The sequence below is a fragment of the Pogoniulus pusillus genome, chromosome 10 (genome assembly GCF_015220805.1).
Source record: "Pogoniulus pusillus isolate bPogPus1 chromosome 10, bPogPus1.pri, whole genome shotgun sequence".
In the NCBI taxonomy this organism is placed as follows: domain Eukaryota; kingdom Metazoa; phylum Chordata; class Aves; order Piciformes; family Lybiidae; genus Pogoniulus; species Pogoniulus pusillus.
In genome coordinates, this window is record NC_087273.1 from 12043403 (window position 1) to 12618604 (window position 575202).

The 575202-nt window shown below is 43.7% G+C and overlaps 7 protein-coding genes and 3 long non-coding RNA genes across 30 annotated transcripts in view; 7 read left to right on the forward strand and 3 right to left on the reverse strand.

Annotated features, from left to right (window-relative positions):
• Positions 1-24379: 24379 nt before the first annotated feature.
• On the forward strand, positions 24380-26312 carry LOC135178989 (uncharacterized). Its single transcript, XR_010303818.1, has 3 exons — positions 24380-24471; positions 24870-24919; positions 26163-26312. It is a non-coding gene; the product is annotated as an uncharacterized LOC135178989 (long non-coding RNA).
• A 12288-nt stretch (positions 26313-38600) lies between these two features.
• Positions 38601-43404, reverse strand: IL21 (interleukin 21). The gene is made up of 5 exons (XM_064150411.1): positions 43267-43404; positions 43106-43141; positions 39263-39400; positions 38768-38848; positions 38601-38667 (listed from the first exon to the last, which is right to left on the reverse strand). The coding sequence occupies exons 1-5, from the start codon at positions 43402-43404 to the stop codon at positions 38653-38655; spliced, it is 408 nt and encodes a 135-aa protein (XP_064006481.1). The 3' UTR covers positions 38601-38652.
• A 43085-nt stretch (positions 43405-86489) lies between these two features.
• On the reverse strand, positions 86490-92501 carry LOC135178748 (uncharacterized). The gene is made up of 5 exons (XM_064149942.1): positions 92401-92501; positions 90382-90537; positions 88730-88858; positions 88483-88620; positions 86490-88280 (listed from the first exon to the last, which is right to left on the reverse strand). The coding sequence occupies exons 1-5, from the start codon at positions 92401-92403 to the stop codon at positions 88191-88193; spliced, it is 516 nt and encodes a 171-aa protein (XP_064006012.1). The 5' UTR covers positions 92404-92501; the 3' UTR covers positions 86490-88190.
• Positions 92502-92954: 453 nt separating this feature from the next.
• Positions 92955-98461, forward strand: BBS12 (Bardet-Biedl syndrome 12). 2 transcript variants are annotated; one of them, XM_064149941.1, is made up of 2 exons: positions 92955-93245; positions 95167-98461. In XM_064149941.1, the coding sequence occupies exon 2, from the start codon at positions 95183-95185 to the stop codon at positions 97304-97306; it is 2124 nt and encodes a 707-aa protein (XP_064006011.1). In that variant the 5' UTR covers positions 92955-93245; positions 95167-95182; the 3' UTR covers positions 97307-98461. The 2 variants fall into 2 exon arrangements, with proteins under 2 accessions (XP_064006011.1, XP_064006009.1); XM_064149939.1 differs by lacking the exon at positions 92955-93245 and having other exon boundaries at positions 94470-98461.
• Positions 98462-115188: 16727 nt separating this feature from the next.
• Positions 115189-124836, forward strand: LOC135178752 (uncharacterized). Its single transcript, XR_010303722.1, has 3 exons — positions 115189-115261; positions 123017-123207; positions 124452-124836. It is a non-coding gene; the product is annotated as an uncharacterized LOC135178752 (long non-coding RNA).
• Positions 124837-125972: 1136 nt separating this feature from the next.
• FGF2 (fibroblast growth factor 2) lies at positions 125973-156464 on the forward strand. Its single transcript, XM_064149957.1, has 3 exons — positions 125973-126220; positions 144666-144769; positions 152573-156464. The coding sequence occupies exons 1-3, from the start codon at positions 126046-126048 to the stop codon at positions 152756-152758; spliced, it is 465 nt and encodes a 154-aa protein (XP_064006027.1). The 5' UTR covers positions 125973-126045; the 3' UTR covers positions 152759-156464.
• Positions 143633-166041, reverse strand: NUDT6 (nudix hydrolase 6). The gene is made up of 6 exons (XM_064149956.1): positions 165819-166041; positions 165136-165339; positions 159093-159148; positions 155842-155896; positions 152636-153646; positions 143633-144330 (listed from the first exon to the last, which is right to left on the reverse strand). Exons 1-5 carry the CDS (start codon positions 165976-165978, stop codon positions 153255-153257), a joined length of 867 nt encoding a protein of 288 aa, XP_064006026.1. The 5' UTR covers positions 165979-166041; the 3' UTR covers positions 143633-144330; positions 152636-153254.
• Positions 166042-166043: 2 nt separating this feature from the next.
• On the forward strand, positions 166044-391307 carry AFG2A (AFG2 AAA ATPase homolog A). 14 transcript variants are annotated; one of them, XR_010303720.1, is made up of 16 exons: positions 166044-166248; positions 166501-166625; positions 167576-167733; positions 169686-169744; positions 170851-171486; positions 173580-173709; positions 174336-174392; positions 175551-175674; positions 176001-176256; positions 192139-192293; positions 197767-197976; positions 210146-210199; positions 210703-210782; positions 227716-227842; positions 246513-246617; positions 345659-345703. XR_010303720.1 is itself a non-coding variant. In XM_064149943.1 (16 exons), the coding sequence occupies exons 1-16, from the start codon at positions 166086-166088 to the stop codon at positions 390010-390012; spliced, it is 2676 nt and encodes an 891-aa protein (XP_064006013.1). In that variant the 5' UTR covers positions 166046-166085; the 3' UTR covers positions 390013-391307. The 14 variants fall into 14 exon arrangements, 12 of the variants coding, with proteins under 12 accessions (XP_064006015.1, XP_064006014.1, XP_064006021.1 ...); XM_064149943.1 differs by lacking the exon at positions 246513-246617 and adding an exon at positions 389836-391307 and having other exon boundaries at positions 166046-166248; positions 345659-345823; XR_010303721.1 differs by lacking the exon at positions 210703-210782.
• A 7832-nt stretch (positions 391308-399139) lies between these two features.
• Positions 399140-428827, forward strand: SPRY1 (sprouty RTK signaling antagonist 1). Of its 7 annotated transcripts, XM_064149962.1 has the most exons (4): positions 399140-399209; positions 412177-412404; positions 413293-413391; positions 422011-424253. In XM_064149962.1, exon 4 carries the CDS (start codon positions 422066-422068, stop codon positions 423026-423028), a length of 963 nt encoding a protein of 320 aa, XP_064006032.1. In that variant the 5' UTR covers positions 399140-399209; positions 412177-412404; positions 413293-413391; positions 422011-422065; the 3' UTR covers positions 423029-424253. The 7 variants fall into 7 exon arrangements, 6 of the variants coding, with proteins under 6 accessions (XP_064006032.1, XP_064006029.1, XP_064006028.1 ...); XR_010303723.1 differs by lacking the exons at positions 399140-399209; positions 412177-412404; positions 413293-413391; positions 422011-424253 and adding exons at positions 417984-418162; positions 426677-426765; positions 427546-428827; XM_064149959.1 differs by lacking the exons at positions 399140-399209; positions 412177-412404; positions 413293-413391 and adding an exon at positions 418012-418162.
• Positions 428828-437518: 8691 nt separating this feature from the next.
• Positions 437519-575202, forward strand: part of LOC135178991 (uncharacterized) — a 173111-nt gene continuing 35427 nt past the window's right edge. Inside the window, exons 1-2 of the long non-coding RNA XR_010303819.1 lie at positions 437519-437653; positions 564006-564124. This is a non-coding gene — a long non-coding RNA (uncharacterized LOC135178991). The remainder of the gene's footprint in view (positions 437654-564005; positions 564125-575202) is intronic.

The window sequence follows — 575202 nt, forward strand, 5'->3', positions numbered from 1 at the left end:
TGTCTCTCTTTGTTTCCTCGGGACAACAAAGATTCTTTATCCTCATGTCACAAATTAAGCTGCTGGTTTTCCATAATGCTCCCCTTAAAATTGTGTTTTAAGATATTACATGTGGTCTTAGTTCTATGGTAGGTTATTGTAGCTTTTGAAAAGTGAGTACTTCCTACAGGACACTTGAAATGTTCTCTTGGGAACGTGAAGCTCTATTTGCTTCTCAACCAAGCTTTACTTCTGGGTGTCTTGTGGAAGTCATGTCTCAACAGTTAGTAATGAAAGCCTCTGTCAGTTTTCAATGGCCTTAGGTAGTGGAATTGGGTTATTGTCTGCATCTCATCTGGCTTTGCAACATGATAAATAGGAAGCTATGTCAGGCACTGAGTGCCGGTGTTATCAATCAGCCCCATATGTTTCTATTTCAGCACCGGAGCTCTGAAGTAGTGTTAGATCTTGAGATTGCCAGCATATGAGAAAAGTGACTCAGATAAGGAAGTGGTTGCAGAATCTGGTTTTAAATCTTTACTGAAACAAAATTATTGTTAAGCGAGAATTCTTCTGGATTAAAAACTTCATTGCAAGTTCAAAGTACTTAACAGATAACTTGCATAAATATTTTCACTACTTCACAATGCTAAATAATGCTCCTTTGGTGATCTGCTTGCACACTGAATTTGTGTCATACAGATCAGGCTGTTGATGAGTGTTCTGTTTTCAAAGCTGTTCTTAGAACACTCTATGCACGCTGATACACATTTTTTTTTTAGAAAGAAGACATCATAATGATAGTATTACTGTGGAACTAAGTCTTAGGTATTAACTAAATACCATAAAATGTGAATATATAGATTATATGTATCCAGAACAGCTTGATAAAGTTTTGTTCCTGTGAAGAATTAGGTAGATGGTAACTGAGTTTTTCAGTGGCAGGATACAGAAGACTTATGTTCCGCTTAAGATGCTCTACTAATCACTGCATTTGGTTCAGATAAAATGCAGACAATTGCATGTAGATACTGCTCTGTGTAATCTCTTTCTTAATCTGGTTTCAGTCCCAAAATAGTTCTTGTGTTAGTGTCAATACAAGAGGGTTTCCTCCTGCAAATTTCACACAATGTTAGTGTCAGTACAAGAGTATTGTCCCATGTGAATCTTTACAGCGTATAAATAATTCTTAAAATACTTTTTTTTTCCCTGTGAATTCAACCATGTGTTAAGCAAGATGCATAGGGAGGATTCATTTTGTGTTACATGCTGCACAGGACAATGAGTTAATGAAAGTAGATCAGCCTGTTAATGTTTGAGGATACGAATCTTAAGCACAAGTATCTTTGAAGAAACTGCACTCCCTACACCAAGTTAAGACTGTTCAGATTTGTCTTTTTTTATTTGCCCTTCTGATAAGTAAATAGTTTTGATGTATCTCAGTAATATTTTAAAGTAGCCAGACCTTAGAAATCATTCTGGAAACATAAGATTTAAACTCACCTGTTTGTCAGTTGGTGTGTAAAATTGAAGATAAATGCTCTGCAGAGAAGGGGGAGAAAATGTTAATTTTTCTACAAAAATACACAGAAAAAATTAAATACTTAAGCATACAATAAGAGAAAATCAAGTACTTACATCCTTGTTTTTTTCCAGTAATTTTAAGTCTTTTATTAAAATTTCAAGAAGCAGCACTTTCTCCTCTGCTAATGGTGCTCCATAAGCTGCTGTCAGAAACATGACAGCAGAAATACAGCTGAAGAGCAGTATTTTACACATAGTGTCAGTGTTTGATTATCTGTATATTAGTATTTGAGTTGATGAGAGCTCCTAGTTTGTCATGAAGCTGTTCAGTGTATTTATACTCTTCTTTCTTGGAGGGGGAAAAGATGGGGGCGTCATGTAAAAGAGGTTTTGTTACACATTTTTTCATATGTTCTACCTGTATGGCAAGAATCATTACTTTTGTTTTTCCTCCCCTGATGACACTTTGGAATTTTTATAAAGCAAGAGGGATTTTACCTACATTCATTGACTGGTGTGAGAGAAGCCCACACTCAACTTTTGGCAGTCTCTTTGTGCTTTCTGCATGAAACACTTTTTCCCTCATGTGCTGTCCCACTCCCCCATAGAGTATGCCATAGTCTATGCCACACAAAATGTTCTAAAGATGGATTATTTAATCGTTTTGAGGTTTATTGTCCGTATATGCTTATCCTTTCAGAAATCCTGTGCCATTAAGTGAAGAAAGAAGCATTTTCCTGTTAGTAATTGTTGATTAAACAACAGGAAGAAAGTTGGCTTCCTGTCTGAAGGTGGTTTTACCTGTCATCTTTTGCTGAGACAGTGTAAGCTTAGGTGCATAGTCAGTCTTTATACCATCAAGTTTAAAATGTTCCTGACAAACCACTCCAACAGGATTCTTTGTTCTGAGATATTAAACCATTTTTTCTATTGCTGTGTAACTTTATGCTGTTCTTTTTCCCTTTCATGCACCTTTCCCTTTTCTCTACCTTATAGTGCATGTGTACTGCTTTTAAAGTGTTGACAGATCTTCTTACTGATATTGAACCCACTGCATTTTGTGTTATGTATTGCACTACTGTTGTCAAGAGTGAGCAGTCATTTGACAGTGAACTCTTGCATAATACTGCTGATTTTTTCAAGTCTGTTGGCTTCTATCTTTGGAATCCAGTCTGCAGTGTATGAAATTAATAGTTTTCTTTATTTTGAGTGTAGTTCTGAGCCAAATACTCCCCCTGCTGCCCAGAAGTCTCTAATCTTATTTGAAATGTGGTTCTTCTGCTCAGTAGTGAAGCTGTGTGGAAGAAATTCTCTGTTTGCACACTAATTTGAAGTCTCGCAGCATTCAAGATGAGCAATATTAGGTGAGTAACTATTTCACCCACCACTGCATGCAAAACTACATATGGAAATCTACTGTATGTGTTGATTAAAATGCACTTTACCTTGGATTAAATACAGTCCATTACTATAATAGGCATCTATTTATTGGTATCTATCTGTCCACTGGTATTAATCAGCAGTAAGTTCTCTTCAATTCTTGGTTTTTAAGTAAATACAGACATCTAATAATGTATGACCATACAGAAGTCTTAGTAGTTATCCTAGCTTACAATTTGAAACTTTACAGTTTGAAACCTTCTATGACACTATAGCTTTTTCTTGTATTTATTGTTTGGTTGAAGTTAAATGTTTTCTGGGTATGTAGAGTGTTAAGAAATACCTCAGTAGTGAGGACAAGGCATGTTTTTATTTATAATTGTTCTTTATTGTTTTCAACACTATTCAATCTTTCCCATGTCAGCTCTATAAAGCAATAAAGGTTTCTCTCTTCATCAAATATTTGATAGAAATCCACTTGAAAGCTCTGAATTTGCAAATTGTAACCTGATGGCTTTCTGGAGTATTTACTCAGTGGTTTAGATTAGAGACTGCTCCAAGTACTTCCTTTATGCTGAAGTGTTGGGCTTTTGTACTAGTGCTTCAAGTACAACACAGCCAGCACTGGATTGTTGCTTTATTTTCCTAGTGTTCCTCTGTATTCTTTTTGCAAGTCTTAGGGAACTTATATGCAAAGCCTGAGCATTTTGGCAAAATTATCAGCAGGTTTGCAGATAGGCCTGGTAAAGAACTGCCTCTATTGAGGTAACCAGTTCCCATGCATTTCTGACCATAGGGCTCTGAGGAACGTTTTCCTCTCAAGTCCTTTAGAAGCCACAGTGTACAAAACAAAGCTGTAGTCCAGGTGTAATTTGAATCAGATCTTTGTTTGTTAATTGTTTTCAAAGACTGAAAAAGCCTTGCCTTTGAACAAGGAAGGATTTGAATATACAGTATTTAATAAATTGTGCACAAGAGTTTGATTTTCCCCATAACATTTTGCTACAGGATTTGTGTTGCAGTGGGAGAAAGCAACAGATCTCAGTTTGGCCATTTGTATTGGATGTGCCTGCTGAGGAGGGAGATGGCTTGGAGTGTACTGAACAACCCAGAAACAGCACAAACTCAATTAACACAACAAAATGTTTGGAAGGCTAACGCCATTCTGGGTTGTATTAGAAGGGCTGTGGTTAGTAAGTCGAGGGAGGTTCTCCTGCCCCTTTACTCTGCCCTGGTGGGGCCTCATCTGGAGTATTGTGTCCAGTTCTGGGCCCCTCAGTTCAGGAAAGACAGGGAGCTGCTTGAAAGAGTCCAGTGCAGAGCCATAAAAATTATTAAGGAAGTTGAAAATCTTCCTTATGAGGAGAGACTGAGAGAGCTGAGGCTATTTAGCTCAGAGAGGAGAAGACTAAGGGGTGACCTCATTCATGTTTATAAATAAGTGAGGGGTGAGTGCCAGGAGGCTGGAGCCAGGCTCTTCTCAGTGATGCCCAGTGACAGGACAAGGGGCAGTGGGTGGGAGTTGAGGCATAGAAAGTTCCATGTGAATCTGAACAAGAACCTTTTCACTGTGAGGGTGACAGAACACTAGAATAGGCTTCCCAGGGAGGTTGTGGAGTCTCCCTCTCTGGACATATTCAAGAACTGTCTGCATGCATTTCGGTGTGATCTGTTCTAGGTGATCCTGCTTTGGCAGGGGGGCTGGACCAGATCTTTTGTGGTCCCTTCCAGCCCCTGACATTGTATGATTCTATGTTTGCATTGTATCTTAAGTTTTGGGGCAGATACTAGTGACCACAGCATGCTGTGGCGCTTTTGTCTTGGCTTGGTTTTGATGCACAATTACAAAATGTTAGTTGACTTCTCTCCTTTTCTTTCTAGATGAACTAGCTTCACACTGAAACAGCTTTATAAGCAAACCATGTAAAATGGACCATAGCTGAAAAACTTTATGGAACATGTCAAAAGCCTCATCTCCATTTTCAAGGAAGATTAATCAGCAGTTATGCAAGTACGTTCATGGGGAGACAATGTTTGTGCATCAGGGAGCTGGGAAGGGAAATAAAAGTGTTTGTGTTTTGCTGTTGGTTTAGCAGATTTAGACTTTTTTTGTACTATGTAGGGCTCACTTGTTTTTCTAACAGAAAATGTGTAAAAGTAAATGACACACACTGACTAACTCCCTGATCTGTACAGCTTCAAAGCCTGGAAAACTTTTTACATAGGATCTGACTCCTCTCAGTTTAGACACTTATTTTTTGTGTCTTTCTGAACTGAAAGCTTGCATTACTTTCTTCTTTTTTTCTTTTTCTTTTCTTTTTCACTGCAAACCTGATGACTGGTGAATTTTGGAGAGAACTTTTGGTTCACCTGAGGTATTAGGAATCTTTTTGATCAACGTGTTTACCTCCTTTCTCTATCCTGAGAACAAAGCTGTATTCAGCTAGAGTCACTCTTAATTACCTTGTTTGGTGTTCTTTAGTTCGTGTGCAGGTGTTTTTCATACTCCTACTATAGCAGCATGCTTGTCCAAGGTTACTGTTAGTAGAGTCATAGGAAGCACAGCAGAGTTCACATGCCTGATGAAGGTGATAACTACCAATTTGTGATCATGGTCTGATGATTTAACCCTTTGTAGCTGCGTTCAGGGCCCATTTTTATGAGTTTTTAAAAGCAGAAGTTGTCTTCTGTTTGCAGATCTCCCAGTTTTAAGCAATAATTTGTGGAAAGTAAGCCTCTAATATTCTTATGTAAATGTGATGAAAATTTGAATAGAAGATAGATGGTTTTCCTTGGGTTTTAAAAGCTATTAAAGACAGATAGCAACCTCTTTACTACTTCAGCCTTTTCTGTGGTTCTCTTCAGTCAAGCAACAGCTGAGCTTCATTATCCTACCTGCATTTAAAAAAATGGAAAATTATTTTTATTACACTTACTAGGTTAATAAAGAATAGATAGTTTAAAAAATACAGCACTAACTTGTGTGAGTTTAACAGACCCTGAAGAATAGAGCACTTGCTTCTCAGGTACCTATAATTCTACACTTCCAAAATCTCTACCCTTCTGAGTAGGTGACTTGAGGTGTTTTCTGTTGAGCAAGAACAACCATGGCAGTACCCAAATTAAACCCAGGAATCTGTCCCTGTGTTGCAGGGCGTTTTTAATAGACACTCCAAGTAGAACAGCTTTGATCAGATAATGGACTCCATGATGTATTAATAGTGAAGCCATGGGTTGTGCTTATAAAGATAAGAAAAATTAGAACAAAGCATCAAATGTGTTTTCCTTATTGCCTACTTCTGATGGGGTTATAGCATTCACCTTACCGATTCACTATTTTATGTGGTACCATCCCTGCCATGATAAAGGGTGATTTGGGAAAATGGTCCCTGGGATCACTTGTGTGCCAAGGAGACATGAATCAAGGGCTTAAAGAGGAAGGGAGGAGATGTCATAGTGCATTAGAACAGTGTTTTTTGCTAGCTGAATATTGTCCCTATCTAGAGCAAGTACTCGCTTTCAGGAGAAAGTGCCAAAAAAACCCTGAAGTGACTCATTCTTGGGGTGAATTTTCCCTTCAAGAATATCAGTGGGTTTTGTTGGGGTGTGGTTTTTGGTTTTGTTTGTTTGTTCTAAAGAGAGGCTTTTGGTTTAGAAGGTTAATAAAAAATGATCTGAAAATAGTTGACAGTTGAAAATGTCTTCACAAAGTAATTGTTCATTGAAAGAACCAACATTAAGAGGAAACAGAATACCTTTACAAGAGCTGGTTAGTGCTGTTTGTTTGGGTTTTTTTCCTTTTGTATCTACATGGATTTTTGAGTATCTGTCTTTACAGTTAAGTGTTGCCAGAATGAGAAATTCGGTTTCAAATTTTCTCTTAGTTCAGTGTACACTGAACCTGCTAAAAATGTTGCTGATATACCCACAAAGTAATGCAAGTGTTAACCTCTGATAGTTTTGCTTCACACCTCTTTGTAGGCAAAGAACTGTAGAACCAATACTAATGAAGTGTTGGTGAGGCATGGTACTGTGAATTTAGCCCACTGATTTTCTTGACATACAGGTGGAAAACTCAATAGGTCCTTCAAGTTCTTGTTCTTTATGATTTTTGGGAAGAAATAAATGTCCTGGACCTAGGTGTTCTATATTTCTCTGTCCATTTAAGAAACAGGAAAGCAAGTTGGGGATAGTGTTAAAAGAAATCAAAGGAGATTGTTGTTCTTGCATGATGTCACAGCTTATTGACTATTGGTACACTGTGTTATAATTATCCAGTATAGTAATCCTGATGGGCCTAAGACTGAAGAGGTGATTTGTGGAGGCTGGGAGGAAATTGAGATATGGCGAACAATCTAGGTGGCTCAAATTGGAACAGTGTTTGTGCTCATTTTGGAATGAGGGAGGTCACTTTGAAGAATGGAGTTTTTGCCTTAAAAAATCAGTACATACTTTAATGTTTTCAGGCCATAATCAACCTTTGCTATCTCTCTGAGCCTCACAAGGTAAAGGAATTCTCATTCGATAGGTAGTGAGCAGGTCCATATGAAAACCTGTTTTCTACCACCATGCAAACTCTGACCTTCCTCACATGCTTCAGAAACAAATCACAGGCTACTTTTGAGTTGCTCTAGAAACATTTTCAGTTACTGTGCTGAAATACAAATAAGACCAGTCTTGGACACCTTAACTGTGCACACATTAATTTAAAATTATTGTTAGCAGTTCAGAGTTCTAGCACTGCAGGAGATTTAGGTCCCAAATGCTTTGTCAGAGGAATTTACCTGAGCTGCAGACTGAGTGTCTTTGCCCTGATTGCCTCTTCCTGTGATTGGTGATGAGCTTGGAGTATGGTAGAGGGATGGACTTGAGCCTGGTTTTGTAGCAGTTGGGAAAGAGAGATTAGGTATTGGTAAGATGGACAAGAAGCAGACTGAGTTCAGACTCCCAAAGTGCAAACACTAACTGGCTTTTACAAATGCATTCACATCCATAACAGCCTTTTAGCCACGCATGCAGAGTTCTCAGTAGAGGAACTACAATGCCCAGTGCTGTTACTACTCTCTCCAACTTCTCACCCTTTCTGTTTGCAGAGATTAAGACTAATTTGGGCAATTCTTAGAAGATCATCTTGTACATTTTCAAGTCTATGTTTTTCCACTTTATCTTTTGACTGCTGTTATGGTTCTATTAGGAGGTCTACATAGTCTGTGCACACCCTCTCATATGTGGGTGCTGCTATATTGTGATGTGGTGTCATGTAGTGAGAATGAGAATTCAGTTCTTGTGCTCTTTCTCTTGAGGTACAGTTACTTGAGCATATTTATTATTTATTGGCTGTTTATTTAATGAATAAAGCCACCTTCATTTAGCATACAGTGTGCTGAGTAAAGATGGGCTTTTAAGGCAGTGCAGCCTTGTCTGGCGATGGTAACCACAGTGCTGCTATCTTTGGAGTGTGCTTTCACACATGCAGAAAAAGCCAGAAATCTTCCCTATTGCTTTTTCCTGCCATCATACACTGTGATGTGTTACAGGAGACAAAGTGTGAAGTTTTCTGGTAGGTCTTCTGTTCATTTGAGAATCCGCCTCGGGGGGGGAATCTCTTCTGTTTTGTTAAGTTTTACAAACAAGCTTTAACAGAGGCAGGCTACGTGTTTCAGCTGTGCAGTTATCTGTTTGGGCAAACTGATGCAATCAGGTCTGCATTGCTGGATCGGCCTTGTTCTTCTTTCTCATTTTAACTACTCGAGAAAAAGCCTGAAGGCAAAAGATTCCTGTTATTCAGTACTACTGTTTTGCAGTGGAGAGAGGCTGGTACATATACTGGCAAACTTAAGTCGTTACCAAACTCTTCTCATTCTTTGGATTTAGGAAATAAAAGTTAATATTTAAATGAAAGTTGCAAGTCAGGAGCCAAGTGTTGGATTATAGCACCACAGGATGTTAACAAACGGCAAGCAAAGAATATTGTCTTACCTTTCTCAGGACTATGGTCATGCACATGCTAAGCAGATGGCCTAGATTCATCACTAGATAGGGACAAAAGCTGTTGAGGTACAACCTCAGTGCTGGCTGGTATTAATGGAGGCTCCAAATTGTAATCCATTTTTATGGCAATGTACCTGTATTTCTTAAAGTTCAATTTCTTGTTTCTATTTTCTGTCCCCACTTGCTTCACATTGATTTTGTGGGACTTACAAGGGAGGAATAGGGGTTTCCTCATTGTCTCATGTCTTACCCATGGCCAGTACTACATTCTTGTGCGTTCACCTTCAATACCTTGTATAAACTAAAACGCAGAGCGCTAGGAAAGGAGAACAAAACTCTGCTGTCTGTATCTGAGATGCCACGTCTTTGATGGTGTGTGTAGCCCCAGATCTGCATGCAGGTAGTGGCAAAACAGATGACCACCAGAATGAAAATGGAAGAGACAGCTAAGTAGACTCAAACTGTTCAAGTTGGAAGAGATGTCAATGAAGAAAGACTGTTAGAGACATAAAAACTGTGTGAGCTGATGAAGAGTAAAGGGAATATTTCTTTTGCTGATTAGGAGACAGTGAAACAAGCTGAGGTGTTACATTCCAAATGAGATGGTTTCCTTCATCTCTCTCTAATTAAGCAGAGGAAGGAACTCCTTGCTGCAGGATGTTGTGGGTAACAAAAGCTTATATAATTTCATAAAACCATTAGACAAGTTTGCAGCTCCAGTGGTATTTTTATGCCTTTAAAAACAAAGATGCTGCCTTTTATTCAAGAATATTAAATAATAAATCATAAGTGACTCAGGAGACTCCTGGAGAAGTACCTTCCATAAGCATCCTCTGCTGGTCCTGTCAAACAAAATCACAGTATCACCAGAGTTGGAAGAGACCTCACAGATCATCAAGTCCAACCCTTTACCACAGAGCTCAAGGCTAGACCATGGCACCAAGTGCCACGTCCAACCTTGCCTTGAACAGCTCCAGGGATGGCGACTCCACCTCCCCGGGCAGCCCATTCCAGTGTCCAATGACTCTCTCAGTGAAGAACTTTCTCCTCACCTCCAGCCTAAATCTCCCCTGGTGCAGCCTGAGGCTGTGTCCTCTCGTTCTAGCTCTGGCCACCTGAGAGAAGAGAGCAACCTCCTCCTGGCCACAATCACCCCTCAGGTAGTTGTAGACAGCAATAAGGTCACCCCTGAGCCTCCTCTTCTCCAGGCTAACCAATCCCAGCTCCCTCAGCCTCTCCTCGTAGGGCTGTGCTCAAGGCCTCTCCCCAGCCTCGTCGCCCTTCTCTGGACACGCTCAAGCATCTCAATGTCCCTTCTAAACTGGGGGGCCCAGAACTGAACACAGTACTCAAGGTGTGTTCTAACCAGTGCAGAGTACAGGGGCAGAATGACCTCCCTGCTCCTGCTGACCACACCATTCCTGATGCAGGCCAGGATGCCATTGGCTCTCTTGGTCACCTGGGCACACTGCTGGCTCATGTTCAGGCGGGTATCAATCAGCACCCTCAGATCCCTCTCTGTCTGGCTGCTCTCCAGCCACTCCGACCCCAGCCTGTATCTCTGCATGGGGTTGTTGTGGCCGAAGTGCAGCACCCTGCACTTGGAGCTGTTGAACCCCATCCCATTGGACTCTGCCCATCTGTGCAGGCGGTCAAGGTCCCGCTGCAGAGCCCTTCTGCCCTCCAACCCAGCCACATCTGCCCCCAGCTTAGTGTCATCTGCAAACTTGCTGATGACTGACTCCATGCCCTCATCCAGATCATCTATGAAGATATTAAAGAGGATGGGGCCCAGCACAGATCCCTGAGGGACATTACTAGTGACTGGCCGCCAGCTGGATGTGGCACCATTCACCACCACTCTCTGGGTCCAGTCCTCCAGCTGGATCCTAACCCAGCACAGAGTGTTGCCATCCAAGCCATGGGCTGACAGCTTAGCCAGCAGTTTGCTGTGGGGGACAGTGTCAAAGGCCTTGCTGAAGTCCAGATAGACCACATCCACAGGCCTCCCCACAGCCACCAAGCGGGTCACCTGATCATAGAAGCAGATCAGGTCGGAGAGGCAGGATCTGCCCTTCCTAAATGCAAATTTAATAATGATTACAAGGGCAAATTTCCATGCTAGTGACCTAACACAACATGAATTTAAACATAAAACCCCATTGAAAATATTTTGGTGCTAGGAAAATCCTTTGTGGGTGTCATTGGCTGATTCAGAGCTAAGGAGTGTTCCTGGTTCTTTCCCTTTCACTCATGTTGAAAATTATTTCATTACTAATGTTGATGGAGCGAAGTTATCTTTGGTCCTAACACAAATGTTGTAATAGACAAGCTGAGTTTTGTAATTCTGCAGGGCTTTGTTACTGTTAAAAGTATTCTCCCCTATCTACATAACAGGTTTTAATGAGTTTGCTCTACATTTGTTCCTGTTAGGCACAGCAGTTCGTTATCCAGTTCATTTGAAAACATTAAGCTCGACTTAAGTGGGTGTTTATGTATCCAAAAATCCCATATCAGTTGATAGGGCAAAATGTTAGCAATCGGAGATCAATTTTCACTGTTCAGGCTTTTCATAGTGTGTTATCACTGTGCTTTTTTTTGATAGCACCAAACACTTGACGTGTTTGCAATACAAAGCAGCAAATCAGAGGGTTATTTCTGAGACATTCTGCTTTTGCCATAATGGTTAATTTTGGTTTTATCTAAATGGACTGCTAAGCACTTAGAGATAAGCATCTCCTTACAAAGTGTTGGCATGGAAGCTATTGTTTCACACAACTGTTTCTCAAGCGCTGGCAGAGCCTAGCTAGCAGAAATATATTTGCTGCTGCTTATGTGACCTGTATGCTGGAGTACTTCTCATATGTTGGCCCACTGAACTGTGACCTTCTGGTAGGATACAGGTCACATCTTTCTCATCCAGATTCCATCGAATTAAGGAATCTGGAATCATCTTCACTTATTCCCAGTGTTGGGAGCCAAAAGGCAAATCACATGAAATCAAACACCACATAAGAAGTTGTAGTTGTTTTAAAGCTGTGATAAACTCGGGATGGAAGGAGTGGTGAGTGCTGTATTCTTTTAGGCAGCTAGCTGTTCCACAGTGTCCTTTTTTTTCACTTGACCCTGCTTGTGTGAAGGTTGGGACAGATACTGAAGATGTGTTGGATTTAATGTGGCATATTTTTTTGCATGTCCTTACACAGAGAACAGATGATGTGAGTCAGATAACATGCAGATTATAATCTCACAATCAAAGCTTCTCTGTGTGCTTGCAATGATGCAGAAGGGCCTTTCGTTCCAGATGTGTTCTCTTTTCACTCTATCTTGTCTCTTGCTTTTGTGCATTAGAGTAATTTTCAAAGTAAGCATTGCTAGATAGCACAGCCTTAAAGAGTTAAATGTTTAAGATTCTTAGGCTGAAGAATAAATACAGCAGCTTCTGTGCAGGTCTCTCCACTTTGTAATGAGTTGACAGTCAAGACAATATAGGCATGAGGAGAAGGCTGGAACTGAGGAGATACTTCCTTTTGGGTCGTGCTTTGCAGCCGCACTTCGTGTTACTTTAGATGTTGCAGTGCACACAAGCATAAGGTGATTATGTACCCGTTCTTCTTAGTGTGGAGAAACACTTACTTGCTACCATCCAGATGTGATTGTTCATTGCTGACATCTAGATAGGAGATAGGATCCGAGAGAATTCAAGGAACCAGTTTCAGGAAGAAGAGGATATTTTGAGCAAAGTAAACGTAAAGTTGTTCATGGAATGCAGTAAATGAATAGTGGTGTAATCTTTGTGAGTTTAGTAGGAAGAATACAATCCTAATAGGGAAATCTTTATGGCAATTTTGCATGCTGAAAACATTATCAGATGGGTAGCCTATCAGGAATGAAGTTCCAGATGGCATTGTGAGGAAGCAAAGGTTTGGTTGGGTTTTTTTTTAACTTGCAGAGAGCAGCTGTTATCCCCATCATGAAGTTAGCACCACACAAACTCTCTTCAGTGGAGAACCCTGCAGCTGACTGGTTTTCTGTGATGGCTTTTTGACTTGGGTAAAAGCCTTCATCTTAAGACTAATGAGAAATCCACAAGAGTTTTTTACCATTACTCCTTCTCTAGCTTTCTTAATATAATGTGCAACTTTTCTGAGGTGGCTTTTTGATGTGGGAGTATTAATTTTCTTCCATTTGTGAAGCCCTTGGGATAACAGGAACTTGATCCTGTGTACAGCTTGACACAGCCTAAATGATTGGTTCAGTTTGTTCCATACTCAAACAGTTGTACTGTGCAGTTTGGAGATAAGGACACTTGCTACTAGGTGATTAGAGAAACTGGTTTGTTCACACAGGTGATTTTCACGTCTGTTGGGATCATTCTTTAGTCTTTCCTGCAGTGAAATGAGTGTGTTCACCTTCAGAATTTTGTGCATGTGGCCAGTTTTTCTCACAACTACTGTGACTCAGTTTGCCTTGTTCTCTTGGTTGAGGAAGCCTTTCCCTAGCCACAGAGGTAGTAGGGGCCCCATCGCTGTTAACTGACCCCTAACCAAGTACATCAAAGCAATGAAACACGTGTTTGTGAGACTGAAAGTAAGTTTGCCCTGTCAGATGTCCAAAGCAGAGAGTGGTAAGAAAGAAAAAAATGATACACAGTACAGTAACAGCATATTTTAGAACTAAAGTCCTGTGGTAATTTTGAAGGCATGCATACCCTCAGATCTTCATGTCTGCCCCAGCCACATCATGACCCCGTCCTCGTGTAGGACCCATGCGTGCGTCACTTTCCCTCCTGCACCTTGGTTTTCTCAGAAAGGAAATGCAGTTGTGTGGGCTGGAGAGGAGATGCTCTGTATTCTAGCTAGGCTGTGATCATCTGGACGATTAGCATCCGTACCAGCTCACACTTATCTCTCAGACTAAGTGGAGTTAGAAACTACAGTACAATTGTTTCCTATACTGCCTAATGACCATCATAAAATACCTGGGAAATTTGGTGGATCTGGGTAGAAATAATTCTTTCCAAGATTTATATTAGAATGAGAGGAATAAGTTTCTACGGTACTAAGCAGGTTAGGAGGCTGGAAACATTACATTCCAAACCAGTGGAGATTACTTACCTGGCAGCATGCCAAGAGAGATGTAAAACACTTCAAACCTCAGACTTGTTTTCTGTTTAAATGCATACGCTGTTATTTTGTTTCTCATGTTGATAAGTGAGATCTAATTCTATTATGTTAATAAATGTAGAGGTAGAGAAGCTACTGTTTATTACATTGAAGGTGCTCTTAAATAAGGCTAGGTAACACTAATTCTTAGAAAAGCAGTGTTCAGTAGGGCTCAGTTGTTTAGTTTTGCACGTAGAAGTTTTTTTGGAGTTTGGAGTTTGACCTTTTTAAAACTGCTTACAGAGCTGCAAAGAGTGACAAAACTGAAGTAGTAAAAGAAAGACTATGTTTGATTTTGCACAAGAGAAGCTGCCCTCTTCTGAAGCAATAGATTGTAATCTGGGGAAAGTGGGCTGCTGGAGCCAAATACTATAAAATCATTTGGTTTGTGACTTCATATCTGTATATCAACATTTACTAATTAAAAGTGCAGGAAATTGAAACTTCATTCGTGTAGTTAGAGGTTTCTGAAAGGACCACAGTGATCTGATTAGAGTTTATTCACTTCTCACTCTATTCTTGCAGGAGGAGTTTATTAAACCACAAAGTACAAGTTCAAATTGTGCTCTTCACAAGGTGCCAATTTATTTTTGAGTGATTGAATCCTTAAGTGTACTGGGGAAAGAGAGGTTGAAATCATAGTGCTGAGTTCTCTCTTGGTTTCTTATGGTTGACTTTGGCAATGGAAGCAGAAGCAATGGAGAAATTTGCTTGATTGTTGCTCTTCCCACCATTATTCAAATTACTGTACTTTTTACTTTCCATATCTTGCCGAAGGAAAGATTGACAGTGATTTGTTGGTGACAAATGCATCATAGCAACTTCAGTCATATATTCCATAAGTGAATGCATGAGAAAGTAAGCATTGTGTCCCCTTGCTCTGTTCAGATCCCAGTTGAAAAGTTTCAGTGATAGAACAGTCTTGATACAAATGCCTAGGAGCAGAGAGGCCCTTGAACACGTCATTTTGTACCTATTCAATGCTAAAGCTTTCAAGACAAACATCTTTTGGATTTGCTCTTTAGTCTTAGCATATGAGTAGTGCAGTACCTGTGAAAGGTTGCCTTTCATGACATAAAGTGGGAAACAGTGAATGTATGATCAGTGAGAAATTCCCTCTTCAACCACAGAGAGCACCAGTCACTGGCACAAGTATGAAAATTATTTCCTATGTGGGATGAGCTGTCCATGGAGCAAACCTGACAATTGCATCCAAATGTTAAGGAGTTGTTTTCTAACAGGCAGCACTGCACACAGAGGAGAAACAAGGATGGGAGGGGAGAATTGGATGAAAAAAAAAAATTCATGAAAACAGAGCACATAAATGTACCTTCCAACTGTGGAAGCTGGAACAGCAAAGGACTTCAGTCTGATACAGCATGTGCTTCATTAACACTGCAAATACAAATATAGTGTAAATCTTGTGGGCACTTGTGGATTTTGTGTTGGAGTGATTGCAGCTTGGCTTCTCAATGCATGACACTGCTGCTCTGTGCTACCACAGTAATTGTCATGCAATCATAGAATTGTTTTGGTTGGAAGATGCCTCTAAGATCATCCAGTCAAGCTGTCGACGTAAAACTTACCATGGCCATTAAACCACATCCTAAAGTGCCATGACCAGAACATGACTTGATCAACTCCAGGGATGGACTTCTTACTAGTCCTAAAAGGACTTCTCACTGCTCTCTGAAGTTAGAGGAAGAGAACACACAACATGGTCATTTTTCTGACTTGAATGCTGTTTGCTGTTCTTATTGTGCTGAGTGACATTATTGATTATTTTTATTGAAAAAAAAGGTTTTGGTAGCCTTTAGTGAATGAAGGGATTTAACATAAGCTATTTATTCCCAAATTGAAGTGCAGAGATTTGAGCCAGATACTTCTGGTCAGGAATCTTTTCTCTGCAGAAGAGTTTTCTTGTAATTAACTGTCTGTAAAGAATGGAAGCTCCTGATCAGCTTTTGAGTGCCATAGGAAAAATTCTTAACATTTCATTAGGAAATGAAAAATTCCCTTTTTGAAACTCCTATTCAGAAGAGTTTGTGATTATATTTTGGAGTTGTTTTTTCCCTTTTTGGTGAGATGTTTTTAATTTTGAAGTTTTGAACCAGTGAAACACTTAATGGCAGAGGCAAATCATTATGTCTTTCGATGACATTAGATGTTAAAATCTGTCAATACTACCAAGCATTCAAGAAAATGAGAACATTTGCTGATGAACTCACCAACTGTTTCCTAAAAACAAAGAAGCAGAAGCAAAAAGCATACAGAGTGGAAGGAAGAAGGGAATCCTTGGGAAGATATCACTTAGGATTCCACCATGTAGAAGATGGCAAGAGTATAGAATCATAGAATCAACTAGGTTGGAAGAGACCTCCAAGATCATCCAGTCCAACCTAGCACCCAGCCCTAGCCAGTCAACTAGACCATGGCACTAAGTGCCTCATCCAGTTCCCTCTTGAACACTTTCAGGGATGTTGACTCCACCACCTCCCTGGGCAGCCCATTCCAATGGCAAATCTCTCTCTCTGGGAAGAACTTCCTCCTAACATCCAGCCTATATGTCCCCTGGCACAACTTGAGACTGTGTCCCCTTGTTCTGTTGCTGGTTGCCTGGGAGAAGAGACCAACCCCCACCTGGCTACAGCTTCCCTTCAGGTAGTTGTACACAGCAATGAGGTCACCCCTGAGCCTCCTCTTCTCCAGGCTAAACAATCCCAGCTCCCTCAGCCTCTCCTCATAGGGTTTGTGTTCCAGGCCTTTCACCAGCTTTGTCACCCTTCTCTGGACACGTTCCAGTATCTCCACATCTCTCTTGAATTGAGAGGCCCAGAACTGGACACAGCACTCAAGGTGTGGCCTGACCAGTGTTGAGTAGAGGAGAAGAATAACCTCCCTTGTCCTGCTGGCCACACTGTTCCTGATCCAGGCCAGGATGCCATTGGCTCTCTTGGCCACCTGGGCACACTGCTGGCTCATCTTCAGCCTACTGTCCACCAGTATCCCCAGGTCCCTTTTCTCCTGGCTGCTTTCCAGCCACTCTGTCCCCAGCCTGTAGTGCTGCTTGGGGTTGTTGTGGCCAAAGTGTAGAACCCTGCACTTGGCCTTGTTAAGTCTCATCTCACTGGCGTCTGCTCACCCAGCCTGTCCAGGTCCCTCTGCAGGGCTCTCCTACCTTCCAACAGATCCACACGTGCTTCTAGCTTGGTGTCATCTGCAAACTTACTGATGCTGGACTCAATCCCCTCGTCCAGATCATCAGTAAAGGTACTGAACAGGACTGGGCCCAGCACTGATTCTTGGGGCACACCACTAGTGACTGGCTGCCAACTGGATGTGGCACCATTCACCACCACTCTCTGGGCCTGGCCTTCCAGCCAGTTCTTGATCAGTGTCAGAGTGAATCTGTCCAAGTCATGAGCTGCCAGCTTTGCCAGGAGCTTGTTGTGGCAGATGATGTCAAAGGCTTTGCTGAAGTCCATGTAGACTACATCCACAGCCTGCCCCACATTCACCAGGCAGGTAACCTGATCATAAAAGGAGATCAGGTCGGTCAGGCAAGACCTGCCTTTCCTAAACCCAATTAGTATTCTCTAACTTTTTAGATACAAGAATCCATTCTGTGTTCTGTTTGGTTTTTTTATAGATGATGTGGAAAAGATCTTTTGAGTTTTGTGATTTATCCTAATACTGTACCTCTTATCCTCTTTTTTTTTTTTGTAGGTGTGACAGGAAAATTCTTACTGCAGTAGCTGCCAAACAGCATCAGAAGTGATTGTCACATATGAAGAACTGTGATTCTGTTTTATGTGAAATGGGACCCCAGTCCTGTTGAAAATACAGGTAGCCTTCTGAAGCATTTTGTGACATCTCTGCAAAAGTTACAAAAGGTCATGGCTGGATGGTGGTGTTGAGTGGTTTTGTTGTTATTTGGTTTGGTTGAAGGTTTTGTTTGTTTGTAGTTATTATGTTTCTTTTTCACTTATCCCCAACTGAAAAGTGTCACTCTTTTGAAAATACAGATTGAGACTCTAAGACTGCACTGCCTTTCCACTTCTTAAACCTAAGCTTTAAGTATGTTGCCACCTTCATTGAGGAACCCAGTTATGTTGAGAAGTTCTATTTGATAACACACATTACCACTTAACCTACAGAAATGCTGTGTGATTGAGGGAGCTTGAATCTTTCAGCACTTAAAATGCAGTGCTTTTGTTTGAAATAAACCACTGTGGTGTATCTCTACTGATGGCTGTAATTTCAGGAGGTTCATTTAGACAGTGGATATGCATATGGTTATTGTGAGTATTGAGTGCACTGTGCAGGTGAGGTTTCTAACAAGAGCATAGAGAGAAATTCTTTCACAGGACAGATTTTTCAAGATGAAGTCACCACTTTGAATCTGAGCCAGCACCGTGACAAGTGGAGGTTTGCCATAGCTATTCATGGTGTATTGGACTGCGGGTTTTATCTGTGGTTGTGTTTATCAGCATTACTAAATCAACCATTTCAGAGTGTTGAGACTTACTCCTTCATATTGCAACTAGACTACAATTTAATTTATCTTGGTATGTAGGGACCATAAGGAGCAACAGTTCCTGCACGTTCACAACCACACGTGAGACAAGAAGCAGGAGCGTGAAAGAAGGATGAAGGGACTCTGATTCAGGTAACATAGGTGTTGATCTGTTGGAAGGTAGGAGAGCCCTGCAGAGGGACCTGTACAGGCTGGATGGGTGGGCAGAGGCCAATGGGATGAGATTTAACAAGGCCAAGTGCAGGGTTCTGCACTCTGGCCACAACAACCCCAAGCAGCACTACAGGCTAGGGACAGAATGGCTGGAGAGCAGCCAGGCAGAAAGGGACCTGGGGGTACTGGTGGATAGTAGGCTGAAGATGAGCCAGCAGTGTGCCCAGGTGGCCAAGAGAGAAAATGGCATCCTGGCCTGGATCAGGAACAGTGTGGCCAGCAGGACAAGGGAGGTTATTCTTCCCCTGTATTCAACACTGGTCAGGCCACACCTTGAGTAATGTGTCCAGTTCTGGGCCTCTCAATTCAAGAGAGATGCTGAGGTGCTGGAACACATCCAGAGAAGGGCAATGAAGCTGGTGAAAGGCCTGGAACACAAACCCTATGAGGAGAGGCTGAGGGAGCTGGGGTTGTTTAGCCTGGAGAAAAGGAGGCTCCGGGGTGACCTCATTGCTGTCTACAACTGCCTGAAGGGGCATTGTAGCCACATGGGGCTTGGTCTCTTCTCCCAGGCAACCAGCAATAGAACAATGGGACACAGTCTCAAGTTGTGCCGGTGGACGTATAGGCTGGATGTTAGGAGGAAGTTCTTCACAGAGAGAGTGATTGGCATTGGAATGGGCTGCTCAGGGAGGTGGTGGAGGCACCGTCCCTGGAGGTGTTCAAGAAAAGACTGGATGAGGCACTTAGTGCCATGGTCTGGTTGACTGGATAGGTCTGGGTGCTAGGTTGGCCTGGATGATCTTGGAGGTCTCTTCCAACCTGGTTGATTCTATGATTCTGTGGTTTTTTGGCTTTTTTTTTGTTGTTGTTTGTTTTACACCAAGCTGCTTCTCTTGACTTAAGCACCAAGAAAGCCTGTCTGTCTATAAAGTTTTGTTCCATTTCACACACTTCATGTTCCAAATGCTGGATTATCTTCCCATACAAAAATTGGTCTCCCAGTATCTCACACAAAGTCTCCGTGACAGGAACAGGTTTCTCCTGCAGTGCAAGAAGGAACAGCAATTTTGACCTCATTTTTTATCTTTTTATTTAAAAAAAAAGTTAGGGTGAATACAGAATACCTTTTGTAGTTTGGGTTAAAATTTCATTATTAACAAATGTGATTCATATGTAGAAGGGAGGGATTTCCCCTACTGTGTATGGTGTATCCTTGCTTGTGGTAATTCAGGGTTTTTCCTCTCCTACCCCTTCAGTTGGGTACATGGTCTAATTCTTCCTGTTCTCCTGGATGACTGTGTATTAATTTCTTCCTTTCTACCCAGTCCTGACAAGTTTTTGTAGGATTACCTGGTGTGGTGAAGAATGACCTAAAGAGGGATGTGGTTTAAAGACTGCCATGTTGTCATTCTAGATATGACACTGCCTCCCCCGTTACATGGGGAAGTTGCTGACTCCTGCTTTAATCTTCCTTGTGAGTAAATGAGAGTGAAATTTTACTACCACATTTTGAAGGAACTTTGTGCCTACTTCTGAATAATCCAGTCTTAATCCTGATCTCACAGAAACCAAGAAGTGCTTTGCATTGATGAGTTGCTTCGTTATGATGTACAGCTTTGGAGCACTTAGCTTATAAATAGCTCCTGGTTTTGGCTCTAGGTTTTTTCCCCAGTGAAATTTGTGCTAAGATAATGCACTTCAGCTTAATGATAGTAGTATGGGTGGCATGTAGTTTGGAAAAAATACACATTTTATCTTCAGAGAATATCTCCCTTCATTCCCAGAAGTAATTGTCCAACATTTTACTCCTGGATTACCAGAATAAAAAAGTATTTTAGACACCAGCATTTAAGATGTGGTTAATTGTCCAGGTTTCACCACCATACTGCTTCAGCAACCACGCAGTGATCTTCCAGGATCATGTGTCGAACTTTGTATACTCCTATCAGTGATCCTTTAAAATAGGAACTGGAGATGTATCTGTCAAGGTCCAAGGTTAAATTTTAGTTCCTGGCCACAGAAGAAAGAATATGTGATTTGAAGGTTGTTATAATGTTTAAGGAGTGGGAAAAGGGTCTTTGTTTCTTAGGAGTTTTTACAATGACATCTCAAACGTGCAATGACTTCTCTGCTTTTACCATAAGCTTTAGAGGTTTGAAGCTCTGTTACTGGTCTCTGTCTCTTCCCCCCATAGCTTTCTCATGCACTCATCATAACTCTGCTTGAAAGCTAGGAATGTGGAGTCTTCACTGCCTTTTCCAAGGAAATGCCCAAAGACTTAGAATGAAGGCATAGAGAAGGTGGGTCTTCTAGTTTGGCTTCCTGACCTCTTTCTTAATAGCTTTTGAGTAGCAGGGGTACTTGCATGATTTTACAGATAGGCAGCATAACCCATTGTTAAGAGTGCTGCAAGTTTCTTGTGTGCACTGCAGCCATTCATGTCAAAAAACCACATTAATGTAAAGGTCAGATCAGAGTTCTAGGAAGCAAAATGAGGCACTGCAATGTGCTATTGGTCAAACCCTGTTGATTGAATTGGAGTTGCCCTTATACACAGGGATTGTGTAATGGATTGTCTCTGTCTCTTGTGTGTATGGTTAGTCTCTAGGGAAGGAAAAGGGAAATACCTTGTTTCTGCAAGACTTGATTCTCCAGTTACTGCCTGAAATAAGTGAAGTCTGGTATCCTTGAAAATCTATACATTAGGGTTCTGTGTTCAGAGAAATTGGAGGAATGTTTTAGGAGAATATTTTATCACAGTATCATCAAGGTTGGAAGAGACCTCATAGATCATCAAGTCCAACCCTTTACCACAGAGCTCAAGGCTAGACCATGGCACCAAGTGCCATGTCCAATCTTGCCTTGAACAGCCCCAGGGACGGCGACTCCACCACCTCCCCGGGCAGCCCATTCCAGTGTCCAATGACTCTCTCAGTGAAGAACTTTCTCCTCACCTCGAGCCTAAATTTCCCCTGGTGCAGCCTGAGGCTGTGTCCTCTCGTTCTGGTGCTGGCCACCTGAGAGAAGAGAGCAACCTCCCCCTGGCCACAACCACCCCTCAGGTAGTTGTAGACAGCAATAAGGTCACCCCTGAGCCTCCTCTTCTCCAGGCTAACCAATCCCAGCTCCCTCAGCCTCTCCTCGTAGGGCTGTGCTCAAGGCCTCTCACCAGCCTCATCGCCCTTCTCTGGACACACTCTAGCATCTCAATGTCCTTCCTAAACTGGGGGGCCCAGAACTGAACACAGCACTCAAGGTGTGGTCTAACCAGTGCAGAGTACAGGGGCAGAATGACCTCCCTGCTCCTGCTGACCACACCATTCCTGATGCAGGCCAGGATGCCATTGGCTCTCTTGGCCACCTGGGCACACTGCTGGCTCATGTTCAGGCGGGTATCAATCAGCACCCCCAGATCCCTCTCTGTCTGGCTGCTCTCCAGCCACTCCGACCCCAGCCTGTATCTCTGCTTGGGGTTGTTGTGGCCAAATGATACAGCTCAGAGAGAAGTGTTACTATTGTACCTCCAAAAATCTTAGGTATGCATAGCTAAGCGTAAATGTCAAAAGGTTCCATGTAAATGCCTAAGAAAAAGACCCAAAAGTGAAACCAAGATCTGGGGGAGACAAATTTCTGTTGTTAAACAGGAAGCAGAAATATACAACAGAAATACTAGCAAAAGCATCCTTAATTCTTTAGATGCACGTGTTAATTTTCCTACTCGCTTTTACTTGATGGCTATTATTTTATTTCTGGGGAACTTAATATTACTTAGGCCATCTAATGTTAAAACTAAAGGTTAAGAAAGTGAAAAGAAATTGTCTTTCTGTGTGTTTACTGAATACATGTAGGTGGGAGGCAAATCAACCAGTGCTGTAGCCATTGCTGCAAAGGAGTTAGTGTTGAACTCGGCAAAGAGTAAACACAATCCTATCTGCTTTTTATGTTGTACAGGTATCTTCTTTTAGCTGCTTGTTCCTGATGTTCCATAATAATACCCAGCTTGAGTGGCAGTGTTCGTTAGTACATCCAAACATACTTTACAAAGAAAATTAGTAGTGATTTGTCCTGTTTTCCTTGTGTGGAATTGGAGAGCCAGGGATCAAATGGGTTTCTGAAATGCCAGCAGCAAAATCAGTGAAGATGGTAGCACAAGGTTGAGTATGTCTCTGTGGTGTGCTATTTATATGGATGCAAGTGAATTTCTACCAATATCAAGCTGTTGGGAAATTCACTTATTTAAGAATATTCACTTGTGAACTGGTGAATTTTATGAAGGGGAATGTCAGTGTTAATATTGAGTGAATGAAATTGAAACCACACAGATGTAGACACAGGGGATTTTGGAATGGGAAGATTTGATAATATGATTAAAATAGAAAGTTCAGGACATGGGGATTTTTTGTCAGTTGTGCTGTTTGAGTTGCTGTGTAACCTGATAAACCCAATGGGGCTTAATTGAATCGTATGTGGAATGTATGTTTTTCAGCATGTAGATTCAAGGAGGCAAATTTCAAGTTGTTCAAGTGAACAGCATTTCTAGTCACCTGTGATGGTTTGGGTGTTCCCCACGCCCCCACACTTTAGAAATCACCCAGACTAGGCTCAGCTGGCTCTGGAAATATGAATGAAGCTATTTATTTACAGCTGGCACAATATACAAGCAGATATTTACAGTATATACAGTTATAGACAGAAATATACCTGGTAAAAGGTAATACAGAAACACAACAGCCCTCCCAGAAACCTGAGTCCCCAGGAGGGGCTCTCAACCACCCCTTCACCTTCCCCCTGCCCCTCTCAACCTTACCCCAGTCCTAAGGAAGAATTGAGGCTCAGCCAGAGGTTAAGAAAAGCAAAGTGGATTAGGCCAAATGGAAGGTGAGGTTAGGGAGTAAGATGTTGCTCAGCCAGCAGCCCAAGTGAGAGTGAGAGAAAAAATGGCAAGAGTGTTATCTAATGTTTTAATTTCTTGTTCAGCAAGACTCTGAGGGGAGCAGACATCACCCTTGTTTTCCTTTCACAGCCTATGATCTAGTTCTTCTCACCAAAACATTCTAGCTAGCTTCAAACTTAGCACATCACCCTATCTGAATTTAACAAATATCTCTATGACATGACCTTAGTCTTGACAGTTGAGCTATTTATAGGTACTTAAGCATTGTCTGGCTTGAGAGGCTGCATGGAGTTCATCTGTTAAAGAAGCACAGTTGCTGGATGAAGTCTATGTGCAATTTCTGATGGATGATCAGCATTTGAAAAGGAATGCAAGAATGGGTTTGCCACTTCCAAAACTAAGGAATGAAGTATTGTGTTATTGCATGATTATGTAAATATATTAATGTTTACCTTATCTGGGTGAAATTCTTTTTGAAAAAGGAAGATGTCTGACATACTTGTGAGACTTTTAACAGTGTTTTAAAACATTTTTAATTCTTCATGTTTCAGTTGCATTGTTCTTAAGGAGTATTTTCAAATAGCCTGTAATTTAAACCTAAACTTTTTATAAAGATGTCTACTTTCTTTTTTTTCTTTCTTGCTTATTTTTTCCCCCCAGATTTCTTTACAGTTCCCCTTTGTCCAGAAGTAATTTAGTTCCAAGAAAAAGTTGTATTCAACTTTTTTGAAGGCAAATGAGTTAAAAGATGTTCATATGCTGCTTGTGGTGTTCCTTCAGTGTGACTAACATGCAGAGGAGCACCTGAGCCAGGCCTTGCTGCAGAGGAGAGCAGACTCAGGCAGGTAATTAATGGGGTGTAGTAGTGAAGGGTTGAGAGAAAACAGCTAAGACTGGAAGAGGAAATGGTGCAAGGGGAAGGAAAAGATGTGGAGGGATGCCTGCTGGGTTCTGGGGCAGAGAGTGAGACCTAGATCTCAGAAAGATGTGAGGTTGTAAATCATTAGAAATAGAGGGGAGGAAAAAAAGTGCAAACAACAAGGCCAAGCTGACTGGATTTGGGAGAACACCAGATGTGCCATGCTGGGCACTGAAGATGAAAAGCATTGCTCCTGCTGCTATAGACTTGAGAGTGTGTGGGGCCTCTTACACTGCAGTGTTTGTGAGAGTCCTGAATTCTGATTAGAAGTGAAAGGGCTTTGACTTGTGTTCAGAAACTAATCTGATGTTTTTTTCCATCCAGAAAATGATTGGAAGACTGCAAAGAGAAAAGAACAAAAGAAAAAAATCAGAGTAAGAAAATGAGTAGGCCTTGACTCAATGTTTAATTCTATTTTAAAAGTACAGGTACATTAGTCATTTTCTCTGAAGAATTTCTTGTAAAGGAGCTTTGTTGTTTGTAAGCTTTCCTGTCATTAATTTTCTTAATAAAAGTGTTTTGGATTGGTGTTTTTGAAATTGTTAATTATGGAAGCTATTTGCTCCTGACTTTCAGGGATGTTTAAGAGCACTGTGCAGAGGAAGTCGTTTCTGCTGAGGTTTTTGCTGGTGTGTGGTTCTCAGCAAACCCCAGGAGATGTTACGGTACCTGTTGTGGGGCACCATCTGCTGGTGCCTCCTCATCTGGCTGCTCTCTGGGTGTATGTCATATACAAGCTCTAGGCTGCATGTTCTCTTGTGGCATGAAGCACCTGCAGGTTCTCACTGGAGTTGGATCCCTCTGCTTTCAGTGAAGGTTGCTCCTGCTCTTGAGTCATCATGCCCCTTGACTGCTGCAGAGTGAGAATGTCATGTCCTCTGTGTATTTATTTCACTTTACCAATATATTGTGCCAGTAATGTTTTAGTCTTTTCTAAGTGAATGGGTGCCCTCAGATGAGGTAAAGTGGGGTTTGTCAGTGAACATCTCCATGCTATTTGTAACAGTTTTTGATGTACTGACATCCCCAAAAGGGAGATAAGCAGAAGACTGCAGACTGCTACAAAACAGTTACACTGTGATGCACCTACGGCTCATGAGTCTGCTCCTCTTTCCTCTTTTGTGCTAAAGTACCAGGCATTGTAGGAAATCGAAAGGCCAGAGACAGTAGTCTGGAAACCATTTGATAGAGCTACACAGTCAGAGGGTTACATGAAGAAGTTGCTGCTGAGGAAGAAGGAACAAACCAGTAGAATCACCATCAGAGAGGTGTGAGGAGGGCAGTTTAAAGGAGCAGTATAAAAGTGACTGCCATGAAGGCTGCTGACTTTCCAGTTAGGCTATAGCAAAGTGTCCCTGCAAAGCCAAGGGTGCCATGCACTTGTAGCCTTTCAGCTGGAGACTGTAGGATACAGCATGTTCTGTTAACTTTTGGACACTTCCCAAATACCTATATCGTTGCTGTGATCCCCTGTTCCAGGGTCTGCTTGCTAAGCTTTGTTTTGTAAAACTTTTATCTTGGGAGCTTGTTGCATGGTTAGGCTTTTAACCAAGGTGATGCAGATACAGGCAGGTTAAAAACATCATTGCTGCTTTCTTGCTTCTTGTTGGCTTACAGGAGTCAAGAAGCACACACTGCATTTGTACCAGGGTACCAATCTTCTGAAGCCTGTCTGTGTTTACTCAAGTCTAAGAAACCCTCAACCTAAGAACTTGTATGTTCTGAACACTGCATCGCTGTTGACACAAAGAAGCTACCCTTTGGGACGTGGACAGGGGCAACAGTCATGAGGTAAGCCTCCACTTAGTGTTATAATTCTGGATTTCAAAAGTCTGAGATCTAATCGCTGACTCCTTTTAAGATCACAGAATCACAGGATGTTAGGGGTTGGAAGGGATCCAAGGAGATCATCAAGTCCGACCTCCCTGCCAGAGCAGCACATTACTGTCTAAAACAGATCACAGAGGAACACATCCAGACAGGCCTTGAAAGTCTCCAGAGGAGACTCCACAACCTTTCTGGGGAGCCTGTTCCAGTGCTCTGGGACCCTTACAGTAAAGAAGTTCCCCCTTGTGTTAAGGTGGAACCTCTTTTGCTGCAATTTACACCCATTGCTCCTTGTCCTATCATGGGGAGCAAGTGAAAAGAGTCTGTCCCCCTCACCTTCCTGGCCAGCCTTCAGATACTTGTAAGTATTTATCACGTCCCCTCTAAGTCTTCTCTTTTCCAGAGTAAAAAGCCCCAGGTCCCTCAGCCTCTCCCCATAAACCATACCCTCCAGTCCCCTAATCATCCTTGTAGCTTTCCACTGGACCCTCTCCAGCAGATCCCTGTCCCTCTTAAACTGGGGAGCCCAAAACTGAACACAGCATTCAAGATGAGGTCTCACCAGGGCAGAGGAGAGGGGGAGGAGAACCTCCCTTGATCTGCTGGACACACTTCTCCTAATACACCCCAGGATCCCATTGACCTTCTTGGCCACAAGGGCACATTGCTGTGCCATGGTTAACTTGTTACCCACCAGGACCCCCAGGTCCCTTTCCACAGGACTGCTTTCCAGCAGATCACCTCCCAGCCTGTACTGGTGCAGTTTATTATTCCTCCCCAGGTGCAGGACTCTGCACTTGTCCTTGTTGAATTTCATCTGGTTCCTCAGTGCCCAGCTCTCCAGTCTGTCCAGGTCTCTCTGGATGGCCGCACAGCCTTCAGCTGGATCAGCCAAGCCTCCCAGCTTGGTGTTGTTATCAAACTTGCTGAGCAGACACTCTGTGCCCTCATCAGTGTCATTGATGAAGATGTTGAACAGGACTGGCCCCAGCACTGATCCCTGGGGGACACCACTAGTCACAGCTCTCCAGCTGGACCTGACACCATTGATCACCACCCTCTGAACTCTGTCTTGCACAACCGTTCCTAACCCACCTCACTGTCTGCTCTTCCATCACACACTTCCTCAGCTTACTCACTAAAATGTCATGGGAGACGGTGTCAGAGGCCTTGCTAAGGTCAAGGTAGACTACATCCACTGTTCTCCCTGAATCTACCCATTCTGTTATGGCATCATAGAACACGATCAGGTTAGTTAAGCATGGCTTTCCCTTGGTAAATCCATGCTGACTACTCCTAATAACCTTCTCTTCCAAATGCCCTGAGATGCCCTTCAGCAGGAGCTGCTCCATCATTTTTCCAGGGATGGAGGTAAGGCTGATTGGTCTATAGTCTTCTGGAACCTCTTTCTTGGCCTGTTTGAAGACTGGAGTGACATTGGCTTTCCTCCAGTCCTCGGGCACCTCTCCTGTCTGCCACGATTTGGCAAAGATGATGGAGAGTGGCAGAGCAATAACCTCAGGCAGTTCTCTGGGCAGCCTTGGGTGCATCTCATCAGGGCCCATGGACTTGTGAATGTTTAATTTGTGTAACTGGTCTCTAATCCAGTCTGCACTGACCAGTGGGGAGTGTTCCCTCATCCAGGCTTCCTCTCCTTCATCCAAGGTCTGGAGTATATAGGGCACTTCAGCCTTAGGTGTAAAGACTGAAGCAAAGAAGGCATTTAGCAACTCTACCTTCTCTACATCCTCAGTTATCAAGACTGCCTCCTTGTTCAGCACACCTTCCCTGTTCTTCCTTTTTCTACTGATATATTTGAAGAAGCCCTTCTTGTTCTGTGTTACTTCCTTTGCCAGCTTCAGTTCCAAAAGGGCTTTGGCCTTTCTTGCTACCTTCCTACAAGCCCTGACTACTTCTCTATAGTTCTCCTAAGTGAGCAATCCCTTCTTCCATGAATTGTAAGTGCTAGAACCCATCACCATGATCAGTTCTCACTTGATTATTTGTTTGTTAACTTGGTAATGGTGAAAAGGGGGAATTTGGAGCTGCAGAATCTCAGTATCGAAGGGACGCAGAAAATGAAGCTGATAATCAGCACCAAATTGCTGTTTATCTAGCTGTTGTGGCAGTAGGATTCAGAGTGTGTAGTGTTAAAGCTAGATCAGCGCTGTGCTGTGTTAAATGTTCCTTAGTAACAATATTTGGGTATATCCCTGTAAAGGCTCCCATCCCCAGACAGCAAGCTTAGACAGATCTCAGAAATGTGTTAAAAAATCATTATCAATGTAACTTTTTTGCACTAATAGCAGGTAACTGTATGGCAGCATTCTTAGACCGTGTGTGAGCCTGGTGATGGTGCTTAAAATGTGAATACTGAATTTGAAATTACATTGGCTGCACAGTGACTAAAAGTCTGCCAACTTCTGCAATCTAATGCTAAACATGATGTCTGTTTCTCACTGGCTTGATTTTGTTTATTTATCAGTATAGTCCTGTCACTGTGGGATGTTCTAATTAGTTCAGTACTACCTGTTAAAGAGGGAGTAAAAGAGTATGCCTGTGACAAGGGAAATCTGGCACATAAACATGAATCCTTTTTTTTTCAGTTGTCCATCTCGGGGGGTTAATCCAATGGGAACAGATCACATGTGTCTGGGTCATTTATTATGTACACTCAACATTCAAATAGAGCAAGAGGAAGAAGCACAATTTTAATCATAGTTTATGAAGACAGTTATAAAATGCTGTCTTCAAATGCATGAAACATTATATTTGTCTTAATGGCATTTAAAATACACTTACTGTATATTTCAAAGCATAAGTTATTAATCTTTTAACTTAAACTGAGCATGAATAATCCAAACTCATGTGGGTGCTGACAACTGGCTGTTGGTGCAGAGCAGTTTCACTGAAGTGATTAATTTGTGTTGATGCTTCCTTTTGGTGGAAAATAAGGAGATCTGTGGGGGCTGGGAAAACACCGTGGATGTTTTTTTGGTAGCAAACTGGGTTGTTGATGGATCAGTACTCAGACAGAAACTTCCATGGAGGGAGAAGTTTTAAATGAGATTATTATCCATTTTTGTTCTCCTGATGACTTTTCAACCAGTGGTTTCTTTTATTCCATAAAAGGGCTTTAATGTTTGCTGAATAGCTCTGCTGCTCTTCACCTGACCTTCATCACTATGCTGCCCACTGAGTTTTACTTAAAGGCTACATAAGGCATATGTGTCAGCCTGGGAAATTTGCTAGAGAACTGTTGCAGATACTGAGATAGATCTGATGAGAACCAGATAGAACTGAAGCATTTTCCCCATCTCACAGAAGTGTCACTTTGTAATTTTGACCTTTTTTTTTTCTGTATCATTGAAATGATGTTGAAACCTTTCAACTGTTTTATTAAAAAACATTGAGGAAAGAGAAAGCCTAGTCCATAGCAGTCAGAAAGCTGTTGAGTAGGCACCTCCTCTGTCATTGTGGTGGGGCGCATGCATATGGAGAAGTCAAATCAAGCAGAGCAGGGATTAGACCCCAACTCCAGTATTCTCTTCCCTGGTGGATGTGCACCTGCTCTCTGCTCTGACAGCGTGCATGTGCTCTTGTTTTTAATAAGATTTCCATCTTGGAATTGAGAAATGGGTTTTGTTTAAAGCTCTGCCAGACCATTTCAGTGAAGGTTGCAAGAAAAACTTATTCTGTGTTTTCTTCCAGCGGATAAATGGAAACTTCCTGTCTTGGTCCATCTCTGAATTTGCCTTGTACAGCATCCTTTCAAGGAAAGGTCTTTTGATGCAGAACATCCATGCTTGTGGAGGACTTGTTTTTTTAAAGGCAGTTACTGGTTCATCAGGTGAGGTTCAGATGAGGTTCTTCTCTGCGCTTGTATTGAGGTCTGCATTGAGCAGTCCAGCACAGTGTAGATGCCAGGAGTGTTGGACAGAGCAGTGATCTCACCACAGCTAAACTTCCGGGTGAGCTCTTGGGAGGATGAGTGTGTACATGCTGGTTGTCATGCCTGCCTGTCTTCATACTGGTTTGGTAAAGCTGCTGCACTAGATTATTTTGCTTCATGTTCTGCCTCTGATACAGATTTCATATGAAGCTTTGGGAGTGCTAATTACTTTGTGCCTGCCCTATTACCTTCTTGGCAAGATAGGGAATAGTAGTAATTCTGAAGAAGTGAATCATTTGTGAGGTCCTGAAACAGGGATAGTGTGATTTATAGACATTTGATGCATAAAGGTGATCAGAGGGCTGGAGTACCTCTGCTATGAGGACAGGCTATGAGAACTGGGGCTCTTCAGCCTGGAGAAGAGAAGACTTAGAGGAGACCTTGTAGTGGCCTTCCAGTATCTGAAGGGGACCTACAGGAAGGCTGGGGAGGGACTATTTACAAGGTCTTGTAATGACAGCACAAGGGGTAATGGGTTTAAACTGGCAGAGGGGAGATTTAATCTAGATGTTAGGAAAAAGTTCATTACAGTGAGGGTGGCGAAGCACTGGCACAAGTTGCCCAGGGCGGCTGTGGATGCTCCTTCCCTGGAGGTGTTCAAGCCTAGGTTGAATGGGGGCTTGAATGTCTGTTCTAGTGGGAAGTGTCCCTGCCTATGGCAGAGGGTTAGAACTAGATGATCTCTGAGGTCCTTTCCAACCTAAACCATTCTATGATTCTATAAAATAATGTTTTATCCCTAATAATTCTTCCTTGCCCCCATTTCTTACCCTATTGAAATGAAAAATTTGCAGACATTTTGCTGCCTGGGGAAGTGGTGGAGTCGCCATCCCTGGAGCTGTTCAAGGCAAGATTGGACGTGGCACTTGGTGCCATGGTCTAGCCTTGAGCTCTGTGGTAAAGGATTGGACTTGATGATCTATGAGGTCTCTTCCAACCTTGGTGATACTGTGATACTCTTCATCAAAGAAAATTCTCTTTCGGACTCATCATATCTGTTTCACTGAATTTGGACTATTGTCAGGTAATATGTTGGGTTTTCCTCCAAAGAATAATAAAGTGGTTTGAGTTGGAAGGGACCTTAAAGATCATCTAGTTCCAACCCCCCCTGCCATGTGGGGGGGAACAAATTCCACTAGAAGAGGTTGTTCAAGGCTTCATCCAACCTGGCCTTGCAACACCTCCAAGGAGGGGTCATCCACAACCTCCTTTTTTGTTCACTAATTCTTTACAGAAATGAGTGAACTGTAGCTCTTTTTAGTAGTTACCTGTTCAAACACAATTTCCCTACATTTGAGACTTGCTAAGATTATTTTTATAAAAGCTGGAGGGGGAGAAGTTGTTTTCTGTTTGAAGTTGCTGCCCTCTTGTGCTGTGATCTGGTCTGTACATTGCTGTGTTCATTTGCCATCCATAAAGGCAGTTGCAAGCTTGGAGTTGCTTCTTGATTTGATTAAATGCTGGGTTTGGTGTGCTCTGTATTTCACTCCCTGCAGATACTGTCTTCCATTCAACCCCCACTCAATGTAACCTGACTCTAGTCTTGACCTCTTTTTCTTTCAATGTCTGTAAGTTTGTTTGGAGGCAGGATCTGCAGCTCTGATCAAGTCTATTAGAACACATCAGACAAGCTTTATGTGAAATGTACTCTGTCACCTGTTGTGTCTGGTTGGTGAGTGGTCCCCTCACATTTGTGCCTTAAAAATTAAAATCTTTTGGACTTCTTGTTGTAAGGATACTCCTTCATGGATGAATCTTTGCTGTTCGCCGTAGAGAGGCTGCCACATATTTTTTTCTTGTTTAAGTGTAGCCTCTGAACACCTGCACATAAGTGGTTTGCTTTGACCTCTGCATATTGTTAACAATTTAAAGGATTTGTCATACCTTAGTTTTAACCTTTCTGTTTTCTGAGTGACTCCATATTGCCGTACTTGCAATCTTCATCCTCTTCAAGTCCAACAGAAATTTAAGTTACCATGTAAACCTTTCATCCTCTGTAAATTGTTGCTTATACTTTGTTTTGTTCAGGAGTGGTAGAAAAAGTGTACAAGGTGGATGCTGAAGTGATCAAATCCTATGAGACATGAATATGTAGAAAAATGAGAATGGAGAGCAGAGAAACAGAGCTTCCATCAGAAATAAACTGTTCTCTATGAGTCATGACTCTTCTTTTGGGTTTGTAACATCTCTGAAGGCAAGAAAATGGATATGTTTTGGAGTAATTTTTCAGGTTCCTTCCCTCTAGATGTTTTAAACATGAAGTTACATCAGTAATTCAGTTGGACGGGAGGCTACCGTTGGTAAATATTCAGCTCTATCGTCAGGAGAAGGGCAAACTAAGAACTTAAGTTGTTGCCTCTATATCTCAAGGCATACTGTCAGGCGTGACTCTTGCAGCTTCCCAGCTGAAACTGCTTTTGAGTTTCCACACGAGTATCAACAGGTGGCAGCACAGCAATTCAGATCATGAACTTGTGCAATGATGCATGACTAGGAAATGTTCTCTTTCACCTTTGCTCTTTTTAAACCACGAATCGTCAGTAAAAGTCTAAAGCAAAGAACACTGTAGGAGAGTTTTGTTTTGCTCCCCGCCCTGAGAGCTGGTGGGACAATATGCAGGGTGCATAATAAAACCTCTTGAATGAAAGAGCGTGGCATTTCTGTGCAGTACAAACCAACATATTTGAGATGTTGCAACTCTGAAAGGGACTTCATTTACATATCTGCAAGTGTCATGGTCAGTTTGGGCAAAAAAAATTGCCTAGCCTTCTCAGCAGAGTTTAACAGTTGAGTCATTCTAAAATTAGCTCAGTTGTCTTCAGTGTAGGAATCTGTGTTGTTTTCCGTTGCATCAGCACATATCCGTACAAAGTGTTGTATGCTGTGCCCCAACAGATACTTATGAGTGTACCAGAAGCCTAAAGCCTTCTGTTAAAGCTTCTGGGCAATCTTCTTCAGGTTTTATTTGGTCTATAGCAATGAAATTAAAGTTATAACAACATGTCTAGACCATGAACCATGTATGTAGGAAGCCTGGTTGCAGGGCTTCCGGGTCTGTTGGCTTCCTACAAAGCATTGTAAAGATACTTAAACACTCTCAGTTGTTGATGGGAGAAAATCTGTTAGATCAGCTACCAATAGTATTTCTGAAATCATACTTACACATGTAACTTGTATTTATTTTTCTCTTTCCTTAGATTTTAAATGTCTAATCCAAATGTTTTCTAATGCCATTGCAGCTCTAGGAAGAAATACACACATTTTTTATTTCTAGCTTGAACCTTTTAGTATGTGCAGAATTAAATATATGTACCATACAAGAGAGACTACAGTACCTTTAGCAAATACACTGCCCAGAGACATTGTGGAGTCTACTTCTCTGGAGACATTCAGAGCCCATCTAAATACATTCCTGCGTGACCTGCTCTAGGTGGTCCTTCTCAAGCAGAGAGGTTGGACTAGATGATATTTCCAGGTCCTTTCTGTTGTAGTTTTGTCCAGAGCCACTTAAGAGAGCCTTATCATTCTGTAGTTCTGTGGCACTACTTCAGCTACAGAGAGTGTTCCAAGTGTTTTGACTTGCATCTAAATCCTAAGCAGTTTGAGTAAGATTTGTCATACCTAGTAACAGGCATCAAATATGTAGTTGTCCAAGTGAAAACTATTCCCTGACCTTTTTTTTTTGTTTTGCTATCTGCATTAAGTACCTAGTTTGAAGTGAGATGTCTTGTTCTTGAGTATGTTTGTGTCTCTTCAGTGAGTGGACAGATGGCTAGGATTTGGAGGTGGTAGAGGCACCGTCCCTGGGGGTCTTCAAGAAAAGACTGGATGAGGCACTTAGTGCCATGGTCTAGTTGATTGGATAGGGCTGGGTGATAGGTTGGACTGGATGGTCTTGGAGGTCTCTTCCAACCTGGTTGATTCTATGATTCTATGAGTAAATCCCAGCATACCTGACTCCTGCTGATTTCTTGTGGGCAAGGATGGGGGGGATTCTTGGATTAGACCATATGTTTATTGCTCTTCCTTCCAGACACTTTTACAGGCTGTTATAGATTGCTCACTTAGGTGTTTGCCACTGCTGAACTATTTGGGAGCCAGCAGGAGGCACCTGGCACGTAGAGCTGCTTGGGAGTCAGTCTGCTGGCTCTGTTTTCAAGAGGAAAATAACTACTGGGCAGAGCAGACTGCTCTTCTAGAAGGATCATAGCAGCGTTGTCATGCACATTGTCCTCTGTCCTGGATGAAGCATGTTTTGAAGTTTCCAGTGTTTTATCTCACTTCCCATTTGTTGTTATTTTATGTTTGAAGGATTTTTTTCCTTGTTTTTAGTAAGAAAATCAGACCCAGCAAATGCAGATGTGTGATGTTTTCTGAACACCTGAAAAGGGAAGGAACAGCTGTTCGACAGTTTAGTTGTGGATTTTGTTAGAGCTGTGCATTCATTTGTTGGAACAATGTCTGGGTTTTGTTAACAGTTTAGAGAAAAGGCATTTTTGTGAAAGATAAAATCTTTATATAAGAGCTGAACTTCATAGAGAGCTGCAACCCATCCTGGCTGATTGGGATGTGAGAAAGGATTGACCTTTCAAAATAAGAGAGAAGCCCAGGAGAGAGATCAGTGCAAACTAGATAGGCTGTTACTTCTAGAGTTCTCAGGTGTTCAGCTTTTTCCTGTGTACAGTCAGACATGAAGTTCCCCAATTTTTGTTCATCTCGCTGTGAAGAAATTTAGGTGATGTGATTGAACCTGCTATGAGTTTGTCCGAAGCAATTCATGAGGCTTGAAAAGCCAGTGTTCAAGAAATATTTTCAGCTGAGATGGGATTTTTTTTTTAAAGTAATGATCCCTTATTAATGGCTATATAAGAATGGGGGAAGATAAACTTCATGTGTTATCTGGTAAAATCTATGACTGGAGGCTAGTAAAAGTTCAGTGTGGGGGTCTTGTGGGCCACTGACAGGGTAGAAAGAGTCAGGAGTTTTTAAAGGAAAGAAAAAGAGAAAATTGTATTAGTTAAAATTGTTTAATATCCCAGGCATATAAATAAATCAGACCACATAGTCCTTCTTATGAACATTCCCTTCACAGAAATACAATAAATAATTAAATTAGAGCTGTCACTTGGTATAAAAATAAAGAATCATCTCAGGAAAACTAAATATACAGAGTTGTATATAGCATGCTAAAACACATCTTGAAGTGCCTGCAAAGGACACTTATGACCAAAATCATAAATACATGGTAAAACCTCCCTGGGAGGTAAGGAGCTTTTATGGCTTACTCTATGTACCCAGTTAACAAAACTTATGTGGTTTCTGCAGAGAGTGCAGTTAGTACAAAGAAAGGTCATCTTACAAATAAAAAGAGTCTGTACACCTCTGGAATTGTGATAACTGGACCTTCCTAGGGTTACAAGTTCCTGCTGGGTCATCTTCATTTTTTCTCTTGAGAATGGTGTGGAAGAACAAGACGATGTCTTCTTGCAGCCTCTTCTGTCCTTCGCTGATTTCCTGTTCAAGTAACCCTGGATAAGGCATTCAGCCTGTCCTAACTCTAACAGAGGGCTAGCTTGAGGGCTCATGGTGGAAGTCAAAGCCTATTTTAAGACTACAGAGTTGCCCACAGTAATTGTGCTGACGTTGCCCAGAACTGTGCTGTTAACTAAAACCAGCTGCAATAATTTTCTGGTTACTATTCCCCATCCATATCCGGACTCGGTTGTCCAATAAGTACAGTTCTCTGCAAGATCTCAGAACAATCAGTCCTCTAAGTTGTATTTGCTGCAGTTCTCTATTTCTTTTTAGTCCTATGAGCATTTTTAATTAATTTGTTCTGTAGGTACTAGAAATAGCCTCAATTAACAAAAACCCTTAAGCACTGTGCTTGGGGTGATAAGAGCCATAGTTTACAAACAGTGGAGCAAGTCACTAAACTAATAGCTACATAACTTACTGCATTACATGCTGCATCATATACACAACCTAGAAATTGTTCCAGTCTAGGCAGGAGTAACTAGTTAGCTTATGACATTCTGGTAGGAAGTTGCTTTTCTGTCATAAAACATCTGTCCCAAGTACCAAAGTTGCTTCTCAGTGCTTTACAAGTATAACTAATAAATACATAATGTACAATGTTCTCTTTGTTAGGCTGTGCTAATCACATTTCATCTGCACAATGAGAATTGCAACAGACTCTTTAGAATATCTTTTTAAACATGCTTAGAAAACTATTGGAAAAGACATTTGCTTAAAAAAAACAAACCAAACAATCATACTGTGTTCTTTATACCACAATAAAGAACTCTGCACCTGGAAATATTCTGTGGAGGTGAATGAAGAGTACTCATCTATTGGTAGGCCTTTCAGGACTTGCCCCAAAAAGCACTTAGTTCGTGACAGAGACATTCAACTTAGCCTGACCATAAAGATTTAAATGTGATGTTGGGGACTCTGCAATTGCAGGACTTACTTAAAAAATTTCCCAGTTGTTTTTATCCTGATTGAAAGTAATTTTTACTTTCTCTACTTCTGTAACAATAAAATGCTTTGCAGATGGAGCAGCAGCTTTGCATATTGCTTAGCAATTGGCGATTAAGGGACTTCATGGGTAACAGAGTCAAGGAAATGGAAATCAAAGGTGCGGAACACCATTTAAACTTAGTAGCTTGATTACTTACATCTGAAGGGTAGTTCACATTTAGAATGTGAATTCTCATGCACAAATGTGGAAATATGGAGGTGTGAGATAGACATTACTCAGAGGAAGACTGGATTTTGAAACAGGAAAAAAAAATCACATAAAAATGATCACCACCAGAACAATGATGATCAGAGTAGAAATTCGGCTTGGTTTTGCCATGAGGACCTTTCTCCCTTCTTTGACATATGTTTTTGAGGAGGTTCACATTTCGGGGCAGTAAAATTGCAGAGGCAGAAAACCTTTTTGAATTAAGTTTTCCTTTAGGCTGCCATTGGTAGGAATGGAATTTTTTTTCATGCAGCCTCATTTTTGGAGGTAACTAAGCTTGTCATTTTCCATTGGAACACTAGATGTACTTTTCCAGTTTCCTCTCTATACCACATTGCTCTTAAGTAAAGGTAAAATTAGATGAAAGGTTATTTTTTTACTGGAAGGCTTTACACTGTCTTCTAAGATAGTCTCCTCATGTGAGGCTAATATTTGTTTGTGAGAAAACAGTTGCTTCTCATATGGAAGAGTCTAGAGATACCAAATCATTGCAAGATGGATATAGTGGCATATAATTAAGCTGCTAAAAAAACTAGCTCTAAGTACTCTAATACTCTTACTTTAGAAACTGTCAGTGGTATCTCTGGCCACAATTCCACAGAAATGTTCAGGATTCAGATGCTGTACAGACAAGCTTCTACATAACAGAATAAACTTGACAGTTTTTAAAGAAAAAATGCCAATTAAAACTTAAAACTGTAAAACTGGATCAAGAGTGGAGAGCAGGAATAGTGTTCACTGTATGTGAATGAATGTAAGGTACTGTCTTCTGGGAAAGATCAGTATCCATTGAGCTGCTTTATACTGAATGCCCATCAGCCATTTCTGCAGTGGCTGGTCATACCAGCCAGTCATGCTTCTGCTTTGTTTATCACCCTAAGCTGAGGGAGTCTGGATGGAATTCCAGCATCTGCAATGTGTTTTTCCTCACAGAACCCTGTATTTCCACTTAAAAATGTGGGTGGCTACTCTCCCTATTGAAACCCATGGCACCCGTGCTTCAAGATGGGCAGAGGTCTGAGCTGTGCCATGCAGTGTGATTTTTAAATGTTTTTTTCCAGTATTTATACTACAATTAAATGCTGTTTTTCCTTAGTTAAAGCTAAGATACAGTCTGATAACTTAGAAATAAACCTCTGTTTGTGCTATGACTGTAGATTAGGAACTCTATCCAGCTAGATACCTTTTGAGGCTTCAAAGTCTCTGCTAATTTTTTGTTGGTTTTCTTTGAAAAGTTTCAGGCATCTCTGCATGAGATTCATTTAGCTCAAAGCAAAAACACAGGAGTAGCCATCTCCTGTATTCCTGCTTCAGCAGAAAGTGATAGTTAAGTCCCTTAAGAGAACCTATTTCTGTGAAATTGTAGTTTAGTTTTCACTGTTTTGAAACATCATCCATCTTACTAATAGACATCCAGATATGACTCCTTAACATTGTGGGAGAAGCTTCCACTTACCACACACATACAAAGCACAGCGTAATTGCAATGGAAAATATTTACATTTTTCACTTTAAATTACATAGTGTCTGCTTTAAAAAGTAGATTTCAGTAGCCTTCAGCTCTGCTTTGTCCTACATCAGGCCTTGATTAACTGTAAAAACAACACATGGTTAGAAATAGCGTAGCATAAGGAAACCTGTCCTTGTTTGCAGAACGTCAGATAGCACCCAGGAGGAATCACCCCTGATTACCTTTTGGATTAGTTTTTCAAAGCTCTTCAAAAACTCTTTGGGACTTTTTTTGTCGTAAGATTCACACGTAGAGTCGCACTGCTGGAGGACAGAGAAAATCACGGCATTGCAAAACAGCTCATCAGGATCATAAACAACACTTTGTTAATGAATAATCAAAGCCTTTTGCAATCTGAAAAGCTGAGATACAGGCTGCTTCAGAAAGGGAAGGAATACAGCAGTGACACCTTTAGTTGATACTTCTTGCTGGAATCCCTGACCTTTTGTCTGGCACATAGTGTGGTTGCCAGCTGCGTACTTGCAATTGCTGGGATCAGAGCAAACACCTCTTCCAGAAATACAGAAAATTGGGCACTTCTAATTTCCAGAGTCATGAAATGCAGATAATTTGTTGTAAGAAATTTCCTTTCTGTAATGCCACCGTGACAGCTAGTGTCCACTATAGAAAATGAGGAGCAGTGATCACCAATTATGAGCACTGTGAAGAAATCTTACCTTTTCAGAGCTGCTGATGGTGAATCTTTTCAAGACTTTAACAGTTTGGATGAGTGTAGCGTTGACTCGGCTGCTTTCTGGCTGTAACTTCAGTATGCCCTGCTGGAAGCAGGTCACGTCTGTGAACAGGCATCCATCCTAGGGCAGGAAAAGAAGGAGCAGCTTTAGAACTAGTCTTGTAACTTTTTTTTTCCCTGCATGTTGTGATCCATGTGCAAAAGTAAGGATATTAATCGAGGCAATTTAGCTGTGGTTTTAGACACTTGATAGATCTTTTGTTCTTTCATAATTACTGAAATACTTCCTCACAAAATATATGTCTGAAATGTGTCTGCTTGGATATTCTTCATGATAGCAGTTGGAAAAAAAAAAGTGCTGCTGAAGAATAGATCATATCTTTACAAAAGAAAATATTCATGCTTGTGATTGTAAAAAACAACATCCCTCTGGATTGTTCCTCAGCACTACATTTGGCAGTAGACTATTTTTCTTCTTTTTAGTGGCATTTCTAATATTACCTACTTAATGGTTCCATTTGAATTGATATAAAACTGTGTATTTTCAGATACTATTGAAATGTTCATTCTTGGGGAGTGAAGGTGATAAATAAGTTTACTTACTCAAGGGAAAAGAGGGATGAAGGATGAAGGGCAGGATAAGGAACCAGTCTCCTGGCAATTGTTTTACTGTGTGCTTTAAATTCAGGTGCACATTAAACCTATGTCAAGGAAAGTAAGCACCAGCTGTATCGAACTTGAAAATGAAGGCATCTGTTATCAATGATAGAACTGTTCTGTTGCTGCTGCTTATCTGGCATTAAAGCAACCTGCCCTTTTGCTTCCATGTCGCAGCTGCATATTAATTCTGCTGATGCTAACAGAAAGACCCAGAAGCTCTCCAAAATCTCCTTTCCTGTGCAGCAGTTTTTTTCTATTCCCTATAGAAAATACCACACAGCTATAGAAAATACCACCAAAAGTAATCTATAGGCAATGGAGAAAGAGAAGTGATCATTACCAAAGCAAATTTCTAACTAGCTTTCTGTTTTCCAGAGAAGGAAGCCTTTAGACCTGCTGATTACACATGCTAGGAAAGCTCCAAAGCCATTGTTCCTGTTTTGAATACCAATTCCTACCTAAGCTAAATCTCATCTGGCTTATTAGGTGCTGCTGATGTTTGGTGAGGACAAGGCAAGGTTCTGCTATGTTGCTTATCACAGATTTTAGCACCGATATTTCATGTTGGCCAGATAGAATTTCTTTTCCTTGAAAACCACACATTTATGTTTGTTTCGAGCTTCTTACCGTAACCCGACTTGCTTACTGGAAAAAAGACTCGTTTTTGAAGAGATCAATTTTCCAGCTGAAACTGAAAACACTTCTGCCTCATCTATGAGGAGCTGAGAAACCAGCTTTTCTCATATAAGCTGCTGCCTTTTTGGTTTTTTGGCTGAGTTTGCAGTTAGATGTAGACAGGCCAACAGTCAGAGAGCCAGGAGGTTGGTGGGGCTTGTTGTGATGCATTTAGCGCTTTGATGAAGGGGGATTAAAGAGCATAAACCACTGGCAACGTCGGAGGGGGACTAGGCAAACACAAAATACTCACAGCAGATGCAATTTGCAGCACTACTCTGCATCTGACTCTAACCTTATAGGTTAAGCCTGAAAAGCCTTCATTTCCTGAGCTAGTGATCAGGGTTAGATGCTGATCCAGTCTGAATCAGTGCTGGGTCACTGGCCTCTGCTGCATTATCAATCACTACCAATAAATCTCATTTTCCCTCTGGTCTTGAATCACATTTTCCTCTTGAGCTGATATCCTTTGATCATTTAAACTTCTTACCTCCCTTATTTCTCTAATTAAAAAAAATAAAATTCATTGTTGACTATATGAGGAAATTGAGTGGGATTGAATTGGAGGCTAGCACTCAGTCCACTTAGAGAAAGTCAAAACAAATAGTTATAAAACCACTGAATTTTGAATGTTATGAAAGGTTATTTATAATTTTGAGCTATAAAAGGTAGTCTTCTTCCAGAATATTCAGGGCCAAATGTAAATCTGACAGAAGTAGGTTAACAGAGAAGCAATATTTCAAATGCAGTTACATGAAAATCTAGTTTCATTAGGGTGTTATTGCACCTAATCAATGTGAGTGCAGCTTTACCACATGGTAATTCATCCCTTAGTGTCTGGTCAATGCAGTTAATGTAAATTTCACCCTGTAGAATGAAAAGCTTGTAAATATGGTTGCTGGTGATCGTTACTATTGGCACACTAATACTATTTTTGTCAGATATTGGGCCTGTGTCTACTTTCTAAATATGTGAGTTCTGTCTCTAGTTTTCAGTGGAGGTATTTGAGACTTTCCAGCATCAGCCTGTGAAGCCCAAAGCTGCAACTGAGCTGTCTTCCTTCCTGAGGCAACCAAAATTGTTTTGAGAAAGAAACAAACCAACACAAGCAGGTTAAGCGATTAGTCACTAGTTGTAATTGCTTTGTTTCGGAGGTGCTGGCAACACAGTGACAAACAAAATGACAGCTAATCATCTCTTTCTTTTCACTTTGACACCATAAGTTAGTAAGAGTGCTCAGAAAACCCCAGCAATTAGTTACTGTGCGTTAGGTTCTCGCAGTGCAGTTGTTTCTAGCAATGAGAAGGAATGTATCTGTTTTGGTCATGCTCCTGTATGCTTTTGGCAAGTGAAAAATGCACCCAACTGTAAAGCCTAGGATCAGGCTAGCAAAGCCTGTGTGAAATGAGGTGAGTTTTTTTTCCTTTCTTCTTTTGCAAGAGAGTTTACAGTCCTGGGTAAAGTGTATTTGCACTCTTGATGTGTTTCAAAATCCTGTGCTTGATGAACGTATTTCTACAGTGATCAAAATGGTTTGCTTTCTGAAGTGGCTGGCTGGACTCACATACCAAATTAACAGGTTCATTTAAAAGACACCTGGTCGCAGGAGAAATGCAACATTAGAATAACCATGACTTTGTTGCATAATGGAGATTATAAAAAGAAAGCAGGATACGTTCTTCACAGCTTTTAAGACATGCTGTTACTATTATTAGCCTTTGATTTCACAGCAAGTCCTGCATCCTGCCACTTTCAAGTATGCACGCATTCTCTGTGCCTCTGCTGTACTTCTCCTTCGTGCAAGATGTTCCTGACCTTGGAACATGTAAATTATCAGCATTAAATACTGTATAAATAAGTATCTGTATTAAAAAGAGATTCACAGAGACCTGATATAGTCATTTTAACTAGTTTAAATCCAAAAAGAATACTTGGAGAATGCAGATTTGTTTTCCCATCAAGAGCACAGCCTTTGCACACAAATGGTCTCAGAGAATGTGGTGTGGCTGCACAGGAGAGGAAGCTCTTGCTTTGCATTGCCATTCTTGGCATTAACTTCAGTAGGAGAAAAAGAGGGTCCCTTTGGGTTTGGCTCAGCAATGCTCCTAGAACAGCTCAAGCTCTTTGCAGCTGGAGACACTTCCACTTCCAAAACCTGCATCCCCAAGAGCACTGCTGCTCATCTGGGTCTTGTATGGATCCTCACTGTTAGCACCGATTTTTGAATAAATGAATTCTATATAAATTTGAAACTGTGGTAGAATATACATGGGATAGCAAAACAGTACTTGAGATCACATAATAGAAACCCTTCTGCTGTTAAAAATCTGGAAATAGGGAACTTTTCTTAAAGTTTTGTTTTCAGTCTAGTTTGCCTTTAGAGTACTAGGTCAGAGATTTGAATAAGGTGATATCTGCTATTTGCTATTGCAGTAAACCAGTACAATATCAAGTTAATATAATCAGAAATAAAAGTTAAAAGCAGCCTCACCACAGAGTTTTCTGGTGTATGCAGCAGTTCAACGTCCTACAATAAAACAAAGCTAAGTTAGAAAAGTTTGACATTTGAAAGTGATGTCCCTCACAAGATAACACTCTTAAGCAACACATACTGCTTGAAGATCATTTCATTATGATAAACACTTTGCTTACCTTATCTTTCACTGTGGCTTGTAAATATTTGATTGTCTTTAGAATCTGCTGGTATTTTGTTCGTTTGTGTGGAGCTGTAGTCTGTGCCACACTGAAATAGAAGAAAAGCATACAGAAAATAATCATCCTCCTCTCCATGCTAATGAGTTACGTTGTAAAATGTGCCAGGAGCAAAGATGTGCTATTCGAGATGAACACTTGGGTTTTACCTCAGGTAGGCTACTTACCTACCTATATATTGTTCCTTGCTGGAGAGGTAAAACCCACCCATTTCAATTTGGAAAGCTTTGTAGAATGGATTAATGAGTAACCCTTTTTTCTTTTCCACTGGCTAGATGCATGTGTGCAAGTTTGTGCGTAGGGGGCAGGGATTGATGGAGTGACTTGAAAAATATGCCACATCTGCACATTGGACAGGAAAAAAAAGGGTGAATTCCAATTTTCAGTTTGAGTCAAGAAATGAATGTAGTAAAAAGTAGGTATGTTTAGAAACTATGGACCTAGGTAAACAAAGATTCTGCTGGGTTTTTTTTTCTCTCTTTCTTGCAGCAGTGAATTTCTCCAATCCATCTGAGATTATTCTGTACCATGATGGAGAAATACAAGACTTCTTTTCAGAACTTAAATGTATTTCTTCTTCTTTATGGCACCAAATGATGTTTTTTTAGAAAGGGATGTCTATGAACTGCCATAGAATTCTACATTTTTTTGTCATTTTAGCATCTAAGCCAGATGAAGTTTGCTACATACTTATTTGGAACCATTACCAGGTATTTTAAGAGCGTTTTAGAGACTATGTCCACTGTTGGAGGGGGAAGCCAGAGGGAGATGCATTGCCCTGGGAGAGGTGAAGCCCTGTACCACTGGACAGATGAGAAGGGACACGGGAAGACACTACTGAATCTCGGTGAGTCTCAAGGGATGCTGCCACTTGGTGGCAGTACTCCAGTGTTTGTGGTAGATGCGCACATTTGATGGGCTCTGCAGCAGCTGGCCTCCAGGTTACTTTGGCAATTTAATAGACCCTCTTTAAAGCAGATGTGATACTGAGAGCTCTCTCGAGAGCATATAAGTGTGTTTGTTTTGTGTGAAATCCAAACAGAATCGTGTGCTTTGAAAAATGTAAGGCCAGAATAAACCCATCAAAAGAATCTGAATTAAGAAAGGAGACAAGACTCAGAATTTACTTCAAAATGTATGCCTGTTGTAATTAGGTACCTATGCTGCTTTTGGGGAAATGTGTCTAATATTTGGGAGGCATACGTTGGTGAAGGGATTTTATATCAGTAAATGTGGGTAAGCAATGTTCTCTTAAGGGCACTCCCACAGTTCTTTTTATGTAATCACAGTTTCACAGTATCATCAGTGTTGGAAGAGACCTCATAGATCATCAAGTCCAACCCTCCACCACAGAGCTCAAGGCTAGACCATGGCACCAAGTGCCACGTCCAATCCTGCCTTGATCATCCCCAGGGACGACAACTCCACCACCTCCCCGGGCAGCCCATTCCAGTGTTCAATGACTCTCTCAGTGAAGAACTTTCTCCTCACCTCCAGCCTAAATCTCCCCTGGCGCAGCCTGAGGCTGTGTCCTCTCGTTCTGGTGCTGGCCACCTGAGAGAAGAGAGCAACCTCCTCCTGGCCACAACCACCCCTCAGGTAGTTGTAGACAGCAATAAGGTCACCCTGAGCCTCCTCTTCTCCAGGCTAAACAATCCCAGCTCCCTCAGCCTCTCCTCCTAGGGCTGTGCTCGAGGCCTCTCACCAGCCTCGTCGCCCTTCTCTGGACACGCTCAAGCATCTCAGCGTCCCTCCTAAACTGGGGGGCCCAGAACTGAACACAGTACTCAAGGTGTGGTCTAACCAGTGCAGAGTACAGGGGCAGAATGACCTCCCTGCTCCTGCTGACCACACCATTCCTGATGCAGGCCAGGATGCCACTGGCTCTCTTGGTCACCTGGGCACACTGCTGGCTCATGTTCAGGCGGGTATCAATCAGTACCCCCAGATCCCTCTCTGTCTGGCTGCTCTCCAGCCACTCCGACCCCAGCCTGTATCTCTGCATGGGGTTGTTGTGGCCAAAGTGCAGCACCCTGCACTTGGAGCTGTTGAACCCCATCCCATTGGCCTCTGCCCATCTGTCCAGGCGGTCAAGGTCCTGCTGCAGAGCCCTTCTGCCCTCCAACCCAGCCACATCTGCCCCCAGCTTAGTGTCATCTGCAAACTTGCTGATGACTGAGTCAATGCCCTCATCCAGATCATCAGCTCTCACTCAAGTTAAAGGTATTTAAAGGCATTTTTCTTGAGTATTCTCCTTTTTTCCTATTTATTACTTTCAGCCCAAGCACAGTTTCTGTCACTCACTTCATGCACTACTCTCAGACAATGCAGGTGCTAGGGACATACTGGAGTGTCACTGCTGCTAATACTTCATAACACGGAGGGAAAATAACTATTTTAAATGGCTTTTATGTCTTATAATTACTTACTGATCTGGCTCTTTCATATTATCATTAATAGATGGCTGTCAACACACTGGTGTACCATTAAGTAAATTCTGCCTGGAATTAGTAGAGGACAGTTGAAGTCACTTGGACACCTTCCCTGTGAAGTTACTTTTCAAGTTAACTCTTTTCCACCTGGATGTTGAGTCCAATTCCTGTTACCTTTGTTGTCATTAATTGTTTGGCAGTTACTCATGCCAAGATATCACTGCTCATCTACGTTGAGCAGGCAGTTTCAGGACCACACAACAATTTCAGTTAACATACAATATGACTGCCAATGTGTTGTCAGAAATGCAGGGGTTAGAGGCACATAGAGCTACTGACTCCTATCATTGTACAGTCACATTGTTCACTCCCTGAGCATTTTATCATCCCAACTAGAAATACTTCACTTGTTGTAGACTGACGTTGGATTTTTTTTGTTCTTGGTGACTTACTAGGTGACAGTATGCATAACAGCATTCTGGATGCATCTGCATCTCTGGCAGTCATTTCAGATCCTGATTTTGGTCTGTGTGGCCACACAGCTCCATAGTGCAATCCTGCCTGTCTACCTAACAACCACTTCAATTTGCACTTTTTTTTCTCTTTCATAACTCATAATAATTGTATGTCTAGTGCAATGACCAGATCTTAAAACAGTGCTGCTTCTGGAGATCTAGATAACAACTGAGTGAGGTAATCAAAATGTTTAGCTCTTAATAGCCTGGACTGTCCAGAGATACTGTTGATACAGCAAAGAAATAAAAATGCAGCTTTAAAACCAAGCTTGAGCCTGATGAGCACAATTCTGAGGAGTCTGAGTCATCAGAAGCTTCATATTTAAGCAAAGCTGTTGTATTAGGCTGTGGCTACTCTTTCACATTTAGGCTTACTTAATGATCTTGCAAACAGTCCAAGTGGCAGATCCCTGCTGGTGGCTGGCCAGTTGTGCACGCTTTTTGTGGTCCCAAAAAACCAAACCTCCATGTACAGCATTGCAAAAGGCACTTACTGATGTTAGGAGATAAAATGTTTGATATGTGGTGAAGACTACTACATATTTCTTTATAAAAACTTGCTGAATGAAGGAATGGCTCTGCAACAACACTAGAGCCCATTTGGGTGATGTGTTGTAAGTGAAGCATTGTCATTTTCTACCTGAAATGTCGCAAAAATTTGGCTGTATTAATGTGCTGGTCCAGCAGGGCAATTCATGGATTTCTTGGAGGCAGACATCCACCAAATTCATAAGAGGCAAGATAACTCCATCTGATATATCCCTAAATTAAATCTATCATATCAGAAATTAGTTTTGAAGTTGCTGGAGCAATTAGAGTGGGCAGCAATATTAGGAGAAGGAAATGTCAGGTATTGGGCAATGCGGTAGTGAGTGGTTGCATGTCATGTCTCTAAATAGAGCAAGGGGACACAGTCTCAAGTTGTGCTGGGGTAGGTCTAGGCTGGATGTTAGGAGGAAGTTCTTCACAGAGAGAGTGATTGGCATTGGAATGGGCTGCCCAGGGAGGTGGTGGAGGCACCGTCCCTTGAGGTGTTCAAGAATAGCCTGTCTGAGGCACTTAGTGCCATGGTCTAGTTGACTGGCTAGGGCTGGGTGCTAGGTTGGACTGGCTGATCTTGGAGGTCTCTTCCAACCTGGTTGATTCTGTGATTCTAAAAATGTATGGTCTTCTGGTCTGGGCTAGAGGCTATAAGATCACAGTAATTGCTTGAAGAGAAGCATGCTGACAGAAGAAGTTACATGAAAGGACAGTGCAGAACCTGCTCTCTGCCTGGGCAGTGGGGAAAAGTCCTTGATATCCCTCTTACCAGGTAAGAGCGAGCGGCATGCTTTGTAAATACGTCACTTCTTTCTTGTGGCTTAGGAACATGCTGAGTCAAACAGCGACGCTCTTGCACGCAGTCGTCTGCCTGGCCACAGAGGGATGGCTGTGGAGTGGAAATGTGAAAAACCTCCCATCCCAGGCCTGCAGGGCTGAGTCCTCCTCTTTCCTCTTTGTGGCACTGCTGCCCAAATGCTGAATGACTTCGGCCCCAAAAGCCTGGTTCCCCCACCCACATTTTCCTTTACAGCGTAGCTGAATGGAGGCTTTTCCCATAGCTTAGTCATTGCTATGGCTCAGCCAAAAAAGCTGTCATGTAGAGGGCTGCTTTCAAAGAATTTTTATAACTTATATACATGAAACTTTATGTGTATGCTGTCTGTGACCTGGCAGGTGGGGAGATTGTAGGAAAGCAGAGGACAGAGTAACGCTGGAAAATGGGAGGCTAAAAAGAAGACTCTTGTGTGATGAAATTAGAACAGCTAGGCTTTAAAAGGTTTCTGACAACTTTGCCCACTAGTTTCACTCTCTTTCGATCTTATTTTCTTAATAGGCTTTGGTGTAATTCTGCCTTTTAGCCTTGCTTTGAAGAGAAAATCAAACCTGGGGAAGAAATCTATTCTTGTACTTGCCATAAAACTGAGAATGAATACAGCTCTGAATGTGGTGACCAAGGGTAGACTGCATATGACAGTGTAATCATTGACATTCTCCATAATATGCTTCAGAGGTAATTTATAGCCTGTTTCTAATCCATACTGAAGTGGATCTAACATGGATGGAAAAATAGATCCCATGCAATGCAATAAACGAAGGAATTGAAGGAATAAATGGGTAAGTCTTACAAGAGATTGAGAATTTCTGTCCTGGAAGAATGTACTGATGATTGAAGGGATACCAAGGATAAGCTTATTTTACAGAAGAGTCTTTTAATATCACATAGGGGTAATTATGTTGTGCAAAGTATTAAAGACAGTCTACTGTTGCTAGAGGACAAGAAGAGTATGATGAGTTCTCTGCTGGCCAGGCTATAAAGTGAACTGTTCTGTCCAGACAACTTTGGTGAGTGGCAAATGACTCCTCTGTCTGAAATTTGTAACGAGAGCTGGAGTGATACTGTGGGCATGCTGCTGTTCAGCCTCTGACTGTTACCAGATTGAGAAGTCACCAATTTACACCTGGAGCAGTGAACATCCTTGCCATTGGTGTTATAATCTGCTGTACTCAGTTGCAGTTAAAGCTTAGATGCTATGTCAGGTAACAGAAGAGGCAGTGTAAGAATAAAAGACAGTTGGTGGATGGGAAGTAGACCCTGCTTTTGAGAACAGAAAAAGTATTTCTGAATCTAGAATATCCCTGTTCATGGTTTTATCTAAGCTTTAGAAACATCTTCAGCTAGTGAAGATGCATGAGAAATGCAGATGTTCTTGTAATGCCTCTTTTTTTTTGTACCAGCCACTAATGTCTTGCTTCCCTCTCATTCAGCAGGAGTGGGTGATTATGACTATAAAGCAGAACAGTTTAACAGCAATTGTATATACATTGAATACCTAGGTCAACCCAGTGAGGTTTGTTACACAGCTTCATGGATGTATTTCTTGACAGCTTAGCAGTTTATTACCTACCAATAATGGACCATATTGAGAAAATGCCTTGTAAACATCCAGAGCCAGAGACCAGCCTAGACCTGTATATACAGAGCCAGATACTCAACCCTGTACTCAACACTGGTTGGGCCACACCTTGAGAGCTGTGTCCAGTTCTGGGCTTCTCAATTTAATAGAGATGTTGAGATACTGGAGTGTGTCCAGAGAAAGGTGACAAAGCTGGTGAGAGGTCTGTAACACAAAGCCTATGAGGAGAGGCTGAGGGAGCTGGGGTTGTTTAGCCTGGAGAAGAGGAGGCTCAGGGGTGACCTCATTGCTGTCTGCAACTACCTGAAGGGAGGTTGTAGCCAGGTGGAAGTCAGTCTCTTCTCCCAGGCAACCAGCAACAGAACAAGGGGACACAGGTGTCAAGTTGTGCTGGAGGAGGTGTAAGCTGAATGTTAGGAGGGAGTTCTTAACAGAAAGAGTGATTTGCCATTGGAATGGGCTGCCCAAGGAGGCAATGAAGTTGCTGTCCCTGGAGGTGTTCAAGCAAAGCCTGGATGAGGCACTTAGTGCCATGGTCTAGTTGATTGGACAGGGCTGGGTGCTAGGTTGGACTGGATGCTCTTGGAGGTCTCTTCCAACCTGGTTGATTCTATGTCCTTTCAGGTCTTTAATGCAGGAGCAGCCTCCCACATCCTGGGTTACACCTTTCTCTGCACATAGGGTGGAAGAAGCCTTGCTGGGTCACCAGGTCTGGTCTCTGCCATTGCAGACATCTACGTCATATAGTTCCTTTCACATCTCAGCTAAAAACTCCTGTGTAAGCCTTATCAGTTCCATCTCTGCAACAGTAAGAGCTTAGAGCTTTTCTGTGCCTGAGCTGTGTTCCAGCATTTATAGGGCAGCTTCATTCTTATTTCAAGTACTGCTAATAATCTTTTCCCACTACCAGAGGACAGCCACATTCAGAAGACAAGGCAGCAGTTGACAGGAAATCAAGCTACCACAGTTCTCTTGACAATTTGAGGGCAGAAAGGAGTTGTTTAGCTGAAAGCCACAGGCAAGGAGGGGTGCAGGTAAAAAGCAAGAACAAGCAGTGCACCTCTTCTGTGTTGCAGCAGTCACTTCTGCAGCTCTAGTGCTCGGTAGCACTGCACTGCAGACTTCAGGCCTGGTGACCCAGCAGCACAGAGTCTTTCTACTGCAGAAGTGTTTTGTGTGTGTAATAGACATTTCCTGATGACACCACTCAGACGCTATGGCCTGAGTGTGGTAGTACTGACACTCAAGAATGTATGTTGTGCTCCTACAAAGTGTTCAGAAAGAAAAGTAAAAAATGCAGATGGTAGACAAGGGAGTGAGCAGAATGGCACAGCACAAAATGCTACTGCTGTCGTTTAGTCAGAGCAAAGTTACTTCTGTGTTATATCAGTGGCATAAAACAAGTTACCTCCAAACCATTAAAGACTCAATAAGGACAAGACTTGTGCAGTCTGCTGCAGCCTGTGGGAATGTCCTACAAACCTTACTCATAAACCCTGGGCAGCTGGATCTTCCTTGCATGCCAGTGGGTATGACACTAGCTCATGTTTCGTTATCTAAGTGATGGGTTTGCTAGTGCAGGTTCTTCTGGAAGTTCTCTCTGGTTTTGGTGGGGCTGATGGGCTGGCGTAGGACCTCCACAGCAGCACAATGGGTCCCCTCTCACTTAGTCTAGAGCAAAATACAGGGTGCAACCAGTGAGGGGCTGTGGCCCCTTTTCCTTCCTCTCCAGCTAGTCTGGCCTGATTTTACCTTCCTAAAATGCCTCCTAGATAAAACTACTTTGGAGAAAAAAAAAAACCAAAACAACCCCCCCAAAAAACACAAGAGTTTTAATGTTTTAAAATGCTTTAGGTTTTGTCATGTCTTGGTAGGAGATGACTAAATACTACTTTTATTTCTTACTAGTTTCACTTTCTGGTTCTCAGATATCCCCAAAATATTTCAGGTTGTCCCCTGCTTCATATATGTGTGTAAGTTTACTGTGTATACACAGTTTCTCTTGGGATTATTTTTAATGTTAGTGTTTGTTTCAAGTTGTACAAAATCATTCCCGCTGTTCTCCTACCCATTGTTTTTTTTCATTGTCTCCCTAGGCCCAGGAGCAATGTCAGTCATACCCTGCACCTCTGTTGCACTGCAAGAATAGTGAGGACAGGAGTAGTGTGGATTGGAGGATTTGCCTCCCTCCTTTTGGAGTGATTCCAAACACTTGCCTGCAGACCAACTCTTCAGCTTCTGCATGCTACCACTGTGTGTGCTGCAAAGCACTGGATCAGTGAGCAGGTGTGTTTGGATGTATTTCAGCTCCTGCGCCACAGAAGTATCCAAAAGGATGGCTGAGACAGAAGCCATCCCTGCAGATCTTAGGATGCAGTAATACAAGTGATTTATAATTCAGGTTACAGCCACTTCTCTATCCTGGCATTGCAGTTTATTGCAGTCTGGGGAGCCTCTGTTACAGTGGCTTATGTTATTAAAATGATTAAAAATTCCTTTTGAATCAATTCTGCTTTCTCCTTAACACAACTGACAGATTTGCAGATTGCAGTGAGTTGCTAGAAGTGAGAAACTGGCCTTATTACTGATCAGTACTGTGCATCACCTACACAAGGAGTACCTCCTCAGCAGGCAAGGCTGAGGGGCCAGTGCGTGTCCCTCAGCAACACCATTCCAGAAACAGCAGCTTGGTGCTGCTACAAGTAGTCCTTTAGCTGTGACTGAAAAACCAATTTCTGTCAGAATTTATGCTAAGGAAGAGGATTTAGTCTTTATTCTGCAGTCCAGTCTGCATCTAACACTGTATAATTGCATCACTTGGGCAGGATTTGTTATTTTTCAGGCAGTTCTATCAATAAAATTTCTGATGTAATTTAACTCTATGAATGCAGAGCTATCACGAGTAGGAAGTGTGCTGGGGGAAGTATAGGCTGGATGCTAGGAGGAAGTTCTTCTCTGAGAGAGTGATTGGCATTGCAATGGGCTGCCCAAGGAGGTGGTGGAGTCACTATCCCTGAAAGTGTTCAAGAGGGGACTGGCTGAGGCACTTAGTGCCATGGTCTAGTTGACTGCATAGGGCTGGGTGCTAGGTTGAACTGGATGATCTTGGAGGTCTCTTCCAACCTGGTTGATTCTATGATTCTATTCTGTTTCTCAGACAGGAGTTTTCCCATGAGTTTAATACACTTAGTTACGACTTTACACCTACACAATCAAATAGCAGATGTTTTTTTTACTGCAGTTAGGGAATGCTCCCAGGTGACTAGCTCATGCTTTCTTTAACAGATAAAACTTCAATATATTAGTAAAAAACACAGATTTTCTCAGTAAAAAAAGTCTTCAGTTGTCTCTGTCTTCCTCTCTAACTAGATGTATATAACAGACAGAAATGTGCGTGCTTGTGCCTACAGATATTGCTTCTCTCCGCACACACAGATTTGCTCTGTAGCACAGTTGCTTTGCATGATATGTTTCATTTTTTTTCACAGGTCAGCACCTTAAGCGAACCCTGGAAAAACTTTTGTGTGATCAGTCATCAATCTGCAGCAGCAGTGCTCGTTTGGTAAAGGTAGTCTTGGATAAAAAGCTGAATGCTGTGGTTTCAGTGACTTATTGTTGAAACTTTGTGGTTTCTGTGTAGGAGGCTGTATAGGCTGGACACGTTTGACATCCTTGTTTCTGACCTGTGAAATCTGTACATCTAATTTATGAAAGTTATCTCTGGTTTAATTCTATTCTTTTTTAAATGAAGTCAACATATTTTTCCTTGCATTCAGTGGAAACAACAATGGAAATGTTGTAAGCTGTACCGTGAGCTTGTTTTGACCTTGTAAAGAGAGAAGAATCAAGATATTCTTGATTATTCATTAAGATTTAAGAAGGAAGCTAAATACAGGGAGTTAAAGGTGAAAGGAAAGCAATTCTCAGGTCTGGAGACAAAGAAATTAACCATGGGAAGTGACACAACCACTATAAAAGAAAAATCTTCTGAGTGAGTATTTGATTTTAAAAACCCTAAACAACTAACTGAAGTAATTTAGAATAAACCACAGCTGTGGTCCCCTGTGGGGTTAACCAGTGGTTCAGCTGGTCTAAACAAACAAACAGATTTACCTTAAACATAAATCTAGGACTGATGAGCCTAAAGGTAGGATGAAGAGAGAGCTGCAGCAGAAGCAGTTGCAATCACAGAAAAAGGTCATTAACGTGAGATCAGTTATGTGCCTTTTTGTTTGTAGTTGAATTTTATGCTATGTTCAGGCAGTTGATTCAGCTTGTTGAAGGGTGAAATGTGCTGATGTTGGTGCAGGGCGTAGGGCAGGTAGGCATAGCTGCTAGGAAGGGAGAATTCAGTCTCTTGGCTTTGCTCTGCTGTGTAGGTGTGACAGGAATATGTCCCTGCCTGCGTTGCTGAACTGGAACCAGGGGAGTCAGGGTCTCACCTACATTCCTGCCCAAACCTCAAGTTTCCATCACCACCGTTTTGCTTCTATCACCATTCTCTGTAAGTATATCTATGGATCACATTAAAAACCAGTGAAGACCTCTAAATAGAACACAAAGGAGAAAAAAAAATACACATTCAGGTTATGAAACATTAGGGTTTTTTTGCTGAAATACAAATGAAACGATCAGTTGTGTGAAAGTTACTACTCAGTGCGTTTGTGGGAGTACAAAAATCTGTTTGAAAACACAAGTCAAAGACTTCTGTGTGAGTACAGCTTGAAGTGTCATCACCCACTGTCAGCTGTTAATTTCAGAGGGATGACTGCAAGGTTCATCTTAATAATTTTCAGTAATTTCTATATCAGAACATCAGTAGAAGAATGTAGATTTTAATTCCTTGCAACCATCTCATTGGTCCTGTTATGAGAGTTGTTTCAAGGAAAAGGAATGGTTACTCTAAGGTTGTATCTTTGACTGGAAAACAAAGGTGTCTTATTCGGCTTCTATTTTCAGTTACACAACTTTTTTTAACTGAATCCATAGGAAAACTCTGCTTATGCCTCTCTTTTCTCTTTTTCTGTTTAACTAAGCCTGCAGTTCCTCAGATCCTTGGCCGGCAGCATTTTCAGGTTGTTTCTTAGCCACTACATTTCCATTTGCATCTAAGAGCCTGTTTTCATCCTAACCTACCTGCCTGATGCTGGCTGCAGACAGACAGTAAAACACCATTCTGCATGCTGAGGATCAGAACCAGTTGCTTAAATCTCACCTGCAGGCTTGACTCTCCCTGCTAAAAAGTCACAAAGGGTCCTTTCTCCCCCACTTCTTCTAGTTCTAGCCATTCCCCCAGCTTTGTTTGCCTCTCAGGGAACAAATTGGGTAACTGACCCAGACGAAAATGTGCCCTGCTATTGCAGGGAGCTCTGAAGCTGAGCCAGCTGTCACAATAGTGCATATCCTGGGAGGCACTTGGCTGCCTGGACACAGACACACTGCAGGTACCTTGCTATGCCTTCCCAGGATATATGCTCTTCCTAGCTGAGGAGTGCTGTTCTACACCACGGCCAGTGACTAAGGTAACAACAGGAGCTGGCTTCAGTAATATTCTCTTAACTTTTTTTAAAGGGCATCTTTCATTGTTCCTCAGTCCAGAAGGTTAGACCTATTGCCCTCCTCCCCTTTTGCAGAGTGATTACTTTAACCCTATTCATTTCAAGGCACTTGATCTAGGAGTGGACTATAGACTGTTCCTGCTACATCACTGGGCATGGGGGATGTGACGGAAAGAGACTAGGCTGCAAGATGCAAGCAGATTGTTTGAGCTGCGCAATTTAACTGCAAGACTCAAGCAGACAATTAAGTTGAACTTCATTTGCATGTTTAACTGCAAGACTTAAGCAAATGAGTAACTTGAAATTCACTAACAGGCCTAATATGCCACTAGTGTAGGTTTTCATGGGTTGGATGGAAGAATGAATGCACTGTTACAAACCTACAAGCAAGAACCTAAAACACATACTAAACATTATGTATGTGTTAATCACTGGAGGTTACAAACTTCCAGCATGCTAAATATTTGCTTACTGCTCCAGGGAAGGTCTTTCAACCCCTTGGCCTGTGTCCTGATGGAATGGGAAAGGTCTCCACACAGACAAGATTGCAGGGTTGGAGAGGTGACTCCCAATTTCTACCCCTTGGGTTTTTATCCCCTGATTACATGGCTATTGGCAAGACTACACCTGTGTGGATTATACCGTCTGCGATGTTTATCTTTGTACCATAATACAATTTGTCTTTATCATTTGTATGCCATCCATGGGTGGACTTCACTTCTATATGCTGCTCTTTTGCTGATGTTGTTACTGGATGCAAAAGTTTGTCTGCTGAAACAGACACTGAGACCTGTCCTGCAGCTTCTCTTTATCTTACTTTCTCAGGCAAATGAGTACTGAGAATTGAGAGTCATGGCATATAATTGAGGGTTCTCAAGGCTCAACTCAGATTTCAGTTGTCTTGAATGATACACCACTGGTTTGGTTTGGCCTATGGCTTATAGACAGCTGTATAAACAGCTCCCCATGAGTCCTCTCTGCATAGGTAGGACCTCCAGGCAATCCAAGGATGAGTTGCTTTTATAAACCCTCAGGTCACCTGCATACACTAGACATTACCCAAACCTGTTTATGAGCTATGAGCCAGACAGCCTACACAGGGGACTATGATCCCAGCAGGCAAAGTGTGTGATTGTGACTGTGTCCTACCCAGCCTTCACCTTCAAACCACACCTTCACCTGCTGCTGCCATCATCTGAGCCCCTACTGGCACCTGTAATATGCTTGTAGCCCAGTCACAAGGAAAATAAAATGTTAAGAGCTGAAATCCCTGGGAAGACTGCATTTTACTTGCCCTTTGAGCTGGTCAAAGAGCACATGTGCACCAGTTCATCTAGCCACCACCCCTTGACCTCCTGGAGCCAAGCATCCATGTCACACATTACACTCTAGAGGCTGCAAAATAATTGTACTCAATAACTGCTGCACAGAAGTTGACAACAAGAAGGGAAATGGAAACATTAAATGGAAATTGAGAACAGGAAAACTTAATGGGAATATCAGAAATGACCTGAAGAAAAAAGAGACAAAGATGCAATTTCCAAAACAATAACCAGAGATGAAAGAAAGCTGAAATTCTTTTGAATTGCTCTGTGTGGTGGAACTGCAGGAGGAGATTAAAGAGAATGATTTTGAAAGATGCCATGAAAAGTAGAGAGTACTGCCAAAGAAGTAAACTCTCTGCTCTTTTTGCTGGCTCTCTTTGTGCCATTGCATTTCTCTGCTGGCCATGGCCGTGTCTCTGAGTGAGGTGTCACTATTCACTTTGCTTTAAATTGTCCTCAAGTTGAGCAGAGATTAAACAAGTTTTATCCTTGGATATGTCACATGCCATAGAAACTCTCCTTGATTGTTTTCTGGGCTGCCCTGTTTTCTATGAGTTGATCTAGTTCAATGCTTTTAGGGACTGAATTGCACAAATGTTCACCTTTAGCTCTATTCTGCATCATATCCTGATGGACTTAATCCATTGTCCAGTTTCTGTCAAAACTCATGAGTAATGAGAAATATCAAAATGTTTCATGCTGACTTTTTTATATGAGCATTTCAGTTTTCCATTTATGGTATTCCAGTATGAGGTTTTGTTTTATTTTGAAATACTTTTAAAAGCTAGGAGGAAGCCCTCAGCATTTTGACCATCTCAATAATTGCCACATCTTTTCATAGAATCATAGAGTCAGTCAGGGTTGGAAGGGACCACAAGGATCATCTAGTTCCAACCTCCCTACCATGGGCAGGGACACCCTACCCTAGATCAGGCTGGCCAGAGCCTCATCCAGCCTGGCCTTAAACACCTCCAGGGACGGAGCCTCAATCACTTTCCTGGGCAACTCACCACTCTCTTCCAGGGTCTCACTACTCTCATGGTGAAGAATTTCTCCTCACATCCTGCCTGGATCTCCCTACCTCCAGCTTTGCTCCATTTCTCCTAGTGCTGCCACTCCCTGATAGCCTAAAAAGTCCCTCCCCAGCTTCTTTGTAGGCACCCTTCAGATACTTGAAGGCCATAAGAAGGTCACCTCGGTGCCTCCTCTTCTGCAGACTGAACAACCCCAGCTCTTTCAGTCTGTCCTCATAGCAGAGCTGCTCCAGCCCTCTGATCATCCTCATGGCCCTTTTCTGGCCACGCTCCAGCAGGTCCATGTCCCTTTTGTAATAGGAGCTCCAGAACTGGATGCAGTACTCCAGGTGGGGTCTCACCAGAGTGCAGTATAGCGGGAGAATCACCTCCCTCCACCTGCTGGCAACACTTCTGATGCAGCCCAGGATCTGGTTTGCCCTCCAGGCTGCAAGTGCACACTGCTGGTTCATGTTGAGCTTCTTGTCCACCAGCACCCCCAAGTCCCTCTCCTCAGGGCTGCTCTCCAGCCACTCACTGCCCAACCTGGATTTGTGCTTGGGATTGCCTCGAGCCAGATGCAGGACCTTGCACTTGGTCTTGTTGAACTTCATGAGGTTGGCTTATGGCCACCTCTCCAGACTGTCCAGGTCCCTCTGGATGGCATCCCTTCCCTCCAGCCTGTCTGCTGCACCACACAGCTTAGTGTCATCAGCAAACTTGCTGAGGGTGCACTCAGTGCCTCTGTCCATGTCATCCACAAAGATGTTGAACAAGACTGGTCCCAGGACTCATCCCTGAGGTACTCTGCTTCTCACTGGCCTCCACTTGATGTGGACCCATTGACAGCCACTCTTTGGGTGCAGCCATCAAGCCAGTTCTTTATCCATCTAGTGCTTCACCCATCAAACCCATGTGTCACCAGCTTGGAGACCAGGATGTGGTGTGGGACAGTGTCAAAGGCTTTGCTCAGGTCCAGGTAAATGACATCAGTTGCTCACTCCTCATCTAATAGTGTTGTGACCTGTTCATAGAAGGCCACCAGGTCTGTCAGGCAGGATTTGCCCTTGGTGAAGCCATGCTGATTGTATCCAATCACCTCTTCACTATTCTTCTGTCTCAGTAGTGCCTCCAGGAGGATCTGCTCCATGATCTTACTGGGCACAGAGGTGAGACTTACTGGCCTTTTTTGTGCCACTTCATATGACTTCTGGTCTTGATAATGTCTACCATTTCATAATCATTCTTTTGGGTTTCTTAAAGCTTTGATGATTCAGTACAAAGTTCTGAAAGGTATCTATGCTTGTTCTTTTATTCTGTTACAGATGGGAAACATCACCACGGTTATGTACAATGGATTATCTGCATACCAGAAAATGATGGACGAAGAAGTAACTTAAAGTAAAAGCCTCATCTTAGTCCTTTTCTTTCCTGCTTTATGCATGAAGGTTAAGTGATGTGACAGGGAAAAGGGAGATCAGAAAACCACTGTATCAAAGTAGAACTCCCTAGGTGCTTTATGGAAATTTATTAAGATCCAGGTAGAAGAAAATGTTTGGGCTTGAAGGACTCCCAGGAAGAGAGGACTGGGAAGCTGCACTGGGGAGAGATGTGGGATCTTTGTTCTGAACATGGCAACATTCCCATGGCTGCTGCCTCTGCTTACCTGGCACTGTGCATGTGCCCCTGCTGTTAGGCTTCCCTCTAATGCACTGAGTGACAAGCTTGGGTGACCAATCTGAGTGAGTGTGAGGAGCTGTGGAATAGCTGTGAAGTTGTGCAGTTCAGAGAACAGCCAATAACTTAGGTCTGAGGATGGGGTGATGTGTTTCTGCCTCAGTAATGTTTGTCTGTTTCTGACAGGGCTAGAGCAAATTTAACTTACCAGACCAGGCTAGGCAATCTGGATTTACCAGCTGTTCTGACAGGTAGTATTTTCCTTTGCTTTTTCCCCTCATAGATAAATAGTGAGGCTTTTGCAGTTTAAGTAGTGTCTTTATATTCAACCTATTTACTCTCTGGTGTTTAAACAAAGGCATCTTTAGCCTTTTTATGCTGTTTAAAAATGGTCAGGGTATAATGAAGATTTGTCATCTCCCTGTAAAATTGTATTTTATACCACATATTGTTGTTTTATTAGTGTAAAATATTCTTTAGTGTTATTTAACATCTTTCATAAGATAGTGGAACATGGGTCAATGTGGACTTGATATGCTTTACTGCTTCTTTAGACCTACACAGTACTCTTTTGCACCTAGTGGAAACGGAGTGAAAGAACTTTAAATAGCTTTTTCTCAGTTCCTGTTTTATCCACTGATTGGAAATAGCAGGCCCTTCAGCTGCCTCTTTCTTTGGGCTTCCTCCAAAAAACCTGTACTACTTCCTTTCCTGGAGGGAATTCCAAGTGAGCTCACAACCTTCAAGGCCTGCTTAAGGAAAGCCTGTAACTCAGCCCTGTGTTTCTTCAGGTTGAATGAAATATCCCAAACTAGAATATGAGCCAGGGTTTCTATAAGAATGGTCTTGTGCATGAACAAGACTAGAGCTGTGCTCAGGGAGAGCTATTAGACTGGAATGAGTCAGAGCAGCCTGAATCCACACCTCTGTTGCTTTTCAGTCTAGTACTCAAAAAGTTTTTAAGGTCTGATTAGTCATTTAAGTGTAGTAAATGTCAGATAAACTAACAAAAAACCCCTCAGGAAATGTGAGGCATAGCTGCTCTCTAGTGGACTTGTGAATAGTGTCATCAGTGCAAGAAAATAATTGTGCAGCTACTCTGCTGAGAGGCAGGAGATGAAAACTTCCCACACATTTGAGTTCAGCTGCTTTGTTCTGTTGCTGTCTCTCCCCTATTATGTACCATCAGCTCAAGAAAATGCTTAATACGTTGTGAAGTGAAAGGCAGGGGAAAGAGTGGTGTAAAGGCCATCACTCACCCCTTCTCACAAGGAGGCTGATGTCCAGCCAGGCTCCAAGCAGTGGCTACCTTGGAAGACAATCCCCATCCCCAGTATTTTTGCTAAGCAACTCCAGTAGGTATAGAGTGTCTCTTTGGCCAATTCATATCAGTTGTCCCAACTTCCTGCCCACAGTCAGCACGGGTACTGGGATAAGAGCTGAATGAGACAAGAGGAAAAGCTTTCATGCTGCTCAGCCATAAGCAAGGCACATTTTAGTCACAAATCCAAACTACAGCTTCATATGCACTGCAGTGAAAAAAGTTAGCTCCAGCTGGGGCCAGTACATCCACAATAGTTAAACAAGGTTGATTATGGATCCTCTGATCACACTGAACCAAATGCATTGTTTTCTGGTAGGGACAAATTGTAGGATTTTCAATTGCTAATGTGTTGCTCATTAATAATTACTTGCATCTCCCATTAGGAGAGAGCTCACTGAATCCTCCTCCTATCAAGTACCTAGAAGGGGGTGATGTTTGATTCTGTACCGGAGCTGAGGATCTAAACTAAGAACCTGTGTGTGAGCAAAGATATTAAATACCTTTCTTATTCTTACATTGAGGAAAGATTTCCTTACCTCATCAGAAGTAAAAAAAGCTGTCCCTAAGTGAATGTTGCTTGTTTAAACGAATTGTAGCACTCCTCTCTTTTGGGCCTGGTTGCTAAAATTGTTATGACATCCCTCCTCCACCAGATTACAAATCTGTTTCAAATAGTCTTTGAAGTTGTGGATTATGGAATTTGGTTTTAAACTCCCATATTGGCCTTTGCCCCTTCATAGTGTGCATATGTGAATGTGTGCTTCTGAGGTGCAGATCTTTAGAGATTAACTTAGAGACAAGAAGGCATGAAATAAGGAAGTTATGGGTGAAGACATCTGCCTTCCTATTCATCTCATGGCTAGGAGAAGCATTTTTGAGTTACTTGTGATGATAGTGTGCGTTCCCCATTAATACAAAGGCAGTTTGCATTGCGTTGATTTCAGTCTTAGAAGCTGATTGTGTTCCAACTCACCTCAGCAATGTTATTGCAAGTGACTCCCTGATGCCTTGGGACGTGCTGAATATGGAAGCATACAAGTCTTGCTGAACCAGAAGAAATATGTTGAGAAAAAAAAAAATAATCGTGCTCATGAAGAAAGGAACCTGGGGATAGAGATAGTAGGCTGAAGATGAGCCAGCAGTGTGCCCAGGTGGCCAAGAGAGATGTTGAGATGCTGGAATGTGTCCAGAGAAGGGTGACAAAGCTGATGAGGGGCCTGGAGCACAAACCCTATGAGGAGAGGCTGAGGGAGCTGGGGTTGTTCAGCCTGGAGGAGAGGAGGCTCAGGGCAGACCTCATTGCTGTCTACAACTACCTGAAGGGAGGTTGTAGCCAGGTGGGGGTTGGCCTCTTCTCCCAGGCAGCCAGAAACAGAACAAGAGGACACAGTCTGAAGTTGTGCTGGGGGAAGTATAGGCTGGATGTTAGGAGGAAGTTCTTGCCAGAGAGAGTGACTGGCATTGGAATGGGCTGCCCAGGGAGGTGGTGGAGGCACCGTCCCTGGAGGTGTTCAAGAAAAGCCTGGATGAGGCACTTAGTGCCATGGTCTGGTTGACTGGCTAGGGCTGGGTGCTAGGTTGGACTGGATGATCTTGGAGGTCTCTTCTAACCTGTTTGATTCTATGATTCTATGTTGGACATTCTGCATGGCTTGGTACAAGAGAATGGGAATTAAGTCTGACTTCTGCTACCCTTATCAGCCACCAGGTCCATTCTTTGGTTCAGTGGGATTGAGGTAACAGCGGTTTAAGTGAAAAAGTCTCAGGCTTGAAAAACAGAAGTAGGAAATGCTTTTTGTCTCCATAGTGAATTTATGAAGATCATCTGCAGGGTACCTTTGATCTGTGAAAATATGTCAGAGTTCAAAATACATACATGAAAACTAATATTATCTATTTCCTTTTTGTTCAGCTTCCTGTATGCCGAGCCCAGGTTGTTTGTTCTTGTGAATGATGCAATGGGTTAACGGATAATATGTGGGTTATCAGCAAGGAAATCTGAAGGACCATAGCAGTACCTTATGTTTCACTTTGATTAAACTGGTGGAATTCTGTGTAAATGGAACGTTGTGAAGGCGTGTAGCCTTCTTTTTAGCAAGAGGATGCAGTAGGAAGTGCCTCAAAAACACAACCTGTCATATGATTCTTGTTTTCAAAATAATGAAATGCTTTGAAGTCTTGCATTTAAAACCCCACAGTCTCTTCACCAAAGATAAGATATGTGACTAGTGCTTCCTGTGAAGGCTGAGATTTAGGGAGATGTGAGGCTTAGGGGAGAGGTGTGATGGGTTACTTAGGAAATGAGGTAAGTCCCCAGGAGGTTGCCATTCCCAAGCTTAGCTTGCACAAGCTAATGAGTGTATTTCCTCCTGGAGGCTTCTTTCTCTGACAAGCAGCCTTTTGCATGGAAAAGCACTTTTTTCCCTTTAGAAATTGAAGTAAATTAGGGGTATTTCAAATCAGACTTTAAGTAACACTTGTGCCTTTTCGTTTGCTGCTTTAGAGTGTGTGCAATAATGTAGGGTAAGCTCACTTGCTTTTTAGAAATAGTAGGAGTTGATGCACAGGGAAGCTGCCCTTAATCCCCCACGCTTGAGAGCTTCAGTATGCCTACTAGCGACACGTGAGAGCATGGCAGAGCTTCCCTCATGGGTATCATCTGCTCCCCTCCAGGTAAGACATGAGAGATGCTTGGGTTTAGGCTGGAAGGGACCTTAAAGTCGACTAGTCCAGCCTTGTTGCAGTCAACCTGGACATCTTCAACTTACATCAGGATGCTCACAGCCCTGTCCAACCTGATCTGGAATGATTCCAGGGCTGGGGCTTCTGCCACCTCTCACAACCTGTGCCAGTGCTTCACCATCCTCATTGTAAACAAAAAAAAATTCTTATATCTAACCTCAGTCTCCCTTCTTTTAGTTTAAAACCTCCTTCACTCGTTGGTCTGTTGCAACAGGGCCTGCTATAAAGTTTGTTCCTGTCTTTAATATAGGCTTGAACTTGACGGTTCTGAAGCATGTATGGCTAGTGGGGACATGCCCTTGGTGTCTCATGTGCACAAATAGTTCATACCATATATGGACAGCAACAAAGTTGTTCCTTTCCTTAACTGCCCTTGCTTGAATAAAGATCAATAGTAATGTTTCTTTAAAAACAGCAGGGAGGCCACCATGCTCTTGGCTTACCCTGCCCTGCTCTTGCTTTACCTCACCATGCTCTTGGTTTACCCCACCAGGCTAAGGCACTGCAAGTTGATGTTTTGAAACTAGGGTGGGGTAGTTTATATTTTGATTGGCCATTCATCTAGGAGAGAAGCAAATCTCTTGAGACCTCCACCATTTGGATGCCCATGATCTGAAAAGCATTTTGCTGCTCACCAGTGTTGTTTCTTTTACAGGAAGCAGCAGGTAAATCTTGTACAAGCTGCTTACTGTCATTGGTGGTTCATGCCTGAGTACCTCATGGGGCCACTCAGTTCTTTAAGGCAAACCTGTGTCACTTGTCTCTTCCTTTAGCTGTTGGAGGGGAAGTGACTGCTGCTGCACTGTGAAGAGCTTTGAGTGAACAATACTACAGAAGAGTCCTAGTGTTACTATTAATACAGGCAGCATTCTACCTGGCTGTGGGCCACGCTTAAATGAAGTGCACTTGGTTTAGGACACAGTAAAGGAGCCTCCTTTCCAGAAGTCCTTGCCTAGTGTTGACAGAATAGTTCCCCTAACTTTCACTGTGCTGTACATTGGAATAAGGAGGTGAGTGACAGCAATCCTCTGGGCAGAGCACAAGTGGAATCCAGGCTGCTTGGACTTTCCTTCTCAAGAAGCCTGTACACCTTGCTAGGCTGGTTTTCTGTAGTCCAGAAATTTGTCTCTAAGCTCTTTGCCTGGCCAGAGTGAAATCTGTCTTGGATCAGGTTCTCAATAGCATGCCTGCAGTAGCACAGACAGCACAGCAATGCAAGAGAAACATCTCAGACCCACCACTGGTTAAACAATCTTCTAGTACCTGATTGGAAAGCTGAACAACCACCATGCAATTCTTGCATAAATAAAGTTCACATTAATCATCTGCAGGAGTCATTAATTGTGTTGGCAGGAGTTTGTAGATTGAGAAGTTTGATAGGGGCATGAAATAGCTCTGAGTGACATCAGAGCCACTCTTCAGACTCCACTTTTTTCAGCTCAGTCTCATGTGAGGCAAGAAAGGAAATACCAACTCCCATGCAAGTACTTTTGATGCTGCCACAATCATTTAGCAATAAAGGATGCAGCACTGGAAATATTTGGGACATGACTTCGGGCAGAACTGGAAGGAAGTTTCCCAACATCTGTACTTGGTATATTTTTTCCTGTGTTTATTTGTAATAAGTATTAAGAGCAAACATTCTAAACCTCTCTCCAGCCTCTGCTCCCTATGAGCTATGCAAGAGTGAAGGTGATCACTTTATAAATGGCTACAGGCAAAGACAGGAGATCTAGGTTAGACTGAAAGGGACTTTTCTGACAGGAGGAAATGGCAGGGACTTTTCTGACAGGAGGAGAGATTGCTCATCTCCCATAATTTTCTTCTTGTCCCCATTTCCTTGCATTTCCTTTGTCTCTTTCTGCTCTCACCTGTGCTTTTTGGTCTCTTCACTGTGACACTGGCAGCACTGGGGCACACTGGCATCTTTCACCTTTGCACTAAGCAGTAAGTGCCCTTCACTGGGCAGTGTGAGGTGGCAGTTGTTTGCTGGGAAGCTGCGTAGCTGAGATCATGCATCTCATGGTCATGAACATAGGTCTCACCAGTTGAGAGAAGAACAGCACTCAGTGGCCTCAGATTGATGAAGGACCTTTAATGCTCAGGTCACCTCAGACTGCAGTTCAGAGGCCTGAATATGTGGTTACAGGGGGTGTCTTGGAGAAGAGATGGTGACACTAAAGGGGTGAAGTGGAATCCATCATCCTTTGTGCCTGGAGGAATACCATCATGACTCAGGAGTGCTCTTGTAGAAGACAGCTGTCCGTATGATCTGAGCCCTGTAATAGATAACCAAAAGGGTACTTTAACCTTTGGGCTCCTTGGTAGGATTTGCAGATCAGTAGACAGGACCAGGTCCTGGGTGATTGCAGGGCACAGAATGTCACCTGGGCACTTGTTCTCACCCAAATCTTTGCCTGCCTGTCTGTCTGGCCATCTCCAGGAGGCAGTGTCACCAGCTACTGCAGTGGAGATGCCATGATACCCTCTTCTCCTTCAAATCCTTCCTGGCAAGCAGTCTTCCCAGGATGACTTCACCAAGTAAATCAGTTCACTTGGGGCTCTGAGAATTAAGTGCACAGGCAATAATCTTCTCCAAAATCTGTAGCTGAGAGGTACATGAATAAGTGACTTCAGTGCCTAGCAGGTACCTCCTGAGTAAGTCCCTTCAGCGCCTAGCAGGTGGCTCTGCTGCAAGAGGCAGGAGCTGCATGTGCTCAGCACCAGTAAGAGTCTCTATGGCATTAGTCACAGGCAGTGGCTACCCACAGTTGCTCTGACTCTCTGAGCAAGAAAACTTGTGGTTTTATTTCACCTTCCTTTCTAGGTGGCTCAGAGCCAGAGATCCCATTTTGGGCAAGAGATACACTCCCAAACCTGGCTTAGCCCTCTTAGCACTTGTTATTTCAGCAGCTGCTTTCTCCTTCCCTTTGCCTTCATGTTCCATTTCACTCTGGCCCTGTGAGCGTGCTGGTGCTTGGTATTCCCCAGTGTTAATGCTACCTCCATGGTATCGCTGCGTCCTCATTACTGCTTCCTCCCGCCGCCCCAGTGCATCTGTGATGTCACCAGCGAGTGGCTGTGACAAAAGTGCATGTCCCTGTCACAATCCCTGCACTCCCCTGCTGGCTAAGAAATGGCTCCAAAATGCCTGTTTTTAAAGCCTATGTTTCCCAGTTTTCTTCTTTTAACTTAATTTCTCTGCCTTCAGAGTCTTAACTTTTAAACAGATGAATTTTCTTTGCCTCGAGAGAAGTTTTTTCTTACAACTCTGCCTAATTGATTCTTCACCCCTTCCTAAATCTCAGATGGAAAATGCCTATTCCTGTCCCCAGACTTGTTTTTTCTCTTCTACTGAGACTGATTTAACTGATTATTATTGCACTTCCTGCATTGCTTGAAAGTTGCAGAAAACAAGGTAATATTGTATTGAAACAGAAAACAATTTCAGAATGGGATGAATCAGCCTTTCTACACCACTCAAGTAAAAAATACATTAAAAAAGGTGATTCACTGTAGGAAGTCTCTGTGAGGTTTCTCAAATTCAGCTCTGGTTTATTACCTGTGAGATAATTCTGTGCTTGTCATTCTGGCAGTGTGGTGTCATTTTACTTGAACATGGCTGGGTGGTTTTATTGATTCATACTGGGAGGTGACTTTATTTTGTGGATAAATTTGAAGGCTATTTTTGCTTATTTCCCTAAACATTTGAGACATACAGAATGGAATCATAGAATCAACCAGGTTGGAAGAGACCTCCAAGATCAGCCAGTCCAACCTAGCACCCAGCCCTAGCCAGTCAACTAGACCATGGCACTAAGTGCCTCATCCAGGCTTTTCTTGAACACCTCCAGGGATGGCAACTCCACTACCTCCCTCAGCAGCCCATTCCAACTTTCTCTGCGCAGAACTTCCTCCTAACATCCAGCCTATACCTCTCTTGGCACAACTTGAGACTGTGTCCCCTTGTTCTGTTGCTGGTTGCCTGGCAGAAGAGACCAACCCCCACCTGGCTACAGTGTCCCTTCAGGTACTTGTAGACAGCAATGAGGTCCCCCCTGAGCCTCCTCTTCTCCAGGCTAAACAACCCCAGCTCCCTCAGCCTCTCCTCACAGGGCTGTGCTCCAGGCCCCTCACCAGCTTTGTTACCCTTCTTTGGACACATTCCAGCACCTCAACATCTCTCTTACATTTTCCAAAAATACTTCATAGTCTGAAATACAAGTATAGTACAAGAAGAACTTTACTGCACATACTTGATGCTTACAGCACTTCTAAGCTGTTAAAACATTGCTGTTTTCTGATACATATGAGTGGTGATTTCATGTTATCCATGAGAGATTTTAAAGAGCAGCATTACATCACTTACTGAATGTCAGACTAGTCATGCAGGAGTGAAAACAGCTGAAGTCTCAACAAATATGTATCTGACATTTTAGTAAATGACATGATCACTGTTTTGTATGGCAAAATTTTTACAGGATTTTCACTTTGCTAACCTCCTAACCAGTCAACAAGCTTTAAGATGTGTATTTTGTCCTATAGATTGGTGGCCAGCACCAGAGCAAGAGGACGCAGCCTCAGGCTACGGTAGGGGAATTTTAGGCTTGAGGTGAGGAGAAAGTTCTTCACTGAGAGAGTCATTGGCTACTGGAATGGGCTGCCCGGGGAGGTGGTGGAGTCGCCGTCCCTGGAGCTGTTCAAGTCAGGGTTGGACGTGGCACTTGGTGCCATGGTCTAGCCTTGAGCTCTGTGGTAACAGGTTGGACTTGATGATCTATGAGGTCTCTTCTAACCTTTGTGATACTGTGAAAAAGCAGCACACCTAAAGCTTTTAACATGACAACACATCAGTCTGTGGAAGTGTTTGCATCAGTATGACCATCAAGGGCAAGACCTGTGTACAATTCCAAAAGATTAGGCATATTGCTAACATCATCTATAGTTATATTACAGAAAATAGATACAAAGAAAACTTTGAAACTGGGAGCAGCAATGCCTGCAGTGTTTCTTGCATGCAGAAGTAGTGCCTGGTGCCATGGGCTGCCAGTGCTTCCTCACCTGGGCGCTGGGACTGGTTTGCAATCCCCTCAAAGTGGATCCAGCCTGGCACTTCCCTTGACCTCGGCAAAGGCTATGACTGCCACTGCAGCCTCATTCATGCAGCTCCTCAGCAAGCATGACTCATGCCTGGACGTGGTCCTTTTCGTCTTGTAGGAAGTTGGGACTTTCAGGGACAGTGATCCTCCTGCCTACACCAAAATTCCTGGCCCTGTTGGTCACGTCAGCCCAAAAGTTTGGCCCAGCATGGTGTGTGGTTCCATCTCTGTGCAGTGAGTGGGGTGAGCAATCAGTAATCTATGTGAATATGTACATTTTTTTGCACGAGCTTTGTGCCTGCTTTTATGTTACCACACCATCCCCAAAGAGACAACAGAACAGCTCTGGTGGAAGCCCTGCTGTGTGCGTTGCCCACGGGAGCACCACGGTGAGCCAGCAGCTGCTTGGTGGACTGGGAGAGTCTGCTGCATTTTGGGGATTGGTCAGGGAGGAGAAGGGAAGTTTCTCAAGCTTGTGACACTGGATTTAAATGAAACTTTCAGGTGCAGTGTAGAAATCCTCTTTCTTTTGTATTTCCCCAACAGGCTTTTAAAAAAGTTACTCCAACAGAGCTGTGAAGTAACCAAGCGTTGCTGTCCTGGGGCTGAGAAGCAGCCTGTGCCTCCTTGTGAGCACCACTGTGGCATGATTCCTACAGACAGGGATTCCTGGCAGCTTCTCTGCCAGCTCCTGGCTCCTGCAGGTCAGTGTGGCACCAGATGACTTCAGGAGGCAGTGTGATTAAGAGGGTGACAAAAGTCAGTGAAGGCTGACACGAAGCCCTGTCACATAGGTGTGACATTGATGACAGTGCTGACGTGTGCTGTGAGTTGGAGAACAAATGGGCACGTGAGGTTAGATGGCCTCTGGGACTCTTCCTTACTGAGGCCTGTCTGGAATAGAATCATAGAATCAGGTTGGAAGAGACCTCCAAGTGACTGGTTTTTATGAAGGACTTTTGATTAATAGTGGTGGACTAGATGGAAGGCAGAAATATTAGGGGGAATCAGTGCTGAGTGTGGCCAGAAGTGCTTCAACCAACAGGGCGAACATTCCTGTTGGCAGGGGCACAAGGGCTGTGCAGAGGTCTGTGTTGGCCCAGAAACCCTATATGTTGGCAGTTTCTCTTCAGTTTTGTCAACCAGTCAATATGCCTCTTAGTTCTGATGGACCAATCAGCCAAGTCCACAGTAAAGCAGTAAAAGGGAGTTGTTTGTGATTCAGTTAAAAATTATTTGATATGTGTTAACCTAGTGTTTTGTTCTTCAAAGACATTCTTCCTTGAGTTTACTGATAGCAGTCATATTGACATGGAGAAGAGTGAAAATCCCTTACCATACCTGAATTTCAAGTTGAGTATATCACAGAATATTAAGGCAGATGTTTTTCATGGTTTTGGGGTGTTACTGCTCGTATCAGTGAATGGCCATCTCTTACAGGCAGAAGTGGGAGTCCCCATCCTGTTTCAGAGTGCATTGCTTGGCCAGATAGAATCATAGAATGGTTTAGGTTGGAAGGGACCTCAAAGGTCATCCAGTTCCAATGCCCTGCCATAGGCAGGGACACCTCCCACTAGAACAGGTCACTCAAGGCCTCATCCAAACTGGCCTTGAACACCTCCAGGGAGGGAGCATCCACGATCTCCCTGGGCAACCTGTGCCAGTGTCTCACCACTCTCACTGGAAAGAACTTCTTCCTAACATGGAGTTTCAGTCTCCCCTCTGCAGGTTTAAACCCATTACCCCTTGTCCTGTCATTACAAGACCTTGTAAATAGTCCCTCCCCAGCCTTCCTGTAGGTCCTCTTCAGATACTAGAAGGCCACTGTAAGGCCTCCTCTAAGCCTTCTCTTCTCCAGGCTGAAGAGCCCCAACTCTTGTAGCCTGTCCTCATGGCAGAGCTGCTCCAGCCCTCTGAGCATCTTCGTGGCCCTCCTCTGGACTCACTCCAACAGTTCCATGTCCTTCTTGTGTTGGAGGCTCCAGAACTGCACACAGTACTCCAGATGGGGTCTGACAAGAGCAGAGTAAAGGGAGAGAATCCCCTCCCTTGCCCTGCTGGCCATGCTTCTCTTGCTGCAGCCCAGGACACAGTTGGCTGGCTGAGCTCCATGTGCACATTGCCAGCTCATGTTGAGCTTTTCATCAACCCAGACCCCCAGGTCCTTTTCCTCAGGGCTGCTCTCAACCATTCGCCACCCAGCCTGTATATGTGCTTGGGATTGTGCCAACCCAGGTGCAGGACCTTACACTTGGCCTTGTTGTATGTCATGAGGTTGGCCTGGGCCAACCTCTCCAGCCTGTCCAGGTCCCTCTGGATGGATCCCTGCCCTTTAGCAAGTCAACTGTGCCACACAGCTTGGTGTCACCTGCAAACTTGCTGAGGGAGCACTCGATTCCTCTGTCCGTCTCTCTGATAAAGATGTTAAACAGCACTGGTGCCAGCACTGACCCCTGAGGGACACTACTTGTCACTGGTCTCCAGGTGGACATTGTGCCATTGATCACCACTCAGATGCTTTAGCCAGGCTTAAGAGAACATTTTAATTGTAATTGTGAGCATTGCTTAGAGCATAGTTATCTTGTAAAAGGACATAAGTCACTCCCAGAGAAAGTGGGGGCTCCTGGGAGGATAAAATAGTGGATGTTGTTTGGTGCTTCACAGATCTAGTTTTGCCCTCAAGCGGTGCAGGGGAGCCTTGGCTTAGCTGAGTGCTGATAGCTGGGTGCAGGAACACCTCTGGTTCAGTTCATTGCTGAACTGCCTGGGTAGCTTCAGCACTGCAGCAAGCTACTGTTAGAAGGCAAGTGCATGCTGCTGTCACCTTCTTCCTCTCTGCCCTTGGCTTGTGCTTACACACAGGGACTGTCTCTTTGGTTAGATCTGCTGTGACCACTTTCATACTTGGGGTGAGCTGAGTTGGTGAAGCCTAGGGAGGCACAGGAGCGTGTTCAGCGTCTGTACCACTTGTGCTCTTTCGGTGCCACCTCAATCAGTTCTCTGGCTGCCGTGGCTGTTGGTGTGTCAGATGGCTTTGACACAGCCCTGCTCAGGAAGCTAGAGTTTCTACCCTGGAACAAAGGAAAGGCCCTGGGTAGTTGGGGTAGTTCCTGATTCTGAATCTTGGTATCACCTGTGACCATTCTCACTGCAGCCATGTTTTCAAACTTTCCCAAGCAGATTCACTCCTCAATATACAGACAAGACTTTTGTAGATTGAGTTTCAACTATGGGCAAAGACAAGCTTGTCTGCCAAAGCAGTGCTGTTCCACCTGAGTGTTTTCCAGCATCAGGTCATTCTCAGATACTGAAAACTGAAAGGGCATAAGAGGGCTTGTTACTTGGTTGCCATCACAGAAGGTCAAGTTTCACTAAACAAACTAGGACCTAGATACTCCATGCACTTCTCGACTGAATTAAGATCCTGCATGTCAGTGATGGTCAAGTGAATTTAAAATTTAAATGTGCATGTCTATGAGTTTAAGGCCTAGATAACCTAAGGAATTTTAGACCTAGCAACTAAAAGGAAGAGCAGCACTTACCAAACAATTTAGAAAGGCTCCTTCTGTAGCATAACCAAATGAATTCCTCCCCTTTGCACACATAATCAGGCTTAGAGTAGAAACTTTGATTTCAGACTAATTACTTCCACTAAAAGTACTTTGGAGTACTTAAATTGTAACTTGATCTTTGCAGTTTGCCGTGCCTGACGCTTTAGTTGATTATTTGTTCTTACAGATCTGCCTGTTGTTCCAAATCATGCCTAAGTCCCTTGCTGCAGCACTGATGAAAATGTCCCTAATTAATTTTGGTACTGGTGTTTAAGCAGTTGTACAGTGTTGCAGAAATCTGTTTAGCCTGCTGTGGGAAACGTGGTCAAGGCCCCACAGATCAGTGTGATCAAGGTGATGCCACGTGGACTCCAGACTGATCAATGTGAGTTATGCCAGAGATGCTTATTCATCATTTTGGCTCTCAATATATACCCTCAGGACATAAAGCACATGCCTACACATTAGCATAATTAGTCAAGGACAACCCACTCCATCAGCATAAACCATGCCTTGTTTCCTTCATTAACGAGGTGTCCGTTATCTGTCCTTTCTGAGATAAGGTAGCCAGCAGCTGGTGAAAGCCAAGCTCAGCATCCGCCTGTTATTATCCTTCTTCACTTTGCATTCCCACAGTACAAAGCATCAGAAAACATTTTCATGTGTTTTATATATGCAGTAATAAAAATGAGAGGGATAGCAGAAAGGTTCTGCCAGACCTGTGCCAACCATGTTAAATGCCCTAAGGAATGACCTAAACAATGTGACAGGTTTGTGAACACATCCAAAATCTGCCAAGGAAAAATGTCTTTATCCACAGACTCATGGAGTTACACACCATGGCCAATCTTACCAAGTTTCACAATGAGTAGTAAGTGGGAACTAAAAACAAAACCAAACTGTTGCCCAAACACTGTTACCGTAAATGTAAAGGAAAAGAAACACTGTAGGTGGGGGTAGTAGTTGTGAGCCATTCCTTTGGTGTCTTAAATGTAACTGTCCCAAAAAACCCCAGCAGGACTTCACCGTCAGAAACCTCCCGTTGTGCAGAGTGCCTGTCTGGTCTTCCCTCGGTGGCCTCAAACCCTGAGTGCCTCTGACAATAGAAAACAATGTTATTTGACGTGTGTCACCTTTCCACTTCTGTTCAGTGAGCCTTTTTCCTTCTGTCTGAAGCTGTTGGGCCTTGATCCAGTCATTCAGGTGAGAACAGAGAAAAGGAGGGGGGGAAGTCAATGGTTTTTAATGCTGGCATGTCAAGACCCAGCATACCTGCCATCTTGGGATGGTCAGAGATGAGCTCCATGGCCCCAGAGCTGAAGTGCTCTTTGAAAACATTCTTTTGATTATGGCTCAGTGACATTTAATTTTTTTTTCCAGCCAAAAGCAATTATTTGACTAACTGGCTCCTGAAAATGGTGACTGTTGAAAGTAGTGCCTGTTGAATTTTCCCCTGGGTCTGGCTTTTGAACCGCAGAGAGATTGTAGGACAGCACCATTCAGGTGCCAAGCTTCAGAAGCCATAGGGCAGCCAACACTCATCTTTAAACTCTGCAAAACCTCCCTTTGTGTATGCTGTGCTGTGCGTGCTCAGACCTTCATATCTGCAAGCTGTTCAGCTGCAACAAACATTTCAGTGAAGCAGGGAGCAGAAAAGTGTGCTTTGGGATAAAAGCCAATCTGATGTGTCCAAGCTGGCTACATTGCAGTGGCAGCTATGAATTAGGTGACTCAGTCCTGTGCCATCACAGTCACTCAGAAAATAGCAACATTTGTGGCACATGGGGTGTTGTGGCCGGTTCTAGCCTCACGAGCAAATCAGTGTTTAAACTGACCACTGCACTTTCACTTTCTCTGGTGCAACGCTCAATCAGCCTGCTTAGGTTTTCGATATCCAAGTATATATATTCAAAAATATGTCTTGGAAATGGCACGTGAAAATGACTACCTCTGTTCAGACACCTAAATAAAGTGTCTGCCTACCTTCAGAAACACACTCCTGAAACCCCTGCTCTTTATCATTAGTGACGTGCTGTGGAGTTCAGTTATCTGTGTGGTTCCACAAGTGACCTAGAATAAGAAGAGCAGAATTCTTGGGTTTAGAAATGGGAAAAATTGTCCTTAAGGGAGTATTACACCCCACAAAAATTGCCAGGATGTACAGAGTGGCCATTTGCCTGTGCTTTGACTACTGTTTTATAGGATGCTCTTTCTAAACAGTAGTGGAATTGCACAGTGACAATCAAAGGGCTGCTGAAGCAGCCAGAGATGATTCAGGATGGGTTTGTTCACAGAGTTACTGTCCTGGGGTAAGCAGGGTTGGAGAGGATGAATACACATCTGTGCAAGTTTACATCAGGGGACTTGTGTGGGCAGCTAAGGATGTCAGACAGGTTTTGGCTGCATGTTTCTACAGTCTCAAGTTGCACAGAATTTGCCTGTGTATTTGTATCAGTTGTGAAGTCATGAAGTATGTAATTACCATACAACCATTTGCTTTTATTTTTATAAGTATGCTGTCCCAAAGACCCTAATTCTGAGTGCTGCCTCATAGACAAACCAGACCCTGCCTAATCTCCAGAGGGATTTCATTTTGATTTAGTCAGCTCCAATTAGGAATTATTCTTTTATCAGAGGTGAGCCAAGGCAAGCTGAGAGCAGAAGGTACAGCTCTTACCAGAAGGACCAGTATCTTTGAAATTCCTAGCTGTGGAGGAGTACTACAGGACTCAAGTCTGTATGCTGAAGGATTGGTCAGAGTTGAGTAAGAAAAGGGTCCTTAATTTGGGTTTGTGTCTTTAGATACAACCTTGCAGTTTCCCAAATATTATCATTTTCAGATAGAATAATGAAAGGTAAAAGGCTGCTGAAAGGGCATGTGAACAGCAGAGCACTGCCTAATACTTAATCTGGGCTAGGTGACATTAGGAAAAGAAAGTCCCACAGGAGACTGTGAGCTATTTTTCCTATCAGAAAGATGCAGAAAGAATTGCTGTGCTAGGCAAAGCCTGCCAATGCATCCCAAAATGTCAATGTTTAGAAGTGATCACCTGCACAAGACCTCCTTTCTTTCTTTTGGCAATCTACATAGGAAAGAGTGAAAACAGGTAAACTAGCTGGGGACTTAACCACTCTTAACCCACAATACACCTCTCTGCTCTTCAGCAGATCCAGTTTCTAGCCTTAGAAATGCACAGCAGGAATATCACCTTAAACACCAAAACTCAACAGATGCTATTCTGAAGTCTTACCTTCTTTGTGTGTGTTCTCCCTCCACATTTCTCGTCCATGAAAGCTCAAATTAAATGGAAGCTGTGCAAGGCAAAAAGAAAGCAAACAAGCAAACAATCAAACTATCTGCCTCTGTCAGTGACTTAAATACAAAAACCCATTTCTGCATTTCTTTGGTGTAGGAAATAAACAGATCTGCAAAGAGGAGTCTTAATTATCAGCCACGGGTTCCGCCTGTGCATTGGGTACATCTGCTGGCGTGTGGGGGCTTCTCTTACTCAGAATTGAACTGACACTGACAGCAACGTTTGTTTACTACATACCTGAGCAACCAAAGCAACTAAATTAGAAAGAAAAGAGCAAGGGCAGGAACATAATTTTTAAAGGATTGTTTAAGATTTCAAGCATAGAGGTCATAAGCACATGTTACTGGAGTGAAGCTTTGCAGAAACCAGTAGATGCTTGTTCAAGGCAAAGATTGCTAGAAGGAATGCATTAGATAATGCTGAAAAAGGTGATTAAAAAGGGAAATAAAGACTCAACACAACAAGATATAAACACAAAAGCCTCCGTTTGTAGGTCAGGTACTTTACTGCTTAAATAGGCTGTGCTTGGTTCCTCTAAATTAAGATTTGCAATGCTGAGCTTCAGAATTCCCCAGATTTGCGTGGCATGGGAGATACGCAGACAAGGGCTCATGTCCTACCAAATGGAACAGAGTTAATAGTCAAAGACCTGCTGAGGAAACCTGGCATTATCCTCAGGGAATATTTTTCCTAAAAGTCTTATGCCTGCTTTGGAGTGATATTTTTCCTAAATAAGGAAGATGCTTGCTTTTGTGGGGAAGAAGGAGGGGTGCAGGTTTTGGCTGTGTGGCTTTCGAGCGTGGATTGCAGCCAGCAGAGATACCCACTGTTACTTCTGCCCAGCACTGTATTTGCAGCTCGCACTGGTGGAAGTTCTTAAGCAGCAGAGTGATTCTCACTGTTATTAAACTTCATTTCTGACAATTGATCCATTTCTGACAATTGATCCATTTCTGAGATTAAGTTTTGAAAAAATAATCTTTTTTTTTTTTTTTTTAACAGCTCTTTCAGAGAAAGCCTCTAACAGTTCCAGCTTCTGGACTAAGGTTGTCATGTTTGTCTGCAGGAGAGGAAAGGTGTCACCCATACCAGTGTCACAAAAGCACCATCCTCAAACACAGCCAGGTAACAAACTGATGCCTGATTTTCTCATAGCTCAAGCAAACATAAAGGAGAAGGTCAGACATATCTGTAGTTGCCCTCTTCCTGCAGTCTCTAAGGAAATGGGAAATGGAAAATGTTGGTATAAATTCAGTCAAACTAAATTACCTGTCTTGGTGTAGAGTCCCCCAGGTCATGCAGACATGATTGTGTTGCATGACATGTTTGTCTGCTCAGAATCCTGCCTTGCTTGTATCAGGACAGCCCCAGCTGACTTGTCTTTGCTTGGGTGGCCATCTGGCTATGGGAAGGGGCTTTGGTTCATGCATTGCCTGTCTAAGGGTTATTAGGTAATGTTGCTTTGCCCTCTTCAAAGCAGAGTTTTTTGCTGAATGCTTATTGATTTACTCCTTGTGTGCACATCTGCCACATCCCTTTCTTTGGCAGTCTAGAGTGCTGCCTGGGGAGGTGGTGGAGTCACTGTCCCTGGAGGTGTCCAAAAAAAGTCTGGATGAGGCACTTACTGACATGGTCTAGTTGATTGGACAGGGCTGGGTGATAGGCTGGACTGGATGATCTTGGAGGTCTCTTCCAACCTGGTTGATTCTATCCCATGCTCAGAATCAGCCTCACCTCATCCTGCAGGTTGCTACCAACCGTTGGGTTTTGCTCAGGCACATGCATTGCACTGATCAAACTGAAGACAAGGTAAATCAAGTAGTTATTTGAAGTACTGCAGTATCCTCAAGGGTCTCTATAACATCAAGTCACCTGTGGTTATGTCTGGTCAGCTTGCCATCATAGAGGAGACAGGTGTGAAAGCCCCCTCTGCTGTTCTGATGTTTAGCTTTTGTACAAACTCGTGTGTAGCAGAGGGAGTGTGAAGCAGCTGACTGTGTGAGGAGGTGCAGAATCAGGTGGAAGAAGGTACAGGGTGAGAGTGAGCTCAGGCCAGTGATGTGAACAGGCAGGAACATAATTTTGGAAATCATTTTCATAGACATTCCAAATGACAGCATGAGATCAGGACAATGCAGTCTCTGACTGTTCACAGATAGCACTATTGGAGAGACTCTCCTGGACACAGCTCTTGTCCTGGTTCACTTTCAGCTGCAGCTCATTTATGTCATCTTCTCTCATCTCTACATTAAACACAAACTCACACCTCTAATCAATGGCAAAGTTATTTGAAAGTTAGGCTGATTCCAACTGCTTAGTACCCACTGGCTGCAGGATTGGATATTAATTTGCTCTATTCCCAAAGCATCTCAATTTCAGTCTTCTTCAGATGGCTTTGGGAAATGTCCCTTTCCTAAGAAATTACTATCAGAAGGACATTAATGCTCTTGAGATTTCTGGCCAATACTGCATTCTGTATTATCTGTTTGTTACCAGCTGTCTTCTGCTGTGAGGTTGAAAGCTTTGTAGGGAGTGGGACCCTTACTGTTCTGCTTGGATAGTCCCTAAAACTCTCTTATGCAAACAACAAGCAGTGGTAATTTCTGGGACCTCAGTGAACATTATCAAGTAACCTACTGGAGCTGAGGTGATTGTTTTTATTAAAGAGATGGTGCCTTGAACAAGCTGGTTTCTCAATGGAAACTGCTGAAATAGTTGTCCAATGATTTCATTTTTGTCAGAGATTTATGCCACCATTTCAACTACAAAAGTTTCAGGGTGCCGACAGTGCCACAAAATTACTGTCTTAGACTCTATTTTCCATTAAATAATCCAGATTCAGTTTGAATTGGTTCTTCACTCTTAAAAACATATTTTGTAGTTTTCAAGGAACTCATCTGCCACTTTTACATTTTCAGGTGCTATTCAAAAGCCACTTTAAACAGGACAACCAGCTAGCAGCTCACCTGCTGTCTATTGATATAAACTCATTCTAATGCCAGCATGTAAAAGGAAATTCATCCCAAGAATGCAGCAGCTGATGGCCAGGAAGTGCCTGTAAACTACTTGGCCATGCCCAGGTTTGACAGCTAAGGGGATATGATGAACCCAGTGAAGGGGGAAACCTGTGGTGTGAGCAGCTCCTCCTTGAGCCAGGCCGATGTGGGAGCCAACTTCTGTGGCACTTCCTCAGAAGAAAATGGTGGCGGTGAACATCAGTCTTAAAATATTCCAGTGGTAACCTTAGTCATGGTAAAGTATTTGCTGGGTCTCATTTCTCCCTTGTTGGCACAGATTACAAAGGCAAGCTCTCTTGTCTGCCCATCAGGCTGGGTCAAAGGCACTTGGTTTGGTAAAGGCTTATATGCCAAGACGGCGCTAGGAAAGGCTTGTTTGTTTTTCCCTTGACATGCAGCTATTTTCTCCTGTCTGACTTTCCTGTTTTGGTCAATATGAGCATGGAACAAATGTGCCAGGGAATGGATGCCAGGAGAATTTTTCATTTCTTTTTTTACTGTGTGGCCTTGCTTCCTGATGTTCCTAAGAGAGCTTCACGTGGCTAAGTAGAACGGGAGGACAGTGCAGCAAGTTCAGGGGCAGCAGCTTTGCTAAGGAGGTGTAAAGAGAAGCCTCCAAGGAAACAAGGTGTTAGTGAGGAAGGTGTTAGGGTTATGGCTGGGGAGCTGATGCCAGTTGTGAGCTAAGTGGCTTATAAACCATTGGAGACTTTGGGTGGGAAGGCTTGTACTGCGCAGGAATGACAGACACTGATTGCTTTGCTAATGCAGTCCCTCCCAGTGCTAGCTCTGCTGCCACCTCTGAGTGTGTGTGAGCCTACATTTGAGGATGAGAGGTCTTTTCTTGTCAACTTTACCAGAGTGGCTTCTCAAAAGAGCTTTTGTCTGAATCAATTGCCCAGACAGCTAGGCAAGCCCTTGTCAGTCTGCCTCTGTGTTTTCTTTCTCAACATCAATACTCAACCGTAAACTGCAGAGCCAAGCTCTGGCTGCCTGACCCAAGTTGCTTGTGGTCTCCTCAGAATAGCACCATCTTAAGCATGAGCCTGGCAAGTGGCCACAGGGAACTCATAGATGGAAACAGTATGGATGTGGGAGCAGTGTCTCCCGTTGCTTTCCCAGGAGCGTGCTTGCAGAGCCATCAGCTGCAGCAGCGTTGGCAGTATTCAGCCCACGTTGGCAAACGCAGAGGCTGAAGCACCCATCTCTGGAGTAATCTGCTCAGAGGGAACAGCTGAGAGTGAGCTGAGCAGGATGGCAGATGAGAAGAGTGTCTCTGGTGATCTTCAGCGGAGGCCACCAGGGCTCTGCTAGCCACAACAGCATGGCAAGACTAGTGACTTCAGTAAGCCACTGAACTTATAGGCCAGCAGCCTGGGCTGGATGCTCTGCCTTGCAGGCTAGAAAAGGCTAGCTGTGACCTCCCTCTCACCAGAGCAGAGACATGATGAGGTGGGACAGGTGAGGCAGTTTTCTGATGGCCTTGGCAGATCCCCTGGCCCAGAGGAGACAGCACTGTTCATGCACCTGACAACACTGGGGTTGGCAAACTAGCAGGTCTATGGCCAAGCATCCAGGCAATGCTGGCCTCAGGCTCTCTGCTTGTGGTTCTTTGTGCCCTTGGGAGCTAGGACACCATCAGGAAGATCCTGGGACAGTGGCCCTGAGCCCACAGTCACCTCCTGCGCCACAATCTCCCCTCTGTTTTTGGTGGCAGTGCATCCAGAAGCTGGAGCTGCATTTCCTACACCCACTGGGAGGATGTGGGATTTTCCTGGCTGCAAGGCAGACGACAGGCGAAACAAGCAGCGAGAAGCTCTGCAGGCTGAGCCAGTGACTCAGCTGCTGGCAATGGGCAGGGGACAGCACAGATGAGCTCTCCCCTCTGGGTGCGTGCAGCAGCCCAGGCCACCAAAGCCCTGCCTTTGCAAGCCTTCATCCTTTAGTTTTCCACCCTACTCTTGATTTTGCCATGTGAGAGGTGAAGAGATCAATCTGTCCAGCAGGAGATACCCTAACTGGTTTGAAGAAACAAACACATGATTTTTATTTGAAAAACCTTTCATTCCTTTCATCATAGTCATTTCTGCAGAAGCACAGTCAGAAGTTGCTGTGTAGGAGTATGGATTTCTGGTAACAAGGCCACCCACACAGATCCACTGCAGGAAATAGGAAGCCCATACCTAAAGCCTTCATTGTCTAGGGCCTAATTTTGCAGAAGTGCTAAGCACCACACAGTCCTGCCAAAGGCAATGGGAATAGATGATGCTCAGCCCTTAGCAGGAGGTGGTCAGGATTAAACCATCCTAGATCTTGACTCAAGGTGAGTCATAATATTGCATGGCATTTGGTAGGCAGGAGAATTCTGACTCTCTGCATAAAAATCCCCATGTAATAAACAATATCCTGTTGAATATTGCCTCTTGTTTTGGTACTAGGAAGAATAAGTAGACTTCTGTCTTCCCACACCCCCTCTAAAAGCTGTTTTGTTTCTGGGAAAAGCCCCTTTAATTTTGATACATAAACATTTTCAACTGATATTTTCACTTGGATTTGTAATATTGCTTGTTTGAATACTGCTTTCTGCAGAAGGATGCTAAACATTTTCTTCACCCAGTAGGGACCTAGTTTATCAGGATGCAACAGAGAATGGTTATTTGTTTTGCAGCATGAACAAAAACAACACTTGAAGCAGTCACCCATTTTGTTGAGGGCTTTGTTAGTTCCTAATAGGATGGAGGAAGCTGAGGAATGGCTGTGTAAGGGATGTGTTTGCCAAACACTTCTCTTAGCTGTGGTAATTTTCTGCTTAGAATCATAGAATCAACCAGGTTGGAAGAGACCTCCAAGATCATCCAGGCCAACCTAGCACCCAGCCCTAGCCAGTCAACTAGACCATGGCACCGAGTGCCTCATCCAGGCTTTTCTTGAAGACCTCCAGGGACGGTGCCTCCACCACCTCCCTGGGCAGCCCATTCCAGTGCCAATCACTCTCTCTGTGAAGAACTTCCTGCTAACATCCAGCCTAGACCTACCCCGGCACAACTTGAGACTGTGTATTAGAGAAAATAATAGCTGTTTTTGCACCTGTTTCAACTCCTTTTTACAAAATTCACCTATTATTTACACAAGCATAGGTCTGCTCTAGATGGGCTGTATCAGCAGTGGAGTGGATTTTTTTTTCACCTAGGACAAATCCACATTGTGCTTCTGCAAAGCAGACCTGTTCCTGTTCCACGAGTAACAGGTGACACTCCTAGAACTGAAAAAGCAGTTGAGAAGAAGTCTTTGTTTGCTTACTCTGCTCATTTGAGAGGGTTTTAAGCAAAGCTGGTTTCTGTTTCCTCAATTAGCCAATAAGAACTGAGTAATTGAAAAAGAGCTTTGGAAATGGAAAGTGAGAGGGAGAAACTCTTCTAAAATTAGGGACTCTGCCATTTGGTGTAAACAGGACCAGCAGTCCTGCCTGCTCCAAGTTGAAAAGAGACCTCGTCAGAAATCTGAAACAAAACTGATAAAATCCAGATGCTGAGTTTGGTGGATACCTTTTCCACAGGAAAAGAATAGTTCTGTGTGACCTGATGTGACCTCCTCACAATGTGGGTCCATGGGAAGAAAACCTCAACTTTATTCAATTTATATTCCTCCCATTCCAAAGGGAGCTGTTCTGCAGACCTCACGTAACTGTGTTTAAGCAGAGCATTCCAAATAGATGTGCAGACTGTGCTTCTTTGGGCAATCATGGCACAAGCTATCAGAAGATGGAACGTCTGGACCCATCACCTTAGCTTTTGTGTTAACATGGAGAACACAGCCTTCTGAAAACTGAGGTGGAGATGATCTGATACCACGTGTTTCAAAGTTGGTATGAATGTTATTTACAAACCAGATTTGCAATGCTGGCAATCAGTTTTTCCCTTGGTGTTTAGATCTCATGGTACTTCTTGTTTGGAGTCTGAAAAAGTTCACAGGAAAGCCTGGATCTGTGTTCCCTTTGTTGAGGCTGCTGAGCAGATGCTGGTGAAGAAGGAAGCATACGAGGAAGGGACTTCAGACAATAGCATGTATATGTAGATTTTGCTGCTTTTTGTTTGTGCTAAGCTACATTTGTGGGTAGAGTATGCTTTAATTATATCCTGCTTTGGCAGGGGACGTGGACTTGGTTTCCAGAGATCTCTTCCAACCCCTGCCATTCATTGGTCCTGTGGTAGAAATGGGCTGGGTTGCCTGTTGCATTTTTTTTCAGGCAGAAGCCTGTATTTGTTGCTTATTTAATATTGGGGGGATGCTTTATATAACAAACTTTAGTCACTACTAGAACTGGTAAGAACCTTTCACAGGAAATAGAGTGGCCTTGAGAACAAGGACCAGCTCACTAAGACTGCACCAGTTTGCTGCAGCCTCCAAACTTGGTACAGGGGGTTCCCTTACCAGTTTCCACAGCCCTTCCTGGCCCAGTGGGATTTTCACTCCAGGGAAATAAGTGCTAGACTTCTGCTCTGTGATAACTCTACAGTACACTGATCCTATCCTGTTTGGGACTAAAATCACAGAACCACAGAATTAACCAGGTTGGAAAAGACCTCTGAAATCATCGAGTCCAACCTATCACCTAACCCTTTTAATTAACTAAACCATGGCACTAAGTGCCTCATCCAGTCTCCTTTTAAACACCTCCAGAGATGGTGGCTCCACTACCTCCCTGGGCAGCCCATTCCAATGCCAATCACTCTTTCTGTGAAGAACTTCTTCCTAACGTCCATCCTAAACCTGCCCTGGTGCAGTTTGAGACTGTGGCCTCTTGTTCTGTCACTGGGTGCCTGGCAGTTACAACTAATCCATCTTCTTTCCAAGTGAAGCATCTAAATATGCTTTTTCACATAATTTTGCATGTCCAAAGCACGTGAAACTCAAATAATACTGAGTGCAAGGTCTGCAGGTGTGTATACAGTGTGTGTGCACATGCATCCAACACAGGGAGATAATAAATGCACATGAAACTGGTGTGGCTGTGCCCACAGTTTTGCACATTTGCAGCTCCAGATTGCCAGCTTTGCCTTGTTCTTATTCACTGCATCAAATCTAATTCAGACAAGAAAAAAAAATTACCTGAATGATTGAAAGTTTACTCATTTGTGGCAGGCAGAACTCAAAAGAGGTCAGGAGCTCCAGTCAGCTCTGAAATCATCAAGGGCTGAGGGTCTACCTTTAAAAGCAGGTTCCAAGTTGGTACTGTTTAGAATGAAGTCTGAACTGATGATGGCATGTCCTGCTGCACTGCATTGAAGCAGGTGTGCTATGAGCCTGCTCTCCTGGACTCCTGATCATAGCTTTGAGATGGTCTCTGTACTGCTTAAGCAATCAGGCATACGTAAGTCAGGTTTTGAAGCTTCAAGCTTTGCAGGTCACCTGCTTTGCTCTACCTTAACATCTCTTTCTCACAGGCCCTCTGTATTCTTCTAGCAGTAGAAATGAGCTCTCAAGCTTTTGTTATTCTGAGCTGCCTTGAAGTGAAGGCAGTTATCCGTCTCTCATGCTTTTGACCTCTGTCCAGGTAGTTGCCTGAAAATAGCTTTCTTGGTCATGCTCCACCCCACAAGCCTATGGGAATGAGGCACATCTTGGTGTAGACAGTCTCCTAAAGGTCAGCACACTCACCTTGGGAGTTTAATTCTCAAATCTTCATTCCTCTTAACTTGAAGCAAGGCCATGATTCCAGCTTTCCTGCATCCCAGGGGAGGGACGCAAGCATCCTGCAGCGAGTCTGACTCTCTTGCTCTGCTTGAAGTGATTTCAGTTCATAACAATATTCCCAAAGGATTTTGATTGGATAGTAATATTCCAAAAGAGAGAAAATAACTCTGCAGAGTACTGGGCAGAGCACTCAGAGGGACTACATAAAAGGCAGGTTCAGTTCTCTGCTCCCCTGAGAGCATGTCTGTAATTATTGATGCAGAGTGGGAGTTTCAGAAAGTGTGGTTTGGGGGTTTAGCTTTGAACAACCACCTCATGACAGCATTTTGCACTTGAGTGCTCTGAGAAGCCTTGTGCTCTTTATTTCAGAAAACAATAATTGGGTATCCAACCACGTATTTCGAGCCCGCTGGATGGTGTCTGTTAGCCCACTTTTGATCATCATGAAAAGCCACGGAGGAGGGAAATGAGCATCACTCGTCCTACACGTTAGGAACTGGATGCCCTCTAGCGAGACTCGGATCTATCAGCTCTTTGTTCCCTGAGAGAGGAAAGACTTCTTCAGCTTTCCTGAGTGCAACAACTGAGGAGTGCATCCTGTACCCAAGGACATGTGGAGTGCCCACTAAAAGCAGAATTTCATGCCTGCTCAACCTGAGACTTTCACAGAAATTCTGGGCTGTATCAAAGGATCAGTGATTTAGAGAGGTAGGTGTGTGCATACAGGACGGGTGTTGGATGTGACTGCCCACCTGCAGCTACTCTGTCGAGGAGGAGCTTGAGAAGAGTAGGTTTAGACTGGATATCAGAAAGAAATACTTTACATTGAAGGTGGTTGAGACACTGGAACAGGTTGCCCAGGGAGGTTGTGATGGCTCTCTGGAGGTGTTCAAGGCCAGGCTGGATGAGGTCTTGAGCAGCCTGGTCTAGTGGAAGGTGTCCCTGTTGAAAAGCGGTTTAGTATGGCAATGTTTGATTTATATGAACTCATTGAGGAGGTTTTTCATGGAACTAATACTTAACATTTCATATACGTGATGTGACTTCACCAGGAAGTTTGCAGAATGTGAGAGCTGTCCTTCAGAACCATTAACTTTACTATTAAATGCTTCACCAGTTTGTTGCCATATTTGGGCTCTGTCAGTAAGACTTCTGCTATGGGAAAGTACACAAAGGGTTTCTTCCATTGCTTTTCTCCAGTCCTCTTTTAAATACCAAGATTAGGCTTACCTGAAAAAAAAACATTATTTTTCTGCAACATTAGGAGTTGATCTTCTGCTGATTGCTTTGAAAACAAACTCCCAGCTAGAGAAGTGAGAGCATCATGCTCCTTACCAGGTAACTGCATGAGCACCCTTGTACAGGGGAAATAACAGCAAGGTTGGTTTAAAATTACTGTGCATATGTTAGAATATACCTTGTAATTTTTTTCTTTTGAGCTATTCCATATTTGATTAAAAGTCCAGTATGTTTTTTTTCTCATGGGAAGTCATTTGCAATCTTATCTCCCATGCACCTATCAACCTTATCAATGCTTTCATGTTGACCAAGTACAAATGCAGTTCCACTTTCCTTTTTGTACAGCATCCAACTAGCACCATCACTCAAACTGAGAGCTGAGCTTCACTGATGTTGCATAACAAAGGATATTGCAGCTTCTGGATTCAAAACCATCCAAGGAGCACCTGCAAATGCCAGGTAACATCCCAACCTCTCTGTCTGCATGAAGGAAAAAAGAGATGCATAGGATGAGGTCCACAGCTACTTGCCTTCCTCTTGCCTCCACTGTTGGCCAGGTCAGACTGTAGGTAACATGGAGGAGGACTGGGACTGGCACATTTCCCTCTGCAGTAGAGGCCAGCCAGCACACATACACTGATCACCACTTGGATTCAAGTGCCTTGAGGTATGGGTCGTGCAAGGCCAGCCAAATCAGTGCTTTGTCTCTTTTTTGGTGCTTCAGTGCAACAGAGTTGAACACAGGTCTCTGGAAGTGCCCCAGCTCTTCTTTTTGAGAGCAGGATGAGTGGAAGGAGAAAAAGAGAAGTGCAAGTGGTCTTGCCTCCTCTAGGGAAATCTTTCCTTTTAGGGAAAGACACTCAAGTAGGTACTAAAACAGAGCCCAGGAAAAATGCCTGCTGGGTACCTGCCCAGTTCCTTGATCAGAGTTGTTTTCTCCAGCACAGTAAGAGGATGAAATTCCTGAAGGGACAGTTCAGCACTTGTTCCTCACACAAACCCAGCTCTGACTTCTGAGACTGGCTTCAGCTGTGCTCTCTTTGCTCCACCATGTACAGAAATGTAAATCATAATATTCTAGGAGGCACAGGAAGGATTCACAAGGGCAGGAAAAATAATTGATGTGCAAACACAGCACTGCTGTGGGCTGCTGTCAGTGCTGCTGTTGGGTGTCATGTGGCTAGAGAGGGGACAAGATTTATCTCTATCAGGTGGACTAAAGCAGCATGGCACTTGTTCTGGTAACACTTGCAAGTTCTGTGCTAGCTCAGCATTCCAGATTGAAGAGATTAATGGGCAAGACATCTCACCTAGTATGATTGTGAGTCTTTCCTACCTGCAGGGGTCAGGAAATGGGATTAGAACAGGAAGAGAGAAGTGACATGCATCATAGCTAAACAACATCATCAGTCCTTTCCTGTAGCAGCCTTAGAAAAAGTACAACTCTGATAGGCTCTGGGATTCCCCATATCAGTTACAGCTTCAAATTTCCCTTTCTGAATCGAAGTGGTTAGCACCACAAACTTTTAATCAGCGTAGGGGAAGAAGGAGAGTCGTTGCAGGACAGACTACTGCACCTAAGGATTTGTCTCTTAGAAAAGTGAAGATGAAATGTACCTGGTCAATCATTTAACACTTGGAAATTATTTTTCAGAATTTACTTTTCATTGCAATCAGACCAAGTAAGAAAGCACACAAAGTCCTTAACTTGCAAAACAGTTTTATTTCACACTTGTACAAACATGGTAGACATTTCAAACACTTAAAGAGTATGATAGGTTACATCTGCTGCCACTGAATATGGTAATAGGGGACTTCACAGGTTTTCCAGGGTCCTAAACAGTCCCTGTTCTCCTGTGGGTTTAAGACTACTTCTCTACAGGTTAGAGAAGGTCTCTTTAGAGTTGTTTGGAGTACAAAACTTGGGGGACTGGGGTAGAATGTACCAAGTCCACATCTGCACACTGAGAAGATAGGTAAATGAACACTTCTGAAGCTAATTTTCCCCCTGCTGGGTCCTTACAGCTCATGAGAACTGAAGCAGCTCCAGGACCTGACTCTTCCTTCCTTCTACAAACCTTCCTAGTGCTGTCAAGCAGCAGAAGCTGTCTGAAGAAAAGGGATCTTAACAGGTACTGCTGAAAAACTCTTCTTTCCCTCCTCTTCCCACTGAACCTGTCTGACATTTTGCTACTTATCTGTGAGCAGTAACAAACTCTTCAGACACCTAACTGGACAGAGACACAATTTAGGATCACACCTTTTCCCTGCAGTTTTCAACCCAATTGTCTAAGTAGGACCCAAGAACGAACCCTCCTGCAGAACCACAGTCAGATGTCATGTTGTGTGTCACTGCTTTGTCACCACAGTACAGATGGAAATGTGACTCTCCAGCAAGCCCCAGAGTGACAGTGTCTGCAGTGGTTAAGAAAACGGAGGTACTTCTGGAAAAACCCAAACCTGTGATGTCTGAAATGAATTTGTTTTGTGTGGATCTGAATGTATTTGGTGTTCTACAGATATCCAAGCCGAGCTGCTTTTTCACTTCAGATGTGAGCACTCCCTGCAACTTAAATGTAATGGTGAAAGGCAAAATTCACCCTAGTGCAGAACTGAACTTTTTAGGTACCCATAATCCTGGCATAACAGCAGGTCTGAAATGTCCTGGGAGTAAGAACAACAGCACAAGATTGCTCACTGGTTATACAATAAAGTTTGATAATCCAAGCAGGTTACATTTGAGTAAGTTTTCAGATCATCAGAAGAACAGCTACAGATGGCACACAGCTCCAAATGGAAAACCAAACCTGGGTGTCTATGTTTGCTTCCCACAAGGTCCAAAACCAACTTGCTATGGGAAAATAAGTGTTTCATACAGAATTAAAGACAGATAAGCAGCAGATTTAGTCTTCCATTGACATAAACAAAAGGAGGCATATACCAAAAGATAACCTAAAAGCCTTAAAAACAATAAAAATGCTGTGCTTGTACCTTTATTCTGTCACATTAGGAAAGTCAATAGTGGCCTTTCCTAGCAGCAATGGGAATCTTCACACCTCGAGTGAAATGTCTTTTACTTAAATTCTTGAAACACAGCATTTTTTACCCAAAATGGCAATCAGTATAATTGTCAAAGGGGAGGGTCTGACCTGCCTTGCAGATTCTGGTCATCCTTCCTTTTTCACTTCTGCAGTATCTTAACTTTAAACAGTTGTGGGTACTGAAACACCTCCTTCCCAATTAACTTTGCTAAAAAAAAAGAACCAAAAAACTCTCCTTTCATACTCTATATGGCAGAAAACACACAGGAGATACAAGCCCAGTTTTTAAGGTTTTCTTTTTTTTTTTTTTAAGGTCTTTTCCAGGTTATCTTTTGGAGCAGCTGTAGAGCAAGGCAACAAATACTAATACAAGCTCATTTTCTTCATGATTCTCAGAAACTCTTGCTCGCTTACTTCTCCATCTCCATCTCGATCAGCTTCATCAATCATCTCCTACAAAACACATTGTATAGTTCATCAGGCACTGAACTCTAACACAAGATGAAAACATGTCCATTAAAACAACAGTAATCAAAAGCACCTCATGTGAAAAACTGTGTATTTGATTACTCTTCATCTCTCTGACCTCTCAGCCCTTTTTGGATAGGCATGTATTTCCACCCATCCTTAGGAGCTCTGGCAAATCAGAATTTACCTGCAGTTCTTCATCTGTTAAATTTTCTCCCAGCTCCTTGGCGACTCTTTTCAAGTTCTTGAATGAAATTTTTCCAGTTCCATCATCATCAAATAATCTGAAAGCTTTCAGGATTTCTTCTTTTGAATCCTTTTCACTCTAAAAGAAAAGTAAAACGTATGTTTATTAGAAAAGACCTGCCACCAAGATGTTCTTTGTCAGTATTTTTTAATGCTTTCACAGGAATTCCTTTCTTAAGAATTCCTACCATTTTTTGTGTCATCATAGCCAAAAAGTCTTCAAAGTCAATGGTGCCACTTCCTTCTTTGTCAATATCTGCTATCATTTTCTTGATTTCTTCCTTCTTTGGCTCAAAGCCCAAAGCACGCATCGCAACCTGCACCAAAAAACAGTTCTGTCAGGAGGCCACCAGAATTACTGTCAGCAGCTGCATGAAAGCTTGTTTAACATCGTCCAAAACAGTAATAACTCACTGCAGTGCAAACATCTTGAGTTCTTACCTGCTTGTTTCATCATTCCGAACAGCAATAGGTTTGATATTCCTAAGATTCAGGTGTATATACTCTTTAGATGCATGTAAAACAAGGATATATTTCTGAAACTAAGAGAAGCTTTCTGTGTTTGAATTAGGTAAAGGTTCCAATCTACTTGGTTCCTAAAGAGACAGGATTAGGATTATCAAAACAGGACTTGAGGGAGGGTGGAGACTGGGGATGTGATCTCACTCCATTGAAATGAAGGGCAGAATGCCCATGAGTTTTGGTGGGGGCAGAATTACATGCAGTTAACTGACACAATCCAATACAGACAGACAGAAAAAAATCTATATGTACAGTTCTTGGCACTTCTGGCTAGGTGGAGGGGAGGGTGGGAACTGACAATACTCTCTAAGTGTCTCAGCCTCAGCAAAGCTGACGTGAGGGAATGAAAAGCAAACTACTAAGCCTTACAGACACATGCAAAACATTACTGTAAATGGAGTGGATAAAATTGTCCTGCAAATGCTTCATGTTTACATTGTTTAAAACCAGCCTAGAACAATTTTGCTACTTGGGTGTTCATGAGCAATTTCACAATCCTGATGTGCCAGATGATTACAGCATATTGAATTGAGAGACTGAAGTTTCAAGAACATGCAACTAGAGGAAGATTTGAAGTGTGAGTATTTGTCCTTCCTGTATGTTCCAGTGGAAATCAATAGTTAATATTAGGCAGAAATTTTCTTCCTAAGCATTCTTCTGCTGCAAAGTGACAACTCACTAGAAACGTAACATTTCATTGAAGTGTGTTTTCTGGCCAGTTTCTTGCAGTGGGACAACTGAAAATGTTCCAGTTGGGCTGTTAGAGGAGAACAGTTTTTGCTATATAACAGCAATTATTTTGAATTGATAGAATCACAGAATCAACCAGGTTGGAAGAGACCTTCAAGATCATCCAGTCATTTTGAAAAAAGAAAAGTGGTGTTAAATGGCTGATGTTAAATCATTTCAGTCCATTTTAAGAACTACAGTTTGACATCTATCATCTGTGTCCAGAGAACATACTTTCCTTACCCAAGCATAAGTGCTTCCAAATACATCCTGAGATAAGCCACAGGCTTAGGTAACTCAAGCTTGTAGGTTACATATGCAGAAATTGAGGCAGAGTGATTGCATGTGAGAAGGAAATGACTGAGATAGAAGATTCATGCTTAAAAAAAGATCAGACATAAAAACATACAGAAAGAACTGAGAATAATCTTCTCCCTTGTGCAATACTGTGTGTATGCACATACACTACCTAAATAGCTACTGAAGTGCAACTCTCTGTTTTGTTTTTTAAATTAAAAACCAGGTAATTTGTGGGGCTACAGTTTTGAGAGCAGAGAGATCTCCAGCCAAGAAAAAGAAGTTTGAAAACCTTCAGTTCTTTTACGTCGATGCTTCCAGATCCATCGGTATCAAACAAATCGAAAGCTTCTCTGATCTCCTGCTTTTGCTCTTCTGTGAGTTCAGGTTTCAAGCCACTTTTCTTCCGCTGGGCTGTACCTAAGCCAGGTTTTCTGTAGTTTGAAGCCTTCAGAAAGTGAAGGAGAGAAAAGGTAAGAAAGAGCCCACTCTGGGGAACATTTAAACCACAGCAAAAATTGTAAATAACAGTAAAGCTGTAGCAGAAGTTTTACTGCAAGTAGTAGACACTGGAGTTTTACACGTACTTTCTTCAGTTATTTTAGAAAGAAGACAAGCTGAAGACTTTGTTACTGGGTAATACACATTTGAGCATCATGTTTTCATCAATTACAGTACTGCCAGAAAAAAACAGTGGGCAGTCTGAAAACAAACAATCCACTGATGTGACTAAGACCCCCTGCACCTCCTGCTGGTTGCTGTGATGTGTCAGAACTGGTTTCACCTGGAAAACGTGAGTCATTCTCATAGCTAAAAAAAGGCTGATTTTATAGGATCTTGAGTAGGTGGGACTCAGATTCAGCCACTCCTCAAAGTCAGTGCTGAGATGCTGTGTCTGAAAGTTTGTATTCTGTTGAAACAAAGTTTAAAAGGAGTGCCTATCAACAAGCTGTAGTGCTAGGTAACAACATGCTGTGGTAGCAGTGAGATCAACACAAAATCTGTCCCCTAAGAACTAATCGGCTTGTGCTGAGCTGGTACATTATTACCCAGGGCACTTGAACCTTTCCACCTTCTGGTGTAAGCTAGTGCAGTACGCAGTGTTCCCCACACACACTACTGAGCAGGAAAGATGTTCTCATATATAGTTTTCTTGTAAAGCAGCAGCAGCAAGAGTTTGAGTGTTTGGTCTTCAATCTGCACAGATTCATGGAAAGATGGGCAGTCCCTCTCACTGCCAACTTCAACTGTTAGGGCTTTATAGAATAAAACAAATACAAGGAAAGGCATTTTCCTCACTGCTGCTGAGCAATTTTTTACCTCTGCTGAATGGTTAGTATTTTTTGGCTGGGATCTCTCTTTTAAATACCCAGTATGTAACGCAGAAGATTCTATTTTGTTGTGTTTGGAAATAAAATTTCATTTTTCTACTGTGATCCAGGTCACATTGCAGACCACTTTGCCTGGCTTAACACTGACTTTCCCCTACTATTAGCAGAGGCATTAGTTACAGATTCCACTATGGGACTAACCCATGAGACCTTTTCCTAATAAAAAGTACTAACACACTACATTCTGCATGTACAAGCCTAGTGCACATGTCCACAATCCTGAAGAGTGGCATGTGCATTTCTTCCTCTTCCATTTATATCAAAACTCAGTTGCTCAAATCAATTTCATGTTTTGGGTAAGGAAGTTCTTCACTCTGAGGGTGGTGAGACACAGGTAGTGCAGTGAGGCTTCCTGAAAGTGTCCAAAGCCAAGTTTTATGAGCAACCTGATCTAGTGGAAGGTGTCGCTGCTTCCCTGCAACGAGTTTGGAATGAAACGTTTAAGGTCCCTTCCAACCCAAACCAGTCAGTGATCCTCTCGCCTCACCAGTGCCATTTAAGATAGCTATGTACTATAGGGGTCCGGGTGCAGAGAAAAGGAATCAAGCTGTGCTACGAATAACCAGGCACATTTCCTCCGGTTCAGCCCACGCTCCCAAAGCAGGTGCCCTATTCTGCAACTGCTGGGGATGTTTTTCATATTGCTAAGTTTGGGGGAGGGATGGGGGGGGGGAGGGTGCTTCTCCCTTCTTGGCCAGGATGTTGACTTCCGCGTTGGGTGAGGAAACCAAGCAGCAAAGACGGCCTCGGCCTCCTCACACCTCTTGGCTCCCGACAGCAGCCAGCGATCAGCGGAGGGTTCCGTGAAAGCCGCGTTCTGGCCACGGCCACACGGGAAGGCGCAGAGGGGCTCGGGCGGGAGTTTGCGGAGAGCGGCGAGGGGAAGGGGAGCCCGCGGTGAGGGGAAGAAAGGCGCTCACCATCTGGCCGCGGGGACGCCGCTCCGGCTCGGCTTGGGACGCTCAGCCCCGCTGCCACCAACGGCCCAGCCAACCGCCCGCCGCCAGCGCCGGCTGCCCAATCAGCGAGACGGACGTAGCAGAGAGCCCGCCCCCTCCCTTAGTTTAGGCCAATGGCAGTGGACGGATCCGTGACGTCACAAGAGCGCGGACCCGCCCCCTCGCCGGACACCCAAGCAAGCGGCGCCGGCGGTGTCCTGGCAACGCGGCGCGCGGCGGCTCTTGGCGGCCGCGGCTGGCCTCAGCCTGCTTCGCCTCTGCCCGCTTCGCCTCAGCCCATCTCTGCCCGCCTCAGCCCGCCCCGCCTCAGCCCGCTTCGCCTCAGCCCATCTCTGCCCGCCTCAGCCCGCCTCGCCTCAGCCCATCTCTGCCCGCCTCAGCCCGCCTCGCCTCAGCCCGCCTCAGCCCATCTCTGCCCGCCTCAGCCCGCCGGCCTCGCCTCAGCTCGCTTCGCCTCAGCCCGCCTCAGCCCACCTCTGCCCGCCTCAGCCCGCTTCGCCTCAGCCCTCCCCGCCTCGGCCCGCCTCGCCTCAGCATGGCCGAGCCGGTGAGGAACGCTGCCCGGCGGCTGTGGGGCTGCTGTGAAGCCCTTCAGCTGGCAAGGAAGCAGCTAGGCCGTCTCCAGGCCTGAGCAGGTCAGCTCTGCGGCGCTTGCAGAGCGGCCTCAGTTCCTCCCCTACGCCTCTCGCTTGTTTGTGGGCTGCTTGCCACTTCCAGGCTGCGAGCGACGCCGGGCTGGTTCACCATGGGTGTTTGAGGCCAGTTGCACCGCTAGTGATAAGAGAATTGGCTCTTAGGTAGGCCAGGTAAGTTGTGGTCGTTACCTGAACAAGTGGTGTAGTTGCAAGCAGAGCATTTTCTACTCGTTTTGCATTGATCGTGTGCCAGTGCTGGCACAAGAGGATGTGTGCACCTGCATGCATGCAAGACTTAGACAACATTTCACAAAAATACATTAATTTAGAAAATTTATTTGATACTGTCTTGGTTTAGATCAACTTTTGTGGTTCAGGTGCTGTAAGACAAGCTGAGTAACAGGTGTTTAGCATACCTCTTGTATCCCAGAGCTTTTCACTTGTGACCCCTAAAACTCACCTGTGCAAACATAAACATGAATCTAAGGTCAAGAGAGAGCATTGCTGGGCCTTTTGGCATGGCTAATGTAGCTCTTTCCTTACTGTTATGAAGAAAACCACAAACTGATTACTTGTTCTTTCTATCAAAACAAGAACAGATTGAGAAATGACCATTGCTAATCAAGAGCTGCTTGAATTATCTCAAACCAAAAACCCTCCTGCCCAAGGAAGCCCAACAAAACTGCCCACAAAAAGGACCATCTCAGTAAATCCTTGTGAGAAATCAGATGGAATTATGTGGTTATTGGTGGAGCTGGGGAAATGTTTCATATTGAATTCCATCGCCCAATGGTAATCACACTTAATTCTTATTATAAGGTAAGAATTCCTGCTAAGAAGAAGGATCAATTATGCCTGTTTATTTCTTTATCATCATTATTATTACTATAAGTACTGGTATGGATATATAGCATGACCAGACCACTATGGCAAGGCATTGCCAAGAAATATTTCTAGAAAAACTCTTAAGCAACTGAGATGGAGGTTTTCAGATGTGCATCCCCAGAGCTCTGCCAGAACTGCCTGCTTATGCAGAAGTTCATTCCTTAAACTGATTATTTTGCATAACTGTAGATGACAATAATTTTATGGTTAATTCCTTTTTTTTGTGCTTAAATCTGTATCTAATAATTGAGGGGAAGTGGTGGTGTCAGTTTGGAGTAAAGTAGTACAAGTCTGTTAGTGTATAGAGGTTATTTTTGGCTGCCTGGTCTGCTCTTTTAATCTTGTCTTCATTTGAGGTAATGTTCAGATGGACCTTCACTGAGCAGAATGAAAAATGCTTTTTTTCTTTTTTTTTTTTTAAATTTGGAGTGGCTATGCAAAAGGTCCTTTAGGGAGGTGAAACAAATTATATGAATCTGAGTGTAAAAGGTGTGTGGCTAAGGCTTACTAATTCTGGTGTGTATACTTCTTCATTCAAAAAAGAAAAAAAAGCTTTAGTTTAATCCCTGTGGTCTGCCACAGGACTGTGGTGTGGAAGAGATTTCAAGGGAAAGAAGGTTTTTTTTTTGACATGTTAAAACTCAGTGGTAGATGAAGACTTTAAAGTCTTGGCAGTTTGCTTTGTGAGGTATGAAGAAGCGGCATTCTTTTCATGCATCTTCAGTGAAGTACTGCTGCTTGCTCGGTGGAATAAAGAATTGGAATAAAATAAGTTTATGTTTTTCCAGATTTGAAGGTTAGAGGCAGTGATGTGACTATTGGAACCAAAAAATGGATCTGTACAGAGCACTTGTTTGGCACATGGTTTTCCATTCTGCTCCAATAGACTTCTCTCCCAAGTAAAACAAATAACTGAAATTCCAAATAGGAAATCAGGAGGGAAATGGTAGTTTTGCACCATCTGTATTGCTTCATGTTTAAGGAATCACAGCACTTCTCACCATGCATTTCTTGTGTAGTGAATGTGCCAGCAATTAAAAATTCCATGGTATGTCAGCAATGCACCACTTCCGAAACTGTGCACAGGATGAAGAACTGTTCTGTTCAGAGAGCCTCCCAGGAGAGCAGTATTCAGTGTTGATCTGTTGGCGATGCCCATTCAGGACTGCCTTAAGGATGGGGCAATAAGTTTGTGTTCTCTTCACAGATGCTGCCTGCTGCCCATGGCTTTCAGGGATGTGAATGCAAGAAGACATATTGGACTTCAGCAGCTTTCATCCTTAGCCCTAGCTGGAAGAACATTACTGGGGCCAATGAAATCATGTAAATTCATTGTGGATGAAAGCACCAACCAAAGCACATTGATTTGCTCTGCTTTTAGACTGATTGAAAGTTTGGATTTAACCAGTGCTGCTGGACAGCTTCTAAATGAAACCATTCAGGCACATAACAAAGAGTTTAAGACTGGGATGAGTACCCTATGTTTTCTTGCTGGTGCGTGGAGCAGTGCTGTGCTGGAGTGCCTCCAGCAGAATGTTCCTGTTTCAGCAATAGTATCTGTGATGTCTGAAGGATTGAACTCTTGCTGTGAGAGAGTCCAATGTCTTCAAAGATCAATACATGATGTCAGTAAAGAGCTGTGTCCTAGCAGCTTTCAAAGCAAAGCTTGCCAAATCGGATGTGGCAGTCGTCTAAATCTTCAGATTTCCTGCTATTTTCAAAAAGAGATTTCTGCACCAGAAAAAGTTTCAATAAACTCTCATTCCCATCGAGAAGGTAATTGTAATTTTGACAAGCATCTGGCCTCGCCTTTGGCAGACTTTGGTTCAGTGGCATCTTTTGTCAAACCATCAGGTGACAAAAGTACATCTCTGATTTCTGGAGGTAGTGTTATCATCTCTGGCTATAACAAACAAAAGTTAACTCATAGCAGATACTTCAGCACTCTAGGAAAAAGCCATTTTTCAAGTCAGCAGGGTACTTTTGAAGGATACCTTTCAGGGTCGTCAGCATATCCATGTCAACGTTCTGGTTTAGGACACTTGGCGGTAGCCCTGAGCCATGGAAATGAGACTAGTGTGAAACTGCTTGAGAGCATCATTGCATATCAGCATGAGCGAGCAGAATACAGTGGCTCTTCTCAGTTTAATGTTGCAGAAATTGTGACATGCTGTTTACTGGGCTTACCTGAAAGCTATTCTTGTGTCTCCCTGGGCTTTGTCACATTAGTATCACCGGAACAAGCCACAGTTGTCAAACACTTTGAAGACAAACCCCTTCGGATTCTGCTAATGGATGGTGACCTCTCTGAACAATATCGTCACTTAGGTTTTAATAGATCATGTAATGTAAGGACCATATTGGAGAGCCCTAGCCTACAGGAAGGCAGAGCAGGAGATTGGTGGCTAAGCAGTATGTTAGATATTCTGATAAGCTTTGAAGTAAACATGGTTTTGGTCAAAGGAAACGTGTGTGAAAACTTAATGGAAAGGTGTGTAGCAAACAGCATCTTGGTAATTGGTTCTGTGACTTGGGATGTGTTACGTGCCTTTGGCAAGGCCACCAGTGCCCAGCCAGTGACATACCTCACCCAGCTGAATGCTGCATGTGTGGGCAGTGGGGCCCAAGTGGAGCTGTGGAAGGCCTGTGATGGGCGTGCAGTGGATCTGGGTGAGCTTGTGCCAGTCAGGGTGAAAGCAGAAGGAACTGGCCTGCTCACAGCTGTACTTTCCACTACTGTGGCTTCGAAGGTGCAGCTCATTGAAGATCAGTTCTGGACTTTAGTGTATCGACTCCATCATGCTTTAAATGACAAGAAGGTTTTTCTTGGTGGTGGTGCAGTGGAGCTCTTGTGCCTTAGTCACATTCAAATGCTTGCAGAACAGCCATCACAGCCAGCCAGCAGAGACATGGTGAAAGAGTTTCCTAGCCCTTGGCTGGCAGCAGCTGGGGTGGAGTACAGATCAGTTGTGCTCCAAGCATTAGCAGGTGGCTGGAAGCACTATCTTTCAGCTGTTTTGTGCAATGCTGCAGAAGCTGCATCTGAGTTGGAAGCCTGCACTGCAATTGATCGTCACCTCAAAAAAGCAGCTGACTGTGGCTCTCCCTCAGCCTATATACTGCAAGAGTTTAAAAGAGGTGCTTTTGTCATGGGTGGTTCTGGTCCTTTTGCTGACTGTGGAGAGGGTTTAAAGGTGTATGATAATGTTACAGCCAAGATGGAAGCATGGCGGAGAGCTCTAGACTTGGTGCTACTGGTGCTTCAAACAGATGCTGAAATTATCACAGGTCCCAAAAGGAATCAGCTGTTGAACTCGTATGAGTCAAGTGAATTTATGTTTCTGTAGGACTTGCAGGCTTTATTTGTAAGTCTAGGAGTCAGTGAAGGAAGTCCAAGTCCAACCTACATTTCTTCACAGTTTATAAAGCAAACATTCAAGTATGATCGATCAGGACTTCAGAGTGCAACACCAGAAATCAGAACTTGAGATAGTCACAAGGTAGATAAATCTTCCCATTTCTAGAAATAAGAGTTAAGAAATATCACTTTGGGGCTTACCTCTAACCCCAGCAGTGAGTTTTTAAGTGATGGTATTGTCTGGATGAATGGATAAATCCAGTCAAACTGACTAACCTTACTTAGCAAAGGAGATGAGCAGTGTTTTTTCAGTGCAACGAAAAGCATTTTATTGGGTACATGGTGAGTCTAATTAGAAGAATGCTTGATACCTTGGATACACTTATGTTCTGAACATGCACTGTCTGTACAAGATAGTTGGACTTGTGTTCTGTAAATTCTTGTTTAATGCCTTCTAAAGTAGGGTGGAGATTTCTTAAGTACCATTGGTATACTTGTGTTCAATGAAAGAATATACATAATGTAATTAATTTTTCATTGATATCTTCCTCTTAATTTCTGAATGTTGCAAATGTAAGAGTTGCACTTGCAATAATTTATGAGATTGTCGTAGTAGATTCTACTTTTCTGTATTTGTATGGGCAATATGTCTCCTATTTTCAAATACATATCCTTTGGGATTTCTCCTGTTGTGACATAAATTCGAGCTGAATCTTCCCTTTGATGTTTCTACACAAAGTGTTCTTTTACATTGCCAGTCGCAGTTTTAGATGATTTGCTTTGAGCTCTTTTACCTATACTTGGAGAGGTCAAAACATTGTGTTTTAGCTGCTGTCTAAAAACTGTAAACAAGTCAATCGTGGTGATTGATGCAAGGCATTTTTACTGTGCTTCAGCACTTAACATTTGAGAGCAGAGCCACAGAGAACTGGCACTTTGTTGCAAGACAGGGCTGTGTAACTATGGAGATACTGTATCTGAATTTGGTGTTCTGAATCATACTTGAAGTGACATGTCTGACCAGGCTGGTGAAAACAGCATGGAAAAATAATGGAAATTGGGATACTAAAATGGATTCTTGCTTTAGGAACTTTCTCATTAAAAAGCTAATGGCTGGCAGTGCTTATTAAGCACTTCCTCATGATTGCTGCTGCTGGTGGTCTGCAGTCCTAATGCTTCTGTGATGAAAACTAAGAACTGGGGTGGGCTGAAGAGTGTTTTTGGGGTCTGAGTGGAAAAACAGACAGAAAGCAAGTGGTTAATTTACTGGTAGAACTTTTTCTGCTACTTAATTACTGCTGTAAATGTAGTTTTTCTTTTGAACTTCTTTTCCTTGCATTATCTCTCCACTGCAGAAGACGCCTCAGAGAAGAGCCATCAGCTGCCTCAAACCCCCATGACCACTGGCAGTGCCCCAGTTGACTTGTATTGGGCCTTAACACAGTGTCCTGTGGAATTGCTGTTAGCTCATGGTATGCCCTTCCCCTCTACTGCCTAACTCCTGAGCACTTAATACTAAAAATGAAAGACTGTTAGTGAATGGCTGCCCTGTGGTGCCAGCACTTTGACATTCTACCCCATTATAGTTGCCAGTAGATATTTGACAGTATCTGATATTTTCTACTTATTCTCCAAAATGTTTTTTGCTTCCTTTGATGTCTTCATCCCTATAACACAAAACTCCACAACCTACACCACATTCTGCTAAACTGAGCCCTTTCTGAGGCTAGCTGGCTCTGTAGCTGGGAGTTCCCTGGAAAGGTGGGCTGCTGAGGTTTTTAATTAACCTTAGGCATGAGATTAAATTGCCTGTGTAGAAATGGCAAGAAGAATTTTATGAAGAATCTATCTAAATGTGTTTTATCCTGGAGCTTTCTTCCACACTGGTATCAGATCTGATCTTTCATAATATGTTCACACTAGGTGCCTCTGATAGCCCAATTCTCTGTTGTCTCAAAAAAAAGTGGGGCAGGGCCGATAGCCTCAAACAACGTGTGACATAGGCTAGTCTTGAGTTAGGCAGGGGGGATGGCCTTAATAGCTCTGGAGGAGATCTGCTAGCTCAGCCGATGGTTTAAGGATAGGAGAGTTTCTGCGCAGGCTGGAATGCCCTCTTTAAAACTACTGCAGCAGCGCCACTGAAAGGCCAGTGAAGACATTGCACTGGAGTGCACACCTCTCTGATTTGGAGAGGGTATAGAAGGACCACAACTTTCAGAGTCGTGATGTACACTTGCCACTGAAGGACCTGGACTATGCTGTGAAAATGTCAGTGGATCCAAGGAATGGTGATATCTTTCTTTTTCTCTGACTTCTTAACTCTCTCTCTCTGTTCCACTCTTCATTTTCTTCCTCTCTCTCTGTTCCACGCTTGGTTTTCCTCCCATTTTCCCTCTACTCTGGTCCATTACTGACCGTTTTCACTGGGTCTGACAAACCCAGTTCATTACCTGCTTGCTGTTGCCTCGCTTTAATTTACTTCAAGGGCAATTTGAATCTCAGCATGGCCTCCCCCACTGCCCAGGGTTGGCTCAGGATACTGGATTGTAATAGCGGCTAATTGATCTACACAGTATATATGGAAAAGGAAGATAGATGATGAAATTCATCCTGAAATATGGGTTAGATGGATCTAGCTAGACCTGTTTGTGCTATACAGCATCATTCTTGAAGGTTTCATCTGAGTTCTTGTTGCTATACTGCACGTTTGTTTTTATATTTGTACTCTACTCACGTAACTGGAAAGCTTTTAAGGAGGGTAAAGGAGCATATTAATAGCAATTGCCTTTTAGAAATAGGAGAACAAACTTTTCTGTGTGTAGAATGCTATGCTCATAGTATTTAGTCATCTCTGACCTGAAACTAAATATTTTGGTTTTCTAACAAACTTGAGAATGCAGTGGATTTTGGCAAAATCTCATCAGTACTAGGGATTCCTGCTTTAATTTGAAACAGGAGCTCCTAGCAGCATAGGGATCTGGTTATACTGAAGTTTTGATCATGCTGCAATCATATTTTCAGTATTAATCAGTTGGCAACTGACGTTAAACTGCTTGGCCACACTCTTGGTGTATTAAGACAGGAGAGAGAAAGATTTTTGATAGATCAAAAGAGGCAAAAGGAGCTGGTGGCTGTTAAGTGAGCAGAGATGGAAACACAGCACATAAATAAAAGCAAACTCTGCTGCCCTGCAAGTGTTTGCAGCTCATGTCTGGCTTTATGCTGTTTCCCTGAACCTCCAGTCCTGAGCACTGCATAACCCCTGTTCCTAAGAAAAGATCCATTTGCACTTTATTTGAATAATAGTCAAGCGATTACGGAAAAACTGCATAGAAGAATTGCACTGAGGTGGTCCAAACATCTATTTATAGGGCACTTAGACACTGAGAGCTGACACACCAAATGTTGAGAAAACCCAAAATGATGTCATTTTTCCAATCAAGCTTTTTTAAAAAGCACATAACGAGAGATTTAAATATTGTCATGCAGAGCTTCTCTGAAAATCTGCTAAGCATTTTAGTTGGATTATTTAACACTTGCTTCTCTGCAGGCCAGTGAAATGGGGAATTCTATGAACTGCCTAGATACTGTATCCTGATAATTATTTCTCTGATGTGCATAGAAGATTAAGATGCATGCTGTCCTCAAGACATCCTCCTTCTCCTGCATGATATACAAGATACATATGTGGCTTCCTTAGCTTCCAAAACCTCGTAAACCTCTTTGCAACAGAGAACAGAGGTGCTGTGCTTTTCTTCTGGGGCTCTCCGTGCAGGGAATAGTTTCAGCAACTGCCACGGGTGAGTTCAGCTTCTCTTGGGCTGAGGCTCCTCCTAGGCTACACAAAGGCTGTTTGTGTAGAGTTTGATGTGATGGAAGAGCTAAACTTGTATGTTTGACATGCCTGGGAAATTGGGAAATGCCAGACTTTGTAGGGAAGGGATTGTCCCATGCAGTTAGGAATGGACAAGGGAATCTGAAAAAGAGGTGCCTTTCTGAGCAGAAGGAAAAAGTAGTTTCCCAACTTCTTCCTCCTCATCAGGCATTCAATTGCCCCTGAGGAGTGGCTTCAGGTCACATTAAATCCAAACCCAAGTTCATCAGCACCATCCCCAGCAGCCATGTGTGCCATGATGAGACATGTTTGGGATAAATCTTTGTGTGCTGTTCAGAGGGGTGAAAAGAAAGGCTGGGCTGTGATCAGGCACAGATGGAGAAAGATCTCCAGGAACGGGGGGAAACCAAGGCCTGCATTTGGTTTCTTTGCTTGGTTGAGATTCAAAACAATAGTGAAAGTCTGGATGGAAAGGAATTCTTTCCTTGGGGACCAAGGGCTACTCCAAACAATGGAATTATTTTTTAATTATTTCAAGTGTACAAAAGACAGCATGCAGGTTTTCCTTGGAAGTGATGGGAAGACTGCTCCCTCATTGTCTTTCATTTCAGCTCAAATCAGTGGTTTGGGGTGTTGTGCTATTTGCAACTTTGATCTGCTGTGTTGTGCAACCAAATACTTAACCAGTGCTGCAGGTTTGGAGAGATGACTAAAACTAACACAATTGGTGAAGCGATTTGTTTCCAAGGTGTAATCTGAGTCACTGCTTTCACTGACTAAACTTCAAAACAAAACAAACCCAGAAAACTCCCATTTATTAGTACTGGAGAGCCAAAATTACTCCAGAGGAGTTGTATGAAACACCTTTTATTTACATACACACACATTCTAGAGCAGAACAGACACAGATTCTCAGTTAGCAAGATTACCTTCTAATGTAGACATACAATCCTGAAGTAGAGCAATTAATCTATTCACCTCCTGGCTGTGGCAAGGGAAACCTGCAAAATAACCTCCTTTGTCAAATAACTCTCTATGATCAGTAAATCCTAATATTGTCCAGGAATGGCCTGTACAAAAAGAATCTCTCCAGTAAATTAAAAGGAATTATGTCTTGCTTTGAGTATTAATCTTGCATTTCATTTTCTGCTCCTTGCATTTGCAGTTCTGTCTGTGGGTTGCAGCTCAAGGATGCATGTAACTGTTGTAGGGGATGCAGTCATGAACACCATTACATGTGCATAATTCTGTATCAGTATAATGTGGTCCCCAGCAGTGATGAAAACGAGCCTAGTGCATCTGCAGCAATACAGGTATGTTGATTAGATCAGTTTAATTAACTGACAGAGTCCTCCTAACAGAACATTAATCCAGTTCTTTGGGTATGCCTTGTTCAGTCATTGTTCAGTACCTCACTTCTTTCAGCCCTTCATCTCTCAATTTATGTAAGCACTGTTTAAATAACCATCCCAAGCATATAATTCATGTTCTGGTTCAGAGATGCTTGTTTTCTGGACCCATTTAGCTGTGACAATATGCTGATGTCTGCCAGAAGCCAGAAAGCTCAGATATAATTGGCAGTAAAAGAGCTTTACTGGAAAAGAAGCCCAAATCTTTGTTCATCCAAAGCACCAGCAATTTACTTGAAAAATGGTTTTCTGTGTGATGTTGGCTATGCAGTTACTTAGCTTGTATTTGCCAAGGATTTAACATCTCTGAGCAGTGCTGTAAATAAGCTCAGCAGAATTGCCAAATGTCAGATCAGGAATTCCTGTACATGAAGTTGTTTGGGCCAGTATGGGAGCAGCTTTCAAATCGCAACTTCAGTGATGCATGCTCAGGACTGTTTCCCAGTAGAGCTTGAAGAGAACCTCCAGCCTCCCAGGTTCCCCTCACAACCACTCCCAAGGCCAGTGAAACTGGAAGGGGAGAGGAGTTTCAAAGCCAGGAGAAGCTGGAGAAAATGACTTAAATTGGTTATTCCAGTATTTCTTATTTGTTCAAGTCTGATCGTTAAACAGATTTGTTATTAAACTGCTGAAGAAAAAGCTTCCAAAATACAAGGGGTGATTAAAAAGTAGTTGCTTTGTGTCTGTGCCTCTGTCCGTGTCATCCACAAAGATGTTGAACAAGACTGGTCCCAGGACATGGAGCCATTGACAGCCACTCTTTAGATGCAGCCACCAAGCTAGTTCTGTATCCATCTCATGGTCCACCCATCAAACCCATGTTTCACCAGTCTGGGGACCAGGATTTGGTGCAGGACAGTGTCAAAGGCCTTGCTCAAGTCCAGGTAAATGACATCAGTTGCTCACCTCTCATCTATTAATGATGTGACCTGTTCATAGAAGGCCACCAGGTTTGGCAGGCAGGATTTGCCCTTGGTGAAGCCATGCTGATTGTACACAATCTCCTCTTCACTATTCTTCTGCCTCAGTAGTGCCTCCAGGAGGATCTGCTCCATGATCTTACTGGGCACAGAGGTGAGACTGACTGGCCTTGAGTTCCCCAGCTCCTCCTCCCTACCCTTTTTGAAAATGGGAGTTATGTTTCCCGTTTTCCAGTCAGTGAAGACCCCATCAGATGGCCATGAGTTTTGGAATATAATAGAGAAGGGTTTAGCAACCTCATCTGCCAGTTCTCTCAGTACCCGTAGGTGTGTCCCATCAGGTCCCATGGACTTGAACACTTTCAGGTTCTTCAGGTGATCACAAACTTGATCTTCAATTATGACAGGCAGCTCTTCCTTCCAGTGCCTGCCATTATCTTTCATTACTTCAGGAGTGTGGCTGGAGGCCTTTGCAGTGAAGACTGATGTAAAGAAGTCATTGAGAACCTCAGCCTTTTCCATGTCACTCATGATCATTTCACCTGTTTCCTTTCTGAGGGGGCCCACACCTTCCCTAGGCTTCTTGTTACCATTCATATACCTGTAGAAATTCTTTGACCTCCCTGTCTAGATTCAATTCAAACTGTACCTTTATGAATTGGATTTTCTTTTAAAGGGACAATAAAGCTGTTTACTTTCTAATCTGTGTGTTGCTATGAGCAAATCTAGTTCTTGAATGAGAATTTACAGATGCTTTTGCTGATTAATGTTAGTGTCTACTCTTAGTCATGCAACATACAGTGCAAATTCAGTAGGGCAAAATAGATCCTCTACATACAAACTGCCATACCAGCGGGATGGAATCAATGTCATCTTTTTAAGTACTCTGGAAATAAAAGGAGGCTCAGTTATATGTGGGAGTTTGAGTTTTACTGATTAACACCTCTTTTAGTGGTTTCCTTATAATCTGCATTTGTTTTACATATGATCTCTTTATTTGTGCCTTTAATAATAATGTCCAGTGTCAGATCTCTGTCTCTTTGTCTGATAAAAGTGTAAGGAGCAGCCCTTTGTCATGTTTCCTGTATTGCTGATGTTATGCAATGCTGGATCAGGCCTTTTTGACAGCAATGGTTTTGATGTTGCAAGCAGAAAATTAATAGTCTTTATTACTGCAAGTTGGGGGAAAATCCTTATCTCTTCTGTTGGGTTTTCTTGGGTTTTTTTTGTTGTTTTTCTTCTTAAGTGGAAACAAATTTCTTTTTTAGAATTATGCTTTCATCTGTGCCTGGCTCTTCCTCTGCTCTATTTGCTCTTGAGTCCCCAAAATTAGTAAGAGTAATGTTCTAGTTTGCAGTGCAGTAGGAAAGAATAACTTGACTTTCTAAAATGTAATAAACAGTGCAAGACCTGGAACAAGTACAAACCCTTCAGACAAGGTGAAAGCCCCCAGAAGAATACCTCTATTCAAAATGTCTGTGGATGTCTGCAAATACTGCCAGCAGCTTAAGTCTTGTCCTTTTCCTTTCCAAACATGTGTATTAGTTTTTTTCTGTAAAAATACATACTGTATCCTTGAACCCTTCCATGCTTCTAGTCAAAGAAGGCAGTATTTCCTTTAGACTAGTTGTTTCATACATCAAATCTGTGAGACATTATTTTGGTCGTGGTCATTTTGCTCTTGTGATACTGAATGGAAAAAGAAGTCTTTTTAAATCTTCAAGCTTTGTAAACCAGCAAATATCTAAGCTATTGAGAATTTTTACTGGAGCTTAACACAAATTAAGTTCTCTTACGCTTGCTTTTAGAATAGGTTCATGACTCTGTTTTGCCTTCCCTTGCTTACAAATTCATTGCTTTCAAATGAAGTCCTAAATAGATGAAATCCTGTCTGCTTTATTTTAAGGAATTTTCTACACATCCCCACCCCAAATTTCCTGAGGAGAAGACACACTGGAAGTTACCTGGAGTTTCATTGGGTTTAAATAGGTTTCTAGCCAAACCCGTTCACCTTTGTTTAAAAAGTCACTTATCCTCTGAGACTCGTATGTGCTATAAAGCAAACTTTCTCTCTCAAACAGTCAGCGTTGTGCTGAGTTTCTCCTTTGAGTGGGTTGTTTTGTCCAGCAGCCATCTCCTGGGATGGCTCTGTTCCCCAGAGCAGCCTTTCAGGCCAGGATCTGGCCCAGCAAAGGACCTCATTCAGCAAAGTAGTCTGTAACGTGGCGTTAATAATAATCAGACAGTCTGCTCAACTATCAGGCTTTCTGTTATCTCCCAGCTGTGGGGCTCTGAACTGTCTGAAAGGTTTTCTTTTGTGTAGGAAGCTCAGCTACAGACTTAGCTTTCCATCATGCCTGTAGGTTATATTAATGTAGATAAGCCCCTTGTGTCACACAATCTGTTCTGCGCCTACATCTCTAAATGCAGGTATGATGACTTGCATAATATGCATGGCAGATCACAGTAGTTTCTCTCTTAAATATGAGGTTTGTCGTTCTTTTGGGGTCAAATATGATGGCATGACAGACTGTCTGTTGTTTAATGTGTCATCTTTTCCACCTGGGTGACACCCATCTATTTGCACGTCACAAGCAGAGGCTAATTTTGTATCTGTGCTGTTGGCAGCAGCCTCAAAAGGATTCTTTGTGGCGTTTATTTTTCCCTTTTTATTTGCCTGAAAATCGCTGCCAATTGCAGCCCGAGTTTCTCTTTGTGGTCTGTTGAGAACAATAGCAGAAGTCCCACTGACATGTAATGCACTGGGAAGGAGTTGTAAGTGCTCTAGGATTTATTCTTGGGTTCCTTTACTGAGTCACCATGTTTTATTAGCTGATAATTTCATGTTCATTAATGACAAGACAGTCAAACAGCATTATCTTCTGCAGCAGAGCTCGCCTCTATGTGAGTAGCTTTTCACACTAAAAATCCAGGCAAGAGAGAATTCTTCCTGGCCTCCAAAATGTGCATGGAAGGAAGAGATTAATATAAAGATGGTGGCCTTGTCATCTGATCTAGCCTCCTAAATCCTTTTTCTGCCAGCTCCAGAAATTCTTCCAACTTATTTTCTTACAGTCCCCTCTGTACTCTGCTTCTGACAAAGTACTGTGAGAATTCTGACTGCAACAGACCAGAACATGAACTCGGGTTTGAATCACATTGGAAATTGGCAGGAAAGTGAGGGACTTAAAGCCAAACCCCATAGCATCCTCAAATATTAAATATTTGGGTTCAGGATCCCAGTGTTTGCCTCCGAGAAGAACTAGGGCTACTTGTGATTTGCTGCAGTCAATCAGGACTTTCCAGTCCTGTAAAAGCAATCTCACTGAAAATTAAGTGAATGCAAGATAGAGTCACCATGTAGTCCTGTCTGGAGGACAGTACCAGCAGTGGGTGAGACTATTCCCCTGACTTCATCAGGAGTCACACATAAGCCAGGCTATAGAATATCACAAGGCAATTTTTTTGTTGCTGCTCTGGTTTGTTTTTCACTAAGTCCCTTACCAGAGGTTAGCTACAGCAGATACTTGGGAGAGTTAACTTACCAGAGGTTAGCTACAGCGGATACTTGGGAGAGTTAAGGAACTGACCTTCTCAGACTACTGCATTGTCCATGAGGACTCCCTCCAGTGCACCCCGCAGGCAGATGCCTATGAACTCTGCAGTCTGGGAAGAACTGCTCTGAGGAAGGAAGCGTTGTTCAGAGAGAGAGCCCCCATTTCCATTTCGATAGTCTTCCCGCATTACCTATCTTGTTTCACCAGGTAAGCCCACGCCCCATGCCTTGCCTCGGGGTATGTCTGGAGGAAGGTTTACTACTTGATTGTAATAATGAATTGCCTCGAGGGAAGTTTCTTAATTCCTCGCACTAGTCAATGTCTGCTCCTTGCCTTACAGGTGTGCTTGAGGCTGCAAAGAGCTGCCACAGGACAGCAGACTAATAAATGGCAGTTCCTTATGAGAGGTTTTGTAGCCATCACAATTACAGCTAGTCTCTTAGCCTCACATCAGATATAACGCTGAAGCATTACATACAGCTAATATTTCAAGCTAAACTTAGAATTTGATATCTGTGCCGCAGACTTTGCATTAATCTGAAGCAACTCAATTCCACAAGTAACCACTTCAGGCCTAAAGCTGTTCCACTGGTATTATTGCTCTTTATTTTCATTTGTAAATCTTGCAATTAAGTATATATTAAAAGAATGGCAAAAGGCAAACGCAGACCATCTGTGAAACACAGATTGTTAAAAGCTGCATCCATGAGGATCTCTGGGCAGAGAGCCATAACCCAACTAAGCATTTGTCCATAATGATATAAATTATACATCTTTAAACAAAACTAATTCCAAGCTGAAAAAGAAAAAAATCAGAAAGGGATCTGGGGGTGCTGATCGATACCCACCTGAACATGAGCCAACAGTGTGCCCAGGTGGCCAAGAGAGCCAGTGGCATCCTGGCCTGCATCAGGAATGGTGTGGTCAGCAGGAGCAGGGAGGTCATTCTGCCCCTGTACTCTGCACTGGTTAGACCACACCTTGAGTACTGTGTTCAGTTCTGGGCCCCCCAGTTTAGGAGGGACATTGAGATGCTTGAGCGTGTCCAGAGAAGGGCGATGAGGCTGGGGAGAGGCCTTGAGCACAAGCCCTACGAGGAGAGGCTGAGGGAGCTGGGATTGTTTAGCCTGGAGAAGAGGAGGCTCAGGGGTGACCTTCTTGCTGTCTACAACTACCTGAGCAGTGGTTGTGGCCAGGGGGAGGTTGCTCTCTTCTCTCAGGTGGCCAGCGCCAGAATGAGAGGACACAGCCTCAGGCTGCACCAGGGGAGATTTAGGCTCGAGATGAGGAGAAAGTTCTTCACTGAGAGAGTCATTGGGCACTGGAATGGGCTGCCCGGGGAGGTGGTGGAGTCGCCGTCCCTGGAGCTGTTCAAGGCAAGATTGGTGCCATGGTCTAGCCTTGAGCTCTGTGGTAAAGGGTTGGACTTGATGATTTATGAGGTCTCTTCCAACCTTGGTGATACTGTGTGATACTGTGTGATACTGTGTGATACTGGGATCTCGGTTTCAGAAACTGCCATCTCTCCTCCTGCATACTGAGAGATCTGTGGAGGCTCTGTGCTCTCTACAAGTGGGGTTTCTTAGATGATCTTGGAGGCCTCTTCCAACCTGGTTGATTCTGATTCCTTGGGCATGGCTCAAGTTCATATTTTAGTCAAAAGAGGCTGAATTCAGGAGCATTGAGAGCAAGTCTGCAGCTTACTGCATTTTTTAAGAGACACTATATAATGGCATGTGATGATATTTCCATGCTTATGACGTACATGAATGTGCTTCTTAGGCTGGAAAATTGTATATTCAGTTCATGTCGACTGGATTCAGTTAAATTAAAGGTCATTGACAATGATGAGGCATAATCATTTTACACTTAAACTAGAACATGATCTCTAATACCTCCTCATTTCCTGTAGGTTTTTTGCTGACATGTGCTCTGCCTCACTTTTATCTAAGGGAAAATGTTCCATTTACTGTCAGACAGAACCCTTAAGCCAGACTGCTTCTAATGACTCTTGGGGCTGTGCTAGTTTGAAGCTAGCTAGAATGTTTTGGTGAGAAGAACAAGATTGCAATGGTGATGTCTACTTCACTCACAGGCTTGCTGAGATGTATAAAAATATAAGTCAAAACATAGATAAGACACTAGGCATCACTCTCGCTTGGGCTGCTGGCTGAGCTGCATCTCTCTAACCTCACACTCCATTTTGGGCTAATCCACTTTGCTTCCTAACCCCCTGGCCAAATCTCCATTCTTCCTTGGGACTGGGGTAAGGTTGCGGGGGGTAGGAGGAAGGTGTAGGGGCGGTTGAGAGCCCCTCCTGGGGACTCAGGTTTCTGGGAGGGGGAGTTGTGTAATGTGTATTACATTTTACCTTGTATATTTCTGTATGTAACTGTATATGCTGTAAATATCTGCTTGTATATTGTACTAGCTGTAAATATAAGCTTAATTCGTATTTCCAGAGCTGGCTGAGTCTAGTCTGGGTGATTTCTAAAGTGTGGGGGGACAGGGAACACCCAAACCATCACAGGGGCATTCACAAGTACATAAATACTCCTTTAGCAAAGTTGTCTGAGTATTTGTAATAACAACTCAACATTGTCATTTGCTGCAAGAGTCACAAATGGAAAGTTTGATGATGGAAAAAGACGAGTCAGAAAAACAAATCTTGTAAATAAATGGATGCCAACACAATGTTTAAGTTACTGCTGATCATTTTCCTTGCATCAACCAGGTTTATGTATTTATTTGCTCCTCATCTTTCACAGAATGTTACCCTCACTAATTTTAGAGGTTAGATCCATCTGTTAGATGTGTCTTCTCCATCAGAACCAGAAGTATTCAGTAGGATTGAAGATGACCGTAACAAAACAAAACTCTCCAGAGTATTTCTTCCTGTAGATCAGATTAATTGTGAGACTGAATGAACAAATTACTTTATTGTGAAGAGTCAAAATAGCTATGAGAAAATGGTTAGACCACTCAATTACTAAATAGTGCACCAAACATTGCACAATTTTTGGAACTTTCATGGTTTTAAAAGGTGTAGATCTTCTCCCTCATGGATAATCCTAAATGTATAAACAGTTACTAAGACATTCTGAGTAGAAGGAAAAAAAGGTGCTTTGAAGAGAAGCAAACCCAATAGCTTTTAGAAGAAGGCTCAACAGGCAAGTTTTCTATGGACATTTAAAGTCAAAAAAGGTATTCATGGTAATCACCAGTACTGGGATGAATGCAAAAATCTAAGCTTTTGTGTCTGCTGATTAGATGGTTTGATATTCCCCTATGGCATTGCTATAAAAATTGCATTTCATAATTAATTCTTCTACTTGATTTTGGAACTTGAACCTTAAGTTTGTCTTAGGTGTTTCACTACCTGTCAAGGGATATTATTGAATTTCAGAATGCTGTCTGATGTGCATTGTAAACATATTGTAAGCATTAATTTGATCATAACAGCTTTTGTTTCTCATGGTATGCCAGTTAACTGAAATTGCCTCAGTTTGTGATAAGTAGAAAATTTGCTTTTTCCTCTGCCCTTCCTATTTACTAAAAAGAGCTGCAGTGTTCATAACAGTTTAGTACTGCTCAGTCTCCTCAAAAGAGCAGGGAATTAGAGCTCTGAAAGGAGAGATGGTGAGAAAAAAATAACACAGTGTAGTGACAAAGCTTGTGTTTTGTAATCTACCAAATATTTAGTTCCAAAACTCTGAACAGGTGAGATTCTTGGTCCTGTTTCAATGAGGTGTGAGTATATCACCAATGCATTTCTATGCTAGAGAGGCTGGCTGGGGAAATAATTTGTATTATTTATATGCAGTTTGTTCATCTTCTTACTCTTCTCCCACTTTTCAGCTCTTCCTATGTTTCCTGTGTGTGTTAAAGCAGCAAATCTTACCACTGCTGTCATCTGCTTGGTACCTTCTGGCTCTCTACCAGTTGAAAAGCTATTCTCTGGATGAAGTAGATTCCTGAGTAAGTCTTCTGTGTGCTTCACGGGATAACATGAACAGCAGCAGCCCAGAGCTGTTGTGCTTAGTCAGCTTAAAATGACAGCTGCTATTAATAACAATTAGAACTTGTTAACACCAATTGCACTGGTGGTTCTTAAGAAATACATGCCTGCTTGTCCAGTGGTCATTTAATTGAAGTGACATATAGACTATCAAGCAGCCAAGAACAGCAGTGACACCAAGGCTATGAATCCAACTAACTTGCCCCACTTTCAATTCTTCAGAGACTGTTTATTGAGATTGTTCACTCTCTAGCAAATAACAAATGCTGAGTAAAAGGATATTACATAAATTGGCTGACATTTGCATTGGACTAGCTAATTCTTGTTGCCTTGTGTGTGCGGTGGCTGTGCCTCATGCACACATGTGCCTGGTATTGTCAATGAGCTCCCAACCCACTCCCCTCTGCTCCCAGCAGGCTGTTGTGAGACTGAATTCTGGGGGTTATGTAAGAGGGAGTGCAGGAAAAAATGCCGAGTGATTTGGAATTTACTCTCCTCCATTCTGTCATTGTTATGTGGAGTGCTGGGTTGTGTCTCATCTGAAAAATGATGTCTGTCTGTCTTGGGGAGGAGATTGGGTGTACCCCAAGACTTTGCTTATACTTTGCATGGGCTGTAGCTGCAGTCCCTGGAGTAAAAAAAAATCTCTTCTTTCTCTCATGAGTAAAGATTAACAAGGGCACTAGTGCACCAAAGGGAGGTTAAAAGAAAGAGCTGGTTAGGGCTGTATCTTTAACCTGCAGCGTGGTACAACTGCCATGCAGATGGCAGCTGCATCCTGGGAAAGGGCCAGCAACAGGCATTATGTCAAAGAACAGTTACTCTGCTTTTCTTTCTGGCAAATTCTTTGCCATAGCAAGTAGTGTTGTGGGATTGTACTTTATGACCAGTGAAGATGGAGTCATTTCTAGTGAGAATAGACTGACAGGAAAACTGTAACGTGTCCCAGTGAGAGAAAGCACATGTCATGCATTTCAACACGAACATCACTTGTTTGCTACGTGTAACCCTCCTCTGAATTCTGCTCACTGTGAATGCTGCACTATATTCCCACATAGGATTTTTTTTCAACAAATCTTGCTTGGTCTGTCTTGAAACACCAGAAGCACACCACAGTAGAATTCTCTCACACTAGTCTGGAATAGTAAAGACTTCCTTCACTAGACGTGTTTTTTCTCTTGTTACCTAGAACCTTAATCTTGATTTCATTAAAGTTTGACTGCAAAAGTCTTACTGACATTTGCAGGTTTTTTTAAAAGCAGCTGGGACGCCCTGCCTCTGCTCTGAAATGCACTGAAGACAGTGCTTTTAGAAGGGGGAAAAAATTTAACCATTTTGAGCTGGATCTTCTGCAAGTTGAAGTCAATGACAGTTAACTACAACAGAGCAGGAATTGCAGCTAAATTGCTCCCAGTAACACTGCTTTTCACATGCTAAGTTGAATAGATCAAATTCAGACATGAAGTAAGCAAATGCAACTTCTTTGTTTATACTCATTTGTACTACATCTGAATTCTGGCCAATTCCATCTGGTCTACAAGGCTAATTGCTTACAGTTTGTTCCAGCCTTTTCATCTTCTCGTTTACAGCAGGATTTGCCTTTCTTTCATGTAACCACACTGAAAAAAGGACTTGTGTCTAAGAGGTAATGTAATTGTGTTTTCAATTATCCCACATGGTAGTAATCTTTTTTTAAAGATGGTGCACAAAGCTGACATAAAGAGACAAGAGAATAGTTGGAGACTATTCATTGTGAATGGAAGAACATAGGTAGCCTGCTTTGTTAATTTTCATAACCAAACTATTCACCTCTGTCACCTCCTAACACACGATATTCATGCTGCAGCTTTTTATTCTAGACCACTACGAGTTTGGTGTTGTCTTGGGCATGTGGCAGCCTAAAAGTGTTTTTTCACCCCTTCATAACATTTCAGGGGCCCCTTTTTCTTACTCTTTTTGAAAAATTACTTCCACCTGCTAAGTACAATTGCTTAAAAAAAGCCTGACTAAAGCTATGAATTATATTGACTTTATTTTTTTTAAGGCAAATCACTTCATTAGTATTCCTTTCACATCTTTTCTGAGTTGTCCTTGACTGCATGTGTTATATCCAAGCAGTTTCATGTATGTGATGCATAGGGCCATGTAGTGGGAACTGGCTGGGAACTCAAATGTCTTAAAACCAATGCCTACCATCATCAGTGGAAAGAGTCCAATAGACTTGCAAGGGATTTGGACTGAGGCTTGAATTGACTCCAGTTTTAGAGTTCTTGGGTGCTTTATTGATGTTCAGGTTGAAAAGAATGGGAGATGTTGTCTGGGAATGAATTGTTTTTAAATGGTAGTCAAAATGGAGATACTTTAGAATATTTATTTCTCTAGAAAGTTATGCTGTGGATATTGAAGATAAGAGTGTAAGGAAAATCGACATGAGGGTAGTGGAACAAGTTTCCCAGGGAGGCAGTTGAGGCCCCATCCCTGGAGACAGTCAAGGTGAAGTTTGACAGGGCTCTGGGCAACTTGATCTATTGAGGATGCATCTGCTTACTGCAGGGGGGGTTGGACTAGATGATTTTTGGAGATCCTCTCCTACCTTCCTCCCTCCCTTCCTTCTTCCCTCCCTTTCTTTCTCTCTCCTCTCTCTTTCTTTCTCTTTCTCTCACTTTCTCTCTTTGTCTCTCTCTCTCTTTGTCTCTCTCCCTCTTTCTCTTTCTCTCCCCCTCTTTCTCTTTCTCCCTCCCTCTTTCTCTTTCTCTCTGCCTCTTTCTCTTTCTGTCTTTCAACTGCCTAACATGTTTGAAAGCTTCTATTCACCGCTGGGTTGAGAAGACAGACTGCATTTCTCCTGCAGAAACTCAGAGTCTCTTGTTTGTTGAAGACTCAAGTTCTCTACTGCTCCATTCTGTTCTCCATTCCACAGCCACAGCTGGGAAAAGTATTTATGCTTGTGTCTGTGGTGAAGCTGGCTACTAGGAAAATAACCTACATTGCTTAAAAATAACTGTGTTCAATAATAAATTTGTGCATGAGATGGCATTCTAAATCTGGAAATAAGTGTCAGAGTTCTTCACATTTAAGAAGAACGTCCAAGAAGTGTATACAGAAGGAAGGAGAATGTTGCTCAGCAACTATCAGTGCTGTTCAGGTTACCTGGTATCACAGCAAAAGAGAGGCTGGAGTAAGAAATCATCCTTGAAGGTGTTCTCCACAAGTAATCCTTATGAAAAGGAAGTAATTGGCATGGCATTGGTGTCATCTTACAGTGCCTGTAATGGCAGGCATTGGGACTAAACACTTTCAACAGGACTTCAGCACCAGTGGAACTAATCTGATGTAGGGCCATAAAGGCTCTTGTTGACACTTCTTGTGAACAGGCAGATTCTGTAGGTGAAAATATTGCAGTGCCTTCATGGAATTGTCATCTGTAAGCACTAAAAATAAAGCGTAGAGATGACTGCCAAAAAAGCCAGTGGAGAGGTGCTACTTGAGGGGTGTGGTTAAAAAGTAACATCACAAATTCCAACCAAGTAGGTGAAGTAGCCTGAGGATACATTCCGTGCATGTCCTGTTCTTCCTTCCACACACTGTTATACAGGGAGACTTCTGCAGACCTGATAACCACACATTGAGCCTTTTCCTTTACCTGATAGACCCTTGCCTTCCCTGCTTTGAGGAACAGCACCGTGGTAGCTTCAGAGAAGCCAGGGAACACAATGGGTTTACTCCTTTGGGAAGTTAAAACCTAAAAGGAATTATTTCATCACTGTCTCCTTTCTTGTATTCAAATCAAGGGAAATTTTCTTATGTCACTGAAAATGAGACAGGATGTTGGCTCTGAAATGCTGAAGTGCTACCTAATACCACCACAATTTGGCTAGCAAACTCTAGTCTGTGAAAGTGACTGCCACCACCCTCCCAAGTCCTGTCTGGACACACAGAAAGTTTTCCCTTGTTGCAGGAGGAAGAGCTGACCCCCAGCAGCTGACACCCACAAGCGCACGCTCTGGCAGACTGAAGCCTCTCTAGGGATCTGTTTCATACTGGCAGCTGAGCAGGGATTGTTGCTGTTCAGCACAGAGCTCACCATATGACAGATTACATCTTGCTTTCTCCAGGCCCACACAGATGGTGTGAGTGACTAACCGAGGCCTCGATTTCGCACAGCCTACACACTGATGTCATACGAAAAGGCTAATATCTCTGAGGTGAGTCTCCCTATTTGTTTGTATTTCAACAACAACAGTGGGAAATGCAACAATGGGGAAGAAATTAATAAAAGAAAACCCCAACTTCCTATTAGGAGCAACTGACATAATGTGTGATGTGTAACCCGAGGAGTGGAACCGTCAATATTCATTAGGTCTTTTTAAAATACATGAATCACTAGATGACAAAGCCCAGTTTTTGATTCATAAGATGCTGTCATTTTAATGTGAAAACTCTCAGATTATTTTGTCTGAAAAAAATTATAATTCAATTATATATGGAAATAACAACTAAAATCCAGCATTCATCTTGCCTAGAATGCCCAATGAAGCTGAAAATATAGACTCCTGGGCAATCAATTGTATGTACCCTTATTATACATCCATATGATACCCACAAACATGTACTAAAAGTGCTACCCAGCCACTTTGGTTTCATTGGCATCCTGGCCTGCATGAGGAACAGTGTGGCCAGTAGGACAAGGGAGGTAATTCTTCCCCTGTACTCGGCACTGGTCAGGCCACACCTTGAGTACTGTGTCCAGTTCTGGGCCACTCAATTCAAGAGAGATGTTGAGGTGCTGGAACGTGTCCAGAGAAGGGCAACAAAGCTGGTGAGGGGCCTGGAACACAAACCCTATGAGGAGAGACTGAGGGAGCTGGGATTGTTTAGCCTGGAGAAGAGGAGGCTCAGGGGTGACCTCATTGTTGCCTACAGCTACCTGAAGGGACATTGTAGCCAGGTGGGAGTTGGTCTCTTCTCCCAGGCAACCAGCAATAGAACAAGAGGACACAGTCTCAAGTTGTGCCGGGGTAGGTATAGGCTGGATGTTAGGAGGAAGTTCTTCGCAGAGAGAGTGATTTGGCATTGGAATGGGCTGCCCAGGGAGGTGGTGGAGGCACTGTCCCTGGAGGTCTTCAAGAAAAGCCTGGATGGGGCACTTGGTGCCATGGTTTAGCTGACTGGATAGGGCTGGGGGATAGGTTAGACTGGATGCTCTTGGAGGTCTCTTCCAACGTGATTGATTCTATGATTCTATGATTGAATTAATTCATATAATTAATTGCAATCAATTTGCCTTGCTGGTCTTTGAGGGGAAGGATTTTATTGCTATTTGCCTCCTGAGTTTTTTGTTTTCACAAGCTGCTTGTTGACTGACTAAAATGACTCAAGGTGTGTGATTAGTCAGAATGAAAGCCCTTAATATTTCTGGCACAGAAGTTAGCCACGTGTAGTTTTGTTATTTTTGCCCCCAGTGAAGCACTCTCAGATGATGTTTGAGATTGTGATGGGTTGCAGTTGAGGGCAATCTATGCAATAGTATCTTCTGTAAAGAAGAATGAAGGGTTTTGTAATAAGAGTTTTGTGGTAAGAGTTGCATGAGTTTTAAAGATTGTTTTGGGTTTTTTTCAACCTTTGAGATAGAAAGGAATTCATGCAAGTTTGAAACTGATCAGTTAACATTTTTGCCCATTCCACAAAATTTTAGAGAAAGCCTTGTGACTGATTTTGTTATAATCATTTAGCTTGTCCAGAGGCTTCAGAATAGCCTCAGTTAGAACTTCTATACTGGAGGGCTGGAGAATAGTTGACAGGGAGGCATTAAGCAGATCAAAACAGTCTACCTTTTCTTCTGACCCCTCCTTCACATTCTGGGGACAGTGCAGCCTGAAGTGATGTGACAGTGTGTGACAGTGTTGGGTCCCCTGGAGTGGTTTGTGCTGGGAAGAAAGGGCTGAGGAGCAAGGCTCCAAGCAGAGTTGGCTGGAGGTTGCCCAGTATTACCTGTTCTGCACAGGCAGGCATGCCAGTGTGATGGTTATGGGCGAACTGATGGGACTGGAGGCTACCACCCTGCTAGGGGAGAGAAATGGAGAGTTGAAAGCTATCATGAGGAGGGAAAGTGCCTGGGGAAAGGAAAATGAAAGTCTATGGAAAAACTAAGCTACAAAGTTGTAAAGGTTGTCTGGGGAATGAGAACACGGGCTTTGAACTTCAGGAAAGGAGGCAGGGATTAAGAAGAAGTGGGGAAAGGAAACCCAACTGTGGAGCACATGGCTAGGAGCCATAGTGAGATCCAAAGGAAAAGTACTCCAAAGAACAGAGCTTGGCATGAACAGCTGGGGAAAGATTTAGAAACAGGCTAGAAACCTGTGCCTGACAGCAGAGGAAGGGAAAGGAACAGGGTGGGGACAAAGGATGAGGAGACGAGACAGGCTGGGGGTGGAGGGTGGGGCAGACAAGAGAAAGGAAGATGAGTCTGTGCCTATTTCAGTGTCCTGGTTTTAATTCCTGGGTCTGAGGAGGATTATACAGCTTCTCCATTCTTCTGCTGCCTGAAGACTGTCAAATCCCCTGATTAACGTGCATGCATTGACCCCTACTATGGCCACTCCATGTCTTGGGGACAACTTTTAGGGCTAACGTCACAGAGTAATTGTGGCCTGTGGCAAAGCTAATGTGTCCATCTTTATCATTATCGTCCATTATCATCAGCTGATAGCCCTCTTAGGGTATCAGTAGAGAATTTATGAAGTTTAGATTGGATAAATTAACACTAACAGATGACTAAGGCATCAGAACAGGCATTCACGTTGGTAACAGCACCTATAGCTCCTGCTTTTCACCCTCACCCCTCTGTTATGTGGAGTTTGCACCTTCAGCATTCCTTTTAAGAGACAGAAAATGCGTGTTGTCGTAGCATTACAGAGGTCTGGTGAGAAGATTGCCCAAATTCCATCTGAATTTGCGGCTGCCCTTGAACAAAGCAGGGATCAGTAGCTGGCCAAATGAGTGTCAAAGCAATTTGCTCTTTAGCATCCACCGGAGGGTCTTTTACCAGGTAATACAGCTGCTAGAGAGAAAATTAACATGCAGGCATGAGCAGGTCCTTCTCCTACCCTGTTCTGGATTATCTGCTGTCACATCTGCAAGCAGTGATATCTTTACAGTGATTATCACACTAGTGGCAAAACATCAGTTTACTGTCACTGGGATAAGGACCCTACAGTAATACACAAAGCACTCTTTGTTCTTCAGGTTGCTTTCTGGGGTAGGCTTGGTGAAAGACTGCACTTGATAAAACTAATGAGGGTGTAATAGAATGGTTTATGCAGGCATTTATTCTCTAGTTTTTCCTGAGGGGGTAGTATAAATGTAAACTAAATAGCGATTCTCATGAACAGAGTAGTGCTTTTCCATAGAAAAAACAGATCACTGAGACATTTAACCTCCCAGATGCTTGGAAGTTAGCTATTGCAGGTCAGCTCTGAGATGATAGCCTGGACAGTGTTGGGAAAGTCATTATTTGGCAGATAGAAAATTCTATTTTGGCATGTAGACAGTAAATTACAGTTTTTTAAACTACCATGAAGAAATGCACTGAGCATCTCTCCAAGAAACAAACAAGATTTCACAAGAGCCAGTTGGCTGAAGTTGCACTTACAGTACTTGTAACTTCAGATGTTGTAGGAGGTGTAGGTTTGTGTGCTGGAGTGGTAAACTTAAAGAAATACAGGAATGATATCAGAGCTGAGAAATGGGGGAGTTGCAGAAAATGCTTCACCTAAGCTAGTTACTGCATGGATGGAGGCACTGGGGTGTGGTGGAGCAATAATAGCTAAATCCACTCCAGCACTATATGCAGCCTAACACTCTTTTGGCATAGTTCTGCCTCCCCAGAACTAAAGCTAATCCAACACAAGGGACTGTGTAATTTATTCACACTTCTAATAGTGTTCCAGGCCCTGTCTCTCCTTTCTCAAACCCTAGTGTGCTGATATCCTTGACAGCAAGCTGTATTTACAACAGGTTTATTGTGTTGTTTGTGCTACTGGAATTTTGTGTCCTGCATGTGATGCTTGGTCTGTGACCTGCTGCTACAAGGCCTTATGCTCTGAGGAGCCTTTCGGTGGGGCCTAGGTTTGGGGATCCATGGAAACCATCCTGAAACAAAGAGAAAACAAATGGGAGAGTTGTTGTGACATGCCTCCTGGAAAGCTATTGGTACAGATTGTAACCAAGAGAGAGGGCTTTGGGTTTAGTTTTTCATTCTTGCTGTTTTCTACCTACCAGCTAAAATATTCTACAGAAATAATGCAGTGCAAGATTTTGGTTGAGCAACTGGTAGAAACTAAATTCATGATGTAGTAAAAGAAATGTTTTTCCCCCCCTTTGTAGCGTCTCACTGATCTCATCTCTCCTTGCCCTTGTGAAATGATGAAAGCTGCCTGATGTGGTAACTCCTGTTTCTTGGGAATAATCTGTCTTTGCTGTATTCCTCCACAAAGTTAGTTTGGCCTTGTACTTTAACATACCAGTGAACAGGATGTTTTCCTCACCTCTACCACCAGTATTTAAATTTCCAGCTGAGTAATTTCAGAAGTAGCCCTCATGGAATTTATGAATCTTAGGACCCTCATAAGACAAGAACCTGGTTTAAAAGAGAATAAAGAAGAATCTGCGGCAGATCTTCCACTATTTCCTGATCACTTGCTAGGCAGCATAACACAGAGACCTGTGTCCACTTTTGACCTGATGTAGTTGATGTTAGACTTGTTGCCAAGTAGGGAGGCTGGACCAAGTGATCACTGGTGCCTTCCAGCCTCAACTATGCTGTGTTTATGTGGAGATCTGCTTCTTAAATGTTGTAATGGGTCAATGAGTTTCTTAAATGGTGACAACAATACAGACCGACATTGGTTGCATCTCAAGCACTGACTTTTCCTCCCATGCTATAAGGAGAAAGATTTCCCTACAATCTCTTAATGTGTGGCCAAACATTTCCAGTGCCAGAGCATCTGCTTTACCCTCTAGCGCCATAACAAAACTGAAATGTGCCTTGAGTCATAAGCAGATGATAAGTTACTTGGGGACGTCTGAGAGGGCAACTGACTTAACATAAAGATCTTTAAACTGCCTTGACAGTGGGCCCACACTAGGGCAGCTCAGTCACTGCCCTTCCAGCAGCATGGGATCATGAGAGATAAACACCTAAATCATGACCTTCAATGCTGTGAGAATGAACTGTGGTTTTATCATTGTTCCACTAAGGAATCTCTTACATTTATACATTTGGATTTCTTTGTAATCCAATATTGACTCGAATTCTTTGATTTGATGATGTTTGATTTCAGAGTATTAAAAAATGTCCTTTTCCCCCCATGAATATTATCAGTCTTTATAGTGACATTGTTTATTTTCTTAATCTGGAGTAGTTTTGCTAATTTATATGTATTACTCCATGTAATGTGGCTACAGAAAAAGGAGGTGCATATGTGTTTGTATATACATTAGACAGAGAGAAAGAGTGGTGGTTTGTCCAATTCTGAACACTAAACTCCATAAATATTTGTACTTAGAAGACTATTTCTTGTTTCCCATAAGCTGAGGTCACTAGTAGATCTCGTACAACTGCAACAGCTGTCACTAGTTGTAGACAGTTCAGTTCTTATTCCAAGTGCAATCATTTTGGACCATTACAAATATGATTTACTTCCAATCTGAGCCTCACTGCATTGTTAGTCTTCATATCTTCAGCCACCCTGGGCTGTTGTTTCCAACATCAATCGTTTGTAAAGACAACTCAAAACAAAGTTTTGGCCATCTGTGGCCATATTCCTATTAAGCATATATTCAGCAAATTTGACTTTAGAGACATAAACAAGTGTGCTTTGGTGCTTTACAGGAATAAAGTACTCTTCTGACCTTGCACGGAGTCTGTAAGAGGTTTGAAACAGGGAAGAGATTTTTTTTTTGTATTGTTGATGTGGTATCTTTCTACTATTTGCACCAGGAAAAAAAATGAGGAGGAAAAAAGGAAGCTGTCAGTGTCATAAAGTCTCCATCAGATAAATGAAAACCTGAACTTCTGTTACTGATCTTTTTAAAAAGTGGCCATACAAGATGACTCTCAAATACTCAATAGTATGGAGATATACTTAAAATACACCAACCTTTCCTCATAAACTGCCCTTACCAAAGTAGGTGAGCAAAAATCCTGCAGCAACTAACATTTAGAACTGAAATGCAGTCTGTTACAGAGAGATTTGTGACTGTATGCATCATACAAAGCTCCTGAGTAAGCAGATGAATATTGACCAAGAATATCATTATCAGCTGTTGATAGTGAAAGAACTAAGAATTCTGAGGAATAGATTGCTCAGACTTTGAAGCAACTAAATATATTTAATGTTAGGCAGTATTTTTTTCCCCCCAGAAATGTGTTATCTCAAGTATACATAATTCACTGAAAGATTAAGACACAATATTTAATCTCTCCAGCTGTCTGTCTGGGCTGCCTGCACAAAACCCACTCTTTCACATGAATATTATCCTCCACTTGGAGGGAGCGCTGAGGTGGATCTGTTAAGAGCCATCTACATCATGCCTATTTTGTGATTTATTTTTCTGAGCCGGGGGATACATCTGGAACACAGAATTGTAACACCCAGGACGTTAGAAGAAAAACAGAAGGAGAATGCTCTTTCTCCTTTCTTGTCCTAGCACAACTCTATTCTTCACAAAAGAACAACTTCAGAGAGTACAACTCACTTCTTCCTCTTACTTTGTAAGCCCCTCTTCCCACAGAGTTTTTCAGAGGAAGAAGCAGCCTTCCAGGATTAACCAACTAAAACTGAATAAGAACTGCAACTCCCCGTCAGAGAAGTCTAGCTATATCTTGCCTGTGTATAAGGTTTCTTGAGACTGGGGAGAGGGTGTGTGGTACAGCACAGATAGACATTGAGAGGAGAGCGTGAGGCTTATCCTAGCTGAGGCACTGCATGAAGGCAGGAGAGACAGAGGCTATGCCCTTCTCCAGATGAGACTTGGCACTCCCTGCTACTGGCTGGCAGTTTCTGAGTCCCTGCAAACCAAAGCCAGACTGTGGGCCTGTGCAACACCAGAGTTAAAGACACTTATGGAAGATTTGGCCATGAACTCTGCAGAGAACACTGACTTTGACATGGGAAGGTCTGAGAATTTGGTGGGAGGCATTCAGCATCGATACGTGCTGATGAGGTTTTTCCACTGCTAGCTGAGTGCTAGACAACACAGGAAAAACTTGAAAAGAGACTCAACATCTCTTTCTGGCTAATCATTACTTGGATATACACCAAAGAGCGAGATTGGGAAACTAAGAAAGCCAAGAGAATCAAGAAGTGCTGTGATGGACTGGAATCCTGGGGCTGATGTTATATTTCTAATAGCTGGAATCATTCCTGCTGCCCTAGCAATACAGACCACCTGCTAGTATGTCATAGGGGCGGGAAGATGCATGAGCCAAGGTGTTTCTATGTGCTGTTGCTTTCCTATAGCTGTAATTGCCTTTCAAAAACAGCTTGGAAAATCCCTTTTGAAAGGCTTTTTGTTTTAATTTTGTAGTTGATCAGGCGGATCAATTTAGCACGTTCTTCAAATACCATGATAATCTGCATGACCAAACGTCCCCTGGAGACACGGCCTTAGCAAACCATCAATGGTAGATGACTGAAAACACTCTCAAACCAGCTTCCACAAAAGAGGATTGAAATCTTCTGGAGTGGTTGTACAGCAGGATTTGTAGTAGTAACTGCTGGAAAGTCTGGGAAAATTGTAGGCTAGATTTTTGCACCTGGAATTAAAAATTGAAAACTGATGAAAATTCATTATTCCTGATTTGAAACATCTCCAAAATTACTTCAATCTTTCCAGGGTTTTCTGTAGTCAGACTGACAATATGTGTTAGATTTGGTTTTGCTTGTTTGCTTTCTCAGGTGTTCTGAGTACAATGCTTCTGAAACGTAATCATTATATGTTGAGTAAAGATGATGTTTGGGCATACAGACGGTCCACGGCTATCTGCCATTGGAATGGGCTGTTTATCTTCTTTGGGAAGTGCCTCGTGTTGAATGTGACCCTGACTGCAAGAACAGCACTGCATGAACCAGGTTTTTCTTTTCAAGAGGTAAGTTATTCCCATGAGGAGGAGGGTGTTGGACTTGATAATCCTTATGGATCCCTTCCAACTGGAGATATTTGACAATTCTCTGATTCTAATAAAAAATCTGTCTGGTTACAAAACAATGCAAGACAAAAAGGTGATTCATATAAATGGAAGAGGATAGAGAATTTGTGGGATCCTCTGGTGGGATTTCTGATGGGGAAAAAGATTTTTTTATTTAAAGGGAAAGGTACAGTTAAGGCATTTTAACATGGAGTATGTTTTAAGCAGGTTGGTAGAAGACTTACGAAGGGGGTTGGAAGCAAGGATAATTAATGGTTGGGTGGAGGGGAAGTTGCTGTATGGGTGTAATTGTGTGTAGGATCTCAGCTGAGGAAGGGTGGTGGTAGGGATAACATGGGCAAGGCCAAAAGATGGGAAAATGCTACTGCCAAAATTGCTTTAGTTGATATTCAAAGGAACATTAATGACCATATTAAGAGGCTGAAGTGCAAAAGAAAGTAGAATGGAGAAAATAAACCCTGGCATGTTTCACATTTGAAGAAGAGAAAGGAAAATACTTTTTTTTTAATTAAGAAAATTGGCAGGCCTTGAGGCAAGCACAGAGAGCTTAGGGAAGATGACCTTTCACATTAGCTCTCTTGTCTTTTAGTTCTAGGCCTCACAGATAGAAGCTTCAGTAACAAGCTTCTAAAGAGCTCTTAAAACTCCCTAATTTTACTGGTAGCCACTTAGAGCTGCACAGGGTTTTAAGAGATCATCTGATAAAGATGTCGAGGTGATTACCTTACCCACCCTGCCCCCATTGGGCTGGGTGCCATCATGGAGGCCAAGGCATAGAAGACTAAGAACTGTCAAGGTCCTGTCCTGTGTTTAAGCTGGTGACAGGGCTGGCCATAGCTGTGCTCCTGTGGAGCAGTTCTTGAGTACCAGGGCCACTAGTGGCCATGGCCCACTTCACAGAGGATTGGAACACTAACCTACAAGGTGCCAAAACACGATTTCCCAGGCCATTGCTCAGGGTTTGATGTGTGAGAGCTGTGAACACCCTGTTGTGTGTGCAGAGGAAAACAAGAGTTAAAGAAATAGTTAAGAGAACTATGGATGCTTAGTCTTTTGAAAAGCTTTTTGGTTTTTTGTTTGTTTTCAATGAAAGCTTCTTACATGTTTAAAAATTATGTTTTCACCCTTTTCATCCTTAATCTGTCTGAATCTACTGCCATCTCCCCTTCAATCTGCCTTCCAAGAAAGAAGCAAGGACTTTGGAGGACTCCATAGTGCAAGGAATGCAGGTTCTGTAGCAGAAGAGCAAGAGGAAATGAGGAGGGTCTTTGCTGTTGGCTGTGGCTGTCCCAAACTCTCAGGTACAGTGATAACAGTGACATTTCCAGAAGAAGTAGCAGAAAGATAAGCAGACAGGCAGCAGGAAGCTGGAAAACATAAAGAGAAGGGGGACTCTCAAGAACGATGAAGCTGAAATCCTCGCTTATGGAGAATAATAGTGGTACCTTGACAGTTGTCCGTGCCCGCAGCGCTATGCGGGAGTGGCTGTCTGACACGGGGTTAAACCTGCGCCTGCCCTGGGCCGTGCCATGCCGAGCCATACTCTTGCCTCCTCTGTTCATCATTAAACCTCTGGAGTGAGGGTGTGGGAAGCAGCGTTAACTGCCACTGATTCTGGTAAAGAATTACAGTGTATGGCTTGTGAGGGGTCAGAGCTGGGACGGGAAGTTGTCCGGCAACAAAATTCCTTTGCACATTACAAACAATGTACGCTGGACAGCCTGACTTAGTGTGTGGGTTGGTTTCTTCGTAGGGGTTGCTGTTTGTTGGCTCTATGACATGACAAGACCACTGTTGCCTGTTCCAGTTGGGATTTTCCTGGGCTGCTTCTGCTGCCTTTGGGTTGGAATGCTTCCCAAAGTACAAGCATGAACAGCCTGCTGCTAGATAGGAGATAATGAGGAGCAAAGCATAGATTTGGAAACAACCTTTTCATCCCATTTAGTTGTCGGCTTCGAGCATAGAACGTGTTTGCTGGGCTGATACGCGTTATAAACGGTGTATTTGAGAATCATTGGTACTGCTGTTGGAAGGCTGGTGCCAGGGCTTTCACATGTTGTCCTTTGTACATACCAGCTGATGTGTTTGCTACTGTCGAATGGGAACAGAGCTAGCTTCTCTCTGGTAAATGCAGTAATTGCCACTTGGGCTTTAACAGGTCAACAGGTTTTAACAGTTCGATAGTGGTAGGACTGAAGAGTGCAAAGGCCATGTAACTCCTTCTGCTGTAAAATAATGCCCCCGTTACTTTACTCGCAGAGTTAGAGATGTCCTTGGGTCGGGCGCGTTTTCTGCATCCCGCTTCCAGAGCTGCGGGAGCGTCCGGCGGCGGAAGCCGATGCGCAACATCGCCGCGCTCGCACAGAGCGGAACCTCACCGCGCAGCTTGGGCTGCCCGGGACCTGCTGCCCTTCGGGCCGCTTCACCACCGGCTCCCCTGCCTGCGGCCGGGAGCGGCCCCCGGATCGGAGCGGAGGCGGTCGGGGGCGGGGCGGGGGCAGCCCGGTGCTGCCGAGGAGCCCGTCCCCGGCGTGCTCGGATGTTCTGTCAGCCCTCCTCCCGCCGGCCGGCAGCGTCGTTGCGCAGCTCCCGCGGACTGGACGGCACCGGACTCCTGGTAGCGCCGGGCAGCGGAACCGGCAGGGCAAAGGACCGGAGCGGGCGGACGGCTGCGAGGCGAGGCTGGACGGCCGCGGCAGGGGACGGGGCCGCCCGGGGCTGGCGGCGAGAGGCCGTGACGGAGTCCCGGGCCGCCGGGGCGCCGGCGGGGCCCGGCGCATGGCGGCTGCGGCGGGGAGCATCACGACGCTGCCCGACGACGGAGGCAGTGGAGCGTTCCCCCCCGGGCACTTCAAGGACCCCAAGCGGCTCTACTGCAAGAACGGCGGCTTCTTCCTGCGCATCAACCCCGACGGCAGGGTGGACGGCGTCCGGGAGAAGAGCGATCCCCACAGTGAGTGTCCTGCGGGGCCGCGCCCGGCTGGGCAGCTTCTCGCCCGGGGCAGCGGGGCTGCCGAGAGGGGCCGGCGCCTCCGCGGTTCTGCCGCCCAGCTGCAGCTCAGAGCTTCTCTCACAAAGTGGCATGAAAGTGCATATGTCCCTGTGTGAACAAACGTGTGTGTACGCGGTGTGTGGCTCATACATGTGTACCTGTAGCGCATGTTGCTGGCTCCCGCCGCCGGGTACCGCGTCGGCACCGGTGACTCTCACGGTGCAAACTCCTGTGGGCGTCTCCTCATTCAACCTGCTGCAGGCCAGAGCCTCTCACACGTGCCGGGGTTTGCCTACGTGCTTGAAGGTTTGTTTGCATGGCTCTCAGGTGGCCGTAGTAGCACGTGTGTGATGGTAGAAAGAAGGTTGGGGTTTGTTTCCTAGGGTGGGTAAGTCCTCATGAAGGATTACCCTTGGCATGCAGGCACGCCAAGGAACACAGGCCTTGTTTGGTGCAGGGGAGCAGGGTTCAGAACAAAGTACTGTCAGAACACCTTTTTGACTTAAAATGTTGCATATTCTGGTTTGTTGTTTGGAATTTACAGTTAGTTCAGGATGGATAAAATACAGGTAAAACCTACGGGTTCCGGCAGAATCACACGGGAGCAGTTTGCCCCCTGATACCTCATCTTTGGAGAGAGGAAGAGGCTCCTGAGCTGGGCACACAGCTTGTGGGCTCAGCGGCTGGTGCGGTCCGAGAGTTTGTGGCGATGCCTGGTGCCTGCCTTGTGACAGGCAGGCTCTCAGGGAGCAGGTTGCTGTTACAAACACAGGCTGTTCTGTGTCCCGAGAACAAGATGGCTTTTTGCAGACCTCGGAGTATATTGAAGATATTCAGTGTGGAGTTTCTGTAGGGCTAGCAGCAAACTTTTAAATACCTGTATTACTTTCAGATTGAGTATAAGTTGTTGCTGCCTGACAGGTAGATGGTCTCCACGCAGTTCCCGGTTTGAGAAGATCTGCTGTTATATAACGTGTGCACCTGGTCCAGACAGTGGCCTGCCTGCAGGTGTTTGGCATAAGGAGCAGGTGAAATGTCTTACTGTGATTCTCTGTGTGCTTTGCACCTGTGCTTAGAGTGATTCACAGATGGGTCTAAAGTCAGAAGATCAAGAGGAGAGGAAGGTGAGCAGACAGACCAAAGGTTCTTAGTGCTGCTTTCCACTTAGAATGTTCACCAGTCGCTAAAGCTCTGGCAGTACTTCCACAGAGGTACTGAGAGTGTTCCTGAGTAACAGTATTGCCAAGCTGGGCTTCAGTTTGGGGTTGTTCTGTTTTGTAACTCTGGTAGAAATACTGTAAACATGATCAACTGAAGATGGGTTTGGAACAGTATGTATGAGGGAAGTTAGCACCCCTTATGAGGCTGGTTTGTATTAGCAGGAAGAGCAGTAGAAATCTTTCAGGCTTGATCCTACACATTTGCATTTCTCTCTTTCCCAGACACTGGTTTAAAGAGAAGGGTAGTTGATATTGTGAGAGTAGCAAGAAAATATATTTATTGCCAAATACAGAGCATTTGGACTTTACAAATGTAGATGCCTAAAGCAGAGCATTAATTTACTGTATGGACAAGCGGTTTGGTTTTTACACATAGCAGTTGGTTGTCTGTGCTGGGAAGTGTGCAGTAATATGTTCAGCTTGCTTTAGCCTTTTGGGTTTGGGGAATTTAGGAATTGTTACAGGAAGTAAGTCTCACTAGTTCTTCAAATATGCCATTTTGCCCTTAGAAGTGGCTGTGAAAATATGCTGGAGAGTCGCTGCGGAGAGAGGTGAAGCGGAGTTGAGGCTGCAGAAGGCCGAAGCTGGCTCTGCAGACATGGCCATGGCTGGCTGGTTCCTGTCTCAGCGCTCAGCTGGTGTGGTCAGAAATGTTTGCAGCGGTGTGCGCTGTGCTGTGCTCCCTTGGCTGGGCCAAGCTGCCCTGCATGGTTGTGGCATTCATCCTTGCTTTTTTATCTAGAGCTCCCACATAATCATCTTCTCCCTCTCCTGCCTGCCTTCATTATTTTGCCAGGAAACCCAGTGCTAGTTTGACAAAAAAATTTTGAGTCCACCCAATGTGTGGTTTCTCTTCTCTTAAGCCGTATCAACGCTAGGGATTTTAGAACTGATTTTTAATGCTGTTTTTCTGGTAGTGAATTATGTTTGAAAATCTTTCTGGGGCTGGTGGTGCTGCCATAGTCTTTTTCTTTCAGATTTGTCTCTTTTCCTCCATAGTTTTATTTTTGCCGTCATTTCTTTCTGACTCTCTGTTTTGCCTCAGTACATTTCCTTCCCTGAAGTACCTCTTCAGTACTGTCTGATCACCAGTGTGTTTTCCCCTTTCCTTTAGCATTTGCCTCTCTCTTTTCCTACCCTTTTTCCTCTTGAGCGAATGGCAGCAACAGGTAAAGGAAAACCTGAGTTAAAAATGACTGCCATGGCCTCTGCCCCGTGCTGCAGAAAGTCAGCTGCTGGGGCACTCCACAGGTACCCATCACTTTGTCACTACAGTCATTTGCCAAAACCTCCTTTAAAAAACCAATTTGTATGTAGGAGAGCTGGTGGGATTAACTTGCAACAAGTGCACTGAGGCACAGGAGTGCCACTGTGCCTGACCTGCTCCCTTGTCCCTTCCTGTCGTGCTCTCTTTTTTTCTGTATCAGCTTTTTGTTTTGTATTTGCCTCCCCCCCCCCCCCCCCCCCCCCCCCCCTTGGAAGAACTTTACTTCTGAGGAGTAGGGAAATGAGTGCTTGAAGCCTCAGTGAGGCACATTGCTGTGGTGTTACACGGTTCACAGCCTTAGCATCTTTGTTGTAAGTACGTCATTGGATACGAATCTGCACCATGCTGAACTCTGACCTGGTGAGTGCTGCTCTCTGGAAGTCTCTGTGAAATCTTGTGCTATGCCCGGCAGGTCACGTTGGCATGGCAGATGGTAATAAATCTTGGTCAACGTGAGAAGACTTTTAAGAGAGAAATCAGTGAAGAAAACATGCACTGCAAGTTAGGCAGTTAGGCGTTGTGTTTTTCTTAGTTAAGTAGAAGGCTTTGTAAAGGTGGTTTTGAGTAAAGAAGCATAATGGCAGCAGCGAATTTGGTTTATGAAACTCATTAAAGGGCAGTTAGGAAAGATTCTTGTGGTAGCTGCTATTCTTATGAATTAATCATACAACATAGCATTTGATTAGCACATCCTCATTTTTACTTTTAAAGGAAGTGCTTGTTTTAGAAGGCAAATGACTATCCCTTTATATTTGAGACCACAGTCTAATATTATGAACAAATCTCTGTGATCCATACCCTTTTTTTTGCACCCCCTTGCTTCTGTGTGTAGCACTAAGGGACGCCTTGTTTAGAGTACCCAGCCTGTTTTATGTCATGGCACTGAGTTTTGACTGGTTTACAGTCAGCCCATTCACCTTGCTTTATTCATAACTGTGTCATTAGTGAAACTGGGAATGGAAGGTGACATACTGTGCGCGGGGGGATTGGAATCATATGATTCAGACAACTGAAAAATGAGACAATACGTCTTACGTGGTCGATATTGCCACATCTGATGTGTGTTGTGCAGTGACTTCAGTGAGGTGCCCCTCTGGACGCACCCTGGGGACTTCTCTTGGGTGTTTTTCCCTTTGCAGGGGTACATTTCAGACAAACAAGAAACAGAAGGCGCTTAGAGCTTTGTCTGTCTCTTGTTGTTGTTGAACAGCTTTTGATTAATGCCCTGGAAAACGTACTTAGAGCTCAGTCTTTTTTGGAGAGATTTTTAGACACTCTCTGGAGGTGTTTGCCTCGAAGAGGCCACAGTGCTGGTGAAGGGGAGAAGCGGGGGGAATGGAAAGGGAGCGCTTCTCCATGCATTCTAGAAAACGCCTAATAGCACAGCTTGTTCCCTTCACAGTTTCCCTCCCTGAGGAATGGTTGGCATTTATAGATTTCCATAATTTCTCAAGCAGCTTTATTTCATGGTGAACATAAACCAAGGAATCCAGAGCCGTTCTTGTCTTGTTAATGAGGTGACAAGGCTCCTGCCTACTGCTCGGAAAGGATTCAACAGCCTGAGCTTTTATCGACCCTGTAGCTGTTTGAATCCGTTCCTGCTCAGTAGCTGGTTACTCTTCCACAAATTCCTCAAGAAAATGTGAAATCTGCTAATACTGGGCCAGGAAAAAATCCTTCTTAATATAAGTTCCTTTCATAGGTAGTTGTTCATGTTCTGGTTTTCACTTGTGTCATAGACAACATTTAAATGATTACACGGTTTAAAAGACTGTATAGCAGTGTGTGCCGACTCCTAGACCATGCCAGCTTAGTCAGGAGGGCAGAAATCTGATCCTTGTTTGAGTGAATGGAAGAAGACTGCCATCCTCAGAAAGAAAAAGTTGAGCACATGTCACCAAGTGGTTTAGTATGAAGGCTCAGTCCCTGGTGTGTAATTTTTTAATAGGTATGTAAATTATCTGGGACTTGCATTTTGGTGTCCCACAGGCACGGCCAGAGCTGCTGACAGAGTGTCCTGTTCCAAGTCTTAGCACCAGATGAGATTGACTCTTTTTCCCCCCGCCCCAGTTTAAAACCTGGCCCTAGACGTCTGAATGCCTTACTTCTGCCCAAGTCCTTCTGCAGGCTCTTTTCGCATTACTTCTGATCTATTGCACAGACCTTAACTGGTTTGCCAACCACTCGTGCTTTGTGACACACTCACTGCAGGAATTCCTCCCGGCTCTTGGATGTGGCTGGGTTTAGGGAATGAGGTAGCAGACATCCCCCATGGAAAAAGGTTGTGAGTGTGCTTTCTTTGTGTCTTCTGCCTGCTGTGTCCCAGGAATATCATCGTACCACTTTCTGCATGGTCGGGTCCTGCAGGGTGTGTTAGTTAAATGAGTGGCCTCTGCTGACTCGGCTTGCTGAAGAATGGTGCTGCTCAGGGGAAGGTGCTCTCTCCTCTGTCATCGTTGTCATCTCCTCTTGCCCAGAATTTAGTGAGTCTCACCCACCGCAAAAGTGTGTGACTGAGTAGCAGGTACAGTTTGAAGATGGAATAAGGCAAATACAAGATGTCTCCAGTGGGCAGTGAACTATCCTGTCTCTCCCAGCTGATTTCTGCCCTGTTTGGAAGGGGCTTTTGGAAGCGTGGAAGTTTCCCTGGGCACCATCATCCACGGGCACACTAGAGGGCAGGATTTAGCCCTTAAATCGTCTTGTCCCAGGCTTTAGAAATGAGGAGCCCTTGTAGGTATGTCTGTGTTCTTGTTCACAGGACAAAGAGTCAAACTCCTGCTGCACAGCCATAGCTGAATAAAGAAGACCAATTCAGATAATGTGTCATAGTTTGTCAGTATAGACTGAAATTGTGAAGACAGTCACATAAATGCAGATGCATGTAAAAGTGGACAGTTGAAGCTTGTGGTGAAAACTGCAGCAACACATGAATGACATTTAGTGAAGCCAGAAGGAAGACTCTGGGACATTTTGACACGTTGATAAAGTGGAGCTGCCTAGTCCTGAATTGCTCATTGAGATGAGGAGATCAGGGGGCTGCTCATGGTATTAATTTGCCTGGCAAAGTTGTGGAGCTGGTTCTAAGAAAAGGTAGAGATACATATTAAAACATTCCACGGGAAGGTCAACTGTTAGTAATAATTTTGCAAGATACAAATTCCTTTGACATGCTAGATGAGCAGACTGAATTACACTTAGTTAAAACTCCTGGGTTTGGGCTTTTCTGGGTTTTTTTTTTTTTTTCCTTTTAAAAGTTATATAAGTTATATGGAATATAACTTTATATGTGTGTGTACATATATAGTTTATATATTACTAAAGACTTTTAAAAGTTGTTTAGATCCATTTCCTCTAGTAAGAGCAGCTTTGGGTTCTGAACTCTATAATAAAAGTAAGAGACCTGCCAAGAGCACAGGCAGTGGAATGGGCAAGAAGTGCAGGCTTGGTTTTGGCAGTAGAATTAACAGATAGTAACATCAAAAGATCCTTGAAGATAAAACCTGGAAAATAACCTTCTCCTCATGCTCAGTTTCCATGGAATTGTGTTTTCCACGCCCGTTGTATTTTCTAGAAGGAAGGGGACCAGCTCCACTGCATTTTTTTAAGGGCAGAATTCTGTTTAATTGTCCTTTAATTAAGGTCTCAGTATGAATTTTAAATCCTAATCATTTTGGTGGTGGTTTGTTTCTGTAAGCATTCCCCAGCTCCCCTGGACTACGTACATGGAAAGCAGTGTTAGAGAAACCAGTGAATAATTACTCTTTATACTAGAAGTTGTTTGCACAGTGGAGTGATAGAGCTGTAACAGGGCTTTCTTTGAAAGCTTTTCTCCAAGATCAACATTTTCTTAAAATGTTTTTCTTCCTTTTTATTCCCCAGAAAATGACTTCTCTAATACTTCCTCATTCGTTCATGCAGTTTGACCTAAATCATGAATCCATCCATAACTTCTGGTGTGAACAATGCGTATTTTGTTTATTTTAGGTTGTGGCACTCATTGGGAGTGTTGTCCTGTGGTCACTGACCTTCTGTTGTTGGGAGGTATTGTGCTGAACTGGTTCATAACCCTAGGAGCAGCAGAACTTCTTGACTCCTGGTGGCAGCACGTTTAGTGCAGTAATCTGGTGAAAACAAAACAGGTGATATGATATGGGGGTGTTCAGCCTGGAGAAGGGAGGGCTTCAGGGGGATCGAGTAGCAGCCTTCCAGTACCCGAAGGGGGGCTACTAAAAGGCTACAGAGGGACTGTTTACAAAGACCTGTAATGACAGGATGAGGAGGGACAATGGTTTGAAATCAGAGGAGATTTAGATTGGATGTGAGAAACAAGTTCTTTAACACGAGGGTGATGGAACACTGGAACGGGTTGCCCAGGGAGGTAGTTGAGGCCCCATCTTGAGATACTCAGGGTCAGGCTTGACAGGGCTCTGATCTAGTTGAGGATATCCCTGCTCACTGCAAGGGAAGTTGGACCAGATGACCTTTGGTGGTCCCTTCCACTCCAAATCATTCTGTTACAACCTTAATGCAGCCCAGTTTTGAAGCAAAGAGTATCCTGAGAATGCTGGAGTTACTGACAGAAGTACACACTTGAGTGAAATCTGTGGATTGGGAATATGCAGCAAGTGGCCTTTGAAATGTTTATGGCATGGCTCTTGGAGTCTGAAGGTCAGTGAAGAAACTGCCTCTCGGTGCTGATGGATGCCGACCAGCCTTTCATTAGTAGCTGCTTAAGGCCGTGCATTTCAAAACAAAGCAGCTCTCTCCTCCTCTGTGACTTTCAGCAGCCTGGTTTGTGATGGTGTTTGGGTAAACTTGAGTTCCTCTCTGCCCCTTCCCATGCCTTGTAATCACTCAATTAAAATATTTAAAGGGCAACCAGAGTCTGATGGCATTTCAGGACTATTATCTTGTGTTGTTTTTTGTTTGTTCAGGGCAGGGCCAGATTCTGACTGGAACCTGATACGATCATCCAAGAGTATAAATGAGATGATGTCTGCAAAGTTGGGTGGAGGTCGTCTTGCCCAAACTGTTGTGGTGTACTTCTGGTTGAGTGATTCTGTATGAACTTATCACTCATGTTTGACTTTTAGAGTTTGAAAACCACATTGCTCCAGTGATTCAAAGGAGAAAGATATTAAGAGTACTAGAAAAGGACAGAGTAGGAACTAGCCGTATGTAGTGGCAGTGTGGTGAAGTTGTGTTCCTGTTTTGTGGAGCCTGCCAGCTTGCCCTTTCACTTGTGAGGAGTCTGGTGCAGATCTCATCAATGAGCAATCATTACAATTACAGCTGGAATGTGCCACTCTGAATCCTGCTGTTCTCAACCACAAAATACTGCATAGTGGTATGTTTTGTAAAAGCAAGGATAGATAGTAGCAGTCATACAGCTGGGAAAGATTTGCAACCTGTTTCTTGGCTCTTTCTATTGTCAGGCTGACCCCCATGGTGCCTGCTGTCTCTCTGCAAACCTGTACTGGACTGATATGTTCTCTTAGACATTCTGCTGCCCTTCTGGGGTGGTGTAGCTCTCTGGTTGTTTTTGCCGATTAAGTTTTGTATTTAACATACTCATCTGCATAGGCATCTGTGGCTGTGCTTGGTACACTTTTCTGGGGGACTGTATCACCTCTTGAGGCTGGTACTATGGGGTTTTTTTTTTTTGTTTTGTTTTGGGTTTTTTCGTGGTTGTTTTTTTTTGTGTGTGTGTGTTTGGTTGGTTTTTTTGACAGGCTGTGTCTTTTCTTGCTGTTTCTGGATCCTGGGAACAAATCTCAAGTATTTCTATCCACGTATCCCCACTTTGCCTTCCCTTCCAACACCCCAGTGCTGTGTTTCAACAAAAACTCTTATGTGCTGGTTTGAGGCTAATTTTTACTGAGAGAAATTGAATCCTTAGCTGTGAGAAGAAAGATAGAAACCAGCAGTATCGTATATGACCATTCTTCTGCTGAGAAATGCAACTAGTCAAAATATAGATGGGATGGGCACTTCACACACACACTGCTCAGCTTTCACTCCGGGCTGTGCCTTCTTTTTGGCAGTCTGCTCTCTGTGGCTGACTCTGCCTCTAACTCTCTAATCCACCTAACCCCTTTTTCCCTCTGGCCTCCTTGCCACCTTTTTTTGACATCTCACCTCAGATCTCCAGATTTATCATGTGAGACATACGTGGGTTGATCTGATTATGTCTGAAGGGAAGGAAAGAGGGAGGGGAAAGGGGGTTTGGGTTGGGAGCCCTCCTGGGGACTGTTTCTGGAAGGGGTATTGTGTTTCTGTGTTACTTTTAATTTGTATATATGTGCTTGTAAATTGTGCTAAGCTGTAAATATAGCTTTATTCTTTAATTCCCAGACGTCTGAGTCTAGTCTGGGTGATTTTCTTCAGTGTGTGTGGGGTGGGTAACTCCCAAACCATCACATGTTATCAGATGTGACTGGCCGGGGGGTGCTTTGGTCAGACACTTCAGCTGATGTGAAGGTCTCCGCTGCTAAAAGACATAGAGGGACAGGAGCTGCCCTCCTCCAGAGGCACCTTGCCGTTGTCACTGCCTATCACACAGTGGTGTGTCCTGAAGCATCTTCTCTACTAAAATGCAGGCTAAGATACATGTAGAGGTTGGAATAGTAATTCTAAGACCTTATTACAATGAAGGTTCATGCAGTCCCACAGGTCTGAGTGGAACAGACCAGACTGAGACTTCTGAGCTCTTTTGTGTAATACTCCACTAGGTGCTGTTGGTACCTGCAGCAGCAGAGATGAATTGAAAAATGAGAGCATGGAGAAGCAGCCAGTGAGCATCGTATAAAGGGTGTGTGGGGAGAACCTGTCACCTAGGGCATCCTGCTGCACAGACTCATTAGGCAGAGCAGTTCCTGGGATTCAGTGTAGGGTTTCAGTTCATTGCCTTTCTCCAGCTGTAATGATGCGACTGAGATGAACAGTTGAATGTGTGTGGCCTGCCTCCGAGTGTGTAAGGATTCATTTTGTGATTTTTGCAGGTGTTTAGCAGCATCACTGTGAATGTTTTTCTGACAGTAACAGAGTTTATTCAGGAGAACTGAGGAAAAAGACCCACAATGCTTGTGTCCTTAGAAATGCAGGAATTCCTTAGAACTGGAGAGCTCTGCAGAACTGTTCCAGTTTCAATTTATTTCAGTCTCAAACTTCTCCTTCCTTTACTGCTTCAAGAACCAAGGTGTGTGAGCTAGTATCAGTGACTGAGGTGTTTCTGTGTGTTACTGAGGAGCAGAGCAAAGTGTCTAAACCAAGGTTGAATTTCAGTGATCAAACTCCTATCATGGATGAGGTTTGTCTTTGTGATGTTGTGTTTGGAGAGAATGCTGTTAGGAGTGAGAGGTGTCTGGCCTGTCTGCTGATGTGATGTGATGTGGCACAAGGCAAGGCAGTGCGATTGCTGGTGCCTGTAGCCATGGTATGCTTTGGGACCACGTTCTTGCAGTGAAGGCTGGAGCAGTTTGGAGATTTAAACCAGCACAGTAAGTACTAGTAATAGTCTGGTTCTTCCAAGCTGCAGATTCTGAAGTCTTTCTTATGTTGTCAAGAAAGTGTTCATGTGCCTTCTTAACATGGTTTGAAGATACTCAGAGTAAGCAGTGGGTTTTCATTTGCAGAACTGGAAGCCAGGAAAGTGACAACAACCTGATGCCTCTCACTGCAGGAGACAGTGGATCCTTTCAAGACACCCAAGTGTTTGGCTCCCCAGTACAGGCCAGGTGCCATGGTGTGTTCTGCTCCCCTCCTCAGAGCAATGGCCAGGGTTGTGAAAGGGAAGGGTGTTACCCAGATACCAGAAGGAAACTCTAAAAACGAACTGTGCATTTTATTTCTGGGTGTTAGGACGTTTGGTTCTGTACAAAGAAGAACTCCTTGAACTCACCCAAGGCTGCATTCACAGGCAAATGAGAAGCCTTTTGTGAAGGCTGTGGTTCACTGCGCTGCTGGGTCAGCGGTGGCTGACAGTGTGGTTCTTCACTGCAGCTCCTGCGTTATTTAAGTGTCGACATAAGGTGGTGACACAGCTTGCTGGAAGGGAATAAAATAGATGGAGGATGCAGTAAGTCTCCGTGCTTTATGTTGTCTTTGCATTGTCCTTGCAGTAACTGAGGTGGACAGGCACAAGTGGAATACTGTGTGCATGTGTATGGATTCTGATTGGCTTCTGTGTTGACTTCTGCAAAGACTTCACTGGTATTGGAGATGGGGGAAATGCAAAACCAACAGAGTGGCTGTCTCCTGACCTTTTGAAGAGCAATCTACTTTACAGGGCAACTTCATTCATAGGAACTGCTTCTCATCAGCAGATTATATCTTCCTACTTCTGTCTGCTGTGCCATCTCTGGCACTCTGAGTGCTTGGCACGGTTCCTTCTTCACCATTGTGCTTCAGACTCTCTTGGAATCCTATTTGCTGATCCTTCTTGGTATTTCTAAAATCCAGCTTTTCCTTTCCAACTGTGACACTAAGGCTTATTAAAGCCCGTGGGCTGGCACTTTCTCACCACTGCTCTGGCAGCCTTTTGATTTCATAGAGTCTGCTACTGCTCTGACATCAGTTACAGCCCTAAAATACTGTGTATGGCTGAACAGCTGTGTGAGTTGTACATAAGAAGGAGCACTAAAAGTACCTTAAAAAGTGATACATTTCATCTTCTCTGTCTTCTGAAGTGATGTTCTTGGGTTTGCCTCAGATTGTTTCTATGTATGTTGTACTGCCTCAGATTGTTTCTATGTATGTTGTACTGCAAATGAAACCCAGGCCATAGTTACAGAGAGATTAGTGAATGCACAATAAACATAAAGAGCAGAAACTCTTAAGTTCTGCATCTGCAGATACTAATCAGTGACATCATGATGTTGGCTAAACAGCTGCACCAGCTTTGTTGTAAAGGTGAAGAGCTGAAAGTGGTTATTCTGCTGTTTACTTCAGTGACTGCTAAATAGATGGATTATCTTAGCCTTGTTAAGAACAGGCCTAAAAGCTATGTGTGATCATGTGTTCATTGTTTTGCTGAGGAAACTCTCAAACATCATTGTAAATCAAGAATTTGGGGTGGAAGTATCAATAACTTGAAGATGAGGCTGCACTGCCTGTACCCAGTAAGGAGTGAACTTCTCTGGTAAAGGTGGTCATTTCTTCTGCTTGGTTTTTGCCCTCTTGATTTCAGATGATGCAGTGAGCTCACCTGCAGTGACACAGAGACCCAAACAGCGTGCCAGCTAGGGATCCAGAAGCGCTTTAGATGATGCTGGTATTTGGAATCTTTACATAATGGCAATCGATTGCTGTTTACTTGGCAGCACAGAACACCTGAGCTGTGCTTTGTAAGCAGGAAACAGAAACTCCAGCACTCCTAACCTTAGAGGACTTAATAGAGTTGAATCAAACAGCTTTTGCAAGCCATATGAAAGGGAGAAGTGTATTCGTGCATGTTCCACGCATAGGGCAAGGGGCACTAAGGCAGGCTGTTGCCTGGCATGTTGTATGGCACATTATTCTGACATTTTTCTTCTGCAGGATTAATTCACTGTGCTTTGTATGAAATCTGCAGAGAGCATTTGAGATGTTGTGTGGTTGGTATTTCCCAGGCAGGATTCCCAGTGTGCTGGGTGTATGTCTGTTGGAGCTAGGTATTTATAGGAATTGAGGGCAAGCTACAAGTGAGAAAAGATGGAGAACATGAACAGGGAAATAATTTCAGTTGTGTTCAGTAGTTGTACTGCTTGAAAAGATGAAGACTCTTAAAGCCAGTGACTGTCCACATCAGCCTGGTCGACTTAGCAGGTTGATACTTAAACAGTTACACAAGTTGCTGTTGTACTTAAAGCCTTGGATTTACTCCTGAGTGTGACCGGAACTTTTGCAAGTGTTCGTGTTTCAGAAGTCTGTATTTTTGTTGTAGATGTTTACATTTTAAAAACCTTAGCTCTGTCTGTGAGTGGTTTTATGCCTCTGGCTGGCAAAAAGGAAAAAGATACACTTAGAATGTTGTCATGCAAGAGCAAAGAAATGAGCCTTTGTATGGGAGCGTGACTCACTGTTTCTCAGTGTGACACTTCATTTGCTTGATTGTTTTTGTTGCAGTTCTGTGGTTTTTGTTTATTAAAAGACCACCTCTTCTGCTACGATTGGCTTGCTGTTTCTCCAGTCTTTGTCCTTCCCCCTGCCCCCCACCCCGAGGTGTGGTGCAGGTTTTAGGCAGTGTGTACTTCAGCAGCTCTGAAGCAGCACAGTGGTTTCCTGGGGAGCATACAAAAGCAAGCAAAGAGCTAGACTTGCATTTGCAGTCATGAGACTGGGGATGCCACTTAGCAATTTATCAGTCAGTGGAAGATGTTCATATGCTTAATAGGGCTTTGAGAAAGACATACCAAAAAGCATCACAGACTAGATGTGGGAGAGAGTGAGCCAAAGATAGTTCTGAATCTTAGAGATAAGTTCCGGTAGGCATCATCAGCTCCTGGGCTGGAGTTTGGAGCTGACCCAGCAGACAGCTTTGGCTCTGGAAATGCTAAGAGGCTAAAATGGGGGTGTTAATCTCTGTGTGTGCACACATGTGTATATTTGATGGGCCAGCCCTTGGGTTTGGGAGGGTTTATGATGTTAGATGTGGAGCAAGCCCGCCCAGCTCTGTGTCTTGCTCGGACACCTGGCTGGGAATAGACATTGCCCCCAAGCATGAAGGAATTGGCCAACTTCAGCCCTAGGCTATATGGGAGTGGGAGCTGGGCCGTAGGGTGTTGCATTTAGCAAAGCCTTGTGCTGGTTTCCCTTCTCTTAGGAACCTGCTTGCATTTCTGGGACATGATCCCTCCAGAAGTGATCCACCTCTGTAGCAGTGAGTTTACAAAATAGTTGCTGCTTTGTTCTTTGCTGTGGGCATGGAGGTGACGGGGAGCTGGCGCAGTAGCCTCAGCACAGTGTCGTTCGGGGGCCTCATGGAAGGAGTTTCCTTATGGGGCCTCTGCAAATATGTTGGAGTTGGGCCCTGAGCCTTTGGCTGGGCTTTAGCTTTTCCACAGCAGAGCCTGGAGTAACACTAGTCATTGATCCAGAGACGTGCAGCCTGGGATTTTTCAGGAGGTACATAAACTGAGTGAGAGGTGTGCTGTTAATGCCTTAGTGCGAATAAAGCAGCTGTATGTCAGTGAGAGCAGGGCTTGAAATAGTTCTTGATTTCTTCTCTCTTTTCAGGGTCCATAGGCTGCTCTGTTAGTTGCAGTCTCTGGGTAAGGTGCGTGTTTGCAGTTGAGAGGGTCACAAACTCCAAATGATCTCTTGAGCATTGGCTGATCAGTGATTTTGGTAAAACATTTCCCATCATGTTCCTGCAGGGCCTTAATTGTGATGAACTGCCATGAAGAGGGCTTCTCTTCTCTGATGCCTTAAGTGAGAGGCAGAGCACTGAAGAGCTGTCTGTGCAGATGATGAGCAGTGTAATGATGCTGAGCAGTGTAATGATGCTGGTGTCTCATCTTGGGGTGTTCAGAGTGGTGTCTGGAGTCCTGCAAGGAAAGGTGGAGATAATGAAAGTGGTTATCCAGGCTGTGTTGTCCTGCCCTGGGGGGTAGCATTTTGGTAGCAGAGCATGGAAACGGGCTTTGCTCATGTGTGTTTGCATGGGGTGCTGTGGTTGAGCCTTATGGTAGTGAGAGGTGTGACTGCAGGAGGCACGGGTGAACCCTTGTGAGCTTTGCTTTGGCAGCAGTTTTCACTGTGAATCGGTGGAGGCCCTTGAGCATGAGGCTAGACTAGATGGGGTCCCTCTGACTGTAGTTTTGTGTGATTCTGAGACTGGCTGAGCATGCATGGCTTCAGCCTGAACTGCTGTCTGGCTAGAGGGATCTTTATTAGGCAGGTTACAGTGGAAATATGGCTTACACAGCAAACACAGGTATGATTAAAGCCTAAGTGTATCCAAAGCTCATGGTTCATTTTTTATTTTAGGGTTCTCATTTCCCATTTCCTTGTGGAGGAGTAGGAAAACAGGGTTTTATGAGTGCATTTGAGCAGTACATCTCAAATTCCCCCTGCTGAAGGTGTGGGAATTCACCTCATGCTCCAGTGCAGCAGCCCCGTGTACTGCACCTTAATCCTGCCTTGTTTTCACTGCTATTTGCTCCTTACATTTTGGTGTTTTTCCTTTTTTCTAGTGGGTCTCTGTCCCTTCCTTTCCCCACTATGACCTTTGCTTCCCCACTTTCTTAGTGACACTGTGTTATGCTCCTGCCTCAGAACATCTTAGCCAGAGCAGTTGTTGTGAGTGCAAGGAGAGCATAGGGCTTCCTGTGCTGCCTGTCCCATGCAGGAGGCTGGCAGCACTGCTGCACAGCGAGGCCAGCAGCTGACCTGCTGAGAGTGTGTGACAAAGGCAGTATAAGCTTAGCAGCAAGGAGCTTCCAATTTGTGCAGCTGTCTTTTTCTGAAGTATTAAGATGCTAGATTTTGCCAAGGTCTTCCAAATAAACCAGTTTTGGAGGAGATATTTGGCCGAATCCCTTCATGATGCAGAGCAGTGAAGCCATTTGGGACCATTTAAGTTAGTGCAGGATTATTTGGTGTGGATCATGAAAAAGCTTTGCTGGGTTGGGAGAACTAGAAGAGGACTTCAGCATTGCTGGTACACATACTTTCTTCAGTTCTAGTGCTCGAGGCACTGAAAGCAGTCGTGGGAAACGCAGACATTTTCTGTACTCTGCACTTGCCAATGTGTTTTCTGTACATCTTGTGCTACTTGTCCATAGAATTCTGCTCTCCACTGGAATAAGCCAAACTGCACTTTTTTGAGCTCTTTAAGGAGAGGAAGATCCAGTTTGTAGCAGAAATCCAACCCCTTGCCAACCACAACACTATTAAACGCTGCTTTTCAGCTTCCATATTCTTAGAGAAAGCTCTCAAAATTGTGACACATGCCCTTTTGGAACTCTCTCTCACGTGTGCTGGCTAGTTGAACCTGCAGCTTGTGGATCTGTACGGATCATATGCCCTGTGAAGCAGGGACAAACTTGAGGGAGAACTCCTGAGCGTAACACAGTGTCTGGAAGAACAAAATAAATCTCTGGACCTGCAATTCCAGACTTTTGATTTGTACATTTCATGCTTTTCCTGTGCTGAACACTGGACTTTTGTGATGATGGTGCTGCTGCTGTGTGTGAGTTACCTGAGGAAGGGCCATGGCACAGGCAGTGGTGCTTTGCTTCCATGTTTATTATGGCACAGAGGAACAGGAAGACTTGGTTCCAAGGAGAAGAGCGTGTTGGGATCTTCTGGTGTCATGGACAGGATGAGCAGGGAGGGACTTGCTCATTGTACATGAGCAGGTGTTCCCCAGGGATCAGTGCTGGGACCAGTCCTGTTCAGTATCTTTATTGATGACTTGGATGAGGGGATTGAGTCCAGCATCAGTAAGTTTGCAGATGACACCAAGCTGGGAGCAGGTGTTGATCTGTTGGAAGGTAGGAGAGCCCTGCAGAGGGACCTGGACAGGCTGGATGGGTGGGCAGAGGCCAGTGGGATGAGATTTAACAAGGCCAAGTGCAGGATTCTGCACTTGGGCCACAACAACCCCAAGCAGCACTACAGGCTGGGGACTGAGTGGCTGGAGAGCAGCCAGGAGGAAAGGGACCCGGGGGTACTGATAGATAGTAGCTGAAGATGAGCCAGCAGTGTGCCCAGGTGGCTAAGAGAGCCAATGGCATCCTGGTCTGTATCAGGAACAGTGTGGCCAGTAGGACAAGGGAGGTTATTCTTCCCCTGTACTCAGCACTGGTCAGGCCACACCTTGAGTACTGTGTCCAGTTCTGGGCTCCTCAATTCAAGAGAGATGTTGAGGTGCTGGAACATGTCCAGAGAAGGGCAACAAAGCTGGTGAGGGGCCTGGAACACAAACCCTATGAGGAGAGGCTGAGGGAGCTGGGGTTGTTTAGCCTGGAGAAGAGGAGGCTCAGGGGTGATCTTATTACTGTCTACAACTACCTGAAAGGACATTGTAGTCAGGTGGGGGGTGGCCTCTTCTCCCAGGCAACCAGCAATAGAGCAAGGGGACACAGTCTCAAGTTGTGCTGGGGGAAGTATAGGCTGGATGTTAGGAGGAAGTTCTTCACAGAGAGAGTGATTGGCATTGGAATGGGCTGCCCAGGGAGGTGGTGGAGGCACCGTCCCTGGGGGTCTTCAAGAAAAGCCTGGATGAGGCACTTAGTGCCATGGTCTAGTTGACTGGATAGGGCTGGGTGATAGGTTGGAGTGGATGATCTTGGAGGTCTCTTCCAACCTGGTCGATTCTATGATGTATGAATCTGGTGCCAAAAGTTCTGATTTCTCACTTGGAATTTTCCAATCAGCCTTAAAGTGCTACAAGCAACAAGGAAGACTGTGTACAAACAGCTTCACAAGTTACTAATTGTACCTCATTGCTGTCTACAATTTAGCTTCCCAGAGGCATTTGCTGTGAGGCAGGAATCGAACACCTTTTGTCCTACAGGCTGCCAGTTCCTGCTGATTAATTTGATTTTGGTTTGAGAATTTCCACTATGTGGCTTGCTCTCTTTCCAGCTTACAGTGCCACATCTGGTCTTCTGAGTCTAACTGTACAGCTTGTCAGAGGCTGTAAAGGGCTGCTCCTGGGAACTCTTCACTGCAGCATTAAGGACCTTGTTCCATTCATCGGTTGCCTTTTGCTCAGGTAGCAGGTGTGTGATTGTGCTGAATACAGGAGGAAGGAAATGGCTCAGAGGAAAGTTTTATTTAAGATACTTTCATGATTTGATCTGGCAATATTAGAAGTTTGTGTCAGAGGAAGACAAATACTTAACTTTGCATTAATAAAGTCATAAAATAGCCCTGAAGCCTGAAGAACTTAGAGACTCTGGCTGTATCTAGTCATGTTTTTTTCAAGTTGGAGAGGAAGATCCAGTGAAGCTCATTTTGCTTTGAGGGCTTTCAGTATGTCAGCACCTCTCAAACTCTGCAGGAAAAAAAAGTCTTTCTTTTTTCCTCTTTTTTCCTTTTTCTGTCATTTTTTTTATTTCAAGTTGTTGCCTCTCTTCCCCTCTCCTCTCAGTAACAGTTTTCACAGGCCTACCCACACTATACAAATATTTTTACAGGCCTTAAAACCTTCACTAGAGGTTTATTTGTACAGAATCTGAACTTCTGGCCTGGTATGACGCTGGAGGAGTTGCTGTGGGTTTGTTGGTTTTATTTGTCAGGAGTAATTCACAAAGCATAATAAAGCCATACTTGGGTGATTAAGATAGATTAGTTTTCAGATGTTTTCCACAGCTTTTTCTTGTTAGATGTGTGATGAGAGCAGTATGCTTGGCTCTGTTTGCCCCAGCCCCTTCCCATAGCTCTTCTCCATGTTCTGTCCAGTGGGAGTGTCCCTGCCCATGGCAGGGGGGTTGCAGCTAGATGATCTTTAAGGTCTCCTCCAACCTAAACCATTCTATGAATCCAAGTTCTTGCTTCCCCAGACTTCAGGGAGTTGCACTGAAGGTTTTCAAAGCTGTTCACAAGTCTGATTTTGGCCTCATACGTTGGGAGGGCTGAAACTGGACACTTGACTGTGGGATGAAAATAAAACATTTCACCTAAGTTTCAAGGACTGCAGCAGTTCTGTATTCCTTGGAAGTCTGGAGTTAGTAGTGAACTATGGGAGGTTTGGGTTTTTCCTTTCTGGGACATGGCAACAGATCCACAGTTCATAAGAAAGCACTTTATGTTTTTAGAGTACAGATCTGCATTAGCATGGCTTGTGTATACAAGTCAGTGCATTGATAAGCAACTCTTACTGGTGTCTGTGTCTCAGATAAAATCGGGGTTTAGGTTTAAAGCAGTCACTGTCAAGAGCTGAAATGTCACACTGCTGTGAGAATTGACTTCTCTTTTTTGTTCACAGTCAAACTGCAGCTTCAAGCAGAAGAAAGAGGAGTGGTGTCAATCAAAGGTGTGAGTGCAAACCGCTTTCTGGCTATGAAGGAGGATGGCAGATTGCTGGCCTTGGTAAGTAGCAGGTTTCAATGCTTAGCTCTGTCTGCCTGCCTGCATTGGTAGGGCCTCTCCTCACTCTGTACTGAGTCATTGTGCTAGTTTGAAGCAGGCTAGAATGTTTTGGTGAGTAGAACTAGATTACAGGCTGTAAAAGGAAAACAATGGTGATGTCTGCTTCCCTCATAGGTTTACTGAGATGTATAAAAACATAAGTCAAAACACAGACAACACACTCGGCATCACTCTCACTCGGGCTGCTGGCTGAGCTGCATCTTACTCTCTAACCTCACCCTCCATTCTGGACTAATCCACTTTGCTTCCTAACCCTCTGGCCGAACCTCCATTCTTCCTTGGGACTAGGGTAAGGTTGAGAGGGGCAGGGGGAAGGTGAAGGGGCAGTTGAGAGCCCCTCCTGGGGACTCAGGAGGGGAGTTGTGTTTCTGTATTACCTTTTACCTTGTATATTTCTGTCTATAACTGTATATACTGTAAATATCTGCTTGTATATTGTGCTAGCTGTAAATATAAGCTTCACTCATATTTCCAGAGCTGGCTGAGTCTAGCCTGGGTGGATTCTAAACTGGGGGGGGGGGGCAGGGAACACCCAAACCACCACATCATTTTATTTTGGCTGCCTCCAGCAGCACCTGAACCACGTCCCTGAGTGGGACGTATCAGGCAGAAATCAGCTTCTGTCGGCTAACTGAATGATGAACTGGGAAGGGATGGGTCTGCCTGCCCTTGCCTAAGAGCTGAGAAATTTAGCTGGAATGGTCTGAGTGAGAAGAATCCTAGAGATTAGTGTGTAGAAGGGAATTACAGGAACACATGAAGAGTGAAGTCTCTCCCTTTTTTCATGCCCACAAAAAAAGGTTTTTTTTCTCTTTTTACTTCCACATAAAGTGATTATGAAGACCATTTTAGAGTAGGAAATAAAACCTTTTAAATTGTTTTTTAGTTCTTAGATGTTTTCTTAGTATATTTTGTATATATACCAGTATATATTGTTTTCTCATTTCCCTCTTTGTAAAGGATGAAGGTTTCTTGCTCATATGTACCTCCAAACTAGAAAACTTTCAAAGACATATCTGAAAATCTGCTAAAATAATTACAAAAAGTTAAGAAATGTCAGTAAATTAAACTATTCTCTTTAATGAAGCTACTTTTAAACTTGGTGAGTGGTATTGGTATCAGCTGAATTTTTGCTGTGTTTTACAGCCACTATGCTTAGCAGAGTCTGATCTCCTAGAGCTAGATATCAGTTTTGCTTTAAGAGCTGCAGTCACATTCATTTTGGTTGAGACACAGACACTATATCTCTCATCCACATTTGTAATAGTAGCCTTCTGGTACCTGAGGGGGCCTGCAAGGAGGCTGGAGAGAGACTGCTTACAAAGGCCTGCAGTGACAGGATGAGAGGCAATGGCTTCAAACTAGAGAAGATTGAGATTGGATGTTAGGCACAACTTCTTTACAATAAGGGTGGTGAAACACTGAAACAGGTTGCCCAGGGAGGTATTTGAGACCCCATCCCTGAAGACATTCAAGGTGAGGCTTGAAAGGGCTCTGGGCAACCTGATCTATTTGAGGGTGACCCTGGTGACTGCAGGGGCAGAGGATTGGACTAGATGACTTTTGGAAGTCCCTTCCAGCCTGGCCCATTCTATGATTCTGTAAGCTTCAGTGCAGACAAGCTTCCAGTACTTATGAAGTACCACTGTGGGGCATCCTGCTAGAATTTCAGTTTCAAGTAATCACTGATGCTTTGGTATCTTGGACGCAGCCCTGCACAACTTCTCTGCAGGCATCCCTCAGTAATGAATGCTAATGAAGTGCATTCCTAATCCTGAACGGTAGCTAATGAAAGACCCATGCCCAGAGCTGCAGAAATTCCTTCTGGTTCCTCTCAGTCCTGCCTCTGCTGAAATGAAATTAGTCTGGAGGCAGACAAAACACTGCAGTTCTACAGGAGCAGGGTCCCTAGTGTACTCCTCTGACTCCAGGAAGCCCATTTTGTTTCTGCCTGTGACCACAGCTAGAGAACCTGTTTCAAGTTATGGTGTTATTTACTCGGATGTTGTGTGACAGCTCAGTTGAAGAAAATGTGAGGAGCAGTCTGCTGTGCTATTCTTGAGTGAAGGATAATTGGGAATTTCCTGTGGTGCTGGTCTGGTGGCGTTTGGCTTCTCACTCAAATTGCCCTCCTTTCCCTGAGCAGCAGAGAATGGTCAAAAAGGGGTGTTCAGCACCATGTGTGTAAGCACCTGGGTGCATTTATGTTTGGGATTCTCGGCCTGCTGTTGCAGGGTGGGTTTTGGTTGCAGAGCATGATTCCCTTCCAGCTGCAGGCAGCACTTTGCTCAGTTCTTGTAAGACGATGCACTTGGAGAGTATCTGCAGCATGCTTGGAATGACTTGTGAAGCTGGGTCACTTGCTGCTTCTACTTCAGCTTATGAAAACAATTGGTTTGTTTTGCTTTGTTTCTGGAGGTGGAAATTTCTCAAGTCATGTTTGCTGCAAACATGACTTCCTACAGCTCATTTTTGCTGCTCATAGGTGAAAGCTCCTCGTTAAGATTTTGTTCTTCACCCAGCAGTTGCACTATCATTTTCTGTAGCCCAGGCAATGTTTTTCCATGAGGATTTCTGCACGATGAATTCCAGCAGTTTGTGGCCAGTTGTGTCTCTACTGTTCTCTGCCTACAAACGCATCCACAAAACTGTATTTAACTGCCAGCTTTTCTTGTTCAGTGTTTGCAGGGCTGTGTTTCAGTGAGAGCTTTGAAAGAGCATACGCAGGAAATCTTTGTGGTGAAGTGATCTCAGCAGTGCACTTGAGTTACTATCTGCTGCAGCCTTGGGTTATTCCTCTCAAAAACTTACGGAACTTCTAAACACCTCTTTAGTTCTCTAATCCATTGGTCCCTCAAGTGCTGTTCTGTCCTTTGTAACATCTGTTTTCTCTCTTTTATTACTTTCCAGTGTCAAGGATCAAGTTGTGTACTGCCATTGTTTTATAGATGTATCAAAGTGATCAAAAACCTTCTGCAAATTCTTAGTCCTGTTTTTCATCTAGTTGGATGCTCTTGTGCTGACTCTGTTGAGACGTGCCTTTATGGTTTGTTCTGAGTTGGGTTTTGCAAAAGGATTTACTTACTGCAGACAGTTTATCACTGCTTATGCCAGTGATTTGCCTAGGGGTGCAGGGATGGCCTTCGTGTCTCCATAGCTGGCTGACATGGCGTTTGATTCAGCAGCTTCATGATGTTTGCTCTATTAGCAGGGCAAGAGGTAATCTTTACCAGTTCAGTCACTAGAAGAGTGGTTGTTAGTGCAGCTAGTCAAAACCCTCCCTTGGAAAATGCTGTTTAATTTACAGATATTTGTGCAGGAATGTATCCATTCCATCAGATTTGTCATGGCAAAGTTGAGATATTTCACTTCTGATAAGGGTTTATTTTGATTTTCCAGTTTCAAATAATGATGAAGTATTCTCAAGTGATGGAGTGAAATGTGTTTGATTACTGCAGTTCATGAAGGCATTTATTAAAATTTCCCATAAAAGGAAGGATGGCAGTTTTGGGTAGCTTTTGTATTTCCCAAGATATCATTTGTCATGTAAGGTCGCAACCTGTTCTGTTTCTTGTGTGCTTTTCACTCTGGCCAGGCTGGTTTTGCAGACTGAAGGACTTGAAATTCTTCTCTTCTGATGTTAGGGATTAAAGTTGTGGTACAGAAATATTTAGGTGAATAACCTTCATTTCCTGGCCCTTCTCTAGTTAATCTGTTTGCTCAGCTCAGTCTCCATCTGCTGTGGTAGGTACAGGTTAACCCTCTGGGTTTGGTTTTGAGGATCAGCAAACAGCAGGAATCTTAATTCCTAGTTGAAAATGTCAGAAGCAGTTAATTGTCCTCATCTGATACTAAGGCAGATGTGGTTTGTATTGAAAAAATCAGTGGATGGCGTTTGGCCATGCAGGTCAGGGAGGAAGAGCTGCCTCTTGGGGTCAGTTAACCTGCCCGGGGTGAATCCATGTGATAATTTCAGTGGTTATTATGGTTTGACTACTTAAGCAGTGGCATATGGCAGACCCTTGTACAAATAAGTCTAGGGCAACACTGCTGATGCTACAAACTCCTGCACTCACTGTTTTATTTAGCAGCTCTGTTTCTGGAACAGCACTTCGCTCCCTGCCACTGCCCCACATATTGTCCCTTCTGTCACCTTTTCATGAAGGAATGGAGGGGTCAGGTAGTTAATGATGTGTTGTGAGAGCTCTAACTGCCAGATCACTGCTCTGAATGAAGCCTAGACACAAGCATATGTGTCCAGTGGTTTTCCAAGGACTGAGGATCACAGTCTGGTGGCTGACATCCCAGTCCTGCCGAGTAGCGGTCCTGCTTTTGAAAGGTCACCTTTGGCAGATGTTGAGGAACATGGAGTACATGAAGCCTGAACTATCATTTGTCACCTAAACTTTCACTTTTATGTCAGAATGTCCACATTGGCAAGGTACTGCAAGAGAGCACTGGTACCACCCGTGCTTTCTAGAGAAATAAGAACTCAGGTGTCCAGAGCAGATCACATGATGCTTTTCAAAACATCTTTATGAATGTAGCAACAACAGGAAAAAAAAAGCTGAATGAAAAAAAAAAAGAACAAGAATATTTTTCTTTTTTCACCCTTTTTGCATTATTTTTTTATAACCCGTAAATTGCCTGAAAACATGTCAATATTTTACATTTTAAACCTGAGAAACATGAGGAAGACTAAACAAACCCCATGTGTTTTGTTGAGCTGTGATTGTGTTCCCCTTTGTGAATTTAGTGCTAGAAGTGGTGATGTGGATTTGCCTTTTTTCTATTATGTGAGGTCTTGCAGTGATTGCTTAAAATCACCACAGGCACCCTGGACGACATATCCTTCCTTGTGGGTGTTGTAAAGACTGTTCCCACCAGTGTTAGGCATCTGATCTACCTTCCCAGCTCCACAGCCATCTCTGAAGGGGGTATGGACTGTGCAGGAGGTGTGTGTAGAGAAGCCAGGTGCTGTATCATTCAGGGGCTGTGCTCAGCTTGGTACTTCCCCTGAGCACACCCCACACCTGCTGCCTCGGAACTGCTTTGGGCAGGAGGTGCAGGTGAAATGTGAGCCTGCTGCAGTGGGCTCTTTGCCAGAATTTCCCATGTGGACAATTGCACTGAGCTTGCCCAAACTCTGCTTAAAGTGGTTTTGTTCTGAAATGCTTCTCTTCTTTACGTGGTTTCCATGCCCTCTTAAGGCTTCTCAGTTCATGTCAGGCTTGGCTCTGTGGCTTGGGATTATTAACGCATCTCTTCACGTGGCTGGAATGAAAGGCATTAAACCACAGCTGATCTTGGGAAAGATGATCTGCAGCACAAATCATGTGAAAATCTTTGATGTGCTTGCTGCCATTTGACACGTGCAGATCACAGGATGTTAGGGGCTGGGAGGGACCTAAAGTCCAACCCTTCTGCCAGAGCAGCTATTAGTGAGGTACAGAAAGGAGGAGCTGAGCGTGGCTTTTCTCCTAGTTGTTTTCCTGAGAAACAAAAGATTTGTATCTGAAAATGGTTGGAGGAAAAGCCGTTGTTTTCAAAGACACATGTTTGGAGACAGATGCCTTTACTCCAGACTGCAGTGGAGTTACTTAATTTCTTCTAGCTACAGAAACTTGGCACATGAGAGGAGTTACTCTTCTCTTGTATGTTTTCGTGCATACTGTATGAAGTCGAGCTGTTCCAAGCTCATTTTTCAGTTCTAGTTGGATACTTTATATATTCATTAATATGAACAGAAGATTGTAATGACGAGTAGCCTGCTTGTTTAGGGAATTGCCTCACATTCCTTGTCTCCTTTCCAAGATTTTACATGCTTTCTTTTTAATGAGTAGCTTTTCTCCTCTGGCATTCCCAAAACTTCTCTGACTAAAGGAACTGATGGCCTGACAGATGGTATGAAAAAGAGGTGTCCCCTCCCTCCAGTAAACTGCAGTGTTGAATTTATGCCATCTTGGTTATTTGAGAAAGTAATTTCCTTGCTTAAAGCAGAGCTTCTACAGGCATGGTGTCTGCTGAGAGCAGTGCTGTCCATGGGCAGGACTTTTGCTGCTGGGAATCTGCCATGGGATAAAGGCAGTAACCTGCATGTACAGAGACAGTGACCCTCTTCGTACAGCAGGAGAGCTTTCTGAAGCTGTCGGTACATCCTCCTACAGAGGAACCGTGTGGCTCTAGCTGATGGTGACCAAACACAGCATAGCAAAACAGACATGAGAGCAATTCCTTTTGTTGGTCTCCACCTTCAGCCAATTTCAGCTTTGGGGCCTTCTCAGCCAAGAATGTTTTTTACCTATTGAGTACAAACCCCTTGTTGTGTGGAAGCCCAACTTTTATCTGTAGGGGTGCAGGCACATTTATTCCTTGTAGCTGCAGCTGGGTTAGAAGCTGCTTCCACAAGCAGATTAATTTCTTAGGTGTACTTGTAAGCACTGGTGGAGTCTGCTTGCTCTCTCTCTTTGCCAGGTCTGATGTTTCTCAAAAATGATTTTAGAAGTTTTGAATTTTAAAAAGCCTTGAACAGATGCAGGCCTGCTGCTGTTTCAGGGTGATATAACTACTGGATTGGATTAGCTTTAGGAACGTTTTAACCTCAAAACTAGAAAGAATGGGCAAAGGTCAAAGCTCCAGGCCATACTATTGGTCTAATGATAAAAAGATTGGTTTGAGGAAGGCAGGGGCAACACTCTCTTTTCTCCTACATCCTGCTTTTCTTTGTGGTTAATGAGAATCTAGGATGACATTACAAAACTGCTGCGCTTGAAAGTCAGTCAGTCCCAAGGGACAGGGTTCCTCATTGAATTGTTTGAGTTTCAGATCAGAACAAAAGATTTTTACATTGTGAGAACAACCTGCAATCTGCTTGGCTTGTGTTACAAGCAATAAAAATGAACTCTAGTGAAAACCTCCTCTTCTTCTAAGTGTTTTTTTACCTGTATTTGTCTTCAAACATGGAACTTTTAATGTGGATTTCTGAAAACGTACTGCTAACTTCTGTTCTTGGTAAAGATACCAAGTCCCACAAATGCAGGCATAGTCCCACAAATGCAGGCATAGTCCCACAAATGCAGGTATAGTCCCACAAATGCAGGTATAGTCCCACAAATGAAGATACTTAGTCCCACAAATGAAGATACTTAGTCCCGCAAATGAAGATACTTAGTCCCGCAAATGAAGATACTTAGTCCCGCAAATGAAGATACTTAGTCCCGCAAATGAAGATACTTAGTCCCGCAAATGAAGATACTTAGTCCCGCAAATGAAGATACTTAGTCCCGCAAATGCAGATATAGTCCCGCAAATAAAGATACTTAGTCCCGCAAATGCAGATATAGTCCCACAAATAAAGACACTTAGTCCCACAAATGCAGATATAGTCCCACAAATGCAGATATAGTCCCGCAAATGCAGATATAGTCCCGCAAATGCAGATATAGTCCCGCAAATAAAGATACTTAGTCCCGCAAATGCAGATATAGTCCCACAAATAAAGATACTTAGTCCCACAAATGCAGATATAGTCCCGCAAATGCAGATATAGTCCCACAAATAAAGATACTTAGTCCCACAAATGCAGATATAGTCCCGCAAATGCAGATACTTAGTCCCGCAAATGCAGATACTTAGTCCCGCAAATGCAGATACAGTCCCACAAATGCAGATACTTAGTCCCACAAACCTGAGTAACTGATTTTTGGTGCAGCATCAACAAACCCTTTTCTTTTTGCCTTTCAGAAATGCGCAACAGAAGAATGTTTCTTTTTCGAGCGTTTGGAGTCTAATAACTATAACACTTACCGATCGCGGAAATACTCTGACTGGTACGTGGCACTGAAAAGAACTGGGCAGTACAAGCCTGGCCCCAAAACGGGCCCTGGACAGAAAGCTATCCTCTTCCTTCCCATGTCTGCCAAGAGCTGATCTCCACCGCGTGTTCCCAGCGCAAACGCCGTACTACACTGAAGACGTTGGGGTTCCTGCTCCACTCCGAAGCAGCAAATATAAGCAACTCTCTGCTGATTTTAACTGCTCTTGCAGATAACAGCTTAAACCATGAACGTTTCATACTGCCTTTCTGTTGCTTTTTAACCTTGTTGTGACAGTGTGTGTGGAGGTAAGATGATGTGGAAAACATATTTTCAGGGTCAGCAGCAGTTCTGTTTCTTGCCAGATCTCTGTGTAGAGCTGTTTTATTTACCTTGTTTGCTTCATAGGGTAAAGGCAAACCAATCTGATGCACACTTAGAGCAGTATTTACTTTAAAAATAATTTATATCTCTCTGCAGCTTGTAAGAGAAGAAATAATTACTTTCTACTAATAACCTGAGCAGAAGTCCATAGCTAATTTTCATATGGTCTACATAACAGTACAGTAGTAACTATAAGTTATTAATATAATGAAATGTGAACTGTGTTGCTATGGTGTGATGTTTCTATAGGACTCGGGCAGCTCCCTGTGGTACAGTTTGTAAAACAGGCCTGTGTAGATGGCAGGAAGCTCCCTCATGGTTATATCAATTTTATCAAACCCCTCCCGGTAGCCATACAGCAAGAGCCTGGCTACGCTGCTGGTGATGGGAGTGGTGTGTTCTGTCCTAGCCAGCTCATCCAGGTCCATCCACTCACACTTCAGGCACTCCTGCTGGCAGAAGCTGATGGCAAAGGAGGAAGGCTGCAGGCGACAGATGATGTACATATCTGACTTCCCAAAGGCTCCAGGGTGCTGGTGTTGCTGTCTGATGCTTAGGATGGACTTGAACTCTGACTTGATGCCAGTCTCTTCAAAAACCTCTCGAACTGCTGTGTCTCCTAGGTGAAAAGAGCAAACCTTACAGTACCTATCAGAATAGCTAAACACTCGTCAAACCTCTTGATCATGGAGAATCTCTAGCTCAAAGCTTTCTGTGCTTCACCAGCTGATCAGAATGTTAGCCTGTTTGTTTCCACACAAGGATAAGCTAATTTTTTTGTCCCTGAACAAATCTGGTTGCTGTGTGCCTTGCTTGTGTGTATCCTGCAAAATGCTGGAAGTAAGAAACTTCTGATAGCACTGTACAGGGATGGTTTGGAAATGGACATTCTGCTGGCTGCTGGCTCCGCTGAGCTCTCAGTCCAAGACAGTACTGCACCCTCTTTTCAGTTCTTTGCATCTCAGCCCATGTCTCTCCTAGTCTCTGTCCAGTTCCAGACCCCGTGCAGCTGAACCCCTGTACATTACGTCAGACAAATCAGTTTCACTGCACTTTGCCACAGGGTGTATCAAAATGGGTAGAAGTCGTTTGGAGATCGTGGAAGCTGGCACTTCCTTTTCAAGATGTGTCCAGGTCAGATATGCCCTAATACCAGTACAGCCCCGTGCCTGAGGAATACATGTAGCACCTGAACGTTTGCTTACTCCCAAACGCCAAAGAGATTTGGGAACACTTTGTAGAGATTTGACTTCCTAGGGAATCTTGTGTCTTTGTGTGTCGCAGGACCCAGACACGCATTTGCTGGGTAGCTTCAAATACTGGCAGTGACTTAAGACATGCAATGGCTAGCAACGTGTCAACAAAGTGCTGCATTCAGCAGAGGCCAAACGTGCTGTTAATGGCCCTGATGCTGCACATACTTAGGTCAGCTTCCGTCCTGCAGCAAAATGAGCTGTGTGACGTTTACACTGAGCATGCAGAGGTCTTTAAGATCGGAACCTCCCCAGTGCCTGCAGAACGTTTTATCACAGTGTTAGTTAGCAAACTACTGCATATGAGGTAAGATCCTCATTTACCATTACTGGCAACTAAGCAGAGGCTGCATTTGACATTGTCCAGGGGCCTCTACGGTCCTCTGGCTAAAACTGGTGGCTGCAAAGAAAACTCCCTGTGGCAAGTGGTTTAACTGTTCAGCAAGGGGCTGTATAATACAGAAGTGGTCAAAGGTGAACAGCTGAGAGATGAGGAATGCTGAGGCAGGCTATAGTTAAGAGAAATGAACTAATTATGGATTTTACTGAAGCTTTAAGCTTTGCTTTTAGATAAAGTGCCTTTTTTGCTTCCCTTTTATTTCAGTGTGTGTATGTATATATACAAATACATGGCAGAGTTAAATTAGAAGGAACACTAGGGCTGAGTTTCAGTAACATTCTGGTACAAAAATGTGTGCCCTTTGCTTAATCTGCATTATGAAACTATTCCAGTAACTTGCATGAGTCAGTTTGTACTCAAAGTGGGCAGCCAGCTTTTTCGTCCCTTCATCTAACTACAAGATATTCAAACGTTGTAGCTGCAATTTGTATTTTAGTCCTTTAAATGATTCTGAATTGCTAAGGTCTGATGTAAGGACTAAAAAGGAAAATTAGGCCCTCATATATTTTATGCTTCACTAATCTATATCTTCTTCTAATATGAAGATGAGATGTATTAGTATATAGTTGAGCAGTGGCAGGAGGGAAGCTGCAGGAGACTTGTCTTCTCCCAGGTGTTTCTCAGTGCCTAGAGCCAGGCTCCAGCCACCATCTTACCTGTTCTCTGAGGGGTGGCAACTGGCAGAGTCAGTGACAGTGCTTCACTGGGGAAGCTGTTACCAATGCTGGTCACTTTTATCCCTCAATACAAGCACCTCTCTGGTATCCCCTGACCTGGGGCTGCTCTCTGTCACTCTGTGGAAGTGAACAGGAGCCTGGCTAGACAACAAGCAGAGTGGGATTCCTCCAGACAGAGGAATGTGTTTTGCTATGTAACACCTATTTGCATTGTCAAGCAAGGAATTCTGTTTTTATCTCCCTGTTTGACAAAAAGACTTCACAACACGAGTCACGAAAGCTACAACTCCACCACATACATATAAAACTCTCCTGCCCTGAACCTGATGTTATTATCTCATTACCATTAAAGCCATAGGGTCATGTCCCCTTACCTAGTCACCATTAGCTCAAAGAAGTGATTAGTCATAGGCTTGATGTGGCTTACAATGTGTTTCAATACTGTTTATGTCTTGATGTCTGGACCTGTTGTCCTAGGACTTACCAATGTCTTCACCTGGATTAGCCAGACCTCCTGGAAATTTCCATGCATTTATAGTCTGTATTGGAGGGAAAAAAGTACTGATGAAGTAAGGTGCCTGTGCTGTACTCTATATGAAGGTGACAGTTCACACGTGATTCTTTAGTTGAAGCTGCAGTATTGCAATGAGTTGCATCAATAAGGCTTTAGGAAGGAACTTGTTGCCCTTGTGATGATCAGAGATAGCTACAGTCTGTATGAAGTATTGGAACACAAGACCTACTGATTGAAAATACAAACTGTCTAACAGTCATTAGACAACATTGCTGCTAGATAACTAGGTAAGAGTAGTTGAATATTAAAAAAAGCTGCTATAGACCATATAATCTTGTATTTAATCACTAATGTATTCCACTGCCATGAGTTTGGCTTTTAAACAGTGTATATATATTTAATCTTACAACAGGTATTATGACTGTAGTACTGTTCTATACTGCACTGGCTTTAAGATGACTTTGTGTGCCTGTTACCATTCAGTGTAACTTGGCATTTGTTTTTATGGAACAGAAAAGCTGAGGCCTTGTGTGCGATTTATATCTGGAAGCATTTATTGAATTGCAATAAAGTTCAGTACTTAGAACATGAAATGCATTCTCGGTGCTGTTATTGGTAAAGGAGTCCTGGTCCCTACACCTCTTGCAAGTGCATGGGGATTTGTAGGCACTGCCTTTATATCTGTGTGGTACTCCCTCTATTTCTTTCCCTAGAGAGAAGTTAATCTCTCAACTAGAAATTAATGCAGTAAAAAGATACACCAGGGAGAAAAAGTGCTTTTCTTGCACATACAGCAGAGAGAGGAAGCTGTGTGCTTTCCAGGGATTTGAAACCCTACTGACTACACTGGAAACTGCTGGGATTTTTTCTGGGCACTCTTAAGGGTCTTGGATAGGAATTTGAAGTAATAGATGAAAAATAGTGCAGATGGAAAGTACATGTAGTTGTCTGTTGGCTTTCAGATTTGCACTCAGTTCTTGGAAATCTTTCTTTGTGTTCTGTGGAACTGTCACGATTAAACCCAAACAGCTCTTAAAATTCCACTTAGCTGTTTAAAGTGTGGGTTTTTTTAAGCCTTCAGAACATTACTTGTATTAAACTCACCATTTCAGGGAAATGGTTCATTGCATGGGGAAGAAAGGAGAGGAACTGACAGTGGGAAACAACTCTGAGCCCATCTGCTTGCACTATTTTATGTGCTCCCTGAGTGGTATGGGTGGCTGTTCATGCACTTACATCTATACTTATTTGTAACCAGTCAACAGAAGAGCTGTCTAGAGGGATGCTGGAAAGAACGGCTTTTTTCCTTCCTCTCCCTGCACTGGCTGTGCTGTCAGCTTTGTTTTGGGGAGGTAAGATGAGACCTGCAGTATACCCTTCCCACTTTGCAGTGAGCTGGAGGGCAGTGTGGCATCTGACCAATCCTCCCGTGTTCTGGGGCCAGAGGTGGAGAAGCTAAGGACTGGTAAGTACGGAACTGCACCTAGGACCTGAGCAGAGCATCTGATGTCCTCCTGTAACACTGGGTAGAGAGATCTACTATTAAAATGGCTGTGGGTGAACTTTAGCAAATCCTCAGTGTGGAATAAGTTAAACCCTAAGCCTCCTGGGCTTCGGAAACTACTACTTCCTCTTAAATATGTGGAACATGCAATTTCATTTTTTTTTGTACTTTGAGACCTGTTTAAGATATTTACTAAAGGTAACTGTGCAGTCATTTATCTTCTGTATGCATAAAAGGCAAAAAGAGGGTAGTGTTTCTAAAGTTTATGGTGTGTTCTGCTCCCAGAGACTCTTCTAGAAGTGAAACCCATTCCAGAACCTATAGCTTGTGTGCTCCATTTATGCTTTCACTGATAATTAATGTAAGACTGAAGGTCATCCTGCTATGGAGAAGTCCTTGAAATTGTACTGCATGGTAAGCAAAACTGTAATAGTTTACAGGAAAGAAGACAAGGGTGTTTCTGCTCCTCTGAACTCCAGTGTTAGACAGTCCACATGCCCTATGACTGAGCTGCCTATGAAAGCACCACTTTGATGGGAGTTTATTAACTGTGGCGTCATTATCACTGAACAGATGTTTTGGGTCCTCAGAAGAAGTTTCAACAAAGATAAAGAAACGCAGCCAGTGAGATTCTGGCATAGTGGCATCTATGCAATGTGAAAATTCTGCATCCAAGTACGTAAGCTTTTCTTGTTTCTGTGAAGGGTGGCTGGTAGAGGGGTGAAGCTAGCCTCTTTTCAGTGATACCCAGTGATAGGGTGAGGAGCAATGACTGTAAACTCAATCACAGGAAATTCCATCTCAATATGAGAAAAATCTTTTTCACTGTGAGGGTGACAGAGCACTGTGGAACAGGCTGCCCAGAGAAGCTGTGGAGTCTCCTCTAGAGATCTTCAAAACCCACCTGGATGTGTTCCTGTGTGACCCGCCCTGCTTTGCAGGAGGCTGGACTTGATGATCTCTGGAGGTTCCTTCCAACCCCTAACATTCTATGATTCTTATGATTCTCACTGTGCTAGAGACACTTTATTTGTATTGAAAGCAAAATGGAAGCTAAGTACATTTATGGCACAGCAGAGGGAGCTGCTAATGAGCTGGTGATTGTGGCTTCTGCACTAGCTGTATTCAAAGCCCAGGTTAGCCTGAGACAGGCTGAAGAGGTGACAGCAATGCATGGTTACCTCCAGCCACATCACACAACCCACCGATGCTCTCTGGTATGGCATTCTCAGCAGTGAGGTCAAGCACTTCAGTTTGTCACCTGCTGAACTAAGGTGGTCTCCAGGGCACGGCCAACCACATTATTGCTTATTTAAAGCCACAGACATGCCCTGAATTTTTGAAACCAAACAAAACTGGAATCCTTCTCCCAAAAGCTGTTTTGAGCATGGGAGTTTTCCAGGAGTCTGCATGAATCCAAAGAGAAGAACTTGGGAACTCTTGCGTCAATTACAGGAGAAAACAGAGCAGAGAGGATACTACTTCTGCTAATTCAATCAGCAGTTATAGTTAACAACAAAGTTGTGGACTTTCCAAGCCTCTCTTGCTGTTTCTTACTTTCAGATGCAATACAGCAATCTGTGATAGGTAAAAGGAATCAACTTTTAACTATTACAATTTTGGACTGGAATAGAAATAAAAGTACCTTTGTTTCATACTACCAAGTCAGCTTATCTAAATGGAGTTCTGTATTTTATAATCCTTGCAACAAACTTACCCTGTTTCTGTCTTGTACAACCACCACCTTTCCAGTGCTTTCATCTAGAACAGCACCTAGCAGAGAGAGGACATGGAAAAGGATTTGTGTTAGACAGCTGTTTCAGTCTTAAGGACCACGACTTCAGGTGTTTTCATAAAGCAGGACAAACCCCTAATGATCCTCGGTTTAGAGTTAACAAGATCTGCATGGATGAATCACAGACATGGCTTGTTGGTGGAAAACTGATACACAACAGAAGATAAGGTTAAGTATCCTGTATAAAAAAATCAGTGTTAACAGTACTGAGATAAGTTCCTCCTGCATTTAAGTTCCAGATTAGGCAAGAAATGAAAGGAGTAATTTGCCTGTGTCAATGCTATCAGAACTGAAGAATGCAGGATCAAGATGTCATCCAAACAATCCAGCAAAGCTGCCTGCTTCAGCTGAGCTGTGCCTGTAATCTTGCAGGAATAAGAGATTTTTTTCCAGTGACTCTGGCTGAGCAGCCACAATGGGCAAGAACTTCCTCCAGTGAAATTCATGGCAGTGAAGATTTCAGTTTTCTGGCCAGTAACATGCAAAGTTTAGTACTTAATGGGCTGACTGCAATGATTGTGTTTAACTGGTTGGCTGTGAACTTGTACTGTACTACTCAGCTACACTCACCATAGGAAATGCACAGTAATCCCAGTCGACTGATTAACCCCAGAGCAATCCTGCCAAGTGGAAAAGTGGCACTTCCACTTGATTAAAATAAAAATAAATCAGGATGTATGACTTTTCCTTCAGTCCTGAAGCTCAGCCCATGGCTTTCTCCCACAGATTACAAGTTTTCCTACTTTTTAATACCCAACTGCTTTCATGTTTAATCATCATGTCATACTCATTGGTCTTCTCTCTCTGAACCAAGTATTTTTCTGGGATTCTGAAGTGTGTTGTGGTGGAGTGGAATGAGCACTGTGGTACATATTACCAGGCTCTTCTCCACATCAGTCATGCAAGGGTTTCAGATTGGTAGTTGACAATAAAAAATGCTTATGTCATTTGACAACAGGAGCAAGAGTACATGGACGGATTTGTGATGATCTATGCATTTAAAATGTGATGGGGAAGTGTTTCTACAGAAGGGAATTATTAAGGAATAAGCGTCCAGCTCAAAACATCCTCTGGTTTTTAATAACACACAGCAGACTTGTGTAGGAGGAGTATTTACAAGATGACATACCCATCTTCCTTCAAGATATGTAAAAGGACGTGCTTTAAGAGGGTAGTCACATATCTGCCTCCCCATGGCTTGTGACCTTATGATTTCATTCCTTCTCTAAATATTTAGCAGTGTCCAGGTTGAAGGAAGGACCATACTGATTAAAAGAGGGAACAAAAGCAAAGCAGGAGCAACTTTGAGTGTTTGGATCATTTTCTATAAAAGCCATTCTGCTGCCAAATGGTTTGCTGAGACAAAGGAGGACTGGTGAAGGCAGGAAACTGCAGTTTCCATCAAGCTAAAAGAACATTTTTTCTCTCCTCTGTTCCCCAGAAATTGATGCCTGTGATGTGATTTTTCAGTGAAAATCTCGGTGAGATGTCCACATGCTAGGTGATACCCACATCCACAGCAAGATCAAAGAATCAAGATTAATGAGATCTGCTGTCTGCTCTCACGTTCCCAGGTGTTAACTTGGGAACTTCTCTGCTGAAGCCTGCTGTGGGCCATCCCTGGTGGGATTAGAGCTTGCCTGCAGGCTCAGAACTGTGGTTTTAAAAACTCCCTTTTGCTATAATGTGGCATCCGGATCTTGAAATCATCTAACACTAGATGACTTTCTGGAAAGGTTTACTTAAAACCTAACCAAGTAATCACTGTTACAACACTGTGTTGTTTTGAATGGTCTCTTTTGGCAAACAGGTAAGAAAATGATTTAACTGAAAACCTCACAAACCCTTAGATAACTCCATGAGTAATGGAGAGGAAAAACCACCCCCATTTTACCTGTTTTATTTATGACTGCTGTGAACGTGTGAAAACATGTTGAGGGGTGAAAAGCACTTGTCATCCATGGAAGAAACACAGAGAACTGCTTGCATTGTAAACATCACTAGACAGGAATAGGCATTGTTTATATAACAACTTGGGAACTGTTGGGTTTTTTTTCCCCAGGTCTGGTTGGACTTGATGATCTTAGAGGTCTTTGCCAACATCAGTGATTCTATGATTCTAAATTACTTCTAATTCCTTAGACCGTCATAACCTACTGAAGTCCACCTTTGTGTGCAGTTAAGACATAGATACAGCTGCTCATTTTACCCATTTAAGCAAGAGGACTGGCCAAGGCTCTGTGTGTGTGTGTGTGTGTGTATATGGAGACCCTTCTCTCTCCTCAGCTCAAACGACTCATTTCAAAAACTAAATTAAGGTAGGCAGCAATGCAAACAACAGCCATGTTGTAAGGCTCACAGTACATAGGAGGGAGAAGAAAATTACTTTGACCTTCCTTCCTCCACTTGCCATTGCTATGTGGCATGTTTACCAACACGTCTCTTTCAGGATGTCAGACCACTTCTTCCTGGGAGGCAGAGAATTTTGGCAATGCTTTTTTTCAAAACATCTTAATCACTCCACACACCAGAAGCTTTGCCCTACCTTTCACATCTTTGGAAAGTCCTGCCGCCTACAAACGGATGCAGTAAGTTAGCTGGAAGCCACATCACATCTTCCACTACTTCTAAACAATAATGGCCAAGCCCAATGAGTAACATTTGCTACTCTCTGTTTGGCGACTGAGTGAGTCTGGCAAAATATGACCTGACCTTGCTTATTCACACCTTTGTCATCACTTGGCTGGGTGACTCCGAGGCACTGGCCCTGGCTGTGTGGAGTTCACTGTGTCGGAAACCCCAGACAGGCCAAAAACCAGCTGCTGGTCTACTTGGCAATGCTGGCTACCAGCATCTGCTCCCTGTGCAGGCCAGTAAACCATTCTCAACTGCTCTGCTTTTTTGTTTTCAGGATAGCCAAGGGACTAAGTCCTGTGTTCAAGTGATTGAGATGCTCCAAGATGAAGACCCTCAGCAGCAAATTTGACTTTTTTTACTGCAGAAATGTTCTAAAATGCAGGGTTTTGCTTGGGAAATAAAAAGCCTAGGGTTTGGCACACACAAGCCAGTATTTCAATAAAAGGAATTAAAAATAGAGCGAAGCCCTTCCACTACCCAGTCTCTCCTTCCTGAAGTAGAAAGGTAAGAGACGAAATATATGCCTGGTGGAATACACATTGCTTAGTATATTCTGTGTTCCAGAGTCAGCAAGTGAGTGAAAGAGATGCAAAAGTAAACCAACCACACTGCTATCATTACTTCACACACAGAAAGCTGCTTACTTCCAAATTACTTCCTTAAGCCTTTACCTCTTTTAAAGACTCTCCCACTAATGAATAAAAAGGTAGAGGTTTGAAAAGGCGAAGCAAAGAATACATACAGTGTACATTGTACATTTTCTTTGTGTCTGTGCAATAGGGAATGAAATCCATGCACCTGCATTTGTGAAACCTTCTCTTTCCTCAGATTCTATTTCCAACTTGCAAAGTGTTTTTCTCAAAGTACAACAACTGTGCACTGAAAGCTAAGATTATTTTTACATTAAGTCTTTCTAGATGACCAACGGGGGGTGCGGCACCCAAACAGTTATCACACAATTGCCTTTTAAACAGCATTTCCAGCTATGCAAAACAAGAAAAATCCCCTTTCAGTTAGTCATAGCCCCTCAAACATGCAAGTTATAACTGTGAGGAGTAACACAGTGCTTCTGCTGGGAGAATGCATTATCTTCCTCGAGTTTAATACCACATATTTAAATGGTGAGGCTTTCATACCTCAGGGAAACATGCTCTAACATGTCCATTGAGAAAATCCAAGACTCTGTTCGGCTTCTCCCCTGCCCTCTGCTGGCTTTGGAACTGAAAACTCCCACTACTGACAGCAGCGGCAGCACCGTTTTGTAACCGAAGGCTCTGTTCTTCCAAAACAAATGCACCTGACCTGCTGCTACATAAAATAATCCATACTGTAAGAATCTCTCCCAAATAGACACTTAAAAATCACTATTTATGGCTCTTAACACCACTTAGTGAAGAATTACTGTCACACACACTTGCAGCAAAAGAAATTTGTTGTCCCTCTGCTGTAACTGCTGAGGGACAGCCTTTACCAACGAGGGGCCCAAACCAACCTCCAGATTGCAGATTACTGAGTGATGGGACTGAAAACTGCCCATCAGTGGCAGACTGCTTGATAGAGTAAAAAGATTCAGATTGGGTCAAAGGGTGAGGGTGACTTCAATCTGACTGTATTTTTGGCCCATCATCAGCTCCTCGGGAATTTCCTCAGTTTTTAGAGCAACTGTGGATGTGGGAGGTCTAGATGGCTAAGATTATGGTGTCCAGATGTTTGTTTGTAAAACATATTTATTTGAGTTGTGGAATTCTAGGCACAGCTTCGAGCAGCTTTTAGACAGTTGTAATTTAGGCTAAGAGTTGTGCTAGTTTCTGAACAATCCCTGTTAGGTCAAGTTTGCCCCATTTACAGACTTTTAACTTGAACATGTTTTATGCAGATACATATATAAAGCATCCACAGTAATAGTAGGAAGCAGAGAAGTGTGTTTTTTTTCTTAAGAAGTGTGTAGTTACTTTCTCACTTCTAAAACAACTTCTCAAACCTTGAAATCCATCTTCTCTTGGAGTTGGTGAAAGCTGAGATGCACTTCTCAAAATAGTATTCACAAACAGTATTTATAAGGTGCACCTTAAAGATTCAGGACCACATTTTCCAGTCACTGGTGGTGTTCTCAGGGATCTGTGGTGCAACCACTTCTTTTTAACATCTTTAATGATGACCTTGATTCAGGTATGGAGAGTGTCATCAGTAAGTTTGCAGATGATGCCAAGTTAGGTGGCAGTGTTGATCTGAGTGAGGGTAGAGAGGCTATTCAGAGGGACTTGCATAGGCTAGATCAATGGGACATTAATGAGTTTCAACAAGGCCAAATGCCAGCTCCTGCACTTGGGTCACAACAACCTCAAGCAGTAACTACAGGCTTGGGGCAGTGTGGATGGAAAGCTGCCTGCAGAAAGGGCTCTGGGGGTTGTAATAAACAGGTGCTGAATATGAGCCAGCAGTGTGTCCAGGTGGCCAAGAAGGCCAATGGCATCCTAGATTGTATTAAAAATGCTGTGGCCAGCAGGAGTAGGGAGGTGATTGTCCCATTGGACTCGGTTTTGGTGAGGCCACACCTCAAGTATTGTGTTCACACCTCGAGTATTGTGTTCAGTTTTGGGCACTGCAATACAAAAGAGGTGTGGAGGTGCTGGAGAGGGTCCAGAGGAGGGCAATAAAGCTGTTGAAGGGCTTAGAGAATAAATCTTATGAGGAGTGATTGAGGGAACTGGAGATGGTTAGTTTGAAAGAGAGAAGGCTGAGGGGAGACCTCACTGCTATCTACAACTGCCTGAAGGGATATAGTGAAGAGGCTGCTGCTGGTCTCTTCTTACAGGTACCTGGAGTCAGAACAAGGGGGAATGACTTCAAGCTGAGGCTGGATGGGTTTAGACTGGAAATTTTTTCGCTGAGAGAATGTTCAGACACTGGAATGAGCTGCTCAGAGAGGTGGTGGAGTCACCCATCCTGGATGTGTTTAAGGGCCGTTTGGATGTGCTGGATGTGGTTTTAAGGTGAATCTGGTAGAGCAGGGGTATAGGTTGGACTTGGTGATTCTGAGGGCCTCTTCCAACCTGGATGTTTCTGTGATTCTTCTTCTCCAGCTGCTTACAGTTTTTCTCAAACTGTTACAATGTTGTGAAACCTCTCTCTGTAGGCCTGTTTTTAGCAACTCACCCAGTTGCACAGGCACACTCACCAATGGCATGCTCTGCTCTGTAACCAAACACTAGGAGTCTGGCTTCCATGCACTGGTTGTGCAGAGGAACAGTGCACTTCCCACAGAACATGGTCCTAAAGGATGGGTCAAAAGGATTTTCAAGGCCTTTCAACTGCTTTTGTAACTAACCTGCGACTCCCAGCTGGTGGGTGGCATATCCTGGCAGCCTGCTGGGCCCTTCTCCCAGCCACAGTGTCAAGGTGGATGAACCCCGCTCGGCATGGTGGAAAGCAAAGCCTTGTGAAGCGGCCACTGCCACAAAACTACTCTGGTGGATGGGCACATGGAGCCAGACAGCGATGTGGCCTTCTTCTCGCCACTGGGCCACTGAGCCTGCAAAAGACAGCAGGGTGAGGAAGGTGAGGGCTGCTGCCAGCCCCTTGCCCTTTCTCCTTCTGGTTTTAAACGTTCTTAAGCACAACGTGTGGGAGCAACGTGTCAAAGTCTGCATTTTCACCTCACTTAGCACAGAGTCAAACAAACGTCGGTGTGAGGAAGGGTGCCAGCGGCAACAGGCGGTGCCACCATCTTGGCCTTTCACCTGGTACCACTTGGCGTTTGCATGCGAAACGGTGGCTTTTATGTTAGGATCTGCCCCAAGGTACAAAGAAATGGACTTTTGTTCAGTTCTGCCGCCTCTGCCAACACCATTCTCCATGCGGCGTGCCTGTCTCCGCAGGACAACGACCACCGCCCGCCCAGCGTAGCGACAAAGGCGGCGGAAGGAGCTCCCCCCTGCACCGCTCCAGCGACACCTGCCACCCCTCATCCCGTCCCCCCCCCAGCCCCGCGGGCCCCCTCCCAGCACTTGCCCCGCAGCCACCGTCCGAAGGCGGCCCGCTCCAGGCGCAGGGGACGGCGCAGCTCGGCCAGGTCCACGCTCACCCCTCCGAACTTGTCGGTCCGCGCCCGCAGCCCGCTCAGAGAGCCCCAGCCCCGCGCCCGCTGCAGCGCCCAGCACAGCCTCACCATGGCGCTGCACACGGCACAGCCAAGCGGGGGGCGGGCAGCAGCCGCCTCCGGGGCGGCGCCGGCCTCTGCTCCCGGAACTGCTCGGCGGCGGCCGGCGAGACGGCAGCATGTCTGCCGCCAGGAGCCGGCGGGACGGCGTGTCTGCCGCCCGGAGGAAAAGCAAGGGGCGGCTGGGCGCGGGCGGCGGCTCTCCATCGGCTGCCGCCACCCCCGGCGCCGCGGCCGAAGGCGGGCTGCTGGTGCTGGGCGTTATCGACGCCGTGGAAGCAGGTACGGGGGTGCGGGCGGCGGGGATGGGGCGGACGCTTGCCCTGGCTCGGCGGCCTGAGCGCGGCTCGTTTGAAACAGTCCCTGCGAAGCCGCGCTCCCGCCGCCCGCCTGCTGCCGCCGCGTCCCCTCAGGAAGACGGAGCCTGTGTAGGCTCTTAGCTGGGCTGAGCCGGCACCGCGGGAAATGCCGGTCTCGTCCGATAGGCAGGGGAAAATGATGCTCGCCTCTGTTTTTCCCTCCTGAAAATAACAGGAGATGACAATGTTCCCAAAATGCTGCGAAGAACCCTTGCCCAGCTGTCACTGAACAGCATGAAATCTGCCAACCTATGCATAGGTCGTCCGGCCTTGCTTACCTCTGCTGATGGGCGACAGGAGGTGAGACCCTTTCTTGTTCCGGCAGGTGTTTTACAAGTGATCTTCCTGTGCCCTCGCTGTGTTCTTGTGTTCCGTAGGGATCTAAATAGAGCATGTCCTGAGAAAGAAGGTGAATGTGCTCTTCTGTGTGTTCTAGTTCATCTGAGTTCTCAGTACTGGAAAGCAATTCATGCTGCTGCTTTATTCCAAGACATTTATGTCGTGTGTGCACATACATGTTGCATCTTACTGCACACAGCTGTTCAGTCTGGAGAGGGGCAGGCTCTGTGGGGACCTTGTTGTGGCCTTCCAGTACCTGAAGGGGGCCTACAAAAAAGCTGGGGAGGGACTTTTTAGGCTCTCAGGTAGTGATAGGACTAGGGGGAATGGAGCAAAGCTGGAGGTGGGGAGATCCAGACTGGACGTGAGGAGGAAGTTGTTGAGCATGAGAGTGGTGGGAGCCTGGAATGGGTTGCCCAGGGAGGTGTTTGAGGCCCTGTCTCTGGAGGTGTTTAAGGCCAGGCTGGATAGGGTGTCCCTGCCCATGGCAGGGGGGTTGGAACTAAATGAGCCTTGTGGTCCCTTCCAACCCTGACTGATTCTATGATTCTGTGTTTTATTTGCAAAGGAAGAGTACAGCCCTTCATTCTTCTTCACTGAATTCCAGCATTTCCTAGTCAGCATAGTGCATGCTTTTGTGTCATCTGTAGAATCTGCAGTCCTGGTGGAATTTGTTTCCTCTGCAGGCGAAATGTAATTCCTTCCTTCCTGAAAAATGTCTTGGATCATATAGAATCATAGAATCTACCCCATTGGAAGAGACCTTTCATCTTATTCTGTGGCACCAAGTTTTAACCCAATCCTTTTTCCTCAGCTTGTGTTTTAGATCGCAAAGCATTGGTCACTTTGAGGACTGAAAATAGAGAAGAAAAAACTTAACTGACAGTTGTTTGTTTTGAAACTCTTACTAGGTCTGTACTGCTTGGCCCACCACAGGCTTTCCAGGTGGGAAGGTTGGGCTGAATGAAACCACACAGAAGAACCTGAAAGTAAATCTAGGTGATGCTGTCACTGTGCAACCTGTGACTGGTGCAGTCATCCAGGCAGAGGAAGTCGATGTGAAGTTGAGGTACGTGACTTGTAGTGATCCAATGACGTAGCATGAGGCGTCTGATTTGCACTGCAGACTCTTACCTCTCAGAAGATGCTATTTTTCTCCCTTGCTTTGGTGGAGTTAGTACTTGCACAAAGGCAAATGTCCAGGAAGCCTCTCGTCTTGCAGTCTGAATTTCAAGCCCCGTGGTACTTTGCTGCAGCCAGCACTTCAATTTGAAGCTGGCATGTCAGCAGCATGGTGCTGAATATCAGCAGCAGTTTCAACTCAGCCCGTGACAGCGGTGTATCTTTTTCTTTAAAGCCTTGACTTGTACTGAAATAATAAACTAAGGGTGAGCTCACAGAAACTTCTGGAATACTTCACAGTGTCACAGTATCATCAGGGTTGGAAGAGACCTCGCAGATCATCAAGTCCAACCCTTGACCACAGTGCTCAAGGCTAGACCATGGCACCAAGTGCCACGTCCAATCCTGCCTTGAACTGCCCCAGGGACAGCGACTCCACCACCTCCCCGGGCAGCCCATTCCAGCGTCCAATGACTCTCTCAGTGAAGAACTTATGATCATTGTAATGTTTTCAGATTCTGTTCTACACACAATTTTCATTCCCTATTAGGAGTCAGGCTCCTAGGATTGCTAAAGATTAAAAGCACCACCAGAGTAAAAGAGAGAAAACATGAAACCCATAAATTGCCCTTTTAATGCCAGTTAGTTTACTAAAACCATAGTGCCATCCTGTCCTGTAAGAATATAAATGAAAAGAAATAGAGATAGCATTATTGGAGTACTGCCTAGGGCTCTAGACACTTCACAGATTTAATTTGTTCTCTGCAAACTAACTTCTGAGCAATTGCTGGATGCATAATTGAACTTTTTCTTTCAGTTACAAAAAAAAAACCCAATCCCCAACCTCAGAACTCAGCAGCATAACTGAATTTATTTGTTGGGAAAGGCTGTGTTATTTTGAGAGCTCTCCTGTAAGCTGGCCTAGCTTGCCTCACTTTGCTTTCTCGTTCAGTAGGAGAACCAGGCTTTTATTTGTAGGTTTAGAGCTCCCCCAGTTGATCTTGCTTTTATTTGCAGCAGCTGCATCTGCTTCACGTGCCTTTGGTGCTGTTCAACTCTTTAGTGGTACAGGTGTGGACACTTACACAGATTGTGGAAGTTTGTCTGCAAAGTGGATCTAGTGAAACCTTTATTTTGTTGTGAAAACAGGAGGGCTAATGTGTGAGGCTCATACAGATTGGCTGAGGTGATAAATTTGAAGGAATGAAAAGATAGTTTAATGGGCTTTAGTAAAAGGTAAGGCTCCAAATGAAACAGGATGAAAGTTGTATGGATAAACCATCACTCAGAATTGATGGAATCATTACAATCTTATTCATTGCAAGTTTATCTAAGGAGCAGGGAAAGTTAATGATGTTTGTGGTAACAGCATGTAGAGTTTTGAGAGTGGATGTGCTTCATGAATGGTCAACGAGATGGTTTAATCAGTCAGAGCTGTGTAGGTGTGTTTGCAGGGCTGACACAGACCAACCTTATCTATGTGCCCTTTCAATTCAGTGAAGGGTAGCAGTGGCTGCTCTGCTTGCCGAGGTGAGAAACATATACTCCGTATTTGTAACCTTACAAAATGGTAAATGAAACTTGTGGTATTCTTTTTTGGAGCATTTTGTGTGGAAAAATGAACCCCAAATTAAATCTGTTCTGCTTTGGGTACTACATGTGTAGTAGGGGCTGGATTAAATGGTCACTAGAGGTCCATTCCAAGCCCTAACATTCTGTGATTCTGTGATCTTCAGATTGAAGATGTCTGAGCTAAAAACTGTTTGTAGGGTTAAAACATATACTGTAAAACAGGTGATATTTATCATACTGGTACCTCAGTGATGTGAACTCTGCTTTGGTCTTGAAGTAGTTACTGACTGAAAAATGTGTTTTTTTCTGTTTTGTTTCCTATCACAGAGACAAAGATGCCACCATTAATGCTGAGGAAATGTCTGTCTGTCTACTGAGAAACCTAGGTACAGGTTTTATTGTTTCTCTTTTGACTTTATGCAGTAGATCAACAAGTTTTGGATAGAAAAGAGTTTCCTCTTATATTCTTTATCTTGGGTTTTCTTGGGCTTGTAGCAAAGCAGAGGATGTTATTCTGCTCACACTTCTTTTAGAGATCTGTCTTTGGGCTAAGTAAGGTTGCCATGCTGTAAATGTCTAATTTGTGCTAATTGTAATCCTGTTCCTCGAGTCCATTATACATGTTGCTGATACAGTTATTTAGCAACCATTGCTGGCCTTCTGGCTAGCATTCTGATGCAGTTAGAGTTTACTTGCACTGTTAAGAAAAGAATGCAATACTACACATTAGAAACATGATAAGGAGTCAGGATTAACATGAAATCCCACACTCATGTTTTAAAAAATGTTATTAAACAAGCAAATTTGCTCCTCAGTGAGTGGTAGATATGTAAAAGTGAGGCAAAAAGGGTAAATTACTCAAGGTAGAGCTCACAAATTTTTCTGCTCAAAGAGAATCTCCTAGTTTAGGAATTAACAACAGTATTGCTGTGCCAAGAAGCAGGAAGCTTGAGCTGCGCTCCAGATGCATAAGTCTGGCTAGAAATAATAAATCTTGCTTATGTTTTTGCCTGTGTTTCTGTGCACCTGTAGGTGCATTCAGATCATGTTTCCTAAGCTTCCTCTGTCAACTTAAAGACTGAAACCTCACCTTTTTCAGGCAAACATTCTCAAAGAAGGTGGCCTAGATATGAAATATTGAGAAGCACATGGCATCTACAGATTTTTCCTTCGTACAGTAGTAATTCCCATTGTATGCTGGATGAAATTTAAAATGCTGAGATTAATGATGAGTTTAATTTGAGAGATTAGAAGTGATACTGATCAACGTTTATCCAGTCTGCTCAAGTACAAAAGGATCACTTAAATTACCTGAAATGACTTTGAAATCACCTAATCCCCTTTTTGCTGTGTTTTCTAGTGTTCTCTGGGCTTCCTGATAAAGATTCTGGTACAAGAAAGTCTGAATGTTATCACTTCCAAGTAGGCTGAAATTTCTTCTTTGTCTTTTGATGTGTTTTTTTTTTTTTTTTCTTTTTTAATCTTCTCACAGATGGGAAAATAATTTTACCAGGAAACCTCTTGGCTTTTACGTTCTATGGCAAACTTTGTAACATCGTGGTGATAAAAGTGAAGGGAACAGATGGTGCAGAGCTGACTGCCTGTGGCAGTGCTTTCTCCACTGATGTGCTGGAGCAAGACCTTGAAAGATCAGATTTGGAGACAAGTGCATTAGATCTGTCCTTACAGCTTGACAAAATGGACATTGATGACAGTCTGGAGGTGGCATCTGTGAGCACACCATGCAAACCAACTGATCCAGGTTCTCCAGTTCCACCTAGTTCTGCTGTGGCAGCCAGCAATCAAGATTCAGATCAGGGAGATAAAACCTACGGCAAAGGAGATGGTGCAGATCTCCCCAATGAGTTGGAGTTGACTGGGAAAGGAGGCAGTGAGGAACTCTCACTAATTGGCAGAACTGGAGCAGTAAGCAATACAGATGCTTTTTATTTCATTTCTTCAAGAACTAAAATCAATTTTATTGAACCAAGGAGCAGCGTGACAGAAAGTGGTGACTGCGAATCCCGAGTCACCTATGATATGATAGGAGGCTTGAGCAGCCAGCTCAAAACTATTAAAGAAACAGTTGAACTGCCCTTGAAGCAAGCTGAACTGTTCAAGAGTTACGGTATGGTGCCTAAGAGTTGGCTTTCTTTGTACCAGACTAGTTGTCTTCTTTAACATGACTCTCTTTTATTGAAACAGATTATTCAGAGAATAAGCACTGCTATACTGTTGTGTGCCAGCAGTGACAAACTGCTTTATAGTTATCCTGTATGGATGCTCTGAGGATGTTAAAGTTTCCTTGTGTGAAAAAATAACTGACTAGGAAAGAAATAATTTGCCTCCAGGAAAATTCAATTATGCCTAAACAGATTTGTAGCACATAGGAAAAACCTGTATACTTGGGCATTTGACAGGTGCAGGTGTTTGTGTCTTCATAAGATTTCTAATTTGTTTTGGTGGAGTCAACAAATTTGTGTTTTTTAAGTTGAGAAAAGTTCACTTAAGTCAGATGAATTCTGCTGTTTTTTTGCCTATGTGTTATAGGATTCCTGCAGAATTTTAAGGAATTTGAGGGTATTCTGTTTAAACTGCTCAGTGTGTTCAGCATAGAATTACAGAATGAAAAAACTAGCATGATTACTGTTGCCATGCATAAAGTTATATCTAACATGTATATGACCTCAGGACTTTTGTAACAGTTATTTTGTGTATTTATTGCAAACAAATAAGTACATATAGCTGACACATCTGCTCCTTGTCCTGCTCTGGGTGTGCATCAACCTGAGTTAGGGCTCTTACCTATAAATATTTCTTTAATGCCATATTTTTGAGTTGTTTTTTAATTTCTCTTCCCACACAGACGGTAGAGACAGGTGGTTTCAGTGATCACTGGGAACATTTACTTTCATAAGGCACAGGTGGCTCTCTTGCTGTGCGTTGCACGTGATTGGGTAGTTGTGAGGCATCTTCATCTGTGTGTGCTCCAGCTCAGTTAGCTGACCTCCAACCTCAGCATCGCTGTGTGGCTTTGTATTAGCAGAAAGCTTGCTTCAGCATTAGCATTCTTCATACTTAGTTCCAAAAATGCTCGATCAGATTCTCTACTAGCCAGATGAGAGATGATGATTCCTCACCAGTTAGAAACCTTTAACAACCTTTCAAACACGGAAAGTCATTTGTTGGCTCATGGAGAGTGAGGCTGTGAACTGAAGTTGAGATCTGTAGTTCGACGGCTGCGTTACTTGCCAGTATGAAAAGCACCACGAGGGAGCAGCACATGCCTTAATGGACTGTTGTGAAGTATTTGAGTTCTGTCCTGTCTTAGTTAGCAGATGAGTGTACTGGTTCCCAAGACTAGTATTCTCTGTCACTACTGGGTTGTTACTTCAGGCATCATTCCTTGTCTAGTACTGTGGTACCCAAGCAGTCTTTCTTCTTCGGTAGTGTTTCAGCAATGCCTGTTGTGCCAGGGTCACTCCTTTTGTCAAACATTTACCTCTTCTTTTAGCTTTCTAATTTCTCACCACCTCTTTCTGACTTTGTGCCCATTTAATATGTCTTTGCTGGTCTGAAACTTGCTTTTTTGTCTCATTACTTGGGATCATAATATTACTTTGTGTAGTTACCTGTAGCTTCTGTCCAGTTGTAACTACACAGTAGTACCTTGTTCTTTCAGTGTGCCTGAATGTCTCTGGCTATTTTGGCTCTTAACTCTTAGTGTTAAGGAGGCAAATTAATCTTTTTGGTGTGTATTTTTCATCTTTTTGTGAGTGCTCTTGAATCAAGCCTCACAGTATTTCTGCAGTTTTGGAGTGTTGAAGAGAAGTGGTTTTCTGATGTGGGATATTTGTAGTAATGGCACTATCAGAATCATGAATAACTCAGTGCAGTCAGTGGTGGATGTTGCATACTCAGTCCAATAGCTTTTTGGAAAACCTCCCAAACAAACACCACAATGTGTAGGGAGACTTAGTGTGGACAGACTGAAAAATATGATGATTTAAGTAGTTGCTTTTTGCTTGGACTTCAAAAACTCTTGGTGTATATTTCATATAAGAGGATTCTTCCCATTGAAAGCCCACAACTGTATCACAATGAGGTCTCTGCTACTGTTACAGTGGGTAATAACTGGGACAGTGACATGCCCAAGTGCAGGTTATTCATTCTGGCGTTATCACAAATGGCTTTCTTCTCTGTTTGTGTGGTTGTTTAAAGGAATCCCTCCTCCTAGAGGAGTGCTGTTGTATGGCCCTCCGGGTACTGGGAAGACTATGATTGCCAAAGCCATCGCAAACGAGGTTGGCGCTCACGTTACTGTTATTAATGGCCCTGAAATAATTAGCAAGTAAGTCCAACTAATTTATTTTCTTTAATTCTATAAATACACTGGCCCAAATTCTGTCCTGGCATCTATCCACTGTGGATAGATGTTGATGCAAAATTGGCTGTGGGCTGTCTGCCTAAGAGAGTTAAAAACAAATGGGAAAGGCTTCTCTCAAGTAGGGCTTATGTTTCTTCTTGTAATAAAAGAGGTTTATTGGATTTGGCTAAGAAATTGGTGTAAGGCATGGACTAAATTAATGAGGGGACTAAAATTGCATCTGCAGTTGCGTGTTACTCCTGCAACAAGCACACTGACTTGTTGAAGCATATTTAAATGGACACTGCACAGATTAGTGATTTTAGGGGAACTTTTTTTTCCTTTGAAAGTATAGATAAAAATGTTTCTAACACAGAAGAGAGAAGCTTTTCTCTTTAATATTTTTTTTTCTAGTTACAATATGCTTATATTATTACCTGTGTCCCATTTTGCCCTAATTTCTTGTTCTTGTGGAAATAAAGATTATTTTGGGATTGCGTAACCTGTGTGACTTTGCAAGGGTCGCGCTGTGGCTTTTGGGAACACACCAGCAATAATTTTCCAAGTTGCCCCAAATAATGTTTTTTATTAAAATATTTTAATTATTACAGGTTTTATGGGGAGTCTGAATCAAGATTACGTCAGATCTTTGCTGAAGCTTCTCTGCGGTATGTGCTTCAGGATTGTTTTATTCGCCCTCACTTATTTGTGGTGTTGGTTCCAGCATTACTACCTGAAGGGAGGCTGTAGCCAGGTGGGGGGTGGCCTCTTCTCCCAGGCATCCAGCAATAGAACAATGGGACACAGTCTCAAGTTGTGCCGGGGTAGGTACAGGCTGGTTGTTAGGAGGAAGTTCTTTGCAGGGAGAGTGATTGGCACTGGAATGGGCTGCCCAGGGAGGTGGTGGAGTCACCGTCCCTTGAGGTGTTCAAGAAAAGACTGGCTGAGGCACTTAGTGCCATGGTCTAGTTGACTGGCTAGGGCTGGGTGCTAGGTTGGACTGGATGATCTTGGAGGTCTCTTCCAACCTGGTCGATTCTATGATTAATGCTCTTAAAAGAAAAACATTTACAAGAATCTTTGAATTGTAAATTTTTCTGCAGTGTACTGCTGGTTTTTTGTTTCTTTCTTTAAAGGAAATAAATTTGTTTATATAGAGTTTAGCCAGAAGGAAAGCAGTGAAATTTTAGCATGTCTATTAAATGCTTTTGGACACTACTCCTTTTTTTTTAGGGGCTGTTACTAATGGTGCCAAATCACTTGATCTGTATCGTTAGTGTATTGTGCACTTTTTTCAACAGATGGAAGCATGAGCCACAGTTTCACCTGGATCCAAATTTTTCTATGTAGTTGATCTTTGGAGAGCATTGTAGCACTGTGGTGAGACATAGAAGCCATCATTGAATGAGCTAGTGTTGGTGGTGGATATAATGTGTCTCTGGATTACAGTGTCATTATACCCAATAATTTATTAGGCTTCAGATTTCGTAATACCCTTAGCAAAAGACTGTCCCATGCTGTATTTGTAGAAGTAACAAATGAAACACTGTGTTGTTATGATGAAGTTGGTTTATTTAGTATTCACTTTTTTGGGAGGAGTCATAGAAAAGTAGATTGGTAATCTTGAAGATATTACTCATCTAGTGTATTATTTTGTCTCACTGAGTAGCACCATGTTCAAAGTGGAAAACTGCAGTTGCCTGAAGGAGTGGGATGCTTGTTAACTTTTGCAGCAACTGATGCTTTTCATAAGCAGCTTTGCGCTTCTCTGCCTTGATGCTTTAAGTCTTCCTCAGCACCTTAACATTTTTGTCTCCCTTTTCCAGTCGCCCCTCCATTATATTTATAGATGAGTTGGATGCACTCTGCCCAAAGAGAGAAGGGGCTCAGAACGAGGTTGAGAAGAGAGTTGTTGCTTCATTGCTGACATTAATGGATGGCATTGGCTCAGTAAGTAGACTCTACTGGGACAGCTAATGTTTGTGGTGACCAGCTGAACAAATATTGCTTCTGTAATGCAGAGGGCATCTTGGAGTAAAGTTTCTGTTTGTATTATCTCTATGTGCATGTAGCCTATAGGTTTGCCAAAGTGCAGTTTGGGATAGGTTGGATGGACTCGCCTGTGGAGTATGTGTGCTGAAAAGATTGCTTTCCTCCTTTAGAACTAGCATGTTAGTGAGTGTAATAGCAGGGAAAAACAAGCAGGAAGTGTATTTTTAAGCTGTGGGGCACTTAATTGTATTTTTAAATGAATATTTTGTATTGTTTGCCTTTAGGAGGACAGTGAAGGGCAGCTTTTGGTACTTGGGGCCACGAATCGCCCCCAGGCACTGGATGCAGCCCTGCGCAGGCCTGGGCGTTTTGATAAAGAGATAGAGATTGGAATTCCCAATGCACAAGACCGACTGGACATCCTCCAGAAGCTCCTCAAGAAAGTTCCCCATTCACTCACAGCAGCAGAGTTGGTGCAGCTGGCTGATAGTGCACATGGCTATGTGGGTGCAGATTTAGCAGCCTTGTGCAAGGAAGCAGGTGAGACTTAGGATCTCTCTTTATTTTTAAACTCTTTGTTTAAAAAACATAAACATCCATAACCTGTACTGGCAGCTTTTATGCCAATGAGATTGATTAATTCTTGTGTCCATAAAATCGACACATTCCATACCCAAGGAAGAAATGTGAGGACCACCTGTCTGCTTCTGGACAGATCAGAAAAACTCTTTGAGTATTAATAGATTTTTAAAATGGTGTGTTAAGATTAGTAACACAGGGGAGTAATCTGTGTGATTGCATGGAATCACAGAATGGTTTGGGTTAGAAGGGACCTTAAAGAGCATCTGGTTCCAACCCCTACCATGGGCAGGGGCACCTTCCACTACATCAGGCCTTGAATACTTCCAGGGAAGGGCATCCACAGTGTCCCTGGGCAGCCTGTTCCATTCTCTTACCACTTTCACTGTAAAGAATTTATTTCTAGTATCCATTCTAAATCTACCCTTCCTGTGGCTGCTTATCTCTCTAGCATATTAGCTAGGTGGCTGTTTCACAGTAAACCAATGGAGTAATAAGTTAACTGACATATCCCTAAAAGTCAGACTAGACAGCTTGTCCTGTAGGTCCTTATTCCCAAGATGCTGATACTGTAGGCCTGAGTGGCACTTACTGTGGTTCTCTTCTGTATTTAGTGCCTTTGTTTTGATTGCCTGCAGATGAGGACTTTGTGACAGAGACTGCATGAGACTGGGTTGTGCAGTGAAACTGGGAGAGCTGGAAGGTGTCCCTTGGCCTCTGGCTCAGGCATAGCCCTGGGGAATTATCCATGCATCCTGCAGGCAGAGTTCAGTATGTTCCAGGGAATACTTAACTGTGAGCTGACTTCTGTTTTCATTGGATGAAATATTAAAAGTACACTCTATCAAGTCTTACGTTTTGCTGGAGTGCATCTGTGTGGTTTAAGTGCTGGACCTTAAATCTACCCTTCAGCAGCCTTTTAAATCAATCTAGTCAAAATATGACTCTTCAGCTCTGCTTATGCCCATTTCCTCCCTTGTAGCTCACGAATATGTCTGCTGTATGCACTGGTTACTCTTGTTTCTTTTGGCACTGGGACAGCTTCCTCTGGCAGTGGCACAATGCGCAGCTAATTCTTGCATCAGCATTAACTATGAAGATGACAGAAGTTGTTTTAGGGCTTATGGCACCTGCAACAGCAAGTTGCCAGTTTTTAAGGGATAATTCTCAAAAATGGTTTTGTGGACCAAGAAGAAAAAGCCACGTGTGGACACGGAATGTTCTTTCTGCAGTGCTCTTCTGTTGGCTTCAGTTACATTTTAAACTTTGTTTTAAGCTAGCAAACAAATAGATACAAGCAACAACAGAAAAAAGATGAACTCCCTTTTTATTTTCCTTTTTTTCTGGAAAAAATGTTTTTCTGCCTTTGCCACAGTCCTCACAGAGTGAATATTTAAGTAATGCAATGTAAAGTTTTCAGTGGAAACTGTTTGGTTTCAGTTCCAAACAAGACCCAGGACAGGCTTTACTTGTCCATCGGCACATGGATTCTGGGCACTGCATGATCTAGCTGCAGATAGACAGCATTACCTACTTTGGGAGGGAATTTTCTGCAGATTGACGGTCGTGTGCCTTGTTGATCCAAAACTTGGGGCATCTACCTGTGGCTGACTGCAGGACACGCTGTTGTCTGCGAGCTTGTGCATCCAAAGGCAATGCTGGCGCTGAGAGAAGCGGGCTGTCTCCTTTTCCTTATCTTTCCTGTAGTTTGAATCCCCGCTGCTACATTTCCTTGTCGTTTGTTAACTTGGAGTGACCTCTGCTGGGGAGAACATAGCCCAGCGCCGTTAACTCTTCATAGCCCATGAGTATTTTCCTTTTCAAGGAGTTGCAGAAGCATGGTTTGGTCCAAGTATTACATCAACTGAATTTAAGTTGGCTGTGGCTAAGGAGCATTCTCAGCTGGGTTCTTTTTCTGTGATTAAACTCTTGATACAGATTTGTATATTAAAATCTCAACACCCTCTAAAATATTGCAGCTTTTACTGGAGTTAAACTTAAAAGCTGGTGTTTATGAGCTAGTACTTCTCCTTAGCACAGCAAGGTTATTCCATATGGAATTTTTTCCAGTGTTTTGTCTAGTCTTGTTTGTTATTCCAAGCAGTGGGCTTCTATTGCTTCACTTGAACTGTGCTCTGGGCCAGGACAGCTTGCTGTCCAGGAATGCTCTCTGATATTCAGCCCAAGTTTTCCTTGTTTAGTTTTATCCCATTATTTCTATTTACATCCTTGTATAACACATTCACTCTCCCTCCTTAGTGTTTACGCCCTTCAGATATCTCTAGGCTGTTCTCATGTCCTCTACCTCCTCATTCATTACTGAGCCAAACTGTAAATATTTAGCTCTTTTAATCTTTCTTCATAAATAAGCCCTTCCTGCCTTCTGAGAAATTCTGGTGACTTTCTCTGAACTCACTCCAGTTTGTCAATAACCTTTTGGTAATGCAAGGCTCAGAACTGAACATCGTATTTTGTATGTATTACCACATAAATGATGACATAAACATGAAGTTAAGACTGCTGGGGTGCAGTTCTAAATAACCAGAATCTTCAGGTGATATCTGAGCTGTAAGTTCTTTCACCAGTTCTAAGGCTCTTTGTACCATTTTCACGAGAGACATGTATGATAGGTACAGGTGAAATATGGAAACTACTTCAGAAGCAGAAATTCTGCCCTTGGAAATCTATGTTCAGTTTGTGATACAAGATTATTGTCACTTGCTCATTGTATTGCAGTGATGGTCTTTGGAAGACAATCCTAAGTCCTAGTTACCCTGTTTATATCCTTAGGTACTTCATTTGTGGCTGGAGAACCTGAAAATGTGCAAGCTAAATATGTTTATGTTCTTCACACAAAGTTAAGATCATATCCAAAGAAGTCTTTCCTTACCTTTATACCTTAGCCCTGTTCTTTTAACATGTGTATGATACACTGTGCATGCCACTTTATATAAGCCAAGGCTGCAGTAATTCATGTGACATGGTAAATGTAGCACTTGTAGGGCTATGATAAACAAACTTTTTGCTCTTGCATCCCTAGTGATGTTTCCTAAAATACCTCATTCTAAAAGCTTTGCTGCTTGTCTGCTCTATCATTCTGAAGAACCTGGGTTAAGGAAAGTGGGTGACTATTGTTGAGTTAGATGTATTCCAGCCATTTTCTTGGCAGGAGTTGCTAGTTCTCCAGTGTGAGAGTTGCTTGGTGGTGCTTCTGGGGTTATCCAGGCCAGTTTTCTTCTCTCTTCAGCAGTGCTGTGTGCTTTAATGGAAGACATGGAGAAGTTTTAGGACCTTTTAGTGCTCAGCTTGTTTTGGATGTTTGCAGGCCCCTCTGTAAAAAAAAAATGCCATCTTGTGTTGTGTTGGAATGGGCAAGGAGAAGAGAGGTGGACAGGAAACCTCAAGAACTGTGCAGTGTGCTCTGAACTTTTCCACATGGGGTATTATGACCAAACACATTTTGAAATATCTCTATATAGATGGAAATAATAATCAATTAAGAGGGTTTTTATTTCATCTGAGTTTTTAAAACATTACTGATTTTTTTTCCTTCCAGTATCACCTGAAAATACAGTTCTAGCTTCTTTCAAAATAAAACCTCAATCTTGTGACTTCATAAGGAAAATTCTAGCTATCATGAAAGTTATGGAGCTATGGAAAACCTGCAAATGCCTTGATGGGTGCTGAACCACATCCTGTGGACATCAGCTTGCAATTAACACCTTGTGGTAGACTCTTGAGAACTTGAATACCTTCTGAGGGAATCACATACACAGGCTCCTTGATGAGCAAAGTTATGTGTGCAGCTGAAAAAGCCATTCTTAAGACTGGGAGAGGTCTACTGCATCCTAAATTATGTAGCAGCCTACCCTTCAGTGTGAACAGCTGCCTTCTGACTTGTTAGATCGAGCAGAGGCAGTCTCTAGAAGATAGATTCTCCCCTATCCTTGCATACAGTGTCAGTATATGCCTGAGATTTTGTTGTTTATGCTTGCTTTAATTTGCCACAGAGTCTTTTATTAATTCCCTAAAAAAATACAATGATTTAAATTTAATAACTGAGATAAGCACTGCACTTTTTTCTTTTAAACATATGAAATGTTAATTACGTAGCAGGGACATGAATGGTATAAACTGTACTGAATGTTAGAAGATGCTTAGCAACAAAGGTTTCCAAATATAGCAATTTATTATAAACTTATCCTTCTATGGCTGCCTGTAGCATTTCAAGAGGGTGAATATAAATATAGCTTGATTTCTTCAAGAAGTGGCTTCAGTCATACTGTTTACAGAGAAAGGAAGCATTTGCTTTGTAACTCTTGGGATTTATCTTGAACATCCTTGTTCATTACACATAATTTCAGCGTGCTGATATAAAACACTTGGACTGTGATAAGATAGCATCATGAGGAGAGGAAGAACAAATGCCTTTGTTTAAAGAGTGGCCTCTCTTGCAGTAACAGCTATTTGGTTCCAGTGAGGATGCTGCATTGCAAGCACTGAAACTCTCAAACTTCCCTCTAAGAAGCATTGATCACTTTATGCATCACTAATTGTTGTACAGTTAAAAGTATTACCTTGTTTAGCCTTTGGGGTTTTAAGGTGTCATGGATTAGGGGTTCACTGGCTTGAGCTGGCTGTTACAAAGAAAGGTTACAGAAACAAGAAGTTGCTGCATCTTTGACCAGCATGAATTGACAGAACTCTGCTGAATCTCCGGGGCTGCTTGCATAGACATAGGTTATGGTCTGTTGTCTTAAGCCCTTGATTTTAAGAGTCTTGTTTGGAGATCTTACTGTCTGTAGTAATCATTTGGCCCTTTTATTACCTCTGCATTCTAGTGAATATTACAGCTAGATGGAATATTTATGCTGCTTAATTGATAGCTGTATGTTGATGTAGGTATTACATCTACGTAAGTTATCTAGGGGAATACTGTACTTGGCTTTTGTTGGAGCTGAGCAACTTCCTGCTGTATCTTTCAGGACTCAAAGCAGAGTTTCTACAATCCACTTGCATTGAAAAGACAAATTAAAAAAAAAGGGCAACTGACAGGCTGGTCCCTAGTTGTTATGTTTTTCCCTCTAACGATGGGGAAGTAAATTCCCCTGAAACCCAGGACTGTCGTCTTTGTTGGATCTGTATGTTGTTTTAGTTCCCAGCTTCTGCAGTTTTGGTAGCCTGGCCACCTGCAGGAAACGTGAGCTGTTTGGGCTAATGTGATTAACAGTGAGTCTCTGTGCACCCCCAGGACTGGCCTCTGACTGCTCTTTCAATTAGACAAATGCCTTGTTCAATATGTGGCTTCTCAGCCTTTGTGTCTCAAATCTGGGCTCTTCATTTCAGCTCGAAGTCTTGATGAAACAAGCTAGTGTTAGGGCATCAAGAGTATCTATCCTTTCTTTAAGCCATAAAGGTCCAGTATGAACCTTTCCCAACACAATTTGGACCCGAATTCTGCTGGAGGGGCACAGATGTAAATATTTCCCTGGGATTATAACCTTAAATGTGGGAATGTGGGCTGAGACACTGCTGAAGGTGTAAATTTTGATAAAAGACAATGGGATTGACTGTTTTGCAGGGTGCTTTTTGGTTGGTAGCTTGCAGTTGATGATTGCAGATGCAGATTTCAAAGGGAAAGCACTGCTTGACATACTATAGCTATCTCATTCCCTTATGAAAAGTGACCAAAAATACCCATGTTTACCTTGTTCTTTAATGTATTTTTTCCTGCAGTACAGAAAAATATTGAAACTAATCTGTTGCAAATGGTTTGCTGTTGCATTCTCTAACTGAATGCTGGTTCCCATGAGACTTTCAAAATGAGGTAGGAAAGGCCTCTTGCCTTTTTGTAAGAAGGTCATGTAGGAAATATAGGGAGTATTAATAACATGTGGAGCCAGATGGTCAGTACCAAGAAATGTAAAACTGAGCCATTTCTTGCAGGAATGGCAGAACACTATGTTTTGAAATGTACTGAAGAATCCAGACATGATACAGAAGTGAAGCCACAAATTAATTTTGGACCTGGAACAGTTGAGTTTTCTGACACTTGTGTTCCATTGTGCTAATTTATGGTGTAAGAAGACTATTAAAATCCAATCCCCTTCTCCAGCATCTGTGAATCTTAAGTTAGTGCTGTGTTCTGTAATCTCAAAGTGGGGTCCTTGATGCGGAAGCTGTTTTTAAACCAAAGCAATTGGCCTGAGTTGCCTCTTCACAGGTTATGAACAAATGTGTCCTCACTTGCACGCACATGAAGCGATGTGACTGTCTCAAGTTGCACTGTAGCACATGTGTTTTGGTTGTTTCTTTGAGCACTAACTCAGAATGATTGCTTTCGTGCAGAAGTGGATACATCTGGCTGTTGATGAGCAGCCTGAAGGAACGTGCTTGAGGCTGGTCAGAGCGTGTTGACCTTATTTTTGCCTGTGGGATCCCTTGCCCTCTTTCTTAGGATTTCCTTGCCTCAGCATCTTGTGGGGCAAAGGCAAAATCTGAATTGGTTTTGGAATTGCTGCTTTAAACACGTCAAATAGTTCAATTCCTTTCCTAGGATTCCACGAGGTTGGTGTTATTTTAGCAGCACAGGGCTAGATCTTCACTCATTTACTTCTCTTTGGTGTCATTCTGATGTGACTGCAAAAATTCTGAATTTCTTTTTCTTTTTTTAAATTTCTCCCTGTGTCCTTGCCCTTGCTGAGTGTACAGATATTTCCTTAGTGGGACTGTCTTTGTATCCAGAGGGAAAAACTCTAGCTTTCTGTCCCTCTCTGAAGAGATACTGGTGCACATTATAGTGGTTTTTTTAGTGTTTTTTTTTTCCTAAAATAAAGTAATTTGCCTTTTTTGGTTGTTTTATTTTTGTTTTTGTTTGGAGGCTGTTGCACTTCTGCAGTAAGGCCTTGTAGACTTTTGGGTTTCATCACAATTAAGTGTGTTTCTATCTGGAACTGGCTTGCAGTTGATTGGATGGTGGGACTGCTGACTTCATCTACATAGTTGTGGGTTGAGTCCTTGATAATCTATTTAAAGCACATCCCATTCTGTCTGCTAATGTAAAGCAGGACATAGTATTTTCAGAAGAGCTGATCAATTAATACCTTAGATGAACCTTAAGGTACAACCCATGCTCTCAATGCAGGTGACACAACGTGATGCACGTGTGGCAAGGCATGTAGAAACTTCAGCCTTTGAGGGGCAGCCCCAAACAAGTTGCTTGAAGGATGGGGGCATGCAGGGTGTGCAGGCTGTGAAATGGCAGGCAGAGCATCAGCCCTCTGCATGCAGATCCTGAAAGTGGAGCATGATGTAATTTTGCTTAAGAGCAGAATAAATATAGGGCAGATATGGTCTTAGACTGGGTCATTGGCTGAGCTATGGTGGGAAGAGTTCTGTGTGGTCCCTGTTTATTTTTCTAACCCTGGGAATCAACACAGTGTCAGTAACCCAGCTCTGTGTCATACTGACAGGGGAGATGTGCTGTTCACTGTGCTGTTTACTGAGTTTCCTGTCCCATAGGGGCTTTGGCTACCAGGTGCAAAGCTGGGTGAGAGTTTTGCTGGGCAGTGTTACTTCCGTAGTGACAGAAGAGATGCTCTGCTGCCTGCATAGCACCTTGAAATGAATGATAATGATTTAACTAAGATTAAACTGATTATTGAAGATAAAAGGTTGGACTTGATGATCTGTGAGGTCTCTTCCAACCCTGATGATACTGTGATACTGTGATATTCTGCAGTCCACTGCTTTTTAAATTATCCTATAGGTTTGGGGTGTTTTTTTCTGTAATGATCTGCACTGCTTGCTCCTCTGTGGTAACTTTAAAGGATTTGCAGGTGTAAGAACTGAAGAGAACTTCTCGACGTTTAGTCTCTGAGAATTCTTGTTAATACAACCTGCTGTAGAGCAATTAATCTCAACTGACATTTTTCTAACTGGAGGGTATTCTGCAGACTTCCACGCTTCCTTCTTTCTCTCCTGTTATGTCTTTTCTAATGTCCCACCTTCTGCCAGCTGAAGTAGGATAACCAACCTCATGGTTGTTGCTGACCAGTGCCCAAGGACCACTAGCCGCTCCCTGTGACTTCTTGTCATTCTGCCCTTTGCTGTTGTAGTAGCTTGACAGTTCTAGTTTTTCTGATGTATACAAACTTGAACATAGAAGGTTTCATTTCAACAGGAGGAGAAACTTCTTTACAGTGAGAGTGAGAGAGCACTGGAACAGGCTGCCCAGGGGACTTGTGGAGTCTCCTTCTCTGGAGGCTTTCAAAACCTGCCTGGTTGCATTCCTGTGTGACATACTCTAGGTGGTCCTGCTTTTGGCAGGATGTTGGACTCCATCTCTGGAGATCCCTTCCAGCCTATAGCATTCTGTGTGATTCCTTCTAACACAGGTATGACTAATCACAGTTAGGTACATTTGTGTATGGGAGCAGGCTAGAAACAGGCAGTCTGGAATTCCCTTATTTCCCTCTGTTGTCATTGTCTTAGGATAAATGATGTGTGTGTGCCTGACCTGTGAATAAAGTGCTTCCTGTAAGAAAGAAGTTTTGAAAATACAGTTCCTCCTCCTTCCCTTTTGCTCTCTAGTTGTACCTCTCAGCAACTTTTAGTCAGCCTCATAGATGTGTTCCAGCAAATGCTGGAGCTCCTCATGCAGGTCTATAAATCGTGTGCCTGTAATCCCTACAGTAGATTAGTGCTCAGGTTAGCAGAGTGAATTTGCAGTGTTATGGTTACAAGGGATTTAAGGGCATTATCCTTCCTGTGCAAACAACATACAAAAGTTCTTCAGGGATTTTCCCATATAGCTTTGGCAGCAAAAGACAGACTCGAGAATATGGTTTGAAGAGCAAAAGTAAGAGTTTCTGCTTCATGAACTGTTTTCTAAATAGGCATGCATGGAATATAGATTAAATAAAAAAAGAAGTAAGTTCAAATCTATATTTATAGGAGTGTGGTCTGTGGGGCTTTTTTAATTACTTGGTGAGTTTTTGGGTGTTTGGCTCTATAGATATGTACATTGTGAGGGGGAAAAAAAGACAAACCCAAGTCAGCTAAACAAATAAACCAAACCATGCCAAAACCGCTGCTGAATTGAGGAAGATTCTTAGGAGTCTTCCCAGATGATGGTGAGGCTTAGGTCTGCTAGGCAGTCAGGCTTTGTCTGTATTACTGTATATTTATGCAAACAACATCCATATCCATGCCCTCTGTTAGATGGTTTTTCATGGATTTGACTACCCAATCCCTTGATGTTAGGTGTGGGCCTATGATATGTTTGAGAATACCTCTGGTCTGTAGCCTATGATACTTGAAGATCTGTGAAAGTTTTCCCAATATAATGTTTGGATTGTTGTCACCAATGAGTGTAGAAAGCCATGCTGATTAAAAGTTGCCAGACACAAAGCAAAAGTGCTCCTTAGTTAAAAAATGTGAAACACTGGAATAACTTTTGTGTTCCATTGCCGGGGAAGTTGGGGATGCACCTCCTAGGAGTTTCTGAAGTTCAAAATTGATTTTAAGTTACATGAGGTGTTTTTTCTGTGCATAAAACTGTTAAATGTTGAAGTACAGTGTGTAAAGAATCTAAAAATAGAGGAAGATGCCCCATCAGGAGCCATTAGGAAGCTGAAATCTTTCCATATAATATTGAACATTCCAATTCCAGACATGCATCCTCTTGGCTCTGACAGCTGTCATAGGGAGAAATGGTGTGTGTCTTCTAGGTTTGCCATAGTAATTTGTGAGGGAAATACCAGATTAGCAGGAAAAGAAGAACCATTTCCTTCTGTAAACAATCTTGCAAAAAGATTGCAGTTTCTTTGAAGCTACTTAGAAATTCTGGTATTAGAATTCTGGTTGATTAAGTCTAGACAAGGTGGATTGGCAGAAAAAAAAGTAGCTGATGGGCAGTGAAAGGTGGCATGATGAACAACTCTGTTTTGTTAGCTCCATTTCCTCAAATGCTCTGTGTACTCTGATTTTGACATCTAAGGTGTATGTGTTCCTCATTTTGAGTGGATGTTTTCTGTTATTAACATAGTGTATAATGACACGGTCTGACAAATATAGCACTGTCATAGGGTCTATTTTTAGGCTCAAACATTTGTGATAATGATCTAATATGCCAACACTTGGCCAAGTGATGAGCAAGACAATCTTACAGGGAAACAATGCTGTCGACCTCAAGCATTGCCTGGTACCAAAGAAGGATTGTCTGTACCAGGACAGGACGTTCTGCTGGGGGTTTTCCCCCCTCCCCTGTCCGCTTAGTTTCCTTTGTTCTAGACAGACAGGATGAGTTGGTGAGGTAGAGCACACAGTTGCTGGTCTGGAACAAATTGTTTACTTTCCATTGTTTGTAATCATCATGCATGATCTACTATGCTTGTGTCTTTTTTTGGCCTTTTAATTTTTTTTTTTCCTCACTGGGCTTTTCTATTTATAATCTACTGAGAATCAGTGCTGTTCACTGTTTCAAAGGCTCCCTTCTGAAATAAGTTTCTGCTCTACACAGGGCAGCTCTAGGAACCAGTCATGGATCCCTTTAGAAAAAAAACACCCCTTTGAAAAGTTGCCCACACAAGCAAGCCAACTGCCCACACCTCTGTGTCCTTCCTCCCCTCACACATGACTTGCTGGAATAAAACAGTGAAAGCCTACTTGCCCACTAGTGAGCAACTGATATTAATCAATCCTGAAAAATGAAGTACCCTTTGCAAAGGAGGAAGCAGAACTGAAGCAAATGCTGTGCTGGGTTTGTTTATACTTAATGCCATGTTCTAGTTGACTGGCTAGGGATGGGTGATAGGTTGGACTGGATGATCTTGGAGGTCTCTTCCAGCCTGGTTGATTCTATGATTCTATGACGTGCACTAAAAAGGTTCACATGTGAAAGAGACCCAGCAGCTAAGCTGAGGAGCTCAGTGTTTGCTGAGGTGCTAGGTCTAAATCTCCACTTCGTCCCTGTTACAGCATATTCTGCTGTGATAAACTTGGGTTTGCTGCAGTGTTTCTCCTCCTTTGCCTCTGCGCTGCTTCTAGCCGCGTGTTTTGCACCCTACCTTGCATTTCCTTACCTTAAATACATCTTGTCTGGAGACAAGGATGTGTTTTTCTGCCTCTGGCAAGTCACTGGCTGTATCCTCCTCCTGTTAGTAAGACTTTCCCCCTCCTCTGGTTCGAGGTCAATCCAAAGTGCAGGAAAGAACGATTATGATAACAGGAGGAAACAGGAAGACTCGTGCTTTCTTTTGCAATCTGTTTTTGATTATTGTTTTAATGTAAAACACTGTTTCAATTAAACGCTGACCCGAGCAGCGGCGTGTGCGTGCACATGTCGCAATGAATCCTGCCTTTGTTTGCAAAGCTATGACCTCTTTATTCCTCTTCTGCATCGAGGCTGCTGCTTCTCTAACCTGCTGCCGAGGACTGAAATTCCCCTTGTGCTCCTAGTAGCACAAGCAGTAACGATCCTTAAGAGCCATATTCTTCTTGCGCACTTTGTGCTGTTCTCTCTCTGTTTTTAAAACAAGCTTGTTTGTTTTTAGGAACTCCTCATGTCATGAAATAACCATACATGATTGCAGTAGAGCTAAACTGGTACCTGATGGAGCAGATATGTATAGAAATGAGGAATAGAGATCTTTACCTTGCCTTCTCTATGACTTCATGCCATGCTATTTATTCTTTCATTTTCTTTTTTTTTGAGTGTCATGTGAATTGCCTTCAGCATAAAGAAAATCACAGAATGGCAGGGGCTGGAAGGGACCTTAAAAGCTCATCCAGCCCAACTCCCCTGCAGAGCAGCATCACTTATACCGGATCACACAAGAATGCATCCAGGAGGGTTTTGAATATTTCCAGCAGGGGAGACTCCACAGCCCCCCTGGGGCAGCCTGTTCCAGTGTTCTGTCACCCTCACAGGGAAGATTTCCTCATGTTTCTGTGGAACTTCCTGTGCCTCAACTTCCACCCACTACCCCTTGTCCTGTTACTGAGCATCACCAAACAGAGCCTGGCTCCATGCTCCTGCCACTCACTCTTTACATATTGATAAACATGAATGAGGTCTCCCCTCACTCTCCTCCAGGCTAAAGAGCCCCAGCTCTTTATGTCCAAAATGAGCCATACTGCTTCAGGAACTATTGGCAATAGTACATAGAGTCATTTAGAGCTTCAAGACCAGTAGCATTCATAGAATAGGATCAACCAGGTTGGAAGAGACCTCCAAGATCATCCAATCCAACCTATCACTCAGCCCTATCCAGTCAACTAGACCATGGCACTAAGTGCCTCTGCCAGCGTGGCTCAACCCCAGTACTTGCTCCCACCCTGTTAGCTGCAATGGCACTGGAATAAGATGTCAAGTTTATTTGCTTGGCTGTAAATTTTAAAACCTCAGGGGTGAATCTGTGTTGTCTGTCTTACATGTTTTTCTGCTCAAAATGAGCTGTTTCAGAGGAAGGAAGGAATGGGGGAGGAATAACATGAAGATTGTCTGGGCTGTTAAAATAAGTCAGTGATATTTTATACTTGTCCTCTGGTGACCAGATTTTCATTTTTCTCCTTGGCCTCATGGAATGTTTTTATTTATATTTCTTATTAGTTCTGGATGTTCTGTGCAAAGGGAAACCAGAATTACAGACTTTTTTGTTTCATTATTGTATTAAGGGCCTGGCTATTGAATGCAGGTGCTCAGACCCGGCTGTAATTGGCAGTTTATAGAGAGACACCAGCTGTACTGCTTCACAGGGGAGATATTGGATCTCTTCACACCTTATATATATTGTAGGAAATGCAGAATTCCTGCCATTGTCAGAAACTTTGCATGTCCACTTCTACCAGTGTAGAAAAGAGACAACAGTCTGCTGAAAGTTAAACTCATGTCTATTTTTAGAAAGAGCTTACCCCTTTTGTTGTCCTTTCATGTGGCACTAACTGATGTTTTGTTTGGTTAAATATAGAAAATGTGTAGTATATTTGTCTTTTTATGGTCATGTAAGGCAAACTGGTGTCATGTTTTTGGTGGCATGTGACAACAGGTATTACATCTATCTATCATAGAATCGACCAGGTTGGAAGAGACCTCCAAGATCATCCAGTCCAACCTAGCACCCAGCCCTAGCCAGTCAACTAGACCATGGCACTAAGTGCCTCATCCAGGCTTTTCTCGAACACCTCCAGGGACGGTGCCTCCACCACCTCCCTGGGCAGCCCATTCCAATGCCAATCACTCTCTCTGTGAAGAACTTCCTCCTAACATCCAGCCTATACCTACCCTGGTACAACTTGAGACTGTGTCCCCTTGTTCTCGTGCTGGTTGCCTGGGAGAAGAGGCCACCCCCCACCTGGCTACAACCTCCCTTCAGGTAGTTGTAGACAGCAATAAGGTCTCCCCTGAGCCTCCTCTTCTCCAGGCTAAACACCCCCAGCTCCCTCAGCCTCTCCTCATAGGGTTTGTGTTCCAGGCCCCTCACCAGCTTTGTTGCCCTTCTCTGGACACATTCCAGCATCTCAACATCTGTCTTGAATTGAGGAGCCCAGAACTGGACACAGGACTCAAGGTGTGGCCTGACCAGTGTTGAGTACAGGGGAAGAATAAACTCCCTTGTCCTACTGGCCACACTGTTCCTGATGCAGGCCAGGATGCCATTGGCTCTCTTGGCCACCTGGGCACACTGCTGGCTCATCTTCAGCTTACTGTCTATCAGTACCCCCAGGTCCCTTTCCTCCTGGCTGCTCTCCAGCCACTCTGTCCCCCGTGTGTAGCGCCGCATGAGGTTGTTGTGGCCAAAGTGCAGAACCCTGCACTTGGCCTTGTTAAATCTCATCCCACTGGCGTGTGCCCACCCATCCAGCCTGTCTAGGTCCCTCCGCGGGACTCTTCTATCCTCCAACAGATCCACACCTGCTCCTAGCTTGCTGTCATCTGCAAACTTACTGATGCTGGACTCAATCTATGCATGTGTGTGATGTGTTTGTACTTGTATAGAGCCATTCAGGTTTGAAAAGACCCTTGAGATTATCAGGCCCAACCATTAGCCCTCCTCTACCAAACTGTATTGCTAAGCATTACACCTAAATGACCTTTAAACACATCCAGGGATGGTGACTCAACTACCTCCCTGGGCAGCTTGTCAAATGCTTGACTGGTCTCAGTGAAAGTGTTTTCTTTCTAGTGTTTAGCCTAAACCTGCCCTGGTGCAGCTTGAAGCCCTTCCCTGTTAACTATCACTAATTACCTGTGAGAAGAGACCAGCACCTACCTCTCTATGTTGTCCTTCCAGGTAGTTGTAGAAGTGTCCCCTCAGCTTCCTCTTCCTCAAACTAAACAGTCTCAGTTCCCTTAGCCATTCCTTATCAGACTCATTTTCTCGACCTTTCACCAGCTTAGTTGCTCTTCTTTGCACCCACTCTGGCACCTCAAGGTCTGTCTTGTTTTGAGGTGCCCAAGACTGCACACAGTACTTGAGTTGTGGCCTCACCAAGGCTGAGTACAGGGGCACGATGCCTGCTCCTGGAAGTCACACTGTTGCTGATAAAAACCAGAATTCTGACAGTGGGGTTTTTGCCCCCTATGTAAGACTGTAATCCTGTAATAACATATTTTACAGTTTCACAGAAACAATAGATCTCTAAATTAGACCTTGAAAGTCATAATTATATAGTGGGAAACTGACACTGCCTCCAGGCATCATGTGAGCCATCTCACTGGGGGATACTTGAGAGCTGCTGGTGGTACTGCTCAGTCCTGCCTGAGGAATATTGATATATTGATGTGTGAATGGGTTGGGCTTGTGTGGTTTTTGAAAGATTGAGTTATAGCAGGAAGCTAGGAATTAGTAGTGAAATTTATAGGTATTGTGAGTGATTTGTCCAAAGAAAGGCAAAGGTGAAAGCTCTGCCTCTGTTTGGAAGGTGTGATTGCTGAAGGGAATCAGAATCACAGAATGTTGGGAGTTGGAAGGTACCTGCAGAGATGATCAAGTCCAATCCTCTGCCAAAGCACGATCACCTAGAGCAGGCTGCACAGGAACACATCCAGGCAGGGTCTGAGAGTCTCCAGAGAAGAAGACTCCACAGCCAGTCTGGGCATCTTCTTCCAGTGCTGTGTCACTCTCACTGTAAAGAAGTTTTTCCTCACGTTGAGGTGGAACCTCCTGTGTTCCAGTTTGTACTCATAGTTTCTTGTCCTATAACTGGGCACCATCTAAAAGAGCCTGGCAGCTTCATCTCGACACCCACACCTCAGATCCTTATAGAAGTTGATAAGATCCCCTCTCAGCCTTTTCTTCTCCAGACTTAACAGCCCGAGTGCTATTGAGTGCTGCAGGGAATGTTTGCTGTGTATAAAGGTTCCAATGAAAAGAAATCTCATCAGTTTGTTTTTAGGAACTGCTTAGAAGATGCAGTCTCAGTAGAAGAGGAATGGACATGATCTTTCAGATAGCTCATGTGAACTAATTTAACATTTGCCTTGAATATTTATTATGCCTCTTCCTCTGTGGTTTAAAAATGTGTTTGGATCGTTGTCTGGACATTAGGAAGTTCTTCCCCTGTTAGCTTCCTCTCCAGGAACACAGCAGCAAAACTGTTTCATTCTGTCTTTTGGACCAGATTTAGTTTATATGCTGTCTCTGGCCATTTAATCCCTTTTTCCTCCCTCTCTCATCAGAAGTGTCTTGCATGTTCTTTGACCTATTAAAGGCCCTGTGCTGAGACCTTATTTTGAACATCATTTCCTTTCGGGTACTGCCATGTGTTTGTGTTATGCACTTGGTGTTTGTGAGAAGCAGGAGGAGGCCTACATGTTTTATGTATTTTTGTTTTTAATAGGTTTGTATGCATTGCGGAGAGCACTGGGGAAAAAACCTAACCTAGCAGACAACGAGGTGGCTGGGTCAGTGATGATTGCTTTCAATGACTTCCTGCAGGGGATGAATGATGTCAGGCCCAGTGCCATGAGGGAGGTGGCAGTTGATGTGCCAAAAGTAAGTTATTTTTTTGCTAGCAATGTTACTAGAGCCGCTTTAAGAGTTGCAGTTAGGTGCTGAAATGCCTTACCAGAGGAAGTTTTTGAAGTGGAAGCCTCAAGTTACCAGTAAATATTATGCATCATCTTTTTCCTTGCATATTTGTTTAATTGCAATTTTAAAGACCCACATACAGAAGCTTGTGTTCTTAATTCGTTAGGAAAAGCTGGTAGGGCAGGTTGGTCTCTTGTTTTATATCCTGCATGGGTAAATGGAATAAAGATTCTCAGGATCTGTTCTAAGCAGACGAAAGCCATGAGAGCTGGAGCCATATAGTAGCCACAGACTTAAGCAGAAGCCAACTATTAGCATTTATAAGCAAAGGTATTGAAACAAAGCTGTGAAGAGACTCATTGCTGTGATTTTGCATAAAGCAGTTGAGTCATTGTGTGTGCTGCTGTGACCTGAGTGTGTTCAGTGGCATTACATGGCTTTAACTGAGGCAGAATTAAATGCTGTAGGTAGGTTGTCAATGCCAAGCAATTATGCCTCGGGGGTTGTACTATTTTTTTGGTGATGCCAGGTTCATCTTTACCCCACTCATCGCCCCCTCAGTTATGTATTACAGGAGTTCAGTAGCAGACACAATGTAAATTGGGCTGGGGACCCGTTTTGGTTTAATAAGACTCTGATCTGGCTTAAGAAGATTTCATCAAAATGAAAATGCTGCATTTAATCTTACAAAGCCTTGACTCTGTGAGCAGTTGTCCTGGTGTTTCTCAGCAGCTGCCCTAGAAGCTCTAGAAGAAAACATTTATGTCTCATTACACGAAGATGAGTCATCTGGGAATTAGATTGCACAACTGTAGACCCTTATCCCCAAACTATAGGAATGGGAAATAAAATCTGCAAGCCGGATGCTGCACACAGCCAGCTCGGATGTCACACTTGGCTTGTTAGGAGTCCATGCTGTTCAGTGTACTGCGGGGTGGAAATGCCTGGGCTGGCCCCCGGCAGCTTTTCCTGGACGTGCTGTGGTGCCATCAATATCCGCACTGCTGCGGAGAGCCAGTTATTAATTCTCTGTTTGCTTATTGTGCTACTGGTTCATGGGCTCATGTCGCTGGGCTGTGCCCTTTAGATGTACCAACTCGTTTGGAGTTGGATGCAGCGCTACTAAGCTGCAAAAGAAAGGCAGAGAGAAGCAAAGTCGTGAGGTACTGCAGGAAATCTGTCCTGGGTCCAGGTCAACCTACTAACGTAGGCTTCTACTGTCCACTAAACTATCCGAAACACAAACTTCTGGTTTTGTTTTTTCCTGGATAATGAGTCTTTGTGCAATCTTTTTGTATTGATTAATCTTCCTGCCTGTGTGGATAGGCTTTTCTTCCCCTGCTATCCTTGCCCCAGAAGCTATCCAGCTAACTGTGTGGGTACATTTATTAAAAACCTAGGGTTTATACTCCTCAGTGTTTTGAAGTCTGATCATGACACTGTCATCTAAAAATCCTCGCTAAAGATAACTTCAAATATTAAGTAAATGATCAGCTATGAGTTCTTTTTTTCTCCAAAGGGAAGACAGAAATCTGAGTTACATTAATAATATCCTCTTTTTTTGCTTGTTATTGCCAGTGTATTACTTTCCACACAAGGGTGGCTGCCGCTTTCGGCTATGCAATTACTTTCAAATAAACCCACTGATGTGCATGCTAAATTAAACTGAGACTTCTCTGGTTTTTAACTTTTTTTTTTTCCAGATTATTATTTCGTTGCTTTGCTATAACCATGTGTCAATTGAATGAGAAGAGTTTAAAAAGAAACTTCTAAATAAAGACATAGGTAAATGGAGGTTGGCCTCTTCTCCCGGGCAATTAGGAACAGAACAAGGGGACACAGTCTCAAGTTGTGCCAGGGAAGGTCTAGGCTGGATGTTAGGAGGAAGTTGTTGCCAGAGAGAGTGATTGGCATTGGAATGGACTGCCCGGGGAAGTGGTGGAGTCACTGTCCCTGGAAGTGATCAAGCAAAGACTGGATGAGGCACTCAGTGCCGTGGCCTAGTTGATTGGACAGGGCTGGGTGCTAGGTTGGACTGGATGATCTTGGAGGTCTCTTCCAACCTGGTTGATTCTACAAATGAATGTTGTTGAAGGTCTCCTTCCATTTTAGCCATGACACCTTCGTGCCATTTATGAGCTTCTTTTGTTTTGGTTTTTTTTTGAAGCTGCTATCACCCCTTGACACTGAATGAAGCTAATTGTTTTATCATGAAATGTAAATTGTTTTGTGAAAATGGAGCTGCTTCTCTAAAATTTGCAGAGCTTTGGGTAGGCTGTAAAAAAAAAACCACCAACAAACAAACAAAAAATACCCAAACAGTTCTCAAACCAGGCTTGAATTTTTCAATCTTAGAATTGAGTACTGATGCTTGACTGTTTAGAAGGCTGCTAGGCTAAGTTACTGTCTTGCAGTGTATTGTATTAAAAATGTGGACAAATCTCTTGTTATGCATATACTTGGAGTAGTAACTAAAGGAGGTACATTAGAAGTGACCCGAGTGGCCTGGAGCAAGCCACTTCTTGGTGTCTGAAGATATATGGTAACCTTCATGGAATGCTTTGCAGTTTGCTTCTGAAGAGTGCTGTGTGACAAGCTAGCTATTAGAGGGTTTAACACCATCTTGGAGATCCCTTGTTTTTAAAACTTCAAAAAAAAATATTCTATTCAAAGCATTCAGAATTTCTGGTGGTGAAAACAGCAAAAATGAAGTGAGTCTGGGGCAGTAGACAGAAACTAAAGGAGATGGAGGTGCCACTATGTGCCTTTTTTCCTTTTTTTTGTTTATTTTGGTGTTCCTCCTTCCTTCATTCTCCTGTCCTTTCACTTGTGTCCAGATTGCCATGCATGTTAGCTGTGACCAAGGCAAATGTAAAATACTTGCTGCCTGCTGCCACGTAGCATCTTGTTGTCCATTTTTACAGAACCTTTCTTGAGTTTTGCTATGTGTTACCACGTCCTTAGAAGGCTGTTTTTCTTGCAGCAGGGATTTAGGAGGGAGGCGATGCACATTATAAATCAGGAAATTAATACTTTGGGTCTTTGGAGACTTGCACTGTAGTTGCTCTTCCTCCCTCTCCTGTGGGCCTTTCTGAAATTTTTGTGGACTGCTATGGTTCTTGCTTGTCTGTTTCATTCCCTTTACTGTAATTTAACACTCAGATTGTGTCTTTGCAGCCAAAAGGTTCTGCATGAGACATCCTTTCCGTGTCTGCTTTATTTCTTTATTGCTGCTGCTTAACAACCTCTGGGGAGTTGCTGCTCTGCATCCTATTCTCAGCTCTGTTGACCTGGGGAGAGCTAAAGATTAGGGCAGTAATGAAATCTTGGTGTCTTAGAGACTGTAGAGCACTGTCTCTATGTGTAAATTCAGCCCCAAGGCTTGTCTTCAAAATCGTTTCCACAGTGAGAGAGCATCACACTTCATTGCCTGTGTTACAAGACCCTTCCTCTTGGTTAGTGTGTAGGTACAAGAGGTATAGCTTGGAGTTTGTGCTAATTGCAGCGAGGAAGTCACTGAGTATTTGTGTGCAAAACCAACCCACCTAGTTCTTCCAAGCTGATATGAATCCTTTTTTTTTTTACTTAAACTTAGCTCTATCCTATTGAAATGGAGGAGGAAAAAAAAACTTAGGACTTGACTGGAGTGTGAAGGTAGTGTTTTAATAGGTATTTTTCTTGTAATAGCATTGCTGCTTGAATCTCACACTTTATTATGGTAGAAGTTCTAAGTAAGTGAATTTTTGACTGGTTAGCTATTTTACTTTTTAACTCTTAAGCTCCCATTTAGTGGCCCTGTATGTATGTCCTGGCCCAGTTGTTCCCTTTACTTCCTCTTCCTGATTTTAGATGTGAAATGAAAAATAATTTGGATTATGCCTCAGAAGACTTGTCCTTTTGCTCTAAGAGTCTTTTTAGGTGGTGGTGATTAACTCTGCATATTTCATGCTTTCCTGGGCTTACAAAGTAATTATTTGAGAACCAGAAGTTGTTGGTTACAGAGAAAAAGAGTGAGGTACTTTATGTTTTTTTTTTTTTCCCCCTTGAGTTCCTGTCACACATTCCTGGTGTGAGAGAGATGATGTTCTGCAGGCAGCAGATTGATAGCTCCTCACCTTCTGGTTAGTCTTTAAACTCAGAATATTCCAGAGGGGTTAGCCCTTGCATCTTGATCTTTGCTGTTTGCTCTCTACTGTCTTTGTAATTTTCTTCAATATCACAGTCTGACAGTCAAGAAGTTGTATTTGGTTTGCAGTTTGGTAGGACTTAGGCAAAAGTGCTTGCACCATTTATAAATGCTCTTTTTCTTCCACTGCAATCTTAGACTGAATTGCCTCTTTCAGGATCTTTTTACTTTTAGTTTCCACTCTGTGTACTGACATCAGGATTATAGCAACAGGGACAAGCCAGGAGTGACACCAGTCTGTAAGTCAAGATACATTGCCCGTCAGTAATACTCTGGTTGCTGTTCAGGTGTAGCTGAGTTCCCAGAGCTACAGGGTGATTTATGTCTAGCACATTTTTGGAAGAGTGTTTTAAGGCAGGATATCACTTGATTTAGGTGCATCTTGACATGTTTAATATTTGAAGTGGACAGGAATGGATGGTGATGGGACAAAACAGACCGGGGGATGTGGGGAAAAGTCTCAGGCTTGTTGACAGCAAAGTGGGGAGAGGTATAGCAGGTTTCAGATCTGTCTGCAGTTCTGGGTAGGATGTATTAGTTCTGTTCCAGTGTACACCTGATGAGCCTGTCTTGTGGCATCAGCAGAGCAAATTTAGCTGCTGTTGGGTCTGAGTGTTGCTTTGTTCTGTGTGATTCTTCTTTTCTGTAGATACTTCTCTGTTAGGAGAATTGTTTGTTCTTGAGCTTACAGTAAAATCTCCAGTGCCTGAGTCCTATAAGGGGGTGATGGTGCTGGGAAGTGGAGAAACTCCCTGAACTTCTGACACTCAGACCTGTTCAGCTTAGCAGCATAGCACAGCTGGGATCAAGGCCTTACTCTGCAGCTATGCATAAAACCAGCTCCAGGTTGTACAGCCCTTGCCTTCAAGAAGGACATCTAAGTAATTTCCAAACTCATCATCAGCATCACATTAAAACATAAGAAAACTGAGTTGTGACTTGGCTGGTCATCCCACTGAGTGTTGCTGCTGTCATTTTATTGTTGTTCCATGTTTTGTTGTTGATGTTTGAGGTAGATACAAAGTATTTTACCCACATCTTCCGACGTAAAGCAAATCTAATCCGCTTGTGCTTTGTGTTACTTCACTAATAATTGATTCATGTTTACAAAACAGCTTTTTGGGAAAATGACCTGTTAGAAACAGGTTCATTAAATTACCAGCATAAATTCTACAAAGTATTTTGGTGTAGTTTTCATGTTTTGTAGTTCTGTTCCATTATGTAAATTCAGCAAAATGGTCTGCTTTGCAGGTCTCTTGGGCGGACATAGGAGGACTAGAAGATGTCAAGCTGAAATTGAAGCAGGCAGTTGAGTGGCCTCTCAAACATCCTGACTCCTTCATCCAAATGGGGATCCAGCCTCCAAAAGGTGTGCTGCTCTATGGACCTCCTGGCTGCTCGAAAACAATGATAGCCAAAGCCTTGGCTCATGAAAGTGGTCTCAACTTCTTGGCAGTCAAGGTAGTTCATGTAGCCTTACATTTTCTTAATTCCTGTATAAGAATTGATGGTTCACCATTTTCCTGTGCTAGAGTCCATTGGCTGTTACTGCTTCTGATTGTGTTATATGAGAGAGTCATTGGACACTGGAATGGGCTGCCCGGGGAGGTGGTGGAGTCGCCGTCCCTGGGGCTGTTCAAGGCAAGATTGGACGTGGCACTTGGTGCCATGGTCTAGCCTTGAGCTCTGTGGTAAAGGGTTGGACTTGATGATCTGTGAGGTCTCTTCCAACCCTGATGATACTGTGATATGCTACAGCAAACATCTTGTAAATAGCAAGTAAGGTTTGTGTTTTCTTAAGAAAAAGACTAGTGCTTTCTTGAAGGCTTTAAAAAATACTTTATTACAGCATAGAAATGATATATTGGGTAAACTGTAGTGACACCTTAGTTATTGACACCTTAGTTATTGACGTTCCTTAAAATCTGTTTTAAAAAAAGAAACTGTTTTAAAGCAGTATAAATGATAGTGGATAGCTCTTCTTACTGTAATAAATACTTACAGGGAAATATTATAATCTCATCTCTTACATTCTTTTTCACTCCTCAGGATGATCACTTTCTTACTGTTCATGTTTCATTGCAAACTTTTCTTGCCCTATTTGCCTTTTTTCGGGGGAAATATTAGAAAGGTTGCCAAATCAGTTGTATCTAGGTGCTCTTGTATAAGTGGGATGTTTTCTCAGTGTTAAGAAACACTTTAAGTATAGAAAAATGTTGGATTTCGTTGCCTGTGAATCGATGTAATTGATTACTGTGGGTTGTATGGAAAATGCATGAGTGGAAGTTATTTAGTAACAACACTGAGCTTCAATGGATAGGGAGGAAAAGAAGAGTGATTCCACATGGGGTAGTTGTGCAGCTGTGTCAGAAAGCTAATGAAGTGCAAGAAAAAACATTTGTTGAAGTATTTTCAAAGTATCTCCTCTCAGCAGTGAGATCACGTACTCTTGTCAGTTGACCATTTCTTTACTTACAAAGCCTTCTGTGTTGTTGCTTTCTACACTGCTTCCTCCTCCGCCTCTCCTCTCAGACACACGGTAACTGTAGCTCTGGATCCTGTCCTCTCTGGGAGCAGACGCTGTGGCACTGACCCTGCAGCCAGCAGCCCTTCACTGCCTGTGCTTCCAGGTATTGCAGACAGGCCTCTGGGTCATGGTCACATCAACAAGAGTAGCCTTGGAAACATCAGCCCTTAAGAAACACTACCTTTACTGCCTCTTCCTTAAAGACAAAGTCGTTCTTTGTACTCCAGAGTAACTGGTAAATAAAGTAACCTTTCCCTCTTTCACTGCTTAAAAGAAAGCATTCCTCTTTGTCTTGCCCAAAGCACTGACTGATGCTTGAGACATGGGGCAAAATGGTAGCAGTCAAGAAAAAACCTCCGTTAAAAATGCTCTCAATTGCTGTCCTGCAGTCACTATTCATAGCTGCACCAGGCATTTAATTACCCAAAAGACAAAGACGGCTCATGCTGAGCAGGAGGTATCCAAAGGTGCAGTAAGACAGCATTTCTTCCTGGTGAAGTTGTGATGAGGCAAACCCCCTACCCTTGACAAGCCATAGCCAAAGTGGCTGGCTTGGGGAAGCAGCTTTTTATTCCTTGTGAGTTTAATTCACTTGGCTTGGAATCGGTTGAATATTCAATGTACAGATGTTTCAGAAAGTACATCTCTGGAGCCTGGCCAGCCTTGGATATGTTGATTCCAGGAAGGGAACGTAGCCCACTTTCTCTAACTTCACATTTGCTTCCTGGACAGAAAAAGCAACATCCATCATGTACTAAATGTGTTAAACATCATTTGTCTGTAGCACTTCTTAAAGCACAACAGGCATGAATTAATGTCCAGTGCATGTGTTCCTGCAGTCTGTCCAAAGGAGGTGAATTTGTGGGCTTGTTGGGGCTTAAGGTTGTTTTTTTGAGTGAGGGGATTTTTCTTTTCTTGCTTTTAGTCCTGCTAATTTTCCTATTCTCTATGTTATGTCTCAAATATCTGTCTCTGGAACTGATATCAGGCTTTTTGAAAGGGAATTGTATTTCTTGATAATTTACTTTTCAGGCTTGTGTTTTCCTTCCATTCCCTCCTGCCCCAAATAGCAATTTTGATGAGGAGTGTCTGCTGTGCAGTCTATGGGATATGTGTACTTGTTTAGGATAGCTTGGGTGTCTCAGGCTCTTGGGTCCTTCTTGAGAACTGACTGCAGACAGAAGGCATAGCTCACGCTGTGGGAGCCTGCTGGATTCTCTCTTTTCCTTGGTGTCTGAAACCTGAGAGGCAATCAAGCACTGGGTCCAGTGATTTTTTGGAAGAGGGATTGACTATGGCTGCGTGCTCTGTTTAAGACATGTGGACACAGCAAGCCCAGCTCTCTCAGAATGCTGAATGTTCTCCACCTGTCTAAGATGGTGGTCCTGCTTGGGTGCAACAGGTATCCCTTCTACCCCAGCCTGGCTCTGGGAAGGCTTTGCACTGTTTTCCACATGTGCCCATGCAATGGCTGTGCAGTCTGGACAGCTGACTCTGTTAAATGAGATACTTCAGCTGCCTTTTGTGTAAGCTGTTGAAGGGGGACATGTCCATGTGACTTGGCCATAGCTGGTGGTCGTGGTGCTGTGCAGGGCACGGTCAAAACAACACAGCCTCCAGCCTGTGTCTGACTGGCCTCTAACAAGGCTTGAAGATGGGCAAAGTCTAGGTGTAATTTCTGGGCAGCGGAGCTGAAGAAAATAGCATGATAACAGATGTTTGACGTTGCTTCCTGTTCTCTCCTCCAGCCTATTGTGAAGTTTGAATGGTTAGTGTCACAATGAATGTGGCCCTTTTGTAAACAGCCTCTTTGATATTTGGCCAGAACTTTTTATAGCTGTTTTTTCACCAAGATTGGTGACCTTTTGCTTTTCCAGAGAAAAAAGGTTGGTTTGTTTTACAGAGCAATCTTGCATATAATTCCTGAGGGGAACAGTTTATTTTTATGCCTTCGTTTGACTTTCTTTGTCTCTAATACAATATATCTGCTAAATTTACTGGGGAGGCAGCTGTCAACTACTTTGCAGGGGATGGCTCTTCCTGCTCCCTCCCACTACCCCTTTTTCTAAAAGCTTTTGCAGCACAGAGGCTTTTCAGGGTTTTAGTGGTCATCTGGGTTATTCCCCCCCTGCCACACCTCTGTGACAAAAAGAGAACTGAGTTGTTCTCAGCTTCATGGAGAGCTTTCAGTGTTTTGTGGTTGTGGATCCAAGCAAGTGCAAGACTATGTGAAGGAATCAGGGCAGTTTTTCATTCTTTGGGGTTGAACATCAGCTTTGACTTATCCACAGTTTCTTGTCTAGTTCAATTCATATTTCAGTCAGCCTTCTGTGCACCTTTGTACATGTTTGTTCTTTTTTTGTGCTCACCCCAAAGATGGTAATTTTCTCCTGAAGTGTATTTTATGCAGGTTTTTTTTTAGTGAAAGGAAAAAAAGTATGCAGATACTGAGCCTGTCAACATTAATAGGGTGGGGGATGTAATTTTCAGCTTCTGCCAGGCTGCTGACACCTGTCTGTAACATACAACTGGCTCAGTGACATTTTTACTGTAGATGTCATCTAGCTTTCTGAGATTGAACACAAAGAAAATGAAACCCTTTGTCACTGTGATATTTCTGTGGATTTTTTTTCCTGCTCTTTTGACTGTTTGTGGTGGGTATCTCTCTGGACCATTTTGGCAGTTCCTTCACTTAGGGTCAGCTTTGGTTGGCTGCTTTTTTGAGCAATGTGTTGATTAGATGACTAAGATTTTGTGCTGATATTACAAGAATTCTTCTAGAGAGAATGTCCATATCTTTTTGTATGGCATAGATAATTATAGCTGCATTTGGCTTGCATCTTAGCTTATTATGACTGCCCTCTTGCATGATTATTTTTATTTTTTTTCATTTTAGTTAATGCTGATTATTGTTTTTTAAATGTAATTTTTAGTAAATGCTTTATCCTTGTGTTGTGCTGAGAATCTAATGTTACTTTTACTCATGGCTATTCTGTTGCTCTTCTGGGAAGCAACTTGCAGAGAACCTTTGTGGGTTTTTCTTTTTTCTCTTTCATTGTGCCACGTAGGTAATTCACTTTAGCACCAAATAAGAAAACCACTGATGGTGACCTGTTTCAGAATGAGCACAGAAGTTTGCTCTTGTATTTTTGGGCTGGGAGGCACCATCATGGTCCTTACCCAGGTCATCTCCATCACAGAGTTCCATTGCTTTCCTTAGTTGACAATCCCATGAAGGTCACAAAGATTAACAAATCTTTTTGCTCCTTGAGTCGCCTGGAGGCCCAGAATGCTGCATACAGAGGGGCTGTGTGTTGCTGATGATATCCTGCATTGCATTACCTGCACTGCTTGCTCAGCCTGCTAAAACCAGAGGGAGCCTTTCTGCTAATTTCAGAAGGTTTTTGCTCGGGATTCTATCAACAGGGGACTTCGAGTTCTGTGTTCTTTTCAAGAGGCAGATTACCTGAGCCTACACAATAAACAGCAAGAAAAATGATGTCATTTCTAGGTGCTTGTAATGGTTTTGGAAGCATCATTTTTCCTCTTGCTGCTTAGTGCTTTTTAATACTTGTGTGTTTAAAAGCAAGACTAAGGCAAAACCTCAATCAGGGACAGATGTCAGCTTAAATTTTCAGAAAATTTAGATCTCCAAAATAAACCTCTTGGAATTCACTCAAGTGAAACAGACTAATTGTTGTAAACCCAAAACAACCCAAACTCATCCTTGACAGTGAACTTTAAGGATGTTAGCACCGAGCAAAACAAAGGTACAGATGATGTGTACCATTCTGCTCTATGTTACTATCTGCTTTAGAGCTCCAACTACTATGTGTGGGGAGACAAAAAAGGTTAGAAAATATTCTTGATATTTTATTTGCTGTTAAGAGCTTGGGCTGAAAGAATCTTTAATTTTACTCTTTCTCCCAACAATCAGTAATTACAAGTTGTAGGTGCAGTGTTGTGAGAGCTCTGGTTTCACCTTGCCTTGATTTAACTTCCTGTATCACCCTGCCGATGCTTTTGTACCACTCCCCGAGCCTGACATGTGCTTAAGCTTAGTTTGCCATCTGGGTCAGTGATGTCAAAATATTTTCCAACTGAAGTTTCCTCTGCTTTTCCCTTCAGCTCTTGGCTGTGGCAGCTCAAACAGATTAATGAGGCTTGGAAAGGCTGACTGCTTTGCTTTGAGAAGAACTGTCACTGAATTTTGAGGAGATGGCTTAGCCTTTTGAGGGGGATTTTAGCAGGCAGAAGCATGAAATGAGAGAGGTTGATGCCTGTGACTAGTTAAGCAAAGCATTTAAGATGAAAAATGAAGCAGCATTGTGGTTTTATGAGAAACTCTGGCAAATATGTGATAAAATTTCCAAAGTGATCCATAGTAACACATTTAACTTGTTAGCTAATTAGCAGATAGCAAAGTGAGCTGCACTGGAAAACAAATTGCTGAACTTTTTTTTTTTTTACAAGGGATAATAATTTGAGATATTTTCATGAGGTCTTTGAGTCCTGAAGCCATCTGCTGAAAATAAAATAAGGCATTTGTCCATTCTTACTATAAGCTGCCTAAAAGTGAGCAGACAGGCAGAAAATGATTTAAAGATAGTCCCCTGTCTCTCTTTCCTTCTCTGTTCTCAATTACTTTGCAAGATTATTTTTTATTAGCACCTGATTTCTCTCTGCATCTTCAAGTTACCAAGAGTTTGTCAGGCATCAGGTGAAAGTAGCAATTGTGGAATGGGCTGTTGCTGGAGGGCTGTCTCATCAGCAGCCAAACATTTTCTGTCATCTTGCGGTATGATTTTTGATCCCACGTGGATGCTGCCCTGGTGGTGCCAAGCCTGGTGCTAGATCGAGTAGGGGATAGCAGCTCATTAGCCTGTAGCTGAAAGTGGTAGTGAATAGGGAGAGGAGCTGAAGATCTGTGAGCAACAGGAATGACTTGCTGAGGGATTTCTTCATGGATGAGGCAGGTGAGCAGGATAGGTTACTTTTTAGATCTGCTTCAATTCAGTCACAGTCGAATTTCACCTCTGTCTTGATATTGCTGTGCCTGGTGCAGCACTTGGTAAGCATGAAGTATCCTGGTAAATTGGAGTGGCAGCTACGCCCGAGTGCTGAAGAGGGCCCTCTCTGAAGGCACTGGTGCATGCAATGGGTTTAACTCCCTGTTTCCAGTCACTTCACTCTACACTGCACAGTACAAGCAAATGCTGGTTCTGTGTTGTGGAAAGAAGCCTCCAAAGGTTGCCGTTGAAGTTTGTTAGTCATGGCAAGCATGTGAATTGTGAGGCAAGCCAATAAAGAGAAGTGGATGTTGTAGTGTACAGTTTGATTACACGGCATTTAGCAGCCTCACGGCAAGGACTGAGGATGATAATTTTTTGCCAGCCTGCTCCCTTAGAGACTTTGGAAATCAAAAGCACCTGTTGAAATTGGAGTTCTTAAAACAGCAGAGAGATACCAACAATCTTCGAAGGTCATCTAGGAATGCAGGGCAGAGGGAGAGGAAGCGATAAAAGAGGTGCGTGGTGCTCAGCCTAGAGTTCACTTGTTCTGCAAAGCTGGGAGCCATGAGGGTGAAATGTTTAAGCAGCACTGGGAAGGAAGCAGTAGCTTTGTACTTAACAAGCACATATAATGCATTTTCTGAGCAAATGTTTTTCTATGTAGCATAACCAATTACCAACCAAAGCAGGCACGTAGAGCCCTTGCGTTGGAAACAGCTCCGCTGCTCAAGTCAAGGAAGTCTCAGTGTTTATCTTGTTAACTCTCTTTCCTGCAGCCAGCCTGACTCATGTGTTGCTTTGGCCTGACTGTGGTAGGGATGAGATAGTATTTTTCTTTTGAAATTACAGTAGCAGAAGATTAAGTGACTAATTTCTGAGTCTCTTCCAAATGAGTTAATGTTATAGTACTTCAGCTGATTTTAAAGTCGCTGTGCACCTGGCCAGAAGCAATAAGTTTTATTTCTTTGTGTCGCTTCATATGGAAGGTGATTTCTTGCAGAACAGAGCTGTGCATCATTGAACTGGGCCATTTGTTACTGGCATCTCTTGATCAGTAGATCAACAGCTATAAACAGCTTTTAAAGGAAAGGCATTGAAACCAGTGCTTTGTTGGTGATGTGGGCAGTGAGATTGAGAGCACCCTCAATGAAGCTATGGCTGCTAACAAGCTGTGTGGTGTGGCTGCTGTGCTGGAGAGGGGGGCTACCATCCAGAAGAGTCTCAGCTAGCTTGAGAAGTGTGCCCTTACAAACCTCACAAAGTTTGACAAAGCCAAGTGCAAGGTCCTGCACATGGGTCAGAGCGATCCCAAACACAAATACAGGCTGGGCAATGAGTGGATTGAGAACAACCCTGTAGAGAAAGACTTGGAATCATAGAATGGAGGCATGGAGTCATCATAGTTCTGAAAAGACATTCTGTGTTGAGTCCAACCATTAACCCAGCACTGCTAAGTTCTCTACTAAACCATGCCACTAAGCACTGCACCTGTTTTTGCCTATCTCTGGGCAGCCTCTTCCAGTGCTTGACAGACATTTCAGTGAAGAATTTTTTCCTAATATTCAATCTAAACCTCTGCTGATGAAGGAGGTTTAGATTGAATATTAGGAATGGCTTTGAACTGAAGGAGACGAGATTAGATGAGACGTTAGGAAGAAGCTCTTCATGGTGAGGGTGATGAGATTCTGGAAGAGGTTGCTCAGAAAGCTTGTGGATGCCCTGTCCCAGGAAGTTTTCAAGGCCAGGCTGGCTGGGACTTTGAGCAACTTGATCTGATGGAAAGTGTCCCTGCCCATGGCAGAGAGTTGCATCTAGGTGATCTTTAAGATCCTTTCCAGCACAAATCATTCTGTGAATCACTCTGCCTACCTCTGGGCCAGAAATGGTGCTTCAACAAATGTTAGCTGGATGACTATGTTGGACTCCTGTAATTTTATTTTTGAAGCATTAGAAAAGTATTGAAAACCAGAAAAAAGCATCTCCTGGTATTTCTTGAGCATCCTTCAAGTATAAAGCAACCTTCCTAAAAAGAGGAGGTGAGCATTGTGAACATTTGAAACGTGTCACCTGTCAGTGGGTTTACTTTGTGGTGGCCTGTGGAGTGCTTGTCACACAGCTCTATCTTTGGGAAGAGCTGCCATCAGTCTCAGCTGAAGGACAGCCCTTTTGCAGACAGGGTAAGGCAGAAGTTCAGCTCAGGTAGGACCAGAATGAACTAAGCCAGTTCAGCTTCTACATTCAGCGTCTTTGAACATTGTTATTTGTTGGGTTGTGGTTTTAAGTGTTTGCATGAGATGAAATGTGCACCAATTCTTCCTCTTCTGTGCTGTGTCTTAATTTGGAGTCTCATCCTTTGTTGACACATATAATGAGAGCTAAGAGGTATTTGCAGTAAAAACCATGGCTCTCGATTGCAGTTTTGGTGTCGCTCCTGAGTGGTGAACTAGGAGACCTTCAAACCAATCTTCATGAAAATTCTCCATGATGAGGTGGAGGTCATTAGTACACAGTGGTCCTTCACTTGGAGTTGCTGCTTCATGAAGAGAAAAACGAACATGACAAAGCTCACAACAAAACCCTATGTTCAAAATAATTATGTTTGGAAACATTTTAAACAGTATTTATGGCTTTGATGTTGGCCTTGATCATGTTTTAATGCTTAATTAAAAATAAAACTGTAAGCATCTGAAGTTATACTGTACCTTAAAGCTCAAAGAGAGTAGTTTTGGTTTTAAGTATTTTCTTTCTGCCCAGACAAAAGAAAATGTCAGGCTGTTTGATGTTGTGTCACACTAAAGAAGTGTGCACTTAGCACTGATGTCTATGATGTTGGTTTCCACGAGAATACTGATGTGAATGAAGGTTACTTATGAGAATGAGGGCATGAAAGAGAAGGTCCACAGGCTCCAAAAAGAAGTTAGTGGGGAAAAAAAAATCTATAGCTGTGGGTATAATCTGCAGAGGTTTCTCAGTGCATCAGCTCAATTTAACAGCAAGCTAGACAGAAAGAGCAGACTGTGCTCTTGTTCCTTAAGGATTTGTTAGGCCTGTGCTATCAGATTCCTCATCTGTGCTGAACATGATGAATGGCAAAGGCCTGGAGCAGCTGTGTGCTGTCACCTGGAGCTGCAGGCCTCTTCTGCACAAACTGCTGCATGCTCCTCATGTTCAGAGTCCACAGTGAACAGTGGGCAAAGGCTTTCTGTTTCTCTCTTGCCTTCTTGTTTCCTTCTTTCTTTCATGCATTTTTCAATTATGTGGTCAAATAATTCTGATTCTGCTAAAGTATCCAACAGATTCTGAAGCTGTTGAGAACCTGTAGGTGACACTTGAGCTACTGTGGTGGTTGCTGTGAGGGTGGATGCTGAGGAAAGGAAACTGCAGATTGTATCATTTACATTTCCTGTGGGCAATGCATGCAGTGCTCTCCTTCCAGCCATCATTTGATGGCTTTTACCTGTGTGGTACGCTAACTTTGGCTGCTGCAGTATCTCATTTGGTCCTTTGGCTCACAAACAGCTCTTTAATGTTTGGAGTTTTGGTGGTGTTTTTTTTTTCATACATATGGGCAAGTAAATTGCAGTGGTGCCAGTGTCAAGATGAAGTCAGTGCATTGAGCTGTTATTGCAAGAGTGAGAATGAGCATGGAGACAGCAAAAAAAACCCAACCATGTGCTGCATTCTTAGAGTGACAAATCTGTATTCTACCAACCTGTGTACAAAGTCCAGATGCTCTCATTCTAAGAGGGGCTGCAACAGAAGCTCTGTCACTGCCAGTGTGTAACTGTGTGTCTGCCACACATTCTCAGCCTTAGCACACCTGCTATTTCAAACTGCCTTGGTGCTCTGAGCCCAGTGTCACCTGAAGGCACTCACAGTGTAGGAAGATTGTTCAGTTTTCTGACTGGGAAGAAGAATGTCAGTTCTTATGGTGAGATTATGAAGACACCTGTTCCCTGGAAAAATGGATGGCTCTTTTCATCCAGGGCAGAGGATAATCACTGTTAGTTGTGGCTGCAGGTCAATGTTGATGCAAACCAGGCTGTAGTCAATGAGTCATTACCAGTCCCATGAGACTCTTAGTCCCATTAGGAAGCATTATTTAAGGGTACAGCTGAACAGAAAATACGCTGAGAATTCTTTATTGTACTTTTTAGCATTGTGAGTACTAGTTCAAGGCTTGAACACCGACCCTGCGGTCTCCAGTCTGTGCCTAGCGGACAGGGCTGTGAGGATAAACAGGCACCACAGCAGCTGGCACTAATAACTGTGTTTAAAGTCTCTGCTGAGAGGAGAAGGAATGCCAGTGAGCAAAGACACTGAACAGCTCTTCTGCTGGGAATGGAGCACTTTGTGGATGGGTTTCAGGTGTGCTGATGTGGCAGCTGCTTCTTTCTGGACCCAAAAACTCTCAGGTTCAAAGAAGTGCTGTTAAATGTTGGTTTAAGTCACTGCTTTGGTGCTTGGCTGGGCAGGATGTGTGTTGAGACCATAAGTTGGTATTTCATCTCTGGCTGATTTGCAACCCTCTTTTTGAGCCAACAACTTTTAAGAACCCCTAAGTGGCAGGTTTTTGTTTGTTTGTTAATTCAACTTCATATGAAAGTAGTAGGAAAGTGTTAAGGTGACAACACTGTGTACATGCATAGGACATGTATGCACAAGGCTACAACAAGTGGAGACAAACTTGATACAGGTAGAAAGCAAGTCTAAAAATGCACAACTAGGACTTTCAAGTGACAAATTATCACGATTCCTTGTAACAGAGCATCAGTTATGTAGCACTGGCAGTTTCTCAGCCATGACTTCCCCTTAGTAAAACCATGGCTGAGAAAAAAAATGTTTGATCAACCTGATCGCCTCTTATGAGGACATAAGCAGGTGGGTAGATGATGATAGGGCAGTGGATGTGCTTTATCTTGATTTGAGTAAAGCATCTGACACTGTCTCCCACAGCGTCCTTCTGGGTAAACTGAGGCAGAGTGGTCTGGTAGTGAGGTGGATTGGGAACTGGTTGAAGGAAAGAAGCCAGAGACTTGTGGTCAATGGGATGGAGTTTAGTTGGAGGCCTGTGACTAGTGGGGTCCCACAGGGATCAGTACTGGGACCAGTTCTGTTCAATATATTCATCAGTGACCTGGATGAAGGCACACAATGCACTGTCAGCAAGTTTGCTGATGGCTCCAAACTGGATGGAGTGGCTGCCACACCAGAAGGCTGTGTTGGCTGCCATTCAGCCAGGTTTGGACAGGCTGGAGGATTGGACAGGGAGAAATTGAATGAAATTCAGTAAGGGCAAGTGTGGAGTCTTGCATCTGGGAAAGAACAGCCCCAGGGATCAGTATAGGTTGGGGACTGACCTGCTGGAAGGCAGTGAAGGGGAAAAGGATTTGGGGGTCGTAGTTGATGGGAGGTTGACCATGAGCCAGCAATGTGCTCTGGTGGCCAGGAGGGCCAATGCCATTCTGGGGTGTACTAGAAGGGCTGTGGCTGGTAGGTCGAGAGAGGTTCTCCTGCCCTTCTATTCTACTCTGGTGAGGCCACATCTGGAGTACTGTGTTCAGTTCTGGGCCCCCCAGTTCAAGAGAGACATAGAACTGCTTGATGGTGTCCAGAGCAGAGCCATAAAGATGATTAAGGGAATGGAACATCTCTCTTACAAGTAGAGCCTGAGGGAGCTGGTGCTCTGCTGCTTGGAGGAGACAGAGCTGACCTCATGAATGTTTATAAACATGTGCAGGATGAGTGCCAGGAGGATAGATGTCATCGGTGATGCTCGATAACAGGACAAGGGGCAATGGGTGGAAGCTGAGGCATAGGAACTTTCATTTAAACACAAGGAGGATTTTTTTCTCTGTGAGGGTGACAGAACACTGGAACAGGCTGCCCAGGGGACTTGTGGAGTCTGCTTCTCTGGAGATACTTGAAACTTGCCTGGATGTGTTCCTTTGTGATCTGGTACAGGTTATCCTGCTCTGGCAGGGAGGCTGGACTAGATGATCTTTTGAAGTCCCTCCTAGCCTCTGACATTGTATGATTCTATGATTTTGTATGTAAACTTAATGCACTTTACATTTTTATTGTTTTGCAGGGCCCTGAGCTGATGAATAAATACGTTGGTGAGTCCGAACGAGCAGTGAGAGAGGTGAGAAGGGGCCAGCTGTGTATGCTATATGTTAATCTTTCTTGGCATTTAAATTCTTCTCTGCTTATAAAGGTTACACTTCAACTTCCCAACAAAAGCCTTTCAATCGTAGAATCACTCAGGTTGAAAAAGACCCTTGAGATCATCAGGCCCCAGCATTAACCCTACTCTACTAAGTGTACCACTGCACCACTTAAGCTATCTTTAACCACATCCTCCTCATGGTTTTAAGTTTTAAATAAAGGAAAGGGGAAAACCAAAAAACAAAACCAGAAGGGCTATTTTATATTGTTTAAATTCCTCCTGCATCAGCCTAGTGATGCATGTCCAGTTTAGAATCCAGTGATAGCTTTCACTATAATCCTGCATTGCGCAGTATCATGAATAAAAGGGCTCAAGCCTGCTCTGCAGTGCTGTAGCTGTTGAGATGTGCAGGGTGTGACAGCATTCTGTAAAAATTTTCCATCCCTTAAAACTTGAGTGTTTCATTATTGTTTTTCTAGATCTTCAGGAAAGCCAGAGCAGTGTCTCCTTCAATTCTTTTCTTTGATGAAATAGATGCTTTGGCAGTTGAAAGGGGAAAGTAAGTACTCCTGTTACAAAAATCATAGATGTTATCTTCTGATAAATTACACCTATGTTGTGCAATCACAAGTTTATTACCTTTCTAGAAATATTTTATTACATTTACTCATTCCACATGCAGAAGGGTAGCATTTGTGACTTCTACTCAAGTATATTTAACTTGGCATAAACAGGTAAGCTGGTAGAGTTCCTCCTTTCTCATCTCATTAGCAGGAATGATTCTACAGGTTCTCATGCCCTTTGGCTCTTTTCTGTGGTTTTAGCTCACATTTATTTCCAGTAACTAACTCCTTTCTTTTCCCAGGGTTGTTGCAGTGGCCTAATATAGTGTCTTCATCAAGTAAATAATATGATCTTATGTTGTATAGCATGAATTTCCTAGGAGACTGCTCATATGCCTAAATTTGTTCTTATAGTTAAAAATTTCTCCAGACTGAGAAAAACTTTGTGAAAAGAACGCTTACATCTTTCCATGTGTGACATGAAAAAGGGATTATGGTGCAAGCAGCTAATTATGTCTTTTTTTTTCCTTTTTAATATCCTGCTTTGTGATGACTCTGAGAAGTTTTAGCTCTTGTCCAAAAGAGGATGATAGCAAATCTGCATTTCAGATTTGACAGGCTTTTGATGTGGTCTTTATAGGAGTTATTTTTTTGTCACAGAATATTAGAGGTTGGGAGGGACCTCCAACCCCCTGCCAAAGCAGGATCTCTGTTTTGTTTTGTGTGAAAAATTATCAAACATGTGCATGTAGAAAGTATTTGTACAGTTCCAAGGTGAGTCACAGCTTCATCATGCTTCTGGAAAAGAGGCTTCCTTGGCATCAATAAAGATTGCTTTGGATTGCCAGAAGGCCATTTGTGTCTACAGGAAGGGGTGGAAGGTGTGATTCTGGCATCTCCAAGACACAAATAAATTGTTTATCACAGAATTAACCAGGTTGGAAAAGACCTTTGAGATCATAGTCTAACCTGTGTTATAGGAGGTGGCACCATGTGCAGCACAGACTTGCTTGTGAAAGAAATGAACACATTTGCTGTTGAAAATGCAAAATCTGATAGATCAGCACCACTCTCATATGCAATGACTGCAACTGTGAAATGTATAACCTTCTAAAAAAGTGCCCTGTGAAACACCTGCCTTTTTATCACAGTAGAGGAGTTGCAAAAGCATGTGTTGGAATCAGGCCAAGAGAGAGGGGAAAAGTATTCCTCCCCTGCTACAATGCTGTGCAAGTTTAGCTTTCAGAAGCATCACTTCATCCAGATAAAAACCTTGTGGAAAAATAAGCTATACTACATTTTAATTGTCCTGTTCATACTGTGCCCTAGAGGTGTTGAGTTTGTTTGTTTGTTAGCTTTATTCTCTTAAAGAAACTATTTTTACCTTACCTGAAACTGTCTGTGGGGGCTAGTAGGCCTGGCACAGCTTGCTGAAGAATGTGGTATGACCTGCTGCAGTTGTGTTGTTCTTTAGACATCTGGTTTTGGAGCTTTAAAAAGAACAGGGTGGGACACACAAATATTTCATTGTCAAATCTGAACCAGATGGGAGGTAAAATATGTAGCAGAGTTCTCATAAAATTCATCTGAAATTAAATGGTGTAGGAAACCAGACAAGGCACTTACTAGAAATGGCCTTTTTTTTACAGGCTGACTTTGCACAGTAGGAATTTGCAAATGCATTAGAGATGCTAACAATTTGAGGCCTCTGGAGATCCATTTCCTGTGCTGTTAGTAACCATGCTGAAATTTTCGAGGAAACACCTGTTGATATTGTCTCCCTGTTCCCTCTCTTGGCTGAAATAGTTCTTTCTGCTTTGGCAGTGAAAAACATTGTGTGATAGAGCTTTGTAAAAGTTTTCCCTCTCAATTTAAATCCTTGTTAGGTTGCTGTAGCTGTAAGCTCTGTGCAGGGTGTGCTGCATCCCAAATCTCCCAGGAAGGTAAACTCCCCTGATCCTAACAGCACATGTCCAGAGGTACAGAGAAACCTAAATTGTTAAGTTGTGAGAGTAGTTTTATGCTTAGTTCAGATCTAAAATACAAATATGAAATTGCATCAATTGCTTAATGCTTTTGCTTTGCAAAGCACTTGGCTAAGCATTCATTAACCCATTGTTACTTGTTTAGATTTAACTAAAGCTTGTGGATTTAAAGCACAAACATTTTGCTCCCAGCCTCCTCTAGAGATGACTGAACAATCTTATCTCATCAGCTGGCACATTGACATGCGTTAGGAACTTCCCCCCTCCCACTATTGAAACTTACCAGACCAGCTCAGGCGAGTTGGAAGTAAGATGAAACTGTTTACAGAAAAGCAAAATGTGCAAGCATATATACACAAATTATTTGTAATTATTTACAATTAGATACAAATGGGAAATGATGCAGAAATCCAAACTTGCTCCTGGACAAAGAAAAACTGCCCATAGGGGGCTCAAAGCTGCCCCTCTTTCTCCCTCCTCATCTCCCTCCCCAGTCAGAAACCAATGAATAATGTAGAGTTAATAATTTTCTTTTTACAACCAATGATCTAATTCCTCTCATTAAAATATTCCAATTAGCCTCAAACCAGCACACACACACACAAACTAATAGGCTTTGTAATTAATTCTAATACAGCTAGATGAAGAAAAGTAAGGAATTTTCTTCTTTGCACCCTTCAGTGTCCCCTTTGCATCATGTAGTGGCTCCAAACACTGTGTCTGTGTTCAGATATGTCACAGTGTTTTCTTTATTGCACATTCCCAGGCCATAACTCCCTAAGTGTAACACATTGAACCCTCTACCTAACCTGTCTCATGCAACCGTTTTGCCTTACAAAACACTCTTTTGTATGGCTTCAAACAGGAAAAAGCTAGGTTTAGATGAGACATTAAGAAGACATTCTTCACTATAAGGATAGTGAGGCACTGGAGCAGGTTGTCCAGAAAAGCTGTGAAAGCTCCAACTCTAAAAGCATTCAAGGCCAGGTTGAATTCAGCCTTGAGCAACCTGATGCCTTTGCCCATGGTAGGAGGGGCTGGAGCTAGATGATATTTAACATCCCTTCCTTTATTAAATAATACTTTGGAGCCAGCAAAAATTGTGTTAGTTGTTACTGTTCACTGTCAAATGTATTATTTCTGAAAAGAGGATTTCTTATCCTGCCTGCTTAGAGGGTCCATATGTTTTATCTATAGGAAATAAGCTCCTGGGCTTCTCTTCTTGTCTGTCCACACTTCTTGCCCAGTTTTGCATGCAGGCAACAAATTAATGTGTATTAAAGAACTAAAAATGTGAGCTGGATACATGCTACTCTTGAAGAGAAATTACTGAAATGTATCCTCACTTCTAAAGGAAAAAACATTCAGAGTAAGGAGCAGCTGCTGAATGGGAAAGTTGAGGTCTTTGATGATCTGATGGTTCTGAATGGATTGAGTTTCCATTCAGTGGTAGTGAAAACAGATAATTTGATCTGTATAAGTTTCTGCATTTTATTCTGTTATACTGCACTTCTAGCACTCTTGGAAGACCTTTCTCAGTCTAGTTTATGTTGAGATGTTAGAGGAGGTTTGGAGAGAACGGAAGATGGAAAATCGGGCTGGAGTGACTGTAAAGATAAAAGGAGTTCACTGTAAGTGGGTCTAGAGAACAGATGATAAACCTGTAGAAGAGAAGGTGGTAGAAGGCTAGAGGTGTAACAATGAGCTTTATGTAGGAAAAATGCTTGAGATGGACTTGCAGAATTTTTTAGTGGCTTCTGGTAGAAAATTGTCTGTAAAACAAATTTTGTCATACAGAAGCCCTAGCAAGCTACCACTTAGCATCTTTAAATCAGAGGTGATGTTTCACAGAGTAACATGCAGCAAGTAGCAGTCATGCACCAGGAGAGGTGAACTGGTGAGCTGTGTGGCGCATGGAGCTTTTTCCACTGCTCTGTGGTTCTTATTAGCTCTTGCTTCTGCAAGTAGGCCACAGGCTTTTTTCTTTCTCTTTACTTTTAAAGATGATGTTCTGAGTTTCTGTAGGAGAGATTGCACTGAAGTGAGACCTGCAGGAATGGTCCAGATACAGCAGCACGTGAGGAGGAAAGTTTGCCTTGCAGTAATCCCTTGCCTGGCCAAGCTGGAGAGGCTTTACAAATTGCACAGCTGCACAGAGTTATGGGTATTTGTTATCCCTTGGTATCCTGACCATGTAAAACCTAATTCTTTTGGCCATCAGAGGTTGCCAAGAGGGAAATGGCTTGGTAATTAAACTTGAAAGTGATGAATGAACGTGGCTCTGTGTAAATGCAGCACAGACAGTCTGTTTGCAGAACTTCAGAAATCTCTGTGCTTTGGAAATGGGACATTGTTTATATAAGTAAGATTTTTAGAATTTTTGGGCAAGAGATATATTTGTTCCTTTTCTTGTTTTTCAGAAGCAAAGCATTTTCCCCTTTAACTGCAAATCTTTGTAATGTAAGATGGGGAATGTTGTAGACTGATGTGAAAGACAGTGATGAAATCCATTTTCAAAGGGAACAAAGAAAGAAAGACAAGGAACAAAACTGGTATTTAACATTGGACTTGTGGAGGCTGAAACAAGTTGGTAGATGAATAACACTAACCTTGTCGGAGTGAGGACAGAGGTGACAAAGTGAAGGGACTTGGGTACCAATCTCTGGAACTACAATATTATGATCCTTTTCCTGGGAGGGGTTGTCCTATATGCTGGGAGGGAGGATAGATACATTCCTAAGCCACAGTTTAACATGCTTGCAACCTCTCAAAAGTGAACTGTTTTCACTGGAGTTACTCAAATATTTGCAGTCTTTACTTTTGAGGCCCTCAGGCTTCTCAATGAAGCTGGGAAGAGCAGCAGCTTCTCTTCAGTACTGTGCCACCTTTGCTTTTAATAGAGACTGTGATATGTCTTCTGTTCCTGAGCCAAGCTGTTTGTCCTTCTTGGAGTATTTCAGCCCATATTCAGTGTGTACACTTGACCACGTGCTTCACTGTGCGCTTGAACGTGGTGTCATGGTTTTGTATCTATACAAATTCCCTGGTGTAGCAGGCAGCCGGTGTCATGAAGGAGGTCAGAGTTTTGCATGCTAGCAGTGGAACCTATGGACTGGACCCTGCTGGGACGAGGGCATTAGACAGGATAAAGGTTCTCAGCAGAAAACCAGCCTGGAGTGTAAATTATCACTGAGCTGAAGGAGGTATTGCCACCCTAATATTACTCAGGCAAAGAGAAAACCCACAAAGTCACAGACTGGCAGAGGTCAGAAGGGAGCTCTGGAGGTCACTTAGCCCTGCTCTTCTGCTAAGGCAGGTTCACTTAGAGCAGGTTGTGCAGGATCATGTCCAGGTGAGACACCTCTACAATCTCTCTGGGCAGCCTGATGCAGGGCTCCAACATCCTCACAGGAAAGAAGTTTTCCCTTGTGCTCAGATGGAACTTCCAGTTTGTTTGTGTTGCCCCTTGTCCTGTTGCTGGGCACCACTGCAAAGGCCCTTATCTGATCTTCTTGGCAGCTGCTTGTTAGATACTCATAAGCATTGATAAGGTTCCCTCTCAGTCTTTTCTGCAGGCTGAAGTGAAAAAAGACTATGTAGAAGAAATGGCACAGGGAAACTCCATACTTGTGCTGTGAGGGACCTGATTCTAGCAGCAGTCTCCGACAAGGAGCTTTGCCTTTCTAGCTTATGTTGGCACTGACTGTTCCTGAATTGGGGACATCAGCTGGTCTCTTGTGATATCTGAGCTGTGCTTGGGTATGGTAGGGTTGAGGCATACTAAACTTTTGTGATGGCTGTCTGAATTCTTTAAGGTTTTGGAATTTGATATCCAAATAGAAATATTGTGTGTGGGGAAAAAAAGCTGCTTGTCTGGTACCAGCTTTCCATTTTAGACCTAGCGAGGACTGGTGTAAGGGGAAAGGTTTGACACAATTTAATTGTACAGTAAAGCTTGTGATTTGATTTGGAATAGCAACTTTAACCAACAGCATTATCTGTAGCTTGTGTGTGCTATGACAGATGTCTGCAATCTCTTTAATTTTAGAACAAATTGTTGTCTAGTGAGAGTCCTTTATAGCAACGTGTTTTAAAGGGTTCCTCCTTTTAAAATGGAATACAAGGGGAACATAAATGTCATTAAAACTTATGAATTAAACTTCTTGAGAGAAAAGGAAACTTGTTATACTTAAGTATTGTCGTACTGGATTGAAATGCAGTCTTGTTGGTTACTTCTAGGTCTGTAGTACTTCCAACTTAAATTGCACTTGCTTCCCTGGCAGGCATGATTGATTACAGTTTTCAACTTGATTAACTCCCAGGAATGCACAGAAGAGAAATGCTGAGGGAAACAGAAAGAAAGGAAATGAGAAATTTGTAGTGCATCAGGTGTGTGTTTGGGTTGGTGTTGAGGTTTTTTGTGTGTTTTGTTTTAATGCAAGCTCAGTGTTAACAAAGCTTTCATTAAAATATGAAGAACTCTTGATGTTAGCATCTTCCCCATTTCAGCTACACGGTGCCAGGGCCAAATGAAAGCAAGATCTAATGCCCATCTTTCATGGATGTGTGTCTGGAATTAATTGCAGACAGATGGAAATAGAGGATGAATCACCACTTGGGTACTTAAAGGTTTGGAAATGTACTTGGGGAAAGCGTTTTGATTGCAAACCCATCTCAGACTTTTCAGACCTGACTCCTTTCCTCTTTGTCTCTCCTTTTGTTGCATTTTGGTTTTGGGGGCCTATTCACTAACTCCTGGAAACTGCAAGAAGACGATATTTGGGCAAACAGAGGAGGGTGGTTGTATGACTGGAGGACGATTAGTTTTCTGCAGCAGTCTGTGGACCGTTTGTTGACAGCTGAGCACCATGTCCTGTTTTCACAAAGCTCATCTTCTTAGGAAGCTTGCATAGAAGCTGGAGGCCACTCAAGGTGTAGTAGAAGTTCTTGAATTTTTCTGTGCTTTTCTAATGTCTTAAATACCAAATGGCACAAACCGCCCTTGGCGCATCAACAGTTGGCAAAGCACTGTCTTGGCCTGGAGGTGACCGTAAAGTTAATGTTCTACCCAGCTGCTGAATTTCCCAGACTTGCCCAGGTTTCCTCTGGAGATTTCATTTCTGTGCTGTTTGAATTTTGCTCTTGAGGAAGCAGGGAAGATGTGAGACAATATAGTGTGTAATAGCTGATACAGGTGTGTACAGAATATGACGGCATCTAATTGTAGGGTGCTGATGGAGGGTAGGGCTTAGGATTATCTCCTTTTGGAGATAATGATGACACAGGCAGGAAAATTCCTTGCTATGGGGAGTGTTTCTTATCTTAGCACTAAAGAAGTTTTGTTTTGTTATTTTAATGAGTAGCCAAAATATTTAAGTGATAACATAAAGGACTTGCATGCTGTACAGCCAAGCCTGGAATATATGAAATAGTCTGAGTTAACAATGTACATTGAAATTGTACCCAAAAAAAAGTGAATTTGACCAAATGTTTTAATACCAGATGCCTAGGCCTAGGTGTGCTTGCTGTGCCTTGTTTTTATGAAATGCCTCTTTTGCTGTGAGAGTGTGTGCATAGAGGAATCAGTAATTGTGAGTGACAGTTTTGCAGCTCTAAACAGGAGTTGTGCTTGTAAGCAGAAATAATAGGTGATGTAAAAGGTGGTGTGGTTTTGAGGGAGAAGAAGAAAATTTCTCTAGGGGTAAAAAAAGGTATTTCAAAGGAAATAAAGTTCATAGATTCATAAAGTGGTTTGTGTTAGAAAGGACCTTAAAGATCCTTTAAGTCCAAGGAAGGGCTATGAAGATGAAGGGACTGGAGCACTGCTCTATGAGGAGAGGCTGAGGGACTTGGGGCTTTTTGGTCTGGTGAAGAGAAGACTGAGAGGGTATCTATTTGATGTTTATCTGAGGGCTAGAGGTCAAGAGGGAGGGGACAAATTCTTCATAGTTGTGCCCTTCTATAGGACAAGGAGCAATGGGTGGAAACTACAGTGCAGGAAGTTGCCCTTCAATGTGAGGAAGAACTTGTGTGCTGTAAGGATCACAGAGCAGAGGAACAGGCTGTTCAGAGAGATTGTCGAGTCTCCTTCTCTGGATGTGTTCCTGTGCAACCTGAGCTAGATTGTATAGCCCTGCCCTAGCAGGGGGATTGGACTGGATGAACTCCAGGGTTCTAACCTCTAACATCCTGTGATGATCTAGTTCCAACCCTCCTGCCATGTGCAAGGACACACCATTAGACCTGGTTGCTCAAGGTCCCATCTAACCTGGTCTTGAACACCCCTGGGGGTGGGGCATCCATGACTTCCGTTGCAACCTGTTGCTGTGTCTCATCATCTGTAAAGAATTTCTTTCTGTTATCTGGTTTAAGTCTACCCTCTTCAAGGTGAAAGCCGTTCCCTCTTGTCCCAGCACTACAAGCCATCATAACAAGTCCTTTCCTAGCTTTCTTGTAGACTCCCTAAGTTCAAAACTGTCATAAAGGCCTCACAGAAACACTTGGGTTAGAAAAGCCCCTTCAGCCTGACTGATATCCCTGCACTACAAGGCACACCCTAAACCCCAAGCACCATATCCAATCGACTTTTAAACACATCCAGTGTTGATGACTCCACCACCTCCCTGGGCAACCCATTCCAATGCCTGCTTTGCTATCTTTAGATACAAGAATGTTCTGACTGAATTGATGTTTCAACAGAGCCTGTCTTTGCAGAAGAGCCTGCTTTTTCTAACTGGCGTGTCAATGTCAGTTCTGCTGGACAAAATGTCCCAGCTGATAGGATCTGTGGGTGAAATTTGATAACTAGGAGGATGCTACAGTTACTATTTTTCTGGTAATGCTATTGAAGTAGCTGACTGCTGGTTTGTGGGGTGGTTTTTTACTAGTGCTGTGGAAAACGTTGACCTGCCAAAGCTGTATTTCACCAGAGTTTGTGAAGGAAGGAAATAAAACAGTGTGACAGTTAATTACCATCACGGCAGCTGGACTGAAAAGATGGACTTGGCAGGTGCTGCTTGCTGACAGGTTACCCCTGCAAAGCCCTGACAGAAATGTCAGACTCAATAAAAATCCTTCGGACTGTGCGAGTGAGGCAACTCTTGCGTGGGGGTGTGCTGGCAGGGGGGCTTTGGTATTTCAGGAACCTTTCCCTCAGTGCTCCATGGGGAAGCAGAGAGCCCTGCCAGAAAGGTCTATTTCAAACCTGTATCCATTTTTTGATACCAACCATTTTGTCATGTCAATGAGTTTTACATTTGTTTTGATAGGAAATGATTTCCAGAGACTTGACTAAGAGAATTATTGGAGATGATATCACGTCCACAAGTGTTTTTTTAAGTTTATGCCTTTTGATTATGATTGCAACTCCCTTGTTAGGGGAAAATAATAATAATTATTATCTCCATGTAAATCTTGCCTGATAGAACATTCTGGAAAAGGAGGGCTGTACTCCCCTCTCACAAAACCTGCATTATAGATCTCAGCTGTGTGGAGATTAATCTCTCTGCAGTAATTTATCCTGGATGCTTCTCCTGGGGTCTGCCTCTTTGACCCTGTGGACCTGCCTGAGGTAGGGATCATCTGTGCACAAGTGGTGCTTTCTAGTAGAGGCACCCTCCCAGACTTCCTTCTGGTTCTGTAGCTTCACAGTTAGTGTGAATTTAAGAGTGCTCAAGGTGTTACTGGGTGAATATTTCCTCCATTTCCACATTTACAGTTCAGCAGTGTAATAACTAAACTAAGGTCCTGACTCTGAAGCTAAACTGTTCAGACAGGCTTCAATGCCAATGAAGTCAGTGGTGGGATGGAGAGTCACTTGTTCTCCTTTGGAGGTTTACTTGGTGATTGACACCAAAATATGTTTCCCACTGACACTGGTGTTCTGAAGAAGCATGGATTCCTTCTGCTTCCGAAGTGTTCTAGGTTGTCAGATGATGCAAGTGTACGTTTGAATTAGCTCACAGTAGTGATGCTTACCAAATTTGATTATGATGGGATCCACAGTCACTGCATTTTCAAACTGTGTTATGTAAAAAATGTGTTGTGTAAGGGGGGAGGAGGAAGAAGAAAAAGAAGTTAAGTAAAAATACACAAAGTGAAGTCAGTTGCTGTTTTGCTTATAGGAAGAAGGGTAACAGATTTGAATCTGGTTGTTTCAGACATCTGGTTGTGTCTGGAAACAAAACCTTGGCTTGAAGAGCTAAATGAGCTAGTGAACTGGAGGTACTTCATGATGCATTGAAAGAACCGGGCTGCCATTTTATATCCCCAGGAAGAAGTATGAGAGTAGCTTAAGATATTCAAGGAAAAATGTCAGTGCCTGCAGAGATCTGAATTCAGCTGATTAGAATGGTCATTGGATGAGCTCCAATGAGATAAGAAAAGGTGCTATGGAGAGCCCTCACCTGCTATGCTGATTGTGGAGCTAGGGTTCACAATCTCTCAGATCCACTAGACAAGACCAGAACTAATTCAGATTCTTTGTGAAGCTGTGGTGCACTACAGAATGCAGGCCTTATGCTGTCAAAATGTTCATTGGAGATGCCTTTAGCTAAAATAAAACACCAAACCCAAATTTTGTTTTCCATATTCATGGAATCAACCAGGTTGGAAGAGACCTCCAAGATCATCCAGTGCAACCTATCATCCAGCCCTAACTAGTCAGCTAGACCATGACACTAAGTGCCACATCCAGTCTTGAACAACTCCAGGGATGGCAACTCCACCACCTTTCTGGGCAGCTCATTCCAATGGCAAATAACTCTCTCTGTGAAGAACTTTCTCCTAACATCCAGCCTATACCCCCTGGCACAACTTCAGACTGTGTCCCCTTGTTCTATTGCTGGTTGCCTGGTAGAAGAGACCAACCTCCACCCAGCTACAGCCTCCCTTCAGGTAGTTGCAGAGAGCAATGAGGTCCCCCCTGAGTCTCCTCTTCTCCAGGCTACACAAACCCAGCTCCCTCAGCCTCTCCTCACAGGGTTTGTGTTCCAGGCCTCTCACCAGCTTTGTTGCCCTTCTCTGGACACCTTCCAGCACCTCAACATCTCTTTGGAATTGAGAAGCCCAGAACTGGACACAGCACTCAAGGTGTGGCCTGACCGATGCTGAGTACAGGGGCAGAATAACCTCCCTTGTCCTACTGGCCACACTGTTCCTGATCCAGGCCAGGATGCCATTGGCTCTCTTGGCCACCTGGGCACACTGCTGGCTCATGTTCAGCTACTATCTACCAGTACCCCTCAGCTTCCTTAGTCTTTAGTCCATGGGTAGTCTTACCTGACAAGCTCTTGCTGTTGAGGAAGTTTCTCTGATGGTCAGGTGAAGTGCCTGTGTGCATGTGCTTGATCAGATACTAGGTAACTTGCTGGTTTAGCTGAAATATCACATTGAGGAGGATATGTGACTCTAAGGTAGTAAGCAAAGACATCCTCCTTCATTGAGGATTTTAAAGACAGAGGATTTGGCAAAGTGATTAAAATACCACACAGGCAATAGGTGTATTTCACTAGGGAAACACAGGAGATTACTTGAAACTCCCAGGCCTTTACAGGGCAGCCAGGCTTCTCTTTCCTCCCATGTGTTTTATTTTGACGTTGCAGGTATTTCTGATTGGGACATGACTCCTGCATAGGCACACCCCTGCACACATGGCCCTGCCTGGATTTTGTGAGGGGCTTAATTCTGGCTGCCTGGCTTTGCAGGCGGCGTGTTGACAGGAAATTAGTTTGTACCAGGACGTGCCTTTTGAGAACTATTTCCATGTGGCTGTGATGATGACATCAACGTGTGGAGGTCAGGTGGAGGGGGGAGCCAAGCCAGGCCGTTGGCTGGAAGTTGGTTTTGGCAGTGCCTCCGTGGGACTGGAGGATTAATCGTAATTTGTTTCTCTGGCTGCCGTTTGCGTCAAAAGCCTGGGCAGCCTTAATGAACGTCGCCTGTGTTAATGTGAAACCTTTGCTGGGAAATCATGGGAAAGTGGAAAAACGCATACTTGTGTGTCACCCTTCAGATTAACAGCTTGGGCAGCGCTGGAGCTCTTGGAGCACACGGTGTGGCTCTGGTGCAGCTCCGAGCAGCTGCTAAAGAGATCTCTCCCTGTAAACCAGTGCCTGCCTGGGCTGTTCGGAGGCTGTCCTGGGTGAGCCAACAGCTCGTTTGCTGTAGACTGTGCTAAAAATGGTGCATCGTGTGGCAGCTTAGCAAACTGTCTAAATAGAAGCAGTGAAACTGGAGAGTCCTGGTGTTGTGGGGAGGTTATTCCTCCCCTGTACTCAGCACTGGTCAGGCCACACCTTGAGTGCTGTGTCCAGTTCTGGGCCCCTCAATTCAAGAGAGATGTTGAGGTGCTGGAAAGTGTCCCGAGAAGGGCGACAAAGCTGGTGAGGGGCCTGGAACACAAACCCTATGAGGAGAGGCTGAGGGAGCTGGGGGTGTTTAGCCTGGAGAAGAGGAGGCTCAGGTGGGACCTCATTGCTGCCTACAACTACCTGAAGGGACATTGTAGCCAGGTGGGGGTTGGTCTCTTCTACCAGGCAACCAGCAACAGAACAAGGGGACACAGTCTGAAGTTGTGCCGGGGGAGGTCTAGGCTGGATGTTAGGAGGAAGTTGTTGCCAGAGAGAGTGATTGGCATTGGAATGGGCTGCCCAGGGAGGTGGTGGAGTCACCGTCCCTGGAGGTGTTCAAGAAAAGCCTGGATGAGGCACTTAGTGCCATGGTCTCATTGACTGTCTAGGCCTGGGTGCTAGGTTGGACTGGATGCTCTTGGTGGTCTCTTCCAACCTGGTTGATTCTATGATTCATCCGACACTGTTTCTATTGGTGATATTTTTTTGCCTACATGAAGTAAAGAACTTTTAAACCCACTTTCAGCAGGTAAGAATAAAGTCCTTACGGGTGTAGCTGTACCTCCCCGCATCATTTGAGCGGTATCATGCTGGCAGTCGTTACTTAACTGCAGTTTTCATACTGTCAGGGTGTAATCAGGAATTCTTTGCAGTGAACATTCCCTGCAACACTGTGGAGGTTAGAATAAACACTTCTTCAATATTTTATTAAATTCATTTTTTTAGACTGAAGCTTTAAAGACAAATGCTTATATGGGGGAAAGATGTAATATCTGTTCCAGTCACCTCACTTCAAAACCAAACTCTTCCTCCTTTCTTTACAACCAACAGCGTAGCATCTCCCCCAGAGACTTCTCACTTCAGATCATCTCATGTAATGCTAATATTTCGTTTCCACTTGTACAATTAATTTTTTTCTCTTTGCTTACCTTTTTCTCCCATGTAATCTATTGGGTATTACGTTGGGCAATGTGGAACTTTTGCGAGATGGGAGGCCTGAATCCCTGCTGAGACTAACTTGCGTTACAATGTTGAATTTAATTTCCTTTAAGCTCTGTGTCTTTCCAAAAGCATTTACTATCCGTGTCCGACACCTGAAGTGTTTTATCACCTTCAGCCCTCTGTAAGTCACTGGGACCGTGACCCATGGGTATGCTGGAAACACTCCAATGTTACTTGGGAATTTCTAATGTGGCTGCAGCAAACCAGCGAGCTGATGACTGGCTAACCCAGATCCCTTCTCTAATATTTCTCAGCAAATATTAAGTATTCTGCTAGCCAACATTTATTATAGCTTCTTAAAAGATATTTCCCAGCTCAGGTTTGATAAGTTAACTGTTTCACACTGGAAAATTAAAGAAGCTGCTGTAGCACAGGCAAGTTCCAGAGTTTTTGGAAGAAATCTGTGGCTCTTGCTCTGGGACACGTAGGAAGCAGTATGTTTGCAGGAGTGGTGATGGTGGGTGGCAGTTCTGCAACAATGTATGTGCCTAATTTTGCAATTATATATGTGTATTCTCTATCTGTTGGGAATAATTGAAGTGCTCATATTTTAAAATCTAGTATTTCTTGTTGGAAACTAGTGTTCAGCAGGACAGTTATGCAGCAGTTGTCTGGAGCTGCCTGTATGTCTGCATAGACATTTAAGAGGACTTTTGGAAAAGGATGCTCAAATAATATGAGATTAAAATAATTATCTCAGTTCTATGTAGATTTATTTTTAAAATTGTATTTAAAAATGCCTCTTTAAGGGTAGAGAAATGAAGCAGCAGTGGGAGGAATAGCCCTGGAAGAGCAGTCTTGTGGCTGAAGGTAGATCATAGATTCATAAAATGGTTTACATTGGAAAGGACCTTAAAGATCATCTAGTTCCAGCCCCTCTACCATGGGCAAGGACACCTTCTCCTAGACCAGGTTGCTCAAGGCCTCATCCAGCCTGGCCTTGAACACATCCAAGGAGGGTCTCTGACCTTCCTGGGCAACCTGTTCCAATGTCTTGCCACCATCACTGTAAAGAATTTCTTCCTAATATCCAGTCTAAATCTTCCTTCCTCAAGCTTAAAGCTTTTCCCTCTTGTCACAGAATCACAGAAACAGCCAGGTTGGAAGAGCCCCTCAGGATCACCAAGTCCAACTCATAACCCTACTCTACAAGATTCACCTTAAACCATATCCCTTATGCACCATATCCAAACCACCCTTAAACACATCCAGAGTGGGTGACTCAGCCACCTCCCTGGGCAGCTCATTCCAGTGCCCTACCTTTGCAAGCCCTTGTACAAAGTCCCTTCCTCTCTTCCTTGTAGCCCCCCGCTCCGATACTGGAGTTGTAGGTGTGTGTGTACTGTCTGCAAGAGAAGGTTGAGAACAGCAAGGCTTTTGGTGCGTGCCAAGAGCAGGAATCCTAGGTTTTGGCAAAGGAGGATAAACTCTGTGTTTTCAGTACTATTTGGCAATCCCCATCCTGCTTTTTGGTCCCTGCTTAGGAGGGGGAACTTCAGGGACAAGTTGCTGCCTGTGATTGCCCTGGCCCACCCTATTTATATGTAGCTGGATGCTGCAAGGAATGTATATATACATCATTTGTATAGTGTATAGGAATGTGTACAGTTACCTGTGTATGGTCGTAGTATCTACACTAGGTCTAGTAGCTTTAAAAGATGATGATGTAGTGAGCAGTCAGCTGTTTTTATGATGTTTCAGACATAAAGCCTCTTTATGCAAAATTAGAAGGATATTATGATGAGCAGAGCTGTTCATGAGGTGTAGTATTTACCACAAGGTATATACTTGGTCTCTTGATTTGATTTATTCAGCATCTTCCTTTTCTGTATTCTTTGTTACACGTGTGAGCGTGTGCACACACATATCTATGTATGGGCACACCTACTTGTGTGTCAGAGAAGCCAGCCATTAATTTGGTTATTCTTCTAATATCATATGAAAATCCTCAATGAAATTAATGAAAGTCCAGCATCAGTAAGTTTGCAGATGACACCAAGCTGGGAGCAGGTGTTGATCTGTTGGAAGGTAGGAGAGCCCTGCAGAGGGACCTGGACAGACTGGATGGGTGGGCAGAGGCCAATGGGATGAGATTTAACAAGGCCAAATGCAGGGTTCTGCTCTTTGGCCACAACAACCCCAAGCAGCGCTATAGGCTGGGGACAGAGTGGCTGGAGAGCAGCCAGGAGGAAAGGGACCTGGGGGTACTGATAGTAGCTGAATATGAGCCAGCAGTGTGCCCAGGTGGCCAAGAGAGCCAATGGCATCCTGGCCTGCATCAGGAACAGTGTGGCCAGTAGGACAAGGGAGGTTATTCTTCCCCTGTACTCAGCACTGGTCAGGCCACACCTTGAGTCCTGTGTCCAGTTCTGGGCCCCTCAATTCAAGAGAGATGTTGAGGTGCTGGAACATGTCCAGAGAAGGGCAACAAAGCTGGTGAGGGGCCTGAAGCACAAATCCTATGAGGAGAGATTGAGGGAGCTGGGGGTGTTTAGCCTGGAGAAGAGGAGGCTCAGGGGTGATCTTATTACTGTCTACAACTACCTGAAGGGAGGTTGTAGCCAGGTGGGGGGTGGCCTCTTCTCCCAGGTAACCAGCAACAGAACAAGGGGACACAGTCTCAAGTTGTGCCAGGGTAGGTCTAGGTTGGATGTTAGGAAGAAGTTCTTCACAGAGAGAGTGATTGGCATTGGAATGGGCTGCCCAGGGAGGTGGTGGAGTCACCGTCCCTGGAGGTGTTCAAGAAAAGCCTGGCTGAGGCACTTAGTGCCATGGTCTAGTTGACTGGGTAGGGCTGGGTGCTAGGTTGGACTGGATGCTCTTGGAGGTCTCTTCCAACCTGGTTGATTCTATGATTCTAATTGATTTCTATATTTTCTAATAGTACTAATATAGTTTATAATGTTTTTTGTTACATGTAGTTCAACAACTGGAGCAAAGTTTCCATGAACTTGAAGGTTACCAGAGTTAGTTCCAAACTAAAACCCATAAATGCCTAGAACAGTTTATGCCTTGTCTGTTCAGGTTTTTCATGTATTGGTGATTGCAAAACTGGACATTTCTGTTGTTCAGGCTTGTTGTTTCCCCTGGTATCTGGAAAATCATCCGAGTTAAAGGGATGACAATGCTATTATGAGGTAGTTGGTCAACACTCAGTTTATTCTGATTTGAAGGGGAGAACATGAAACTGTAGAGCAACTCTGCAAAATACATAACTACCTAATTTTTTAATATTGCCTAGGGTGGTCTGACACTCACTTGGATGCTACTAAAAATGAAAGCTTGTCTGACTAGTAAAGAAGCTGCATGGATTCAGTTACCTTAAAAATGTTTATTCCAGACACTAAATACTTTACAACCTGCATAGCAGGGTAGTAAGTTAAAACAAAAAACCCTTCAATTGCTTTGCTGCCAGTTAAAGTCTCCATTTGAAGGACTAATTCTCTGATTTGCTTTCAGGGACTTCATGTGTCTGATCTTGTTTCAGGAATTGAAGGTGAAAAGAAAAACCAGAAAGAATTAAGATAAAAGATTAAGCTAATGCTGTGACCTTGTATTTCTTTTTTTTTTTCCCCCTCCTGTTTTTAAATCAGCTCTTCAGGTGCTGGAAATGTAGCAGACCGTGTCTTGGCTCAGTTGCTGACGGAAATGGATGGGATAGAACAGCTGAAGGACGTGACAATTTTGGCAGCTACAAACAGACCGGACATGATAGACAAGGTACCAGTAGATGCGCTGTTGTATATATCCTGTTCTCTTGAGGACACAAGATTTTGGTATCACTCCATTTTCTTTTGCTTTCCAAGCTGTTGTCTAATCAATTTAATGATTAGGAGTTGAAATCTGAAAATGAAGACAAGGCAAAGCCTTATGTCCCTTGCTTTCCTCCTCCTCACCCCTACCACATACAGTGTTTTTTTTAAGAGAAACAGAATGTTTTGTGATGGCCTTTTAAGTATCTGTTTCCTAGAATAATTTTTTCTTAAATCAAGCTCATTGAACTTATGCAACAACACTTCTGACAAACAGCTTCTGTGGTTTTTGCTTCTGTTGCGTTTGCTTATGCAGGATTTTGCTGGGGTTTATTGGTTTCATTAGTTACTTCCTCTCAAAAGATTAAATATCTCCTCGGTGCCATTAGGCTGCTGCCAGCAATGGGGTTTCCAACTGTAAACAGTGCAGTTCCTCCTTAGATCATGCAGCAGCTCTGCTGGAGCAACAAGAACATTTCATGTTTGTAAAAACTGGGAGGGCTCTAGCAGAAAAACTCCAAACACAAAACCAACCCAGCAGCCCTCTAGAAAATCTGCTTTCAAACCGTTTACCACTGCTGTGTCCTCTCACGGCTAAGTGCAGTAGATGGACCAGTCTGAAGTGATTTCCTTTAAGATACATTTTGTGGTGCTGGTAAGGTTCTTTATTCCACAGCTTCTCACCTTTGTAATGTTCATGAATTTGATGACAAGTTAATTAACTTTATTTTTCCTAGTCTTTTTCTGGGGTTTCTTTTAAGTTTCTTACATATTTTCAATGTAATATTTTTAATTTCCTCCCATTTTAACCTATTTCTGGAACAGTCTTTTGTGTTTGTCTTGGAGCATTTGGGCACACACGAAGTATACACTTTAAGTAAAGTTCATGTAGACATGATGTCTTGAGAAAAAAACAAATCTTACATTTTGGCCCCAGAACATAGCTTCTTCCCTTGTGAACTGAAGGAAGCCACACAGATGATGGTGTCCTGACAAGGGCTTACTTACTTATACGCTATCTGTGTGCCTGCCTAGGCAAGAGGGGCTAGCAGAGTTTTCAGTACAAGGTGATAAAACTCATCAGTGAAGAATATGCCTGTCCAAAATGGAAATTTTCAAGATTCTGCTTTTGTCAAATTGCTTTCAGTTTTCTTTGGTGACAATTCTTTGGGGTCAGACTAAGCTGAACTTTAAAAAACTTCCGTTCGTGGAATGGAAAGGGAATTTCCTTCTGAGTGAATTCAGCATTCCCCTGTGTTACCTCCATCACCACCTGAGAATTTAGGGTTTTGTCAATCATCCTTTTGCTCAGTTTCTCATGGGCTTGCAGTGAGTGCTGTTTTCTTGTATTTTAGACTTGAAATATTGGCAATATTGGGACAGTTATACTGTTAAAGGTGGCACTCTGCAATACTGAGAACTTGGAGAGAGAACTGAAGTTATGGATATATGCCAGCTGTTTCTACATCACTGAGGCAAAGCCAGACCTCTTAGCTTGAATTGAAGGTTTTCATTTGAATATGATGGGTAAAAATTTGACATACTTTGTGCATCTGGATTTTATCGGGATAGTGAACTTCTAAGAACTAACAGCACAGTTGTGCTTAGATGATAGCATATCTTAAGTGTTATTTTCCAAAGTAAAACAGATGACCTTGACTGTAAATGTAAAGAAAACGATGCAAGCAGCAGTACCCCCTCCAGTAGCAATTTGTGTGATTCTTCCCCTTTATGCTGCTCTTGTGAGCCCCCACCTTGAATCCAGTCCTGGTGTCCCCAGCATAAGAAAGACACAGCTGTTGGCGTGAGTCTAGAGGAGGGCCATGAATGTGATCCAAGGGTGGATGAGAATAGGCTGAAGAGAGCTGGGGTTGTTCAGCCTAGAGAAGACTTCAGGGAAACCTTCTAGCTGCCTTCCAGTACTGGAGGGGGATTCTACAGGAAGGGTGGACAGGGTCTTTGCATAAGGGTGTCAAGCAAGAGGAGAAGGGGGGAATTTTCTATTGCTTACAAAGTCATTTAGCATCTTCTTATATGCGACTGCTTCTGAAGTGACAAATATGTGAAGAGGAACCTTTTGTAGTTGAGGAGAGCACGTTGGACTGTCAGGTGTAAGGGTGTCCCCCTAAGTGTCCCTGCACACTCTGTGGTGTGTTGCTTTTGGGTCGTGAATAGGTTCTGAGTCAGACTTTATAAAGTTATGTTTACTGTTGAACTTGCTTTGACTTGTTATAAATGTCTATTAGTGAGATAATTTCTCTAAGATGTCACTATTGTACTGAAATATTGTTCCAGCCTTAAGTTGTGGCCCATGTCTTTGCCACTTAGCTAATTTGCATCCCATTCTTGTGATGCTGGCAATACTTTGGGGGAGTTTCATAAGAAAACAGAACCAGCACGTACTGTTTGCAGCCATGTGTGATACAGAAAGTGATTTCTCTTGGAAGGGGAATAACCTGGAACAAGATGTTCTGAACATTCTTTGAAAGTGGTACAGAGCCAAAACACTCTGAGTCAGTAGTAATAGTAAAATCTTCCCTTTTAGTCTTCATTCTAGAAGAAGAATTGATGATCAGTTTAAGAGGGACAGCAATCTGATGGAGAGGGTGCAGTGGAGGGCTATAAGGATGATTAGGGGACTGGAGCACTGCTGGATGAGGAGAGGCTGAGGGACCTGGGGCTTTTTTGTCTGGAGAAGAGAAGACTGAGAGGGGATCTAAAATGTTTATAAGTATCTAAGGGCTGGGTGTCAGGAGGGAGAGGACAGGCTCTGCTCATTTGCTCCCTGTGACAGGACAAGGAGCCATGGATGTAAGTTGCGGCACAGGAGGTTCCACCTCAACACAAGGAAGAACTTCTTTACTGTAAGGGTCCCAGAGCACTGGAACAGGGTCCCCAGAGGGGTTGTGGAGCCTCTTTCCCTGGAGACTTTCAAGGCCTGTCTGGATACATTCCTGTGTGACCTGAGCTAGATTGTATGGCCCTGCTCTGGCAGGGGGGTTGGACTCGATCTCTTTGGGTCCCTTCCAAATCCTAACATCCTGTGATAAGTAATTGTTTTGGGTGGCTTAGGAGTGATTTTTAACACCTAAAATATTTTGCTGTAACTTTCTTGAGCTGCTGACACCTCAAAGCTTGTCTGTTTTCCCATGTATCAGCTGGCCTAAGGAGAAATGGCTCACCTCCACAAACCTCACATAAAATATTGCAAACACTATGTACAATTTGCTTAGCTTGAAAAAAAATATTATATTCAGACAAATATATGGTCACATTTTCAGGTGTAGTCTGACAGATTTCCATGGAAAAAAACCTAGACCAACTCATCAGGGTTTAGCTGTTCTTTTGTTCTTTCTCAGTGGAACCTGTTTTCCTAGCCTTTGAGTACTGGGCTCGTTTCTTGAGTGAGGAGGGTGAATTGCTATCATTACCTGCCCATGCAGATAGCTTTTTTCCCTCTTAAACAGCGTTTCAATCTCCATTAGCAAAGGTACAGTGAAGGCAGAGAGACTGTCAGATCCCCAGGGACCTTGGTGAATGTTTTAGCACAGGAAGCAAGATGCTGTTGCTGTAGCATCAGATAGTTTTACCTCCTGCTGGGTCACATTTGAATGTCAAACACATTAGCTGTGATGTAAAACACAAGGTGCTGAGTGAAGTGATGGCCTGTGGTACAGGATGACGTCCTGGTGCTCCTGACAGCTTCACTTCTCCTTATCGTGGGGTGCAGAAAAGAAGTATCCTCAAATATGCTGTTTGCGTAAGAATGACAGGATGTGATAGGACAAATGAAGATGAATGAGATGCTGCGCTGTCAGCGATGCCCATTGTCTCTAGATTGATGATGGTCTGGAGTTTGTCTGTGTTCAGGGGCTTCAATGCAGCTTAACCCAGAAACTGTCCTGGTACCTCCAGTACCGAAGGGCTGAACCTTTATGCATGCTTTGTTAGTACGGGAGGGCTTGGCTCCCGGTTTCACAGCATCTTGTGCTTTGGTAGAAGAACATCTGCTCTCTGTATTGTGCCAGTGCAGAGGATTTTTCTGCCTTCTTTTGCACATCTGTTTTGCCTTTCTATAAACGTTTTTTCCTCCTTAACCTTCTTCCTCACTTCCTTTGTCTTCCATCTTCTCTTCCTTTACCTGCAAGTTTTGTGTTCTTTAGATAATCATAGAATCATAGATAAGCTCGGCTAGCCTCAGTGTATTAACCACTGTTCAGTTTAGAACCGTGTGAATACAGCTGGCTTGTCCTGCTTACCCTAAATAAAGTAGAACTGTAGCATGTATTCTTCCTAGCAACTGCCAAACATGAGGAAAGGGAGTAAAACTCCCTTCCCACATGGTTCCTTTGTATTTGGAGGAGTCTTTTGGACAGAGGATTCAAGCACAAGTTCATCCAGTTGATCTGGCCCTCAAAATATTGATTACTCTATCACTATGGGACAATCTTCCAGTGTCTTGTTTTGATGAGAATAAAAGATGCATGATAGAGCTATTTGGCAGAATCAGTAAAGAAATTTTAGGGTTTTTTGCCTACAGCAAAAGTAAATAATCTTTCCTCTCTAAAAACATCAAAGTTCTGTCTTTCTGAAGGCTTATGGAAAAAAAATCAAATATTTGGGCTTGCATTTTCACAAGTTAAAAGGAATAGGAAAGAATCTCATATATTTATTCATTTTTGTCTGGATATGTTTATGTGCTGTTATAAAGCAGGTGATGCTACAAGCACATTTAGCAGTCAGAAGCAGCAATACAAACTGAACTCACTACCACTTAATATATTTTCCTGTTTACATATTTGCCTATTTGTGATTTCTATTTTGGTCAGATACATCTTACTAAAGGTCCTTTCTGTGTTACAGCTTTGACTTGGCAGGATTTCAGGTTTCCTAAATACAGTACAGGACTGTAGAGTTATAAGCTACGTAATCGGTCATGAACTCTGTTTCCCTCTGTGACTCCTTCCACTCCTCCTGTTTCATCAAAAATTGTAACATACTCTCTGCTGGTAGGGGCCCTGGGGGGCTTCTGTCCTCCTGCAGAGCCAGCTTCAGTGTTATGTAAGGTCAGTCAAGGCTGATCCAGGAGAGTCTTGAATATCTCCAAGGATGGAGACTTTACAGCCTCTGGGCAGCTGCTGTGCTCTTTGACCATCTCCACTTGGAAGAATTTTTTTGCCTTAGATCTAGCAGCCTAGCTTGCTGTAACTTTGCTGTCTACCTCTGAGAAGTCCCTGGCTCTCTCTCCTCACCAAACCATCCCACTACTCCCTTCTGCTTTAGGTATGTGAACATGGATAGAGTTGTACGTGGAATTGGGAAGAACTTGTATTTATTTTCGGTTGGGTTTTTTTGTCCTTAGTACTGAGGTGGGAAACCCCCTAACCTGAATGAAGGTCCCACCTCTTCTAAAGTGCTTTAGGACTCTTTGAAGAAGAAATGTACCTACCCTCCTTTCCGTTCTGCTCTGTGTTGACTTTCACTCACAGAGGAGCAGACAAGGTTCCCTTGGCCTTGCAGTGACTGAATATGAGCAAAGGATGGGGGATATTCTTCTACCTGTTATTTCTCAGCATTGCTTCTGTGCCAGTTCCATCCAGATTTGGAAGATGAGACACAAGAGTTGATGATTTTTAGGAGATGGTGCTGGAGCACTTACTGCCTAGCATGGGATTGCATGACAGTTGGAGAAATTAGTGCTAAGTAAACACTAGCTAAAGTGAAGTCTTTGTACGTACTTCATTTGACACTACCAGGTTACTGCATAATGAAGTCCAACCTTAGGACTGGTAGAGGTAATTAACATATAAGTTGCTTAACTGCTCTCCCTGCCTGATATCATAAGGCTGAGCTCACTTTTCATTTGTGGATGGGGTTTGTAGGTATCACAAAAATAGAACAGGTGAAAAAGGATTTCAGAGTAGTAATCAAAGTGCATAAATATCTTTGCCATGTCTCTCCACATTGCTGAACTGTTAATTACTAGTTTTTATGTTTTCTTTAAAAGCAGAAATGACCTGAGATTAAAAAAGGAGAGTGAGATTTTGTGGGTCTGTTTCAGTCAGCCAGCACCTAGAGTACTTACATCACTTTGCCCAGGTGCAAATATGGCTCTTTGAAATAACAGGAGATGTGGGATTTCTTTTGAAGACAAGATTCTTCTGGAGCATGCAATAAATTTTCAGAAAATGAAGCTTTAGGGAAAAATGGCATCAAATAAAGGCCATTGAAAAGAGGATCTGATAGTCTAAAACAGTTTCATAGTCTTGACACCATCACGTTTTCTATCAGTTGTTTTTCTCTGCTATGTGTTTGGGTTTTTACCCTTAATCTTGCTAAACTTGCAACTTGGACTAGGACAAAGAGGTGCTCTGGAAAGTAGCTGTTCTTCAGAGATCTGATTTAGCCTTTATTAATGTCAAATGTTACATGTTAGGGTGATTAAAAGCTTACTGAGTTTATTAAAAAATAAAATAGAAAAAGCAAGAGTGTGAATGAACTACTTTTAGGAGTTCTCACACAGTCTTTTCACTTGCAAACTCAAATCACTGAATAGACCTAATCGATGAGCACTGCTGAGTGTTTACTGGCCAAGGCTTCCAAGCTGATGATTTGAGGCTGGATTACACAGTGGGTCCACGGTCCCTCAAGAGCCTGACCACTCTACGTGCAGAGGTGGTTTTGGTGCTCATGTACATATGTATGAAGTTTCTCTTTTTGTCAGGAACTCCTAAGATTCATCTCAGTCTATCTCTTTCCCTTCCCCCTCCTCCTTCCTCACTGATGAAAACTTTGTTTGCTCATGAATACAGCAAATAAAATATTCCCAGGTGTGCAAAAGTGATTTTTGTCTCCAACTATTCAATTGTCAGAGTGCAGAGGGCTGAGTAGTAAATCAGCCTTAAGGCTGCTACAGCTTTAAAAAACACAATCTTAGTGGTGACAGCTGAAGAGCACAGTAACTTTTCACTCAAGATTTATTACTTGCCTGAAAAGAAGGGCTGGAGGGACAACTTGCTGGGCTGCATATTTTCTCCTTTAACAGATATACTGTAGGGCCAGGGTAAGTTGGCTTTATTTTATCTGTGAAATCATACATCCAAACAACTTATGGAAGAATCTTTTTACTTCAAATAGAAGAGGAAAGTAAATGTGCCTGCTCTTACTCCTTGTAACAGAAAGCATTCCCTACCTCAGCTCGGTCAGGTACATTAGTACCACCCTCACCTTCATAAACTTCCCTGGAACACATGCCAGAAAACTTACTTGAAGGTATCAAAGTCTATTTATTTGATTTGGAAAGGCACAAAAATGGGGCAGTAAAGGGCAAGGGCTGAAGTTTGTTCTTACCTACACCTTCTAGACTCACAAAGTACAGATGAGGAGCACAGCGTGTTAGAAGGCCTCCAGATGATCAAGGAAGTGAGGAATTTAAAAGGCTGTTGGGTTCATATTTGTTGTGCAAATACCACCCCTTGGTTCAGTGAGTCTGTAACTGTAATATCAGGTGGGCTTTTCCATTTTGTTTGTAGCAGTAAGAGGGCTATGACACTGCATTTGTAAAGACAGCATGGGAATACATGGGGTTAAAATGATTTGTGCTTTTAAAAATGAGGTGCATTTCAGCAGCACCTGTAGACTGAATATAAATTTCAAGGCCTTGGGTTAGGTCAGCTCTATTCTTCATGTGGGTTTAGTGACAGAGCAAGCAACTTTATCTAGAGATGAAGCACTTAGTGCCATGGTCTAGTTGATTGGACAGGGCTGGGTGCTAGGTTGGACTGGATGATCTTGGAGGTCTCTTCCAACCTGGTTGATTCTATGTCAGTGTTTCACGTGCCTTTGCTGGAAGTTTAATCTGCCAAAACTCATGCGTATGCTTTAATGGTACAAGGGTTCACTTCCTACTTCAGTTACTTGAGAACAGTCTATGTGATGACAACCTTTTCCTTCTAAAGCCTTTCAATATGCTCCTTGCATTTCATGTCTGTGTTTGGGTTGTGTGGGGAGGGTACAGCTGAGCAGCTCTTGGAAGATGTGTGGCTTGGCTTGGTTCCCATGGAAGCATCCTCTGGATCTCTCAGGGCTTTGGTGGCTTGTGATTGAGAATGTTGGACTTTATGGCAGATAAGCAGAGCACAGCAAGGCATGTTCCACACTCTGCATGTTGTATGGCATGAGTCACCTTGTATCTCATAAGTTTCATGAGGGTAGTGATAACAGTTAAGGAAGAGACATTCCAAAAAGTCCTGGGTTTTAAATATTTCTGGGTGTGAGTCTGGGAAGGATGTTAGTGTACTACTGTGAGCTACAGGAGCTGGAGGAATGGCTGCAGTTATGACACTTGAGCTGTAGTCATGGACACATTTAGGGCTTGCTTCACAGTTGGTCTTCTGCCCAGCTGCCCTCTTTGTGGATGCACAAGGCACAGTTCCTCTTTGTGCACGCCGTATCAAAACAGCCTTCTAGACAAAGTTGTATTTGTTGAGCACCCATGAGTTAGGGTCTGCTATAGGTAAGATCACATGTGTAAGCTTAATTCATTCTTTGTGCATGTGCTTCATAATGCAATCTTTAGTGACGTTAATAAAAGCAGTATTCATTGGGCATGATTAATTAAATTGCATTAATTGAGGAAATAATTTTTGCAAGTCATGATGATCGCTTTCACTTCAGTTACACTCTCACTTTTCCTTACATTTGAGGGCTTTGGTTTACACTGCTTAAAATTAGGTGAGCAGTTCCTAGTTTCAGGGGGAGCATCCAGGTTGCATCGTATGATGTCACACTGAGATGCTCCTGGTTATCAGCAGTATAGGACCCTCTAGATCTGCCAGAGAAAACTTGTTTGGTTGGGTTAAGTGGTAAATTATCAATTGTACTGAACTTCTTTGCTTTTCTTCGTGAGGTCTACTATGCAGGAGTGAGCCTTTTACCTGTTATCCAGGGTATCTTCTGACAATACAAGAATAGGTAGGTAAATGACTTCTTCAGTACCAGCATTTCTTTCCATAAGAATAACTCCTTTATATTCTTTCCTTGATGCTTTTCCCTATTCAGTTAGCCTACTCTCTCTTTATGCAGTATCCTCTTGGTCTGTGTTTCCTACTTCTTCTGGTATTCATCTAACCTTGGTCTGACTCTTGCTTCTAGTCTTTCTGCTCGATTGACATCAACTCTCTTTCCCTATACTTGGATTTCTCACTGGTTGTATTCCTGCCCAGACAGGGTTCCTCAGTTCTCTTTTCCCTCCCAGGCTCCCACATCTTGAGTCCTTTCTTAATGGGCATGAGTTTTACCCCAGTTCCCAGACTCTTGATTTTCAGTGTGTTCACTCCTCATAGCAGGCTTTTTCATAGAATGGGAGGAGCTGAATGGGACCTCTGGAGATCTTCTAGTCCAATGCCCTTGCTAAAGCAAGTATGCCTACAGCAGGTAATGCTGGAATGTGTCCAGGTGGGTTTTGAGTATTTCCAGAGGAGGAGACTCCACAGCCTACCTGGGCAGCCTGTTCCAGTGCTCTACCACCCTCAGAGTAAAGAAGGTTCTCCTTGTGGAGTCATTTCTGGTGTCCTCTTTCTCCTCCTCATGCTTGACTAGACTCAAGTGATTTAGATAAGAGGAGAGGTAATTTTCCTGTTGTCATTTTGGGAATGTAGACCCCGTGTGGCCTGTAGATTTCTTGAGCCTTGGTGGGATCAGTCTTTCATTGGTAAAAACTTGGGAAACATGTCTGCAAGATGTCAAGAAACCTCAAAAAGCTTTTTCAAATGGAGATGTTTGTAATCCTTTTAATGTGGCCAGATCTTAAGGCCTTTCTCCAGAAGTTAGAGTGAAATAATTTTATTTCTATTAATTTTTTTTAACTTGCAAATGGTGACATTTTATTAGTCTCTTTCCCATGCAGCAGCTGAGATGTTTTGACTGGAACATTACAAAACAAATCAATGGAATGCAGCCAGCCGGCTTGGAAGGGACAAGGAGGTCAGAGCTCAGAGTGCCATAAGCTACTAAATGCATGATCTTATAATGTAAAATGTTGAGTGACTTTTCTATTAAGTGTTGATGCTTATCTTTCTCCTAATAACATAGGAGCTGTTTAGATAGAAATGGAAGTCATGGTGAAAGAGAAAGCCCAGCATTGTACCACTGCTTTAACATCAGTGGTAATGGAGCACGGCTCAGGAGGGTGAGGTGGTGCTGTAAGGTTTCACTGTTTGGTTGTACTCTTGAAGGTGGTGACCTTTTCAGTTTCAGCTTTAGGTTTAGAAAGCTTCAGAACCTCAGAGCTTTTTAATGAGCAAGCTGGAATGAAATCAAGCTCTCTGCATTAGAAAAATTCTCTGAAGAGCTGCTGAATTTGGAGGTTAACTGATATGTCCTTATTTCTCAGTAAGGATATTAGTAATCATTTACTTAAGGTTATATTAGATGCTATCATTAGTCCATTCAGGTGATGAAGACCACAATTTGTGTGTGTGAAATCTCCATGGGGATATTCCCACTAGCTGCTTTATTTTTTGGGTGTATGTAATGAAGGAGGCCCAACTTCACTTTCTATTTGCACCATCAGTGCTGAAAGCTGAATGTCTTGCACCCATGATGAGTAGAAATACCATTTATGTGCAGTACCTACAACAATGAAAGATAATAGCTTTGTTCAGGAAAAACAGGATCCTTCTGTAGGACTTGAGCTATTTAAAAACAAGTAATCCTCAACATCAAGCTAAATGAAGGCAGTCCTGTAATAATGTAGCATAACAGAAAAGGGTCAGTCTGGAGGTCATTGATTCATAACGTGTAATTTCCATATGTTATGTGGAAGGATTGTTATGGGTTACATGCAGGAACAGAAAGCTGCAGCTCTCCATTCATCTCCAAATGAGACATTAACATCTCTGATGAACAATGGAAACTAGGTGGATGACTATTTAGGTCACTGGAGTACCTCAGGGTTCCATATGCCAATGTACTTTAATAACAGAAACTTGTTTGAAGCTCTGAATGATTTGATGTACATACAACTGTAAGAGCTGGCTCAGAATCACAAGAGTGTGCTAGATTTTTGGGATAACCTAGAAAAACATTCAGGTTACAAGGTATTGGAAACTGATCAGGAGAGAAGGGTCTGAAAATCCAATGACTGCTTTGATTGAGAGGTGCCAGACAAAGGCCAGTGGGACTCAGAAGTTCTAGAAATCTTGTGACTGCTTCTTTTGGGGGTTATGCCTCTTAAATCTTCTCACTTGAGGAATTTAATTAAACAGGGTGTAGTCAATTCTTCCTTTGTTTTAAATGTAAGTGTATTCTCTCCGTGGCAAGTAAAGCTTTGTGCTACAAAGAAGCCTGTACCAGATGTGCAGGAGAGATTTGGGAAAAGCCCTCTCTTAATTGTGCTTTTTTACATGCTTTGGAACAATATTTTGGTTGCTGCCTACAGCATCTTCTGATATTACCTTTCCCTGTTGAATGCTGACAGATGTGATTTTTGGGAGCTGCCCTTTAATTCTGGGCATCACATGAAACTGGCAGTTCTTGCTTTGTGTTACCTCTTTTAAACTTAGAAGCAAGCTTCTCTGCTTTAGTAGGTACTACTTCAGATAGGATGTGTGTTCCATTTTGCCATTAGTAGCCTCACTCAAAGGTAAAATTCCAGCATTCAGAAATATATTATGAAAATAGATTTTAGAAAGCAGAAAGATCTGTTATGAAATCAGTTATATCTCTCCAAGTTATGCTGATACTGCTGGTGTCTTTTCCCTGTAACATCACATCAGTAGTTGTAACTCCGCATAACAACCTGTTCCATCCCTGTCCCTCTGGTTTTTTTCCCATCCACTTTGTTATTTCCTGTATAGGGAATTTTACTTTTAGAACTTTTTAGGATGTGGGTCGACAGGATGGTAGACAAAGACCTCAGAACTTGTATCAGTGCCACTGGACTTTTTTCTCGGGTGGACATTGACTGAGAACTAAAGGAGTATGAAGGTAAACAAGCATCTCAGCATGCTGGGCTGTTCATGCTGCAGCTGCTGTTGGCTCACGCATTGTGACCTGTGTATGAGTACTTCTGGCCTGTATCAGGGATAGTGTGGCTAGTAATAGGAGGGAGGTTATTATTCCCCTGTACTCAGCACTGGTCAGGCCACACCTTGAGTACTGTGTCCAGTCCTGGGCCTCTCAATTCAGGACAGATGTTGAGGTGCTGGAAGGTGTCCAGAGAAGGGCGATGAAGCTGGTGAGAGACCTGGAACACAAACCCTGTGAGGAGAGGCTGAGGGAGCTGGGGGTGTTTAGCCTGGAGAAGAGGAGGCTCAGGGGGTACCTCATTGCTGTCTACAGCTACCTGAAGGGAAGTTGTAGCCAGGTGGGGGTTGGTCTCTTCTCCCAGGCAACCAGCGATAGAACAATGGGACACAGTCTCAAGTTGTGCCAAGGGAGGTATAGGCTGGATGTCAGGAGGAAGTTGTTGGCAGAGAGAGTGATTGGCATTGGAATGGGCTGCCCAGGGAGGTGGTGGAGGCACTGTCCCTGGAGGTGTTCAAAAACAGACTGGCTGAGGCACTTGGTGCCATGGTGTAGTTGACTGTCTAGGGCTGGGTGCTAGGTTGGACTGGATGCTCTTGGAGGTCTCTTCCAACCTGGTTGATTCTATGATTCTCTGTCACCTGCTATGAAACCTTCTCAAATGCAGCTGAGAAGGACGGAAGGTAAATTCAGTAGCTGTCACTTCACAGATGGAAGAGGATGAAGTATAACAGTGCTGTGACTTTCTCATTTGTATTTCATGGCCAAGCCAAAACCCAAAAAAACTTTGTGGATGCTTTAGAACCTGTTTCTGAACACAGCCATTGATAATTCTTCACATTGTCTTAGGAATTGAAGGAGAATGGTGCTTTTTGTGCCAAATCATGCCCTTGTGCCCCTATTCCATATTTCTGTGCTCTGTTTTCTGGCAAAGAAGCTGGTTCTAAAACCAATTGATGTTCAAAGCTGAAACTTTACCCTTCTCAAGTTCACACCCTTCTACTTTGCTGCAATAATATGCAATTTTTTTTCCTTTTAAATAATAATATATTAGCTTCTTAATAAGTGGAGCAGGTGAACAAGGTGGTTCTATGCAGAATGAAAGGAGAACCAGCTGTTCATGAACTAGAAACCAGCTTATGCCCTTGCTCATCCATGCTGCCCTTCTCTGAACCTTTTCCAGATGTATTATATCCTTTGTGAGAGAAAAGGACCAACCAGTACTGCATACACTATTCAAGGTGTGGGTGCAACCTGAATTTGTATGGGTGCATAATGATGCTTTCTGTTTTGATCTTCACTCTTTTATTAGTGGCTCTGCATTTTTAACACTTGATCTGCTTTTTTGACTGCTGCCAAGAACAGAACTGAAGTTTTCATCACTGTCTGTTGAAACAAGAAGTGGCAATGATTCATCTCGTGGCCCATCCATTTGTGTGTGAAGGAAAGCTTGAATTTCCCATGTTCATTGCTTTGTGTTTACTTATGCTGAATATCATCCAATTCCTAAGTCTCTTGAGAGCCTTGGAGAGTTTTTCACCCTCTGTCTTCATCCTTGTTGCTTTGGATAACTATATCATCGGAAATTATGGCTCCTGTATGACATCATTTCTTTGGTATTAGGCCTCATAAAGGAGATGCAAATTTGATACAGGAAAAATAGCTGAGATGAAGGGGTCTGTATTGTGTTGCAATAGAAAGGTAACACAGGAAAGGCCTATACCCTGCCAGTACATGCTGTTATCTATAGACAGATCCTGACAAGCACAGTTGGACTCTTTTTGAAAACAGAAGAATGAGAGATAAAGCATCACACAATATAATGAGCTTAGGAGAATTTGAATTTCTTTGCACTGTTGTACTGTTGGTTCTGAAAGGAAAGGGAAAGGAACAATAAGCATAGCACTGGTTTTACTATGTCTTGCCAGAAATGACCACGATAGGTGAACTGCAGGTCCTGGTGTTGATACCCCTCTGGAATTAAGACCTATCATTAAGGGAGGGGGGAGGAGTTTTAAAAAAGAAATCACAGTTAGGCTTCCAGCAGGCTGGGAAATGTATTGTTTTGTACAGAGCTTGCCTTGCTGTTAGAGCTATTGTGTGCTAGGCAGCATTTATTCAAAATAGGCAAGTAGAAGCAAATCAAAATGGGGGAAAAAAAACCAAGAAGCAACAGGTTGTTATATTTTTTTTAAAGAGAACAGTCATTCCAGAAGAAGGTCACCTCCAAACCAGACTGTACTTTCTCATTGTGTGGAGAGGATTAACATGCCCATCTTTTTTGTAAAGAGGAAAGCAGTGAAAGAGGCAGTTACTGGGTGTAACTAGCTAGTATGGACAAAGCCATCTGTGTGGAGGACTGTGCCTTTACAGTAGGCAGCAGTGCATGTGGGAAAGTGCTGAATGCAGCCCAGGCTGGGGGAAAACAGACTCCTGACAGCGATACAGAAAATGGGGGTTATCACAGAGCTGAGTCTTGCAGACCGAGAGGGTGAGCTTAAGATTGCAAGTGGCTTAACTCTCTTTCAGAAGTTGTTTTTCTTAGCAGTGAATGTTTTCTGCAGCAGTGACTGAGCGAGAAGATGCAGCATTAGCTGCTTTGCAAGGCAAGTCTTATTCCGTGACTGAACAGGGAGACACGTAAGATATGTAAGCCAGGACACATGCCAGGGTGTGTGTGTTCATCAGTCAGCAGATGAGGTGTATGTAACTGGCAAACACACACCTTGGAACATGCTCCTGCACTTACAAAATGGCCATTTATTTCAGTTTTATTAAGGAATGTGAGTGTTAGCTTATAGAATTATCTTCTTTTAAAGGAAAATCAGGATGTTTGAAACTGAAGTGTGTAAAAGTCTTTAATTACCTGGTTTAGTGCTTAAGTACCATTTTGATCTGATATCTGAGCTCCTCTGTTCTTTTCACACACTAATGACACTAATTGAGTGGGTGTGAGGAAATGTAATTGGCTTCATCCTAGATTTCCTCATTGATTCCTATTCCTTGTGTGTTCCTCTGAGTTTCCATGCCTGTGTTTAGTTCATTTCTCAGAAGAGTTGGAGTGCAAAACTTACTCTTCACTTACAAACGTTGGCTACAGAGAATATTATTCTTAACTAAAGGTTTGGTTCTGAGCAGCAGAAATCAAGACAAACAGTTATTTTTTTAAACTGAAGATATATCTTAGCTATAGTCAGGGCTACTGGTGTGTGCTAAGCAGTACAACTTTGTTGTCTGGAAAATAACTGGTGGAGTTTTTTGTCTTGCCCATCTGTGCATTTTTGCTATCAGAATGTAGGCTTAACACACTAACCAGGAGATGCTTCAACTGCCTAGCTGCTTTCCAAAGTGTTGTCAAGGGATGAAAGAGTGAGTTGATGTGAAGTGGAAATAGGCTGTGCTCCTTGGATGGTGTAATCCCTATAAAAGAGTGGCCCCTGCATAGAATCATAGAATCAACCAGGTTGGAAGAGACCTCCAAGAGCATCCAGACCAACCTAGCATCCAGCCCTAGCCAGTCAACTACACCATGGCACCAAGTGCCTCATCCACTCTCTTCTTGAACACCTCCAGGGATGGTGACTCCACCACCTCCCTGGGCAGCCCATTCCAATGCCAATCACTCTCTATGTGAAGAACTTCCTCCTAACATCCAGCCTATACCTCCCCTGGCACAACTTGAGACTGTGTCCCCTTGTTCTGTTGCTGGTTGCCTGGGAGAGGAGACCAACTCCCACCTGGCTACAGCCTCCCTTCAGGTAGTTGTAGGCAGCAATGAGGTCACCTCTGAGCTTCCTCTTCTCTAGGCTAAACACCCCCACCTCCCTCAGCCTCTCCTCATAGGGTTTGTGTTCCAGGCCCCTCACCAGCTTTGTTGCCCTTCTCTGGACACGTTCCAGTATCTCAACATCTCTCTTGAATCGAGGAGCCCAGAACTGGACACAGGACTCAGGGTGTGGCCTGACCAGTGCTGAGCACATGGGCAGAATAAATTCCCTCATCCTACTGGCCACATTGTTCCTGATGCAGGCCAGGATGCCACTGGGTTTCTTGCCCACCTGGGCACACTGCTGGCTCATGTTCAGCTACTATCTACCAGTACCCCCAGGTCTCTTTCTTCCTTGCTGCTCTCTAGCCACTCTGTCTCCAGCCTGTAGTGCTCCTTGTGGTTGTGGCCAAAGTGTCAAACCCTGCATTTGGCCTTGTTAAATCTCATCCCATTGGCCTCTGCCCACCCATCCAGCCTGTCCAGGTCCCTCTGCAGGGCTCTTCTACCCTCCAACAGATCAACACCTGCTCCCAGCTTGGTGTCATCTGCAAACTTACTGATGCTGGACTCTATCTCCTGGTCTAGATCATCAGTAAAGATATTGATCAGGACTGGGCCCAGCACTGATCCTTGGGGAACACCACTAGTGACTGGCTGCCAACTGGATGTGGCACCATTCATCACCACTGAAGGAAACTTCTTGAAGACCTCTCTTTGTGCAACATGAAGAAGAGTGCTTGTGATAGTGATGGGTGCAAAGAAAAATGCCTAAGTGCTGTCAGCACAGTAGCTGAGGCATTGGGTGCTCTTCTGTCAGTGCTTCTCAAGAAAATTGGCCATTAACACTGAGGGAAGAGAGAATTCTTCACTCTGCTGTGACTCTGCAACCCCACTGTGTTCGAAGAGGTACCAGAATTGTGACTGAAATGGTGTCTTGTGTTTACTCTTTTGGGGCTACTTTTATGCAGAGCAGACAGCAAGAAAGGGAAAAAAGCCACCACTGAAGGTCCTAGGTCATTTACAGGCTTTGTAGAGGATCATTTACAGGTGTTGGAGAGAACAGGAATCTGTGCTGTCTTTGTTGTGCATGTGAAAATGGAGTGTGTTCCACAGAAGATGCCACATCACAAATAAAGAAACCCTTTAAGCAGACACATTTCCACAACAAAGGCATATGTTGACGTAAGCTGCCAGCAGTGCTGTGACAGAACACAAATAATCTAAGTTCTTGGAAAAGGAAAGCTATTAATTGGAACCATTAACCTTCTGAGACACTTGAATGTATTTTAAAATAAATGATTTTAATTGGTGCTGTTCTAAGAGAAGAGAAGTTGTGGTTTAATTCCAGATTGCCTGAATTTGGGTACCTGGCGTGCCACCTGAAGTTCTGGGCTTGTGGAAAAATCCAACTCATTATTCAAGTGGTAGCCTGTTGTTTGTTGGTTGGTTTGTTTGTTTGGGTGTTTTTTCTTGTGGTAGGATTTCCATGGGTTTAGTTTTTATTCATGTGGATCTTACTCTCATAAAAATACTGATACGGAAGATCAGCAAGTTTGCAGCTGGCACCAAGCTGGAGGCAGATGTGGCTGGGTTGGAGGGCAGAAGGGCTCTGCAGCAGGACCTTGACCACCTGGACAGATGGGCAGAGTCCAATGGGATGGCGTTCAATAGCTCCAAGTGCAGGGTGCTGCACTTTGGCCACAACAACCCCATGCAGAGATACAGGCTGGGGTCGGAGTGGCTGGAGAGCAGCCAGACAGAGAGGGATCTGGGGGTGCTGATTGATACCCGCCTGAACATGAGCCAGCAGTGTGCCCAGGTGGCCAAGAGAGCCAGTGGCATCCTGGCCTGCATCAGGAATGGTGTGGTCAGCAGGAGCAGGGAGGTCATTCTGCCCCTGTACTCTGCACTGGTTAGACCACACCTTGAGTACTGTGTTCAGTTCTGGGCCCCCCAGTTTAGGAGGGACATTGAGATGCTTGAGCGTGTCCAGAGAAGGGCGACGAGGCTGGTGAGAGGCCTTGAGCACAGCCCTACGAGGAGAGGCTGAGGGAGCTGGGATTGTTTAGCCTGGAGAAGAGGAGGCTCAGGGGTGACCTTATTGCTGTCTACAACTACCTGAGGGGTGGTTGTAGCCAGGAGGAGGTTGCTCTCTTCTCTCAGGTGGCCAGTGCCAGAACAAGAGGACACAGCCTCAGGCTGCACCAGGGGAAATTTAGGCTGGAGGTGAGGAGAAAGTTCTTCACTGAGAGAGTCATTGGACACTGGAATGGGCTGCCCGGGGAGGTGGTGGAGTCGCCGTCCCTGGAGCTGTTCAAGGCAGGATTGGACGTGGCACTTGGTGCCATGGTCTAGCCTTGAGCTCTGTGGTAAAGGGTTGGACTTGATGATCTGTGAGGTCTCTTCCAACCTTGGTGATACTGTGATCTTGACCTGGAACTTTGCTAGGTTTGCTGGAGCTCCCTCAGTCCATGCTCAGGCCTTTGGAGTTGTTTTTTTTTTCTCCCCATAAGCTGAAAGTTGCTTTTGTTTCCAATAATAGATTCATTTATGCATAAGCTTTACTTTAAAGATAAGCATGTGTTGGAATGTTTGCAGAACTGGAGTTCTAGGAACTAGAAAAAAAAAGAAGTGACTAAAGGACTAAAGTTAGTATCCGATTAGGCAGACATAGACTGCGGATACAAACTGGCCTGAAAAGGTCATTGTCTTGAAAATTTTAAACCCTTTGAGTTGCAACATTGTCTGATTATATAAATATTTTATATAATACATTTATATAATATTTATATAAACATGGTTACTTGTTTTTTTTTTCTCTCCTTTTTTTCCTCTATATAAGAAATGAACTACAGCTTTCTTGAAGGAACAAATTGAGAAAGAGAAAAGTGAGAAAGAGGAAAGTTTGCAGATGACACCAAGCTAGGAGGTGTGGATCTGTTGGAAGGTAGGAGAGCCCTGCAGAGGGACCTGGACAGGCTGGATGGGTGGGCAGAGGCCAGTGGGATGAGATTTAACAAGGCCAAGTGCAGGGTTCTGCACTTTGGCCACAACAACCCCAAGCAGCACTACAGGCTGGGGACAGAGTGGCTGGAGAGCAGCCAGGAGGAAAGGCACCTGGGGGTGCTGATAGAGAGTAGGCTGAAGATGAGCCAGCAGTGTGCCCAGGTAGCCAAGAGAGCCAATGGCATCCTGGCCTGGATCAGGAACAGTGTGGCCAGTTGGACGAGGGAGGTTATTCTGCTCCTGTACTCAGCACTGGTCAGGCCACACCTTGAGTACTGTGTCCAGTTCTGGGCTCCTCAATTCAAGAGAGATGTTGAGGTGCTGGAACATGTCCAGAGAAGGGCGACAAAGCTGGTGAGGGGCCAGGAACACAAACCCTGTGAGGAGAGGCTGAGGGAGCTGGGTTTTTTTAGCCTGATGAAGAGGAGGCTCAGGGGTGACCTCACTGCTGTCTACTGCTACCTAAAGGGACATTGTAGCCAGGTGGGAGTTGGTCTCTCCTCCCAGGCAACCAGCAATAGAACAATGGGATGCAGTCTCAAGTTGTGCCAGGGGAAGTATAGGCTGGATGTTAGGAGGAAGTTGTTGGCAGAGAGAGTGATTGGCATTGGAATGGGCTGCCCAGGGAGGTGGTGGAGTCATCATCCCTGGAGGTGTTCAAGAAGAGAGTGGATGAGGCACTTGGTGCCATGGTGTAGTTGACTGGCTAGGGCTGGGGGATAGGTTGGACTGGATGCTCTTGGAGGTCTCTTCCAACCTGTTTGATTCTATGATTCTCAGCCACATGGAAGATGAGGATGAGAATGGAAGTAAACCAGGCATTCTCTCAGCTGATGCTGAAAGCTTTCTGCGCATGAACAGGCTGCTTAGTCACCTATTGTGACTTAAAAACGCAAAAGCTGTTTTCACCAGGAGAGATATTTCTATATAGAATAGGAGAACAAGTCACCTAGGGTTCTGTCCTCATCCACTGTATGGTCACTTCCAAAGAAATGGGGAAGGTTTGGTTGTATTCACACCTTGATTCCGTCATTTCTGTCCTTCATGAACTATATGCTATCTTGAAGGAAAGAAAGCAGCATAATGTGAAGGATCTGAAGGTGTGAATTTGGTTTCTTTTCATTTGTGTGTGTGTGTTCATTCATCTGGAGTGCATTGAAACAAAGACTTCACATATTATCAAGTACTTCTGTGGCAAAATGGGTTGGTCATGGTGTTCTCCCTTGCCTAGAGATAAAGATTGTCTGTTACTATTTTATATTTTCCTTGGTTTTGTGAATAGTTGCTTCAGATATGCTGCTCTTTAAGGAGTAGCTGTTGTACCTGCTTCTCTGCTTCCTGATATCACAATAATCCTGTGCATTACACACTTATTTCTCAATTGTCATCTTATTATGCACAAACAATTATGACATCTTCTGTGTTTCTCTGAACATGAGCTAAAGGATGCTGTATAGCAGGATATTTGTCTAATTTTATAGATTCACAGAATGATAGAAGCAACCAGGTTGAAAGGGACCTCCAAGATCATCCAGTTAAACCGAGCACCCAGCCCTAGCCAGTCATCTAGACCATGGCACCAAGTGCCTCATCCAGTCTTTTCTTGAAGACCTCCAGGGACGGTGCCTCCACCACCTCCCTGGGCAGCCCATTCCGATGCCAGTCTCTCTGTGTGAAGAACTTCTTCCTGAAATCCAGCCTATACCTCCCCTGTCACAACTTGAGACTGTGTCCCCTTGTTCTGTTGCTGGTTGCCTGGGAGAAGAATGGTTTATGCTGAAAGTGACCTTAGACATCATCTAGTTGTTCCAACACCCCTGCCATGGGCAGGGACACCTTCCACTACAACAGATTGCTCAAGGCTTCATTCAACCTGGCCTTGAACACCTTCAGGGAAGGGGTATCCAGGATCAGTCTGTGCAACCCATTACAAAGTCTCACCACCTTCATAGTAAAAAATTTCTTTGTGATTTTCTGTCTAAATCTACTCTCCTCAAGCTTATGGCCGTGCCCTCATGTCCAGTCACTACAAGCTCTTGTAAAAAGTCCCTTCCTGGCTTTCATGTAGACTGGAAGGCTGCTGTAAGGTCTCCCTGGAGCTTTCTTTTCTCCAGGCCAAACAGCCCCAGCTGTTGCAGCCTGTCCCCATAGGGGAGGTTCTCCAGCCCTCAGATCATCTTCATGACCCTCCTCTGGACCCGTTCCAGCAGTTTTATGGGGGCTTACACGGGTGGAACTGGAACTGGATGCAGTGCTTCAGGTGGGGTCTCACAAGAGCAGAGAGGCAGAATCACCTCTTTCATCCTGCTGGGATGAGGACACTTCATTCTCTTTGACTATAAATATTTTCTGTCACCAATTCTCTTTGCTCCCAATTACTCGGTCTCAAAATTTCTTTATTACCAAGAACTGGAGTAAAAACACTGAGCATTTTTAAAGCTTTGTGCACATTCTTAAATGAGTCTTCATGTTCCCAAAACATAGCATCAGCAGATGGCAGTCAAACCAAAGTTCAGTCTGTTAGCTTGCCTGAAGATTCTAAAACACAGTACCTGTAAGAGAAAGTGGGGAGAGACTGTGTGACTGAGTTGTGTTGCAAGAGATGTTCTTACACATTTGTAAACAGATATAGGTTTGTCAGACCTTAGGGAAGGGGAGCTTTGATTTCTGCCCATCTGGGATTTGCATGTGGTTTTTGTTTCAGGTCTTTGTACTTGGGAAGCTCTTGAATTATTTTTTTCTTTAACTGCAGCTGTGGATGTTATGAAAAGAACAAACTGGTGATTAAGTTTTCTCACTTGTGTTCTAGAAATCTGCCTATTTAGAAATACTTTTTTATTCAACATGTGTGTGGAAAGAGCTTTGCTTTTATGCCTGGAGTGTCTCTCCCAGCATGGTGTGATGTGGGTTTGATTAATAAGTTTATTTTTTTTATATCCCCCTCCACACACACTTCTCAAACTCACAGTGGTTGAGTCTTATTAAAATATTCTATATGGAAGTTTGGTATGTGTGTGTTGGTTGTGTTAATTTTTAACTTCAATCAAGCCATTTTGTAGAACACCAGCTAAGTGGTTGAAGAATATTCAGCACTATGCAGTCTTTTTAGTTACATCCTATTCTAAATAGAATCATAGAATCAACCAGGTTGGAAGAGACCTCCAAGATCATCCAGTCCAACCTATCACCCAGCCCTAACCAATCAACTAGACCATGGCACTAAGTGCCTCATCCAGTCTTTTCTTGAAAAGTTGTCACACCTGGACATCAGTACAGATGTATTTGAGCAGTTGATGGAATGGTTTCCTAAAGATGCACCTTCCCCATGGCATAGTTGTTGCAAGGCTTAGTGAAAGCAAAGGAAATGAAAGGAATTGCAAAGGAGAGCAAAGCATAATTGCTTTAATTTTATTCTGTTTTGGTGATGGTGGTGGTTTTCTGTTGCTGTTTTGCTTGTTGGTTGGGTGTTTTGTTTCATTTTATATCTCCTCGAAGGTCAACACTTGGTTTCCTTTCTTTTTTTTCTTATTTTGTTGTTTGTTTTCACTCCCTTCTCATTTATGTTGCAAATTCTGTCCTCTGTTCTTTTCTGCCTGCTATTAAGAGGGAAGGGGATTAAAAAAACCCCAAACCAAGACAAGGCAGCAAACCAGAAAAGCCTTGTGGGAAAAATACTCTAAGGTTTTATCGTGAGTCAGTATTTTCAGTTCACGCTTTCCCCTTTCCCCTAAAGGGGTTAACACTGCTTGTTAGTTGGAGAGCAGAGTTTATACTAAGCATTATTTAACATACACTGGTGGTATTACTGTACTTCCTGTTTTGTATTCACAATAATAGGTTTCTGAAGAGCTGCCTTTGTATAAATACCTTGCTGACACTGTAGGCAAGTATATTCATGTCTTGGAGTAAGCACGAAAGAGTCATGTGTTGGAACACTGCTAAAGAAGGAAATCTCTTTGTGTTTCATAAATGATACCCCTAAAGCCTTTTAAGAATATATATTTTTAACTGACAGGTATGCAATTGTTTTGTTTCTGTGCTTTTTGTTATTCTGACTTGAATCTGTGATTCTATGAATTGGCTCTATAAAGCCACAAGGAGGAAATTGTATTTTCAGCAAGGAATCTTTTCTGTGACTGCAGGGCTTTGCTGGGGAACCTAAAATACTGTCATAGGGAACTTAAAGTACCGTCATAAGAAAAAGCAAATCTGCAGAATGGATCTGTGCTAAAAGGAAGTAAAAGCTTCAGAATAAACTTCAACTGTGAATGCAAGTACTACTTCTCTTACATCTATTAGTCCCACATAAAGTCAGTTGCAAAAAGTAAGAGGACCACGAGGAACCTAGGGAGTAAGGGTTTTCACCAGATTTTATGTCCAAGTTTTGTCTGTAGTGGTTGTGGAACTGCAAAGTTCTCAAGATGGCCAAAGCTGATAATACTCAGTGGAGATCAGGTCAGAACTAATTAGGTTTTATTGTCAAAAGCCAGTTTCTAATGCTTACTGACCATCTGGCTCTTTCTGAGATTTATGTTGAGTCTCTGGAGAAGGAGAAAAAGATGGGAGATAAAGGCAATAGGGACATTTTCTTACAGTAACTTTGAGATTAATAGCAAATATCTAGCTTCTGCTGAGGAGTGGTGTTTACATTTTTTAATTTACTTGTTTAGAATGCACAAAGCTGACCTATTTCAAGTGCCTAAAAGAGTAGTTTTGAAAATGACCCTTTCTAAGTCTTATCTGCACCCCAGGTGTTATTTGCAGGCACTGTTTTGCACCACCTCAACTTACGTGGGTGCTAGTGGTGTACAGCTGCTGTGGCACGAAGGAAAATGCAGTGGGGGAGCCTCCTCTACCACAGAATAGCTCAGGGGATCAAAGCCAGACTACATGACTGCTGGTGAATTTGGGCCATGCTTGCAGTCTGCTTTGCACCTTGCCAAACAGCTTTGCATAGGGATTTAAACCATGCCTGATGAACAGGATGGCATTTAAAGTTTCCTGAGCAAGGTTACTCGCTCTTGGTCTGGGGACAAGTGACAGATCTGGCAAGGTGTCTTGGTTCCAGTTTAAATTTCCCAGAGACTCAAATATAGATAATAGAACCAATAACAATTTATAGGATGCCTTTCCCTCTTTCCCCTTTTTTTCAAAGAAAAAGAGTTAGATGTGGAGAGGAAAAGGTAAAACACACCCAAATAAATAGTCTCACTTCTATTTGGAAGTTAAAAGAGAAAACTTCAACAGTAAATAAATGACATTTGAGGTAGGAGAGTTACAAAGAGGTATAGGGAAGGGAAAACAAGATACAATTTATATATGTATATATATACACACACAGCCAGATTGATGGCCGTGGTTTTTGTCCCTCCTCGTGTATTGATGGCCACGTGGTAAAAGGAAGAGCAGCAGGAACAGCAATGTGATGCTGTGATGCTGTGAGGCAGGGCAAGAGAGAACGAAACAGAAGTTCCTCTGTTTTTGTAGGGGGCTAGACAGGTAAGGCTGGGACCCATCCCTGGGGAAGAGTCAGCAGGACTTGGGGTCAGGGTCAAGATCACTCCCCCAGGAGGGTTAACCCTTTACACAAGGACAAACTGGGTTTCTTGAGGGTAAAGACAAGGCTCTAGCATGGGCAACTGCTGGGGAGCCTCTGTCCTCTCCTGATTTGTGCCCAACTCTGTCCTCCTCCAACCCTTTGCCCTGTAGCAGTGTGCTGGGAACAGGTGAGAAGCACCTACTTCTTGGACTTTAATCAGCCTGCAAAGGGCTCATTTTCTCCAGTCCTCTGCATGCCCTGAAAATCTTCAGCAAACATGTGTGGTGATCTGCAAAGGCTGGCATGGTCTTCTTCAATAAAGCATGTTTTACCTCTTCCAGGATGGCCCAGACTATGCAAATGGTAAAGACTCAAAGAGATTTCTTTTATTTTTTCACTCAGGAGAATGTGCTGTAGTTCAATTCTACCACTCTGCATTGCCAAAGAAAAGCAGGGCAGCTTTTGTGACAAGAACAATGAAGAAGATGAAGGTCTTAAGGATCTTTGCAGGCCCATTCTAGTTTTTGAAAGTAAGACTCAAGAGTGTGGGCACTCTGGGCATAATTCCTGCAATTTTTCTTCCTTGAAGAAAGGCAAAATACATGCAAGGCTGCTGGAGAGTCGTGCTCATAATGGTCACTTGGAGTAGGCTTGAAAAGGATTTTACCTGTCTCTAGCACTTATTTCTGACCAGTGCTTGTGTAACATGGAAAGGTTACACCTTATCTCATTTTAAATTGCTCACAGATATGGCAGATGCTGCCTACTCTGGAAGCCTGTGATTCCCTCCATACCCTTCTCTTCATACTCTTCTTCAGCCTCTTGCTGAGGGAGCAGAGGTAAGGTTTTTACCAGAGTGCAACAGTTGCCCTGTATTCTCCATGCAACCATTTGGCAGCAGTCAGAATCTTGTCTAAACAGATACCCCATGTAAACAGATGCTCTAAATGTAAGTCCCTGTCCTGTGGCAGTTGCAAAAAGATAGAGGGAATTAAGAAGATGAGTCAAGGGGAAAGAGTGACTGGAATTAAACAGAAGTAGTTGTGTGTTGGTTGGTTTTCAGTGGCAAGATGTCTGTGTTTGGAAGCACTGCACTTCATCTGGGGAAGCACTGCCATTGTGCAGACAGGGCAGTGAGACTGTGGGGCCTATCCAGGTATTGGTGTCAGCAGAAAGCAAAGAGAAATGTGGTGTACAGAAGGCAGAAAAGAATACTGCTGTTCTCTGGCACATCACTTTAAATTGGGTTGTATTTCTGTTTACTTCACCTTTAGATTAGTTTTTACCATGTGATGTAGGCACACAGCTGCTCTTCAGGATGTATGAAAAGGTTTCTTGTGTTCCAAAATGCATAGAAAAAGTAAAGCAGTAGCCAGGATGAGAGGTTTTTCTTTTTTTATTCCCTTCAAATTTAAGCTGTTAAGCCATAGCTTTACTGCAGCTGGAGCATTTTTTAAGGCTCTGATTAAAATAGTGTAATAAACTCTCTCCTGCCCTCATGTTCTCAGTTTCACTTCAGTTTTCATCTGGTCTGTAAATGACATCCCGAAGATATCATATGTTTAATCCTGAAATCATCTTCATCCTGTTTTATAGTCTGAGAGGAAAAAAAATGTGGGGAATTTCCTTTTAAGATACCCTTGTTTCCTGCTTTCTCTTTAATCTCTGTACAAGATAGGCTTCCAAGAGAAGTGTCAGCTGGCAAGAGACTAGCAGTAGTAGTGTTACGTGTGCAGGTCCTGAGCTGGAAAGAAATGGAATCCTTGCATTTTTGTGCATAAACTTGAATCAACAAAGCTTTCAGTAACTTGGCAATGAATCTCCCCTGTGCACTGGTTTTGGTTTGCCTGCCTGAAAGCCTGCTTATGGCTGGTCTGCCACAGGGTTTGGTGCTGTTGTGACTCGCTGGTGTGGCTGGACATCCCCTAGAGCTGGGTTTTTCTAGCTAAACTGGCAGAAAGCTATGGGTGAGTGACCACATACTCCAACGGGAGGAGGTTTTCTGCTCATGCATCTGTACCTTTTCCCTGAATGATGTGAGCCAAGCCAAAAAAAAAGAAGCTGGTGAGCAAAGAGCACTTGTTTTATTTACACATACACACAGGGAAGCAACCCCAAAGCCTTGATTATTTTTCATCTTATTCTTTGACAACTGTGGTATCACAGCCTATAGGTACCACTAAGGAAATAATGTCCCACATGAACCATTTTAACCGGATGAGGCACTTAGTGCCATGGTTTAGTTAATTAGAAGGTGTTAGGTGATAGGTAGGACTCAATGATCTCAAAGGTCTTTCCAACCTGGTTAATCCTGTGTGATTCTGTGAAATGCTCTGGGCTTGCTCTTTCTTTTGGGCTGAGCTGTTTCTTTAAGTTTTCATGATAATGTTGTAGCTTATTCTGAGAAGTAAAAAAAACAAAGGAGAGAAGGGAATCATTTGTCAAGATTAAATCAAATAACTGAAAAACTCCAGGCTCTTAATCTTGGAGCATTGGTGACGATCCAAACAGGAGAATTGCGTTCCCTGGGAGGATTCACCTAGATTTGGCCACAGAAAATGTATTTGTTCAGCAAATTTAATCAGCTTATCACAAAGTTCTGCTAACATCGTGTCTGTGCTTTGGGTAGTCTGGACAACGTATTCCTCTCTGTGTATTAACTGCAGTTTCATCTTCTGTGTTGTCTTTTTGTTTGAGAAGCTAAAAGCTAGACTTTGGTCTTGGGGAGCGGGAAAAGATGAGAATTCAGAAGCTCCCCCACTGTTCTTTGTGGTAAAGAAAAGTGCAAAAGCATCCAAAAAGAGCCCACATATTAGTCTCTTGAGTGAATGTTAATTCTATGTGTTTTATAGCTGTTGTGGCACAGTATCACAGACAGAAGGCAAGCAAGGAGTGCTCACCCTCTTTGCAAATGACATGATTGAGATGTTGCTTGTGGTCATATTAGATACTTGTGGAGAAGCAGAGGTCTAATTGTAAGTGTACCAGAGCTCTTAAATAGCATCCATTTAGTCACCCAGTCTTTCAGAGAAATCTGTGTTTGGTTGTGATGCTGGTAACCACTGGACCACATTCCTCCTTAGGGGCCAGAGGAAGAAGCCAAGTCTTAAAAGAAGTAATTTCTCTGCTGCCTTGCAAATACTGGTGCAGTCCACAGGCTATGTATCTGTGGTAGGGCTTCCACTGGCTGGTCCACATACAGAGTAACATCCTTCTGCCACCACAAATTGTTTTCTTCGTCCAGATGGAAAGTGTCTGGTCTGTGGACTGGTTATTTAGGTTAGTATATGCAGGAAGGCTACTGGGAGTTCTGATGATAGACTGGGACTATATTGTGTGTAGCACTGTGCAGAATAACCCTGTCCCTGCCCATTGTAAGAGGAAAGTTATTGTTGTCAGCAGTGTGCCCTGTTCTCTAGTTTTTCTTGCAGACGGCTCTTCTTCTAACCTTCAATAATCCATGGGAAGAATCTGATACAAGATGGTTTAAAGATTATAAAGATGCTGAGAGTTTACCAGACCTGCAAGGGCAGCTGCAGCCTTGTTTTGTTCTTCTGTGTGTGTACGTTGTAGAGTCCTGCCTTAGATTTCATGAGTGCAAAGTATTTGTTTGAGGGATTACTTATGGATGGCTCAATGCCAGTGAAAATATCTGCTTTGAGTGCAGCAACAATCAAAAACTGAAGTATTAAGACATATGCTGAGCAGTATAGGGATGATATAAAAATAGTTTGGTGCTATGCTCTCGAATGGAACAATGTGGCCAGTGCTGATATGGTGCTGTGGAGGAGGTTCAGGGATCAGCAATCTCAATCGTTCAGGGAGTACAACAACTTGCAGATAAGGGAACATGACTTTTGTTTTCACAATTTTAATCTTGGCTGAATGTGAGTAGAAGGAAGGCAAGAGCAAATGCAACAGTGAATGGGAAAGAAGAGGAAATGAAAATAGCTGTTTGTATTTCTTGTTACTTGAAGGAGATAGCCATGTTGAGTGGATAAGTGGTTGACTGTGGATAACAATGCTCAGCAAGCGGCTAACGGAACAACTGAATTTAAGAAGGTATCAGAGAAGAGAGAAATAGCTCTTGGCAATCACTGCCATACAGATCACTGAGATGAGCATCTCAAACAGATTACACAATGGATTTTCTATTGATTCAAGTAATAAAGCTGTCCCAATTTTAGGAATAAATATTACTTAAATGTGTTTTGTCATGTCTATGTTTTAAAGTGAATGCAAGTCCTTGTAATGGATTCTATTAGTCACCATCTGCTTCCTGGAGCTTGGAGGATCCTCAACAAGTGAGGACTAGAAGGTCTTAAACCAGGACAGATAGACAAAGAACCGCAAAGGCAGTTGTCTGTGTTGTGGTGCCTCTTCCTTTGTGCAGCATATCCTTCTTTATTTGCTGCAGTAAACGTGTGGTAAGTGAGACACCTCGGTTTGAGTCATATGCTGCCTTTGTGGGGACGACGTGCCTTCTAGACGCCACTGCAGGAGAGCAGACAGGCAAACCCTGGTTTCCACACAGAAAGTATAAAGGTAACGCAACTTCTTGCCATTATACGAGTCATGATGGTTGCAAGTCTGTAAGAACTTGCTCAGCTTGAAGGATGGAAAGTACACAGGGAATGCTTCTTGGCTGACAACAGGCTCTGTCAAAGATAGGTGGGAAAAGAGATGTTAAAACTGACAGGTACTGGGGTTCGTCGAATAGTGGCTGCTCATTTTTTTTTCACTTAGAGCAGTTTCTTGCTTTATCCAATACTTTCTGAGAGAATATGTTGTTGCAAGCCTTTTTATTATGGTTGTATTTTTATTATTGCTTTTATAATGTTGGCTGCAGAAGTGCTGCCAAATCCTTCATGGTGAGCTGTAGCAAAACCACCTGGGATTAATCAATATGCTAAATTATTATTTCACTTTTATAGGGTTAGGAATCCCATGTGTGTATACCAATTAATTGTGTTCATGGAGACTTTTCTTTTACACTGCTGCTTCTCACACAAGTAGAAATAATACTGTAATTGCCTTTTTTCCCCCCCTTTTAAAATATATATTCCTTTATTTTCCCCCCTCTCTGTGTCTAATGCTTATTGTGAAGATAAATGAAACATTGTTCATTTGGTACTTCAGGTCATGGTTTTGTGGTCATGGAAGTGTTGGGTGGAAGGTTGGACTTGATGATCTTAGAGGTCTCTTTCCACCGTAATGATTCTAAGATTTGTTGTTTCTCTCTTAAATGTAAGAAAAGCCAAAACCTAACTGAACTTTTCCTGTTTTAATTCCTTCTCCTTCCTCTTCTCTTTTTCTCCCTGCTTTGAAATAGTGTCCATTTACTGGACGATGCTCTCTCCCTTCCTGCTTTTCCTGCTTTGTAGCTACATTGCATGCAGTGCCACACTGACAATTAACAGGGGAAAAATAAACACAGCTTCTGTACACTATGGATAGGCAAGCAGAAGAGCAATGCAAAGCCATTTCCCTCTTTGCCCTGTGTGCAGCAGGGCACAGTAACGTGTTTGGTTTAGGTGCAAATACCTCTCCAAAGTACAGGCATGTACAATTTAGGTTTATACAAGCCCAGATCTAGCTGATGGCTTTTGAACTCAAACAGATGCCCGAAGTGATGAACAGGTAACTAATTGAAACTATCTACCTCCATTCAGCTTTATAAAATGAACTACCACATAGCAAATCAATACAACATTGTGTGTTTTTTGAGAATAAGAGGAGAACTAATTTCTTCTAAGCAGCATTTTCAGTGAAGTGCTCAGCTGTGCATGTAGAAAACCATAGTGATTTGCTAGGATGCATGATGGTTTCACTGGCATAAATTTGCCATGGCTGCATTACTCCAACTCAACTGTAGGAAGGTTTCTTTAAATGTCTGTCAGTAGAGTATTTAAACCACTCCACACAGACCTAGGGGGAGGCAGTGCTGGGTTAGTGGTTGGGCCTGATGATCTTAAAGCCCTCTTCCAACCTAAGTGATTCTATAATTAAATTCTTAGGATCTTCAGTGAAAGATCTGTGGTAGTTTGCAAGTTGTTGATGATTCAGTTGAAATCCCTGTCCCAGTATTTAAGAGTACAGTTTCTGATGTTCTGGCCCCTGCAAGGATGCACAATGGAGATTTTTGCTCTTCTCTTTGTCTTGGAGGCAGTTATCTGGAATGACTGATGAGATTCCTCAGGATGGTGACTGAGATGGTGTGCAGAGAAGTCAGATGATGATGAAGACAAAGGTGACCCATCTCATCCTCCTGAAATCCTGGTTCTGGAAGGCTTGCTCACAGGTGGCCAAATGTAGCTGGTGATTAAGTTGTAGTTAGACACATTTGAATAATTTAGTTCATGTTTTAGTAGGTATCTCTGAATTTTTACTTTAGTTCTGATGTTCTCTTGCTGCTCCTTATGTCAGCTGTTTCATGTTAGCTTGTCAGAGAAGAGGAAGAAAAGAGGTTGCAAATGTGTAGGGACAGTCTTGTGCCTGTGGAGCAGATTACCTCCGGGACGTAAGGCTGAAAACAGCTTTCCGTTTGTTTTCCCTTTTCCTTCCTTTTTCAGTCCTCCAGTAATAGCTCCCTTGTTCCGAAGAACAAAACCAGCACTTAGTGGTCATTCAGAAAGATTCATTAAAAGCAGGAATGGAGTAATTGTAAACAGGCACCCCCCAACCCCCCCCTTCCATTCTAGCCCAGGGCACAGCAGCCTTGTGTTGTCTGGCTCCAGACAATTTTGGAGAGGAGAGAAAAAAAAAAAAGAACAATAGCCTTTGGACGTTAAAATAACCTTTCCTTATTCAGCTCTTACAGTACTTTCTTAGAAAACTGAGGAAATATCCCCAGTTTAAATTTCTTAAACCACAGAATTTAACTGATAAATGTTCTTTTGTAGTAAAATCATAGCATGACTCTTATAGTAAAACAGAAGTAGTAACCGTGCTAAGATTTTATTGCTAAAGGTAAGAAAGGTGGAGAAACAGCAATAGGAAGCTTAATTATGGCAGTTTCCTTATAGGCTGGGGTAATTGGTGGCTAATAAAGCTATGATTCACTGACTGTCATTTTTACAAGAGCTATCCAATAGGTGTTGCAGGTTTCTTAACCTTTGTGCTTACCAAGAATTATTGGCAGCAGTCGAGGCTGCGAGGAGTAGCAGTAATTTGCTGGGGAGGTGATGTTCATGGCAGTTGTTTGATTGCTAAGAAATTTTCTTAATTATAGAATTCTGGAAGGGAGCTCAAGATGAGCTCTGGATTCCTTTCCTTTTCCCTCCCCTTTGACTCCGCATCTGTGGAGCCCTTGCAGAGTGAATTCTGCCTTCCTTACTCTCCTCGGCTCTTCCCGGGACTGAACTGAAGCTGAGGCTGCTAAACCACCAGGGTTTTAGAATCATAGAATCATAGAATCAACCAGGTTGGAAGAGACCTCCAAGATCATCCAGTCCAACCTATCACCCTGCCCTATCCAATCAACCAGACCATGGCACTAAGTGCCTCATCCAGGCTTTTCTTGAAGACCCCCAGGGACGGTGCCTCCACCACCTCCCTGGGCAGCCCATTCCAATGGGAAATCACTCTCTCTGTGAAGAACTTCTTCCTAATATCCAGCCTATACCTACCCTGGCACAACTTGAGACTGTGTCCCCTTGTTCTATTGCTGGTTGCCTGGGAGAAGAGGCCACCCCCCACCTGGCTACAATGCCCCTTCAGGTAGTTGTAGACAGTAATAAGATCACCCCTGAGCCTCCTCTTCTCCAGGCTAAACAGGCCCAGCTCCCTCAACCTCTCCTCATAGGATTTGTGCTCCAGGCCCCTCACCAGCTTTGTTGCCCTTCTCTGGACACCTTCCAGCACCTCAACATCTCTCTTGAATTGAGGGGCCCAGAACTGGACACAGTACTCAAGGTGTGGCCTGACCAGTGCTGAGTACAGGGGCAGAATAACCTCCCTTGTCCTACTGGCCACACTGTTCCTGATCCAAGCCAGGATGCCATTGGCTCTCTTGGCCACCTGGGCACACTGCTGGCTCATCTTCAGCTTACTATCTATCAGTACCCCCAGGTCCCTTTCCTCCTGGCTGCTCTCCAGCCACTCTGTCCCCAGCCTGTAGCGCTGCATGGGGTTGTTGTGGCCAAAGTGCAGAACCCTGCACTTGGCCTTGTTTTGTTTACATGCAAAAAAACAGGTGCAAAAGTATTATAATGCTTGCAACTGCTCCAAAATTTAGCTTTTTGTTGGTAGCAACCAACATGCACTGAACAACAGGTAGATGCTTCTTAAATAAGATGGGTTGACAGTGTGTCCTCTAGAAACGGTTATCTGTGCTAAGCGTGAGAAGTGAGTGGTCACCATTCCTGCAGGTCTTTAAGAGAAGATTGGATGTGGCTCTGGTGGCACGGTTTAGCTGTTGTTGTGGTGTTAGATTATAGGCTAGACTTGATGGTCTTGGAGGTCTTTTCCAGCCTGGGTGATTCTGTAATTCTGTGAAGCCCTTTTCAACTGGAGAACTAGCTAGCTTCAAAGCAGTCCGACCAACGTGTTTCTCCTGGTAGACGCTAACTAGATGTGAATCAGGGGAACAGTAGAGTGCCAACAACAGTAGTGTTGCTCTTCATGTGGTGTGGAGAAATGGGTCTGCATTTAGTCTGAGGGCTTCATTGATTGAATTGTGTGATTGGTACCTGGTTTGAATTGTTCTGCGTTATCCTGGCTGTCTTCTTATGGCCCAGTATTTTGCCAGGGAGTATTAAGTGGAATTGCTGAGAGAGGATTTTACTGGAAGGTTCAGGTGCAAAAGCTGTTAAGGCCCAGTTGCAGCACTGTTGCTATTGTGACTGGTTGAAGTAACCACTTAAAAATAAATACCATTAGAAACAACCAAAACCCACCTGGTTATTCGCTGCTGTTTTACAAGTGATGGGGAGGAAATTAAATGGTTAGTATGCTGATGAAATTTTTCTTTTGGTTGGGATCTGCTCTATTTATTTAGATGCTTCTCAGAGTGCCCTCTTTTCTTTTTTTTTTTTTTCCCTTTTTCTTTCCCTAAAGCAGAAGAGGCCAGAGCAGGAGCCCATGGAGAGAGGACAGCATGTATAAAAGCCTCTCCAAATAACAAATGTAAAGAGACAGGTTTTGTGTGCATGCTACTGGATTGATAGGATGTGGCACAGCTTCTTTCACCTCCAGCCTAACCTTGTGGCAGAAGACAGTATAAGTGGGCCCATAAGTGATAGGTATATAATGGGCAGTCGTGCATGGCTTTTGAGTCAAAGCTTCACACCTGTCCTGTGTCACAACAACTTCCTTTGCACATAGCAGGAGCAGTGGAGGGGAAACCAAGTGCCCTGTTTTTCTCTTGAGCTTGCCAGAGGAGTCACTAAAAGCTCAATCTAAGACATCAACTGGTAGTTCTATAGCTCAGTCACTGTATTCACTGTATGCTGAAGAGATGGCCTCATAACTGCTGTTTTATCACAGCAGTGTCTCTCTTTGGTGTTTTATTCTGAATTCCTACCTGCAGTGCTTTGGGCTTGTGCAAAAATCACTGGCAATGAAAAATAGATTCTGTGAGTTATTTATTTATTTCAAGTAATAATGTAATTGGATAATAAGGTCCTGAAGCTTTTCCTCTTTCTGGAGAATCAGGACAGTTTTCTGTTTGACATAACTCTTTTTGAGTTTCCTTAGAACTGTGAGAAACATCTTCAAAGACCATTATTACAAAGGCTTCTGAACTCGCATTGTGCTGAAGGATAATAATTGCTTTTACACAACCTTTTTATTTGTTTTCTTTTGACATTGCTAAGTAAAGACTTCTCAGGAAAAAAAATGGTGAGTCTTTTTTTCCACTCTGTTTTGTTGTTGTTCTATTATTTTGTTTGTTTGTAGTTTGGTGTTTTTTTTGTTTTGGGTTTGGATTTGTTTTTAATAATGTTAGTTAACATTGGGTAACTCAGTGCTTCAAGGAGAAAATAGCTGATGAACTCTGGAAGAACATACTAATCCCACACCTGACTCAATGCTGTTACTCCTTTCCCTCTACCTTTAGTTCTGGAGTTGACCTGAATTGCTTGTCCCAGGGCAGTGTTTTTAATCAGAGGCTGAAACAGCATCACATCTTGACAGCATCCTCACACCCACAGAACCACATTTTTCTGTGGCTTTCAACTTGGTGATCTCAGTCCTTCATTGGTTCATTCCTCTTTATGATATGCTGTATCTTTGGAGCTGTAACTTATGGTTAGGGGAGTTGAAATTTCTCCCTGAACTTGTTCAAATCACTTGAAAAGTGAGGAGGAGAGAAGTGTGTTATCTCAATAGCAATATTAGTTTGGGTCAGTGTCTTCCCTTGGTAGTCAGTCATAAATACAAGCCCAGTTAAGATGTATTACACATCGCCTTTGTGAAGGGCTTATGCTGACATGACTCTGAGAGTGATACTTTGGGGCTTTCTTTCATAATAATAGATGTGTTCAACTTCTGTGGGTACAGAGATCTTAAAGCTTGGGTTGACATGCTATTAGGTTCTGTGGTAAAGGGTTGGACTTGATGATCTGTGAGGTCTCTTCCAACCCTGATGATACTGTGATACTGAGGTATCTATGTAAGTCAGATTCCTCTAGCCCATCATAGAATCAACCAGGTTGGAAGAGACCTCGAAAATCATCCAGTCCAACCTATCCCCCAGCCCTTTCCAGTCAACTAGACCATGGCACCAAGTGCCTCATCCAGTCTCTTCTTGAACACCTCCAGGGACAGTGCCTCCACCATCTCCCTGGGCAGCCCATTCCAATGCCAATCACTCTCTCTGTGAAGAACTTCCTCCTAACATCCAGCCTATACTTCCCCCGGCACAACTTGAGACTGTGTCCCCTTGTTCTGTTGCTGGTTGCCTGGGAGAAGAGGCCACCCCCCACCTGGCTACAATGTCCCTTCAGGTAGTTGTAGACACATCTATTCCTTCACACACATCTATTATTTCAATTGTTTTACATATTTAGTAGTGAAACATACCTGGCAAAAGTGACAAAGCTTGGGATTCAGTGATTAGTACTACCTAGGATCTGCAGGTAGCATTTATACACATGACCCACCTGTTTCTGTCTGATTTAGTACCAACCTGCTAATGACTGACAGCAGATGTATTTTTACTGCGATTCTGCCATTTATAGTCCTTGTCGTTGTGGGGTCAGGGGCCTTGGATCTTCGTGATGTCAGGATTGTGTCCTGAACGTGGCACAGATGGAATGTTGCAGTGATCATCCTGTTCTGATCTGTGGCTGAAAGTTAAGTCACATGGATAATACAGAGTATTTGGCAAACTGGATCACTTGCCCCACAAAATCTGAAGCAGAAACTTCTACATCCTGACCTCTTTTTCATTTTGTGATATAAGAAATTTGAGAAATGTAACTTGTGTTTAGAGTCTTAGCAGAATTTCTGACTGTGCTATTGAGAGAGTAAAATGTGTTTGGTTTGTTTGTTGTGTGTTGGGATTTTTGTGGTTTCCTTCAAAAATCATTACCCATTAGTGCTAAGAGTTTGTGATAGTCCAGTAGCAGAAAGCACACGATTTTCTTCTCACAGACAATGCTTGTGCTTGCAAATATGAAGAGATAGAGGAATCATCTCAGCTTTCTCTATTTTGGGATCCATGTTTTCTCTTTTAACTTCCTCTGGTGATGTTTTGCACAATAGCTTCTGTAGCATGTAAATATATGGAGACGTCCAGTAAAAAGGTGAAGGTGGGTCATGGTCTTGCACAGAGGAGATAATAGGAGATTTGAAAGAAGAATAAAGCACAAAGGCAATGTGAATTATACCAGTGCAGTGACTTTTGAAGTGGTAAGTGCTGTAGTATTACCATAGTTGCTTTTCCTTGCCTTTGTTCTGTCATTACCTAAGAAAAGATTGTTGTTTGATAAACAAAGTGCAGTGTTGGATGCCAGATGAAAGCATAGCCAAGAGATTAGATTACATTATCAAGGGAGGGAGGAAGGAAGATGCATTGAGAACGGGTCTGTTCCAAGTCACCAGGTAATTATCAATCTCCGTAATTATAAAGGGGTAGCCTCTCCTTTCTAATGTCTGTTTTAAATGTTAGTTGTGATTAAAAGCAGATCATTTGCGGTGGAGGAGTGGGGGAGGAGGAAAGAGCTTTTTTCCCCCGCTGCATCCAGACTGTTGTTGAAACAAAGAAAAGCTTCAAGAGAGTGCATAAAATCCTGCAGTGGTGCACATTTGGAGCGCTAAGGCAAAGGGGATGGAGAGACCACTGGACTGCAGATGTTTTGACAAAGAGGGTGTAGAAATCAATCCAAAACCAGAGTGTAGTATGAAGAAAATTGCTTTTTATTCTGTTAATGAAGTCACAGGTCTAGTTTAGCTAATGTGAAGAAAGAGACCGATATCGAGGGAAACCTTTTTTCAGAGAAGGATGTTTGACTTTTTAAAGCAACAGTCGTGAGAGCTGATGAGTCTTGTGCTCCCAGACTCTGATTGATAGTTGTGTGATCTCCATCTCTGCTGTCAGCACAGATCTCAAATCTGAGGGAACATTAAGTTCAGAATGGTAGATAGGTAGATAGCTTATTCCATGCAATACCCATGCTGGTATCTCTGTTGGCAGATAACAGAATTTTGCCATGTGCTGTGTTATTTTTTGCTCTGTTTGTTAGCCACAGTTACTAGAATCTTGAAGATCTCAGAGCATAACCCAAGGAGTCCCTGTAGTGGTGCCTAGAACTGTTTCAGCCATTCTCTCCACCTGTCTTCTATGTTTTTCAGGTATTACTGATATCCCCCTTTAATGTCAGAAGGGCATACTTTATTAGTATTGCAGAATTCATAGCAGCAAGCCATCTCTGTTGTTTGGAGCATGAAATGATGGGTCTGGTTTCACCATTCTTTTTGGTCCTACATTATACTTCCAGTCTCCCCACTTGTGGCAGTTCTAGAAGTCAATAAAAATACTAATCACTGGATTCTCAGACCTAAACTTCTGATGCTCAACCTAGCCAGTGTATATCTTTTACATTTTGAAGGGCTGACCTCTGCTTCTTGGGTGTTTTTAGGTAGTGTCTGGAGGTAATGGAAAGCAAGCTCTTTGTTCTGGTGATTTTTGGACTTGTAGCATAATGCTGGTTTGTGCTGTTCTGTGGAAAAGTAATTCTGGATTGATTCCCTGAATTTGCAGTGCAGGAAGATTTGGAGGAAAAAAAATTAAGTGAACTCTGTGCTGAACTGAAAAGCTGATTAATACAATTGCAAGTTAAAGCTCCTGTGGCATAAGAGGTGATAAGCTTCAAGTTATCAGCTTCCTCTCTTGCAGAACTGGCCTAAAACTGTGTTATGTCTGAATTATGACTCAATAGTTCTATTCTTTGCTTCCTAGTAACAATGTCAGCAGATGCTGACAGCACAGTGAAATGTCTTTACAGGTTTTCAGTTTTATGAGTACTGGAGGAAATAAGGAGTAGGCAGCATTTTGTGAGGTAAGGCTTTAGGGGGAACCAGCAAAATACTCAATGACATGGCTGCATATCTTTCTGTATAAGATGGTCAGGATTCGGGTTTTATGAGAGTTGCTTGCTTTATAGGAGTCGGAAATTGATTAGTCTGTGTTGTCTATTGAGAAGAAACCAAGGATACAGCAAGTTCCTTGTCAGTGGCAATTCTTGCCAATTGTATCTTTTACCAGTTGTGATGCTCACAGTCTCTGTGGTGGCCACTGAGTTCTAATCATCCAGGCTCTGCCACCTGATTTTTCACATGATACCAGGTGTTGAAAGGATTCATTTCCTGAGGTTGTGTTGATTGGGCTGCACTTTGAAACATGAAGTTGTAATATTGCAGTCTTAGTAGGATAATAATCATCTTGCAATTTCCATGAAGCAAGCGACTGGCTGAGGCACTTAGTGCCATGGTCTAGTTGACTGGATAGGGCTGGGGGATAGGTTGGACTGGATGATCTTGGTGGTCTCTTCCAACCTGGTTGATTCTATGATTCTTCCTTCTTTAGATCTTCCATTCCTAAGAGACAACAGCATTAAAGAGGACAAGGAGAGTGGCTGTTGAGATGAGATTCTAGCCCGTGACTGAGGTAGCTTTGTATAAAATGGGGAGTTTTGCTTTATGAAAGGTCTGTGCATGGTAATGAAACTGGAATTGCGGTCACTGCTATTGCAAAATGAAGACAGTGGAAGACATGATCTCTGCTGTGAGTTTTCACATGCTCTTTTGATGTGCCTGCTGACTCATGTGCAAAGAGCCATGTCATAGTCTGAAGAGCAGGAAGCAAATGAAATTGCTAGTATCAGAGACTCAGTCTTCCTAGATAGCATATGAATTGCGGTGAACTCAGCAGCATTTGTTACATGCTCTGTTGCATTTTGCCTCTTAAGCTAAAAGGAATGTTCAAATACTCCATTTAGAGTCCTGCATTAGACCTGATTCTCTTTGAGTTGATTAACAAATTACAATACAGGTGTTTTTTTTTATAGTCACTGCCATATCCATATCTGGACCACATAATGTGGACTTGTCTGTGGGAAGCAGTCTGCCCTGATTAAATAGTGTTGGTAAGGTCCCTGCCTTACTGAAAAGATCCTCCCTCTCCTAGTATGGTATTTCAGAGCAGATTGTTCAGATGTAGAGAAAGAAAAAAAACAGAAGGAAAGAAATAGGGGGTGAGAGGGAAAAGGGGTGAGAGGGAAAAGGGGTGAGAGAAAAGGGAGTAGGGAGGAGAGGAGGGGGAATGAAAGTAGAGAAAAGCTCCACCTGACAAACCATTGTTTCTGGAGAGCAAACACACCTACTAGGTGTTTTTCCATCAGGATCTATTGAATTAGTCCACTGCATCCTGATCAGGGAAACTGTACAAGTAGGAGGTTTGCAGTGAATACACTGAGTTTTATCAACAGCTTTGAAACTCACTGCCAGAGCTCACATGCTTTTGTGCAGTAATTTGTTTATCATTGTTTCCTTCCTGTGAAAACAAAACATAGTGACAAGCAAAATACACATTTGGACAACATTTAACAGTTTGAAGACTGAATTGTTTCATAAAAATAATTTGATGGTGTGCATTTGTTCCCTCATGCAGTGGGGAACTGGAGAGGAGCAGCTGCTGGGGAGGTGGAAAATTAGCAAGATGCTCCATCTTTGCAGGGAATACAGTCTCTGCTAAAACATGAGAGCAGAGTAGATGGCATTGAACTAGTTGTAGTTCTGCATGAAAAGAGGTGCTCAGCAGCACAAATGGGCTGTCTCTCACAATGACAGCACTCTGATACCGCGTGCAATGAAAGTATGGATTGGCAGTAAGGAGCCATGGAGTTACCAAGTTGCCTGACTTTCCTACTCCTGAGCTAGGAGCTGTGGCTGAGGTAAGGTAACTGAGTTATGTGTGGGTTCTTTTCCTGTGCCAAAGCAAGCATCATAAACTGAGCCATGAACGGGGTTCAGCTGAACTCATTTTACTTGGGAGTAATTGCAGTGGATTAGAACTGGTGAGGTCAATCACCGTGCTTCAGAGGAAGGGGAGGAACTTTGCTGAGACTCAGGAACTCAGGAACTCAGGAACAGTTTTTCATTGTTTGTCTGGACTTTTGTCAGGTAGTTAAGACCCAGACCTGCTGCTGGCACCCAAGGTTTGAGTCTTAGGGCCTGTGAGAAGTGTTTCTGGACTCTGTAGAGGAATGTGCTATTGTTCCCATTGTCCTTCTTGGGAGGAAAGTTTCTTTAGACAGTTCCAATTTAAATTCTGGAAAATGTACAGTTACAAAGCTGGGAAACTAAGCTCTTTTTCAGGTCTCTGCCTTCTCACTCAACTCTACTAGGGAGTCTTAAGATGGGAGTGATTTGCCATTGGAATGGGCTGCCCAGGAAGGTGGTGGAGTTGCTGTCCCTGGAGGTGTTCAAGAAAAGACTGGATGAGGCACTTAGTGCCATGGTCTAGTTGACTGGCTAGGGCTGGGTGCTAGGTTGGCCTGGATGATCTTGGAGGTCTTTTCCAACCTGGTTGATTCTATGATTCTATGAATCTGAGGAGATTGCATCCTGCATTGTACAGGATATCTTTTAGGTTTGAAATACATGGAAAGGTTTGTCTTCATAGTCCTCTGTATTTAGGCTGTCATTCTGCCATAGGGCTTCTAGTTTAATTTTGTGTGTGATTTTGGCCTGCCTCAGTTGCATTCACCCATAATAGAAGTGAAAGTGAAAAATACTTATCTTTATTGTGTGCAGAGTGTTAGTTTTAGGATCTGACTAGCTATTTATCAGTGGAAGTGTATATTGTAACTGGGACCAGAGTTAGGCCTTCCAGTGTGAATTTAGGTAGAGGATGATGTCTTCGGGCTGCGATGCTTTGGTTGATGCCTCTTCTTTGATTGTTGTGTCTAGGTGGGGGAATCTCACAGCTGGTTGATGCCAGAGGTGATATAAATGAGCAACCATTCAGAGCAGTTAGTGAGCTGAGAGCACCTGCACTTTTAACCCAACAGCTATGAGGTGATGCTTACTGTTTTAGATTTCTGTTGACCATACCAAAGGGTAAGATGGTGACCCTCAACACTGAGCATTCCCTATCCCATCTCTTCAGTTTCTTTGTCCCTGGAAGGATAGCTGTGTTGTTGTGGAGGTGCTGTTAACATTCAAAAGAGAAGTGATCATTTCAGTTGGCTGTTCTTTAGCAAACGACCTTGTTTTATAAGCAAATGAGTGGCACAGAGCAAGTGGTACCCTTGGTAGTGAGGAGACCATTGTAGCCTTACAGCTTCTTGGTGCCAATGATGTGAAGAGAGCCTGGGAAGTGTGACCTATTTTTCCATAGTGAGTCGTGGGTGATTAGCAGTTGGCAATGAACTGATGCAAAATGATAATGCACGAGTGGCTGTGGTAATTGTTGTGTTGTCTGTGTCTCAGGAAGAGGTGTGTCTGCCTCTTGCCTGCAGTAAAATTGATGACATAGTCTGATAGACAAGTGCTACATAAAGACTGAGAGGAATTTATAGGCACCTGAAGGCAATACAAGCCGATGATGAAAGGTGTTCTCAGTGTTAGACACTAATTCATAGCGAAGTGAAATCCTCACAAGGGCTTTGTGTCTGCTGTACAGCTTACCCAGGACGAAAGCCCACCTGAATGGCAGCAGGTTGTACTTCAGATATGGTTTGGTGCCACGATGAAGTTCACAAGGAAAAAAAGTGAAAATCTTTATTAGACCTTAGCTACAAACTCCTTAATGCAGCTCTTTCGTAAGAATCTCCTCACCTACTGTGCCTGCTACTCTTACATGGTTACTTATCTACCTTTTCTCCTTTTTGTTTTCTTAAATACTGATATTCAACACACTAATATCAGGAAATACTTCCAAAGGAGAGTAGAACCTATATCTGAACCTCTTTGGTAGCTAGCTAAACATTTTATTCTGGGGAAAATGGAGCTATTCTCAGTCTTAGAATCATAGAATCAACCAGGTTGGAAGAGACCTCGAAGAGCATCCAGTCCAACCTAGCACCCAGCCCTAACCAATCAACCAGACCATGGCACTAAGTGCCTCATCCAGGCTTTTCTTGAACACCTCCAGGGACGGTGCCTCCACCACCTCCCTGGGCAGCCCGTTCCAATGCCAATCACTCTCTCTGGGAAGAACTTCCTCCTAACATCCAGCCTATACCTCCCCTGGCACAACTTGAGACTGTGTCCCCTTGTTCTATTGCTGGTTGCCTGGGAGAAGAGGCCAACCCCCACCTGGCTACAATGCCCCTTCAGGTAGTTGTAGACAGTAATAAGATCACCCCTGAATCTGCTATAGGTGACCCTGCTCTATAGGGAGGTTGGACTGGATGAGCTTTCAAGGTCCCTTCCAGCCTCTAACCTGATTCTGTTCTAGAGAGTTACAAACTGCATTTTGGGTGCCTTTTGCTGTCCTAGCTAGGTAGTGAAAACTGATGCTTGCATGGTCCTTCCAGCCCATCCCATCAGACGCTCAGTTTACTGGTGAAAGGACATTATTTTGTTCTTCAGCCAGTAGCTGCTGTGATTCTGAGCTTGCATTTGAATGCATATACAAATGCACTTCCTTTGTCCAGTTGTCACCATGCTCACTACTTCTCCACATCCTCAAAATCTATTTGATTTCCTGCTTTGTGGTCTGTATCAGTAGTTTGTTTGCAAAGCAAAAAGCAGTGGAGTGCCAGAATTCTTTCAGAAATGTTAGAGATGCCAACAATTATGGCGATGATACAAACTTTTTAAGCACATTTTTTCTGTTGCAAAACTCATGCCTTTCACAGTCTGTCTTTACATTTCATCTTCTTGGAAATCTAGAAAAAAAAAATTAAAATTGGACAGTCATTATGTCATGATTGGAGGCCAAGATGTGCTCTAATGCCTACAGTTATCTGAGGCTCTTCTCAAATATGCCAAACAAGTTCTCAGTTTCCAAGGTCAAAATCAACCAGATCTCAGTGTCTCTGGAATATTGGGGTTTTGTTGTTTGCTTTTTTTTTTGTTGTTTGCTTTCTTTTTTCCCACGTGAGCCATCTTGCTATTCTCTGGATGGCATCTTCTGTTTACTCTTTCAGTTCATTCACTTGAGTTAGTCTTTGCCAAACTGTGTGGATTTTTAACCCCCTTCCAAATCTTTCTCCATTGTTTTTCTCTGAACCACAACTTGCCCTTTTCCACCACTAATGATGCTTTTCCTTCTGACTTGCTCCTTTTGTGAACACTGGCCTATTCAAGGGCTGAATTTCTCAGTTGCTCCCAGCTTGACCTTTTTTCATTCTGTTGACTTCAGGCTTTCAAGTTTTCCCCTGCTTTTCCTCCCTCTTTTTTTGTATTTCTCTTGTCTTTTCCCTGGCACTGTATTTCTCCATCTTACTGTGTCCCACCCTTCCTGTTCATCTTAGCCACTTCTCATTCTGTCTCGTTTGGCAAAACCAAACACCTTCATAAGAACATCTCCAATTGTATTGTATTTACCTTTTCCATTTTTTTTGCTTTGCATACAGTTTCTCTGATTTTGCTCCTTTTGCAGTAACCATTTACTGCCTGAGGTTTTATAAACTTGTTAGTGATGAAAGAGGTATTGAGTCAAAATAGCTCTTCTCAAAGAAGAAAATGATAAATTGGAACAAAATGTATTTTGAAAACACTTCATAGCAACAAAAGGAGCTTTTTCACATCAACATCCTTTGCTTCTAAAGCTAAAAGAAGGGGTTCCACAGAGCTGCAAAAACAAATGAAACTTCTGATTAATTTGTTTGTCTCCCACTTGGCTGACTTCCATCGAATTTCAGGGATGCTGTAGCCAAACTTAGTGTATTGAACACTGCAGAAGCCACTGCAGGAGAGAAACATTATGGCCCCATTAACAGAGCTAAAATCTAAACTAGAATTACTGCCCGTCTAGACACTTGAGAGCAGGTTCAGGGCTAACTAGGAGAACTCTGATCACCTTTGTGCTCTTAGTATAGGAAAAGCCTTTGCCATGGAAGGGCTCTAAAGATGCTCTGGACTTGCCCTTGTGGTCGCGATAGTGAGTCAGTACCTTCTCTGCTCTCCTCTGGTCAGGGAACATGCAGAAGTGTCACAGTATCACAGCATCATCAGGGTTGGAAGAGACCTCACAGGTCATCAAGTCCAACCCTTTACCACAGAGCTCAAGGCTAGACCATGGCACCAAGTGCCACGTCCAATCCTGCCTTGAACAGCTCCAGGGACGGCGACTCCACCACCTCCCCGGGCAGCCCATTCCAGTGTCCAATGACTCTCTCAGTGAAGAACTTTCTCCCCACCTCCAGCCTAAATTTCCCCTGGCACAGCCTGAGGCTGTGTCCTCTTGTTCTGGTGCTGGCCACCTGAGAGAAGAGAGCAACCTCCTCCTGGCCATAACCACCCCTCAGGCAGTTGTAGACAGCAATAAGGTCACCCCTGAGCCTCCTCTTCTCCAGGCTAACCAATCCCAGCTCCCTCAGCCTCTCCTCGTAGGGCTGTGCTCAAGGCCTCTCACCAGCCTCGTCGCCCTTCTCTGGACACGCTCAAGCATCTCAATGTCCCTCCTAAACTGGGGGGCCCAGAACTGAACACAGTACTCAAGGTGTGGTCTAACCAGTGCAGAGTACAGGGGCAGAATGACCTCCCTGCTCCTGCTGACCACACCATTCTTTCACAGTGCTGCTTATGAGTAATGTGAGCCAGTGGTGGAGATGATGCTGGCTCAGTTATCCTTGGACACGGTGTGATGATGTAGACCTAATTTCCTGGTGAAACCAGACCAAAATATGCCAGAGGTCTCATGACTTTGTGAAATATGGTTAAGGAAGCTGAATACAGATACATGTTGTGGGTTTGTTTGGGGGGACTTTAAGTGTCTTGTTCCAAATTTCAAGGCTTTGGGTATTTTTCAAAGATTTTTTTTCCCTTTGATTCCTTTTACTGACTCTTAGAATTTTCTTTGGTTGCATTTCTTTCTTTAGTGGCTGTTGTCCCTTCCCACCTCAGCACTTCCTTCCCAAATTTCCCTTTCCAGGTATTTCTTGATGTATTATATAAGAAAACTTTCTGATTGTGTTTTTTCCCTCAGACTCTTCTAGTGAGCTTTGTTCCTTAGTCCCTAATTTCTACTCTTTGTGACTTCTTCCTTGCTTCTCCCTAATGCCTACTAAATAAAGCAATCTCATTGTGGTTTTAAATTCACATTATCATTGTCTTTAGACTGTTAAGATCCTTTTCTGAAATGGATAAGTGGTTTCTTTGGAAACAAAAGCAGTGATGCCACCCTGCTTCTCCTTCTCCCTCCCTGCAATACCCAGTGAATGAAAGTTAGAGCAGACAGAGAAAGGGGAAAGAACCTGTAATGACAAAGTGGGTAGCAGCATTGCTGTGGTTGTCATAGAGATGAAGTTGCGCATTTTGACTCGGAGCATGTGAGTCAAGAGATTTAAGTAATGACATCTATTAAAATATCTCGTGGGTTTCCTGCAAGTTGGCAACAGAGTCAGGGGGTTATTCTCAGCTGTCTGTGTTTTTGTTTGCTCTCTTCACCTTCCTGATTGACCTGTTTGGAAAAACATTCTATATCCATCGCTGCCTTCCAATCGGCTGCAGCCCTGAGGGGAAAGTTCACTGTTTAATTCCACAAGTGCTTATGGACAATGTGTATTATGAAGGTACACAGAAGGCTGTTGTACTTGCTCTGCAAGTGTTAATGGAACTGGTGTATTTGTCAAGAGGGGAAAATACAGCTACCCCTGTGTGGAAAGCAAGCACGCTGACTGGGACTGGATGGAGGAAAAGGCAGTAAGAGAAAGTGTATACTGGGGAGAGAACATTATTAGTTGCATCGATTCCCTCCTCCTCTATAGGATATTTCCTTGGTGAAGAATAAAAAGACAGTTCTGATTTTCACACTGTCACTTTTAAATGACAGCTAAAGCCTTGCATCAGAAATAAAACACAGAGTGGGAATCACTTTGTATATTCGTGAGCATCCAATTTCCCATTTATTGAATTACTTCTTGTTTACTGCTACTGTAGCTTTTGCAGAGTGCCTTATGCTTGAGATAATTCAGCTGTTTAAGAACCTGGCAGGAATAAATGAAGAATGTGTTTGTGGTAGAGATGATGGCTGTCAGTTTGTTAGGCCAACTTCTGCAATACATGGGGACACTTGGAGCAGTTTTCAGATGGACCTGAGGGTGCATCTTTTAAGGAAGTGATAAATATTTAACTGTATTGCATTTAGCTGTGCTTTTGAATCAATTTATTTTCTTTTCCAACAGAGGGAACCTCAGGAAACCATTCTGGAAACAATCATAGCATAATAATATTAAATTAAGCATTGATTATTCCCCCCCCTGCCCCTGATCTAATCTACTCAGTAAGTTATGTGAATGGAAGGGGTATTTTCACTTTATGACTACATTTTTTGGTGCTTCAGTACTCAGAAATTAGAGTATTAAAATAGTTTTTTAAAATGTGGTGTGGGGTTTTTTTTTTTAGTTTGGGTTTTTTTTGTTTATTTGATGATGTTTTGTCTTTTTAAATTTTATAAAATGTTTTAAGCCCTGTGTTTTTTCTGCTTGAATGTACAACTTTTGCTATACTTAATGAAAAACAAAAAAGGGGGGGGGGGTGTGCCAGCTCTCTGCTGCTGTTGCTTGTGGTTAGCAGGAATAAAACAAATTAAAACTCAGGCTGTGAATGGTTGAAGTTTGAGATTAGCTGGAGCACATTAATCTTACTTCTTTAGCGTCAGCCTGGACCAGTGATTTTCAGGGAACAACAATGCAGAGTTTTCATATAAACCTGCTACCAAAGCTACATAAATAAGGTTCTTGACTGCTTTGAAGTTACAGCAGTTTGAAATCATAAGAATGCTTTCCATGGAAATAATGTTTAGGCACTTCTGAGTTCCATTGGCAGTTAAGGAAATAACCTGTTATTTAAGTCATAGAACATATTTCTCCTCTACTTTTGCACCTATTGCATCTAAGAAGTCTTCTCCATTAAATGTTATTTTTTTACAAGTGCTAGAGACTCTTTCATGCCTTGCATTTATTGTAGCTATTGGCGGGGGGCAACGGGGACTGAACATGTTTTGAGTCTAATTGCAAGTGATTGGTTTTCCATTTTTCCTTACATGTCATTGTTTAAATTCTTCTCTTTTGACATGTTTTGTCCTAAAGCACTGCCTGTTTACAATTCAGTACTTCTATTAGCTTAAGGCCCAGCTAAGCAAATCCTGTTCTGTGTTAGTAAATGTCTTGCTTCTTGACAGATGTTGCAGGAATAGTCTGATGGATATGACATCTACAGCATTAGAGCTGCAACTCTGTGCCTCTCAGCTTGTGGTAGTATCAGACCTGTCTTTCAGTGGAAGAAAACAGTAGCTGCTTTCCACAACTAGTAACAGATTTTTTGTATTGTTTGTTTGAGCTTTTTGATGTGTTTTGGTTTTGTTTTTTTTTTTTTAATATATATTTTTTCTGTTTTAATTTAGTGGGGAAAAAAAGAAGCAAGTCTCCCACAAACTGAATTTGTAAAGTAAGTTGTAGTCATTAAAAAAATTAATCTTATGTGTTTGGATCCATAAGCATGGGGAGATAAACATCAGCATTTCTCAGGCTCAGAAGGCCAATTGCTGGTCTGTCTTATGCACCCAGATGTTTTGGATTTACTGGGTCTGTACTGAAAACCGTGGGTGAATTTGGCCCAGAAACTACATGACTTAATCATAGAAAGTTGTGTTATCTTATGAGAAAGAAAATTTTCGTGACAGATGCAGTAGTCCCTGAGCTGTCCAGCGGTTCCCAAACTAGCAATCAGGGGAACTGCTGGTGTTAGCTTTCCTTTTTGTTTTGAGTTAACAGGAAGGGAACAAATGAGCACTGGAGATAAAGACTTTATCCTCCAAGGAAGTTCTTTGATCCTGAGGTGGCAGAACCAGGGCAACTCCTGAGAGGAACACTTGTATGTCAGGATGAAGATTCCTTTTTTTTCCTGGGCTTTTGGCTTAGTTTTGTTTTTGTTTTTTCTGTGTACAAAATACAAGCAGAAGAGGGTAAGAAGCACTAATCCTGGAATACAAGCGTCCCAACAGGATTAGTGTAGCCATTAATGTCTTTGTAGACAAGTCTGAGAGGAGAAAGAGTTAAGGCAATTTGGATTCTCTTGATTTTTCTTTTGGAAGTTCAAAGCACTCTGTGCCCAAGGCAGAGTTCAAAGTTGAGGTGTGCTTTATTGTGATTGCTGTTGTCCTTGTGGGTATCACGAAGAGGTTGATGTGTATGAAGAGAGATGAGGTGCTATCTACTGAAACACATCCTTTTAGTATGAAGTGATTAGGGCCTGGAAAATAAATCTTACGAGGAGCGACTGAAGGAGCTGGGGATGGTTAGTTTGAAAAAGGGGAGGCTGAGGAGAGACCTCATGGCTGTCTACAACTACCTAAAAGGACCTTGTGGAGGGGTTGGTGCTGGTCTCTTCTCATAAGAGCAACTGGGTGGTTTTAAACTGGATGTTAAGGAGCGTTTTTTTCCCAGCAAGAGTGGTCAGGCATTGGAATGGGCTGCCCAGGGAGGTAGCTGAGTCACCAACCCTGGATGTGTTTAAAAGTCATTTGGATGTGGTACTCGAGGATATGTTTTAAGGGTGAACTTTGTAGAGTAGGGGTAATGGTTGGACATGGTGATCCTGGGGGTCTTTTCCAAACTGAATATTTCTGTGATTCTGTGAGAAGCTGCTTGGAGCTCCAAAAACACCAATGTGGGAGAGGGGCAGGACCTGCCAGAGGTGGTGGAAAGACTCCCATGGCCTCTCTGATTTGCAGCAGGCTGTTCACCTGTAACCATCACAGAGTTTGGTGGTACGGGAGCCTTTTGGTATGACATGAAGTAAGATGAGATGCATCCTGCCTCACTTCCAGAGCTTGGGGTTATTTAGCGTGTACAGTCATTCTTGAGTTTGTTTTTTGTTTCACTCATCAGTGAAGACATGTTCTTAAAGATGGAAATCACAATGGCCTGAATAAAAAGGAAGCTGCTGACAGCTTCACAGTTCTTCCTAATTGCTGTTATTCTCTGCTAGCAGTGCTGCTCCTCCAAAAGTATTTCTTTCAGCAGCAGCATCATTCTGACAGTCCTGCTCGGAGTCTTTAAAAGGTGCTGGCTCTTGCTGGTAAATCTTTCTTACTTCTTTCCCCCCAAATTATGCTGATGTAGAACTTACTGTTCACTCTTCTCGAGCATGTTCTACTCTGAATTAGCCCTACCCTGCTTCATAGTTGCCATTTTGTGCACAGCTCCCAGTCCTGTGGCAATGTTGGATCCTCCACAGTAACAGCTCGAATTTTCAAATACTTTTCCAAGGTTCTGTACAGGCAAAACAATATTCTTATTTTATAAAGAAATAGCAGAAAAAATCATAACTGTCAATCGTGGGAGCACTCTTAAAACTTGCATGACAAATTCAGTTACATTGAGGGCATGAATTCTTTTTCAAGGTTTTCATGTTTTAAGAAAGGAGCTTTCTGAAGCTGATTAGATTTCTAATGTAGACCATGTGTGGAACCTTCTCCTTTATTCTTAATTGTGCTCTGCAGGTTGCTGATTACAGGCACCTTTAGAGTACATCCTTTGGCATCCACAAGTATAAACAAAGCTGCAGACTCTCTTCCTCTCCCAGCAACGTGGTGTGTTGGTGAATTAATTAAGTAGCCTTGAGTTCTACATGGGTTTTCCCATTCTTGGAAAGGCAATTCTTTCCTTTCATGAGGCTGGAGATTAGGAGTTGAATTAAAGAGATAACGTGGGTTACTGTAAGAACCTGTTAATAAGTCAGTGAAATTACTGATCTTTGCAGTAGAAGGTTTTGAAGGAATGGTCTTAACAGCTTATGAGCTGTTTTCTTTCTTTTGATGGTGCAAAACTACTGGGAATGATTGTTTTCTTATGATTATAAGCTCTAAGGAATACTGTGCCCTTGGTTTTTGGTAACTGAGAAACCAATGAACTGAAAGGGAAGGCAGCACCAGAAGTGGGAATGTGTGATGTAGGAAAGATCCTGTGGTTTAGAAAAGATCAAACTGTAATGAGAAGAAACCACCAAATTTTCTGTAGTGGTGCAAAAAAGATTCACAGCAGGAGGAGTATTTTGCAGCCATGCTCTGCTGATGAGTGTACCACTCTAACCAAGTTAGACATACAGCTACATCGAAGTTCAAACAGGGGAACCAAGCACAGCTCCCAGATGCATCTGAGGAAATGGTCAGGCATTGGTTAATGGACCTTGTTTCTGTGTCACTCCTGTCTGCTGTGTTTATCCTTTGCCACCTTGCTCTTTTTCATACCCAGAAGGGGATTTTATCTTGACATGGTATGCTTCATCTCCTGTTCCAGGTAGGTGGTGGAGTTGCTGTCCCTGGAGGTGGTCAAGAAAAGACTGGATCAGACACTTAGTGCCATGGTCTAGTTGACTGGATAGGGCTGGGTGATTGGTTGGACTGGATGATCTTGGAGGTTTCTTCCAACCTGGTTCATTCTATGATTCCATGGGTGCTTACCTCTCTTAGCCTTTCCCCCTTCCTCTTCCACACATCTCTCTCTCTGTTGAAGACAGGGCCAGTTCAGAGTCAGCTGCTCTCATCAGAAGTTGTGTGTAGAAAGGAGAAAGGACCCTCTTCAGACTTTGATATGTGTTTCTTAGTCATGGCCACAGGCTCTGAAGGCATGGATTGGGAGAGGGAGCCCCTTTTAGCCCCATGTCACCGTGGGGACTCTTGAGGCATCTGGGACCAGTTAGGCGTGCTTGTGGATTTTGCTGCTTCTGGTCCTGTTTGGAGGTACAGCAGGGAGTCAGCCATGGTCCAGGTCTCCTTTGTAGTTGCAGAGGAAGTTGCTGGCTGGAGATAAGGTTTCTGAAGATCCGGACCACATCAGACTGCATGTCTGGCACTTGACTGTAACTGTGCAAGGAAGTCTTTCGGCATCAGAGTGAAATGAAACGCAGGTCAGAGCCTATGGGGTCAGAAGACAAAAACTGCAAAGCTAGCTTGAAATTCCAGGTCAAGAGTTTTTCCTCCTTTCGTTAAACAGAGCAAAAGGCATTTCTGATTACCAGTCATGCTGATAACAGAGCAGCATGTAGAGACCCAGCTCCTTTTGTACTCAGCCTTCTACTGGCTGCCTGTGCCCCCAAGAGCTTTCTTGGAATTGAGACCGATGCATGAAAACATCCAGCCATGGGTTTTGTGCAAGTAACCTGTGACTGATCTGAAAAAAAACAAAAAGGGACTGCACATCTTCATATGAGTCAATGTTTTGACTGTCTTTTAAAATTATTATATTCTACATAAAAAAGACACAGGATGAAGAACATCAGTGTTCCAGAGCCTGCTGCCTTGGAGCCGAAGCATTCCAGGAAAAGAGGAGGATGTTCTCCTTGAGATCATTCTCTTCCTCCTTTCTTACTGTGATCTTGTAGCCTTGATTCCCTGCCAGTGGCTTCTCTTCTGCATCCCACACTCTTGTCCAGGGGACCTGTGTGGAGGGACCTAAGTATCAGCCTTTATTGGAGTTTCAGTCTTTTTTTTTTTTTGGCCTCTTTTCCCTGCAAAATGAACTTTGCTGTTGGTCTGTAAAACACAACCAGATTTTGTTTGTCTCTTGAATGGCTTGGTTTGCTGTCCTCAAAGATCTGAATTATTTCAGTTTCTAAATAATTTGTCTCTTTCTGTTTTTTTGTTAGTCATCTAAACTCTAAATGATATCAGTGTAGTGCAGTTGCAATCTAAATACAGCAAGCTGTTTTCTTGGAGATGCTCTTAGCCTTGCCATTCAGTCTTGTGTGCAAGAGTGTATTTTTATCTACTGTTAGGAGGTGAATGTTTTAGTTGCAGCTGAATTAAACCTGTAGAACTGCTTTCCTTGCTCAAATAGAGGAGCTATGGTTAATTGCAGATATTGGTTCATCCTTTTGAATTTACCATTTGTTACCTGTCCACATTTGTCTGTGAAGTAGCATACTTGATGAGACAGCAACTTTGTGGCAGTGTGCCATATATTTTTAGTCTTTCTTGGAACATTTAGGTTAGGAAGTGGACTAATTAGCAAGCAAACGTTGTTTAGCAGAAGAACTCCAATTAGCACTGTTTGGCCAGGCTTCAGTGATAAACAAAGTTAGATGCACGTCAGTGTTTGTCCTAACAGTTTATAAAGTCTCTTTTGTGGTCCTGGGGGACAGCACACACCAGATACATTAAATAGTCTTTGCAGTCAAGGCCATGAGAAAAAGCTTACTATGTCAGGCTTAATAGGCTGTGCATGATACATTAGTGAGCTAGTTTGGAAGCCTTCCATTCATCTTCATTAATCTGAAATACTATCTAAACCTTTCCAAAGTATGGCTTCTTCTTGGTATAGACTACCTGCTGCCATAGGAAACAACAACCAACCAAGCAGAAAGATGACAAACACACTCTTCAGGTTTTGTGAAATAGTGGATTTTAGGTTTTCAATGTGTATTTTTGTGTCCTCGTATTTTCTTCATGTTGTTAAAGCCTAGAACTAAGCTAGATTCTTATCAATACAAGTATAGGCAAGCTTCTTGCCCCAAGAAAATTGCTATCCTCCTTTTGGCATGACAGAATTAATACTGATAAACAGGTGGGATAAGGTCGGGCTGCCCTACGAGGAGAGGCTGAGGGAGCTGGGATTGTTTAGCCTGGAGAGGAGGAGGCTCAGGGGGGACCTCATTGCTGTCTACAACTACCTGAGGGGTGGTTGTGGCCAGGAGGAGGTTGCTCTCTTCTCTCAGGTGGCCAGCACCAGAACAAGAGGACACAGCCTCAGGCTGTACCAGGGGAAATTTAGGCTCGAGATGAGGAGAAAGTTCTTCACTGAGAGAATCATTGGACACTGGAATGGGCTGCCCGGGGAGGTGGTGGAGTCGCCGTCCCTGGGGCTGTTCAAGGCAGGATTGGACGTGGCACTTGGTGCCATGGTCTAGTCTTGAGCTCTGTGGTAAAGGGTTGGACTTGATGATCTGTGAGGTCTCTTCCAACCTTGGTGATACTGTGATATTGCAAGTAGCCAGGTGTATTAACATGTGCATGCTTTGGTGGTTCTTGAGGGAGGGGTGCTTGCTCAGCTATGGCAGGCTCATCTATAAGAACCTGATGACTGGGAGGTTGTTGAAGTGTAAAATAATCATTCCTCCTTTCCTGCTCCAAATGCCTCCCCCCTCTTTTTTTTAATTTTTCTGCTTGTCCTATAAATGCCTTAAGCCTGTAAAGGAATGGGGGAGGTGGAAAGTGGGTAACTTCATGTGCCAGTCCTTTGTGTTGTGCATTCTATGGGATAGGGAAACTGGAGCTGTGGTTGTATTTGGTAGTGGTATCTTTAACTTAGATTCATTATTAGGTCACTAAAGGAAATTTAAAATAATCTGTATGTACTAAAAATACTTAATTGAATTAATTGTAACTGCACGTGAGAGACTGAATGAAGGAGGCAGCTTTTAATGTTTTTCTAGATCAGCTGTGTCTGTATTTCAGAATCACAGAATGTTAGGGGTTGGAAGGGACCTCCAGAGATCATTGAGTGCAACCCCCCTGCCAAAGCAGAATCACATGGGGCAGGCTATGCAGGAACACATCCAGCTGGATTTTGTATGTCTCCAGAGAAGTAGGCTCCACAACCTCTCTGGCAGCTTGTTGCAGTGTTCTCTCACCTTCACAGTAAAGAAATTTCTCCTTGTGTTGAGGTTGGAATCTCCTGTGTTCCAGTTTGTCCTTTGTCCCATCACTGGGCACCACCAAAAAAAGACAGTGCACTTCATCCTGACACCCACCTCTTGGATATTTATAGATGTTAGTAAGATTTCCCCTCAGCCTTCTCCTCTCAGAATCATAGAATTGTCAGGGTTGGAAGGGACCTCAAGGATCATCTAGTTCCAACCCCCCCTGCAATGGGTACAGACACTTCCTATTAGATCAGGTTGCCTAGAGCCACATCCAGCCTGGCCTTAAACTCCAGGGATGAGACTTCCACCACCTCCCTGGGCAACCTGTTGCAGTGTCTCACTGGTGGAGAACTTCTTCCTAACATGTAATCTAAACCTATCCTCCTCTAGCTTGTATTCATTCCCCTTGGTCCTATCACTACCTGACACCATAAAAGGCCCCTCACCAGCTTCTCTTTAGGCCCCTGTCAGATACTGGAAGGCCACAGCAGAAGTTGCTGTAAAGAGTGGAACCAAACAGGACAAGGCTGTTCTTAGCTGTATAGTAGTTTGAAATACTCCTTTAGTTCCTGCTGGCAGTACACAAGCCACAGAAGCAGCCCAGATGAGCAGAGCTCTGTTCAATCTTAAAAGTCAAACATTTCTACTGGAAATCTTTCCAACTAGTTGAAAGAAATCAGTAAAAAAATCTAGTTCTGATTTTATCACTTAGCTGAAAACAGAATCAAATAGAGTAAAACTCTTTCCATCACCTTTCTCCTTTAGAGGCTAAGACAGAGCCAAAGCCCATGGAAGGGTGTCCATCACACTGGGACTCTAGATTGCACCCATATTACTGGTCATTAAACCAGACAGGATGTAGAGCTGCCCATTTACTCAGCCCTGTGTGGTTAACTCAGAGAGTGAAACTGTCCACTCACCAGGAGAGAAAGGAAGCTAAGCTGGTGTTAACTATCTCACCCATGCTCCACTGTGACAGTCTCCATCCTTTGTGGCTGACACTGGTGATCCTCCAGCTGCAGAAGGGTCATGTGTTCCTCTGAATAAACCTGTGCACATTTTTTACAGCAGCTAGGGAAAATCCTTCTTCCAAAAATAAACACCAGAATCTACCACTGAAACCAAGCTCCTGCTGAAGAGGATGGGATGTGATTGGTGCCTTCTAGGAAACAGTTCAAGCTACTTCTTAGATTTAACTAGATTTAGGTTTAACGTGTTAAATTTAAACACATTCACATTTCCTCACATTTATTTTCTCTTATGTGAATAACTTGCTGTAATTTTAGTGTTTTCTGAGTTGCTACTATGTCTCATTCCCCTGTGTTCTTTCACTGTCTCTTTCTTTTCCTTTCTCTTCCTATCATTGCTCCTCTCACAAGCTAATAATTAATGTGTGACAACAGGCCAGGTTTCACTTTAGCAGAGTTTTGTGTCTGATACTTTATTCAAACACTTGAGGAATTATCAAGTGCCCAGGTCCTATGGAAAAATATTACTTCTCTGAAGTTGTTTCTGTCTCCTGAAATAAAGTCTAATAGAATAGATTTTAATTACATGACTTAGAAAGTAAGTGTTTTCCTATCTGCCATCATGCAAAGATACTTGAGAGGATTACCCAGGTGCCATATAAAATTCTTTATTTGATTTATGATTTTTTATGAGGTTAGCAGCAGCACATTTAAAAAGAAGTCAACAATAAAGAAATAAAACCAAACCATAGCACTACCAACAAAATGACAACAAACCTCAATAAAACTGGCATCTGGTGTGACTGTGAGATCTCTTCTGAAAGAAGATAGTAAATGCTTGACAATGGGGGCAAGGAATCAGAAATTCAGGTCAAATTATTGAGTATCAGTATGTGCATACTTCAGTTTCTTTTCAATTCAATATATGCATTGCGAAAAGATGATTCCATTTTCCATGTCTCAGTTTCCTAAGAGAACTGACTAATGGTGTCTGAATGATTTCCAAAATTTTTGCTTGGTTGTTTTTTTTTAAGTTACAAGGGACTGATTTGGAGAAGTGTTGCAAATGAAGCAGTTTGGAACTGATTGGTGGCGAGGTAAGTTGATAAAAATGGGTGTCACAGTAGAAAGGAAATTACTACCTGCTTGATTTGTCTGAAGACCTCATTGCTTTCCCTTGTACTTCAGGTTCTAAACCCAAATACACCCTGGTTTAATTCCAGCTTATTGTTGTGTGCTTTTCCAGCAAGTTTGAAAAGGATTGAAGGTTCTTTGTTATGGAAAAGGACTTGCAGTCTTAATTGTTAGGAAGCTGCTATACAACTGTATTTTGCAATATAGCTCTATGAAAAAGTAAGTCTTCAGCGGCAGGAAAGATACCAGCCTCTGGTGAAAAGCATCTGAGTGGATGCAGGGTGGTACCTAAAGATGTAGATGGTACTCTTCACCAGCATATCTGAGGAGGTCACAGTGGTTAATGGTGTTTATGCACCTAAGAAACAGGTGAAGCAGTGAGCAGCTGTGGTAGCACAGGCTAAATGCATAATACTCAAAACCCTATGGGAAACTAAAGGTGACTTAGGAATTAGATCTGAGTTTCTAGTAACCCATTTTGCTTGACTACTCTTTTATGCTTTTTTCCCCTCCCCATTGATTTTCTGTGTTAGGTTGTTGGGTTTGTTTTGTTTTTCACAGTTAGCTATAGAGCAGGGCTCTAGTGAATTGAGCAGCAACTCATTTCCTTTGCCATGGCCAGGAAATACACCGAGCAATTAAGGGTGGCTTCATGGGAAAGGCTCTTTCATTTCACTGAGATACAAAGATTCCCAGGCTTTCCTGGCTTTTCAGCAGCCTACCAGGTGGTCTGACTTGGAGCTAAGTCCCCCATGTTCCAATGTCCATGGTAGCAGCAAATTTGAGGAAACAGGGCTGAAGGCCTGAAGGATTTAATCTTTTTTTCCTCCAACGTGTTTCACCACTTAATGGTTTCTTTTGCAAATCCCAGTTTCTCTTCCTGATCTGTTTTTCTATTACATAGATCAAAGACACTGCTATTACTCAAAGAACTTCCACCAACATCATGTAGATTGATGAAGAGTGGCTCTTTATTAAGAAGGAATATCTGTTAGTAATCCTTGAATTCTTAATGTGAGGATTAAGAAGTATGCTGGGTGTTTGAAGGAAAGCAAGAGGAAGGTGGCAGCGATCCTGTGCTGCTCAGAGATGCTTAGTGGTTGTTTTCCTTTCAAACACTGACCTAAAAATGTAACGTTTCTTCAGCCATGCAAGCTGCTTTTGACAGCAAGTTGCAGCTTGTTGAAATGCAGCTTGCCCACTGGTGTAAAATGAGAATATTACTATTTCATGTGGAAACATGACTTTGGCTTGAAACTGATACAAGAGATTTACAAGATAAATCAACTGAAAACTCCAGCAAGTCCTAACAAAATACTCCCTTGAAATAATGTGCACTAAGTAAATATTATTGTTTATTGAAAATCACTGCTGGAGCCTATTTTTGCCTTTCATTTCTAACTGAATCCAAATAACACTGTCAGTACTATTTGCTAAGAGGGGAAAAAAAAGAAAAGAAAATATAGAAATCTCAGCTTAATATTCCTCCAAAAATGAGGATTTCTTTCATTGTTGTGTTACCCAAACAGTAACAACAATGAACTGTATGAACATATTGATACTTAATAAATAATTTGACCTGAATTTCTGATTACAGGATTAAGGAACAAATGCTAATCTGGGTTTTATCCTTTCCTGGCTGTAGTCAATATATCTGCTGCCTGTAAAAGGAGAGGATTGACCAGAGTGTCTCAACAGAGTGGGGTGAGGGTTAATTAACTGCACACAAATCGTTGTAGGGATGCTAGGAATGTTTTTGGCAGGTTTTTTGGGTTGTATTGGTACATTTCAGCTGAACAACACAGAACCTCAAACAAAAGAGTCATCTACAAATAAAAATATAAGAGACATCTTAAACTGGCAGAGGGGAGATTTAAACTAGATGTTAGGAAGAAGTTCTTTCCAGTGAGGGTGGTGAGACACTGGCACAGGTTGCCCAGGGACGTTGTGGATGCTCCCTCCTTGGGGAAATTCAAGGCCAGGTTGGATGAGGCCTTGAGCAAGCTGCTCTAGTGGGAGGTGTCCCTGTCTATGGTGGGGGATTGAAACTAGATGATCTTTGAGGTCCCTTCCAACCTAAATAATTCTGTTATTCATTCTATGAGTCTATAAATAGTTGAGGTGTCTGGATGAAGATGCCAGGCTCTTTTTGCTGGTGGCCAGTGATAGGACAAGGAACAGTGGCACAAGCTAGAACATAGGAGGTTCTACCTCTACGAGAGGAGTCACTTGTTTACAGTGAGGATGATGGAGCACTGGAACAGGCTGCCCAGAGAGGTTGTAGGTAGAGTCTCCTTCTCTGGAGACTTTCAAAACTGCCTCGATGCATTCCTGTGCAGCCTGCCCTAGGTGATCCTGCTTCAGCAAGGGCATTGGACTCAATTATCTCTGGAGTTCCCTGCCAACCTCTGTCATTCTGTGATATGTTGCTCAATATTACATTCAACATAAACACCATTTGTTCTGAACTGTTAGGCAAAAACTTGCATTTTGTTCAAGAAACTTGTAAATCTTTGAGAGACATAGAGCTGAAAATTAGCTCTGTATAATGCACAGGATCTATCTTCCTAGTATTTCAGTGTCAAAATACACAACAAAGTTCAAAGTTTGCTTCCACCTGTTTTAACATCCAACTAGTGTTCTCTTGCTAAAAGGAAGGAGTACAATCTGCTGCCTGGAACTGAGCAAATCTTATATTCATCTGAAAAGATCCAGCACATCGTTGAGACTGGTGTCTTATTTTGTATCAGGACAATGTTTCATCAGCTTTCCAGTACTTGAAGGGGGCCTACAGGAGGGCTGGGGAGGGAATCAGGAATGGTGTGGTCAGCAGGAGCAGGGAGGTCATTCTGCCCCTGTACTCTGCACTGGTTAGACCACACCTTGAGTACTGTGTTCAGTTCTGGGCCCCCCAGTTTAGGAAGGACATTGAGATGCTTGAGCGTGTCCCGAGAAGGGCGACGAGGCTGGTGAGAGGCCTTGAGCACAGCCCTACGAGGAGAGGCTGAGGGAGCTGGGATTGTTTAGCCTGGAGAAGAGGAGGCTCAGGGGTGACCTTATTGCTGTCTACAACTACCTGAGGGGTGGTTGTGGCCAGGAGGAGGTTGCTCTCTTCTCTCAGGTGGCCAGCACCAGAATGAGAGGACACAGCCTCAAGCTGCGCCAGGGGAGATTTAGGCTGGAGGTGAGGAGAAAGTTTTTCACTGAGAGAGTCATTGGACACTGGAATGGGCTGCCTGGGGAGGTGGTGGAGTCGCCGTCCCTGGAGCTGTTCAAGGCAAGGTTGGACGTGGCACTTGGTGCCATGGTCTAGCCTTGAGCTCTGTGGTAAAGGGTTGGACTTGATGATCTGTGAGGTCTCTTCCAACCCTGATGATACTGTGATACTGTGACTATTGACAAGGTCTTGTAAAGGGCAGGATAAGGAGAAATGGGTTTAAACCTGCAGAGGGGAGATTTAAACTAGATGTTTGGAAGAAGTTCTTTCCAGCGAGGGTGGTGAGACACTGGCACAGTTGCCCAGGGAGGTTGTGGATGCTCCCTCCCTAGAGGTATTCAAGACCAGGTTGGATGAGACCTTGAGTGACCTGTTCTAGTAGGAGGTGTCCCTGCCTATGGCAAGAGCTTGGAACTGGATGATCTTTGATGTCCCTTCCAAGGTGAACCATTCTATGATTCTCTAAAGGACAATAGGAATTTCAAATGCAGTTCCCAAGAGGCCTCCACTGCCTGGGACACCCAGATGCTCTACTACAAAAGGTCTGATGCAGCACCCTAGAAATCTTGGCCTGGAAAATGTTTGTGTGTTTTAATTTGCCACATCAATTTTCAGTATGTACTCTAGCGTACAACAGTAAAGTTTGCTAGCTGGAGCCAAGAGCAGGAAATAAGAGCATTATGGAATCCTCTGTGGCTATTGTGAAGTTTGATAGCATTAGGCACAGAGAAAACTGTGCTCCCAAAGCAGTGTTACTGTCATTGAAACACCTGATTTTTGTATAATCCTGTGTTTCAGAGAGCACAAAAGGGGGAGATGGTTCTATATACATGTGCACATAATAAATGTCAGTCTGGTTTATTCTTCCAGAATTAATGTATGTGGAACTGGAACTTCTGTGAAAAGCATTAGGAATATTCTTGCCAGCACAACATTTGCATGATTGATGAATGATGCCTTGGTCATGCAAGCCCTTGAAGAACAGAGTACAAATAGCAGATTTTTTTTTCCTTATTAAAAAAAAAAAAGAACTTTGGGTTTGTTTTTTTTTTTCAGAGATGTTACAGGTAAATTATTGAACAGAGTGGAATTTTAAGAATGCTGTCTTTTGACCACAGTGGTAAAGGGTGCTACATTTCCTTCTCATGAGTTCCTGTTTAGGACAGACAAAGCAGATGTTTGGCTTGGAAGCAGGCTTTATTTGGCGTGGTGGCAGGAAGTACTGAGAGATTTGCTATTGACATTTAATCCCTGATGTTTCTGTAGACTGTAAGACCTTTTTTTCCCCCTCTTCGTTATTTCTCTCTCTTTCTTTTTTTCTGTTGCTTGCTTGAATCTATGTAAAATGAACTGAAGTCATAATACATATTTGGCAAGGGAGATGGAAATACTGTATTCTGTTTCTTATACTCTTGACACCCTTACTCATAAATCCCAGTCTCCTGATTCCTCTGATCAGAGTGAGATGATTTTTTTTTTTTGAATGCAGGTGTTTAAAATGTGAAATTAGATGTTTCCCCCAAAGCTGTATGCCTGGTCTCTATCACTGCAGCTATCCAACTAAAAGACCTGTCTCCCAAATCATTCTAGCTTAGAGAAGTTTCTTCCTGCATCTGGTCCATGCTTTTGTAATACTAATCTGCTTTAAAAAAAAAAAAAAAAGAGGGAGAGGGGGAAAGGCAGCTGAGAAGATAACTGAGCTGTGAAGGCAACCAAGCTGATTTGCAGGAAAATGAATTACTGCTTTAATAAACTCTGACAGTCTGAAAACTTCAGGATGAGATTTTTCATGCACAAAGTTATTTTGCAGAAGTTTTTGCTGCAAAAAATCTTAAGTGTTAGAAGAAGAGCTTGACCTGTTTTTCTGGACTCGTGTGTTCATATAGTAGCCTGTCAAGGTACTGTGGATCTTGGTCAAGTTAAGTATAAGAAAGTGGGGTTTTTTGGTTGTTTTTTTTTTTGAAGCAATGTGGTTTGGCAGAATATTTGGGTTTTTTTCTGCCTAACTGTGCTTTCCCCTTTGGGCAATGACCTTGATCCAGAAAGTCCTTGAAATTGCCCTTCTGCTTTCCCTCACCTAGAGCCTGACACCCCACCCCAAGCCATACGGAAACAAGCGATGAAGTGACACTCTGCACATCTTATATGCAGCAGATTTGAATCCTACACAAATAAAGTTATTGGTGGGGGAAAAGCTCATGTCAGAATTCTACTAATGAACCTCATTTTGCAGTACTTTAAATATTTAAAGTCATAGAATTGTTTAGGTTGGAAAACCTAAACCATTAACACAGCACAGCCAAGTACACCACTAAACTGTGTCACTATAAGCACTACATCTATATGTCTTTTAAATCTCTCCAGCAATGGTGACTCTGCTACTGCTCTGGGCAGCCTGTTCCAAAGTTTGACAGCCCTTCTGGGGAAGAAGTTGGTCCTCATGTCCAACCTAAACTTCCTCTGGTGCAACCTGAAGCAATTTCCTTGGCCTCATTTGCTTTTTAGTGGTAATTAGGTTTTTTATTGGACTGGAGTAAGATTATTTGAATGCTCTATTAAAAAATCTGATTATGAGTTGAGGGCAAACTCACAGTTATTTTTTGCTTCATTCCTCTTAGTAACTGTTGGAAGGAGATGCAAAAGAGAATATGTAAGAGAAAGGTAAAGCTGTACCCCACCTGCATGCTCAACACAAATGCATCTTGCACCTCGAGCTGAGTTCCCAAGGCGCGATTTGCACAGAGCACTGCTGCATCAAGTGTGAGATTTCCATTTCTAAGGACACTGCTGACTGGGGACCCAGCTGCTTCTAGGACAGAACAGGGCAGTAGAGCTGCTGCAGTGTCTCATCTGGGGATATGCAAGAGATGCTTATATTGTAATATGAATGCTTTGGAACTAGAATGCAGCTCCTGCTATTAAGCAGTCAACAAACACTTTAAACACCTTTTGTTCTTAGGGGTAGTTTTACAAAGTCTTAACAACCAGTGGTTTCCTGTGCAATTTGAATATAGCTTAATTTACCAGCTTGCCTTTCAAGATGGTCCTGGATTTACCACCTGAGCCACAACTTCTTTAATGTCATGCCAGAATAGTTTTAAAGTTAGGATATATTCAAATAATGTGGAAAATGTGTCCAAGAGCATGAGTGTGTGATAGCTCTCAGGTTGCAGCGTGCAGCACAGTCTGTAGAAGAGGGACATGAGCAGTTAACACTTTGCAGAGGTTAGTCCTGCAAAAATACCTATCCGCCAGAAGGAGCAGTTAAAAAAAGAAGGGTGGTTACTTTTTTTCCTCTCCCAGTTCTGTTTTCACCCCTTTCTGCTGATTCTTAGAATGTAGGGGCTTTATTTCAAAGATGAGCTGATCTCCATAATTGTGCAATTCTGCTACTACATAGCAAGCATATGGGTACCACCAGTCAGTGGAAGTAGTTCTTCCACACCAGTTATAGCTGTTCTTATATGGCACTGAAAAAGAGAGTGGTTTTTAAAAGCCACTTGAAGAAGTAGAGGAAAGAATGAACCTACAGACCATACAGGGCAGGAGTATTGGGCACATGAAAAGCTCTTCTTCCTCAGAGCGAAAGGCTTCAAGCAGTACACCGTGAAATGTAAGTAATTAAAACATTATAAAGGCCTGAAACGTGATGCTCCTCCTGCTCTCCCACAACTGGAGTATTTTTCATTCTGTGTCTTAGTCCCAGGTCTTGTTTTTGTTTCAGTAATCTTTATATCAGGTTTCAGGGTATGTTCCTGTGCATAGTGTTTCCTAGTACTGACAGCCAGAAATAGTTTCCAATCCATTGTTTTTAAAACTTTTCTAGAATATACATAAATTAAATAGAACTGCCTCAGGTCCAATAAATTGATTCATTAATGGCATCAGAATTAGAGCTTGGAGCATTCTGAGTTTCCGTTATTCCCACTGCGGTCTCTAGACTGTAGTCTATCATCAGACCTTTCTGTGCAGAAAGAGCTGCCAAAAAATCAGAATAGGAAAGAATTATATGACCCAAGTTGTAGTCACATTGTTCACAGGCACATTGCTGAAGCCAACCTGCTGATGGCATGCCAGTCCTGGGAGATGATCCTCCAGTGCGGAGCAAGGACTGGCAGGGGAGGGGCTGCAGCACACCTATTTCTTAGGACGCTGCCTTTTCCTTGCTCAGAGCTGCATTTAAGGTTGACTTTTATCACAAAGTTAAACAACCCAGAATCCCAAACAAACAAAACCAAACCAATCACTGAGCAAGTGTCTTCTGTCTGCATGAAGAGCTGGAGTATGTTAAGAGCTTGCCGACCACCCGTAGTGTTTGATTGGTGTCCCCTGGACTTCTGGTCTCTTGTCTGGCAGCCTTGCAGTAGCTGGGAAACTGCAGGATTCTTGTTTCCCTAGGAGTTCCTTTCTTTCTCCCAGCTTATGAAATATTTCTGCTCCTTGTGGGGGAAAAAACCCACACACAAAAAAAAACCCAAAAACAACCAAACCACCACCACCAAACCTCCCCAAAAAACAAGGCAGAAAGCTCTTCTCTTCCATTGTTCAGCCAAAACATGGCTGTGCCAGCTAGGAGAACTTTCTTCTTCTGAAAGAAGGACATTATCCATCTTCCCTTGCGCTGCCATTTGGCTGTGCCAGGCCTGCCACAGGCCCTGGTTGTTTGCCCAGATGCAGGAAGGATGTCTGTCCTGATAGTAAATCAATGCTGGCCAATTCAGGGGCTTAACTGGCTTAAGGGTAATTGAACTCAACTGAGGAAAAGGATCACCATCTGTTGAGAGAGGAGAGTGCAGTCTGCTGAGCTGTCCCAGAGCAAGCTGCCCATGGTCGTAAGCATGCAGGTAACTGAGGCTGGGTATGTCATACGTGGCAGAAACACTGTAGTTTGCACCACACTGCTGGCATCTGCTTTACTCTGGGAGACTTAGTTGTGGGGAGAGGTAAAACCTGGTGAGAAGGGGTAGACATTTATGATTTTTTCCCTACTCTGGTTAGTTTTGATAGGCAGAATTTGCTACAGAATGTTTCTAAGACTTGTGTCTGGGAGCTAAAGGATAACAAGGGTGAATTTGAAGTGATTAATTTTTTTTAATCTGATTTTTATTGTAATTTTCTTCCCCCCTGTGGTAAAGCAAGCTATTGAGCTCTGATATTTTTATGCACAGCACTAACACGAAGAGCGATCAGTGCCAATCCCTGTCATTATTATTCTGTGATCCCTCGGGAGCCAGCTGTACCGAGGCATTCTCTTCCCGTTGCTTTGGCACCTGGGAATTCAGGCTCCAATATATTTTCCAGCAGATGTGACTATCGGGGCTTGTTTATTTTTAGCTGGGGATTGTGCACCTTGATCTCGGTGGGAAGCTTCCTGTCCTCATTGTCTTTTACAGCCGGTTGTAAAGGCGAGTGGCTTATAATGACCTACCCTTACTTCCCCTGGCTGGTTCCAAAAGACACAGGAATGTCATCATCACATGTTATAATTTACTCAGGGACTTTCCGATGAGGACCTCACAGGTTTAACCTTTCCAAAAGCTGTGTTTATTCAAGACAGTCATAGTGTTGGTACCTTGAATGTCGAGGCTGGGAAGTTACCAGGTCGTATCGATGGCTTCATTGATTTTTGTCCACTGGACAGTTTTCATTTGGGGGCAGAATTTGGTGTTTTTCACAGACAAGCATATTTCCATCACCTAATTCCCTTGTGAAAACTTGAGAGGAAAAGCACCTTTGTTGTTAATGTTGGATATTGAAGTATGTGAAGTTCGAAGACTGAAGCTTCTTTTCTTAAATCAGTTTTAAAGAGTGGGGGAAAAGGGGAACATTCAGAAATGGTTTATATTTCTCCACCATATATGGCAGAAGCTACTATTCTATTAAAAAAACCCATGTTTTAAAACATGAAGCCTTGCTCCTGTGTGTGCTCCTGCATGTAGGTGCCTGTGTGGATCTAAATCAATTCAAATTTGAAACCTAAATTTAAGCCTTGCTTGTGTGTGCTGCTGCACATGGGTGCCTGTGTGTATCTAAATCAATTCAAAATTGAAACCTAAATTTAAGCCTTGCTTGTGTGTGTGCTGCTGAACATAGGTGCTGTATCTAAATCAATTCTGAATTGAAACCTAAATGTAAGTCTTGCCTGTGTGTGTGCTGCTGAACATAGGTGCTGTGTGTATCTAAATCAATTCTGAATTGAAACCTAAATGTAAGTCTTGCTTGTGTGTGTGCTGCTGAACATAGGTGCTGTGAGTATCTAAATCAATTCTAAATTGAAGCCTAAATGTAAGTCTTGCTTGTGTGTGTGCTGCTGAACATAGGTGCTGTGAGTATCTAAATCAATTCTAAATTGAAGCCTAAATGTAAGTCTTGCTTGTGTGTGTGCTGCTGCACACAGGTGCCTGTGAGTATCTAAATCAATTGTAAATTGAAGCCTAAATGTAAGTCTTGCTTGTGTGTGTGCTGCTGCACATAGGTGCCTGTGAGTATCTAAATCAATTCAGAATTGAAACCTAAATTTAAGTCTTGCTTGTGTGTGCTGCTGCACACAGGTGCCTGTATCTAAATCAATTCTGAATCGAAACCTAAATGTAAGTCTTGCTTGTGGGTGTGCTGCTGCACATAGGTGCCTGTGAGTATCTAAATCAATTCTAAATTGAAGCCTAAATTTAAATCTATATTTAAATGAAATTTATGTATAAATTTAAATTCATGTGTAAATGTAAACTTAAATCTCATGTGCTTAAATTAATTTGAAAATAGTGGCATGGGGGGGAAACATTCAGAAGTGGTTCGTTTTTCTCTGTCATACGTGGCAGAAGCTACTTGTTCTAAAAAAAAACCCCTTGTATTTTAAAACATTAAACCCTGTTTGTGTGTGTGCTGCTGCACATAGGTGCCTGTGTATGGCATGTGTGTGTTTAGACTGCTGTGACACGACTGCACAAAAGCTCTGTGTATCGGGTTGTAACAGAATGTTTTCCTCTATTTTCTGTAAATAGCTTTATTTAATGCATAATCTAGAGGCAGACTGAGCTCTGCATTGTTGCTGAATGTGGTACACTTTGTCAAAGGAAAAAGCATTCAGCAGGAGCTCTCATTTCAAGATCAGTTCTCTTTTTTTCCCCCCCTGCCTGTGTGAAGCTACTGTTGCGATGCTGTTTGGTCTGTTTCCTGTTATATGAAAAACAGTTTAAGAAGCAGATTTCCATCTATTATGTTCTTTAGAAAACAGACATGGTGATCCAGCTGATGGTTGGGTTTAATATATAGGGAGTTTGGAATAAAGCCCAAACTTGGGAATCATTTCATCTTGCTCACATAACTTGTTTTGCCATTATAGGGAAAAGAATGTTTGGTTCCTAAATAGTCTGTGGGGTAGATAGCGGAAAAGATGTGCCCACTACCTTTCCCCCAGGAAATCTTTTTTTCCACTAACAATATACAGATTATATTTTTGGCAACTGTTTTGGAAGAGGGACATGATGCAAGGATCCCCTTTTAGTATTCTTCAGTTAACATGAGAAAAAAGAACCCAGATGTGTCTTTTTCTTTGCAAAGTAAGCAGCTAACATCATGGGAGTGATGCTGCTGTGGACGCTTGCGACATGATATTTATTTTGGGGTAACAGGGAGAAAGTTACCCATCTGATTCTTCAGGATTATTGTGGGTTGCTTTTTGAGGAATACAGGTGGCCTCTTCTCCCAGGCAACCAGCAACAGAACAAGGGGACACAGTCTCAAGTTGTGCCAGGGTAGGTATAGGCTGGATATTAGGAAGAAGTTCTTCCCAGAGAGAGTGATTGGCATTGGAATGGGCTGCCCAGGGAGGTGGTGGAGGCACCGTCCCTGGAGGTCTTCAAGAAAAGACTGGATGGGGCACTTAGTGCCATGGTCTAGTTGACTGGTTAGGGCTGGGTGATAGGTTGGACTGGATGATCTCTATGATTCTATGATCAAGGCTCTGCCATGGAGTTGTTGTGATTCCCCATCTACATTTGATCTCTCAGAATATCCTGGAAAGTTCCGATGCTTTCCTCATTGCTGTTTCATGAACGTCACCAAATGAGACTTCCTCAGAGCATCTGCAGTGTTTCTTTTTGGAGCAGCAGATCATAGGGAAGCTTCTCTCATCCCAGCATGATTCTCAGTGTGACCGTGTTTTCTGTCCCTGACTAGCACACATCATATCTAAACTGCGGTTTGTTGTCAGTGTGGATGTTGCAGGGCTTTTGGTTGTGTAAAAAACAAAAGTCAATTTTTCATAGCATGGAAAGATTGGATCAATATTTTCCAGTACTGTGAACTCTGAGAGATCTTTTTCTTTTTACACTTGTTCCTAGATTAATTTTTTGTTCATGGTTTAGTCAATTTTAAGGACATAAATGATTACCTCAGTCGTGTCCTACTTCTTGATTGCAGTTAGGCTTGGTTACATTGGGGATAGAATTCTGTGTAACCAAGGGGTGATGCATCAAGCCTGCTCTTTTCCGGAATGCTTACTTACAACTGCATGAAATACATGCTTGGGAAAAAGCTTCTTAAATGGCAGTTTTCACAGTAGCATTTTAAGTGTGTAGTATTACTGCCTTATTTATCCCCAGCTATTACTTTTCTCACTCTACTCTGTGTGTGTTTGCTTTTACAGCCAGCTTAGCAAGCAGGGTAAGTTGTCTTACTCTCTTTTAGGTAACAGGAAGCTGATGAGAGACTTGCAAAGGCCTCACTTTAAGATTTTAGAAGGAAAAAAAGACATTTTTCGTGAACACTATTAGTGCCTCAGAATCCAGAAGGCTCCAGGAGAGCTGTTGTGTGTTTTCCTTCTCATCAGTACAGGGACTGGTAGAAAGGGCATATTGTGTTGGTTTTTTTTCCACCTGTCTTTTACAGCGTTAAAACTGATCAATTCAAAACTCATCTACCATGTGTAAGACAAATTTCTCTGATGTTGTCCTCCTTCTGTTTTAAATACTGTTGCTGGTGAATTAATATAGAGATCCCCCCCTAGGGTCTCTTAGAGTATGCCAAAACAATGCTGAAAAGTGAGAATGAGAGAAAAATCTTGATGTAAGAGTGATGAAAGAGCGAGATCTCGCTAGGCTGGTACAGAGAACTCCCTGTTTTGCTTTTAAACCATTTCTGTGCAGTCCTGGTACTAATAGTGAACAAAACCCTCCCAACGTGTACCTACAAAGCTCCCTTGAATGGCACATCCTGACATGTGAAAGGCTCAGTGGTGAGGCTGAGCTACCTGAAAGAATGGTTTGGCATTCTTGTGGCTGAGAGGAACTGCTTTTGAGGAAAACATGGAGATGGGGAGGAGCCTGAGCCATGATGAGTGTGCATGGGGGGATCAGGGAGGTAGGCTGGAGCTAAAAAGACCACATCTATGTTTTTCCAGGTGTCCCTTTTGTAATCTTCCAGTGTATTTTTTAGAAGAAACAAGGCAGCAAATCCAGTCATTCTGAAAAAGAGGTGACAGGAGAGAGGACCCAGGCTTGTGCTGTGCTCTCATTAGCTGTTTTACTGCAGTTCTTGCACGTGGTGCCTCATTTTATAGTGCTTCCTCAGTTCCACTGTCCCTCACATGCCTGTTTTACCCCTTGTTTTAGTCCCTTTTACTTTATTGCTGTGTTTAAATGCTTTATAATTTATCTAAACCACTGTTAACGTTGCATGCAAAGTTCAAACTACTGTGGAACTATTTTTTTTTCCTGAAATAAATAGTTCCAAATTGTCTGCATTTAGTGTGACCAAAAAAGAAAAAAAAATCATCATCATAAAAAGATCCTTTAAAGCTCCAGATTGTGCCAGAAACGAGCAACTTCTTCACTGATCAAACAGGACTTCCAGAATTGGCACTTGCCTTCTGCCTGAATGATTCAGGAGGCCCCCTCCATGCTTGAAACATATATAAATGATGAAAACAATTAAATGTGTACATATTTTACAAGATTTAACTTGACAAGCCTGAATAAACTGGCTTCTGCCCTGCACCTTTGTTCTTGCCCTAGGTCTTTCTGTGTGCTTGCGATAGACTTTCAACTCAGGCAAAAAAAAAATATCCATCATAACCAAAAGACTTGGCATCAGAATTAAAACACAACTGTTTAAAGAATTGCTCATACCTTTCCCAGTGCTTTGGCAGTATGACAGTTGCAGGTAGAAAAATTAAGCCACAAAATTTCTGTTTTGCAGGCCTTTTGTTGCAGTTCTGTGGTGCACGTGTTCTCACCAAGGGATGTCCTGCAGAACAGCTTTGCTGTAGAGAAGAAAGTTGGGTTAATTAAAAAGCTGTGTGTTTGTCAGGTTAAGTTTGCATCCTTGCCTTGCGTTGTTTGGAGGCAGATTTCAGTTATAAATAGTACATAGCCTGCACTGGTATAGCTCAAGGGCTGGGCGTAGTTGTTGTTGAGAACTCCCATTTTGTTATCTTGCCAAACTTCTTTTCATTTTATACAATTTTAACATCCTCATAGATGATCTGGGTGAGGGCATAGAGTCAGTCATCAGCAAGTTTGCAGATGACACCAAGCTGGGGGCAGATGTGGCTGGGTTGGAGGGCAGAAGGGCTCTGCAGCAGGACCTTGACCACCTGGACAGATGGGCAGAGTCCAATGGGATGGGGTTCAATAGCTCCAAGTGCAGGGTGCTGCACTTTGGCCACAACAACCCCATGCAGAGATACAGGCTGGGGTCGGAGTGGCTGGAGAGCAGCCAGACAGAGAGGGATCTGGGGGTGCTGATTGATACCCACCTGAACATGAGCCAGCAGTGTGCCCAGGTGGCCAAGAAAGCCAGTGGCATCCTGGCCTGCATCAGGAATGGTGTGGTCAGCAGGAGCAGGGAGGTCATTCTGCCCCTGTACTCTGCACTGGTTAGACCACACCTTGAGTACTGTGTTCAGTTCTGGGCCCCCCAATTTAGGAGGGACACTGAGATGCTTGAGCGTGTCCAGAGAAGGGCGACGAGGCTGGTGAGAGGCCTTGAGCACAGCCCTACGAGGAGAGGCTGAGGGAGCTGGGATTGTTTAGCCTGGAGAAGAGGAGGCTCAGGGGTGACCTTATTGCTGTCTACAACTACCTGAGGGGTGGCTGTGGCCAGGAGGAGGTTGCTCTCTTCTCTCAGGTGGCCAGTGCCAGAACGAGAGGACACAGCCTCAGGCTGCACCAGGGGAGATTTAGGCTGGAGGTGAGGAGAAAGTTCTTCACTGAGAGAGTCATTGGACACTGGAATGGGCTGCCCGGGGAGGTGGTGGAGTCACCGTCCCTGGAGCTGTTCAAGGCAGGATTGGACGTGGCACTTAGTGCCATGGTCTAGCCTTGAGCTCTGTGGTAAAGGGTTGGACTTGATGATCTATGAGGTCTCTTCCAACCTTGGTGATACTGTGATCCTGTGATAATTCCTGATTAACCAGAATATCTTTCTATATAGATGTTTAAGTCCAAAATTCAGTGTTTTCAGAAAGGCAAATACTATGCTGAGAATGTTTATTCAGGCTTTCTTTGTGAAAGCAAAAGAGAATATTTTTACAGTGCCCCACCATTCAAAAGTGTCTTTTTTCACTAGTTTTCTGCAGAGGTGACATTTAGTTCCATGTCAATGACCTTTTGACTTTGGGTTTTCCAGTCTATAGGGCAAATGGTTTTTTTTTAGTGTATTGCTTGTGAACCTGTTCAGGAGACTTTGATTGTCAATGCACATTAATTCATTGATGCAACTTCCTGAAGTGGCCAAAAGGAAAAGTCTGGTGACTTTCAGAGATATACAAGTTGCTTACACTTGAGTTTTGTAGTGTTTCAGCTTTCTCATAACATAGAATCATAGAATCAACCAGGTTGGAAGAGACCTCCAAGGTCATCCAGTCCAACCTATCCCCCAGCCCTATCCAGTCAACTAGACCATGGCACTAAGTGCCTCAGCCTGTCTTTTTTTGAAGACCTCCAGGGACGATGCCTCCACCACCTCCCTGGGCAGCCCATTCCAATGCCAATCACTCTCTCTGGGAAGAACTTCCTCCTAACATCCAGCCTATACCTACCCTGGCACAACTTTAGACTGTGTCCCCTTGTTCTGTTGCTGGTTGCCTGGGAGAAGAGGCCACCCCCCCACCTGGCTACAATGTCCCTTCAGGTAGTTGTAGACAGCAATGAGGCTACCCCTGAGCCTCCTCTTCTCTAGGCTAAACAACCCCAGCTCCCTCAGCCTCTCCTCATAGGGTTTGAGTTCCAGGCCCTTCACCAGCTTTGTTGCCCTTCTCTGGACACATCCCAGCACCTCAACCTCTCTCTTGAATTGAGGAGCCCAGAACTGGACACAGGACTCAAGGTGTGGCCTGACCAGTGTTGAGTACAGGGGAAGACCCACCTCCAAAATGTCTTATATTGAATTTATTACCAACCTTAGCTCCCAGCAGTAGTAATGATGAAAGGCCTTTTCTGACTGTGAGGTAGCAGCTAGGTTATGCTACAGTTAATTCATGCCTTTGAAGCATCATGTTTGTATCCTAACTTGCATCTTTCCTGCTTGTTATTCAGCCAACAGAAAAGCAGATATTTTGAAGGATGTCCTTCACTAGATTAGTGTGGTGAGTTAACCATACCCTCGGTTGCTTATGTAACTAACAATTTATGTGTGTTTGATGTGAAGCTCAGAGGAACAGCTCCACTACAGCTAGGCTTGTTCATATTGCTGGATGGGCGTGTAATACATCAGTCCAGGAAAAACATAGTTTCATACCACGTCTCTTCTTCCTTTTCTGCCTCTCTTCTTCCTTTTTCTGACAAGTTTTCTTGTTAAATGGACAGTTCTTAGTAACCACACAACATAATTTCCATGTATACACAACCTTCTAAGTATCAGATGTGTGTATATATACAGACATACATACATGTAAAGTCCAAATCATACAAAGCTGTAAAGATAGTGGTAGTTTTTATTTGCAAGCAATGCTGTAGTCTTCCCTAGAAGCTGAGGCTGCCTTTCTGATTGTAATGGTCTAATAGATTATTGAAAGATAAAGGTCACTCTGCTGCCACAATAAAGGTTCATTTGGTGTGAAGGACATGATTGTTTACTATAAAATGATAAACAGCAATACCTCCTTTATCATTTGGTAGTGCATAGTGGTATTTGTGGGTATGCAGTAGTGTCAAGAAATATTTCATGTGCAAATATTCTGAATTTAAGATCAGCTAATGCATTATTTCTTTTTTTTTTTCCTATGGAATACTGAACAATGAAGAAGTTAACATGCTTCGGGGGGTGTTGAAGGGAAAACCTTCACTAGAATTGCTAGTAGAGCAAGAATTATTCCCTGTCCCTCAAACACTTTTGGTTTGCCCTTTGTTAAACTCAGGTGGGTTTGCAGCAGGAAAGAGTTCAAACCAATTTTTTTTAGAAGATCATAATTTTAAAATTGTGTGCTGTGCCTCTGTGTCTCTCTAAGCTGAAATGCATGATCTGAGCTGCAGAACTGACAGAACTTTGCATTAAAGGATTCCTTTCTGACTTCTTATACATGTACTATATTCTTTGTTATTTGATGACAGACTAGGTGATACTCAGTGATTTAAAGGACATAATAATTTGGAGGAAAATCTTGTCTTTGGGAAAAAAAATGGTTGTTGTTATGATTGTAAAGAAACCTGAGACAAGAAGTTATATGTTGCAAATAGTATTGAGCTCAGTTTACAGCATATCTGTGTGATGCTTCTGCCTCTCATATGACTGTAAATTAGGATTACCTGTCAACAGGTTGTTATTCTATCTGTTTTGCCTGTAACTATTATGGAGGCAGGGGAGGGAAAGGCAGCTTTGGTCATGACCCAAAATCTGATGAAGATAGTGGAAAGATTTTCATTGACTTTATTTGCTTGAGGTCAGATCCTTGGAGTTTGTAAAAAATCCAGGAAAGGAAAACAAAAGCAGACAGTTGAAATAGAGGATTTTTTCTGCTACTTAACTCAATTACTGCATGCAACTGTATCTTAATTAAGAGCAAGTGCTTTAACCCTGAGTGAAGAGAAATATTTTGGACATTTTTTTCATGAAGGAAAAGCTTTCCTGAATTGTATTTCAAAGACAAATCCAATCTTATGCTGGTGGCAATTGTGCATTTTAAATAGCTGTTCATTGAAAACCAACCGAGCATGCATTAATAATACTTCAGGTTATGGTTGCATGTTCACTACTGGTTTGCTGCTGCCTCCTGCTCTGTATGTGCAGGTGCATTTGTGGGCCTTTGTGGTCACACGTAGTAAAGAAGTCAGCTAAAAAAAGACCTGAGCAAAAATAAACTTGGTTTCCACTTCCCTGGTTGTGGTGCACATCAGTGCTTACGACAGCGCAGGGGTGGGGAGGATGTGGTGGCGGCAGTGTCTGCTCAGCGGAGCAGCAGTAGCAGGTTCCTGAGGTGGCACTGCTGCTGGTGAGGTACCCAGCACCCTGCATCTTCTGCACAACTGCTCTACTAATCAATCAGATTATTTTAAATTCTTGGGAGCCAAAGAGTAACCAAACTAAGGCTTCTCCTGTCCCTCTACTCTGCCCTGGTGAGGCAGCACCTGGAGTACTGTGCCCAGTTCTGGGCCCCCAATTCAAGAGGGACATAGAACTGCTTGAGAGAGTCCAGCACAGAGCCACAAAGATGAAGGGAGTGGAACATCTTTGTTATGAGGAGAGACTGGGGGAGCTGAGGCTCTTTAGGTTGGAGGAGACTGAAGGGTAACCTCATGAATGGTTATAAATATGTAAAGGGTGAGTTCTGAGAGGCTGGAGCCAGGCTCTGCTTGGTGATGCCCAGTGACAGGACAAGGGACAATGCGTGGAAGCTGAGGCATAGGAAGTTCCATGTAAATGTGAGGACGAATTTTTTCCCTGTGAGGGTGACAGAATGCTGGAACAGGCTGCCCAGGGGGCTTGTGGAGTCTCCCTCTCTGGAGACATTAAAAACTCACCTGGATGCGTTCCTGTGTGATCTGGTATAGGTGATCCTGCTCTGGCAGATGGGTTGCACTGGGTGATCTTTTGAGATCCCTTCCAGCCCCTGACATTCTGTGATTCTGTGATTCATTGGATCCAGTTTCCAGACTCTAGAGCTGCCAAAACATAGATGCCTGGGAAAGAATAAAAGAACTGCTTAAAGTCCCAGTTTGCTGCTCCTTGCAGGTACAGAGTGCCATTATTTTTATCAGGAGTATCTTCTGCACTGGTTTTGGTTGTTTTCTTTGTTCTGTTCTGTCTTGTGCATTCGATTGTATGCCACAACAGACACAGCTGAACGCTTTATTTACCAAGGAACTGCATAACAAAAAAAAAACCAACAGCAGTGGAGCTTTTCACTGAGGCTGTTAAAAATGTCACTGGAGTGCACTGATAAAATGTTAGGATTTGCCCATAAAAATGCAGTTACAACTGCTGTTTTTTTGGCATTGCAGTTCTGCCTGTCTTTTCATTATAAGCATTGCCTTTTGCAGTTTAGTTTTCAAATATTGTTGGATCAGCTCTATTAATAAAGGTGCCTTGGGGATGTTTGCAGCTAGTTAGATGGTGTTCTGGGTACCAATCCAGCTCTCAATAAGAAACTATTTGTTACGGTTTTTTTTGTATGCAGCACTAACAAGTTTTAACATTAAAGCATTATGGTATCTGATTGCCTACAGGAAAGGGATATAATATTCACTTAGTAACCAATGAATGAATGATTAAAATCTTAAAAGCATTTAATAGGATTGAAACACAGTGCAAGGCTATTGTCTGGTATAAAGTTACAGAAGGGGTGCGCTGGGTCAGAGGAAGAGTACAGAGAGACTGAAATTTTTGTTGCTGTTGTTGAAAAAGCAGTAGTGTTACGTTTGCTGTCAAGTCAAGACAGCTCTGAGGGGAAAACCATAGAAGAGTGCTGGTATGTTAAAAACAGAAAAAAGACAAAAGAATTGGTTCCACACCTGTAATATTGGGGGGGGGGGGAATAGTCATTATTATACAAAGACATGCATATACTTTCTGTCCTGGCTGTTAGTTAAAGCCTGTCCTAACAGCCTCACACTCACACATTTGTTATCCAGGCACTCAGAGGACTTAGTAATCAAACAGAAAGCCGAGTAATCTGCGAGCTGGTATCTCTTTGTCAGGAAGGCTGTTTAGTAGCACAGCCTCCTTGTGTCCTGAATATGAGACTGGAAACACTTCTCTCTCGTTAACAAAACCACGCCTATGTAGCCCAGGAAAGATCATATTCTAATTGTAGCAATTAGGGTAACTCCAACAGAACCTGAATTTAAAGTAAGTACTCAGCTGAAACTGCAAGTGAAGGAGATAAGCACATGGACAGACTCATTGCCTGTCACAAGCCCCAAAGAATGTGACAGCTGCATGCTTGTGCTCTGTTCGGTAAAATGCAATTCCCAAAGCGCTGCTGCGTGTAGTGAAAGCAAACTCTTGAAAGGATGAAGTAGCCTGGGTTTTCACGCTTCTTTCTGCTAGACCTAGCGACAGACTTCAGAGAGTGACACCTATTCAAAAGAGCAGAGAGATGTAGTTCGGGTAGTTGAAATGTGTAAGTTACCATTGAGGCACAGGTGCTCCCAAATAGCTGACGGAAGAATACAGGCTTTGTAACAGTAATAGTAAAGGATTCAGCTAGAGAACACTTAGGAGACACCCTACAAATATAGTGGGGAAAGGAGGGGACTTTGAAAAGATGAAATTATCTCCACTTAATTCTCTGTACCTCAAAGGAACTTTGTGCACTAAGTTACACTGGAGTTCCAGCTCCAGGACTAATGAGATGTATCTCTGCATCTAAGACCAACAGTTATTTTCTTGGGACTATTTATCTTCACCTTTGTGTTAATTCTCAGAGGTAGAGCTTACAGTTTGAAGTCAGAAGCTTCCCAGGAACACTGGAAAGCCTTTGAATACCAGGGTCTTCATCCAAAAGTGGAGCGAGTCCAGAGGAGAGCAACGAGACCAGTGAGGGGGAAAGCCTTATGAGGACAGACTGAGGGAGCTGTGGTTGTTCAGCCTGGACAAGAGGAGACTTAGAGGGGACCTCATCACTATCTACAACTACCTGAAGGGAAGTTGCAGTCAGGCAGGGATCAGGCTCTTCTCCCAGGGAGCTTGTGACAGGACAAGAGAGCATGGTCTGAAGCTACGCCAGGGGAGGTTTAGGTTGCATACTAGAAAACACTTCCTCATGGAAAAGGTGATAAAACACTGGAATGGACTGCCCAGGGAGGTGGTGGAGTCACCATTCCTAGAGGTCTTTAAGAAGAGATTGGATTTGGCACTTGTTGGCATGGTTTAGCTGATGTTGTGGTATTAGGTATAGACTGGACTTGATGGTCCTGGAGGTCTTTTCTAGCCCAAATAATTCTGTGATCCTGTAAAATAAACTGCATGGTAGGTTGCTTTATTCCTGTGGACCCTTAAACTGTTTCATTTTTCCTCTATTTCAGTCGTCTGCCTTTTGAACCCTTCATTTCAAGTAAAGAATTTGGGTGGAATAGGATCCTTAGCTCATTCATTAGTTGTTCTAAGTGGCTTGATGGAGGCTGGTGGCTGCCTGCACAGGAAAGGAGAACACCCAAGGGCTGCAGTGAGGTGGGCACACAAGAGCCAGGGCCAGTGGACAGCCACAAGCTATACGGTCCATTTCTCCTCCCCAGGGTACAGAGCTCACATTGAATTTCAACTTCAAGAAAATCGCTTCTCAAGATAAGAATCTTAATCCTTTTGATAAAGTAACAACAACAACAACAACAAAAGGAAAGGCTGGGCTGACAGGTTTCTCTAACCCTGGTGTCTGAGGTATTAGAACTATGTTTTTCCTTCTCCCTGCCCTGCTCTCTGGCCCTCACTCGCCCTGAGAAGAGCATCTTTGCTGTCTCTCCCCAGCAGCGTTGGTGGCGGCAGCCAGTCTGACCTGGAAAGGAGCTGAGGCTCCGGAGGTCTCTCTTCAGAGGCGGAAATGTCAGTGACTGGCTCCTCAGCCTGCTCTGTTTATTCAGGCCGCCGAGTGCCTGCTTCACCTGATGACGCTGTCGGGAGGTCGCCAGAGGCTTTCGCTCGGCGGTGCCTGTGCTGGGCGCGGCTCGGGGTTGGTGCGCTCCGTGCCGAGGGTGCGTCTGCCGGAGTGAAGGGCTCCCGAGACTTCTCTTCACAGTAAGCACAAAGCAGAGGGGAGGCAGTGGAAGTCGATCTCCAGCGAAAGCAGAGGTCCTCGCCTGGACCGTGGCTGCGGCCTGGCACTGTAGGAGCTGTTGGCCTCCGGGCAGCCATGTCACCTCCCCAACTCCCCTCAGGAGGTGGTCTTAGCGCTGCAGAAACCACGCCGAGGGCTTGAGCTGCCTTTGTCTCGCCATCCACTTTTCATGTGTTGTGGGCTGGCTATTTCTTTCTGCAGTTCTGAGAGGCAGCTCTGTAATGAAAGGCATCTGTGTGAAGTTGAGGGAGCTTCACCTGCAGCGCTGCCTTGGAAGGTGACCTGTTTCACTGCAAAGTGTTTGTTTGTGTTACCTGTGCAAAAGAACTCTGCTGGCAGAGGTTCTGCTCCAGACATGACTGAGATCTGGTGCTGGAGGCAGTGAGGCAATGGTGCAGCCACCTCATGCTTTAGGAGCCTTCAGTGTGAAGGGAGCCATCATGGTACTTCTGTCAGTCCCGGCTGCAGGTATCCTTCCCTGTGCAGTTTTTCTCCAAGGTCCTGTCGCTTCTTGGTGGTAAAAGCCCTAGCACAGCTTGCAGTGCTATACTCTCAAGCTGGAACTTCTAAACAAAGTTGGCAGCCAGCCACTACTGGTGTTCCCCAAGGATCAGTGCTGGGTCCAGTCCTGTTCAGTGTCTTTATTGATGACCTGGACGAGGGTGTTGAGTCCAGCATCAGTAAGTTTGCAGATGACACCAAGCTAGGAGCAGGTGTTGATCTGTTGGAGGGTAGGAGAGCCCTGCAGAGGGGCCTGGACAGGCTGGATGGGTGGGCAGAGGCCAATGGGATGAGATTGAACAAGGCCAAGTGCAGGATTCTGCACTTTGGCCACAACAACCCCAAGCAGTGCTATAGGCTGGGGACTGAGTGGCTGGAGAGCAGCCAGGAGGAAAGGGACCTGGGGGTACTGATAGATAGTAGCTGAAGATGAGCCAGCAGTGTACCCAGGTGGCCAGGAGAGCCAATGGCATCCTGGCCTGCATCAGGAGCAGTGTGGCCAGTAGGACAAGGGAGGTTATTCTTCCCCTGTACTCAGCACTGGTCAGGCCACACCTTGAGTACTGTGTCCAGTTCTGGGCCCCTCAATTCAGGATAGATGTTGAGATACTGGAATGTGTCCAGAGAAGGGCAACAAAGCTGGTGAGGGGCCTGGAACACAAATCCTATGAGGAGAGGCTGAGGGAGCTGGGGTCGTTTAGCCTGGAGAAGAGGAGGCTCAGGGGTGATCTTATTACTATCTACAACTACCTGAAGGGGCATTGTAGCCAGGTGGGGGGTGGCCTCTTCTCCCAGGCAACCAGCAATAGAACAAGGGGACACAGTCTCAAGTTGTGCCGGGATAGGTATAGGCTGGATGTTAGGAGGAAGTTGTTGGCAGAGAGAGTGATTGGCATTGGAATGGGCTGCCCAGGGAGGTGGTGGAGGCACCGTCCCTGGAGGTGTTCAAGCAAAGCCTGGATGAGGCCCTTAGTGCCATGGTCTAGTTGACTGGATAGGGCTGGGTGCTAGGTTGGCCTGGATGATCTTGGAGGTCTCTTCCAACCTGGTTGATTCTGTGATTAGAAAGTCCTATGATTTACATGTTACTCTGACTAACTTTATCAAGAATATTCTCAGTAATGTGGAGGTCATTCTTAATAAGTCTGTTTAATAATAAAAGTGATCAGTTCATTTTATTGATGTGAGCTGGCAGAAAGTCTGATCAGAATCAGCAGATGGAGAAGGTGTTTTTTTTATCTGATTGCTCAAGCCTGGGTGAAGAGGCTTTGTTGCTTTTCAAATGCCTTACTCACCAGACGTTCTGCATCTTTACTCATCAGGGAAGTGGTTATTTTTCTCTTAGCATTATTTTGCTTAGCTTAGGTAACATCTATCTGCATAAATCACCAAGTTGGGGTGGGGGTTATATTTCAGGGTCTGTTTCTCAACTCATAGGATTTTTCCTGAGAGAAAGGAACGAATTTTCCTGCCTTCTGTTTCTCCATCTGTAAAATGGAAGTTCTCATGCTTTTAGAAATACTTTTGCCTCTTGAAAATGTTGGTATTTATGCTTGAGAGCTGAAGTTGCTTGGATTTAATTAGTGTGAAACACTAAGCGGCAAAGTTGCTTTGGTTTTTGTATTTTTGCCGCAGGAAAGAGGCAGAACACAGGTATGAAAGAGCTGCAAAAATCTCAGAAATGCAGATTCTGGTTAAGCTTTAATAGCTAGCACGCAGGAGAGTACTACACACAAATTCACTTTGAAATGTTAGAGTTGAGCATAAACTTTGATTTGTCATTAGTTGCTGAGTGGTAATGTCTCTGGACTTCATTTGAGGACTTGAGCCCATTTCTCAGAGGCAGGAGGCCAATAAGGTTTCTGACTGAAGGAACTGATAATTTCAGTGCACTACTTGAGGCAGTAGATGGCTACAGGCAGAAAGGTGATACCAACAGAGCAACAAAGACATTGTGCGCTGGCCTCAGTGTGTAAATGGACCAGATTTTGTGAGGATTATGGGTTTAATGCAAATGTGTGGATTTCATAGTTAGGAAGATCCTGGAGAAGTGCAGATAAGGTGTGCAGGATAAAGACTGGCAAAAAGCACTCCAAAGGCCAAGTGTTGGAGGCACTTTGAGCCCTGGAGATGTTCAGAAAACAAGCAGGTGTGGCACTTCGGGACATGGTGTAGTGGTCATGGAGGGGAGGTGTTTGGTGTAAGGTTGGCATTGATGATCTTGGAAGTCTTTTCTGTCTGAGTGACAGAACTCTGGAACAGGCTGCCCAGAGGGGTTTTTGAGTCTCCCTTTCTGGAGATACTCAAAAGCTGCCTGGATGCATTCCTGTGTGATCCTGCTCTGCAGAGGGGTTGAACTGGATGAGCTTTCAAGGTCCCTTCCTGACCTTGGCATTCTCTGGTTCTTTTCCAAGTAGATGATCTCTAAAGGTCCCTTCCAACCTAAGCCGTGCTGTGATTCTCTGTTTTAGATTTTGCTCTGTGTGTTTTTAAGTACACCAATGGCTGCGATGAATGATGGAGCCTGGCACTCAAAATTGAGGGTAGCAGAGACAATGCCTGCCTTAGGTATGAGCAGATCAATGGTCTGCTTAACCTAGTGGCTGAACTGAAGGACGAAATGGAAAGGCTAAAGGCTACAAAGGAATGTGAAAGGGAGTTGGATTTGTGGCACCAGGCTCTGCAGACCCCCTCAGCAGAGGGAGTTGACCCAAGAAACAAGGGAGAATGGACACAGTGCCTGTCAGAACAGACAGGAGAAAACCCTTCCAACCCCCCTCACCTCCTTAGTTGCCCCTGCAAAACAGATATAGGACACTAAGAGGTTGAGGGTGAAGTGGTTTTGAAGGCAGAAGCATCACCACTTGGGGAGTTGACTAAAGTAGATCAGTTGCCTCTCGCATCAGACCTTGTACCCAAAAGAAAAAGAGAGGGTAATTGTGATTGCCTTCTGAGAGGAACAGAGGGCCCCATATGCCGACCAGACCCCTCCCACGGCAAAGTCTGCTGCCTCCCTGGAGCCCGGGTCAGGGATGTACCCAGAAGGCTGCCTACTGTAGTGCAGCTCTGATTACTATCCCTTGTTGGTTATACAGGTGGGAAATGATGAGGGTGATACCAGAGGTCTAAAAGCAATCAAAAGGGACCTCAAGGCACTGGGAAAAATAGTTGAGGGATTGGGGGCCCAGTTAATCTTTTCATCTATACCCTTAGTCGCAGGTTGGAATGCTGGGAGGAGCAGGAAATCAGGCCTGATTAGCAAGTGGCTCAAAGGCTGGTACCACCAATAAAATTTTGCATTCTTTGATCTTGGGGAACTTTATATGGCCCCAGGTCTGTGAGCAACAGATGAAGTGCAACTGTCTCAGAGAAGGAGAAAGATCCTGGCACATGAGCTGGCTGGGCTTGCTGAAAGGGCTTTAAACTAGGCTGGAAGCAAGAGGAGGATAAACACAACAGTGCTAGAGGCAAACCAAAGGAGACTGAGGATGGTAGGCCAGAGATAGGGGTGAAACCAGCAGCCGAGGTGAAGTGTGTGTACAGTAATGCACACAGTATGGGTAATAAACAAGAGGAGCTGGAAACCTTGGTACAAGAGGCAAACTACAATGTTGTCACCATCACAGAAATATGATGGGATGATTCACACAATTAGAGTGCTGTAATCAATGGCTGCAGACTCTTCAGGAGAGACAGGCAAGGGAGAAGGGGTGGAGGAGTGGCTCTGTATGTTAGGGATGCTCTGGATGTCCTGGAAGTAGAGATTAAGGATGATCAGGTTGGGTCCCTATGGATGCGAATTAAGGGGAAGGCCAGCAGGGCTGATATCCTGGTTGGAGTCTGTTACAGGCCACCCAGCCAGGAAGAGGAAGATCCTCTCTCACCAACCTGATCTCCTTTTACGATCAGATTACCCACCTGGTGAATGTGGGGCATGCTGTGGATGTAGTCTATCTGGACTTCAGCAAAACCTTTGACACTGCCACAACAAGCTCCTGGCAAAGCTGGCAGCTTAAGGCTTGGACAGATTCACTCTGAAATGAGTCAAGAACTGTCTGGAAGGCCAGGCCCAGAAAGTGGTTGTGCAAGGTGCCACATCCAGTTGGCAGCCAGTCATTAGTGGTGTTCCCCAAGGATCAGTGCTGGGCCCAGTCCTGTTCAATATGTTTACTGATGATCTGGACCAAGGGATTGGGTCCAGCGTCAGTTTGCAGATGACACCAAGCTAGGAGCAGTTTTCGCTCTGTTGGAAGGTAGGAGAGCCCTGCAGAGGGACCTGGACAGGCTGAATGGGTGGGCAGAGGCCAATGGGATGAGATTGAACAAGGCCGAGTGCAGGGTTCTGCACTTTGGCCACAACAACCCCAAGCAGCACTACAGACTGGGGACAGAGTGGCTGGAGAGCAGCCAGGAGGAAAGGGACCTGGGGGTACTGATAGATAGTAGCTGAAGATGAGCCAGCAATGTGCCCAGGTGGTCAAGAGAGCCAATGGCATCCTGGCCTGCATCAGGAGCAGTGTGGCCAGTAGGACAAGGGAGGTTATTCTTCCCCTGTACTCAGCACTGGTCAGGCCACACCTTGAGTACTGTGTCCAGTTCTGGGCTCCTCAATTCAAGAGAGATGTTGAGGTGCTGGAATGTGTCCAGAGAAGGGCAACAAAGCTGGTGAGGGGCCTGGAACACAAGCCCTATGAGGAGAGGCTGAGGGAGCTGGGGTTGTTTAGCCTGGAGAAGAGGAGGCTCAGGGGTGATCTTTTTACTGTCTACAACTACCTGAAGGGAGGTTGTAGCTAGGTGGAGGTCGATCTCTTTTCCCAGGCAACCTGCAACGCCGTTTAAAGTTGTGTGGGGGGAGTTATATGCTGGATGTTAGGAGGAAGTTCTTCACAGAGAGAGTGATATGCCATTGGAATGGGCTGCCCAGGGAGGTGGTGGAATCACTATCCCTGGAGATGTTCAAGAAAAGACTGGATGAGGCACTTAGTGTCATGGTCTAGTTGATTGGTTAGGGGTGGACTGGATGATCGTGGCTGGATAGGTTGGACCAGATGATCTTGGAGGGCTCTTCCAACCTGGTTGATTCTGTGATTCTGTGAAGCACCTAGTGATTCAATGGTGGAGGACTTCAGTGCAGACTGAGGTGAGAGTCAGTATTTTGATACAGTGTGGTTCTATTTTAGAAGCGTTTCACAGAAAGAATCTGCAGTGTTTGTATCTCAGATGAAGTGTGAAGAACTCAGGAAATGGCCTGAGTCAGAGGTGATTTGGTTATGATCTTGACTGACAGGGAAATTCTCTGGTTCACAGTGAGTGGGAAAATTTATGGAGGTAAATCAGATGCTCTACCTAAGTCATTCATGAGCTGACAGTGGCTTTCTGCAAGGATTTTTTGAGCTGTTGTCCAAGAAGTTTGAAATGTGAAAAAAATCTGCAAGAGAGAAAGTTTGAGTACTCATTGTGAAAATCCTACCATTTTCTGTGTGTTTCTGTTTATGGCTAAGCATGCTGAAAGACAGCTTGCGAGGACAGAAGAGAAAAGAAGGGCAGTGAGCAGGAAGAACCCCCACAGGAGATCAAAATACAGGAAACTGGTGGAAGGGATGCCTGTGGGCAAGGTTTGGGAAGGCTTGTATTGATGTCAGGTGACATCATTGGAAGATGAGTATTGGTGAGGAAGATTATCTCAGACAAAGTGTATGAATGAGACTGTGGTGAAAAATGAGGCAGACAAGAACTAGAAGAATGAGATGCCACAGAGAGATGGAAGAGGCTTGGGACAGAGGCAGAGGACAGATGAGCTGGGTAAGCGCAGAGTAGCTGGTGGAAGAGTGAAAGTGAAGGAAGAAACTACTTAAGAAGAGAGAAACTGAACTGAGGCAGAGAAACTGAACTCAGAAATTCAAGGGGAAAGATTTGTAGATACAAATGATGGTGGAAAATGTAAAGATGAGGATTATATGTATGGGAAGGTTAGATATGTGGGAAGGAAGTGGAGGCAAGGAGGAGCACTGAATGAAGAGACTTAGGATTTGGGGAATTGTTTTCACTGAAGTTGGTTGAACTGAGCTGACTTAGCTAAGAATGTGGAAAAATTAAAAGAGGGAATGAAGTTGCAGTGGAGGACATCAGCCAGATCTTGGTATTTGCAACAGAGATGATCCATAGCACAAGAGCAGAGGAAATAGGTGTTGGTCTGGTTGGGACCAGGCAGGTTGCGTGCCAGATGTTTGGTTATCAGTTTGTCAGCAAGTATAGATAGTGTTTCTTAATTCACTGCTTACAAAATTGGGGCTTAGAAAAGGCTTCAACTGTGTTGTCCTCTTACAAAAAAGTTATTCCTGTCCTAACATGCTGTAAGTTGGCAGGAAAGAGTGTGACTGTTCCTGCACTGTCTGGAATTTGGACAGTTTTTGGCTGTAACCTCTCAAAGAAAGGTAACAATAACAAGAAGTCATTGCTGCCTTTTTTTTTTTTTTAATTAAAGAAAAACCACAACCCCCCCCTATAAATTACAAACTTTGGTTTTTACTGTCAGGAATGTAGAGCTGGAAGCTAGTTTCTGCCACCTTGTGCCGTTTATGCTTTGAATCTTGTTTGGTGAGTAATAGGAAGAGCAGGCATTTGAAACAAAGCTGAATTGAGTATCAGGAGAGAGAGCTTCAGAATTCACATCAGGACTGAACTGAGGCAAGAAGAAATGTAGATGAATATACTTCAAGGAGTTTTGCTCAGAACCTCTCCATTACAAACACAACCAAACAAAATCAGGACATTTATCTCTGGGAATGCTACGCTGCCTTAGCTTGCTGAGTGCTGGTTTAGTGGTTACCACAGTAATAGCTTTTACTCCCTCTCCTGCTTATGCTCCCCTAGAATATTAGAACTCCTGCATCTGGGTTGGGGCAATCCCAAGCACAAATCCAGGCTGGGCAGTGAGTGGCTGGAGAGCAGCCCTGAGGAGAGAGACTTGAGGGTGCTGGTGAACAAGAAGCTCAATATTAGCCAGCAGTGTGCTCTTGCAGCCCAGAAAGGCAACCAGATCCTGGGCTGCATCAGGAGAAGTGTGACCAGCAGGTCGAGGGAGGTGATTCTCCCCCTCTACTCCGCTCTGGTGAGACTCCACCTGGAGTACTGCATCCAGTTCTGGAGTCCCCATTACAAGAAGGATGTGGACATGATGGAGTGTGTCCAGAGAAGCGCCACTGGGATGATCAGAGGGCTGCAGCACCTCTGCTATGAGGACAGACTGAGAGAAGAGGAGGCTCCAAGGTGACCTTATTGTGGCCTTTCAGTATCTGAAGGGGGCCTACAAAAAAGCTGGGGAGGGACTTTCCAGGCTATCAGGGAGTGACAGGACTAGGGGGAATGGAGCAAAGCTGGAGATGGGTAGATTCGGGCTGGATGTGAGGAGAAAGTTGTTCAGCATGAGAGTGGTGTGAGCCTGGAATGGATTGCCCAGGGAGGTGGCCAGGTGTTTCAGGCCAGGCTGGCTGAGGTTCCAGCCAGCCTGATCTAGGGTAGGGTGTCCCTGCCCATGACAAGGGTGTTGGAACTAGATGATCCTTGTGCTCCCTTCCAACCCTGACTCATTCTATGATTCTAAGTCCATATACTCATAGGCAGTGCAAGAAATAAAGTTGTACTATCCATGAGAAGTATTTGTATGGGTAACATTTTTTTTGACTCTCAGTAACTATTTTAGATCTACTGGGTGCAAAAAACTGGAGGCTAATTCTAACTTGAATGCTGACTTCCTACGATGCTTCAGACCAATCACTGGAAGTCCATGCTCCCCAAATTCCATCCCTGTAAAACTGTGGCATGCCTTGTGCTGCAGAGGTGTCATAGAATCAGCCAGGTTGGAAGAGACCTCCAAGATCATCCAGTCCAGCCTATCACCCAGCCCTGTCCAGTCAACTAGACCATGGCACTAAGTGCCTCATCCAGTCTTTTCTTGAACACCTCCAGGGATGGTGCCTCCACCACCTCCCTGGGCAGCCCATTCCAATGCCAACTGCTCTCTCTGTGAAGAACTTCCTCCTAACATGAACAGTTGCTGTTAATAAGACCAATAAGTTATAACTCTTTACTGTTTGATACTGTTTTGTACCACGCCTCTGCTAGCATTTTTGTGTTGTTGTGTCAGTGACTGGGGCTGTGTGCAGTGGAGTGAACAAAAACACCATAGAAAAGGACATGTTTTGATCCTTTCATAGCCCTGACTACAATTTTTACATCATCTAATTTTGTTTCCCTTGTGGAGTAGCTCTCCTGACAGAAAATCAACCGCAAAACTGCAGTCTGAGACTAGGCTCCAACCTCAAGCCCTTGTCAGAGCTAAGACTTTGAGACAGTGATCTGTGTAGGTGTTGGGAGTGTAGTATGAGAAATCAGAGTGCTGAGAGAAGTCCTCAAATGGTTTCTAGAGGTGCAAATATTGAGGTTTTGCCTTTTTACCTCGCTGCTCCTCCCCCTAAGGATGCATTTTCTGCTGATTTTCTTTTTCTTTTCCTGCATTTCTTTGTGTTTTGTGTGAAGTTACAAATGAAAGTGATTTTTTTTTCAGTGTCAAGGATCTGGGTTTCACATTCCCTCCCCTTCCAAGCCCGGTCCTGCAGTCTGTCCACTGCGTATCTGATTCATTTTAGTTACTCCAGGGATGTGTTTATATAACCTTTTAATACCAAGGACCTGGGTGACCCTGGCATAACAGCATGAATCATGTATGGGAAATGTAAAGTTAGCAAGGAGAAATGAAGTGAGTGCATTTATGGTCAGAGAAGCAATTGTACAAATGTCATCTTAGGCAGCAGATAGACTTCCTGTGTGTATTTTGAGTTCTCTCTGCAGACTTTCCTGACAAAATTGAACCCACAGGGAATTTATTTGGCTCCCAAAGCCCAAGCTGATTTTGCAGGATGATATAGTTAGTGTGTTTCTGTGAGCACATTTATAGACATGTTGAAAACAGACCATATCTAATTTAGACACTATTGAGAGACACGAGAGAGGGACATCTCACAGTGTGATTTCATTTAGATTTATTTATAAAACTCATTGGGCATGCATCCTGTGCTCTGGACTCCTGACACACATATCTACATGTGCATCACTAATTTATTATTATTTTATATAAAGGGCTGCTCAGCATGTCTTAAATCAGAGCTGCACACCACCAAACAGCAAAACCAAGGCATCTAAAGCCACATAAATCTCTCCAAGCCTCCGTCTATCTCCTCTCTGGACTTGAGCAGCACTTTAAGCACAAGATCACGTGTGGCACATGTCTGGATTGCAAGCACTTAAGAATGAGTTATTCCCAAAACAATTGTTGAAAATTGCTTTTCCCGAAAGAACTCTTTTTGTCTCTTCCCCCTTGCCCTCCAGCTGATGAAACTTTATTAGCAGCATGTACCGTGCTGAAGGTGTCCCAGAAAATTGCCTGAGCTGTAGTTGTTTCTCTAGGTAATAAAGATGTTTTATGTTATTAATTCGGTATGATATGAACTTGCTGAATGTGAAACTTTCAAAAGTACTTTGCTCAACCTTTTTCAGAGTGGAAGGTTTGTCCTGTCACTAGGAGGAAGGAAGAATCAGATATTTGGGACTCGCACTCCTAAAGTGTCTTAAGAAGTTTTGAAATGCGATTAAATTTAGATATAGGTGTTGATCTGTTGGAAGGTAGGAGAGCCCTTCAGAGAGGCTGCATGGTTGGGCAGAGGCCAATGGGATGAGATTGAACAAGGCCAAGTGCAGGGTTCTGCGCTTTGGCCACAACAACCCCAAGCAGCACTACAGACTGGGGACAGAGTGGCTGGAGAGCAGCCAGGAGGAAAGGGACCTGGGAGTACTGATAGATAGTAGCTGAAGATGAGCCAGCAGTGTGCCCAGGTGGCCAAAAGAGCCAATGGCATCCTGGCCTGGATCAGGAACAGTGTGGCCAGTAGGACAAGGGAGGTTATTCTTCCCCTGTACTCAGCACTGGTCAGGCCACACCTTGAGTGCTGTGTCCAGTTCTGGGCCCCTCAATTCAAGAGAGATGTTGAGGTGCTGGAATGTGTCCAGAGAAGGGCAACAAAGCTGGTGAAGGGCCTGGAACACAAGCCCTATGAGGAGAGGCTGAGGGAGCTGGGGTTGTTTAGCCTGGAGAAGAGGAGGCTCAGGGGTGACCTCATTGCTGTCTACAACTACCTGAAGGGACATTTTAGCCGGGTGGGGGTTGGCCTCTTCTCCCAGGTAACCAGCAATAGAACAAGGGGACACAGTCTCAAGTTGTGCTGGGGGAGGTATAGGCTGGATGTTAGGAGGAAGTTGTTGCCAGAGAGAATGATTGGCATTGGAATGGGCTGCCCAGGGAGGTGGAATCACCGTCCCTGGAAGTGTTCATGAAAAGCCTGGATGAGGCACTTAGTGCCATGGCGTAGTTGACTGTCTAGGGCTGGGTGCTAGGTTGGCCTGGATGATCTTGGAGGTCTCTTCCAACCCGGTTGATTCTATGATTCTATGATTTCCTGATTGAGTTACCTACCATGTGTTGTCATTCATCCTAGTTAAACTATGGTCATGGTTGAAAAGATCCCTAGTAGTCTTTTGTTGCGGTCCTTTGGAGAAAAAAAGTCTTTTCTGCATTTTTCTGCCCATTGGTTATCACAGTTTTCCCTCCTTTTGTCTCCCTCCAGATGAGAAGTTAATTGTCTTTGACAGCTTTGTGTAGAACGTGTCTTGAATGTGATACTCAATAGTCAGTTGATGTTAAATTACCTAAGTCAGTGTTTTAATATCACAGAATCATAGAATGGTTTAGGTTGGAAGGGACCTCAAAGATTATCTAGTTCCAACCCCCCACCGTAGGCAGAGACACTTCCCACTAGAGCAGGAATCCTGTAATGACTTGGGTTGGAAGGGGCCTTTAAAGGTCAACTAGTCCAAGTTCTCTGCAGAGAGCAGGGACATCTTCGATGTAATCAGATTGATCTAGAATGCTTCCAGGAATGGCATGTCCACTGCCTCTCTGGGCAACCTGTGCCAGTCTTTTACCACCCTAACTGTAAAACAATATGTAAACAGACTTTTTTTAAGAGTGGCAAACAAGCAGAGGCACTAAGGCCTGCAGGGCATAAAGCAGCACTTGTTTAGTAAGCAAAGGGTCAGAGAGCCAAAGCCATGCAGTCGTGGGAAAAGCGGACGCGAGGCCTCTGCATGCAGGGGTGCTGATGGACGTCTCTGTGGTCATCGTTGGAATGCACAGATGGAAACAACCTCTTAGGTCATGCAGCCACCCCCCAGCTAGTGAATGACTGTTCTCTGTGCTTGAAGCAAACTGGAGGATAGTGCTGTCCGTGCTCAGTGCAGAAGCTTCCCCAGCATTCAGCAGTGCGTTAGAGATATGGCTGAGCTGGGGTTGGCATGCAACAGATACATGTAATTGGTCTAAGTCACACCTTGATTGAAGCGAACTTTAGCTACTGTGTGCATTGCAGCTTTGTGCTAATGTCTTTTTATTTTGGGGTAAAAGCTTTCCAGGCTTGACCTCTCTGCAGAATGACATCTTTTGTATAACATCAGTGAACTGTGAGTCCAGGCAAAGATGGAATTAATGAGCTATGAAAGAACTTACCCTATATCTAAGAACAAAGTTATCACTGCAGACAGAACAAGGGGGAATGGCCTCAAGCTGAGACTGGGTAGCTTTGGATTGGACATTAGGGAAAAGTTTTTCACTGAGAGAGTGGTCAGGCACTGGAATCACTGGAGTGATCAACCCTGGATGTGTTTAAGGGTCGTTTGGATGCAGTGCCTAGAGATATGGTTTAACGAGAATCTTATAGAGTAGGGTTATAGGTTGGACTTGGTGATTCTCAGGGTCTTCTCCAACCTGAATGTTTCTGTGATTTTCACATGCCTGGCTTTCTCTTGTGCAGACTTTCCCTATACTTTTAAAGCTTTGCCAAAACTCAACCAATAATTTTTTTTAATTCCTGTATGTTTTGCCAAGTACCTACTTAAAATATGGGCAGGAGGTGTGCAAAATTAGAAGGTGCCTATGGGAGGAAGACTTTCTTGTAAAATTTTTGTTTGGGAGGTAGAGATTATATTTGAAGACTCCAAATATCTTTTTCTTCCTAACAATGTCTTTCTTCCAGTCCCACAGCTTGGGATGAAAAACCTACTTAAATCTCTTTTGTCCTCACATAGTGTGGGTTGATTTTAGCTGCTGCCGACACAGAATCACAGAATCAGTCAGGATTGGAAAGGGCCACAAGGATCGTCTAGTTCCAATGCCCCTGCCATGGACAGGGACACCCTACCCTAGAGCAGGCTGGCCAGATCCTCATTCAGCCTAGCCTTAAACACCTCCAGGTATGGGGCCTCAACCACTTCCCTGAGCAACCCATTCCAGGCTCTCACCACTCTCATGCTGAACAACTTCCTCCTCACATCCAGTCTGAACCTACCCACCTCCAGCTTTGCTCCATTCCTCCTGGTCCTGTCACTACCTGATAGCCTGAAAAGTCCCTCCCCAGCTTTTCTGTAGGCCCCCTTCAGATACTGAAAGGCCGTAATAAGGTCACCTGGGCGTGCACATGGGCAGGCTTACCATTTTTCTGCACCATCATTGAGCAAGACTATCTTGTCTATGCAGAGGAAGCTGCACATCAAAGCAAAGTGACAGTACTCCTGTATTGCAGAATATTCTTTCCCCTCTCATACTTTTAGGTCTCAGGATTGTAGAGTTTTCTGAGCATGTTCCTTTTGCTTCTTTTTCTGAGATGATGTGCAAGCACACTAAAGGATTTAGAAGCAATTGCACTTGATTTTGATTTCAGAACATTTTTTTTCCCAAGCAGCTGATTAATGCAGTGAAGTTATCAATAATTAACTGTTGTTTTGATTAGGGGGAAACAGACTCACTTCATTTGGAACAGATTTGGTTCAGATGCATTCGAGGCCTTTTGCTTTTCACATCACCTGTTACATTCTCACTTTCTCTGTTTTTCAGTTTGTGGGATTTATGTGGTTTGTTTTTTTGTTTTTGTGTTGATGTTTGTTTCTTTGTGTTTTTTGTTTTGTTTTGTTTTGTTTTGCAAGACAAAGATTGAAACCAGGCAGGTAGGGAGAAAAGTTTTACAACTACCCAAACCTGCATGTTCAGTTACACCCCTAGCTCTTTATTACCCAATATAAAGTTGGAAAACAGTGTGCTGGGCACCAAGAAGTCAATCTAAAGCAGTTTAACAGACTTAATAAATGGCTTGATTAGTGTTCTAGACTTCTAGATACACTAAAAGCCATGAGGTTCCTTGGGAGATTACGTTATAACCTCAGAGGTAAAGACTGTGCAAGACCATGCCATGTTTACTACATCCAGTGATCATTTATTACTCAAGAGGGTTCGTACTTCTTCACACAGCTACCAGAACCGCTTTACTGAGAAGGCAGTTGGTAGACTTTAACTTTTTGTCCGTCTCAGCCATGTTGCTATGCATCTACTCCTTTCAGACAGCTTAAATTCTGTTTCCTGTATGGTAGCCTCCTGTGTTCATATGTAAACCAAGGTTTGAGTTTTTGGGGTAGAAGTCATAGAATCATAGAATCAACCAGGTTGGAAGAGACCTCCAAGATCATCCAATCCAAGCTATCACCCAGCCCTATCCAGTCAAATAGACCATGGCACTAAGTGCCTCATCCAGGCTTTTCTTGAACACCTCAAGTGACGGTGCCTCCACCACCTCCCTGGGCAGCCCATTCCAATGCCAATCACTCTCTCTGTGAAGAACTTCCTCCTAACATCCAGCCTATACCTACCCCGGCTCTTGAGTCCTGGTGAGGACTCAAATGATATTTGCTGTTGTGGCTTGAAGAAGAGAGGAAAAGATTCTCAAAATTACAATCTTAAATCTTTCCATAGGACTTGGTTGACCAAAGTGCTGAAGCAAAGGGTTTAAGTAGTTTTGAAGGTTCATTGTCTTGTAGACATGGAAAGACTTTACTGGGTAACAGTTCAGTCTCCTTACTAATGAGGAGGCAGGAGCTTCCCTGAGCTCCCTCTGGGCTGTGAGGCTGCCCATTTGTTCTGGAAACCAGAATGGCAAATGTATCCTGCCTGCTGCTGGAAATCCAGATGTTTTGGGAAAAATAATGTGGCTTTCTGTGTCTGACAAATAAAATGAGGACACACTTGTATGACTCAGAGATGAAACTGTTAAAATGAAAAACCTGAGTGCAAAGGTAAAGACGCAACAGTTGTTAATTGTATTTACAAAGTAGGACTTGTTCTCTGTCCTCTATAATCTACATAGTATTTAAAATAGAGCCAAGTGGTTTGCCAAACTTTTGTGGCTTCCAGGCGCCGTGAGATATTCCCTTGTACATGGAGAGAGGTGATTATTGAAGTTCATCATGGGTACAAAACCAGGACAAGCAACTGCTGTGTTTCTTTGGGTGATGTGAGGGGACATCACTGGGAATTGGCCAGAAATACTCTTACACATTCCTTTCCGTGTCACTACTGCATCCAAAGGGGCTAAAAGCATCCATGGGTTGTGGGCTGCCTAGCATTGTGTGATAGAGATACTGAGACACCTGGGGCTGTTTTAGTCTGGAGAAGACAAGACTGAAAGGAGATATCGTCAATGTCTACCGGTATCTTAGGGGTGGTGGTCAAGTAGCTGGGGCCAATCTCTTTTTGCTGGTCAGCAGCAATGAGACAAGGAGCAGTGGATACAAACTGGAACATAGAAGGTTTCACCTCAACATGAGGAGAAACTTCTTTACAGTGAGGGTGGCAGAGCACTGGAGCAGGCTGCCCAGAGAGGTTATGGAGTCTTTGGAGACTTTCAAAACCCATCTGGATGCATTCCTGTTTGAACTACCCTTGGTGATCCTGCCTTGGCATGGAGGTTGGAATCGATGATCTGTGGAGGTCCCTTCCAACCTCTAAAGTTCTGTGATTCTGTGGTAGTGAAGAAACATAATAAGCTGGCAGTTTCAGGAACAATTTCAGGACACAGCAAGCAATAGTATGAACACTACTGTCAGTGTTCTCTAGAAGATGATTTTAATTAATGTTTTATTTTACATGCTCTTGATATTTTTGGATCCCTGATGACATTGGGCAAATAGTCATATCTCATTCGTTGTTATCCTGATTCTTTCTCTCTGATATCCTTATTTTGTTTTAGTTTCAGAGGAGGAGAAGATCTTGCAGGAAATGTTTCTGCATGCATTTCTTCTACCATGGAGATGTATTTCCATCTCTTTGTAAATATCTGTGCTGCCGTAATTGTTTCTTTTTCCACTTTATTTGTGCACAGCTTTATAGACAGAAACCATTTAAAAAGACCATTCCTTAAGAAATAGTTCCAAAATCTTTGATGTGTGTGAGACTTTACCTTTATGCTATGAAGCACAAAACATTTTGTTGAGATTTCTACCAGTTTGTGGGAACAATTTTAACAACACAGTCATGCTGCTTCTCCTTCATGTGGTATTCTGCCTTTCTCATCACCTCAGAGGCAACAGCATAGAAAGGGTCCTGCTGCTGCATTCCAACATCTTTCTGACTGCCTTCTGGAGGTGACCAGGCTGGGAGTGGGCAGTGAGAGAGGATGGGATGCACTAATGAAGTGGCCTTCGTTTCATTGATAGCATTTGATTACATGAATGATAGGGGTAATTCTGATTTAACTTCACATTGAACAAAGCAGACTTTCAACTACCCCAAGTCCATAGGTTTTGTGTCATTACCATAATTTTCTTCTATGTGGTTGCCTATATGGAATAAAATTCCACTGTAGTTAACAGGGAAAGGTCTGTCCTCACCTAGCCAAGAGAGTGTGAGCATATGTGTAACTGGAAACATTTGTTTTCCTTCTGTTTGTGAAGCTGGGGAAGGCTTATTGCCAAGAGAGGAGCATCAAACATTGTTGTAATGTCTTTTGATGTTTCTTGCTGGGTCTTAAATCATGCTCTGATGTTAATTAGTTTGGAGGGGTGTTGGGATTTTTTTAAATCATTTTATGACTGAAGTATGTAAAATAATTTTCTTTGTCTGCACTAAAATATTGCAGACTGGTGAGATGCTACTTGAGGTTAGAGAGGCTGTGTGAAAGTCGGAGTCTTACACCTGAAATCACTCGGTAACAAGCAGAGCAAGTACAAATTCTTTAGGATCTGTAGTAGCAAATGTTGGTAGGAGCTGAAAAGTGCTTTCAGTAGCTCCTAGAGAACCAGAAGCCACCCAAAGCAAAAGGTTAAGAAGTGGTACAGGGTTTGTGAAGCCCTGGCAGCTAATATCTGCACTTAACTTGATTTATTCTGAACCTTTCTAGTATTTCTCTCTTAACTTAGATTGTTTTCTATCCTCAGAGTACCCTTTGTTTTCAGACTTTTAGACTTTTCCTAACCTAGTACACAGTATTTCTGTCCAGTAAAATCTCTCTAAATGAGATAATGGCCTTTAAACAAAGAAGAATGGTGAAAAGTAAACACCTATGAGGGGCTGAATCGTGTACACTCATCTTGGGTCTACACCAAACAAAGTAAGAATTATTGCACTTCTGCACTTTCATCTACATTTCAATAGAACAAATACCAAATAGTTGAAATATTTAATATTGATATTATTAATACCATCTTATTTCATATTTGATATTTTATCTAATGTTGTATTACAATCTTGCCACTAGTTGCATCTTTTAAATGGGGTTTGTTCTCAGTTTTGAGATTTGTTATGTATTGTAATTTCATTATCCAGAGGCTAAAATTATTATCTAGCAGAAGTGATAAGAGGACAGTTTTATTTGTGCTAAAGCACATAATGCTAAATGGTTCTTGGGTTTTCTTACCTCTTAACTTGAGTTTGTAATGATGCTGATGAGGAGGAAAGTAAGTGATCCATCCAAGCTAGTCAAACTGATTGACTTTACAAACTACTGTGCTCTCATAGTCAGAGATTTAAGGGCATAAATAACTTTACTTAAGTATCTTTTTTAATGGAAAAATTAATTACACTTCAAACTCCCTTGACAGTCGTGGTGTGCAGGGTGATTAACTTGAAGACAGGTATCCAGCTGAACCCCATTTCACTGTAGTTCACTATCGTAACAGTTAAGATATTTATGGTCACAACTCAGCAGTCTGATTTAACCTTCCATTAATTAAGAAAAATCAAATAACTGGATTATCCTGGAGGTGATTTCTTTAGGTCCTGGTCTTCATGTGATTATGCCATTGCTTTGGGGAGACCTAACAGCAGCCTTCCAGTACCTGAAGGGAGCCTACAAAAAGGCTGCAGAGAGACTGTTTACAAAGGCCTGCAGTGAGAGGATGAGGGAAAATGGTTTGAAATTAGAGGAAATTTAGATGGGATGTTAGGAACAAGTTCTTTATCACGAGATAAAGCCATTGGAATGGGCTGCCCAGGGAGGTGGTGGAGGCACCGTCCCTTGAGGTGTTCAAGAAAAGACTGGATGAGGCACTTAGTGCCATGGTCTAATTGACTGGACAGGGCTGGGGGATAGGCTGGACTGGATGATCTTGGAGGTCTCTTCCAACCTGGTTGATTCTATGATTCTATGAGAGTGGTGGAACACTGGAACAGGATGCCCAGGGAGGCTCTTGAGGCCCCATGCCTGGAGATATTCAAGATGAGGCTCAAAAAGGCACTGAGCAACCCAAACCATTCTGTGGTTCTCAGTAGAAAGACAAAGCCGTAAATATTTTGTGGAAAACATTTGTCCAAGTGAACACGTTTCTGAGAAATGCTTTGGGTTTAGCAAAGTTATTGATTCCACTTAGAGGCAGTCTGCCAAGGAAAACCCCTACCATCATTAATCACTTTAATATTTCAAGATCTTGTGTCCGGATGCTCAGTTTGGCAGGGAAATGTTTTGCCTGCACAAGGGGATTATGAATTTTGATTGTTTCCCTTCTCAAAGTCTTCAAAAGCTTTTCCCCTTCTAACACTGTTCTGAGAAACTGGAAGAGAAGTGTCTTAAGTATAGCTAATTATTTACTTACCTCATCAAAGGTAAGCAATACTTTTCCTTGGGGTGAGTATGTGACTTACTATACTTATCTGTATCTCTTACCTTATCCTCCACTTACTATAGCCTTTTAAATACTTTAAGTAGAGATAGTGGAATGTGAGCATTCTTCCGGAGCTATCAGCTGGAATATCAGCATGCTAGGAAAATAAATAAAATAAACCTCAAAATAGGCCCAACTCCCCCAAAAAACACTTGGGCATAAACTGCCAAGGGTCTTAGATGCAGTTTGCAGCAGCATGCAGAAGTGGGTATCTACCCACAATGCTGTGGTTATAAACTATATTAACTATGATGTCTTAAGACCCAGTGGCATCTGTCTCTGGAGGATGTGTTTTACTACTGGCTGGAAAAAAAGAAGGTGGGTAGTGAGGAATGATGCGTTCCTGTTGGCATTCCCTAGGCTTTTTGACTACTGTTGAGGCAGCATGTACCTGCTGAGAAGTGGAGCTGGAAAGATTTGGAGCAAGAGTCTTGAGAATGACCAACACCAGGTGCACACATATTCAGTGAAGATGTATGCTGCCAATTTGCCTGCTGTCTTCTACTCATGGAATCATAGAATCAACCAGGTTGGAAGAGACCTCAAAGATCATCCAGTCTAACCTATCCCCCAGCCCTATCCAGTCAACCAGACCATGGCACTAAGTGCCTCATCCAGGCTTTTCTTGAACACCTCCAGGGACGGTGCCTCCACCACCTCCCTGGGCAGCCCATTCCAATGCCAATCACTCTCTCTGTGAAGAACTTCCTCCTAACAACCAGCCTATACTTTCCCTGGCACAACTTGAGACTGTGGCCCCCTATATATAGGCATATATATTTATCTTACAGGTCTCCTTTATATTAATTTCAAACAGTATAATGACAGAATTGGATGGATTTAAAGATGAATATAAATAGGGGCTCAGCAATGGGGTTCATACAGACATTGTCCATTCTTTTAATGCCATGTGTTAATTCATGGGAGGGTAACACCTACTGACTGTCTCTATGGAAATATAGTGAAGTCTGTGGAGCCTCTTTCAATCAGCTAATTCTGAATTATGGTGTCTTCACCAAAAAGGCAGGATGTCACCAGCGTGCCTTGGTGAAGCTGAAATCCTAGATGCCTCTTAGAATTGCTGTAGGCAATCTTGGTAGTCCTGCCTATATGTAAAGCTGTCCAATTCCTTGTTAAATGGTTCAATTATAGGGATCTTTGGAAATTTTGATTCTTTGACCACTGGGACCATTGCCTGCTTCAAGCTTCCCTCGTGTCAGCAAAAGCCAGTTTTGTGTTTCTTAGCACAAAACCAACATGGGACTGTTCACTGTCCTCAGTTTTTGGGTTTGCCCCTACTGGTGGTGTTTTTGAAGCTTTTAAGGAACCCTGTCTCCTCTTGTACACTAGAGGAGAGACTTTTGACTGTTATGTGTGTACCTTCTGCTATCTCTGAGAAAGCTATGTCCAGATTTGGGCTAATTTTATTTCTGTTAAACCTTGATTTCTGCTTGTACTCTAGAGTCTTGATGGGGTTTGGCAGCTAAATTAAACATCTGTCATTGGTGTGATCTCTTCTGGCATTGCTGACATTGTGGTTTTCTCACTCATACCACTCAAAAGACTGAAAGTTGAGAGTGGGGCACCCAGAGGCATAGAAGAGGAGTGGAGAGCAATGGCATCCATGTAGCTGGGTATCAAGTGGCTAAACAAATTGGAGAGAACTGATGTAGAAGTTGATACCGGGAAAATCAAGCAGATGGATCTTGTAAGTGGTACATTAAATGTCACTTAGAATTTAGATTTCTCTGCATACTTATGAAATCAAAACAGAGTTGTGAAACCCAGAGGCACAATATAGTCTTCGTTTTCCTCTGCTGAGCGGGCCACCTAATAGACCACTACTGCTTTATTTGCTCCAGTGGTGGATGTCTGCACTGATTTTTCACATAAAAATCTGTTATTTTCCCACACAGCTGAGGGTTTTTCTACTATGCTTCCTTTTCTGAAAGTGAAATGAGAACAATTCCCATAAATGTTGTCTTGTTTTCCCCCAAACACTGTTCATAATGGGAACATTTTTCCTTTCTCTTTGTATAAGGCAAGTTGGGTCATTCTGGAAAATGTTGACCTTTTTTTTATTCATGTAAAAAAAAAAAAAAGGAAAGAAAAAGGCACAGAAATGAACAATGCAGTTAATTCCATATGGATCTCCTTGTGCATTTTTAGCAGCATTATGGGCAATAGTAAATAGACTTTTAATGTGCTCAGGATTTAACCTCAGGTATTTGGCCGCATTCCCAAGTCCTGCTTCTAATGCTGCATCAAACTATATAGGGCTAGCCCATCGTTGTATGTTGTGTGTAGGTGATAGTGGAGACTTCAGAATAACATGTTTAGACAGTAGGGAAGGTTGGGCATACTCCCTGGAGGAGTTCTGGTGTGTGCTTATCAGAGGAATTTAAAGAACAGGCATTGTTCCACTGTTCTTCTTTCAGGGTAATTTTCAGTGATGGTTGCATAGATCAGGTCTTGTGCACCAAATTGCTGTGCTCTCCTTTATGAACTTCTGTGCTATGATACAAACCATCTTAATGTGGAATAGCTTGAAACAATTTTTACTTCTGATGCCCTTCACAAATAGTTCCCATGCCCCCAAAAAATTAGCAAGAATAATTGTTCAAATTGTCTGACCTTGGCTTGCCTGGATAGGAAAAACTGGAGTTGATTTCTTACAACACAGCAGTTTAACTTTGTGTTAATAATTCTCTTTAACATGGAAAAGACCTGATGCAGTTTCTTTATCTCACTGAAAGTTGTTGGAGTGTAGTTGAGATATCCAGGGCCATATGACTCCAGAGAACCAAGTTTCATTTGCCTCTCATGTTAAATAACTTTCTGAAGAACTTGCAGAACACATTTCCACCAAAGTTTCTGCTATCTGAGTAGAAACTCCAGTGAGGCACCATTTTGGAGTCTTTTACTTGCTTTTCTGACCAAAAAGGTTCTTAGCCTAAAAATCTTCTCCAGAAAATGTAGGGATGCAAAAGTCTGGGCTGCTCTAGCTGCTGGTGTTCATTTCCACTCACTGTCAAACTGCAGTGCTAATTTTGGCAGATCCTTTCCAGACCCACTCGTGTGCCTGAAACCTATCGACATCCTTGGCTCTTTTGACACACCTTAATGGAAAATGTTCTTTCTTCTTCCTTTTTGGCTTTTTTCTGTTTTCTTCTTGTTCCTCTGTGTTTTCCCACTTTTTTCTTCTTTCCTTCTCCATGGTCTGGCTCCAACGCCAGGTGCTTTTTGTCTGTGGCAGAAACACTTTGTGCTGATTTATGTTTGAGCTGGAGTTCCTGAGTAAGGAAGCTCTTTAACCTGGACTTTAGTTCCCTGAGGCAGAATAGAACTAATTGTAATCCTTGTGTGTTGATCACAGTGAGTTAGAGATGATTTCCGAAATCTGAAATTCCCTCTTTGCCTAAAGGACTCAACAGTGGGACCATGAGTAAGAGTCAACTACCCAACTCCTAGGATTTTGAGGCTGTATAAACTTGCTGATTCTTGTCATCATGGAAAAGCCACTGGCCTCTCTTCAGTTTCTAGGGCTGACTTCTGCTGCTGTAAACTGTAGCAAAGTGCCAGAAGACAACAGTGGAGCTACACTGCTTTACAGCAGCAGGCTGGGGCTCTTCGGTCTTAATAAGTGTAAGAGTACATAGGTACAGCGATTCTCCCTTCCAAAGACTCCTCAGTGAGGAATCTGAGAAGGGAATAGAAGAGTGCTATGAATAATAATCTGTAGCAAGCTCTAAAAAGCTATACATCTCTGTAGTCTGATTTCTAGAAGTGATCTATTAGCACTCTGATTGAGCTGGGTGCATGCAAACATAGTATGACAAGGGCACACAGTCTGAAGTTGTGCCGGGCAAAGTATGGGCTGGATGTTAGGAGGAAGTTCTTCCCAGAGAGAGTGATTGCCATTGGAATGGGCTGCCCAGGCAGGTGGTGGAGTCACCGTCACTTGAGGTGTTCAAGAAAAGCCTGGATGAGGCACTTGGTGCCATGGTTTAGCTGACTGGCTAGGGCTGGGTGCTAGGTTGGACTGGATGATCTTGGAGGTTTCTTCCAACCTGGTTGATTCTATGATTCTATAAGCTATATGTATTGCTCAGTCTCACATTAAAATGATCGCTGCTGTAGAAGAAGAGGGGTTTGTCTCCAAAAACCCCTATGCCAGGTCCAGTTTCCCTCTGTAAGAGCGAAAATTACAGAGATTAACAGCTACTTTCCTCCTTTATACATTTATAAATGTTGCCTGAGTGATATTCTCCCCTCAGTTATAAATGGTATTTGAATGGCTTTCTCCTGAATTAATGCTGCGATGTTTAGAGCGTTCTGTTAAACCAAACCGTCCTTTGGAGAGAGGTTTGAGAAGCGGAGTGGGTATTTTAAGAGTGTTGGAAAAGGAGAGTTGGAAATCTGGTCAGGTCTTCAATTTCATGGTTTTCTCTAAATATTTTACAGCTGTTTGTAGCCTCTTGTAGCTGATTTTCATTAGTTTTATTGCTTCAGTCCACTCCTGCCAAGTTTGATGTAGACTCCAGCGTACACGGGGTGGATTTGTGCAGGCAGTGAGTCTGTGCTAGAGCCATCTCAGTCCAGTTCCTGCCTATGGCTCCTAGTGGGACCCACTCATTAAACTCTCCTGGGAGCACTGTGAAGTAAACTGCATCTATGTTACCTCTCAATTAATATATTGTAATTAATGTTAAATAACTCAGAATAATTTTCTTTGATAATCACACCATTATTTAACAATAATTCCTGTGGGTTTACTTTTAAGTAACTTCATGTGAGGACTGTATGTGCCCACGGGTACTGTTTAAAAGCTAGTTGGGTAATTAAAAGTTTTTGCTGTAATTGTTACCTCTTACAGCTGTTTCACCGAAATTCACAAGAATCAAAACCTGAATGAAAAAAAAAAAGGCAGGAAATACATCATTAGGAAAAAAAAGTCATTTGGCATATTCAAATAGTCTGTTTTAATTTAAAAGAAAATACAAATAGGAAGTTAAAGGAATTGTTTCTGATATTCCTTGGAATGTGTTGAGTTAAATTTCAGCAATGTGAATAGTGACATCAGCTCTGTTGTGATAATTTAACATCCATTTAGAATACAGTAGTTAGTAGAAATGTAAAAGTCCTTTTATTTCAAGTGTATCAGGTCATAATTCAAAACCAAGTGGGACATACTCCTTCATTTTGATAAAACCAAGTATAGTTTTGTGGTGATAACTGAAAAGGAAATTGAAAAATTGTTTCTTACTGTTGCACTTTGAGCGAGGTGGATTTTGTTAATGGGTCAAAACCATTCTTCTCCAGGCTGGACAAGCCCAGCTCCCTCAGCTTGTCCTTGTTGGAGAGATGTTCCAGACCCCTGATAATTTTCATAGCCCTCCTCTGGACTCGCTCCATCAGGTCTGTGTCCTTTCTGTGTTGAGGGCTCCAGAGCTGGACAGAGTACTGCATGAGAGGTCTCACCAGAGCAAAGTGGCAGAATCACCTCTCTGAATCTGCTGGTCGTGCTTTGGATTCAGCCTAGGGTGCAGTTTAGGGCATTTGTAGTGCAAATTCAAGACAAAAAGGTGAATAGCTGAGACAAGGACCAGTGTCTTCATAGGTCTCCATAGGCAGAGATGCATCAACATGGGCTCTTGTCAAATTGAAGTAAATCAAAAGCCACAAGTGGCTCCATCACATTTGGAGCTTGGTACCTCTTACTGCTTTCCCAGGTGCAGACTTTTGGGTTGGATCACCTTTGTCCCATCTCTCCCAGAGGCTTGGGATGGATCTGCAGTTTATCTTTTTTTTTTCTCTGCCAATCACTTTTCTGTGGGATGGACACTGGCAGGGAAGTCAGGAATGTGTCTAGTTTCCATTCAGCCTCTCTGAACAGGTTTTTGGGTATGGAACTGAGAAGAGCTCCTCTTGGACAAGGAGGAGGGAAGTGGATGCTTCATGATGGAATAGGAGCAATTTATGTTTTCCCTTTAAGTCCACAAAGAGAACATTTGTGGCTGCATTTGCTTTAATGTAGTGTATATTCAGATTACCTTTGCACAAGTAGAGCTGGTGATGGTGACAGTTGTTTGGTGGAATTTGGCATGTGCCAGGTCTGGGGTTTGGAGATATGTGCAAACCTTCAGGAAACACCCAGGCAATTCTCCCAGCTTCTGAGACTGCTTTGGTTCTGGCACTTGTTGTGAGAGGAGCTGAATTTCCTGGCATGGACTTCCCATAGACTTATTTCTGCATACATATGCTATTGGTACCAAAAGATTATATCTTTGCATCCCCAGAAAGAATCTGAAACTCTGATTTTCCCATCAGAGCAGCTTGAGTAAAATGAAATTCTGTTTGATCCTGCATATTCTAGCCTTTGACCAAAGCATGGCTTTATCATTTCAGAAACTTGTAAGAATGAGCATGAGAATAATTTTGAAAGCTAGAGACTATGTGGAAGGAAAATTCACTAATTCTGAAACTCTTAGTGTTTATTGAAATGTATCCTGTAATGTGCTGCAGGATTTTCTTTTCTTAGGTTCCTTTGATGAATTCTAACCCTAGAGCTCAAGAGTTGTCTATATCCACAGGGCAGCCGTTAGTATTTTCTGTTGTTAGTGGAGGCCTTTGGGGTGTCCCTGTGAGGTAAACTGGAGTAACCTAAATTTAAAATGTCTCAGTACAGCTCTTGCAATTTGCAGATGCTTCAGGAAATCCAGATCAATAGGAAGTTGTGATGTTTGGGTGTTCCCCACCCCCCCACACTTTAGACATTACCCAGACTAGACTCAGCTGGCTCTGGAAATATGAGTGAAGCTTATATTTACAGCTGGCACAGTATACAAGCAGATATTTACAGTATATACAGTTATAGACAGAAATATATAAGTTGAAAGGTAATACAGAAACACAACTCCCCTCCCAGAAACCTGAGTCCCCAGGAGGGGCTCTCAACCACCCCTGCACCTTCCCCCTGCCCCTCTCAACCTTACCCCAGTCCCAAGGAGGAATGGAGGTTCAGCCAAGAGGTTATGAAGCAAAGTGGATTAGGCCAAATGGAAGGTGAGGTTAGGGAGTAAGATGTTGCTCGGTCAGAAGCTCAAGGCAGAGTGAGTGAGACAAAATGGCGAGAGTGTTATCTAATGTTTTCATTTCTTGTTCAGCAAGACTCTGAGGGGAGTAGACATCACCATTGTTTTTCTTTCACAGCCTGTAATCTATTTTTTCTCACCAAAACATTCGACCCTGCTTCAAACTAGCACAGAAGTAGAGAAAGGTGTCTCCTTACAGGCAGCTTAGCCCTTGGGCAGCATCAAGCTCTGGGTACATTATTCTTAAACAGTATTCTGAACTATGCTGTTGTCTGGCTTAAAGCATAGGTTGCATGCCTCATGGCACCTCTGGAGTAACACCACAGGCAGATGGAGTACTTGGGTGGGTGTCTGAAATTAACTGCAGCTCAAATCTATTTCCAAACAGTGATTAGAGAGAAATGTAGTACTTCAAAGTGACTCCACAGCAAGCCCCTTGATAAGCTTCCAGGATCAAACACCACTGACTTCACAGTATCACAGTATCACCAAGGTTGGAAGAGACCTCACAGATCATCAAGTCCAACCCTTTACCACAGAGCTCAAGGCTAGACCATGGCACCAAGTGCCACGTCCAACCTTGCATTGAACAGCCCCAGGGACGGCGACTCCACCACCTCCCCGGGCAGCCCATTCCAGTGTCCAATGACTCTCTCAGTGAAGAACTTTCTCCTCACCTCCAGCCTAAATTTCCCCTGGTGTAGCATGAGGCTGTGTCCTCTTGTTCTGGTGCTGGCCACCTGAGAGAAGAGAGCAACCTCCTCCTGGTTACAACCTCTTCTCCAGGCTAAACAATCCCAGCTCCCTCAGCCTCTCCTCGTAGGGCTTGTGCTTCCCTTCTGGGAAGGCCTTAGCTGCAAATACTGAAGGTGTTTCCCATTTCCACTTTGCAAACAGGCAGGAACTCAACGCTGAAGTTTGGTAGGGAAAAAAACAATGATTCTTTTAAATGATGGTGCAATCAAGGGTTTGTTTTTTGGACTTGGCTGTGGGGTCTCCTTCTCTGGAGACTTTCAGGCCTGTCTGGATGTGTTCCTCTGTGATCTATGTTAGATAGTATTGTCCTGCTCTGGCAGGGAGGTTGAACTCTATGATCTCCTTGGGTCCCTTCCAACCTGTAACATCCTGTGATCCTGTGATTACAGTTGCCAGTGCTGAAGAGTGGGATTCTGTGACACTGGCAAGAAGATGGGACTGAAATGGCTTCTTGCTGTATTAGCTGAGGAAATGTACAACTCAGGCAATAACTTAAGTATTTAAGTCTTGACGTTTCTGAAGGCTTCTGAAATCTGTTCCATAAGGAGAGTAAGCTTAATCACTTAGAAAGTTGACACCTATTTGGACACCTGTAAGTTGAAGAGAAGTCCCACAACACTTAGCAGGAAAGCCTACCTGAAAAACAAAATTATCTTTGGAGCTCAGCGTGGCTTCTTTTGGTCCTTTCTGCCTGACAGCTTCATACCTGGCACGATAAATGCAGCTTTACAGACTGCAGCTGGTTTGTGTATGTAAAAGCTGTGAATATTGTGGAAATTAGCTGCATAAACATTGCCCTCCAGGGGATAAAGAAAAAAACCAACCAATTTCTATAAATTATACCACAAGTAATTGCAATACAAAAAGAGAAGAGAGACACATTGATGAACTTAATCAAAGAGGCATAAGCAAGTGTTTAAAAGGTGATGGGAAAACACTTTACCAGTGTACATTTGTACACTTCAGGAGGCCTACTAAGGTAAAAAACAAATCTTTATTACAAAGAGGAAAGAAGAAAAAGCAATGATAATGCTTAAACAGCTGAATAGTGCAATAATTGACTGATCTTAGCAAATAATTGATCTACAAGTGGGTATCATCATAAAGGTCACACCACAAAGAGAAGGACTTGATAACAAAAGCATAAAACAGGGCAAGCTGTGAATAAATACAGCACAGGCAATTAAAAATATGTTGGTTAAAGCAACTGAATATTTTAAGCATGGAGTCAGTAGAAAAAGTGTAGTTGGGAAGGGGAAAAAAAAGAGGAGAAATTACAAATGGCCTGAAGTACTGCAGTACATAGCATGTACTTTTTTTTGTTGGTGGAAGAGTTGTTCTATGCTGTTTCAGACAGGGGATCGGTTAAAATTCAGTGGAATAGAAGATCAGGTACTCATCAGACTTAACCTCCACCATAACTCAACAAAACACTTATCCAAAACACCTCCTCCCCATGTTTTATACTCACAGATTTAAAGATAAGATGTGCCTGCGTCCATCAGGATTGAGTCTGTAACATCTTTAAGTGACAGACTGTGTTAAGAGAAGTAATTGCCTCATCAAGGCTTTAGGTGAAGGTGCAGCTTGATGGAAGTTCAGATTGACAGGAAGAATCCTCCTTTATGCAGACAGTGGTAGAGGTGCAAACTTTCACCTCTGCTCTTTGGAGCCACTGCTCGTTTCAGTGGGAAAGAGTGGGAGAGGAAAAGTTGACTCAAGTAGAACATGCATTATGTTACTTAACAGAAACCACAGCTAGGTTGTTTTGCAGGTAACCTAGATCCAACAGACCAACAGACACTTGTGAACAAAAGAAATAAGGAAAAAAAGGCAAAAGGTAAGCTAAAACCCAAGTAGACATAATGGGAACCACAGTAATTTTCGACTCTGATAATGCGATACCAAAACAAGCTATAGGCAAAACAAGCATCTCCACACTGCATGGCAGTAAGGTGAGAACAAAGTGTCCAGAAAGAAATAGTGCAGTACACCAGTGAGACAGCATCAAGGAGATTTAAGTGTTGATAGTCCACAGTTTAAAACTGATCTGTGAGTCTTCCCCTGAAATTCTGTTTCCACCTTAACAGTTGGATGTGAACGCTGGAAATCTACCAAAGGTACAGACAGACGTCTAAAAGCTTTTGAAAGTAAATGCCTTGGGGAAATAGTAGGTATTAAATGGAATGAATTTATAACAAATACTGAGATTCATCAGGGAGTTGAACAAGACATAATCTCCTAAATTATCCAGAAATGAAGATGGAAATATCTAGGATATGTGGTAAGAATGAACCCAGATCTGATGCCAGACTGTCTGCCATGGCAGGAATGCCTTCAGGCTGACTGTAGAAGATGTAAAAGGGGCTGACCAAAGAATTCCTTCATTGAAAAGTGCTTAGAGATGGAAACATCACAAGTAACTTCACAAAGCAGGGGACAGTCAAAGAGAAAGCCAGATGGACAGCAATCAGTGGAGTCACAAATGTGTTTGAAGGAACTCTTGCCAGTGTAGGGAAAAAATGTGAGTTGGATGGCACCAAAGGTTTTCATCTAATACTTCAAGTCTATTAGGGGCTATAAACACTTGGCAGACTTGTAAAATGATTTCAGGACTTTTATCAGCACCACTCCAGGCCTAATGACTAGAAGGTACATATTTTAATCCCAGAGTCCAAGTTCAGGCTGTCACTGGAAATTGGCAGCTGCAGTAAGTTCTATAATTTATGTAAACTCAGCACCACCCGCAAGTTTCTAAGATCAACACACAAAGTGGTTTCTGCTGGTATGAGGGAGAAAACCACCAGGTTGTCTTCCTGCATCCGGGTGGAGGAAGTCAGTGATTGTCTGCTTGCAATAATAAGAGCAGGCATGGCTGCCAGGGCCCTTTCTTCAAGCAGAGTATCTTGGCTTCTGACCCAGCCAGTGAACCGCTGTTCTTAATTAGCCTCTGTCTTGACTATATTAGTATCCTGGCATCTAGCTGTCTGGGATTTTGTAGTCAGGCATGCAGCTCCCTGGCATGACCCACATACACCTCTGGAAATGTTGTCACCTGTGCTGTTATTCTGGTGCCATCCAAGGTGACCACATTTGGCTGTTCCTCATGTGCTGGCCTGGCTTCAGCGTGGCCCCTTAGCTGTGTGGTGCGTGATGCCTGTCTGCTGCTAGATGCCCTACATCGAGAGGTGCTTCACTGTGCAAGCATTACTTCACAGATGCTGATTGGAGACCTCTTTCCTACTGTATCTGTTTTGTTGGGTTTTATTTCCTCAATTTGTAACTAAGATTGATTGAGTTCAATTTTTGAAAGGGGGAGAGGGCTTCGTCGGTGTTCAGAGATCTGGACTGCCAGCTAGTGAGTTAAAAATATATATATAGTGTGTCCTCTGGTAAATCAAAAGCATGGTTGGGATTTGGTGGCCTGGGAAGAGGCATCCTGTATTGTTTTTTCTGCTCAGCAGGCTCCTGCCTGGCCTCCAGCTATCCCTTTGGCAGGGAGACAGCCTCATTGGCAACACCTGCCAGCCTCAGGGAGATATCTGCTAAACTTTAGCCTGTCTCAAATGGTGTTGACAACTGCAGTGTACCCAGTATGTGTTAGTTACAAAGGGGTTGCACCTCCCAAAGAGAGGGGTTTGAACCAGGATTTGGTTGTTTGACTCCCAATCTCTTTGGAATGTAAGCCTCAAGACAGGTTTTTAAGAGGCGAGATCCCCTGAGTTTCTGATTTCAAGTACAAATGAATGATACTCCTTATATCATGACTCGATTCTCTCTGCAGGTTTCCTTTAGCTAAAAGCTATTGTGACCGGTATCTACTTCATTGCTTCAAATGTTCTTGCAGAGCCATGGTAGTAAAATAAGATCTTTCAAATAATGAAAACCAGAAGCTTTCTTGGGTTACTTTTTTTTCCCCCTGACATGGTGTTGGCTGTGCCGACGGAAAGTCATTGATTGCCTTCTGAAACTGTTTCTGAATTGCTTCCTCGATGCTGCCCATCTCTTCTTTCTTTAGAAGCAGCTTGTTTCACATACCTGCTTTATTCCATAAACATTCCTTTTATGCTTTATCTGCAGTTTGTTAGGTTGGTCTGTAAAATGTTGTCATCGGCCAGGTGAAGATATCAAGGGTGGTCACTGGGGTAAGCAGGTATCAACAGTGCTTAGAGTGATGTGACAAAAGGTTATGTAATATGGATTGTGCAGCTTTATAAATATATCTGGTGTGCAGTGCATGTTTACTGAGTCTTGAGAAGAGTTTATGGCATGCACTGTTAATGAATCCTATGAGAACAGAATGTAGGAGGTGAAAAGCTGTTGCAAGGAAGGTACTGATGGAGCTGACCTGCTGTGGATTTTTGTCATTTGAAGCTAAGTTGTCTCTGTGAAGAGAACCTCATCCTGTGCTGGGATCAGTCAGAGCAAAAGCATAGTTTAGGTATGGAGAATGTTGTATTATGTGGTAGATCTTTGTTACAACATTTGAAAGCTTCTGAGGAGAATTGTAATATTTTGGCAGGAGCTCAAAATTCTCTTTTCTACAAGGAACAGGTTTGGTGGTGTTTTTTTTTCTCTAACATGTCATTTTGAGGTTACATGGTAACATCTGTCAGAGCTATGCTAACCTCGTGTCATCCAGCTGTTCTAATTGTGGTATTTTCCTTCCTTTTCCTTCCCTTTCCTCTCTTTTATGCTTTCCCTTTCTCCTCCCTACGAAGGAAAAAAAAAAAAAACAAAAACCCCAACCCAACAACAACAACTAAAAAACAACAAACCAACAAAAACCATCTCCTTTTATACTGAAACTTCAGGTGGAATGAAGTGGTTATAAAAGCATCTGTCAACACAGGAATAGTTTGCCAAGTTAAGTATTTGGGTTGGAAGCTATGCCTTCCCAACTGCTTGAAAACAGGAAGTATCTCTGTTAAGTGATGGATAGCTCTACTTTGCTGAGAGGAAGAAAAGGCTTTTTTCCCCCCCTTTTCTTTCTTTCTTTTTTTTTCTTTCATTTTTTTTTTCTTTCTTTCTTTTTTTTTCTTTCTTTCTTTTTTTTTTTTTCCTTTCTTTTTTTTTTCCTCTTGGCTAATAAATGAGTTCTGCAGTTGTTCCATGTATGTATAAAAAAGAAAACCCAAAAGACCCCTCTAAAAACGTGTTCATGGGTGTACATGTCTCTGTGTATATATATATATATGTCTCTCTGTGTGTATGGATATACAAACTGAAAGAAAAAAAACCCCAACCAAAAAACCAACTCCAAAACCAACAATCCACTTTGTACATGATCAGTCCCTGTCAGAAGCCAGCCCAGGCACATCTTATCCCAGTGATTCCTGTAAAGCTCTCAAAATCTGTCAGAAACAGCCTGCAGGATTGCAACGGCTCCTGGGTGATTAATTGCCAAGAGTCTGGTTCCAGGTTCCATTACATGTAATTGTTATCTTTTCTTAAAGGGGTTCTTTTATTAAATACCTCCACCCCCCCCCCCCCCAAAAAAAAAGGGGGGGGGGAAGAAAAAAAAGGAAAAAGAAAAAAGAAAAAAAAAAGGAACTGACATTCCTGAGGTTTTGCACCTCTTAGACAGGAGCATGGAGGACTCTCTTATGTAAACATACACTGAAGAGGGTGTGTTACATTGTTTATTAGCTGATGATGGATTTCCCCCCCCCCCCCCCCCCCCCCCCCCCGAGTTAATTTTAACTTTACTAAAAATAATAGAAATGGGGGAGGAAGAGGTGCAGAGCATTTAGAGAAGAGGGGGAGTTCTAGCGCCTTCACATCAAAACCTCTCGGTGCTACCCAGCAAGTGGCCAAGGACTAGATTGTCCCTTGCTCCTTACTAAAGCAGCCCCAATCTAAGACATCCTCTATCTGCCCACCGTTGTGGGCAGACAGAGGACATGGGGAGAGAACAAGATTTGGTGTCTGAAAACCACCTTGCAGAGGAAGCTGGCGCTGCAGCTGTGAGCTGAGACCCTGCCAGTCAGCACAGGTGCAAGGAAGGGACAGTGTAGCTGCAGCCCAGTGAGCAGAGAAAGGGCAGTTAAGTGCTGGGTTTTGCAGAGTTTGTGGCTTTAAACCTTGTGTTTGAGTGCCTGAAAAGTATGGGCAGACTATGGAGAATCTTCATTTTTTTCTAAGACCATAGTCACAGAGCAGAGGGTAGCAGAGCCTGATCACCTATTGGTGCCTCCATATCTCTGAACACATGCAAGAGGTTTGACCTGGAGCTGAATTTCTGTGGTGCCAAACTGGAGTATCTGGAATCTAATCAGTAGGGTTGCTTGGATTTGCACAGCTTTCACTGTTAAAAATGTGCTGTGTTACTGACAGGTTTAGACTTTTATAGATGGAGGCCTGGGCAAAGCTTGGCTCCTAGTGAATGCTGTGCTGATTCCTGCCAACTGGCCAATTTAACTGTTTGAGATACCAGGGAAGAAAAGCATGGAGATACTGGTTCTGCAGCTGCAGAGTATCTGCCTGCAGATCTTTCTGCCAAGAGAAGTGATTGAAACTTGGTTTCTTGAGATATTTTAATCCTATCTGAACAAAACCACATAAAAACGTGCTCTGGTATTGTCTGCATGGGCCAAGGAGCACATTGTTCCTCACGGTTATGTTTACACGGTCTCATTGCTGCAGCAGAACAAGTCTCCTCAAGTCTTCTTTCTCCACAATTCCCCTTCAATTAGCTGTATTAATCAAACTCTCAGTGGCAGGACTGGGATCTACAGTGCCTGGGACAGTGATAATACTCTGATTTTAAAAATGGGGAAATGTAGCTGCATCCAGCTTCGTGCAGATTTGGAAAGAGAAGTCTGGCTTTTTGCAGGCTTTTTCTCCTTCTGCATCTCCAGGCTGTTTCTTTAGATGGTGGAGAGATGGTGACTGGCTTCTGTCTGGTGCAGAAAGGACCATGGGATTTGAGCTTAGGAGGAGGCAGGAGGGCAGAGCAGCCTCTTCCCTGAGCTGTTTAGATAAGGTAGTTGAATAATCACTTGGCACTACACAGTGCCCCCAAAGGCACAGGCACATCTACCTTCAGCCTGGGGCAGCCTGAAATCCCATGGCTTGGCAGTGAGGCAAGAGCTGTGGTGCAGATGCCAGACTTCAGGCAGCACAGTGGGTGCTGGGGCAGCCTGTGGTGAGCCAGCCCTATGGTGAGCACTGTGTGGTGGTAGTGTGGTGGTGGTAGTGGTTAGGGACTCAGCCCACAGTGGCACCTCATCCATGCCTGACAGCAGATGTCAGGGGAAGAAAATGAAGTCAAAAGTGATTCTGAACGCCTTGACCATGTGGAGGCTCAACGTGCTTTCAGGGCAACTCTGGGAATTTTGGCTTTCTTGAAGCACTTGCAGCATTGCCTGTTTTCAACTTAATTATTTAAATAATGCTCATATCTGCTGAAAAGCACCACCATAAAGGAAACAAGCAAGTTGCTGTGAAACATGCAGAAGCAGAGTATGTCACTCAAGCAAGTGGTTCCTCTTGAGTCAAGGCAGTTCTTCTCCTGGGTTTCCTCTTATAGGGAAGGATAAATTTAAGGGTTGGACTTGATGATCTATGCGGTCTCTTCCAACCTTGGTGATACTGTGATAAATTTATTATTTTCCTTCATACTAGAACTTTGTATTTCACTGTAAGAGTGGTTGTAGGGATATCTGAGGTGTGAGTTCCTCTCAGTAACCAGCAAAGGGAGCAATTCCAGGAGATACATTGAATTCCATGGAAAAGTTTCCTCATGTTGATGAGATGAGCTGGAAATGAATAAAAATCAGTAGTTGAGGGAAAAGGATTAAGTAATGGTAGTAGAGCTGGAGGGATAAGCAAAACGAGCAGAGGAATCAGATAGCAGCAGAAGCATTTGGCTGCTTAGCAGTGAAGGAGAGATAGATGATTGTATTTCTTATTCTTCAGGTGGTTCACTCTCCATATCGCTTCATCTTGGTTTGGGCTCAGATGTTATAAACTGTCTCCCTGTTGAAGTTTGCTGTTTGTCGTGCTTGCTCTCTGCCTTTAATTAGCACCCAGGTTAATGCCTGAGTAAAACGTTCCCGCTGTGCTCGCTGCCACTCAATAGCGCGCATTCTTCCCCAACACCTGCTGTCAGACCTATCATGTCTTTTCTTGTCAACTTGCACAATGCTCCGGGTCTTGAGCAAGGCTGACACGATGGAAGGGCTGTACAGAAATCTATGTGGAAGGTGAAGCCTTTGCGCAGGGACTGATGACAGGAGGCTGCAGTATTTTGTAGGAGCTAATTTCCAGTAACGTCTAATAAAGTGGTGTTTGCAAATGCAGTTTTTGAAGTAGTGGATGTACTACAGGCTGAAGAAGCAAAGTGCTCCACCCTGAGAGGAATTGTAAGTGTTGTGTAACGACAACAGGGAGTAATCTGCACAGATCTTTGGGAGAAGTACAAGGGTGGTGACCAGCAAACAAGTCATCAAAGAGGGGAACTGGTTAGAGATGTTGGCATGTGCTGATGGTGGTGACAGACGTTGGCACAGAGGAAGAAGGAGGGGAGAAGGAAGAATGTGAGGAAAGGGGCTCTTGGCAAGGAAAAAACAGTATTGCTTGACTCAAGAGCCTGTAATTACACGACTTCAGCCTTGTGACACAGCAAACAAGTGTGTCACTTGAAATGGAGGAAGCTGAGGTTGCCTCCTGAGGCAGCTCATGCCAGTTGAGGAGGGGGGCATGTAAACTTTGTGGAAGAATAGAACTTAGCTCTCCCCTGGACTGTGGAGTTTAGGTCCTTGATAGTGACACTCTAAATCTGTGCTTTTCCCTTAGCCCCTTCTAAATTTGGTAGTTATTCCATGGTTGCAAAAGCCTTCAGTAGCCTGTCTAGCAAACAGGATGGATGAGTTTCCTGTACTTGAAGCTTTCAAAGATCCTAAACCACCAAGTGCTTCCTGGTCTGTTGTGTTGCAAGCATGACCTACTCTGGCACAGAGTGGGAACGAGCATACCAGGCACCGAGGTGAGCCTCAGAAGCGTAGGAGAAGCACCTTTATGGGAGCCGGTTTCACTCCGGCAAGAGATAAATGTGATGGCACAAGAAAACCTTTTCATGGTTGTTAACAAACTCACTTCCTTAGCCTTTTACCTTAATACTCTGCACGTTTGCATCTGTCCCAACATGGGCAGAAACATTTAAAGGATCTCACAAGCAGTTTTTGCTTGCACAGACTGCAGGAGGAATGAGTATGACTGACTTTAAAATGCTTTAGATATGTTCAAACACTGTAGTGGTGAAAGTGAAAATATTTGCATTGCCAAATCAGATTATAAGATACAGAGCAGCTCTCGTGTTCGGGAGCCTGTGTAAGTAGGGACCACAACCAGGGCTCATAAACTCCAATTGTTAATTTAAATTGGAAGGAATTAATAGCAAAGGAAGCAGATTGTTCTGTTTCTGCTTCCAGCCCTCTCGTTTTCAGCTGTGGTCTAATCCCAGTGGACTCCAAGGGCAGGATTCAACTTTTAGTTGCATTTTTTTTTTGGTTCTACATTAAAGTACATTTATTTGCTTGAAAGTAAATGTCTTAAATTTGATATAAAAATCTGTTCCTGCTCGTGGAGATTGACTGCAGCAGAGAACATGCAGTACAATTAAATCTCCAGATGAACTTGGTACCTGCTGAACATACCTGCTTTCTCTTTCACACCTCATTGTGCTGTTTACTGGGCAGCTTATGTTTTGCTATGCAAGCTACAATTTGGTAATGAAATTTTTGTCAGTTTGCTACTTTTTTAAAAAAAATATTGTTATTATATGCATTTTTTCTGATGTCAGGTTAACTTTTGCACTGTTTCTGTGTGACCTTTTGTTACAAGAGTTTTGTTTAAGAGTTATTTTGATGGGTTGGGCAGTAGCTGGTGAAGTACATCAGCAGGAAGAAAATTAGTAAAGCCCTAAGGTTAATTCTAGTCCATTCTTAACAGGAACCACCAATATTTACCTGGCTTTACTTATCTAAGTTTTCTAAGTTGAAATAATTATCTTCATAATTGCACACAAAATATGCATTTTTGAACAAGCTGTCTTTTCCAGTGATATATTTTGAAGTATATTTTAGTTGCTGAAGAGCTGGAGCATTTACTTTTGAAAAGGGGACAGTTTTTAATGAAAATGTGTTTTGGCTATCAATGATATCATGTGCTACCTTATCCCATTTTCTTAGTGCTCCCCTGTAGAATATTTATCTGTGTACCACAGTGCACTTAGACCCCTTTCATAACTGTTGTGGTAACAACAACAACAAAAAAAATCACATAAACTTGCAAAAGAATTGCTTAATGGTATGAAGGATTCTGGTTTCTACCAAAACCCCAATTACTTAATTTTGTGCCCTTCCTGGCCTACATAAATTATGCAACCCTTACATCTCAACATCAGTGAATTATGTAGCTCTGCACACACATCAATTAATTTTGGCCCCATCAACTTCCCACCTTCTGTGTGCTCTTAGCCTCAAATCAGTTCTGCATCTCCCAGCCGCGAGCGGTTAATTTTGTACTCCCAGCAGCGCATATCTGCCTGAACCTGCAGCCCAGCTTCAACATTTCACCCTCCCCCACCTGCCTCTCCTGCGTGGCCAAGCCACTGCCTTCTCCTGCCGAATTCCTCCTACAGCTGAGCAACGAGGATCAATCCAGGTGCCTTCACCTCCTGCCTCCCCAATGGGCCACTCCAGATCCCCGTGCACTCCATGAGCAGCAGTGCTGGTCCACAGGCAACCTTGGAGCTCTTATCGCTCTCCTTGCAGATTTCAAAGTGCAGATTGCAAGACTGACGCTCCATCTCCTGGAGTGGCCTGTGAAATTCATGACTTGCATGGAGCAACCACCACTAGGGAGAAATAGCTTCTAGGTGTGTAAGAAAAGTGACATTGAGGAAAACAGTAGTGCTAGCAACCATCAAACTCTGAGCTGCTGGCAGCAGCAGAACTATACATGACCAGGGCCCTGGTATTCAAGCTGACACCGCTGCTAGAGGTGTCCACATCAAGTACAACAGTAGACTTCTCTAAGCAACTTAAAGTGAGCTCATTTTCTTCTAGAGGAAACCAGTGTGCAAAAACATCAAGAGGGGTATCTTGTTCCCTTATTGGTAGCCTCTATGTGCAACTCAGTTCTGAGTCCTCAAATATTTTGGCCAAAGAGTAAAAATATCACCATGAGAAGTATATGCAGAGAACAAGAGCTTGAGAGAGCAACACAATGTCCTGCAAATGACAATGGCCTCAACTTGCTATTGCACTCTGATTGTCTTCAGACCAGTGAGCAGCAGAGCATCTCTGCAGCCCACCTATGGCCTCTCACTGGGGATGTACCTTCCAGTAACACAGAACGGGTCAAAGCAGGCCTCTTCCTCAGTCTCTCCTTTTGCTTTTAGTTCCTCAGGAGCATAGAGGGGAGGGGGCTGGTGCCTTGCCAAAGGGACATGGATGGTGACAGCAGGGTAAGGAGCAATGGGGCTGTGCTTAGGGTCACTCATTTCCCATCTGGTTGGACTGTCAGGAGGGCTGGTGGAGACCAGCTCAGAGTTCAATCTGCTTTTTTCTCTGGGGGAGGCTGAAGGGAATCTGACTCTTCTCTCAAGTGAGGTTACAGAATATTTTCTCTGCTCTCTTTTTGTCTATGTCTATTTAAGCAGCAAGCCCTGCAGAGACTGACTTGTGCTTTTTTTGTACGGTTCCCAGCACATCTGGCCGTCTTGGATAAGGTCCCTGGGCTTGATTGTAGCAAAAAGTAATGATAGCCTGTTTAAAACTTGGGCCTCCAACTATGACTATATATAAAATGCAAAGCATTTGGGACAAACTGGAGGAAAGTGGATTTTTCTTACTGGAGCACAAAACATACATTCACTCTTCTACATCCGCTGTTATGCTTCGCAAGCATGGCTGCTCCATTGCTCCATTGTGTTAGGAGACTGAACCTCAGAACTGAAAACCAAGGTGACACCAGGGGAGTGCTTGCTCCCAGCTGACTGGCTTCAAGCTTTTTTCCTGTCTCACTTGCACAACAGCCACGGCCACTCAGCAGTGTGAAGCTAAGCTTGCTCTAGAGAACATTCTAATTAGCTAAGCATCCTGATGAAACCTGCCTTGATTTAAGAGGCACACACCATACTCATGTGAACATTTCTTGTTCCTTCTAAATAATAGAATTAGCTATGGGCACTTCCTTAAGAGCATGCAGAACACAATTGCAATGTAATTCCTCTCCCTCCAAGCCTAGTCTTGAAACATGCAAATTTCTCTTTCAAGTGTGTTGGCAAAAGAATGGCAATATCCTGATACGCGCATGAGTTAGACTCGGAATTACACATGGTTGAGTTATCATCAGTGGGGTGAGTTCCTTGGTGAATATATCAAGTGTCCTGTGGAAAGTAGCACAGTCTGCTGAGGAGAAAGCAGTAGCTGGCTTGATTCTTGCTCTCTTTTGTAGGGATCCAGCATGGGCTGATGCAGGGGGCAGGGTACCCGCCTGGATGTGATGGACCTTTAGTCTTCCCTGTACAGCCTTCCTTATATAGCTCCGTGCAGCGCACCACAGTGCAGTGCTCTTTCTGCTGAGCCTTTTCATGTTCTGTTTTAAAAATAACAAGACATCTCTTAACATTCAGGATACATTTTTCCACTCTGAAGCACCACAACAGTCTTTTTAAAGCAACTCTAGGAAGGGTGTTAACTTGATCAATGCTGTGCAGGAAGGAAAGCTCTTTCCTACTATTTTTTCAGAGTGACTTTCACTGACATGATCAGGCTGGGAAAGGACTTATTGGCTGACAGCCCAGGACAGCCATGCAGTATCTCTAGTCATCTGGAACTCAAACTACTCTGCCCAAGGGAGAACCATAACATAAAAACAATTTAGGTTACATGCTGGATCTTATAAACATTGTTCAGTTTTTAAAAAGATCAGGTTAAATTCTCTTTATGTGCATTTGCTATGCACAGGTTTGCTTATTCTTTCTGATGTCAAGTAAGAAATGCTGGGTGGGTTTTTACTTCTTTACTGTTAGATGATTTTCAAAACTCTTGGAGGTTTTTAATAATATAGAGAAGTGAACTTTCTCTCTTCTCAAATCTGTAAGAGCATGGCTTCTTCTATGTGTTGTTTCTTATATAGATAATGTTTACTTTTTGACCCGTTCGGGAAGCTTAGAGTCACAGAAAGACTTGTTGGAGCAGCCTTCCAGAGGCCTTGAAGTCCCCCTCCAACACAACATGAAACTGTCACCAGCATCAGCTCGGGGAAGGCTTGGCTTCATTTACCTGAGCTGCAAAACCCCTGAGGACAGAGTTTCCACAGCCTCTCGATGACCTGCTCAAGGCTGTGCTTCTGTTCTAGAGACTTCTTCCTCCTGTCCAGTCTGAACCCTCCACACTGCTCTTTGTGGCCATTGTTCCCTCATGTTGCCTGTCACTGCTACCCAGAATTTACAGTGTCACCCTCCCACCTCTCCAGCGTATCTATAACCTGCGTAACCCTGGGGAATGTGTATGAAAATGCACGGGGAAGGCCTTAGCTTGCAGCTGTATTCATGTTGAATTTTCAGAGAACAAAAACCCAGAGGTTTTCCAGCAGTTCCAAGCTGGTGCTAAAATATATTTACCACAGTGCAAGTCTGTGGGGTTTTCCCTCTGTTTCTGAAGGGATCATTGGTCTTGGTCTGTTGTTACCTTGTTTTGTGTAAAAGAACTCTCCGAGTAATCTCTCTTCTGCAAGCATGTGCAGCTCTAATCACCTGGGATAAGGCAACATGAATCCAGAATGTAAGCTTCACTTCAAAAATATTTGTTTCTCCACTGTCTCGATCGAAGATCTGAACTTGAGATGTGTCCATTGCCACCTGTCCTTCTGCCAAGTCCTAACATTCCAGCACACCTTGCAGCAAGCCCAAAATGATTATTTTAGGAAAGTGACTGTGGTTCCTTTATTCCTTTATGCTACTAAATTTATTCCAGGAACTGGTATTTGTCAGGCTGAGTAGCCTTGCTGTCTTTGCAGTGATGGATCCATTGTAGCACAGAGTAGCCCCCCTTGCACGTAGCTCGAATCTTCTTCTGCAGCTTGCTTTTGACGACATTGTTGGTTACTTGGCAGCATTGTTGTTTTTGATTGAGTTGTGGTTTTTACTTTCTTGATATGATGTGCCCTGTGCTGTAACTTTTCCTGTGGTGCTTCTCTTGCAGGCCTTGCTGAGACCAGGACGAATAGACAGAATTATCTACGTGCCCTTGCCAGATGCAGCCACTCGTGAGGAGATCTTCAAGCTGCAATTTCGGTCCATGCCAGTCAGTGAGGAAGTCTGTTTAGCAGAGCTTGTTCAGCACACACAGAAGTATTCAGGAGCAGAGGTAAAACTTTTTGAATGTCAATGACCATGAGATCAGTGCACTTGATAAGTTGAAATCAAGTATCATCCGGTTCTTGAGTCTTCCCAAAAGTGGTGGTGATGAATTCTGAATGTTTGTTTGATTTCTGTGTTTCTGCTCAGAAAGCAGATTACAACTGGGGTCTGTTTTCCTGCAAGATCTCCATCAGAGGATTGTTACCAGGGGAAGAGACCTTTCCAGGTTAGCCTTGGTATGCTCACGAATGCCCTTGTGAAGGATATGCTGCCAGGAGGAGTGGAGGGCTGTGTGACCAGATGCCTTTAGACTGCCCAGGCAGTTCACCTGGGTCTCCCCACATCCCTGGAGATCTTTTGCATTTAAAATTGTGAGCTCAGATGAAGAGAGGAGAGACAAAGTTATGAGACAGCATAGGGGAATTACAAGGGAAATCACTGGTCACTGTGAAGCTCATAGTTTCCTATTCTGTATGATCAAGACCTCACAGCAGCGCCTATTGTTCCAGTTCGTTGCTGTTAGTTAGTCAGCTTCTGACAATGGACGTCAGACAATTATTTCCTGTCCTGGGTAGGAGAAACTTTTTCAGATGCTGCTGCCTGGCAGTTACAATAAGTTTTTGTACATTAGCGGTCACCACTGAGTATCATTCATGTTAGTGTCTCATGAAAGGGTACTTCATTCTTTCCTCATTTTGATTAGTTGAAAGTAATTATATTACTTCAACAATTCAAAGAATGTTATTAAGGTTGCCAAGCTCTTAAAAAGGCATGAAATAGCAGAATTAAAATTTCCACCTTCCTGTAGCCAGTCCTAGCGTGGCGTTATCACATCATCCTTAGTTACAGTCACCGTCCCCTTTTCCACAGCAGAGTGGAAAATGTGATGTGCTTACCTCTGTTCTCTCATCTTTCTTCGTGCTCTTTGCAAGGGCAGGGAAATAAGCTAAGTTTCTGTCCTGGTCCAAAAGGGCTGGTGGCTGTGGAGTACTGGTGTGAAATCCTGTACTAATGAAGACCCTTCTTGACTGACTGGTCACTGGATATGCTCCCAGGCAAGACTTTTGCTTCTTCAACTGTCACTTAGATGCTGGCATGATGTAAAATTCTGCATTGCCTACCAATAACCTCTGGCTGGTGAGGGCACTGCCGTGAGTGCTCCTAGCCCAAGGGATGGGGTCAGACCTTGCCGTATGCAGCAGCAGCATCTGGGCTGTCTTCCAGGCTCATTCTGAGAAGCTGTGTCAACGGCAGACACCAAAGTCAAACCCGCAAGAGCTTTCCTTCTCCTCAGCACAGGACAAACTGTGCTGTGGGAAGGAATGAATGAAGGCTGCGTAATGAGCTAAGCTGGTTTGCATAGCACATCTTTCTGTGGCACAGTCTGGCATCTCATAATGACAAAAAAAAAGGCAACACTGTAAAGGACTGCAGGTTTTAACGTTGGTCTGGAAAGCCGTCACAGGAACATAGGATGTTAGGAGTTGGAAGTGACCTCTGCAGATCATCGAGTCCAACCCCCCCTGCCAGAGCAGGACCATAGAATCTAGCTCAGGTCGCTGTCACAGCTCCATTGCCTCCAGGCTTCGAAGTTGTGTCTTGAAAAAGTACCATGTTTTCACCTGGATGCAGTGATGTGATTTCTGTTGCCCTGGGAAAATTTATCAGCCTCTAAAAAAACATAAATATAAACATATCTTCTGTTGTGTATGGAAACTGTCTTCTTACCAGGCAACAACTGCAATGCTTGTGTTTCTGAAATACCAAGTATATGGGGATTTCCTTTGGATCTGGATCAGCTGAGGCTCTAGTGGTGAATTCCTGTGTCTGGTCGATAATGAGACGCAAATGTCTTGGTGCTGGCTTTGTACAGAACCAAAAATAAGTTAATGGGTCAATGAGTGCAGCTACAGACTAGTTGCAGGGGAAAATAAAGCCTGCCTGCTTCTAATACAGCATTTCTAGTGAATTTGGTTCTTTTGCACCATTCAAGGAATTCTAATCACTGGGATGCAAAGAGTAAATACAAAAAAAGCCTCAGTCAGTGTTCCCTGGAAGAATATATTAAAAGTCCTGACAGTTGGCACGCACAGTGGCCAGTTTCATTGAAGCCTTTTCTTCCTAGTGTCTCCAGCTTCCCAGCTTTACAAATAGTTTCCGCTGTTGAATGGCAAGTTCCCATTCCACTGTTCTGCCCTTTGTTTAGAAAAAGAAATGGAAAATGCTGGGGGTTGTGACTGGAAGATGCTGTGTGAATAGCGAGCTGCGTGTAACGATGCATTGAATCATCCCAACATGAGCTGAATAAACAGCAAGTAAAGTGGGTAGTTCAGTGGGCATCTGGCTTCCAGCTTGGCCTTTTTGCAGATCAGATATTTGTATCTCTTTGCCTGGCACCACATAGGACCACTTATCTCCATTCACCTGCTGTATGGGCAATTCTCTTAATGAGTACCTTTGAAGATGTATCAAAATCCCACTGTTTCATGTGAGAGAAGATGGAAGGTAATTTCTGAGGGTGAATTACAGTTTCCTTCTCTTGTATGTAAGGGAAGATTAATGTAAAAGAGAGAAAAAATGTGCATTAGAGAAGCAGTGTCTGTACAGTTAGCCTTTATTATGCTAATAGTATGGATTAAACAAAGCCTCATCTCTCTAGAAATATTTGAGTCCGATCTTCATTTCTGCACTCTTCTGAAGTAGTGCTTGAGGCTTTTCTTCAGACATGCTTCAGCATCTGTAAATCAGGAAAGTAAGAAATTGTTCTTAGAAGTTTCTAAATAGCCTCAGAGCTGAGGTTGACATCAAGGATCATTCCTTCCTCCCTCTAAGGCAACTTCTTTGGCTGCATCTCTGCCCTGAAGGTATCTACTGCTTCTTAGGACCACCTCAGCCTCTTTTTAACTGAGTTGGTGTGACCAAGCCAGTCACGAGGCAGGCCTGGGGAGCTCTGCAGTAACCAGATGGCTCATTTGCCCTTGCACACAGGCCAGCAAGTTTCACCAGTGTGGAGGAGCACTCAGAGCTGCTCTTGTCTTTCCTAGGAAAATTCTGGTGAAGACCATGCCTAAGCAGCTGACACCTGGCATAGTTAAGCAGTGGCCTGTGCTCTGCTTGCTGGCACCTCCAGATGCTGTAGTTAGCAGGGAGCACTGCTAGGCATGGAAGAGAAACCTCTGCTCCCTGACAGTAAAAAAAGTGATTAGAATAATCATTGTGCTGCATCGAAACCTTCATGAAGTTTATCATCATGTTCATGCATTTTGCTTTGGGCAAAGTTGCAGGAAATCCAACTTTCAAAAATTGGATAACTTTTTAAAATGGTTTTATATAATTGAGATATCTCCATCTGGGGATTGTTCAGTTTGATCATAGCTTTTGCCTAGAGCATTTTCATTTTAATCCTTCATGCTGAGAGGTTTCATCTGTTTGAATTCGCACTGTGCTTTCTATAAAATGCGATTAATTAAAGGTCCAGAAGTATTCAAAAGCAGTGCTTTGAAATGCAAGCAGTTGTGAGTTCTCTGGGTCTCGTTTGTTTGCTTTTCGTGGTGCTGCTACAGTCCGCCTTGCTGTAGGAGAGATGCATCTTCTGCAGACCTTCCTGATTTGGGGTTCAGATGAGGTTTTCATTAATTCTTGGCTGTTCTCTGCTGTAACAGAAAACACCAATAGTCTCAGTGCACTTTCTAGTGCAAGAAGGAACCAAATCATGTACAAAATCTCTGGTAGGAAATGGCTTGTCTTGAACTTTTAAATTATACATTGCCTCGAGGAGAAAATAAGAAAGGTTGTGGTTGGAACCAGTCTTGTCCTAGAGGAAGGACGCTGACCTTTGTAGATGCAAAGGCTGGTGTCTTTGTTAGACCTGTGTGGGTCAAAAAAATGATTGTATCATTTGCCTTAACAGTTCAGTGGAAGGGCTGTGTCTGTTTTCAGATCCTTGGAGTTTGCTCTGCAAAGAAGGACAACCAAGGGATAAAGACAGTGTTTCCCTGCTGCAGAGACATTTTGTTCCAGAAAGTAGGTGACAAAAAGGGAAATACACCTACTAGAGTAAGGACTTTCTTTTACTGCCTGAGCCCAAGTCAGGTTATGGTTTTGTTAGCGTTTAGAAGGCAGTAGCAGACAGGGAGGTTTTAGGCAGAAGCTGACATGCAGTGTTGAGTTGGTTTGAGTTTAAAGTTGGTTAGAAGTAATGAAAAATTAAATATTCTGAACATGATGACAATATTCTTAAGACAAGTGTGGTTATAAAAGTAAGCTGGTGAGACTGAGTGCTTTTAAACTGGTGGAAAGCAGGTCATGGTGAAAGCAGAGGCTGGCATTGTTTCTATAGTATTATCAGTTTCCATGCTTACAGGACACAGTAGTAAAGTGGGAATCTGGGAACCTGTAAATCTTTCACTGGTTCTGAGTCAAAGCAGAATAGTTAATGTAAAAAATATCTTTCTCACTTTGCAATAACTCTCAATGGGAACACAGAGGATGGAGAGGGAAAAAAAGCAAGCCAATGAATTTTGCTCTGGCTGAAATGAGAGTGTGTTTGATGCCAAAAAGTATCTTTGCAGCGGCACACTGAAATAAATCAGCTAAAGCCTGTGACTCTTAAAATATGTATTCCAAAACATACACATTTTTGTTTACCAGATACTGACATATTTAAACTACAAACTAATAAAAAAGCTCTACAAACAACCAGAACCTCCACACACTCCTTTCTTATAGAGGAAGGTACCAACTACAAAAGAAGTGAGGGTGCTCTCCATCATAGGTGTTCAGGAGGGTAAAGAGTCTTTGAAAGAAGTTGGGAGAAGTTTGCTCTTCAGTAGAGTGTCAACAGTAAAGGTGACAGAGGTCTTAGATACATGGGGGAAAAGCGACAAATTAGGATGTGTTACCTTCTTTACATCTAACTTTACATGAAGGAAAAGATCTTCCAAACTCAAGAGAAAAGCTTTCTGCTTAACATTTTAAAGGTAATGGGTCTAATCCTATATGGTAGCCTAAACTGAGACAAAGGCTTTGGGGAGTGAAGGCATCAACAAAAGAAAGAAAAGCAAGGGAAATAGTGGCAATCATAGAATGCTTTGTGTTGGAAGGGACCTTTAAAGGTCACTTCTGCAAGTGAGCAGGGACAGCTTGATCAGGTTGCTCCAAGTCCCATCCAATCTGACCTGGAATTTTCCAGGGATAGGGCATCTACCACTTCTCTGGGCAATCTGGGCCAGTGTTTCATCACCCTCTGTGTTAAGGCTTTCTTCCCTATCGCTAGTCTCAATCTCCCCTTTTTAGTGTTTGTTCCTTTTATGCTCAGATGCAGTGTGTTCAATTCCCATTGAATTCAGAGCTGTGAAGGTGCTCAACACATCATGCCTTGGGACTGAGCTCTCAGATTTTGGCCTTCTAAAATGCCACCAAAAAATGTCTATGTGTCGTCCAAAATGTGTAGTTTGAAAACAGAGTTTGGGAGTCAAAGCATCTGTGGTTGAGGTGACTCTGGCCTGACTGCTGAGTGGCCTTCCCTTCTGAGAGTTTTCTGCTTTGCTGCACACCGGGATATGGTGTTAGAGGGCAATGCAATTTTCCAAGTGAGGAACACCGTCAGATTGAAACCCAGCAAGATTAAGGCCTCAGATGAACCTCTGAAGTTTCTCTTGGAAGGATGCGCAGCAGCTGTTCATTTATATCACTCATTGAAACATGAACATTTTTGTGTGGGTGGGTGAGGAAAAGCAGCTCAGCCTTCATCCAGTATGGATAACAAGGGATCACCACCTTCCTACACGCGGTTATCAGCGCCGAGGATGTGTTTGGCACAGGTGGCTGGAAGGTGAGGAAATACCTGGCATTCGGAATGTTTTCCAAATGTCAGTGTTTGGGATAAAGGAGATGAATCACCGGAAAGGAAATAGCTAACTACACAGGACTTCCCATGGGATTTTGCTTACTGCTGGTCTCACAAGCACCTTGTACGTGCGAAATGTGCTTGGGCAGATGGGGAAGGAGGGCAGTGGCCGCAGCTGGGTAGTCGCTCGTTGGCATGGTGGTGCCAAGCTGCACGAGTTTGTGGCGTTACATCGCCTCTCCCCGCTCTCCTTTTTAATCCCTTCAGAAATTCTGGTTCCCTTCATGCCTTTTGCAGAGATGAGTTGGGGATACTTTTTTTGCCCCAGGTGGCTGATTTTCATCACGTCTGTTCACAGCCGAGACCGATAAAGTACTGTCTGCATTCACAGCACAGTTGGCATTTGTCACGTTTATGCAAAACCTAAAGGCTCGGTGTACAGCAGAGTGTTTGCACTGAAATTTATGCCTGGCTAGCTCATCTGGGAAAGAACATTTTATCCTTCAGGGAGATAATGATTTGCTAATAGTTTAATCAAGCAGAGGAGATTTAATGCATCTTGCTGAAGGGATATGAGCGTTTCCGAAAAGGTCAGACCCATTAACAGCTCAGGAGGATACAGTCAAAGCTGCTTCCCAAGTAACTCAAACGGTGATCCTCAGAGGAACTTGGGGAAAATGCCAGAGGGAATTTGGATGAGCCCCTAAGTGAGCACCAAACAGCACTGAGGTGTGAAATTCAGCTGGCTTCCCAAACCTGAGAGTTTCTGCCTTTGTAGCGCCCAAGGAGCTGAGCATTTTGATTCCTTAAATGCTGAAGCAAGATGCAGGAACCTTGCAGCTCATTTCAGTAAGTTGGATTTTTTTTCTTTCTACCTGTGTCTCCATTAAGTATTTTCATGGTGTTATCCACCCAGGTTCTATAAATGAGCACTTGTGCTTGCTTTTGTCCTCCACATGCCCTTGAATGGTTATTTCTCTTGGAGAAAGAACTGCAACAGGACCATCACTTGTGTCAGGGGTAAACATCTCTCTGCTGATGGAGCTGCTCACTTCCCATGAGCTTTTGTAAACCAGCTGCAGTTCACCAAACCAGCCAATGCCATGAGAGATTCCTGCATTCACTGGCGGCACTGACTGTGCTGTTTGCTCCCTGCACTTGCCTTCCCTTTTCCGTGCTACCTTATGCTCTGCTCTGCCCTGGTGAGGCCACATCTGGACTACTGTGTCCAGTTCTGGGCTCCCCAGTTCAAGAGAGACAGGGAACTACTGGAGAGAGTCCAGCAGAGGGTACAAAGATGCTGAGGGAACTGGAGAATCTCAGTGAGGTGGAAAGGCTGAGAGCCGTGGGGCTGATCAGCTTGGAGAACAGCCTGAGAGGGGATCTTATTAATGTTGAGCAACACCTAAAAGCTGATGGGAAAGAGGATGGGTCTGGGCTCTTTTCAGTGGTATCCAGTAATAGGACAATGGGCACTAGGCACAAACTGGAACCCAGAAAGTTCCACCTAAACATGAGGAAAACCTTTGAGGGTGCCAGAGCTCTGAAGCAGGCTGCCCAGAGAGGTTGTGGAGTCCTCTGGGGAAATTCCAAACCCACCCAGGCTTGATCCTGGGCAACCTGCTCTGGGTGATCATGCTTTAGCAGGGAGGGTGGACAAGATGAACCCCAGAGATCTCTTCCAACCTCCACCATGCTGGGATTCCATGATGCCTTGCTTGCAGCAGTTACCAGGAGCTCCCCTTTCTTGAGAGTGGCAGAAGGGAGTGTTGCCAGCTCAGTGGGGGACTGTTGTGCTATCACCAAAACACAGGCTTATAAAAAAGAGGGACCTAGACTGATACTCTGTGAGCCAGCTTCACTTGCCCTCAGCTCTTGCCTGTGGCTTTGCTGCTTTATTGTCCTGGATTTGGATGTAGTTCCCAGCAATGGAAAAAACATGTTGCTCTTTAAAAGCAGATGGGAATTCATTCCTGAGGGAAAAAAAATGTCTCTTTAGGCTGCTGCTATTGTTTTCTTTTAGTTTTATTTCTTGCCTCTGAGTTATTTCTAGCAACTTTTACAGAGTCACAGAATCACAGAATGTCAGGGGCTGGAAGGCACCTCCAAAGCTCATTCAGTCAAATGCCCCTGCAGAACCAGGATCACCTATACCAGATCATACAGGAATGTGTCCAGGTGGGTTTTGGTTATCTCCAGAGAGGGAGACTCCACAGCCCCTCTGGGCAGCCTGTTCCAGTGTTCTGTCACCCTCAAAAGGAAAAAAAATCCTCCTTATGTTTCCATGGAACTTCCTATGCCTCAGCTTCCACCCATTGCCCCTTGTCCTGTCATTGAGCATCACAGAGCAGAGCCTGGCTCCATCCTCCTGGCACTCACCCTTTGCATATTTATAACCATTCATGAGGTTACCTCTCAGTCTCCTCTTCTCCAAGCAGCAGAGCCCCAGCAACTTCAGGCTGTCCTCGTAACAGAGATGTTCCATTCCTTTAATCATCTTTGTGGCTCTGCACTGGACTCTCAAGCAGTTCTATGTCCCTCTTGAACTGGAGGGCCCAGAACTGGACACAGTACTCCAGATGTGGCCTCACCAGGGCAGACTAGAGGGGCAGGAGAACCTCTCTTGACCTACCCGCCACAGCCCTTGTGATACACCCCATAATACACCAGAATTGGCCCTCCTGGCCACCAGAGCACATTGCTGGCTCATGGTCAACCGCCCATCAACTAGGACCCCCAAATCCTTTTCCCCTTCACTGCCTTCCAGCAGGTCGGTTCCCAACCTATACTGATCCCTGGGGCTGTTCTTTCCCAGATGCAAGACTCCACACTTGCCCTTGTTGAATTTCATTCAATTTCTCCCTGCCCAATCCTCCAGCCTGTCCAAGCCTGGCTGAATGGCAGCCAACACAGCCTTCTGGTGTGGCAGCCACTCCATCCAGTTTGGAGCCATCAGCAAACTTGCTGACAGTGCATTCTGTGCCTTCATCCAGGTCACTGATGAACATATTGAACAGAACTGGTCCCAGTACTGACCCGTGTGGGACCCCACTAGTCACAGGCCTCCAACTAGACTCCATCCCATTGACCACAAGTCTCTGGCTTCTTTCCTTCAACCAGTTCCCAATCCACCTCACTACCAGACCACTCTGCCTCAGTTTACCCAGAAGGATGCTGTGGGAGACAGTGTCAGATGCTTTACTCAAATCAAGATAAAGCACATCCACTGCCCTATCATCATCTACTCACCTGCTTATGTCCTCATAAAAGGCAATCAGGTTGGACAAACATGACTTCCCCTTGGTAAAACCATGTTGACTGCTCCTAATGGCCCCACTGTCCTTGATATGCCTAAGGACATCACTGAGGATGAGTTGCTCCATTACCTTTCTGGGCACAGAGGTGAGGCTGACAGGTCTAGAGTTACCTAGAGTTACCTTCTTACCATTTTTGACGGCTGGATTGATGTTTGCCCTTCTCCAGTCCCCAGGCACCTCTCCTCTCTGCCATGACTTACTGAACATGATGGAGAGTGGTCTGGCAATGACCTGTGCCAGCTCCCTCAGCACCCATGGGTGCCTGCCATTTGGACCCACGGATTTATGGATGTCCAGATTGCTCAACTGTTCCTTAACCCATTCCTTGTCAGCCGGGGAAGACTGCTTTGTCATGTTTTCTTTGGTGCCTCAGGTGTCAGGGGCTCCTGAGAACAGTCTCCAGCAGTATAAACAGAAACAAAGAAGGCATTTAGTAACTACCTTCTTTGTGTCCTCTGTCACCAGAGCACCCTCCTCATTCAGCAGAGGGCCTACATTGCCTTTAATGTTAGCTTTTCCTGCAACATACTTGAAGAAGCCCTTTTTGTTATCCTTGACCTCAGAGGATCACAGGATGTCAGGGGTTGGAAAGGACCTCCATAGACCCTCTGCCATAGCAGGACCATACAATCTAGCTCATGCCACAGAAGAACATATCCAGACAGGCCTTCAAAGTCTCCAGAGAAGGAGACTCTGCAACCTCTCTGCAGAGCCTGTTCCAATGCTCTGTGACCCTTACAGCAAGGAGGTTCCCCTTTGTCTTGAGGTGGAACCTCCTGTAGTGCAGCTTATATCCACAGTTCCTTGTCCTAGCCCAGGCAGCAAGTGAGCAGAGCCTGTCCCCCCACTCCTGACCCCCAGCCCTCAGACATTTATAGACATGTATTAAATCCCCTCTCAGTCTTCTCTTTTCCAAACTAAGAAGCCCCAGGACATCCCTTGGAAGGTTGATTTCCAACAAGGCCTTAGCCTTGCTAGTTGCCTCCCTACATCCTCTGACAGTCTTAATTCATTCTTCCTTTATTTTTCTCTCTCCTAAAGTCTGTAATCAGACAGCAGGGATTACTTTTCAGTGCCTTATAGCTCACACCTCCAGCATACCACTAGTCACAAACAGAGGCACATAATGTTGAGAGTAAAAATTGCCTTTGCAGTGATCAGGAAGCAGCTGAAAATGTGGGTTTACTTCTGTCTTTTGAAGAGGTTTTATTTATCTATTACAACTGCTCATATCAGTTCAGAGAGGTAGAATTTGCTTTTATGTTAAAAAAAAATGAAAAGAAAAGAAACCTTAAGCACTTTTTCCTCACGCTGATCTGGTTTTGTAATTTAGAGCTGTAGTGCTGGCACTTGATTTTATAAGTTATGATGTGTCACACAGTATGTGGTTAGAAGTGAGCTTGCTGATTGGAGTTTGACTCAGCTGTACTCCTAATGTATAAGACAAGGCATGGAAATTAGAGAAAGTCACTAAAAAGTCATTGCCCTTCACAAAGAATCAGTTCCTGATCCTTGACTCTCATGCATCAGTTTCAGCACCAGATCCCCAATGTATACAAGTTGCCATAAAAACTGAGTGAGTCTTAGTATGTTAGCCAAAGATAGATCCAGTTTAGTGTTTCTTTTTTTTTTCACAAGACTGCAGATTTATATCCCCTTTTTTTTCATAAATGGGGAAAAATAAATATTCTTGGATAGCTATTGCTTCTTTCATGCCCTGAAGGGGTATGCTTGAGGCATAGCTGCCCAGGGAGGTTGTGGAGTCTCCCTCTCTGGAGATATTCAAGAACCGTCTGGATAAATTCCAGTGTGACCTGCTTTAGGTGATCCTGCTCTGGCAAGGGGGCTGGACCAGGTGATCTTTCGAGGCCCTTCCAGCCCCTGACATTCTGTGATTCTACAAGATTAGCCCGTGGCTGTTACTTTTAACAGTGTACAATGTCTGGCTATCAAACCTCAGTGTTCAATTTGTCTTTCTCTACATGTGTATACATGAATATGTATACACATCTGTACATATCCATGCATACACTTCTTTGCACTTGTATATGCTGGACATTTCAAAGGAGTTTCCCATGGAGATAGCACTGAAGCACAGTCTGGAGCATCATCCACAGAGCTGCAGAGGGTTTGATTCCTCACTTCTGCAGACACATGTCCTTTTTGTCCTTAACAGAATCAGTCCTCCAAAAACACAAGTAGTACTTGGACAGTGAGTAGTTCTGATTATTATCTTCATTGGCACTGGAGATATTTAAATGTAGCACCTGAAGGCTAACTCAGATAGGATGTTTATACCAGATGAAACCATACAGAGGAACACCTTGTGCTGACCTACTTGCATTTCTGGGAGTGTGCCAGTTAAATTGCTGTCAGGGTGGAGGAAATGTTAATGAATGGCAGAGGAATAATAGAGGCCAGGTATGAAGGCTTACTAATCTCCCTGAATATTGTTGCTGTGAGTGAAGAATGTGTATTTTAATGACAACATAACTGTTTACTCTTCCCTGAACTGCAAAGATTGGAGAGGTGTGTGTGTCTGAATTAAAATGTTTGAGCATATATTGCTATCTTTGTGTACATATAGCATAGGATGTTTGCCTTTGGCAGTCATCAGCAAAGTAGTTGGGTTTGGTGTGAAAATTTGGAACCTAATAATAATAATAAAAAAAAAAACAGTATCTAATGAGTGTACCATTAGACTGTAACTATCCAGTATCCAGTTCTGGGCCCCTTAGTTCAAGAAGGACCTCAGAGAACTGCTTGGAAGAGTCCAGCACAGAGCCACAAAGATGATGGAGTGGAGCATCTGCCTTCTGAGGAAAGGCTGAGGGAGCTGGGGCTCTGTAGCTTGGTGAAGAGGAGCCTGAGGGGTGACCTCATTAAGGTTTATAAAGGTATGAAGGGCAAGAGTCAGGAGGATGGAGCCAGGCTCTACTCAGTGATGTCCAATGGTAGGACAAGGGGCGCTGCGTGCAAGCTGGAGCAGACAGAGGTTCCATGTGAACATAAGGAAAAACTTTTTCACTGTGACAGAACACTGGAACAGGCTGCCTAGAGAGATTGTGGAGTCTTCTGCTCTGGAGACATTAAAAACCCTGTCTAAATGTGTTCCTTCCTGTATGACATACTTTAGGTGATCCTACTCTGGCACAGGGGTTGGACTGGATGAGCATGTCCAGAGAAGGGCAACGAGGCTGGTGAGAGGCCTTGAGCACAAGCCCTACGAGGAGAGGCTGAGGGAGCTGGGATTGTTTAGCCTGGAGAAGAGGAGGCTCAGGGGTGACCTTATTGCTGTCTACAACTACCTGAGGGGTGGTTGTAGCCGGGAAGAGGTTGCTCTCTTCTCTCAGGTGGCCAGCACCAGAACAAGAGGACACAGCCTCAAGCTACACCAAGGGAAATTTAGGCTGGAGGTGAGGAGAAAGTTCCTCACTGAGAGAGTCATTGGACACTGGAATGGGCTGCCCGGGGAGGTGGTGGAGTCGCCGTCCCTGGGGCTGTTCAAGGCAGGATTGGACGTGGCACTTGGTGCCATGGTCTAGCCTTGAGCTCTGTGGTAAAGGGTTGGACTTGATGATCTGTGAGGTCTCTTCCAACCTTGGTGATACTGTGATACTGTGATCTTTTGAGGTCTGTTTCAACCTATATCGTTTTGTGATTCTGTGTGATACTGAATTTTAAACTTAAAAGCTGTCATTTGCATAGAATATGCACCAAGTATTCTGCTTCCCATTGCTTTCTCCTGTAACAGAAATAATAATGTTTGTGTCAAGTAAACATTGAGTTTGTTTTGGGAGGGGTGATCATTACTGCTGAAATATTTGGGATTTTTCCTTCTTAACATTTGAATTGGGATCTGGTTTAATACTTCCCATCCCTAAAAACATGTAGGGTCCACAAGCTTACACACTTGTTGTCATCCCATTAAGTTATTTGAGTTTGAAAAGACCCTTTGTTGTATTCCTTTGCAAGAGGTTTTGATATGTGTAACTTTGTTTTTCTAAGTGAAATTTGTATGGCGGGGGGGGGAAAAAATAGTTGAAATACCTGCTTTTGTTTTGCTTCCCTTTCCACAAATTTTAGCAGTAACCTTCTTGGAGCTGGAGGCTTTGGGCTGAGATCAAGCTGCTCATCAGCGATTCTGGAACAGTTTGAGAAGTTGTTAGGAGTTAAGATGCCAAATGTGGGAACACGGAAGCTTCAAGTACTTGCAGCCAAACCTACGTTGTCTAACAGGGACGGTTTCATCCTTGCCCATGTAACTTCTGTTTTCACAGTGTGCCTGAGCACTGGTTGGTCATGTGAAGGAGAGCAGCAGTCCCATTGAAGAAAGCACTTTTTTGGGAGCTACCTTGCTGCTCTATATTTGAATCCTAACAAAGCTTTTGTATTGACACAACACTTTAGTCTTAACATTCAAACCCTTGCCTGGAGTAGCAGCTGTCAAATAACTCTTCTTTGCACTGCCGAGGAGCTGATGGGTGCCTGCACTACTGTAGCTCAGATTTTTGTCTATCAAAAATTGGAGGTTGTTATTTCCCAGTTATCTTTTATGGTTTCCCTAAAATACATAAAGCTTTTAGAGATTGCCTTTGGCAAGCAGATTAAATGGTTATTGGCAGATGGAAACAGCACAGTGCAGATGGAAACTGCAGCAAACGATTAGCTGTGTTAGAAGCAATTCCATGGACCGTTTTGCTTTTTAACTAAACTTCTTCAAGCTATTGCCTACTTCTCACATTAAGCTTTTTGTTTCCTGTCTTTGAGTGATGGAGACATCACAGATAGAGAAAAAAGCCCTCTTTAGGCCTTAGCCTCTGAAATTTGTCCATGGCATTGCATGTATAGAAGTGAGCCATTGGATTTGGGTTGACCACTTGCAGTGGAAGAAAACAGAGCAAACCCCAAGATGACTGCATTGGCTAATTGGTCTTGACATCTCCATTGTCAGGGGAAGAGAACCAAGAGCGTTTTGCCCAGTTTAGAAGAGCTGCTTTGGATTTTGTTTCTTTGATGGTTTATTTTCTCACTTAGGGAAATGAGGGGTATGATTTCAGAGCAATTGACATTTAACAGAGGTTGGTTTTGTAGTGTATGATACTTCGTTTCCAAGCTAACAGTTTTGAGATAAAACGAAACTCTTGCTGCTGTACTTAACACTGATCAGTGAAGCACACCATTGGTGGGAAAGGAGGTAGAGAACAGCAATCTGTCTTCTATATATTGCTCTTATTGTGCTTTTTGCTGGGATAGACCAACTTTGTCTTTTTCCTGAATTGCTCCCAGAGAGCTCCCATTTCATGAGACAATGATGAAGAGGGCGGGGGGAGAAGAATGTACCCAGCTCACATTAGAATCTGTGGCTATATGTGGCTGGCCATGTCCAAGTATTTGTGAGTCCATGTCAGGAAATCTCTTTTAATCTCTCTTTAGCCTTGCAAGGCATGTTTTCAATTGTTCAACCAAGAATGAAGGACCAAAGAAGCCAAGCAGATGAGTTGTTGGAGACTTTCCCTGTAACAGGCAATGAGAGCCTGGATGTTCAGCACTGCCACACCACCAGAAGCAAGCAAAAAAAAAAGCCAATCCAAAACTCCACTTGCTTTTCTGGTTAACTCTGCATGTTGGAGTTGTGGCTACATACTTGCAGGAGAAGTGTTTTGGGAGCTCCCTTGCCAGGAAGGTTGTAGGGATGCAGGCTCATCAGAAACTCTTATAATCAGGCATGTTACTACCTCATGGGATCTTGCCATTTCTGTGGTCATTTTTATGTGTTTATGTGTTATATAAATTGGGGAAGGAACAAACCACACTCCTTTGTTAGAGAAACAAAATTTGCAGGCAAGAAAACGTGCTTGGTGATTTAGCGTAAACAAGAAAGAACAAAACTTCTCTTGGTTTTCGACTTTCCCAGCTTAAGGCCTGAGGACTTTCAAAGAAGAGCTTTTAATATTCACACTGTAAGCACTCATAATAATAAGATGTCAGTTCTCTTCTGAAGTGGAATATAATCAAAATCTTAAAAGCTGAATACTTACTCTTCATTTCTGGCATTCTTTGTTACTAAACTTTCGAAAGTATTTGCGAGTTCAGTGAACTCAAGGAAGAAAAAATTGGGATTTGGGAGGGGTTTAAGAATATTTTTCATGCTATTATATATATTTATATATATATATATATATATATATATAACACTTTGCCTTTCTTGTTTATTATATGCCTAAAGCAGTTACAGAAAAGAAGTTGTACAAAAGTATCCATCCAGAAAGTAGCCTGTTCTTTCCTTTCCTCCTCTTACACTTTTTGCTCTCATGAGCTACAAAGGAAAAAATATGGATTGGTACTCCCTGGTTTCTTTATTGGAAAAAAAAAAAAACACTTTTAATTTCTATTTTGCCTTCGTTAACCCATGTTTATTAATAATATTTATGGAAGAGCAGGGAAAAAATGAGGGAAAAAAAACAGCATTAAATTGATTTGTTTTCTGTCAATGCTTGGAAGTTGGAGTAAGAAAGTGAACTTGAGAATTTCGACAGTCTCTTCCCCTAGGCTAATTGTTTACCATTAAAAAGAGCTTGCATGCAGGAGGGAGTGTTATGTTTTGGACTTACTTCCTTGTAACTCATAAATCTTGGCTGTATAAATGTTCAGTCATTAATTAAGGCTTTCAAATTAATCTGTTTCCTGACTGGACTTGGCTGGTTTTGCATAGAGCTGTTGCCTAACTTCCCAGTTTAGGAGTGCTCTCAGATGTGTGATATGGAAGCACAATGTTTGTTGTGGAGAGTGAATGAAGAGCACGTATGGAGGGAGGGGGAGGCATTTTGTCACTGACACGTGCAGGAAACAGGGTGATGGTATCAGAATGGTCTTACGTACTGTAATTGCTTCCTTTACTTCAAACTATGGCCAAAAATGGCTGGTTTGTATTGATCAATGTCAGTCCCAAGCAAAGTATTTTTCTTCCCTTTCATTATCCTAGGATAGCTGCTCAGTCTTTCCAAGTCAGCCAGGATGATACAAAAATGCAGCCAGAGAGTCTCTCTTATGGTGGAAAAATGTTTCCACTTGTTAGAAACTTTAAAAACCATAATTGGTAATGTTAGAACTCAGGTTGTCTTCTCATTACATTAATTTTGTCTGCTCATGTAGTAGCATTGGGCTCATTTGGACTTTGTGCCCTGCTTGTCTTAGTTTTCCTTTACAGATGTGTATGTGTGTGTATATGTATATACATACATACATACATATTTATATGTGTATGTTGGACTGGATGATCTTGGAGGTCTCTTCCAACCTGGTTGATTCTATGATTCTGTGATTCTATACATATGTATGTGTTCCCCCTTTCTGACTTACAAGGCCAGGTAGGAGCTTTTACTGTATATTTAATTATTTCTCTAATATTTAGGGTGTTCAGAAATTAATATTTGGGTGATGATGTCTACCATAAACATTGTCCTGTAAATGTTGTTCTTATCCTTAGCACTTCATTATACACAAGTCTGTAGCAGTGTTGAAACTGAATCCATGCTCTCTTCCTCTGTAGTGAACATCTCCTAACTCATGCAATGAATTTGCTGTTAAAGGTGAAGTAGCAAAAGCTATAAATGAATTATCCAGCCAGAAATGGTGATTTCCTATTGGAATGGGCTGCCTAGGGAGGTGGTGGAGGCACCATCCCTTGAGGTCTTCAAGAAAAGACTGGATGAGGCACTCGGTGCCATGGTCTGGTTGACTGGCTAGGGCTGGGTGCTAGGTTGGCCTGGATGATCTTGGAGGTCTCTTCCAACCTGGTTGATTCTATGATTAAAACTAGGTGATCCTAGAGATGTACTGCATTTTGCAGCTGCATTAAACCAAAAATGTTTTAATTATCTGGGTTCCAGTTGACTGGATGTGTACTGCTGCAGTCAGTGTCCTTGCATTCTGCATGTGAAATGATTTTCATCAATAATTTGTAAGGTTTCTATTCCGAGTTGTCTAATTTGTACATGAAACCTGAAGATGAGAAAAAAGGTCCCTTGGTAGCTCTTTGCAGACTGGATGTTCAGTCTATGAAAGCATCTTACTGCTCATATGTAATTCATCACAAAGGTGCAGAGGGACAGCACAGTGCTAACTGATGTACCTTTTACCATGGGGCAGAAAATTAATCCACAATGTGTGCTCACAAATCAGTAAGCTAATTTGTCCCTACTCTCAGGTATGTGTTGCAGTAAGGAAAATACTTGTCTCTTAATGACTAATTAGAAATTGGTCTGACCAAGTTTCAAAGGCTGGGTTTGAAATCTGAATTTAACTCTTCTGCAGAATTTCATCACCTTTATCACTTCAACCAAAGCCAAACTGTTGATCGCTTCTCATTTCTAGCCCAAAGTTTAGTGTGCTACCCTACAGCATTTCAAAGTCATGTGCATCAAAAATTCCCTGAGACAAATCAAATTATTTAATGCACTTAAACACATGTTTGAGCTTGCTAAACCCAGGGAGTACTTCTTTAATTCCTAAATCTTGAAATGTCATCTATTTAATGTACAGTATTAATTAGATAGTAAGATGGCTGTCACTTATGTGCCTGTCTTTTCCTGACAGTTCACTTCTGCCAGACCATCTGATGCATGAATTACCCAGTGCTGGTTTAAGTGATTAGATTTTGGTAAAGCAAAATGATTTTTCCATGACTGAGAAAACCCCTTGCATTTTAATGGGATCAAAGAGAAGACCTTTTCAGGGTTTCAGTTAGTCTGAAATTAAGGCATTGTATTGCTTTTCACAGATTCCTGTTGCAAGAAGTGACTGTATGTGCTTGTGAGGAGCCCAGATGAATCTTTCTTCTTTAAAAGGTGTTTTGAAATAGAGTATGGCCTCAGAACTACTGCAGGCATGGTAGAGAGCAGACTGACTAAATCTGCCACTCTTATGTCTGTTGGAAGCAGCAAACTTTTTTTTTTGTCTTTGCCTCCATAAGACTATTGCCATCCAGTAAGTTATTCCAAAACCAGCTCCATTTAGAGAAGTGGACTGCGGAGGTGCAGCACCAAAGGTGTGCAGGCAGGGAGGAGCCCACTGAGTCAAGCAAGCAGTGGATATCCAAGTGCTTGGTAAAAATACAGTGTGCTTGGTAAAAGCACAGTGTAGAGTATGATAGGAAGGCTTGCTGATTTATAAAACACAGCATTAAGAAACCGTGGTGATAAATCTGTCTTCTGCCTCTCCACGTGTCACTGGAAACAGTCCTGGACTTGCTGCAAGATAGGTTGGATTGTCTCATTAGTTTCTTATTTCTTGTGAATTTGATAAATCATTTCACACATCGTATTTGGTAACAAATGAACCATATTTCAAAGGCCAAAATGATACCTGTGTGACATTCATAGTTTGAATTCTGTCGTTACGTAAGACTGGGAAGGCATTTGGTGTTGTATTTGGTGGTATCTATGTGCTGCCTAAGTAACAGAACAAATTCTAATTTGCCTTCTTTGTTGCCATATCCTAAGTAAGACTGGTTTTGCTGTGTGCAGATTCAAACTCAGGAACTGCATTCAAAATGCCTCTGGGGCATTATTACAAACTGTGTCTTTCACAGCCTTCACATTTGTTGTGATACTTGGCTCCTGTCGGATGTTACAAGTAGGTTGCATCAAGTCTCTATAGAATGGCTGGTGCTGGTTTCACAGAGTCACAGAACTTTAGAGGTTGGAAGTGACCTTCACAGATCATCCATTCCAACCTCCATGCCAAGGCAGGATCACCTAGGGTAGTTCACTCAGGAATGCGTCCAGGTGGGTTTTCAAAGTCTCCAGAGAAGGAGACTTCTCTGGGCAGCCTGTTCCAGGGCTCTGTCACCCTCACTGTAAAGAAGTTTCTCCTCTCATGTTGAGGTGAAACCTTCTATGTTCCAGTTTGTAGTTGTTGCTCTTTGTCTTATTGCTGCTGACCAGCAAAAAGAAATTGGCCCCAGCCATCTGACACCTGCCCCTCAGATATTTGTAGACACTGATCAGATCTCCTCTCAGTCTTCTCTTCTCCAGACTGAACAGGCCCAGGGCTCTCAGTCTCTCTTGGTAGGGGATTTGAAGCAGTATCTCCACCTGAGTACTAGCAGCCCCTCCTGGCTCCCATGACTTGAATGCAGTCCAGCATACAGGGAATGAAAAGCATTTAATGGCACTGGTTATTTTGTTAGACCACACATCAGATCTCCTCTCAGTCTTCTCTTCTCCAGACTGAACAGCCCCAGGTTTTGCTGCCATTGTGATCCCCTACCACTGAAAGGACTTAGAAAACACAGCAAGGAGGCTTGGAGAGTTGCTAAACAAAACTGGGGTGAAAAAGTGCAGCAGAAGTAGTTCAGCCTATTTGTAAAAGTGCTTGAAGCTGCTGGCTTGACATGAGTTAATAGGGTCGACTAATGCAGATGGTGAGAGCCACGGCCAGTGATAGCTCCCTGGACTGCAGGAGCTGCTGCGCTGATCTGGCAGTCCTGGGGGCTCCTCAGGCTTTTCCTCAGGAGCCACTGCAGAGATCCGTCGAGTATCCTCTTGTGATTGTTGCTCGTGCTGTGATTTCTCAAGGTGAACAAAATGTTACTGCTGTTAAAATGATAAACCTAGTCCAGTCCTAGCCCAGTCAGGATCCACGCAGAACAGGTTGTTCCCTGCGAGTCGGAACAACACTGATAAGGTTTGGCAGGAATAGCAAACAGGCGTTTGTATGCGCAGGGTTGTAACAGAGGGAGTCTATTTTGGGGCTTGTATTTGACACTAATAATTCATCCTTGCTTTTGGGATGATTCCTTGAAAGAATTTTCCTATAGTGAATGGTCTTTCTTGAAAGACTCTCCTTTTTTAAAACAGAGAGCTTTTAGTCCCTTTGTTTTGTCATTTAAAACCCAGCACTTTGGACTGAAGTTCAGCCTGCCAGGACTTCTTAGCACCAGAATTTTTGTCACTTGAAAATAGTGAAGGTTTTCTGGTGTTTGCTGCTTCTTAATTCACATGCGACATTTAAGGAAAGATTAATTAACTCCAGCGTGCAGGGAGAGGAAAGAGTGCTCAGCAATTGAGCATGTATTAGCTCCATTCATACAGAAGTGATTGTATTACCTAAATCCCTTGTTTTAATTTATATTTTGGAGTAGTCTGGAGGCTCAGAAGGGAGGGCAGGCACAGGCTGTGTAAAAAAAAATATGTGAAGGGAGTAAAACTGCTTCCCTGGATCTGGAAAACAGAAATATAATGAGCTATCTTTCTCCATGGAGCTGAAGCACTGCTCCTGCTCTTAAAACTCCTTGGCAGAGTCAGAGTTGAAATTTCAGCTTAGGAGATTTGCAGAGTTTGGAAAAGCTGTGCAAGCTGATTCCTGTTCTCCAGGTGTAAACATAGGAGCGGGCTGGTCCTGGATGTCGAGGCCAGTCTTTTTACTGCTGTTTATTAACAGATTTTGTTACTTCTGCTGCAAATTAACATCCGTTTGAGCATTTTCTCTCTTAAGCATTGTTCACTCTTCCTCATTAAAAGGACGTTTCCTCGGTAATAATAGGTTCCATATGCAGATGCACGAGGTATGTGAAGTGATACACATTAATAGAAGCAATCACACATGAAAATGTGGTTTTTTGCTTTTCGCCGTGTAATGACTCTTCCCTCTCCAGCCCTTCTGCCCTCAGAACAAGCAGCACAACAAGCAAAGCCACGGAAAGGAAATGTGCAGTTTTTAAATCATTTTCCAGGGATCACGTTTTCCAAGTTCAAGTGGGGCTGGCAAAGGAGCCAGCCGGCAGAGATTGATCACTGGCTGTTCCAGGAACAGCGTGGTTGGCACTGCAGGCTGGCGTGTGCCTGACAGCGAGCCTGTGCAAAGGCCTGGGCTCAGGAAAGCTGCTCACCGTGGGCTGCACTTGAAAAAGGAGGGCAACTTTGGCATCCTTGATGCTGATGAGCAGGAGACTTCCTCAGGTAAAGCGTTGCTTGAGTGTTTTGCTGAGCTGCAATGCTGTGGCGAGATGGAAGGGCTTCACACAGCATCTCGGGAACACATGGGCAAAGCATTTCTTACAAGGCAGCAAAGCAAAACCTGTTTCCTTTGTAGAGAGTTACAACAGTATTCCAATATCCATCACAGTTTCCATCATAAGAAGGACACAGAGCTATTGGAGTGAGTCCAAAGGAGGGCCACAAAGATGATCCAAGGGCTGGAGTGTCTCTGCTCTGAGGATAGGCTGAGGGAACTGGGGTTGCTCAGCCCAGAGAGGAGAAGACTCTGGGGGCACCTTGTAGCTGCCATCTGATACCTGAAGAGATCCCAGAGAAAGGCTGGAGAGGGACTTTTCATAAGAGTGTCTAGCAACAGATCAAGGGAGAATGGTTTTAAGCTGAGGGAGAGCAGGTTTAGACTGGATCTGAGGAAGTTCTTCAGTGCAATGGTGGTGAGACTCTGGAATAGGCTGCCCAGAGAGGTTGTGTATGTCTCCTCCCTGGGGGTGTTCAGGGCTAGGTTGGATGAGGCCTTGAGCAGCCAAGTCTCATTGATTAGTGTCCATGCCCATGGCAGGGAGGTTGGGGTAGCTGATCTACTCTAAGGTCCCTTCCAACCTAAGCCATTCTCTGATTCTATGAATGTTTGCCTGTAGAAGTAACACCCAACCTCCATTTCCTAAACAGAAAAATGAAACCCCACCAACAAAAAAAACCCCATGTTTTGAAAAGCCAAATCACCTTGTCAGTCTCTGTATCTTTTCCTCTTTGGTAGGTGATTTTAACAAGAGGAAGACTTCCATGTGTTCTGCTTAAGTCTTGTAATATGATGCAGTCAGACGGTTTGGCTGATAGACTGTTCTGCAAATTCCCTGCAGGGGATGAGCTCCTCAGCTTCTGCAGCGTGGATGGTGTAGGGAGAAGAGGTGGGGGAGAGCTACAAGCATCCTTTACTCCTGGCAGCTGCATGTGCAACAAAGCTTCAAAATTATCAGAACCATTTCCCCAAGCAAAAGGGACACAGTGGATTTTTATTCAACTCAGAGGTTGATGACCAAATTCAAAATAAATTAAAGAATGCTGAATAAGATAAAGTAGTAGAGGGCAGAGCTGCCTCATTACTTGCATAGCAAAACAAAAGGGCAGTTGCTAATTTTATGAATTGTGCTTTAAACCTTCTGGTAATAATTATTTAGGAACACTAAACTGAGTGATTCATTTAGTGCCATTGACTGATTTTTTTTTTTCCATTAGAAATAGAATTCAGAATCTTCCAGCTTGAAAAGATTTGAAGGATTTCAATTAAAACTGACTTTGTCAAGCTTTCTTTTCGATTTTTGTTGCCATGTCTAATGGATGAGGTTGAATTTGACCCCTTGCTCATTTGGATTAAACGATATCTCCTGCTTGGGCGATATTCTGATCTCTGTTCAGCAGAAAGCTTTTACAAATCTGCTTTTGGATGATTTGCTGGAACGGGCTTAGAATGAAAAATAGTTTTGTTTTTGTACAAGCTGATACATGGCACTTTTACATCCACTTCCAGCTCTTTTCTGCTCCACTTTGGTGTTCCTTTGCTAAGAAAAATGAGCACTAATAGGTAGCAGGCTGCATTTTCAGGTGGACCCATCTGTTTATGTTCTTACATTTGTATTGACTCCACGCTTGAAAGGCAACACTTTCTCCTCTCTGAGGTGGAAATGGCTAAGTCATAGGAAATAGGCATTCAGAAGCCTGTGGAGGAATATTCAGTTGATCTGTATCTTGAAATGTATTCTGTTTTGAAAATGTATTTAAATGATTGCATGATTATACATAGTTGTGGGTGACTAATCCAGTCTATTGCTGCAGGTCATGGGAATAGTCATAAAAAGTATTTATTCCGAACGTGAACCCGGATGCCTGCTTTCCCAACATGTTTCCCATATGGCCTGTAAGTAAACAGTAAATCAGATAGAGAAGGGTTGAGGAAAGAGAAGGAGCTGAGTGGGGTTTCTCTAGCACTAAAATGCAGCCCTGTGCGGTTTGAAGCTGGAGCTTGTTTTCTCCAAGAAGCAAATGAAGGGAAGAATTTGTCTGTTTGGATCAAAGCTGTTCTGCAGACCTAGGAACTTATTGAGGTACAAGCGCCCACAAAAAAAAAAACCCACCATTAGAATCTCTGTCAGAAAAATGTTGGTGGAAGTGCAAAGAAAACTTTGGTCACCTCCAGCAATGGCATCTTGCTTGCTCGCCTCTGCTTAGTGCTGCAGCACTTCTCTACAGGCTTCAGCCCGCACACTGAAGCCAATGAGTTTATGGAATCGTTGGTTCCATTTTGACAACTTGCCACTCCTGTCATTATTGACCTTAACGACTTGTACCTCACAGGGTCTGTTTGCCAGGCTGTCCCCATCAGACGTGGCTCTCCGCTTGGTCCTTGCTGCTGGTGTCAGGAAATCTGAACCAGAGACAGGAACAGTGCAGATGGTCTCTGTGAGGTATGATTAGGGGTCTGGGCTCTGAGGACTGCAAAAATGTGTTTTATTTTGCAGCTAAACTGCTCACAAGAGCTGCCGAGTTGTAAACTTGGTACGTTGGCTGTATGAGTGGGAGGGTAGGAGCTGTGCTTGGCAAGAGGAGCTGAGCTTTGGGCTGTCACTTCAATATACACAAAAAGCTCCACGTTTTTCTGTCTTACCTGACTTGACTTTAATTCCAGCTGGGGAATCATTCCCAAGGCTTCCTTGGTACTCGTAGCCTAAGCAGCTTTTCTTTTAGCCACTATGGTGATTTGCCAGTCATTGAAAGGAGCCAGTTTCTCAGCTCTGGTACCTGAGGCTGGGAAATTCGCTCTTGGATGCAGCTCAGACAGGCTTTTGGTGCCCTGCAATCCCTTTGATTTTCCTAACGTCCTTGTCTTCTTTGGGGCTAATGAAAGTACACACTTTCTCTGGGAAATGATTGGGAGATTAGAGAGGAGAATCTGGTCCCAGTCCAAAGGGTGGTGATATATATTAGCACAGTTTATAAGATAAAGCCAAATCTCTATTCTCTGTTACCTCCTGAGACTTCAGCCTAGGGCTAAATGCAGCCACAGACAAATGCTCACTCTTGTACTTCTAAGGGCATGTCAAAGTGAGGAAGTTATCCTGGAATGAGATAGGGTGTGAATGTAAATGCAGTAGCTGTTCCAGAATAACATCCTGTGGAGACAAGGTCTTGAAGCCACTAAAAGCAATGGCATGACTGCAGTGGGACCTGAGGACACCAACTGCACTGCAGTAGGCAGCCCTGAGGGCAGAGGATCAGCAGAATGCCATCTCTGTGCCTTTTTGTTTTGTGAGGGTTCAGTGCCTGACCACCTTCATGCTGGTTGCTTCTGCTGTCAGTGTCACTTGTGGAAGTTGTGATTTACTGCCTATTTTATCACTTGTCAGAATGAGCTGAGGATGACAGCCAGCAGTGTTGGCCATGAACGTTTGCATTTATGAGTTATTTAGGGTAATAGTGATAGAATCCTGTGAGTTTAACACCCAGTGTGTGAGTGATGGCCAATATTTTAACTGCCATCTCTTACTGGCTTTTGTCATTCCTACAGGTAATAACTGAGGCTTCCATCACCTCTACAGGGGTCTAAGGTCTGTTGCTCCTGGAGCAGTGTAGAAAGAAAACTCCAAGGAGGAAATGTACTCTGTACTCCTGTACTCTGCACTGGTTAGACCACACCTTGAGTACTGTGTTCAGTTCTGGGCCTCCAGTTTAGGAGGGACATTGAGATGCTTGAGCGTGTCCAGAGAAGGGCAATGAGGCTGGTGAAAGGCCTTGAGCACAGCCCTACGAGGAGAGGCTGAGGGAGCTGGGACTGTTTATCCTGGAGAGGAGGCTCAGGGGAGACCTTGTTGCTGTCTACAACTACCTGAAGAGAGGTTGTAACCAGGCGGAGGTTGCTCTCTTCTCTCTGGCCAGCACCAGAACAAAAGGACACAGCCTCAAGCTACGCCAGGGGAAATTTAGGCTTGAGTTGAGGAGAAAGTTCTTCACTGAGAGAGTCATTGGACACTGGAATGGGCTGCCCGGGGAGGTGGTGGAGTCGCCGTCCCTGGAGCTGTTCAAGGCAGGATTGGACGTGGCACTTGGTGCCATGGTCTAGCCTTGAGCTCTGTGGTAAAGGATTGGACTTGATGATCTGTGAGGTCTCTTCCAACCTTGGTGATACTGTGATACTGTGAAATGTGTATACTGGCTATCAGACAGAACTGAAACCGTGCTCTTTGTGGTGTCAGAGGGGTGTATTTGTGCTCACAGTCTTCTCGTGGTTCTCTAGGAGTTAAAAATCACCTTTGAAATGCTTGTGAAGTTGCTACACCAGGTTTTAGGCCTAAGCTAGGTGATTCAGTTGTTACCTATTCTTTATGGTCTGCTGGAGATTGGTGTTTATTTTTAAAGGGCCTTTTCTGCAGATTAAGCAGAGCATTAATTAGTCAGTGTGAGGAACAGAGCGCATTATTCTACCGCAGCTTTCCATCATGTCAAAAACTCATTACCAGATGTAGAGATCATAAACAAACACACATGGCTGCTGAGTGTAAATCTTCTGGAGGAAGAAATTGCTGCTGATCTCTTCTGATTAGATCACTTTATCTTCCAGCTCATTAATACACTTTCGGCCATGGAGAATGTTTAAGTGCTAATAACTCCTGAAGCAATATATAGGAGAATAGTGACTTTCTGTGTTTGGTGCTCAGGATTTTTTGCACATGATCTGGGCTACTCTTGTTTTTCTTCTTCTCTCTCTCTGGCAAGAGTAATTGCATAGTCAAAATGCTTCTTCAAATTGGTATTTGCTTCTGCAAGATCTCCAGCAGGATATACAGATAGTCCTCCCAAGGCCAGCCAAAGATGATGCTACAGAAATCAATCTGAAACTACCAGGCCAAAGTCTTTACTGGCATTATCCCCAGGGGATTTACATGAACAGGTAAATTGGCCTGAAGATGAATAAACCTAACGAAAGATGTGAATTGCTAATTTAGGAGTCAATTCTGCCTGTTACCAAGAAATTAGATCCCACCACTGTAATTCCCATGGCACACCCTGGGGCCAGTCCTTGCTGTGCCAGCTACCTGCTGTCACCCTCTGCTACCCATGGGCAGAGGGAGCCCACACGCGAAGACCAGCTCCGGTCAAGGAGTTACTCTGGAGCTTCTGGAAATGGACACATCAGATTTGTGTGCACCAGCTCTGTCCCCATGCCATATTCCTTTGTGCCCATTCCAAGTCTGTATTAAGACTTGCTCAGCTTTGGGTCAGGCTTCTTTTGCTTAGCACGCACACTGTTACAAGGAGAAGAGACATTGGAGGCAATATCCTGTGCTTTAATGATAAGTGGTTGTGGCTGATGGTAGCAACCTCCAAGTCACTGTAGGTTATTGCAGGTCTTGTTATCTGCAGTAAGCAGATGATATATTTTATAATGAGCACCTGTATAAAGATGTTAGATGTGCACAGACGCTGCTATGCAGGACCTAACAAACTGGAGGGTATCCCAGGGACCTAGTAATGGTCCATGAGGTTTAGGAGGTGAATGAGCAAGGGAGGGTAAGGTGTCCCAAGTGTCAGCAGAGCTTGCTAGGTGATAAAAAATGACATCTGTGACAGGACCAAGATTTGTAACCCTGAATTCAATCCCTTAGAAAAGCAATAGTCAAATGGTTGACTTCTGTTTGGAGCAACCTTTGCCTCAGCCCAGAAAGGTCTCTGGTGTGTCATGTCTCCCAGACTCCAGCACTTCTTGCCACTTTTCCAGCCTCTCCAACACTGCTGACTGCACACTGCCTAAGCGGCCAACCAGCTTCCAGCCCAGCAGCCTTTGCAAAATGAGGGATGAGTAGCCTTGTGACAGACCTTCATGTTTCTTCCTACTTTCCTTTTACTGGAAACATGGTTAGAAGCCCTTAGTGACTAACTGGTTTATTGCTCACTCTCTGCTTGCATTGCTGCTTTCAATGGAAGCCCCTGGCTTTTGGTGTCAGGTATTTAACAAGCTTAGATGTGAAATGCAGATGGTTTACACCTCTGGAACAAAGGATTTGGGGACTGTGAAAATGAAAGATGGTAGTTTGTAGAAGATCTTCATGTTAAATACCTACCACGTGGGAGTTTGAGAAGGCAGGATGCCACTGCTTCTGGTAAGTGCTCTGCACACCATCACCCAGCAATAATTAGTTTAACTGTTTCATGTTAGCACATTGGTTAAGATACAAATCTCCAGAGAAATGTGACACACTGGCATTAATCGCAATTCCTTTCTGATGTCAGTGCATGTATTTTGGCATTCATAAATTAATTGATTGACTCCTGCATTAGAAAATAGTTCAATTCTTGGGTACTACTGAGTCTGGTGTTCTCCAGAACCAGTAAGTATCATCACCTTAAAGTCAAAAAAGGTCTTGTTTAGTGCACACACATGTTCTGCTCATTGATTTATAGCTTCCATTTAGCTTCCAATTATTAAAAGCAGGTAAGTGTCTCAGAACATATTTAAGCACGTGCTCTACTTCAGTTGTATTTACTGACGTCAGGGGAACCCGAAGCAGATGTGTGTGTGCTTTCAGGGGTGATTTCTTGAAACAAGGAGAGAGGGAAAGAGAGGGGAGCCTCTCCTTCCCATTTTGGTTCTCCTCTTTTCATGCACAAGTAACATACTGTGTGTCTGGTTTTGTTTAAATTCAAGGATGGCAAGCAACCACATTCTGTGAAAGCTTCCTACTTCTTCCCATCCTTCTTTATGGTTTGTTTTTTTTCTTGTTATTGATATTTGGTAACCTGCAGAGACAAATTGATGTGAAACTTGGAGGTCTACACAGAGCATTTTATTCCAGTAGTGTTTGTGTAAAGCACTGTGGTCCCACTAAAGCCCCCCTAGTTCATTTGCTTTTTCAAACACAGCCTTCACATGGGCTAATGCTTCATTCATAGAGGCTCTGTCAGGAGAGAGGTAGCAGGGAGATGGATACAAGAATCTCCCAGTTCACCACATTGCCTCTGTATGCTTAAATAGTGCTCTTGAAGCCAGTTTAAATTTTTGATAGCTCTCATGAAACATACAGATACTTGTTGGTAAATTACAAGTCTGTGAAGCCAGTGGACCTGTTGGTTCTTCTGAAACAGATGTGCTCTGTGTTCAAATGAATGAATATTCTGAAATTTCAATGGCAGTAGCACTCATCATGTACTCTGAAATAACTCTACAGGAGAGGAGTGTATAAACAGGCTGCACTTTTAGAAGGCAAAGCAGTTGATAATATTTTTGTTTGGGGATTAACTGATGTGTTTTTTTTTAAACAAAGCATTTCCAGAGATGTTTGTAGCAGCTAGGCAGGATGTTTGTTTAATTTATATGTATGCATAACTGTTGTGTGCCTATCCCTGCTTTGCCTATCCATGTTGTGACAGATCAAAGAACTCCTAAATGACAGCACTGCAAATCATTTTACTGTTTTTTTTTCAGGGAAGTATCAAGATGAGTATTTTTCACCTTGTAAGTTTAAGGGCTGTTTTTATTGCACCTAAAATACTCTGCACCTTTTAAAGGTGAGGAGAGGAAGGTTTTCTGATTAGCCACGAGTGTAAGTCATTGTAGCATTAACATTTTTTTTTCTCCATCAGCATTTGGGTTATGTTGACCCTAATTATCACAGTAGCCTAATGCTGATCTGAGATTTCAACCCTGACCTTCTGCATGCAAAAATGTCAGCATAAAGTCTTGCTGAAGCCATGTAAACTCCCATCAGGATCTTCTTTTAATAGAGAAGTCAAATTACAAAATACATCTGTTCCCAATAGTTTTGAGAAATGCCTTGTGACAATTAAAGCAATCACTTGCTTAGAAAAGAATACTAGGAAAATATCTAGCACATTTTATCTGTGTTTTTTTCCCCTTCTAGATGGATGCTGTGTTAAGGAGAAGGATCAGCAGTCCATCAATAGCACATAAATTAAGAAGTCCCTCAGTGGCTGACTTAATAACCGAAGTAGTATGTATTAGCTAAAGGAGATTGGAAAGCAGTGAGTGTGTTTGCTGTGTGGTTGACTCACTGTTAAGGTTGTCAGGCAGCACTTAAGTATAAATCTTGCAAACTGAACAAAGCCCTGATAAGATTACCATGACATGACAAATGCCAGCTATAAATAGATTTTTGACTTCCTGCTCATCTTTTCTGTCTCCTGCCCTTCATACTCCACTCCAGCGTAACAGACTGGTTGGGGCTGTGCAGCTCCCCCAGGTGAAGGTCAGCTCTTGATGTATTTTTGATCATCATGTAAAGTTCTCCTGTTAGTATGTGGTCCCTGTTTTAACCTCTTTGCAGATTCCCCCGATTATCCCAAATCACTTTCACATGGAGCTGAGGTTAAGCTTTATTTCTCTTGGCTTGTCCCTTCTGTAGCAGACACTTCCTCTTCACTTTGAAAGGACAAAGCGATGTTCAGCTGCCTGGGCCTGCGCCCAGCATTTGATTTATACATTATTTAATTTCCCTTAGAAAATTGGAAGCAGAACTTCAGGAGTGGAAGTCAGTCCTTTTCATTTGTTTAAGGATCTTTTAGGGCTAATATAATCATCGATAGTAGATGTCAGCATGATTAGGGTGACTTAAGGTAAAGCAAAGAAAATTGAATACCAGGGGGAAATTCTTTCATAGTGGAGAAGGTGCCAAGATTTATGGCTGCGCACAACGTCGGGGGGGTTACGAATTGTGGCGTTAAGGCAGTGAAGGTGGAAAACGATCAGGGTTCTGAGCGACACGTTGAAGACACCTGCCTCCCCTTACTGCACAGTGGGCTGGGGCAAGAAGGGTTTGCACCCTCTGCGTAGCATTTGCAGTCGTTTCTTGGCCCGCTGTGCTCTCTGGAACTTAATTCAACCAAGTAACTAATCCTGCAGAAATTCCTCCCTTGGTCCGGAGGTTTTCAGTTGGGCTGACTCTGCATTCGCTCCTGCAATTAGCTCTGCACATGCCGCCAAGTGACTGCCAAGACCATTTGAAAAGTTCTCATGCAGTGGAGTCAGGAAATTAAAAATTAACTCTGGAAAGGACATCATATAATATTTGGCAGTGTGGTTTGAGTACTGTGTCCACCGAGGGGTGGAAGGTCCTCCTCCTACAAAAAATAGAAGTATGAAAGTTGAGCTGTGTCTTCCGCGGGATGTTGAATGATCCACAACTGAGGGAAATATTGGGAAGGGAGAGGCCTCTGGCATCCATGTGCTTGTGGATGCAAGATGACTTCCTCTGGCCTTTAATTTAGCCAAATAGCATTTAATGACAGTCAGTGAAAGTCCCTCATTGTTTCAGGGTTCTAAGAAAGACATTTCTTACGCTAAGAGTAGTGAAACACCAGCTCAGGTTCCCCAGAGAGATGGTAGATGCCCCATACCTGAAAACAGTAAGGGCAGGCTGGACAGAGCTCTGAGCTAGTTGAAGATGTCCCTGTTCACTGCAGGGGGATTGGACTAGATGATCTTTAAATGTTGCTTCCAACCCAAACCATTCTGTGATTCTATGATCTTTTCCTGTATAGTCATCCAAGCTTCCCAAAAGTACACTGCTGGATATTTTGTGCATCCAGGCTTGCATATTTCTTGTACCTCTGTACCTTGCAGTAAAAACTAAATGTGCTTTTTCTTCTTCTCAAGCTATAGATTCGAGGGATGCCTGTACAACCCACAGTACTAGGGCTCCTATCTCATTTTCTCCTACTCCCCAAAGCCCTCCCAGTCCAAAGGTCCTGTCTGTCTTTCCTGTTCCTCTCCATAATACTTTTTCCTCTCTCAGAGAAGACTGAGATTGGATCTTATCGATACTTGCAAAAATCCAAAGGACAAGTGTCAAGGGCAGGGGGTCAGGCTTCTTTCAGTGGTGCTCTGTGCTACAGCAAGGGGCACAAAATGGAACACAGGAAGTTCCCCCTAAACATGAGGAAAAACTTTCTTACTTTGAGGGTGCCCAGAACAGGCTGCCCAGAGAGGTTATGGAGTCTACTCTGTGCAACCTGCTCTAGGTGAACCTTACTTAGCAGAGGGTTTGGACTAGATGATCCTCAAAGGTCTCTTCCAAGCCCTACCATTTTGTGATTCTATTCCCTTTATCTTCCTTTTCTCATTTGTATTTGTAGCTGTTTGGAGGCTGGATGGATGGGCAGAGGCCAATGGGATGAGATTTAACAAGGCCAAGTGCAGAGTTCTGCACTTTGGCCACAACAACCCCATGCAGAGATACAGGCTGGGGTCAGAGTGGCTGGAGAGCAGCAAGGAAGAAAAGGACCTGGGGCTACTGGTAGATAGTAGCTGAGCATGAGCCAGCAGTGTGCCCAGGTAGCCAAGAAAGCCAATGGCATCCTGGCCTGCATCAGGAACAGTGTGGCCAGTAGGACAAGGGAGGTTATTCTTCCCCTGTACTCAGCACTGGTCAGGCCACAACTTGAGTCCTGTGTCCAGTTCTGGGCCCCTCAATTCAAGAGAGATGTTGAGGTGCTGGAACGTGTCCAGAGAAGGGCGACAAAGCTGGTGAGGGGCCTGGAACACAAACCCTATGAGGAGAGGCTGAGGGAGCTGGGGGTGTTTAGCCTGGAGAAGAGGAGGCTCAGGGGTGATCTTTTTACTGTCTACAAGTACCTGAAGGGAGGCTGTAGCTGGGTGGAGGTTGGTCTCTTCTCCCAGGCAACTTGCAACAGAACAAGGGGACACAGTCTCAAGTTGTACCAGGGGAAGTCTAGGCTGGATGTTAGGAGGAAGTTGTTGCCAGAGAGAGTGATTGGCATTGGAATGGGCTGCCCAGGGAGGTGGTGGAGGCACCGTCCCTTGAGGTGTTCAAGAAAAGCCTGGATGAGGCACTTAGTGCCATGGTCTAGTTGACTGGATAGGGCTGAGTGCTAGGTTGGCCTGGATGGTCTTGGAGGTCTCTTCCAACCTGGTTGATTCTATTCTATGATTGTAAGAGGCTCAAACAATTCCTTTCTCTAGTGGTGGAAATCGGGGGTAGCAGAATCTTGTCTCTGACAGAGCTGACACGTTGGTAGGTAAACCAGCCACAAAGCAGGAGGCGTGCTCCTGCACGAAACCTTACAGCAACTTCCACTTGTATTTGTCCCTCAAATGTTGGGAGTGCTTCAGTTGTACAGACCAGTCCCTTTGCTAGTTGCTCTACCATTTTTAATGGCTTTTGATTTTTTTTTCAGCTGTGGTCTTTAGTTCTGTTATAGCTCACTCTTGTGGCATCCTCTGCTGTGCTACAGCTCTTTGATGTCATTTCCTCCTGCTTTGATCTCAGGCTGTGCCGTGGTGTTAGATGCTATCTTGTCAAACCTTCCTGGTGCCAGGAAAGGTGAGAGACACCTGGCATTATCTCAATGACTGTGAAAACAGCAATACCTTAAGTGACAGTGGCTGCAGACAGCCTTCCTCAAACGGTAAGCACCTACCTGAGGGGTGTGGTCACTCTCACCTCCCTCTGTCTCTGCTGGGATTTGTGCCTCCTGTGCAGAGGGCTCAGAGCTACTCTGCTTTGATAAAAGGATCAAAGGCAAGGGCTCAAAGTGAGGAACGTTGAGTCTAGAGCACTGTGGCCAAGGATGACAAATGGCACAGAGCTCTAGGAGTATCCTCATGGCTGAACACTATTAAACATAACTGTCATACATTTATGACCTTCATTTTTTTTATCTCATGCTAGACTGCAACTTCATAGAAGTTCAAGTGGTGTTAATAGGAAAAAGCAAGCTGCATACAACCTGGAGGAAGGGGCAGGGGAGACTCCTCCGCCTCCTCCTGTGCGTGTTTGCAAAGAAGTTGAGGATAATTTTTGAACTTAAAACAGCTTTGTTAAGTGAAGAAAAATGCAAATGACCAATTTTCCAAGTCTTCATAGCACTGGAAATTTGCATTACATTGTCTTGCCTAGACAAGGAAGGAGCAGGAGAAAACCCAAGAGACCAAGGAAGTTTTCACAATAACGTGGCAGAAACTGAGGGGTTTGCAAGTATGACAGGGAAGAAATGGAGGAATTTGCTACATTAGATCTGTTATCCATGGAGTAGCAGAGCTGGTTAACCAGAATACTGAAGTGACTTTCAGATTGGACATGGATTCATTTTTCTCAGCTACAGGAGAGCACTCATGAGAAGTTTTCATGTAAGCAGTACAAAAGCAGCTGCCTTGTTCTGCTCACTCAGGACTTTTCAGTGAAGAAAAAACCCTTCAGTTCTTTAATTCTTTTATTCTTTAGCTTGACTATAACACAAAGTCTTGTCTTGTTAATTTGTCTTTTCCCCATATAGAATTACCTGGGTGATTCTATTAGAAGGTAGAGCATCATGTCACAGAAAATGTATTGTGATGCTAAAAACGTTGTAACAGTTAAACACTAACATTTTACTTCTAGCTCTAAGTTAGGATATATACATAAACAAGAATGTCCCAGCTAGACTTTCAGCTCTGAAATGTGGCAAGACAGGTATCAAGTAAAATAGGACCTATAGATCAGTTTTTTATTGTGTAGTTGAGGTATGAGGATATGACAGAGGAGGCAGTGGCAGCTCTGACTACAGGTGCTTACATTTGAGCGTTTTACTTTATGCTGCCTCATTCTGTTCTTTGGCTCGTGCCCCACATGATGGGGCTGAATTGGTGGCAAGCTGCTGCAGTTGGGAGGGAGGTGGTGCTTTGAGATAGTGCTAGGAATCCCCCATAGTCTGTGCTCAGTGATTCACTGGACTGGGGAATTTTAGGACAGAAGCAGTGGGTCACATTTACACTCAGCAAACACAACAAGGGTACACCTGAAGTTTTACTGAAGCTAAAAGAGGTTAGCAGATACACTGTCATTGACAGAAGAATTGTTTGAAGCATTTTATGACTGAATAATTGTTTGGCTGGTTGGGTTTTTTCAAGCATACAAATGTTAAAAACCAGTAGATCAAGGAGTCTCTAGTCAGAACACTGAAATCCTTGTGGGAAATGTGGGGGCTGTCCACCTGAAGAGCCACCTGCACCAGTGAATGCCTCTCTATGTACACCAGGCATAGACTTTTCTTAATCAGATGCATCTTGCATGAGTTTTTGAACTGGCAGATGAATGGACGAAGTTGTTCAAGTGCATGCATTTGTATGTAGGTTCAATACGTCTCTTAAGATTTAGTGTGCTTTTAAACCCACTTTCTGCTATGGTCTCATCCTCTTCCTGCCTTCAGAGCCTTCCTCCCTTTCCTGCCTTCCTGTCTGCCTCCCAGGTGAGCCAGTTAGGGCACTAAACCAGCAAAAACTACTCTCTTCTGTGTTGCTGGATTAGACTTGTGCTGGTTAGCCTTTGAACAGGCTCATCAAGAGGCAGTGACCAGTGCCTATCTGGTTTAGACTGACCTGGGAAGCACAGGTCACACTGTTCTGTCTCTCTTACTGCTGTTTTATTGACTTACTTGCATTAAAATATATCCCTTACCTAAATCCTTAGCTTAAGTTACTGGGTGGTACACCACTTTTTTTGTTTCATATAGCTATAGCATTTATTGTTTGTTGTTTTTTTTTTCTTGCTATAATTACTTCTTTTCTTTTCTTGGACAAGCAAAGCTTGCACTAAAACTTAAGTTCTTTACCAGCCTTTTTGCTTCCTCCATAAGGAGTAATAACTGGAGGCATTTAGCTGTGGCTAACAGCATTGCTTTCTAGGTCTGACTGTCTTCCCAGGCATATTCTGCCTCCCTGGAATACAGGCATGCAGTAGCCCTCCTCCCTGATTTTCCTGGGAAACATGAGCAGCTGGGTATCATAGGAAGCTCCAAGAGGTAAACTTAGTCTGAAATTCCTCTAGCATTCTGCTGAGGAAATAAATACTCCACGGGAGACATCTCACACCTTCCAGGAACTGAGAACCCAATAAATAAAAGCAAGAGAGCTTCCACTAAGGACATTATTCATCTTGCACTCTAAAGGCCCTACACATTAAATGTCTTTCCTCACTCCCTGCCTCGACTCAGGATGTGTGTGCATGTGTGAATAGCCACACAGAGACCCAGAAAGTCTACATCTCTTATTCTCATAGGATTTGTCTGCTTCCTATCCAAACTGATAGAAAGAGTAAGGCTTCAGAAGATTTGCTAGACTTTATGGCCATTCCTTTTAACTGAGTTTGTTGGCTTTTGCTATCTGGTGTTATTATGGTATCTCATGCATAGGTAACTACAAATACAGTTGCTATCAACCTGCTATACAAGGTCCAAATCAAAGACAGACAGTATTTGCCATAGCTCACATGACAGGATGAAAGGGAGAGTTTAAAAAAACAAAACCCAACTTGAAAAAAGACTTTTTTGCCCTTTTTTTTTTTTTCTTTTTCTGTGTGGATTGCAATCTGTAAATGGTGATATAATGCAATAGAAATGCTGCTGGGGCTGCAAAGAGCTGAAAGACAGTTTCAGACTGGCTGTGCTCTACTGACGACGACAATAAATATTTTCAGGGAAGGGAGGGCACCTCTCCCAATTCCTTTTGCAGAATTGCTTTTATTTGCTTTGTTTTGACAGGAGTCTAAGGCCTTTGCAAGCCTCCCAGGTTCAAGAAAGGAATTACTGGTTTGAGAAGCAAAAGCACAAATTATTTTTCAGTGCAAGCAACAGGGAGTATGCTGAATGTCTCAGCCTCAGGTCTGTCTGTCTCCAAATCTGAAAAGAAAGTGAATGCAACTACCTAACACCTACACTGTGATAGCTTTCGCAAGGCGTAAGCTGCAGAATCAGTTTTGTTTGGGGTTTTTTTCCCCTCTTGTTTTGCTTTTGTAGGGAGAAACTTAAAACAGCTACAGCTAATGATGTCCTCCAAGTCTTCTAGCTTTAAGTTTTTAATTGCATAATTTAATCTCTTTTGCTAGCAGCATTCAGCACAATAGCATTGCCTCTGTGTGCAGGTCCTCTGCAGGAACAGCATAGTGTGAGTGAGAACACAGCATTCTGTTAATTACTTTTAATTAAAATGACTGTGCACACACACACACACACACACATACACATATAGAAAGACTGTTTTTCTAGTGGCTTGGCTTCCTTTTCCTCATCTAAAGGAAGAAGTTAAACTTTCTTATTAAACATTTACATAAAAATGAAATAATTCTGAGGTTAACCAGAAATGCAGCTCAATCTGGTATTAGAAACGTGTCTGATTTTTTTTTTCCCCTTTTAATTTTTTTTTCCCAGTTGCACAAATATAGCTGAAACTTGGAAGTTGGCAGAAAGTGCTGTTTAAAAATATTTAGTCCCAGCATGTAGAAACTCGTTTTGTTACGGAATTCCTTTGTGAAAGGTGTAGCTATGCCACGTCTCTGCCAAAGAGATGGGAGCCATATCAACAGAGCGCCTTTTGGAAAAATAGCTGCATTTTGGGCTTGTAGTTGCAAAAGTTAAGTTGGAATTTACATGTTTTATATATTGCTTGGAAGGATACCACATCTAGTAATATTTTTTAAGAGAGTGGAAAGAAGAAAGCAAGCTTGCAGATGGAGTCAAAGCTTTGCTCTGTTAGAACATGTTGGGATGAGCAGAGGTATGTGTGATGACACTTAGCATGTACCACTGAAGGCTCTGGTTTATTCTCCTCAGCTGTCATCATATGCTGTAGTTATGATACATGTACTTAATTCTGGCTACATACCTCATCCATCCCTTCTCTCTGGGCGTGGTTAAGCTTTATAGAAGAATAAGAGCTACTGATACATGTGATCCTGTGTCTGCTGCCTAGGCACAACCAGTGCTCAGGTTTTGGTACTGTAAGAGCAATGAAAGACAGCATTTTGTGGTCACCCTTGTCTTGCTGACTGTCACCATGGTGCTGCTGTCCCCTGTCTAGCTCAGCCCCCTGGCTGACATACCAGGCTATGTGCCTGACTGCAGCAGGTAGACGGCGTGAATCTGAAGCTTAGTCATCAAGGCTGACACTGGGAGATGGGGGCAGATAAGGACTTGGTCTCTGCTGCAGCTCCTGAAAGTAGCTGTGGCCATTGCGGGAAGAGCTGAGTGGGAACCACTGTCTTGGTCAGAGCAAATGTATTCAAGTGGCACTACCACTTTATGTCCCTGTGCAGCATCTCAGGTAAGCTGTGGACATGCACCAGCATGGTCATGTGCACATCAGTCTTCAGAATTACACAAATTAGCAAACTGTAGATTAAACAGTGAGGATCTGGGCCAGTCTGTTTTGAACTAAGGTCACTTACAGACATCAAACAGGGCAACCTGGTCTAGTGCAGGTATCCCTGCCTGTGGCAGGGTAGTTGGAACTAGATGATCTCGAAGATCCCTTCCAAACCATTCTATGATTCTACCATTGAAGGAGATGGATTTGTCCAACGTATCCTTAATGACTTCTCATAGAAGAAACCAGGAATAGCAGAGATGGTTTGTTCATTGTGTTGAATCAGACATGAGTATACAAAATACCTGTCCTTTTTATTTGAGAATTTCTTTAGGGACGTTTTATAAAGCAGCAATCATATATTAAGTAAATTCATTCCAAAGCTCCAGTGGTAGGTGCAGAACATGAAGCTGAGAAAGGAATGGATACTGTACCAAAAGCATTGTATTAATGTCCATTGTAATTTTCTGGCCAGAATGATTATCTTTCATTTGGAACATACCCAAATATCTAATCCATCCCATTTTTTGCATCTGTAGGTGAGAGAACTGAGTGGAGTGAAGAGATATATTTTCAGGGTGTAGGTGTACTGTGGAGTGATCAATTATTTCATAGGATTGGAAACTTGGTCTCCTAAACAGAAGAGTATTTGTAGTGGTCTGTGAGAATTTCTCTCCTCAGATAAGAGAAAAAGGACATCTTACCTTGTGTTTTGCTGTTTTATCTGCTCTATACATGACACAGGAAACCTGAAACACAAGAGAAGTACTAAATTTAAGCCTTTTTGAAATTAATCAAAAATCTCACCAATGAAAAGCCTCTCAGTTTAGCCCATTTTCAAAAAGAAAAAGGTGTTTGTGGCATCTTAGAATAGCCTTTTTGTCTTAAAAGGTGTGATATAAAGGGGTTTTCTAGGGCATGTCTTCTTAGGCCAGCCAGCATCGTGCTGTGGTACTTGAGGTAGTTCAGACAGACCACCAAGTGCATCAGCAGCACAAAGGGATGCCAAAGCAGGTAGAGCAGCCACAGAGTTCTGAGGCAATCCAGCAGCAGCAGCAGCTCTCCGCTGCTGAAGGAAGAGGTGTCCTGCTTGCTGGGCTCTCCACCCCTCCCGTGCTGACTGGTGCTTGTCCAATCCCTCTGTGAACCATCTCAATACCCCAGCAGCAACCTAACACTTTTTTTATCTGGATTAGTTTTCTGATGGTCTGGTGCATTGAATCAGTTCATGAAAGGGGCAGCTTAGCGCCGCAGCCAGCACAAGAGAGGAGTGGGAGCCCACAGCCGGTGGTGCCTGGACAAAGGAGAAAGGGGAAAGAGGGGCCACAGTGTCCCACGCTTGGAGCAGAAGTGACCTGCTGGGGTGGCAGAAAGCTTGAGGTATTGACTATCTCTGCCCAGCACTGCACTGAGCCTCCTACAAGTCCCTCGTGGAAAGCTGTGCCCTGCCCGGGATGCACTGCCTGGAGAGATTGCTCCTGGTTACAGAACACAGTCCATGCCTTCTCCCTGCTACTCCCTTTCAGCCTGCAGCGCGTCTTCTCCTCATCTGTCTTCTCGCTTCGGAGAGGCATCCATGGCCACCTCTTTCCTCAGCTAGGTGATGGCCCTGGGTCCCGAGGGCTTTCCAGCTTGCCCGGTTTTGTGAGCCTACGGCCAGTGCTCTCCACAGAGCAGCTTCTGACACGGGGCTAAAAGGAGATGCCTGACGCGGGTGGGAGTTTGCTTGAGTGAGAAACAGATGTCCTGACCCGGGAGTTATTCATGTCTTTTTAAAACACCATGTATGAACCTTTTATCTCTCCTTAACAGAGCAGGAAAGCAAACTGCCTAGACCCACACAGAGCCCTCCTTTGACCGGGGCTGGCAGGCGTGCTCGGCGTGGGCGCGCAGCCTCGCAGGTAGCTCTCATCCAGGAAGCGCCGCAATTTGCCCTATTCAGGAACCACAGGGTACTATTCTGTATCCAAGCTCCTAATCCCTCTTACACACAATCCCTTACAACTTTAACTGGCGGGGTGGAGGAGCGAGTTAAAAAGGGAAGGAAAAAGGAAAATGAAACACAATGTAGAGCCAGCCAGCGGCTCCCAGTGACTGCACGCACAATGGACCCCAGCTGCAGCCCAATTAAACCATACATTCACAGGTGTTCCCCACAGACCCTGCACCAACAAAACCACTTTCTTGAAAATACCTAAGGCTTTAATACAGAAGCTCATTTATTTTTTCTCTCTTTTTTTTTTTTTTAAGAAAAGACTGAAAAAAAAAGAAAGAAAAAAAGAAAAAGAGGCTTTAAAGCTATTTAGAGCACTTTAAATACAAAGAAGCTGAAAAGGACTTTGAGTCCGCTGGAAAGACTTGGTGCTTAATGCCAGAATGGGGGAGAAGCAGCCAAGCTGAATCAGCCAGTGTAACCATTGGTGTGGAGAGAAAGATGGGTGATGTTGAATGCCATTTATTGAGGGAACTGGCACTGGGCATTTTATTGTTGCTGGGAGTGAAATGGGGAGGGAGAGGCAACTAGGTGTAAATCTGTTTCTTTTGGGGACTCGTCATTGTTTGTACCATAGCTGAGAATTTGTGTGTGGCTTGGCTTATTACTGATCAGTGTGTGTGTGTGGTTCAGAGGGCAAATTATAGCTCTCCTTTCCTCCCAGGATAACTTGATGCAGTCACCTTTTGGGCTTTGAAGCAAGATTCTAAATGAGTTGCTTATTTTCTGATCTTAAAGCACTCATTGCAGTGATAAATAATTCCATCACAAAAATTATCATCTCTTTTTGACTCCTGAATTTAAAGTGATTTCTTCAAGCAGCAGACTAATCAGAGAATCATAGAATCAGTCAGGGTTGGAAGGGACCACAAGGATCATCTAGTTCCAACCCCCGTGCCAGGGGCAGGGACACCCTACCCTAGAGCAGCCTGGCCAGAGCCCCATCCAGCCTGGCCTTAAACACCTCCAGGGATGGGGCCTCAACCACCTCCCTGGTCAACCCATTCCAGGGTCTCACCACTCTCATAGTGAAGAACTTCCTCCCCATGTCCAGCCTGAACCTACCCATCTCCAGCTTCTAATGCATAGGTCAGTCGTTTGCTCTCATCCCATTGAAAATGAGAGCTGTGCTTGATCAATTTTCACTTACAGTGATGTTAATACTCAAACCAGGGCATATTCTGGTACTCATAGATTCAATAGTATTCAACCACACCTGGCTGGCTATTTGTGTCTGCAGTAACACCCCACACCTCAGTAGTTAATTGCTTAATTACCTGGAGCCTGGTCTGTTGCTGTTTAATCGCTGTTTCTGACAATCACTTAATGTCTTCATTACTGCTGAAAGCTGCTCTGTTTTCAGGAGCAGTCAAGAGTATCCATTTTGTTCTTCAATACGCTGAGCTGCAATACTGCCTTTGGAACAGGACTAGGATGTTCTTCCTGATCCACACCACAGAAAGAGATCCAAAAGCCTGCATAATTTTTTTTAATGAAGAAAAAGTAAAAATGGTGATCCCTTGTACTTGAAAATAATTAAGATGAGTCTTAAACCTGTCAGGTAGGTAATGCTGGTTCACAGCATTTATGTATAGAGGCAGGCTGAGGCTATTCATGCTGATAAATGTAACAGAAAATCACCCAGGCTTCAAAGTCACAAGTATACAATCAAAAACAGACACTGTCACTCAGGAAAAGATACTGAAGGCAGTTACTGAATGCTGCCATTTTCTGAGAAAAATCTTCATAGCACTAATATGATGGCAAATAAACAACAGGAAAGGGGCTGCAGGCACCCCAGAAATGCTGTTGCGCCCTGGTACAGCTCTCTCTGTGCCCTGCATGGCTCCAGCCATCCACCAGCAAGAGAATCAAGCAGATCTGGTGAAGACAGTGTGGCAGATGTGCTTGAAGGATGGACAGGTTCTGCAGGAGAAGGGACTGAATCACTGAGGACTTGTCAGCTTGCAAAAACTTGACTGAGAGGGGATGAGATAAAGCTCAGTGCAGTCATTGGTGATAGAGGGAAGGTGAAGAGGGAGCAACAGATGAATCACCTTTCTCATAACACTTCCTGAAATTACCAGGTTTAAGTGGGTTTTTTATACAATGCATGCTTAGACTGTGACAGACATTACAGGATGATGTTATGGAGGCCAAGAGGAGAAGAGATTTTAGAAAGTAGTTGGACAAGTCACTGAGGATAGATCTGTTGCAAGGTTTTAAAGTGTCACTAAGCCAGGGAAGGATCCGTACCTTGCTGCAGAGCCGCTGGCTTTCTTCCTCTGCTGTCAGCCCCTTCTTTGCCTTACCTCTGCCTCATTTGACCTGGTCTGTGTTGGGCTTTAGTCAGAGATGACATGTAAAAACCTTTCAATTGCCTGGTTTGGTGAGAAAGGTCCTAATGTGACTGTGACAAGAAATACTGATGAAGAACCAGTAAACCTTAGACTAATAGCACAGCAGATTTCACCAGCTGAATTCACTCTCCTTTTGCTGTGGCTCTGTCACCACTTGTGTTTGCTTTCCATGAGTGATTTAGCTTTACCAGTCAGTGAGAATGATTGGAAAGGCTGCCTTGTTTTGTTTTGTTTTGTTAAAGTTTGCATACTTGAACGAGGGAAAATAATCAAACTTACCTTGTTAAATCTCTTACCTCAGAAACCTGATACTCTAGGTTAGCCAAGGAATGGAAACACCACCAAATGACTTCTGTGACCAGACATGAGGACCCACATTTTAAGCACTGTGCCGTAATGCTTTCTGGTTATTACTCAGTGATATATAAAATGCTTGCTCCACAAACATTCTGAGTGCAGCCAGCAAAAGAGTGAGCAATAATTCATGCCTTTAAATACTCTCCACTTGCCTTAAAAGCAGATGGAATATTCCTGGGAAGCACCAAAAAAAAAAAAAAAAAAAAAAAAAAAAAAAAAAAAAGAGAGAGAGAAAATAGCATTTTCCTGCTGTTTCCTCATTTCCAATAATTTTTAGTTATCACAGAAATTATGAGTCAGTCTTTAAGGATAAAATGAAAATAAACAAATCTTTTGGAGGTTAATTATCACTGCTGTTACTGATACTCTTGGCAGAGCACAGAAGAAACGTTTAAAAGCATCATCAGAACTATCAGCTTATGGGCAAATTCCTCCTGAGTGTGTCAGTGTACGAATGAAACAGGAAGCAATAAGGCTAGTGGTGGTATTCCTTCTTTTTTGCATCTGGCAGATTGCTGGTCTTTCCTTCAGCTTCTCCTTGAGTAAAACATAGCAGCTCCTAACAAGTGAATGCCCTGTGTTGTAATACTGCTGTGCTTCATCAGATTGATGCTGGAGGTCGGCAGTGGCCTCTATGAGCAGAGCAGAACAATCACGGTCTGGTCTAATTGTAATTTTGTAATAATGCCTGTGAAAACTGCCTTTGCTTTATGGGAAGTTTGTCCTTGGTGCAGTATTTATCAAGGGGAAATTGATCCCTTCTTCAATGGCCAACATAGATTTAGAGTCCATGGTGCTTGGAATCTGTTTTTCCATCCATAGTCTTCTCCTTTTTGAAAGATCCTGGGATTTGATGTTGAGCAGGGATTTGGATCACATTTAATTTATTTCTCTCTTTAAGTAGCTTTATGTTTGTATCAGAGAGAGAGAGAAATGGTCACCTGAATGGAAAGACCAGGATCCCTCTGGTAACTTTCTAGATGATGTATTACTTATCTGTACAAGATCTTGGTGTGCTAAATCTCAGCTGTGCTTTCACGTTTAGCTGTCTCTGAAGTCCTGAAAAGCATTAAAATGCGTAACAGCAGTGTTTAGCTTCACTGCTCATTAGAGCAGCACAGAACTAATAGTAATATTGTTGTAACTTGACAAAGCCATCTAAATCCATGCATGTTTTCTTGTGAAAGCTTCCTAAACATGCTGCTAAATCCTCTAAAAAGCTACTAAACGGCTTTGGCAGCCATTAGCACAGCATAAGCAGGGGAACTCTTTTCAGTAAGTGAACAAACAGAGAAAATATGCTGAATAGCTGGACAAATGTGTTTCAGCTGGCTCTTTCATTTACAGATATAAGGGAGCAGTCAATATCAATCACTGTTTTCCCTGTTGCACTGGATATCACAATATCTCTTTTCATTCCACAAGCTCTTTTCACCACAGTAATGTGTCTTTAGAGTGACACTGGCATCAGTCTGTTTCCGCTGTCTGAAGTCCAGAGAGCTTAAAAACACATTGCAGGGTATGAGACCTTAACCCTCCTCCCCTTCCACACACCCCTCTCCTTCTAGCCTTCCTCTCTGAATTAATTGTTTTTACTCCTTTCCCAGCATAAAGCTGAGAAAGAAAAGTGCCTGCAGAGCCTGGGAATATCTGCTCTTGCACTTTAGGGACACAAAAATGTATCAATGGTTGTTGGGGGTTTCATTTATCAGGTGTTGCAGGGATTTTAACACAAGGTAATATGATTACCAAGTTAATTTGCAATGTACTGTAATATGAAGTGTTATATTACTGTGGCTTGAATTTCGAGCTACATCCTGGATCTCCTAATCACCCACAGCCTCATTTGTTACAAAGACAATATGCTGGAGGAACTCTGTCCTTGCGAATATCTGGCATTTGGAATAGGTTGATATTCTTGGGCTTGCTTTCTTCCTTTCAGGTAATATAGTTCATCATAAAAAACACTCTTGTGTTTTTCTTCTTTTCCTTGTTTCTTTGCAGATAACAGCAGTCTGTAGGGAAGCAGCCCTTCTAGCTCTTCAGGAGGACATACATGCCACATCCATCATGGGAAGGCACTTTCGGTACGCGCTGGCTGTCGTGACCCCGAGGATTCCTGATTCCTTAATCCAGTTTTATGCAGATTACCAGCAGCAAAGTGGACTGCACACGCTTTGAAAGGCAAATTAATACCTACCCCTATTCACAGTGGGAATAGCAGATTTCCTTTGTAAAGCTGTCAAAAGCCAAAGAATTTTTGTGTTGTAAGTGAGCAGAGCGTCCGAAGTTAACTGAAGTATGGACCTGTCGCAATAAAATGCCCGTGTGGAAGTTTTGAGCCTATGAGATATTGTCCAGAACTTTATGTTTTGGAATTTCAGTGGTATAATCTGCATTTTAGAGGTAGAAGAACTGCTGGGTTAAGTTAGTTTATGTGAGTGTGCATCTACGTGTGAGAAACTAATTGCCAGAGTCCGAATTTTTGGTGGATTCTTGGCCCCAAAGAGAGGATGAACAAGTGTCTTCCTTTACTGTCTTCATTTGTTCCTGCTTCAACCACAGTTTCGTCCTGGGGACCATCCCAGCGAGGCGCAGACCTGGGGCGTGGCCTCACTACCAAAAAAATGCTTAAGATTATTCTGAATCTTTTGATTTATGATGTCCAGAGAAGCTGCCAAACAGGCTTGCTGAACATAGAGAGCTCTCTGAGATAAAGCTCAGGTATCCTGATTGATTACAGTGAAACATTTCTCTTTGGTCTCAAACAGCAACTTTCTACACAGGCACTGGTAAAAAATGTCCATCCCTTGGCTAACCTCAAACCTCTGCCAGACATCAGTGAAAGATTTTTGTTGTTCTTTCTTTGCTTCCATCAAAATAAGCAGAAATGTTGATTGATCATTTAAAGCTGTCCACTTAAAAATCCCACTGATTCCTAATTAATGAATAAGAAAACCTCCTTGCAATATCTGTTAGAAATGACCACAAGCTAGTTTAGGGACAGATAAAATCTTGTCAGCATATTTCTCTGTTAGATCATCTGTTGAAATGATGGCAGGACCTTCTGGACTCTCTGCTCTTGCACTCGGTGTGAAGTGCAATTAAGCAAACTCATTTGAGCTTTTCTATTCCAGTCATGGGAAAGTAAAACCCATACAAACTTCAACGATTTTTTTCTTAAAGAAAGGTGATAAAATCCTTATTTTCAGTGGGTAATTCTGTATTTTTCTGCTGTTTCATAGGTAAGTAGAAGAATTTACAGCTCAAAATTTTAGCCATGTTGGAGTAAACCACAAATACTACTTCAGGCCCCGTGTTACTTTTTGTTTATTGATGGTTCTGAAGATTTTTTGTTCTTGCAGTCATTTGGAAATTCATTAAGTTTATGAGAAATTTCTATATATGTCTCAGATTTCTCCTATGGTTAATTATATTACCAATATGGAATTAAAACAATCACCTCTTGGATGTCATCTTGCTTTTTCTCTCTGAATTCCAATCCCTCCACAATTTCTACCTTCTAAACAGTTTGTGACTTTTAAAGAGAAATCTCTTTTTCAATTACAACACTTCTCTTTTATTCTAATCTCTTGTTGCTATAATTAGCTTTTTATTTTGCTGTCGCTGAAAAGAACTAGAGGATGATGCAGCATCCTGCATCTGGATCAGAGCAGTCCTCATTAGCAGTACAGGCTCAGGTATGAGGTGACAGAAAGCAGCTCTGCAGAAAAGGACTTGGAAGCTCTGGTGGATAAGAAGCTGGACATGAGCCAAGAATTTGCACTTGCAGCCCAGAAGGTCAAGAGACATGAGTCTGCTACTTTTACTGTGCTCAGCTGAGACCTCACCCAGAGTACTGTGACCAGCTCTGGAGGCCTCAATACCGGAAGGACATGGACCTGGTGGAGCAAGTCCAGAGGAGAGCACAAAAATGGTCAGGGGGCTGGAGCAGCTCTGCTATGAGGACAGGCTGAGGGAGCTGGGGTTGTTCAGCCTGGAGAAGAGAAGGCTCAGGGGAGACCTACCGTCAGCCTTCCAGTACGTGAAAAGGCTACAAGAAGGCTGCAGAGGAACTGTTTCCAAAGACCTGCAGTGATGGGATGAGAGGCAGTGGTTTGACATAGAGAAGAGGAGATTAAGATTCGATGTTAGGAACAAGTTCTTTATCATGAGGATGGCGGAACACTGGAACAGGTTGCCCACGGAGGAAGGTGAGGCCCCATCCTTGGAGATCCTCAAGGTCAGGCTCTACAAGCCTCTGAGCAACATGATCTAGTGGAAGACCAACAGAGTTGGACTAGATGACCTTTGGAGGTCCCTTCCCACCCGAACCATTCTATGATGAAAAGCAGGTCATTGACTTAGTTCATCTGATGTCTGTGGAGGCCTTTTCTCATTCTTTGGCTCTTCATTGATACAACAAACAGAACTGAGAAACAGCTAAACTAGAGAAGTTGCCTTGGAAGTCAAGGCTGCATTGGAAACTATTTTTTCCATCTTCTCTAAATTCTGTGTACTCCATCTTGAAGCTCAGGATGTGAACCATTTATCATAACCATTCCATTTCTCTTGTTTCAAAAAATGAAACACCATGCTGTTATCCCTTGAGACTCCTCTCCAGTGTGTGTTCCTGAAGGGGGTAAAGAGAGGCCACAGTTTCTACTGCCAGCAACAAATTCCATCTGTAATGTTGTATCCTAAAAATAGCATTAAGCGATGTTCCAGATGAGTAGCAAAACGAGATGGCTGTTCCTTGGGCAATGCTCAGATCCCTCGGGAATGTGCACCAAGGTGTGACTCTCAACTGAGGAACTAAGAAAGAGGCAGGAAGAGCTGTTGCCATCAGAAGGAATTCTCCACCTTGAATATTAGGACACAACCAATGCCAGCCCATGACTGTTGTTTGTGCCATGGAAAGAACTCCATCCCAGCAAACATTTATCCTCTCATCTGCGTGGTACCAAATCTCTTGATACGTACCCAGCTACGTGCCTGAAGTGATTTTAAGTGTGGGGAGCTCCCCTTTTTATTGTTGGGTTTTCTGGAACGTGGCTTTTTGAAAAAAAATAAGATGTTCTTAAGATATTAATTTATAGCAACTTTCACAGAATCACAGCAACATTTGGCTTGAAAAAGAACCCCGAGTTCATCAAGACCGACCATTATCCCTACTCTACAAAGTTCATCCTTAAACCATATCCTCAAGCACCACATCCAAATGACTTCTAAACACATCCAGGCTTGGTGACTCAACCACCAAACTGTGAAACCCATTTCAATGCCTGACCACTCTTGCTAGGAAAAAATGTTTCCTAATGTCCAGTCTAAACCTACTCACTTGCAGCTTGTGAAGGTCTGTGCTATTCCCAAATATTATGCTTGTAAAAGCTGACTGATCTGATGCCATTCCAAATCATAGAATCGTAGAATCAACCAGGTTGGAAGAGACCTCCAAGATCATCCAGTCCAACCTAGCACCCAGCCCTAGCCAGTCAACTAGACCATGGCACTAAGTGCCTCATCCAGGCTTTTCTTGAACACCTCCAGGGACGGTGCCTCCACCACCTCCCTGGGCAGCCCATTCCAATGGCAAATAACCTCCCTTGTCCTACTGGCCACGCTGTTCCTGATACAGACCAGGATGCCATTGGCTCTCTTGGCCACCTGGGCACACTGCTGGCTCATCTTCAGCTACTATCTATCAGTACCCCCAGGTCCCTTTCCTTCTGGCTGCTCTCCAGCCACTCAGTCCCCAGCCTGTAGCGCTGCTTGGGGTTGTTGTGGCCAAAGTGCAGAACCCTGCACTTGGCCTTGTTAAATCTCATCCCATTGGCCGCTGCCCACCCATCCAGCCTGTCCAGGTCCCTCTGCAGGGCTGTCCTACCTTCCAACAGATCCACAGCTGCTCCTAGCTTGGTGTCATCTGCAAACTTACTGATGCTGGACTCAATCCCCTATCCAGATCATCAGTAAAGATATTGAACAGGACTGGGCCCAGCACTGATCCTTAATGCATGCCAAGGCACAGACAGATTGATATTTAAAGAAAGGTGTGGTGGTTTTCTTCCTTGTTCCTAATAATGCCTCACTGTTATTGTGGACTGACAACTTGAAAGCCTCTTATCAGAATTCTAGAAAAGACATAAAACTTCAGTTTTGGTCAAACCACATCAGCAGCATCACCCATTCTTAACTCAGTCCAGTGAGGTTTTTGCACCCTCATACTCTCATTGGAACTTACTGCTGAGGGCACTGTAGGAACAGAGCACTTTGAGGGTGCCTTCTGTTAGCCTGTCACTGAAATGAGTGGGGCTTAATTCAGAGCTGAGCTTCTCACGGCATGTTTTAGCCGACACATTGCACCTTGGCACTGACTCCAACTGCTTGCACGCCAAGTAAGCCTGAACAACACCTCTACACTGAGAGTCAGTCAGAGGTGTTCTTTCTTCTGCTGGCTTTATCACATTTATTGTGGTTGGGATCTTTCTCTGAGGTTTAGTTTTAATGAAATGGTAGAGGCTTGGTGAATGGAAAAGAAAGCATCTGAGATCTCTTTCCCATCTTCTCTTTACCTGCTGAAGTGGCTCAAAGAAAGCATCTGAGATCTCTTTCCCATCTTCCCTTTACCTGCTGAAGTGGCTCCTAGGCTGCTATCTCTACATCTTTTTCCTGCCTGCCATTATCTTTTGGAGGTAGGTTTTGGCCCAAATGCTGCTTGACTTGGAGAATTGTTAACATTAAATCAGCTTTTCAGTGTTTCAGGCACTTTTTGTTTAAATACCAGGTCTAACTTTTTTCCTCCAATAACAACATCTTGCAAAATGGCATAAAATGTCTTTTGACAGGTTTGCCAGAAATGACCAGGAGGATATTTATGATCAAGATGCAAAAATGTCTTCACTTCACTTGAGAAAAAGTCCAGTCCTGCGTTCTCCCTAATATATAAACCAGGTTTCTCACTGGGAGCATGACATGCAGTTCTTACTCCTGGAAAAAGAGTGGAGTTTACGGCAGATAGTTTTTCTTGCAGTCTCTAAATGAGAACTGAACCTAAGGTTTACTGGTCTCAGGTGTGAGGGTGAGCACTGGGGGCAGAGTAAAGATCTGTTTCAAAGGTGGTTATTCAACATCATTGAACTTAGGCTTGTTAGCCCTTTCAAACACTGTGTCCTTAAAGTTGTTTTTTTCTAGTGTGTGTATGCTGGCTCTTTCCTTTTAGGTTCTTTACTCATTTTGAATGTCAAAGTGTGGTTCTTCTTCTGAAACTGAGCATGTGCCAGACATAATGCTCCTGTAACTGAGCATCAGTGAGTTAGTGCTGTGGGGAGGCTGTTTCCCTGTGGAGCAGGGAGCATGTATGGAGAGGGGTAAAGAGAAAGCCAAATGACAAAGCCTGGTGTTTTGCCATGTATGGCCCAGAAAGTGGAATTAACTGATGGACACAAATTAATGGGCAGGTGAACTATCTCATTACCACAACAGATGAGTATCAGTGGAGGAGACTGACTGTTAAGGCTTTTGGTTGTTGATTGGGTGGGTGAAACAGTATTACTAGTCCTAGAAAGGGAAATGTCTGGTGGTTGTGGTAGCTTACTATGTAGTGCTATGTAGGAGAGAAGCTAGGAGGAGCTGTACTTGGAAGATGAGGAGTTGCCTGTGTGGTAGTTTGAGGGATCCTGGGTCTCCCTTCAAAACACAGGGACAGAGGCCCATGCCAGGGGGATGGACCTGCTCGTCCCAGGGTGCTGTAATAGTGTTATTCTATTCCATCTTCCAGTAAAATAGCTTAAAAAGCAGTCCCTGACTGATTGCCTTCCCTTCTCCTTCCTGCCATTCCCCTCTTCACTTCTTTCCAGGGACAGTGCATTCCTTATCTCAGTGTGGCTGGGGGAGATGGCTCCTGGCTGGCAGGGAACTGAGCTGTGTCATGCAGCCCACTGAGGCCTGGTAGGCCCCAGCTGGGGAGGGCTGCTTCAGCCTACCCTCAGGCCAGCTGAGGGTGGAAAGGGTGGAGGATTCTAGAAGGCCAGCTTGGGCTTGGTGAGTTTCTGTACTTATTTTACCTGGTTGCTTTTTGTATATGTGCTCTTGTAAATAGAATTTCTCTTTAAGCTGCCAGTCAGTGTGCAGTATCCTCACCTTGCTCCTGGGAAGGGATAAGAGTCCTTTCTGTCCTCCAGTCCTGCCTAGCTCATGGCCCTAAGCTGGGACAGCCTGGAATGCAGGCAGCCACTGTCAAAACCTCGCTGAAAGCTGAAAGAATTAGTGAAAGTCAGGCATAAAGAACCTGCCTTGCTTCCTGCCATCACAAAGCTGGGACAAAACTGAATGTGCCTCTTCCATGCCTGTGTACCTTGGGATTACTTTGCCTCTGTACCTTGGGATTACTCTGCCTCTGTACCTTGGGATTACTTTGCCTCTGTACCTTGGGATTACTCTGCCTCTGTACCTTGGGATTACTCTGCCTCTGTACCTTGGGATTACTTTGCCTCTGTACCTTGGGATTACTCTGCCTCTGTACCTTGGGATTACTCCCATGCTGATGCAGGCAGGGGTCTGGGATGTGACCTGTAGTGGGACCTGGGTATGAACTGACTTGCACCTCAACCTGCTCATGGCATACGTGATGGAAAGGTCCACTGCTTGGCCACCACTAACCAAGCTAGCAGGTAAGGAGAGACCAGGTGAAGAGGGTGGACAATCAGAGCATTTGGGCCACTGCAAAGTGACATACTGGCCGCTGGCCACAGAAGCCAGATGGCCTACGTAAAGCTTTTTTGTGGCTGCTCCAGACTTGGAGGTCTTGGTCAGTATGAAGCTAACCCATAATGGAGTTGTGTTTGGAACATTTGGTTTATATTGTGACCCATTTGTATTTAATGTTGTTGTAGTGGCTGTAGTGGACTGCAATCATTTTTCTCTGCTGCTGTCCTTGTGCTGACATCGCTGACATCTTTTTTTCCCCCTGTAACATGAAAGAAAATACTGTAGGTAACCTAAGGAGCGCAGTTCCATAAAGAGCTTTACCTAGGGAGTAGGTGCAAGAGGCACACAGAGTCACAATGGTAGCTGGGCATGTTAACATCTGGAAGACAAATACTGCAGCAGAAGCCTACTCCTCACCTTGGGGCTCATGTCTGCTCTTTCTGCAAGTGCTACCTGCTCATTTATTAATCTGGCCTGTAGGGAACTCAGCCAGACCTTTTCTCCAGGGCTGCATACGTTCTGTGCTAGATGTTTTAAATAGTGTCATTCTTCCCTGCAGGCTGCGGTCCAGCGGCTCCGGAGCCCTGATAGGAGCAGGAGATGTGTGTTTTCCCTGTTAACCGCGCCGCCAAGGGCCGGAGCGGCCAGGGGGAGACAGCCCCGCGCCGTGTTTGCGTGGCAGGCCTCCAGCAGGAGCGCAGGTGTTGCGAGAGAAGGCAATGGCAACCAGATGACATTCTTTCCCCTGGAACTAGCGTGGAGCCATTGCTCAAACGGGGTATGGTCCTTCCAGCAACTGCGAGGGTAGCGTGGGCTGCCCGTGCCTGAGCGAAGCCCTTGGCCACGCAGCTTGGATTCATCCAGCTAAGCGATTAGGGGAGCGGAATCGCTCCCAGTTCCCCTGGCAGTCGTTGGAGCGACACTAGAAGATGGTCCAGACTGATTTATCCCAGCTATGAGCTGAACTGTCTTTCTGGAGGTGCTAAAGGAGTGTTTGGTGCCAAGAGAGGCCCTTAGGCACTTAGCTAGACAAAATGCCTGGAGGCAGATGGAAGGAATTGAGAGCAGTACCTCTCAGAATAGGGAGGAAAATGTTTTATTGACTTGCTCAAATGTATTCTGTGTGCACAAATCGGTCTGGAAATGCTACTGGTCTCTTCCCTCAGTGCCTGTGTCTGTGTGGCATGGCAGTGTGCTCTTAACCACACACTCTCCTGATTTTTTTATCTCCTTCACTAACACAGGAATTTCCACATCCCTGTTTGGTAAAGTAAATGGCTCCACATCAGCGGAGTGTGGAAAGGGCTTTGATAACCTTCAAGGTGAAGCACTTGTCAGCTCTCACTTTATCCGGGAAGAGATTATCTGGGCTGTGGAATAATGAAGTCATGTCTTTCCTCCACATTGCTGGCAAGAGCTTCAAATTTCACACAGGGATAGCTGCTTGCATGAAGCCTGCTCTGCTTAATGCCATTTAAAGCTGCCCCTCTTCTCTGTCATCGAGTTTTCCCCAAGCTGAGGGTGTGAAATGTGCCCATACAGCCTCGTTTGCATTCCCTGTGAGGTGCCTGAGCTGCTGTCTCCACAGACAGTCCCATTTGGCGTGGTGCACAAGTGCAGGATGCAAGTAGCAGAGCACCTTGTGTGTGCTACTACAGGCAAGCACTGCTTGTGAGGAATGTGGGGTGGGATTTGGTGAGCGAGTGGACCAAAGCCATGCAGCTTTTTGTCGAGTGAGTGTCTCAGCAGTAGGCTTGCCGCACTGCCACCAGTCTAAATCCGGAGCTTTACTGCAGAGCTGTAGCACGGAGAGTGGCCATGGACATCAAAGATCCCTAAAGCACACACGTTGTGGGTGTTAAGGACTATGGGTGCTTAAGTAGATTAGCAAACAAACAAATCCTTTAATATTCTGGAATGCTTCCTCACCACCTAAGTAGGGATTATTCCACCAAACCAGCAAATTCTACCCTTCTACCTAGTGTAAAGTCTGCCTTTCAGATAACTGTTCTTTTATTTGCTCTTAGGTTAGAAAAGATAAAAAAAAAGAGAAAACCAGAACTGTGGGATTGCATTGGAAACTTCTGCGTGGATGTCAAGAAAAGCACAGGAATGTTTGACAGTCCCTGTGAAAACAGGTGTCTGCACTGCTGGCAATTGCATGCATAGGATGCTACACCAAAAAGGCTGCTACGGCAGAAAGTGTTACCTTAAAACTGGTTTTGCAGAGCTTGCTACCGTTCTATGTACAAATACATGACATAACTCACCCTCCACTTTTTAGCAGCATGAAAACCTTGGTTGAGCTGCCTGCCTTCTCCCTAAAACTTGGGAAAACAACTGGTTACCTTGGTGTGATTCCACTTCCAGGCCTTCATCGTCTGTAATTTCGGTCAAAAGCTGCTTTTGTTAGTCTGTAACGCATCGTAGTGAGCGGTTACACTTTTACTACAAAGGAGTGTTTTATTCCGCTGAGGGATGAATAGTAATGAAGGATCAGCTGGTAGTGCCAAGTGCCCTGATAGCACAATTGGCTGCATACAGCTTTGTTAGGCTCCTTCCTGCACTTGCTGAAGAGACTTAAAAGAAGATGGTAGCGGAGCTGTTCCTTACCTTCACAGCTGCTGGAGATCTGAATTTTGGGGTCACTCTGTCTGCTGGGTGAGAAGGTAAGCCCTTACTGGTTGATGATGGTGGGGGAGGAGATAGATAGGGGAAATGTTTGAAAAGGAACACGTGAATGAGGAGGATTACCCTGGAATTAAATTCTAACTGATTTTAATGTGGGAAGGGAGGGGGCTGATGGAGCTGGAAGGAGACAGTGGGAACACTGATTAAAATCAGAGTAGGGGATGATGTGTGTTATTTTAATGCTGATTTTGGTGTGATAGTGAGCCGAGGGAGGGCCACAGACACCCTGGCCCTATGGTAGGAAGTGTCTCCCTGCTAAGCACAGAGTGAAATCTGGCTTTGATCTCATTAACCCCATCAGCACTGGATTAGCAGACCTGTCTCTGGAGCTTGACTCTTCCAGCCCCTTAAGGCGTATTTAAAGTGGCAGACATTAAGAGTCATACTTGCCTTAGGATTCCTGCTTCTTCTTGTGTTGCTTTTTGACATCAAAGACCAAATTCCAGGCCAGTCCTGGCTTCTGCGTTGATCTTGCCAAGTGCTTCCCGTGCAGCAGGAAGAACATCCTTGCATTCTCACATCTTCCCCCTCTCCTCCAAAATGGGTTTTGTTGACTGGAAAAGATAAGGATAGCAGCAGGACAGCGCTAAGACCCAGCACATGGTGATTGCTGCCTGTGGTAGTGAGACCTCTCTAGAGTGTGTGGAGTAACCCCTCTTGAAGTGCAGAAGGCCCCTTGGGTGCAGAGAGTTTTACAGATTTATTTGTTTTCCTCCTGTAAATATTTCCTTGTCATCTCATTGGCAAGGTTCAGCACAGTCACAAACCCTTTAGAAGTAAAAGTTAAGACAGATTCTTTTCTGTTTTTTTCAGACATTTAGTATCAGGAGGTGGTATCAAGAGAGAGGAGAGGGATTTTACCCTTTTTCAATGAGCAGAAGTGTAAAATTGGGGAAGTAAATGTGGGGAAAAAAGTGAGGATGAAAAGAAATGAGTAGAAAGTGTGTGGAAAAAGTTCCATTCCTCCTTTTAGGTCTGCCCACTATTTAGTTCTACACTCTACAAGAAGAACAATGAGATAGAGGAACAATGAGATAGAGAAGGAAAACACACAGCAGTAATAACAAACTCAAAGAGATTTCATTTCTCCCAGAGGGATTTGTAGCCTGCTGAAGGAGCTTATACCTTCCACAGGCCATTTTGTTCCTCACTGCTGGTTTTATGTAAGTATACTTGGCTGTCTTCTGGGGGAAGGGCCTGATGCATGGCTTTTGAAGAAGGACAGGAATAGAAGGTGATGCGAGTCATTGGGAGGAAGCTGCCCAAAACAGGAGGAGCAGTGAGGGAAGGGCAAGGAAGGAATGTCCTGACATGTAGGATCCCTTTAGAGCACTGCACTCCCATCGCTGGTGTGACAGCAGCTGTGTGGCACCCGTGGCACCTCAGGAGAAACAGGCAGTGTCCTGGGCTCTTTTGGTGGCCATCACTGTTTGGCCCTGCTACCCTGCCCAAGTAAACTTCAGGCTATTTGCTGTTGTAATCCTCCTCTTTGCGCCTTGCCAGCAATGTAGCATCCACCCTGGTATGGCCATGGGGACTAATTCAACTCAATTTGAGGTTGTGTTTTCCGAGTTCACCCAGGAAGAAACTTGCACGGTGTGATGACAAAATCAGTTTCATGCTGATCATCAGCTGGAGAAGAGGGTTGTTGATTGTTAGTGATCCTTAGTTTACACTAAGCAAAATAAAAGAGACCTGAACCTGTAAAAGAAATTACATTGAATTAAAGAAGAAAAGTCAGTGTTAGTGCAGGTGCCTATTAAGATGTAGTCTAAAATGGAAGTGTCTGAATGTCAAGAACACTCAATGAAAGCAGTTGGGCTTGGCCTGGTGATTCTTTTGGAATAAGGCATGGCTCACTGTTTGCTTCAGGTGCGTTTTCAGAAGTGCCTCTTCGGAAACTGATGACTGCACAAGGATATGCTTTGTATCTTGAAGTCAGTTCTGCTAGACTTAGACTCTGGGAATAGACATTATCTTCAATGCTCTGAGTGCTCTATAATTTTAAGGTAGATTTATCCTGTTGTGTTGTCTTGGTGAGAGCAACTACAGAGGAAGTTGAGACAAATCTGTGCAGACCAGGACTGTCAAGGCTTTGTACACTACTCTGAAGCAGATAAGGAGCCTGTAGAGCTTGGAAGTGTGAGCAAAATATGTTCAAGCTGACTTCTTTTTTGAGGTACCTTGCCATGCAGTGGAGTAACTCCAGTTATTTTTGTTGTAGTTCCATTCAGTGGTCTCTGGATGGCTGGGTAGATGCACCAACTGGTCCTCATAGGGCAGGAGAAAAGTCTCACAAAGCAAAAAAAGGGGAATAAATTAATTTCTGAACACCAAGCATATTGCAGTTATCAGAGGGCTGCAGGGACTCTGCTGCAGTGAGGAGCAGTCACAGCAGTGGAACGATATGAGGTCCACGGCTTTGATCATTGCTCTTTCACACACACCCCCCTCCAAGTTGTCTCTGCTTTGTGCAAGCCTCGCGTTTGTCCTCACCCCTATCCCTCCTGAGATGTCTGGTTTTCAGCTTTCTAGTTATTTCCTTTCTTCAGTCTTGGGAGTGTCATGAGTTAAAATAGATCTGTATGTGTGCAGTGAGTTTAAAATCGTATTCCCACCGGTAACTTAAGCTCCTGAAAATTGTGCTATACTTCCCAATCACACATGATGTTAAAGTTATTCTTTACTGGACAAAATAAAATAGCCATGGAGGACATATTTTCTTCCCCTGAAACCAAAGCCATTTTAAAATGAAAGATGTGGGTTGTTGTTGTTGTTGTTTTGTTTTGTTTTTAACCCAGGTTGCTTTCCCAACTTCTAGAAACTGTTGTTGTGTAGGAAGGCATTCAGGCTATGAATCAAGAAGGTTGAATTTCTATCCTACTTGGCTCTTCTTGTGACACTTTTGGAAGTAATTTCTGCCCCATGAGACTTTCTTATTCCTCTTTTCATAGAATCATAGAATGGAATCATACACTGGGTTGGGTTGGAAGTGACCTCCAAAGGTCATCTAGTCCAACCCCTCTGCACTACATCAGATTGCTCAGAGGCTTGTAGAGCCTGATCATGAGTATTTCCAAGGATGGGGCCTCAACTGTTTTCCTGGGCAACCTGTTCTGGTGTTCCATTATCCTCATGGTAAAGAACTTGTTCCTAACATACAATCTCAATCTCCTCTTCTTTAATTTCAAACCACTGCCTCTCATCCCATCACTGCAGGTCTTTGGAAACAGTCCCTCTGCAGCCTTCTTGTAGCCCCCTTCAGGTACTGGAATGCTGCTGTTCAGTCTCCCCTGAGCCTTCTTTTCTCCAGGCTGAACAACCCCAACTCCCTCAGCCTGTCCTTGTAGCAGAGGTGCTCCAGTCCCCTGATCGTTTTTGTGCCCTCCTCTGGACTTGCTCCACCAGGTCCATGTCCTTCCTGTGTTGAGGGCTCCAGAGCTGGAAATACTCTGAGATCTCTGATTAAAGAATAGAGCACAGAAGTAAATTTCCATGCTAGCTCTAGTGTTCTCCTGTTGTATTACTTAAAGGAAAGATTCCCCCCTCATGACTTTGGTAGGTGTGTGTCTGGAAGGGAAATAATGGTGGTGTGACTTGCTAAGACTCTCCACTTGTAGCACATTTGCCCTGTCATGTAAGGGCTGGAGACAAAATGTGTGCAATAACCTTGGGGTTTTTAGTCTCTGCAAAACAGAATGGACTATTTGAAAAGGTGGTTGGGGGGTTAAGCTAGGAAGAATAAACTGGTAGTATAATAACATCTATATTAAAAACAAAACCAAACCCCAAACCCAACCCAAATGGAAGGTGTTATATAACCTCTGTTAAACTCACTCTGGGAAATGCTCCAAGAGCGAGTGTCAGTCTCCATTTTGTACAAGTCTGTACATAGCCTTTATAAGAATGTGTATGAAGCTGGGTGGGGAAATGGGAAAAGAAAAAGTTAGAACAGAATGTAGCCTGGCCAAAGCCTGTCTGTGAGGGAGCACTCAAGAGCAGGAGTGGAAGGAGGTTTCCTCCTTTACAGATCTTTCCACGGACCTGCCTTGCTCTGTGCAGGTTATTCCTAGTGCCTTATCCCAGGGTGGTTGCATTTCACATTTGATATCAAGTCTAAAAGGCTTCTGTGGGTATTGATCTTATGACTAATCACTGTTTGGAAATGTTATGGTAAAAAATAGTTACCCCAGCCTAGCCTGTTGTTGTTTATGGCCCTGCAAGCCACGTAGAGGGTACCTACTGCTTTGTGCTTGCTCTGCCACTCACAGATACAGCAATCAGCTCAAGGATGGCTAATAACACAGAAGAGGGACCACACCACAGAGCTATTTCTTTTCCAGGAGCGCAGTCACTGCCTGCCTCATACATAGATGGTATTAATTTATCTCTTCTGTGAGAAGAGCTTGGAACCAAGTGGTTTGAAGCATGGTGTGGGGGAAGGGTGATGAAAGCAGAGGAATGATTTGCCCTCCTTTTGTGAGATAGGACGAGGGGCAATGGAGTTAAACTGGAGCACAGGAAACTCCATCCAACATTAGAGAAACTTTTTTTTTTCTTGTTAAGGTGAGGGTGATGGAGCACTGGAACAGGCTGCCCAGAGAGGTTGTGCAGCTGTCTTCTCTAGAGATCTACAAAGACCACCTGGATGTGTTCTTGTGTGGCCTGCCCTAAGTGGTCCTGCTTTGCAGGGAAGTTGGACTCAGTGATCTCTAGAGGTGTCTTCCAAGCCCTGGTGTTCTATGACTCTATGTGGAGAAGCTCTTAACACAAAGACAAGTCTGACTGTATCACTCTACTCCTGATGAAATTTTGCCAACTACTGTCCTTCCCACCTTCCCCTTCCTCTTCAGGTGCTGTCACACTGCTTCTTTCCCATCCCTTTCCAGAAAGGAGCAGCAAGTAGTGCTGAAAACACTGCTGATGTGGAGGTGATTCGGAACATGCTTTGTCAAACAGCCCTCTAAGGCAGTAACATTCATAAGCTTTTGCTGCTCCACCTATGTGGAAAGGATTCTTGTGAATTCAGAGGCATATCTCTGATGGAGAGCTGGGGCTGTTCAGTCTGGACAGGAGAATGCTCCAAGGAGACCTTATTGTGGCCTTCCAGTATCTGAAAGGGGCTACAAGACAGGTGGGGAGGGACATTTCAGGACATCAGATAGTGATAGGACACAGGGGAATGGAGCAAGAATAGAAGTGAGGAGATTCAGATTGGATGTTAGGAAGAAGTTCTTCGCCATGAGGGTGGTGAGAGACTGGAACAGGTTGCAAAGGGAAGGTGGTGGAAGCCTCACCCCTGGAAGTTTTTAAGGCCAGGCTGGATGTGGCTCTGAGCAACCTGATCTAGTGTGAGGTGTCCCTGCCCATGGCAGAGGGGTTGGAACTGGATGATCCTTGCTGTCCCTACCAGCCCTGACAATTCTATGGATGGGGCTATCAGGATTTGACTTTTCTGCTTTGAGCTGCTTACAGCCAGACCATTCTTCTGATAGAGAAATGAAGTTCTGCTCAGGGAAAGTAAATTGAGACAAAGCATACTGCAAAACAATCTGTTAGATTTGACTTCACAAACCAGGCCATGATCCAGTGCCCATTGAAAACAAAGAGTCTGTATTAAATGTCATAAGATTTGGCTCTTGCTTTCAACTGCAGAGTACTTCATGGAGGCCTTGCTTTTGTTTTTCTCAGAAGTCCACTTTTTGCTAATCATCTCTGTCAGGAAATCAATTGGGAGCTGCACAAAACAATGTGATGGTAAGGTTAGCATGGAGTGTTAATAGAGCTTGCTAAACCAAGGGTCTTGCCTTGCCTTGTGGTCTGCTTTGAGGCCCAAGGGAGAGGCTTTGGGCTTTGAGTAGTGTCAGCAGGCTTTAAACAGCTCAGTTGGTGTCTCTGTGAGAGAAGTCATTTTTTGCATGTTGTTTGTTTGCATGCTTGACAACTTCTCCAGCGTTTGTAAACACCAAAGGTTAACCTTGCTTGCTACCAAACGTTATTGCCACTGCTGGTAGGACATCCTAGTCAGGTATTGCCATCAGCTCTCCAGAACTAGGGAGTTAAGTTGTTTTTAATGAGTAAACTCCCACTCATTTAACATCCCACTCCACTTCAAACATCTCTGTGGTTCATGTGTGGCTGTGGCCTTTCCAGTGTCTCCTCAGTGAGGTAGCCAACTCATCTTTCCCTTTCAGTTGTTGCTCAGATGTGCCATCTTCTGTGTGCTTTTGGGTTTGCTCTCCACTTCACAAGTAACCTCTTTGATTTTCCTGACATGGTTCTTCCTTTCTACCTAACTTTTCCTTGGGACAGGAAGGGGAGGATATCTCCTAGTGTGATGAAAAGCCTTCATGATGAAAATGTTTGTTCCTTTCAGTTAGTTTGTACCATTTCAACTGTGGGTATCAGGTAGCTGAAAATTCAGCTCTCTTAGCTGTTCCAGTAGGAGGCTCAAATATTACTTTAAATATCAAATATTTGCTGTGTTTCTGTATGAAACTCATAAGAGTTCTGTTTTTCAGTTAGTTTGTTGTTTTTTTTTAATGGTTCATCTTTTTGCCTCTACTTTTTAGTAGAATGATGTTTTCTCTTCAGTGCTGCCAAGACTGGTGTATTTAAGGCCAGATCCGTAACTTACTCTGATAATTGCTGTAGAATCAACTTGACATAAAATCATAGAATGGGTTGGGTTGAAAGGGAACTCCAAAGGTCATCCAGTCCAACCCTGCTGCAGTCAGGAGGGACATCCTCCACTACATTAGCTTGCTCAGAGCCTTGTAGAGCCAGACCATGAATTAATCACCAGAAATGGGGCTTCAATTACCTCCCTGGACAGCCTGTTCCAGTGTTCAGATACCTTCACGGTAAAGAACTTGATCCTAACATCCAATCTAAATCTACTCTCTTCTAATTTCAGACCATTGCCCCTCAGCTCTTTGTAAATAGTCCCTTCTTGTAGGCCCCCTTCAGGTGCTGGAAGGCTGCTGTTAGATCTCCCCTCAGCCTTCTCTTCTCCAGGCTGAACGACCCCAGCTCCCTCAGCCTGTCCTCATACAAGAGGTGTTCCAGCTCTCAAATAATTTTTGTGGCACTCCTCTGGGCCTGTTTTGTTAGGTCCATGTCCTTCCTGCACTGAGGGCTCCAGAGCTGGGTGCAGTACTCAGGGTAAGGTCTTGCCAGAGCAGAGTGAAGTGGCAGAATCCACCTCTCTGGATCTGCTAACCATGCTGCTTTTGATGCAGCCCAGGATGCCAGCTGCAAGCACGCACTGTTGGCTCATGTCCATCTAGGTAGCATGGTGTGCTAGAACAGTATGTTTCAATAAAAATAAAAGACAATGCTTCCTAGGTCTGCCCAGGGAGATGTTAGGAATTCTCCCTTCCTTCCTGAGAAAGAACTCTGTGAGCAACCCATTCTTCCTATGTCTTCCTAAAAAACACTGAACACTTTTGATTTAGAGCAACTGGCACCTTGGAAAATGAAGTCCACAGGAAGTAATGAATCTACAGAACTGTTTGTAAATGGCTGAAATTTGGTGGTTGCTGTTTTGGTAGGGGGGTTTGTGGTGGTTTATTTTTGTTTGCTTGTTTTGGGGGTGTTTTGGTTGTGGGGTTTTATTGTTTGGTTTGGGTTTGGTTTTTTTGGGGGTTTTCTTTGTTTGCTTTTTGGTTTATAATTTTTTTTTAATTGTTATGTGGGAAGTCTTAAAATGAACAGCTAATGGCTTTGAAAAGTAGTTCTTGACATCAGTCCAGCTCCAAAACTGTTATGTTCCATGTACTCTCCATGTTTGTGTGATGAAATGTGTGTAGCACTCCTTGTGACCCCCCTGATGCGCGGCCACCTGTGCAACACCTCTAACAAAAACTCAGAATGTGGTAGCAATGCACTGAAACCTGCATCTGACCTGGGTAAGGGTTTCACAGGCTCCTGCTTACAATTTTGGAGAAGAGTTGGAAAAGCAGTGTTAGTTTGCTACAAGAGCAGAGTGGTGTTTAACAGGTCAGTGTTTAAGGTTTGATAATTGCCCTCTGCAGAGCTGAAATCCAGAGTGGTGATGACAGCTGCTTCACTTAGTCTAAGAGGAAAGGCCATAAATAACAGCTGAGCAGTCAACCTCAATATCTGCTGAAGCTGAAGAAGAGCTTTTCTCAATGCTCTGAGGTCTCTGTCTACCCTTCCATGCATTAAAGATTAGAACACACTAGGGCACTGCCGTCAGGCTGGGTGGTTTTCTTTATTTCAGAAACAGGATAGGAAATTACTACAAACTCTGAATTCAGTCAGGCAATGATGTCCACACTTCTAAGCTAACACAAACCGCAGCACAAACTCACACAGTAAGAAGTAATAGTGCTACGAAAGGCACTGCCTTTTGTGTTGGACTAAACTGGACACACCTGGCATTTGTGTTTTTATTCAGATGCCTCTTTTATGCCAGGCTACACCACTGTAAATCTATGCAAAGAGCTGTAAGCAACAGCACAGTTCCTCCCTTGCAAATACTGGTGGTGCAAACAGTGTCCTCCTGCAGCAGCATTGCTGCAGTGTGTTGAAAGGTTAGGATGCCACTTTAAGGAGAAAATCCATTTTCTGCCTAATGCTAAAAAGTATTGAACTGCACTTTCCTGAACTTGGGAAGCAATAGATACAAGATCCTAATAAGGCTTTGAGATCTGCTGAGGTCAAAGCTGTTGGAGGAAAAAGAAAGGGAAGCAACTCAGTAAGTTTGGAGCAGAAAATGCCCTGAGATGCAGCCCATGCAGAGTTTAGGAGCTGTATTGGTTGTTTTGCAGAAGGACAGTGTCAGCTCCTTGCTAAGAAACCCAGAATAGGTTAGGACAAGGGATAATGGCTTTAAGCTGAATGCTGGTAGAGTTAAACTAAATGAAAGGAAGAAAATTTTAGTGTGATAATTAAGCACTGGAACAGGTTGCCCAGACAAGTTGTGGATGCCACCTTCCTAGAAGTGTTCAAGGCCAGGCTGGATGGAGCTTTGAGCTACCTGGCCTAGTGGCAAGTGTCCCTGCCTGTGGTGGGTTGGTTGGAACTAGATGATGTTTAAGGACCCTTCCAGCCAAAACCATTCTGTGATTCTATGCTACTTTAAACCGAGTATGTTTCAGTAGTAGTCTTTTTACTTTGGAATTCTTTGGCTTCTCAAGCATAGCATGTTTAATGAATCACAGAAGGAAGCAAGACTCACGGTTGTGGTTGCAAAATAGAGTTATTGAGAGAATCTAGCAGAAGGACTGCCCCTCCAACACACCGGTTTGGTGTCATAACATACACGTGTTGTGTGTGTGCCCGTGCATGCTCTTCTGGGCAACAGCCAGCAGGAGAGGCGGCTCAAGCTTTCTGAGAAGGGCAGCTCCTCCCTCATCCACAGCCTGTCTTCCACCCTGATGGAAATGAGAAGGGTGTTCACCAGTACCATGACAGTACGTGTACTCTTGTGTTCTTTATTGTCAAGAGATTTCCCAGTCTCTTTTGGTGAGGGAAATATGACCTTTTCAACCCAAAAGCTCTTGAGGGACAGTATGGGTTTATATATATATGTGTGTGTGTGTGTGTGTGTGTGTGTATGTATTGATGATAAGAAGGCTGGAGCACCTCAGCTATGAGGACAGCCTATGAGAGTTGGGGCTCTTCAGTCTGGAGAAGAGAAGGCTTTGGGGAGACCTTGTAGTAGCCTTTCAGTATCTAAAGGGGACCTACAGGAGGGCTGGGGAGGGACTATTTACAAGGTCTTGCAATGACAGGATGAGGAGTAATGGGTTTAAAACTGACAGAGGGGAGACTCAAACTAGAAGTTAGGAAGAAGTTCTTTACAGTGAGGGGGGTGAAACAATGGCACAGGTTGCCCAGGGAGGTTGTGGATGCTCCCTCCCTGGAGGTGTTCAAGCCCAGGTTGGATGAGGCCTTGAGTGACCTGTTCTAGTGGGAGGTGTCCCTGCCTATTGCAAGGGGTTGGAATGAGATGATCTTTGAGACCTCTTCCAACCCAAACCATTCTATGATTCTATTCTATGATTCTATGCGTGTATAAACAATATGAATATATTAGACATATGATCAGAACAAGATACATTAGATCTATAATTACAACAAAGAGCAAGCACAGAAGCAATCTCTAAAACCAATCTCTAAAATACAGAAGTCTCCTGACTTCAACAATCCCAAAGGAAACCAAGATTAACTTTGATTTCCCTGGGAGCAGAATCCAGCCTTTGACACTGAATATTCATTGAAAGATATTTTTCTTTCATAGAGCAAGATTTCAAGAGGTGACTGACAAACTCTTCTGGAGTAAAACACATCAAACATGTAAAGGCTATCCTGGCACTTTGTACTTGGATGGCCAAATGCAAAAGAGAATCTTTCAGAGAAGTAAGACCCAGGAAATGGGAAAAGGAAAACCAAACCAAGCAGATTAATAGCAGAATTGTGTTGGATCATCTTGTTACTGAGATGCAGCAAACTGCCAGTGACGCTGCCGTACTCCACAGTTGTGGAGTTGTGGTGAGAAATCTTTTCCGTGTCTTTTCAGCTGTAAAAAAGAAAGGTGTGGGATTGGTTTGTTTGTTTTTTTCCCACGAGAAGGCAAAATCTGTAAATAGTTTTGCCTTGAAGTGGCTGCTGCTGCAGCCAGAAATACATGTGGCTCTGCCACAGCGACGTTCTGTGGCATGTTCGTTTTCCTCTTGCCCAGTTTCTGGTCAGGAGGCGATGACTACACCCTGGCTATTTGAGACCTAGGTACGTGCTTTTATAAACATCATTGGGTGTCATACGCCTGTATTAAGGTTCAGGGGAAGAAATTCCGGTGAAAAAAACCCAGCTTGGTGCAAACTTCTTTTCAAGGGCTCCATGGAAAAGCTTCCTCCCTGCTTACATTCCAGGGAATCGAAGGTTGTCTGTTAAAATCTCATTGAAATGCCTTTTGGTTGCTAAAGCAGAACGAAGAACGTGACATAGATGTTAAGTTACTGCTTCTCTACAGAAGCTGTTACAGCTGTGGAGGGAACCTAAACTTAGCTGTTGACACACTGTTCTTGAGAACGACAAAAGAGATTGTGTTCATTAGGCCAACCCCATCACTCTTGCTAAAAGCAGTCTCAGGTTTCCATGTATATTTTCAAATCGAATTAGAAACGCTGCTCCTGAGACCTCCTTCAGCTGACAGTGATGGATTGCACAACCTGATAAATAGTAGGCATTCCTAGTGATGTACTAGTAACCCAGTTGCCACAAGTGCTTGGATAATGAAAACACACACAGAGCCATGTATTTAAGTTAGCAGAGAGTTTTACCTCTTCCTCTGATAATGCAGTCCCCACCTGGGGGAGTGGCCACCTCTCAAACAGCAGTGGGAAGGGTTTGTTCCTCGGTTGTTTTGGAAGCTCAGCACTATTACTCAGTCATGGTGGATTTCCTCTGGCTAAGTTTTTATCAGCTATAATTAAAGCAGCCACCTCCTTTCACTCAGCTCTCAGCACGTACTTACACAGCCAGATCGACGGTACTTAATGCTACCAGGAGAATCATAGAGCCACAGAATGGTTTAGGTGGGAAGGGACCTCAAAGATTATCCAGCTCCAACCCCCCGCCATAGGCAGGGACACCTCCCACTAGAGCAGGTCCTTGTAGCTCCACCTGTTTGTTACCTAACTCAGCTGTAGAGGAAAGCAAGAGAAATGGAAAAACAGGCTTACTAGCCTTAAAAAAAAAAGGAGAGAGAGAGGGAGAGAGAACCCACTTAAACCCATAGAGTTGTAGGAATTAAGTTACTCAGATTTCCTCCACCCACTGAATTGGTTTAGTCTTCACATGAATATTGTGGTTTTCCTATTTCAGTTGCATGCTAAAAATAGAGCAGAATACAACTGGGTGGACTGGGATTTGATGCCATAATACAGGAATCTGGCACCTTTCAAAAATATAATTCCTGTTGGAATGAGCTGTCTTGTGCTCTGCCACAGCAATGGGCTTTTGTGTTCGAGGGCTCCAGCACACAGCCTCCTTTTGGGGAGCTGGGCTTTGCTCAGCCATTTGATCTCATGTGTGGATGAAGTTTCCACCTGGTAAAAGCTTTATAGGAAAACCTGAGCACTTGGTTGGATACTGGAACACTTCAAGCCAGGTTGGATGGGACTTTGAGCACCTTGTAGTGGAAGGTGTTACAGCCCATGGCAGGGGTTGGAACAATATGATCTCTAGAGGTACCTTCCAACCCTATGAGTCTGTGATACCAGACATTCAAGTAAGAGTTATGTCAAAGGAGACATCCAAACAATTAGTCTCTTAACTGACTAATGCTTTTATAATGTGGCTTTAGAGTCATAAGTCTTTTTTGCAGTCTCTGACAGCAAAGAGACGTTAGGGTGTCGGGACTGAGACATTCTTCACTGTGAGGGTAGTAAGACACTGGAATAAGCTGCCCACAGAAGGTCTGGATGCCCTTTCCCTGGAAGTGTTTAAGACCAAGCTGGATGGAGCTTTGAGCAACCTGATCCAGTGGAAGGTTTCCCTGCCCATGGCAGGGGGTTGGAACTAGATGATCTTTAAGGTCCCTTTCAACCCAAAGCATTCTATGATTTTGAAATGTGTACAATCCAAAATCTAGAAGAAAGAAGAGCTTTTAACACTTAGCCCTCTTTTTACATCCATAGATCCTTGTTTCCTTCTTCTTAGTGATGCTTAACTATGAGATACATTTGTGATAATGTAGTTGAGCACAGGAATGCTCTCCTGTTGATGAATGCTGGCATGGAACAAAGCTCGCTTTGATTTCTGTGCAAGGAATCACCTCTCAATGGATAGTAGAAGGCAATTTGCTTAGCACTAAGGCAGGAAACAATGAGTTACAGATAAAGTCATTCACAGTTGTTGTGATTAAGTTATTATCTGTATTAAGCAGTAATGACAATTTCCTTTTTCATACAGGCAGATGAAGTAATGTTAGCTCATTTGCTGGAAGAGGTAAAAGTGAATACAAAGTGATGAAGACCTCATCAGCACCTTAGAATATCTTGTCTAAGCACAGTTGGTACCGCAGCTAAAAACAAAGTCTATAGACAGCTCTCTGAGGAAGGAAAAAACCTTCAACAGAGAACAAATAACCACGGATATCTGAAAGGAGAAATGTAAATGTACCAGTTACCTACATGGCAAGTAAGTAGTAAAAAACGAGGAGGCATGCTGCAGCCTGCACTTAGGAGAGTGATGTTTTGCCTCTTGTTAGGTGTCTTTACTGGTGTGTTGTCTTTCCTACAGCTTTTCTTCAGTGCTATTTGTCTTCAATGACATTTTTGACAGCACAAGTTCCTTTGCTACTCTTCACAGCAAAAACAAGCTGGCATTTAAAGCTACCATTTGGGAAGGCAGAAAAATACAGATTCCACCAAAGCTGCAGCCCTCTCAGTGTTTCTCACTAATCCCTGTTTACCAAGTTGGTGATTCAGAAAGACCTCATGTGTACCACTAACCTGGCCACCCAGCTCTGTATCTCCTGCTGCTCACCACGCTTGGGAGGAACACCCAAGGAAAACACTGATTTCTCTGATATGGTGCAAGAGATGGGGAAGGGATGCATGTTCTCAGACTTTCAACGTGCTGTACAAATCTTTGCATTTTCTCTAATTGGTACTGAATTTGGGCATGGACCTCTGGAGCTCTTCTGCTGAACTTCAATTCAGCATTCAAATGTTCATGAAGCAGGTTCACGTTGAGGTTCATCCCTTTGTTCTCAGAGGTTTGCCTGGCTGCTGCCTTTCACTATCTCTTCTGCCTCTAAGAAAAACTGATGTTATCTTCTAAACAGAAAACTCACATTTGCAGCTGAGGGTTTCCTGTGTGTCTGTCCCCTGCCTGTGTGGTGGCAGCAAGGAGTAGCTTCACGTGGCTATATTTCCTCAGAGTCTGAAGAAATCCCCAGCTACTGGTGCCTTTGATCTCAGATAAAGGTCAACCTGTCTAGCAGAAAGTGTGATTGGAAACACTACCTCACATCATCCTTCACTTTCTCTTCCTTACCCTGAAATGATTCACTCTACCTTTCAGGGTAAGCCTTCACCACACCACCCATGGTCTGGAAGTGCTTTATTTCATCTCATGTGCCAACCAACTTAAGTCAGGACCACCAAGATTTTCAGTGAGCTGGTAAGAAAGTGTCCACAATGCTTATGATGAATCGTTAATGTAAAATTGTGTTGGTTTGGCTGAGTTTTTAATATATATACAGGCCTATTAGTGTGTTAAAAATTCACTTCTACTGGTCTTAATCCCACCATTCTCATGCTGTTTCCTTGCCTTGAGAGTTTCCAAGGCTCTCTGAGCACAGTGTCAGGTCATGACTATCCAAAACACCAACACCCACGAAGTTCCACCTAGCACAAGGTCCAAGCTGTTGATGCACATAGCTCAGGAGCTGCAGGTTCCAGTCATTTCTCCCGACACCCACCTCTGCAAGGTTAGGAAATACATGAGTTACACATTCTACTGGTGAGACTACATTATAATTTTGGTTATAATTTCATTATTAATATATGAGGTTTCTTTAATTGCTTTTGAACTCCTCTGTAACTCCAGAAATGTTGTGAAGATTGGTTACTAACTGACAAATAACCTACGTGAAAGTAAACACTTTCTCTGCTGAGTTTCCTCAAAGCCATCTTGGCTCAAGATGTGTTTCACCACAGAAGGTGTATGATGGGAAAACAAAGTATGAAATGCTTCAGGTACAGGCTGTTTGTCACTTCTTCTGTCCAAAATGATACTCTGCTGATAGAGAGCTTAGTTCTTACTTTCACAGACTAAGCCACCTCATGCTGTTTAGGAGGAGGAGGAGGAAAGAGACAGCATCTGGGATTGAGTATGTGTTATGGGATCAGGCTGGAAGGGACCTTAAGGATGATCTAGTTCCAACCCTGCTGTTGTGGGCAAAGACCCCTTCCATTAGACCAAGTTTCTCAGAGCCCCATGCAACCTGGCCTCCTTCTCAGCTGGGATCTGTGCCTTATCAGAGGCTAGCAGATGCTACCTAGGGGGAAATACAGCAGAATTCCCAGGCAGGGTACAACATGGAAGCAGTTACTCATTACCGATAGCAGAAGGATCACCTTTTATCCAGTTTGCATTTACTCCCTATAAAGGTCGGTCAAGTGGCCTGGAGATGAATGCTGCTTCTGGGTGTGAATTAGGAGGAAAAAAACCCAACCACCAAACCCCCTGGACTTTGCTTTTGTTCTGTACAACATGCTTTTTGGCACGCCAAGGCTTGCCTGAGGGAGAAGTGGTGTTTGACCGTAAAAGGTAGAGATTATCTCCGGTACGTGATACTCAAAGTGAAAGCAGAAACTGAATCACAAGTCTTGGCCATTGTTGAGTCTCTTGAACCTAACTCTGGGAAGTTTTATTGGAAAACTGTGGCATAGAGGGCTGATGTCTCTTGACTCATCATCAGAGGAACGGGAAGGCATCTTTAGACGACCGTTTGGAGACAGAAAATACCTTGGTTGTATTGGGTTCCTGTCTGTGTGTCAATCTTCAGATGAAGGTTGTGCCAGAATGTAGTCATAAGGTGTGTCAATCCTCTTCCAGATGTTTAGCTCTCTCTTTTCCAACAAGAGCTGCTGGCTGCTACCATTTCCAAGAAAAATCTGATGAGACGACTTCCGTGACACACAGGCATGCTTGCTGAAGTCTGTTGAGAGCCTTCTGACATAGCTGTAGGGTCTTCCCTTGTTTCAGTGAGGTGTTAATTTGGGTGCCAAGTGATAGTAAACTGCTGCCAGTATTCTGGTTTATTTTACCAACCTAGTTAAGCCCAGTATTGTATTTCTAAAAGCAAGCTTTATGCTTGCCACAGGGTTTGGGTTTTTTAAGGTAGCACTGGCTTTAGAGATGTGAAGTAGAAGGTGTTAAGTGATGCTTTCACAGGGGTGTCCTAGGAAAAGTGCATATGGGCTTCTGTGGGAAGACAGGCAGTTGCCGAGTGTGAAGATTTGCAGCCAGAGACCCCAGAAGCCTGCAAAGGCTCCATTACCCACCATTTGCCTACAGCTCACCTACAACTCACTGCAGCCAACATCGCTGTCGCTGCAAGAATCACTGCAAGTGTGGCACAGCTGCATAAATGCTGGGTCTTTTGACTTATCATTATCCACCACAGAGTTTAGTGAAAGAAATCCAAAATACAGCAGAAGGCAGATTTGTACTACTGCACCCTGCTCTGCAGGAGTCATCTTTGTCCCTTTTCTTAGTTATTCTGGTTCCTCGGTAGAAATTTTTGATAGTATGAGCTGCTAGGTTCAAAAGGTTTCAGTTGGATTTCATGGAAAATTACAGAATCACAGAATTAGGGGGGTTGGAAGGGACCTCTGGAGATCATCTAGACCAAACCTCCTGCTAAAGCAGGGTCAGCCAGAACACGTTTCCTGGGATCGTGTACAGATGGGTTTTGAAAGTCTTCAGAGGAGACTCCCCAAACTCTCTGGGCTACAAAAAAGCTGGGGAAGGACTTTTCAGGGTACCAGGGAGTGACAGGACTAGGGGGAATGGAGTGAGGCAGGAGATGGGTAGATTCAGGCTGGACATGAGGAGGAAGTTCTTCACCATAGGAGTGGTGAGAGCCTGGAATGGGTTACCCAGGGAGGTGGTTAAGGCCCTGTCCCTTGAATTGTTTAAGGCCAGGCTGGATGGGGCTCTGGCCAGGCTGCTCTAGGGTAGGGTGTCCCTGCCCCTGGCAGGGGGGTTGGAACTAGATGATCCTTGTGGTCCCTTCCAACCCTAACTGATTCTATGATCCTGTGTCAGTGCTCCAGCACCCTGTCAGGAAAGCAGTTTTTGTGCTCTCAGTGCGTCTGAGTATGCTTTTGGTGAGCAGTCACCTTTCCTAATTCCTTCAGCAAGATTAATGATGGATTGGGATATTTTAATGGCCATGCTAATGATTTTTATGCTATTGTCACATGAGCCTCTGCAATTGGAAGATTTATAGCTTGTCTGTATTAGCAGCCTGTTAATTGCAAACTTAGAAGCATTAGTGATAGTATATAGCCTTCAATGCATTAAGATTTTATTTCAAAGAGAACTACTCAGTTGAAGTTTTTGTAGCATGATGGAAATTAAAAGGTAGTCTAGGCATTTTCTTCCCAAGTTTACTGAAAAATACCTGTGCTACATCCATGGGTGTGATCTGGGTCATATAACAGAAGAACAGCTATGTAATAGGATGGTCTTGGTTTAGGGATTATTTGCTTTTGGATGAATGTTCCTGCTAAGCAGAGCCACATACTCTCAACAGATTTATTTTATTTTTCTGGTGGTAAAAAGGGTGGGAGAACGCAGATTTTTGTGTGAAAGAGATTGTGAAAAGCCAGTTCAACTACTTTGGATAAACTTGGGGCTACAGCAATGTTTAGGGAAGCATGACAGGTCTCAGCTATCCCAGTACATCACCTGTTGTTCTGAACTAATTAGCGGAATTTTGATGTCTTTTCACATCATTTTTCTGTGGTCTTTTAGTTGCCTTTTAGGACACTTCAGTAGGTTAAAAACCTAAACCAAAATGAAAACAAAAACTTAAAACAAAGAAAAAAGAAACCGCCAACCAAACCATCACTGTGATCTCTTCAGCACCATGGCAGAAATGAACTTCAAATGGAAACTTGGAAAGTTCATGCTGGAAAGGCAGGAGAGAAAGACCACTGGGTGAGCTGTACAATTTCTGGGTGTTGAAGTACTGCTTGTAAAAAGGGTGGCAAGATCTGTGCCCTACCTAGGTCGGCTGTATCACAAGGAGCACGGCCAGCAGGTCAAGGGAGAGGAATTTGCTCCTCTGCTCTGCTCTAGTGAGACCTCATCTGCAGTGCTGGGTCCAGCTGTTGACTCAGCACAAGGAGGACCTGGCTGGAACTGAGTGAGAGGAGGTCTACAGAAATGCTCAGAGGGCTGTGAGGGCACAAGATCTCTTGTAAAAGAAGGGTAAGAGACTTGGTGTTGTTAAGGCTGGAAAAAAGGAGGCTAAGGGAAGGCCTCTCTCACTACAGCTATGCAAAAGGAAAGTGTAGTGCCGTGGGTGTTGGTTTTTTCTCCCAAGTAATAAGCAATAGGCTGAAAGGAAACGGCCTCAGATTCCACCAGGGAAGTTTTAGGTTGGGTATGAGGAATAATTTATTCACTGCAAACATTATCAAGCCCTGCAACAGGCTGCTAAGGTCAGTGGTGGCTTCACCATCCCTGGAGTTCCTTGAAAGCTGCGTGTATGTGGTGCCGAGGGGCATGTTAATGCAGACTTGGCAGCGCTGCATTAACGGCTGGACCTCAACCATCTTAAAAGATCTTTTCCAACTACCTGAACGATTTCTCCAACCGTTACCCAGAAACAAACTCCTTCTTTCCACCCCAACCCTCTACCTGCAGGGTCCCGGGCGAGGCCTGCTCTTCACTAGGCCACAAACCGCCGCGATTCCTCCGCGCTCCCTCTACCGGCCGGAGCTGCTGCGGCTCGGAGCCGACCGCTCTTCGCCGAGGCCGGTTCCATCGAAGGAGCGCCGCCGCGGGGCCCCGCGGCGGCGCTCCTCGGGCAGAACCGGCCTCGGCGAAGAGCGGCCGTGACCTGTTGGCTGTGCTTGTCTTCGGGGGAGGGGAGGGAGAGGGGGGAAAAAAAAAAAAAGGAAAAAAAAAAGAGATCCACTCCGGGATTTCAGGGTCGCCCGCGGAGTGACACATTGACATCACGGGGGCGCGGCCCCACGGCAGGGCGGGCGGGGGCTTGCGCGGCTGAAAGGCGGCGGGGCGCGGCCGGAGTCACTCCGCAACGGCGGCGGGACAGCGAGGAGAGCGGGGGGGCTGCTTACACTGCCCGGGCTGGACTCCGCGCTGGGGCCGCCAATGTGCCTCGGAAAGGAGGAGTTCACCTTGGCGTTAGGTAAGCGCCGCGCTCGCTGCTTCTTACACGCACACTCATACAGAGCCCTCGCCGGGATCAGGTGCCGCTGGGGAGGGTGAAAGTTTTAGGGGTGACCGGAGCAGCTTGGGAGGTGCGGGAGAGCTGCTTTCCCGTTCCCTTGCTTTGCAGGCTGGGCTGCTGGGGAGCGAGCGGCTGGCTAGGGAGCGGGCAGGAGAGCCGTGTCTCTGGGTTTCCCGGGTGAGCAGCCTTAAACCAGTCAGGATTTGCTGGCAATTAGAAAACTTCCAGTTCGGTAATTGCCTGTCTTGCCTAACGCGGGGATCTCTCTTGCGTGCCGGAGCCTTGTTTGATCCTCTCGAAATACCGAGGAAGCTCCCGGAGACTTTGGGTGCAAGACTTTTGTGTGCAGGGCTGCCTCATATCGCCGTTTTTCAGCCTGACGTGCTGACCGCGCTCCGAGCCTGTCAATCAGCCTTCCAACAGCAACAGCAAGCACATGGCAGTTCGCAGAGAGCTCGCAGAGCCATTACACTCAGCTTCCAGCTTCGTTTGCAGATTGCTGAGGTGCGCCGCGAAAGCAAGTGCCTCTTCGTGATTTCTTTCAACAACCAAAACTCTCTTGCACTAGGGGTTGTGGTTGCACGTTGCCAGAAGGGACTTGCAGCAAGGACCACGCGGTGAAACCCAGCGCCGGACCCAGGACCCCCGCTGTGCACTCACCGCCCCCCCCTCTCCCCGGCCCCCCCCTTTTTCCCCACCCCCCCCAGCCCATCGTGGAGGGATCGCCCGGGACTGCTCCCATCAGAGGAGGGAAACAACCCGAGCAGGAGCTTCGCCTTCCTCGCCTCTTCTTGGAGACCTTCAGAAGTGAAGCCCCGCGCTGCAGATCCTGATCCTGCGGCAGCCTGCAGCAGCCTTAACGCTAAATCGAGATACAAAACCGTTTGTAGAAAAGGCTTTATTTGTCCCCCGTCACCTCCGGACCCAGACACTCGCCGCCGAAGAGCAGCGGTCGTTCCCTCGGCATCCCGCAGGCACGGCGGGGTCTGGCTCCGCGGAGGAAGGAACGAAGGGCCGGCGGCCCGCTGCATGCTGACTCCCGAGAGAGAAGGGCTGAGGAGAGCAGCAGAGCTGGATTCTCCTCCGCTCGCCGAGTAGGACGTGGAAGATCTGCCAAGGGCTTTGCAGAGACGAGGAGCGCAGCCCGCCTGCTTCCCCCCCAACCCCGCGGGGCTGGGAGGGCGAGGAGCCGGGGCTGCAGCCTCCTGCGCCGCCGAGCCGCGGCCCTCCGCAGAGTGGATTACCCGTCACTGGTGACCCTTCGGAAACAGGTAAGTTGGGGAACTCGTCGTGCTTTTCACACTGGAACCGAGTCGGGAGCAGCAGCGGCCCGACAGCGGCGAGCAGGTGCTGCCGGGGGCACCGCTCCCGCCACCGCCACCCGCTCTGCCGCTGTGAGGGCACGGCCAGGGGCTGGAAGCGAGCGAAGCCACGGGGAAAGAAAAAACAAACTAAACGTAAAAACCACCACCACCACCAAACCAAGCCAAACGCCTTATTCACTGGGGTAGGGCTACCACAGGGGGCCGCGGGGCTTGCCGCGGCGGCGGGGAATCCCCGGCGCTGCAGTGGCCGGTGGGGCCAGGCGCTGCCGCTTTAAATGCCGGTGAGTCCGCCCTCCGGAGGCAGCGCCGGCCGCGGGCTCTGCCCTCCCCTTGCGAGTCGGGGAGAAGTGGGGAAAAAAAAAAGCCCTTGTTTTCATTCATAACTTTTTTTTCCCCTCCTCTTCCTTCCTCTTCGTCAGCTTCGTGCCCCGCTCCGCGCCTGGCCCCGCTCCGGGCGCAGAGGCCACCGCGCTGGGGCTGCTCGGGGCGGGGAACGGATTGAAGCGGGGAGGAAGGACTCGGTGGGGGTGGCTGGCGGCGTGTCCAGCGGGTGTGGGGAAAGGAGGGGATCGCTGAGGTGTGGGGAGGCAGCGCTGACACCTTGGGCTATGCCTGCGCCGGGTGCAGAAAGATGAGGTCTCGCCGTCTCTGCTGTATGTTATTTTATTTTACTTTCGGGGGAGGCAGGGGGAGTGAACCAGCTTCAAACTGCTTTGCAGGGGCTGTTCGACGGTGCCGCACTCTCTCCGGTCTGCAGCTGGTCGTGTCAGTCTGCTCTCCGTGTTGATGTTGCGCTCTCCCCCCAAAGATGGCACTGGATGTCTTTCACATTTTCTTGGGATATTATTTTTCATCCCCCGGGGAGCCCAGCTCCCGCCTGGTACAGCTGTAAATCTTTCTCTTTTCACATCCATTCACCCTTGGTCCGTGGTGCATTTGTATTCAGCGCTTGTAAGGAAGGCAGCTTGTTCTGTGCGGTGAATGAGAAGTGAGCGTGTTCGGGCTTGGATTTTTTTTTCTTTTATTCCCCCTTAATCGAAAGCATTAAGCCCACACAGGTGATATTAAATGTCAAACAAAATCTTTGCTGGAAAAGCACAAAGATTGCGTGTGCTGGCAGAAGCCGGCGCTTTCCATTTATTAGCAGTGAGAGTGACAAAGATGTGGACTACCTGCTAGAAGAACCTTTCCTGCCACTTGTCCATCCCTGGGCTTCCACCCCACTGGTGCTTTTTTCTCTCGAGTGGGAACAGCTTTGTGCTGGCTGTGGTTTGGGTTGGCAAGAGAGGCTGTTTCTTACATGGTAGTTGGATGAGGTTTGGAAATGTTTGATAGTACTTTTTATTTTTTTCAGGTAAGCATGTATGACATGTTGAGGAGAATGAGAGGAGGTTTTTGCTGACTGTCAGTAGAGAAAAGCAGTTTATTTTCTTGGCTCTCTGAGTAAATGTGGCAGATAGATGCTCTTCTGCATTTTTAGATCAGTACAGAACTGTCACTGCAGTCAGCTTTGCCATCCTCATGTTGAGAGGTGGAATGAAAAGGAATTAAAACAATGAACAGATTTAAAAGGCAGACTGAAGGATGCTGTATTTCCGTATTTGAGAAGCTTTTAGTCAGCCTTGTCTTGTGGAAATGGGTTTGTGTTTTGAGGTTGTTTTTTGCTGGATTTTCTTGTGTCGTCTGCTCTTGTGAAGCCTTGGGTACCTTTGTCTGGCACTTGGCTCATTCTAGCCTTTTCTACCGCTTCTTGCACACCTCATCCTGTGGTTGGTAAATACTTGACGGTGGGCTGTTTGCAGCATTGCTTTATTTTTTATGAGGAGCTTGTTAGATTGGTCTGCTGAGTTGCTTTCTTACAGAAAAGGTCATGGCCACTTGTCAGTGCCAAGTCCGAGGCTGTGCCATGCTCATAAGTCACTTCAAAAGGAGCCTTTCCAAATGTACCAGCGAGCAAATCTGTTGAGCTTTCTGATGCTGCAGATTCAGACAGCAGAGTGAGAATTTTGTGTGTTCTTTATTCTGCCGCACAGGACATGAACCTGCTGGTGCCCTTGCTTTGTTCCAGCTTCATTGTGGGGGTGTTCAGAGCGGCTGTTGCCAGTTAGACGCTGAGCTTAGTAGCAAGGGAGAGGCACTTTGCATGGCTTGCCAAGTACGCATACAGGTCAATAGTGGGAATTCTTAATATTCTGATTTTTTATTTAATGGCATGGGGTCTCCTTTGCATTCCTCATCTATGATGCCATAGCCAGACTCTTCCCCAGTACTGGACTTTGGCCAGTTGCTCAGTGTTGCTGTAATCCCTTGCTGAAAGAGCTCCATACCAGGTGGCTGGGGCAATTTGTGGTTTGCCATATCATTTCTGCTTTCAAAAAGTATCCTGCCTCTTATTCTTGTTTTGCCCTTGATCTTATGTATCTGTGTGTATATGTACACAAGTAGTGTTTATTTATACCTGCTGTCTTGTTATTCTTGTAGGATTTCAGATGCATGCCAGGTTCCCACTGAATGCCAGAAGTAAAGATCACTACAGATGGAGCCCCAAAGTCAACATGGCAGTGGTGGTTCACTAGTGGTGATTCAGCAGCCCTCCTTGGACAGCCGGCAGCGGTTGGACTATGACAGAGAGAGCCAGCCGACCACCATCCTGTCACTGGACCAGATCAAGGCGATCAGGGGCAGCAATGAATACACCGAAGGTCCATCAGTGGTGAAGAAATCTGCTCCTCGGACAGCACCAAGGCAAGAGAAGCATGAAAGGACTCACGAAATTATACCAATTAATGTGAATAATAATTACGAACACAGACCCAGCCACGTGGGGCATGTGGCCCACCAGCATAACGTGAGGGCTCCCGTCTTGAGCAGATCCACCAGCACGGGGAGTGCGGCCAGCTCTGGGAGCAACAGCAGTGCTTCCTCGGAGCAGGGTCTGCTGGGACGGTCACCTCCATCCCGGCCGGGCTCGGGCCACAGATCCGATCGGACAATCCGGACGCAGCCCAAGCAGTCCTCTCTGATCGTAGATGATCTGAAGGGTCCTTTGAAAGAGGACTTGACGCAGCACAAGTTTATCTGCGAACAGTGTGGGAAGTGCAAGTGCGGAGAGTGCACGGCCCCGAGGGCCCTCCCGTCCTGCCTGGCCTGCAACCGGCAGTGCTTGTGCTCCGCCGAGAGCATGGTGGAGTACGGCACCTGCATGTGTTTGGTCAAAGGAATCTTCTACCACTGTTCTAATGACGATGAAGGGGACTCTTACGCGGATAATCCCTGCTCTTGTTCCCAGTCACACTGCTGTTCTAGGTACCTGTGCATGGGAGTGATGTCCTTGTTCCTGCCTTGCTTGCTCTGCTACCCTCCGGCAAAAGGATGCCTAAAACTCTGTCGAGGGTGTTACGACCGCGTCAATCGTCCAGGTTGCCGATGCAAGAACTCCAACACGGTCTATTGCAAACTGGAGAGCTGCCCCTCCCGGGGTCAGGGCAAGCCCTCATGATTTTTGGAGGGAGGTTTACTTCCTCCAACTGCAGTTTTTCAGGTTGTAGCTGATAATTTTTTCCCCCTCCTCTCTTATTTTTGGGGGACCTGTTCTTTCACTTTCTGTCTCCCCAGCTTCCGATACACAAGCTCTTCCCTTTGCATCTTTGCTGTCCTCTTCCCATTGACTTGCCTGAGCATGGAGCATTTTACATAGTCGTTGCTGCTCGTTGGTAAGTGTGGACCTGGTACCTGCATCTGCCACTCACTTGGGGCAGGGTCTTTTGAGTTTGTAATGGAACCACTCCTGAAAGAGACAGTGAGGGCTCACTGGGCTCTGGAAGCTTCTTGCTCTGTGAATATCTTCCCAAAGATGTTTTTCATTCTCAGCAATTTATTTTTTTCCCCCTTAACCCCCTGGCTACCAAGGAAGAATAATTTTCATGACTGAGCTGGATTGTGAAATGTTTTCTGTGTGTTCTTTCTGGAGAGGGATGTAAAATAAAGCCTTTACCAAATGAAAGGCCTGACTCTTCTATAAGCAGCCTGCTTGCCTTTTTTTTTTTCTCCTTTTTGTCTCATTCCTTTCTTTTTGTCTTAACTTTTGGAGCATTCTCAGTCATGAGAGTTGTCCTGTCTCCTTTCTTTCTTATATGTTTTCAGTGTAACTTAAGTTTTTGCTACACTATGTAGATCTTCACATTGGAGACGCTGTGGCTGTGACATCCTCATTTGTTTCTTTTGCTGTCAGACCTTTGAAGGATATTGCTCACTCCACCCTCCTCCTGTTTTTATAGCCTATCAGTATCAGTTGATATTACATTTGGTGGTGTTCATATATCCAAACAGCCTTCAGGTGTCATTAAGTCACCTAAAAGTTCTTGAATCCTTAATGTTCCTTGTGATCCTTTGGTGAATTTAGCTCTGCTCTGTACTTTATAATTTTATTCTGTCCCTGTTTTATTGCCTTAGCCACAAATTGTGGTCCTTTTTTGTATATTTTATGTATAAAACACAAAGTTGAATCCCAACTATTTTTAAGACAAAAGTCTGTTAAAACTTTTTTTATTGTAAAGAATATTTATTATGTGAATCTCTATTATTTTATGATATTTATTGCAAAAGACTTTGAAAATGTACTCATGTCTGAATATAACAAAATATCAATACTTAACGAAGTAAGGATGACACAAAGAAAGTACATATGTTAACTATAATGCAGAAAATATATTAATTAATGAAAATGGCTCTTGAGTTCTTTTGTTACAATGACAGCTTGTGAGCTATGTGTGCACATTGCTGGTCTGTAGGGGTTTCTCCTCCCTGTGGTCTATCAGGTTGTGAATAACCTCCTACTGATACTTCAGAACCACTAGTCTGTGCTCTAGTTTACTTCATCTGGAGTTTGCTAACTATGTATCAGGTCAGTTTTTGCTATGAGATATTTGATATGATTGAATGTATACACTCTGCTTAATGGTGCCAAGAAGTGTGGGCCCTATTTATTTACCAAAGCATTTGGTAGTAGAGTCGTGGAGGAGAAAACCCTATCTGCAATGTATTTTGTTTCCTGAAGAATACAAAATTGAGACTTAAATTTTCCTCTGCAGCGCTTCTTGGCTGGTTAAATTGTACATCAGCTGAAGCAATGTGTTCACCAAGCTCAAATCTCAATTGAAAAAAAGCACGAGGCAGGATTAAACAAACAAAAACAACCAAGGAGGGGAAAAAAAAAGACAACAACAACAAAAAACAGCCCGAAAACCCAACTACTTTTTTTTTGCTGTAGTTTGCTATCTTTGGAATGTGGGAATTTGTATTTGTGCCTATGTCTATGCCTTGTTGGGTTCCTCTGCTATACATTTTCCAATGTGTCAGCTGCATCCATCTTCATCTTTAATTTAGAGGCTCTTAAGGCTGACCTAAGTGTCACAACGACTTGTGGCCATTTAACACATATCCAACAGAAAAGCTTTTCATTGAGAGTGAATGGGGAAACCTCATTCTTCTGTTCGTGTGGGTCAAGGCTATCATCACAATTCTCCTAAAGTAAAAAGTTTGTTAAATTGATGTAATTTCACATGGCACTCAGAGTAAGTGCTAGAGAAACTCCACTTTAAGACCACAGGCATAACTGGACAAATAAGTCATATTTTGCATTTTGAAATCCTGCTGCTTTGAATTGCAATCTTCAAGCTGTTCTGATTCACAGCACATTGATGATCTGAATGCGCTTGGCTTTTGTAGTGAAATCTGTCAGAGCTTATCCAGTAGCATATAATGAGTTGACTGTGAAAATTTGTGTTCTTTATTAAATGGCACAGATGAATTCTGTAAGGTATAAAATGAAATCATCGTTTGGATACATCCAGGAAACCAGTTGCTTTGCAGTGTGCAGTGGGGATGCTGCTCTCCTAGCCTAGCATGAAAAAGTCAATGGGCTGGGAAGTTTGTGGAGCAGCAGTGTGTTTGTATGAAGCCTGCTTTCCAAGACTGAGTCTTCAGGAGATGAAGCAAAGCCAAGAAGAGAATGTTTCTGAGGAGCATTTCTGAGCACTGCTTTCCTATCACTGATATTTTTCTTAACAGTGACAGCTGCAGACATCCTTTGGGAGACAATAGAATCCTTGTCAAACAGTCTGCTGGTCAGACAAGAGCATTCTAAAAGGCTGTACTGACACTCGGAATGCCCAGCCAACTGCCTTTTCATGACTGGATGCCATCCAGCTCTGTGCAGTAAGCGTGCAAGAAGGATGTTATTCCTCTGCAAGTGTTAACACTGCTTACCTCTGCCTTGCTCTTTTTCAGTCGAATTAGGTGGAGGTTGGGTTTTGTTTGAGTCCTAGTGGAAGAGAAGAGAGCCCAAAGGACCTACATGGACCCTTGTTTGATACCTATCTTACATCATGAGCTACATCACAGCACTGTTTCAGACTTTCTTGGAAAAAGATTAGGTTTCCATGCTCTAGTTAGTTACACCAACTAATGCTCTGCTACCTGAGCTTTTTTTGGCAGTAACCAAGCCCAGGCCTAGATGGGGCTCCCTTTACTAACTGAACCTTGGCAATAACTGGAAGTGCTCAAGCTCAGGTTGGATGTGGCTTTGAGCAACGTGGTCTAGTGGAAGGTGTCCTGCCTGTGGCAGAGGTTTGGAAGTAAATGGTTTTTGAGGTCTCTTCCAACCTAAAACATTCTATGATTCTATGAACTTAATGTTTCAGTTGCTTAGGAGGAAATTTTGACTTTGACATAGACAGCAATAAGCAGACAACAGTTCCTTCTCTGTCTTACATGGTGTTCTAATTGCTAGGTGTTAGCTGGAGAAAGCAGTGTTGAAGCAATAAGAATAATAGGGTTTTTTTCCCTTGGGCTGGATGTTATAGCTGTAATTAACCTACATCTATAGATTCAAGTTCACTTTCAGGTCCTCTGGAATGTGGGGTCATTGCCTTATGCTATAGAAATGCCTTTGACTTCTCTCAGGCAGACAGATTTTGTGGTGTAGGATCACATAGGATTGCGTGAGAGTGAGTCAATGTCTTACTAGTGAGAAAAAAACCCAACCAGACTGGCAGATGTATGGAGCCTCTGCAGCCTGAAGAGACAAAAATTATTTAGAACCTGCCTTAAATGGTGAGTTCTTATAATCTGTTCTTTTTTTTTTCAGTACAGCAACTGGAATGGCCATCAGGAGATCCTGTATTTTGTTGTTAAGGGGGTTGCTAAAGGCAATCAGGAAACCAGTGCAGATTTCAGGTATGCAACCCCAAATTTGCCTGTGGGCTATCCAGGTTACTTTCTACGGGCTTGCAGACTGCTGGAGTGTCAGAGGTCCATTGCAATGTAGATCATGAAAGTTATTTCTTAGCCATTTCCAGATAGCCCTGAGGTCTTCTTTTGAGAAGTAAAGAGAACTCTGTATAAAATGATCATGTAATTAGGTGATAAGTTCATCTGACCTACTAACCTAGTTGTGTGGGTTGGGGATGGATTTGAGCAGCCCTGCCATCTGGTTAGCCACAGCGGAGTCCTGAAGCGTGTCACAGAAGGGCTGGGATGAAGGAAAAAGGGACATCCCTCCAGCAAGCTGGAGTTCAAATCCTGCTTTGCTTAGTGTCTTGACACTCGTGGTAAGGACTGAATTCTGCAGATGGATGGTAAATAAGTTTTCATGTTCTTTGCTGGGGTAAGAATTTGGAAGAGCTGGGGAGACAGCTTCATGACACTAATGCTAGTATGGATGATAGTGTTATCCGAAGGGGGATAATGCTTAACAAATGAAAAGTACTTGCTCATGTTTATGGTTCCATATTATAAAGACAGGTGGGAGAGGATTAGCCCCTCTGTCTGTGATAAAGCAAATCTGTTAAGAGGGATTAAAAGGGCTAGATGAAGTGTTTTAATGGACTTATATGAAGTAATAGATTTCTGACCTGGAGGAATGTTCAGGACTCACTGATACTTCTGTAGTTCTTGTTCTGCTAAAATTACCTCCAAATTCTAAGGAATCCTGATTAATTGTTGGCTTTCTTCCAGCTGGAGCATTTGTGTCAGTCAAGGTGATGCTTCAAACAACCTGGAATAAAATTTTGTTCAGCTGTCACACAGCTAGATTTTCCAGCCTTACACAGTGTGTGCATCACAGAAGTCTTGTTCTGGTTAGTCTTTATCAGCAAGCAAGTTGCTTTTAGGGCAGCTCTTAATCATCTGTATTCCTCACTGTGGTGGATTTACACCTTTCTTTCATTTACAGGAGTAGCCAAGGAGTAGCATCTACTGGTCAAGTGGAGCCTGTGTTACCATGCTTTGTACTTTTTGGAAGGGTCTATTAAAAACAACTAAATGCTGCCCAGAAAGTTTCCTTCAGCATGTCCTGCTTCCATATTAGAGTGTGGACCTGGGCTGCCACCAGTACCTGGGACTGACTAGGGTTATAAGGACGGTCAGTGAGGTGAGCAGCAAACATGGCTCACAATCAACTTTCTGATGCTGCCTCAGTCTTTAAAACCCCCTGCACAGTTACTCAGGCTGTTTGTACTCTCTTGCACTATGAATACTCCTTATGCCAAGTGCAGTGCTCTTGCAGTGCCCATCCCCACCACCAGCCACAGTGCAAAAGCCTAGACCCTTGCCAAGCATTTGAAGGAGGCACAAGGCCCCACGTGTGTGTCTATTAAACTCTTCAGCTGCATTTTCTGAGCCTGCACACATGTGTGTGCTTTGAAATGAGCTTTGGCTTTCAGGTGTGTGGGTACTGATGAGTTCCCATGTCGTTGTGATGGGGAACAGCTTGCTGTGGCTCTGTACCTGTATTCGGTTTGATACTGTGGTTGGTGGCTGTGGGGTTAAATCCAAAGGCTAGAAGGGGGATCTGAATGTAGTGGCCACCACAGCTGACATGAATTGTTACTCCTGCATTGGTATTTCCTGCTCAGTTTATATTTGTGTTTAAGAAAAGCAGCACAGTATTTTTTCCTTAGTCTAAGGCTTGTAGCTGCTACTCCCACTTCTCCTGAAGGTGTGTTGAGGTGAGATACTTCCACGTTTGCTCGCTAATAAGTACAAACACAGGGCAGATGTCCTGCAGACTATACATGATCTTATTTCTTGGGTTTAAGTATATTGGGAGAAACAAGTCTTACTGAGGAACTTTGGGTTTTAGTTTTAAAAACAACAACAACAACAAAAATCCCCCAAACCTTCCAATGCTCCTGACGTATGCACGTAGAAGGAAGAGAAATGGTTGTACTTCCAGTGGAAAGACCTGGTTGTGCATATTCCAAAATCAGCTACCTTCACTTGCTGTGAATTGCTCCTTTTTTATTGTTTTTCCTAAAGCAAAGAAACCTGCATGTGTTGTAGTCCTTGGAGAAAGGTATGCCTGGTAGCCCTGCCTCTTGTGAATTGTATGCACACCCTGTTTGTATACATGTACAGTGCTCCCACTTGGAAAACAAATATCCTACAGAACACATTGTCAGAAGACACAAACGCTGGGCAGAGGCTCTGCCCCAAAGGGCTGAACCTCATTGTGTTTGTGCAATACGGAGCACAATGGGACTCACATCCTGCCTGACCCTTCAGGGTCACTACTGTAGTATGACTGGGCTTATACCACAGAATATTTCTTCTGAATGAAGTTGATGGATTTACACCAGTGAGTAGCTTGGCCAGGCGACAGCATGCTTACGGCCACTGCAAGCTGTTCTGAATGGAGCTGATAGCAGTGGTAGGATTTTATCTCTGTTTTTGGTTTTATTAATTGGGTTGGCTAATACCACTTATGAATGTCTGGCATTGGGATGTTCTTGGTTGATAAAGTAACTGAGAAGCAGCTGCAATATCCTAACCGTACACTGAAATTCCATATCTGCTTAGCAGATACTTCAGATGAAACTTCATCTTCTGGAGCATGCTGCAGCTTCCAAATCGCTAACAACTCTTGCAGTTCTGTGAGGATTCCTCTTCCATATTGTAAATAGGAGGAACAGTTGAACCTGACCTGCTAAAGGTTCTCTCCAAAGTATCGTTTCTTGTATGGTGTTCAATTTGAGGCTTTCCACTCTGTGCCTTTTATCACAAGAACAGTTCAAAAGGAAAATGACTGAACTGGTAGTCTAGAAGGAAGGGAGAAGTGCTGGGGCTTTCTCTAACCCAGGCAGTGGGAGATTGCACAGTACCTTCTCTTCAGTACTAGGATCTCCTAGCTGCCCTTGCTCAGTATTGATTTTCAGCAGCATTTATTTCTTATCCAAGTCAAGTCTCTTTTTAGAGAAAACTGTCTGCTTTTATGTAGCATGCAGGTCTCCTGGATGAAACATGCTACAGCTCTGGACTCTCTGAGCCTTCTGTGCTCCTACTGAGGCTCTTGCTGGTTTAATACATTGCTGTGTGCCATATCCCCTCTGCATCCTGGTGAGGATGAATCTAGTTAGTCAGGATGGGGAATATGGGACAGTTTGATCTCATTATTTTGATTTGGTCCAGAGATTAGATCTGGGCATGAATGTTGCCAAAGTCGGGCAGTACCTGGTGTCTGGTCTTGAGTTTACTGGCCTGCAAGAATTTGTGGAGAAACACTATTATAGTTGGAAAATGCATCACTTCTGCTGCATCATATAGTCCAAGTGTCTCTCTGGGAGCAAGTGGTAGACACCCTTCTGGAGTCTCCATAGAGATTTTTGTATGAGCTTTCAAATCTTGACCTTTAGAGCCTATGTGCTTGTTCCACCCCCTCGCCTTCCTTTCCGTCTCTTGCCCTGTGTTGAAGCAGGAGCACTTGCCCCGGCAGTTGCAGGGTCATCCATCACTGCTGCCAGGTGCAGCTAACATCCCATGCAAGTGTTCGTCTGATTTGCTGCTTCTGCCGACAGCTCTAAGCAACCGGATTTGGGATAGCTCCATCTGTTCAGGTGGCAAAAACTGCAATACCTCCTTAACAAGCAGCTCAAAGAAAGCATTTTACACTTGGACTTAAAATCTTTTTAATCAACCAGGCCTGATAAAACAGCTCAAATGAAAACATTTCCCTTTTGCTGCTGGGAAAAGTGAGGCCGGAGGCTGTGGGGGAGCCCTGCTGTGAGGCACCGGCACAACCAGGAGTCTCTGACCTGCAGCGTGGCCTTTTCCTCACCAAGTCATTCTCCCGCACGGCGAGATGGATGGATGGGAGGGAAAGCCTCTTCGTGCCTCAAACTGTAGCACTTTCTGCAGCGTGTTTACTGTCGTCGGTTATGTTGTAACATGCCGCAGAGCGTCTGTGTGCTTGCAGGCGTTTCGCTGACATGGGATGCAGGCACTGTTAGTGCTTTTAGGGGGTGAAATAGAGGATCCTAACACGGGGGCTGGGTGAAGATGTTACTGATACAGCGCACTGTGCGGTACCATCCATCTGGAATGAACGGTTCCACACTTAGGAGGGTTTGGGTTTCTCCTCTTTTGGTGATTTTATAATAATTGAAAATGGCAATGGTTCTGCTCTCCCTGTGTGTCAGAGTTTGGAAATGTGGGAAACTAGGTGAGAGCCTAAATAATACATATTACTTGCAGGGCTAGAAACCAGAGCCATATCCTATGGCCTTCTAATTAAAACTCTTTATTTCCACAGATTTATTCTGTGGGCCTTACTAAATAGATCTGCCTTGGGTTTCTAATGGTGACTACTTGAGGAGGAATGTAGCCTTTGTTACCCTGAATGGTTGGGAGCAGATTACCGGGCTGCCAATTTCCTGTTGCCTTTCAGAGCTGCAATTTGAGCCCTATTTGCTCCTGGCTCTTGCACAATTGAAAACAATGGGTGGCTTCTTTCAGGTTTCACTTCAGAGCTCTTAGTAACTGGGGAAGTGGCAAAAGCCCTACTTTACAGGTAATTAACAATAGATAATGTTTGCTCTGCGTTTTTTTTTCCTTTTCTTTTCTTTTTTTTTAAAGAGCTGATAAAGGTAGAAGTACACACCGAGCTCCCAGTATAGGCGCTGCACAAGCAGTCCTGTGGATGCAGTCCCCGCCGTAACCCCCGCAAGGTGATGATGGTAGTGGGTCAAACGTACCTCCAAAGTGACCAGGTATAAAAGAGCAGGGCAGCAGAGTGGTTGAGTTGCTAGCAGCGCTGAAGCCTAGGCTGCAAAGTCTGGACAATCAGACCAGTATGTGAGTGTTTAACGTTGTGAACCTGCTCTTTGATTTAGGGCCCCTTTTTATTGTACCCTCTATCTCCTTTATTAGGTGCACGCTTCTCATACCTTGTTGACGTTTATGTAGGGATAGTTAAATGTTTCCTTGTGTGTATTCAATTCTAGCAAACCACCTGTCCTGTAAAGTTTATCTTAAATACAGAAGCTTGTTTTACCACATAAAGATATAAGTGTCTGTTGTTTGACCTTATCTTGTTAATAGAGAGCTGTGGACACCTTGGAAGGAGATGAAAAAAAAAAAAAAAGATGCTCTTGCATCATTATAGTTATTTGGATTGGGGCAGACAGAAAATGTCTAAATTGGGATTCTCAGGCTCCTTGTGGGTGGCAGGGAAGAGAGAAACATCAGAATAAGAATTACCTGCTCTCAAAGGTGAATGCTGTGTCTATACATTGCAGACTGTGAGGAATGTTTTGAAAAAAGAAATGAGAAAAATAAAAATGGACCCTTTGAACGTGTAGATGGCAGAGATTTCTCCCTGGGCATATAGAGCTAGTGGAAACTTCCTGAGGATGGAGGGATCCGTGCACACACATAATGCAGCTGCTCAGTATGTAAATGCCCACTTGCATTCTGCATCGGCCAACCTTATGTCTGCAAAAAGTGGAGGAGAGGTGGGAAAATGCTCCATGGTAAAACCAACTCCAGTAAATCCTGGCCAATACAAGTAGCACGATTCAAATTGTTGCTGTGGGTGAAGCTGCTAGCAAATCATACTTGTGCTCAGCTTCTCTCCCATGTTTGTCTTCCCCAGGCAGCGTCTGGTTTTGTTTTCATCTCTCTCTCAGCAAGTGCCCATTCTGGTGGTGGGATCGCTGGCCCAAGAAGCTGCTCCCTTGGTCATGTTGGAGACTGACAAAACAGAGGGGAGCCAGGTGAAAGGAGAAGGGACTTCTTGTGCTTGACTGTGGTGGCAGGGGAAATGTCACACAGTGCCAAACCTGGAGGCAGCACATGTTCATTAGGGCTGCTGTGCTGTGCTAACTGTGCTCTCAGATGCTGAGGCACGCATCTGCTCTCCTTTCTTACTTCCCTGCCTGAAGACCCAGCTTTGTAGGTGGTTACAGAGACTACAGACATGGATATAGGGCGACGAGCCAAAAAAGGGACGTGTCTAGCAGCACCTGAGGAAATTCTGTCCATGCTCTCCATCCACACTCATTTGACCATGTAAGCAAAGAATTTAAAGAGAAATGAAGACAAGAAGCAATTCTGCACTTTATGCCTGTGTTTTTGAATTTCCCATGAGGCTTGTAGAATTTCATTAGCTTTAACTGTGAACAAGACTTTTGCTTCTTGTTCTCACCATCTGCAAGACTTGGAAAGACTGTCTGACTCAATAACCTACTTCTGTTTCTCTTCCCTGCTGCAGCTGCCCCTCTTACTTCTGTGACTTCAGTGATATCTTTTTGGCTGTAAATCTTGTAATAGAAACTGTCTCAGAAGCGGAAAAATAATGCAGAGTTGCAACGCTTTGAATGTAGGTCTTCTATAGAAGATGAGTGGGTGGCCATGTCCTCTGCTGCTGATTTTCATCAGGAGCTCTGACAAAGAGGAGGGAGAGAGACTCTGAACAGAGTCTTACAGGCAAGCTGTACAGTTGCCTCCCTGGCAGTTTGTTATGGAATTGTGATTGTTTCTTCCTTTCTCCGGTTTCCTTGCAGATAATTTAGGAAATTACAGGAGACAGCCATGAAAACATTGTCCTTGCTTTGGAAAAACCACAATGCATTTTAGCAGAGGCTCAATAATTTTGGCTTTTGTTACTACTGCTCTTAAGTTCCTAACACTTAAGCTCTTAAGTTCCTTCGTGTTAGGTAAAGGTGAGCTGCTGTAGCACTAGATGCATTTACATGTCATTTACATTTACAAGCACTTTATACGACCTAAAATCGAGGCTCTTGTTCTCTTCTTAATTTTCTAGCAGTGTAAGCACCTCCTATGTGCCTTCACTTGGTTTCCTGGTTTATTCAGTTCTGTTCTCCAGAGTGGAAGCAGAATTAGCTCCGAGTGACCAGGCTGCAGCTTCAGAGACCAGGCTGCCATACTTCTGTGCTCCCGGTGCTGTTAGAGACCTTCCCAGCTATGTGTCCATCACCTCCACACACCTCCTTCAGGTGTCCAAATGTGCCCTGGGCTTTGCAGATCTCTTCCTTTGAAAGGTAACTATGCACCTGTTGCTAAACTTTGTGGAAGTCCTAACATATCTGATCTCCCCCTCTGAGAGCTGGGAGGTTCTTCTGTGAGGTTCAAATCTAAAAGTCACAATGTTAACTTTTAGCACAGCCCAGTAAATGTGGAAACATTGCCTCCCCAGTACAGGTAAGGGAAATTCCAGCCAAAGGAGGAGGATGCCCATCTATCATTTATTTTCTTCCTCTTTCAGATTGAATTTACACCAAAGAGTCCAGGAGCTCCTGATTCTACACTCACAGACATGTGAGTATGTGCAGGTGACACAAACTAGTCTGTGTTTGTACACCTGAGAGAAGAAAACTGCACTTTGCAGGTTCAACAGCTCCACATGGAACAGAGAAACAAGTGTATTGGGTCTGGCTGTGAATTCAGCTTAATGGATCCTGTGGGCTGGGAGCCTGAAGTGAAGCTCACGAGTCTGTAGCCTAATATTTGACTTTGTTCTCTGAATTATGCAATCTCAAAATTTCTGAAAATCAAGTTAAATTGATTCCTACTTGTGCATTTCAGAAACTAACTACAGGGTTGTTTGCTTTAAAATATCAACCTTTGAAGTCCATTTTGCCTTTAATTGATAACTTGAAATGGCCAAGATGAAGCTGAGTGCTGACTCTGATGTATAAGAGCCACACAGGTGGGAGAAGAGCCGGGAGTGGAATGGTTCCAGGGTGTGAATGAAGAGAAGCACTTGGCTGCATTTTTAAAATCTACTTAAATGCTTCACACTTCAAGTTTTAAAAACTGAATACTCTGAAAATTCACTTTTGAAGTCGCATTGCAGCTAATTACACCAGTGGGAAGAGAACTGATTTTATGTTGTATGTTTGTTCAAGAAGGACCATTTCTGTACATCAAGAGAACTTAATTATAACCCTTTCCCCCCCAATTCTTGTCCACCTGGAACTCAACATCATTGTAGTTTTACTTCTCTAACAGGCATTTGTTCCTGTTATAAATACCTTTGATTTTTCCAAGCAGCAGCTCTCCTACCTTTTCCTAGCAGGGGACAATGCTGGTGATCAGCATTTTTCAGCACAGTAGTTGACTTAGAATGGCTGAGATAAAACATGTATTTTTCACTTATAACTTAAGGTAAGAGTACATGAGTTGGGCTGGTGCCTCTTAACTGGACCAGCTCTTCTGTTCGTGTTACCCAGCTTAATGAGAATATTGCAGAGTGAGCTGAGAGCCTAAGCTTAGGTTTTAATCAAAAGAAAAGTCAAACCCATGCAGCTGAACGAGGCTCAAGTGTTCTCCCCTGCCACAAGCATTGCCACTGCCAGTGACTGTCTGCCAAATGAACCTCTGGTCTGGCCTGAAGGGTGCTGCTGGATTGAAGTGAGGTGAATCCCACTTGCGGTCACTTAAACTCAGTGAGGTCCTTTTCTTGCCTTTTAAAAGAATATATCTCTTCCTCTGGCTTGCTTTCTGACTTTCACTGAGACGTGCTGGCAAAGGGTCTCTCTGTCTCTTCTGGAGCATTTCTGTAAAACACAATTCATGATAAAAATATCTCCCATGACATGAACTGTATGATAGATAACTCTTTCCTCCTGCCTTTGCATTCTGTGGTCACAGAGATGATACGTGGGGATATTTGCTTATGCACTCAGCACGAAACAAAGTTTTTCCTCTCCTACATCTAAAATCTCCCCAGCACATTTGGGCAGGCTGTTCTGCTTGTCAGCTTTGCTCGTACGTGATGTTCTGCTGCAGCAAGTGATGCCTCCATCATGTTTTTCAGAGGGTGTAGATTTGCCAAAAGAAATGATGGGCAGAGGAATGTCTGACAATTTTGTTTTGATTTTACGTAACCTTTTCATAATGCCTCCCTGATAAGTAGGTGGTATGCCAAAAAAAGAGAACAGTGAAACTTCTAATGATCTCATCTGATCTCTCTGAACGAGGCACTTTTTGATGGGTTACGAGACATGACATCAGAGTTTTCAGTTTCATGCCTGCAGCGTGCTGGAGGAAGCCTGCAGCTATGGCGGTAAGCATCCCACAGAGGCAAACCCAGTTACAACATAGTAAGGACTAAAGATAGAAGTGGGCAACAACAGCAACGAAACAATGGATGAGCTGGACAACATTACGACCTGAATCCTTCTTCTTGCCCAGCTTGGTCTTTCCTTGATGCCTCTGTGGCATTATCCTTGAACCTGGTTCATTCTTCTTCCCAGATGGACGGATGTTAAGCATTGGAAGAGGCTGCCCAGGGAAGTGGTGGAATCACCATCCCTGGAGGTATTTAAAACAGCTGTAGATGTAGTGCTGGGAGACATGGCTTAGTGCTGGACTTGGCAGTTCATTAACAGTTTGACTTGATGGTCTTAAAGGTCTTTTCTAACCTATCAGTTCTATGATGTGGTTCTTGTTCTATCTCCTCCGTATCCCATCCCTGGTGGTGGATGTATTTGGGCTCCCTGTCCCTACCTGTATGTGTGTGCTCTTGTACCCCTGGGTAATGAAGAACTGTGTCCCTTAGCCAGGCTCCTGGCGGCATTTGTTGTCTAAAGAGTCTCAGCTTCAAGTTTTATGGGGAGAAACACTTTCTAGTAGCTTGTCTATAGTAGCTTCAGTTCAGTCCAGGCCTACAGAGGTGATGCTACCTGGCAAAGGGAGGCAGATGAAAGCTCTTAGTCATCTGCAAGCATTTCCTTAACAAAAGGACTTGATATTGTCAGCCGGTGCATAGCCTAGGGGTTCTAATCTTATCTGGGCCCAGGCAGGAAACCCTATGATTTACAACTGGATGTAAGAAATCCTGATTGCATGCCTAATCTGCACAGCAGATTACTGGGATATATTTCCCTCAGGTTACAAACCTAAAGGACCTCGCATCAGTGAGACAGAATAGTGTGGGAGGGGGTTGCTGGCTAAGCAAGTTAGGATACTGACAGCCCTCCAGTATCTGAGGTGGCCTACAGGAGGGCTGGGGAGGGACTATGTAGAAGGCATTGTAATGACAGTATGAGGAATAAGGGGTTTAAACTGGATGGTATGAAGAAGTTCTTCACAGTGAGAGCGGTAAGACACTGGCACAGGTTGCCCAGGGCGGTTGTGGCTGCTCCCTCCCTGGAGGTGTTCAAGGCCAGGTTGGATGAGGCCTTAGAATCATAGAATCAAGCAGGTTGGAAGAGACCTCCAAGATCATCCAGTCCAACCTATCCCCCAGCCCTATCCAGTCAACTAGACCATGGCACTAAGTGCCTCAGCCAGGCTTTGCTTGAGCACCTCCAGGGACGGTGCCTCCACCACCTCCCTGGGCAGCCCATTCCAATGCCAGTCACTCTCTCTGGGAAGGGAGGTGTCACTGCCTATGGCAGGGAGTTGGAACTGGATGATCTTTGAGGTCTTTGCAAGAGGGCTTTGCAACCCTCCACCACATACCTAAACCATTCTATGGTAGACTAATGCTCCAGGAGCTGTAAATTCAGGGGAAACTGAAAAAGTTCTGCCCTGAAAGCTGTGAGTAACCTGAGGCCCTTGTGATAAATTGACTTCAGCTGCCTGGCAGCAGCTGTGTTGCGTCACGAAATGATTGGGGCAGATATGCCACAGCTGAGGGGACACCCAGGCCCAGAGCTCTGCTCACATATGTAGGGGTATTGGAGAGCCTCGCTCTTGATGCAGCTCCTGCTCCGCATCGAGCTCCTTCAGGCCTGCCCTAAGACTTGCAGCTTCAAACCCGGCGAGGTGTGCTGGGATCCCGAGTGCCTCCCGCCTCCCGCTCCTGTGCCGGCGTGCTGCGGTATGTACTTCTGGCGTCCGTGCCGGGTGCTGCTCTTTGGGAAGCGTGTCGGTGACAAACCGGCCTGTGGTCTGCGGCTGAGCTCCGGGTTTTCTGTACCTGACTTCCAACATCTGCTCTCCGCAGCCGGCTTGTTCTCAGCCTGCCAGAGAGAGCAGATCAAGGTACTTACCCCGTGCTCATTGTTCGTTGGGTGCCTAACTAGAGATGAGCCTTGTCCAGCACAGGGCCTTTGAGTGGCTTTTGTGATACAAATGGTGCGTGCTTAAAACCTTACAAGCCCTGTGTGTGGCTGGCAATGGGAAGCTGTTTGTCTGAGGGTATTAGCCGTCTGCTAGCATGCCTTGCCTCCATCAAGGTGGCCCCAGGAGCAGGGTAGCTTGGAAATGCCACTTGCAATTAAAACTTGTATTTTCAAGTGCAACTCTGCTGTTTGTTCATGCTGAGAAGGGTTTCCTATCTTTCAGAGTTTTTTGGTTGCTGGGCTACACTTAATAGGATGAGAGCTATTTTCCCCTCCCCCCTCTCCCCCTTGAACCACAAAGCTGCCAAACTATCCAAGAAAGAGGCTTGTAATTAATGCTAAGTGAAGTGGAAACCAGGGTGGCTGCTTAGCATAGGGCTAGTGGGGCATGATCTGTCCTCAATGACTGCCACTGTAGCTCCAAAATAACTGTGGGTCTCTAGGTTGTCAGTCATGGTACACGGGAGTAGAAACTGCCTCCACTGCAGTGAAGATGCCTCTGTTGTGACTAGAATATGAATATTGTGGTGCTGGGCGTTGGAGGGCTCCTTCTGGATGAAATTTCCTTGCAGGGTACTCCAGGAAAGGCTCTGTTGGCTTCTTGTTAAAAGCTGTCTGTAAGTTGCTGATGTAGGTTGTGACCCAGGAGCTTGGGCCCGTGATCTTCCTGACGATAACCTCATCATCTAGCCTTGACTTGTCTGTAACCTGGCTGTGCTCTGTGGACACATTTTCTTAGGTATCTCTTCCTTGCACAGAACTTTTCTGTTCCAAGAAGTGTTTTCACTTTCTGAAGTGTTGAAAGGGGCTGTTAAAGCAGTGCAGTCTTAATCTGAGGCTCACCTGGTTACATTTTTTTCTTTCTTTTTTTTCCCCCCCTACCTTCAGGTTGTTTTCCCTCTGAGTCTGCAGAGTGGGCAGGGTGCAGTTTCCATGCATGCTATAAGAATTATTTACACATTGCTCTGTGTAACAGGACTGGGATTTTTCTTTCTGTTCAGTCCTTAAGGAGATAGAGAATGTGGTGGGGAAGTCCTTAGCTTGTGCTTTTTTTTTTCAACACCACCTGGATGTTTAAAAGTTCTTAGCAAAAAATGTCTGTGGCTGATAGGAAACCCTTAGCTGGGTAAAAACAGATCAGTACTCAGTGGGGGAAAAAAAAAGTAGTAAGGAGCAGTGGGAGAAACGTTGTGGTATTTCCCCCCCCACACACACACTTTATAGCGATCCATTACAATTCCATGATTTTCCTTTGTGTCTCCAAATTATATGCTGCATTTCCACATCTGTTTGATGTCTAGGCTTCTGTTGAGGCTCTAGCAGAAACACTGCTGTCCTTGCATGGTTCCTTGGCTTTGCAGAGCTGTAGAGAATAAATACTGCAGCTGTTGCAGTCTTGGGTTTGATCATTTGGTCAAACTGCTGTTGGGTAGCATTTTGGGTGTTTTTTCTGTCCTATATTAAGTAGGCAGTGGTAGAGGACCTGCTTGTTGTTTCTCTCAGTTTTAACTCTTGCTTTTTGGGCTTCATAATATTTCTTTCCTTTTTCGTTTGTTGTTCTTTTTAAACCAAATCCCCTCAGGTGTGAGGCTGTGTCAGGTGTGCTCAGAACTCTTGAGCTGGTCTGCCTTTTTTCAAGGTGACATCACAGAAGATCAACACAAGGAATATATCCAATGTCTTCAAGGATCCCTCTCAAATGTTGTGTTGGTGCTTCTCAGATGCTTTGGTTTCTTGTGCAGGTGAGCCCTGCCAAACTGTTTCCCAATGTGGCCTGTTAGGACAAAGGCTCAGTTGTTGTTTTCTGCCGATAAACTGGACATTTAACTGCTTTGTTTCCCCCTACTACAGCAGCATTAGTTGATGGCTATTTGCTTAGGCCCCAATCCTTGGGGCTTGCTGTGACAATTGCTCAGGAGATTCAGATTTAGAAACCAATGAATGTCAAGCTGAGCCTCTGAACTAAACTTTCTTTGAGATGAGCCAGAGTGACCTGCAGAGAGCTGTAAAGAAGAGTGCAATGACCCCCCCCTTCCCCCCTTTCCCTTCCCGAAAGGAAAAATATTTCCCAGAGCACTGGGAACCCTCCTGACTTCCTCTCCTGTGAATTCTGGATTTGTGTGATTTGCATGCTTAAAGTTAATTCACTAGTGAGTGGAGGAGGTGTCTGGGAGCTTGAATAGGCTCAGCTCTTCGCCGCCTAGTGCCAAGGGCCTCTGGTGCGAACCACGTAGCGAGGGAAAGTGAGGACATGTAGGACAACTGCAGGGCTGAAGGGAGGGAGGAGGGATTGTACCATTTGTACTGAAATGTTTGCAATTCTGCCCTCCCACAGGCCATGGCAACTGTACTGAATGTGATCTGGCCCTTTTATTTTGTTGCTTTCATTCAAATGAGGCCATATAACAAGTGGAGAGCGAGAGGAAGGGGGGAAACGCATGAAGTGTACATAATAAAGGTGATAGTGCTGGAAAAGCCATTTGCTGTTCAAAAATGTGAGCAAACCCCAGTGTGGTGAGCAGCTCAGGAGCTGGGGTGTGCTCAGCCCCTGGGAGGTTTCTTCTGAAGACATCTTTAAACACAAAACAAACAGAAAAAGCCCTGTCTGGTTATCCATAGGCTTTGCTCTTTGATAAGAGCCATCTATCAGGACCAAATTAAAACGTGGGCTCTGTCTTGCAACCGGCGCTTGATAAGACAGGTCCGCCTGTTGGGAAAGTTCCCTTTTCCTTGGTGCCTGGGAAAACTGCTTTTAAACTGGGGAGCGGGGGGGGGGGGGGGGGAATAAAAGAGAAAAAGAAAAGTTTGAATCATTGCACAGAGTCACTGGCCCCGCTGAGGGGGCTTTTTCTCTCTCTTCTGAAGAACAGACCACGCACAAAGCCAGATGGTTCCCGTCTGCTGGCTTTATTCAATGCACTTCCTCCCACAGACGGGAGCCCTTTTGCCCTCCTTCCACCCCCCTCTTTCAAGCATCCACCACTGGGCCTTTCTGTTCTGCGGCTGGAAATAATCTTTTATTGCCCAGTTGTTCGGAAGTGACCTTTTGCCCTTGATTAGATAGCACCAGGCTCTATCACCGGATTGCTTTTGAGCTGGCAGTTGCTTTTTTGTGTTCGCTGATCCGGTGTCAGGGAGAACAATGCAAGGCTTTGCAGAATTTTAGTCCGGCTAAGGCCTCATGTGGGATGCTGGGGGGAGGGAGAAACGCCGTTGTATAAAGCAGCTTTGTGGACCATGATTAATTATATGAAAACATTTCCTTTAATAAACTGCAAAACAAATTGTGTTTTGGTTTGGGTTTTATATTCATCTTGCCCGCTGATGCAAACTGCTGTGTGTTCCTTTCCAAAGCCGTTAGCTGCTCATCGATGCTGAGGAGCAAAACTGCTCCTCCTTTCTCTTCTGCAGGATTTTCATGCCTGGCTGTGCAGGCAGGTGAGCTCAAACCTGCCTCAAAACCAGGAGATCCAAACCCTCCTGCTGGCCTTCAGCTTTGAATTGCTGTGTTTGACTGGGAGGGTGGCCTGGGGAGGTGCTTTCAGGCTCTGGAGGAAATGAATGAGACCTCTCTTTCCCGTAAAGCAGCTTGGATAGCATTAGAAAGAGGAGGCTTTTCCAGTTACCTGTGAACAGTAAAGAGACAGTGCTGAAGGAATGTCAAGGAAAATCTTTAAAACTTAGTAAGAATTAGTCTCTGGAGAAACCCAAACCCTGGAACTGATTGTTCATTATACTTCCCTTGGCATATCAATTATACGTTCATATCTTATTTTCTGTTAAACCTAAAATCTACTGCACCTATTTGAGTGAGGATGGGAATCTCTTTCCTAAATACATGGTTAAACTATCCTTGAGATTTAGCCTAAAACCAAACCAAACAATCTCTAAACCCACCCTTCCCCTCCAGCTTGATCTGGACTGGCTTAGAAATAGCAGGAGAGAAGCTGCTCTCCTGTAGGTTATTCGGTGATCCAAAAAAGCTATAATCAGGAAAATTGGTTTGTTTGGGTTTTTTTATAACCTGTTTCCAATACATGTTCAAGATTTCTGAGTCTTCAGCAGTCTGGCAAAATAAATAATAAGAAAAGGAAATAAATCCGACTTTAAGCCTTGTAGGAATTAAGGGAGGAAGAGCATTGTTCTGTAAAGTTTTTATTGTTTGTTTTTTTTATTTGGTTGGTTTAAATCTGTGTTCTGTGATTTAACAAAAAAAATCCCTCCATTCCCCCCCCCCTATTTTTTTTTCACATGATAGTGCTTTTCTTTTTGGTTCTGTCACTACAGGGCCAAATTTATTGGTTACCACAATCCTTTTTGCTGTTGGTGTGCACTACACTGCTCTTTTAAAAAATAACCTCTAAAAAAACCCCAAAACCTCTGTATAAGCTCTCTTAGACTCACTGATTCATCTGCAACTTTTTAATTCTGCCAAGGCTGCTGCTTCATCTGAGAAACAATGCAGATGTCTGTGGTGCGAACTGGATACATTCTACATCGCAACAGCAGTTTGTGAGCTCTGTTCCCCAGCTGTCTGGGATGCAGCTGCTGGGAAGCTGGACCCGGTGAGAAATGAGGCACAGCCACAGTGCCACAGACAGAATCACAGAACTTTAGAGGCTAGGAGGGACCTCCAGACATCGTCAAGTCAGGATCACCCTGGGTAGTTTGCCCAGGAAAGCATCCAGGTCTCTGTGAAGGAGACTCCACAACTTCTCTAGGCAGCCTGCTCCAGGGCTCTGTCCCTCTCATTGTAAAAAAGTTTCTCCTCGTGTTGCAGTGAAACCTTCTATGTTCCAGTTTGTAGTTATTGCTCCTTGTCTTATTGCTGCTGACCAGCAAAAAGAGATTGGCCCCAGCCATTTGACACCCACCCCTCAGATATTTGTAGACACTGATCAGATCTCCTCTCAGTCTTCTCTTCTCCAGACTGAACAGGCCCAGGGCTCTCAGTCTCTCTTGGTAGGGGAGTTGAAGCAGTATCTCCACCTGGGGACCAGCAGCCCCTCCTGGCTCCCATGACTTGAATGAAGTCCAGCTTCTCTACAGAGAATGAAAAGCATTTAATGACACTGGTTATTTTGTTAGACCACACATTGGAGATGAAGTTTCTAGTCCTGTACCATACTGCATGCATTTTCTCTCTATCTCCTTTTGAGTTACTAGAAGGCAATAGCATGCAGAAGTCTGCAGTAAAATAACATCATTAAGGGGTTTTGGTTGGCCCTTGTAAGCCAGGAGTGATCAGAGTGAGGATTCCCCATGCTTAGTTTGTGAGTAGGCATTTATGGCCATCAGCTGAGGGACTCCAGCCTCAGCTGGTGCACGCAGCTTCTGTGCCTTGGGCCGAGACAGACACTATGGGGAGAAAAATAGGCACCTGATGGTGTAATCCAAGGCTTGCATTGTGTGCTCTGCATGTGTTATGTGAAATGCAGTCAGGTAGGTTAAATACAGTTTGTGCAAACAACAGTGGTGCTGCCGTTCCTGAACTTGGAGGCATTTCTGTATGTGTGTGTTTGCCTACTTTTCATGGTAGTTTTTTCCTTTGAAGTCTGGTAAAGAATTACTTGATAAGTAACACTTGTTGATCTAGATATGAAGGTTTTCAGTCCTATGTACCTCTCCAGAGAAGACCCATCCATGTGTTTTCATAGTCTTTCCACATCCTGAAGAAAAAGATTTATCTTGCCTTGTTTTGTGCATTTAATTGCACTCCTGGGGTGTAAAATGTACCATTCAAGAGTAAAACACTTAACAGCAATGTATTTATTAAGCCTTAAAATAAGTTCTGAAGTACTGTCTGCCAAGGAAACTGCATGACTGGGTACTTATGGAGGTTTGTGGATAATCCCTATCCTGTCTTCCTGTTGTTCAGGAGGGAGAAATGTGGGCTTGGGCCCTCAACATGAAAACATGAGGCAGTTCATGCTGATGTAGCAGGGAAGAGCAGCTTCATGAAGATACAGAGTGCTTTTTGTATGGTGATATTGTTTGTTTCTAATTTATTTTTTTCCTCTTCTCTCTGACTGTACCCAAGTGCAGCAGGGAATTATTTGTGTTCCCTTTCTAGTTTTCTCATCTAGTACAAAAGATTGTTGTACACAATAACTTGTTAGTGAGCCTAAACCTAACTGGCAATGTTAGCAATGGCTTCTCTCACATCTCTTGGCTAAAAAAGTCTGTGCACAACATAAACTGAAAAGATGGGATATGGTTCTTGATTTCTGCTTGGTGTTTGACAGCCCAAGCTTTTGTCTTCATTGCCTATAAGAGGTCTGAAGTAGAGGGATTTTGGGGATTTGGATTCTAGGGGTCTTTTATTTGTGGTTGTTGTGTTTTTGTCTGCATCAGTCCAAGAGTGGAAGAAGACAATAATGCCAGGAAGCTGTTTGAAACAGGTCTTCTATTAGGAGCAAGATAACAGGTGCTGAAATTGACTTATGGTGTGCTTGGTTTCTATCTGTAGGGATGTTTAGATCTTCAAAGGCTTGAAAGTAGGAAGAAAAATATGTTAGCAAGTAATGGAAGTGACATTGAATAGGGCAAGTGGGGACACTTGGGAAATGAGGGGGAAAAGCCTATGAGTGGTAGTGGGCTCTGTGAGGTAGTCTTTTGGACAGTATAGAATCAACCAGGTTGGAAGAGACCTCCAAGATCATCCAGGCCAACCTAGCACCCAGCCCTGTCCAATCAACTAGACCATGGCACTAAGTGCCTCATCCAGTCTTCTCTTGAACACCTCCAGGGATAGTGCCTCCACCACCTCCCTGGGCAGCCCATTCCAATGCCAATCACTCTCTCTGGCAAGAACTTCCTCCTAACAACCAGCCTGTACTTCCCCTGGCACAACTTGAGACTGTGTCCCCTTGTCCTATTGCTGGTTACCTGGGAGAAGAGACCAACCCCCACCTGGCTACAGCCTCCCTTCAGGTAGTTGTAGACAGCAATGAGGTCACCCCTGAGGTTCCTCCATGCTGAACACCCCCAGCTCCCTCAGCCTCTCCTCACAGGGCTGTGTTCCAGGTCTCTCACCAGCTTTGTTGCCCACTTGTGTTCATGCATTTACAAATGTAGGCAGACCAGTTCCTGCTCTCTTTCTCCCAATCACTTCTCATTTTCCAGAAGGACGTGTAAAAATGAGGATTGTTGTGTTCATGCAGGAATCGTGTGTTCATGCAGAGACTTTACCCCAATCCTGTTGAAATAATCAGGAATATTTGGAAGTAAGTTAGATCCTAAATGAAAGGCTGCATTGTGTGACTGTACAACTGCATGGTGATTTAAGCTTCTGGTGTGATTCTTTTCAACTATAAAAAGTCTAGATGGCAGTGAAACTTGTTGTGACCAGAGCAGTCGCTGCTTTGTTGTCGTCTCCTCTATGCCTAAGCTATTGCTATTATTAGGAATTTAAGTCCTAAAATATTTTTGGTTGGAAAGAACCTCAGCAATAGTTCCAGTGTAAATTGCTTTTATATAGTCTAATTTGTGCAAGTTCAGGATATGTTTTAAAACATGAGAACTGATGAAGAACAGCTATAGGAAAAATCATGCTAGCAAATCTACTTGAATTCTTTCCACTTGTCAAATCTCTCCTGTGGGTTCAGTGATGGCAGTATGATAGTTACTCAGTCAGGTCTGAAAGAAGTTGATAATAGCAGAAGAAACTTCAGAGTAACTCATGACTTTTTATCAAGTGGAAAGAACATAAGCCAGTGTGAGGCCAAGCAGTATCTCTGGTTCTTGTCGTCCTGTGTGGGAACCCACGCATGTGTAATGCAAGGCTATTTCCACTTACTAATGTCTTTGCCAGTGTTAGCCAATAAGGTGCCCGTGGTTGTTAATGAGGATGTTTGCAGGGCTCTGTACCAGTTTTCAGATATTTTTCCACAGATAGTGGCAAATCTTTATCTGCTCGCTACATCTTGTGGGCCATCAGGCCGGGCTGTAGCCCACAGCTCTCATGATATGCCCACACATGAAGGGTCTTAAATGTGCGATAACACTTTTGGCTGCAGTGTTGTAGTACAGAGACAGGCAAGCCAGCTGAAACTTGAGCATGTCAACCACAGCGGTGTGGGCTTTAATGTGGGCTAGCTTACCTGGCTTCTCTCTGCAACCTCTCTGGTAACTTGCAGACAGAGGAAGCCATGCTCTAACCCACATCAACTAGTGGCCATTTTGTGTCCTAAATCAAGGTTTATCCTTCATAAATCAGGGGTTATAGACTTAAAGCAGTTTCCAGTTGGCAGAAGCTGGCACTTGCTTACACAATCATAGTTTGTGCCATGTAGCTTGCTGATGATGCACAGGGGCTGCCTGCATTTTGGTTTGGTATCATGGTTAGCACACTTTGCCTGCCTCCAATGCTGTAGCTTTGCTGCAGGTTTTACCGTGTTGGGCTGGCTGTTGAATTGCTCTTACTGTGCACTGCCTGGCTGTGGAAAGTCTCAAGCTGGAGGTTTCTCTTGGACCAAGGCTTGAGCTTTCCCATCCTCTATTAGGAGGTGGGCTTCTGGTCAAGGTTATGAGCTGCTGCTCCTCCTTGGCTAGACAGGGCACCCAGGAGATTTCCTGGGGCTCAGTTCTGGCTGGGCTGCTTGTTCTTACTAAGCCAAAACCAACTTTCAGCTCATGACATGGTCCAATTTGGGGGCAGCCCAGATGCCACGGGAATGTCACCAGTTACAGCCGCTGTGGAGTTTTGATCAGTCCTGCCAGCTTTAGCCCGGGCTGACTCTGAAGCAATACACCTGTGGAGGAAATGGAGATGGAGCTAACTGGAAAATTGAAGAGAATGGAATGAATTCTTTCTTTTTTACAGTATTCAAATAGTTTTCTTTGATTATCTCTTTATTTTTTTAATTTAAAAATACTTCAGGAAGGCAGAATGTCAGAGCTGCTTTGCTTGTTTACAACATTCTGGCTTGAATAATCTCTTAAAAGTGTTTTGCTGTGTTAGATCTGGCTAAAAAAAAAATTCTTTTGGAAAAGTTAGAAAGCTTTAAGACCTGAAAACCTGAGTTGCATACAGAAAAAAAAAAGGGTAGATAGCTGAAGTAATTCCATGAGTTTCAGGATGTGTGTGCATGTGGTGGGAGACGGGAAATGAGTTAATTTTCTATATTCCTAACTTGTTCCTTTCTTCTCCGGCACTGTTTGCCTGGGAAAACAATGATTCCCTTTCAGTCTTTTCTTCCCTTTCAAAGAACTGGGATTTAGTCAATGGGACTATTTACATGCAAAACGTGAAGCATATGCATAAGTGCTTGCAGGATTGTGGCCTTTTATTGTTGCTAAAGTATCCCTGTTTTCCGGTTTTAGATGAACTTGTCATTTTAAAACTTGTAATAAACAACATTCAGTCATTGCGGGCAGGTAATTAACCTTAAGAAAAATAAACAAGCTTTAAGGAGTTTAATAAATGTTTTCCCCATACTCAACTGGGGAAAATGAGGCCCTGCCCTTGGAAATAATGTTCATGTAAAGAGGGAATAGATGTCTTGAACTATAACAGGTGATGAGAGTGAATGGGGTAAAATCTGCCCTTAGCTCATTGGAAGTAAAATGCTGTTGGGTTTTCCTGGCTTAGGTTTAATTTATTTGCCTACCTGTATAGGGAAACTCTTGCAAATGCCTCAGTGCACTTCTCCTGGTTTGCTGTGCAGTTTAGCCTGCTTAGGAAAATAACAAAAACAGGACAGCCAAAATAACCCCTCTACTGCTATCCAACCCAACACCTTCGATTGTCTTCTTCAGGTACATTAACCAAGGCATTTAAGTTCTGTCCAATTCGGTGATTACAGAAGCCAACTGTGACAAGAAACTTGCTTATCAAGCTGTGTTGTAGAGGCAGCTGTAACTGCCAGCCAATGTTGCAATGTCTGGAAGCACCTGGGCATCACTTGGTGCTCTTGCTGGGGTTCTGTGGGGTGAGGAAAGCTTTGTTACACCAACAGTGGTGTTTCCCACTTAATCTTCCTCTTGTATGTATGAACTGCACTAGGGTCTAACTGCAAAAAAAGTCATGCTTTCCTTGGATGTTCAACCAGGATTTTACAGTGTAGTAAAAATTCAAGCCTGAGGTAGGCTATAAAAATTACTGGCTTCCTAGAAGGCAAAATAAGGCTCCTCTCTTAGGTTCTCTTTCTGTCACCTCCTGCCTGCACTGCAATAACCAAACCTATTCAATATAAAGCCAAGAAGTCACCAAGTTCCCTACTACAGGTGAGGGCTCTGTGGCCTAATCCCTATACAGCAGTGAGCACTTTTTGAAAGCTAAACAAATAACCCTATCAAAATAAACCCATTTCAAATGGTAGCAAATAAAAGAGGAATACAGTAAGGTTGTGCTCCTTTGCCTGACTAATGTTGCTGTGTAGTCAGCCCTTGGCGTTATTGCCTTTATGAGATTTACATAAATTAGTCATCACATTTTATCATTTTCCTTTTACATATGTATGGCTGTTAAGATGTGTGTGAAAAAATGCCATGAGTATCAGAGGTCTATTTGCATTAGAATTTCCAGTGGAAATGTCAAGTATGACCTTTCCCTTGTCCGGGTGGCTAATCCCATTTGAAATTCCTGCCATGCTCCTACGGAGGGTCACTGCACTTGTGAATTGAGGCACCACACCTGCTGCAGCCTCTGCTCCTCCTCTTCCTCTCTAAGCTCTGACAATGGAGCTGGCAGCCTATGGACCCAGGCCGACGCTCTGCCTCACTGCCCTGCCTGGCTGCAGTTCACTGCTGTCTCCATTCCCTAGTTATGGGACAGAAATTCTTTGTTATGGTTTATTTGTTTTCTTGACAAGTTGGTTTTGGAGGACTTAAAGAGCGTAAAGGAAAGTCAGAAGAAAAGGCTTCAGGAACGTGTTACTGTAGTCTTCTAGTACCTAAAGGGGACCTAAAAGAAAGATGGGGGTGATCATTTTAGCAGTGCATGTTACAAAAGGGCAAGGGGTGATGGTTCTAAACTAACAGAGGGGAGTGAGAAAGAAGAAATTTTTTGCTATGATGGTGATGCAACACTGGCCCAGGTTGCCCAGAGAGGTAGTAGATGTCCTGCTTCTGGAAACATTCAAGGTCAGGTTTGATGGGGTTCTGATCAACTTGATCTGGATGCAGATGCCCCTACTCCCTGCAGGAGAGTTGGTCTAGATGACTTTTAAAGGTTGCTTTCAACCTCTAGACATTCTATGATTCAGCGATGGAGAGATGCTGCAGGCAGATTAGTGGTGACTGCTTACTTCTGAGACAGAGGAATAGTGATTAGGAAACTTTAGGACAGAAAATTAGACCTTTTTCTCATCTCAAGAGAAATAAAATCAGGAATAAAGTTGTGTGTGGTTTGTAATGCCTCCTGGATTATTGGATAACAGATGCACCTTTCATGATGAGTGACTTGGAGTGTTCAGTCGCTGAAAATCAATCTGGGTGCTGGAAGCAGGTGCAAATATATTGACAGAATATCCAGTGCTAAAATCAACCAACTCCTTTTTGCTGCTACGTGGGTCTGCTGACAGCTTCCCATTACAGGAAATGCTTTTTGGTAGGAAGAGGAAACCTGCTCTTAGATTATGAAGTCTGTTTCCATCATAGTGACTTTTTAATCCCATCATACAGTGAGGGGATTTGGAAATAAAATTTCCTGCATCCTATGAGAGCATGACTTTTATAACCTTGCTTATCTCTAATTACATTTTATTGTTTTTTAGATGTTAGTTTATTTAAATATTGACTTTGGGAAATAACCACCAGAGATTAAGTTCTTGGTTCCTGTAGTAATGTGGGTATTATCAGTTTATGGCTTCTTTCTGAACCAGCCTTCAGTCAAATAATTTTTCTATCAGATTGGAGCTGTATTGGCAAGAACAAGAGCCACTGGTGCCTTTGTAATCAGTTCCTGACATTAGAGATAGTACAGCCAGTTCCTGGGCCTCCTTGGTCTTATATAAAGTTTGATTAAAGCACAAAGCCAAGATAGTGGGGATGCCAAAATTGCTCCAGATTCTACTGCCAGATTGCTCCATGAGCTCTAGCAAAGAACCCAATTACAGTCCTTAAACTTTGTGCCCACCTGTGAATTGAAAATAATACCCCATAAAATGGGGAGGAGGCTTGGTATATGAAGATTCTTGGGGAAAAAGAACTTCAATAAATAAACTGTAATAGTAGTTTGTGTAAGACTGATGCAAATTTAGCACTGCTGGTATAGCCCATGATCATTGTAAATATGTGGTTTAGGAACTCCTGCCGTGGTTCTCAGCCTCTGTAGTCCTGAGAGCAGGATACCAAAATCTTTGGATTTGACTTGTGCTTTGCAGTGACAAGAAGAGCGTGAATGGTTTGGGAAGGGGAATGGTAGTGTCTCACTGAAGTGAGTGTTGGCAGTGTGCTGCAACTGGCCTTGCATGTGGAAGAAGCTCTGACTCTGCAGCAGCCCACTCCTGCTGCTGGTTTAGACCTCCTGGCCAGAATGGAGACCTAGTACCTGGGGAGTGCTATGAACGTCATAACGTGGGCTTAAGCCCACAGGGAGCTTACCTATTCCCGTGGCAGAAGGCAGCCTGGTGCAGGGACTCGTGGACAGCTTTCCATCCGTGGTTTAAATTGGATGGTAGTGCGTAAAACCAGCATGCTTAAATGATTGTATGGCAGCAAGATGTTAACTCTGTATCACAAAACTGGTCACCATGCCAACTCTTTCCTTTCTAGCCTGAGAGGAGCCCCAACCCACGGCATTCGACTGAAAGTGATTCTGATGCCTTTTATTGTTCCTAGGGATACAGTCTTAAGCATATGTCTTACAGCGAGGGTTTTGCTAGGTGACTAACATTCTGTTAGAGCATAACTTGCAGCCCTTTCTCTGAGGAAGTGAGCTGTACTGACAAATGAAACTGTTTGTCTGCTGAATAGAAAAAAAAATACAAATAAGAAATGTATTTAAACTGGGAGGTGACTCAGTGTGTGACAGGTGGGATGCTGGTTACATATTTTCCTTAAGGAGTGGTAAAAGATGACGGGAATGAATCTGTCACGTCCTCCCAGGGTGTGTATGTGGGCAATGTGAATCAATATATTACAAACATGGATATTATGGAGGGAGGTGGGTTTTTATTCAGTGTTTCTAAATCACTAGAGGGGCTAAAGCTGAGGTCTTTAGGCAACCACCTGCCCTAATTCACTTTGCTGAAATCCCCCTTGGGGTTTCAGCGAGGTTTCTTTTGGCCGAAGTGAGCACAATCAAGATTGAGTCCAGAGAGCAGCACGGAGCTTCCTCTGTGAAATTGGTCAGGCAGCCTGCTGCACGTGTTTATCTGAAACTAGAGCATACTCTCCAAATGACCACTTATTGTTCGCTAGAACATTTACAGGAAAGAGCACTGCTTGCCTCTCTGGGGAGCAGGAGAGCCTGCTGCCAGCAGAGCACCTGGAGGAAAGTCTGAGAAGACTGCAAGCACAGCAGCTTCCCTTCTGTCTCTCTGGCAGTTGAGATACTAGATAGCCTGCATACAGACTAGATAGAGTCTAAATGTAGTTCTAGATCTAATCTGCAAGCCTGTCCTGTCAGCTAGACAGGCCAGAGGGAGAGAATGGGCACCTTAACTCTGCGTGGTGGCAAGCACAGTAAAACTTCAGGGGTGTATGTGTGTATATATATATATATATTTATATATAAAATAAATAAACCCAGGAACGTTTTACATCACTTTGGTAGTTTGCCAGGCCTTCCTACAGATGTCTGTTACCAAGACACAAACAGAAGAGGAAGCAAGTCTCAAGTGCTTGTAAGTGGGGCTTACCATATGTGGCCATTAGTGGCAGTGGCTGCTGCCCCGCCTTGCTTAGGCTCCCTAATAATAAGCAGTCCTGGGCTGTTCTGTACCCCACACTTTTGTTACAGGAGAGATTTGATGCTGATGAAAGGACATGGATGTGACAGGACAGAGATGATTGCTGTGCTGTCTTGAGCCCTTTGGTGAATTTATCTTTTTGCTGCCTGGTCATGAGTTCTTATGAGTGTTATCCATGTCGGCTCCTGCCAGCTGGTCTGATGGAAAGTGTTCACATGTCCTCAAATCTTCCTGTAAGTCTAACTTTTCCTTTAAGACAGAGCTTGCTTCCTTATATAGGAAGCGCAACCTCTCCTGTGAAGATTTAGGAGCCTCTCCAGGCTGCATCGTTTCCAGGCACTCTGCTGATACAAACAGGCTGGATTTCTGATTCTGTGGAAAACCTTACAAGGTAGCAACCAGAGCCTCTGTAATAAAACCTTTCTGTTTATTAATGGCTTCCTGTAGCTTTCACAAGCTATGATGCAAGCTGAAAACAGCCTTTCTCCAAGAAAACCATTGCCAGTTGCTTCGACTGCTCAGGTTAAATGCTGAAGTCAGATCAGAAATATTCTTTAACACTGTATTACTAGTAAAAGCTTAACATTATATCAGTTAAATGGCACGGGCCTGACACAAAGTGATTATATTCAAGGAAAACAGAGGACAAACTAGGGTCATAAACAATATTTATAGTACTAGGACCGGGAAGAGAGAACTTAATATTTTAAGATGTACTATTATGTCCAAGCTACTTATCTCTCCCTTCTCCCCCTTTTTGCTCCAGTATCCATAGATTGCTGTACCGTAGGTCATTACTGCTGCTCAGAAATCCTCCTAAATGGAATTTTCTCTTGTTACTGGAGTAGCATAATTCCCCTCCTTCATAGAACAGAATCCTAGAATGATAGGGGCTGAAAGGGAACTCTAGAGATTGAGTTCAGCCCTGTGCCAGGGCAGGATCACCTAGGGCAGGTTACACAGGAACAGAATCATACACCATTGTAATGAATCAGTAAGTAGGATTGCAGGAAGAGATGTGTACAGAACACAGAGTCACAGAAATGATGATACTTGGGCAAAAAGGAAGATTATTTATGACTGCATATGTACTGAAATTTTCCAGATCCCAGGCAGACTACAACCCAGGCTTTTAACACCTTGCCTAGAATACAACTAAACCCTCTGCATGTGTAGAAACCTCATTCATGTTTTTGATAGTTTTTCTGAGGACATCAGGGGACTAGTTAGGGGATCTGCTGTTGTACTCTGACTATCATTAGGCCTTGTTTAGGCTTCCTCATGCACCCGAAAAGGGATTTCTTTCTGTGCTAGCTGAGGGGCTGAGGAACAGATGTCACTGATGACACTGGTTTGAGTAGTTTTGAGGTGTAGTCCATTGCCTTCATGACTCATTTTGATAAACATGAGCTGATTAATTGTCATGCTGGCTTGTGAGGTCACTCTCCATCTAGGAAAGAATCCAACAGTTCTGACCACATAAAGGTTAAATCCTAATCTGTTAATTCTGTTTTCTGGACAGAGAAACTGAAGTAGTCCTTGAAGTCACAGTAGACAGCTGGTGGGAGGTACCTGATTAGCGGTGCAGGTTGTCTCCAGTTGTTTCTCAGGGCAGTAGGTAGTAGCTGTCTGTCCTGGTATATCATCTGGGGAGGAATAACAGACTGTGTAACAGTACAAGTTGGGAGGTAATGTGCTGGGGAGCAGCCTTGTGGAAAGTGGGAGTGCTGTTGAGTAACAAGTTATCCATGGAAGAGCAATGTGTTTTTGTGGCCAAGGGGGGCCAGTGGGATCCTGGGGTGTAATAAGAAGAGTGTGTCCAGCAGATCAAGGGAGATTCTCCTTCCCCTCTGCTCTGGTGAGACCTCAAGTACTGTGTTCAGTTTTGGGCTCCTCAGTTTAAGAGGGACAGGGATCTGCTGGAGAAGGTCTGGTGGAGGGCTACAAGGATGATTAGGGGACTGGAGCATTGCCTGATGAGGAGAGGCTGAGGGACCTGGGGCTTTGTAGTCTGGAGAAGACTGAGAGGGGGTTTAATAAATGTTTATAAATATTTGAGGGCTGGGTGTCAGGAGAGGGAGGACAGGCTCTGCTCACTTGCTCCCTGTGATAGGACAAGGAGCAATGGATGTAAGCTGCAGCACAGGAGCCTCCACCTCAAGCCAAAGGGGAACTTTTTTGCTACAAGTGTCACAGAACACTGGCTGCCCAGAGATGTTGTGGAGTCTCCTTCTCTGAGAACTTTCCAGCCCTGTCTGGATGTGTTCCTGTGTGACCTGAGCTAGATTGTATGGTCCTCCTCTGGCAGGGGGATTGGACTTGATGATCTCTTAAGGTCCCTTCCAATCCCCGATATCCTGTGATTATCATGCCTCAACTCAATTCAGGCAAGCAAGCCTCTGACTGTATTAGAGGCTACTCAAGTGTTTTTGAGGTTGGAGTGATTTCTGGGCCAGTCTCTTGTTGAAGATCTGCAAGGTAATTTTTCCTGTACTCAGAATCCAAGTCCAAAGTTTATCTCCAGCATAGACTGTTTGACAAATGCTGTAAAGTGCTAGATAAAATAAATATTAGATTTCATGACAAGCACTTAGAAAAAAACAAAGCCTTTTTTTTTTTATAAGTGTGGTTCCAAGCATCTGTGGTTATAAGCTTATCAGACTTCTAAAAATGAATTTCTATAAAAGTCACACTGGGCCTCTCAGCTGTGTTTCCCTCTTATTTATAGTCAAATTGAAAACAAATGGTCTTCTCTTTTTCAGAAACAAACAACAAAAAAAAAGGCACAATGAAATGGAAACAGCTGTCAGAATGTTCTTTTGCTCCCCGAGCCATCCACAATGCAAAGTAAATCAGAGATGATTTCCTTTTAATCTGAAGTACATTGCCATTCAATGGTGGTTTCCGTGGCAATTCAAGCAGAAGCTGAAGGGAAAAGTGTGAAGAGTGTTGCAATGAGATGTAAAGGGTGTCCTGCTCAAAAACAAGCCCTAACTGAGCACCTTCCACAAAACAAAGAGGGAATTACAACTTCTTTTTTTGTTGTTCTCTCTCTTCTTCCCTCCTGCCTTTGCTGCAGCTTCTGGCTAGCTAGAATTGCTGCTTTGGATTTTGGTCCAGAACATGCAGTCCAAGAAAATTCAAGGAAAGAAAAATGTTGGCCTAACCCAGGTCAAGGTGATGTACTCCTCCAGTCCTTCTCCCCTTTGCCTACATCTTCCTCAGCAGAAAAGGATCCTAGCACTTACTGCCAGTGCCCTGGTTCCTTTCGCTTCTGTTTTGTTTCCTGCCACACCCTAAGCTAAGGAGGAGCCTTCTGCAAGATGAAACATAATGGTAGTGCTTGTGTGCCACCTTGCTGAAGCAGAAGACTGCTCTGCTGGCTTTGCTCTGTTTTTCTCTAAGGAAAAACTGATTGTGAGAGAGTTCAAAGCCCCCTTCTTGGCAGTCTTTACAAGCATTGTATGGTTAGAGGGAAGTGGAGAAGGTTCTCTGGTCATTATAAAACAAGATATACAAACCAAAGAGATCGATGTATCTGGGGCCAGAGTCAGGTCTGCATGTGTTTATTGGAGTGAGGTGGCATTTATTTGTTCCTTCACATCACACTTTTAATGGGGACTGTGACTAATAAGTGGGGACCAGTGACTGTGGAGACATGTTAAGTCTGTTTTCTACCTCTTACTGCCTCTGTGGTGAGCAGGACTATGGTCAGTCAGGTGTCGGCCTCATCTCCCTCATGCATGAAGAGGGATGATTGATTTTGCATTTCTTCTTGTGCTGGAACACTTCAGCTGAGAGAAGGCAGAGGGCTGAGAGCAGCCATGCAGGCTTCCCAAGGCAGTTGAAGAGCTCCTGCCACAGAAGGGAAGAGATAATTATCTGATATCCACGTGTGCCCGTGGGCTGCAATTAGAGCAGCAGCCTGGCAGTGCTGCCGAGATGCTGGACTGAGGCACACATTTCAGCTGTGCCCTCAGCTCATGCTCAAGTGGTGGCTAGGTACCTACTTCTTTTTCTCATGTCCTTCTGCATTCCTTCACCAGTCCTTTGGTTTGCACAAGGGGGAAAATCGGTTGAGCTGGCCAGAACGCAGGCACAGCACAGACAATGTAGGACGTGGAGATGTTGATCCCTGGGAACGCTGCAGTGTAAGTTTTCATCTCTGCTAAACATAACCTGGGTGGCCTTGGCCTCCCTTAGTGGCTGTGAAGAGAGTGTACAAGTGGAAGACAAGCAACAGCAAAGGGAGTGCTGTTCTGCAGAGTGTTGTGTACAGCCTAAGGAGCTGATCCCATTCAAGGAAAATGTGCCCTTCTCTATACTCCACTCTTGGAGCAAAATATTGAGGTTTTTATTCTTGAATAGGACCTGTATCCCATAACACGGTTCTGGGCAAGGATTTGGAGCCCAGAGGAGGCGAAAGCGTTAATGTAATCCTTGATGTACAGACAACACAGTGGTGAGAGAAGCCCTAGAGTACAGCACACCTTCTGCCTGTGCTTTTAAGGAGACATTAAAAGACTGAAGAGTGCAGAAACCTTGAAAGCTAGCTTAAAGGCTTGAGTTTTGCATAGATCAAGAATTCAGCCTATTTGGCTTATCACAAAAAACAGTTGAGGAGTGACTTGATTACAGTGCTTAAGCATCTTTGTGGAGAGGATGTATGTACTAAAGAACTCTGTAATTTAGCAGGATGAGTCACAAGACTGAACTTGAAACCAGAAAGCTCAAAGAGCTAGGCATGTATCTTAGCAGAGAGGTTTAATAACCACTATAATAACCTATGAAAGTGATAAATTCCCTGGCTCTTGATTTATTCAGGTCAGGGCTGCAAGCCTACTAGAAAATGATGCTTAAACCAAACACAAGCTGCAAGGCTGAGCAGGGGGGTAGGTGTGATTACATGGCCTCTTGTACAGACCACAGGATCTTGGGTGAATGAGTAGTTCCACTTAGCTTTAAACTTCACGAGGTTATGGAACGAAGTGACTGTCTTGTTGGGGTCATATGTTCCAATAGCAGCAGCTTGAACCTGCTCTGTAGATCACCTGGCATGCAGAACAAGTCCATAGAGCAAACTGTGATGTCATCCTCAGAAATAACTCCACAGCAATGGCAAGTGTTATACAACTCCTTGCTCTGTCACAAGACTACTGCAGTCCTTCCGGGTTTAGGTCCTGTTGGAAAAGATCCAGGGAGAGCTTTTATTTCTATCCTGGCTCCAAACTCAGATATTCAAACTTCTCTTAGCAAACAAAAACATCATTCACTTGTATGCATGTATGGAAAAGGAAACTGCTGGGTTTTGTACACTTATTTCATGCAATAAACATCCATGTACGTAAACATACATATAAATCTCCACTACCAGATGGCATAGAGTTACTAGAGTGTCTATTTGCCTTCAGACAACCTTCTGGGACCCTCCTAAGAACAGCAACTGTAAGTTAGTCAAAAGGTAGCAGAAAAGCATTTCCAATGGGAGGGGCAAGAAATCAAGATGGTGAATGAATGTTTTGATAGTGTAGAATGCCATTAGATTTCCTAAAGCTGAAAATGAGGACAACAGGAAAAAATGCACCTCATAACCTTTGATTTTTAAACTAGAGGATGTGTTGCTTGCAAGATATTACCCATTGTGAGTTACAGAGACTTCAGGGAGGGACTGGTTGGACTCAGTCTTAGAGGTCTTTTTCAACCTGGTTAATTCTGTGATTCTGTGGATGACTGATAGTCTCTGGCTGCTTTGAGTGTGGTTTGTGTGCTTCATGGTCTCCCCTAGTTACCATTCTTCCTGCTTCCCAGGTGTCCAGTTTCTCATGCTGTGTCCCAAGTAGCTCTGTGCACCTACCATACTTCATCAGTAGAAATCCAGTAACTATACACAGGTGAACAACTGCAGGAAGAACTCTGACATACTCCTACGGTGTTGTGGGAAAAAAGAAAGGTTATTTTCTGTGGCTATCGACTTTTTGACTGCTGCTTTTTCAGTAGCAGAGAATCTGCAGCTCTTAATGATTCTAACATTAAAGCTCTGTCAGGGGCGTCCTTCAGCAGCATCAGTTTAGCTGCATTTTCACAGTGAAGAGTGGTGCTGTGGTCTCCTGATTCTTCCTCCTTTTCATACAGTGTGGAGCAGAACAAATTATAACCAAAAAGCACAGCCTCTGGCCTCTGAACAAGTTAGCTACATATGATCAGACCTGGGGGTTGTAATAGACAAGCCAACAGCATGCCCAGTTGGCAAAGAGAACCAATGGAATTCTAGCTTGTATTAGAGATGCTGTGTCCAGCAGGGATAGGGAGGTGATTGTCCCTTTGTACTCTGCTCTGGTGGGGCCACACCTCAAGTATTGCGTTCAGTTTTGGGCACCTTATTACGTGAAGGATGTGGAGGTGCTGGAATGAGCGCAGAGGAGGACAATGAAGCTGGGAAAGGGCCTGGAGAGTAAATCTTATGATGAAGTAGCTGAGGATGGTTAGTTTATAAAAAAGGAGGCTGAGGGGAGACCTCATGGTTGTCTACAGCCACCTGAAGGGTCCTTGTGGAGAGGTTGATGCTGGTCTCTTTGCACAATAATAGAACATGAGGGAACAGCCTCAAGCTGCCACTGGGTGGGTTTAGGCTGGACCTGAGGAAACATTTTTTCCCCATGTAAAGTGGTCAGGCACTGGCATGAGGTGCCTAGGGTGCTGGTGGGAGTCACCAACCCTGGATGGATTTAAAAATCACTTGGATGTGGTGCTTGATGATGCAGTTTAAGGGTGAACCTTGTGTAGTAGGGATGATGGTTGAACTTGGTGATCCTGGGGGTCTTTTCCAACTGGAATGTTTCTGTGATCTTGTGTGATATGACATAATAGTGGGAGATGTCCCTGCCTATGGTGGGGAGTTGGAACTAGACGATCTTTGAGGTCCTTTCCAACCTAAACCATTGTATGAGTATTTTAGAGGAAGAAGAACCTTGAGTAAGACTGATGGAAGCACCTTCAGGCTAATTAATACTCCGCAATCAGTGTCATGGTGTCATGGTCTAGCCTTGAGCTCTGTGGTAAAGGGTTGGACTTGGTGATCTATGAGGTCTCTTCCAACCTTGGTGATACTGTGTGATATATGATCATAGGTACAAAGTACTGCAAAACTGTTGCTGGAAGAATGCTCACTGTACTCTGAAACACTGTTCTGAGTTAGTATTGGAGACTTAATGGACAGAAGGAACTATTGGTCTGATAATAATATATGGCATCAAAATCAGCATTCAGGTTTTTCAAACTCCTGAGCGTGCTTGGGCCTGGATATGTTTTTTTATGAGATTTTTTACCTAGTTATTTTGGTATACATGTGTGTGCATCTATGTTCTCTTGGCTACAAAGATGCTTATTTAAATTTTTATTGCTTGCTAAAATGATTGAATGAAAGAGAGGTTTGAAATCTTTGTGTGGGGCCAAAATCTCTGTACTCATCTAGAAGAAAGATTCATCTTTAATTGGATTAGGTAAATCTTCTTCATCCTTTTCCCACTTTCTCTGTTTTTAACTATCACTGTTGTTTTTCAGCCATCTTTGTACAAACCTTAAAATACCATGCTGGAAACTTGTATCTCTTGACCATGGAAGGTGCTTTGCTACCCCTTCTGTTTTGTTCTTGAATCTTGCCAGCAAAAACACAACAGCTAATGGCGATGACTGAAGAAAAATACTCATTAGAGCAGCACTACTGTGTGGTATAAACTGCAGCCATTACTTTCAGAAATCACTTAGTTTAGGGCACTTCCCTCTGACTTCTCTCTCAAACACACCCTATTAACAATGCACTTTGTCTCAGACTGCGTTGCAGCTGATGATAAACAGATGGATCTTGGTCACTGGATGAATATGAGAAAGCTGTTTGAGCATGTTATGGTTTGTATTCCCATCCAGCTGCCTGAGGCTTCTGTCCTCTTGAAAACCTGATGAACAGTGAAGGCTTCTAATTAGGTTTGAAGGTGAGGGTCTCTTTTTGGCCATATATCACTTTCTTGGGCTAGGCTTCCACAGAAGTTGCAAGAAGGAAAATGCAGAACACTGCCAAAAGGGCAGATTGACCTGAAAAAAATGGGGTTTGTGTGGAAGTTGGCTCTTGGAAGGAGTAAGGAAAAGAGAGAAGAAAGATGGTGAAAATTACTGACATCACTCTCAAAACAGCTTCTGGTGTGCTGATCAGATTGAAATGAAGCTGTGAGTCGCTGAGAACGTTAATAATACAAACTGTATCACAGTGTGGATGTGTGACATTGGTGCACTAAGGGATAATGTCTTAATGTTTGAATTGTGTTTTGATATTATAGAATCATAGAAAGCCTTGGGTTGGAGGGGACCTTTAATGGCCACCTAGTTCAAACTCCCTGCGGTGAGCAGAGATGTCATAGAATCATAGAATCAACCAGGTTGGAAGAGACCTCCAAGATCATCCAGTCCAACCTATCCTCCAGCCCTATCCAGTCATCTAGACCATAGCACTAAGTGCCAAATCGAGTCTTTTCTTGAAAACCTCCAAGGATGGTGCCTCCACCACCTCCCTGGGCAGCCCATTCCAATGCCAATCACTCTCTCTGGCAACAACTTCCTCCTAACATCCAGCCTAGACCTACCCCGGCACAACTTGAGACTGTGTCCCCTTGTTCTGTTGCTGGTTGCCTGGGAGAAGAGGCCCCCCCCCCACCTGGCTACAGCCTCCCTTCAGGTAGTTGTAGACAGCAATGAGGTCACCCCTGAGCCTCCTCTTCTCTAGGCTAAACACCCCCAGCTCCCTCAGCCTCTCCTCATAGGGTTTGTGTTCCAGGCCTTTCACCAGCTTCATCGCCCTTCTCTGGACATGTTCCAGCACCTCAACATCTCTCTTGAATTGAGGGGCCCAGAACTGGACCCAGTACTCAAGGTGTGGTAGCTCAGAATCCCATCCAGCCTGATCTTGAATGTTTCCAGATGGGACATCTGCCACTTGTCTGGGCAACCTGGGCCAGCATTTCATTACTCTGATTTTAAAGAAATTCTATCTAGTCCCTGTCACTGTGTCAAAGCACCAGTCAGCTTCTTGGAGATGTGCTTGTTCTCAGTTCTTAGAAAGCAATGATGATAGAGAAGATATTGGGTATTGAGATAATAGAAAATTGAGTCAACTGTCTGCATTTGGTGACCTTTTGTCCAATTTATTTGTGAAGGCTGTAATAACACTTCACCTGTGAGGATTCCTCACAGGGAGAGGGAAGGCAAAGCCAGAGCAAGATATGATTCAGGTTTGTCTTTCATTTTGATTGTTTTCTTTTCCTCTGGTGGACTTAGTGGACCTAGTGGATGTGGTGATTCAACTGGTACTTAGGACCTAGCTTGCAAGCCTTTGTGCCTTAAAATTTACTTGTGATCCAGGGCTTGAAACATACTGTAGAACTGGATCTTATGGTGCATGGGTGCCTCTGTGTGCTACATGCATGAATACAGCTGGGAAGGCTCAAGACCAACTGGATGAGTAAGCCTGAGACAGAAATGATAGCAGAGACCTCTTTGCCTCCTGCCTCCCCTCTTGGTATGGAGGCAGTGGTTAGCCAGGTGCTGAGGAAGAGGGCAATGGCTATGGCCAAAATGCCATCTGCATCTTGATGGCAGCTGCCTGTTGGTGAGTTCCCCTCTCTTCACCCAGTGTCTGCCTGTGTCCAGGCTGCAGGCAGGGCAGGAGGCAGGAAATAGCAGTCAAGGCCTCTTCCCACCCATGAGGTCTCTCACAAGCCTGCTCTGCATGAGGGACCCCAGAGAGGGCCAGAGGGTGCTGACCCCCTCTGTTTAAAATGTACAGGACTTGTTTTTTTCTCAGCAGCTTGCTCCCCTGAGACTGCACTGGGAAGCAATGAAGCCCTATCATGAGCCACAGCAAGCCCTGTGTGCTTGGCTGCAGCTTTGTCCTGCCACTAAGGCACAGGTGTTGATGGTGTTCTGGGCAGGTGGCTGAAAGCCAGAGAGGGTTGTGGTGACATGGGGGAGTCCCTCTGGCCAGATGTGTGGGAAGAATGGCACCCCAGGCCTTGCCTGTGTGTTTTGGGTTGGGTAATATGGCTGAGAGCTTGTGCATCGTGAGGAGTGATGAAGGTTTTATACCACAGAACTGTAGAATGGTTTGGGTTGGAAGGTTGCAATAAAAGAGTGGAGAGAAACCAGCGAGAGCTGCTGGAGTGTTTCTTATGCTCACAAAGTTGCCCTGCTGTAGATTTGGGTCGTTTCCGCTCCCAGCTGTGCTGATAAACCCTCACCTCCCCGACAGCAAACAAACCTTGTGATTCCCCAAACGCTGGGACACATCCTGCAATTCAGCCTGAAATGGGGTCAGTCAACTGTCAGAAGGTGACCCATTTTCCCAGCTGCTGCTGTGCTTTTAGCCGTGAGGCAGCCTGGGCTTGAGCTGTGCTTCTCCCCCCAAAAGTGCTGATGTGTGAAGGGAAAAGAGGACTTTTAGTGAAACCACTTTTAGCAGCACAGTCTTGTATCTTGGACAGTAAAATCCGAAAACTAAAAGGAGACTAAGGTGGATACTAAAATGCCACAGTAAAATCCCAGAGTAGTTCTGGAATAAACCTGTGCTTTTTTGGGTGCTTGTGCATGTTGCAGGGGACCGTTCCAGCTTAGATAAATTTAGGTTTAGAGGTCTGTTTTTCAAGACTGATTCTAGGGGGTGGAATGCTGTTTGAAATAAGCACCTCACAATGTCCATGAAAACAGACCATGTTTGGTCTGTTTCATCTTTGTCTTACCTGGATTGTAGATTTGCTAGTGACTTGGGTTGTGCATTCAGGACTTCCATCTCAACAGTACATGTCAATGCAGTGTGCAGGAAGCAGGACCTGTTGTTTCCATGTAGCTTTTTTCCTTTTCTTTTTGATGTCCTGCTGATCTCTCAAACCCCAGGTGATCATTTTTGTGCTGCTTTCATCAGTGTTCTTCTGAGCTTGTTTTGGAAAGCAGCAAGAAAACCTCAAATGATTTTTCTCACCTTTAGGACAGTATCATTCTAATAAGTGTGTTGGGACTAAACGTTTTCAAACACAGGCTAAACACATCATATATTTCTACTGAACCAGGAGAAATAACTATAAAGGCCTTCTATAAAGGTGTGGATTTTGTGCATGTGTTATAATTTGGGCTATGCCAGGATTTGAAAAGTGGATGACTGAAATGAAAAATATTATGCTCATAATTTGTTTTAAAGGTTTGAGATCTATCTGCTATTATTTAATCTTTCCCCTTAGTAATGGAAAGTATTAATGTACCTCTATAGAAAAAATATATATACATTTAATCTCTATCTTCCAATTGGTTCCTCTTTCTCACAGAACAGTTATATTACTCTTGTGTGTTGTAGCAATCTCAATAGCTCATTTTACCTTGAGGGTGGGGGAAAAAAATCACCTGTACATCTGTCCCCACTCTCAGAATAATAAAACCTTTATGCTCCAGTGAATATTTATCTCCAAGTGTTGACACCAAACTCCTCAGATGGGGCTGCACAGAGAGTTTAAAAGTGGAATGCCCTGTGGCAGTTAATCATAGCTAATGTGGAGCTCAGGAGGAAGAGGAAATGATTTTTATGACTGTAAGTGGAAAAAGGACAAATAAACAGGCCTGGGAAGAGGAGTTGTCGTGTGCAGGGGAGCCTAAGGCTTTTGGTGTGGTTGCAGGAAATGGGCTGCATGCATCATGAGAGGCTCCCACAAATGCACTTGGGGCTTTCAGAATTGTATTTAGGTCACTGACACGTTGAAAGCTTTACACATTTTGAGCCTAGGGGCTGTAACAAAGGAATGCAGCCTAAGAGGGAAGGCTAGCATCCATCCGTGGCTGGTCTTATTGTATCCACAGGAATTTCAGATCAATGAAGGATGTTAGCAATTATGTGCTGAAATAACTAAGCACAATGGGATGAGGTAAGGAAAGTCCTTCAGCCTTGAATTTGAATTTCTTTCGGTTTCTGTCAGTTTACGCCAGCACTCCTTGCAATGCTTAGTGTGTCTCTGGGGCTGTCTTATATTGTTCAGTACAGGAAATGTGGGAGACAGAAGTCCAGCAGGAAACAGCTAAGTTGCATGTGTGGATCTGATCTTTTCCCTGGTGCAAGCCATGCACTTCATGGGGCAGTATCAGTGCTGGACTTGTGAAAGTATTTTATGGATGTGATGCTGTTTTTTCCCTGTTAGCACAAACCCCTTTATAGCAGGTCTTGTCCTGGATTTTAAGGTTGAGAAGAAGTAACCATCATGTTGCTTGACTTCCTGTAAAATGCCAGCTCCCAGTGTGCTGTGAAGAAAGTCCTGTCTGCTGCCTCACGCTCTGCTTGTTTCCTCTGGTTGTTTTTGCTTGTAGTTTCTACAGGGCCAAGTGCAGGGCTCTATGCTTGACCCCTGTATCCAGGCCACTGGGCAGACTGCAGTGAGGAGGAGGGATTCCTTTGAAGTTGTGGAGCTGCTCCCTAGAAGCTGACTTGAGCCCAGTGGTGGATGCAGCTTCCGGGATCCTCATGCTGCCTTCCTGAAAGGGATCTGATTCTTACTTCTTCCTGCACCACGACCACATCAGTTCCACTACAGTGCAGCCTTCTCCCATTGCAAAGCAGTGGGCTGAGCCTGGCCCTGAACTATCTCAGAATGACAGACACTCACAGAAAACCCCATTACAAACTTCCTTTCTTGAAAGCCAAAACACACACTAGGCGAGCCTAGAGTCTATGGCTTCCAGTTAGGACAATTAATCAAAACATTTGCCATGTATTGTGTGAGCTCCCTTCACAGTTTGTGCATTTATCTTTTAAACTGCAGAACAGTGTGGCTTGGATAGGTTTCTATTACTACCCTGAGCCTTCATTGGCTTTTCAGAATGAGTGAAGAGGAGCCAGACAACATGAAGGGCAGACAATCAAAGCTTTTGACTCTTAGATCCCTGCAGATGGGCCTTCTGATGAGATGACTAACAACTGTTGCCAGAGCAGCAAGTAGCAACCACAAGGCACCTGTATTTATTTAACTTTCCTTCTGTCAGATAACTTGTCTTTATGCTCTTGCAGTTTTAACTATGGATTGCAAGTCACGAGGCTGCCTGCTGATCTCCCTAGCACCAGTGCAAAATGAATCACTTGAGATTGGTTGTTGATAAGAGTTCTTCTACTGTAAAAGCAGCATAGGCGAAGCCAGGATCAGGCTAAGGCGTGGGTGATGAGTCCAGCATCCAGTTTTTTTGGAAATATCTTTACTGTCAGCCTCCTCCAGGGTGAAGTCTTCTAAGGGGGCACATACTAGAGTGAATAAAGGTTTTTAAGGAGCTGCCTTTGGTTATTGTTAAGTAAATAAATATCAGTGACCTCATTCTCTTTTTCTGAATAGCTGCACCTCTTGTGAATTCGACTGTGAAAAAAGATGGTGGGACTATCTGCAGCCAAGAACCCTTAGCCACTTTAGTCTGCCCTGGGTGGGACTCCAGGTGAAGGACAGACAGCTTTCTGGACCTTGCAAGCTGCTGCCAAAGCCAAGATGTTGCTGGATGCCTCAGGCTACAAACCACAAACCTCAGAGCCCTCCTTCCAGGAATGGCTTGCAGGTAGTGCTGCCAACAGCTCCCAAGGAGCTTCATTGCTCCAGCCATTATGGCAAGGAACAAAGCTGCGTGTCCCAGGATGAACTAGTGGCATTGGCTAAAGCAGCTCCTGCTGTCTTGCTGCCTTTCATTGCCTGGTCATCCCTTTGCCAGTTTAGCCCCAACGCCAGATACCTCAGTGCACCCCTGGCACACAAAGTGCGCTGCTTGCTCATGGGCTGTATGAGGCTTGCCTTGTTCTTGCCCATTTCCTTGCCTTCCTTGAAGGCAAATATCCAAAAAAGTGCGATGCTGAATATTGGCTTCTGTCAGAGCAAGCCAGCACACGCTCTGTGGCTCTGAATGCTGCTGGTTTTAGGTGCAGGAAAGGGGTTGAGGGTGGGTACTTGACTGTTCCTGAACAGCAGTCAGCTTCTCTGTTCCTGGAGTCAGGTGTCTGAACAATGGCTAATGACCGATCTGTAATTATTTCTGTAGGTATTGCTCTTTGGTTTTGCAGTTGATGCTTTACCTGTGTGCTTTTGGTTGCTGGTGGCTTTTGTTCACCAAATAACATTCTAATTATATGTGTGATACAGCTTGTTGACATAGGATAAAAGAGCAAAGTGAACCTGTTCAAGTGTTGGAAGCAACACTGTGGTACTATTGCTAGGCTTGGCCCAGGGTTTTTAGCAATTCATGTAGCTGTGCCTATAGATTCATGATTTAGGGATATGCTTTTGTGTCTAAATGAGCAAATGTATTCTCTTCCTGGCAGTGGAAACGAGTTAGAACACAGTGTTTTGCTAAATTGGATCTCCTTCCTTTGCTTTGTGTGTCCTACAAGAAGATCTGGTAGTTTAGAAAGGCTTTATTGTGACTTTCTGATAAGCATGGCCCTTTGTCACTTTTCTCTAGCTTTCTTCTGGGTCCAAATATGACCAAGAGGAGACATAGCATATTTAAGGACTTTGAGCTACTGAAATGAGATCAGATTGGTTAAGGGCATGCCTGGTAATCAGCAAAGAGCTTGGAAGATATCCAGCTACCTCTTCTCCTGAGAACTGTTTTTACAGAGGGAGGGACTCGAAATTCAGACTGAACCCAAGTTCTCAGTATCAGGATTATTTAAATATGTAGCTGTGCCTTATCATTCAGTTTAGGCTACAGAGTATGCTCTATCTTCAAGCAGAGCTTTCCTTTTGCAAGGAGTTCTGCTGAAAGAAGTGAAATTGAGAGAAGCAAAGGGATGCTTGTGGCATGGTGATGTATCACCCAAGCAAGAGCGATTCTGTCTTTCCTTAGTTCCCCAGCCGAGCTATTGGCTTCTCTGTGGCTTCTGTTCGTGAAATCACCTCCTTGAGTGGTTATCCTGGATCTGAATTTAGTCAGATAGAAGGATAGAAGAGCACATTGCTCAGAATTGTGATGGTGGAATGAAAAAACTCACAGGTTAGAATTAAAGTTAACTGCAAAACTCCTGGCCTTTGTGAATCCTAAAAATCGAATTTACTTTTGCACTAACATCACATCTTGAAGTCAGATTTCCTTGTTTGGATTTCAGATAAGGGGAAAACCAGGAGCAGGATTTCATTTCACCAAAAAAACGTGGTGGAGCCACTTCTTTTGCTTGGGTTTCATTAAAACAAGCAAACAAACAAACAAACAAACTGACTACACTCATTAATTGCAGATGAGTGAACAGTTTCAGTCAGGAATATATGCCTTTTTTATTTTCCTCTTGCAAAACAAAGTGTCTGTTTGCTTCTGTGCAAAGACTTTGCCAATATCAATGTTATCACACAACTTTTTCTAGAAATTATCATTGGCAGCAAGTTACATGAAGGTGTCCCAGCCTGGCCAGTAACCCCAGACAGACTTCCAGACCCAGAAAATGTTAGGAAAAAACATCAGCATAGCACCTAGGGGCTGAAAATGAGGCTATTGTGTAGATACATGGTTTCTTTTTAATAAGACTGAGGAGTGACCTCATTAGTGTTTATAAATATGTAAAGGCTTAGTGCCAGGAGGCTGGAGCCTGGCTCTGCTCGGTCATGCCCAATGCCAGGACAAGGGGCAATGCGTGGAAGTTGAGGCATAGGAAGTTCCATGGAAACGTGAAGAGGAATTTTTTCCCTGTGAGAGTGACAGGACACTGGAACGGGCTGCCCATAGGGGTTGTGGAGTCTCCCTCTCTGAAGATATTCAAAACCTGCCTAGATGTGTTCCTGTGTGATCTGGTCTAGGTGATCCTGCTCTGGCAGGGGGGTTGTACTGGATGAGCTTTTGAGGTCCCTTCCAGCCCCTGGCACTCTGTGATTCTGTGAAGTACGGTTCAGATTTGCTGCTTCTGGAAGTAAATGTTGTGTAAGTTATGAGGTAGGATTGAATGAGGCACCTTTCACTACCCTATTGTTTGCTCATGGTGCTTGCTTTGGTGATGTTGATCAAGAGTCAGAAGTGGATATGCAAATGTAAGACTTGGCATGGTTCTGGACACACTTTTGTGCAGATCGGCAAGGAGCAGGGGAAGGGCTGGGTTTGGGAGGGCAAAGCTGCTGCAGAAAACGTTGTTCAGTGGTGGCTCATGGGGAGGGGGGGTTTGCTAACGTTCTACGAAGAGCTGGTTTGTCCAGCTCTACAGATAAAACATGCAGTGTGTTTATCCCAGAAAAATGCGCACAGGAGGCTGACAAAGTTTATATATATAATTTCTTCCCTGTGTGGTTCCTGTACCCGTCAAAAGGATTTTATGAGATGGAGAATGAGGAGGATATGTGGTTTCCTTAGCTGTGACTGAGAGGAGATGGATTTGTAAGACAACTTTGACAGGTTTGTTGCTGTAAAGGATCATTTGGGATATCCTGCGGTGCGTGTTTGAGCATGGCCGTCACCCTGCTGCTCTTCCTCACTGCAAACTACAATAACCCCCGCTGGGCTCAGAGCACGTATTACCCCATTTATAGCGAAGGTGTTGAAATCCTTTCTGCGGCAGTGTCTGCAAGCTGGTAGCGAGGGGTGTATGTGCTGAGTCAGCAGCACTGCAGGTTCGCAGGCAGCGCTGCACACGGTCTGCACGTACTGTGCCTGGAGTAGCCGCGGGGCTCGCCGCTCATCGCTCGGTGGGCAGCGAAAGGCCACTGGAGCAGCGGGAGCCTAAGGGACAGGATGCCCATTGACCTCCAGCGCTGCTGAAGCGCTGCACTGCAGCTCGGTGGCTCCTACCTCTTGCTGACGGCTACGCGACAGCATCACCTTCGCTTTGGTGTTACAGAGTTGTCCCTCAGATGCCTGTTACCAAAATCACTTGCCGCGCATGCTTCCACTTTACATCTCCTGGGCAGCTGCTGGTTGTACAAAACGTTTGCTGCTTGTCAAGCTGCTTTCCCTGCCAGCAAATGTTTTGCTTGCTCAATTTTTATTTTTTTTTTTTGGCTCATACCTCAAGGACTTGTTACTAGGTAACAGAGTTCCATTTGCCAATTGCCCACTATTTCCTTCTCACCGTATTACAGGCCTGATTATTAACATTTAGTTCAGAGAAATTGCTGTCATTATGTGAAGTAACTTCCTTTAGAGGTTACTCATTAACCTTAGGTATTTTACTGTGCGATTATAATTGCCAAATGCCATAGGCATGGAAAACCTTTGAACTCCCCAAGGTATGAGTGTATGGGAGAAACGGTATCAGCTGTGATTTTTATACGTTCTCCACATCCCCCCCACTTGCCACCCATTTATTTTTCCCTTTGACTGTATTCTTGTCCTGTTCCTCTTGGTGCGCTCAGCTGCTGGAGAAGAGGATGTTTCTTTCTGAAAGGGAATCCTGTTCCCCTTTGCAGAGCTGAGCTTAGCCCTAGCAAACTCAGCAGCACTGCAGTGCTCATTATCTGCTTACCAGTGCCACTAAGAACAGAATTTGATCTCTTGACCTTGCATGAAAAGTGAATTAATTGGCAAGCTAACAGTCTCGTGTGGCATGATCCATGCTGTCACCATGTACAGTTTTCCAGCATTTAGGATGGCTCTTCTATATTTGCTTTAGGAGACTATCAATCAACTCTACTGCTATATAGTGTGTCCAAGGAATAGAAATTGTCAGACAAACCCACCATCCTCCTTCCCCTCTCCTTCTTCCATTGTCTATACAAACAGAATCAGCTGCACACTAAAGCGTCTCAGGGCAGTCTGTGTCCTCTGGAAAAATCTTACTAAACATATTTGTCTTTCTCCCCTAACCCACTCCTCCTTAGAAGTCCATTGACATTCCTGGTAACTTGATTCCTCTGGCAGGATAGAGCAAAGCTGCTGTAGCTGTAGTGTAGGCCTGTGCTGCCATATGACTTCAGTGAGGAAATATATATCACATTCAGGAAATTAGGGATAAGTGAGATATATACACGGTGCTTAAGCAGAACTGAAAAACCCCAGAAAAAGTACACAGGCAACAGGCAGGCTGGTACACAGAGCCAGCACTAGTTGGGATGGCCAGAAGCAAAATTATGTGATGGGCTAGGAAAGCTTTTTTGGATGAACCTTCTAAAATGCAACAGGAGTATAACCACTGCTATACATAAAAAGAGGGCAAAGATAAGGTGATATTAACAAATGACTCCCCTGAGTCTGAGCTGGGCAGTAGCGAGAATATAAGCAGCTCATCATGATAGAGTAACTTCCATCAAGCTTTTGATTTAATGCTGCTTGTCCACTCTGGTCTCTCCTCGATCTCAACATGAGTTTGCTTTGTTTTAAGAGGAAAAAAGTGGGGGGGGGGGGGGGGGGGGGGGAAGCCATCCAGATGAGTTATATGCTTGCATGCTGCACACAGTGTGATCTCCACGATGAAAGCACCAAGTCTTGATACTATTAATAATGAAAAATGTCTTAATGCCATAGTTTCTGAGAGTGGCCTAACTCTAAGTTTTTTTCCTTCTTCTGCAGCAATTTGTTTCTTCTTTCATCCTCCAGAACAAATCTTGCTCCTGATATCAGTGGATTCCCTCATTTGATGATGTGCCCTCTGTAACTTCTCAATGACCATGTGTTGCAGTGAGCTAAATAGAATTTGTGTTGATATCTAATGTAATTCTCCAGGATAAATTCAGTGATTCATGAAGTCCAAGCGGTGCAGAAGGTGGATAATGCTTTAAAACTTTTTTTTTAAACTAAAACTATGCCTCACTGAATTCCTCTTTACTCCTCCTGTTTAACCTGCTCACCTGCAGCTCCAGGTCCTATTCACGAGATGCATAGTTCAGCATTGGAGGAACAGCTCAGTTTTCAGCTTGTGTTTTATAGGTTTATTGTCAATAAATCCACGTCACTTAATGCAAACTGGCAGTATAGTTTAAAAACAAGCAAACCCAAGTAGCTTTAACTACTTAGAGCCCTTCTGGAATACAGCACCAAGTACAATTGCTGGTGTGTAACACAAAAATTATTAGCAGAACTCTATGCATGAGACAGCACTCAGTGAAGTTAAAAGCCTCTTAGGGGCCATGAGCATATTCTGTGTCAGAGATTTTGGACTGCACATGGGTACAAAAGTATGCTCCAAGTTGCTGTTCCTCATTGTACTTGAAACAAATATATGCAGAAGAGCCAGGGCAACAGAGCTCTAGCAAGGCTAACACCTGAGACAAGGCATGTTACTGCCAGCTGTGGCATGTTTCTTACATTCTAGAAGACAAGTGAGTGCTTCAAACCACTTATTTATTTGCCAACTGTCTACACTTTTTTGTCTCCTACTGTACAGGCATTGTAAAATATTTAGTCTTATGTTGATACGTGACATTGTTTTGCCTGAGCTGGTGTCACAGCAACATTTAGTGTCATAGACCAGGGAGCTCAAGGTTGTTTGTTTGTTTTATGTGATAGTTCAAATCTATTTCTCCCTCCCTCCCCCCCCCCCCCCCCCCCCGTTTTGTGTTTGCAAGAGCAGAAGAAACGGATCTATTTTCAGACAAAAATTAGAATACGTGGTTTCTCCCACTGCTGTTGTAGCAAATTTGATGTTCCCCATTGCAGAGTGGGGTTATAGGTTTGACTTGGTGATCCTGAGGGTCTTTTCCAGCCTGTGATTCAGTGAGTGTTAGGTTTCTGTAGAAGACTGTTTGATGGGGTAAATCTCTCTTGCAGAAACCTGAACTGCAGCTCTGCTTAGGGGGAAAAACCCCAAACAATACAGGGAGGCTTAGAGTGCAGCTTAAGTGGTGCTCTCCTTGTGGTGTACAATAACAGGTTGAAGTTGTCATACACACTCTTTATTTTCACAAGATCTGGATATGTGCCTTTGCAAGTCTAATTTGGAAGCAGAATTTATTGATCTGCAACCCCTATGGGAACATCTGTGAAGTAATTGGAGACAGAACAAGGGGGAATGGCCTCAAGCTGAGACTGGGTAGGTTTGGATTGGACATTGGGAAAAGGTTTTTCATGGAGAGAGTGGTCAGGCACTGGAATGAGCTGCCCAAGGAGGTGGTGGGATTGCCAACCCTGCATGTGTTTAAGGGTTGTTGGTGCTTAGGGCTATGGTTTAAGGTGAATCTTGTAGAGTAGGGTTATAGGTTGGACTTGGTGATCCTGAGGGGCTTTTCCAACCTGGATGTTCCTGTGATTCTGTGATTTTTTCTCATGCATGTTGCATTGAAAATGAAATGCATGCTGATACCAATCTTGTATGATGAATGAAACATTGGCTGGCCACCAGCAAGGTTATATATAAAATTTATCAGAAAAAAAAAAAAGGTAAAATATGTAGACCTTTTTTTATAAAAAAAACCCACAACAACAACAAACTAACAAGGGAAAAATAGAACCTGTGATCAGCAGCTAGAAACTATTGCTTACTCAGCTGGCATAAGTGGGAGGAGCGATTAGATGTGAGTTCAGGATGATCGTGGGGGAGGAGTGTGTGCAGATATACTCAGGGCAGAAGTTGTTATCAGTAATGAGGGTGAATAAAAAACCTAAGATGTGTAAATGAGAAACTGAATACCTGACAATGATGTGATTGTCCTTTTCTTGCCTTTTAATTTTTTTTCTTTCTTCTTTTTCTTCAGAATCTCCAAAAGTAGAGCAGGGTTGGTTGGTTTGGTGTTTTGTTCCCCCCCCCCCAACCCCAGAGGGAAGAAAATAAGGAGAAATTCGGATTGCATTAAAAAAACTCACAAAGACCAGAAACTGTTTACACCTTCTGACTTGTATGGCTAAGAAACATAGTGAGGTATGAGCAGTAGCATCTGACTTGCTGCATTGTGACAGCAATATTGGTTTTCTCTTTTCTTTGCCTTTCTTTTCTTTTGGTCACCTAAGTGGAGTTACACTCCACGCAAAAGCTGGGGTCTGTTGTTTATGAATCAAGGTGTGGTGAGCTGTGTGCCTCTAGAAAGCTGCAAAATATCCTCTCCCCACACCTCCATTCCTCCTGCTTTCAGTTGCCCAACGTGGAAGCTGTGGCTCTGCAGGGATTTACCATTTCCTTCCTAGGATCACCTGTGCTGGGGCTTAAATGCAAGTTTGTTTCTTCAGCTGTCTGACTTTTGACTTCATCTGACTCAGGCTGACCCCTCAGTTTTATAATGAGCTAGTTTATTTGCTCGTGCAAATTGGGTTTTCTTAGACAGAAATATAACAGACTGTAAAGAGGCCAATCTTTTGATCATTTCACCTCCAGGAGAGGGAAAGCTACAATGCCTTTCTGCGCGCTCTGGGTTGTCAATAATGCTGAGTTACTGTTCCTGAACACTTTGCAGGTTTGTTTGTGGGTTTTGTTGTTTCGGTTTTGTTTTCACACGATGTTATAAAAATCTGGTGCGTATGTTTCTTCTCTCCGTGCTACAAGTATTGATAGGATTGAGAGGCTGATTATTTGTATTACCCACAGGAAATACAGAGCTTTTGCTTAGCAGTTGACCTGACTTTCTAATTCTTCTTTAAGTATATCTTTATATTACACCTGCAGCCATGCATACAGGGGAGCGTGAGGCAGAATGCTGGAAGGAAAGGAGTAAACAGCTGGCGAAAATGGTGCCAGTTTTTCCTCGATGGGCCTCGATCCTCTACTAGAGCCCAACAAAGCCAGGAATTATGTGCCAAAATATCTTTTTAATAAACAACATAGGCAGTAGGAAATAATACTGGTCAGGGCTTGTTTTTCTGGCTCACAGCCTCATTCCAACCTGTTGCAACCAGCTATTGAACGTCTATGGGGACACCCCCATACAAGAGGCCCCATGGAGGAAGGGAACTTTTACATTTCTGTTTGACTGGGATCCTTGCCAGTGGCTAAGTTCAAAGTGCAGTTTCCAGTAATTTGCTGTTACTACTCTGCGTGTTTGATAGGCCAGGACAGAAGCATGCAACCCGAAGTAATATTTCCTGATTTCTGACATTTCTCATGACATGAATGGAGGTAGCTGAGGCACTAAAACTTGGAAGGGTTTTCCTGACTCCAACACCTTCGATGCTTTCCTTTTCTCCTCCTGTGTAGCCCCCTTCCTTGCCCGCCATCTCCTCCCTTAGATCACATTCCCTGCTGCTGTCAGTTCTGTATTTGGATGACATTTATATTGATTGTTTCCCTATGCAAACACTGGGCGGCTGTTCTTATGCAACCAGAAAAATCCTATTGATCTACCGAGTGTGAGGGTTATTTAGGCTGAGCTCCTTCTGGACCAGTGATAACACTTTCATCTCCCCTTAGAATTATAGTTAACCTTTCCACTTTTGGGGAAGGAGGTGCAAGTGAATTTTTGTTTTTCCTCTGTTAACCATGGTAAGAGCGAGATAAGCAAGGCAGAAGCCAGTAGAATAATTACTGTTCTCTCTAACATATGCAGTTTTAGGCCATGTGTATGCCATTGTGGTTATGGAAGAGGCATCCTCTGTAATTAGGATTATATAAGCATTCCTATTGTAATCCTTTGTTTTTAGCTTTCCAAAACTTGCCTCTTTTGGGCTGATATTTTCCTGGTTTATTCTCTGCCATGTCACGATTTATTTATTTATTTCCCATGCAGGGATGCAGATGTGGTGGGGAGTTGAGGAAACAGACCTCTCTTGCTTGTTTGGAAAAAGCACTTGAGGATTTTGAAAAGTAGATCCAGAGTCAAAGGAGAGTTACCCAGATGTGATTGTCAAAGAAGGGGGAGAGGGTTTCGGTGAATACTGTGTTTTTTTGCTACTGAATAATCTACATCTGTGCAAAAAGTAATGCAAATGTACAGTGCAAAGGCAGAGCTGAGTTTGCGAGGGCAGCCTTAAATGCTTAAAGTCCTAATTGTCTTGTCTTTTTTTTACAGCCCTTAGATTTGCAAAGACATGCAGAGGGTATTAATACAAAATCAGAGCAGTAGGAAATGTGAAGGTGCAGCATTCCTATAGAGGTGCAGATAGAACTGAAAGTGAATACTTGCATGAAAAAGAAGCTGAGTACTGAAACAGCACGTGTGCTGATTTTTACGCTGGAGCTTCAGTTATCATCTGAAACTGTCATCTTCCCTCTGTTTTGAAAACCAAATAGAATTCCTTGGACTAGCCTACAATTTTCCAACAAATAAGCAAATACCTTTTCTTCCAGAGTGCACAGATTGTGTTCACACAATCCAAGCACTCATGAGGTTTTAATTATTAAACTAAGCAGTTCCTTGAAAGCAGAGGAATTTGGAGCTAATTTTGGTCTTTGTACTTGTGCTGAGCACCTCGCACTACAGTGTGTCCACTCTGGTGTGACATACATGGGATTGCCTGACCAGCAAACTGAAGGAAACATTGAGAACATATTTTTGAGCTGAATGCTTTAAATACTGTAATTGGAATTACATTATTCATTATTAGTGCTTTTTTTCCAATGTTTAGTCAAAAATTCTCCAGGGGAGCAGTGGGAGAAAGCAGTGAGTAGCAAATGATCACAAGATGATCTACAGTGGCAATTAATTTGCCCATGAGTGGAGTGCATCACTGGCATCAGTGTTTGTCATGCAGCAGGCAGCTGTGTTCCACTGCCGGATGCTCAGGCCCTCATCTTTAACCAGCTGCAGTGCTCTGGCCTCCCTCTGATTTGATTTTTGGCCAGAAGGATATGACTGGAGTGGAAAGGAGAAACTCGTGGCTTTGTCTGTGATTTTGTTGTTGTTTTACTTATTAACTCTATGCAAGAATAATTCACCAAAGGTTGGCTGCACAAATCTGCTACAACCACAACCTCCTGTAGGTAACAAAGCCTCCTGGCTATGTTACAAGCACCGTGAAGCAATTGAGGAATGCTGGGTTGCATCATGAGACCAAACAGCAGGTAAACAAAAGGAGTGTGCCACGTTCAGATGAAATAACTCCTCATAAACCTGGAGGATTGCAGTGAACTTTGTGCAGCAGTGTTGTTAAGTAGCTTCCTGACTAAGAGGAGCACCAAAGATGTTAATGATGACTGTATGTAGTGGATTGCTACACTGAAAACTACAGCCTCACTCTGTTGAGGAAGATGTCAGTCTCACTAGATCACATAAGGAGTTTTCAACATGTTCCTTTGTGTCTTTGTTGTTGATGTGTGAAACCAGAATAATATTCAAGATGCTTTCTTTGGTCTCTATATAACATTTGCTTGAATGTGGGTGGTACAGAGGCAGTTGGCTTTGTACTTGGAGATTCCACAGAAAACGTGAAATGATGAAAGAAGGAACATGGCCTGGTGCTCCCTGTAGCACTAAACCTTGAAAATGATTCAATGGTCTGTAAAGTTCAGCACGAGTCCTACTCAAATAGTGAAACTTATGAGAACAGAGCAACTGTCACACTAGATTAGATCAAAGATTATTAGGACCAAGTATCCTGTCTCCAACAGAGCCTGGTGAAAGAGGGATTGAGAAAGAGCCTGAGGAAAGGGGGATAGATATATTTTAGAGATAATTTTTCTCCTGATGTATCTTTTCAGCTCCTGACAGAGTCATACAGCAGCTTCCTAGTCTGATGTTTGCATTCAGACTGTTGTGCTTGATAGCTGTTGCTGGACGTATTCCTTTCTCTGGTCTCCATTTCAACCTATGTGCTTTTTTGCCTTGACTAGGCCCTGTAGGAACTGAGGCCCATGCTGTAATTGTTATATGAAAAAGCATTTCCTTTTGTTTCTAAATTACTACTACTTTAGTATCAGTCTCCTCAGCTTCTTTCATTAGATACAGTAAATTCCCTTTTTTACCACATCATTCCGTAAAGTATTTTCTAGATGTCCATTCTGTCCTCTCTTAGCTGGCTGCCATGTCCTAGTGTATTTGCTTTCTTCTTGTCCAGAAGTTATTCTCTGCCATTGCTTTCTACATTGCCTCTTTCTATAATGGTTTCTAGTTCTGCTCTGGGCTCTGCGAGGTGCACTGTGCAGAGGTGAACACAGCACTGCAATCAAAGGACCCTGATGCGCAACCACATAAGGTTGCTTGTATGAGCAAATCCTTGTGGACACGAGCCAAAGGTTGTGCTGATTAGCCTGAGAAGACCAGTACTGTCAGGCTTTGTCTGTGTGGTGTCAGAACAAGATAAAGCTCCACAAGTGCTCCTTGTTACCTGCTTTATCATCCCTGTTCTGAAGTTACAGCTGTGATGCTAAAGCTTTGGCTAAACCATACTTCAGGTTCCAGTACCTGAACCAGTGGATGCCAAAAGAAAAAGATAATACCAGCCATCACAGGATGATGAAAGTCTGTGACATGCTGGGGGAGGAGGAGGTGAGATGCTGAACAAAAAGCTATTATACCCTCCCCAAACCCTGCAATCTACAGCTTGGTTAGTTTTTTTTCCCCAGGGTTTCTCATGGTCCTTTTTGGTTGTTTGCATACATGGAATTTTGCTTGTGAGTGCTGCTACAAATTGCCCTTAAAAAGAGATTTTTGTAGTAGAGGATGGGGCTGGATGTTTGAGACTCCCCTCAAATCTTGGCTTTTCAGAGCACTGAAAGTCCCATGTGCTTCACTAACAGCCATTTGCACAAAGCCTTATAATGCAGTAAAAATTCAAGTGGTTCCTTCTGTGGCAAGGTTACAAGTCAATAATTTCAGCTAGGATTGTGTCCATGGCCACAGAAGAGCGAGGATTACATCTCCACTTCCCCTCGCTGTCTTGGCTTAGTGAATCCAGACCCATTCCCAGCAGGGAGCCGAGCAGGCGAAAGGAAGGGAGTGTCGTCCTCTTGGGAGCTGTTACAGCATCCGCTTCCCCCAGGAAAGAGGAGGGAGGAATTCTGACAATTTCTTGCCAAGCTATTCCAAGGACAGAGCACTTACACCCCACCAGCTAATCAGGGCTATTCCTGAAGGCTTTATTTTAGCATCTGGACTTCAGTAACTTTTTTAAGCCTAGTTTTGTACTGAGGACTACTGCGGCTTTAGATCCAAACCATTGCTTGAGTTGCACATCCAAAGTAAGCATTGTTAACAAAAGCTGAGTGCCTTATGAATTTTACTCAGCGCTAGGAGCAGTTTGACTGCTAATATTTCATGTCCTGAAGGAAACTGAGTTTTTGTGCTTTAAGCTAATTAGGGAATTTTGAAGCACATCCTGCATGGCAAACTGTAATGCCCACGATTATTCTAGTGGTGATCAGTTTGAGGTAAATGAGATGTGGGTGCACAACTGACACAGGACTGAGTCTTTATAAAAAAAAAACAAATATGCACTTTGCTGTGTTGTTTAATATTGTGCTATTAGTGTTTTTGAAGTGACTTTGTGTGTAATGTCTGCCCATGTTACCTTTTAATTTTTTTCCCTGGTCTGCTACTGCTCAAATAAATTATAGAGCAAAGCAAGAATTTATCCTGTCTCCTAAAGTACCTAGGCTCAATGGTTGTGCTGCTTAAGTTGTTTTAAGTCATGATGTCAGAAAAGTTTAAACAGAATTCTGCAACACAGCCCAGCAGATTCTTTGGAGAAATATGTGGGGAAGTGAGGAGCAAGGTAAGAAAGGAGAATGAGAGGCAGAGGAGAGCACTTATCTCCCTTCCCTCACTAGATCAGTCTGGCCTGACTATCTGCATGAAGGAGTTTTGAGTCTGTCCCTTTGTAGGAATCCATGAACACAGTCGAGTAGAACCAAGCAGGACTGAACTAGTCTGGAAGCTGAATTGCTTTGTGTGCCACAACAGTGTTTCTCTCCAGCTCTGGTCGGGCATTTTGGCTTTATGCAGCAGACTGCTGCACAAACAGAGTTCAGAAAAAAAAGCTTATTTTCCCTTGCATTGCTTTTGCTCTTTATGCTCTAGATTTTACAAGGAATGTAATTTTGTTGTGTATTGAACCAAGGGATTCCTAAGTGAAGGAGCAGATTATTTGTTCCATGATGGGCATGTTAGTGAAAAGAGCCAGAGCAATGGGTGTAGCCCATTTAATAGCTATTAAGCTATTACATGGGTACACGGGTGCAGCGAAAGCTTCAACTTGCATGGGTGGCTTTTTGGCAAATACAAAAATACAGAAAGAAATGGAACAATGTTACCAGTGTGCTGCAAGAGGAGGCCCAGATAAGTAGTGTTACTAACCAGCAGGGAGAGCAGTTAATGACCAGGTGGAGAGCGTCTGTCCCAGGTGCAGAATGAATATTGCAACAGCACTGACCTTGGAGTTTCTGACTCTGGTAGTAGAGGAAATAGTAAGAATGGAATATGCAGATAGATGGAAACTAGCTCAGGGATGCCTGATGCTTGGCTGTGATCCCTTTGTCACAACCTCCTTTATCTAGCCCTCTTAAAAGTGTGTGGGCATCGGAGTGTAAGTGTGAAAGGATTTTGACTTCTCACTCATTCATCACCCCTTCTAGGGAGAAAACAGTGTTTATGACCTTATAAATCTGTAGAGGAGTGAGACAATTTCAGTGTGTATAATGTGATATATTGTTATTGCTTGAAAGGGCAGAAACCAGAAAAGGATGTTGAGAAATGATTCCTTTAATTGTAAACTGAGATTCCAGGTGATTAAAATCTGTGGAGTCTTGATTAGATTCTGTCTCTTGCCTCGACACTCTGAGATAATGATTAGCTCACTGTCTCAAGCCGTCTCAAAGAATGGCATGAATCTGTTAGCTGGATGCTTCTGCTAAAATTATTTGCAATAAAATAATTGTTTAGGGTTGCATTGCCATGGTATTAGACAGGCTTTGGCTATTAAGATAGGCTGAACAGATCAGACTGTGGCGTTCCTCAGATTCAGGAGCAAGGGGTGGTGTTTGCTTTATAGCATCTTCTCCTATGGGCTGTTGAGGAGCGCGAGTTGCCCTCGGTTTGCTCTTCTGGAGATTGTTCTGCTGTTCTCAATCAAATATTTGGGAAGCTGAAGTGGTTGTCTGGCTTGGTCTTTGGGACACAGCTGTCTGGAGGGGGACACCAGTTCCTTGCTCCAGCGAACAGTTGGAACACAATTTTCTCACCTCATCTTTCTTTTTTGTCCTGCTGTTTATACTTTTCTTCCCCTATAATCAGTCCTTTGGGATATGGAAACTGTATGAATACAGCTGTTGGCTGTGCTGGGGTGTCTGCTTTGCCTTGCCTGATGCCAAGAAGTATTTCTAAAAGTTTTTTGGGGCTAGATATTACCTTGTGATCGCAGTTCATGTGTTTTTCTGGAGCAATGCTTGCAAGTGCAGCAGGCAGAAGAAAAGTTAGCCTAAAAATCCCATCAGAAGGAAAAAGGAGCTGAGAAAATTGGTGGCTTAGGATTGAAATTCTGTATTCATCTGATGATAAAAATCTAGAGACCTGCAGGATCAGGATTACCTAGGTTGGGCCTTGATGGCAGTGATGGTACCAGAGGGAAAGAGATATCCCAAGTCATCAATTGGGTTGAGCTTTTTTATGTTAACTCCTAGAAAGATGTAATGTGCTAACCACACAGCTAAGCTCAGAGCATCCCTTTCCTGGTTCTCTTGGCAGCCAGCTTGTTTAACTGCAGGTCATGCCAGGAAGGAAAAATTGAAATGAATCAAAGCTCTTCTTCGCTTACTAGTTGGGCTTTCTCACCTGATCGATGCATTTGTGGGGCATCACCCTGGGAAGCTCAAGCTCTGCCGCAGGCTGTGATAAAACACAACCTCACTTACCCAGGCTGTGTTGCCTGCAGGAAGTCAGAAGCTGTGGTTTGCTGAAAAACAAATGAAAGGAGGGGAAGTACGTAGTTCTTGTTTTGAAGGTGGCATTATTGGAAACTCCATGAGCACCTCTGTCAAAATACCTACAAAGCAGCTCTTTAGTCATAGGCAGAGTTGTCCTTTATTTACCAGGCATCTGTGTGTGAATTGGGAAACATCCTTTAACAGATGTCAGACCTCACAGAGATGAGTAACTCTGTGGAAACACTGTGCATGTCAGACGTGACCGATCACTTGATAGCCTGTACTCTGCCCTTTGGTTTTGAGTCAGGCTCAAAGAGATGCACCAGCAATATGTCAGCATAAGCTAGGCAGTGGCTGGTATAATCCACTTGTGTCTTGCATTTTAGTAGAAGATAAAGGTTTTTCTTACTGAGAAAGTGTTCCCTTGACAAAATCAAACTGAGAGGCAGTTTGCCAGTTAGTGTTAGCTATAAGTGATGCTCTGCATCAGGTTAGGACCTGATCTTTTTATTTTTAGGTTAATAACAGCTATCTTAAAAATGCCTTTCTCAAAATACATAAGCACTTGTTTGTGGAGCCGCCCTGTGCTGTGCAGGGGTGGTCGTGGTGGTTACTCTTCCCCAATTTCTCTTAGTTTCAGCAGCTGAGGTGTAAGATAGGAGTGGGATCTATCATACCTGGCTGATCTGGGAGGCTAGGAATTGGTGTCAAACTCAGTGCCTCTTTTCAGGCCCTATTTATTAACGGTCATTACTTTTCCATGTGATTTCCTCAAAATGTTTTGTGGTTTTTCCCAGTGCTTCAATACTGAATCTCTCATTTCCTGGACAAGTCCCTGAGCAACCTGATGTAACTGGAGCTACTTGGAGCTGGGAGCTGTAGACTGGATGATCTTCAGGGGTCCTTTCCAATACACATAATGAAAAGCAAAGGATACTTTAGGGTCTGATAGATGAGAGATAGCAAGGCAAAGCTGTGGAGCTGAGTAAGCCACAAGCACTCCATTTTACCCGAAGACAGGAACTGCTGTTGTTTTCCTGTATTTCTTGTTTCCTCTTCTTGCAATAAATTTAATTGCCATTGTGCAGGACTTCTTCACAAGGGTCCCTCCAGGAAATTATCCACATGGGACTAAAGACAAAATTTCTACTTGGAAATTTGTGATAAGTCAGCCTTTCTTAAATCAATTTGATGAGAACCAATGTCGATTTCTGTGTCTGCTTGCATACAGTTTGAATGTAGGTGGAAAGTAAATGTATGGCATGCAAAATAATTGGAATCTGCAGAAAGCTTTAGCATGATGTGACTTCTGTGAGCAGAGAAGTATCCTGGAGATACCAGCACATAGAATTCAGAGTACAGGTTTTCCTTTTAAGCAGGCAGAAAGACCAGGGTAAATAAAATTACCAAGACACCTTGTTCCCACTGAAGGCCTCGACAGACTGAGGAGCTACAGCAATCCTTGCTGCCCCTTGTATTTCTGCAGAGATTTCAGTCCAGCAGCAAGAACCCTGCTTGATTTGAGAGAAAGAAGGCAGTGAGTTCAGTCCTGTCTACAGTAAGATATCTGTCAGAGAGGTTGCAGCAGCTGTGGGGCAGCTTTGTGCCAAATTCCTCCCTGGCCTTGCATTGTTGGGGGTCATCAGTCAGTTAATTGTACAGAGAAAGTGTTTCTTTTGGGCCTCTATCAAATAAAGTCTCCTTTTATCTCCCTGCTTACACAGGTGGCTGATGTTGGGCATGTAATTTTTGATAGGCAAGAAAGGCTACATAATGGATTCTGAAGGTGTACAGGTATGGATTGAATGCAGACTAGAGTAGCACCAGTGCTATAAATTCTCAGATGGGAGTTTTGCCTCAAAAGCCAAAATTTCAGAGTTTTTCAGTATTATGCACAGGGGTGATTTCAGTGCCCTGCCAAGTCCATGTTGCAGACACCTGAAAGGCTGAATTTTTATCAAAATGTGTGCAGGATAACTTCAGCAATTCATTAGTCAAGGATTGTTGTTCTGTGTACTTGTGGTTTCAAGTATGTTTGTGCCTAAAGAATAGATATAGCAATAGAAGTATAGATATGCAAGGAGAGCTGTTTAGTTCCTGAAGCTAATGTATACGTTACCATTCTTCTGAAGTAAATGTTCAGTGTCCATGGCACAAATATCAAGATGAGTGGTTTGCCATCACCAAAATATCCAAGTTCTACATCATGCCCTGGTATCTGCACAGCACTTGGAAATTTTACCTGCAGAAAAGCTTCCTGTTCAGGGACTGTCAACAGGTGTGTGAAGCACAAGAATTACTGTGGAGAGTGAACATTTTATTATGGGGGCAAAAGATACTCTTCAGAATGGAAGGTCAGCAGTCTGCAAGTGAAGAATTTCTTATGCACATCAACACACAAATGTTAAATGCCTAATCCTTTAATATGATGTTTATGGATTGATTTCAGAAAGAATTGGAGGACAGATCTTCAGTTGCTGAGCTGGCTTTGTTGAAAGTCATGCTCTGAAATAAACCCACTCTAGTTATTCTACTTCCTATTATTAATTTGGTATTTGTTGTATGCCAGAAGCCCAGTCCTTTATCTCATCTTTCAGTTTTTACTACTTCATGCTGAATAAATTCCTGTTGGCTTTCTTGGCTGTTTTACTAAGTGTTGCTGTTTATAGAGAGCTGCTTAGAGTGGTTTTCAATGTTCTGATACAGATGTCTTCAATGCTTAATTTATGGCACTGTACTTTGTCAAATTATTGGAAAGTTGCAAAAACCTTTGTGATAAAATATGCTTTTGCCTCTCCAAATGCTTCATTGCTGTTGAATTTACATCTCTTTCAAGTGGTTATTGAATATCCCAATGCAGACAGCAAAGCTGTGCTGGCTAATTTGGACTTGTGTGCATGTGTGGTCATGAGGGTGTGAATGCTGACATATCCATGCACTGTGGTGACATGGAATGGTTTGGAATCAGAGGCAGGGTTTGCAGTTCTCTTGTGTTAATTGTATCAGTAGGTTCAAGGCTGATTTCCAGCAGATATTTCCTAATGCAAGCATATTTTCTTATCCATGTGTTTTTAGTGGTAGGAGGAAAGCTAACAAACAAAGCCAGCCAAGCTTTTAAGTTAAAGCATGATAGTTTATGAGGATGGTCTTTCCTCAGATGTTAAGTGAATCTACTGATGTCTGGGAGGGCATAAAAATAAATGGCATCCAATGAATGAAATGGAATCTAAAACATTAAATCTTTGTCTTTTCACTATAATGGTTTGTGAGGCAACTTTGCAATGAGATGTGGCTATAAATCCCCTCCAGGAACCACTCAGTGCAGTTTACTTCACCCGATATAGGCAGTATGTGACTTCAGTATCACTTAGCATGAGATCCTTTGCAACATGGTGAGGAGTTTTGCATTAGTTCTTCATTTTGCTGAAAGGCACTCCTGAAATTGTGGTTTACTAATTAAAAATAGAAAAAAAATTGCAAATATTTGTGATCAAGATACTAAGCCAAGCTAGCTTAGCAGTGCCAGAGTAACATCTGAGGTGTTGTGTTGTGTGTGCAGTTGCTTTGTGGTTTTTTTTGTTTCTTTTCCTCCTGTGACATGAACTACACCGGTGAGATACTGCAGTTAACTACAAAGGGTTTGGTTGTGCAATACCCTGAGATGTTGTAGGACAAGCAATAGCAAGACATGAATGACTCAAAAAGGGTAGGAAGCAGGAGCCAGGGAACTCCAGGCCAGTCAGTCTCATCTCTGTGCCCAGTAAGATCATGGAGCAGATCCCCCTCTTCTGAGACAGAAAAATGGTGAAGAGGTGATTTGCTACAATCAGCATGGCTTCACCAAGGGCAAATCCTGCCTGACAAACCTGGTGGCCTTCTATTAGCAGATCACAATGTTAATAGATGGGGGGTGAGCAACTGGTGTCATTTACCTGTACCTGAGCAAGGCCTTTGACACTGTCCCACACCATATCCTGGTCTCCAAGCTGGTAACACATGAGTTTGATGGGTGGACCACTAGATGGATAAAGAACTGGCTTGATGGCCACACCCAAGGAGCGGCTGTCAGTGGCTCCATGTCCAAGTGGAGGCCAGTGACAAGCAGAGTACCTCAGGGATCAGTCCTGGAACCAGTCTTGTTCAATATCTTTGTGGGTGCCATGGACAGAGGCATTGAGTGCACCTTCAGCACATTTGCTGATGGCACCAAGCTGTGTGGTACAGCAGACAGGCTGGAGGGCAGGGATGCCATCCAGAGGGACCTGGACAGGATGGAGAGGTGGGCACAAGCCAACCTCATGAGGTTCAACAAGACCAAGTGCAAGGTCCTGCATCTGGGTCGAGGCAATCCCAAGCACAAATCCAGGCTGGGCAGTGAGTGGCTGGAGAGCAGCCCTGAGGAGAGGGACTTGGGGATGCTGGTGGACGAGGAGCTCATCAGGATCCAACAGTGTGCACTTGCAGCCCAGAGGGCAAACCAGATCCTGGGCTGCATCAGGACAAGTGTGTCCAGCAGGTGGAGGGAGGTGATTCTCCCCTTCTACTCTGGTCTGCTCTGGTGAGACCCCACCTGGAGTACTACATCCAGTTTTGGATCCCCCATTACGAGAAGGATGTGGACATGATGGAGTGTGTCCAGAGAAAGATCATGAGGATGCTCAGAGGGCTGGAGCAGCTCTGCTATGAGGACAGACTGAAAGAATTGGGGCTGTTGAGTCTGGAGAAGAGTAGCCTCCGAGGTGACCTTTTTGTGTCTTTCAGTATCTTAAGGGGGCCTACAAAAAAGCTGGGGAGGGACTTTTTAGGCTCTCAGGGAGTGACAGGACTAAGGGGAATGCAGCAAAGCTGGAGATGGGGGGATCCAGACTGGTCGTGAGGAGGAAGTTCTTCACCATGAGCGTGGTGAGAGCCTGGAATGGGTTGCCCGAGGAGGCTGTTGAGGTGTTTAAGGCCAGACTGGATGGGACTCTGACTGTCCTGGACAGCCTGCTCTAGGGTAGGGTGTCTCTGCCCGTGGCAGGGGGTTTGGAACTAGATGATCCTTGTGATCCCTTCCAACCCTGACTGATTCTGTGACTCTGTCATATGTGTTATTTTGAGCTGAAATAATTTCTTTGCTGTAGAGTTTGTCAGTCTTGTAAATCTTCTACTGATTCAGAGCATAATTTCTGTTATATTTGTGCTCAGTGGCCTTCTCACTTTCAGCTGGACTAGGTGACTTCCCTTGCTTGGCAAATTGTAATTGGTTGGAAAGTAAACTCTGTCCTTCACTAATTTCCCTGTCAGTCTGTCCTGAATGTCTAGAGCTCTGGCTTGTTATCCTGATTATTGCTTAGTCCTCCCCTTCCAAAAATACTTTTTAGCTATAAGTCTGTCCAAAGCTTTCTACTTTGTCACTGCTTCTCTGATAGAATGTCTTTGTCCTGTGTTCATGTTTCTGTGGAACGTAGCCCTTCTCTAAACTGTTCTGTGGTTTGTAGCAAGCCCAGGTAGAAGAGGCATATGAAAGCTACTAGGCATCAGGTGCTTCAAACCCAGCTGTTGTCAGAAATAAAGGATACCTTTTGGTTTAAGTGATGGCTAAGCTTTTTCAGCTGTTGCAATTGTTAAAGAATTTTAATTTGGAAGGAAATGAAGACTTTTTGCTGCCCCATTCCTCCACCTCAGCTACTGCTTTAGTTGACTGCACTCCAGATATTCACTAATCTCTCTGAACAGGGGAGTTGGGCACAGGTTTATTTTGTTTTGTGTGAGTTCTGCCTGATCCACCTCGTTCAGTGTGTGCTCTGCCTGTTCAAGGACAGCAAACCTCTTAAATTGTGCCTATGTGACTTGGTCCAGGAGGCCATACCAGTTCCTGGGACTGAGAGTGCCAGATGTCCCCTGAATCTAGGGTGAGACTCTGAGCTTGAACCACCTTCCACTTTTTGCTTGTTTCTCTTTAGAGGCAATCCAGATAAATAGACTGGATATGAGCCTTAGCACACTCTTAACAGGTCCTGGATCTGGATGGTTTGAAGGCAAAGAGGGAATCAAGACTGGAAAGCATGCCAGGCTATAATCAGCAGGGATCTGGGCAAGACCTTAGAAGACCTGTTACCTACAAAATATCTGAGGCAATCTCATCTGTTTAATTTCTCAGGTTTCTTGAGTTTGTTTTATTGCAAACCTTCTGGTCATTTTACATCACATTGCAAAGATTATGCTGTGGATTTTCTGTGTTATCTCTGGAAGATGTGGGCTGTTCCCAGGAAAGGAGAGATTTTGAAAGATACTTTCAGTAGCTCAGAATGAATTGGGGCACATTCACCACTGTAAATTCTGAACATTACCTACCTTTCTGCCAGTGCCTGCAGCTTTGCTCCAGCTGCTGAGACTGCATTTCTGGCACTGTATTGGCTGTGTCCAAAATAAAAAGCTTGAGTTTGTTGATAGATTTTTCCAGAACACTTTTTTCATGCTAAATTGAAGTGCTGCAGTGAAGGAAGTAAATATTGCTGCCTCTTTGAAATGCTGAGCTTTACATAAAAATTACTACAGGATTTTTCTGTCTGGTTTTAAATGAGAATAACAAAATTAACCAGGCTGGAAAAGACCTCTAGGATCATCGACTCCAACTTATCACCTAACCCTTCTAATTCACTAAGCCATGGCACTTAGTGCACCGTCCAGCCTCCTCTTCAACACCTCTAGGGATGGTGACTCCACCAGCTCCCCAGGCAGCCCATTCCAATGTCAATCACTCTTGTTGTAAAGACTTTCTTAACATGCAGCCTAAACCGGCTGTGGCACAGCTTGAGACTGTGTCCTCTTGTTCTGTCACTGGTTGCCTGGCAGAAGAGACCAACCCCCACCTGGCTACAGCCTCTCTTCAGGTAGTTGCAGATAGCAATGAGGTCTCCCTTGAACCTTCTCTTCTTCAGAATATCTAGCATCTTGGGGAACAGGTAGAAAGTGAGCTTGTGGGTTTTGTTTTTTGTCTGTTTGTTTTTAAACTTGTGGCTTTTAATGCATGGACAACCAGGCAGAATAGAAAATGAGGAAGCACCAATAAATGTATTCAATGGCTATGATGTATGTGGCTTGCAAGGTTCATTTTATCCTCAGCTTCCCTTAGATCTGCACTCAATGTACTTTTATTCTGTTGTCTAGGGACACAAAAGGACACTGGCAATACTCCCAGGTAGTTTGCTTTAGTGGCAGCTGCTGCTATGAGAGGCATTCAATGCCTTTCCTGCAAGGAAAGGGTTATCTCCCCTCCTCAACATGAGAGCACAGCCCGCTCTAGCCTGCAGGCACACAGATAATAATAACATGGAAGGATGGCAGCCTGCGCTCTGGAACGGTTTATGAGGAGGAAGTTCACAATTACATATTTCTGGGCAAACATTAACCAAGACTGAAGCTTGGCTTCGAAGAAAAACAACAGACTGGAACCTCCAGTAGCGTAGGCTGTTATGTGGACTGGAAACAGCAGTCAAACATTGATGCAGCATTAGAAGCAAAGTAAGAGCAGCCTGAAAACAAAGGGAAAAGCTTGATAATAGTCATATATCCTTGTGTGAGCTTACAGAAAGCATCTCTCTCCTGTCCCAGCCTTCCAGTGATATTGGAAAGAGCAAGGAGTTGTGTGTGTTTGTTGTTTGTGGTTTGGGTTTTTTCCCTTCTTTTTAAGTACTCTCTAGCTTTGTGAAAACAGACCTAAGGCAAAGTAATGGAACTATTGTTTGCTATGCTCAGGGCCTAATCCATTTATATCAGTGGTTTCAGAGCTTACCAGCAGACCCTGGAGTTTCTCCTTTAAACAAGAAGCTACTTTGGGCATCTCTCAATCACTGTGGTTAGCAGGCTAGAAACAATCGCTATTCTGCGCTGCGGTTTTGTGAAGCAGCAGCCTGATTTAGGGCTTTGTCTGCTAAACTCGGATATGCCCATTCTGTTATAGACTCTGTGTACCTAAAAATGGAATTGTTACACTCAAATTAAGTAGACAGCCAAATGATACATGCTTCCTCTCCTTTGTTGTGCTCTTTTTTTCCCCTGACAGACCACAATTACTGCGGAGAAGCTGTCCACTCATTACAGCAAGCTCTGGGGAAAAGGAGGAGTGACAGAGTATAGACCAGTGTAGGAGAGGAGCCTTAGTCTAGAGAGACACTTGCTGTGGCAAGCAGAGTATGTAAATTCTAAAGTTAAGCACTTTGGAGGAAGTCCAAGAGATGAAGATACATACATTAGTGCTGCTAGGGGGAAGGGAGGGAATCTTAAATGTCTCCATAGAGAGTATTTACTTGGCTTTTTGTTTCCTTTCCTCTTTTTAAAGGGCAAGACAGCTGTGACCGTGAAACCTTACACTTGGATTAAACCATCGAAATCAGGTTTAATGGCAGAAGGTAGTTTATTCTGCTTCTAGCTGAGCTAAAATAGGCCAGATATTTCAGGAGATAAGCTTAGTGTAAGGGCAGATACCTACCTACCTCCTCCTGCTAATGACCTGGAACCGCTTTTTTTTTTTGGGTCTGTTTTGTGGATGGTGAGATTGTGGATAGCTAACAGAAAAGAGATGCATTGGTCTTTTGGGCTTCAGTTTTACAGTTTGTTACATCTTTCAAATGATATTTTTGGAGGCTGAACTTGATCGTAGTATTTTAATGATGTGTCTGTGTAAGGTTTTTATAGGTTGATATTGTTATTTCCTGAATAGCAGCTAATTTGGTCTGTACTGTCTTTTACTTCAGTCTTGAGAAGAAGCAATCTTAGCATCATGTCCAGGAACCACCAAAGGATGAGCATCCAAGCAGAATATTCAAGTCAGATGTTTTTTTTGCCAGTTAAAGTTACTCATCGTATTGTCATTCATAATCATCTTCCCCATTCATAATCATCTTCCTGTGTGACAGGATGGGCTCATCAAATCCCAGAGAGATAAAGATGAATTTGTCAGCTCCTAAAGAGCCAAAGTAAGCACCCTTCTGACTAACAGTCTTCAAGGACTGATCAGAGTGGTGTGAATTTGGATGTGCTGAGTGGCACAGAAACACGGATGTGTAAATGTGGTTAGTGATTTCTCATTCTCTCTGCTTTCTGTGCTCCCCGCTCTGTGCATGAGAGCAGGAAGGAGGATTTGGATGGAGAAAATTCAACCTCTTCATTTTTTCCTGAGTGAATCAGTTGTTGTCCTTTTCTAGAAATCATTTTTGGTCTCTAAGGGACTGTGAAATCATGAGAGACATCTTCCCTCATGTAAGTGTGTAAGGTGGGACTTAAACATTCTCCTACGCACTGGGAGCTCTGCCTCATGGCTCCTCTCCTGCCTCATGGCTCCTCTCCTGCCTCATGGCTCCTCTCCTGCCTCATGGCTCCTCTCCTGCCTCATGGCTCCTCTCCTGCCTCATGGCTCCTCTCCTGCCTCATGGCTCCTCTCCTGCCTCATGGCTCCTCTCCTGCCTCATGGCTCCTCTCCTGCCTCATGGCTCCTCTCCTGCCTCATGGCTCCTCTCCTGCCTCATGGCTCCTCTCCTGCCTTTAATTTCATCAAAGCATGAGATTGCTCAGGTGTTTTCCTGTATAAGCTGCCCCTTTAAAAGAGGAAAATCTTTAAAAGACTCTCTTTACAATTTGGTCTCATTAGCCTCATCTGACTACACAAGCCAAAATGAAATGCAACGATTTGATGAGAGCTTCAAAAGGGAGGGAGAGAGAGCCCTGATCTTGGCATCTGATTTGGGAGGGAGTTTTATCATCTTTATGCTGGTGGTCAGGGCTGATAATAAAAGTAAGTCAAACAGATCTTCAATGGGTGCAACCTTGGAAGAGAAATGAACCACTGAGCATCACCTGAGATCTTAGTAGTGGTGTTGAACACACCTTATGATACATAAAACGAGACAGTCTCATTTTCACTCTCTAATGCATCGCTTGGGAGTGCAAACCTCTGCAGCACTGGGTATGAGAGCCTAGTGTAGGCAGGGCAGTGTTGACAAGTGCCTTGTACCATCTGCCTCCTTCCTCCACAAATCTATCAGCATCCATGCAGCAGCTTGTACTTGGTAAGAACACTGAAAGGAGATGTGATTTGGATTTAATCATTAGCAAATGTCCCTTGACTGTTTCTCAGTTGCCCATCTGAGTTTAATTCCAAGAGAAAGGAAACTCTGATGTATTCCTGCCTTCAGGTATAATTACTTCAAGACAGATTGACCGTTTAAGCACACACGACACTGCTTAGCTTTAATTAGAGTAAATTGGCAGAATTTATATGACCAGCAGTTTTGGGGACTGTCAGATGCATGAAAGTATATTTTGCATATCATTTCCTGCTGAGGCTAAGACCCAGGTACGAGCTGAAAGGTTTGTAATTAGGATGAAAACACTTTGTAAATTTAACCTCATCTCCATTAGAAGCGGAGTGGAACTGCCTGGGGAAAAGAGCGGTGCTCTGGGGAGAGAACAGCATTTGAAACAGAACATGATGCAAGAAGTGGCTGGAGACTGCTACAACACAGAAAAGCATTATTGCCAAGGGGAAATCTTTGTAGGCAGGCACAGGTATTTGTAAGTGCATAAGCAGAGTTTATAAACCTGAAGTTAACTTTTTTGGAAGGTTGTTCTGGTATCTCACATAACCCCAGTGTGGATAATAACAGAGATTAAAAAGAAAATGAGATTTGGCTGGGCGTCGTGTCACAACAGGTCCCAGTGCACTGATTCAGAGTGCCTTGGAACAACATTAGCTTTTGCTGTACTCCTTCCTGACTCCATCCTCAGATGTAACATCACCTGCAAGCAACGAGTGTTTAGTATATGAAAGGATCCCAGATCACTGACTGGACAGTTTGTGAAGATCAGTAATGCAGTTAAGCCCCTTCTGTAGTCAGCACTGAGACACCACACCCAGGGAAACCCAAAAGGAAAAGTCTCTCCATTGCTGTGCCTTAGACCTTTTGGTTAGAGAAGCACTTTTCTCCGTGGTGCCAGCACCTTGCTCGTGCTGGTGAATGTCGTCAGTGTTGTTTGGATGTGGTTTGCAGGCTGTCCTTGCCTAGCAGCCTGTGAACCTCCATTTAAAAAGTTGTGAAAGAGAAATAATCTGACTTTCCCAGAGAAAGGAAATAGCTGACCAGAGGTTCAAATCCCATTAACTCTTTGGTGCTGGGTTTGCTAACTGATGCCTGTTTGCTGTTGGGAGTTTTGCTCACACGAGAAGCTTGTAGATTAACAAGAACTGCAGACAGCAGATTTTTGGGGTTTTTCTCCTGAAATGGCCCCAAATTTCTGAGTGTGGTATATGAGCTGTGATATTCTCGCTGCTGACGTACTGCTTGGTGTAAAGGGCTGTTGAAAGCAGCCTTGGACCTCTTGCACAGTGGGGTCAGGATGGCCTGGGAATCTGTTTACCTGCGGATGTTGCGGACACGGCAGGCCCAGCATACCTAACTCTTCTAATTTCTGTTTTCCTTGTAATGGGTCTTCTGCCTGAGGTCTTTGAAGAAGTGGAGGGGTTGTGATCTTCAGTAGTTGAATCTCAATGCTTAAGTTGCTGAACTGTTCGGTGTTGTTCTGAGGAGTGCTATTTCCCTGTCAGCTGTATGGGCTTGGACACAACTTTCCTGTAGCTTTGAACAAGTGTGCCACTATCCAAACAGGATATATCTGGGTCAAACATCTGGAACAACTCACACGAGGGGAGCCTGAGGGAGCTGGGGCTCTTTAGCTTGAAGAAGAGGAGCCTGAGAGGTGACCTCGTTTGTGATTAAAAAGATGCAAAGGGTGAGTGCCAGGAGGATGGAGCCGGGCTCTGCTCAGTCATGCCCAATGCCAGGACAAGGGGCAATGTGTGGAAGTTGAGGCATAGGAAGTTCCATGGAAACATGAGGAGGATTTTTTTTTTCCCTGTGAGAGTGACATGACACTGGAACAGGCTACCAAGGGTGGTTGTGGAGTCTCCCTCTCTGAAGATATTCAAAACCTACCTAGATGTATTCCTGTGTGATCTGGTCTAGGTGATCCTGCTCTGGCAGGGGGGTTGTACTGGATGAGCTTTTGAGGTCCCTTCCAGCCCCTGGCACTCTGTGATTCTGTGTAATAGTCCCTTGAAACTTTAGTCACCCTGGTCAAGGTGGTGGAATCCATACCTGGATAGAGGTAGATATCTTGTGTCAATCATGAGTGAGGCTTGACTACAGCACTGCTCCTTGTTTCTTCCTGCTTTCATGGGATTTTGACTCTGATCTGCTCTGAATGCAGTTGTCAAGATCTCTGCCTGCCGATGAGTTAAGAGCTTGCTATCAGCATTCCTGCCAATGCAGTATCAGTACTTCAGACTTCAGTCACCCTGACCTCTCTGTTTCAGAAAGTTTTGTATCCCTGGAAACTAGGCACAGCAGAAATTCTTTTCATCTTTCCCCCCAGTACCATGTATAATAACTCAGTGGCAGGACTGAAGGAAGGAAGTGTGTGGAAGAACTCTAGGAATTCCTTGCTCTTTGTTGCTCTCTCTCTTGCCGTTTGTGATAAGAAGCAGTTCTTCTGAAGTTATGTGTTCCAGGCATAAGTGGAGTGGCAGAAACAAGGGTTCAAGATGAGTAAAGAGTATTTAGTACAGTAGAGGACTTCTTGGTGGTTCAGCTGTGCACTTGTTTCTAAGCCCAGCACAGGTATTCTTTTGCTGTTGCTTTTATTTTCAGCGGGATGCTGGGAATGCAAACCAAATATGAAACATTTAGGGACAGCTCTTTGCACCATGACTAATCTCTCTTTGGTGAAGCTAATAACCCTCCCTTTTAGGAGGGAAGTCATAGACTTGCATTTTTGACTACATGGCACATCACAAACTAGAAATGTGGTCAATGGCTGCTAATAACTTCTTGAGTTCTCTCCAGGGAATCTTTCCTTGGGAGAGCTGTTATCATTAATCTGGTTAAATCTGGATATTCCTCCCCCCCCTTTTTTTTTATACTGTTTGTTCTACTTTGAGGTAGTTCATTTATGTCTAGTGAAGGAACAAGTGGTATTTGCTGCAAGGGCTCATGGGTGCCTATTTGCATGGGCCTTGTTACAAAGGCAGACCACATCCTGGCGAGGACAAAGTGCTGTCTGATACACAGCCTGCATACACCAGTGCCTCCCTGGAGGGCAGCCAGGATGTGGGCAGGCTTTGTAAGAAGGCACTGTTTTAGTCTGTGTGGAAATCGAAGGAAGGGATAAACCAACTAAATTAATCTTTCTTTCCATTCTCTGGCAGAACTTGCACCAGTCAAAATATGCATATGATTCACTACTGTATAAATTTTTCCTGTGCTTTTAGTTTGCTGTCATCTAGGAGAAAGGCAGTGCCTCATTCCCTCAGCTGCATTTCCCTTGGAGCAGTGAGTCTTCAGAGAGAACTGGGGACCCCAGCTTAGGCAACTTCTTGCAAAGATATTCTTGCTCTGCATTTGAGAAGTACGAGCGCTTGTTATTTTCCATCTAATGAGGTTAGGAACCCCACATGACAAAAGTGTGAGGGTTTAAACCTGAAGGTCTTACAGAAATGGGTAGGAAAGTTTCTGCCGGGTTGTCAGATGTGTCTGACTCGCACATGACAGAAAACCTGAACGCGTGGGGAAGAGGGCAAAGCTGCTGTTCTAGTGCAAACACAAATCATTATTATCTGCCAGTTAAAGATGGCAAGATGAATCTCTAAGGCATTCAGAAATTTGTCTGAAGCTATATTGGGTGTCAGAGGTTGAGATACTGCCCCAGATTTCCTAATTCCTGTTATGTTAAAAAAGAACCAACAATCAGAGAAGCAACTGTTTTACTTTTTCACTTAAGCAGCACCACAAAATAGGAACTTGGTGGGATGCTGAGTGCAGCTTAGGGTGATTTTTCAAAAGGAATGGGACTGCATAGATTTCTGGGTTTTGGTGGGGTTCTTTAAGCCTCACACTACATTTTGTAGTTGAGAGGACTATCATGTGGCTGCAGGGTTTTAATAAACCTTTTTGCAGCTAAAATAAAATGTTGAGGTTTGATGGGAAGGCAGATTGAAGTGGAACATTGGTTACATCAGTAAATGTGCCTTATTCTCTGTTGGCAGTGGGGAGTGTGAGTCAGTATGTTTGTTTCAGCCTCTAAAAATACCATATGTCTTTAGAACTCCAAACAAGTCCTTATGATGGACAGAAGCAGGGCTCTTTATTGCTTAAATATGGCACAGTGTCTGCTGCTTGTTGAATAACCCTGAAAACAAACTAGCCAACATTCTGGCTGACCACCGTTTTGCTGCCGTGCACCTCATCAAAAAGAGTAAATTCTCAAAGGTGTGAAACTTCAGTTAGCTGTGGGCAAGCAGGTCCTCTCCCTTGTGTTTGCAGATGCTGGAGACCAATGTTAGTCCTGGCATAAACAGGTGAGTTTTCCATTCAAGCTGATGGGAGTTGTTCCCAACTGTGCCAAGGGTGAATGCTTTAAAAATGCATTTGTGGGTGAACTCCTCGTGGATTTTGTTTACCTAGTTTTGGGTAAACACGTTGTCCTAAAAACTGCTGCCTAAGCCTAGCTTTACCATATGATTCAGTATCAAAACTATGTGAAATTAGCCATTTGCCTTTGGATCTCATGGGTTTGACCTAAGAATAATTCTGAGTTGGTTTTTTTTTTTTTTCAGTTTGCTTGAATCTCAAAGCTGAGTGAAAATGGTTTAAAGCAGCAAAAGTGCTCGGGGAAAATACCTATCTGCTAGAATAATTGCTGCAATTCTCCTTGGTTTAAGACTTTTAAAAGTAAGCAAATACAACGTATGGGAGTTTTTTTAAACCAAGTTGGAAGAGACCTGCAAGATCATTCAGCACCCAACCCTAGCCGATCAACTAGACCATGGCACTAAGTGCCTCATCCAGGCTTTGCTTCAACACCTCCAGGGATGGTGACTCCACCACCTCCCTGGGCAGCCCATTCCAATGCCAATCACTCTCTCTGGCAAGAACTTCCTCCTAACATCCAGCCTAGACCTCCCCTGGCACAACTTGAGACTGTCTTCACTGACAAATCAAACTTGTTCTTGGCCCAGCTCTAAAAGAAGGTAGATTTTTTTGTTTGTTTTGAAGCAGTTCAGGCATTCACTGATGGGATTTCAATCTAGTCTACTTGAAATTGTGGGAATCATTTACTGGTATGTATTCTAGTAGAAGCTACCATAAATTGTGGTGGACATCATGTGTCATGGAAGTCCTTCTTCCCTTGTACTCAGCACTGGTTAGGCCATGCCGTGAGTGCGGTGTGCAGTTCTGAGCTCCTCAACCTAAGAAAGATGTTGAGGAGCTTGAATGTGTCCAGAGAAGGGCAACAAGGCTGGTGAGGAGGCTGGAGCACAGCCCTGTGAGGAGAGGCTGAGGGAGCTGGGGGTGGTCAGCCTGGAGAAATGGAGTCTGAGGGCAGACCTTATTGCTGTCTACAGCTACCTGAAGGGAGGTTGTAGCCAGGTGGGGTTGCTCTCTTCTGCCAGGCAACCAGCAACAGAACAAAGGGACACAGTCTCAAGCTGTGCAGGGGCAGGTTTAGGTTGGATGTCAGGAAGAAGTTCTTAACAGCAAGAGTGATTTGCATTGGAATGGGTTGCCCAGGGAGGTGGTGGAGTTACCATCCCTGGAGGTGTTTAAGAAGAGACTGGATGAGGCACTTAGTGCCATGGTTTAGTTAATTAGAAGGTGTTAGGTGATAGGTTGGACTCGATGATCTCAGGGATCTTTTCCAGCCTGCTTAATTCTGTTTCTGTGAGATGTGTCTGATCTGTAGGTGCCCTGAAGTTATGAGGCATCCTTTACAGTGAGGAGAATTTTTTTTTGCATGTGAGAAGGGAAAAGCCCACAAAGTCCCCAGATGCATACACCTTCTTGTCTAGAGCTGAATGATTTTCTCCATCTATCTGAAGCTGTTAGGGTGGAACACTATGAGCTCTCAAGGTATTTTTACAGTCTCTTATGTGCATTGTCCAAAAATGACTTCAAATTTCTGTGTTCTAGCTGTGCTTTTAAAAATGGTTTGTTCTTTATTTTCTTTTCTGCTTTTATGCCTGTGAAAGGCTATCTAGAAATAGTTGATTAACCAGTTGAACTGTACAGAGGATCTGTCAGAAGTGTAATAGAGAGGATTCCTTATCCAACTGCAATGCATCAAAAAACATTGCACCGATTTTTCTGTCAGTATCACTGCATTCGAGCACACAACATCTGTTCAGACAAATGCTGACAGAGGAAGGCTGCTTGTATGGGTAAGAACTGTTCAAATAATATGATAGAATTTAGAGTTAATTTACAATAGTTACCATGTCAAATAAACTCCTTCCTACAGTTGTACATTTTCTCTTTCAATTAGGCCCAAATCAGGCTATCTGTGTCTGCTTTCAGAGTTGTGTGATGTGCATAACATTTTACTCTCACAATGTAAATTTCCAGGGCAGTCTCAAAGAAATTTGTTAATGGGTTTATTTTTTCACTCTAACCACAAACCTTGTTGTGGGTGTTCTGTTCATCTTAGATGGCGAATGTGGGAAGAGCTGGAAGAGAGAGAGCAAATGATTTTTCTCATAGTATGTTAAAGCTTGATTATGCCATTTCTACTCCCAGTGGAGAGGACTGTTGTGCTCTGTGTTGGCTCTTTAGCATTCTCTAATTGCACAGTGTTTGCTCTGTGCAACACACAGCATTTTTATTGCCTTTTTTTAGTGTAATGCTTGAAAGTTGTCATGTGGTATCAGACAGTTGAGATGACTTAAGACTCATGAGCGAGAGCTGAAAAACTCTTGTTCTCTCCATCCTATCTGGTACCTCGGCCTTTTTAGGGTAGTGTTGACTTTTTGTTTGTTGTTTCATTTGCTTGGGTTTATTTTTTTGCCTTTTTTTAATTAGGGGCACGGATATAAGAAATACTGAAGCTTTACCAGAGCTGTAAGTGAAGGAGGAAGCTGCTCCCTAAGCCAATATATGGGTTCCTATGTCAGCCGATGGTACCCATGTTAAAGCCTGTTACTATAGGCCTGCTTTTCCTCCTGCTCTTGTCACTTGAAAAGCTCTAAAGCCATCAATCTCTATTTATCAGGCTTTAGAGAGAATGGGAAGAGCTGTTTCAAATCAAGCAGGATGAACAAAGGCTGCGATTTTCTGTTAGACCAATGGCTTATCTCCTATCCACTCTCAGCCTTTGGCCTTCGTCAGTGGTTCAGACAGCAGTGGGATTTCTTGCCAGGTACCTATCCAAATGAGAGGCTACAACGAAGACCTGGGTGTATCTCCCTGGCCAAAAAGAGTTGTTTTATACCTTGAAGCACAACTAATTTCTGTAGCATTGGCTTGCTTTGTTCAACAAATGTTTTTGCAGAATCACACACACAAACATTCAGGTTGGAAAAGCTCCTTAGGATCACCAAGTCCAAACTATAACCCTACTCTTACAAGGTTTACCTTAAATCATATCCCTTAGCACCACATCCAAACGACCCTTAAACACATCCAGGGTCAATGTGGCTTTCACTCAAGGCTGTGTTCCAAATGTTTGTCTTGATGTATTCGCTGCTAACAGCAAATGTGCAAAAAAAATAGGTCTAGAAAAGGGTGACTTGGGAACAGAATTCAATTCTCTGCAGAAGATGACTGAGGGAAGTAACAGCTGACAGCACAGGATCCACAGAGGTGTTATCTGAGCAAGTGTGACCTGTGCTAACAGCACTACAGGCTCTTGGAGAGAGAATAGAATAGAATCATAGAATCAACCAGGTTGGAAGAGACCTCCAAGATCATCCAGTCCAACCTATCACCCAGCCCTAGCCAGTCAACTAGACCATGGCACTAAGTGCCTCAGCCAGTCTCTTCTTGAACACCTTGTTGATACTGTGATACCTCTAGGGATGGCAGTGACTCCACCTCCCTGGGCAGCCCATTCCAATGCCAATCACTCTCTGTGAAGAGTTTCCTCCTAACTTCCAACCCATACCTCCCCTGGCACAACTTAAGGCTGTGTCCCCTTGTTTTATTGCTGGTTGCCTGGGAAAAGAGACCAACCTCCACCCATCTACAGCCTCCTTTCAGGTAGTTGTGGAAAGCAATGAGGTCCCTCCTGAGCCTTCTCTTCTCCAGGCTAAACACCCCCAGCTCCCTCAGCCTCTCCTCATAGGGTCTGTGTTCCAGGCCCTTCACCAGCCTTGTCGCCCTTCTCTGGACACGTTCCAGCACCTCAACAAAGCAGATAAGAAATGTTACTCTTTCTTTCTCTGGATTTTTCTCATTATCCTTTCTGCCTGTTTTAGGGGTGTGGCCTTATAAAGTAGCAGGCTTCTCAGCACTTCCAGTGCCACAAACATAAGTATGTTGGTGAGAGATGCTTGCAGGCATAAGGATTTCTATTTTTTTAGAGAGCATGAATTCCTAAGTGGTGGGTCTGCATGTAGGCTTGTCCATGGCTCTTGGAGGTCTGGTAGGGATTATATTCCTGGGTTATGTGCTGTAGAAATCCTTGCTGTGCTTGGGCTGACTGGGGCAGGCTTCCTTCCAGGAGTCTCAGTCTCTGGAAAGTGTAAATCAGAGAGACAGCACTAGCATCCCTTTCAGGAATGAAGTGTGTGCACTGGTGCAGAGCAAGGGTGACATTATGACCTTCTCCCCTCTGTGCTTTTGTGGGCAGCAAGCAAGGTCTTTGCTTGTTTTCAAGGGGAAAGGCTGAAGGTGCTGCGTGGGTGATTTCCCAGGGCTTTATTCTCCTTGCGTCCGTGCATGTATCAATAAGTGTCCAGCCAAAGTTGCTCAATGCAGAATGAATAAACTAGGGGTCTTTGAGAATCTTTCTGCCCTCCTGTGAACAAAACATTGGTCTTCCAGTCCAACATCCTTTGAAGTCTTCTTTAAGGGATTTTCTAGTCTTCAAGTTCCACCTTCTCCTCCCCTTGGTTTTGAATGCATAAAATGGGGATAGCTACTCTTTGTGATATATCTCACCTGTGGTGGGAGTCCTACACTTCAGTTTCGCCATGGAAAAGCCTCCAGGTACTTTGCTTAGCTACTGTGCACAGTAATGGAAGATGATTCCCTGAACACTTGCAGTGCTGATTGGTTTCTGCTCTGAGCACAGATGGCAAATTTCCTCCTGTGTAAGGGGTCTGCATGGTTGCTTTCCTTCACTTCAGTCCCACTTAAAGGCTGTTTTAAGTGTTTAAGTAGGATTTAAGCACTGCAGTTCTTGCTGGCACCACAATAAGAAGGATGGTGGGCAAATCTTTCAGATGTGCCAGGAGACACTAGCTTTGGCTTTGATGCTTCTGGTGGATTTAGTTTTAGTGTCATAAGATCTTATTGTGATGAAAATGGATGGAATTTTGGCTTCAAAAGTATGGTATGCATCTCCATTTAATGTGCCACCACAACCAATTTTCTAATGAGAGGACTAATTAAAGATTGTTATTTGGTTTCAGATATTGGTTCCTCCTTCATGGAGTTAGAGCTAAGAAAATAATTTATCTGTGTTAGTTTCTGATGCATCTTGCAGGGTCGCCTCTATAGCACTTCAAATGGGGATGCAGCTGCAAACTTCTCTATGCTTTAAGATGCTTCAGAGCTCAATTAAACTCTCTAGGTGAAAAAAAAAAAAACAACAACCTTGAATCCTGAGTTGTTTTCAGGCTCACATTTGCCATTTAATATATAAAAATATCTGAGGGGTGGGTGTCAAGTGGTTGGGGCCAACCTCTTTTCAGTGGTCAGCAGCAATAAGACAAGGACTGATGGCTACGAATTGGAACATAGAAGGTTTCACCTCAACATGAAGAGAAATTTCTTTACAGTGAGGGTGGCAGAGCCCTGGAACAGGCTGCCCAAAGAGGTTGTGGAGTCTCCTTCTCTGGAGATTTTCAGAATTCATGTGGATGTGTTACTGTGTATGAGCTACCCTGGGTGATATTGCCATGAGAGGGGTGTTGGACTCCATGATCTCTGGAGGTCACTTCTGGCCTCTAAAGTTCTGTGGTTCTATGATATCTCCATGGACTTGGTGGCATCTAGATGTGTAGCTTTAGCCTACCTAACTGAACTCCATTGTTAATCACCGATTCCACCAGGTAGGCTGTGTTGTGGTGTTTGACTTGTGAGCTTGTAAGCTTGCAGCCTTGCAAAAGCTCTTGGTTTGTAGTTTCCTCCCTTCAGTAGCAGTAAAATGCTGCTGACTCGCATACCATGGATACCTGTCTATCCACTTAACGCAACCAGATAGTGTGCTTTATGGGTACAAGGGTCAACTGGACAGGTTCATGAAAGAGAAATTAATTGAGGGTGACTAAATAGATAAAAAGAAGTCTGGCACAGGAAGTCTCTGATCCTCAAATGGCTGGCTGCTGGGAGACTGCCAGGGAAGTATCATATGCGCTTATCCAGCTCTGCTCAGTCTTAGATATCTGTTCTCTGCTGCTATTAGGGGACAGGCTGTTGGGATAGATGGTTTGTTTGGAGACAGCATGGGCACTCTTATGTTTTGATACTTAACCTCCATCTCCAAAGCAGAAAATACTCCTGCATGGGCACCTGCTTTAAACAGTTGAGACCTTATTCCTGTAGAAGGATCAAGGTGCAGATTTGAAGGACCTGATCCTGACATGTACTTAATTTTCAAAGCTTGCTCTCCCTCAAAGTTGAAAATATCAAAGATTTTGTCTGCCTGTGGGCCCCTATTCTCTCCAGTGTGGTCAGACAGGTGAAACAATGACAGGTACATAGGTGTCTAGTTGGGAAAATGACTACTCTGAGAACACTATGTATTTGTCCTTAGTTCTTTTTCCCATTGCCAGGATCAATCCTTAGCCTAGTTGCTGCAGTCCAGACCTAACTCCTAGCTGGATAGATCCTCTTGGAAGTTGCCTGTGTCATTTTCCAAGAGCTCCATGTTTGTAAGTGTTGAGGCTATCCTTCCTGTTCACTGAGTAGGTGTAGCCTAAAGCCAAGGAGCTTGGATAGCTTTCCACAGCTGTCAATAAGATAACACTGCAGCCTCAGTGTCCTGGTTAAACGTTAACAGTCTGCTTCCAGCAATCTATATCCAGAGTAGTATGCAGTTGCTGGTGCCTGCAAGTTCAGCATGCTCTAATTGGCAGTATTAACATGCCTTGGCATGCTTTCAGCTGTCTGTTCTCCCCTTACAATCTACTTCAGTACCATTTCTTGTTCCCCATGTCTTACATAGATTGGAGGTTGCTCTGTGGGGTTAAATCTCCCACTGTGGATTTGCCTTTACTGTGTTACAATATTTTGAATCAGATATGTTGTTTGCTTTTGCCCTCAAAATTCAAACAGTGTTGGACTCTGATCTTGCACCAAGTGAACAGTCTGTCTTATGTGAGGCTTACATTTTAGAGGCATTTCTAGCTGGCTTGTTTATTCCTGAGCTGTTTGCTGTGACTCGGAAGTAGAAATGCCTGGTGAGCTCATACTGTCTTTTGAAATCCTGACATGTTAATGTACTACCTACTTAGGTGCTTAATTAACATAGTAACTAAGTAACTTGGCTGCAAGCAAGTTGTGTCTGAGTTGGCACCCTGTCAGGAGTATGAGCAGGCACTGCTAGTAGCTGCTTGATTAGCAGTGAGCAGAGCATTTCTGATAGAGGGCTTTCTCTTGGGGTTAATGAAGCCTGCAGCAGTCAGCAAATCTGGTTGCTTGGCTGGTGGCTTGCAGCTAGTGAGTGCAGGTAGGAGCAGGAGCTGTGGAGCACGTGGATGCTCTGTCTGCCTCTGTACCTGCCAGCCACGCAGCTGGAACAGCACAAGCTGAGCACGCACGTTGTGCTGCTCTGGAACCTGCTGGTGCTAGGCTCTGGTTCTCTGCCGCTGCTTTGGTGCAGTTCAGAGGCTCCATCCCATGTTAGATTGAGGCAGTTGGGTTTAATGGAGTTGACCTGCTCTGTAGCAATTGTTCACAAGGTCTGTCGGTACTTTGCTGTGATGACTTGTGTCAGAGTTAACATTATTCAGACTGGATGTTAGGAAGAAGTTCTTCAGTGTGAGGGTGGTGAGACTCTGGAACAGGTTGCCCAGGGAGATGGTTGAAGCCCTATCCCTGGAGGTGGAGGCCAGGCTAGATGAGGCTCTATACAGCCTGATCTAGTGTGAGGTGTCCTTGCCCAGGGCAGGGGAGGTGGAACTGGATGATCCTAATGGTCCCTTCCATCCCTGACTGTTTCTATGATTAGGACAGAGAGCCACAGAGTATTGCAGCAGTGTCCTGGTGTCCTGTACCCAGTGCCACACTGGGCATAATTTGTTCACAAAAAGGTGTGTGCATGAAACTTCCACGAAGGCAGTGGAAGCATTTCCATCTAAACTGGACACTACATAAAGGCCTCGTGTATGTACTTGAAAGGGTCAGTGTGTCAGAATTAAATCATCTTGAAGGAAATTTATCCAGCTGCAGTGCCTACACACCCCTCAAATCCCACTTAATCCCTTAAATACTTATGCAATGCCTTGGCCTTGTGCTGGCCTTCAGCACAGGGGAGAATTTCACCCAGTGTGAACAGGTCTAGAGGAATGTGCCTGATCCTGTGAAGTAGGTAACACATAGGGGTGACTTAATCTCCTGCTGAAATACAGCCACAGCAAACACCTTTTCACTTCCAAAAGGAAATGAAGAGGAATATCTAAATAGCCACTTGAAGACTGAAGACGTACTTTTAAAGAAGTGAACTATAATGACCAGAAATGGCATTTCTGCCAGCATACCTGACTTTAACAACCTAATGCTTATTTCAAAGCTCCCCAGGGATTTTTGCAATCACAAGTGGCCAGGAACTTGTTTTCAGATGATGTCTGAAAGTCTGTGCCCCAGAGTTTGCCGTTACCCTGATAATAAGCCAGGTAATTACAGGGAGGTTATTCTGTCTTTATACTGATGTAGTGAAAAAGTAATTAGTCCTGGTGCCAGTTTATGTTAAAAGCAGGCTGGTAGAATCTCTCACACCATCAAAAAAGGTCAATTACTGCTGTAGCAAGCTTGGCTCCTGACTGAAACATCACCTTTCTCTTGTTCTCGTGAAACCTCTGGAAAAAACCCAAAATCACAGTAATATTATTTTACAGGAAGACTCTGTAGATACAGTGTTTAAAATAGAGCTTGCTGCAAATACATCATAACGTTGTGAATATAGGATAATTGAGGTTGCCAGGGAGGATTTAATTGTTTAAAAGGGAAAAAAAATACACCAGACACCCCCCCCTCCCAACAGCATTTCCCCTCCCAACAGCATTTTCCCCCCCCACAAAAAAAAACCCAACCCAAACAAACCCTCAACTAACCAAAACCACCAAACCCCTTAAAAATTGTTACTTTTTAAAAATTTAGCTATGGAAGAAGACTTTAATTCACCCTTTCAACTACTTAGTGATTATTGTAATCGTATAGGGTCAGCTCTAGGATAGGAACTGTCTATGTGGGATTTGGATTTGCTGTTCCATTGGATTAGTAATATGATTTTTAGTGGCATGTTGCGTCTTAAAGTGCGAGTGCCTGAGTGGTGTGGTTAGGAGCTGGCTGGAGGGCCGGACCCAGAGAGTGGTGGTGAATGGTGCCACATCCAGCTGGCGGCCAGTCACTAGTGGTGTCCCTCAGGGATCTGTGCTGGGCCCCATCCTCTTTAACATCTTCATAGATGATCTGGATGAGGGCATGGAGTCAGTCATCAGCAAGTTTGCAGATGACACTAAGCTGGGGGCAGATGTGGCTGGGTTGGAGGGCAGAAGGGCTCTGCAGCAGGACCTTGACCGCCTGGACAGATGGGCAGAGTCCAATGGGATGGTGTTCAATAGCTCCAAGTGCAGGGTGCTGCACTTTGGCCACAACAACCCCATGCAGAGATACAGGCTGGGGTCGGAGTGGCTGGAGAGCAGCCAGACAGAGAGGGATCTGGGGGTGCTGATTGATACCCACCTGAACATGAGCCAGCAGTGTGCCCAGGTGGCCAAGAGAGCCAGTGGCATCCTGGTCTGCATCAGGAATGGTGTGGTCAGCAGGAGCAGGGAGGTCATTCTGCCCCTGTACTCTGCACTGATTAAGCCACACCTTGAGTACTGTGTTCAGTTCTGGGCCCCCCAGTTTAGGAGGGACATTGAGATGCTCGAGTGTGTCCAGAGAAGGGCGACGAGGCTGGTGAGAGGCCTTGAGCACAGCCCTATGAGGAGAGTCTGAGGGAGCTGGGATTGTTTAGCCTGGAGAAGAGGAGGCTCAGGGGTGACCTTATTGCAGTCTACAACTACCTGAAGGGTGGTTGTGGCCAGGGGGAGGTTGCTCTCTTCTCTCAGGTGGCCAGCACCAGAACAAGAGGACACAGCCTCAGGCTGCACCAGGGGAGATTTAGGCTGGAGGTGAGGAGAAAGTTCTTCACTGAGAGAGTCATTGGACACTGGAATGGGCTGCCCGGGGAGGTGGTGGAGTCGCCGTCCCTGGAGCTGTTCAAGGCAGGATTGGATGTGGCACTTGGTGCCATGGTCTAGCCTTGAGCTCTGTGGTGGTGGGTTGGACTTGATGATCTGTGAGGTCTCTTCCAACCCTGATGATACTGTGATACTGTGGATGGTGCTAGAACTCTGTTGTAAAAACAAACCAGTCCACCCTACCCACCAGCAAACCAACTAACAGTCCCCAACCAGAGAAACAGACACAGCAACACATTGCTAAACCAAATCTAGACCAAAGCCAAACCATGCTGTTACCTACTCCTTAATATTTCTTCTCTTGACTAAATGCCGCTTGGGACAGACTACAAATCTAAACATTTCTTTAAGCAGAGACTATAAGGATGGTGGAACTCATGTTACCTGCAACCTGTTGTTACTCTCTCTTTGAGATGTTAGTGTTAAATAAGTGCTGTAAGTAGACTGTGTGTGGTGTTGTAGCTCACGTTTGTATTCTTCTCATCCCAAATAATTACTTGACGAAAGGACTGATACCAAATGAAAATGTGGCTTGTATTCTGCAAAGAGTTGCAATGTTTATCACCTCTTGCAAAGCAAGAGAGGAGCTCTCGCAGTTGAGGGGGAAAGTGATTGGCAGTTTGAGAGGCATCTTTATGGCCTAGCCTATGCTTTTGTTTCTTGTCTGTGAGATATATCCGTGCTAGAGAAACCGCTGAGGAGTAGAAATTAATTTGCCTTTAAATTTGTGGCTGCTTTGGAGTAATGAGGTAGTGTGAATGTATCACCTAGGCTCTCTCTTCCTTGGTTTCCTCTTCTGTATGTGTGACATTTCTCTTGCTTGTGTGAGGAGCCTGGGATAACTTCAGGATGGTAGAGCTGCTCAGCGGGAGAGTTTTGTACCACTACATTTCCTGTTCAAATGTGTTTCCTCCCCTCTTACTGACAGACAAGAAGGAGGAAAGGGGTTTTTCATAAAGGATGAAAATGAGCCTTAGACAGCTGCTGTCCAGATTTTAGAGAAAACAATATTTCTTTCTCTTTTCCTTCCCAGAAACACACATGTTTGCTCACCATTACTGCTATTTTGTGCTGTATAGTACCCATATGTGCCAGAGGTTTGCGAGGCAAGTGAAGAAAAGCTGGTTGGTGTGGGAACTGCCTCAGAAGGAGCTAATGCAAGAAGCAAGGGTTAAAAATCGGCTGAGGAGAGCCAAAGGCAACAAGAATAAGCTCAGGTGGTCATGCTACAAGGAACCTACCAGCCCTGGAATGAAATAAAACCCATTTTTGTCACTTTTCTCTATGGCTCCCTGTGGGGGCTGTGGAAGGGCTCAATAAGGCAAGAGAGACGACCTTGTTGTTCAGTATTCTGTCCCACTGGGTTGAGTATTAGGCATAGTGTTGTATTGTCATGATTTTTTTTTGGGGAGGGAGTTTGTTTTTTGGTTGCTTGCAAAGGCCATGTCTTGAAAACAGCTGTCTGCTGGACAATGGAGTACTAAGCATGTCAGGCTTGGAAACAGAAAGGAGCCTTTTGAACCAAAACGTGGAAATCCTGCCATCTATGCAAGCAGAGGGAAGAAAGAGAGAATGTCTTGTGGAAATGTGAGCAGGGCAGATGAATCTAACACAGTTCTGCCTCAAGTTACTTTCTTTAAAAAATACCAAAAAATCTTTTTTCCTTTTTTTTTTAATTTTTTGTTGTTGTTGTTGTAATAAAAAGAACCCCCAGAACTCTAATACTTGCTGAGGTGAGTTTTCTGTGGTGGTTTTGGTAGTGGGCTTTTTATTTTTGGATTTGAACAGGCAGAACAAAAAAGAAATGAAAAGCATTAGCAGCCTTGCAAGGTCACTGGGACCTGAGCAGAATTATTAACCGGTTCTCTCTCTGTCAGGCACTCTGTATTCACTGTATCGCAAGCTTGAAGCCAGACCTTATTTTACTAAGCAAAAAATGGTCCTTTTGTTGCTGTTTTTTCCCCCCAGTGTCATCTCTCATGGTTGCCAGGGAAACCAGTGTGTATCCTTTCAGCATAGGTTATTTGGCCTCAGGAAGGAAGTGCTCCAGTGCTGGCCTGCTATTTTTATAGAACCGTTACATAATACAATCTATTAAAGCTTCCTCTTAGAGTTTTATTGCACAAAGGGGAAATTAAGTTTGATGACTCCTAAATGTTTGATGGAGGATGTCAGGTGACTTCTGGATTGTTTTGTGCTCGCCGCATAGCAACAATATTTCTGTATGCAATTCAAGAAGAACAAATATACATTAGTGCCATTGGCAATATTTGCCTGCATGCAGATCACCAGAGGAAATTGAATTCTAAGCAGAGCAAGTACAAACACTGTAAAAGCACAGAGCCCTATCAGATAGGGAGGATAAGATGGCAAAGCAACTGCTGTTTTGACAGTACAGGGAAAAGAGGTTTAAAGGAAAGTAGTATTTTTTTCTTTTGCCTTAATCTGTTTTGTGCACAGAAACTGGGAAGTGCCATAAGGCATTTGCAATCACCACATATATTTGTAATGTGCCTGTTGTGGTAGCTCTGCCTTTACTGACAATGATTTCTCGGTGTAGTAGCATGGGAAAAATTGGATTGCAGCTTTGGTGTCACAAGGCTTGATTACATAAAATAAGTGAGAACTGTGTGAGCCTGTGAGAGAGAGCTGGTGGTGCTGGCTGTGTCCCATACTCCAATAGCTCCCATATGTATTCCCATCCTAGGTGGGCTGTTGTTGCATGTGTATGTAGATTGCTCAGACCTAGATTTCAAAACGAGTAATTCTGTTTTGAATACCTGGATGGGAAGGAATGTCTGCTTAAAGATTGAAAGTTTATAAATCACAGAGTTATTCAGGTTGGAAAAAACTCTCAGGATCACCAAGTCCAACTGATATCCCTACTCTCCGAGGTGCATCCTAAGTCATATGCTCAAGCACCACATCCAAATGACCCTTAAACACATCCAGGGTTAGTGACTCAACCACCTCCCTGGGCAGCTCATTCCAGTGCCTGACCACTCTGCTGGGAATTTTTTGTTTTCCTAATATCTACTCTAAAGCTACCCAGTCACAGCTTGAGGCCATTCCCTCTTGTTCTATCGCTATTTACCTGTGAGAAGAGACCAGCACCAACCTCTCCACAATGTCCTTTCAGGTAGCTGTAGACAACCATGAGGTCTCCCCTCAGCCTCCTCTTTTTCAAACTGACTCCTTTGGCTACATCTTGCAAAGTTAGATCAGCACTGTGTCTTGGCTGATCAATATCTACAAGTGTACAGCTTCAGCACAGAAATGAGTTGCTGTGGAATAACAACAGGACTGCACATCACTTGCTCCAAGGGAACTGTCCATGTACTCACACTTGGCCTCTGTCAACTATGAGATAATTCAAGTCAAGTTCAGCCCTTGGTGTCTGTTCTTTGTCTATAGTCATGTAGAAATCAACAATCTTTTTAAGTTCCCCGTTGCCAGTAGGATGACTTTGGACTTCAGTCCAAATCGAACATGAATTTGGAGTCTGTGATTGGGATGATGTGTCAGCAGAGACAGCTTCACGGTGCTGAGTGCTGTCCTTTGGAAGAATGGAATAAGGAGGCTGAGTGACAAGGTTTCAAGCTTTGGGAAGGGTGGAAAAACATCCTTCTTAAAACCTAAATTGTGGAGGAGCTAACCTGCGCTTCTGATGAAAGAAAAGTGTAATTTCCACTGAATAATGAAGAGAAATAGCTGCTTTCTATGCAGGCTGAAATTCTGTTAAAGCTGGGTATTACAAGTCAAATATTTTGATTCACAGAAGTAGTATCAGTGATACTGTGTGCTGCATTGGAGGGAGACTCATCCCTGTTTTCAGCTATCTCTGCTCAGCTAGAAGGTGCCACTGCTCTTCCGAAACAGCAGGGAGCAAGTGAAGAATTTCCAGTTGCTTGTAACTCTTTGCAAGTAGCAGTAACCCTTCAATGCTTATAAAGCCTTTGCCACACCATTGAGGGAGGATGTCTGAGAATATGGTATGACTAGATGAGTATGAAAAAGAAGGCTATGAAGACTCAGGCCTCTATGCTTTGCTTTGCTTCTGATGAATAACAGGAGTCTGATTCACAAAAAAAAAGGGTACTGTATTTTTGACCAGGAAGCTATACAGGACCCAGAGGATGCAAAGGCTTTATATGTCCCAAAGGAGGGGTGGAGGAGGAACCAGAGCTCAGTGCAGTTTTACTAGGCTCCAGTCAGCATGTGTGTGGAGCAAAGTGCTGTAAATCCGTGGCCATGATTTAATGTGAAGATTAGAGCTTGCTAGGAATTTTCCAAGAGAACATTTCTTCATCAGAACTTTTCATGGAAACTTGTCACTTTGGATGAAACTTTGGCGTGGAAATTTCTGTGATCTGGCACTGAGTTCCTGTACAAAGCCAGAGCAGAGAGCTCAGAATAGCCAATACCCTGGAGGGTAAAGCTTTTCCTGGGAATGCAGGAGATGTCTGCCAAACATGAGGTCTTGATTCTCAGGTTCCTGTTCCTTCAGTATTACGAGCTATGACTACTGGGCTTTTGGCTGTCCTGTGTGGATGCCTCTTTTCCTAAGGGGGGGGATGTAGGGAGAGACGTCTCTCACTCTGTCTCCTCTTTTGTGTCCTGATGCAGAATAATTTGTTGTTGTAAACCTAAAAACGTTAGCAGGACAGGAAGCAAACATCCCACCCTGTCCTAATGATGTATTTCCACATGTTCCCACCATATGCAGCCTCTATTGTACTGTAGCATGTTTTTAGGCTGTGGGTCAGACAGAATCTGATCTGCCCAGTCCTGGCAATTTGGCTGGAGAAATTTGCTGGTTACCTTTCTGCATCGCTGCCTGAGTTTGGAGTCAGTCTGTGTCAGGAGATGGAGCAGAGAGCATGGAGTTTGCCTAGGTCTCTGCTGTGGGGCTGGGACATCCACTGCAGCTCAGGCACAGGAGCTCAAAAAGGAGTAGTGATGCCCCAAAAGGGCTGGCTACTGTCTTCCCTGAGGGAAATGCTTGTCTGAGACAGAGTCTTGATGCAGAAATGAAACTTATTTATAACTCAGGTTACTTGGCGATGAAGAGCGAAGGAGGATGCAGCAGCCATGTGATTGGTCCAGGTTCTGCTAGCATCAGGAGTGACTCAAGGTTGCAGGGGAGGCTGGAGAGCTGCTTATCTTCCTTGTCAGATGGGGATTTCTTAACTAATTTATTTACTTTACTGGCAAGTACTTTATTTATTAATCAAAAACTTAAAGGAGTCTAATTGTGATTGACTTGGAAATCTCTATGAACTTGGGTTAAGTTTTATAGATAAGTTTACTTGGATGAAGAATTAAGGAAAGAAAATTTGGCAGCTTCCAAAGTACACATTTTGCTGCTCCCCTCACCCACGTACTAGCCTTTGGTGTATCTTGTTAATAAAGCTGGAAGTGACTTAAGTGTTTTTCACATGAGGAAAGAAATGTTGGACTGGTTCTTAGCCAACCTCAGTTTGGAGAGGACTCTTTAAAACAGGTTTTCAGACATTCACCTGATCTCAGCCTAGAAATGTTTTCTAGTTTTGTGGTATTTCTGATGTAGGTTGCAAGTTCTCAATGGAGCAGGCTTTGGAGACCCTGAGCTGGATGATTTAGCTTAGCTCTGTCAGGTGATAATTTGTCTTGGTCATTATTACTGTTAGCTTGAAGTGGAAGGACTTTAGGAGGGCATGCCAAGGCACCTTTGTAGCCTAGGAGTTATGACCTTCTTTGGGCAAACAGTCTGAATCGTTTCTGAGTTTGGACAGATTCACTTAGTGAATCTTCAGAAGTTGCTCTTTCCTCCTTTCCTCCCCCGAGTTACAACCCTGATTCAAGACAGTTTGTTAAAACCAGGGCTGACTTGCAAAACTTCTGGTGCTGATGAAGCAGTAATTTCTGAAGGAACCTGAATTAATGAGTAAGTATTTCAGTGCTCCTGGTTTTGTGCTGTCCAGAATGAAAGTGCCCAGTGAAGAGAGAGTGAAGCAGCAGGCAAAGCAGGGAAAGGTATGTGTAGGAGAGTGGAGAAGATACTTCCTGTGTTTGCTTTGAAAGCACTGATGTATAAAAATCCTTGTTTGTTTTTAGAAGGAACCTCTGGAGGAAAAAGAACTGTGGGCAAGAACGTGCAAAATGTAGAGCTGGAATTATCTGACTTTGTCCTGTCAAATGTTAAGCCAAACAGGAAGGTTTATTTTTCTCCCTTCTTTTTTCTTTTGGCAACAACTTCCTCGAGCTTCCTATGGGGTGGAAATGGGCAATAAATAGCAGGGTATCTAATGGCATTATTCCAGGCCTCCCAGCTACTGGTGTTGGCAAGGAAATGGCTCTGCTTTTGCTTCCTTCTTATTTTTAGAGTGCTGAGTTTTCAGGGGGTGGAGGGAGGGTCCACTATTATCAGCGAGAGTCAAACCACAGTGGCTGCCTTCCGCAGAGCTCTTGCCACCCTGCCAAACTGGAGGAAGTCGGAGTTGTATAATCCTCACCGCTAGCGGTTTTGCCATGTAAGCGAGACTTCCTTTAGATGCAAAATACATGCACATGCATGCAAAGCTCAACTGTCTCATCCTTATACAATCCCTGTTTTAAATAAGTTTGCATTTTTGTCTTCTGGCCCCTCCTTTTTTTTCCCCTCACTGACACTTCTCCAAGTTTGAAAATGCTCGCTGGAGAGATGAATTGCAAACAGAACCACTGTTGCTCTTGGAAGAGTTGCTCCAAGTACAAGCCCTGGAGAACAACAGGGTGGAAAAATATATCTTCTCTATGGTTTGATGACTTCCATATAAAAATGATTTTCTCCAAAATTCTATTTTGAGCTTTGTTTTTGAAGATTTTTTTCTTCCCCCTTTCTTTTCTTTTCTTTTTTTCCCCCTTTTTTTCTTTTAGATTTGCCAGTCACACGATCTGTAAAAGACTACAACTGGGTTTGTGCAAAACCAAGGAGATTTGTTTGTCATGAAATGGTAGAAAGCAAGGGAAAAAAAGCCCAAAGACTCTTTTCAAGTTTCAGAAGTAAAGGGTTGGTTTTGCTGCGAAACTTTAAGTACTGTTCTTAGTGTTTGCACGAGGGTGCTTGATTTTTTTTTTTTTTGTTTCATTGCAGCTTTGTGAGCCAGCCCAAATAATCCAGAATTTATCCATGCATGATAGGCTTATATTTCTATTTGGCTATGGAGCAGAGCTTTAAACTAGAGAAGTTCAGCTTGGTTTTGATTTTTGATGTGAACATTTAAAGCAGCCTTATTTCAACAAACTTAATTCAAGAACTCTTTCTTTTTTTCCTGCTCTTTGTGGCATATCCTGGACCTAGAGCGATCATGGCTGGGAGCTTTGATCTCCAGCAAGTATCCTCGGTTATTCCTTCCTTCAAAGCAGACTCAGGTATATGAAATTCTTTCAGACTAATGTTTGGCCTGTTTTGAAGAGGTTCCACTGATGGAGATTACATATCCTCCTTGGGCAGTATCTCCCTGTCGTTTACCAGCATTTGCATTCCTCTGACAGGTTAATTCAAGCCAGCAGTCAGTGCTTTGAAAGGGATGAGGGTAAAAGAAAGCTTTTCCAAGGCTGCTTTTCCTGGCTGCTGGTCTCAGATACAGCTTTGGCATATCTGATATGGCTTTCACCTCTTGTAGTAGATGACACTGTGGAGATGTAACATAGCAGCAGCCTACAAAAATTAGATAGTCCCTAAGACAATGTGGAGGAATCACTCAACTACTGGCATACAAAGATGAAGTTCCAAGTTTCTCTGTGTGGCAGGTATTGTAGATGAAGTTCATAACCCTCAAGGATTTCTATTGTAATATCATACTCATCTCTGTATAATGTTGCCAGGCATTTCACAGTTTGGGATGAAATGTTCACTTGTTGGTTGTCTGTCTTAGCCATGACTTCTTTTTTTTTCTTAAATTTAAGACAACAAGAGCCAAAATACTTTGGCCTGCTCTCAGAAAGGCAAAGGGGGTGGGATTGATTTGTGGTGATGCTTCGATGCCAGAAATGTTGTGCTTTGCAGCAGAACTTTGTAACTCCATTGCAGAATGAGACCTTGGAGTCAGAGGCTTAGAAATCTCTCTGATCTGGGCTGTATTCTGCTGGGCTGTATGCGTATGTATGTCCTGAAATTTCTCCTAGCAAACAGAAAAGAGACATATTCCTAGGCTAGATTTGTAACTTTATTTGGAATCTGGAGGCACAGGGCAAGTTATGACACTTGATACAAGGAGAAAGGGTAAAGTAAAACCAGAGCAGAAGTACCTGCTTATAGATGTTACACTGTTGATGATGCAGATTGTACTACAGAGGTTAATTGTGGAAGAGATCTTTATAACGTGACCTTGGTGGCACAGAATCGTAGAGTGGTTTAGGTTGGAAGGGACCTCAAAGATCATCCAGTTCCAACTGCCTGCCACAGGCAGGGACGCCTAGAACAGGTCACTCAAGGCCTCATCCAACCTGGCCTTGAACACCTCCAGGGAGGGATCATCCACAACCTCCCTGGGCAACCAGTGCCAGTGTCTCACCATCCTCACTGGAAAGAACTTCTCCCTAACATCCCGTTTAATTCTTCTCTCTGTGAGTTAAAATCCATTATTCCTCCTCCTGTCGTTGTAAGTAGTCCCTCCCCATCCTTTCTGTAAGCCCCCTGCAGATACTGGAAGGCTACTACAAGGTTTCCTCGAAGTCCTCTCTTCTCCAGACTGAAGAGCCCCAACTCTTGTGGCCTGTCCTCATAGCAGAGCTGCTGCTGCCCTCTGAGCTTCTTCGTGGCCTCCTCTGGACTTGCTCCAACAGTTCCATGTCCTACTTGTATTGGGAGCTCCAGAACTGTACACAGCAGTCTGAAGAATAAATCCCTAGCCGTGAAGATGCCTCCAGGTGGTTTACTAAGTCTGTGATAACTGATCTAGTTCATTGAGTGCATATCAGACTGGGATTTGACAAGGCCTTAGATGAAATGCAGCATTTTTCCAGTTAGGTTCTAGCAGAATGGTTGTGTAATCCACAATGGCTTTGTGTTTCATATAGTTTCTGATGTGAAGACTGAGAAAGGCTCTTGGATTGATCCAGCCTGGAAAGTTGTGCTGAACTGTGAGTGCAGTCAGCAATCTGTGTTCACTTGTGCCTCATGTAGCAACGTGGGAATGTAGACTCTAGTTAATGAGGTTTGTGGTCAGCCACAGAGGTTCATTTTGAACCTGAGCAGAGAGACATTTCTGCATTCGTGTGATGCTTCTTTTCTACAAGCTTCTGCATTTGACTCAATGTGAGATGATGATGATTTTACACTGGAAATAAACACCTTCAAGAATGAACAAGTAGGAATATTACTATGATGATTATTTTGATGACAAAACAAAGACTCCTCAAACAGGTTCAAAAGCCTTTTTAATATGTTTATCCTGAGACCATTGAATATATGTCCAGAAAAATCTGTTGCCTAACCATCAACTTGACTTCTGGGAGAATACAATCTAATTACTATCACACTAAAACAGTCCCTTTCTTGTTGTTTTCTTGGTCCATTTGGGTCCCAAATGTGCCTTTCCCTGCTCGCCTCTCCCCCCAAGCAAAGCTTGATGCTATGAGCCTGTAAGTGCAATTAAATACCTTGAGTACTGTGTCCAGTTCTGGGCCCCTCAATTCAAGAGAGATGTTGAGGTGCTGGAACATGTCCAGAGAAGGGCAACAAAACTGGTGAAGGGCCTGGAACACAAACCCTATGAGGAGAGGCTGAGGGAGCTGGGGATGTTTAGCCTGGAGAAGAGGAGGCTCAGGGGTGATCTTATTGCTGTCTACAACTACCTGAAGGGACATTGTAGCCAGGTTGGGGTTGGCCTCTTCTCCCAGGCAACCAGCAAGAGAACAAGGGGACACAGTATCACAGTATCACCAAGGTTGGAAGAGACCTCACAGATCATCAAGTCCAACCCTTTACCACAGAGCTCAAGGCTAGACCATGGCACCAAGTGCCACGTCCAACCTTGCCTTGAACAGCTCCAGGGACGGTGACTCCACCACCTCCCCAGGCAGCCCATTCCAGTAGCCAATGACTCTCTCAGTGAAGAACTTTCTCCTCACTAAACTGGGGGGCCCAGAACTGAACACAGTACTCAGGGTGTGGTCTAACCAGTGCAGAGTACAGGGGCAGAATGATCTCCCTGCTCCTGCTGACCACACCACTCCTGATGCAGGCCAGGATGCCACTGGCTCTCTTGGCCACCTGGGCACACTGCTGGCTCATGTTCAGGTGGGTATCAATCAGCACCCCCAGATCCCTCTCTGTCTGGCTGCTCTCCAGCCACTCCGACCCCAGCCTGTATCTCTGCATGGGGTTGTTGTGGCCAAAGTGCAGCACCCTGCCCAGACACAGTCTCAAGTTGTGCCAGGGTAGGTATAGGCTGCATGTTAGGAGGAAGTTCTTCACAGAGAGAGTGATTGGCATTGGAATGGGCTGCCCAGAGAGGTGGTGGAGTCACTGTCCCTGGAGGTTTTCAAGAAAAGCCTGGCTGAGACACTTAGTGCCGTGGTCTAGTTGACTGGATAGGGCTGGGTGCTAGGTTGGACTGGATGATCTTGGAGGTCTCTTCCAACCTGGTTGATTCTATGATTTAATATTCTTCTGTTCTTTGTTATCATTCATATGTGCTGTGTAACAGTCTTCTGGAAAGTGGAAATTGCTTTTTTTATTACAGAGCTTGCAGAATTTGTGGTGAATTATTGATTCTATCAACAGCTCAGTTAGGATTGCAAGATTGTTATTATAGCAAAATTTGTTTAATATGTCTTTAAAGGTTTAAGGGCTCTTTCTCCCTTTGTTTTGTGCCTGAGAGCCCTGGTTTTCTGGGATAAGGCATGATGTTTCCTGAGTGACAACATGCCTGTAAAGAGGAATTATGATAGGGCAACTGTTTTGGAAGTAGCTAATAAATCTCTTCTTGTTCTGAGTGCTGAGATATGGAGATTTGGACCGTGGTTTTGGGTAGTATATGCTGGAGGCCTGTAATTAGTGGAGGTCCTCAGGAGTCAGTACTGGGACCAGTATTATTCAGTGTATTCATTAATGACTTATATGAGGGCATGGAGTGCACTGTCAGCACGTTTGCTGATGATGCCATGCTGGGTGGAGTGGCTGAGGAACCGGAGAGTTGTGCTGCCATTCAGAGAGACTTGGAGAGGCTGGAGAGTTGGGCAGGGGGAAATTTAACAGAGTTCAGCAGGGACAAGTGTAGAGTCTTGCACCTGGGAAAGAACAATCCCAGAGATCAGTATAGATTGGGGAATGACTTGCTGGAGAGCAGTGAAGGGGAGGATAACTTGGGAGTTCTAGTAGATGGAAGGTGGCCATGAGCTAGCAGTGTGCTCTTGTGGCAAGAGGAGTGGTCAGTAGGTTGAGGAATGTTCTCTTTTCCCTCTACTCTGCCCTGGTGAGGCCTCATCTGGAGTATTGTGTCCAGTTCTGGGCTCCCCAGCTCAAGGACAGGGAGATGCTTGAGAGAGTCCAGAGCAGAGCTACAAAAATGATTAAGGGAGTTGAACATCTTCTTTATGAGGAGAGACTGAGGAAGCTGGGGCTGTTAAGCTTGGAGAGGAGACAGCTAAGGGGTGACCTCATTCATGATTATAAACATGTAAAGGGTGACTGCCAGAAGGATGGAGCCAGCCTCTTCCTGGTGATGTCCAGTGACAGGACGAGGGGCAATGGGTGGAAGTTGAGGCATAGGAGGTTCTGTGGGAACTTGAGGAAGAATTTTTTTCACTGTGAGGGTGGCAGCACTAGAACCAGCTGTTCAGATAGGTTGTGGAGTCTCCCTCTCTGGAGATATTCAGGAACTGTCTGGATGTGTTCCAGTGTGATTTGCTCTAGGTGATCCTGCTCTGGCAGGAGGGCTGGACCAGGTGATCTTTTGAGGTCCCTTCCAGCCCCTGACATTCTATGATTCTATGTCCATGATAGCCATGGATATTGAGATACTGGACCATTATGAAATAAGGTGCAATCTCTTAAGTGATAACTTGGTTAATTGCATGCCAACCACGGTGTATGGGCCTGGTGAATAAGGGACACAGCTTAGTGTTGACCCTTCAGTGCTGGGTCGAGGCTTGGACTGGATGATCTTTGAGGTCACTTCCAACCAGATATATTCTGTGGTTATGTCTATTTTTTATTATAGATTAGTAAGATATGATCCCATGTGGGAACATGCAGCTTTTCATGGAATACCATAAATGCAAAGATGAAGTAAGGCACAAATGGCTTAACTGTGGCTTTTGATGTATAATATATATATATATACACACACATATATACATATATAATAGAAACTGTAATGACTTTCAAGGTGGAAATATTTACTGTCTAGAAAAAGACAAGAAAAAAATTGTGATGACTTTTTCCCCTGTTGGGATGACCTGAGCTTATTTAACTAAACAATACTTTACAAAACACAAGACCTGACGTGCTAAATCTCCTTTAGAAGTAGCTTTGTTGCCCTCTATAAAACTGGCATAAGCTGTTTTGTGTGTATCTGTCACAGCCAATAGTTAAGTTCAGTTATTTACCACGTGTATCATTTGGTTTTCTACCAGGCACGGTGAGACTTCATTAAAAGCACTGTGGCAGATGATTTATTTTCACACCATTTAACATCACAGTCCTTATCTTTCCATAGAAACAGTGTCTGGATTTCCCCCAAGCAGAAATTTTCTGCTAAAAGTTGACCCTTAAAGTATGCTTAAGGAAGCAGTAGAACATAAAACTGTTCCCTCCTATGTTTTTGTTGGATTCAGGAAGAAAACTAATTCTGCAGGGACAAACACAGTACTACCAAGCAGGGTATTATGTTTCGTGCAAGAGCCCCCAAGGTGGCCTGTAAAAAGTAGGCAGAGAAAATGTCTAGGATAAACCATTTGGTGCACTCACTAGGAGATGGCTTCTGTTTGTGTGGCTGCTGGTGTGTGGGTTATAAAGCAGAGGGAACATTTGCTGTGTGACATCTGATGAATTACCTAAGAGCTGGTTAGACTGTGGCTCCTTAAGCTCCTATTGAACTCCTGTCAGATATCTGTGCCTCCAGCACTGCAGGCCTGATGATTCCTAGGCAGATTTTGGTCTTGTTCATATGTTTTAAGTTGACCTGTCTGAAAGAGGAAGAGATTAAGTCAGAAAAGCTGCCTTGGGGAAGAAGAGATGAAAATCTGTTTTGCTATGCCAAATGATCAGTGGTGTAGCTCCACTGGAATTTGACCAGTGGATCACTAGCACTAAGTCCTAGCCCAACACGTGTATGGTCTCCAGATTCAGTCCTAGTACAAAGTTGGTGTTCCAATATATTCAGCTACCTCTAACACTCTTCACTGCAGCTTCTGATGACTTAGATATTAATGAAGGGAAAGAGAAGAAGAATCCATGGAAAATGGGCTGGGGCATTAGGGAATAGAGACAGCATCTATCTGCGTAGTTTCTTGCTCTGATTTTCATCGTCTTGCTCCATCTTTCAGTTTGATAATTTTGGTGGAGGCTTGTAGGGCAGGGGTTGCTAGCAAAGTAGAAATCAAAGGTAAACTGAGGAGATCAGATGGCTCACAGCGTGAAGTATTAAAATGTGTAGATTCCAATTTAGCACCGTCCTTGGCAGTTAAATCTGAAAACTAGTGGATGCTACAGGGCACTCGCATCCCTTGAAGGAACACAAATATTTTTGTGTCTTCTGACAGACAGAAATTCTAACTGGCAGTTACACTGTTTGCACACTGTACATATACTCACCTGTTGTAAAAGTGGAACTATTCTAAGGTTGGGAAGCTGCTCTCTGCGGCACCTTTCTGCAGATTGCTTTTTCTTTCCCTGTGACAGAAGCAAAGATGACAGCCTCAGGTGTGTCCAGAGATCTGTGTGACCTGAAACCAGGCCAGATTTCTGCTGCTGTAATTTATTTGAAGCCTTGTCATCTGCCTTTAGTTCTGCACTGAGATGCTAATCTTCTCAGATTCTGTGCACTGTTAGCACATGTAAGAAGCTGTCTAAAACGTTGATATCAGCATTGTTGTGTGACATTTACAATGAATGTTTCAGGATGTATTTGCACTAGTTTAGAGTAAGCTTCACAAATCGATTTCAACCTTTGCAAATAATACTGGGGGGAAAAAAAGCCCAGGATAAACATGCAGGAGTTTGATTTTTTTGGATGTGGGCAGTACAGTGTGAACTGAGTACGCAACGATTGAGTAAGAAGGTAGAAGTCCTGTGTGCTGAAAGGGACATTTCCTGTGAGGCCAATTGATTCATTTGGCCCAAGGTCTGTGAGATGGGAGAACTAAACTTTCTGATGAAATGAAAAACTCAAATGAAAACTTTCCACTTGGGTTGAATTTCTAGGCTGTCTTCAAAAACACTCAAAACTTACTGAACTGAGAAAAGGCTTTAGTTGCCAAAACCAAACAAACTTTAACTCTGTGTGTAAACTGGAAACTCCAATTAAATTGGAAATTGTTCATTTTCCTAAAATGCTTTTGTGTGGGTTGGGAAGTGGGGGTATAATTTCCTGACTGGCCCTAACAGAGGCTTGCAGCACTGCTGCTTTTTATACTTGTAGGCAGCAGGAACTGGTGACTAAGGTTTCGTTAATATTGCAGATTCTGTGAGCTGGTTGTTTGTGAGCAAGTAATTGACCTTTGCTGGCAAAAATGATGTGCAGATAAGGAAAGGGAAAGGATAGATTTCACTTACATTCTTCAGCTTGGAGGAATACACACCAATGTTGCTTCTTGTTCTAGAAATCCTTTAAGTGCAGTTTGTAGTAATTGTTGCAGCAACACATAAAGCAAGAGAGTGTCTAACAGTGCCTGATTAATTGCACAGGTATGAGAGCTGTGCAGGAGACCTCATCGCTCTCTACAGCTACCTGAAAGGACATTGTGGAGAGGTTCATGCTGGTCTCTTCTCAGAGTCAGTCAATAACAGAACAAGACTTGATGATCTGTGAGGTCTCTTCCAACCCTGATGATACTGTGATACTGTGAACTGAAAGAGGGAATGGCCCCAAGCTGTGACTGGGTAGGTTTAGACTGGACATTAGGAAATAAAAATTCCCAGCAAGAGTAGTCAGGCATTAGAATGAGCTGTCCAGGGGAGGTAGTGGAGTCACAAACCTGGATGCATTTAAAAGTCGTTTGGATGTGGTGCTTGGGAATAGGGTTTAGAGTGAACCTTGTAGAGCCAGGGATATTAGTTGGACTTGGTCATCTTGAGAGTCTTCTCCAACCTGAATGTTTCTGTGATTCTGTGAACCCAACGTTATTCAGCAAATATCTTCAGTGTTGAGAAGCCTCCTTGTCCACAGTGTGATCTGTTAGAAAAACAATATAGTTTTCTATATCAGTGACACTGTATCAGTGTCACTGATCCATCACCATCTACTGATTCAAAGGACGCTTTCCTGAGTAGTCTCTGGGATGGGAGACAAATACATGAAGCAACCCAACTCAGATTTCTTGTTCCCTGCCTATGTTACTTGTGGCTTTCTCAGGAAGTAAATTTTCATTCTAAGAAGAAAGTTTCAATTTATCAATGACAAGCAGAGAAAAATAATCATGGCAGTTATTTTCAATCAAACTACAGGTATGTGCTCGAAGCTTAGGTTCTGAACCAAAATTCTCAGATTCAGATCATCCTAAATTTTGTAATAACAAGTGGAAGTTCTACTTTGGAGGGGGGAAAAGCCTGCTTAAATGTTGGCCCTCACTGGCAATTTGCACCTAATTCCTGATTTTGTCTAGTGACTTGATGTTGCTTAATGACACCAGACTTAAGTGTAAAGCTGTCAAGCACAGCAGTTGCAACCGTGCTTTGGACAGTACTGATTTCCAGCCAGGTTGATGTTACTGGGAGTAAGAGAGGAGAAATGAAAGGGAGGAGAAACAAAGTTGAGACAAGGGAGAGGAGTAAAACTTGTCATCAGAAATGCTCCAAATCCTTTTTGGTTGTGGAGCAGCAAAAGAGGCAATTCTGCCTTTCTGTAAGCTTCTTTCCACCCGTAGCAGCATCCCCAGTGGCGACTGAAGAAAGTGTGTGTGTGGGCACATGTGTGTGTGTTGCTGCCACATGGAAGAGTAAGAGAAGTTTTACATCCCTCACCACTATGGCTATGTTATGCTCAGTTTTGCTGGGCTGGGTTTTGCTGACAGTAGGGTTTGTGAAGGCAGCGCGTGTTGTACAAGAGCAGGGCTATTTTTCCTTCCATAGCTGGAAAGTTTGAAGTCTGTCTCTGTCCCTTTCCCTCTCCTTTGAGGTGAAAAGGAAGGACAATTCTGAGGTGCTGAACGTCCTTTGCTGATGTTGAAGTCATCAGTGGTGATGTCTTCCTTGTGCTCGTAGGACCGTGCCCAAAAAGCATTTTCATGTCAAGATTGCAGAGGTCGGAGCAGAGAACAGGCTGTTTTCCTCATTGTGTTTATTCAGCCGTCTCTCGTTTCTGCAGGCCGGGTTCAGGAGCAAGGTACCGCGCAGTCAGCTTCTCGACTTGCTGATGTTTGCACTCGCCTTCCCCTGTGACTCATTCCAAACACATCTCGTTCATTCAGGAGGGTAATTTTCTATTTCCACTTTGGTGCACTTCTCCTCCTCCTCCTCTGCCCCCTCCTTCCAGATCTAAAATGTCCTGTCAGCTGCTGTTTATCTGACGGTTCAAACGTCCATGCTTGGTTTCTTTTTCCCTGTCGCTACGGTTTCTCCTTCCGTTCCAAAGGCTGTTTTAGTTGTCATTTCTATTCCCCTCTCAGCAGCATTCTTCATCGTCTCTGGCTCGGCCAGTCTGTCTACATGGTTTTCTTTAGAGGTGTTTTTGTGCTAAATGAGTGCCTCCTAGGAAGCCCAATGTAGCATAACATAATTAAGTGACAATATATGAGGTGCCAGTCCTTTACCAGGCAGTTAATGACTGGCTAGAAGATTTACAGGCGTGAGGTAGAGTCAGAGGAAATTTAGCACTCCAGCTTGTACTTAAATAATAAGTAGAGGACATTTGAACAATGCCTATATGCCCAATTGGTACTAGTTTAAACTTAGCCAGTGATCAACTTGCTCATTTCTGTATTAAACTGAATGTTACACTTAACAAGGTTGGAAGAAGTTACATGATACCATTCCCCTTGGTGAATGGTAGTCCTGGACTCTCTTGGTGAGGTGAGTGGTAGCAGTAACCTTAATTTTCATTCCATTACTTCCAGTACTTGATTGACTGCATCTGGGAAGACTTTACTTAGGATTCTTGCTGTTTCCTCTCTTCATTCTTTTAGTTGTAAGGTAGTGTACAGTCACGACCTCCAAAGTGGCCTCTGTGTGTTCCATCCCTTATGCATACAGGCTCTGCCTTAGCACTGTGCTCTGGAATCGATGCTTTGTATTTTGTGACAAAGAAAAGTGTTTCCTAGCCCTATGGGCACCCTGTGTGTGCCTGTCTTGCAGAGTCCTGCACCTGGGGAGGAATAATAAACTGCACCAGTAGAGGCTGGGAGGTGATCTACTGGAGAGCAGCCCTGAGGAGAGGGACCTGGGAGCCCTGATGGATAACAAGCTACCCACGGGACAGCAATGTTCGCTTGCAGCCAAGAAGGCTAATGGGATCCTGGGGTGTAATAAGAAGAGTGTGTTCAGCAGATCGAGGGAGGTTGTCCTCCTCTTCCTCTACTCTGCCCTAGTGAGACTTCATCTTGAGTACTGCGTTCACTTGTGGGCTCCCCAGTTTAAGAGGGATAGGGATCAGCTGCTAGAGAGTTCAGCAGAGGGCTACGAGGATGATTAGGGGACTGGTGTACTGCTGTAAGGGTTACAGAGCACTGGGACAGGCTCCACACAGAGGTTGTGGAGCCTCCTTCTCTGGAGACTTTCAAGGCCTGTCTGGATGTGCTCCTCTCTCACCTGAGCTAGATTATATGGTCCTGTTCTGGCAGAGGGGGTTGGACTCTATGATCTCTTTGGGTCTCTTCCAACCCCTAACATCCTGTGATCCTTTCCCTAAACCCAAATAGATCATCCAGCTCTTCAGAAAGCCTTCACAGCTTGCAGAAATGAGGTACAGGCTTGTCAAGAGTCACTTCATGCTTGGTTATTTTTAAGGTATCTAGAAACACTGTAAGTGAATATATGGACCCCACTTTCCATTTGCCCATTCCGCAGCCCACAAGGAAAGAAATGTGAAGTCTGTTTACATTGGTTTGGATCTTACTTAACATATTTGAAATGTTTCCAGTGGGTTCTATACTTTTAAACATATGGGCTTTCAAAGCTGGAGGAATTATTCTAGCAGGACTTGTGGGAACTGTGTGCATGTGGCACACAGAACATAGCCTGAGTGATATCTGTTCATACTCATCCTTTCAAAGCATGAAGGGGAACAATTCTCTCCGAAACAATGTCTCCAAGATCATTTCAGGTAGACTACCAGATACCTTCTTCTCTTGCCTTTCCCCCCCCCCCCCCCTTTATTTTTCTTTTTACCTAATTTACCTAACGTTTCCACTCATGATTATCCCCCACCCCCCACATCTTCCCTTCTTTTTTTGGTAGCAGATTACTGTGGCCACTAAGAGGTACTGTTGATACAGCTCTAGTTACCACAGTGAAGTTACCGAAATTACAGAGATCTTTTTGGGTACTCTTTGCCTATTTGAGCTGCTTTCTCATTGCCTGCTTTTCCTGTTGTTATTGTTTGGTTTGCTTGGTGTTTTTTGTTTTAAATGTGTAGGCTGTTTACACTAGCTTAAATATTCACTTAGGCTCATGCTGTTGAGCTTCATATGCATGCACAAGCCTCGTGAATACAATGCACAGTCACAGAAGACAGCATTAGCAACACCAAATGAGTACCTGATGCTCAGCAGATGCTGCTGCTGGAGATGCCAGATGCTTTGCCTGTCTCTCTCGCCAATCTGATAACACCTTGTGGTGGCTTTTATTACACCTGAATGCGATGTGCAGGCACTCTGCACCTGTTCGCAAACATATGCCCTGTCCACGGATCACCTTCTGCTGAAGCTGTGGTTCCTTCCCCCCAGGTCTGCAGCCAAAGGACACCGAGCTGAGTGACAGTGAGCTGTGCCAAAGAAGGGAATACTTAGCATCCTCAGAGGAAGGGTGCAGGCTCCTCCAAGACTGCTGGTTTCAGGGCTTTTGATGGCATGGCCTGATTTGTCCAGATGCTACCCAACCTTCTAGACTTGACTCAGAGCAACTTCAGCTACTTCTTTTGGCTGGCTACAACCTGTGACCTAGTTATGGGACTTTGGGCTTACTGACCTGGTAAGCAAGTCAGTAGCTTCTTGTTTCTGGAGAGGCATGCATTAAGCAAAGTTACTGCAGTCCTCTTTTTGCCTAAATCTTCAGTCTTTTCCTGTGACTCTTTTCAGACACAATAATCTGGATTTGTATTTTGTTTCGAGCCTGTGTATAAATTCCTGACTCTGGAGGGAAGCTCCTCAAGTCTTTGAGTATGTAAATTTATGGACCTTTTTGAAGTACCTTCCACTTGGCGTCCATTCATCTGTCATTTTTGTGTTTGCTGAATTTGTTCAGGTTGAATTGAGCCAGCTTCTCCATCTGAAGGATTCTGGACAATCAGGTTGGGAGGAATGATAGGTACCATGCTGGTATCACTACCATTCTGGAGACCTGACACACAAAGCAGTACCATCTCTGTTAGGAGCCGGTACTATCAGTTGCTGTCCTTGAAACTGTTCCATGATGGCATGCCTTGCCTGGCACACCTTGCCTCCTCTCTGATTGCTCTTGCTGCCCAGATAGCCTTGGTATGAGTTTGTGCTGCAGTTCAAGTGGCTTGTGCTGTGTGAGGGCTGGCACACATGCCTGTGCTGCCCATGCCACGTTCCTTCCAGGGAAGCCAAGGCGCTGCTCCAGTTTCTCTCCTTTGTTGCTCCTGCTTTGAGTGACACATTTGTGAGAACTTTTCAGCTGTGCAGAACAACTTTGCCTTGGGAACTGCACTTATTCTAACAGTGGGATGAGCACTCCTGAGTGCTGGGTTTTCCTGCCTTCCTCAGCTGCGAAGCTTCACCACTAAGATGTTTGATGGCATCTACTGAACTTCTCAATGTGCTTGGGAGGGTTCCCCTATGAAGTGGCTAAATACCATATCTTGGTGGTGCTTGGACATGTCAGAGGTGCATGGAGTTCTCTCCAAGGTTTCAGCTCATCTTTGCTCCTTTCTGTTTGTGAAGTAGCCCACTTTTAAATTATGCTTGTTAATGTCTCTTATATTAAGGAATATGAATATTGATTTTTTTTTTTCTCTCTGAACTCCATATAAAAACAAACAAACAAAAAGTCATAATCCTAAGAAACATCTTTGGGAGCTAATTCTGCTAGGGCAACAACTTGGAGTAGTTTCCAAAAGTGTAAGTAAAAATACTCATAAAAATTTAGTAAGCAGAGTTTTATTAGGAACAAGTATTTTCTGGTTTGAGTGTCACTAACTTGCTACTGAAGCATGATCCAGACTGAGATAGATGCTGATGTTTAGATGCCTAAATCCCACAGAATCCAGTGATGACAAGGCTTGCAGATTCCAGCTTTGAACACTCCAGGGATCTCCTTCCCTTTCTCCTCTCCCATCTTACGTTTGTACGTGCCTATATTGAAATGAGATTTTGAGTTGTCAGCTCTTAAAGCGGAGGCAGATTGCCGTGGGTCTCTCTTCCACCAAAGTAAACCTAGTTCTCAGCACATCCTTTTCTTTCTACGACAGCATTTCAACCCCACACGGTTGGGGATCTCTCTCACTTTCCATCAAACATTCTGCCTTCGTTTTGAGTAGTCACCACGAGATTGCTGTATGCCATAGAGGCATATTCCTGAATTTAATCTCATGATGGTGAGTAGCATCTGAACCTCCAGGAGAGACAAACAACTCAAAGGAAATGTGTCTATAAGCACGTCGATGTAATTGCTGCGTGTGTGTGTGCATCACTGCCCTCTCCTGCATGGCATTGGTACTGCTCCAACACGCTCCTCCGGACAGCGCTGGAGAAACTTCAGTTCGCAGCATCGCAGGATGTGAGCGTTTGGAAGGGACCTCTGTGCATCATCTAGTCCAACTCCACTGCCAGAGCAGGACAATACAATCTAGCTCAGGTCACACAGGAACACATCCAGACTGGGCTTGAAAGTCTCCAGAGAAGGAGACTCAACCTCTCTGGGCAGCCTGTTCCAGTGGTCTGTGACACTTAGAGTACAAAAGTTCTTCCTCATGTTGAGGTGGAGCCTCCTGTGATGTAGTTCATACCCACTGCCCCTTGTCCTATCACAGGGCACAACTGAGAAGAGTTTGTCATCTCCTCCTTGTCTCCCAGCCCTCAGATATTCATAAACATTGATTAGATCCCACCTAAGTCTTCTCTTCACCAGCCCAAACAGCCCCAGGTCCCTCACCCTCTCCTCATAGGGCAGTGCTCCAGTCCCTTCATCATCTTCATAGCCCTCTGTTGGACTCTTTTGAGTAGATCCCTGTCCCCCTTGAACAGCCCCAAGCTGAACACAATATTTTGCCTGCTGGTGGGAAAGGGTCTTGCCTCTTCAGCCTGGGAGATGTTCTGCTTGGTGTTTCTGTGAAGCTTAGAAGACCTGCGATGGGCTGTGGTAGGATAATCACAGAATCATGCAATATTCTGGGTTGGAAGGGAGCTTTAGAGATCATCTACTCCAACTCCCCTGCAGTGATCAGGGACATCTTCAGCTAGCTCACGTTGCTCAGAGCCCTGTTCAGCCTGACCTCAAATGTTTCCAAGCCTGGTGCATTTACCACTTCTCTCGGCAATGTGTGCCAGTGTTTCACCATCCTGACTGTATAAAAGTTCTTCCTTATATCTAGTTTCATTCTTCTCTTCTTTAGTTTAAAGTCATCACCCCTTGTCCTGTGACTACACTTCCTTATAAAGTCCCTCCCCATCTTCTATGTAGGTCTCCTTTCAGTATCGAAACACTGTGATAATGCCTTTACAGAGCTTTCTCACAGAATCATAGGATGGTTTAGGTTGGAAGGGACCTCAAAGATCATCCAGTTCCAACCTCCTGCCTTAGGCAGGGACAACTCCCACTAGAACAGATTGCTCAAGGTTTCATCCAACTTGACCTTGGACATCTCCAGGAAGGGAGAATCCACAATCTCCCTGTGTCAGTGTCTCACCACCCTCACTGGAAAGAACTTCTTCCTAATATCTAATTTAAATCTTCCCTCTGCCAGTTTAAACCTATTACTCCTCATCCTGTCATTACAAGACCTTGTAAATAGTCCCTCCCCATCCTTCCTGTAGGCCCTCTTCAGATACTGAAAGGCCATCATAAGGTCTTCTTGAAGCCTGCTCTTCTCCGAGCTGAAGAGCCCCAACTCTTGTAGCCTGCCCTTGTAGCAGAGGTGCTCCAGCTCTCTGAGCATCTTTGTATCCTCCTCTGGATTCACTCCAGCAGTTCCATGTCCTTCTTATGTTGGGGGCTCCAGAACTGCACACAGTACTCCAGGTGGAGTCTCAGGAGAGCAAAGGGACAGAATCCCCTCCCTTGCTCTACTGGCAACACTTCTCTTGATGCAGCCCAGGACATGGTTGCTGTGTGGGCTGCACATGCACACTGCCTGCTCATGTTGAGCTTTTCATTAACCCAGACCTCCAGGTCCTTTTCCTCAGGGCTGCTTCTCTGCTATTCCCCACCCAGCCTTGATTTGTGCTTGGGATTGCACCGACCCAGGTAGGCCTTGTTGAATGTCATGAGGCTGGCCTGGGCCAACCTCTCTATCCTGTTTGGGTTCCTCTGGATGGATCCCTTCCCTCTAGCAAGTTGACTGTGCCACACAGCTTGGTGTCATCTGCAAACTTGCTGAGGGAGCACTCGATTCCTCTGTCCATATCACTGACAAAGATGTTAAACAGCACTGGTCCCAGCACTGACCCCTGAGGGACGCCACCCATTGTTGGTCTCCAGGTGGATATTGTGCCATTGGTCACCACTCTCTGCATGCCACCAACCAGCCAATTCCTTATCCAGAAGTGCTTCACCCACCAAGTCTGTGTTTTTCCAGTTTGGTGACCAGGATGTCGTGTGGGACAGGGTCAGCTCTGGACTGAACAACCCCACCTCTCTCAGTCTTTCTTCATAGGAGAGATGTTCCAGCCCCTGATAATCTTCTGTACCTTCAGAAAAAGGGAGAAAAGAGGACAAGAACTTACCTGGTATTGTCCCAGAGCAGATTAGAGTGTAGGAATTGAGTTGACAAGGTTTCCTTATTAAAAATACTAATAATTAAATGATATTTCTGTATTGCTTGTCTTAACAAGCACTGTGACAGCAGTCTCTTCTTGGGGACTATTATTGGGCATTCTAATAATATTTTCATACCATGGAAAGGGCTACTTGGCTGTTTGATGCCTATGAGCCTAACTGACCCAAATCAAGTAATATGTTACAGAGTTGGGGAGTCTGAATCTGAAATTTACCACAATTGCAGCTCCTCAGCTCATGGATTTTGCAGTGGAACTTTAGAGACAGCACAGCCAGATCTGAAATCTAAATTTCAGTGCATGCTTCCACAAAATTAAGAGTCTTCTAAAGTGAGCTCATTTCTAATTGTCGCTGAAAAGGGCATAAATCTGAGTGCTCTTTGTTACTTTCTGGGAGATGTGTTATCTATTATTGTGCATCTACAGAACATTGTTGAAACCAACTGAATCATGGTGTCTGTCAATGTTGGGAGGCATATTGACTAGCAACGGAAAGTTTGGAGCAATCACAGAAGCAGAAATTCTGTTTAATTCCAGGAATATGAACACGACAGCTGTTGAGAGCCACAGGGCAGGGAGCTCCAGCAAGACAGTGCCAAGTGGGAGACTGGATGGCTTGAGGGGTTGGTAAAAGCCTGTGAAGTCATTTGCCTTAATGTTATGAACTCAAGTGCAGCTCAGGCTTTCATGCTGGCTACAAGTTATGGTTATCTGCAGTGGTCCTGGACTGTACTTTAAGGTGGGAACTTATAAAACTGATTAGAATGAATGAAGCAGCAAAGAGCAGTCTTAAAACTGATGTGAAGGGATGGATTTTCAAAGAGTGCTTAGCCCATTTGCCACAGAGGGTTTTGCAAACTGGTTTGCTTGATCAAGGAGTGAAGCTAGGTTCCTTTTCAAAAACAAATCAAAACCCTGGGCTGTCTGTATCCTGATTTCTCAGCACTGCCTAAGATCTAGCATCCTGTGATTCCTTTGTCAGAAGCTTCATTCAAGATTCAAGTGTATAAGCTGAGACAATCTTGATGTGAAATTTACTTTTCCCCCTCTCTTTTAGGTTGGAGCTGGATGTGGGAAATGGATATACAAAAAAAATGATCCATTTGATTATTTTCCACTTCATTTTTGTGTTTTCATGGCTAGTAGACAGAAGCTGCTTTTGGAAGGTGGATGATTCTCTGTGAGAAGCTGTTTTTGGAAGGTGGATGATTCTCTGTGAGGGATAGATGCAAAGAATCTAGGTATGAAGAGCAAATTATCAGGAGTTTCTTGATGAGATGTAAGGGAGGAGGAAAGTGTTAAGAAGTGAACAGAAATCAACAGCTTTTCATGCCAGTTGACACAAGTCTTCATGCTGATCAGAAACCACAGAGCAGCAAACCACATTTAGTTATCTGGGGGGTAAAAGTTAGTTCTCCACTTTGTTGAGTATTTTGAGCATCTTTGTCTGTATATGGCACTGGTGAATACTTCAATGTGTTCTGGTTTGGTGTTTTAGGAGGCAGTTTTCCTCAGAGTTTGAAGTCTTTAGGTTTGTTTCTATAGAAGCTCAAATCATGTCTACATTCAAGATGATGCCTACAATGAGGCTTTTATGACTAAGTGCAATTGCCTTTCTTTTTGTCTGGAGGGATAACAATTTCCTTTCAGTGACAAGGCTTCATGTTCTGGCTTATCAGCGAGCCATGTCAAAAATGTCTGACTTCAAGCAAGTTTAAGAGAAGTAAACAAAACTTCTCAGTTTCTGCATGTAAAAATAGCCAATGGAGGCATAATCTCTCTTGTTATGCTTGGGCCTTTGGAAAAAAACATGCCAGAAATATTGCCTGTCTTTGTTTTTGGCACGGCTAATAAATTGCTCTAGTCAACTGGATATTCCTTTGGAAGATTACAGTGAATCATGAGCCTGGAGACAAGCCAGCATTTCCTTTTGTGATGCAAATCTGGAAAGGTGCAAAAAGGCTGTGTTGGGTTATTCTCAGGCATGGCTTCCTTGTGGACAAAGTCTGCTCACAAGGAATAGAGCCACAAGAGGGCAATGGGTCTTTTATACAGACTGGATGTAGCCAAGACAAAAAAAAAAGAGATAATTCAAGCAGTGAAGTCCTTCAGACAACGGTAGAAGATGTTTTAAAGCAGAACAGTTGGATGATAGTGAAGAGTGTAGTCCTAAAGAGCTCTGTTGAGGTTGGCCAAGTTGCTCACAGACAGAGCAGTGTGTTTATTAGTTGCTTGGTGGTTTTAGAAAGGTTGTGTGTGCTTACAGGGCACATTGTCAGGGAATAACTCTGAGGTCTTGTATGTAGTTCTTAGGCTCCTGTGCCAGATTTATTATCAAGCTTACTGTGCAATTGGCACTTGGAATGCATCTGGATGTACTCAGATCCAGATGAGAGCTACTTATCCAAGTCTGTCAATTCCATTGCTATCTTTCTCCTCCTTTCCTCCCCCCCCTTCCCTAAAGTATCAGTAAAGTGTTTTGAAAAGGTTTGAAAATTTGATTCTGAAGCTTGGTTTCTGATTCTCCAAGGAGAGTACAGGCATTTCATATTCCAAGACTCCCTACTTGCCATTCCATAAATACTCAGTGTATTAGATAATGTGCTTTTAAATGGGGGCTTGTAGAGGTCTCTTGAGGTCAGTGGTCCCTTTGGAAACTCACTTGGTGCATGAACCTTGTTACGCTGGAACTAAGGTCGACCCACTAGGGTGTCTCGTCTTCAGTCTCTTTCTTTTTTTGCCCATCCACTGCTTTTTGTCTTTAGAGCAGATATGTGAAGAGAAGCAAGTGTCTGAAAACAGTCACTGGAGTGGAACAGTTTAGTTCTCACGTTTCATCTGGGTGATTTGTGACCAGTGAACAAGGTGGTACTAGGCTGTATTTTCAGAGTTCACAACAGGTGTGAAATATTTAACTTGTTTCTCAGGTGTACCTTCTTTTTTTTTTCTCCAAGAGCAGGCCATTGAAATGAAAGTGTTTTGTGAAGTGCCTTCAAAGGGGGAGAATCTTGCACCTTTGTGGTTCATATCCAGTGGTTGGGTAAATAAAAAATGATACTTTTTGCTAACAAAAAAGAACATCTACTTATAAAATGATGTCAAGGCATGAAGTATTACATTTCTAGTTTCTAACAAGAGTTACTGTTGTAATGTTTTTGAGTGATGAAAATGGATAACAGCTTATGAGTAGTGTTGTAATTTGGAGTTCAGAGGCAGATAAAATGAGATTCATTGCTGGATAATTGCAGAAGTTTGAACTTGTACTAAATGGCATTATGTTCCTTTGCCTACAAAAGTTGAACAGCTTCTTTTTGCTGGAGGTGGAAGCAGTGCTAACATCTAAAAATGGGTTGGGATGCGTATAGGAAATAGTCCTGAGGGTCCTTCTCTGTTCTGTGCCTCTATAGTAGGTGCTGGTATGGCAGACTTCTTCTGACATCTGCACATACATGACATACAAAACCAAGATAACTTCCTCCCTCACCCACTTTTAGTAGGTTTTACTAATGGCAGCATGGCAACATATTTATGGTCCTGCTGACATGGCTGTAACTGATCAGCACTCTTGTGGAAGCCCAATCTTCAGAGAATCTTTATCAAGTTTCAAGGCTCACAACAGTTGCTAATTTTGGAAGACTTTCAGGGAAGCACTTAACCAGCTCAGTCTAACTTCAATTTCTTCTATTAGAAATTAGTTCCAGAAGCTAGTCTGACTGACAGAATAAAACCTTATCATCTGCTGCTCAGGACGATGGCAGTGTGAAAAAGACCTCTGCTCTGGTTTAGAGCTGCAGGCTGGGGATATGTCTGCTCTGGAGGACAAGCTGGGTAACCACACAGTCTTACTTCATGCCCTTTGTTTGCCTTGATGATAGACTTCAGCTTCACTGCTAGTTTTGTATCTGATAATTATTTTCTCTTTGCTTAACTACTCAGAGCAGAGTTTCTTCAACTTATTTCTAAAGCCTTCTCTCTACTGATAAGCCTGGAAGGTCCCTGGCAATGTGACAGTGTTTTCTATTCCTTTTTTTTACCTCCTGTTACATAACCTTACTCAAGAAATCCTGTGATCTAACTGCTTGATGTAGCTAGGAGATTGAGGAGGTAAAAACTAAACAAACTCATGGGGCAGTCCCACCTGCTTTGGCTCCTTGGTGGCAACAATATTGACTGCTTAGGCTTCATACTTAGTTGTGCAGGTTAATCTCTTGATGCTAGCTTATTGACATGGTTGAGTAAGTTGCCACGTGGGTGAATGCAGCTCTTGACCTGCTGGCTGGTGTGAAGTCAGCATGCTAGAAAACAAGTCAGTACAAGACCACACAGAATCACCAAGGCTAGAAAAGTCTAGCCCATAAACTATCACCTCAACATCAGCTAAACCATGCCACCAAGTGCCACATCCAATCTTTTCTTAAAGATCTCCAGGGATGGTGACCACCACCACCCCCCTGGTCAGTCCATTCCAGTGCCTAATCACCCTTTATGTGAGGAAGTGCTTCCCAATATCCAACCTAAACCTTTCCTGACACAGTTTCAGACCGTGCCCTCTAGTCCTGTCACTAGTTCACAGGATCACAGGATGTTAGAGTTCAGAAGGGACTCAAAGAGATCATGGAATCCACTCCCCCTGCCAGGGCAGGACCATACAATCTATCTCGGGTCACAGAGGAACACATCCGAGCAGGCCTTTAAAGTCTCCAGTGGAGACTGGGAGACGTTGCCTGGGAGAAGAGCCTGACCTCCACCTGGCTACAACTTCCCTTCAGGTAGTTGTGGAGAGCAATAAGGTCAGCTAAACCCACACTTGCTAGTGACATGCGACCTGATTGGGTGGGTCTTAAACTTGCTGTGTTCAGTGATGTGTAGAACAAGTCATTAAAAGATGTGGACTGATGCACAGGAGTCTCTCAGTTGTTGGTGTAGAAAGCAATCTGCCTGTAGCTTTCACTGACCTTGTGAGTCTAGCCCTGCTCTATAATTAAAACCAAAGGAGAAAAAGGAGGAAGGAAGTGAGCTTTCTTGAATTTCAGGTTCTTTTTCTACATGAGTCAGCACAGTCTGATCTATAGCATGATTAAGTGCCTCCAGCCAGGAGATTTAAAGGAGAAACACCAACAGTTTTGTTAGTCCCCTTCCTGTGTCCTTCCGTTGTGCCGCTGCTGTTTGCGTAGGCTGGCTCTGGACGCCGGGCAGGACACGAGCGCGTCCACGGCCTCGCGCGCACGCTTGGCTGCTCTGTTTGCATGGCATGGGGTGATGCAGAGCCTGCTGCCTGGCCTTGTCAGAACTTGACAGCTCTCTAAAGATTGTATTCCTTGTTGCCATAACACCAGGAAAATAGTATGGGATACTGCATTATAAATCCAGCTGAAGCCTTGGGGAGCAGGGGCATTTCTAAACGACTTGAACCGGTGTCAGGGCATAATTCTTGTTTATAAATGGGAACAGGATTGCTGGATGGTAACTGGAGTTTTGTCTGCTGTAGTGCTCAACCTAGCTAGACAATTATTGTACTAAGGGATTATCTTTTAACAGAGCCACAGTTAGCTTTTTGGTTTGGTGTTGCTTTTGTGTTTTCTCGTTTTGCAGTTCACACAAGCCGAGGGAAATGAAAAGCTTTCTGGTTAGTTGTGGATCTTTCTGCTGACTTAACTCTAGCTTTATTTCGAAGGTTTGTATGCAGTGCATTCAGTTTACAACAGGAGCAAGGTTGAGGGTGAGGAAAGAATTTAACAGGTCTGTTTCACAAAGCCACCTCAGTGAGGATGTGAAATGAGGAAACGTAATATGAAGTGGGGAAAAAATCATAGAACCATAGAAAAGTTTAGGTTGGAAGAGACCTCAGGGATCATCCAGTTCCAAGCCCCTGCCATAGGCAGGGACAACTCCCACTAGAACAGGTCGCTCAAGGTCTCATCCAACCTGGCCTTGAACACTTCTAGGGAGGGAGCAGCCACAACCTCCCTGGGCAACCTGTGCCAGTGTTTCATTACTCTTGCTGTAAAGAACTTCTTTCTAACATCTAGTTTAGATCTCCCCTCTGCCAGTTTAAACTCATTACTCCTCGTCCTGTCAATAGTAAATTGTAAGGACAATTGTAAAGACCTTGTAAATAGTCCCTCCTCAGCCCTCCTGTAGGCCCCCTTCAGATACTGGAAGGCTACTACAAGGTCTCCTAAGCATTTTCTTCTCCAGGCTGAAGAACCCCCAACTCTTGTAGCCTGTCCTCATAGCAGAGCTGCTCCAGGCTTCTTTGTGGACCAGTATAACATCATGTTATACTAAGTTATAAATGAAATATAAACTTGACTATGGGAATAAAACTATGTTCTTCATCTCTGGAACTTTGACACGTGAATTGAAATACATTACCCTGAAGCAATCTTTTTATTTCAGGCTTCAAATGGAGTTCTAAAGACAATAAATTATATAAAAAGTGTGATAAAAAAAAAAAAGAGCATCTTGCTTGCTAAAACCAGAAGCCCAAACTGCCTTTGGAAAACAAACAAACAAAAGATTAAAAGAAACTTGCTTTGGTGTCTGTCCATCACTACCATTTAAAACTTTAGCCTGCTGCTGTCTCTTCATACTGAATAGCCTCAGCAATGCAGTAGAGCCTTTCAAATCTGGCAAGTACACTGCAATCGTTTAAAGCTTTCCTGAGTCTGGACAGTATTCTGCATTAGTGGAAACTGTCTTGCAATAGGGTGGACCGCTGAGCTCTAGAGGAAATGGTTCCAAGCTGCACCAGGGGAGATGCAGGAAATGCTTCCTCACTGAAAGGGTCATCAAACATTGGTATGGTCTGCCCAGAGCAGTGTGGAGTCAGTGTCCCTCTCGGTGTTCAAGTGCTGTGCAGATCTGGTGCTTACGGACATGGTTTGGTGTTGACTCTTCAGTGCTGGCTTGAGGGTTGAAATAGGATGATCTTTGAGGTCTCTTCCAACCAGATGTATTCTGTGACTGTGAAGACATCAATCACGACTATCTCTCGTATTGTGACTCTCTTTCAATGGGTGAGTTTCAATAGTTTAAGTAGATTAGAGGGATAGGAACTACAGGAGAAGAGCCCACTGGGGGCCTACAAAGATGATGAGGGGACCGAAGCATCTCTCTTATGAGGAAAGGCTGAGAGACCTTGGGCCCTTTAGTGTGAGGAGGAGACAGACAGGGGATCTTTTCACCACCACTGTCTAAAGGGTAGGTGTCAAGAGGATGAGGCTGGACTCTCTTCAGTGGTGCTCAGTGGTAGAACAAGCAGAAAGGGCTCAAATTTGAACACAGGAAGTTCCATCTAAGTGTAAGGAAAAGCTTATGTGAGAGTACTGGAGCACTGGAACAGGCTGCTCAGAGAGGTTGGATTCTCCTTCTCTGGAGATGGCCAACACCCGCCTGGTCATGATCCTGTGCCACCTGCTCTGGGCGAAATTGTTTTTGTAGACCAGATGATCACTGGAGGTCCTTTCCAACCCATGTCACTCTGTGGTTCTGTAACAGTGCAAGATAATCAGAAGGAGATTTAATAAAAGAAACAAGCCAAACCCAGGCTTTTTCTAAAATCCTGCAGAACTCCATCAGAGCTAAACAGAGATTAGGTTTCAAAGGGTGTCTGCGCACTGCGGTTCCACATCTTGTCTTGCAGAACTGGACTTAAGAACGAGAAACATCTTATGGATTCACACATTTGCTTTCCCTTTTTTCTTAGCATTGCAGAACAAATGGAGATAATATTTAATATGTTCTTGATGGACTTCTAAAAATAATTTCAGGAGAACTCCATTAGGTTAGGGAGGTTAAATACTGCCACTCAGAATAGAAGAACTCTTCAGTAAGTACAACTTCTCTGCAAGTCTTTTGTCTACATTCTAAGCATAAGATCTTTGGTGAGATAATGAAGGCCCTTTCTGGACCACTTTTTCGGTGAGGAGACTGTCCAGAGCAGATGCATGCATGGCATATTGACTTTTAAATGCCTCCAGGTTTGCAGATTTACTGTGGTCTGTACACGGCAGGAAAAGTGCCGCTTTGTAAAAATGTTTGGTGGGTAATAGCATCAAAAGATCACAGAAGCATAGAATGGTTTATGTTGGAAGGGATCTCAAAGGTCATCTAGTTCCAAACCCCCCTGCTATAGGCAGGGACACCTCCCACTAGAACAGGGGACTCAAGGCCTCACCCAACCTGCCCTTGAACACTTTCAGGGAGGGAGCATCCACAACCTCCCTGAGCAACCTGTTCCAGTGTTTCATCACCCTCACTGTAAAGAACTTCATCCTAAATGATTATGGCAACTAATGTTATTGGGTTCATATTCAAACCCAATTTGTCTTCAGCTTTAAATCTGTACCTGAACTTCTCAAGTGATCCCAGTCTCTCTTGACTATGAAGTGTCTTGGTTGAGGTTTGTGTTAAAACAAACTAAATTGTGTTCTTGTATTTCTGCCACAAGATCTTACGATCATAAGCCTGTCTAGGAAAAAGTTTATGTTGCTGCCATGCACCTTCTACTTGGAGTGCTCCAATAGCAGAAACTTAAACTGAAGTTTATAGCAAGATAGCATAAACACCTGCTCCAGGGTCATCTGGTTACTGTTGAACATGGTCTGTGCTAACAGGTGTGAGAAGATATTTCTGACTGCAAGATGAAAGAAGAGAGGGAATCCAAACAGTTTGCAGTGGAGATAGCTATGAACTACTGTCTTGCAAAGCACAGCAGACAGCAGTGAGTGGTGGAAGTTCAAGAAGTCCCATTTGAAAGAATCTGATGATCTTTCCTACTTCATGATATATGAAGGAAAAACCTGCTAGTTTTGAAAGCATGTGATGATGCTGGTTTGTTTCCTGTGGCCTTTGTCATCAGAACTGGCATTTCAGTGGCTGGGGTGCCCTTGTGAATGGTGGCATTGTGCCGTGCAGCTGTGACCTTTTCAGTATTCTGTCATCTAAATGCCAGTTGTCTCTTCAGAGCTTCAATAGCTCCTGGAAAGTGTGAGGCAATGGGGAAATTAGACTGCTGGAGGGGCAGGGTAGTGTGATTCATTGTCCTGCGCCATAAAACACGAAGAGTATCACTGTGGTGCAGCCTTCAGATTGCAGTGAGGCTGGGCTGAGTGCGAGCAGCTCTGTACTCATGGGCTTTCAGAGGCCTTCTCTGCAGAGCACTTTGGTTAGATAAAAAAGTAAGAAAATAGTGTTTCTGTGCGTGGGTGAGGCATTGTTCACCCTCAACAGAAAAGGTAAAGCTGTGATCTTCAGGTGTTGCTGGCAGGATGGATGATGATCTATACCTCCCCCATTTGCTGTCTCTCTAATGTGTGTGGGTTGCCAGCTCTTTAAGGGAGAAGACTGCCTTGCTTGGTGGCTTCCCAGTACAACACAAAATAAAGATGATAATATCTGCATGTGGAAAACAGGTTGGGGGTTGTGTTTTGGGTTTTTGTTCTCTTCCAAAACTTATTTTTTTTGTAAATCACCTTATGGTTTTGTCTCTAAATCTCTGTCTATGATCTCTGAGGAAGGCTTGAAAGTCACTTAGGGGAGAGCCCACCTGAGTGTTACAGCCTCACGCATAGGCAGCTATGTCTTGTTCTCTTTCCTCTTCTAGCACTGCCTGAAGGTTTTGGCATAGCTTTGGGCAATCCTTGAGATCCCTGTGATCTGTAAAGCCTATTTATTAGCACAGTCTATAAGCCAAGAAGTGACTATGGGGGGAAAATGGAATGTTGATGTTTATGTGACAAGTAAGTGGCCAAGCAGTAAATACTATTTGAGATCCCTTATGTCAGGAGAACTGGATAGTTTTATTCCAGCTTGCTCAGTTTCTCTGACTTTAAGCAACTCATTTCACCTCTGTATGTCAATTTTCTGAAGTGTAAAGTTGAGTTAATTATGTACATTAAATTGCACTTTGTTATGTTGATATAGGTATAGAGAAAGTCATACTAGAGTTGCATAGTTTTCTGTTGGAAAGTGCCAGAAGCCAAGGAATAAAATATCAGTATAACATCAGTCCATTCTCTTCTCCTGAGTCTGCATCCCTGCTCCCTAATGGTATTTAAAGAACATTTGAACACTTTTCTTTGCAACAAGTCACAAAATGCCAAAGTTGTTGGCCCACACTCTTTTTTTCCCCCTACAAATTCCTTAATTCCTACATCACTGAGAACAGCAGTGCATTCTGAATTCTGTATTTTTTAGTAGTGGTTTTTTTTTGTCCCCAGCATGGCCTGTGACTCATTTGCTGGATGTTTTTCAAACCCTGCTTTGAATACTTTGAATACATTTAGACTTAAATATTAAATGCATGAAATACTGGTGATTTTACTTGGAAATCAACATGTTTGTACTTGGTAGTAAGAAAAAGGCAGAAAGATTTAACATATGTTAACCCCTAATATAATGACCTTGCCTTGCCCAGTGAATATGGGAACCTACCATTCCTGTAGCCAGAGGACTTGAGTAATTTAGCAACTCAGAGGAGAGTTAACTCAGTTGATTTGGTTTGTGTGGAAAGGCTCAGAGGAGTTGAGTTGGTTTGAGGCTAACTGGAATATTTTAATGAGAGAAATTAGATCACTGGTTATGAAAAGAAAGTAACAATGAAATCTGTATCGTTCATTGGTTTGCTGAGAGGGATAAAAGCCAAAATGTTAACAATTTGTCCCACTCTGGTCTGTGTTGCTGCCTCTTTTATTCTGCTCTAGTATCTCTCCACTAATCTCAGCTCAAACGCAACAACGTGAGCTTTGCTGCTTATTTTGTCTGTCTGTCTGAAGAAGAACTGGCTGGATGGCAGAGCTCAGAGAGTGGTGATGAATGGTGCCACATCCAGTTGGCAGCCAGTCACTAGTGGTGTTCCCCAAGGGTCAGTGCTGGGTCCAGTCCTGTTCAATATCTTTATTGATGATCTGGACGAGGGGATTGAGTCCAGCATCAGTAAGTTTGCAGATGACACCAAGCTAGGAGCAGGTGTTGATCTGTTGGAAGGTAGGAGAGCCCTGCAGAGGGACCTGGACAGGCTGGATGGGTGGGCAGAGGCCAATGGGATGAGATTTAACAAGGCCGAGTGCAGGGTTCTGCACTTTGGCCACAACAACCCCAAGCAGCTCTATAGGCTGGGGACAGAGTGGCTGGAGAGCAGCCAGGAGGAAAGGGACATGGGGGTACTGATAGATAGTAGCTGAAGATGAGCCAGCAGTGTGCCCAGGTGGCCAAGAGAGCCAATGGCATCCTGGCCTGCATCAGGAACAGTGTGGCCAGTAGGACAAGGGAGGTTATTCTGCCCCTGTGCTCAGCACTGGTCAGGCCACACCTTGAGTGCTGTGTCCAGTACTGGGCCCCTCAATTCAAGAGAGATGTTGAGGTGCTGGAACATGTCCAGAGAAGGGTAACGAAGCTGGTGAGGGGCCTGGAACACAAACCCTATGAGGAGAGGTTGAGGGAGCTGGGGGTGTTTAGCCTGGAGAAGAAGAGGCTCAGGGGTGATCTTATTGCTGTCTACAACTACCTGAAGGGACATTGTAGCCAGGTGGGGGGTGGCCTCTTCTCCCAGGTAACCAGCAATAGAACAAGGGGACACAGTCTCAAGTTGTGCCAGGGTAGGTCTAGGCTGGATGTTAGGAAGAGGTTCTTCACAGAGAGAGTGATTGGCATTGGAATGGGCTGCCCAGGGAGGTGGTGGAGTCACTGTCCCTGGAGGTGTTCAAGAAAAGCCTGGATGAGGCACTTAGTGCCATGGTCTAGTTGACTGGCTAGGGCTGGGTGCTAGGTTGGACTGGATGATCTTGGAGGTCTCTTCCAACCTGGTTGATTCTATGAAGTGAAGGGAGAAAGAGAGGGCAGCTTTGAGCCCCTTCTGGGCAGTTTCCTTTGTCTGGGAGGGGGTTTGGATTTCTACATTATTTCTAGTTTGTATATAATTATAAATACTTGTAAATATACATTGTGTGTGCACATGTATGTATGCTTGTAAATTTTACTTTGCTTCATCTTACTTCCAAGCTCTCTGAGCTGGTCTGGTAAATTTCAGTAGCAGAGGTGGTAAGTTCTTAAGCTGCCACAGGAGTTAATGGCACTGCAATATGTGCACATTCTGCTGCAGCACACTTTTCTGGTGGAAACTTTTTGAACACCTTGACTAATTGTATGAACAGTCCATTCCCCCTCCCACCCCCATGAGTCCTCCTGCTGAAGCAAAATGTGTTGGCAGTTCAGGGTAAGATGAAGATAACTGGGAATAGTTCTGCAGGCTGATGTGCTCTTGTGGCCAGGAGGGCCACCTCGAGTACTGTGTCCAGTTTTGGTCACCACAGTACAGGAGGGACATTGAGATGCTGGAGCAGGTGCAGAGAAGAGTGACAAGGCTGGTAGAGGTCTGGCAAACATGACCTATGAGGAGTGGCTGAGGGAACTGGGGTTGTTTAGTGTGGAGAAGAGGAGGCTGAGAGGGGACCCTATGGCCCTCTACAACTACCTAAAAGGAGGTTGTAGTGAGGCTGGAGCTGGTCTCTTCTCCCAGATTACTAATGATAGGACAAGATGAAATGGCCTCAAGTTGTATCAGGGGAGGTTTAGGTTGGATGTTGGGAGGAAGTTCTTTCCTGAGCAGGTGGTCAGGCACTGGAACAGGCTGCCCAGGGAGGTGGTGGAGTCGACAGCCTTGGAGACATTTAAAAAGAGTGAATGTAGCACTTGAGGCTATGGTCTAGTGATGAAGGATGCTGAGATGAAGGTTGGACTGGATGATCCTGGTGGTCCTTTACAACCACAGCAATTCATAGTGATTAGATGTTGTGCTGAGGGATTTGGTTTAGTCAGGGACTTGTCAGTGTGAAACTAATGATTGGAGTTAATGGTCTTGAAGGTCTTTTCCAATCTAAGAAATTCTGTGATTCTGTAATGCTGTTCTGGAGGGTATTAGAAGAGGTGGGGCTAGTAGGTCGAGAGAGGTTCTCCTGCCCCTCTACTCTGTCCTACTGAGGCTGCATTTGGAGTACTGTGTCCAGTTCTGGCCCTCCCAGCTCAAGAGGGACATAGAACTGTTTGAGAGAGTCCAGTGCAGAATCACAAAGATGATGAAGGGAATGGAACATCTCTCTTATGAGGAGAGCCTGAGGAGCTGAGGCTCTTTAGCTTGGAGAAAAGGAGACTGAGAGGTGACCTCATCAGTGTTTATAAAGATGTAAAACACGAGTGCCAGGAGGATGGAACCAGGCTCTGCTTGGTGATGCCCAATAACAGGACAAGGGGCAGTGGGTGGAAGCTGAAGCATAGGAGGATTCCTTTAAACATGAGGAGGATTTTTTCCCCCTCTGTAGGTGACAACAGTGGAACAGGCTGCCACGGGGAGTGATGGAGTATCCCTCTCTGGAGATGTTCAAACCCCATCTGGACATGTTCCTGTGTGATCTGGTATGGGTGATCCTTCTCTGCCAGGGGGTTGGACTGGATGAGCTTTCAAGGTCACTTCCAGCCCCTGACATTCTGTGATTCTGTGGTGTGCAGTCTTCTCCTGTGCACACTGTCTCTGGAGTTCTGTCATGTACATGGTTGATGCACACCTGTTCTGTCTTACTAAATAATGTATGAATGAGGGATTGCCTTGGCTGTGGAAGTCAGTGAGGTGCTGAAGTCTTTGCTTCAGTGGTTTTGTTCTGTGGAGCTGCCTTAGTGAGAGAAAGGAAGATTTATATTGCTTTAAAGGGACTTGGGATGCCCTTGCATGACTGGAAGGAAGGAGAGTGGAAGTGAGTGGAGTACTCTGGGGCCATGTACTGTCCAAAGACTGTGTCTACTTCTTACTTGCCTCAGACTTTAGGTGGCAAGAGAAAAAAGATCACACAGAATGGCTTGGAAATCCTATTTTCAGCCTCTGGAGTGGGGAATAGAGTCCTTTGGAAATACTTCTGCTGATCTCACTGTTTCACCTTGAAGCTTTCCATGCATGTCTTTTAAGTGTAAGGATGCCTGTAAGGCAGCTTCCAGGGACATGAATGGTTCAATTGCTGGAAAGCCCAATGCACTTTGTTTTGATTTTTCTTCAGTCTTCATCATTTCTTTTTGCTTAATATTAAGGCTTCTAACTGTCTTTCACCCTTAAATTTACTCCTGTCCAGTTGTTACTGAGAAAACAAGGAGAGGGAACATAGGTATTTGAAGGTATATGGGCTTTTCTTGTCCCTGTTTTTTTCTTCTGGTGGTATAATTTAGAATCATAGAATCAACCAGGTTGGAAGAGACCTCCAAGATCATCCAGTCCAACCTAGCACCCAGCCCTAGCCAGTCAACTAGACCATGGCACTAAGTGCCTCATCCAGGCTTTTCTTGAACACCTCCAGGGACAGTGACTCCACCACCTCCCTGGGCAGCCCATTCCAATGCCAATCACTCTCTCTGTGAAGAACCTCTTCCTAACATCCAGCCTAGACCTACCCTGGCACAACTTGAGACTGTGTCCCCTTGTTCTATTGCTGGTTACCTGGGAGAAGAGGCCACCCCCCACCTGGCTACAATGTCCCTTCAGGTAGTTGTAGACAGCAATGAGGTCACCCCTGAGCCTCCTCTTCTCCAGGCTAAACACCCCCAGCTCCCTCAGCCTCTCCTCATAGGATTTGTGTTCCAGGCCCCTCACCAGCTTCGTTGCCCTTCTCTGGACATGTTCCAGCACCTCAACATCTCTCTTGAATTGAGGAGCCCAGAACTGGACACAGTACTCAAGGTGTGGTCTGACCAATGCTGAGTACAGGGGAAGAATAACCTCCCTTTTCCTACTGGCCACACTGTTCCTGATGCAGGCCAGGATGCCATTGGCTCTCTTGGCCACCTGGGCACACTGCTGGCTCATCTTCAGCTTACTGTCTATCAGTACCCCCAGGTCCCTTTCCTCCTGACTGCTCTCCAGCCACTCAGTCCCCAGCCTATAGCACTGCTTGGGGTTGTTGTGGCCAAAGTGCAGAACCCTTTTGCCTCCTACCACAACTCTGAAAAGTTTTTTTTTTTTTTTTCTCCTAAATCTAAAAGTTTCTTCCAAAACAAGAAATCTTTCTTTCAAAAACTGCTGTATTTTTGACCATAATCCTTAGCAGACAGTCTGCCCATGAGAGTGAAACTCACAGGAAAAACAATGGAGCAGTCAGGAAGCTTCAGGAGTGCAAAAGGTCCTTATGGATCCTTAGTTTGGAGAAGCATATTCAAGCAGCTGCTGGTTGTAGTCGTCGGGGAGGATAGGCAATCATTCTGAAAGGCAAGCACAATGAAGACCTGCATAGTTCATGATACATCATGTGCTGCTCAGGTGCAGAGGCAAAAATTCAATCCTTTACAAGTGTGTCTGCCCCAACTGGAGCAGAGGTAGCTATTTTGCATCCCACCAAAGTGTGTTTGATCTTGGAAGTTAGAGAATATTTCTTTTATGACTATGAGAGTGCCAAGAAATTCTTTGAAGCAAAGTCTGTAACCTCCGAGGCTGAGATGGAATAGGATGAAACAGGAAATTTACTGGAAGATGACATTGTTGAACCCCCACTCCCCCTCCTCTCCAAACCTGAACGCAACAACCCTCCCCTCTAACTCTATTTTTAAGCTTCTTTGCCTCTTAATTATATCACCTGTCATGACTCTGATTATTTAATTATGGTGACTGATAGGGAGCCTGAAGTGCCTTTTCCTATGTATATGTAATATGATGGATTGTAATGAATTGAAATGTAGAGGTCTGAAGTTTGATAGCTTGTGAGGTACAATTTGTGATACAGCCTCAGCTTCCATTTTTTCAATTGAACTGTGTCTTTCCGAATGTCATTAGGCAGAGTATTAGACCCAGAGGGGGGCATATAAATTACAGATCACTACAAAAGAAAATTCCAAGTCTCATTTTTTTTTCCCCCTTCCAGACTGAAGCAGCTTATTGAATTACAACTCTGACTGTTTTTTAAGGCTGAAAAAGCAGTGATAAAAACTTCCATTTTGAAATAAAATCTCTGCTTGTACAGGGAAGTGTTTGTTGTACTTGGTCCTTTGTGGACTTGCTGGGGTAGTGCAGTATGTAAGTATAGCTGAAATTGTTAAATACTAATACATGTGTCAGTCTCTGCAAAAGGGTGGGGGTTTTTTAGTCTGTTGCTTTTGGTTATTGAGTTCGTCCTCCTATCATCAGTTCTGTGACACCCTGTCGCAGATGGGGTATTCTGCGACCTACGCTGTTTAGGCAGAGGGGAGAAATTAATTAATGAGAGGGGATATTTATAAATATCACAGTATCACCAAGGTTGGAAGAGACTTCATAGATCATCAAGTCCAACCCTTTACCACAGAGCTCAAGGCTAGACCATGGCACCAAGTGCCACGTCCAATCCTGCCTTGAACAGCTCCAGGGACGGTGACTCCACCACCTCCCTGGGCAGCCCATTCCAGTGTCCAATGACTCTCTCAGTGAAGAACTTTCTCCTCACCTCCAGCCTAAATCTCCCCTGGCACAGCCTGAGGCTGTGTCCTCTTGTTCTAGCGCTGGCCACCTGAGAGAAGAGAGCAACCTCCTCCTGGCCACAACCACCCCTCAGGTAGTTGTAGACAGCAATAAGGTCACCCCTGAGCCTCCTCTTCTCCAGGCTAAACAATCCCAGCTCCCTCAGCCTCTCCTCATAGGGCTGTGCTCAAGGCCTCTCAGTTAATATTTATTAACTTCCAATATTTCAACTCTTGCCACCCCCAACCACTGAACTTTAATATTAATATTCATTTTTACATGATTATGAAGACATTATGGGAATATATATATAGAGAAAAATTATTAATAACTAGCAAACATTGAAACTATTAACAGAGAGAGAGTTTCCCCCGTGGCTTAATGCCGCTTGGGGTCTTAGGCTATAATCTGCTTTCTGCTTTATGGCAGAGGTAATAGAAATTACAGAGGCATTCAAGTATTTACTTACAATTCAGATTAACAAGAAATCACCCTCCGGGGGTATATCACAGCCTATTGCAAGTGTCCAATTCTTCAGGATCTCTGCCTGTGGACTTTAAGGCTGGAATCCTCTGGCGTCAGGGGAAATGGCAGTCTCTGACTTTGTGCTGCTGACTTCTGCTGGCTGCTCTCTCCAGGGGTACGCAGGCAAGCAAGCAGTGTGGCGGAGCAGCAAGTAATGTGGGGAAGGCTGCACACCTATTTATTAAATGTGGGCCTGTGCACCCCTATTTATTAAATGTGGGCTGAGAGTTGGCCACTAGAATGGTCTCATTGGCCACTCGAATGACCAGTCAGGTTGGCAATCATCCAAACCTTACCATAGTAGGCAAAAGGCACTTGCCTGGACTATCCCAAATAGGGGGATCACATGGGCTTACACCAGGGAGACATGAGCTGGGCGTGTGGGGGCTTACACAATCAGGTGTCCTGGGCAACTGACTTCGTGGCCCCGGTCTGTTGTGCCCATTTGTGCTTGTTTACCCCTGGTGCAGGCAGAGAGACATGTCCAGGCAGAGCAGGCATAAATAAGCCTGCTTTTGGGCCCTCCACAACACACCCTGGTGGAAATGTTCACTGGAGGAAGATGGTTGGTGAACAGAAGCAGCTTCCAATGCTGCTTGCTTAAAGGACTTGCCTAAAGGACTCGTCTAGTGTTCAGACTGGAAGAAAAGTCTTTCTTTTGCTCCTTCCCTCCTAGAAAAGTAAGTTCTGGGCAGCTCTGTGCAAGACCTTGATAACTTGAACAACTTGATTAACTCTTCTTCCAAATAGTACTGCAGGGAGGGTGTTGGGTTTTGGGGTTGATTTCCTTCTTTTTTTCTTTTCATTTTTTCCCCTTTCATTTTAATTGCCTTAAAATCTACAGTGGGAGGAGCATTTGTATTTGTGTTCTGTATTGAACCTAGAGCAGTCATTTCCAAATCATGAAGCTGACTTTAATGGGTACAGACATAAGATATTGAGGGCTTGTAGCTAAAGCCTTGGAACTGTCAGACGTTGCTGCTGCTTTTAAGCTATTCTAAGGCTCCTTTTGTGCCATCACAGCTGAGTGTTACAGAGGTTATAGATCTCTACTGTGCATGAAAATTTTACTGTATGAAATGATAATGTTTTCCTGAAGAGATCACTAGAGTCAGTACCACTACAGGTAGCAAGTCAGGTTTGATTTGAATACTGGACATGGCTGTGGTGCTTTTTAAAGATCAGAGGTGATGAAAGGTGTTATCTGGAAGAAACTCAATGGGGAGGGCTGTTAAGAGACTCCAGTAGAAGGCAGCTGCTGTGTTGTGCAAGTAAACCACGCTAAGGAGGAGCAATGACTATAGAGCACAGGTGGTGGAGAGGCTCAAAAGATTCAAATGGTTGCTGAAAAAATACAATGATGAAAATGCAGTGGCCAAGGATAATATTCTGGGAAGAGCCAGGTAACTCACCTACCACTAGTGCTGGCAAATAGTACATATGTTTCAGTTGGTGTCTCAAGTAATGGCCACTGACAACAGGCAGTTTTGCTGCAATACCTAAACAATATCCAGTTAAGTTCAGGAGAAGGAAGCCAACCAAAAAACTGTTGTAGTTTTCTGAAGGGTAATGATAGCAGAAAAAGAAAGTAGGGCTTTCAAGGTAAGTGCTTTCAAGCTCAAGAGCCAATTTTTCAGATTTGTGAGGATAACTAAATGTCTCTTAAAAGGTGAGATTGTATTTTGTGGAGCTTAACTTTTAAACTCCAAGTTTTAAATGTGGAGAAAGCAATGGGAATGTGTCAGAACCTGACAGAAAATCCATAATACTAAAAGTGATACACAAGGAGTGATAGCAGAGAAAGTCATGGAAAACTCAGTTACACAGTGCAGTACAGCCTAAGGAACTGTGCCAGCTCTGATAACCTGTACAAGATGATGTTTGATATTTGGAGAAAAAGATAAGTGAACACCAGGGGATTGTGTTATGTTGCAAGAATTTCACAGACCTACAGAATTAACCAGGCTGGAAAAGACCTTCAGGATCGTTGAGTCCAACCTATCACCTAACTCGTTCTAATTAACTAAACCATAGCACTAATTGCCTCATCCAGTCACCTTTCAAACACCTCCAGGGATGGCAACTCCACCACCTCGCCGGGCAACCCATTCCAATTCCAATCACTCTTTCTGTGAAGAACTTCTTTCTAACATCCAGCCTGTACCTCCCTTGGCATAGCTTGAGACTGCATCCCCTTGTTCTGTTGCTGGTTGCCTGGGAGAAGAGACCAACCCCACCTAGCTACAGCCTCCCTTCAGGTAGCTGTAGAGAGTAATAAGGTCTCCCTTGAGCCTCCTCTTCTCCAGGTTGAACAACTCCATCTCCCTCAGTCTCTCCTTGTGATTTGTAGTGTCTGTGACCTGGTGGAAAGGCTTGGCAACAAAGCTATTAGCTGCAAAGAACTCCTCATGAGAACAACTCCACAGAGGAATAGGAACAGAGCATTGCACAGATAGCGCAAAAGCCAGTTAATAATTTTGAAGGTGCTGATACTGAAGATAGCATAGAATAATGAGATCAGCACTGCAAAGCAAGCAGTGGTCACCTGGAAAACAGGGTGAAAACTTGCTCTCAGGAAGAGAGTTTGTGCAGTAATGGGGAGTAGCACTCTTGCTTTAAGCATACAAACAGTATTCAGTCATGTTTTGGAGGAATTTTTCTCCACTGGCTGTACAAGAAATGTAGACCTCTAAGTTAAAGGATACAGTAGGTTGTAATATGATTACCCTGTTAATCTATCATTGGAAATAATTACCTATTGAATCATATTTTTTGGGGGAGAAGTACTCATGATAGGTTTTGCACCAACCAAGTCCTCAAATTCTTTGGATAGGCACACACCAGGACCGATATGGAAAGATAACCCAATTCTGTCAGGTGGTTTAGAATCAGAGGACTGCATGGAACAGAGTGGAGGTTTATTGAACCTTTGATGAATGTAGTAAAAAGACAAAAAAAAGAAAAAATTCAACTCATTGGTATTAATATATTAGTCAGAGAAAGGAACATGTGAGGATGCACAAGCATAGGAGACACTTAAATATGAGCTGTTGTATGACACCTCCTTGGACACCAGAGTTTAAAATTAGCAATTACAACCCAGGCATTGAATGAAGCACCACAGCAGTCATCCATCTCAGTGGCATAATGAGCTCAGTAATTCTTCTATCTGGGCTGTAATTCCAGTGCCTTTGCAGGCACTGCAGATCTCTTTAGATCTTCCTAATTCACCGTGCAAAAGAGGAATTTCCTGTCTAATCCTGCCTCTATTTAAATTTTTACATAGGATCATTAGTAGGGCTGGCTTTAAGGTGTTTGTCTCATTAGCGTGGTGCTGAAAGAGCCTCACCTCAAGAGTTGCAGTTTCACTCTACATTAAAATGTTATGCAAATTCCCATCTCACTCAGGGAATCAGTGGAAACACAGATGCTGTTTTATTATTCTCAGCTCACTGTTGACTTGTTTTACTGGCCTTTGGGCTCAACGGGCCCAAATGTAATTAAATGCTTCCTTTGTGTGCCCTGGAAAATCCTTCATTAGCAGTGTTAGCCTCCTTCAAAATTAAACTTGTGTGTGCCAAATTGACCTGCATAGGAGAAAAACATGGAAAAATCACTCCTTAAAGCCATAAGGGAGTGAGAATTCTTCTGCTTTGTAGCAGTGTCCTAACTTAACATCGATTAAACCTTTAAATATATCTCATTTATTAGAGAAGGAGCTGGTAGAAACCTGTGGTTCAGGGTTTGCCAGGGGTCTTCATAGATTAGTTAAAGCAATGCTTTAGAAGTCAGCAAGCTAGATAAGCATGTAGAGAAGGAGAGGAAGATGTAGGTACAAATATTTTCATATTGTTAGCCCATGTGCTAGTTTGAGCCTAGCTGGGATATTTTCGTGAGAGGAATTAGATTATAGGCTGTGAAAAGGAAATAATGCTGATGTCTACTTCACTCATTGGCTTGCTGAGATATAGAAAAACACGAACACAAACCTGCAATTGCTCTCTAGCTCTGGCTGTCTCCCTTCTCTCTCTAACCTGCTGTCTGTGTAACTAATCCTTCTGCTTCCTAACTCCCTTGGCTGATTCTCCAAACAGACCTTGAATGTAAAGCAAAGTCTGGGATAAGGTAGGGGGGTGGAGAGGAGGTGTAAAGGTTGTTGAGAGTCCCTCCTGGGGACTCTGGTTTCTGAGAGGGCTGTTCTGTTTCTGTATTACCTTTTTGACTTGTGTTTTTCTGTATATATCTGTATAGATTGCAAATACCTGCTTGTATGTTTTGCTAAGCTGTAAATATAAAGCTCCATTCTAATTTCCAGCTCTGCTGAGTCTAGTCTAGGTGATTACATAAGAGTGAGGTGGGGGGGTAACACCTAAACCGTCACATCCCAAACCATCACAATATAACAGTGACTTCAGATGGTTTACTTTTAGATTTGAGACTTTCTTGATGCCTGGACTGAAACTATGGCTCAGGAATATTGACTTCTATAAATTAAAATGAGATATACTTGAAGCTTCTTTATGAGTGATATACCTGAGGCTTCTTCATGACTGAAACATATTTAAACAAAAGTTCATCTGGTGGTTTAGAAGTAATCTATTTTTTGGCTTAGCATAGCTTAACACAGTACCCATGATAAACAGACTGTTATTATAATGATAGAATCAATGGTTTAGGCTGGAAAGGACCTTCTGAGTTCATCTAGTCAAGCCACTTGGGCTTCTTGAGCAATCAAAGTCCTTCATCTGAAACCTGACCCTGCTCCTCAGTGCCATGCAATAGATTTGCAACTGTCTTCTGATAAGTATTCTGCAATACAATGGTCACTCTTAGTGTGACTTGGCAATTACATGCACTGGTAGCAGAACATAGTATGAGAACTTTGGAAAAAATGGGTGAGTGGTTGTGTTCAACCTTCTTAAAGAGGAGCACATGAACTGATTTGTACAAAATAAAAGCTGGAATTGGACGTAGTAGCAAAACCTTAACCAAGTAGGGCTCCGATGCAAAGCCCTCCTATGAGCTTTTGTCTCTAATGACATTTGCAGCTGCTTGTGAAGACAGGTTCTTCAAAATGAGAAGGTATTCTGCCAAAGGATTGCCAAATCTGTTGGAAACTGTAACACAGAACTACCCCTCAACCCCCATAAAGTTCTTGTTAGCTGCTTTTCATCTGTAGATTAATGAATTACAAGATTTGAATCTACAATGAAGACTAATAAGGCTTGGTAAGACCAGCATGAATTTTTCCTCTTGAATGAGTTTATGATCAAATAATGGGCATTGTGAGATGACAACACAGCACATTGAAATAATGCTTGAAAGAGTCCATTAAATGAAAAGCCATTTGGATACTTAACTATTCCATCTGTGGAACGAACATTTCATCACTGTTTATTGAGGATTATTTATTAGGGTATTCAGAAATTTCTAATAAAACTAGCAACAGAGAAATGCTAAGAGACATTTTCTGCTAGAAGCATCAAATTACTGTCGTTGGAAAACAGTGACTTAAAAAAAATATTACTTATTAGTGAGTTTTAAATCAAGCAAAGTAACATACAACTTGGAGATTAGAGCCTGCCTGGAGTCTAAATCAGGGCTGAATCTGAACTCCTGGCTCCTGTCATTGCCTCAGCACCTCAAAAAAAAAAATCTGCTGTGGAAATATCTCCAGCAACTGCAGTGGCATCCTTGGAGTCCAGTCTGTTGCGAGTTCATAGATGTTAGTGGAGTGGAATTTGGCTGATTCTGAGGACTTCAAGATGGAAACTCTAATAGTATGTGTTTTTAAAATATTGCCAGCTAATGGTTATGAATCATTCTTCCCTTGAGGCAGAAATCATCATTTGACTTCAGCGCATCAAACAAAGCAAGCTGTGTTTTAATCCTTTTGAACTGTCCTTGGTTTGATCCTTGATTGGGTTAAAATGCCATATGAGAAAACAGGGAGGATAATTTACTGTTGTCATGCATCTAAGTAATAATGATGCACTTTAATTTATTGGCATCTGAACACAAAGCCTCGTGAACCTCTGAGGAGAAATAAAGAACTAAAATAAAACCTACTACAAAACCAAGAAGCGTACTGATGTAGCCTACTGGTCTATGAATTAAAATAAGACTAGACAAAAGCTATTTTTTATTTCTGTCAGGAGATAAATGGAAATAATTCTTTATTATTGTTTAGAGTCCTGATCAGATAGTGCAAGTAGAAAACTGAAAGTAGAAACTTGTCCTCCTTCTGCGGTGACCGCTTACACCCTAGCCAAAACCTTCCTCTCTGCCTTTAGCAGCGAGGTTCTTCAGTTTCTCCTATTTAGTTTTGTGAATCATCATAGAATTATAGGATACCAAGTTGAAAAGGGACCACAAAGACCTTTCTTTAAAAAGAAAGTCTCCATCTTTTTTTTTTTTTGTAGCCACCCTTTAAATACAGGAACATGTTGATAAGGTCTCCCCTTATTGGCCTTGTGATGGTGTCAGCCAGCTCAGAATGTGTGTGGATAACCCTAGAAAGGAGACACATCGCCACTAGAGGCTGTGCAGACTGCCACTGTTTTACCAGAGCTCGCCAGGTAGCTTGCCTTCCATGGCTTTGTGGCTTTGAGAGAGAGAAATGTGGTATTCCAGGAGTTCATAAAACTGTAAGAAACTCTAGGCTTGGAAAAGCAATTATTTCCTCAGTGCAGTGGAAGGTTGTTAACATTTCTCAGTCTGCAAAGCTGGATGCCAGGATTGTACTTCCTCCATATTGTGTTCGGAGAGCTCAAGGAGTGTGTCACAGGCAGGAGAAGACACTGTTTTGCTGGGCTCATTCAGCTCTGTTTCAGGCCAGGGTAAGCTTGAGTGTGTAGTTAGGAGCTAAGGTGATGATATTTGTGGCAGCACCCCTACTGTCTCATTTCCTGGGGAATTCAATGCTCTGAGTTATCCAGCAAGCCCCACTGCAGCCCAGCTCCTGAACAGTTCAAGAGATGTTGGCCAGTCACTCCTAGTGTGAGAACAGCTGCCAGTCTCATTATGAAATAGCATCTCTCTTGGCTCCTGCTGCAGTTTGGGTTCTGCAAATGAAGCGTGGAGAGTAAAGGCTGTGAGACCAAAGGAAACTCCCTGTCAGACAGCAGGCTGGTACCAAAGAGTTTATAAGGTTTAAGTGGCAAATAAACATTTTGCTAACAGCTTGGTTGGTTGTTACCGGATGCTCCAGCCCAGTAAACACCTGTTTGCAAGGGTTAAAGTCTTGGGTGGGGGTGGGGAGAAACTGCAGAGTTCAATAGCAAGATTGGTTGTTTTTGCTGAGCTCTGCTGGAATACTTCTCTGTTGATTTGGCAAATAGCATCTCCTGAAACTTAATGCAGAGTTTAAAGGAAATTCTTTAGCTGCAAAATATACTCCAAAAGTATCCAATCCCTTCTGACTTACTATGAGCCCTCTGTGAACTAATTCAATTTCCGTGGTTCCTCACTGTGTGTTTGATTGGCTTTAATTTATTTTTAGTCTTTATTCTACTTCAGAGGTGCTGTTCTACATCCCCTGAGCTGAAATCTTTGAGGGTATGGAGGGCTGGCACTGTGCTGCTCTTCAACATTAGCTAGGAGGGTTGGTTTGTTTTTTCATCCTAAGTGGAATTTGTTTTTATTTATTGTCAGATCCTAAAAATGTTTAGTGTATGTTGCCCACACCCCTAAATAATAAAGCTCCTCTATTTGTTTGCAGATACTCTAATCTGTTGTTAATAAACTTGAAAGAATACAGTCTTGTCTAATAAACACATCAAACTAATGGGTACCAAAGCGGTTCAGAAGGGTGTTTGCTGTTTGGTGTTTAGATTTCAGTCAAAATTAATCAACAATGGATGAGGCCTGCTGTATTTATTAGCAACACAAATCCCTGTGATTCAGTGCCAGGTCCCTTTGACTCGCTCCAGTGTATGCTGGCAGGGGTACAGGACTGATAAATACTTACATCCTTGTGACTGTGAAAGAAAGAGGGTGGGGGGAAATACAGCCGAGAGAACAGACCCCATGGTTGGCAAGAATTCCTCGAGAGCCATTTTGAATCTTTCTATACAGCTAGCTTGTAAAGGGGAAGTCATTGATTCAGGAACAGTAGAGCCTTTTTCTCTTTGTCAAACCTTCAGCTTTGCAGATGGCTGGCTGCATAAGCCTGCATGGTTTTGTTCTCACTCCCCCTCCAGGACGCTCTCTCTCTCTCTCCCCAACTTGAATTTTCATTCTCTTCTGCTTTTTATTGTGTTTCTTAAAGAGCTTCAGCTGTTGAGGGGAGAAATGCTGTTGCAGACATGTGGCTTCTCGGGAGCATCTGTAACATTCTGAAACATCCCTTGCTTAAGAAATTGGAGTGAAGGTGTTTTAGTTTGTGATGCTTAAGTTTCTGTTGTGAATTAAAGGCAAATTATGGCACATTCTGCAGAGAGTAGAAGTGAATTGCAAGCACCAGAAATGTACCTGTCAAATGAAAGCCTTTAGTGATTCTTTTTTGCCAGCTGTTTAGGCATTGGAATTAGCTGCCCAGGGAGGTGTTGGAGTCACTGACCCTGGATGTGTTTAAGGGTCGTTTGGATGTGGTGCTTAGGGATATGATTTAAGGTGAATCTTGTTGAGCTGGGTTATAGGATGGACTTGGTGATCCCGGGGGTCCTTTTCAACCTGGATGTTTCTGTGATATACCAAACTGGAGATCCAGAGGTTCTGCTCATGGTGATTTTCTGTCTTGCAAAAACTGAGAAAAGCAATTTTTCCTGTACATATTCAAAGATTCCCACTTTGTTTCTGGAATCCTGTATCCTGAGTCTAGGAAGTAAAAAAAATTCCCATTCTGGACAGGAGTATGTTAACCTTTCCTGGAAGAATTACTTAGTTTTAATCTGTGCTATGAAAGAAATTGCAGCATGTGGCTCATGTGGCAGTGCTGGAATTTCAATAATGTTATCTCTGAGCTTAGCAGTTGCACTTGATACTGATAAATAAACCAGGCAGGTCACAGTATCTGCTACCAATTCTTGATCTTGACGTGACACTTGCTGTTTTACAGCTTTCAACCCAATCTTCATTTTTAATGGGCAAACAACTCATGGAAGCCCAGGATACATTCCGAGGGTTTGCAGCAAAAGGGTCTTCTGAAATACCCATTTGATTGCAGAGAACTCAGTGAATGTCTATAGGAGAAATGATGAATGATGTGGAGGAAAAAAATCATTGTGGCACTACTGCTGCATACCATAGAATTATAGAATTGTTAGCTCAATCACATAGACTATCTGCTGCTGCCTGCTGTCCTCAGCTTCAAGGTTTGCAGACAGTTTAGGAAGTGGGTGAACTACAATTAAAATGAAACAAAAGGCTTGTTTGAAAGCAACTTGTGTGAAGAGAATTTTGCGATCGTGATTGTGGTGGGTTTGCACCCCCTAGAGTTTGGGGTTTACCCCCAAAGGGTAAATTACCACGCTTAGAATTTGGAAATAAACCAGAATTATTCTTTACAAAAGTAGATTAAATAGAAAAGGTAATAAACATATACAAATATCACAGAACCTTAGCGGTTGGAAGGGACCTCCAGGGATTATAGAGTCCAACCCCCCTGGCAAGGCAGGATCACCCAGGGTAGTTCGCACAGGAATGCATCCAGGCAGGTTTTGAAAGACTCCAGAGAAGGAGACTCCACAACCTCTTTGTGCAGCCTGTTCCAGGGCTCTGTCACTCTCACTGTAAAGAAGTTTCTCCTCATGTTGAGGCGAAACCTTCTATGTTCCAGTTTGTAGCTGTTGCTCCTTGTCTTATTGCTGCTGATCACTGAAAAGAGATTTATCCTATCCGCTTGACACTCACCCCTCAGGAATTTGTACACATTGATCAGATCTTTTCTCCATCTTCTCTTCTCCAGACTAAACAGCCCCGGGTTTTGCAGTTTCTCTTTGTAGGGGAGATGCTCAAGTCCCCCAGTCATCCTTGTGGCTCTCTATTGGACTACAGCGGGTCCTTGTCTCTCCTGATCTGGGGAGCCCAAAATTTGGTACAGTATTCCAAGTGTGGTCTCACTAGGGCAGAGTAGGGGTTGGGGGAAGAGCCTCTCTAAACCTGAATTTATACATATACAACTTGACAATAGCTCAGCTACCCATGTACACCCTTCTGGACAAAGCCTAGAGGCTGTTGTCAGCTAACCAATATTATCTCTTCCCAGTCAATGTTCTTATCAATAAACCATACAGTGGTGAGGAGGATAAGCAAGCAAAGCCAGGAGAGGCAGAAGGGAAAGCCTCAGGCTGCGCCAGGGGAGATTTAGGCTGGAGGTGAGGAGAAAGTTCTTCACTGAGAGAGTCATTGGACACTGGAATGGGCTGCCCAGGGAGGTGGTGGAGTCGCCGTCCCTGGGGCTGTTCAAGGCAAGGTTGGACGTGGCACTTGGTGCCATGGTCTAGCCTTGAGAATTGTGGTAAAGGGTTGGACTTGATGATCTGTGAGGTCTCTTCCAACCCTGATGATACTGTGACACTGTGAAAGGAAGCAAGGAGGGAGCCCAGAACAAACTGTACTTCAAAATATATATAGGATTTTTTTTTCTTAGACCAGTGGAATGGGATAAACATATTTCTTATATATTTTTCATTCCCTTTGAGTAGAGTTCGTTCCCTGGACTCTCTGAACTTTGTAGATTTTTTGATTTACAAGTAAGACACTAATCTGAAAACTGTAACACATGATACGGGCTGCCCAGGGAGGTGGTGGAGTCACCATCCCTGGAGGTGTTCAAGAAAAGCCTGGCTGAGGCACTTAGTGCCATGGTCTAGTTGACTGGACAGGGCTGGGTGCTAGGTTGGACTGGATGATCCTGGAGGTCTCTTCCAATCTGGTTGATTCTACGATTCCATGTTCTTGCTGACATCCTGCTTTGGTTACTCCTACATCCCTTGCTCATGAAGTGGCTCATCTCAAACCTTACCCAATACTCCTATAATGAAAACAAATCATGATTGCCACCTTATTATTGTTAGGAAACTTCAGGCTTCATTCATAAATAGTGAGGCTGCCTGTGAGGGAGTTCAGTGGGTGGAATTACTCACAAAGATAATTCCAGTGTCTTGCATAGTTGCCTTGGCTATAACTGGGCATTTGGTAGTGTGAGAATATTTCTTTTACTGATTCTCTCCCTCTTGTATTGTTCTAATTGGTGTTCTCTTGGAGATAAGTAATGTTGGGTGAATGGTTAGTTCAGAAGAGGATTCAAGATTCAGAATATTAGCTACATAGAAGTTGCAGTTCTCAAACATTCATTTTTCAAAACTAGCAAGAGATCTGGGTGCTAGGTTGGGCTGGATGATCTTGCAGGTCTCTTCCAAGCTGGTTGATTCTACGATTCTATATATGCCACTCAAGAAATCATCCATATCTTCTCAGGCTGAAGTATTTGTGAGTTCCAAGCTTTTAAGGCTATAAAATCTTTGTGTTCTGTGGGACCGTGTCCATGTCTGCCTTGTCTGAGCGTAACTCAGTGATTAAAGTCCTGATTTTTGAGGTGTGTGTTTTAATTCAGTTTTGGCTAACATATACAAATATCTGTGTAAAAGCTTCCTTTCCTACCACCGTGTCTTTGAGTAAACTGGGAGATGATCTGCTGGAGAGCAGCCCTGTGGAGAGGGACCTGGGAGTCCTGGTGGATAACAAGTTATCCACAGGACAGCCAAGTGCCCCTGTGGCCAAGAAGTTGAATGTGTTAAGAGTGTGTCCAACAGATCAAGGGAGGTTCTCCTCCCTCTTTACCCTGTCCTGGTGAAACCCTACCTTGACTACTGAATTCACTTTTGGCCATCCCAGTTTAAGAGGGGCAGGAATCTGTTGAAGAAGGTCCAGCAGAGGACTATGAGGATGATTAGGGGACCGGAGCACTGCCTGATGAGGAGAGGCTAAGGGACCTGGGGCTTTGTAGTCTGGAGAAGACTGGGAGAGGATCTAATAAATGTTTATAGATATCTGAGTGCTGTGTGTCAGAAAGGGGGGCAACAGGCTCTGCTCACTTGCTCCCTGTAGTAGGACAAGGAGCAATGGGTGTAAGCTGCAGCATAAGAGGTTCCACCTCAACACAAGGGAGAACTTCTTTACTGTAAGGGTCCTAGAGCACTGGAACAGGCTCCTGTGAGAGGGTTGTGGAGCCTCCCTCTCTGGAGATATTCAGAACCCACCTGGATGCATTCCTGTGTGATCTGGTATAGGTGATCCTGCTCTGGCATCCAAGAGACTGGATGAAGCACTTAGTGCCATGGTCTAGTTGATTCGATAGGGTTGGGTGATAGATTGGACTGGATGATCTTGGAGGCGATAGGGTTGGGTGATAGATTGGACTGGATGATCTTGGAGGTCTCTTCCAACCTGTTTGGTACTATGACAATGTTCCCAGACTCTGCAATAGCAAGGATGTCAGAATATTCAGCAAACAACATTCTTCAGCAGATCCTGATGCTATTGACAGATGGCTCTGCAACTTAGAAATGCAGCTTCCATGCTCTCTTTCATTTGGTTTGGTTTTTTTTTGTTTTCTTTTAGGATCATTTGAGTTCTTGCTGAAAATGCCATTTCAGTGAAATGAAGGCAAGTTACAAAACTCTTTCCATCGAAATGCTCTGAAGACAAAGAGGAAGATTAGACTCCCTTTTTATCATTGGGAGGGAAAGTTTCGATGCAGTCATTTCAAGATGCTTTTGAAATGTGGAGTCTGTACTTTGTGGTTAGGCAGGAGGGTGAAAGAACCATATTTTTTTGAGTTAAACATTTTTTACCTCTTGAATTTCTTCTTATGGATTTTTTTTGCTTTGTAGTGAGAATGAAACTAAACTTCAAAGAGACACAAAGATGATTAAGGGAATGGAAGTTACCAAAAGGTTCAGTGGTTTTCTGAGGAGTGTTATTTCCCTGTCAGCTGCATGGGCCTGGGCACATCTTTCCTTTAGTTTCTAACAAGTGTGCCACTATCCAAACAGGATATATCTGGGTCAGATATCTGGAACAACTCTCTTACAAGGAGAGCCTGAGGGAGCTAGAGCTCTTTAGCTTGGAGAAGAGGATGCTGAGAGGTGACCTTGTTCATGTTTATAAAGATGTAAAGACTGAGTGCCAGGAGGATGGAGCCAGGCTCTGCTTGGTTATGTCTAAAGCCAGGACAAGGGGCAACATGTGAAAGTCGAGGCATAGGAAGTTTCATGTAAACATGAGGAGGAATTTTTTTCCCTGTGAGCATGATGGAACATTGGAACAGACTGCCCAGGGAGGATTGTGGAGTCTCCCTCTCTGGAGATACTCAGAACACACCTGGATGTGTTCCTGTGTGATCTGGTTTAGGTGATCCTGCTCTGGCAGGGCATTTGGACTGGATGAGCTTTCAAGGTCCCTTGCAGCCCCTGACATTCTATGATACAAGATGTTCAACAAAAAAGACTTTATTACTTTAACCTGGCAACCACTGTTCTGATTGCTTACTGTGTTCTTTTCTGATGAGGAGATATGGTTTAAGATTTGGCAGATATTTTAAGGAGAGGCAGCTGACCTTTGTGCGAGGGCTTCTGTGTTTTCAGCTGTCACAATCATGAAGTTCTGTGTGGAGCAAGAAGCTGAACATTCTCCTTTGTCTTTCATCTGAAATGTGTACGAATGCCAGTCTTTCTCTTCCCCTCCTCCCTGTCTGAAATTTAGCCACAGCACAGGCACAACATGGGCACTAGAATCATAAAATCAACCAAGTTGGAAGAGACCTCCAAGGTCATCCAGTCCAACCTATCCCCCAGCCCTATCCAGCCAACTAGACCATGGCACTAAGTGCCTCATCCAGGCTTTTCTTGAACACCTCCAGGGATGGTGACTCCTCCACCTCCCTGGGCAGCCCATTTCAATGCCTAATCACCCTTTATGTGAGGAAGTGCTTCCCAATATCCAAGCTAAACCTTTCCTGACACTCTCTCTTGGAAGAACTTCCTCCTAACATCCAGCCTATACTTCCCTTGGCACAACTTGAGACTGTGTCCCCTTGTTCTGTTGCTGGTTGCCTGGGAGAAGAGACCAACCCCCACCTGGCTACAACCTCCCTTCAGGTAGCTGTAGACAGCAACAAGATCACCCCTGAGCCTCCTCTTCTCCAGGCTAAACACCCCCAGCTCCCTCAGCCTCTCCTCACAGAGCTGTGTTCCAGGCCCCTCACCAGATTTGTTGCCCTTCTCTGATGGACCCTCAACATCTCTCTCGAATTGAGGAGCCCAGAACTGGACAACAGGACTCAAAGTGTGACCTAATCAATGATGAGTACAGGGGAAGAATAACCTCCCTTGTCCTACTGGCCACACCATTCCTGATGCAGGCCAGGATGCCATTGGCTCTTGGCCACCTGGGCACACTGCTGGCTCATCTTCAGCTACTGTCTACCAGTACCTCCAGGTCCCTTTCTGCCTTGCTGCTTTCCAGTCACTCTGTACCCAGCCTGTAGTGCTGCTTGGGGTTGTTGTGGCCAAAGTGCAGAACCCTGCACTTAGCCTACTTAAATCTCATCCCATTGGCCTCTGCCCTCCCATCCAGCCTGTCTAGGTCCCTCTGCAGGGCTCTCCTACCTTCCAACAGATCCACACCTGCTCCTAGCTTGATGTCATCTGCAAACTTAGTGATGCTGCACTCAATCCATCCATCTTGGGGATGGGCATTACATTGGCCAACTTCCAGTCTCTGGAGACTTCTCCAGTGAGCCAGGACTGTTGATAAATGATGAAGAGTGACTTGGCCAGCTCATCTGCCAGCTCTCTCAGCACCCTAGGATGGATCCCATCAGGTCCCATGGACTTGTGAGGATCCAAGTGACTCAGCAGTTCCTTACTTCTTCCTCCTGGATTACATGGGGACCATGCTGGTCCCTGACTCCATCTGCTGTCTTATGAGGCCAGTTGTCCTGAGACAACCTGTCCCACTATTCAAGACTGAGGCAAAGAAGGTGTTAAGTACCTCTGCCTTTTCCTCATCCTTTGTTACGATATTCTTCTCTCCATCTAGTAAGGACTGGAGGTTGTCCATGCCCCTTCTCTTGCCAGTAATATACTTATAGAAACATTTTTTATTCTCCTCAACAGCAGTGGCAGCCTAAGTTTTAAATGGGCTTTTGTCCCTCTCATTTTTTTCCTACCAGACCTAGCAACATGCTTGAACTCTTCCTGGGATACCTCCCCTTTTTTCCAAAGGTAATACATCCTCTTTTTTGCCTTTAATTCCTTCAGGAGCTCCTTGCCCATCCAGTCTGGCTGCCTTCCTCATCGGCTCATCTTCTGACACAATGGCACAGCTGCCTTCAGGAGTTCTTTCTTGAAGCAGGTCCAACCTTCCTGGGCCCCTTTGTTTTTAAGGGCTGTTTCCCAAGGAACTTCCCGAGTTAGTTCCTTAAGCTGAAGTCTGCCCTTTGGAAGTCCATTGTGGAGGTTTTTTTGATGCCCCTCCTGGTTTCACCATATACTGACTCTATAATTTCATGGTCACTGGACTCCAGCAGCCTCTGACCTCTGCGTCTGCCACCAGCCCTTCTCTGCTTGTGAAGAGCAGGTCAAACAGGGCTGCACCCCTGGTAGGCTCATGTTACAGCTGAGATAAGAAGTTGTCCTCCAAACATTCTAGGAACCTTCTAGACTGCCTCTTCTCTGCAATATTTAAGTCCCAGCAGATGCTTGGCATGTTAAAGTCATGCACAAGAACATGGGCAAGCAATATTGGGGCAGGCAAGAAAGCAAAACCTTCGTGCTGCCCCATTGCTGTTGTGAGAAAGGAGGACTGCAGCTAACAGGAGTCCTGGCCAGTCCTTAATCTCTCTAGTGTAAAACTGCTGATGAGATGACTATTTGTGCCCTGAAGCGATGGTTATGTGGCAGTGCCCAAAGGTGACTGCAGTTCACTTAACTTGATTTCATGCTAGTTGTCGAAGAGCCAATAGATGGCCAGTGCTTATGATCTCCATTAAGTTAGGTTTTGTCGCATGCAAGAAGATGACGTGACAAGAAATGGAGGTGTTGCATCCTCAAATCACTTCCCTCTCTCATTTTCCCTCAGTGTATATTTAGTTAACTGAATGTGACTCTTTCTTCCCTTCTCTTGAGTGCTTCTTCTGAGGAAAAAATGAAGCAAAGAAGCTCCAGCATGGAAGTTCACACTAGCAGCTACATGCAAATAATGTCTTGGCCAAAAGTTGGACTTGACCAGTTCGTTTTAAGTGCAGATCTCCCCACCCCTTTGTACTGGAAATGAACACGAAGAGGATAAATGCAATTTAGCTGGTAGTATCTTCTGGAAAGATCAACCCTGTGATGCACTGGGCTGAGTAGGAGGAGTCTCTTATGTTAGTTTAGTGATTAAGTTACAGGAAGGAAGATCACAGGGTAGCTACGTGAATAGAGAAGAAAAACATCTTCAGGGTGGCCACCCACACCCCACCCAGGTCTTAGCTACATTCTTTCCAAATGCCATTCAGAGAAGCCCCCCCCTTGCTAAATATAGTCACTATAAAACCCCTCATTAACCAATGTCAGAAGATGTGGTGAGGCACTCCTACTTTGTTTTGTTTTCATAATACTGTTTCAAATCTCTTTTCAGCAAGCATAAAAGCCTTTTGTTGCTGTTGTTGTTGTTGCTTGGTATTTGTGAAAGGAAGTTTTGGGTTCCAACTGCAAACCAGTTGCTGAAATAGTCCATTTGAGGGTTTTTTTGGGACTGCAGTTAACAAAAACCCCAGTTGCAACTGTTAATTTCACCTGTTTTCTTCGTGGAGGTGTATTACAGGTCATTCCTGCCCTGCTAAAAAGGGCAGGAAGGAAACCAAGCTGCTGAACAGGCAGCCAGAGACAGTTGAGCAGCCCAGGATTTCAGTTTCCTGCTACCTCATGGGATTTGTAGCTCTAAGTCAAACATCCAGGCTTCTTATCAACTCAAGACTGGGATCTGTGTGGATCCAGCTGTAAGTAAAGTAACTTGCTGGCAAAAAAGAGTAGTAGGAGATGGTCAGGAAAAGGTAAGAGATTAGGCCAAAGAGGAAGAGTAAGGAAGACCAACACCACCATTAAGGTATTCATGCAGTATATGAGTATCCATTGGCTGTTGGTGTATTTGGATAGTGCAGAATGATAATAGGAGAATAAATCAACCTTACTGTGAGAAGAAACCATTTGCTCACAGTTTGGGGAATGCAGTTTTTCTGGACTATGTGGCACTTTAGCACAGAGGAAGATTACACTAATTCAATCCTGCAGCTGCTGGAGTTTGCATGAGAAGCAGATTGATGGAGAAAGAAAAGAATTTGAAAGCTTCTTGGTGAAAACAAGCAAGCTATGGGTTGTGCCAAGACTGTCTAGTTGTATGTGAAATGAGAATTCTTCATGCTCTATCAGAGCTTGATGGGAGAAGATGATTGTGTAGAAGGGGCAAGCAGTATTTAGAGCAAGGAAATGATGGAAAGCATTTTGGGTAAGCGCCGGACTGAGCTACTCTGACCAAGTGAATATTTGCAATTAGTTGGGCTCTGTTGTGTGCACCTTCAGACTGTTCAGCTAGAGGAGTCATGAAAAAGAGGCATGAGTCAAGGGTGGAACTAATGCTTATTTCCATACACAAATGGAGTGCATATTTCTCTTTACCAGTGGGAGGAATGGAATACATTTTTGCCTCTGTGCTTGTATCTGACTCATGACAAAGAAGTCATGCATCAGTTTGACGGTCTGTCACGTTTCCCTTGTGAGTATTCACTGTAAGTAGCCTGCCCATAGTCTTTTCCATGTCCAAAGAGTGCTTCTGTATGATGTATTGGAACAGTATAAGGACTTCAAAGTTACAGTACGGCTGTAATGATTGCCTATTGGAACAGGCTGCCTGGGGATGCGGTGGAGTCACCGTCCCTGGAGTTAAGAGGAGGATGGATGAGGCACTTAGTGTCATGGTCTAGTTAATTAGAAGCATCAATGATTCTAGAGGTCTTTTCCAAACTGGTTAATTCTGTGATTCTGGACATAAAAGGTATCAATGTTTCTGGAATAGTTGTCTTGCAAAATGAAGGCCAATGTTTTGCTACTGCTGTGAAGGCTCTAATACTCAAGTATGTGTTTTTTCCTCTCTTAAACCATGCAAGTTCCTAAACATGCCTCCATCAAAACCACTTTAGTGAGGTTACATAAATCATGATTGTCTGTGACAGTAATTGCTGGCTTTGGAGGGTGATGACTTCAAAATAAATGCTTATTTTCCAAACATCAGGACTTGAATTATGTGCATCTTTCCATGCCAATGGCAAGTATGTTAGCACCCTGATTCAATTCCTCTTGTCTAGTCTTTGCCTTTTTGTGTTTCAAATGTAAAAGTTGATGGAAATAGGTAAGTCAGAGTTTCCCACTCAGTGTGTGTTTCTAGAATTTGTCTGCATTTCTAATAGAGCAAAAAGATGTTTCTATGTAATAACAGATCCTAGCTGTATTTTGTAATGCAGCTGCAAGTCTTTCCATTGACCTGCTTCTGGATTGTACCTTTCCTTGAGACAAAAGACACTGAATGCCACCCTCTAATCAAAATGTTGAGTGATATGGAGTTCTAGAATATCATGAGTGATCTTGTATCTTGCACTCATGTATTGCAGCTCCTGTACATGCCACTCATAGGTTACTACAACTTCTGCTTTACTTCTGTGTAGGTCTATTTATTGGCTGAGACCTGTTGGCTTCAGTTGAATGTGTTATATCTCATTTAAGTTTTTAATTTACCTCTGTCAGGGTTGCAGTACTTGGAGGTTATGTTGTCTTTTGAGAGAGTGCCTTGTTTCTGTCTCATGCAGATGATAAACAAGAGTGAATTGTGGGCTCAGACAACAGCTGGAACATGTGCAGTGGCAGCCAACTGGATAAGGCTTCTGAAGAGGGAGTGGCACTAAACAAAACCAACAGATTTAACTGAGTAAGGAAATGTTTACCTTCCAGATGTTTAAACTCTAATCCTTCTGATGAAAACTCTTATCCTTCTGGGTTTGGAGTGGATGGGTATGCAATGTGCCATGCCTGGCTGGCTGTTCACATGCCACTGCAGCATGGCCAAGGTACAGCTCCTTGCTACCATACCTGCTATGCAGGCGTAGCACTGGTTACGCTGTTATTTCTTTCTGAAGGGGTACTAACCTTTTTTTCATAAGAATGGATGGGTGCCTAGTGGATGCCAGAACTATATCTTTTGCTTTTTTAATTAGAACGTGTCTATATGAGGTAAAACTGACACTGTCTGCAATGAAACCACAGATCCTTGGGTTTAGCTCATCACTGAAAATGTCTCTGCAGGCTAGTTAATGCTTCGGTAGCAGCAAGCAGTGAGGCAGAAAACTCTCCTCTGACCAGGAAGGAATTTGACCTGCTTGGAAAATCCGTGTATGTGGTAAAGGGCTGCTTCTGCCCTTTACCTGAAGAGATCTGTGCAAATAGTGTTAATATGGGAACCATCCCAGGGTGGTTAGGGTAGGCAATGTTCTATCATAGCATGAGCTGGGTAGTGATGTGAAGGGCTAAACCAGAACAGGAGGTAGACCTGGTTACAGGTACTTGGATCACACTTGGCATCCTTGCTGTAGGCATGAGCCTTCTTCTTGATGTTTCCTATGAGGACATCTCCTCCTTCCACCAACCTGTGGTCCTGGCCATGGTCTCCTGTCTCAGAGAAAGGGAGGCTGCCTGTTGACCTGGTGCTACATGCCAGATATTTGTACTGTTTTCTTGGGTCTCCACATAACTCCCATAACCTCTCCAACAGCAGCTTGTTGCAATTGTTGTCACTGTGTCTTGCAAGGATCTCACCCACACCGATTCTTCAAAGTAGCCTGAGGTGCTTTGCTCATTTGCAGCAGAAACATTCCCTTTATGGCTGGTGCAACCATTGGTTCTTTGACAAGCAGAGCACCTTACCCCATGACAGAAGGCATTTGGATTCTAACCTGTCATTCTTCTGGGTTCTGTCTGGATTTTCATAGAACATAATGGATGACCCAAAAAAATCTGGGTGGGGATCTTCTCCTGTTCCTTCTTCAATGGCCCCACCAGCAGCAAGATCACCAGGACTTTAGGTAAACTCAAAGGCTACACAGGATTTGGCTCTAGTTTCATTTTGTGTTTTCTATTCTGCATAAGGCCTGTGGTGACTGGCAGTTTTCCTTCTTATCTGGAAGGATTGTGGCAGTATATTGCTCTAGTCACATTATACATATGCAATATCTATATAGATGTGATTTGAGCTATTTCTTTGCCAATAATGGGCAGTATTGCCAGATAATTTTTCCACTCTTTGGGAGCCATGGTCTAACTGACTGGATAGGTCTGGGTGCTAGGTTGGACTGGATGATCTTGGAGGTCTCTTCCAACCTGATTGATTCTATGATTTTAAAAGCTCTGAATACAAAATATATCAAGCACATCAGCAAACGTAGGGCAGACACTCCTCATGGGAGTTCAGTTCATGTTCGCTGTGAGGAACAAGGTGAAGTGTTCTAGACTCTCTACCTTCACTTGCACAGTAGTTAAAGCCTCCTGCTTCATTACACCTCAGAACTCCTCCTCCTTCCTTTCTCCAAGAAAGCCAAATTCCAGAGGAAGATGACATACAGACTGCTATCTTAGCAGCTAAATTTATCTACCTCTAATCTGAGTAAATATGTAGTTTGCATAACTTACTACAATTAGGCTCATAGGGAAATGACTTGATGCTTGATGCTTGAGCGTGTCCAGAGAAGGGCGACGAGGCTGGTGAGAGGCCTTGAGCACAGCCCTACGAGGAGAGGATGAGGGAGCTGGGATTGTTTAGCCTGGAGAAGAGGAGGCTCAGGGGTGACCTTATTGCTGTCTACAACTACCTGAGGGGTGGTTGTGGCCAGGAGGAGATTGCTCTCTTCTCTCAGGTGGCCAGCGACAGAACGAGAGGACACAGCCTCAAGCTATGCCAGGGGAAATTTAGGCTGGAGGTGAAGAGAAAGTTCTTCACTGAGAGAGTCATTGGACACTGGAATGGGCTGCCCGGGGAGGTGGTGGAGTCGCTGTCCCTGGAGCTGTTCAAGGCAGGATTGGATGTGGCACTTGGTGCCATGGTCTAGCCTTGAGCTCTGTGGTAAAGGGTTGGACTTGATGATCTATGAGGTCTCTTCCAACCCTGATGATACTGTGATACTGTGTGACTTAGCAAATAGACAGGGATCTAATTGTTTCTTGTCTGCATACACAGAAGACTACATATTGAGAGATGTTGAAAAGGTCCCAGTAAGATAGAAGTCGTCCTTTCTCATGATAACAGTACAGCGGTAAATGCTGAGACTTAATAGATGCAAGAATTTTTACACCCCAAACCAAACTCAAAGCCCCCTGTGATCAAGACATGTTTTTTAGCTACAAATATTCAGATAATTTTTGAAATTTCCTGCACATAATCCTAGTACAAATCATGTAGAACTTCCTTATAGTAAAAGCACACCATGTCTGGGGGGATTAAGGGGTCAGCATGTACATGCAGTTATTTCCTGCTACTGCAGTTCCACATTTTATTCCAGTCTGAATGCAGTGGGGCAGAAAAGCACAGAGCTGACAGTATTAGCTGCCCTAATTCTGTGATAATAAAAGGTTTTATGCTAGACAATGTGGTTTGAAGGCTCAAGGACTTCTTCAATGGAAAGAGTCAGTCCCTAAAGACAGACAGCATGCTTTGGGGAAAGAGCTGACTACTCAAAGTTGTCTCGAGAGACACTTATGAGGCACCTTTATGAACAAAGCAGTGACATTGTGCATGTATCATCAGGATGTTGTTCCCAAAACTGTGCAGCCATCCCCACGATAGGTGGCATGTTTAGTTATTGCTTCATTTTACTGAACAGATAGGAAACTTCAGCAATCCTTACCTGTCATGAATTAACCCTCCCGACTAGCATGCAAGAGAGGCATGTGAACTGGTGCTCAGCTTTGTGTCAGGACGAGGAATTCAGTGCACCTGAAACCCACAGAGCTGTGATCCTTGTGGGCTCCAACCAGTCAAACATCCTATCAATGGGGAGTACTCCTGTGTGGTACAGCATTAACTTTTGCAATTCAAACTAGTGTGGGACTCTGCTGTACTAATCCGTCAGTCAAGTCTGTCTGCACAGCTCCTCCACAGGGGAGACACCAACCTTTATAATGCTGGTCACTGACAAGCTGAGCTGTGATCAATCAATCAGTCTCCTGTCATGCTGCAGAGTGGTTGCAGAATAACACAAGATAGACTGCCCTATAAAAAAAGAAAAATCCCACAGAAAACAGCAACCCAAACAAAACCAAAAACCCCCAACCAATCAAGAGGGGAAAAAAAAAGAGTAAAATAACCTTCAAAACCCATAATTCCACTTACTCTTTACATATCATCCCCAATGACACCCACTCCACATTTCTCTAGCCTATTCTGCTCTCCTTTTTCTTTCCTAAACTCATTCCTGATAAAGGTTTTCAATTATACATCCCCCCTCCCCCCATTAAGTTTTGTATATGTGTGTGATGACCTAGTTATTTGGCACAAAGAACTCTCTGATCTGACCCAGACCTAGAGTAACATAAGTACAACAGGTCAGGTTGGAAGAAGGTGAATTGGCAGAGCAAGTGTTTACATCATCCCTGGCTTGGTTTATGAGTAGATTTGGCCCTATTTACTGTTTATAGCTAATGGTGAAGTAAATCATAGAAACCAACAAAGATTTACAGGATAAAAATCATTTGGAAAAGCCAGTAGTGAACGAAACTAGAGAGAGAGAGAGTGCTAATATGCTTGTGTCCTGGGTTAACATAGCTTGCTCTTACAAGACTCCTTCCCCCCACACAAACAGGAGGGAAAATAACACCAAAAAAATCCCTGGACTCCACAACAATTGAGATAAGGAATTTGCTGACATAATGAAATCACAGTGTCACAGTATTATTAGGATTGGAAGAGACCTCACAGATCATCAAGTCCAACCCTTTACCACAGAGCTCAAGGCTAGACCATGGCACCAAGTGCCACGTCCAATCCTGCCTTGAACAGCCCCAGGGATGGCGACTCCACCACCTCCCCGGGCAGCCCATTCCAGTGTCCAGTGACTCTGGAAATGCACAACTGCCTTGTCCTGTTTGCAGAAAACATGCAGCAAAATGCAGAAGCAGCAGCAGAAGCCATCAGTAATATTCAAGGTGAGGCTTGATGAGGCTCTGGGTGACCTGAACTAGTTGAGAATGTCTCTGCTGACTGCAGGGAGGTTGACTTTTGGAGATCCCTTCCATCCTGGGTGATTCTATGATAAAATGGTTTCTCCTAGCCCCCCAACCCACAGCCTGCCCTGCTGAAAAGCCCAGCACTCCAAACTTGGGAAGCAGAAGCTGCAACTGGAACAGGAAGCCTCTCATTTTGAAGTTGTGGCATGATGGCATCATGGTGTTGAATGTCATCAACAGATTTAACTCAAGCCATAGCAACGTGGTCTGCCCCATGTGTAGGCAAAGGATGTGGTAGCAGTTGAACATTCACACAACCGGTGTTAATTGAACATCTCGTTACGAGGAGAGCCTGAGGGAGCTGGGGCTCTTTAGCTTGGAGAAGAGGAGACTGAGAGGTGACCTCATCAATGTTTATAAATGTGTAAAGTGTGAATACCAAGAAGATGGAGCCAGGCTCTGTTCGGTGATTCCCAGTGACAGGACAAGGGGCAATGGGTGGAAGCTGAGGCATAGGGGAATTTTTTTTCTCTCAGAGGGTGACAGAACACTGGAACAGGCTGACTGGGGGGGATGTGGAGTCTCCCTCTCTGGAGATATTCAAAACCCACCTGGACACATTCCTGTGTGATCTGGTATACGTGATCCTGCTCTGGCAGGGGTGTTGGACTTGATGAGCTTTTGAGGTCCCTTCCAGCCCCTGACATTCTGTGATGCTGTGATACAGCTGGGTTGGAATGAGGGATGACCCCTGTTGTGCAGTGGTAATATTCAAGCAACAGGATTTGCACTAGTAGAGTGGTTGGATTGAAATTGCTGCATGGATCAAAAGTGCTACTTTCAAGGGTGTGAGCCAAATCCCATCAGTATCTGGTTTTCTCTAGGAGAAATGCTTACAAAATTGATCAGGTTGGAAAAAAAACCTTTGAGATCAAGTCCAACTTATTCTCCAAGATTATCTAATCAACTAAATCATGGCAGCAAGTGGCACATCCAGTCTCTTTTTTAACACTTTCAGGGACAGGGAATTCACCACTTTTTTAGCGGCACTCAGTGGATGCAATGCACTGTTAGCTGACTGCAGCTGGGAAAATTATGTGCCTGCAGGTCAAGTAAAATACTTCAAGGTTTTCAGAACACCCAGACCTTATTGCTTGCTCTTTATCCCATAGTAACACGAGGTAGCCAGTAGAGGAGATTCTCTGAGGCAATGGTCCCTTATTGTCTACATCACTTCTAGAGCGAGCTGGGACACATTCCTGGCCGGCGTTCAGAGTTTTCCTTTCTGTGCCATTGTATGTCCAGAGACGTTGGCCAAACAGCTCCCTTTCTCCTCCTAGCATTTCTCCTTGGAGATAGCAATCCCTCTCTCTGCTATGCCCAGCTCCAGGACCTGCCAGTGAAAGGTAGCAGACAAGAATTGGGTGGATTTCACTGCAAATCTCAGAGACACATCTTTTGTAGTAAGGTTTACAGTAGTCACAGCCTTCTTACAAGGCTAAGATTGCTTCATTGTTTCTATAGAAGGAAATTCCCTGTCCTACTTCCTTGAAAGGAACGTTGGAAGGTTTTGTGTTTTGGGAAGAGATGAGAGACTAGGATATAGCTTGTGCACAGCCCTACAAACACTTAAATACTGGTGAGGAAATTTGCTTATTTATAAGCCTACATCCTACTTGGCAGGACTGGAAAGCTCTGAAATGTCTGTGCCAGTGAAGCAAGCATTGCTAATGAGAAAAGGCAGGCAGATTTGTGTGAGGCCTGAGGCATCCTCAGGAAAGGACACAGTGGATATTGGCATGCAAGGGAAAGAGAATCACTGCTCAGCTAGGCCACAGGGAGACAACTAAACTGGAGGAGAAGAAATAAACCTTACCTTAAGCCCCCAAAGCTTTCTCTATAAAACACAAGCCCCTGTGTCAGCACGGGAAGAAGGCCAGAAAACGAAAGAGTTGTACCAGATTCACTAACTCTCTTTCCCTCCTCTGTATCCTGCCAAAAAAAAGCTATTTTGCTCTAACTTTGTGTTGTTTTTCATGATGCTAAAGCTTTGCTCGAACACAGATGTAAAGCATCAGCACGGCAGGGTAAGGCGTGGACCACACAGACGTGCAGCTCCTTTCAAAATGCAAAGCCAAGGCAAGAATCTGCCTTGAAAATCAAACTTCCTCGTTAAGTTCATTAAAAATGTGTGCAGCTCCTAGGGAATGGCAGAGGATGACTTCAAACACGGCATTATCCCTTGAAAACTGACAGGCAGTGAATGTCCTCTGGAGGAAGAATAGAGGAAAAAAAAAAAGGCAATCCCAAAGAAAGGTTGGGAAAGGGAAGTTGATCTCCTGCAGTGGCTGCCATTTTTCTTCTCCTGTCTGCTTCGCCGTGCTCTGCAGACACACAATAATAACCCCAGTGGGCCCAGGAATCAAATGATGTGTTGCTGAAGGATTAGGAGCAATTCTATCCCCCTGGCATCCCCCTGGCTTAGGAATTTTCATTAAAATGACCTTGGGTGTGGTGAGAAAGGAATTTGGGCTGCATGGATGGAGAGCTAAACATCCTACCTGGGGAACAACAAAAGGGGCTCTGCAAGTGTGGCCGCCCTGGGCCCCAAGCTGAGCTGTCATGCTTGTCCCCCGCACTGCAGTCTGCTGTGGATTAGCTTGGAGAAACATGGAGGGTCAGAATTAAAAGGCATCTTTCCAGGGGATGGAGGGAGGATGTGGGAGGATGGGCTCAGGGGGAGGAACAGGCAAGAGAGTTTGTTTCCTGGAACTGCTTAAAAACATTTAGAAACAAATATGGGTCTGGTGGAGAGTGGAATTGTGTTTAATTAACAAGGGAGCATTGTGCCTAAGTGCTGCAGCAGTGGGAAAAGGAAAATGATTGCTAGATTGCACAACCCTGTCTTGTTCATCTGCACAAGCAGCCCTTGCATGGTTTGATGAGTTCCTTGGGCATCCTCTTGCTCGAGTGAAAATTGGTAGCCCTAGTTGAGGGGACCTGGTGGACATCTCACAGATTGGCTGTACTCAGGTGGGCAGTATCTTGCACCTTGCAGTTGCACTTTTCAATTCATAGAATCATAGACTGGTTTAGGTTGGAAGGGACCTCGAAGACCATCCATTTCCAACCCCCCCCACCATAGGCAGGGACACCTCCCACTAGAACAGGTTGCTCAAGGCCTCATTCAACCTAGCCTGAACACCTTCAGGGAGGGAGTATCCACATCTTCCCTGGACAACTTATGCCAGTGTCTCACCACCCTCACTGTAAGGAACTTCTTCCTGACATCTACTTTAAATCTTCCTTCTGCCAGTTTAAACCCATTACTCCTCATCCTGTCATTAAAAGACCTTGTAAATAGTCCCTTCCCAGCCCTCCTGTAGGCCCATTTCAGACACTGGAAGGCCACTCCAAAGTCTCCTCAAAGCCTTCTCTTCTCCAGGCTGCAGAGCCCCAACTTTCTCAACATGTCCTCATAGCACAGCTACTGCAATCCTCTGAGCATCTTCTTGGCCTCCTCTGGACTTGCTCCAACAGTTCCATGTCCTCCTTGTGTTGGGGGCTCCAGAACACAGTGCTCCAAGTGGCATCTCACAAGAGTACAGGGGGAGAATCTCCTCCCTTGCCCTGCTGGCCACGCTTCTCTTGCTGCAGATCACTGTTGTGGTGTGGGCTGCACTCACGCTGTTGTCTCGTGTTAAGCTTTTCATCATCTCAGACCTGCAGGTCCTTTTCCTCAGGGCTACTCTCCAGCCATTTGCCTCCCAGCCTGGATTTGTGCTAGTGATTGTGCCAACCCAGGTGAAATTCAAGCTAACTCAACACAATTGTGTTTGAGGAAGTGATTAACTCATGTCTGTAATGCAGTTACCTATGAAGGATGCCATAGTATCTTCAGTTGGGAGCAATGTTCCAGAAGAAATTAATTTATCCCAATAAAAAAAGAAAGCATAATGTTGTTCAGCAACAGAGCAAAAGTACTGAAGAAAGCAGAATGTAACTATGCTTAAGTTAACAGGATGTAATGGTTCCATGCTTGTATACAGCCTCCCCAGATTTTATCACCACCTAGTGAAACATCCATCCTTTAAGGTAAACTGAAAGAAATCATAGAATCAACCAAGTTGGAAGAGACCTCCAAGATCATCCAGTCCAACCTAGCACCCAGCCATGTCCAATCAACTAGATCATGGCACTAAGTGCCTCACCCAGTCTCTTCTTGAATACCTCCAAGGACGGTGACTACACCACCTCCCTGGGCAGCCCATTCCCATGCCAATAATTCTCTCTGTCAAGAACTTCCTCCTAACATCCAACTTGTACCTTCCCCAGCACAACTTGACACTTGTGTCCCTTTGTTCTGTTGCTGACCCCCACCTGGCTGCAGCCTCCCTGTTGTAGATAGCAATGAGGTCACCCCTGAGCCTCCTCTTCTCTCCAGGCTGCACACCCCCAGCTCCCTCAGTCTTTCCTCACAGGGCTGTGTCCCAGGCCCCTCACCAGCTTTGTTGCCTTTCTCTGGACAGATTCCAGTATCTTAACATCTCTCTTGAATTGAGGAGCCCAGAACTGGACACAGCACTCAAGGTGTGGCCTGACCAGTGCTAAGTACAGGGGAAGAATAACCTCCCTCATGCTACTGGCCACACTGTTCCTAATACAGGCCAGGATGTCATTGGCTCTCCTGGGCATAACGTGGGTTCATCTTCAGTTACTGTCTATCAGTACTCCCAGGTCCCTTTCTTCCTGGCTGCTCTCCAGCCACTCTGTTCCCAGCCTGTAGTGCTGCTTGGGGTTGTTGTGGCTGAAGTGTAGAACCCTGCACTTGGCCTTGTTAAATCTCGTCCTATTGGTTTCTGCCCAGCCATCCAGCCTGTCCAGGTCCCTCTGCAGGGCTCTCCTACCCTCCAACATATTGACACCTGCTCCTAGCTTGGTGTCATCTGCAAGCCTACTGATGATGGACTCAATCAATGCTGTGAACAAACGTCTTTTAGGGCCAATCTGTTGCCTTTGCCCTCAAATTCCACTTCTCTGTCACTGTCTCATTTAAGCATCCTGCAGGCTTTGCATCTAAATCTGTTTAGCTGTCTAGGCAGGGTCTTTAATGGGCACAAGCTGTTGACCAAGAAACCTTTCTCAAAATGCTGATGGGAAAGATGGAAGAAGAAAAGTGGTGAAAATCAGTGACCAAGAAATGGGCTGCTGAGTTAGTCTTTCCCCAGTCAGAGTCTCCATACAGTGAGCACATAACATTATAGCAGATATTCTTGCTGATTAGCAGGACTTGTTTCACAGTATCACAGAGTGGCAGGGATTAGAAGGGATCTCTTGAGATTGGTCCAACTACACTGCTAAATCAGCTCTACCTAGAGCAAGTTGCACAGGAATGCATCCAGGTGAGATTTGAGTATCTCCAGAGGAGATACCAGCATCACCCTCGTCAGCCTGTTCCAGTGCTCTGGCACCCTCAAAATGAAGAAGTTTTTCACTGTGGTCAAATGGAACTTCTCATGCTTCACCTTGTGCCTGTTTTCTCTTCTCCTGTTGCTGGGCACCACTGAAAGGAGTCTATTTCCATGTTCTTGGTACCTGCCCTGTAGATACTGATATACATTTTCTTATTCCTGCACCCACAGATAATTTGGGGTGAAGTAAGGAAGGAAGTTATTTGTTGGGGGTTTTTCCACTCTGCATGGCAGATCTCTGGCTTCTGACCCTTCCCTTGTGGGGAGACTTCTCAATGTCCTTGGGCAAATTGCTAGTAAACTTTTTAAAGAGAACCTTCAACCCACCTGTTATGGGAATCAGTGGAGCTGGAAACTTTCCTTCCAGAGGCAGATCTCAGGAGTCTGACAGCAAAAGGAAGCCACTTTATTTGTACTGGGGCTTCCTGTCCTCTCTGCTCCATAAGGGTGAAAGGCAATTAAAAACTCTGTCATTGCCACTGAGTGTGGAAAGACTGAGTGTGATGCTTTGCAGTGTCAGTCTGTCAGCAGTCATTGCTGCCTCAGGTCTGTGCTTGCTGTCTGCCAGTTGGAGCTCTTGCTGTCATTTGCAGAGAGGGTGGCTGGAGCAAAGTGAGGTTAATCTCTCCTATTAGCCAAGTCACATCAGCACCAGCCAAAACGTTCAATAGAGTTTGTTTGCTCTCTGTCGCTATACATAGCTAAAAGCATTGGTATGCACTGCTTCTGCCTGCCTATTATGGGTTATCTTGGGTGGCCTGTCCAACCCATTGATAAGACCCAGTGCTGTGACAATGAAATTGCCAGGAAAGGGGTCTCTAACTGAGCTATGAGTCTTAAGCCTCTTGTAATGTGCCTAGCCTATATTTTTGAAGCTGACAAGTGTGTTCACCATGCTCAGGGAATACAGCAGAGGTGGCTAAGTAGTTAATGCTAGTCAGAATGTTTTGGGTTGGAAGGGATCCTTACAGGTCATAGAGTCAAAGCCCTCTGCAGCAAACAGGAACATCTTCAATAGATCAGATTGCTCAGAGCTATGATCAACCTGGCCTTGAATGTTTCCATGGATGGGGCTTCTACCACCTCTCTGGGCAAGCTGTGCCAGTGTTTCATCACCCTCAGTATACATTTTCTAGTCACAAGGAGACCCAGTTCTTCTAGTGCCATATCACTGGCCCTAGAGAGATTGGTTTCCCTTGCCTCTAGGCCAAACCAGGTGAGGGTATTTGTGGATGTTGCTTTTCCCATCTTTCCCCCCTCTTTTCCCATCTTTCCCCCCTCTTTTCCCATCTTTCCCCCCTCTTTTCCCATCTTTCCCCCCTCT

Coding starts and splice junctions, on each gene's coding strand:
- IL21 (XM_064150411.1), bottom strand. CDS start 43,404: ATGGAGAGGAGGATGATTATTTTCTGTATGCTTTTCTTCTATTTCAGT. Junction 43,142..43,266: donor AAGCCACAGTGAAAGATAAG/GTAAGCAAAGTG, acceptor GTTTTATTGTAG/GACGTTGAACTGCTGCATAC. Junction 38,849..39,262: donor CCATCAGCAGCTCTGAAAAG/GTAAGATTTCTT, acceptor TCTGTCCTCCAG/CAGTGCGACTCTACGTGTGA.
- BBS12 (XM_064149939.1), top strand. CDS start 95,111: ATGCCCATTCAGGACTGCCTTAAGGATGGGGCAATAAGTTTGTGTTCT.
- FGF2 (XM_064149957.1), top strand. CDS start 126,046: ATGGCGGCTGCGGCGGGGAGCATCACGACGCTGCCCGACGACGGAGGC. Junction 126,221..144,665: donor GGAGAAGAGCGATCCCCACA/GTGAGTGTCCTG, acceptor TTTTGTTCACAG/TCAAACTGCAGCTTCAAGCA. Junction 144,770..152,572: donor ATGGCAGATTGCTGGCCTTG/GTAAGTAGCAGG, acceptor TTTGCCTTTCAG/AAATGCGCAACAGAAGAATG.
- NUDT6 (XM_064149956.1), bottom strand. CDS start 165,978: ATGGTGAGGCTGTGCTGGGCGCTGCAGCGGGCGCGGGGCTGGGGCTCT. Junction 165,340..165,818: donor CTTCGGACGGTGGCTGCGGG/GCAAGTGCTGGG, acceptor TGTCTTTTGCAG/GCTCAGTGGCCCAGTGGCGA. Junction 155,897..159,092: donor TTGTACAAGACAGAAACAGG/GTAAGTTTGTTG, acceptor CCTCCAATACAG/ACTATAAATGCATGGAAATT.
- LOC135178748 (XM_064149942.1), bottom strand. Junction 88,859..90,381: donor TCGACGTAAAAGAACTGAAG/GTTTTCAAACTT, acceptor TTTTTGGTGCAG/GTTGCGATGCGTGCTTTGGG. Junction 88,281..88,482: donor TAACAGATGAAGAACTGCAG/GTAAATTCTGAT, acceptor TGTGTTTTGTAG/GAGATGATTGATGAAGCTGA.
- SPRY1 (XM_064149962.1), top strand. CDS start 422,066: ATGGAGCCCCAAAGTCAACATGGCAGTGGTGGTTCACTAGTGGTGATT.
- AFG2A (XM_064149943.1), top strand. CDS start 166,086: ATGTCTGCCGCCAGGAGCCGGCGGGACGGCGTGTCTGCCGCCCGGAGG. Junction 169,745..170,850: donor CTGTCTACTGAGAAACCTAG/GTACAGGTTTTA, acceptor ATCTTCTCACAG/ATGGGAAAATAATTTTACCA. Junction 176,257..192,138: donor AGCCTTGTGCAAGGAAGCAG/GTGAGACTTAGG, acceptor TGTTTTTAATAG/GTTTGTATGCATTGCGGAGA.